Source organism: Geotrypetes seraphini, chromosome 2, assembly GCF_902459505.1.
Source record: "Geotrypetes seraphini chromosome 2, aGeoSer1.1, whole genome shotgun sequence".
NCBI lineage: Eukaryota > Metazoa > Chordata > Amphibia > Gymnophiona > Dermophiidae > Geotrypetes > Geotrypetes seraphini.
In genome coordinates, this window is record NC_047085.1 from 479,868,867 (window position 1) to 480,445,582 (window position 576,716).

Genomic DNA, 576,716 nt, shown 5'->3' on the forward strand with positions numbered 1-576,716 from the left:
ATAATAGTCTAGGTACAATGAAAGTAAATAGCAAAAATGTTTGAGTAGATAATTAAGGAAATCTTTTTCATATTGCTTGCTTATGGACTGGGAAAAAAGACTGTTCAAGCAAATGTCTCCAGAACTGCTTTAATGGAAAAATGTGATTTTTTTTTTTAAGTACTTTGTGAAATTTATTGTTGTTGTGAAATTTATTGTTGTACTTTGTTTAAGCTTAAAAAGCGGTGTCATTAACAGTGAATCGAATCGAAAAATCGATTCAACAGGGTGAATCGAATCGAATGAAATATTTTTCTCTGAATTGGGCAGCACTATTGACTACCATGAGAATGGGCTACTGGGCATGATGGACCATTGGTGTGACCCAGTTAGGCTATTCTTATGTTATGTTCTCATCTGTAGGGGCCTTTGTTTTCACTTCTTATTTTAATGTATTTTTTTCCTGGGAACTTATCAGTGTTTTTTTTATAATGGGAACAAAAATGGAAGAGAATTAATGTGTGTGGAATGGGGGGGTAACTAATTTCTTCAGCTAAATAATTCAATCCACTTCAAACAGACATAGGAGAACTTGTGCACCATTCACACACCCTCCAACCAAAAACGTCAAAAGAAAAAAACTGTTCGACAACCTCCTAGCCATTCGAGCTGCAACACTCGACCCCCAACTCTACAACCAATTGATATCAACCACAGACTGCAAAACCTTCAAAAAGAAATAAAAACTCTTCTATTCAAAAAACACATAAAACCGAACTAACACAATCAGAACTGTCCCAAGCATCACCTGCAACTACTCCATATGTACTTCTAATGTCATGACAATTTAGACATAATTTATGTTTTGTTATGTTTGGAATAATGGTTACATATATGAGGTTCAATAAAAGAAAATTTTCACTGCCTGTTTCTATTCTGACCATTTATTCCATTTCATGGTTATTGCAAAAAAAAAAAAAAAAAAAAAAAATTTTTTACATGGGGTGGGGGGTGTGTGTGTCAAAAAATGATGGGCCCCGGGTGCCACATACCCTAGGTACGCCACTGCAACTCAGTCATATCCACAAAGACCTTAAAAATCTATTTTGGTGTTGACTGCCCCCTAGTGGTGTGGTACAATGCAACAGCAGTACCATCTATTCCAAGGGTGTGCAACCTTAATCTTTGAGGGCCACAATCCAGTCAGGCTTCAGGATTTACCCAATGAATATGCATGTGCAAAGGAGGTAGTGCATGCAAATAGATTTCATTCATATTTATTAGGAAATCCTGAAAACCCGACTGTGCTGCGGACCTCGAGGACTGAGGTTGCCCATCACTGATCTATTCAAATGAGCATTTACAATGCGATATCATTCTAAGATCACCAGAAGTCTGTATACACGTGAAACCATTATCTGTGTGCTAAACACACTACACTGAACCTTTCTGAACGTCATGAACAAAAACACTCTCATAAGAATGATAAAATGACATCATATTTTGTAATATAAATATAGTCTATGTACAAATGAAAAATCTAAAGGAAAGAAAAACAATATTCAAGATGGCATTTCCATTGCTTAACCAAAACATGGAAGTAAAATTTCTATACATTTAGCACACTGCTTATGATGCCAATAAATGTTTGTACAACTTCCCTTTTTAATAATCTAAGCATTAAACGTATAAATCTTTGCATGTCCTTTCCATGGTGAAAAGCAATCAAAACATTCAGAGACTGATTATAGGGTACTGAAACCAAAAAGCAAAACACTACAAAGAAAGGCAAATTAGGAAACAGAGAATATCACACAGCTACCTTCCAAATCTGTACGCAAAAGCCCTTATCTTTTCAAACACATGGATTATCCGCTGAATACGAAGAATGTCAATAACATCCTCAGACTCAAAGCATGGAATAAACATAGGCAATTTGTTCAAAACAATCTGTTCAAGCTTAATAGTGAAAGAGAAGCAGTTATTTCTTGAACTTGGTGGTCTAATGCCTTGCTTGCAACCTGACTTCAGATCCCTTCGATGTTTCTTCCTCTAGCAGGGCTATTGCATGTAGAATGCTGTCGCATCGTGTGGAAATGAGAAAATATTCAGAAACACGCAAGGCAACCTCACAGTGCAAGAACAGAAGGCATGGCAGAAGCTCTGAAGGCTGAGCCTGGGGTCAAACCGCTGCTGTCTGCTTGATACTGTGAAAGCTGATTCTCGTCGGGGACGTTGGGATGGACATTGCCCTGGCCACACGTACTCGAAGGGAATGGTGGTCTTGCCAACGATGCCATCGCTTCCTTGCAGCAGATCTGACCTGATTAAAAAACAGGAATGAAAACAAAGTGTGCAGTAAATTTTTTGCTTTTAGAATACAACATGAGGCAAATGAATAATTATGGCCTGGAATATATGTCATTGAACTAGAGATAAGTCCACTTCTTTGAAGCAGCTTTCAGTTCCAAACACCAACCCACCTGCTAGGCACCCATATCTGTCTTGTCATTCTGTCTGTAATTCCCCCACCTGAGACCTGTGTACAGATGTGCCTTTTTGTCCAGTTTGTCTGACTTAACTAGATTGTAAAGCTCTTTTGAGCATGGACTGTCTCTTCCGTGTTTTGGTGTACAGCGCTGTGTATGCCTGGTAGCGCTATAGAAATGATAAATACGAGGGTCATTTCATAAATAATGTACACTATTTTTTTTAAATTTACATGTTTATTTTTTTTTTTCAAGTATTTCTTTACAATCCTTCAATATAGTCTCCCTGCTTTGCAATGACCAAGTCCCAACGTCCGGGAAACTTAATTATTCCATCCAAGACACCGTTTTTGTTCAGTTGCCGAATGGCTCGGGTACCTGTGGAAGAAAGCTCTTCCAGAGATGCAAAACGATGTTCACGCATAGGTTGTTTCTTTTCTTTTAACTTTCTTTATTGATATTTTGAACTTGACAATGTATACATTTGAAAAATCAAAAAAAAACTATATGAAAATACACTATTAACATCAGAATTATTACAATAAAGATTTTAAATCCCTTCTTAACCTATAACAGTAATGATGTTATATTATACTCTCAATATTATGAAATATTATGAAATTTATACCTCTAAAAAAAAATAATACACCCCCCAACCCCCCCTGGATGTGCAAAGGAATCTAACATAAAGAAAAAGGAATCACTTTGATTATAATGTGACAAAATTAGTTAATGGACCCCAAATCCCCTTAAAGGATTTAACAAACCCTAAACGCTCTGCCATAATCTTTTCATATTTATATGTTGCACATACAGTTGCCCACCAAAAACTAAAATTAATCCTATCATGATTTTTCCAATTAGATGTGATCATTTGAACCCCTATTCCTGATAAGATCATGAAAAGACGACTATTATTTCTATCCAAAGTGGGTTTATCATGCAGAATCGTTCCAAAAATTATTGCTTCATATGTCAAAGGAATAGAGGATTGAAGAATATTGTTAATTTGCCCCCAAATCGACTTCCAAAAGCAAAAAGTTTGAAGTCTGGTGGACTCATGTCTGGACTGTAGGGAGCATGAGGTAACACTTCCCAGCCGTATTCGCGTAGTTTTTCAATGATGAGTGGAGAGTTCCAACTTCCCCACGACCAAAAAAATTTCGATGAGCTCAAAAGTCAAACAAATGATGATATTTGCTTATGATCATGAAGGCATCACAGACAAAGTTCCATGTGGAAGAAGTGTCACAGCAGTGTATTATCATGATTGTTTTGCAAAAAATGCGCAGAAAAATGCACAAAACTCAACCTCAGTTGCTCTTGGCTGGGCCACTCTTCTTCATGACAACGCTCGCCTGCACATAGGGGAATGTCGTCATTGGAAAAACTACGCAAATACAACTGGGAGGTGTTACTTCATGCTCCCTACAGTCCAGACATGAGGCCACCAGATTTTGACCTTTTTTCCAAAGTTGAAACAACCTATGCGTGGACATGGTTTTGCATCTCTGGAAGAGCATTCTTTCACCAGAACCCGAGCCATTCGGCAACTGAACAAAAATAGTGTCTTGGATGGAATAATGAAGCTTCCTGAACGTTGGGACTTGGTCATTGCAAAGCAGGGGGACTATATTGAAGGATTGTAAAGAAATACTTGAAAAAAAACCCAAAACATGCATATTTAAATTTAAAAAAAATAGTGTGCATTATTTATGAAATGACCCTCATAGTAGTAGTAGCTGTTGAAGAATGGAGATGTTATCAGTAATATCATGGCTTTGGCTACTTAAATTTTTTACGTCTCTGAACCATGCTTTTTGCTTTTGCTTCCCATGCACACAGAAGCAGGAAAGGACCTGAAATAGGCCTTATGAGCGAATTAAGGGGAATGAATGGTATACTGAGGGCTCCTTTTACGAAGGTGCGCTAGCATTTTTAGTTCACGCACCGGATTAGCGCGCGCTAGCTGAAAAACTACCGCCTGCTCAAGAGGAGGCGGTTGCGGCTAGTGCGCGCGGCAATTTAGCGCACGCTATTCCGTGCGTTAAGGCCCTAATGCGCCTTCGTAAAAAGAGCCCTGCATGTGGGACGAAGCAGATCGTATCAAGATAGCTCTTGCTGAATGCTAAAATATAAAGGCAATCATTCTCTCCTGTGCTCTGATAAACAACCCTTTTTCCAAACTTTGCTCTGAACTGTTTTGGGGTTTTTTTTTCTCTGAGTTTAACTGCAATAAATAAACTACTTCAAACTATCCTTTCTGCTACTACTACTATCCATTCAGTCGTGTCCGATCCTTGGATACTCTGTCGGCCAGTCCTCGCCATGCTTCCCTGTTTTCCATGGCTTCTTTCAATTGTTTGATGTTCATTTCCATGTCATTCTTGATGGTATCCAGCCAATGTGCCTTTTGTCTCCCCTGCTTCCTTTTACCACTCACCATTCCAAGTAGCACCTCCTTTTCTAGTGAATTGGCCCTCATCACATGTCCAAAATAGGTCAGTTTCTGTCCGGTAATCTTGCCTTCCAGGGACAACTCTGGGTTTATAAGATCATGAACATCTTTGGTAGCGATCCTATCTGTCCATGGGATTCGTAGAAGTCTTCTCCAGCACCACAGCTCAAAGGCATCAATTTTTCTTCTATCTGCTTTCATGAATGTCCATGACATCTTACGTAGGCATAATGGTAGGTAATTCCAGATCTTGGGGTCTTGAAATTCAAAAGTTGGCTCAAATAATTTTTTCCGATGAACTTTTTGGGAGGATCGGAAAGTTCAGCTTAAAGCGTTGTGTAGTTTGGGAGTTACAGAATGAATATGTAACTTTAATAAGACCACCACAAAACACAAGAAAGGATGCCAATAGATTCTCTTTAGAAATAAGCATCCTATACTGCACCCAGCACTGTACACATCAATATAATGAAGCACATATTATGCCAAAAAACTGGAGAAAAGACCTCAGTGTCTAATAGGGGTACAATCAAAGTTCCACACCCAGTGAGGCAGGAAGACACATCCTTGGTCTGAAAAACTCCAAAGATAAGTGAAAATACTTTTCATCTAATTAAATAACAATTGCATAGATATCAGTGCCAAAACATCATCACACTTATCTAAAAAAAGTTGTCTTCATAGTGCTGGGCTGTAGAAGCAGGAAAAACCCGCAAACTCATTTTAACAGTAAACCATATTGATATGTCCCTCTGTTTTGTGCACACAGACCTAAATGTTCATTTTCTGACCTACATAGCCTTATTATTATCATCATCTTTATTTTTAATTGATTTGCAGTTTTTAAATAAACTACTTTGGAGCTCTCTCTAAACCAAGTACAATTTAAAAAACCCAAAGAAACAATTTAGAGGATTTCCATGATTTATGTTGAATGTGGAGCCCTTTCAGTGACAGTAAAAAAAATCTTATTGCTCAAAGGCCTATGCTACTTACCTCTCCATTTAAAAAGCAGTAAAAAACTGAAACGAAGAATCCCTGTAAAATAATTGGACACTTGTTACCTCAATACATTAACCAAGAACACAGAAACCATTTTATTTCTAAGCAGGCGTTGTGGGAGAAAAAAAAAAATCAATTACTGCACTTGTTAAACTGCTCCGACTTTGTAATGGCCAAGCAAACAAGCTGATGCAAAATGTATTATTGGTATTGATATTTTTAACAGCTGGATAGCACTCAATGTATGATATTACACTGTTTATACAAAGTCTAATATAATCACATGCAGCATGAGTACCTATGACTTACCACGACACTGTAACGTGAATCACCAAGTCGCAGCTTGCTATGATTGATCTGACCTTTTGAGAATCTAATATAATGGATTTTTTTTTATTTCAGAAGTATCTGCCTTGTCACTATACACCTCTACAGTATTGCTGGGACCATAATGAAAATAAGTGGAGAACAGTAATACATTTTCACAGCTAGTACTATATAGGGCAGATCTAATGAACTCCTCAATGTAGATTTGCTCCCAAAGCACAAATTCTTCTGGATTCTACCAGCATTTCCATCACGAAAAAAAAAATGTCAGATATTAACCCACTTTTGCATTTGATCAATGCGTAGTACTATAAACTGGATTTGGATTTATTAATTCACCTTACCATACTCATGCACCAAGCAAGTCACAGTCAGATAGGCCTCCCTACCCCAGAGAGCTTACTAACAATGTTAATACCAGAGGTAACAGAGAGTTAACATTAGGTTTTACTATCTGGGCACAGTCAAAGTGGCCATTGTACTTATTTTGTACCTGGAGCCATGGAGGTTTAACTCTTTAATTGACAGATGGTGAAACGGCTGCTTTACGCAACTTTGATGTTGAACGAGAGCAACAGTGCCAAGTAACAGACATTTTGGGATGCATCTTTTGACTCTAAAGGTATGAGGTCTTAAGAATGGACAATTTTGTAAAGGGGACGGTTCAATGAAAAAGCCCATAGGCAAAACATGTCGGATGAAGTCTCCACCAACATTAAGCTACGTCCTTAAGATATTTCATTATAAGATTATAGCGTGAAAAGTAGATAGCGAGGCAAATGTTGCGAGCTCCACGGTAAGAAGCAATTCCGCAGTTTAGTAAAAGGAGCCTAAGTGACTTGTGCAGTGAGGAGCAGAAACACTGCTCCAACCAGTAAGCCGCTCACCCAGTTCATCAAGCTTATTTTTCATGGAATGGGAACAAATCCTTAATTAATCCAATCTAGCATAATTACGGGGCTCATTTTCGAGAAAGAAAAACATCCAAAAAGTGGCATTAAGGGGTAAACGGACATTTTTTTTTTTCGCCAAACCTTTCCAATTCGCTATTTTCAAAACCCATTTTCTAGACGGATATCTATGGTGGCTGTCTGCCGTGAATCTAAATCTGAAGGGGGTGTGTGGTTTGGGCGGGACTAGGGCGGGCTTATTGTTTGGATGCTTCTCTGCAATAATCAAACATTTTAGAAAACGTCCAGGACACAATTTGGACGTTTGGGGCTAGACCGGTTTTAACAACAAATAAGTGCCAAAAAAAGATGCCCAAAGTAACCAGGTGACTATTAGAGGGATGGAGGCATGACCCCCCTCCCCCCACACTCTCCTGATGGTTACTGACCTCCTTTCACCCCCAAAGATGTGAACGAAACAGTACATACCTGCCTGTATGATAGCTTCAGATGTCATGGCGAATCCTAGTAGAACAGCAAGGAGGCTCCTGGAGTAGCCTAGTGGGTGCTGAAGTGGACTCTATTCACATATCCACTCTAACTACTACACTTATAGTGGATTATGTGAGCCTTCCAAAACTCACCTATATTCCACTGTACCTACAAGGTATGTGGTATCCAGGTTTTAGGTGGGTTTTGGAGAGTTCACCATTCACTGTAAGGGGATTATGGTGAGACGTGAACCTAGGCTTTTATATATGAAGTTCACTTTGGTGCCTCCCAGGTTGCCCCACTGCTCTTCTGGGATGTCTGTGTGGTCAGTCTACTAAAAATACCTCCTACTTACCAATAGCTTGTTTTGTGCATTTTTCTTTTGGAACTGTTTCCCCCCCCCCCCAAAAAAAAAAAAATGGTTCAAAAAGATAGACGCACTGAGGACAAGCACATCTAAGAAATGGTCATTTTTGCAACAAAAAGATAGACATTTTTCTGTTTCAATAATGGCTATACTCATGCCTGGATTTTTGTGCACGTTCTGCAAAACATCCAAACTTGGATTTAGACATCATATCAAAAATGCCCCTCCACGTGGTTTAGAAATTTCTGTGATGTTTCAGGGTTTTTGCATTGCTCGACGTGATCGTTCAGGAGGCAGATCCTGGAATAGTGTGGAACTGGACTTCAAATCTACTTAATTTTCCATTCAGTTCATGAATAAGCTTATGGCCTCAAACAGGAGGTTAACAGCAGTTACTGGGCATGTAAACCCAAGCCCGTATAATTAACTTTCAACATTAGGTGAGGCAGGACCCACCTGAGATTGAACTAAAACTTATCTCACTCTTTTTGTTTCTTGACCTATTCATAGGTGGTTCTTCTGTCATGTAACTTTTCTACCCTTAGATTTACTTCTCTCAGACTTGTATGAAATGTTATTGTAAACCACTTTGGTGTACTTTGCGAAAGGCAGCAAATCAAATAATTCCAATAAAGGAAACTAAATTCTGAAGCTGCCTTGGAAGCCTGCAAACTACATTTTAATGGAATGTTTCCAAGCTGGCTACCGTCAAGATTACGACAGCACCCACAGATTCTGCATCTACTTTATAAACAGTATAGAAACGGTAAGAAAAGAATGCTCCCTTTGTTAATCTCACCCCTAGGTCTGTCCCCTTTTGGCCCAAAACATGGGTATACAAGTTATGAAATAGTCTGCATACTTTTTACTGTTCAAGGACAATTTTCAGCTTTGGGAATTTCCCCGAGTACCTGCTCAGAGTAACACGATGCATTACTGATGATCTTCATTTTCTATTACGGCTTTTAAAGGGGGATGGGAATTGATATACCGCCTTTCTGTGGTCACAGTCAAAGTGGCCATTGTACTTATTTTGTACCTGGAGCCATGGAGGTTTAACCCTTTAATTAACAGACGGTGAAACACAACTTTGATGTTGAACGCGAGCAACAGTGCCAAGTAACAGACATTTGGAGATGTATCTTTTGACTCTAAAGGTATGCTGTCTTAAGAATGAACAGTTTTGTAAAGGGGACGGTTCAATGAAAAAGCCCATAGGCAAAACATGTCGGATGAAGTCTCCGCCAACATTAAGCTACGTCCTTAAGATATTTCATTATAAGCTTATAGCGTGAAAAGTAGATAAAAGTAAATAAGATAACTAACTAAATAATATCAAAGAGATCGATGAAGACGGTGTAGTGCTTTAACCCAGTGTTACTTTTTGTTCCCTGGCGTACTGCTGAGGTCTGTTTAGAAGTTTATAGCACGCATATAAAAATTTTGTTTTTGGACAACGTTATGCGCTTATGCATTTTGATTGTGTATAACGCCTATGATCTGATTTCCCATAAAAGCCATAGGAACACTTGTTGCTTCTGAGCAACAATGCCAAATAAAGGGTTAATGTCTTGCCCAGGACAGGATCAATGGTAGGAATCAAACCCAGTTCTTCTGGTTCTCAGTTCACTCTACTAGCCAAAAGGCTATTCCTCTGCTCCTGTGATTTTATGAGTAACGGTTTCTTACTGAAGCTCCAGCAGGTTTCCACACTGCAAACACCAGCATCACATGTAACAGCCCTGATAGACAAAACGGTAAGGAGATAATTCTATAAGGATATGTCTAGTTTTAGGCAGCAAGAATGCAAGAAAGATATAGCAGCATTAGCAAAGGTTCAAAGAAGAGCGACCAAGATGATAAAGGGGATGGAACTCCTCTCGTATGAGGAAAGACTAAAAAGGTTAGGGCTCTTCACCTTGGAAAAGAGACGGCTGAGGGGAGATATGATTGAAGTCTACAAAATCCTGAGTGGAGTAGAACGGGTACAAGTGGATCGATTTTTCACTCCGTCAAAAATTACAAAGACTAGGGGACACTCGATGAAGTTACAGGGAAATACTCTTAAAACCAATTGGAGGAATTTTTTTTCACTCAGAGAATAATTAAGCTCTGGAACGCATTGCCAGAGGATGTGGTGAGAGCAGACAGCGTAGCTGGTTTTAAGAAAGGTTTGGACAAGTTCCTGGAGGAAAAGTCCATAGTCTGTTATTGAGAAAGACATGGGGGAAGCCACTGCTTGCCCTGGATCAGTAGCATGGAATGTTGCTACTCCTTGGGTTTTGGCCAGGTACTAGAGACCTGGATTGGCCACCGTGAGAATGGGCTACTGGGCTTGACGGACCATTGATCTGACCCAGTAAGGCTGTTCTTATGTTTTTATTAATACGGTTAACAAAGTAAAAGAGGACCGAGTAATTCACAGAGAAATACGAATCATCAATTTTCCAAAAATTGAACAAATAGATAAGCTTTCAATATTTTCCTAAAATGCAAATAAGAATTTGAATTATCCCTTTTGGGTGTCTTTCAGCAGCAACAGGCCAATTTGGAGTATGTGCAGAAGCTACACGGGGAACATGCAGAGAAGCTGAATTGGTGCAATGTGCAGCATGTCTCTGTTACGGAACCCGGTTAAGGAGCCAAGCTTTTTATCTGCCTTCTGACGTAGAAATAGTCTTGTGTTAAGTGAAGCCTTTTAGGGTGCGAGGGCTACTCTGGAGATGGTCTGTTGGCAGGTATCAAATTTGTGTGATATCCTTTGGAGAGGGTGTGATTAGGATACTCCTTGGGAGGCCCTTAGGCCCAAATTCTGTAACCGGTGCCTGTTAGGCACCTATTTTGGAGACGCCCAACTAGATAGGCGCCTATCTAAATTGATTATCAAGCTCAATTAAGTTTTTAAATCAGCAATAATTGAAAACATAGGCGCCTATCAAGAAAGAGCGATTCTGCAATAAGGTGCCTCTAGAAATTTAGGCGGCCTTCACAAAAATAGGCGCTATGCACGTTAGGTGTGGGCGTGGCTACGTGTTAGGCGCCTTGTTGCAGAATCGCTGCTCTTAAGCGTGCTTAGGCGTTCATATAGGCACCTAACTTTTACTTGAGCCTAGAGCTGGCCTATTTATTGGACGCCTCCAAAATAGGTGCCGTTCAGCGTGATTCACTAAACAGCACCCAATTTGACTTGAATCGTGCTGAACAGTGCCTAATTCGGCGCCTACCTTTTGGGCACTTCTTATAGAATTTGCCCTTTAGTGACCTTGGAGATGTATAGAGGGAGATCCTGGTCAAGTCCTCTGGGCCATTTTCTTTAAGGGCCTTGAAGATCAGAGTTCTAAATTTATTCCTACTGTATATTGTATTGGTAGCCAGTGAAGGATAATCAGAACATGCAAATCAAACAGTTTCTTACATGAAGGATATGCAAATATATCTCATGAATATTCATTAACAGATTCAGCAGACATATTTGGAACCCTAGAGAATGATGAGTTTCACACCTTTGATGCGTTCTAATGCTGTGGGGTGATTAGCAAGATGAGTTGGTGTGTCTTACCTGAAAAGACTGCAAAAAAGAATTGAAATAGATGAAGACAATTTGAGAAATGTCATCTTCACCAGGATTGACAAAGAAAAGCATGTAGGTAATTCCAAGAAGAGGCAGGAGTACTAATGTAGCCTTTACCGCCTTCCTGTGAAGGACAACCAAAGAAAAAGGGACACTGGGTTTATGAAGATGTCATGTCCCCTTAAGCAAATGCCTAGCAGTAACTGGCACATAGGGCTCCTTTTACTAAGCTGCGTTAGGGCATTAACGCGGGCTACATTGCTGCGTGCTAGACGCTAACGCCAGCTTTGAGCTGGCGTTAGTTCTAGCCACGTAGCGCGCGGTAATACCCTTCGTGCGCTAAAACTGCTAGCACATCTCAGTAAAAGGCGCCCATAATATCCTGACAAGGTACTGGACATGTCAACAAGTAGGCAAAACCCTTTCGCTGACGGTACATTTTATTTAAAAAAAAAAAAAAAGAACTAAATAATAGTATGTTTAGCCACTGCTCAAAGACAAGAAAGCAAAAAAGCTCAAATCCTAGCTATGTACTCTGTAGCTATGGCAACTGCACAAACAATAACATACATAATTTTAGTAACAAAAATTATCATAGAATAATTTTCCATAGCATGGTTATTGTCGTATTTAAGTTTTTTAGCTATTTGCTAAAAGCAAAGACGTTCTTAATATATTAACACAGTAGAAGACCTGTTTATTAAACCATGCTAAGAAGTCAGTGCAAGTGTTAGCGAGCATCCACGTTTTTTTAATAGATTAGCTTCAAATAGGCACATTTTGGTTGCCTAAAAATAGGTGCCCTTTTATAGAATTACCCTTGTGGAGCCTATCAGTATAATCATCTCAAGCAGTTCCACACAGGCTAAGTATTATAAGCTTTATTTGATAAGTAAGCTGGTGTATACAATTAGTGGTACTGTTTTGAGAAGTAGCTGACTTGATTTCCATCACTATGTGAATTAGATGAAATAAGAAATAATTAACAAAAAATCAACGAGAGAAAAAAAATCAACAAAAAATTAATAAATATAAAAAGAGTGTTTAAAATAAAGGCAATTAAGACCAGTGATAGTTCACGACAGGCAGTCTGGATAGGTCTTGTACCAAATCCAGTTAGCTGTGAACACTTGAGGTCTTTCAGCCTATAATAGTAAAACCTTATATCACTATATATGGGAGTTAACTAGAACATAAGTACTGCCTCTGCCGAGTCAGACCATAGGTCCATCACGCCCAGCAGTCCGCTCCCGCGGCGGCCCTCCAGATCAATGACCTGTAGTGATCTATTACTCATTATACCCCTGGATCCCCTTTCCCTTCAAGAACTCGTCCAATCCCTTTTTGAAACCCAAAATTGTACTCTGCTCAACCACCTCCTCTGGAAGCGCATTCCAAGTGTCCACCATCCTCTGGGTGAAGAAGAACTTCCTAGCATTTGTTCTAAATCTATCTCCCCTCAATTTTTTTGAATGCCCTCTAGTTTTTGTTGCCCCCGCCAGTCTGAAGAATCTGTCTCTCTCTACCTTCACTATACCCTTCATGATCTTATAAGTTTCTATCATATCCCCTCTAAGTCTCCGCTTTTCCAGGGAAAAGAGCCCCAGCCTCTCCAGCCTCTCAGCATATGAGAGGTTTTCCATGCCCTTTATCATTTTTGTTGCTCTTCTCTGGACCCTCTCGAGTATCGCCATGTCTTTCTTTAGGTACGGCGACCAGTACTGGACGCAGTATTCCAGATGCGGTCGCACCATTGCCCTGTACAGCGGGAGGATAACTTCCTTGGTTCTGGTAGTGATACCTTTTTTGATAATGCCCAACATTCTGTTCGCCTTCTAGAATACATCTGTATTTAGGGATTTCTTGTCATAATAAAAAAACACAGACGTCCAAAAAGCATCCTAAATCGGTATTAGGGCGTCCTAACCGTCCAAGTGCCAATAATCGAAACCTTCTTTCTGGATGTCTAGCGAGGTGTCCCAACCTCTGTGCGTCCAGAGAACAAGAAGGGCATTGTGGAGGCATGCTATGGGCTGGCTTTGGGCATGCCTAAGGGCGAGTTAGACATGGACGTCTTGCAGAGATAAACATTTTTCGAGACATCCTGGATGGAACTTAGACGTTTGGAACTAGACCTGTTTTAGAAGTGTGTACGAAAAGAGATGGTGGCGGGATTAGAGAAGAATATTGGGGTTAGCGAGAGGAGAAGTGGCAGGATGAGAAGAGAGAGGAAAAAGCAGCAACCAAAATTAATTTTATTTAAAATTTCTTCACAAAAGTGGAGTAGTTGCCCATAGTGACCAATCAAGTTTCATCTTTTCTTGTGGAGAACTTTTTCACCTGTTTTTATAACAGGCCCTATTTGTAAATTGCATACCACTTGTCAAGAGGCTCAGACTGTTTATTTATGAGTGAAATAACAGATCATACCAACTTTGTTTTGATCTTCATTCCATTTCCAATGACCTGCATTTGTTATGTATGTTGCCAAGTTAGTTAACTGTTTAATAATAAAATGTTCGTTTCAAAATCTCTTCTCAACACGAGGTTGGTGTATTTGTTTGAAATTTGTTTGACTTAGAGAGTACTTGACTTGTTGACCCCTCTGGCAATGCGGGCGCATTCTACTAGAGCTCTGGAGACTTTGTGGGCAGAGTCGCAGATGTTTTCTTTGGATGAGGTTTGTCGAGCAGCCACTTGGACATCGGTGCATACTTTTTCTAAGCATTACAGAGTGGATGTGGCGGCATGCAGCGATGTATTTTCCAGGGCATCAGTTATCTCGGGGGTGGTGTTGTCTTCCCTCCCTAGCTGAGAATTGCTTTGCTACATCCCATCCATCTGGATTTATCTGATGCTGATAACAGGGAAGGTAAAATTAGGGCTTACCTGATAATGGGAGTGGCTCGTTATGAGCATATGTCTCCTATTTTGAAGAGATTGCATTGGTTGCCCATAGCATTTCATATTAATTTTAAAGTTCTAAAACTCATTCAGCAAGGTGTTTATGATTGTCTGCCATTCTATTTGAAAAAAATTTTTGACGTTGTACATTCCACCACAGAAGTTGAGATCTGAAAATCACAGGTTGTTGGACACAAAGAGAGAGAATGATATTCATTATGTAAGAACAAAGAGTTCCTGTTTCTCTATAGCTGGACCTTCTACGTGGAATGTTTTGTCCGGAACGTTATGTTTTTGTGGAAATCTTTTGCAATTTAGAAAGTTACTTAAAACCCATCTGTTTGTTCAAGCTTTCTTTAAGTGAATATATAATATTTTGAATTATGTTTGTATTGGGAAGCTGTGTGCTAATTTGAAGAATGATGTTACTTGATAATTGCCCAGATGTGGTCCTGTTAAACTTGTGATGATATAATATCGTGACTCTGTATCTTGCTCTACTTGATGTGTGTCTCCTTTAAAATGATCATTTTATTATGCATGGAAATTTGTGAGCCGCCTTGGATAAAGGCGGATTAAAAATGTTTTAACTAACTAAATAAAATAAATTTTCTTTCCCTTAGTCACAGAAGAGAGAAAATCCAGAGCCCACCCTGGTTTCTGTGCAGCTGCTAATCGGTAATTTGATTGCAGTTTGCTTCCGTGTCTACAGTCTGGGTTTTGTAGTGGTTTATTCCAGTTTTACAGAGATATTGTTGGCGTTGAAAGGCGATGATTTTGCAAAGAGGAGGGCATTGCCTCTTTTTTAGTTCAATCATCTTTATTGAAAATTTTTTTAATATACAGAACAATAAGATGAGCAATGGAGATTTTGGAAGTCACTCCATCATGGGACGCCCCCCCCTAAAAAAAGAACAAACAAATGATACAAATGACAAAAACCATGCCCTTACCTTTCCCTACTATACTGAAAACACGAAAGAAGTTATCCTGCCGCTGTATTGAGCGATGGTGCGCCCGCATCTGGAGTACTGTGTCCAGTACTGGTCGCCGTACCTGAAGAAGGATATGGCGATACTTGAGAGGGTCCAGAGAAGAGCTACACGTATGATAAAGGGTATGGAAAACCTTTCATACGCAGACAGGCTAGAGAAACTGGGGCTCTTCTCCCTGGAGAAGCGGAGACTCAGAGGAGACATGATAGAGACATATAAGATCATGAAGGGCATTGAGAATGTGGAGAGGGACAGATTCTTCAGCCTATGGGGAACTACAAGAACAAGATGGCACTCGGAGAAACTAATGCTAGGAAGTACTTCTTCACTCAGAGGGTGGTGGATACCTGGAATGCACTTCCGGAGGGTGTGATAGGACAGAATACTTTACAGGGTTTCAAAGAGAAATTGGATAAATTCTTGAAAGAAAAAGTTATTGAAGGATATAGATAGGGAAGATATAGGATAAAGAAAGGGTACAGTTAGAAGGATATAGATAAGGAAGGATAAAAGGGATTGAAGGATATAAAGGATCACTTACAGGTCATGGACCTGATGGGCCGCCGTGGGAGCGGACTGCTGGGCGTGATGGACCTCTGGTCTGACCCAGCGGAGGCAATTCTTATGTTCTTACAAATTGTTACACATGTGCCATAGCTAGATTCTGAGCTGGGACAGAGAGGGAAATTACTTAAGAGTACCTGATCTAATCTTATTATGTTTGCTCTCCTGTGAACCCCCAAGAACTTTGAATTGTGCAGTATACAAACATTGATAGATAAATTAGCTTGCAGGTACCTATGCAAAACTCATCTGACATCCAACAGATGTAGGTGATCAAAGCCCTCCAGATAATCCTCCTCGCAAAAGGATGGCAGAAACACAGGCTGATTCAAATGGAAGGCAGATACAATTCTAGATTTAAAAAAAAAGAGGGCACTGGACGAACTGTAACCCCAGCCTCTGAAAAATGAAGAAAGGGGTCCCTAAACAAAAGATCATGAAGCTCCAAAATATGCCTTGCAGAGGCGATTGCCACTAGGAACATTGCCTTCAGGGTAAGATCTTTCAGTGCAGATTTGCAAAGGGGTTTCAAATAGAGCCTTCTAAAGCACCCACAGGTCCACTTTAAGGTTCCATTTAGGACACGGGTCCCACTTCAGAGGGCACAAGTGACCAACTTCCTTGAAAAACTGCACAACATCAGGATGTGCTGCAATAGAAGAATTCTGAAGGCGTCCCCGAAAACAGGCCAAAGTCACTACTTGTGCCTTCAACAAACTGAGAGATAATCCCTTAGCACAGCCACCCTGTAGCAAGACCAAAATCTGGGGAAGAGAGGAGGACATGGGTGACAGAGCCCTCTGAGCATACCACACCTCAAAGGTTCTCCAGACCCAAGCGTATGCTGCCAAGGTAGAGCGTTTCTGGGCCTTTAAACCCCCATTTCTGTGATAATGATGTCAGAATAACCTTTCCTCCTCAAGTGCGACCACTTAAGAACCATGCCATAAAACCAAAATGGGAGGGCTTGTCCATCTGGCACAATTAAGACCACTCTCCCTGAATGGTGAGTGATCCTGTGCAGGACTCAGCCAGTCACTGGCCATGGGGGAAAAATGTACAGAAGACGACCGCCGACCACAGCCGAAGGAGAGTATCCTTCGTTGCTTCGCCACATCTGCTTGACACCAAATCACCACTAAGCATCAATAACTTAGTTACCTATCCAGCCCACCATAAAGATACTAGGAGTAACTTTGGATCAATGCCTAACCATGAAAGACCAGGTAGACTCCTTAATCAGAAAGGGATTCTTTACTCTCTGGAAGCTCAGATCCATTAAAGCTTATTTCGATACATCGGCATTCAGAACCCTAGTCTAATCCTTCGTACTATGTCTACTTGACTACTGTAACATCGCCTATTTAGCAATTTCCCAAAAGAATATGCAACGTTTACAATTGATGCAAAATGCAGCAGTCAGACTGATCTTTGGGCTAAAGAAATTTGACCTCATGACACCCTACTACCGGCAGCTGCATTGGCTGCCAATGGAGGCACGCGTAAAGTTTAAATTTGCCTGCTTCTGCTTCAAAGCACTAAATGGACTTGCCCCTAAATACATAACTGACCTTTTCTTCTTCTCAGCCAACAAACACAAGAGAAGCTCACATTCCAATTTCGTTTCCCTCCCAGTGAGAGGTTGTAAACTGAAAAAACACCATGAACACCTTCTCTCACACCAAGCAGCATCATGGGGTAAAGACCTAGAACAATTGTTTTCGCCTACTACTTATGAGGAATTTAGGAAACGTCTAAAAACACACTTGTTCATAAAGCATCTAGACAACTGATCCTCTCTTTTCTCTCCCCTCTATAGTGATTAACTTATCCTATTGATCACTCTCTCAACAATGAATTTCCTGTCCTATTAATTCTCTTTCTTCCTCCCCTCTTAAAGTCAATCAATTTGTTACCTTTGCTTAATCTTCTGTAAACCGCATAGAACTTCACGGTATTGCGGTATATAAGTTGTTATTATTATTATTATTATCCAGCCCTTCCGAGCCATATTCTCTGGTCTGGCTGAAAATGAGTGGAACCTGGGCATTGCAGCATGACACCATTAGATCCAGCACTGGAACTCCCCACTTCCACACTACACATTGAAAGGCCATTGGGAACAGCGTCCACTCTGCAGAGTCTAGGGCTGTGCGACTGAGAAAAATCGAGGTCCCTGCAATATGCCCTATCTCAAAAATGATGTAGCAGATTTAGAAAAGGTACGGAGAAAGGCGACAAAAATGATAAAAAGGATGGAATGACTTGCTTATGAGGAAAGGCTAAAGTGGCTAGGGTTCTTCAGCTTGGAGAAGAGAGAGCTCAGGGGCGATATGAGGCTCTAGTTTTAGCCACTGTGCCATACTCTCCCCCTAGGACTAGGGGGCATACGATGAAGCTACTAAGTAGTAGATTTAAATCAGACCGGAGAAAATATTTCTTTAAATAATGTGTAATTAAACTCTGGAAATTGTTGCCAGCGAATGTAGTGAAATCGGTTAGCTTAGCAGGGTCTAAAATAATTAAGAAAAAGGTTTAGATAATTTCCTAAAAGAGAAGTCCATAGGCCATTATTGAGCAGCATAAGAAGCATAAAATCTAGCTAGATACTTGGGACTAGGGTTGGACTATGTTGGAAACTGGATGCTAGGCTTGATGGACTTTCTGTCTGTCCCAGTATGGCAATTCATATGCTCTTAAAACAGAGAAAAATGAAGGCAAATAAATACTATATGGCTCTATCCTCTTTTACTCTATGCCCCCTCATTCCAGAGCTTCCTTTCCATTGAAAGAGACTCATCTCATGAGCATTTGTGGCTCATAGATATTTAAACATCTCTGTCATATCTCCCCTCTCCTGCCTTTCCTCCAAAGTAAACATATTGAGATCTTTTAATTCTATCCCCATACAAAGTGAGAGGCAGTAGCGTACCCTACTCTTCCCTGCCGCGCCGTGTGCCTCCTGGCCCTCTTGAAATGTTCGCCAGTGTGAGCAGCATTTTCCACCCTGCTGCTCACGCTGGCCTCAGCTCCCTCATGTCACGTCCTGGTCCCATGACCATAAAGTGACATCGGAAGGGAGCTGCTGGCGCCATCGAACGTTTAAATAAAAATGCAGAGGGACGGAGAGGTGAGGCGCTGTCACCCCCACGAAGATGGCACCCGGGGTGGTCCACACCCCCCTGCTCATATGTTTTATGATGAAGACCACCGACCATTTTAGTAGCCTTCCTCTGGACTGACTCCATCCTTTTTATATCTTTTTTTGAAGGTCTCACCAGAGTCTAATACAGAGGCATCAATACCTTCTTTTTTCCTACTGGCCATACCGCTCCCTAAGCACCCTTGCATCCTTCTAGCTTTCAGAGAAACACAGAAAAATGAAGGCAGGTGCTGCTGAATATCCCCAAATAGTTCTGCACAGATGACTTAAAAAGCAGGAGCCTCTCCTGCCCAATGAAACTGCTTTGAATATCAACTCCTAAATATTTATATTTTAATGTTGCATTTTCCATTTGTGAAGCATTTTTTTTCACACTCACATCTTTCTATCTTTATACCACAGACATATCTAACTTTGGCATTTCTAATTTGTAGCTGAAGCAGTGAGGGTGAAAATGAAATGACTTGCCTGGGTGCTCTTGTTCTCAGGCCACTGCTCTGACCACTAAGCCACTGCACTCAAGGCACGTGCCTAGGGTCCCCATGCTTAATCACAATCTAAGACTGCTAAAACTCCCAGATCTTAACCCTGCACACTTCCTTAAACTGCTTTCGGAGAGGTGAAATGTAGAGGAAGGCTACAAGGGAAGGGAGGAGGGGCAGGGAGAATGTGAACGTGACTCTGGGAGGGGGGCTGAAGAAAAGAAGTAAATGGAGTCCAGTTTAATGTTAATCTGGTCCTGGACCATAAAGATCAGACCCTGCAGGAAATCAATTTCCCCGATCTGTCCCCACGAGTTTTGCTGCTCTCCCTGTCCCATTCCTGCAAGCTCTGCTTTAACCGCACAAGCCTTGGACACTTATGATTTTCAGGTGATTGAGGCTTGTGCAGATGAGGATGGAGCTTGCAGGAATGGGGCACGTTCAGGAAAAGAGCTCGCAGAGACGGGAAAATGAGTTCCCGTGTCATTCTCTAATGGTTCATCTCTGATCTATTCCTGAAATACTTAGGAAACCAACCTATTCAATCTTAGTCCTTAACAACCGAGCGCAAGAACCACCTGTCGCTAAATCCGTACTTTGTTTATTCACTCAATCTGTAACATTTCTGATCATTGTAAACCGCATAGAACTTCACGGTCCTGCGGTATATAAACTGTTATTATTCTTCTCTATGAACCATGGTTCCTAAAACCATTCCCTTCCTCTCCTGTCATTTCTCAGGAGCTGATCCAGAAAAAAGAAAAGGTGCTTACACATATCAGATTTATTAGCTTGATGGCAGAGGCAATTCGAGGCATCTTACCTGTATTGTATCGTTTCTGAAGTGGTTGAAGCTCTCAGTTTTGTCATTAGTATTCTTACTATATTAAATAGAAACACAAAATTTATCTGAAAAAAGAAATAGAACAATACGTTAAAAAACCATGGAATTGTAATTTATATAGAGCAAGCTATAAATGCAGATGTATATAGTATTAATTTCAGATATATGATTCAAATCTTACTGTAATTAGAGTGGGCTTAAATTGTCAATAAAAAGTGGGTTAACATTAATCTTGTGTTCAATTTTTTAAGTCCCAAAATATATTTCCCTAACTTTCTCTAATACATAAAAGATTGTTGCTAAATCCAGCAGCCTATGGCAGTACAAAATCATCTCAATATGAGGGTAAGAAAGGATTAAAATGTTTTAGAGATCACTTTTATTAGGGTTTGGTGCCACTTATTTGTATAAAAGGTTGATTTACTTATGTACATCACCACACACCTATTTAAAAAAATTCTACTTATATATGCAGAAACAGCATTAAGCTGAAATTTTAAGGGGGCATGCTTTGGACATAATCGGGTGATCCAAAATACGGTATGTATTTTCTGTATTTTACAATGGTAATGGGAAGTAATGTGGTAACCTTTATTTCATGGGTAAACCCCATTTTGTCTCCAGAACAAGGTTACACATATAATTTAGATGCTCAGAATGTTCTTGTTCTAAATTAGCCCGAAACAATTTTTCTCTCGCTAATATAGCAACCTTTGCAAGACTTTTAAGATCCTCAGCGCCACCACTCAGGACTCAATATATCTCATTGTCCTGAGCTTTACATGTCTCATCGTCATTGGATCCACTGTTAAACTATTCACTTTTAAAGAGCATATTGAGTCCTGAGTGGTGGCGCTGAGGATCTTAAAAATCTTGCAAAGGTTGCTATATTAGCGAGAGAAAAATTGTTTCGGGCTAATTTAGAGTTTGAAAAGTTGGAGCTTCCTTTGACATATTTAACAGAACAGTGCAATCGATTGACAGAATGTTCTTGTGGCATGCAAGTGAACTCATAAGATCACTATGTCCTTGCACATACTGTACATTTCTATCAGCTCCTGAGCAAATATAAATAAACACCGATAAATTTATCCCTGATAGCTGCGGGTTATGTGAGATTATTTTTAAAAGACACTTTATGTTGTCTATATAAAGTAGCCCCAAAATGGATGCCTGCTTGTAAGTGATTTGTTATAAATTAGCTCTTGGAAGGTAGAATTGTAAAATGGCACCGCTACATGAAGAGATGTGGGCACTTCTCCATGGAAACAGCCAGTATGGGCTTTGTAGTTCCTGATTTTACATTGTTGAAATCCATGCTGCAGGTCCTATAAAGCATCATAATAGAGTTGTTAGCAAGCTACGGCTGGCTTATAATCTTTCTTTCTGAACTGTGTAACTTGGCAGCTATAGTGTGGTGGGCATTCGTATTTAGCTAAGATCTTCTAACAGCTTTTTATTTAGATGACCGAGTCGATTTTTCAGCATCTATACTCTAACTGGGCCATTCAGTAACAGAGCCACTATCAGGGATGTCTGAGACTTGAAACTAGACTAGAACAAATGTGGTAAAAAAAAAAAAAAGAAGCAGGTCACTTGGAAAAGTCCTTTAAATAGATATTTATAAAGGAACTATACTTAAAGTAAATAGTAGCTCGACACAGCCATGTTTTGCCCCCTTCAGTGGCTACATCAAGGACTCCTAGGTCCAATTAGGCACTGCTAGGCATAATTCCATAAACGGTGCTGTTTTTGATTGACAACCACTCGATGCAATTTATAGAATCTGACCCTAAGGAAGAGCTGTGGCTCCCTGGTTGAGCTGCTGCGTTTGCACCCAGAAGTTGTGAGATCAAATCCCAGTGCTGCTCCTTGTGACCCTGGGCAAGTCACTTAATCCTCCAGCGCCCACTGCTTTGGATGTCAGGTTTGAAATGACAAAGTGACAACAAGGTGGTATACAAATCCCCATTCCCTTTCCCTTATCTGTCTCCTATGCGTAACTATAATAATAATAATTTTATTCTTATATACCGCCATACCGAAAAAGTTCTAGGCGGTTCACAACAAGGTGAGCTAATACATGGGATACAGATAAAATACAAATTAGAATAATGGACTTAAAAACAGATAAAGACAGAAAGCATTTACAATATAATGCAGAAAATACTGGCATGGCAGGGAAAGAAGTAATACATAGAACAGATAAAATACATCAAGTTGAATATAAGGAACTTGATTGAAAAAATGAAGCAGAATGTCAAAGGCTTTGCTAAAATCCAAACATACCATGTCCAGTGCCCCTCCCATATCCAACTGCTTGGTTACCCGGTTCATAGACAAAACCGCGGAAGAAAAAGGCGCGCGCCGACAACTGAGCGCAGTGTGGAGGCACGCGCCGAAGAAAATGACAGTTTTTAGGGGCTCCAACGGGGGGTTTTGTTGGGGAGCCCCTCCCCACTTTACTTAATACAGATCGCGGCGGCGTTGTGGGTGGTTTGGGGGGTTGTAACCCCCCTCATTATACTGTAAACTTAACTTTTTCCCTGTTTTTAGGGAAAAAGTGAAGTTTTCAGTAAAATGTGGGGGGTTACAACCCCCCCAAACCACCCACAACGCCCCCACAACGCGGCGCGATCTGTATAAAGTAAAGTGGGGGGGGGGGGGGTTCCCCCCACGCCTCCTGTTAGAGCCCCTAAAAACAGTTATTTTCTTCGGTGCGCGCCTCCGCGCTGCGCTCAGTTGTAGGCGCGCGCCTTTGTCTTCCGCGGTTTTGACCTGACACCGGTTACCCAGTCAAAGATATCAATCATATTTGTCTGAGAAGATCTGCCTCTAGTGAAACCAAGTTGTGATTATTTTTGACTTCTCTAAATTTATGCATTGAACACTGAGGATAGCATTACTGAAAATGTCTCTGAAGTTTGCATTACAAATTACTTTTTTTGGATATATGACTTGTTCATCTCCCTCATGATGTCATGGACTTAGGTTTAATTTTTTCTTTGTGAACCTGTTCTGAATGGAGAAAGAATGTTAATACTTGAATAAGTTTAGATTTCTGTAAATTCCTCTGCAAGTGATTATTTTTTGTTTGGCTGCTTGAAAGTTCTCAATAAACATAGGGCTTTTTTAATCAAGCCGCGCTAGCGGGGTTAACGCGCGTGACGTTTCATCACGCACTAACCCCCGCGCTGGCCAAAAACTACCGCCTGCTCAAGAGGAGGCGGTAGCGGCTAGCGCGGCCGGTGGTTTAACGTGCGCTATTACGCGCATTAAACCGCTAGCGCAGCTTGATTAAAGGAGCCCATAAAAAGAAAAAAAAAAACTAACCCCTGCCACAAACTAAGATTGTTAACTTTCCATGAAAAACACAATTTGCGAGATTAAGAGGGGCATTTTCAATATATGTCTAAATCTGATTTTGGATTTTTTGGGAAAAATGACCAAATATCCAGCAAAGAAAATGGTCATTTTCAAACCAGAAATACGCATGGAGGAGCATAATCAAAAGGGACGTCTAAGTCCGTTTACGTCCATCTCGCAAGTCGTCCAAAGTTAAAAAGAGTCTAAGACACATTTTCGAAAGATATGTCCAACTTTTTTTTACTTTCGAAAATCGTCTAATTATACGTCCTGCCGATCTGATCGTCCAAGCCACTAAATCGCCCATCTTTATACCACATTTCCGTCCAACGTTCCGTCCAAGTCCAAAACGCCTAGAACAAGCCCTGTTGGACGTGGGAGGGGTCTGCAAAGTGATGGACTGCGCACCCCGACATGCCACCTAAATAGTGGGGTACCTTACAGGGCACCGCTGTGAACTTCACAAAAAGGGTGCCATGGCTTCTCCTCACTACAGCTCCCTTATAGGTGACGGTGAGCCCCCCAAACCACCTCAAGAATCCCCTAGACCCACTTATCTACCACCCCAATAGCCCTTATGGCTGCAGGAGCCACTTATATGCCAGTAAAAAAGGGTTTTTGGGGTGTATAGGGCAGTGCATATGTTTCAGTATCAATGCAGTGATTACAGGGGCTTATGGGCATGGGTCCTCCTCTCTATAGGTCTCTAGCCCACCCCCAAGACGACTTAAGCTGCCTCTGGGCTGGACGACTAGGCTTTCCTATGCCAGGCGGCCAGGTGATGATGGCCTGGAGGCTGGAATTTAAAGTTGTGAATAAAATGTTTATGAGGGTGTGTGTGTGTGTGTGTGTGTGTGGGGGGGGGGGGGTTGGTGATCACTGGGGTAGTGTGTGGGGGTCTGTGTTATTACAATACATTACATTACAATAGTGACTTATATTCCGCCTGTACCTTGCAGTTCTAAGCGGATTACAGTATAAGATAGCTGGACATTTCCAGGAAGTTACAATTTAGGGGATGCTTACAGTTCTAAGCGGGTTATAATATAAGATAGCTGGGCTTTTCCAGGAAGTTACAATTTGGGGGACGCTTACACAGTAGATGCGGGGAATTACAATTTAGGGGACGCTTACATAGTAGATGCAGGGGGATTACAGCTTAGGGGAGGTTAAATAGAGGAGGCAGAGGGGAGAGGTTGGGGAAGGGAGGAGAATTGAGGAGGTTAAATAGAGGAGGCAGAGGGGAGAGGTTGGGGAAGGGAGGAGAATTGAGGAGGTTAAATAGAGGAGGCAGAGGGGAGAGGTTGGGGAAGGGAGGAGCAGTGAGGAGGTTAAATAGAGGAGGCAGAGAGGAGAGGTTGGGGAAGGGAGGAGCAGTGAGGAATACTAGTAGGGAAGAAGAGTATAGGGTTGGTTACTTGTTAGGGTCGGTGGGGAGGTTGTATAGTTTTTTGAATAGTAGGGTTTTGATTTCTTTTCGGAATGATTTAAAGTCACTTGTAGTTGACAACAAGTTGGAGATATAGGGGTCCAGTTTTGCTGCCTGCGTCGCTAGGAGGCCGTCGTATATCTTCTTTCGCTGAGTTCCCTTGAGCGGTGGGTAGGAGAATAGGATCTGGGTTTTTCTTATTCTGGATATGCAGTTGAAATTTAGACGGTTGTTGAGGTAGGTGGGTGCAGATCCGTTTATTGCTTTGTATAGTAGACAATAAAATTTGAATTGGTTTCGAGCTCGTATTGGTAGCCAGAGCGAGTCAAGGTAGGCATTAGTGATATGGTCAAATTTTCCGAGTGAATAGATCAGCCTGAGGGCTGTGTTTTGAATGGTCTGCAGTTGGTTTATCAAGTTTGTGGGGCAGGGAAGGTAGACCACTAGACCTAGGATAAGGGATTGGGCTATGATCCTGTAGCGGTGTTTTTCGAAGAATTTTCTTATTTTTCAAAGGTTGCGCATGGTGAAAAATGCTTTTTGAGTGGTTTTGTTGATTTGTATCTGCATTGTGCAGCATCTATCTATCGACACTCCAAGGATTTTGAGAGAGGGCTGTATGGGGTATTTGGTGATTTTTATTGCTAATTCTGTTATGGATGGGGTTTTGTCTTTTTCGAGTAGTAGGAATTTTGTTTTGTCCGAGTTCAGTTTCAGTTATGTGTTTGCAGTGCTTATCTGGTGAGTTTAGGTGGGTTTTTGTGACTTAGACCATGTTTTACATGGTCTAAGTCACAACGTTCAAGTTCCGTCTAGGCTCTGTTTTTAAACTTTCGGTTATACATGCTGTACGACTAAGTCTAAGCCGGCCCATGTCCCGCCCAACTCCTGCCCTCGACACGCCTCCCGAAACACCCCGTTTAGCTTTGGACGTTGAGCGGCACTATGAAGGCCTAGGTCGTTTTTAAATACGTCTAAAACCCGGTTTTATTATCGGTGCTTGGACGTTTTTGAGAAATGTTCGTACAAGTGCCGACTTAGGCCAGTTTTTGGACGTTTTTCTCTTTCGATTATGAGCACCCTTAACTTTTTGTTTCGAAAATGACCATTTGCTAGACATTTCTGGGGTCTGTCTATCGTTTAGGACAATTTTCAGAAAAAAATGCCCATGGGAAAAACACACAAAACATAAGCCATTATGATGTATGGGGGGGGGGGGGGTCAGCATTTTTTGAAGAATGGCCACACAGACATCCCAGCAGAGCAGTGGGGCACTTCAGTGGACTTTACTTACTGTAAAAGGTCCCAGATACACATCTCACCATCACCCTCTTACTGTGTATGGGAAGCCCTCCAAAACCCATGAAAAAACTACTGTACCCAAATGTACACCACAAAAGTAGCCCTTATACCTGCAGGTGTCCCCTATATGTAGAAACATAGAAACATAGAAAGATGACGACAGAAAAGGGCCACAGCCCATCAAGTCTGCCCACTCTATTGACCCACCCCATTAAGTCTGAATGCTAATGACCTAGTTCCTTTACTCGACCCTCGTAGGGATCCCACGTGGATATCCCATTTATTCTTGAAGTCGAGCACGCTGGTGGCCTTGATCACCTGCACCGGAAGTCTGTTCCAGTGATCTACCACCCTTTCTGTGAAGAAATACTTCCTGGTGTCACCACTAAATTTTCCTCCTCTGAGTTTGAGCGGGTGCCCCCTTGTGACCGAGGGTCCCTTGGGAAAGAATATATCGTTTTCCACCTCGACACGACCCGTGACGTACTTAAATGTCTCAATCATGTCACCCCTTTCCCTGCGCTCCTCTAGGGTATAGAGCTGCAGTTTGCCCAGTCTTTCTTCGTATGAGAGACCCTTGAACCCCGAGACCATCCTAGTGGCCATCCTCTGGACCGACTCAGCTCAAAGCACATCTTTCCGGTAATGTGGCCTCCAGAATTGCACACAGTATTCCAGATGGGGTCTCACCATGGTTCTATAGAGTGGCATAATGACTTCAGGTTTACGGCTGACGAAGCTTCTATTGATACATCCCATCATTTGCCTTGCCTTTGATGAGGCCTTTTCTACTTGTTTGGCAGCCTTCATGTCTGCACTGATGATTACCCCCAAGTCCCGTTCCTCTGAAGTCCTAGCTAGCGTTTCTCCATTCAAGGAGTATGTTCTGCATGGATTTCCTCTGCCGAGATGCATGACCTTACATTTTTTAGCGTTGAAGCCTAGCTGCCATGTCGAGGACCAGTTTTCTAACGTGATCAGATCTTGTGTCATACTATCCTGGAGGTTACTTTCACTTACTATGTTACACAGTTTGGCATCGTCGGCGAACAGTGCTACTTTACCCTGAAGCCCCCGGGTCAGGTCCCCTATGAATATGTTGAAAAGGGATGGTCCCAGGACTGAGCCCTGCGGCACTCCACTAGTCACCTCCGATGTCTCAGAGAGGGTGCCGTTGACCACCACCCTCTGAAGTCTTCCACTCAGCCAATCCCTGACCCATGCAGTTAGTTTCTCACCCAAACCCATCGATTTCATCTTGTTTAATAGTCTACGGTGTGGGACACTGTCGAAAGCTTTACTGAAATCCAAGTACACTATGTCCAGAGACTCTCCCAGGTCTAGCTTTCCTGTCACCCAATCGAAGAAGCTTATAAGATTGGATTGGCATGACCTGCCTCTGGTGAATCCATGTTGACAGGGATCCCTTAGATTCCCTTCATCCATTATCGTGTCTAATTTACCTTTAAGTAGAGTTTCCATGAGTTTACACACTATTGATGTGAGACTCACTGGTCTGTAATTCGCAGCCTCTGCTCTGCAACCCTTTTTGTGCAGAGGAACGACATTAGCTGTTTTCCAGTCCAGGGGGACTCTCCCCGTACTTAGGGAGAGATTGAAGAGCATGGCTAACGGTTCCGCCAGAACATCGCACAGCTCTCTGAGCACTCTTGGGTGCAAATTGTCCGGTCCCATGGCTTTGTTCACCTTGAGTCTTGAAAGTTCTCTGTAAACATCAGCTGGTGTGAACTCAAAATTCAGAAATGGGTCTTCCTTGCTTTCCTTTGCTTCCAGCTGTGGCCCTTGCCCTGGCGCCTCGCAGGTAAAGACTGAACAGAAGTAATCGTTCAGTAGTTTGGCTTTTTCAGAATCTGTTTCCACATAATTCCCGTCTGGCGTTCTAAGGCGTACTATCCCGTCTGCGTTCTTTTTCCTGTCGCTAATGTACCTGAAGAAGGATTTGTCCCCTTTTTTAATGTTCTTCGCTAGTGTTTCTTCCATTCGAAGTTTGGCCTCCCTGACTGCTGTTTTGACCGCTGCAGACTTTGTCCTGTATTCAATGTTTGCTTCTTTTTCCCCCGTGCGTTTGTACAAGAGAAACGCTCTTTTCTTATCCTTGACGAGGTACGAGACCTCATCAGTGAACCATTGGGGTTTCTTTTTTCTTTGTTGTTTAGTTACTGATTTTATGTAGCGGATAGTTGCCTCATGAAGGGTTGATTTCAAGGTTGACCACATAACCTCCACATTATCCGTCACTTCTTGAACCTGAAGCGTCTGATGGACGAAGTCTCCCATGCGTGTGAAGTCAGTGCCCCGGAAATTGAGTACCCTTGTTTTTGTTTGTGTTCTAGGGAAGCCTTTCCTGAGGTTGAACCATACCATGTTATGGTCACTGGTGGCTAGCGGTTCTCCCACCGAGATCTCTGAGACGCTTTCCCCGTTCGTAAGTACCAGGTCCAGGATGGCCTGGGACCTAGTGGGCTCTAATACCAATTGTTTGAGCCGTACTCCCTTCATGGACGTTAATATCCTCCTGCTATCATAAGTAGTCGCTGAGAGTGTGTTCCAATCTACATCAGGCATGTTAAAGTCTCCCAGCAGAACAACGTCTCCCCGTAAGGTGATATTCTCAATGTCTTCAATTAATTCAATGTCCTTGTGCTCCGATTGTCTTGGAGGTCTGTACACCACACCAAGATACAGGCATTTTTCTCCGCCTCTGGCCAGGTTTACCCAGATGGATTCCCCAGTATACTTGATATCCGTGATTCTGGTTGTTTTGATGTTTTCTTTGATGTAAAGTGCTACCCCTCCTCCTAACTTACCCTCTCTGTCTTGGCGAAGCAGGTTGTATCCTGGTATAGTTATATCCCACCCATGAGAGTCTGTGAACCATGTTTCTGAAATTGCTACTACGTCTAGGTCTGCATTAACTATTTCTGTTTCCAGTTCTAGAAATTTATTCCCTAGGCTGTGTGCGTTAACATACATAGCTCTCCACTCTTTTTGTTTACTAAGCTCATGCAGAGAGCCACCTATTTGAGTTAAAGTGTCTCCTAGCAATTCTTTTGCAGTAAGGGTACTTACCTTAGACTTAGAAGCGGAGTTTTGGTTCGCCACATCAGGATTGTTACTTACTGCTCTGGTGTAAAAGTGGGTACCCACCCCCGACTTACCTAGTTTAAAGCCTTTCAAAGTAGGTGGGCTAGTCGGTGTCCGAAGACGTTCTTACCTCTGTTGGTCAAGTGGAGTCCGTCTGGTCCCTGTAGTGTCTCTCCGTGATTCAGGAATCCGAAGTTCATCTCCCGGCACCATCGTTGTAGCCACTCATTCGTCTTCAGGATACGTTCGTCCCTGTCCCTTCCTCTGCCCCTAACAGGAAGAATTGAAGAGAATACTACCTGTGCTCCTGTCTGCTTCAGCCTCTTTCCCAGAGCTCCGAAGTCTCTGGCTATGTCCTCCAGGGTGTTCTTGGCAGTGTCATTCGTTCCGACGTGGATGAGCAGCATGGGGAAGTAGTCCTGGGGCTTGAGAAGTCTATCAAGACAGGTGGTCACATCTCGTATTCTGGCTCCAGGAAGACAGCAGACTTCCCTCGACTGCATATCTGGTCTGCATATTGGTCCCTCAGTGCCCCTCAACATGGAGTCCCCAATGGCTATGACTCTACGCTTCTTTTGGGTGTATCGATCCATTGTCCCCGGAGAAGGAGATATGTGTTGATCCTGGTCTTGCTCCACGTCGGTAGTCTCCTCCTGCAAGACCTGGAATCTGTTCTTCAGGTTCAGATGTGGAGTCGATGTGGAGCTGTCCTGGTGAGAGAAAGAGTAAGAAGGTGAAGAGTTTGTAAATGGGGTGCGGGGTCTCCTATATTTACCTGTGGATGAGGTCACCAACTGCCAGGAGTCAGTGTCTCCATCCATCTCCTGAACTCCAACAGTTGGTTTCTGTGGTGACGGCCTTGGCGTCACCATGGGAGATCCGTCACGGGCCCGTTCTGTGATTTGGGACAGTTCCTGCACTATCCCATCGATATAGGCCTCATCCTCTCTAATGCCTCTCAGACGTTTCACCTCCTCCCTGAGGCTCCTGAGTTCCTGCATGATGTCGTCATCCTGCTGGCTGACCTCCTCTGTCTGTGTGGAGGCCGTAATGTACTGCTGTGGGATGGTCTCGGTCTGCACGGAGACTGTAGGTACAGTAGGTTTTTGGTGAGTTCTGGAGGGCTCATATGCTCCACCAGAAGTGTATTGGTTAGAGTGGGATATGGACCTTGGTCCCTATCTCTGTAGTTCATTACATCAACCACTAGGCTACTCCAGGGGCCAGCTTGATGCTCTAACAGAACTAATCATAACATCTGAAGCAGAGAATGATACGGTAACAGAATTCATCACCGTTCCCGTCTCCATGTCATTCTTTAGTTTCTATCTCAACCTCAGTCCTTCCACACCAGCATTCATTAATGCAAGGCTTGAAAGGAAGTGGCTAGGGGAGGAGCATGGGTGGATCATGGGCATTCCTAAAAGTTACATACACTGCTATAGAATACGCCCAATCCACACACAACTTACGACGTAGGTATTCAGGCCTGGTTTTCCTTGGCCTATATGGATGTGCTTAAATGTTATACTGCATATGGGGGTGGGGAGCTACTGAAAGGTTCTCAGCCCAACCAACCAACTTCCTAAATTCTGAGCATTATTTTGCCACTGTAGCTGAAAAGAGTGTTATCTTTTTTCGTTAAGCGCCAATTTGCAGATATGAAATTCTATGTTTGACATTGTTTCAGATCATTGATTAAACCATATGCACATCATTCTTTTCTTGGTTGGGCTGAGAATGTTTTAGCACTCCCCTCATATAGCCACTAAGAGTGATTCTATATATATCGTGTATCTTTTATAGAATCGATCTATACAGATTTATGATTGGGGCTGATTTTTTTTTTAGGTGCCATATACACTGGAACCTTGGTTTACGAGCATAATTTGTTCCAGAAGCATGCTCGTAAACCAAATTACTCGTATATCAAAGCGAGTTTCCCCATAGGAAGTAAGAGAAACTCGCTTGATACGTTCCCCCCCCAAGGCCAGCGGCGCTGCTCCACCCTCCCCCCCCCCCCCCGGGAGAACCGGCACCCCCGCCCGAACAGCACTCAGCCTTATCCCATCTGGCACCGGCACACAGCCCACAGGACATGCCGGTGCCGGTGAAAGAAGTTCCTGCCTCTTGCCTGGGCCTTGAGCATCTGCGCATGCTCAAGGCCTTCTTTCACCGGCACCGGCACGTCCTGTGGGCTGCGTGCCAGTGCCAGATGGGGTAAGGCTGAGTGCTGTTCGGGCAGGGGGTGCCGGTTTGCACGGGGGAGAGCGATGCTGGTTCTCGGGGGGGGGGGGGGAGTGCTCGCAAATCAAGTCAACGCTTGGTTTGTGAGACATGATTTGTGAAAATGTTTTGCTCGTCTTACAAAACACTCGCAAACTGAGGTTTAACTGTATGTATAATTGGGCTTTTAATTTACAATATATGTATTTTATACAGGTGAAAACAATCCCATAGTAGGAAGTAACTTTATAGCAAACAAATAAACTAACATACCAAATCTACAAATGATAAGGAGGGAGCGGTGTAAGTACAATTACAAAGAAATATTGTGTAATCATTCTCCATAAAGGCTGATGGAATAAATTACTACTACAGTTTCAATGTTAAAGTTGCTCTCGCTGGTGAAAATGGAGAGCATCACTTTTGATCCCTCAATTTCTATGAACATTAAAGATGTCACTGTGATCTTAATAGGGTGCTTTTAGTCAGCATATTGTGTTCTCATTTTCTTGTGGTACCTTTTTTGACTTTTGTTCTACATAGTAACCTGTTGAAAGGATATCTAGCTAGAAGGTGACCCGTTTTAAGTAAAGGGATGAAAGATCTGTCATTCATTCAAGATCAAAGTCAGTTACTTTTGTTTTTGACTAAAGGCTGAGCAAGCAGCTGAGAGATCTAATTTATTTATTCTATCTACCATGTCTATTTCACCAGAACTCTCTGTTTCAAATCATCTGGAAGGCTCTGATTGCTAGCAATACAAACTTGAACTTAAGAAGTGCTACCCACTAAACCTCAATTTCTACTCTGTACTCAGGAATACTGCGGCCAATCAATAACATATTGCAGCTGACAAACAGAAAGATTAGGTTCTTATCTCAGTAATCTTCTGTCTACTGGTCCTGAATGTTAGGGTCTTGTATCTAAACTAGCAAGTTGCTTGCAGGAAACTGTCAATCATGTTTTCAATTCCACCTCCTTCCCAGGGAGCTGCTCTTGCCCCCTCAGTTTGTACAAAAGCAATCAAGTAGAACTATAATCAAAGACATAACTGGAAGGAGGAAAACAGGGAAATTCCCCAACACTATAATTTTGTTCTGTTCTGTAAGAAGCATAGTAAATAACATTATAACATCCAAACTTGTGCAACTAGCACTAATTATGTATAGAGCTCGTAGATACACATATGACCTGCTATCAAGCAGAGACTTAAGCCAGACTGTATGGTCATGAAGATGTACCTATGCATCTTCTTCTTTCTTTTTTTTATTCTCTCATCTCCTCTGAGAGACAGAAGTATTCAAATCCTAAGGCAGAAGGCAGGCAAAACCCATACACAGGGTGGGACTTCAGGACCTCTAGACATATCTACAAGAAAGAAGATTACCGAGGGAAGAACCTAATCTTTCTTTCTAATGTAATGTGTCTAATGATCCTGAACACTAGGGACATACCAAAGCAGTTCCCACAGTGCCTGCCTTTAAAATGGAGGATCCGAAAGTGGTACCTTTCCTGACTGCTACATCCACTCTATAGAACCTGGTAACCGCTCAACAAATCTCCTCAGAGGAGACAGACCTAGTCTCTGCCCAAACCCTTCTAGAGAAATGTTGAGCAGCCAGGTTTGCTCATAGGTGGGTAAAAAGTACATGACAAATGGCACATGATGTAAAAGTTTCCAAAACATTATTTTTTATTAATTATTCATATTAATTCTCAAAAGATTATTACGTCACCGGGAGATCTTTACAGATGCCAAACGCTGGCCTTCCTGACAAAGATCTCAATCTGATAATTTGTTGCTCCCCAAAATGTACCTTTTGTCCTGCATGACATCATTACTTGTCAGCCAATCCACTAACAGAGGCTGTCCTTAGCTTTAGACAAAGGAATTTCCTTTACATAGTTTTTCACACTCAAAAGCAAAGTTTTTAAAGTCATATTTTTGTTTACATTAATTTCTGAATATGCATAAACCCATTATTATAACATAGCCAAACAAAACTTTAAATCTAAACCTGCTGAAAAGTTCATGTTCCTGTCAGCACAATGAGAAGAAGGAGGGGCTATTCCCCCCCTGGTCTGAGCTTTGCAAAAACTGACAGTTTCAAGTTTCACTGATACACACACAGAAGACCCAGATCCCTTCCTATACTAAAGGTCAGAGGATTTCCATGGTAACAGTGTTCCTGGCTTTAACCTAACCATTTCCAGATGTTGCCTAAGGATTTCTTCTTAGAGTTTCTTACATCTTGTATATATATAAAACATTTAAATATAAGTACAAATCATTTTCTCACATCTCATTCATAGCATCCATCATTCATTCGGGGCCCCATTCACACATCCAACACATTTCATACTTAATACATGTTATACTCCATTTTGGAATATGGAGTCTAATATGCTCTTTCTAACCGGCCTAAGCATATCTGTTATCAATTAGAACCATGAGGCTCAAAACGGGAAACGAACAAAGACAGAGAGAGAGAGAGAAAGAAACATAGAGGCAGTTTCATACCTCTAGAAATGTGTCCTGATTTCCCTTATGGTCTGGCTTAATAGCAAAGTACATAACAAGAATATTATTATGCTTTTCCTTAATATTAATCTGTAGTGTGTTTTTCTGGCCTTGGCTACATCCATATTCAGATTTTTATTCACCAACTTTTCGTACGCTTCTATTGGGCGTGGCCTTAACTAACACATATGCTTGTATCTAACTAGTTACCCATACGAAAAGCAGACATTTTTGTAGAAAAACTCCACAAAATACTGTACAAACACATCTTATTCATTATCCATTCCATAGCGCCCCCTAGAGTGCCACCTCAATCCCCCTCTTGAATAACACATAAGTTTACGCATGTGGTATTCACACCTGGGGCGCTCTTAGTCTTACCTCTGGCTCTCTGGGGGGGTTCTTTGGGTACTGCCCTTCTTATGGATCAATATGAGTCTGTTCAAGTATATTCAAGCGCCCCCTAGAGTGCCACCTCAATGTGCTTTCAATGCAATTGGTGGCTGTTTGAAACACGCCTGTTTCTTGGAACAGCTATGTGATTTCAATAAGGGTATGTTATCTTACCCATATGGGCTGCTCTTTTGCACTGATTATCAAGTTTCAAATTTGTTAATCCGCTTATCAAATTTCTAAGCAGAATACATATAAAATATAAAAATAATAGTACACGTTCATACACAATCAGGTGGGGGGTGGGAATACTTTATGATTTCTTATGCTTAAGAACAATTGTTGGATATAAGGGAGGGGGGATATTTGATATGAGTTAGAATTTGATGGTATATTAAGTGATGTTTAAAGTAGAAAATGATTGCATCTTATGTTACACTTATTGAAAGTTTTAAAAATGAATAAAGATTTATAAATGAAAAATAATAATAATTTTTTTAAAAAGGGCAATCCATAAAAAGACCAAACAGATATACTGACACAAGGGGGAAAGGAGGGCAGAACTACATCAATTATAGAACAGTAAAATGAGAATGGTTAACACATAAGGATAGGGGTCCCATTTGTAGAAATTATTGAGGTACAGGACATTTGAACTGAGCGTCCTGAGACTGGATAGTTATACATTAAAAGCGTCCCTAAATAGAAAGGTTTTTAGATTTAATTGAAATTGATCTACTGATGGTTCTTCCCTTAGATGGGTCGGCGTTGCATTCCATAGTGATAGGGCATATTTATTTCATTTCACTTTACTAACGATATAGATTTTTGGTCTTATTTTGTTGGGCTGGCCTATATACCATTTCTCATTTCTATTTCATGCCTCCTATTCTAGTTTTCTGAACACATCTATTTCTTGGAACAGCTAAGTGATTTCATTAAGCAGTGTTCTCCCTAGGGCCTTTTAGCTGGGCGGTTCACCCAGCTAATTTAGACGAGCACCCGGCTATCATCTGCTGCTGCCACCGCTGCTGAACATAAAAAAAAACCAAAAAAAAAACCCGGCTTGGAGATTTCAGCCCGTAGCGATCTTATGCTCTGGGGCTCTATTGGGGGAAATGCTGCCGGGTCCTGCCTTCGTAGAAACAGAAAGTAGGCAGGACCTGGCAGCAAGAAGAGCAAATGCTTCACTAACCTGTCTCCCGCCTTAGCCCGTAGCGAACGCTTGCTTCAGGGCTCTCAACATGTGCATGCCGGCTTCCCTTCTCCCCCCCCCCCCGGACATAACTTCCGGTTTCGGAGGGAAGAGAAGGGAAGCCGGCACGCACATGTTGAGAGCCCTGAAGCAAGCGTTCGCTACGGGCTAAGGTGGGAGACAGGTTAGTGAAGCATTTGCTCTTCTTGCTGCCGGGTCCTGTCTACTTTCTGTTCCCGCGAAGGCAGGACCCGACAGCATTTCCCCCAATAGGTCGATCGCGATCTTGGGCCGATCAGCCTTCCTCTCCCCGACGGCAGAATTGACGTCGGGGAGAGGAATGCTGGTCGGCCGAAGCAGGGAGACCCTGGGGCAGCGTCGGCTTTCGGGCCTGTTCTTGGTGGCGGTTTGGGTCCTGGTCCCCGATGGCAGTGGCAGTGGCTTGGAGGAGGGCAGGGAAAAAGAAAGAAAAAGGGCAGGCAGGGAGACAGAAGGAAAGAAGAGAAACATAAAAAAAGAAAGGGAGGCAGAGAGAAAGAAAGGGCAGGGAGAGAGGAAGGAAAAGTTGGGGGAGGGAATGAGGTCTAGAGGAGAGGAAGCATACAGGCTAAAAGAAGGGAAGAAAGATTGGATGCATAGTCAGAAGAAGAAAGTGCAACCAGAGACTCATGAAATCACCAGACAAGGTAGGAAAAATGATTTTATTTTAAATTTAGTGATCAAAATGTGTCTGAATTTATTTCTGCAGTCTATATTTTACACTATGGTCCCCTTTTACTAAACCGCAATAGAGGTTTTTAGCGCAGGGAGCCTATGAGCGTCGAGAGCAGCGCTGGGCATTCAGCACACTAAAAACTGCTATCGTGGTTTAGTAAAAAGGGAGGGGGTGTATTTGTCTATTTTTGTATGGTTGTTACTGAGGTGATAGTGCATAGTCATCTGCTTTGACCTCTTTGAAAAACCCTGGAATAGGAATAATAATTAACATTTTCTATGCGTACAGTGTGTAACATTTTCTATGCGTACAGTGTACTTTATGTTTTTTTAAAATTTTATTGTTGGTAGATCATTTTGACTTGTTCATTTTAAAAGTAGCTCGCAAGCCCAAAAAGTGTGGGCACCCCTGCTCTAGAACATCACTCCTTAGTTTTATCAAGTGGTGCAGTGAGAGGCCAGCACTTTACATCTTATCTCCTCATGTACAGCACGGTTCTTTATTCTAAGCAGCTCTTCTAAGCAGCTCTGGCACTAACAGTACTACGGGTGCCTTATGCTACTTTCACTACCACTTGTAGTCAGGTTCGGCATTTTATCATGGTTTTGGTTTTTTTATTTAGTTTTTCACCAGTATTTTCATTTATTTATTAAAGCAGCCTTTTTTAACAGCCCGATGCCCCTTCCCTATCAGTGTGCATCCAATCCACTGACTACACTTTTTTGGCGCCTCTTTCAACGGATCAAATATCATAGCCCCACTGTCGCATGTTCACATTTATTCTGCGTACGAGTTTATCTCATCAGTGCAGAGACCTTTTCGTTAAGTCCATTTTACTCTCCCTTTTTTACTTTCCCGAGTGCTGTGGTTTTATTCTTTGGTTTTAATAGAAGCTCATTTGAAGAATAATTTAATAATCCACACATCACACAAGAGTGTACCTAGGAAAAGGCAGCATCTTACATTGCGGTTATATTCCAACGCTATCACAGATTGCACATCTGAGCATGTGATTTATGCCATCATCTGCCCGTGTGAGTTGGTCTACATCGGCAGGACTAATCGTAAAATCAGAATTAGACTGAATGAGCATAAGTCACGTATCATCAATAAGGTTCTCCAGGCCCCCCTAGTGGCCCACTGGCTGAGATATAATCATGGGGTGGAACATCTTAGGTGGCGTGTGGTGAAGAGAATAACGGGGAGGGAGGGTGGCAAGGATTTACAGAAGCTGAATGAGGCTGAACAGAGACTGATATTCACATTGGATACAGTGGAACCACGGGGTTTGAATGCAGAGATTGACTGGAACACTCTGATTGGATGATGATTGGCCCAATGGGTGACTGTGGGGGGAGTGGTTAGACTAATGTAGTACATTTAAAACCATACCGCGAACGCTGCCGCCATCTTTCCACAGACCTCAATCTTGTGAGTCGGATGACTACGGCCACCTAGGTGAGTTCTGTGGGAGACAGCGGTTCACATGAAGTATGCATATAGAGATTTTGGTTGGGGGGATGTACGTTAGTATATTTGTAGCGTTTCATTGCCCTGATATGTGTTTTGTAATTTTTGTATTCACGCAGGGAGACCCTTGAGACAGCACCGATGGTGCGAAACATGTCGGGTCTTACTCCCTGGTTGAGCTGTGTGTAGAAGCTAAGTATACAAATTCTACTTTTACATCTGCTTATTTATTTATCTATTTATTGTGAAATTAATACGAAAACTAACAAAAATTAACAAAAAATTTTTTGAATAGAAAAAGTAAAAAAATATACTCATGGCGCTTTAAAATGATCTACCAATGATGAGGCACCACATAAATCTCCCGCTTAAAAAACTATTATAGCGGTGGAGTGGTGGGGCTGAGGTATTTCAGAAAAGTTCTCTTTTGAGTATAAACATTCCAACCTGTGTTTATTTGGTTGCAGTGAGCAGTACAACATCAATACACCCATTGTAAAACTAAACAAGCCAGACTAGTTGAGATCAATCCTACACAGTCAATCCTAACTGAAAACCATGTCTTTCGAACACACAGAACACAGAAAACACCTTCGCCTAGTATGGAATATGTAATCACAAACTAACCCCTCTCTCTTTTACAAATCTATAATGTGGTTTTTAGCCATGGTGGTAACAGCTCAGACTCTCATAGAATTCTGAGCAATTACCACCATGGCCGGTGCTATAAAAAACCCTCTACAGTTTTGTAAAAGGGGGGATAAAATATAAAAACGTAGACAAAGGTTAAATTGAACCACCAAGAAGCTGGACTCTGTATACAATGCAACACCACAGAAACAGCAATGCATCTCCCCTAAAGCAAAAAAATAAATAGAATTTTTTTCTACATTGTCTTCTCTGGTTTCTGCTTTCCTCATAGTCTTGTCACTCTCTTCCTTTCATCCACTGTCTACCCTCTCTCTGCCTCTTCTATATGGCATCTTCTCTCCTTGTATTCCCCTTCTATCTCTCCCTTCATCCCTATTATTCTGCATCCATCTTCTTCCCTTCCCTCCTCCAATGGTCTGGCATCTCTCTCCTGTTCTTCCCTTCCTTCTCCCACACGCCCATGGTCTGGCATTTCACTCTCTCCTCTCCCTTCCCCCCACTTACATCAGTATCTGCCCCCTTTCTTTCCCTCCAACCCAATTCCATCCAGTATCCTTCCCCCTTATGTCTCTCTCTCCTTTCCCTGCACACCAATTCCATCAGCATCTGCCCCCTTTCTCTCCCTCCACACCACCCTGACCCCCTTTTTCTCCCTCTACCACCCTTCTATGCTCCTCTCTCCCTCCAAACCAGCAAGATCCCATGATGACTGCTTCTGTTGCCTCTGCCTCTGGAAGATGTAAGTGATGTTGGAGGGGGTGGGCCGGCAGACGCAGGGAGTTGTGGCAAGGTTCCGCAATGACTGCAGCTGCCAGTCCACCCCTTCCGACGCCACTTACGTCTTCCAGAGGCAGAGGCGGCAAATGCAGTCATAGCAGGACCTTCCTGCACTTCAGTGTGGCTGCCGGCTCTGCTTCGGAATAAGTACGGCAGCCGCGCTGAGGTGCAGGTGCCATTTAGAGCAGCTCGGAAGGTTCTGGATCCATCCGGCTGTGTACCCCCCTAAGGCTGGCACCCGGGGCGGTCTGCCACTGTATGAGGGGACAAAAAATAATAAAAAGAATGGATAACTTGACCGATTTAGACATGTCATACAATTATAACCATAAAAATATGTCATAAAATGTCATTCTAAACTCAAAAGACTCCAGATGAAAAGCAGACTATAGAAAGGAAACCAGAAAAGACCGGGTAGATGAAAAGTGAAACCTGGGAAAGATCTATGTTTTTCATACAGATGGGGGGGGGTGTAAAAAAATGATGGGTGTCACATATGATAGGTACACCACTGCCTTCATAGTTTATATCTAATCCACAAGCCTGCTTTTAGGACCTACAGGGTATGTATCCCTCTGATTCATGACAATTTCACTTCTCACGTTATCTTATCCATTCTTTTTATTATACAACTGCCCAGATAAGCATCAGTCTTTGACGTGATTGAACCTTGAAAACTAACGGCAACAGTGTTCTCCCCAGAAATTTTTTCCAGCCATGAAAATTATTTGCTGCATTTAGTGTGCCACAAAAAACATTTGCTCCGTTTAGTGTGCCGGAGTTAAAAAAGTTTGAGAGATGCTGCTCTATACCATTTGAAAGAGGGCAAATATCTAATTATTCACTTCTAGAATTGGATACTTCTTAAATTTAATAAAAAATTATGGAACAAGTATCAAACCTTAAGAAAGGCAGTCATATTGAGCATTGGAAAATAACTAATAATAATTAACTAATACAAATAGTACACATTTAGGGCTCCTTTTACTAAGCTGCGCTAGCGGTTTTACCACATGCTTAGCTCGCGCAGAATTGCCGCACATGCTAGACACAAATGCCAGCATTGAGCTGGCGTTAGTTCTAGCCATGTAGCGCGGCAATTCTGCACGCGCTAAAAACGCTATTGCAGCTTAGTAAAAGAAGCCCTTAATTTTCCCTACCACCAAATTTCCCCGTCCCACCCCACCCGGCTACTTTTTCATGCCACCCGGCTGGAAAAAATTTCTGGGGAGAACACTGTTAAGAATATGTTACTTTACCCGTATGAGCAGCTCCTTTGCACCCATTATGCATATCCATTTCACTCTACTCAGGATATAAATTACTGTTCTTATTCACAGCCATTCACTCTATGTCACCCTCAAGCACAATTCTCTCACTCGGTTAGTATGACCTTGTCTTATCTTTTCATTTTTCATCTGACACATTCACCCCTTTTTTCCCCTACTTTCAGTTTTCAAATTTAAATACAAATATTCTTCCAGGACCCCTGATGAAGGCATTTCTACATGCCGAAACATGGATCGTGTAGGATCCTTTCAACCTTATTGGTTCCTCATATGCTTCACCATCAGCAAACTATGATCTTTTGAAGCATTTGTGTTTACTGTCTGCCAGCTGATTTGCAACACTGGACTTTTGGCAAATTGCCATTGTATAAGCCAAGGTGGAATTATCTGCATTAGCTCGGGACTATTGCCCCAGGCACATCAGAGTGTGAGCCCACCAGGACAGATAGGGAAAAATGCTTGAGTACCTGAATGTAAACCACTTAGCTAATAAATACTACAATAAATAAAATATTACCAGCAGTTGTCATTTTATTGTTTTTATATTTCATTTTAGTTATAAATAAACATGGGCCTGTCCAGTTCATCAACTCCACTTTCACTGGTTCCTTGTTTACCGGTGTTTTGTCTTTGATTTCTCCTTTTTTTGAGTGGAGTATTAAGGTCATATGATTGCTATGTTTACCACAGCCCACATACGTGGAGGAAATGGCCATTTTAATTCATGCACGCTCCATCGCATGCAGGACATGGATGCTCTTTGACCAGCCATTCAGCACAAACCTGCCATGATATAGGGGGTAAAAATGCCCGAAGAGTCCATCCCAGTAAATTTTGAATAAAATCGAGGGGTTTTGAGGCAGATGGAGGATAAAGAAAAAAAGATTGTTTAAAATCCAAGATGGCCACTGCCAGAAAATCATGCCAAAAACAGTCCATGGAGACCTCCCTAAAGGAAAAACAAATCACAGTGAAAGGGGTTTTAGAGGTAGAGCATCTAGACTCTGGAGTCAGAAACCTTCAACCAAGTTTTGAGGACTCCCCCTTGATTTTCCCAATAGGGTACAATAGCCTTACTCACTGTGTTATGTGGTGTCTTCCTGCTTCGGCATAGGATTTCAGCTGGAATCAATGGCCTCACGGATTCGCTGAACGAACCTGGTCTACTGACTGCTATTCGGAGCAAGATAAGACTGAATCTCAACCCCCAGAAAACCGTGCCGCAAAAGGGTAGAGGACCATGCAGCCAGCCCAGTCTTAGTCCCGGCCGAGATGGGAAGGATTCAAACAACCTGTGCTCAAGCTCCTAATTAAATTAGGAATGCGAGCAGCTACGCAGGGGATGGCCCCTGAGCTCAAAAAATATAAAAGCAAGCTGGTATAGCTAGGTGTCCCCAGGGGCTGAGCTTTCTAGCAGCAGACTTCCACCATGCGAGTCTTTCTCTCAGTGGGAATCTCTGGGCATTGAGCCTCCAAAGAACACTCCAAAGAAAAAAATTCCTGAAAATAATAAAATTGCAGAGTAGATCAAAAACACTTCTGAGCAATTTACTTGCAGAAAACAAATTGAGGGGGCAGGAGCAGCTCCCTGGGAAGGAGGTGGAGTTGAAAACATGTTTAGATAATTTTCTGCAAGCAACTTACTTGTTCAGATACAAGACCCCAGCATTAAAGACAATAGACACATTGCACTAGAATATGTTTTATGAACCATCTTATTTCTTTGGGTTATTTTAGCACAGGTTCTCATTTCATAAAATGTCTCTCCCTATACTCCTCACCAAGAACTCCGTTCATTGGGTAAGTCTTTCTTGGCTGCGCTCTTTTCCTCTGCTGCCAACTCACGACTCTGTCCCTTCTACTTTGCTGCACTGCATGCCTCAAACAAACTACCTGTCTCCGGTACATCAGGCTCCGTCTCTGGCAGTATTCAAATCCATGCTAAAAGCTCACTTTTTTGAAGTTGCTTTTAAGCCCTAACAACAATCCACTTGTAAAGCATCCTTATCTGTTTGTCATTCCTTCCATAGTACCCTACTATAGCTGCCTTATCATTCCCTTTGTAATTCTTTACCTGAGCAGTTCCTTTCCCGAGCAGCGTGTATAGATTCATCTTTTTGGTCTTGTTTGTCTGTCATAATTAGATTGTAAACTCTTTCGAGTAGGGACTGTCTTTTGTATGTTTAATCTACAATGCTACATGCATCTGGTAGCACTATAGGGTAGTAACAGTAATTTCTCCCGATTTCATATCTGGAAATATGTTTGTTAGCTTTATGTAACTCATTCTTTTGAATAATAACTGTACCAACAAATGAAATGATTATGTTGTGTCAATTGGATACTGCTTTCCATTTTAAGCATCAGGGTTAGATTCAGTCCTTTCTTCTGAGTTGGGTCCTAAAAAGGAATCAGGAAAAAGCACTGAAGAATGCTCCCATAAACAGACCTTGCACATGTCAAAGGCATAATTCCAACTTCATAATCCGTATTCCATAAATAAATAGTCAAACATAAAGGCTGATTAAGATGCAGTTTGCAGAATATCTGAGCAACATCTGTAGGAATCAATTACAAGCCCCAATGGTAGAGCACTGGACTCAAGCTCAGCACACAAAAGCAAGATTTGTTGCTCTTTTTACAAGTTAATAGCAAAGAGAGAGAAAGAGTCTTGCCTTAGCGTGAACAGAACAAATGGAAGAAAGGCAAGAGAGATGTCCTTAAAAACCAAATAATATCAATTTATACTTCAACAAAGTAATGTCCCGACAAGGACCCTGGCAGATGGGGCAAGGCCAGAGGACCAAGAAGCAGAATGTAAGGTGCTGCGGGCCCTGCTAGAGGGAGCCTGTCTTCACAAGAGGACCTCACATGGGAATTGAGAGAAGCACCACAGAGAAACCAGAAGCTGCAAGAAGACAGACACCCTTCAAGAAAGGTTGGGAAAAGGGCAGAATCAGAACTTAAGCCCCTGTACCCCGACAGGGAAGGAGAACAAGAGCATAAATACAGAAATCCAGAACCAAGATATTAAGGAGGTGTACCGACATATTGCTGCCTTATTTGATGACCAGAAGTTGGCCACTGACTATGTGGCCAACTTAAGAGAGAAGCTGAAAGGAAAGGAAGAGTTAGCCTGCAGGGGAAAGGACTTGCAAGATCAGTTGAAGTGTTCCAACTGACCATTACAGGAAAATGGACTGAGGAGGTGTTACTAAAGTGAAGGAGTTGATGCAGCAGCAACAAGAGGTCTGGGAGTTGAAGGACCAAGTCAGTATGTTGACAGCCCAGAATGTTGACTAATGAGCCCAGCTAGAGTGTGCCAGACTGACAAAAGTGAACAGATTACTGACTCAGCAGTTGGCAGATCTGCAAAAGACAGAAGATGGGAATGTGGTGCCCAGGAGAGTCCTAGCACAAATGGATCAGGAGATCACTGATCTGGAAAACCAGATGACCCTGATGAAAGCCTCCCTAGAATTGCTGACAACAGAGCTGCAGGAGCTCTGAGAGAGGGGGACAGTGCTAAGAGAGCACTGTACAGATGTTGCATGGCCAACTGGCTCATAGCCAAGCAAAGATGATCCAGATGAAAGTCTCCAGGGGAGAGACTTTGAAAGAGTTGGACTATATGGTTACCCAACACCAGATGGAGGTTCATATAGGTGTGTGGTTAGAGAATCAGATTAAAGGCATCCAGAAGAAAACGTTGAAGGAGTGAGTACAAAAAGCCCAGGCTATAGGTGGCAGACTTACAGAGATGGCTAGACAAAGAGTCTGAAGGAGACTTACAGATGGCCAGCCAAGCCCCAAACCAGATCTGACTACAACAAGGGCTAGAGGCTAGGACTTGGCATCAGGAGGCACTGGCTTTTTTTTTATGGGCTTAGATATGCATGTGTAAAACATGCACAATATGTTTGGCCATTAAAAAAAGCAAAACCCAAAACCTACTCTTGCCCCGAGCAGCTAAGTGGCATGAGACTGCTTAAGGGCTTCCCCTGCAACCCAACTGTTAGGAGCATCTCCTGTCAGCTCTGCGCAAATGTCAATCGCTTTCTCCAGCGACTGATTGGAACTCATTACCGGCGCACTTAAGAGAAGAGGAAAATATCGATAAATTTAAAACAAACTTAAAAAACTTCATGATTAAGGACGCTTACAATTTATGATCTTTTCCGAGAAAAAGGAAGTCACAGGCCTCTCCCAACTAAAATTTCATAAGGAAGAGCATAGTTCCCCTATCCTATCGTGCTACCCTCTCTCTTTTTGTCTCGCTTTGTCTTGTATCTACCCAAAGTACCAATGGTATGTTACTGATTTTAGAATTTTAATGTATTGTAAACCGTTTTGACAGTTTTAAGGCGGTATATCAAATTTTAATAAACTTGGATTGGATTATGAGGGATCTCCACAAAACTCATTTGCATGCAAAACTGTTTCAACATCGAACACCGTTTTCAAATCAGACAAATTTATGGGCACCACAGTGACACACATGATTTTAACAGCAATTTTAGAGCATCCGGCCTTCAGTTTCTTTTCACTCTCTGTGAGCAGGAAATGTTGCCAGTATAAATGAAGATAATCCGATTTGTGAGTGCAATTTTGCCTGTTCACATAATGGTCATTGTCTGTACCTGGTAGCTTCTTTTTCCCATTGTTTTAGTGAATAAGAATTTATTTTTATATATTTATATTTTTACTTTTAGGCTGTGTGTTTTAGAAGTGCTAACTAGCAGGGTTTGTGCTAACATATGAGTGTAATAAGCAAAATGCGTCATACTCCATTTTAATGTAGATTGTTTGTACAATTTCACAAACTTTCATTTTTCCTATTTTTATAGTCACATTATGTATGTTATAAGTTGTATTATCAGCCTCTCAAGTATACAGCAATTTATGAATCACCTGAGCATGTCACTTGTGATCTCGGCCATTAACTATCTGTAAGAACATATTATATATATATACACTTCTCCCTCCGTATCCGGGGTTTCCGTATCTGCGAATTTGCTTATTCGCGATTTTTCGGAAGCTGACTCCGCCCCCCCAAATGACATCATCATTAAAGTTCTTTTTCCTTTTACTGTACCGATAAAAAAAGTGTATCGCTTACCATTCACTCTGAAAATCGCTGCTACCATGCTTTCTCCCACAAATTTGCTGCTTCCATGCTTCCCAGTGTGCACTGAGAAAAACGTTGCTTCCCAGCATCCATAGAGAGAAAGGCTTCTTCCCAGCATGCCTGCCCTGAAATCGCTGCTTGCCTGCCCAGAAATTGCTGTAGAAAAGTTATTTGTGGTTCCAATAATAAAAACAGAAGGCTTTTTCTAAAAACCGCGAATAATATAAAAAAAAGTTATTTGCGGTTTTTCCGTATTTGCACCTATGATCCGTCCGCATCCCCTGCGAATAAGGAGGGGGAAGTATACTGTTTTAAATGGAAGTGCTGTGTAAGTTCGTTAATGCATGTTTTAATATGTTTTCAACTATTATTTACTTATTTATCTGTATTTATAATTATTTATTATTCAATTAGATTTCAAGTATTTATGATTTGATTATGTGTGTGATTTTGATTTTATTTTGATGATAGTTATTACTTCTGACTCAGCCTGTGGGCAAAACGTGGCCACGTCGGGTATCTGATATTAATAAATTGGATTATTTCTACTGGGACTGATAGATTTTTATGATCACTTTTGAACGATCACATTAAAAGGAGGCATACTACCCTTATGAATCCCGCCCCCACTTCCTCCACCTTTGAAGTACAGGTAAGGAAGCAGAAATGCCACAGTTGGGGAGATCTTCCATTGTTATTCTTCCATTGTAGATCTTCCATTGTTATTCTGGTTCTTCCTGTATTGTCATTTTGCCGATTGTGACTTCTTGTCTGGGCCATTTGCCATTCTCAAGAAAAAATATATTAAAGAAAAAAAAAATAATAATAACTTTATTATTACTACAAGCAGTTCAAAGCGGTTTACAGAGGAAGAGACTGAACACAGACAGCGAAGTTACAGATAAATAATTTCGGATTCTCACCAATGTGGTGTAACTAGTGAAGGATGTTTCACCTGGGTCTATTCAAGATAAGTGTTTCAAACTGTTTAATGTGGATTCCATTTTTTATTTTTAGATTCATCTAGGGCAGTGGTCTCAAACCTGCGGCCCGGGAGCCACATGCGGCCCCGCCAGATACTATTTTGAAGCCCTCGGTATGTTTATCATAACCACAAAAGTAAAATAAAACAGTTTCTTGATCATATGTCTCTTTAGCTTTAAATTACAATATTATTATTAAGACTTAGCCAAAAGGAAAAATTTATAAACTATAAAGAGTTTTGCCACATGCAAAATTTCTTTAATAAGACATTAACTATTTTTTCTGAGGCCCTCCAAGTATCTACAAATCCAAAACGTGGCCCTGCAAAGGGTTTGAGTTTCAGACCACTGATCTAGGGATAGAAGAAACCAGTACAATGATAAACAATGTTTGTTCTATTCTGGTTGACCCAGAGAGTGGAACACGTTTGGGGGTTTGAGTGTTTAATTTATTATATAGTTATCACATATTCATGATAGTTATTTAAGCAATAAGTTATATAGTTATATAGCAATAAGTTATATAGAGCAGTGTTTTTCAACCTTTTTATACCTATGGACCGGCAGAAATAAAACAATTATTCTGTGGACCGGCATCAGTCCGTGGACTGGCGGTTGAAGAACACTGGGCTAAGTTGTAGGCCAGACCCCGCCCCCATAATAGTACTAATTGCACCTTGCATGTCCCTTGCCTCATCTGGAAGCCTTCCCTCTGACGTTGCAACGTCAGAGAGAAGGCTTCCAGTTCAGGCGCAGGATGCCCGTAGGAGCCACTGCCCGTGGCTTTGTGCACTGAATCAGTTAGGAAGAGGGAGCTGGCTCAAAGATAACGCCACATCGATCGCACCGTGGATCGGCGGTCGAAGAACACTGTTTTGGGCCTGATGCACGTGCTGGCTCTGTGGACTGGCAGGAAATTTCTGTGGACCGGCACTGGTCCATGGTCCGGTGGTTGAAGAACACTGATATAGAGTACATCCCCATTAGTAAGGCAGTTGTTACAATGGGGGAGGTGAAGCTAATTATTTAAACCCAGTATTCCTAACTGTTGGATTATTCTTCCCAATTTTTGCAGTAATTCTTTTCAATGGTAACATTAGAGAATGGCTATTAATAAAATAAATAGAAAATAGGGTATTTTATGGCTGCAGTAAAAATGGCCTTAGTATGAGGGAAAGACACACGTAAAAGCGTGCTGAGATCATCTGTTACTGCAGCTTAGTGAAAAAAACAATCCCATTGACTTATGTGGAACACTACTGTATGTTAAGCCCCCCCCATGGATCGTTATAAATGCCGGCTTTTTCTGATTATGACTGAAGATAACTCGAAATTGGAAAAACTGTGATCGTCTTAATTTTTCCTTTTGGTGGGCGAGCTTATGTTTAAGCTACAGGTATGAAAAGAATGCCGATATTTTACGGCATTCTAAGATAGTTAACTTAGTTTGGGGTTCATTAACATCTTTTGTACTATTGTTATAGTTTGTTTAGCCTTCTTTTACTGATGTAATTCAGACACATCTGGGGGGGGGTGGAGATGTATCTTTAGCATGATCTTTAAGGTAATTGTAGGGGGGAGGGCATATAATGTTGTACTTATACTGATTGTATTTAAGTGCTTATTTATTATTACTGATGTGAATATTGTGTTCCACTTTTTGTTAGTAATAAAAATTAATAAAGAATTTTAAAAAAGTAAAAAAAAACCACAAAAAAGAAAAACACAAGAGAAACCAAACAAAAAATAAAATAAAGAGAATTTATATATTTTTTTTGTTTTAAATGCTAAGGGCTCCTTTTACAAAGATGTGCTAGAGATTTTAGCGCACGCAATAATTCCGCGCGCACTAGCCGCAACCGCCTCCTTTTAAGCAGGCGGTAGTTTTTCGGCTCGTGCGCTATAGCGCACGCTAATCTTGTGCGTGCGCTACAAACGCTAGCGCACCTTGGTAAAAGGAGCCCTAAGTAATTCATTGCTTTTTCTAAGACACAAGTCCAGATGGGGGAAATCATTTGTCTATATGTTATGTCTGCTGGAAGAGCTGAGGTCTCAAGGCAAAGATCCTTAACCTAGTCATTCGTTAAAATTTAAACAAAATTCCAACTTGACTATCATCATCGATTAGTAAAATCCAACGAAAAATAAATTTTAAAAAGATATTCTCCCTTTTCATGAAAATCATTCATGCATGTTTCTATGGCAACAGTTGTTTGCCAGCAAGTAAGACCCCTGCAGCACTCAATGAGAATGAATGTATAATTGTCATCTCAGAATTTCCATTAGGCTCACAATATGACTTTACACACTGAGACATGTCAAAATTATTTTTCATAGCCTAAGGAAATTCATTCATGTTGGGAAACATCTGTCTTCCTTGAGAAGCGAGCATCTAGAAATCCGTCTACATTAGACATCCCATCTCCACAGGTCTATTTAGAAATGCATGATAAAGGCACTAATCGATTTCTGGCTCCTGGAGGCTTCACTTTTCCCAAAATTTCTATACGTCCCAAATTCTTTTGTTATTGTTCTGTGGGTTTAAGTATTGCAGTGCCCAGAAACAGGGATTTAAAATAGTAAGATAATACAAGATCATACACTTGTTCCACCTAAGCCCAAACCTAGATCACTTCAGGAAAAAAATCTTCCTTTAAGCAGTAGTACTATGGTAGTTAAAACACTAAAGTCCAATTTATCTTTCCCCAGTCAGGGGAAAACAAAGCAAAGGGCTGGAACAGGCACTGCAACCTGGATCTCCCTGCCATGATAAGTATAGTGGCCATGGCTGCCACCCCCCTGAACGATCGCGGCAGGAGGAAGCCCAACCCTTCCTGCCCGAAGACCGTCCCCCCTATGTAGTTTGCAGGAGGGTGCCCAATCCCTCCTGCCGGACCTCCCCCTAATGATCTCCCTACCCCTCCCCGATGATCGCTGGCAGCAAGGTGCCCAATCCCTCCTGCTTGACCCCCCCACCTCTCCTGGAAGATCGCCAGCAGGAGGATGCCCAATCCCGGGGAGAGGGGGTTTGTTGGGGGGGGTCCTGCAGGAGGGCATCCTCCTGCCAGCAATCTTCTGGGAGAGGTGGGGGGGGTTCGTTGAGGGATTCGGGTAGGAGGGATTGGGCACCCTCTTGCCAGCGATCATCGGGAAGGGATGGGGGGGTTCATGGGGGTGGGGTCCAGCAGGAGGGATTGGGCACTCTCCTGCTGGCGATCATCGGGGAGGGGGGGTTCGGCAGGAGGTACTGGGCACTCTCCTGCCACAATCGTTCAGGGGTGGGTGGTCCTCGGGCATGAGGGGTTGGGCTCCCTCCTGCCGCAATTGTTTGGGGGGATGGGCGGTCCTCGGGCAGGAGGGATTGGGCTCCCTCCTGCTGCAATTGTTTGGGGGGGCAGTACTCGGGCAGGAGGGTTTGGGCTCCCTCCTGCCGCGATTGTCCGGGGGGGGGGGGGGACTGGTGGCCGCAGCCGCAATACTTATCATGGCAGGGAGATCGCTTGCCGCGATTAGTGTAGTGGCCGTGTCTACTTACAATGTAGGCCAGCATTTTGCTGGCCTACATTGTACATGTCTCCCACTGGCCTTCAATATAGGCGGCCTGCCTGGGTAGCATTTAAAAAAAAAAAAAAACGTGCATCCTAATTGGCTGGTTAGACAGCTGTAGGACACCTACAGCTGCCTAAAATTGGGATGCAGTTTACAGAATCCGGGCTTTTGTGTTTTTCCCTCTGAAATGCTGCTATAAAGAAGTCTGCTTTCCAGACAGTGCTTGTTGGAGACATTGTTAATTTTGGATAAAAGAATTTCTTTGCCAACTCTCATCTTGTTGGGTTCGCTGGGACGGGATCTGAAGAACTGGATCTATAAGGGTTAGGAATGGATTCCATGCCATGGGGAAGTTTTCTTTGTGTACCCCCATGGAATTGCCTCAAAGAACAATCATCTAACCTGTGAAAAGTGTCTTTATTTTGCTTTTCTTGTATACTTTTGGGATTGTTGTGTGGAAACTTTAAGACTGCAGTTTGAAGTGGAAGATATTGGAAAAACTTACCTGTGAATCAACTTGAACTTAAACTATGCTATAAAGAATGCTCAGAATGCAGTCCTCTTTATAGAATACTAGTTTAGCATGGATCTTTCCAGCACTTAACTTTAGGGTTCTTTCACTAAATTGTGGTAAGTCCTACTGCATGATGCACTTTGGCATCCTGTGGTAAATGGGCATTTCTGCACGTGTACAGCATGTGGAAAAAATATTTTTATTTTTCTACAAGGAGGTGTGTGGGGGGACAGAGAGTGGGTTTAACAGCAAGGGACAGTGTGGTACAGTGGCTAAAGCTAGAGCCTCAGCACCCTGAGGTTGTGAGTTCAAACCCACGCTGCTTCTTGTGACCCTGGGCAAGTCACTTAATCCCCCCATTGCCCCAGGTACATTAGACAGATTGTTAGCCTACCGGGACAGACAAGGAAAAATGCTTGAGTACCTGAATAAATTCATGTAAACCGTTCTGAAGCTCCCCTGGAGAATGGTATAGAAAATTGAATGAATAAATGTGTGAAAAGTTTCAGCATCTGATAACCATTACTGGTACTGTGATGTCATAATGCCTCATTCCACCAATGTCTAAGAGCCAACCTCATCAGTGATGTCACAATGGCTTGATTGTCCTATACTTGGCTCACCTTTACTACATTATAATTTCTAGAGTGGTGCAGTGGTTAAAGCTACAGCTTCAGGACCCTGAGGTTGTGGGTTCAAACCCACACTGCTACCTGTGACCCTGGGCAAGTCACTCAATCCCCACCCATTGCCCCAGGTACATTAGATAGATTATGAGCCCATCAGGACAGACAGGAAAAAATGTTTGAGTACCTAAATAAATTCATGTAAACCGTTCTGAGCTCCCCTGGGAGTACAGTATAGAAAACTGAATAAATAATCAGTGTGTTAATTGCCGTGTGTTAATTGATAGTGTGGGACCCTTATTCCCTATAAAATAGGACGCGGTAGAGGATCATGTGCTAATTTTTTAATGGTCACTCATTAATGGAAAATCAGCCATTTCCTGGCCACAGGAAAAGTGACAGCGCATGGGAAAGACCCGCGTAAGGGGTGCGCTAAGGCCACTTTTTGCTGTAGTTTAGTAAAAGGACCCCTTGAGATGCCATTTACTGATTCCAGCCCATGTGCAGATTTATACATATAAATGCTGTCTTTTTTTAGAATTGGGTTTTACACGTATCTCACATACAGGGCTTCTAAAATAAGGGTCACTGTCTTGACGAAAGTATCATATTTTGACATTGATTCAGGGGATGGACTAATGATTTGAGAGGCCTAACTTATTCATTTTGATCAGGTGTTATTTTTAATACATTTTTCTAATATTCTTTCAAAACCAAACATTAGTATATGAACTAATATATTTATATTATATAACTAAGGTATTTTTGAATATTGCATTTGATAATTCTATGCAAATCCAGGGTGGGTGGGAGGGAGGGTAAATATGTCTATTATTAATGCTGATTATTATTGGAAGGGATGGGATAAAGAATTCTGTTCAAATACTTGTAAAATATATGTGCTTTTAATGTTTTATTGTTTGTTTATAAATTGATGCTTAGCACTGTTAAATATTTTTGAAACTTAATAAAATATTTTAAATAAACAATAACCCCCCAAAACATTAGCCTGCACCCTGAAAATAAAAATCAGAGCTTTTCTAGATATCCTTGCCCCTGGAGAATTGATTATAGAGGATGATAATATTGCATTTCTCAAATAGCGTTATAGCTTTCAGCATTAACAATAAATTCGATAGTAAAATGGGGCACACAGTCCAAATATAGTAAATGAAATTTACCTACCAGAAGTACAAGAATCACTGGGCCTTGATATATGTAATCTATATATTTTCCTGGCTCCTTTCCAAACCAGCAGCTGTACAGAGTAAAAGGAATGTTACTAAAAAAATGAATAGAATTTTTATATTTAAATTATATTTATTATTTGTATTCAAAAGATAATTAATAGGCCTCTCTATATAAGTAAAATAATACTAATTTCATTAAACATGGCTGTTTTCAGTTGTTCTTTTGATTAATCGATGGTCAAGTAGAAATAGGCTTACTAGATAAGAAATACAGTGATACCTTGGAATCCGACCTTAATCTGTTCCAGAACCCTGTTCGAGTTCCAAAGCGTTCGAGTTCCAAGACAATTTTTCCCAATGAAAAGAATCCGTTCCTGGGTCCCACAAACTCAAATTTTAACAGGAAATACACTGGATTTTAAGGTAAAATATTAACAAATTTTCCAAAGCAGCATTCAGATTCTGGAGCACAAACACACACATACAATGTGCAGGGCGTTTGGATTCCAAAGCAGAGTTCGGATTCAAAGGTAAAATTCATTACAAAAAAAAGTTCGGATTCCAAGTCGTTCGGGTTCTGGAGCGTTCGGATTCTGAGGTACCACTGTATATAACACTGGCCAACATTCATTTTGGTGCCTCAAATGTTAGACCTGTTTCTAGGTATATTTGACTTGCTGATTCCAAAAATGGCAATTGTATGGTAATTCACTTATCATACAATAAACATGAGCTATCATTAGTCATAAAAACCTCAACAGTCCGATACTGTAATCTTTACATTAAGGGCTCCTTTTACTAAGCTGCGCTAGTGGTTTTAGCGCGCGCTGAATTGCCGCGCGTGCTAGACGCTAATGCCACCATTGAGTTGACGTTAGTTTTTACGTGTAGAGTGGGGGGCAGTGTGCGCTAAAAACGCTAGCGCACCTTAGTAAAAGGAGCCCTAAATTTTATGTCCCTAAACTGAGGGCCCCTTTTACTAAGCTGTGGTAGCATTTTTAGGGCGCGCTGCAGATTAGCGTGCGCTATCCCCGCGCTACGCGGAGAAACGAACGCCAGCTCAATGGAGGCATTAGTGTCTAGCGCATGCGGCAATAACCACTAGCGCAGCTTAGTAAAAGGAGCCCTTAATGTAAAGATTACAGTATCGGACTGTTGAGGTTTTTATGACTAATGATAGCTCATGTTTATTGTATGATAAGTGAATTACTGTTTTTTACGGTTTATATGTTTTGGGGATTCTCTACCCTTATATCCATATTAGATTAGTTGATAAAACTCGGGTCTTTCCAAGCTTTGCTAGTCCTATATGTAAATCGCCTTGAACCCTGTTGGTATAGTGTGATTCATAAGTTGTGTATTAGATTAGATCTTACAAATTAATTCTGTATTCCAGGTTAGCAACATGCCATTCACAAAATATTTCACATTCTGTGCTCTATGAATCTTCTCCAAAGTTAAGGAAGAATTTGTATAAGACTCACACCGACAGAAATGATTGCACTGTCATCATCATACAGCCCTGTTGCCTTCCTTACATCTTAACACTTACTGTTCATTTTCATAATAAAGTTTGCCAATAGCCCAGGCAACAATAATTGGACAAGGAATACCTGCAAGAAAACAGGAAACAGCACCATAAGACGCACCCCAGATTTAGAGGAGGAAAACAAGAAAAAAACCCATTCTGAACCAAATTGTGCACCCAACCTCCATCACTCCCTGCCAGGCTCTGCACCCAACCCTACACTCCTTGCCAGGCTCTGCACCCTGTCCCCCTTCCCTGCTAGGCTCTGCACCCTGTCCCCCTCTCTGCCAGGCTCAGCACTCGGTCACCCTTCCCTGCTAGGCTCTGCACCCTGTCCCACCTCCCTGCCAGGCTCTGCACCCTGACTCTTCTTCCCTGCTAAGCTCTGCACCCTATCTCCCCTTTCCTGACATGTAATCTACCACCCCCTCAACTCTGGTGGGATCCTTCCCAGCCGACTAACAATTTTTACCTTCCCCCCCCCCCCCCCCCCTCAGTACTACTTTTTAAAACATGGCCCACCCGCTGACCCTTCCTTTTAAAACACCCCCGCCTGCCCTTCTTCCTTTTAAAACACCTCCCACCCCACAGTACCTTTTTAAGTGCCCCTTAAGCCTGGTAGTCCAGCGGTGTATGGGGAGCCATTCTGAAAGCGGGCCAGGCTCAGGCAGCAGTGCAGACAGCACTCTCCTGCCAGCCCATACATCGCTGGACCACCAGGCTTAAAGGGCACTTAAAAAGGTACTGTGGGGTGGGAGGTGTTTTAAAAGGAAGGAAGGGCAGGTGAGGGTGTTTTAAAAGGAAGAGTCAGCGGGTGTTTTAAAAAGTAGTACCTGTAGCCCGTTCTCATGGTGGCCAATCCAGGTCATTAGTACCTGGCCAAAATCCAAGGTGTAGCAATATTCCATACTACCAATACAGGGCAAGCAGAGGCTTCCCCCATGTCTTTCTCAATAACAGACTATGCCCTTTTCCTCCAGGAACTTGTCCAACCCTTTCTTAAAACCAGCTACGCTATCCGTTCTTACCACATCCTCTGGCAACGTGTTCCAGAGCTTATCTATTTTCTGAGTGAAAAAAAATTTCCTCCTATTGGTTTTAAGAGTATTTCCCTGTAATTTCATCGAGTGTCCCCTAGTCTTTGTAATTTTTGACAGAGTGAAAAATCGATCCACTTGTACTCATTCTTCTCCACTCAGGATTTTGTAGACTTCAATCATATCTCCCCTCAGCCGTCTCTTTTCCAAGCTGAAGAGCCCTAACCATTTAGTCTTTCCTCATACGAGAGGAGTTCCATCCCCTTTACCATCTTGGTCACTCTTCTTTGAACCTTTTCTAGCGCCACTATATCTTTCTTGAGATAAGGAGACCAGAATTGAAAGCAATACTCCAAATGAGGTCGCACCATGGCGTGATACAGGGGCATTACGACATTCTTAGGTTTGTTAACCATCCCTTTTTAAAATAATTCCCAGCATCCTGTTTGCTTTTTTGGCGCCGCCGCACATTGTGTGGAAGGTTTCATCATATTGTCTACAATGATACCTAGATCCTTTTCTTGGGCGCTAACCCCCAAGGTGGACCCAAGCATTTGGTAACTATGATTCAGGTTATTCTTCCCAATGTGCATCACTTTGCATTTGTTCACATTAAATTTCATCTTTCACTTGGACGCCCAGTCTTCCAATTTCCTAAGGTCCGCCTGCAATTTTTCACAATCCGCATGCGTTTTAACGACTTAGAATAGTTTAGTGTCATCTGCAAATTTAATCACCTCACTCGTCGATCCAATTTCCAGATCATTTATAAATAAGTTAAATAGCACCGGTCCTAGTACTGACCCCTGTGGCACTCCACTGTTTACTCAGAAATAGTGCTCAAAAATCAGTGCCAAAAAATATTGGTGCTCAATGGATTTCTGCCAGGTACTTGTGACTTGGATTAGCTACTGTGCAAACAGGATTCTGGGTTAGATGGACCATTGGTTTGACCCAGTATGGCTATTATTATGTTCTTATGCAGTTCTATAATATAGAACAGCACTAAATATAAATTTCGCCACCCAAATTTGGGTTTAAGGACTGCTTAAATTAGGTGTAATTCCCAGCACCCAATTTGAGCGCACATCCTCTGTATTCTGTAACACTGTATGCAAATTTTAAGAACACTGCTGACCCGTCCATTCACCTCCCTTGGCCATGCTCCCTTTTGGTTTGTGCGCTATTGGATCTGGGCGCACACCTGTTATAGAGTAGCGCATAGCAAGATGAGTGCACAGATTCAAATTGGTGTCCGTGCCAATTAGCACCCGATTATTGGCAGAATTGGTTCTTTAAAAATATCGGCACCATATCTACTGAAGAATCCAGGTGTCATTGTCTACTATCAAAATTAGATTATTGCAATCTTATTTACATAGGAATCTCTAAACAAATTATTCAAAAATCAAAGATAATTCAAAACACAGCAGTGCATTTAAGATTTTCTTTACATAAGCATGGTAGAATTTCAAAATTGTACGCATAACTCCATTGATTGCCTGTAGAGGCTAGAATTATATTTAAATTTCCTTGTGTGCTGTTCAGAATTCTAAATGGTAATTATCCAGAATATCTATTATCTAATTTGGAATTTACTATTCTTTCTAGGTTGTGTTAATAAACACACAAACAAACGTGTGGTTAGGCATGAGCAACTTTTGCCTGCCCCCATTTTGTTTCCTTTATCAGGGGCAATGTCAGGAGCACAACCCGTTGTATGTCCAAGATCGGTGCCGCAAGATCAGGGTACTTTGTTGGGCATTCAGTGGAGGCACCCCTCATTAGAAAGAAATGATGTATCGGCGGACATCTTCAGATAAGTTTCCTTTTAACTATATGTGAATCAGCGATAAGCAACTTCTTTCAATGATATCTAAATTAAGTGGGCTTATAAGATTCGTATGATTATGTACTAAAGCACTTTATTTATCTCATTTATATTTTTGCACCCTGAATTAGAGGTATTTTGAAAAAAATCGAATAAAAACAAACCGGGAAGGCATTTTATGATATTTGTGGGGAAACCCTATGATGTACTCTTGGATGCATATAAATAGTGGATATACTCTGGTGAACCTTTTGAACAATTAATTAAAAAGGTTCCCCCAGACTGAAAAATCCTCCCGATTTAGATAATTATAATTACAATTACTTTTATATTCGGTAATTTTCAGGAGTACATTTCAGGGTGCAAAATTTAGAGATAACAGAGCAGGTCTCTTATTGAGAATTGATATTGTACCGACCCCTCTCAATTAGTGCTAGGCCTTTATAAATTTTTGTATAAAATTATTCCCCACTCGTACAAGGTAAATGCAAACACTTGTACATGGAATCTGAGGAATCAGCAATTCTACAAGGATGATTCTAATTGATGTTACTAAATAGTGTGGATGCAGACAATATGTGATAACTATAATTCATATTATCACCGCTCTGCTAGTTAAGATACTGTTGGGACCTCACAGTTCACCTAGCATGCAATCAAAATAACAGCTAAATCATGAAGACAAAAAAGTGGAGAAAAACAGACCTCAATATGCTTGGCTCCCAGACCTCTAAAAGTCCATTGGAGACCGTCTTATGAACATAAGAATTGCCGCTGCTGGGTCAGACCAGTGGTCTCACGCGGCAGCCCCCAGGTCAAAGACCAGCGCCCTAACTGAGACTAGCCTTACCTGCGTACGTTCCGGTTCAGCAGGAACTTGTCTAACTTTGTCTTGAATCCTTGGAGGGTGTTTTCCCCTATGACAGCCTCCAGAAGAGCGTTCCAGTTCTCTACCACTCTCTGGGTGAAGAAGAACTTCCTCACGTTTGTACAGAATCTATCCCCTTTCAATTTTAGAGAGTGCCCTCCTGTTTTCCCTACCTTGGAGCGAGTGAACAACCTGTCCTTATCTACTAAGTCTATTCCCTTCAGTACCTTGAATGTTACGATCATGTCCCCTCTCAACCTCCTCTGTTCGAGGGAGAAAAGGCCCAGTTTCTCTAATCTTTCGCTGTACCGCAACTCCTTTAGCCCTTTAACCATTTTATTTTATTTTATTTATTTTAATATATTTATTTAAATTTTCATCAAATTTTTACAAGAAAAATAACTTCTTGTTACAGAAATACAGTAAGGTATTAATATAATCCAAAAATACAATAGTGGAATAATTTTAATTAACTTCCTTAGAACATAAATAAGAGAGGAGTATAGCCTAAACATTTAGGCCCAGATTCTCTAAAAGTGCGTCCCGATTTTAGGCAGCTGCCTGGGGAGCATTTTTTTTTTTTAAACGTGCATCCCGATTGGCTGATTAGACAACTGTAGGACGCCTACAGCTGCCTAAAATCGGGACGCACTTTTAGAGAATCTGGGCCTTAGAGAGAGATAAATTCAATTAACGTAAAGGTAATAGGTAAGGCTTAACACTAATTTCACAAATCGCCATTACTTATTCATCGCACTTGTGCACACTTCATCAAGCTATCTTTTTCAGCTCCAAAAAGGATTTTAACTGATCTGGTGAAAAAAACACATACTTAACTTGGGAATACTTTATAATGCATTTACAGGGATATGCCAGAAGAAAAGAGGCACCCAGAGATATTACATCTTGGCTTAAAGACAAAAACTGTTTCTTCCTTTCTTGAGTAATTTTTGTCACATCTGGGTACACCCATATTCTTTTACCATAAAACAAATTTTTAGAAAATTTAAAATATAATTTCATAAATGCATCCATGTCCTGTTGAAAAACAAAAGATATCAATAATGTTGCTCTCAGTGTTGACTCGGAAATAGATTCTTCAAGTATAGCAGATATGTTCTTTAAATCAAGTTGTGATGGTTGAGCAAATTGAAGATTTTCCTCTTCCATAGCCTCCTGAGATTTTTTAATATTTGATGGAAGATAATATATTTTGTTCAAAGGGGGAATAAGTTCTAAGGAATAGCCAAAAATTTCCATCACATATTTTTTGAACATATCATATGGAAGAATTCCAGGAGGTTTAGGAAAATTCAAAATTCTCACATTCAGTCTGCAGTTATAATTTTCTATATTTTCTAATCTTCTTTGCAAAAAGATACTATCTTTTATTGCTCCATTCTTATAGACTTTTAATGATTGTACATCAATTTGCAATTTCTTAAGTGAGTCTTTAGTTTCAACATTCATTTGCTCAATGGTTTTTGTAACACAATCCAACTTGGCTCCAAGAGCCTTTACCTCTTCTGCCATCTTCGTTGTGGCAACTTCCAATTTCTGCAGCGTCTTAAAGATAGCTGACAAGGTGTCCTCATTGGAGGCAAAAGATTCTCCTACGCTGGTCTGCATCGGCAGAAGCTTTAACCATTTTAGTCACTCTTCTCTGGACCCTTTCGAGTAGTACCATGTCCTTTTTCATGTACGGCGACCAGTGCTGGACGCAAGTATTCTAGGTGAGGGTGCACCATAGCCAGGTACAATGGCATGATAACCTTCTCAAATCTGTTCGTGATCCCCTTCTTTATCATTCCTAGTATTCTGTTTGCCGTTTTCGCCGCCGCCGCACATTGTGTGGACAGCTTCATCGACTTGTCGATTAGAACTCCCAAGTCTCTTTCCTGGGAGGTCTCTCCAAGTACCGCCCTGGCCATCTTGTATTCATGTATGGGATTTTTGATACCGATATGCATCACTTTACACTTATCCATGTTGAACCTCATCTGCCACGGGTCTATAAAAAAAAAACTCCACTTCAACGTGAATAGTGAGCATTTATTCAAAATGTGATCATTTATCTACTGTGAGTTCTTCAATATCCAGTCCATAACAGTAAAGCTTATTAATGGTGATGACTACTAACAGAATAGCATAACCTCATATGGGAATGGGTTCCAAAAAACTTATCTAAAGTTCACTTATCTCAATGTATTTTTAAAGCCATTAAGCTGTTCAGCTTCTTGACTGGAACGCCTTCCCTCATTGATTCCATTGACACATTCCAGGATTCCTGCAATTAAGCTAAGTCTTTTTTCTTTTTAATTTTGTAAAGTATTTAATTTTGTAAATTATTTTGACAATAAACAGAGAACAAAAATAGAAATTCGTGGGTTTTTTTTAAAAAGAGCTATCCCATTCAATTGATCAGTATACGCTGTTTGAAATGAATTGAGGGGAGTCTGAGGTCTTTTCCCCCCTTTGTGTAATTTATAGCCAGCATATGCTGTATATAGTTACAATGAATGTTTCTGATATCATTGAAGATTAAGGTCTCCTTTTACTAAGGTGTGCTAGTATTTTTAGCACACGCAGGATATTACCGCACACTACACCACACGGCTAGATCTAACGCCAGCTCAATGCTGGCGTTAGCGTCTAGCGCATGCAGCAATGTAGCGCCCGCTATTCGAAGCGTTAATGCCCTAACGCAGCTTTCTTTGCTCCACTTTGGTGTTCATATGATGATTACAGTTGTGGAATTTGTTTGTCATATTTTGTTTCCTTGTAAAACAACATATATTTTGCCAGCATCCTTATACACAGTGTCTGGAAAAAAAGAGGACCCCAGCATTTTTCCAAATAACCCATAAACAAATGCACTAGCTATCATTAAAAAATTATTGCTATTATTGACAGGTGTTACTGCAAGATGCTGTAAAAACTGGATGATCCCTGTTTTCACAATGATATTCAGAAAGTGAAAGGGAATGGGAACTTGTATACTGCCTTTTTGTGGCTTTGGCATTTCAAAGTGGTAGGCACTGGAGGATTACGTGACTTGCCCAAGGTCACAAGAAGCAGCACCGGGATTTGATCTCACAACCTCTGGGTGCTGAGGCAGCAGCTCAACCGGTGAGCCACATTTTAGCAAAATGTTGTTTGGTCAGTGGCATCAAAAACGTTGTGAATGTGTTAAGGTTGAAGGATACTTTGAGCACAAATTATGAATTAACTAAGAAAAAGATCCTATTATACTAATTTATCTAGAAAAGTCATACTAAGGCCTAGATTCTATAAACAACGCCATCATTCATAGTGGCCTAAAAAAATGGCTGCCAATCGCGTGCCAGTCATGCAATGATGCCGTTTATAGAATTGCGGCTTTTTGAAAGGTAGGTGCCGGAAATGTAGGCCAGGGTTTTCAAGGCCTACATTTCCAGTACCTACCTTTCACGTGAATTACAACTACGAGGCACTTTACAGCACCTATAATGGCATTAAGACGTCGTAAAGCACCTCCACAGCCACGGTGCAGGTGCCTTTTTTTAGGCATCAGTAGGCACCTACATTTTTTAAAACTGCTCAATGCTGGCGTTGCACTTAAGTTAGGCACCTAACTTAAGTCACCTTTTATAGAATATGGGCCTAAATGTTTAAACAATTGCAAAGTATTTTAAAATTATGTAAAGGGTCCCATTTTTTTCCAGACACCATGTGCATATTTTACAGTAGGATCCATATTTGGAAGATCTTTCTGCAAAATGCTTAGAAAATGTGACCATCCCAACAAATCCCATTTCCCACATGAATCCCCTGTGCAAAATGGGGTTTAAAACGTGCTTCGGCAAGTAGGAAATTTAGAGCTGTAAATTTTACTTTAAACTGATGAAGTGAGAATGTTTTCATTGTGTTCTGCCCACATGCAAGGGCTCCCAAAACAACCAACTTACACCATCCTATAAATAGGAAGACCCATTTCCGCAGTTTGTCCGTAGAATAAGTCATTACAATAGCAGTATGTAAGTAGCATCCTTCCACAAACATCCAGAAGAAGTTGGTCACCACAAAATAATTGTAGATTGTTGTAAAGCATCGACACCAAGCCTGACGGAGAAAATGCACATAGTATTTTAACTGTTCAGCAATTTGAAGCTTTATAACAGGTTAGTTATTTTTCTCCTAATACTTTTTCTTTTAAAAATTTATAATTTTCAATCATTACATTTACATAATGAACGAAGGGCTCCTTTTACAAAGCCACGTTAGCGGTTTAATGCGTGTAATAGTGCGCGCTAATTTACCGGCCTCGCTAGCTGCTACCGCCTCCTCATGAGCAGTTGGTAGTTTTTCGGCTAGCACGGGGGTTAGCGTGCGCTAAAAAGTTGCGTGCGATAAAGCCGCTAACGCGGCTTCATAAAAGGAGCCCAAAGAAAAAGACAAATCATTACAATTTTACAATAATAAACACATCAATTCACTTCAAGCCCACATTATTGAGGAGACATACTTCATATTCTAAGGATATTAAACGAAGAAAAAAGTTGAATGGACTCAAGGTCCAATAAAATATGGAACTAGATCCATGCGCTAATTAATCAGGGTTCAATCATTTTATTCCTCAATCTATTTAGGTAAACAGTAATCATTTTGTCTATCTAGCCACCAAAAATTGTTGCAACTGAATTGGGTCCCAAAGCACAAATTCGAGGCACCTTTTACTAAGCTATGCTAGCGGTTTTAGCGCGCGCTACAATGTCGCGTGCGCTAGACGCTAACGCCTCCATAGAGCTAGCGTTAGTATTTCCACGTAGCGCGAGGGTTAGTGCGCGCTAATCTTCAGCGCGCGCTAAAAACGCTACCACAGCTTAGTAAAAGGAACCCTCAGTGTCTTGTAATTTAACAAGGCACTTGCAAGGAAATTTTAAATAGAAGGATGCCTCCAGAGACACCACTCTAATTTTTAACTTCAAAAATTCTTTTCTCCTTTTTTTCTCCTTAATTGGGTGGCTCTGGAGACATCCGGAAATATTCTTACCAAGTCTCCACAAAATTTTGTTAATCTATTTTTTAAAATACAATTTCATTAATAACATTTTATCCGTCTCACCTCATGCAAGTTATCACCAGGGTGGAGCGAATCTGGATCAAATCCTGACTATCCTCTAAAAAATCCATCAAATTAATTTCAGTTGATACCAGTTGGTCCACACCTGACTAGATTCAAGCTTTTTATGAGGAATATAATAGAAATTATTGATAGGAAAATTCTCCACACTGGGCAATCCTAATATTTCCTTAAATAAATTTTTAAACAATATTTCAGGTGATAACAAATGGGTCACTGGAAAATTGATCAAGCGGAGATTTTTAGATCTATATAAGTTTTCCATTATTTCTAGTTTCGAATGTATTACACAAGAATCTTTAATCGCAGAGGTAGAAACACTCTGCAAAGTAGTAAGTTGAGATTCCAATGTATTTAACCACTTATCTAAGGAACCCAAGTTGGTATCCACATTTTCTAGTTTATGGACAACTGCTTGTGAAAAGTCTACTGTTTGTTTAACTGTTGACTATAAAAGCCCCTCCACTCTAGATATTACTAAGCACAAGTCTTTAAGTGTAATATCTTGTGTAACCTCTGATAAGGATTGTACCTCCAAGGCACTGGAAAATTCAAGTGGTTTAGGAATTAAGGTATATATTAATTTAGTGGACTCTACAGAGGGACTTAGTGGACTTCCTGTTCAGAGGGATTAGTGAGACTTACTTTGGTCCCACTAACACTCGATATTGGTGGAGGGGGAGGAGTTCGATCGATGGGACTTAATGAGGCACCAGGATAAAGGAATCCATATTAAGAGATACTCCTGGGGTATTATCAATTGACTTCAAATGTTTATCCATCGGACCTATAATTGCTGGCATTGAATTTTTTGGCTTGACTTTTAATTTATCTTAACTCTCTATAAGTCAAATCAAATTCTCAAAATATAACCTTTCTCTGAGCTCCTCTGCTCCTCATGGCTTCCAAGAGGCCTGGCATGCTCCTTAGGGCACGCCCCTTCAGCCCCGTGCCACGCCTGCAGCGTACTTTTAAAGTTGGAAGAGATGGACCCGATGATGTCAGCGTCCCGTCTCGACTGCAGCATACTTTGGACGAGACGGATCCGATGACGTCAGTGGTCCATCTCTCCTATTGCCTGCAAAGTCCCAGCACCAGTTCCAGCAGGAAACAAGTATAAGGGAAGTAGCCCACCGTAGGGAACTCTGGGGCTCAAATCAAGTCTCCTCTCACCAACCCTCCAGTACGTAATGCTTAAAGTGCCGCAGCTGCAACATATTTTTAAAGTTGGAAGAGACGGACCCGATGACGTCATTTCTCCTAGTGCCTGCAAAGTGCCAGGACCAGTTCCAGCAGGAAACAAGTATAAGGGAATTAGCCCGCCGCAGGGAACTCCGGGGCTCAAATCAAGTCTCCTTACACCAACCCTCCAGTAAATAATGCTCCCCATTTTTCTCCTAATTCTATAATCTTGCAAGCCCATTTTCACACTTGGCACACAAAATTGAGCAAGCAGCTTAATGAAAACTGCCAGTTATGTGGCCAACTTAATTGTTAAATTAAGTGCTAATTAACTTTAATCAGTAAATTGGCACAAATTTGCGGTCATGCATATAACAGCACTTAGTATTATATACAGTTAACCCTGGATTCTGCATAATGAAGCCAAATTTACATGCATAAATTGGTGTGTGAATCTCAAAAGGAGGCAAATCCAGGGGAGGAGCATGGATGGGTCTTGGGCATTCCTAAAAGTTTAGGCGCACTGTGATAGAATACAGTACGACCAATCTGCACACAACTTAAGCACAGGCATTTAGGACTGGTTTTCACTGGCTTAAAAGGGTACAATTAAACGTTCGTCATGCGTACTGGTGCTAAGTGTGATTCTATAACCTGTGCCTAACTTCAGAGGTGTTTTGTAGAATTGCACTACGTGACATCCTTTTCAGTGCTGATATTTTAGTTGTCATACGAGTAGATACAGCCAATAGCGGGATATTCTAAAAAAGGCGCCCTCAGTACCTAAGTTAATTGAGAAATGCCATTTAAAACAGCAAAAAACGGTATAACTAAAGTGCCTACCAGCGACTAAATAAAAGGTGCTAAAATCGCGCCTACATAGGTGCTTTATGGCATTTAATGTCACTATGGGTATAGATAACGCTGGAAGTGGTATTAGGCTCCATAAAGCATCTAGGTAGGTGCAATTCACGGCATAGATAGGCGCCAGAAATGTAGGGTTGGAAAACCCTAGCTTACATGTAAGGCACCTATCTGTCCTGGATGCGCAAATCTCTCTACAGCGCTGTTGCGTGATTGACATGCGATCGGTGGCTGCTTTTTAGGCGGTTGCCAATATTTGCGCCGTATAGAGAATCCGGGCCTTAGTGCATAATTTCTATAGGGCATAATTGCTAGGAAGGTGTGAACATGGGACGGGTATGAGTGGGTGAGGGGCATGCCTAGCACTTATGCAATTAAATTGATAAGAATACTCTCAGTACACATACAAGTGACAACAGTGAGCATTTATACTAGCCATTGAGCTAGGTCAAGGGTAGGCAATTCCGGTCCTCGAGAGCCGGAGCCAGGTCAGGTTTTCATGACATCCACAATAAATATGCATGAGATAGATTTGCATCTCAAGAAGGCAGTGCATGCAAATCCATCTCATACATATTCATTGTGGATATCCTGAAAACCTGACCTGCCTGTGGCTCTCGAGGACCGGAATTGCCTACCCCTGACCTAGCTCAATGGCTAGTATAAATGCTCACTGTTGTCACTTGTATGTGTACTGAGAGTATTCTTCTCAATTTAATTGCACTAAAGCCCAAATTCTATAAACAGCGGCTAAAGTTAGGCGCCGACTTTGAAGGCGCCTAACTAGAGAGGCGCCTATCTAAATTGAATAACAAGCTCAATTAAGCTTTTTAATCAGAATTGATTGAAACACAGGCGCCTATCAAGAAAGCGCGATTCTGTAACAAGGCGCCTCTAAAACTTTAGGCGCCCTTCAAAAAAATAGGCGCTATGCATATTAGGCGTGGGCGTGGCTACATGTTAGGCGCCTTGTTGCAGAATCGCTGCTCTTAAGCGTGCTTAAACGCTCAGCTGGGCGCCTAACTTTTAAGTGTGCCTAGAGCGGGCCTATTTACTAGGCGCCTCTAAAATAGGTGCCGCTCAGCGCGATTCACTAAACAGCGCCCAATTGTGCTTGAATCGCGCTGAACGGCGCCTAATTAGATGCCTGACTTTTAGGCGCTGCTTATAGAATTTGGGCTTAAATGCTCCGACGCTCATAGAATTCCTATGAGCATGGAAGCATTTAGCACTCAGGGCTGTGGTAGAAACCTCTACCACGACTTAGTAAAATAGGACCTTAATAACATCTCTTTGTGCAACAATTATTGTTATGCTAATTATACCATCACCACTTAATTAATATTGTGTGTCACACTAACAACTTGTATAAATGCGCTGTCTCACAAATATATATCCTTGCATAGGTATTCTAGAGAAAAACAGGGGTCTCAAGTGCTCCCAGCCAGAGGCTTGAGGTATACTTCAAAGCCACTGACTGATACTGTGAGCTATCATCGGTCCCGTTTATGTTCTCTATACCAATGACTAATGGTTTTTATATTTACATTCTCTTCTTACGTTTTTACGTTCTTTTTTATTTTTTTAAAAAGTATTTTACTAAATCAGTTCTTTTGCCGGTCTGTACAATTCAAAATTACTTAGCTTTTTTTCTTCCTCATTAACTCTTTATTATCCCTCTCATTAACTCATTAACTAATTATACCATCACATCTTCAGGACCCACCCCAATATAATAATCATCTAATTGCAACCCTCCTTAACTATATAAAAGACCCATAGCATTCTGACTCTCCTTACTATCCATGTTATAGCGTTCATCCACAAATCAAATGTTTTCAGTAAAAAGTCACGTTTTCAATCTTAAATAATAAAATGGTAAGTGCACATGCGCACTCGCGCCGCGTGTTCCCTGATCCCATTTCTGTCGGGGTGTGGCGGCACGAGTGCGCTTGCGCACTTATTACCTCACAACAGCCTCCCTGCTCTCCACCTAGCACTGCTTTCAAAGGGCCCGGTCACCATGATCGATTCCACAAGCCGGGACCGCAGCCAGCCGCCGATTGCCTCCACAGCGCCTCTTTCCTTCCGTCGATGGCGCCGAAGCCCCGGGTCGAGGAGAGCCCCATGCGAGTGGCGGTGCGCGTCCGATCCTTGCTGCCCACCCTCCCACCGTGACACAAACACAAACCTCCGGCCTGCAGCAGCTCCACAGCCGCCGATTGCCTCCACAAACCCGCGAGGGGAGGAGGGAGAGGGCTGAGGCTGTCCCGCTGGTAGCATGGCCCCGATCCCCTTGCGCCCGCTCTCCGCCCCACTGCCGAGCTCTGGAGCGAAGAAGCAGCGGTCCGGCCTGGCCCGCTGAGAGGGAGAGCGGCGCTGGTACCGGGGAGCTCCTCACCAACCTGTCCCGCCCCAAATAAAAAGATCAATTAAAGGGCTGTTGCTGGATAAGGTGAGCAGGGATGGGGTGGTGGAGGACACGGGGGAGGAAAAAGGAAGAGAGAAAGGGTGGTGGTGGACAGTCAAGGAAAAAAAAAGAAAGACAGAAATACAGAAAGCGGCTAAGGAGAGAGAAAAAGAAATAAAACCATACACTCACACATATATTCTAGCACCCGTTAATGTAACGGGCTATAAGACTAGTAGTTTAAGAAAACCTAAGTAACTTTCCATCGATTGCAATTCAATTGGTAGCTTATTCCACGTTAGTCCCAGCATAAGAGAATGCTCTTTTCCATGTTCCAGTCAGTCAATCTCATTTTATCCAATGAAGGTAATTGAAGCAAGTTCTTCTCAGGTGAATGCGGAACAGGTGTTGGAGCATAGTTACTCAATTTATCTGGCAAATACTCTGGGACATTCCACTTCAAAGCTTTAAACTCCAAACAAAATTTTTAAAGTAATTTTCCTGTAATAGGCAACCAATGCAAATTAATTAATATAAGTGTAACATGGTTTGATTTTTTTTCCCCAGTTATCAATTTGGCACTAGTATTTTGCATTAGTTGCAATCTTGCTAAACAATTCTTACTTAATCCATTGTACAAGGAATTGCAATAGTCTAATTGACTACTTATTAAAGCATACACAATCTTTACCAAATTAGATTAATTCAAAAATGGTCTTAGTTGTTTAATAAACTGCAAATGAAAAAAAAACAACCCTTGCCCACCATACGTAGTTGAGATTTAAAATCCAAAGAACTATCACAGTGAATCCCCAAGGTCTTTTCTACCGTTATCAGATTCATGTCATTATTCTGAGGCATAGACCATAATGGCCTGTTCTGATGCGGTACCCACATTGCTACTGATTTTTTTCCACATTCAACACTAAATCATGCTCTCTAAACCACTCATACAATTTTTCATTAACCTCTTTCAACACCATTTCTTGATTTTCTTTCACAAAAATCAACTGGATATCATCTGCAAATAAATGAAACTCGATATTCCAACTTGCCAAAAATGCAGCTAATGGAGCCAAATAGAAATTGAACAATAGGGGAGATAATGATGAACCTTAAAGGATTCCTCTCTCTAAAACTTCTCTCACTGGCCAACTGTCCATCCCATTTAACTATTTGACACCTGTCTTTAAGAATTAAACCAGGCTAAAACAGTAGACACCCCAATCCCACCTCCTTAAGTAAGTCAAGAAGCTTTCTATGTGACACTGTATCAAATGCTGCTGTTAAATCTAGTCGAACCCATAATATGAGCCTTGGTCAGCTTTTACTAGGATATTATCCACAATATCAACCAATAGTGATTCTGGACTATGGTGCTGTCGGGTATCCAGATTGTCCACTATGCAACAACCTATTTTGGTCTACATATTCTGATAACTGATTCAATACCACTTTTTCTAGAATTTGTGTCAACAAAGATAAATTTGAGACCTGTCTGTGCATACTATAATCTCCCTTTTCTACTTTATCAACTTTTGGAACAGGGGTAATAACTGCATTTTTTAAATTGGGTAGGTACTCATCCCCTCTTCAGTGATGAATTCACGAACCCTCCCACCCTCCTTTTATAAAGCTGTAGTGTGTTTTTTAGCACCGGCCAAGGTGGTAACAGCTTCAACGCTCATAAGAGCGTCAGAGCTGTTCCTGCCGCAGCTGGCGCTAAAAACCACGCTAGGGTTATGTAAAAAGGAGGGGTGGGGGGTAAATGAACAACGAAAGGAATCAAAACCTCCTTCCACTGTGACAAATATTGATAAGGAATAAGATCTAAAGAAAGAGCAGAGGAATGAATTGTATCGAAAAGTTTATCAATCTGATTTTGATGCTTCTATAAACTCAGTCCAATTATTCTCAACTCTTTCAAAACCCACTAACAACCTCAGACTTAAATACCACACTCTTTAAATTATCATGTTTTATTTAAAAAAAAAAAAAAATCAGCAAAACCTTTACTTGTCAGATTTGAATCCACTTCTAAGACTCTCCCAACACCCCTAAGATCTTTAACAATTTTGAACAACCGATGGGGATTGTTGGCAGACTCCGCTAGCTTCTTATTAATAAATTCTTTCTCACTAAACTAAACTAAACTAAGCCTTAGGTTTATATATCGCATCTTCTCCACTGAAGTGGAGCTCGACACGGTTTACAGAGTTTAAAAAATATGGGAAGCGAGAAGAGAAAGAGTTTACAAAGCATAAAAAGAGGGGATGTAATCAGGAGAAGAGATTATTATATGCTAGAGAAAAGCCAGGTTTTCAGTTGTTTTCGGAATAGTTGGAGGGAGTCCAGGTTCCGCAGCGGGACAGTGAGGTCGTTCCAGAGGCCGGTGATTTTGGAGAGGAGGGATCTATCCAGTTTACCTGCGTAGAGGATGCCGTGTAGAGAGGGGAAGGATAGTTTATGTCTGTGGGCAGATCTGGTGGTAGTTGGTGTCGGGGCGAGGAAGGATAGAGGGATTAGGGGCGGAAGGATGCCGTGAATGATCTTGAAAGCCAGGCAGGAGCATTTGAAATGAATTCTGGAAAGTACTGGGAACCAGTGAAGATTGGTAAGTAGAGGGGAGACGTGGTCATATTTGCGTTTAGCAAAAATCAGCTTAGCCGCAGTGTTCTGGATAAGCTGGAGTCTGCGAAGACTTTTTTTCGTTAGGCCTAAGTAGATGGCGTTACAATAATCGAGTTTGGATAGGATGATGGATTGTACAAGGACGGTGAAATGCTTTTGGTGAAAATAGGATCTAACTTTCCTCAGCATGTGGAGGCTGAAAAAACAGGATTTTGCCAGGGAATTCAGGTGATCGTTGAGGGAAAGGGAGGAGTCGATAGTATGCCAAGGACCTTGCTTGAGAACTCAAGGTGTAGAGCAGGGCCCGTGGGTAGGGTGAAGAGGGCGGGCAGGTGGGCTAATTTTGGGCCGAGCCAGAGTAATTTTGTTTTTGATTCATTTAATTTCATCTGTACTGAGAGGGACCAGGCATGAAGTCTCATTATGCATGATGTGATGTTGTCTTGGAGGTTTGTAAGGTTTGGATCTGTTTCCAGGAGGATGAGGATATCGTCTGCATATGTGTAAATTGTTTCAAGGGGGGATAGTTTAAGGAGCTTCAGGGAGGTCATATACATGTTGAAGAGAATAGGGGATAGGGGAGAGCCCTGTGGAACACCACAGGATGGTGTCCACGAAGCGGATTTGGAGCCGTTTGTGTTGATAATAATACCTGCTCTGAGCCCAACATTTTCTCTTTAACTCATCTGATTTTTTCGCCACTGCCTCTGTACCTAACTAATGTCTTTCTTCAAAAAACCCTTGATGAAACCACTTTTTTTTTTTTTTTTGCTGAATTTGCTGAATCTACCCAATATTCTTCAAAAATCTCAGCCTTAACTAGGGGCTCCTTTTACGAAGTCGCGTTAGCGGGTTTAACGCGCCCGACTTTTCATCACACGCTAACCCCCGCGCTAGTTGAAAAACTACCGCCTGCTCAAGAGGAGGCGGTAGCGGCTAGCGCGGCCGGTGGTTTAGCACACGCTATTAACGCGCGCTAAACCGCTTTCGTAAAAGGAGCCCTAAGTCTTCTAGAGAGTCAAACCAAGCACTTCTTCCACCTCCAACTCCCGACAGATTGGCATCAAAGCCAAAACCTTATTGGGGACTAACAATCAATTATTGTCAATAATTTGGATTTGTGCTTGGATCTTGCTAAGCACTGTTTTATAAAGATCTGCACACAAATTTTATAGCATACAACTCAAAAGGGGGCATGAGCAGGACAGGTGTGTTCACAAAAGATGTGCACAGTTTTACTGCACACCGAAGATCAGCACTAGAAAGTTGCACCAGGTCAGAAATTTTGATTGTCATTGCCCATCCCCAAATTAATTTAACCCATACCTGCCAAGATCGATTCTATCTCCTCCATCTCACGTGAATCAACGCTATAATTGACTTGCTTGTAGCCCTCTGTTTTCTCCCAACCCTAACAGCCTCCTGTGATTTTTTTAGATGGTATTCACTATTTGAACTAGTAAGTATTCCAAGCCTCAGTCTGCTATTCTCTGGGTATACCAAGCCTCATTTTGACACTTCAATTGCCTTTTTGTACGTTCCAAGTTGACTACATCCCCATGGGAATCCCATGGCAACTTCTTCCATCCTCGCAGGAATAATATGGTAACTTATTTCATATCTGTGGGAATCCCGTGGAATTTCTTCCATATCTGCGGGAATCCTGTGGCTTTTGTGGGATTCCCACAATTCCCATTCCCATGCAGCTCTCTCATCTGCACCTAACTTATGTAGCAGAATTTATATCAGGAAATCCTAGCATCCTGATTTTGGCGCGGAAATTGGCTTCAAGCTCTATTCTATAAATTCGGAGCACAGTCTAAAGAATAGAGCTGTAGGCAGATATTTTTTGGCACCTAAACTTTGAATGGCATTTACTGAATCTAGTCCATTGTGACTAGCATAATGGAGGAATCAAGTGCTCCTTAACCACAAGCATATCTTTATTTTATTTACTGTCTTAAAATGAATATGAAACTCTCCATGGGGGGGGGGGGTCTGAAAGCTTGAAAAGAAGTGTTTAAAACTAGCAGTTATCTGTTAAAACTGAAGAGTGATAAGAATTTCTGTCTGCCACTTAGCTGACTGCAGGAGATTTGTATCTCTAATTTATAGTTCCTTGAACCAATTAGAAGGCTACAAACATAATTAGCTAGTAATTAGCTCTTAAGAAATTGCCTGAGACATCCCTAGAGGGTAACCTACCAATTACAACATTGCAAAATAATAATACAAATTAAATATTACCATAACCTAACATATAACTTAGGGGAACTTAGAATACATATTCCAACTCCCATAAAAACATAATGGCAAATAAAGGCCAAATTGCCCATCTAATCTATCCATCCGCAGTAACACCAATATTAAGATGCAGGCAGTACTCCAGCAGCAAGATGGGGGCTATCCAGTCTTTTGCACGGAGTGCCACATGTTTGCTTATCTCCCAGTTGGTGAGAGGTCTTATGTGTGTGCTCGGTGTAAAGAGCTCCTAGCACTTAGGGAACAGGTACGATCTCTTGAGGCTAGAATAGCAGACTTGGAGGAGCTAAGTGAGACAGAGAGGTACATAGAGGAGACCTACAAGGACTTTGTAGAAAATTCCTACCTCCAGTCTGGCAGCTTCTGTGCTGTTTCGGAGGAGGAAGGTCTTCTTAAACAAGATCACCCTGGTGAAACAGGATGCAACCCTGTAGCCAGGACCTGCCCTCCAGGGGATGCAATATCCTCTTGCACCGAGGATGTGTCTCCAGGGGCTTTTGTACAAGTGGGAAGGATTAGGACAGCTGTTATAGTGGGAGATTCAATCATTAGGGCATATAGATAGCTAGATGGCTGAGAATTGTCTGGTCACTTGCCTGCCTGGTGCGAAGGTGGCAGACCTCACACATCACTTAGGCAGGATTTTAGATCATGCAGGGGAGGAGCCAGCTGTCTTGGTACATGTAGGTACCAATGACATAGGAAAATGGAGGAGGTTGGTTCTGGATGCCAAAATTTAGGCACTTAGGTAGAAAGCTGAAATCCAGATCCTCCAGGGTAGCATTTTCAGAAAGCATTTTCAGAGGCAGGCAGAGCTCTGAAGTCTCAATGCGTGGTTGAAACGATGGTGCAGGGTTGAGGGATTTAGATTTGTTGGGAATTAGGCTACCTTCTGGGAAAGGGGGGGGGCCTATTCTGAAAGGATGGACTCCACCTTAATTGGGATGGAACCAGGTTGCTGGCGCTAACGTTTAAAAAGGAGATAGAGGAGCTTTTAAACTAAGATGGGGGAAAGCCAATAGTCACCCAGGAGCAGATGGTTTGGTGTGGAGTATCCTTGAAGGATACTGTTAAATCAGAACATTTAGGGAGTCCCAATAGAGAGAAAGAGCATTTCAGTTCTCTACCACTCTCTTCTTCACCCAGAGAGTGGTAGAGAACTGGAATGCTCTTCCGGAGTCTGTTATAAGGGAAAACACCCTCCAGGGATTCAAGACAAGGTTGGACAAGTTCCTGCTGAACCAGAACGAACGCAGGTAGGGCTGGTCTCGGTTAGGGCACTGGTCTTTGACCTGGGGGCCACCACGTGAGCAGACTGCTGGGCGTGATGGACCACTGGTCTGACCCAGCAGTGGCTGTTCTTATGTTTCAAAAATGAGGAAAGAAAGCCAAGAGTGCTTAAGAGGAACGCAGAGTAAAGTTGTCAAGTTATCCCTGTCATTTTCTCAGCAGCCTGCAGATACAAGGAAAAAACACAATTTGAAGTGTCTGTATGCAAATGCTAGAAGCCTAAAAAATAAAATAGGACCGTTAGAGTATATAGCACTGAATGATAAGGTAGATACAATAGGCATCTCAGAGACCTGGTAGAAGGAGGATAACCAATGGGACAAATTATATTACAAGTATAAAGTAGCTCAAATTGGAGGGGGGGGATTGCACTATATGTTAAAGAGGGATATGAACCAAATAAAATAAACATTCTACATGATATGGATAGCAGTGTGGAATCCATATGGATAGAAATTCTATGTGTGAAGGGAAGGAATATAAAGGTAGGGTTATACTACAGTCTCCCGGGACAGAATGAGCAGACAGGTGAAGAAATGTTTTCAGTGATTAGGAAAGCTGGCAAATTGGGCAACAGTATAATAGGCAATTTCAGTTACCAACAGTTAATACAATCTTAATCGCATATAAAGAAAAGAGGAAACTGTTGCCTAACAAAGCAAACTGCTTTAGCACCACAAAAGTTTCAAACCCTCACTAACAATCCAAATGTTGGGAGAAAAAAGGGCCTCAGATGGGCTTCATGGACCATAAAAACTGCCAAAACTAATTTCTATAATATATCTTCCTGGTTCTTGAATATATACGGTGTAAATATACAAACTTTCAAATACAAAAATCCTGAAGCCTGTGAAAATCAAAACAGCACAATGCAGGCAGTTCCTCCCTATAATCGACACAGCAGCAAACCCCCCCCCCCAAACCCCTTCCCCCCTTAGCTTGCTCTGAAGTGGAGCCGTGCTCCATTGAATCCTCAACGGCGTCTATACCACAAGTTTCAAGTTTATTTAAAATTTATTATACTGCCCACTCGAGCCTTCTAGGCGGTGTACAAAAATGCCATAAAAATATGCCAATTAAAATGCAATATAATAAAAACAAACCGAGGGAAAAGACAATTTTAAGAACAAAGACGAACAGGAATTAAAGGGAAGAAGGGATTGGAACTACAATTGATAGAAAGAAAGAGAACACTTAAGGAGAAGAACAAGAGGAAGGGGAATTGTAAGTAGAAACCTTTCTTAAATCTAAGTTGGCCTTAAAAGGATAGTTTAAGTTTCAAAGGCGTCAAGGAAAAGAAATGTCTTTAGCTTCACCTTAAAATTGATAAGTGTTGGATTTTCACGCAAGTAGTTAAGGATACTGTTCCAGAGAAAAGGGGCGTTAACGGAAAAAATTGTAGCCCTCATGTTTCAAAGAGGGAACAGTGGGAAGATTATGAGCAGAAGATCTTAGGGTCCTAGTTTGATTATAGGGGATAAGTAAATTATTAATGAATTCTGGCTGCTTATTTTCTTTAGTTTTAAAGGTTAGTAATAGAATTTTGTAGGTGATCCTATGCTCTATTGATAACCAGTGAGCTGTATATAAAAGAGGAGTGACATGGTCATATTTTTTTCCGTGAAATAAAATTTTTACTGCAGTGTTTTGAACCATTTGAAGTCTTTTTATTTCCTTTTTTGTAATGCCCTTAAGGAGGGCATTGCAATAATCTATGCAAGAGATAACAAATGAATGAATTAAAATATTCAGGGACGCGGGCTCTAAAAATTTTGCTAAAGCTTTAATCATGCGTAACCGATAAAAGCAATGTTGAACCACTATTCTCCTTTTCTTCAAAATGGCAATGGAGAGATCCTACAGGGTCATCCCGGTTTTGTCAATCCTCCACTTGTAAATCCACAGTACGACTGGAGCAGCACAAACAGCTGCTGGGTGACATTGGGTCACTGGCACACCAGAGAAAATACTTCCTGCATTAGCTTGCTCCTCCCCTTGGGGGGGGGAGTGATTACTGTTTCAATAGTGTCACCCACAGTCTAACAAACCAGCTATAGGGGGGAGGGGGATTGTTCTCCTAAAACTGTCCTTATGATATATATCTTTATTTTCCTATTTCTTTGTTCTTAGATCATATATTTTGTGGATTAAATAATTAATTATGATTTCTTAGAATGTTTTTGTGTTGTATTGGCTGTATTGTATTGGCCGACAATGAGTGGAATTTTTCATCTCTAATCTGTATTCACTCCGATTTACTTTTTATATTTTGAAAACTTGAATAAAAATTTTACAAAAGATGAATTGAGGCAAAAGCAAGACAATGAACAAAACATAAAACAAGAACAAAAGAACCTAACATCAAGGAAAACAAAACATGGCCTCAGAATACTGTGAATAAGATTGGTGGAAAATCAAATCACATCATGGAGAACACAAAAATAATGGAGTTTAAAAAAATCTGTACAATCCATAAAGCCACTGGCTGTGCAAAGCGTTCGAGTTCTGGGGCGTTCGGATTCCGAGGTACCACTGTATATAATTAGATTAACTTGTCATAAGATAGGGTAAAAGGAGACAGTTAGAATTGTAAATGGACAAAACGATGACCACTACGTTATCGGGTGGAGGGGGCATAAGCAACATTTACACCACGGTTTAGGGCAAATACATAAAAAACTAATAGACCAACCAACCCCCTCGTTTACTAAGGTGCGCTAACCGATTAGCGCGGGCTAAATGCTAACGCATCCTAGATTAACATACACGTGTTAGCGTTTAGTGCACGCTACATCGATTAGCATGCGCTAATCGGTTAGCGCACCTTAGTAAAAGAGGGCCTAAATCTCACTGACTCCAGGAAGCAAAACGGCACGCATCTGGACAGTTATCACCTCACAGCTTATACCTCCAGCCTCAGGAACGCAACAGAGTGCAATAAGACATACATATTACATTACATTAGTGATTTCTATTACGCCATTACCTTGCGGTTCAAGGCGGATTACATCCAAACTAAAAACAAGAATTACATTTCAACTTTGAAGTAATAGAATAAACGATGAGATAAAGTTTTAAGGGATAATTATGGGTTTTAGATAATGTTTGGTAATTAGAAAAAAATTAGAGAGTACTAAGGGTTTATAGAGTGTTGGATGTTGGGTTAGGATTGTTGTGGTTTTTTGAAGAGTATGGTTTTAATTTCTTTCTTGAAGGTTTTGTAATCTGTGGATGAAGATAACAGAGTGGTGAGTTGTTTGTCCAACTTAGCTGCTTTGGAGGCCATTAAGTTGTCATAGAGTTTTTTTCGTTTGACATTTTTGGATGGTGGGTAATAGAATAGTGAATGGGTTCTTCTGAGGAGGATTGATTTAGTCTGTTATTCCAGTAAATTGGGCTTTCTCCGTTGATAGCCTTGTAAAGTAAGCAGTAGAAACACACACATACAATGTGCAGGGTGTTCGGATTCCAAAGCAGAGTTCGGATTCTTGGGCACAAACATACATATACAGTCAAACCTCAGTTTACGAGTGCACTGCAAAGCTGTGTTATTCTGTGGTGTTACAGATTCGGAGCAACAGTTTGTTCGTTTTGCTTTAGACCATTTGAGACTATTTGATACCCAAAGACTCCTAAGACTCCTGATGCAGGCCGGGTGGCCGAAACATGATCATGTCGAGTCGTTGAGTTGCTTTGGATGTATGAGCTAATTTGGATTAATAAAGACCCTTGGATTTATCAGATGAGTTGAAAGACACTTTTTTGTGCACCAATCTGATTGGACATTTCCACTTTGCTCTTGCCCGCACAAACATACATATACAGTCAAACCTCAGTTTACGAGTGCTGCGGTTTGCGAGTGTTTTGCAAGATGAGCAAAACATTCGCAAAATCTGCGCCTCGGAAACCGAGCTTGACTCGATTAATGAACGCGCCCCCCCCCCCACGTCCCCCCCTTGGCACCCCAGCTGTACATTTGCCTTTACCTCATTACTTTCATGAATATTGTGATCAATCATTTGAAGTAAGAACCACATCAAATTCCTTAGTATAAATGTTGTGATCAGGTTCCAGTGGATAATATTTCGAAGGCATCGGATGCTCCTAGAAACATAAAAAGGGGAAACTGGTTTTAAAATGGGGGGATTCATTGACACTTTGGTATCCTCATTAAGTTTTATATATGGTGTAAAAATATGTTGGTTATTGGTATGCAGAAAAAAAACACCCCACTAGTGACTTTTGGTTATGTTTTATAAACAATTTAATTCAAAAGCATCTTTTTACAGTAACAATATGTTCCATTCTTGGGAGGGAATGCAAATTAAAGGAATTTTTTTGCATTTTAAACATTGTTTTAACTTGGTTCCAGGCGCAACATCACAACAGAGAATCCACAATGTTAATCTGTGTTCTGGAAAATGCAAATACAAATTAAACTGTCATCCATGAATAATAAATGAATAATACATTAATTACCTCAATTAAATTGAAAGTTGATAAATGCCATAGCTTAGCTTGCTTTACCGCTTCTAAAGACTATTGCTTTTTAACACATAACCTCTTCTCCTTAAAAATGTGACATATTACATATATGTATAGAAAATGTATCATCTTTTTTTGGGGATGGGAAGGGTTACACAAAAACTTCCATTGAAAAGGGTAAAGCAAGCTAATCCGCAACATTCAGGTGTGTGTATGTAATCTACAAAATAATTTGAAACATATAATCTTCTAGATTTTTCATATTATTCATCAGCAGTATGGGGTAATCCTATAAAGTTGGCATCAGCATTTAGGCACCAAGGCCTGGATTCCCTATATGGCACTGATATAAGCGGCTATCTAAAAAGCGGCCACCAATCAAGTGTCAATCATGCGACAGCACCATATAGAGAATCACACTGCCGGGAAAGATAAGCACCAGAAATGTAGGCCGGGGTTTTCCAGGTCTTCATTTTTGGCGCCTATCTTCGTCGTGAATCATGCCTACATAGGAGCTTTATGGCGCCTAATGCCACTTCTGGCATTAACCAGGTTAGGTGTTAGGTGCTGGGAGGCACAATTCTGGCATCTTTTCTTTTGACGCAGGCAGGTGCTTTAAAGTTATTTGCCATTTCAAACAACGTTTCACTATTAAAATTTAGGCGCTGGCAGGGTGCCTACTGGCGCCTAAATTAAAGTGTCGTTTGTAGAATTCCCCCCCCCCCCAAGTACATGCATAAATGACCTCATTACGTGCATACATATACATGAAAATGCCAGTAATCCATCCCACACTACGAGTATTCTGTAACTGCACACATCTTCAAGTCACGCGTAGTTTGCAGGTGAGCATTTACATGGCCAAATTTTGAGTTTAACCTTAGGCAGGTAGCTTAGAAAACGTTCAGTTACACATGTTATCTCCTGAATGCAGGTGTAAGTGCTCAAGCCTAGCCACATACATATGCATATACCAGTGGTCTCAAACTCAAACCCTTTGCAGGGCCACATTTTGGATTTGTAGGTACTTGAAGGGCCTCAGAAAAAATAGTTAATGTCTTATTAAAGAAATGACAATTTTATAGTTTATAAATCTTTCCTTTTGGCTAAGTCTTAATAATAATAATATTGTCATTTATAGCTAAAGAGACATATGACCAAGAAACTGTTTTATTTTACTTTTGTGATTATGATAAACATACCGAGGGCCTCAAAATAGTACCTGGTGGGCCGCATGTGGCCCCCAGGCTGCGAGTTTGAGACCACTGGTATATACCCAGTTAAGATAGTATTCTTTAAAGGTAAGCAGGTGTCTATTTTCCTTTACAGATTAGGCTCTACACAGGCACTCCTTCTTTGACTACTATTGAGTAAGAACATAAGGTTAAAATAGAATGGAGCGGTAGAACCTGTGACAGGTCCTGTATATTGTATTGTAATTTACTATGTTTTACATTGTAAGCCGCCCTGACGGTTCTTCCTAGGACGGGATAGAAAATTTTAAATAAACTTGGAAACCTTGATAATATCTTTTCCAGTAGATAAAAAATGGTATGCTGAATCAAGGGTCTTCCATTGGCTCCCGCGAGTCCGTTGCAGGAGATACTGATCATAGTTCTCAGCACCTCCTCCTTCTTCTTGCTCTTTGCTGCTCCCACTCAGTTAGTTTCAAAGTTGGCGAAAGCCCTACAGAAGAGAACAGGAGAAGGAGAACGGGGATACTCTCCCAACAGGAACTTGATCTACTCATACAAAATAAGACAATGCTCACAGACAGGTCAAGGAGAGAAAAGGAACAAAGTTAACTCTTGTTAACAATAAGCCAGAAGGAACTGCGGAACTCAGGGACAACCCCCTACGGAACTATATACACACAATATACAATTTCTTCAAACAATGACAGCTGGCAGAAAGTTCAGTGACAGCCTCCAAGCAGCAAATAGTCCAGGCAGGTGCATCGATAATGATGGGTGTGGGTGTGGGGTGGGGGGAAGGGGTCAGCAGCTTACTATCCCTAACTACTGAAAAAGATATTATCAAGGTAAGAACCTAATCTCTTTTCCAGTGCAAAAAATAAAAAAATCCAACAACCACTCTGCAAAGACATTGAGGCCAACTCCCATAACGAACACAGCTCACTCCAATCACACCCACAATCACACCAAAATCCAACAGTATACCTAGTGTGGAATGCCCCAGGGCTATGTTGACTTCATTGTCCTTCGGGCTATTCTACAGTCATGCACTGCCCCTCGTGGTCCTATCCTTATTTTGTACATCTTTTTGTGTTCCATAATTCAGGAGACCTGTCAGGCTGATAGTTTGCACCTTTTATAATGGTACGTTAGATAGATTGTGAGCCTACCGGGACAGAGAGGGAAAATGCTTGAGTACCTGATTGTAAAAACCGCTTAGATAACCTTGATAGGCGGAATATAAAATCCTAATAAAACTTGAAAAACTTGTCTGTGTGTGGTCACAAGGTGTCACGAAATAAACTGCACTGGTGTACATATGAAGTAAAATACCTGGGTTTTGTCCTGTCTCATGGTCAGAGGAAAATCTGCACTTTCCGCACTGCTGCTGTTCTGGGTCTGCCCTGCCCAGCTACCAAGAAAGACATGCTTACTTTTCTTGCTATGATTGGTCACTGCCGCCAATGGATCTCTGCTTGTTCCTTCTATGACCAGATTCTGAGACAGACCCTGGTTTCTGAAATGACTGCTCTTATCAGATGGACTTATGAAATGTTGGACATTTAAGATGTGCTTTGGTTTCTAGCTCAAGTCTGGGTTTTCCTGCTTATGCCCACATGTTTTATCTCTTTGTTTGGGACTATTGTAACACCATGAAGGGAGAACATGGCGGTAAGTTATGCTCTGTTACCTTTTTTTCTATAGTCACTCCTGTTCAAGAACGCCCTGGCTGCTTGTGCTATGGTGGTAGAGATGGTTACTCCTCTGACCCTTGGTCACTCCATTACCCTTCACACTTTTCACGATGTACAAGCCCTTCTTTTAAATGGGCTCCTGGGTCTCACGGGTGAACAGGATTCTCTTCCTCTCTTTTTTCACAGCTTCAGTCCTTTGTTACCCCCCCTCTGAACTTGATGCCTGGCGTTTGGCAGGTGCCCAAAGCCGCCCTTTTGGACGGACTTTGGTGCAAAGAGGGGAAACCCTGGATACCAGCTGCTAGCTCTCTCTTATTCATTGCCCAATATCATGGTATTGGTTATCGTAGTGCTCGCTCAACATTTTAACTTCTTGCTAGTGATATTTTCATTCTTGACCTTTTGCTCCTTGATACAGAGATATATAGTTCGATAATTACAGCTGGCACATTTGTGAATTGAAAACAAATTGGAAAATACAATTCCTTTCTAGTGTTTTAGCTGAAATTAGGATGTTGCTAATTTAAAATGTTTTGTCCGGATTTATACATAGCCATCCCAGATCAGTTTTGGCACAGATATTTCTAATGTTTTCCAAGGGTCCTCTTTATCACTGCAGAGATAGAGACGCTCCAAAGAGACATTAGCTTTATGCCTTTTTCCAAATATGAGATGGTTATGATATACATTATTTGTAGTTTTGGTTTTTTTATATCAATGTGTTTATTTGCAGAGTTAAATTCAGCCCTGCACACTTGACAGATGGAGTAATAGCTCCACGCTTAAAACTTTATGTTTTGTCTGTGTCATGTCTACTTGTTTTAGTTTAGTTATGTACCCCAGGATACATAACATTGGCCATTTTTAGAGCTCTTTTTCCACTTCTTACTAGTCTAACTGCGCAATGTTCTTTTACTTATAGCTTTTATATTCTGAATATAGTTTAGTTAGGGGTTATATGTTTAAGAAAAAGTTTTACTTTATACAGCGTTTATTTCGTGGTGTTCCCTACATATGATCCATTCAATATACATTTCTGAATACATTCAGTACATCAGTATGGTCTCTCTGAAGTACATAATAAGTTATATGCAGCACGAAAAAAAACATATCCTTTTGGATTGTTCAATTAAGAACCGTAAGTAACTGAGTATTGTCTCTCTTTTGCCATAGCTATGCTAAGTAAATGAATTGGTATTGTTACATGTTGCCACATTCAGTACAGGCAACATGGTCTCTTTCTCGTTTTCTATTTCTTATTTGGATCACATTGGAGTACAGCTGCTGAATGATATTTGGAATGCTTTTCAAGCATTTCTTTTCAAGTATCTCTTTCTGTATGCACAGACATCTGGCTGCTCTCCCTTTGAGATTCTCACGGGATGACCTTTCCCCGCCCCATGGGTAGATTTTCCCTTGATACAGGAGGAATACGTCCAAAAGCTAATTGAAATATTAGGGCTTGTTCAAAGAAACGTGTCTTGCACTTCTCCTTTCTCTCCACAGATTCCTACCCATTTTTTCCAGCCTGGTGATTGTCCAGAAGCTTTCCAAAGATCGGAAGCAGATGGATTTCCCCTTTGGCCTTCCCACTACTGTGATCGCTGTGACCAGGCCCGCTGCACTCACTGAGGAGTTTCCTGTATGGATCCACGCAAGTTGCTTGAAGAGGGTTAACCTAAAACCCCAGAAGCAAGTCTTCCCTGCGCAGATTTCACCTCCTCCAGTGGAACAACATGATGATCTCATTGCAGCATTCTACCAACTTTATCATTCTCTTACTGGCAATGTTGCTGCTAGTTTTTCTCCCTGTATGGATCATTTCTAACTGGGTCTACAGGGATGATGTGTTTTGGGTCCACAACACTTTCTGCCCATACCCATCTGTAAATGACACTTCTGCTGTAAACAGCACCCCCGGCACCTCTTTGCGAACACACGTTAAGCTGAACTACTCCCTCGCAAAGGCTGTCCTTCAATTGGAATCCAGAAAGACAGACAGTATACTACCTTATGGTATAATTCCAGCAGTGTGCAAGTTGCCACCTTCTCCTTTGAGTATTGTGACATTGTGGACTGTTCATCAATTGATATCCCAAGGCTGTGCCATTGGTCCTCAGAGATTCCTAAAAACTAAAGACATATGTATATATATGTGTTACTGACTCACGTTGGGGGGGATAAGTGTGCATTCTGGGGAGCAGTAGGGTGGAATATTGATACTGACTGGGTTTATAAATCAGAAAGTACTCTGAAAAAAGTGGACCAAAATGGTAAATCATTGTTTACTTGTATGACCTTTTATAAGGTTGGAAACTGTTATAGGAAAAGTGTTCCTGCACAAATTATTAAGCTTTCTCTTACTATTGACAACCCTAGACCTACTGAGGAAGGTATGTACATTATGGACATGTGGTTTAAGGGTGGGTCTAGCTATCCGACCCATCAGTTTTCTCATGGGATCTACCTCCTCTAATTTTATCGATCCCCTTTGTGCACTGTGGTGTTCTAAATACCTTTGTTGCCAGGACAGCAAAAGCTTGATATTGCTGTTACCATCTATAAGGGTAATAAACATGTCATGTTTCTAATCTGACACAGGGTAGTTTTGTAGGTATTTTACCCCCAGGTTATTGTTCTGTCTTGGCTCATAGGTATGCCCCATTGTTGCTGCATCAGATTTGATATTTACTGGCTTTATGGAGACTTTTGGCTCTCTGTTAAGCTACCCAGCCAGCGGATAGGCCAGTGCACTTTAGCTAAGGTTACCATGCTCCTGCATATTTTTCTGAAAGGCATCCTTCCTATTCACATGGTTTTTCCTCTTTTCTGTCTCGATATAAATCTGATCATATGTATACATAGATGCTATAGGGGTCCCAAGAGGGGTCCCAGATGAATTTAAGGCCCGAGCTCAGGTTAAGGCTGGGTTTGAGTTCCTTATTCCCTTTATTACTATTAATAAGAATGTTGATCGGATTATTTAAATTTATTATAATCAGCAACGCTTTGTGAACTATTCTAGGGACGCCTTGCAAGAAGTATTACTTATCAATTAGGCTCCACTTCTCAGATGGTTTTCAAAATCATATGGCCCTAGCTATGATTCTAGCTGAAAAATTCTTCCCAGTATTTTAAGCTGTTGTACTTTTCTTTCTGACAATATAGGTCCTACTATGGACATTCAGAAATTAGTAGACCTCTTTGCTGAGCTCAAATGTAACTCTGATTTATCTAATTCTTGGGATCAGCACTTTAGTTGAATGTAGGGTTGGGTAAAAGAACTTTTTATTGTTATAATCTCTATTATTATCTGCACTCTTGTCTTGACTGCTCATGTACTGTGTTATTTGTATTACAGCTCCTAAAAAAACCCTTCCTCGAGAGACATATCTAGAGTATCACTCCCTTCCAGCTCATGCTGTGTATTTATGACGTCATTTTCATGACGTAAGAGGGGATTGAAGGGACACGTATCAAGTCCTTAGGCCATGTTTTCCAGCTGTAAGAAAGCCAGACTCTGTTTGTCTTTCCCTCTTTGAAAATACTACAAGGACATGTATGTTTGAACAGAGATGTTGTGAAGTGAATTCAATTGTTTTGTTAAGCCGTATTTACAGACAGATTTAGATTAGAAGCTCTGCTGGTTAAGGCTTTTTCTGACCTTTTGGAATCCAGCCAGAGATAGAGGAAAATGCTGATGTCTTTAAAGTTTCATGTGACCTGTATCCATATATGGTTTGTGTTTACGTTACATGCTGACACATGCTGACAACACTGATTCATGAATGATATAAAAGATGTGAAGCTCATAATAAAATTTGGATATGTTTGGAGATCATTTCTGGCCTCTACAATATGTCCCCAGATGCATCTGACTTCCAAATGACAGAGACTCAGAAAGTATGGGGCAGGAATTGGGACCTAATCCTTTTCAACAGGGGAAATACTTTTAAAACCAATAGGGGGAAATATTTTTTCACTCAGAGAATAGTTAAGCTTTGGAATGCATTGCCAGAGGTTATGGTAAGAGCGGATAGCGTAGCTGGCTTTAAGAAGGAAATTGTCCAACCCTTCTTAAAACCAGCTACGCTATCCGCTCTTACCATAACCTCTGGCAATGCATTCCAAAGCTTAACTTAAAAGTATTTCCCCTGTTGAAAAGGATTAGGTCCCAATTCCTGCCCCATACTTTCTGGTCTTCTTAGAGGAAGAGATGCGGGACCATGGGAAGGCTGCGCAGCTGGTTACTCTCTAGCTGACTCATAAGATGTGCTAGTACCATCAACACAAGCTTGCCAGAGCAAATTCACAAAGTCAGACATACAGGGAGAATCCCCTTCAAGATGAGGGTTAGAGCACTTTCTTTTCGATTTGGGACCATCAGCACCCTTACCAGTTACTGGCACCACATTCTAGGACTTCAAGAGGCTAAAATCATCCCCCAACCACCCCAACAATCTATTGGCAGGGGGCCTGATGCTAGAGTTCAAATCCTTGCATGACATGGTGCCGGGCTACGTCTCTTAATAAGATGCTCAGAGGCTAAACCTGAGGTTCCCGCCTCCCTATCTTACATGGTGGAACACACAGCACAAGGATGCTCTTCCGGTGCCCAACTGGAGAAACTTCACATGAATTCATGACATTGGAGCCTGAGGACTCCATCCCTGGAGGGTAGAATAAAAAATGAATTTTTTAAAGGAAGTTTGAGAACCCAGAATTCAAATTGGAAAAAATCCAAGATGGCCACCACCAGGATTTCCCACTGAAAAAACGGTTGTAGCACCACCAGAGGATCTCTAAAACCAGCGATTTTAGGAGTGGAAGAACAAGGCTACATCAAAATATAACCACAATAACAGCAAATTCAGACTCCCCCACCTCTGAACTGCCCCATGGGCTGTGAAAGCCTTACTCACAGACCAGACACTGAAAAGAAGTGCTGTAGCCTGTCTCAGATCCTGTAAGAGTAGCTGGAAACTGGAGAGGACTTCTACCACCAGGAAAGCCGCCTCTTTTGAATCTTTGGCTACCAGTCGGGCCACTGTCAGACTGAACCTCAATCCCCGGGTTCAGAATCCAAATGGCACGAGGAAGGGGGGAGGAAAGTGCAGCTGATACCATGTGCACTTTGAAGAAATGTAATTGGTGTCTGTACATCCTGCACTAGCACTCCTGATCAAGTCAAGGAGTGAGCAAACAGTAGGAGAAAACCCAGAGCTCCACAGTTCAAGCAGGCTGGCTGAGCAGATCCCTGCAGTATCCACCTGTCAGCTGCAGACCAAAGGCTGCTCCTTTCACGCAGGCTAGGCAGTCACTGGAGCTTCACTGGAACATGAAATCGCACGCAAAAAACAACAAAGAAGACCAAGCAGATCAAAGTTGCTCCTGCAGGCTTGCTTGTAGAAGAAATAACTGATTGAGGACAGCAGAGAGCAAGGAGAAGGAGGAGGTGCTAAGAACTGTGATCACTATCGCCTGCAAAGGACTCAAGGGAGTGGATGGAAGACCCCTTGGTTCAGCATACCAGCACTGAAAGTCTTACTATAGGGTAACTCAGCAATACATCTGATTTACTGGGTAGTGCTTACTAAGAAAAGAGCAACTTTCACAGCAGAGAATTAGATAGAAGATCCATTGAGTAAGCTGAGCCACTGGCGTACTAAGCAGATTGCCCTGGGCACCAGCACCTCTCCTCTTCCCCCCACTCATGCACTTTTTTCCATCCCCCCCCCACCATACCTCTTCAAATCTTGTGTCTACGGCCCCAGTAACCAAAGTCAAGAGCATAGGTGACAACACTCTGAAAGGCTGTTTTCAACTTCTGTGAGAGGCTGCATCCCATAAGAAAGACATTCCAAGTAATAACCTAATTGCAAGTAATATCATTCTAATACAAGAGTTCACTTTTTTGTACAGTTACTCACAAACAAGAATAAATCTCAAAAGCATTGACAAGGCCAGTTGATGTGCAGAGACAACTTTATCACAGCTTTGGTGATTGCATGCATTACAATGGTTATTAGAGAAATTATGTTTCCAATGCATAAGATCCTTGGGAACAGAAACTATCTTTTTCTGAACTTTACATCATTTTGTCTCATGCGAAACTAGAGAGACATTTTAACAATCGAGATGAAACTGCTTACATAAGGATGTACATGTAAATGATTCAGAAGAAGAGCTAATAATCTCAGTGATTAAACTGACCTCCGGTCTCCAATGCTGGTATGAATCTGAATGCAAACGGAGAAAAAAAGGTTTCCAGTCAGTTCACCATAAGACAAATTATCTCTAGCTAGAAGGCAACTTCAGAATCACGATTGTAATTAAAAAAACATAAAGGGAAATAAAATTAATGCATCCCAGAAGTACTTAGGATTCATACATATATTCAATGATTATACATCATGATTCTGAAGTTAGCAATGCTCTCAATGATGCCATAATGATCTGTTTTGTAAATTTATTCTTTTAAATAGATTGATTTTTAGTGATTTTGATTGGCTACGGTCTGTTGATGTCAATCACGTCATTGGCGTGCATAAAAAATGACACTGGAACGCTTGCATTTTTTTAGTTTTGGTTTTTTTTTTAGTGTTTATGATATCTTCATTTTTGGAAAATTAGCAATTTAAGGTTGGTAGAAGCCTGTGATTTGATATTTAGAATAAGTTTTAATAAATTTGAAGTTTTTAATGTCATGTTTAATCAGATCGATTTTAGGCAGTTTTGATTGGCTATTGTCCGTTGACGTCAATCACATCATTGAAACGCATAAAAATTGTGCTGGAACGCTTGGAGGGGCATAATAAAAAAAACCTGTCTAAGTCCCCTTTTGGCCTAGGCCCTAAATGCTGAAAGTAGAAGCAGGGGAAATGTCCATTCTCAAAAAAAAACCCATCCAAAATGAGGGGGTTTTTTTTGAGAATGGCCTACCTCTACGTTCAGCTGTTTAAATGCCCTGACCACCACTAACAACACATTACCAACCAAAAAACAGCCTAAGTCCCAAACGCCCAAAACTAGACCTGTTAAGTGAAGAAGGGGGATGGGGGGGTCGCCGGGGCAGGAGGGGTTGGGCTCCCTCCTGCCTAGATCTGATCGGGGAGGAGGGGCTGCATCAGGGCAGGAGGGGTTGGGCTCCCTCCTGCCCAGATCTGATTGAGGGGATGGGGGGCTGTGTCGGGGCAGGAGGAGTTGGGCTCCCTCCTGCCCGTATTTTAGTGGGGGTGAGGGGGGGTCGCGTCTCGGCAGGAGAGATTGGCTATCTCTCCTGCCACGATAGCGATCCCCCGAACTACTGCCAACCGTGATCGTTGCGGTGGGGGGTGGTCAGGTTGCCTGGGCCGCTGAGCTGATCATGGCAACCGCGATCAGGTTAGCGGCCCCTTTTTCGGCACTTATACCTGTTTTGACTTGGTCTAAGTCAAAACGTATAAGTGTCGACTAGGCAACCTGTTAACACTTTTAGTTATACCTGCTGTATGACTATGTCTAGCTTGGTCCACCTCCCACCCTTTCCCCTCATCTAAAAGCAACTCTTTTGCTCTATGCGTTTAGAGGCAGGGGAAAGGCCTAAGCTTGTTTTAGATACATCTAAAACCAGCTTTGATTATCGGTACTTGGATGATCTGGCTTTTTGATCGTCCAAGTACCGATTTAGGCCACTTTTTAGACTTTTTTTTTTGTTGTTATGAGCCCCTTAGTGTTTTTGAATTATTTTAGCATCTTTTTAGTGTCTATGAGAGTTTTACTTCTAGACAAATAGTGATTTAAGGTTGGCAGAGGCTTGTGTTTTGATATTTATAATCGTTTTACATATTTGAGTTATGATTATTATGTTTCAGTTTGTTGCACATTATTGAGACAATTTTAACCTTTAACCTCTGAAGCCTGGGTTTATAAGTGGCTGTTCTAACATGGCTGACATTTTGGACACTCTTGCCTGGTTGTAAGGAGAGAGGAATATTTTTTGTACTGCCAACAGTAAGTACTTAATTTTTTTCAATTTTCAAGTCATGTTTTAAGTTTGATCTCCTTTTATACTCATTTTCTTTGTGATAAATTTAATCACTTAGATTGGGAATCTAGATGAGATATACCTTTGGTTATCTTCCAGGTTACTTTGGATGCACTTTTAGTTAATAAGGGAAAGTTATGTTAAACCCTTATTGGTATGTATTTTATTGTTTCAGTTTACACATTTGCATGCAGTATTTACACATTTACATGCAGTATTTGGAACCAACACCTCTCATTAGAAGAACAAAACAAGGCTTGGAATACCTTAATATTTAAGCTCCTAGAAAAATTAGCACCTCTAGTCACTCGCACCATAGAACACCACCTCGTAAAAAATCCATGGTACACTACGGAACTAACACCCATTAAAAAATAATTAAGATCACTTGAAAGGAAATGGAGACACGATAAAGCCTCTACCACCCTAAATAACTATAAAGAACAAGCAAATTACTACAAGCTTAAGATAAATCAAGCAAAAAAAAATTATTACACTAGATGCATCTCAAATGCCAAAAACAGTTATGTCCTATACTCCATAGTAAAATCCCCGACATCAAACACACAATGCAATACAACAGACGATAAACAACCTACAGCCCAAGAACTCACATAACACTTTTCAAACAAAATAAAAAGCATAAGGAAACAATTACTACAAAATTATACTAACTCCAATTCCTCCACACACGAATCCATTTTCAAAATGTTCACACTTATTCATTCCCACAATGGCAGACATCCAGCGCATTATCCAATCCTTGAACAGAAAAGGCTCATGCTCAGATATGATTCCCCCTTTCGTGCTAACGTGATACTTCACTACATAAAATGATCACTACAAGCTTAACATCCGGTATACTTCCTAAAAACTGGAAAGAGGCAACACTCCACCCCAAAAATCAAAGATTACAATGGAAAACTTTCCTTTTCAGAGATGCTTCTGACATATGAACCTTATTTTCAAAGCTTCTTCTCAGACAGGACTGCCTTCGCCTTTTCTGCTAACCTTAAATGTCTTACTTTTCTATATATTTGATGGAGTTCTCCTCCCTTAACCTCCCGTTTCATTTTCATCAGTCAAGGTCTACAAGTATGTACAACCCCTAATTATGAATCTATGGGCTCCTTTTATCAAGGTGCGATAGGCGGTTAAAGTGCGGAATACTGCGCATTCAATCGCCTGCCGTGCTAGTCGCTAACGCCTCCATTAACGAGGCGTTAGTTTTTTTGGCTTGCTGCGGGGGTTAGCGTGTGATGAAATGTCCGACGTGCTAACCCCCATAGCGCGCCTTTGTAAAAGGACCCCTATGTATTCCACTTAGAAGATAAGCAGAATAACAAATACAGCATTAAATAAATTTGGAAACTTGGATAATGATATCAGTATCAAACAACTGCATGCAGCTTTTAAGCACATATTGGTATTATTGTACCAATTGTGCGTAGTTTTTTAAAATTTCTATTTGTAATATAGGGGTCCTTTTACTAAGGAGCGCTAGCCATTTTAGCATGTGCTAAATAGCGCGCGCTAAACGTTAACGCGTTCATTATAGTCTATGGACGTGTTAGTGTTTAGCGGGCACTAATATTTAGCGTGCAATAAAACGGCTAGTGCACCTTAGTAAAAAGACCCCACAATGCTGCTGTGAACACTTTTTCTTGATTTTTTAATATATAGCACTACCAGTTTAATTCATTGGTTTTATTACTTATGATTTTATTTTATTTATATTGTCTTATTTTGACTTTATAGCAGGGCTGCCCAAGTCCGGTCCTCGAGATCTACTGGCAGGCCAGGTTTTCAGGATATCCACAATGAACATGCATGAGAGAGATTTGCATACCAAGAAGGCAGTGCAGGCAAATCTCTCTCATGCATATTCATTGTGGATATCCTGAAAACCTGGCCTGCCAGTAGATCTCGAGGACTGGACTTGGGCAACCCTGCTTTATAGCTTTTACCCCAATGCAGCCTGAGGGCGAAACATGGCCATGTTGGGATAGTGACCAATAAATTGATTATAAGTCTGTTGGTTTTCCATTTGCTTGTTCCAAGTTTTAGCAATATACCAACACTTTTCTCATTATCCCCAATCTTTCAATCAACAAAGCACAGAGAAAAGTTTTCACTTACCCAGAGAAATGTCCCCTTCTCTCAGTGTCTGCAGTGAGACCTGGATTCTCTAAGTGGCGTCATCAACGGCAGCCAATCTCATGTCAAACATGCAATGGTGTCGTTTAGAGAATCACACCTCTGGCAAAGATAGTCCAGGGTTTACAAGGCCTACATTTCCAGTGCTTAACTTTGATGTGAATTGCACCTCCAATTTGAATATGAGTCTTATTGCTGTGTTTTGTATGAGCTGCAGCTTGTGAATAAGGGTGATGTTGATACCTATGTAAATGGAGTTGCAGTAATCTATTTGGGACAGGATCAGCATCTACACGAGCAGGGCAAAGTGCTGTTGATGGCAGTATGGTCTGATGAGTCTCAGTTGTCTCATAGTGAAGAAAGTTTCCCTCCAGAGGTTGGAGATTTGTAGCTCCATTGATAATGTGGAGTCCAAAATACAGCCCTGAACTTTGGAGAATTTGTCTACTGCAAAGGTATTTTTACCTGTTTGGAGAGTGATGTTTGTTGGAGCTGTCTAATGTGGTTTTAGATGCATTTAATTTTAGTTTGTTGCCCAGGTTTTTATTCTATGTTGTTTGAGATTTTTTTGGATTGTATCAGATCGGTTGCTAGTAGTTAATATCGCCAAGTGAGCTCATAAATAGAGGGGAGAGTGGAGAGCCTTGGGGTACCCCACAGAAGGCCTTCCAGCTGTTAGAAAAGGCATCATCTTTCTTAATGAGGTAATTTTTTTTTTAATGAAAAAAATCTTTAAACCAATTTAGAGCGGTATCTGTCACTCATATATCAGAGAGCTTTGTTAGAAGGGGATGGTGATCAACTGAGTCAAAGGCAGTGGAGATGTCGAATTAGAGAAGAACTGCTTGCCGGCCTGTGCTTAGTAACTATTTGATTTTAGTGATCAGGATTAGAAGGAAAAGTTGTGTGTTGTGCTGCAGTCGAAATCTGAATTGGGAGGGATGCAAAGCACAGTTACTTACCGTAACAGGTGTTATCCAGGGACAGCAGGCATATATTCTCACATGTGGGTGACGTCATCTACGGAGCCCCGGCGCGGACAGCTTTTCAAGCAAACTTGCTAGAAGTTTCAAGTTTGCACACTGCACCACGCATGTGCGTGCCTTCTGCCCACTAGAGGGCGCATCCCACCTCGTGGTCCTCAGTTCCATAACTAGCTTAGAAGCCATCCCCGGGGAGGTGGGCGGGTTGTGAGAATATATGCCTGCTGTCCCTGGATAACACCTGTTACGGTAAGTAACTGTGCTTTATCCCAGGACAAGCAGGCATGATATTCTCACATGTGGGTGACCTCCAAGCCAAACCAAAAAGGGCAGGTGGGAGGATGGCAATTTTAAGAAAACAGATTTTGTAAAACTGACTGGCCAAACCGGCCGTCACTCCTGGACAGAGTGTCCAGACAGTAGTGAGAGGTGAATGTATGAACCGAAGACCAAGTGGCAGCCTTACATATGTCTTCCATCGGGGTGGAACGGAGGAAGGCTATCGAAGCTGCCATTGCTCGGACCTTGTGCCCCGTGACTCGACCCGGGGGAGGAAGGCCAGCCTGAGTATAGCAAAGGGAGATGCACGCCGCCAACCAGTTAGACAGAGTGCGCTTGGAAACTGGGTGCCCTAATCGATTGGGATCGAAGGACAAGAATAATTGCGGGACCTTCCGATGGGACTTGGTGCGTTGAAGGTAAAATGCCAACGCCCTCTTACAGTCAAGCGTGTGAAGCGCCGTCTCGCCAGGATGGGAGTGGGGCTTAGGGAAGAACACAGGAAGGACAATGGACTGATTGAGGTGGAAATCAGAAACAACCTTCGGGACAAACTTAGGATGGGTGCGGAGGACCACCTTGTCATGATGGAATACGGTGAAGGGTGGGTCCGCAACCAAGGCTTGTAGTTCCCCAATCCGCCTAGCGGAGGTGAGGGCAATCAGAAACACCACCTTCCAAGTCAGAAATTTCAAGAGGGACTTGTTGAGTGGCTCAAAGGGTGGTTTCATCAGTTGAGCTAAAACCACATTCAAATTCCATACGACTGGGGGAGGTTTGAGCGGGGGACAAACCCTGAGTAATCCTTTCATGAAGCGTGTCACCAAGGGATGGAGAGACAGAGGGCGTCCATCCAGGTGTTGGTGGAAGGCGGAAATCGCACTAAGATGGACACGCACCGAAGTGGTTTTCAGGCCAGAGCGCGACAAATGGAATAAGTAGTCCAGAACCGAGGGTACCGGGGCCGATACTGGGTCCAGGAGGAAAGAAGAGCACCAGGTGGAAAACCTGGTCCATTTCTGCGAATAGCAAAGCCTCGTCGAGATCTTGCGGGAGGCTTCCAGCACTTCCCTCACTGATTGAGACAGGTCCGGAGGGGTCAGGGAACAAGAAACCAAGCTGTCAGGTGCAATGACTGCAGATTGGGATGTAACATGGATCCTTGATTCTGAGATAGCAGAGAAGGACCGACAGGCAGAAGAAGGGGTTCCCTGGCGCTGAGTTGGAGCAGTAGGGAGAACCAGTTCTGACGCGGCCACCGAGGAGCTATGAGAATCATCGTGGCCGTGGACGATCTGAGGTGTACCAACGTTCGCATGATCAGAGGGAAAGGAGGGAATGCATAGAGGAACTTCCCGTCCCAATCGAGAAGGAAGGCATCCGCCTCCAGACGATCCTGCGAGTACATCCGAGAACAATATAGTGGTAGTTTGTGTGCCTCCGGAGAGGCGAACAGATCTACCTGTGGCGTTCCCCAGCGAGCGAAGACCTCGTGCAGAACTGCTGAGTGTAGAGTCCACTCGTGGGGTTGCAGGAGTCGACTGAGTTTGTCCGCCAGACAATTCAGTTCCCCCTGGATGTAGACCGCCCGGAGGAAGATGTTCCGGGAGGCCGCCCACTCCCAGAGGCGAAGGGCCTCGGAGCAGAGGGGCCACGACCCCGTTCCCCCCTGTTTGTTCACATAGTACATTGCTACTTGGTTGTCCGTGCGGACGAGGACCACCTGGTCCTGTACTACGTGAACGAAGGCTCGAAGTGCTAGGAAGATGGCCCGAAGCTCTAGCACGTTGATGTGACAGCGACGGTCCTCCGCCGACCACAGGCCCTGTGTGCGAAGACCGTCGAGGTGGGCTCCCCACGCGTAGTCCGAGGAGTCCGTGGTCAGAACCTTGCGAAATGGGGGAGTGCGAAACATTAGTCCCGTGGACAGATTTGAAGAGTCTGTCCACCAACTTAGCGATTTCCGCAAAAGCGGAGTCACCGAAATGAGGCGCGACTCCGGATCGCACTCCTGGCGCCATTGTGATGCGAGTGTATACTGAGGGATCCTCAGATGCAGCCTCGCAAATGGCGTGACGTGTACCGTCGAGGCCATATGGCCGAGCAGCATCATCATGCGCTTGGCCGACACCCTTGGTAGTTGAGAGACCTGGCGGCTCATCCGTACCAAGACTTCCAACCGTTGGGTCGGAAGGTAGGAGCGCAGGCGCACCGTGTCCAGCACCGCACCTATGAATTGAAGAGACTGAGCCGGCCTCAACTGAGACTTTGGAAAGTTTATCTCGAATCCGAGGGTTTGCAGGAAGGCAATAGACTGTCGGGTCGCTGAGATAACCTCCTCCCTGGTCGGGGCTTTGATGAGCCAGTCGTCCAGGTAAGGGAACACGTGGAGCCCGCGAGACCTCAGGGCTGCCGCCACTACTACCATGCACTTCGTGAATACTCGTGGGGACGCGGCCAGGCCGAAGGGCAGGACTCTGTACTGGAGGTGTAGGTCTCCCACCTGGAATCGTAAGAATTTTCGGCAGGTGGGGTGCACCGGGACATGGGTATATGCTTCCTTCAAGTCGAGGGAGCACATCCAGTCCCCTTCCTCCAAGAGAGGATACAAGACCGGGAGAGATAGCATTCGAAATTTCTCCCTGGCCAGGCATTTGTTGAGCTTCCTGAGGTCGAGTATGGGGCGCATGTCCCCGGTCTTTTTTGGGACCAAAAAGTAACGGGAGTAAAATCCCGTCCCCCACTGGTCCTTGGGGACCGGCTCGACCGCCCGAAGCTTCAGGAGAGCTTTGGCTTCGGTCAGAAGGGTCGGTAGTTGCGACCGGTTGCACCAGGCTAAACTTGGGGGACTGTCCGGTGGTGAGGACACAAAATTGAGCGAGTAGCCTTCGGAGACGATCCGGAGCACCCAAGCGTCTGAGGTAATCGCGGTCCATGCCTTCCGGAAGGACCGAAGACGCCCCCCGATAGGAAGGGGTTCTGGTGAAGGTGCGGAGGGGAACCCGCCCCGTCCGCTCAGCCCGTCAAAAGGAAGGCGCGGGCTTAGAAGGGCCCTGCGCCGGGGCTTGGGTTTGTCCCCCTCTGCCTCGTTGAGACGAACGTCTCGGAGGCGGTCTTGAGAAGGACGGGGTCGACTTCTGGGGGTACCGGCGCGGCGGAGGCCGGAAAGGTTTCTGTGGCGGGGGCCTAGGTTTGGGGCGGACCAGGGATGCTAAAGAGCGTTCCTGTTCCGACAACCGTTTGGTCGCCGCCTCCAAAGACTCGTCAAATAACTCGGACCCCACACAGGGCAGGTCTGCAAGACGTTCCTGCAGGTTTGGGTCCATGTCGAGGGTGCGAAGCCAGGCCAAGCGGCGCATGGCCACTGCGAGGGCCGACACCCTCGAAACCAGCTCAAAGGTGTCGTACACTGAATGGAAAAGGTACAACCGCAATTGAGACAGGTTGGACATAAACTTATCGAATCCTGCTCTTTTGGAGTCCGGTAACGAGTTCCGATATTGAGGAAGGTCCTTCACCATCCCACGCAAGTAGGAGGAAAAGGTGAAGGAGTAATTTAGAACTCTGGTGGCCATCAGAGTGTTTGAATAGAGGCGACGGCCAAACTTGTCCAGGGTCCGCCCCTCCCTGCCGGGTGGAACCGCCGCAGAAACCCGTGAGGGCTGTGATTTTTTAAGGGCAGATTCCACCAGGAGGGACTGGTGGGAGAGCTGCGCCTTATCAAACCCTTTCGGGGGAATCGTCCTATACTTTGATTCCATTTTTGACGGGACAGACGTGCCTGTAAGAGGGCTCGACAAGTTCTTCAGCCAGGTCTGCAGGAGGACACTGTTGAGAGGGAGTCTAGGTACCTCTCTAGGGGGAGTGGGAAGGTCCTGTTCCTCTAGAAATTCCTTGGAATATTTGGAACCTACCATCAGGTCAATCCCCAGGGCTTGGGCCATGTCCTGGACAAAAGATGAGAAGGAGGACGGCCTAGCCTGGGGGGACGGGGTTCTCGACCGTCCCACCGAGGAGCGGGGGGAGGCCTCATGGGAATACTGAGGATTCCTAACCGATCCTGAATCCCAGGATCCTCTCTCCACGGCCCTCGAGGGGGAGGGTGAAATCATCCTCCTAGGGGAGTCCCTGGGGGAGGATCCCGGGGTCCGTGGGGTCCTCTCCCGTTTCCTCGGCGAGGCGGCGCGGGAAGACTTTCCCCGAGGTGAGCGGAGGAGCCTCGGATTATCGAGGCGCAACTCCGACACCTGCAGCGCCTCGCCCCCGAACGACGAGGAACGATCGCGCCGAGGCGAGCCCCGGGGTCGCTTAGGCTTCCTCGATCGGCGCCTCGTCCGAGGTCGCCTCGAGGGCGAGGCGTCCGGGGAAGATCCCGAAGCCGAGGAGGAAAGTCGGCGCACTCTGCGGAACTTTTCTTTTGGGCGGACACTGCGCTCAGGAGGCTCCCCCGAGGTCGAGGTCCGGGGCGGGGCCGAGACCGAGGTGGACGGGGCCGCAATACCCGAGACCGAGGTCGCCGAGGCCGGGGCTCCCGAGGTCGAGGGAGCCGAGACCGGGGCCTCCGAGGCCGAGGGCGCCCCGGCCGAGGTCGACGTCGCCGGGCCCGCAGCACGCTGCAGCACTTCCAGGGCTCCCGACAGCTCCGATGAGATCAAGGCTCGAAGGAGATCCTGGAAGGCCGGAATCCCCACGAAGGTGGGGAGTTCCGAGTCCGGGGCACACTCCCTGGAGGGCGACCTCGGTCTCGAGTATTCCCTCGGGGTGTGCGGAGTCGAGGTCCGATGCGGGGCCGGGGTCGACCCACCCGCTTTGGCCTGACTCGAGGATGGCTTCTTTGCTGAAGGGGATGGAACAGAGGACTTACCCGAAGCTGGCTTCGATGACGACGGCTTCGAAGATGAGGGCCGAGGCGACGCCGAGGCCCCCGAGGACGCCGAGGCCGAGGTCAAGGCCGGGGCCGAAGCCGGGGCCGACGTCGAGGCCTTGGGCGGCGCGTCGACGGCGAACAATTCCGCCATTCTGGTCTTACGGCGACGGAGGGCCCTGTTCTGGAAGGTAGCACAGCGATCACACGAGGCTGTTGGATGTTCGGGCCCAAGACAGACAATGCACCACCGGTGAGGGTCGGTGATGGAGAGTAGTCTCTCACACCGGCTGCATTTCTTGAATCCCGTAACAGGACGGGACATCGACGAGAAAAAGAAGAAGGCCGGGAACGACCGACGTTCCCCGGCTCAGGCTTCCGGGAGCCCCCGGAGCCCAACGAAAAACAATTATTATTTTTTTTTTTTTTTTTTTGTAAGACGGACGAAAAATAAAGCAGCACCGCGATTAATCCGATCAATAAACAAACTAAACGCGGCAGCTAGAAGGCAAAAACACTGGAGCTCAGATCCACAGGGCTTTCTTGCTCCGCGGAAAAATTTGAACTGAGGACCACGAGGTGGGATGCGCCCTCTAGTGGGCAGAAGGCACGCACATGCGTGGTGCAGTGTGCAAACTTGAAACTTCTAGCAAGTTTGCTTGAAAAGCTGTCCGCGCCGGGGCTCAGGTTGATGTGTTCAGTCCCTTCCCCTCTTTTTTGTCCGTTGTGTATTCACCGTGAAGTAGTTTGCCTTGTTGGTTTTTTTTAAGAAAATCACCACCATTCGTAGAACCTCAGAGGACGTCTAATTAAGGCTTCTGATGAAATGTCTGCATTGCCACGTCGCAGAGAAAGAAAAAAAAAAAAATAAATCTTACAAAGCCGTGTTGGAATTAATTTCATTAAATTAATGGTTCAGACTGTTAGTCAATATCTTAATTTGAGATTGCTAGGGAGAAATATGTTTAACAAATTAACATTGGACCTCTTCCATGTTGCACAGAGAGAGCGAGAAAAAATGAAAGGGCAACAAAATGATTAAGTAAAGGAACTTGCGGAGTCAGAAAAGTTGCAAAGGTTTCAATAAGCCATTTGCAAACCTAATTTCTTCCCTCATTAAAGTTGCTTCTCTGGCAGAAAAGATGTTATCTGGTTTGGGCATTTTTTTAATGATTTGCGATTGCTGTTGTAATCCACTTAAAATACACAGACATGAAAAGTCAGCATTTAAATTGCTGGCATTGCTGTAGTGGTGCTTTGGATTAGTTCTCAAGTTATGTTCCCTTTTTTTAAAAAAAAAAAAATCCTGATGTCATACAGAAATTGGGCACGCACACAAATTAAGAAACAGAAGTAGAAAGAGAGGAACCACTTGGGGCTCCTTTTACAAAGTGACGAGACTAAATCGCGAGAGACAATGGCGCGCCGACAACTGAGCGCAAGGTTGATGGCGCGCCAAAGAAAAGCACTATTTTAAAGTGCTCCGACAGGGGGTGGGGGGGGAAACCCCCCCACTTTACTTAACAGACATTGCGCTGGCGTTGTGGGGGATTTGGGGGGTTGTAACCCCCCACATTATACTTAAAACTGAACTTTTTCCCTAAAAAACAGGCAAAAAGTTTGGTTTCAAGTATAATGAGGGGGGTTACAACCCCCCAAACCCCCCACAATGCCAGCGCGATGTCTGTTAAGTAAAATAGGGGGGTTCCCCACCAACACCCCCCGTCGGAACCCTTTAAAATAGTGCTTTTCTTCGGTGCGCCGTCAACCTTGCGCTCAGTTGTCTGCGCTCAGTTGTCGGTGCGCCGTTGTCTCACGCAATTTTGTCTATCAACCTTTTACAAAGATACGTTAGGGCCTTAACACGTGGAATAGCGCGTGCTAAAATGCCGCGCGTTATAGCCGCTACCGCCTTTTAAGCAGGCGGTAATTTTTCAGCTAGCACACGCTAATCTTGTGCGCGCGCTAAAAACGCTAGCGCACCTTAGTAAAAGGAGCCCTTGGTGTACCCTAGCCATTTGTACTTGCAGACTACAGTATACGTTTTAAAAATCTCACGTGACCTCTGGTAAGTCCAAATTTCCGAGTTTCTATCCCGCCTTAAGGAAAGCCTTCAAGGCGGCTTACAATCTAAAACATGTTTAAAATGCACAATGTTCAAACTTAAATGGAGCTAATTTAATAACTTCCTCTACTGAGAGCCAACAATGTCCGTTATTCACCAACAATATCTCTAAGTCATATCATTTAAATTCAGTTTCTCATATACTAGTCCTTTTACTAAGATGCGGTAGCCGATTTAGCGCATGCTAAATGCTAACGCATGCGAACGTGTCTACAGGATATAATGGACTCATTAGTGTTTAGCGTGTGCTAAAAAGGCTAGCATGCCTTAGTAAAACGACCCCATAATGATTCGTGCAAACTTCAACCATAGACCTCAGAGACACCACTCCAGCGCCCTATAAAGATTTATCAACGGCGAGTTTTGTGTGTTAAATCCTCACTGGTCTGAGTTGAGTTATTTATATAAATATATCATCTCAATTCTTAAGATTCATTTAAATACTTTTCATTCTCACATTCACTAATGTTAATTTTCAATTTTCACTTATCTCGGTGGTTGTTTGCCTTTAATTATTGCTTGCGAAACGTGCTCGGTTCGCAAGCAATAATTAAAGGCAAACAACCACCGAGATAAGTGAAAATTGAAAATTAACATTAGTGAATGTGAGAATAAATGAAAAGCGTTTAAATGAATCTTAAGAAGAGAGATGATATATTTATATAAATACCTCAACTCAGACCAGTGAGGATTTAACACACAAAACTCGCCGTTGATAAATCTTTATAGGGCGGTGGAGTGGTGTCTCTGAGGTCTATGGTTGAAGTTTGCACAAGTCATTAAGGGGTCGTTTTACTAAGGCATGCTAGCCGTTTTAGCACACGCTAAACACTAACGCGTGCTAATCCGGTGCGTGCGCTAAAAAACGCTAGCGCACCTTTGTAAAAGGAGCCCTTACCGAGGGTTTGTAAAATTAAATTCAAGAAAGGAGGGAAACACCTACCAAACTCCAAAGCACACTTATCAAAAACTGGAATTAGTTCTTTTGGGATGATGTTTCAATCCAAAGCATACCTTTATTTTTACATGTAAATGAAACTATTGAAAGTATTGGACTATTGTTAAAAAATGATTTTTGTTAAATAATTTTCTTTATGTAAGATAGATAATGAAGATAAATACCTGCTTGGTCCATCCTGTTTGCAAAACCAGATAAACTCAGATTTACCACCCCCTTCATGAAAAAGTATTTCCTGACTTTCCTTCTAAGCCCCCCCCCCCCCCCCCACAACCTCAAGTTCTACCACTTTGTCGTATCTTGAAAAGGGTTTGTTTGTATATTAATACCTTTCAAATATTTAAATGACTATCATATCACCCTATTCTTCCTTTCATCTAAGGTATATAAATTCAGGTTGTCAAATCTCTTCTCATATGTCTAGTGGCGCAAACTGCATAATATTTTTGTCATTTTTTTTCTCTGAACCGCTTCAAGTCTTTTTACATCCTTAGCAAGATATGACCTCCAAAACTGAACACAATATTCCAAGTATGGCCGCTTTGACACCTTCAGAACAAGAGGGCACTCTCTAAAGTTGAAAGGGGATAGATTCCGTACAAACATAGAAAAATGACAGCAGAAAAGGGCCAAAGCCCATCAAGTCTGCCCACTCTAGTGACCCTTCTCCCTGAGTTTGCTCACCAACCCCCTGCCCTTACCTCATTAGAGATCCCACATGAATATCCCATTTATTTTTGAAATCTGCCACGATGTTGGCCTCAATCACCTGCCGTGGGAGTTCATTCCAATGATCGACCACCCTCTCAGTGAAGAAATACTTTCTGGAGTCCCCATGAAATTTCCCTCCCCTGATTTTCAGCGGATGCCCTCTGGTGGACGAAGGTCCCATAAGACGAAAGATATCCTCTTCCACCTCGATACGACCCGTGATATATTTAAATGTCTCAATCATGTCCCCTCTCTCTCTTCGTTCTTCAAGTGAGTACAGCTGCAATTTATTCAGCCTTACTTCATACGGAAGATCCTTGAGCCCCGAGACCATCCTGGTGGCTATCCGCTGAACTGACTCAACTCTCAGCACATCTTTCCGGTAATGTGGTCTCCAGAAATGAACACAATATTCCAAATGAGATCTCACCATGGACCTGTACAGTAGCATTATAACCTCTGGCATCCTGCTGATAAAACCTCTACGGATACAACCCATCATTTGCCTTGCCTTGGAGGAAGCCTTTTCCACTTGATTTGCAGTTTTCATGTCATCACTAATGATTACTCCTAAATCCCGTTCTTCCGTGGTCCTAACTAAGGTCTCACCATTTAACGTGTAAGTCCTGTACAGATTTCTTTTACCCAGGTGCATCGCTTTGCATTTTTTAGCATTGAAGTTGAGCTGCCAAGTTGATGACCATTGTTCTAATAGTAGTAGGTCCTGCGTCATACTGTCAGGCATAGTGTTTTTACCTACTATGTTGCACATAAGGAAGTTCTTTTTCATCCAGAGTGGTAAAAAACTGGAATGCTCTTCCGCAATCTGTCATAGGGGAAAATACCTTCCAGGGATTCATGACAAAGCTAGACAAGTTCCTGCTGAACCAGAACATACGCAGGTAGGGCTAGTCTGTTAGGGCGCTGGTCTTTGACCAGTAGGCCACCGCGTGAGCGGACTGCTGGGCATGATGGACCACTGGTCTGACCCAGCAGCGGCAATTCTTATGTTCAGAAACTATCACCCCAAGGTCCCTGTCCTGAAATTACATTACATTAGGGATTTCTATTCCGCCATTACCTTGCACATAATTGCTCCTGATCCTTCTTGCCGCATATGGTACGGAGACCATAGATGTCTGTTTTAAAAAGGGTTTTAATGGCGAGCAGAAAAATTAGCTAGATGAGTTCATCTTTAAAGCAGGTGATAATAGTCAGCAAAGCCCTACATACCTACTCAAGCATTGGAAAAATATCTACACCGCTACCCCGAACAAAACAGGTGCATACCCCAAATAACAACATCTCCTTTTGACTTCCCCCCTTCTCCCACCCAAGAAAGTAATGCTTTAAAATCCAGTCTGCAGATATCTTCAGGCTAACATTATTTTATAATGCCTGCAGTGGAGGGACAGAAAGGAAATAAATGAAAATATATTCCTGCAAAATTGCTTATTAGGCCTTGCAGGAACAAATGGACTTTAATTTAAATCCTGTTGGATTATTAAGTAATTAAACATTCAAAACCTACTATGCAGACTACTTGTACTAGCAATTCATTGGGAGGTCAAGTTTGAAATGAATCCCCTGCATTATCATTAACTTCCGCAGATTCACACTCTAAAAGTAAGCTGCAGTAATGCTCATACAATTCAGGGTCGTTTATGGAGATCATGAGATCAATATTCAGGTATATAATGAATCATAATTTGAAATGTTTAACTTAGACGTTTTCAAATGACACCTATCTTCAGCAGCGCTATCCATTTATGGAGCACCATTGAATACACTTGTATAACTTTGAGCATTTAAATCAGTGGTTCCCAACCCTGTCCTGGAGGACCACCAGCCAGTCAGGTTTTCAGGATAGCCCTAGGGACAGATCTGCATGCCTGCCACCTGCATGATATGCAAATCTCTCTTATGCATATTCATTAGGGCTATCCCAAAAACCTGACTGGCTGGTGGTCCTCCAGTACCTAATGGCTGCAATTCTGAGCAAGCGCCAGCCACAGTTTCTCCCCATTTTATCGGTGATTCTCCGCACAAATAGCATGCATATAATTTGCATGCTACTGGGCTGGGCATCGCCAGTAAAAGAAAAATGGCTCCCACCACAGTATTTTCTACCGTGGTGTTGGAGCTTTGTGCTAGAGAATGACACGGGGAAAATTTCTGTCCCCGTCACTGCCCCGTCTCCGGACCACCATCCTCTTCACCGCCCCGTCCCCGCCGTCCCCTTCACCGCCCTGTCCCCGTTCCCGCCGTCCCCTTCACCGCCCTGTCACCGTCCCTGTCTTCAGCGTCTTCTCCTCTCCATCCCCCCCACCCCCAGCACCCTTCACGCAGTCCAGCAGCTCCCTCCCGCCGGCCAGCCGTGCATTTCTCTCTCTCCCTCCCTCCCTCTTACCTTCTCTTGTGGCGAAACTGGCAATTTGTATAAGGGTATGCGCTGCATTATAGCCGAAGCCTTGAAGTCGCGTCGGGTTACCTGCTAGAAAAGTCTCCTCTGATGCAACAGGAAACAGGAAGTTGCATCAGAGGAGATTTTTCCAGCAGGCAACACGACACAACTTCAAGGCTCCGGCTGTAATATAGCTCATAGCCTTATAGAAATCATCAGTTTCAACAAGAAAAGGTAAGGGAAAAGGAGGGAGGGAGGTAGATGGATGTCCGGCGGGAGAGAGGGAGCTGCCGGATCGAACGCTCGTTCACTGCGCGTGCTAACCATTCACCGCTCCACGGGGCGGTGAATGGCCTTGTCCCTGATCTCGCAGTGACCTTTTTTTTTGGTCACCGTTTTAGTGGGTTACCCGCGGCTAGCCGCGGGTAACAACCACCGTGTCATTCTCTACTTTGTGCATCTGGCCCTCGGTATTTTGTATGCCCTCAGTATGTCTTGTTTGTATGTATTGCTTTATTTTGCCTCAACAGTGGGCAGATGCAAGTTACAAATATTTTTCATACCTAAGGTTGCTAAGAGAAGAAGAGAGAAAATCTGTGATAGGAGAGAGCAGAGAACACATCTGCACTTCTCTCTCCCAAGGTAAATACACTACCATAATCTTGGGGTGGGTAGAACTCTGTTTCCAGGTATTTCCAGGAAGTGAACCTGAAATTTCTGTGCAGAAGTGAGTAGTACTGACATTAGACCACCAGTCCAATATCCAGTGGCGTAGTAAGAGGGGAGGCGGGGGGAGACTGCCCCATGCGCCATATTAGGAAGGGTGCTGCGCTCGCCTGCGGCCCACCGCTTCAGAGCAAAAATCTAAACTTTTTCACTGCTGCAAAGCAGCCCCACCGCAGGAGAAAGACTTGTCTTGCTCGCTCCTGTGCGCGCGAAACCGCCGTGCATTATTAGTAGACTGGAAGCAGGGGAGTGGGGAGGGGGAGAGAGAGAGCATGTAGATCTTTTAGATTTTTATTCCACAGAGAAAATCTTGGAAAATAACAAATTTGGTTTCTTGTGATACTATGGGTGTAGTATATGCAATAGGGTGTCCGTGTGAAAAGAGTCTTTAGTGGACCAGAGGCAGGGTAGCCGGGAAGTGAGGGAGGGAGGGAGAGAGAGAGAGAGAGAGAGAGAGAGAGAGAAAACACATGTACGCATGTGCAGACTCAATGGGCCCAACCTGTTGAGTCTGCACATGCGCGCTCTCTCTCCCCCCCCCCCCTATTGTGCCTACCCTGTCGCCAGCCTCTGCAGCTTCACGCACATCAGAGCGAGTGAGACAAGTCTCTCTGCTGGGATGGGTGCAGGGCCACGGCAGTAAAAAAAAAGTTTACATTTTTGCACTGGAGCACAACCAAGAAAAGAGTCTTTAGTAGACCAGAGGCAAGGTAGTCGGGCCGGGAGGGGAGAGTGAGCCTGCATGTACAGACTCAGCGGGCCCAAGAAAAGAGTCTTTAGTGGACCAGAGGCAGGGTAGGCAACGGGGTGGGGGTGGGTAGGAGTCAGTCGGAGGTAGAGAGGCCAGACCCACACGGGGAGGAAGGAGGGGATGGGGGCAGAACTTAAGTTACGGAACGGCAGAGAATTACACCAGGCGTACCGACCGTCTTTCTCAAGTGTAGGGGGATGGGGGAAGGATGGCAGGCACTGGCCATGGGGGCGCCGCTAATTTCCTTCCGCCCAAGGCGCCCTCTACCTTACTACGCCACTGCCAATATCCCTTATTCTATTTATACAAAAGGTGTTGAGAATATAAGCATTTTTCCAAAAAGAGGTCAGCCATTCCATTTGACCGTTTCAACCCATTCTACAGTTAACAGACTTTGCTGAATCACTGATATGCTTCTAATTGGCACATTTGACATCCAAAAGGAGGTCCATGAAACCGTAGACTGTGGCACATACTTTATATAGGGAAACTACAAGAGGCCATCCAGTTATGTCAGGACCACCATGTTCTCAGAAATCAAAGTAGGCCAAGACACTGACTGACACAAAGTATGTTGTACCAATGGAGTAGAAGGATAATTACTCACCTCAGGCACAAAAAGAGCACGAAAGCCACAATAAGTGCCACCACTGATATACAGTGCCCCAGGTAGTTGATAATGAGTGCAATCTTGTAATGCAGCGGATACTTCCTCTGTAGATGAGAAAATAACATAATCACATCAGCAGGGCCCTATGTGCACCGAAATTAGAGAGTAGTTAATTTGTTTAGGAAGTAGTAATTACTGTTCTTGGCAAGAGAAATATTCTATTATAGCAATCCAAAACTTGCTATTTGGGGATTAACAGAGTATGTAGTCCAGAGGCTTGAAATACATTTTTTTTTCTGCCTGGCTATTAATTAGAGCAATGTTTATTTTTCTTGCTGTTCTTCATAATTGCTTTGAATGAAAATGAACTGGGAGAGAACAAACAGACTCTTCCTGACTGTGCTGCTGCATCTTCAGAAAAGTCCACGCTGCTAGTAGAACGTGAAAACATTTACGAAACATACAGCTACGTTATCACAGGCTTAGGCAGCGTGGCCAAGAAAAGATACTGGACTGAATATCTAGAAACAGAGAAATATGATGGCAGATAAAGGCCAAATGGCTCATCCAGTCTGCCCATCCACAGCACCCACTATCTTCGGACATGTCCGGGGGTCCGGACGGCTTTTCAAAACCCAGCACTTTGAGTTTTGATAAGCTTCCTCAAAATCGGGTCAGGCAGGAGGGCATGTCGCATGTGCGTGATGTCATCATGTCGCATCCGTGGATACCCTGCTGCCCGATGAGAGCAGGCAGCGGGAGGCGGGATTGGAGCTTAATGGGGCGGGGATAGGTGAACTTGGCGGGCCTGGAGGCGGGTCTAGGAGTCTGGATTTTACTAAAAGTAAAATCTGATAACTCTACACTATCTTCTTCTTTCCCTAAGACATCCCACGTGCCTGTCCCACACTTTCTTGAATTCAGACACAGTCTTTGTCTCCACCATCTCTACCGCCTATTCCACACATCTACCACCCTTTCTGTAAAAAAGTATTTCCTTAGGTTATTCCTGAGCCTCTTAACTTCATCCTATGCTCTCTCATTCCGGAGCTCCTTTCAAATGAAAGAGACTCACTTCATGCATATTTATGCCTTGTAGATATTTAAATATCTCTATCATATCTCCCATCTCCCACCTTTCCTTCAAGGTATACATATTGAGAACTTTAAGTCTGTCCCATATGCCTTATAGCGAAGACCACTGACCATTTTAGTAGCCTTCTTCTGGACTGACTCCATCCTTTTTATATCTTTTTGAAGGTGCAGCCTCTAGAATTGCACACAATATTCTAAATGAGGTCACACCAGAGTCTTATACAGGGGCATCAATAACTCCTTTTTCCTACTGGCCATACCTCCACCTATGCACCCTAGCATCCTTCTAGTTTTCGCTGTCACCTTTTCAACATGTTTGGCCACCTTAAGATCATCACATACTATCACTCCCAATTCCCACTCCTCTATTATGCACAAAAGTTCTTCACCCACTAAACTGTACCGTTCCCTCAGATTTTTGCAGCTCAAATGCATGACCTTACATTTTTTTTTTTAGCATTAAATCCTAGATTCCAAATTTCAGACCATTCTTTAAGCTTCATTAGGTCCTTCCTCATGTTATTCACACCATCAGGGGTATGTACCCTATTGCAGATTTTGGTATTCTCCACAAAGAGGCAAATCTTACCTGACAGCCCTTCAAGCAATATTGCTTACAAAAATATTAAAAAGAACAGGCGCAAGAACAGACCCTTGAGGCACACCACTGGTAGCATCCCTTTCCTCAGAGAGATATCCATTGACCACTACCTTCTGTCGCCTTCCACTCAACCAGTTCCTGACCCAGTCTGTCACTTTGGGACCCATCCCGAGGGTACCCAGTTTATTTATTAGACACCTGTGTGGAACACTGTCAAATGCTTTGCTATAATCTAAATATACCACTTCTAGCCATTTCCTCTATCCAATTCTCTGGTCACCCAGTCAAAGAAATTGAACAGATTTGTCTGACAAGGCCTGCTTCTAGTGAATCCATGTTGCCTTGGTTCCTGCAATCCAGTGGATACCAGAAACATCACTATTCTTTGTTTTAAAAGTGTTTCAATTACGTATATACTCTAATATAAAATGATCCAAATATAAGTTGCGGAAAAAAAAGGAGGAAAAAAAGGTTCACTCAAATAAAAGCGGGGGTTGGGGGGGAAGTAATATTCATGTGCCCTGCCTTGCCAGGTTCTGCACCCAGCCCCCTCTCACTCCCTGCCCTGCTAGGTTCTTCACCCTGTCCCCCCTCCCTCCCTGCTGGGTTCTCCACCGTGTCCCACCTCCCTGCTCTGTATCCTGTCCTCCCTCTCTCCCGATGTCCTGCAGGCCTCCACCGAGCCTACCATATGACCTGGTGGTCCAGTGGTAGGCCGGATCAGGAGGGATCCCTCCCGTCTCCTGTCCCGATTGACACTGACAATTTTTTTACCTCCCTCCCACCTCCCCCATGTACCTTTTTGAATCCTTGGTGGTCAAGTGGTGTACCGGGCAGGAGCAAGCTTTTTGCACTCTTGCCCAGCCCTGAGCTGCTCCCTGAATGGCTGCCACCAGTTCTCATGAGTACCACAAGAACTGGTAGCAGCCCTTCAGCGAACTGCTCAGTGGAGGGCAGAAGCGCAAAAAGCTCACTCCAGTCTGCTGGACCGTGGGAACTTGCAGCAGTCATTCAGAGGGGTTCAGCATGGGGCAGGAGCGTGAAAATCTTGCTCCTGCCCAGTACACCGCTGGACCACTAAGGATTCAAAAAGGTACATGGGGGGAGGCGAGAGGGAGGTAAAAAAATTGTCAGTCGGCTGGGACAGGAGGGATCCCCCAGTACCTTTTTAAATCATACCCCCAGTACCTTTTTAAATCATCCCCTCGTATCCCCTCCTGTACTTTTAAATCATCCTCCCATACCCCCCCAGTACTTTTATGGTAAACAATTTTTTTATTGATGATAAAGAAAAAGAAAACCAAACACCATGGTAAACAATAAAGCATACTGAAACAACAACCGGTAAATAGAGATATCATTAATGCAGAGTAACTTCCCTCACAAAATCTGTCAGCTCCCTCCCCCCACTCCCCTTGCAGCGACTCAGACATTGCCCTCAAAAAAGATCCAACCCAGCGTCCCAGGGCCTTTGACTCTTATAGGTCCCAGAAGAAAGAAATGAAATGCCCTAGTAGGCCGAAGTCCTTATTTTCGCCATCTGACTTTAGGATGGTTGTTCAAGCACTGGTGATTTTGCGGTTACACAATTGCCATGTATTGTACCTTGGGATTTCTACCTATTATTCGGGCAGAGCAAACCTTCCCTTCCTAAGTTTAAAAGATTACTGAAAACTTACTTCTTCCAAAAAGCATTTCCTGCAATGGAGTAGACTGACTAGAATACCAGGCACTAGTATATTGTGGCCGGGCCAGATCCCGAGTAGATGGGAAACCCCGGCTCGGACCACAGGTAAGATTTTAGGAACGCCTTTTGTATGATTGGTCAAAGGAAAACCCGGACACTGGACTTTTCACAAAACTTCACCGGGTTTATTAAAGTGCAAAAAAAACTTCCCCGAACTGAACACTGGTCTCATAGGTCATTAATTGTGCAGTACATTTTACACAAGTCCAGGGCACGCTTGATGTGCCTCCGCCTGAGACCTGAAAAGCTTTGTCAACACCTTGGAATCATACAAGAAAAAAACCCCCACCCCAAAATACTTCTGCAATTTCTTCACTGCCCCTGTATTGTCCCCTCTCAGGACTAAGAGCTTCTCCTAGCCAGGGTTGGCTTGTTACTTCACAGCTGAGCACAAAAGGTGTCAGCAAGCTTTCCACTATACTTTCAGTAAAAAAAAATGTTTTTGACTTTTATTATTTTTCCTCTCTCTCACTCTGTCCCTCCCCTTTGAAGGACGTTCACAGCCTGACATAGGCTGTGCGGGGCAAGCCTCCCTTTTGCTAAGGTCTTCAGACCCACCTGATTATGCCCCTAACATCCTGAACTTTATTTCAAAGGGCTACTGGGAGAAATGAGGTTCTAGGAAATACTTTTTCCTTTCTTAATGGGGCACTGCTGCCATGCCTTTTGCCGGGAACTTTCCTCCTGCTCAAGTCTCAATGTCCATGTCTTCTCCCCATATACATTCTTCAGTGTCTCCCTCACTGAGCATTTCCCATGCTGGCTCCAGGGAACTAAGACTCTCCACGAAGTCCTCCACTTCTGTCTGTTCCTCCCATCCCCCTCTCTGAATGCCTGCCAGCCTTCTCAAATCGTTTTCCCCTTCAGGAACAACCTCCATCCCCTCACCCCAAAATGTACTGGGAAAGTTATTGTACTTCCCTGGAGTTAATCTCTCTCCCCGGGTGGGCTGGCGTCCTGCAAACTTTCTTGGCTGGCTCGTGGGAGAAGGGAGATAGCTGCTATCTTGGTGTGCTGCTGGGCTCCTACAATCAGGAACAGCTGAGCTTCCTCCTCCTCCCTGATTACTCTGCCTTCTGCCTATTTGAGGTTTGCATGGCTGCAGGGCTCAGCGACCAACTCTACCCCCTTCTGTACTGATCTTCTGTTTCTCCCTACCCTCGGGAAAGAAGTAATAGGGACTGGATTGTGATTTCTGTGCCCTCTCTTCCTGAATTCTGGGCTGGCTCCACCCCTGCTTTTCCTCCATGCTATTTGGCTGTACTACCCTACCGCTTTTCCCCAGGGTAAACAGGCTTTATTTTAGAGCCTACAGCCTTAAGGGCTGTATTTCTGACTGGACCCGCAGTCTTTTTACCTGGGACAGGAGCTTCCCTGCCACAATATTCAAATTGTCCTTTCCAACGTCGAAAGGCGTTATCTACATTGGCAAACTAGGAAAATCTCTACTTTTCAAAACTACTGAGTTGTGGAATAATTTTTTTGTTCAACTGCGCGATCTGGACTCTCCAAATATTTCAAAAACATCTGAAAACTTGGCTATTCCGCTCCTCTCCATACTATTCCAAATTCATATTGTACTTGTTCTCTTTTCTAATTTTTGTAAACCGTGCCAAGCTCTATTGTTATAGAGAAGATACGGTGGATGGCCTTACCCCCGTGCCCGCAGTGAACACTTTTTCCTCCCCCCACCCACCAATTCTGCGGGTAACAGCCACCGTGTCATTCTCTAGCTGTAACCACACTCTTTTGAATTGTCATAAATATACATATGCACAGACAGGATATTATTGGGAGGGAGGAAGGGACAATAGTGATGATTAGGCCTTAAACTGGTGTGTTAGACCCACCCCTGGCAGCACAAGACCTTGTGAGACAGAGGCAGGTCCCTACTTAAGAAGGAGTAGGCCTAATAGTTAGTGCAGTTGACTGGACACCTGGAGAACTAGATACATTTCCCAGTGCAGGTCCTTGGGATTCTTAACTCTCCACTGGCCCAGGTACAAAAACTTAAGAGTGTGAGTCCACTAGTGTCAGAGAAAAAAATACCATATTTTTCAGACCATAAAACACACTTTTTCCACCCCCAAAAAGGGGGTGGAAAACGGGGTGCATCTTATAGACCGAATACACTGCCCCCCCGAAACAGCCCAAAGAAGCAGCCTGCAGCCCGAAGCCGCCTGAAGAAAGGCCCCCCCCGAGTACTTTTTTTTAAGTGACAGTGGTCCAGCGCGGTCTCCTGTTGGATGGCTGCCTCTTTGCAGAGCGACACACAATGCAGGAGCGCGACCTTTGCACTTCCTGCCTAGTCCCGTGCGAATCTGTGATTGACTGCAGGCTGCTTCTTCGAGCTGTTTCGGGCTTTGGGCTGCAGGCTGCTGTGAGCTCCCCAGCACCAGACCGCCAGATGCACCTATGTGTAGAAAAGGAAAAACCAAGCAGAAAAAAATTCTAACCAAATTTTTTTTTCTTGGGTTTTCCTTCTCTACAGGTGGGTGCATCTTATGGTCCGAAAAATACGGTAATCTGCATATAATAAATATGAAGTTTCAAGTTTATTAAAATCTTCTTATACCGCCTAATCAGGCTTCGAGGTCGTGTATATCTAACAATTAAAATAGTTTTTAAAAAACAAAAGGGTATGACATAATTCATAGTATAGATAACAAAATGATGAAATACAGGTTCTACATGCAATTAGATAGAAATTGAACAGGAGGAAAAGACCTCAGAAGCCTGCACCATCGAGAATATTAAATTCTGTAATGGTTACTCAGCAGGACAGGTTCTCTACATTTTTGTAGATACTACCGGTTAGAATAAGTGAAGTGGTAAATACACGATTAAAAAGTTTTTTGTTTAACCGGTTACGGGAGGTGTGTGAGACCAATGATAGAGAACCTGTCCTGCTGAGTAACCATTACAGAATTTAATATTCTCGATGGTGCAGGCTTCTGAGGTCTTTTCCTCCTGTTCAATTTCTATCTAATTGCATGTAGAACCTGTATTTCATCATTTTGTTATCTACACTGAAGAGGTTCTTATCCATTCAACTTTCATAATAATTCATAGTATAACAAAAGGCGTAAAACCAAGCATAAATGTATGCAAAATTAATTAAAGGACAAACAACAAGGAAGGAAAACAATAGGAACAGGGGGAGAACTAAAATGTAATAAAGTACAGAAAAACAGTATAGCAAATCCCATTACCCGTTGCCCTTTGCCCTCAGTGAATCAGGATCTCACTGCAGCTGCTAAGGGGGAATTCATCAAAAGACGCTAACGGATTCAGCCTATGCTAAAATAGAGTTTCTCAGCTCGGTCCTGGTGTATCCCCTTGCCAGTCAGGTTTTCAGGATATCCACAATGAATATGCATGAAAGAAATTTCCATACACTGCCTCCATTATATGTACATTTCTTTCATGCATATTCATTAGTGGATATCCTGAAAACCTGACTGGCAAGGGGGCACTCCAGGACCGAGTTGAGAAACGCTGTGCCAAGACACCCACAGAAATGTAACGGGCATCTTAGCATTTAGCGTGCGATAGAATCTTTAGCGCATGCTGAGTTTGCGCCCTTTGGTGAAGTCTCACTAAGCTCAGCCCCGCGCAAAGAGATGAATGCTGCTTACATTTCTCACGTTTCTAAGGATGCAGTTTGGGGAATTTCACAGACATTTTAAAAAGCTTTAAGTCAACTCGGTCTGTGGGGAAGCACCTTTATAAGCACCTTTATTGTGCTGATCTGTGTGTTTGCACAGCGTTATCTTATAAACATTAAAGAATTTCCCTGGACTCTGGTCAATTTAAGGAATGAAAAGCAATACAAGCAGCAAAACTCGACAACCAAATCTCCAATCTACTGATTATGACCCCCAAACTACAAAACATTCAGAAAAGAAATAAAGACCCTACTTTTCAAGAAATTCCTGCAAACGACTTAATACCGCTAGCTGCTTCCCACACCCAATACCACTTCCCAATTCCCCAAAGCAACCTCGTCCACTCTTTATCTCCCCTAGAAATTACCAGATATCTTCTTCTTGTAATATATTTTTTATAATTCTTTTGTAATCCACCTTGAACTGCAAGGCAATGGCAAAACAGAAATCCCTAATGTAATGTAAAAGAGAACGTATCAAATGAATTCCATCCAGCAGGCTTGCGCTCACTTCAACAAAAACGGAGAACATTTTCAGGGGCTCTGTCAAAACGTACCACTTTAACTTATTCTCAAGCCTTTCTTTCATTGAAAAAATATAAAGCAATTACAAAGCAATCATGCATAACCTTTTTTTTTTTTTTTTAGATAATGCAAAACAAGTACAGTGCCACAATGGACAATCATGGACCTTGTACTAAATAACCCTGCACCACACTGCCACGAGCAATTTCTTGCTGGACAAATTGATTACACAGCATAGAATGAATAAGATATCTGCTAATCCAAATGCAAATGTAACATTACAGTCTGAATGTGCCAGCCCTAACCTCCCACATATGGGGATCTATTATATTTAATGGCAGTGAGTCTTTGGAAAGTACCTTGCATAATCATTGTTTTGGCTTGGCACAGAATGAAAGCCTTCATCACAGCCTCCATGTAATACAGAAGCTGCTACCAAAACAGCTGGAAGTGTTGGCTGTGAAAGAAATAGGGGGGCTGCTACTGACAGATAGCATAGGAATGCCTGTGGGTATGGATGGAAAGGCTATGAAAATGAAGGGATGCACCTGTGAGAGACAAAGGGCTTGGACTTGGATATTAGACTCAATTGCTCTCCTTTTCAAAATCTGAGTTCAAGTTGAGTTGCTGCGCATATTCTGGCATGGTTAATAGGTCCCATCTCCAGTGGGCTTACAATGGAATCTGCACATGAGGCGATGCAGAATGAAGCGACGGGCTCAAGATCACAAGGAGTCATCGCTCAGGAAAAAGATCTTGGCATCATTATGGATAACGATCAATCTCAAAATGTCAGAAACAAAAAAAGATGCTTGCTCGCCGATAAATCAATGACCCAACAAACTGAGCAGAATCAATGTAACAAATCATTCCGATATCATTCATTAAAGTGAGCGGTGAACCTGAAACACCTGAACACCGATATCAATCAAGTGTCTTGTGTTTAAATGTTTTTATTCATTTTCAAAATGCAGACAAACTACAGAGAAAACAGATCATGAATAGCATAGTAATAAACAATTCTATAGCACCCACCCCAAATGAACATAAGAATCTCCTACGCAGGTCCAAGAACCATAAGAACAAGTGATTAACCATTCAACAGTCTGCTGCGAGCATAGGGTGTCAAGGTGAGCCAAAAGGGCTCCCATATGGAACAAAAACATTTGCCCCTAGGAAGCTTCCTCAATCATTAGGGATCGCCAATGAGACTAGGGTGAGGAATTTTCCACAATTCATGCAGTCAGTATTGATTTCAAGCCCTGAAGAACTGTGCAGTCCAAAAAAGCCAACATTCCTTTTCGTGTCGGAAGCGAGAGAGTAAAGGTCCCAAAGAGAGCTTGTGGAATAGGTGTCTAACACCGTTGCCACATAGTTGAAATACAATGTCCCAAGCGTTGCCAAAATGCCATGACATTAGGACAGGACCAAAATTGTTGGCCTAACAAGGCGTAAGACTGTCCACATTTCAGACAACAATGAGAACTAGTAATTGTCATACGAAATGCTCTAGTAGGTGAAATATATAAACAAAACAAAAATTTATGTTGGAGTTCCCACAAAATGATGTAGTAGTCATCGTTAGAGCTTTCTTTAAATAGCGCTGCAAGTGACGTGCAGAAATCGAGCTCTGTAAGTTATCAGTGCAAAGTCTGGCTAAAAGCTCCAAATTAATACCCAGCTGACAGTCCAAAATTCCCATCTTATGGAAACGAAGAGGTATATGAGATTGTGCTGATAAACTAAACATTTCAGAAACTTGCTCTCTACAAGACTCCAACAGATTACACATAGATAGAGATTGTACATAGTGTTTCAATTGAAAATAAGAAAACACATCAGTGTGCAATAGAGAATATTTGTGTTGTAACTGTGCAAAAGATCAATCAAGTGTCTTTACTGGGGTAATGATTATTATCATCGGTTCCCATTTACTCACAGCAGGTGAGTCTCTTTCAACTGAAAGGAAGCTCTGGAATGAGGGGACATAGGATGAAGGTGAAATGGGACACTCAGGAGTGATCTGAGAAAATACTTCTTCACAGAAAGGGTGGTGAAATCTGTGGAACAGCCTCCCGGTGGAGGCCGTGGAGAAGAAAACTGTATCTGAATTTAAATAAGCTTGGGGCAAGTACATAGGATCTCTAAGGGAGTAAAAAGGAAATAAGGTGGCATGGATGAGCCATATGGTCTTTATCTGTCTTAATTGTTATATGTTTCTATGACCCAGAATGCTACAATAAACAAATATTTATAATATGACCAAGTGGTCCAAAACCAAATTCTATATCAATTAGACAAAACCCACTAATAAATGACCCGTAATATCCTAAATCAATTATCTATTTTATGGGGTAGAAAAAGCCACAGAAATGGAGCTATACACCCAATTGGGTATCAAAAGTAATACATCACAACGCTCTTGTTTAAGTCATTGGTTGATGAAACTGACAGGCTATAAAAAGCCAATGAAAACATGCGATTTAGTTAGCAACACTGGCATCTTTAAATAATAATGTTTATTTATCTTTTCTTTCCTTCTGTTCACTTATCTTTACACATCCATGGAGGAAGGGGGGTTGGAGGGAGGGAAATAAATATTGATGGTGAATTTGGGTAACTAAGAGGTTTATAGAATATGTTCACAGAGAACAATATGAAATATAGTTTTACACTGAAGTCTTGTTTTTTTAATTCTTTATTAGTTTTCAAACTCAAACAGTGCCATACAAATGAAAGAGAACAATAGTGATTACATACATTGCATTATTAACTGTACAGGTAACATATATATCATTCAAATTTTTTTATTTCCTACATTTAATATTGACATAACATAACATAATATATAATATGTAAAGAAGAAAATAAAGTTACCCAAATTCACCATCAATATTTATTTCCCTCCCTCCAACCCCCCTCCCCCAGGGATGTGTAAAGACAAGTGAACAATAGGAAAGAAAAGATAAATAAACATTATTATTATTATAATTTCACAAATTTAGTCAATGGGCTCCAAACTTTATTAAATACATTACTAAATCCCCTACACTCTGCATTAATTCTTTCATATCTGTATGCAATACACAGATAAGCCCACCAAAAAGTGTAACTTATTCTATCATGGTTTTTCCAGTTACTCGTGATCAACTGAATGGCTATGCCTGTCATGATCATAAAAAGAAGACTCTTATATTTATCTAAAGTGGGTTTCACATGTACCACAAATTATGGCCTCATATGATAGTGTAACTTTTGACTCTAGAACCAGATTTATTTGTCCCCAAATTGACTTCCAAAATATAAATATAAAAGGACAAAAATATAACAGATGGACCAAGGTCCCTATATCAATATGACAATGCCAGCATCTATTATTAGTTTTACACTGAAGTCTTAATGTTTGCAGAAAAGACAAAGGCTGCTGGATACTTACCCTGATAAAGTGGGAGTAAAGTGTTCCCTGCAAAATGATGGCTGCATCGGTGGCAACACAGTGGCCGTGAAACTTATGTGGGAAAAATATAAAAATCTACATGAGTTCCTGCAAAAATAATCATTTGAGGATTTAATGAAGACAAAACTAAGAAATTAAAGACTTGAGATAAGTTTTATTTTTCAGTACTGATAAAATGAGAATATTCTCAGTTGAACTGTTGTTCCCTGACCCAGTGATATATTACGGAATATGAGCTAATTTGCTGCACAAACTGTTCAAATTGCATGACCGACTAATACTCAGTTAATTGCACGGACTTATGAATAGCACAGAAATGCATGAGATTATAAAAGAATTTTAAGGATTTATTTTGGTAAAAATGAGAATGAGAAGATATTGAAATGATTATTTATGAATAACTTTACACGGAGGTGGGTTTTTTTGCCAATGACTTAAACAGGAGCATTGTGATGTATCACTCTTGATACCCAGTTGGGTGTATAGCTCCATTTCTGAGGTTTTTTTCACCCCATAAAATAGATCCGAGAATTGATTTAGGATATCACAGATCAGTTATTAGTGGGCTTTGTCTAATTGATATAGTATATGACCCAGAATGGCCATTATCAGAAACAAGATGCTGGACTCTATGAACCTTTTCTGACTCAGTATAACTTTTCTTATATTCTTAAGCTTCTCCCATTTTGCTGATTCCAATTACCGGTATACTGGTCTATAGTTTTTTTGGCTCCTCCTTATATTCCTTTGCAAAAAATTGTTGTTACATTGGCTATCCTTCAACCCAAGGGTACTATGGTTGATTTCAATGAACTGTTATAGATTGCTACTAGTGCAAGGTAGATTTGCAATTTAATTTCTGAATATTTTTTGGGCCTTAGGATATATGCAGCACTGTCCAGTCCATGGATTTTGCTTTTGTCGAAGGCTCACAATAATTTGCTTCAATTCCATCAAAATCACCACAATCAAGCACCGGTTTGGGTTATCATGCCAGCATTCTCCTCAATAAAGACCGAAGCATAGCATTCATCTGGCTTTCTAATATGACCTTATCTACCCTTAGAGCTCCTTATACTCCTTTACTTATTTATTACATAGTTATTTATTACATAGTTTACATGTAAAATTTTATGTTTACCCAGATGACATTTCAATACTCATCCCTTTAACTGAACTCAGTTCAGAAGTGTTAAATTATATATCTTTTATTCATATACAAGTGGAAATTTGGACATCTACATTTAGACTGAAATTAAATCTGGACAAATCAAAATTCTTTCTAGCGGGGGGTGGATGGGGGGGGGCACTTGATGACGGGACAGTGAACGGACGTGCCTCTGGGTAGCTCCAGGCCTCACCGACATTTCTTACTTCTAAAATCTGCTAAAACCTATCGGCGGTGTGCTACACTTTGAGGATACGCTAGCCCTCACTTTTCTGCGTCTGATCCCCGATTTTCCATTCGCACGGAGCGTATAGATGGCAGCAAAGGCAGCCCAATCCGCGAAGGACAGACCCCGGGTGCAGGACGGCAAGATGGCGGAGGTGCACGAGGCACCTGTTTTTACCCTGGAAGCAGCTGCGGTTCAAGAACTCACCCGTTCGCTCACGCTAGTAATGGAAGACAAACTAGCCACCATTCATACCTTTATGGAGAGCATAAAAGAAAGCTTGGATTCCCAGGCTGGCAGGCTTTAGAGAGCTGAGGACCGGATAGCCCAGCAAGAGGATACCGCGGCCAACTTTGAAGAGTGCCTCGTACCCTGGAATCGGCAAATAAATCTATGGCGGAATGCCTTGAAGATCATGAGAACAGGGGTCGGCGCAAAAACCTTCATTTTGTGGGGATCCCCAACTCCATCAGGGACGTCGACCTCCGTCAGTGGCTTGAGAAATGGCTGCCACGGGCTGTCGCCCTATCTGACCCTTTGGCGCCCTTTTCCATAGAACGAGCACATCGTTTGGGGTCCCAACGTGATGAGGATCCGCGGTCCAGGCCGTCATTGCCAGATTCCTTAACTATGTCCTAAAGGAGCGCATACTGGCCCACTACCGTCGGGGTAAAGATCTTAACCTATAAGTGGAGGGCCACAATGTGCTCATTTTCCAAAATTTCTCCCCCTAGTTCTCCTCGCAGTGTCGAGCTATGGCGCCCCACTGCAGTGAACTGTATAAGCGCAACATCCGTTTCTCCCTCTTGTATCCCGCTTGGGCCAGAGTGATCTACAACAACACTACTGCGTTCTACAACACGCCGGCTGAGCTGGAGGGGTTCCTAAAGTCTCTACCTGCCATGGTCCATGGGGAATGACGCACAACCTGACTGAGACTCAACATCGGTTGCGGGTAAGTGGCTGGCGTGCACCTCACTACTGGGAGAGCTTTTCTATCTACTTCTCCGCGGAAGGCGAGCGTGGCGTTTGGCCTTTCATGTTGCCTTACATTTCTATATCTACCCCCTTTGTGGGCGACCACATGAGCCTGGGGTCCCTTTTTATCTACAGAGCTGCAGAGCAGCTATTGTCATCATTCCTCCTGTGCTGTGGTATTCCAGTCTGATTATGGCCCTGCTGCTTTTCTACTAGGGCCTATGCCAAGGGACAAACTTTTTGCTGTTGCAGTATGGGATCGACCTGCCGATCTGCTGGTTGTCATGCTTCTAATCCTTCGCCTTGTAGGAGCATGCTGTTTTTTGGACCATGCCTATCTTATGCCACTAGCCTGTCTTTGGTACTGGTCTTTCCACCTCTAGTACTGCATTACGTATTTAGAGTTTGTTGTGTTGTCAATTCTATATTCTCTCCTTATGTTTTGTGGTTAACCATGCACCGTTTTTGGTTTTCTTGGTGTGGGGCTCCAACCTGCCTGAGCCTCACATTTTAAGGATGGGTTGCTGTCTGGTTTGGTGGGGCTCGGGGCTGCATATTTGTACTGTTTTTTGGGGGTTCAGGTTAGCTGGGGTTTTTCCATGCTACTACATGGTTTGGGGTATGTGAGGGAGGGGGAGGGGGAAGGAATGCATGTTTGGTATGTATGGGGGGTTGTGCTTGGTGTGTGTATGTTGGCTCCTCTCTGTCAGGGGGATTCACGAGCAATGAGTTCTGTTGTATTTTTGTCCTCCAAATGGTTGATGGGTGAGTTCTGGTGGGTGGGATGTGGCTGGGACGTCCCACCCCTATCATTCCTTTTGCTGCATGTCTGGATCATATACTGTGCTATTGCCTATATGTTATGACGCAATTGAATGTAAAATCTCTAAATGTAGATGGGATTCACTCCCCCATTAAGCATACTAAACTATTAGCCTACCTCAAAAAAGAACGCACTGATATAGCCTTTTTGCAGGAAATCCACTTGTCCCCAACTGAACACTCCAAACTCTGCAGGGAATGGGTAGGTCAGGTGGCCTATGCTTCCTTTACAACACGTAAATGTGGGGTAGCTATACTTATTCATAAAAACCTACCCTTTCACATTCATAGACAAATTGCAGATCCTAATGGGCGGTTTATAGTACTAATTGGGGAACTGTGGGGGTCAATCTTTAGTCTTATGCAATGTATATGCTCCTAATCTCTAGTCTCATGCCTTTTTCTCTACCTTGGTGGGCCATTTGGCTCTGCTGTTCCCCCTCCCACTCATACTGGGCGGGAATTTCAATTTGGTTGCCCACCCCCAATGGGATAACAAGCCTGCTAGACCTGTTCCGAAGGGCCATTTTACAAGAGGGGTGAACTTTCTCATGAAGGAACTGGGCCTTATCGACACATGACGTACTCTACACCCCAATGAACTTGACTTTTCCTTCTACTCTCATCCCCATTCAACTTACTCGCGCACTGATTATATTATGATCTCTGCTTCTCTTTTCCCTCCTTTGTCTGAGGCCTCTATTACTACTCCCCTAGTCTCTGATCACGCTCTTTTGGGTCTTAATTTGCAGTTTGGCTCCCAGACGGGGGACAGGATTTGGCGTATGTCACCTCATCTATATACGGACGTTCACTTTCACGTTTATTTTCGACAGAAATGGGATGATTTTGTGCGCACTAACTCGGTGGAGGATGTGGGACCCGTCGTTTACTAGGAAGCTGCTAAAGCAGTTATGCGGGGACACATATTGACTTACTCGAGATGAGGAACTCCTTTCATTATCGCGGGAACTCGCCCTTAAGAGGACCCTTCACATCTCTTGTCTCAACGATGCCACCAAGCAGGCCATGGATCAACTCAAATCCAAAATCAATGCTTTATTAGACCAAAGAGCTAGTCGTAATATCTACTGTTACAATTATAAACTTCATCGTTGGGGTGACAAAACAGGCCGCCTCCTTGCCAACTTGGTGCACCCCCATAAAGCAAGACACATTACTTCCATTCGGGACCCAGCGGGTAATGTGCACACCACCCATCAGGCCATCTCTCAACAGTTTGAGAAATTCTGAGGCCTTATACTCTGCTCAGCCATTTGATACTGCCGCGAGCGAAGAGTTCTTTCACGATATCACACTTCCTCAGCTGTCCGACCGGCAACAGGACTTTCTCAATGGTCCCATAACAGGTGAGGAGCTCCAGCGGACCATTAAATCATTGAAATTGGCTAAGGCGCCGGGTCCCGACGGGTTCGGCCCTGAGTTCTATACACTTTTGGACCCAGTGGCCTTATTACCTCTACAAGCATATTTTCAAGGCCTGCGCACTGTTACCCCCCCGGGGGATACTCACAACAGGGCTCATGTCATTATTCTTCCTAAGCCTGGCCGCCCGCTCGACGCTCTTGGCTCATATCGGCCCATATCTCTCTTAAATCAAGATATTAAAATCTTAGCCAGCATTCTTGCATCGCGCCTTAACGTCTTCCTCTCCACCCTCGTCCATGAAGACCAGGTGAGATTTGTCCTGGGCCACCATGCCTCCATGAATCTTTAAAGGTCCTCGCGGTGTTGCAATTACCGCACCCCGCAGCTGACAGGGCACTTATTACCAGCCTAGATGTAGAGAAGGCCGTCGATATGGTATCGTGGCCCCATCTTTTTGGCACTTTGGAGCGCTTCGGCATTCGGGGCGCTTTTGTCGATTGGATCTCTGCTTTTTATCATAACCCTCATTCTCAATTATTGGTGAACGGTGGGGTGTCTGAGCCTTTCCCTCTGGGGAGAGGCTCGCGGTAGGGCTGTCCCCTCTCACAGCTTCTTTTTCTTCTCTCCCTGGAGCCTCTGGCCATCTGAATTCGTAGAGACCCGGCCTTGGAAGGACTTCGCTTCGGCATTCGGGAATTTCGTATCAGTATGTTCGCTGACGATATGCTATTATATGTCAATCATGCTGACCAGACCATGCCCGATTTAATGGCACTTATCAGGTTTTACAGCAGGATTTTGGGCTTAAAAATTAACTTTGAAAAGACGGAGGCTCTTTTACTGGGCTCTTTCACTACGGAGCCCTGGTGCTCGGGGCTTGGAGTTGGTATAGCGCCTGGGAAGTTGAAATATCTTGGTATCATGCTTTACCGGGATCAGTGTAAAATGTACGCTGCTAATATTACCGCCACCATTGGGAAAATCAAGTCCTTATGCCTCAAATGGCATTCGCTCTCCCTTTCTTTAATGGGCAGGGTGACCTTAGTAAAAATGGTGTTATTTCCAAAACCGCTCAGCTCCCTGCAGACTATTCCAGTTTGGATATTGCATACAGATGAGCGCTTGTACCAGTCAATTATCTGCTCTTTTATCTGGGGAGGTAGGGTGGCCCGTATTAGTACTCTTAAATTGACCCAGAACAGGGAACGGGGGGGCATTGGTCTGCCAGACTTTTGCATTTATAACGTTGCCGCACTTTTACGTTGGATACATGAACACTTGGTATCTTCCCATCAATACTCTCCCTTGGCCTTGATTGATGACTGCTGCTATCCCTGGTCCTTCGCATCTGTCATCCATGGGTCTGGGTGAGTGAGCGGGGAGCCTCGCCCTCCTATGTATCCGTTCTTGGTTCCACTCCACAAGGCTTGGCAGTGGTGGCTGCAAGGACGGCTGCAAGGACGGCTTCCCTTTGTTTCTCCTTTTCTCTTCCTTCTCCGCAATCCAGATTTTGTCCCTGTTATGGGTGGGCTGGCGGGTCTGCAGGGGCATTCGGGGCGCGACATAACCCTGGGCACGGCTTTATCTTTGGGTGGGGTCAGTTCCCTTCTCTAGCACAAGTGCGGGCCTCCTGGGGATTCTCACCTGCTCATACTTTTACCTACCTCCAAATACACCACTACTATCACACCTTGGTACGCACACATGGGGGAACGATGGGAGTATGGTAAATTGGATCTGATTTTCCTTTCCACCCCTACTCCGGCTAACAAAATTTCCACTTGGTATGGGTAGGGTAGAGCCTGTGCAGGGGAGGGGTGTTTAGCATTCCTGGTGAGGGACTGGTCCACTGAGCTGGGGCACGAAGTTTCCATTTCTGATATTCATCTTCTCTTTCAGACACTCTTCCTTCATGTGAAGGCGGTTACTCTGCAAGAGACTCAGTTTAAATTATTGCATTAGTTCTACCTTACCTGCGCTCGGGGGAAGGTCATGGGATTGTGGTCCGACGACAAATGTATCAAATGTAAAACCCAGAGGGGTACCTTTCGGCATTCCTTTTTTGAGTGCCTGCAATTGACTTTCTGGGTCTCTGTGCAAAGATGCTTAGACAGCTTGCTGCAGATGGGCACGCCATGGAACGCGCCCGCTTTAATGCTGGGGGACATCCAGGAGATGCAACAACAGGGCTTGACTACGTCTTCCCAGAAATTCGTCCTTCATGCTGTTCTTTTAGGGAAAAAGCTTATCTTGAAATACTGGATCTCTGAGGAGGCCCCACCTTATGCTCTGTGGAGTGCCATGATGACACAGCAAGCCCAATATGAGTTGGACACTTACTCGAACCGCCCACAGGAGACCTGGAAACTTTACTGTGCCTTATAGCAGCAGTTTTTGGACACTACTGCTTGATTGTCTATGCCTGTACTCTGCTATATCTCCTGCTACACTGCCTCTACCGGATCAGTCTTATAGGTTTGTACCGATCCATTTGGAGCAAGCAAGGCCCCTCGGCAGAGAGAGAGCGTGCGTGTGTGTGTGAGAGTGGGTGTCTGTGTGTGGCTGTGTGTATGCCTGTAGAGCTGGCTGTCTCGTGCCTCAGGGCATGAGGGATGGCTGTGAGTGTGGAATCGTTTGGGGATTCTGTTAGGTCTTTTACCAAAACTGGATTGAGGTTGCTGAACAAGGGGTCTTCCTCAGACTCTATTTTTTGGTTTCCTTGTATTATCTGCTGGATGTCACATTTTGCTCATGTATGTTTTCATGCTTGTTTTGTTGCATTGGGAGCGTAATGTATTTGCTGCTGTTCTCCTTATTCAGTTTGCCTATTGTCTTAATAAACATGATTTAAAAAAAAAAAAAATTCTTTCTAGCTAGTCTTAATGAAAATATTACTGAAACAACTTTAATTTTAAATGGTCAATCTTATTCGATATCTCCTACGCTGAAAATTTTAGGGGTTATTTTAGATCGATCCTTATTTTTTAAGGCCCATACAGATTCTCTGGTTAAGAAATGCTTTATTGTCCTCTGGAAACTGCGTACTATTAGGAAATATTTTGATTTTATATCATTTAAAACCTGCTTCAATCTTCAGTCCTTTCAATATTGGATTATTGTAATGTTATTTATCTGGGATTGTATAAAATAACTACTAGTCGATTAAAAATCATACAAAATACAGCTATTTGTTTGATTTTTAATCTGAAAAAACACAATCATATTAGTATATACTAGCTGATGCCCTGGCGTTGCACAGGTATTTAATTATAGCAATAACACTGTAAATGGATTCAAATAAAGATACTTTATAGTGGTGAATGAAATTATTTTTTTACAGCTTAATAAAAAGTACAATATTCAAATTATAATGTGAAATATTTGACAAAATGAATACAATACAACTAACGCAAAACGTGATTATAAACAACATTTTTAGTTTCACCTCCTGGAGCAAGAACATATAAATTCTTGGGTGAACCCACCCTTGAGAAAGCAACATAGAGTTGTGGGCCGCGACACCCCCAGAACATATCACCCCAGGTAGTGAGGGATCTGCATACCAAGTTTCGTTCAAATCGGGCAAGCCGTTTGTGAATTACTGTGAGAATGGCAGCTTTTTACATTTTTTCCATTGACATGAATGGGTGAAATCTGATTTTCTGTTTGTAGCTCCGCCCATGTGTGCAGGTGGGCCGCGAGACCACCAGAACATATCACCCCAGGTAGTGAGGGATCAGCATACCAAGTTTAGTTCAAATCGGTCCCACATCTTTTTACATTTTTCCCATTGACTTGAATGGGTGAAATCTGAAGTTCTGTTTGTAGCTCCGCCCACGTGTGCAGTTGGGCCGCGAGACCCCCAGAACATATCATCCCGGGTAGTGAGGGATCCGCATACCAAGTTTCGTTCAAATCGTGCAAGCCGGTTTTGCGGAGGCAGTTTTTACATTTTTTCCATTGACATGAATGGGTGAAATCTGATTTTCTGTTTGTAGCTCCGCCCAGGTGTGCAGGTTGGCCGCGATACCCCCAGAACATATCACCCCAGGTAGTGAGGGATCTGCATACCAAGTTTCGTTCAAATCGGGCAAGCCGTTTTTACGTTGGCAGCTGTTTTACATTTTTTCCATTGACATGAATGGGTGAAATCTGATTTTATGTTTGTAGCTCCGCCCACATGTGCAGGTGGGCCGTGAGACCCCCAGAACATATCACCCCAGGTAGTGAGGGATCCGCATACCAAGTTTCGTTCAATTCGGGCAAGCCGGTTTTGCGGAGGCAGTTTTTACATTTTTTCCATTGACATGAATGGGTGAAATCTGATTTTCTGTTTGTAGCTCCGCCCAGGTGTGCAGGTTGGCCGTGATACCCCCAGAACATATCACCCCAGGTAGTGAGGGATCTGCATACCAAGTTTCGTTCAAATCGGGCAAGCCGTTTTTACGTTGGCAGCTGTTTTACATTTTTTCCATTGAAATGAATGGGTGAAATCTGATTTTATGTTTGTAGCTCCGCCCACGTGTGCAGGTGGGCCGTGAGACCCCCAGAACATATCACCCCAGGTAGTGAGGGATTGGCATACCAAGTTTCGTTCAAATCGGGCAAGCCGTTTTTGCGTTGGCAGCTCTTTACATTTTTTCCATTGACATGAATGGGTGAAATCCGATTATCTGTTTGTAGCTCCGCCCACGTGTGCAGGTGGGCCGCGAGACCCCCAGAACATATCATCCCGGGTAGTGAGGGATCTGCATACCAAGTTTCGTTCAAATCGGTCAAGCCGTTTTTGCGTGATCGCGGCACATACATACATACATCCGATTTTATATATATAGATTATCAAAAGCTTCATTGGCTACCGTTTGAGTCTAGAGTGTTATTTAAATTTGGATGCATTTGTTTTAAAGTTTTATTTGGCTTAGCGCCGACTTACCTTGTTTCTCATTTTAGTTTTTTTATTTCTAAGAAAAATATTCGTAGATCTGGTTGGTTTTATTTTCCTTCAGCAAATGCATGTCGTTACAAAAATTTTTTTGGATAGGAGCAGTGTTCCCTCTAAGGTGAGCGCATGAGCGATCGCTCACTATTTTCAGTGGCGTCGCTCATACGCTTTCCCCCGTCGCTCACTCGAGGGGAGAGGAAGCGGCAGCGGCCTGAATTTTAAAAAGTTAAAAGATGCAGCGGCGGCTCCTCTCAAGATCCCCGCCTGCATCGGACTTCCAACGCAGGTGGTGATTCGTGAGAGGAGCCGCTGCCACGTCTTCAGTGTCCTACCAAGGGGGGGGGGCGGTCCGCCCTGGCTGTGTACCCGCCCCAAGGCTACAGTCGGAGAGGAAGTTCGGGCCAGCCAATCGCTGCCAGGCTGGGCGGAACTTCCTCTCCGACAGCAGAATTGACGTCGGGGGAATGCTGGTCGGCCCGGTGGGAAGCAGAGAGAGCTTGGGGCAGCTACGGAGGTGGCTTTGGGGCTTGTTTCCCCCGATGGATGCGGCGGTGGCTTTGGGGCCTGTTTCCCCCCGATGGTTGCGGCGGTGGCTTTGGGGCCTGTTTCCCCCGATGGTTGCGGCGGTGGCTTTGTGGAGGGTAGGGAGAAAGAAAGGAGGCAGGCAGGGAGACAGAAGGGTAACAGAAAAAAAGAAAGGGGGCATCAAGAAGAAAAAAAAGAAAGAAAGGGCAAGGAGAGAGGAAGCATACAGGCTGAAAGAAGGGAAGAAAGAATGGATGCACAGTCAGAAGATGAAAGTGCAACCAGAGACTCATGAAATCACCAGACAAGGTAAGAAAAATGATTTTATTTTAAATTTAGTGATCAAAATGTGTCTGAATTTATATATGCTGTCTATATTTTGCACTATGGCCCCCTTTTACTAAATCGCAATAGTGTTTTTTAGCGCAGGGATCCTATGAGCGTCGAGAGCAGTGCTGGGCATTTAGCGCAGTTCCCTGCGCTAAAAACTGCTATTGTGGTTTAATAAAAAGGATGGGGGTATATTTGTCTATTTTTGTATGGTTGTTACTGAGGTAACAATGCATAGAGTCATCTGTATTGTCCTCTGAAAAAAAACCCAGAATAGGAATGATAATTAACATTTTCTCAGCGTATAGTGTGCTTTGTATTTTTTTATTTTATTGTTGGTAGATCATTTTGACTTGGTCATTTTAAAGTAGCTCGCAAGCCCAAAAAGTTTGGGCACCTCTGAGCTAGAGCGTTGAAACTGTGTATTTCTATTTTATCCCCCCTTTTACAAAACTGTGGAGCGTTTTTTAGCTCCAGCCGTGGTAGTAGCAGCTCTGATGCTCAGAATTCTATGAGCGTCAGGGCTGTTACCACTGTGGCTAAAATCCACACTACAGTTTTGTAAAAGGGTGAGGGGTTAGTTTGTGATGACATATTCCATACTAGGCGAAGGTGTGTTCTGTGTGTTCGAAAAACATGGTTTTCTGTTAGGATTGACGGTGTAGGATTGATCTGTGCTGGTCTGGCTTGTTTAGTTTTACAATGGGTGTATTGATGTACTGCTCACTGCAATATGTAAGATGCTGCCTTTTCCTAGGTACTCATGTGTGACGTGTGGTTTGTTACTAAAAATCATGTTTTTCTTACAGATGGGGGGGGGTGCCAAAAAATGATGGGCCCCAGGTGTTACATATGCTAGGTACGCCACTGTATGTAAAGATACCAGAAAGCTGGCGTAGCAAAAACTTTAAGTAAATTGTTATTCTTCTAAGCTTTGAGTATTTAACCCTCCCACAATCTCACGGGCACTCGTTTCAAGTTTATTGAGATTTTGATTTAAACGCAATATCAAATATTTTCAATGCATATAACAAAAATAAATTTGGGGAAATAAATAAAACCATTTGAACAATAAACATACAAACATATCCATAGATGATTAAAATTACATAAGGAGTACAAGGATAAACTACATTTGTTTAAAAATGCGTCCTCCGCGCCTGCTCATAAATTTGTGGAGTATGTAACTTGTCGCTCATGCATATTTTTTTTTGCACACACCTCATCAATCCTTAGAGGGAACATTGGATAGGACCTTAGCATTCCAAGCAGGATTCATGAATTCATGTTTGAATCTTCTCGTTTCTCCATTTCTTACTTACTATCAGTTTCGAAAAGATCTTAAAACCCACTTATTTAAACAATATAATATACATTACTGATTTTCATATTATCATGTAGTTATAATGTACTTTTAATCTTTTTATCTATACTTATTTTAGTTTATATTGTGTTTTTTTATTCATTAGTTTTAATGCTCATATTAGTTACTTAGAATTTTATTATGTATGATGTTATTATTATATTGTATGCTGAGTACCTATTGTGTAAACCACTATGAACTGCTGGTTAGGCGCTATATAAAAATAAATTATTATTATTATTATTTACCATCTAATGGTCCAATCAATTCACTCAGAACATGTTTCTAATACCCTTGAACAACTTTTTACCTCTCTGGTAATCTTTTCTACAGATTTTCCTTTGACCTGTCTTATTAATGTGTTAAACCTGACTGGCCAGTCCTTATGCTATTTTCTAGTTTCCGTCACTTCAATCAGCTTTACATTTTTAAAGTCAACCTTTCAGCTTTAATAGCCTCTTTCACATCATACTTTAACCACGCTGGTATATGCTGATCTTTCTTTGACCTTTTCTCACGCATGCAGACATCTAGACTGTGCTTTCAGCACAGTATTTTTGCACACCGTCTATGTCTGTTTTAAACTTAACTTTTCAACTACTTCTTACAGTATTTTTCCCCCCTAATTTCCTCGTATTATCACATTTTCCCTTTCTAAAATTAAATACCACATCAATAGATTTCTTTAGCTTGAGACACTGGACCTCTAAGGGAGGGGAAGGGATAGTAGATTGCATGGATAGGCAAATCATAGGCCATAAAGTCTTATCTGCCTTCATTTTATTTTATATTTCTATGGTACGCTTCCACCAGTCATTATAACAAATTTCATGTTGCGTTAAGGCCATTATTGCCAAGTGGCTCCACCACCATTACCCTCAGTTTCTCTCTTCCTTCTCCTTCCCTCTCTCTGACTAAGGTGGCAAGCAAGCAGCCCCAATGTCTATTTAAGCAGTGGCATAGCAAGGGGGGTTAGGGGCCACCCCTCCTCCTCTCCGCCATCCATTCCTTCCCACTCCTCCCCCCCCTTGCTGCAAGCACACCTTCACTTCCTCCCCCCCATGGTACCCTTATATCTCCGCTAGCGTGAGCCGCAACTCTAAACTGCTGCTCGTGCCAGCGTCGGCTCTCCCTCTGATGTCTCTTCCAGGACCCACGTCTAGGAAGTGACGTTACGAGGGAGAGCCGACACTGGCAGTAAGTTGGCGATGCTGCTCATGCCGGGGAAGTTAATAGAGGTATGGGATAGGGAAGGGATGCGCGAAAGCGGCAGATAGAGCAGGGAAGGAAGCGGGGGTGGGTGGAGGACAGAGAAGAGGGCGGGGAGGGGTGCCACTGCCCCGGGCACCTCTCGCCCTCGCTATGCCACTGTATTTAAGTGCAGGCTGTAAATTAAATGGGACGGACTGCTGCTAAATGATAGCCATCCCTCAGCCCATGTCATAGTGGAAATCAGGGCAATGACGGAAGGATGGTAGTTAGGCCAGAGAGAACCCATCATGATTCTGTGCTATTTTTTAACAAACATAAAATGGCCCGAATTCAAAACACCTACAAAAAGTACAGCCATGCTTCATATGATCTCAATCACTGTCCTCCATATCTCTTAAAATCCTCCAGCACTAAATACCAAGCTCTTCTCCTACATTGGATACAAACCATGCTCACAAACGGCATCTTCCCAACTGAACTCAGCGAAATCATCATCACCCCGATCCTAACAGACCCTAAAGGACCAAAGGACCAACCATCCAACTACAGACCCATTGCCTCCATACCGCTATTTGTCAAAATAATAGAAGGGCTAGTAGCCAAACTCCTCTCCAATTATCTAGAAGACCACAACATACTCCACCCCATGCAATCCAGTTTCAGAACCAACTTCAGCACAGAGATGCTACTAGGATCCCTCATGGACACAGACAACACCTCAGTACAGGGAAAAAAATGATGCTCATACAACTGGACCTGACCGCCACATTTGACCTGGTGGACCATAACACCCTACTACAAATTTTGGACATAATAGGTATCACAGATAAAATATACTCATGGTTCGAAGGATTCCTAAAATCCAGAACCTTCAGAGTAAAATCAGATAAAGAAAAATCAGAAACTTGGTCAACCCCTGGGCCGTACCCCAAAGATCGCCACTATCCCCTACTCTTTTCAACCTCTACACTGCCTCCCTCGGTGCCCATCTGGACAAACTAGGCCTATCTTCCTACAGTTATGCAGATAACATCACCATTCTGATACCTTTTCATCAACCAAATCCCTCCATGACAGACGCACTACATCAAACACTTGAAACAGTAGCAGCTTGGATGAAAGATCACAAACTGAAACTGAACCCAGACAAAACAAAATTCATCCTCCTCAAAAATAACAAAACCCCAACCATAACCAACATAGAAATGAACGCAATTAACTACACCATACAACCCACCCTAAAACTACTAGGAATAACAATAGACAGATGGTGCACTCACACCCCATTCACACACCCGCCAATCAAAGAAGTTAAATGGAAAAAACTATATGAAGGCCTCTTAGCCACTCAAGCAGCAAAAACAGACAACCAAATCGCCAACCTTCTGATAACGACCCCAGATTACAAAACTTTCAGAAAAGAAATAAAGACTATACTTTTCAAAAAATCCCTGAAAAAGTCCTAACCTCTCAAGCTTTCTTCTTTCATCCCTCTAACCCCCCAAGCCCCCAAATCAACCTGTTCTCCTCTTTTTTTCCCCCAAAAAGGACCAGAAATCTTTTTGTAAAACACCCTCCTTAACTCTTTTGTAATCCGCCTTGAACCGCAAGGTAATGGTGGAATAGAAATCCCTAATGTAATGTAATGTAACAGTGGGAAGAACATTGTTAAGGCAGTGAGAGTGTTTCCTGATCTTGCTGCACCCGGTAGTAGCAGTGGACTCCTTAGGCCAGGCAAGCAAGGGAAGTGACAATGGTCCACCTAACAGTTTTTAAACAACCGCAGTGAGGCTTACTGGCCTGTAGTTTCTGGCTTCATCTCTGTAACCACTTATGTGAAAAGGAACCACATCCGCTCTTCTACAATCCCACGGAACCTCTCCTGCCTCCAACAGCTTATTGAACAATCTTTAAGAGGTCCCACCAGAACCCCTCTGAGCTCCCTCAGTATCCTGGGATGGATGCCATCTGGTTCCATGGGTTTTGTCCACCTTCAGTTTTTTCAAGTTGTTCAAAAACACTTTCTTGCGTTAACAGTGCAGCATCCACTCCATTCTCACATGCACCTTAGCCAGCCAATTGCTGTCCTTCTCCAGGATTTTCTTCTACGAACACAGAGAAGTAGTATTTGTGTAGCAAGTTGGCTTTTTCCTCATGACTCTCCACATAGCAGTTTGTAGCTTCTTTCAGTGTCACAATTCCATGTTTTGCTTTCCTCCTTTCAACAAATATACCAAATTTTAAAAAATTTCACCCTTTTCACCTTTTTTTTAACATTTCTAGCAAAGCTTAAAAGTCAAATTTTACATCTATGCTGATGACATCACTATAGTTTTCACCCTAACAAACCTGACTTCTGAGACTAAGAACCATCTGGCTTCTATTTTAAAGCAAATTGAACAATGGATGACAGAATTTATGAGTATATAAATATGCAGTCACATTGATTGGGTCACATTATTATGACCAGCTGCTAATATCCAGAATAACCACCTCTGGCAGCACGGATAGCAGCCAGATGCTGTGGGAGTGACTCAGTAAGATGCTGGGTCGTTGCCAGAGGTATCTGGAGCCATGCAGACTGCAGTGCATCCGACAGTTGCTGATGGGTGCGTGGTGGTGGATCCAATTGTTGAACATGTCAATCGAGGTGGTCTCAAATGTACTCAATTGGGTTAAGGTCTAGGGAATTAGGAGGCCAGGGTCGCTGGAAGTTGATCATGCTCTATAAACCATTCGTGAACAATTCTGGCGGTATGACGTTGTATTATCCTGTTGAAAGATCCGATCAGCCATAGGGAAGACCGTCAACATGTACAGGTGTACTTGATTGGCAAGAATGGAGAGATACCCATACTGGTTGAGAGTGCCTTCCAGAAGAAGGGATCCCCAGACCATACCAAGAAAACAATCCCCAGACTATAACGCTGCCGCTACCAGCTTGTGTATGCCAAACAATAGTTGCTGGGTGTTTGTTCTTGGCAGTTTCATGCCTGACACATCAATGTCCATCTGTTTGATGGAGCACAAAATGTGACTCATCAGAGAAGGCAACCCTCTGCCAGTCAGTGCAAGTCCAACGTTGATACTCCTGTGCAAATTGCAGTCATTTTTTGAGATGAATCCCCTTGAGTATGGGTGCAGTCACCAGCTGTCTCCTCCAGAGCCCCATTCACAACAGGGTTCACTGCACAGTCATTTTGGACAACACATTTGGAAGTCCCCTGGTTCATTTGGATGATGAGTTGTTCCACAGTAGCGTGCCAATCGGCCTGCACCAACCTGTACAGCTGATGTTCACCTTTCACATTGATAGCTCTTGCTGCCCCTCAGTTACCATATCTATTCACGGTTCACTTTAAACACAGCAACTTGTGAACAGTTTACAAACTCCGCCATTTCCAAAATGTTGCCACCCTTGGCCCTGTAGCCAATGATCATGTCTTTTTCAATGTCTGATAAATCATACCTTTTTCCCCATGACAGCCATGGTTGCTATATTGGCAACTTGATGATATCACACCTTATATACCCACAAAGTCTGCACGCGACATGTATATTCGTTCATTGGCTGTGTGTCCCTGACGTCAAGAGATAGGTGGTGGTCATAATAATATATATATATTTTTTTTTTTTTTTTTTTTTTTTAAATCACTCAGCGAATAGTTAATCTCTGCAACTCATTGCTGGAGGATACAGTAACAGCAGTTAGCATATCTGGGTTTTAAAAAAGGTTTAGAAAAGTTCCTGGGCTTAAGTCCATAATCTACTATTAAGAGAGCCACTTCTTAGTCCTGGAGATCAATAGCATGAAATCTTGATACTATTTGGGGTTCTGTCCACGTACTTGGCCACAGTTGGAAGCAGGATACTGGGCTAGATAGATCATCACACTGACCTACGATGGCTATTCTTATGAGATTCTTTCGGTGCTTCAGGAATGCTCTTTTGGAATGTTACCTACAGTGAAAGAGAGTAGAACTTTCTGGAATTAAGATAGGCTTTGAGAAGAATGGATGATATGCAATTGCAATAATATAATGGATTTTAAAGTAACCTTTAGATGAAAGGTTTAGAAAGAGCTACACCTCAGGCTCTTAGATGTGCAAGAATAAAAAAGTAGTAGGAAGAACTCAGTTACTGTGTGTAAAATAAATTTGCATGCATAACGTTTGAAATTCAGCAAGGTGAAAACATAATGAGGGCAACATTGACAACAGAGCCAGGAACAGAATAAATTGTTGCATCCCATCCAGTAATAAGGTATAGGATCATAGTTTAATATATTTCAGCCTATTAAACTAGAATGAATTCCATTCAAAGGCTAGCCAATCTATTTGATGTCTGGTAGTTTGTACAAAGAGAGAAAATAGTTCCTATTTTTTTTTTTAACTGAGGCTGTTTTTCCTTTCTGTAAATTAAGATAAAAGAAGCAATAAAAAAGTCAAAAAAACTTTCTAAGAGAGTTTCAAATTGGTTAAATATCCCAAAGCAAGTTCCTCATATGTCCTCAAAGTACAAAAAGAATCTACAGTAAAACTCATAAAAGCACATCAACAGGATTCTGTAAAATAAAATTAGTCATTCATTTGGCATTTAGAACAAGTATAAGCACCAGAACATTTTTTTAATTTCCTTTCTTCAATTTATGAATCAGATTAATGAGAAAACATGTGCATAAAGATTTTTGCTAGCTTTCCCTGCATTATGGATTAGAAACATATTTTGCCATAGCAGATCAGCTTTACTGGTGACAACCTAACCTGGGGGCTGTCAAAAGCATTCTGGTGACCGCATTGCTAGTTAGGTTTTCAGTATATGTTGAATATGCAAAAGAAAGCTACATATCTTGAAGACTCCATATATGAAAATTTAGCTTATGTTCGTTCATTGTAGATACGATGAAACCTCTGACCCAAGCCATTCAAGGCCATAATCAATGGCTAATTTGTGACTTTGAATAGAACAGTTTAGCTAAAGATGCCTTCCTTAATTTTACCTCAAATTATAGAACTGAAAAATATATCTTTGGCCCCAAATCAAAAGTAAACAAAGAATAACATAAAAAAGAACAGGACAGGGGATGAATGGATCTGAGAATGACTGGATCTGATCATCTTAAGGTTGCCAGACAGGTACAAAATAAGATGTCAAAAAGAAAGGAGAATGCTTGAGTGCACAGGGAGCAGCATGGCCAATAGGAAAAATGAGGTGATAATGCCTCTGGTAGGACCTCCTTTGGAATACGGTGTACAATTCTGGAGAATGATTGTTGCAGTTGTCCAGGTCTCGCCGTGTGTGGGTAGGTAGAACCGATGTTTCAGCCATCATGCTATGACTCTCTTCAGCTGACTGAAACGTCGACAGACACGGCGAGACCCAAAAAATGGAAACAATCATGACGCCAGCTGTGGAAACATAAGAGAACAATACTGGAAACTGACCTTCAAAAAGATGAGGGGCTCCTTTTACTAAACCATGTTAGAGTTTTTTACCACAGGCCAACGAGGTAAACGCTCAGATACTCATTCAGTTCCTATGAGCGTCAGAGCATTTACCTCGCCGGCCCACGGTAAGAAGATCTACTGCAGTTTAATAAAAGCCAGCGATAAATAGGAAGGAGTTGGTCTAAAGCAGTGTTTCCCAACTTCTTCAAGTCAAGTACAGTATCACCTAAATTAACCAAATTTCAACTGAGTACACCCAAGCTCTGAGCAGCAGAAATCTTCAAATGGACATTTTCTTGTTAAACAGGTGGAGGGGCATAATCAAAAGGAACGTCTAAGTCCATCTTCGTCTAAGTCGCAAGTTGTCCAAAGTAAAAAACAGCCTAGGACACATTTTTGAAAAATACATCCAAAATTTTTTTTCTTTCAAAAATCATCTAATTATATGTCCTGCCGATCTGATCATACAAGTCGCTAAATCGTCCTTCTTTATACCACATTTTCGTCCAACTTTTCGTCAAAGTCAAAAACGCCTAGAACAAGCCCTGTTGGACGTAGGAGGGGTCTGCAAAGTGATGGACTGAACACCCAGACATGACACCTAAATAGTGGGGTACTTTACAGGGCACTGCTGTGAACTTCACAGAAAGGGTGCCATGTCTTCTCCTCACTATAACTCCCTTATAGGTCATGGTGAGCCCCCAATCCACCTCCAGAATCCCGTAGACCCAATTATCTACCACCCTAATAGCCCTTATGGCTGCAGGAGCCACTTATATGCCAGTAAAAAAGGGTTTTGGGGGTGTACAGGGGAGTGCACATGTTTAAGTATCAATGCAGTGATTACAGGGGCTTATGGGCATGGGGCCTCCTCTCCATGAGTTCCTAACCCAACCCCAAGACGGTTTAAGCCACCTCTGTGCTGGACGACTAGGCTTTCCTATTCCAGGCTGCCAGGTGATGATGGTCTGGAGGCCAAATTTTAAAGATGTGATTACGATTTTTTATGGGGTTTGGGGAGGTCGGTTATCACTGGGGTAGTGTGTTGGGGGTCTGTTTTATGTATTTGCAGTGATTATCTGGTGACTTTAGATGGATTTTTGTGACTTAGACCATGTTTTAAATGATCTAAGTCACAACGTCCAAGTTCTGTCGATCCTTGGCTGTATAACTTTCGGTTATACATGCTGTACGACTAAGTCTAAGCTGGCCCATATCCTGCTCTCGACACTCCTCCTGAAAAGCCCCATTTAGCTATGGTCGTTCAGCAGCACTATGAAGGCCTAGGTCGTTTAGAAATACGTCCAAAACTCGTTTTTATTATCAGCACTTGGACGTATTTGGACAATGTTCGTCTAAGTGCCGACTTAGGCCAGTTTTTGGACGTTTTTCTCTTTCGATTATGAGCCCCTTAACTTGTTAGGATTAAAAAAAAATTTAAAAATTATATTTATAATTATAAGTTCATACAATTACAAAAACATTGTGACAATAGAAATAAAGAAATTATTATCTCATCAATAAAGAAAATAAAAGGAAATAGCAAATAAGCAACTCGTCCACAATTAATGGAGATCTAAGAATAGGAAAAATAAAAAGGAAATATAAGCACAATATAGACACTTCCTTCCAGCTCTAATTCATCAAGCTGGCCTCAGTGGTTTCTGGAACAGTTACTTGGAGCCTTAATTCTTTTTTGCCCACCATGAATTCATTTAATTGTTTAGATTTAAAAAAACAACAACATACCAAAACCTTATTTTCACATTGTATTACACAAGAACAAGGAAACCATAAATGAAATTTAAGACCCAACGCCTGGGATCTAGGCCTTAATACAAAGAATTCCTGTTGTCTTTTATGAGTAATTTTAGTTACACAGTATCAGGAAATATATAAATTTTTGAACCCAGAAATTTCTAATCTAATATTCGTGAGTTGCACAAACCTGGCCTATCCTCCCTCTGTAAATCAGTATTAATCCTCTGTGCCCATATCCCATCTCTGTCTAGCATCTCCCCTCTGTGTCTCTGTGTTCCCTCCTTGACCAATATCTCTTCTCTATGCTTCTTTCTCTCACCTTTTCCACTCAACACCCCCATCAACTAGTATCTATCCCTTTTCTCCCTTATTCTCCCCCTGCAGTTCTCATCTCCCCCCTCCCTGAGTCCCGCGGGCCTTGTGTTTCCCTGATCAAGAAGCCAACCCCAATCCAATAAATCCATCAAGAAGCTCTCAACTTCCTGATAAAATGTCTCCTAAGAAGAAGAGCCCTGATCTGGTAAATATATGCCCAGTGTGAAAATGAACATAAGAACATAAGAATTGCCGCTGCTGGGTCAAACCAGTGGTCCATCGTGCCCAGCAGTAATAATAATAATAACAGTGCCCTAACTGAGTCTAGCCTTACCTACATACATTCTGGTTCAGCAGGAACTTATCTAACTTTGTCTTGAATCCCTGGAGGGTGTTTTCCCCTATAACAGCCTCCGGAAGAGTGTTCCAGATTTCAACCACTCTCTGGGTAAGAACTTCCTTACGTTTGTACGGAATCTATCCCCTTTTAACTTTAGAGAGTGCCCTCTCGTTCTCTCTGCCTTGGAGAGGGTGAACAAGTCTACTAAGACTATTCCCTTCATTATCTTGAATGTTTCTATCATGTGCCTTCTCAGTCTCCTCTTTTCAAGGGAGAAGAAGCCCAGTTTCTCTAATCTCTCACTGTACGGCAACTCCTCCAGCCCATTTTAGTCGCTCTCCTCTGGACCCTTTCGAGTAGCACTATGTCCTTCTTTAAGTATGGCGACCAGTGCTGGACGCAGTACTCCAGGTGGGGGCGTACCATGGCCCGCTACAGCAGCATGATAACCTTCTCTGATCTGTTTGTGACCCCCTTCTTAATCATTCCTAGCATTCTGTTCACCTTTTTTTGCCGCCACCACACATTGTGTGGACGGCTTCATTGACTTGTCTACCAGTACTCCCAAGTTTCTTTCCTGGGGGTGTATCTTCAAGTACTGAACTGGACATCCAATATTCGTGTATAAGATTTTTGTTACCAACATGCATCACCTTACACTTATACACGTTAAACCTCATTTGCCATGTCGCAGAACCTTTCTAGAGCATGTTTATGTCTGGTGCAGGTCTTCACAATCCTTCTGTGTCTTCACTACTCTGAATAACTTTGTATGTCTACAAATGTAATCACCTTGCTCGTCGTACCATTTTCCAGGTCGTTTATAAATATGTTGAAGAGCACGGATCCAAGCACAGAATACTGAAGCACTCAACTCGTGACACTTTTTCAATCCGAGTATTGTCCATTTACCCCCACTCTGTTTTCTATCCGCCAACCAGTTTTTAATCCACGTGAGTATCTCACCCTCGATTCCATGGCTTGCAATTTTTTTGAAGTAGTCATACATGCGGGACTTTGTCAAATGCCTTCTGAAAATCCATATATACAATGTCGACCAGGTCACCCTTGTCTATCTGCCTCTTTACTCCCTCGAAGAACTGCAGTAAGTTCATCAAGCAAGATCTTCCTTTGCTGAAGCCATGCTGGCTGGTCCTCATCAGATTGTGCCCGTCAAAGTGATTAATGATGCGGTCCTTTATCAGCGCCTCTACTATCTTTCCCGGTACCGAGGTCAAACTCACCGGTCTGTAGTTTCCTGGATCTCCCCTCGAACCTTTCTGGAAGATCAGCATAACATTCACCACTTTCCAGTCTCCCGGAATCCTTTCTGATTTGATCGACAGATTGGCTATTAGTTGGAGCAGTTCAGGTATAACCCCTTTCAGTTCCTCGATTACCCTCGGATGGATGCCATCCGGTCCCGGGGAGTTATCATTTTTAAGTCTATCAATCTGCCTGCATACCTCTTCTAGGCTGGCCATCAACCCTGTCAGTTTCCCGTCTTCGTTTCTTGTGTGTAGCCTATCACATTCTGGTATGTTGTATATATCCTCTTTGGTAAATACAGATGCAAAAAAATGTGTTCAGTTTGTCGGCGATGGCTTTGCCCCTTTATTCCATGGTCATCCAACGGTCCCACTGCTTCCTTTGCGGGTCGTTTCCCCTTAATATATCGAAAGAACGGCTTGAGGTTTTTTGCCTCCTTGGCTCATAGTCTCTTTTGGCCCCTCTTACCGCCTTATGGCACCTGCTTTGAGGTTGTTTGTGCTTTTTCCAGGGCAGATGCTTGCCACAACCCCAACGTTTTATTGCACAGTCATTGCACTTACCCCCATCTTGATTTTAGCACTAAAAGATAAAGTAAATGCAAAAACTTACCATGCCAGTAAATATGTCACTTAGGGGTCCTTTTACTAAGGCACGCTAAATGATTTAGCGTAAAGATTAGCGCACGCTAAATGCTAACACACCTATTATATTCTATGGGTGCGTTAGCATTTAGCGAGCTCTAATCTTTAGTGCGTCTTAGTAAAAGGACCCCTTAATGTACTAAATAGCAAATAATTCCTTCTGGGTGATGAATGCATGATTTGCTTACTAAATACAATTAGGAGGAAAGGCTTTGTTTCATTACCTGCAAGCCGATCGTTCTTTTTTTCTTTTGCAACAACAACAAAAATGACATAGATTGTCTGTAAAAGATACGGACCTTGTTATCCAATATAGGCACACAGTGGGAATAGTTCATCCAGGAGGCCCATGTGCCATTCTCCAAACACTCTCTGTAGACATTTCCTGTGGAAAACACCATGGGAAAACTGTTTATTGTACAATGAAACAAGAAATTTATTTTTTTTAATCTTTATTGATTTTCAAACTTTGACAGTGCAATACAATTAACTGAACATAAAATACTGTATAAAAACGCACTATTAACTATACAAGTAATACATAAAACAATTATTTTCTCCCACCCTCCTTCTAATGAAACAAGAAATTGATTTAGTACTTTAATATACTAAGGGCTCCTTTTACTAAGATGCGCGCGCTGCATTGAGCTGGCGTTAATTCTTGGCGCGTAGCGTGAGGTTAGGGCGAGCGGCAATACAGCGCGTGCTAAAAACGCTAGCATACCTTAGTAAAAGGAGCCCTAAGGAAAATCTCTTAGAGAATTAAAGAAAGCAACAGTAGAAGAGTAAAAAAGCAAGCGTATAAACCAAGGGTCCCTAAAGCCCCTCCTTGAGGGCCGAATCCAGTTGGGTTTTCAGGATTTCCCCAATGAAAATGCATTGAAAGCAGTGCATGCCCATAGATCTCAATCATATTCATTTGGGAAATCCTGAAAACCCGACTGGATTGCGGCCCTCAAGGAGGGACTTTGGGGACCCCTGGTTTAAACTGTTATAGAAGATGGTTCATATACAGCAGTGCCTTGCAAACCTTTTTTCTTTTTTTGCTCCTGCACACTAACAGAGCAAATGTTCTCCTGTGGCACACACAAAAAAAGAGAATTTCAGGTATATTAACAGTCTACACCACTAACAGAAGTCACTTATTGTGCTCAGATAGGGTTACCGTATGGCTCCAGAAAAAGGAGGACGGATTTAGGCATCCGGGTTTTACTTCTAATGGAAGCCATGAGGACAGTGAGACATCTGGGTTTCACTTCCATTGAAAGCAATGGAAGTAAAACCCGGAAGTCGGAATCCGTCCTCCTTTTTCTGGAGCCGCACATTAACCCTATGATCAGAGAATCGCTGTCAAGTGAGCTAGATTAGCCCACCACTAAAAAGGCTCGTTTCTTTAATCACTGTACAAGTGCTCCTGTTTTCGGTGTGCACAGTCTTGTTATCACACGCAGTGTTTTAAAACTTTAGTAATATGAAAAAATGACAACTTTTGGTGAAGACTTTGATAAATCGGTATATTCTGAGTCTGGGGTCCTGACGCGTTTTGCTAACTGCTGCTTCAGAAGACCCTAACTATCATAGACACTCTCTGTTACTGCTCATTTTCTCTTTCTATACCTGGAGTATTCTACGTGGCATCTATTTATAGTTCAAAACACTGGGGTTTATAAGCTATTTATGCCAGTATATCTTTGGGACACAAAAGAAAAAGAGGACATATGGCCCCGCCGCATTCCACCCACCCCCGCACGAACCGCATCTCGTTTCTCTGAGCTTGGGGTCCGCATCTAGAGGGTCTGCGAGCATGCACAGACGTCAACACGATGACGTTGCATGCCTGCGCACATGCATGTGACATCATCACGTTGATACCCGTGAATACTCGGAGGCCCTCTAGACGTGGCCCTGAGCTTAGGAAAGACGAAGTTCGTGTTGGGGCGGAGAGGACGTCATGTGTTCTTGAATCCCTGGTGGCACACCCGGAATCTCTTCACTGCACATAGTTTTCAATGCACTGATATACAGTATCAGCTTTCATATAAATGGGCATCGTTCATGGAAAGCCATTTATCCTGTCTGATATGTGTCTGCCTGGCAACAATGTGAGCAATTTTATCATTCTCATTTTTAAATGTAAGAATCTTCTTGTGCTACTAATGAATGCATGAAGATAAGAACTTTAGAGATTTTATAGTATTCAGTGACTCTCTGCGTGACACATCATCCATTTGTTTTTACTGTATTTTTATTAGAATTTTTTGTGACATATGTTTTTTCCCCTTTTCTACCATGGACCCCTGATGAAGGTTGTCCGAAACACGGACCGTGTTGGGTCCCTTGTTTGGTAAAAAGGTTTTTAATTTTGTTTTGGTTGTCACAATAAATTTTGCCTACATCGTTGTACATTTCTGCAGTTTTGGTTTGTTTGTTCCTGAAGATAAGAACTGCAATACTAAGTCATCCCAAGGATCCATCTAAACCCAATATTCAGTTCCTAACAGTGGCAAATCCAGGTCACAAGTACCTGGCGGCATAAGAGCCAATTTTTGAAAATGATTGGGTTTGCTCAACGCACAGTTCACAATAAATTTCCCTTATATAGCATAGATATTTAAAAAAAAAGGAAAAACAAATCACATCTGGTAGCAAATGGTAGTGACTAGAGAATGACACGGTGGCGGTTTACCCGCGGCCACCGCATTTTAGCCGCGGGTCACCCGCCGAAAATGGGGAAGAAAACTAGCAGTCGCTGCGGCGACGGGGACAAGGCCATTCACCGCCCGCGGGGCGGTGAATGGGTCTTGTCCCCGCAGTGAGGCATGAAGGATCGCGCGGTCCCCGCAGCTCACACCCGCCTGCCCAATCGATTCTAGTGTTTAGCCAGCTCTCTCCCTTCTCCTCACCTTAGTTTATAGGTTTTCTTTTTCGGCGACCTGCACGCTTTCCCAAAGAGCCGCGCACGCGGGGCTGCTCAGTGTTTAATCTTCTGCTCTGACGCAACCGGAAACAGGAAGTTGCAGCAGAGCAGAAGATTAAACACTGAGCAGCCCCGCGTGCGCGGCTCTTTGGGAAAGCGTGCAGGTCGCCGAAAAAGAAAACCTATAAACTAAGGTGAGGAGAAGGGAGAGAGCTGGCTAAACACTAGGATCGATTGGGCAGGCAGGTAGTGGCTGCGGGGACCGTGCGATCGCTAGTGTTCCCGGCTCAAATTGGAAGGAGGGAGTGAAAGGGAAAAGGATTCTGGGCCAAGGGGATGAAGTCGGAAAGAAAAACCCACAGCAGGAAAGAAAGGGAAGGACTGGCAGGTGAGCCAGATGCTAGAAGCAGGGGGGGGGGGAAGAAAGAGGGAAAAAAGCTAGATGGGGTTGAAAAGAAGAGACACACTGGTATGGAAGAGGAAGATAGGGGAAATCTGGACACAGGAAGGTAACAGAAAGAGGGGAAATTATGTGCATGGGGCATAGGGACAGAGACATAAAGGGGACATGCCATGGGGATGGTATATGGACACAGGGGGGGGCAATGACAGATACATAGGGGAGATATTAGAAATGGAGAAAATAGGAGCACAGAAGCGAGATGGTTTGTGGGGATGGGACAGGGACCGAGCTTGCAGGCTCCAGTGGCTTGCACAAATTACATTGTAACGTGCCATGAAAATAAGAGGAAGGAAGGTAGATAGGCCACGCGAGAGGAGCTGAAGGGTAGTAGAAAGGAACAGATGGTAAAGGAGGGAGGGAAGGGTGGTGGTGGCAAGGAATAGAACAGACATTGAAGGAGGGTGGAGAGGAACAGACCCCCAAGGGAAATGTGGAAGACAGAGTGGGAAGAAGACAGATGCCAGACTATGCGGGAGCGGAGGGAAGAAGATGGGTGCTAGACCAATTGGGGGGGGGGGTTAAGGGAGAGGCACAGTAACAGCAAATGGAAGATGCAGAGAGAAGACACACAGTGGATGGAAGGAATTCAATGAGAAGATGTGGAAAGCAGAAACCAGACAACAAAGGTAGAAAAAAAAATTATATTTATTTATTTATTTTTTGCTTTAGGATAAAATAGTATATTAGTTGTGTTGATAAAAATTTATAAACAAAGCCCTGCCAGCTGAACATCTCTTTCTCTAGTTCAGCAGCAGGAACTTTGATTTATAAGAAAGGAATAAGCTAAATATTACAGTACTAAGGCTTATATGGATGCAGCGGGGACGGTGACGGGGCGGTGAATGGGATGGCAGTGGCGGTGACGGGGCGGTGAAAGGGATGGCGGTGACGGTGACGGGGCGGTGAAGGGAACGGCGGTGACGGGGCGGTGCAGAGGATGGTGGGCCGGTGACGGGGCGGTGACGGGGACAGATTTTTTCCCCGTGTCATTCTCTAGTAGTGACGACCAAGCCTGTATGTAAATGTTAAGAGCAGAGGCAGGAAATGTAGATAAATTCAAAAACTCTCTCCTTCCCCTTCCAGTGTGCCAGCATCATACTCTCTCTCTCCTTCTCTCTCTCTCTCCCTCCCTCCATCCAAGCCATTTACACTTCTCCCTCCGTATTTGCGGTTTCAGCAATCGCGGTTTCAATTATTCGCGGTTTTTAGCTAGCTAGCTCCTCCCCCCAAAAAAAATTACACCAGCTTGCATAGAGAAATCGCTGATTCCCAGCACTTTCTTCACCGTGTTTTGCTTCTTTCAGGAACAGACCAGGTCTCCCACCATGTTATTCACAGTTTCACCATATTCATGATAGTTTTCAATAGAAAACAGTGAATAACATATGAAAAAGTTATTCGTGATTTTTCTGTATTTATATCCCCTATCACAGCGAATACGGAGGGAAAAGTGTATAGCACTTTTCTCCAACCAGTCCCTCTTTTCCCTTAGCCCATCACTCTATTCCTCCCCCACCCCTTTTTTTCCCCCATTTTTCCCTAACTTCATCTCCCCCCCCCCCCCCCCCCCCCCCCCGCCACACTTTTTAATTTTTCTCCTCCTGCATAGGCAAAATTTGATGCTTCATATTTGTGGGCAGGGAATTTAATTATTCTTGGCCTGCTCTACTCCCTAATTTTTTTTTTTTTTCCTGTCCTGCACCTCATTTTCCCTTTTCTAGCCTTCTATTTCCCTCCGCTCCCCAGCAAGGTCCAATGCATTTTTCCCTAGCTAGTTGCCATTCCATGCAGGCTTGGCTCCACCCATCCCTTTAACGATTCCCATTCCTCCTCTACAGGTGAAACTTCCTTTTGTTTGTAGATTTAACTCGTCTTCAATTTGCGATATCCCATTGACTACAGGCTTGGATCCAGGCACATTCTTGTTTTTTAGGACTGGTTCCTCAACCTTTTTTGCACTGCAGCACTTACCCTGGCACTCACAGATTTTTGCCTGCAGAGAACACATCAGAGTCTTTGCCACATGGTCACCCTTAGCTTTGGAAGCCCAGCAATAATAATAATAACTTTATTGTTTTATACCGCCATAACCAAAAGTTCTAGGCAGTTTACACTAAAAAGAGCTGGACAATCAGCAAAATACAATAATACAGTAAAAAAATAAAATTTTTTTAAAAATAGAATTTCAATAATAAAACTCACTAAGTAATAAACTTATCGAACAAAGTGGTCTTAATTCCGAAAACTGCAATAGGATAACATAGCTTGCTGAATACATTTACCTAACCAAGATTGTTGCCTACCAGCTTGAAATGCTAGGGTCCTATCTAAGAAGGTCTTATATCTACACCAATTAATTTTTGGGTAAGCACATAAGTAGAAGTTTCTAGTTTCTCCTCATGGTCTATGCAACACAACATGAGGAAAAAGGTAAGCTGGAGACAGCTTAAAGCAGATACAGGAAAATTTGAATAATACTCTTGCTTCCAAAGGCAGCCAATGAAGTAAACGATAATATGGACTAATATGGTCGGGTTTTTTTAAACCAAAAATCAATCGAATAGCTGTATTCTGAATTATCCTTAATTTCCGTACAATTTTTTTGGGTGCTCCTAAATAGATGATGTTACAATAGACTTAACAGATAAAGACAGATTGTTCACCCTCTCCAAGGTAGGGAGAATGAGAGGGCACTCTCTAAAGTTGAAAGGGGATAGATTCTGTACAAACGTAAGGAAGTTGTTCTTCACCCAGAGAGTGGTAGAAAACTGAAACACTCTTCCGGAGTCTGTTACAGGGGAAAACACCCTCCAGGGATTCAAGACAAAGTTGGACAAGTTCCTGCTAAACTGGAACGTACGCAGGTGAGGCTGGACTCATTTAGAGCACTGGTCTTTGACCTGGGGGCCACCGCGTGAGCGGACTGCTGGGCACGATGGACCACCGGTCTGACCCAGCAGCGGCAATTCTTATGTTCTTATTATTAGGTGTTAATTGCCAATTAACTGTGCTGATAGATTTGAAACAATTCATTTGCATGTGTACCGTGCACTGATTTATGTGTGCAATTTAGGAAGCCATCTATAGAATCTGGGCCATTATGCACCCAAATGTACAAAATAATGAGATTTGTACATAAATATGTGCACATTTGCATATAAATGTCAATAACTGGCCTACATGCTATTCTGTAAATATCATCTTAACTTAATTTGCAATGAAGGCATGCTCAGGAGAGGCCCATGAGTGGGTGAAAGGGCATGACTTCCACTTACACGGGTAACTTACAGCATCGAGGCACCCATGTGTTGGGCGTGCAGATACCAGGTTACAGTTGTATTCTATACTGGAATCGGGCTGCCTAGGTTCCATTATAGAACAGGCTTCTGCCGAGAAGCCGTAGGGTGGTTAAACGGAGGTGCTCAGTTCTAGAACTTCCTCCAGTACTAATGATCTTGGCTTATAATAACTATGCTACCATAGCCCTGCTGGAGATTTTTTTTTAAAACCTGAAAATTAGTCAGAAATACGTCACAGAGGTGTCTTACAGTGGAGAAAAACAAACAAACACTCCCACGGAGTACCAATGGAGAAACAAGGAGTAGAAATGACCAAGCAGATGATCCAATAACCAAACAGATAATAATAATAATAATTTTATTTTTATATACCGCCAAAGCCATGAAAAGTTCAAGGCGATTTACAAGAAGAAGCGCTGGACAATCAGCGAAGAGGTCAACAATTCAAAGAGATCTATACAATCTTATATAATGGAAGAAATAGAAAGCTAAAATATAACAAAAAAACAAAAACAAATTGGAGGCATATAGGTGTATCCCATAAGATTTATAATCTAGCAGAACAATGAGAGATTCATCCCTAACTCAGTGAGAAATGCTAGGATGCAATGATGATGGGACTTTAGGAGATCAGGCCTGAAAAGATATATATATATATATATATATATATATATATATATATATGTGGTTCTGAATTTTGTCTAGCTAAGCCTTTGTACGAATTCCAACAGTTTCTTTCAATTATATAATTAAACTCCCACATTTTCATAGGCTGAAAATGTATCTTTCTACAAGCTTCATCGCACTCCTGTGAATTAGCTGAATTAAAACCAGCAGGGTACTTTTATGACCTAATGACTACATTTTGCTTTCATTGTAAAAGAACTTAGCAATTTAGCAGTCTGATAGTACAGTTCTTTCACCATAATTAAAACAGTAGCAGGTCGCTCTGGGGTAACAACGTTGGCATTTGCAATGGTTTCCCATTGAAAATGCCATTAGAGTGACTGTCCTTAAAATAATCCTAATAAGGAGGTTTATGATAATGCTACAAAGTGGTAGACTTGAGAGGGCCCCTATAATTAAACTATATTAAGTTAATAAAACTATTTAGCCCTGCTTTACAATCCTATGCTTCTAAAAAGCCACAGGAAGAATCCTCTGGAATTTCCACCCGGTATCTCCTAAGCATTTCCCTAGAAGTTACCATTGTTAATCTAGGAAAGTTAATAAGTCTCAGATTATTATTCCGTGAATTATTCTCAAGTGTTTCTAACTTCTTCCTAAGTTTCACAGGTTCATAGTCATTCGCGCGCGGGACTTCGGCGCATCGACACTGCAACGCTGACAATTTGGCAAAAGACCCCAGTGTGCCGCCTAAAAAGTTACTTTTAAAGAGCTCTGACGAGGGGTGTAGGGGGGAACTCCCCAGGTTACTTCATACTCTTCGCGCTGCCGTTTGGGGGGAGGTTGGGGGGGTTGGAACCCTCCATTATAGAGTAACTTTTTCCCGATTTTTTTAGGGAAAAGTTACATTTTTTTTCTATAATGGGGGGTTATACCCCCCAACCCCCTCCCCTAATGGCAGCGCAAAGAGTATGAACTAAAGTGGGGGGTTCCCCCCTCCCACCCTCCGTCAGAACTCTAAAAGTAACGTTTTAGGCGGCGCGCTGGGTTCTTGCGCCAAATTGTCTGCACTGCAATGTCGGCGTGCCGAAGTCTCGCGCGCTTTTGTCCTGTCACCGTTTCACATTGTCCTTAACTAAGGACTGTTGTAATTGTTTAACTGATAATAGGTGCTTGTCAAGCTTTTGAACTGAGGATTTTGAAACAGTCAGATCCTCTTTTAAAGCCTTAAGCTTCTTGGTATGTTGAATCAATTTAGCTCCAATATGTTGGAAATTGGGACTCATAGCCTTTGCAAAATTTGTAATTCAATCCCATAAAGACTCCAGAGTCACTTGTGCTGGCTTATCCAAAACTGAAAACTTTTGCTGAGTGTAGAAATGCTCACTCTCTGAAGAAACGGATTCTTGGCTTTGCTCCAGCTGATTATCTTCACCACCCGTTGCTGAATCTACCCCGGTTTCTCCTGCAGAGACACCCTGAACCAGGGGCTCTGTCTCCAAACTCTCTCTGATGGTAAACTCGTCGCCTCAGGGGAAAGTATCTCCCCCATCTCCGGGGTTTCCTCATCCCCTGGAGAGCTGGTAATCTGGGGTTGTGAGGGTGGGGCTCTCACATCGGGACTGAGCGTGGTATCCGGCCCAGGAGAAGCGACTCTGGTCTCGTCGTGTCCAGGCGCCCTCAGCGGGCTAGCTTCCGGCATCAAAACTGCAGCTCCCTGCATCCGCCGCAGAAACTTATCAATGTTGCCAAAGGTCGGCATATCAGAGCACCATGAGGCGCTGGCAGCACCTCTACCTCTCTCCTCTTTGGCATCGGTAAAGGTAAGCCACAAGAGCCGTCAGTGGAAAGAAAAAAGATTCTGAGTGGAGCAGTTCAGATACGTTCCTCTCAGCACTTCTGTACCGCCGCCATCTTGGAATCCAACCTCCCCAAATCTCAAGAGTTATTCAAATTGGATCAGAACTAAAGATCTTAATGTTTTTTTTAGAATAGTTAATTAACTGACTGATACAATGAAAATGATTAAATCAGGAACTGATTGCAAGCCCACTGCCCATGAGTTAGCAAAATTCTTTAGAGCTAAGATTGAGAAAATATGTTTAAATGGTGCAGCGGCTGGAGATAGGCTTGTGTGAATTAGGGATTTCCAGGGATAGGTACCAGCCCTCTTTCAAGTTAATTAAATTTGAGGAAACCAAATATTTAAAAAGCACCCTTACCTCCCATTGCGGTATGATGTCATAGAAATCCTATTATATCTGTTAGAAAGAAATTGTCATTGTGGGTCCTGTATTGACTTAGTTTAGGAGGTTTCTTATAGAGAATGACATGGAGACAAATTTTTCCGCCTCCCTGCGTGAACTCATGTTCCCGTCCCGCAAGTTCTTTTCTTCTCCCTGCCCCATTCCTGCAAGTTCCGCCCTCACCTGCACAAGCCTCAAACACGTTCAAAAAATAGTCTATATGCCTCAGATATGGCGCTATGCTTTCATAATAAAATTAACCGTTATAGGATTCTTTCAGCTCTCTCCCTACTCTTACCCTTTCTAATCCTTCCTCTTTCCCCTTCTAACCCCTCTGCAGCAGCATCACTACCGTCTAGCTTTAAAAAGGGCCCTTAATTATGTAGAAATTCCTTGACTTGTAATAGTTTTCTATTGCTTCATACCTATGGGGGTAGAAGCAGAATCATTTTTCTTGAAGAGATCCTCTAGCCCAGGGGTGGGCAACTCCGGTCCTCGAGGGCCAGAATCCAGTCGGGTTTTCAGGATTTCCCCAATGAATATTGAAACCTGCTTTAAACCTTGCCACTAAAACAAATGTACCTATTCCTAAGCCAAGGAAGCTGCCCATTAACTCTGGTCCCAGAGCTAAGATCAAACAGGCAGGGCAGACCAGAGAAGGGATAGCAGAGGAGAACAGAATACCTATTCCAAGACACTATAATCCCTTTTATAAATCATCTGTTAATTCTCTAGCTAAACCTCTGGTCAGGAAATCTGGCCCAGTAAGGGTTAAGGAAAGGGGTGGAGCTGACAGGCAGAACTGGCTACAGCAGGAGTGAAGGTTACCCAGCTGGATAAGTCACAGCCAGCTGAGAACCCCCAGAAGCAATCAGAAACTTGGAGGGAAGGGAAGGCTAGGAGCTCAGGCTTACTGCCTTCTGCTAGAAAACTCCCTGACTCACAGCACTGGCAGACTAGCAAAACTTTGTTTTCCAAGCAGTGGTGTACCAAGGGGAGGGCGGGGGGGGGGGGCGGAGGAGGGCAGTCCGCCTCGGGTGCAGCCTTAGAGGGGGTGCACAGCCGGACAGGTCCGGAAAATTCCTGGGCTGTGACGGCACTCAGCGGCATTGGCGCCTCCCCTGCCCCACGACAGCACTCAAGTTCGGCCTCCTTCTCCCGGCATCAGCAGAACTTCAGATCGGCAACAGGTGCTCAGTCAAAATCTTCCCCTGACTCAACTTCCTGTTTCTGCCCAGGCAGTTCAGTCAGGGGAAGCTTTTGACTGAGCACCTGTTGCTGATCTGAAGTTCTGCTGATGCCGGGAGAAGGAGGCCAAACTTGAGTGCTGTCGTGGGGCAGAGGGGGCGCCGATGCCGCTGAGTGCCGTCACGGGGGGGGGGGGGGAGGCCTTGCCGATCTTGTTGCCAAAATCAGAAAGGTGAGGGAGAAAGATGGGCCTGTTGTTATTGGAGAGATTGAGAGAAGGGGACAGATGATGAAAGTGGGGGAAAGAGAGAGAAGGGGCAGATGATGGAAGTGGAGAGAAGAGGAAAGATGATGAAAGTGGGGGAAGAGAGAGAAGGGGCAGATGATGGAAGTGGGGAGAGAGAAGAGGGCAGGTGATGGAAGGAGGGGGAAGAGAGAGAAGGGGCAGATGATGGAAGAGGAGAGAAGGGGTAGAGAGAAGAGGGCAAATGATGGAAGTGGGGGAAATAGAGAGAAGGGGAAGATGATAGAAGTGGAGAGAAGGGAGAGAGAGAAGAGGGCAGAGGATGGAAGGAGGGGATAAATAAAAGGAGGGCACATGATGGGGGAAAAGGATTGAGTTAGGGAAATACTGGAGGGGGTGAGGGAAAGAGGTGGCGAGCTGTAGGTAGACAGTAAAAAAGGAAATTGATGAGAGGGTAGTAAGAACGTAATCTAGATGGATACAGAAAATAAATTGAAAAGGAAAATGAGAGAAGAAAGGGATTGCAGAAGAGAGGTATGGGAGAGGGAAGGAGAGGAGAGAGATGCCAGACCAATGGGGGTGAAAGGAGAGATGGAAGGGGGAGGCATAGTTTCTGGAAGGGGCATAGGAGAGAAGATGCCATATGGGCAGAGAGATGGCAGACACTGGATGGAAGGGAGTAACAGGAAGATGAGAAAAGCAGAAACCAGAGAAGACAAAGGTAAAACAAAAATTTTCTATTTATTTGTGCTTTAGGAGACATGTGTCACTGTTTCTGTGGTGTTACCCCTGGCTCCGTCACAATATGCTTTGAAAGCAGTGCATGCAAATAGATCTCATGCATATTCATTGGGGAAATCCTGAAAACCCGACTGGATTCTGGCCCTCGAGGACCGGAGTTGCCCACCCCTGCTCTAGCCCGAAAGGTAATGACTTGGGCCTCAAGAGTCCCCAATCTTGTTTCCAAAATACACAGGTAGCAATTCTATACATTGGGCATCTCGGTCTACATGCCCTAATATTGTACGCTTAACATCACTTCTTTAATGGCGTCAAATGGATCCCCAATCTTTTGATCTTCCTCACCAGCACCTTGACTATGAAATTCAATCAATGCCCAGTCATGGCTCTGAAAGAATTCCTTTGGGCACACCTTTGTGGCCCTATTGCAACCAGCATGGCATTAAATACAGAAGTCAGGCTATACCCAATGGCATTACTAAGAGGATTCACTTGGGCAAATTGATGCATGCCACTCCACCGCTGCAGACAGAAATCTCTGCTCGCCAAATAATCACAACCAGCGGCATTTTAAATAAGGAAGCCGTGCTGCATCTGGTGATGCTAAGCAGAGCCAACCAAAGGCTTGCTCAGGCAAAGGGGTGGGATCCGCCCCGGGCACCGTCTTGGTGAGGATGCAGGCACCCGTCCTTCACTCTGCCCCCTGCTTCTTCCCTGCCCCCTGCTGCCACACATGTGTGCCGCTTCCCTTCCCCTATACCTCTGTAACATTCCTGGCACGAGCATCAACCCCCAACCTGCTGTCACGCTAGCATCGGCTCTTCCTCTGACATCACTTTTTGGACCCATGCCCTGGAAGTGACATCAGAGGGTTGCTGCTTGTGTCACGAACATTACAGAGATATGGGGGGGAGGGAAATGGCGCACGTGCGCAAGCAGGAGGGGCAGGGAAGGAGTGTATGGAAGTGGGAGGAGCACAAAAGGGGAGGGGCGTCACCCTTGCTACACCACTACATGCCGGTGCACTGTTACAGCAAGATGTCATCTCTGCTCTCAACCATTTTATTGAATTAACATTAATCCCTTTCTTGATTAGCTCTCAGAAACTAATAGAGGAAGCCCCCAGTTGCAGACGCCTGACTTAAGTACGACTCGCACTTAAGAACGCAGTTGAGGCTTCATTTGATTTCACTGAGCAGTATTTCCAGACTCCTACACTTCCTCCTGCAGCAAATTCAGGAATGGTGCATGGCCACATTAAGAACAGTGTGTGGCTGTGCATGCTGCACCTTAGAGGGAACAGTGGTAGGGACAGTTGGCTCTTTTGTCACTTGGGAGCAGAGGTAAGCAGCAAGAATCTTAAAATCTCCAAGTTCTGAGTTACATACAAATCCGACTTAAGAACAGCTTTAAAAACGTAACAGCTTCTGTTTGCTTTTGGGGATGGGGGTGGGGGGTTTGTACGGGTGGAACGGGATGTTGGGGGGGGGGGGGTTGGGGGCTGGGGGGTTGTTTCTTCTGTTTTACCTCTACAACTTTTGTATTCCTGGAAGCTTATTCATTGCCATTGTTGTCTTTGTTGTTTGATGTTTCCTATTCCTTCTAATAAAAAGATTTGAACGTAAAAACGTAACTCGTTCTTAACCCAGGGACTGCCTGCATCCATTTCCTGAGGTCAGCATAGAAAAAGGGTTTTTTTTCCCTGTTTGTCACAACATATTATCTGAAAACTATTGGTGGAATGCTATGTGTATGTTTATTGATGCAAAGCAGCTATGATTGAAAACCAGAAGAATAGAACTGGAAAAGTGCTTGAGACCATGGAAACTATGTTGCTGTGTCATTTTTATTTAAAAAAAAAAAAAAATCAGAAAAAAAAACCCTCACAAAACTCAGAAAAATGATTTAGAGTGCAATGAAAAGCAAATCCCGTGGGGAAACAGTTTAGAATAAAAATTGATCACTGTCATTCTCAGCCAGACTGGTATTAGCTGTAATAATGTCTCTGATGCATATCAGGTGAGTTCAGCGCTGTCCTGACACGCACTTGAAAACAGTCCCTGCTCCTTGGAGGTACAATCTAGTTAAGACAAACAAGACAGAGGCAAAGCCAAGAGGCTTCCATTTAGCAGAAAAATTACGGCTGATGAAAACTAAATTGGGTGAATAATTTAAGCAACAGCAGCTGTGCCAGGTCATGTGTAAATATTAGGCGTGGTCATACTGGGTTATGCTTTCCTTCTATAAGGGCACAGTAACAGTGCAGAGGACAGGTGCTCAGTGAAACACCGACAGTCAGACTTTGTAAGAGGTTAACAGAAAAAAAATTTTAGTTCGGTGTTAGTGTGGAGCTTGTTTCTTCACAGGTTCTCTCCCTTAAAGATCTAGGCTTGAAAGAAAAATGCAGTCTGATTCTTTGCTTTAGTCCAGTCCCATTTCTTTATGTGGCTTTCTTACTAGAGAGTTGCGCGGGGACAGAAATCCCACCCATCCCCGCCCGTCCCCGTCAGGATCTTCTCCGTCCCCACCCGTCCCCGTCCCCACCCGTCCCCGCCAGGATCCTCTCCGTCCCCACCCGTCCCCGTCCCCACCCGTCCCCGCCAGGATCCTCTCCGTCCCCACCCGTTCCCGTCCCCACCCGTCCCCGCCAGGATCTTCTCCGTCCCCACCCGTCCCCGTCCCCACCCGTCCCCGCCAGGATCCTCTCCGTCCCCACCCGTCCCCGTCAGGATCTTCTCCGTCCCCACCCGTCCCCGCCAGGATCCTCTCCGTCCCCACCCGTCCCTGTCCCCACCCGTCCCCGCCAGGATCCTCTCCGTCCCCACCCGTCCCCGTCCCCACCCGTCCCCGCCAGGATCCTCTCCGTCCCCACCCGTCCCCGTCAGGATCTTCTCCGTTCCCACCCGTCCCCGCAAGGAATTACCTCCATCCCCGCCCGTCCCCATAAAAAGCAGCAATTACTTCTGACAGGATCATCAATTCCACAGTTTCTTTTGTGTTTGCGCTGCTGTTTTCCTTGTGGAATCTCTTTGGTGGAACCCTTTTTTTGTTTTCTGTTCAGGTAATTAACTTATAAACCCCCCTCTTTTACTAAGGCTGACGTGTCCATTCGTCCATATAATATAATGCCATTATATTATATGGACGAACCCTGCTTCCAAAGCCTTCCATCCCTGTGGGAGTCCCGTTGGCTAGAGGGGTGTCCCCGTGGGCCTGAGGGGGGTCCCCATGGGAGTCCCGTGGGTTAGGGGGGATTCCCACGGGACCCCCGCGGGAACCACGGGATTCCCGCGATCCCCGTTCCCGTGCAGAGCTCTATTTCTTACCCCTCCAGAGTCAGCAGTCCGGCTTCAGGAAGAGCTTTTAGATTGCAGCTGGTCACCCTTCTTAATCAGGTACTGAAACAGAGGTAGAATACTGTTACAGGAGTCCCTTACTTCATGTACCAACAGACTGAAGCTCCTTCTCAGCTTTCCCAGTCTCTCTCTACCACCTGTCTGGGACCTCTCTCTCTGACTTTGGCCCGACCTTTAAACCTTTCCCCAGCTACGACCAGGTTAGCAGCGGGGCAGGAGCGCAAAAAGCTCGCTCCTGCCCACTACACCTCTGGACCATCAGGGATTCCAGCAGCAGAGGAGGTACGATGGACAGGGCAGGGAGGGAAGGGGGGGAGATCCTGGGAGGGAGGGAAGGAAGGGGGCTGTGTGCAGTGCCTGGCAGGGAGGGGAATAGGTGCAGTTCCTGACAGGGGAGGGAGGGGGCACTGGGTGCAGAGCCTGGCAAGGAAGGGAATGTGAATATTAAGGCGCCTGACATATTCAATTCAACCATTTTTCCTCCTTTTTTAGAGGGAAAAATAGGGGTCTTGACTTATATTCGAGTATATACAGTGATCCACCAGTGAAATCAATCCGATCTCTTGCCTAATAGTAGACAGACCAATTCCATCATATAAGACACAGGTGTCAAACTCAAGGCCCGTGGGCCAAATCCGGCCCGCCTGGTCGTTTTATGCAGCCTGCGGTCCGATGCCCCCAGTGTTACCTTGTGGCTGGCTCCCTCCTCCTCACAGCCATTGTGTGCACGGAGCTGCGTGCAGCGGCTCCTCGCGCGACCCCCTCCCTCATCCAGAAGCATTCCCTCTGACATTCAGACGTCAGAAAGAAGGTTTACGGTTAAGATGCAGGACACACAAGGAGCCGCTGCATGCGGATCCGTGCACACTACGGCTGTGAGGAGGAGGGAGCCGGCCACAAGGTAACACTGGGGACATCGGACCGCAGGCCGCATAAAACGACCAGAGCTGGCCAGAAGGTTAGACACCCGGAGGGAGGCACAGCATGGAGGGAGGGAGACAAAGGTAGGGGGAATGATTTTATTTTCAAGTTACTGTTTGAATTGTGTCAGTTTTGAGCATTTTAATCTGCTGTCTATCTTTTGCACTGCTCAGGAAGAAATACATTTGCTTCTTTTTCTCTGGGGGTTCTACTGCATGCAGAATCTTGAATCTTAGGGTGTTTTAAAAAATATATATTAGTACTTTTACGGCCTCTTTTACAAAGCCGCACCAGCAGCTGCCGTGCGGCAACAGCCCCGAAGCCCTTTAAATCTCTATGGGCTTTGGGGCCGCTAGTGTGCCTTTGTAAAAGAGGCCATTAGTTTTTGGTCCCGTATTTGCATAGGGGTTATCTCTATTCTGGTAGGAATGAATGTTGAGATGCATACAGTGTGTTTTGTGTAGTTTAATTTTGTGGTTAACCATTACCATTATGTGTTAATAAGATTATATTATGTGTGTATATATATGAAAAATGAATGGGAAAAAATGGTGTTATAATTAGTATTATTATGGGGGCGGGGTCTGGGGCGGAGATTGGGCGAGGTCTGGACCGCGACTTAGCCTGTGTTTTGGATTTCGGCCCCTTAATGTGATTGAGTTTGACACCCCTGATATAAAAGGATGCTTCTCCATTTTAAAACTTTTTAAAACTTTTTAACCCCCTGACTTAAATTGAATCCTGGTGACTATTGGAAGCCAATGGAATTTCAGCATAAAAGGATTCACAAAGTCATATCTACCTAATGCATAGATCAGTCTGACTGCACTAGTTTGAACTACCTGCAATTCTTTAATGAAGCCACAGTCGGTGGCATAGTGAGGGTAGGAGTGCCCGGGGCGGTGGCATCACCCTACACCCTCCTCTCCCCCCACTGCTTCTTCCCCTCCCCCAACTCTTCACTCACGCTTTCCCTTCCCCCTCATGTACCTCTGTAAATCTTTGCCAGCGCAAGTGGCTTCTCCAGCATGCCGCTCGTGCCAGCGTTGGGTTTCCCTCTGATGTCACTTCCTGGCCGTGTGACCCGGAAGTAATTCAGAGGGGAGTCGGGCTGGCCAGAGCAACAGGTAGAAGTTGCTCACACTGGCAAAGATATACAGAGGTACGGGGTGAGGGAAGGGATGGCACAAGCATGGCATGGTGTGGTGTGGCAGAGAGGTGCCAGCGCCCTCATCGAGACAGCATCAAGGGTGGTCCACCCCCCCCATTCTACCCCTTACTACGCCACTGGCCACAGTACACCCTGACAAAATTATACTGCAATAATCTATTTTAGGGTGTAAAGTTCTATAGTTACTGTCTGTATTTATTCCTAAAACTTGCCAATAATCAAGAAAAAAGACCCTGCTTTTATCCTAAGATTAAAAAGGGTAATAGTAGGGTGCTTTCTCTTTCTGCAAAAATGTTGACAGTGGCCTTTCATCTTTAATGTAAAATTTCTGATGGAAAAAATTATGCAAAAATAAAGTTGATTAATTTGATGATTCCCACTTCTGGCTGCCATAAGCTTAAATCAAACTCTACAAAGAGTAGCCCGAGAGCTTGTCTCGATGGGCGTATTGTAACAAGGGGCTGGGAGGCTTCTGTGTCCCCCACGAGGCAAGCTGGGTGGGGAGGGATATTTGCAGGGCGAGAGCTAGGGAAGAAATAGGGAGGGAGTGGTTTGCACCAAAAGGCGTGACAAGGATTGGGCCAGCGGGTTGAGTGACGGCGCGGGAGAGTTGATAAATCTGGGACCTTGGAGGACTTGAGTTCTAGAGTCCTCCAGGGCGGTTTTTCTCCCACCCGCCCGACCTTGTGTGGGTGGATATTGTAGCTCGGGAGGGCGGGTCTCCCGAGCTACTGGGTGCTGGGGCTCATCCGGCGATGAGCGGTGGGCCGGTTGGGAGCCGTGCCTTGGGGTCAGGTGACCCGGGTTAAAGGGGCATGAGGTCACGCCACCCCTCAGACTCTTGCTGTTTGTGGCGGGGTCGGGGGCAATATGTTGATGTTTACACTGGGTAGCTCGGGAGGAGCTTGCTGAGGTTGTTCAATTGAGGTTCAATGTGTTAATATATGCAAAGTTAATTTATTTAATATTGAGGATTAATAAAGAGCTGCGGCTATGTTCCATATTACTGTGTGTTGTTTTTATTAGTTGGTGGGGGTCGGTGAAAGAGAGGGTGTGTATGGGTGGTAGCAGGGACTATCCAGATCCCACGGTGTCAGGTTAAAAGTGCGCCAGGACAAAGGCACGCGCAGACAACTGAGCGCAATGTGGAGGCGCGCGCCGAAGAAAATGACTGTTTTAAAGGGCTCCGACGGGAGGTGTGAAGGCTTACTTTATACAGATCGCGCCGCATTGTGGGGGCGATGTGGGGGGTTTGGGGGGTTGTAACCCCCCACATTTTACTGAAAACTTCACTTTTTCCCTAAAAAAACAGGGAAACAGTTAAGTTTCCAGTACAATGAGGGCGGTTACAACCCCCCAAACCCCCCACAACGCCGCCGCGATCTGTATTAAGTAAAGTGGGGGGTTCCCCAACAAAAACCCCTGTCGGAGCCCCTAAAAACACTCTTTTTCTTCGGCGCGCACTTCCGTCTTGCGCTCAGTTGTCAGCGCGCGCCTTTGTCTTCGGCGGTTTTGTCTATGAACCGATCCCGCTGTTACTACCTGTTGCTTCAAAAGATACAGTATTACAATAAATGGTAAACTCTGACAAACAGATGGTGTTTCAACAGTTTTCTTAAATCACACCTGTATCTGTCACTGTTTTTAATGTACATGGGTGACAAATTCCACTTCTTTGGACCTGCTATAGAAAACACACTCTTCCGAGCATGTTTAAAAATGGAAGCTTTGTAATGCCAGCACATACAACTGGAAAGACCTCTACCACCCAAGGCCCCATTTTACAATGCCGCGGTTTAGGTTTCTACCGCAGGCCGGTGAGGTAAATGCCCTGACGCTCATAGGAATTCGCTGGCCCACGGTAGAAACGTCTACCACAGCTTTGCAAAAGGCAGCGTAAGTGATCAGTTTGGCGTATAGAACGGCAAAACACAACAAACGTCACCAAATCGTTCGTTCCACAGACCAAATGGAAAGCCAGCCAAAAAAAAAAACTAAACTGTAGAACCGATGATCTTGATGTAAAAGTTTATTGATTAAAAAGTCTTCACAAATACAAGCAGGTCAATAAATAAATCCATATAACGCACCGTAAAAAGGTGTGGTATCGACCCGACATGGTCCATGTTACGGTTTTGAATAACTGAATAGCCTTCCTCTGGGGTCCTATGTCAATTGTACCACTAACCCCCTCTTCTACGAAACTGTGCTAGCGGTTTTTAGCACAGAGAGCTGCGCTGAATGGCCCGCACTGCTCCCGACGCTCATTGAGTTCCTATGAGCGCAGGGAGCAGCGCGGGCTATTCAGCGTGGCTCTCTACACTAAAAAACGCTAGCGCGGTTTCGTAGAAGAGGGGGGATGTTTGATTATGCTAGACAGCATCCAGAGAACTGTGAGTTTCTACTTGCAGAACCTTTTGTCCCTCCCCCTCCCCCCCCCAAGGACCTCTTCGATATATCCAGGCAGGCATCTTTCTCCCTCTCATTAGGTTTAGGCATGAAAAACACTTTTACATATGAACTGCAAAACAGATGAGAAGTAATTGCAGGGTTTTTTTTTTACCCCTCCCCCCTTTATCAAGCAGCGTTGCCGAGCAGCACATGCTAGCTTCCGAGTTGCTCATAGGAACAAAATGGGTGACTCGGCCCTTAGCTCATGCTGCACGACACAGCAGTTTGATAAAACAAGGGGTTAATGTTTTTTATGTTTAAAAAAACAAGATTTTAAATACAATCCTCTCCTCCACCAGGGCCTGCAAGATTGGTGTAACAGGCTGAAAGTGAATATAAAAACTTTTTAGAAAAGGAGATAGATTTTTCAGGGTTGGTGGTGTTTTCTCTACAACCTATACTGACTTACGTAATTTTTTTTTTTTACAGCTAATATTTTAAAATACAGAGTGAAAAATGTCACGGAAAATGTCATTCTGAAACTCGACTTGAAATGCAGCTTGTTGGCATACTCCAGGCTAAGTTTATAGCATCGAAAAGATTCTGAAGAATAGTTCACTCACTTTAATTCTTAACAATGCTTCACGCAGATGGTTTTATGACAGCTTTTATCTTAATTAAACCAATAACATTCACAGATCATTCAGCCCCCTTTTAAGATTTCCTAGAGCATTTTGCCCTGTAAACTGCAATTTTGAGCTCTGCAAGCAAAAGGGCACACAACTGTAGGAATCAAGACAGCCTGCTGACAACCCATGGATGTCAATCAGCAAAGCTGCAAGAAACCGTTCACTGATAATAACATGCATATAGCATCTTGGAAAGTCACAAGGAGGGTTCAAATAAGCCAATCTGTAAAACATCATTCTGCTGCTATTTTAGTACATCACCGTGTGTTTTGCTTTCCATTGTATAAAGTGGGACCTGTGTTAAAATAGCATGACTTGTAACAAAATAAGGGAAGATTATGTGCTTACCTTATTAATTTTCTTTCTAGGAAATAGGAACATCAGACTTGAACCTGTGGGTTTATACATCTTCACCCATGAGGTGTGTGTAAAGAGCATCATATGCATTTTTCCGCTCTACCTCCCTTTTCCCTGCGCAGTTCTGTATTCCTCAGTTCATCTCAAAGCAGGTGGTCAGCCCTGGAAAATAATCATAAAAGGGAGGAGTATGGGGACTCTACCTAAGAAACAAATCTGTTCTGCTCATAACACAACAAATAACAATAATATCGACAAACTCAAGAGTGCTGAGGCTGCTGCTTTAACCTCTATGCCACTAAATCAAATCTCCCCTCAGCTGTCTCTTTTCCAAGCTGAAGAGCCCTAATCTCTTTAATCTTTCTTCATAAGAGAGGAGTTCCATCCCCTTTATCATCTTGGTCACTCTTCTTTGAACCTTTTCTATTGTCACTATATATTTTTTGAGATGAGGAGACCGGAACTGAACGCAATACTTAAGGTGAGGTCGCACCATTGAATGATACAGAGGCATTATAACATTCTTAAGTCTTATTTACCAGCCTTTTTCTAATAATTCCTAGCATCTTGTTTGCTTTTTTGGCCGCTGCCACACATTGCTTGGAAGGTTTCAGCGTATTGTCCTCAATGACACCCAGATCATTTTCTTGAGTGGTGACCCCCCCCAAGTTGGAAATACTGGATGCACAGTCATAAGGAAGTACAACCAGAGATGCATGAAATCACCAGGCAACATGCTGCATATGATGCGGTAACTATGATTTGGATTATTCTTCCCAATGTGTATCACTTTGCATTTGTCCACATTAAATTTCATCTGCTATTTGGATGCCCAGACTTCCAATTTCCTAAGGTCTTCCTGCAGTTTTTCACAGTCCACATGCGTTTAATAACTTTGAACAGTTTAGGGTTATCTGCAAATTTAATCATCTCACTTGTAGTTGCAATTTCCAGATCATTTATAAATAAGTTAAATAGCACCAGTCCCAGTACAGATCACTGTGGCACACCACTATTTACCCTCCTCCATTGAGAAAAATGGCCATTTAACTTGACCCCTTGTTTTCTGTCCGATAACTGATTCCACTGCACAACAATTTTTTGGTTAAGTCTTGATTCCTGAAAAGTTTTTGGTGATTATGACAGGTACCAACTTGGTATGCTCAAATATGGTTTTGGTTTTACTGCATCACGTAAGAACTATGAGAAATAGACATTTTTATGTTTACTGACAATAAAATATATAGTCAAGTTTACGTTTCGCACAAGCGACTAAATGAAACAGAATTAAAAGTGTTTTGCTCCCGAGTTTCTTTTATATTCAGTGTCTGGTGCATCACGTTGTAGCATCCAACAATAGTCGGCAAGCATTGACGGATTCCAATTGCCCTGGTATCGTTTCTCCATCGTAGCTATGTCTTGATGAAACCTTTCACCGTGCTCGTCACTCACAGCACCGAGATTTGCGGGGAAGAAGTCCAAGTGTGAATGGAGGAAATGAATCTTGAGTGACATATTGCACTTCATTCTCTTGTATGCTTTGAGAAGTTTGTCTACCAGCTGAATGTAGTTTGGGGCTCTGTAATTGCCCAGAAAATTGTCAACAACGTCTTTCAAGGCTTTCCAGCCAATTTTTTCCGGCCCAACTAACAGATCTTCAAATCGCTTGTCACTCATAACATGTCTGATCTGGGGGCCAACAAAAATACCCTCTTTGATCTTGGCATCAGTTATTCTTGGGAACATCTGTCTTAAATAACGAAAACCTTCCCCTTCCTTGTTCATTGCTTTCACAAAATTCTTCATGAGTCCCAGTTTAATGTGAAGAGGAGGCAAAAATATCTTTGTCGGGTCAACAAGCGATTCATGTGCTACATTTTTCTGTCCTGGAACTAACTTTTTACGGAGTGGCCAGTTCTTTCTAGAATAGTGCGACTCTCTGTCTCGGCTGTCCCATTCGCAGATGAAACAGCAGTACTTTGTATAGCCAAGCTGCAGTCCTAGTAACAGAGCAACGACTTTGAGGTCTCCACAGATATTCCAGTTATACCTGGTATACTGGACATACTTTAGTAACATTTCCATATTCTCATATGTTTCTTTCATATGTGCTGCATAGCCAACAGGTACTGAAGGATAAACGTTGCCATTGTGCAACAGAACAGCTTTCAGGCTTAACATTGACGAATCAATGAAAAGACGCCACTCTTCCGGGTTGTGATCACAACCAAAGACCGAGAACAATCCTTCAATGTCACAACAGAAACAGAGACTGTCGACTTGTGCAAAAAATTTGGTTATATCATGATGCCGGTCTCGAAACACAGAAATTTTCGTACCTGGTGATAGCAAACACCATTCCTGCAGTCTCGAACCTAGCAGCTCAGCTTTTGCTTTTGACAGACCCAAATCTCTGACCAAATCGTTCAATTCGGACTGTGTTATCAGATGTGGATCGCCTGATGAGGATGGTTCAAAATCCGGGTCAATGTCACTGTTAGAACCCTGCACTGCAGTTTCTTCATCTGGTTCGTCTAAGGTCCAATCCTCTGGTGGTTTCGGAACTGGAAGACTGTCATCATGTGGCATGGGTCTCATTGCTGAAGGCAGATTAGGATATTCAATTGACTTCTTGTTTTTGGCAGAGAAACCAGACACATTAGTCAAACAGAAATAACAGTCCGTCACATGGTCTTTCTGTTCTCGCCATATCATCGGAACAGCAAATGGCATCGTCTTTCGAGTACCTCTGAGCCAGGCTCTCAGACTAACAGCACATGTCGCACAGCAAATGTGAGGCGCCCATTGCTTGTCTTGATCACCTATTTTGCAGCCAAAATACAGATGATAGGCTTTCTTTACAAGGGCAGTCATCGAACGTCTCTGAGGCGTAAGTGTATATTCCCCACAGATATAGCAGAATGTGTCGCGGCTGTTACGACACCGACGAGACATATTGCCCGACACCAAAACGTCTATAGCATCAAGCTTACTTACTGTTATATTGCTACAGCTACTATACTACTATACTTTACTATACTGATACTATATACACACACGGACTATCTATATTAACCAAATGAGCAGGATCGGTGTATGGAAGCCACCATTATAGCATGGTGAGACAGCGCAAGCTCGTTCAGACCTGCCCAGACATGCCCAGGATGTCATCTTCCATAAAACAGCTTCCAACCTGGCTAGATTTTATGCATGGACATACCCAGGCGGCACAAACCGTTGTTGATAAGACACTTATGGGAGAAAAAATTGTTTGCATCCAAATATAAGAAAAAATCACGACAAAATTGAAGATTTCTCTGAAATGGTACGTGATGGGTAATTTTTGATGTAATATTCATGATCAGCACCCAAAATTCTATAAGAAACACCCAGCAGTGTTCAGGAAGCAAAAACTTTGTTGTGCAGTGTTCTTAATCCACAATTAAACATTGCCTCCTATCCCATGACTCTTTAATTTATTGAGGAGCCTCTCATGAGGAACTTTGTCAAAACCTTTCTGGAAATCTAGATACTTTACATCAGTGTTTCTCAACACGCGGTTTGCGTACCCTTAGGAGTACGTGAGCCACTTGTTAGGGGAACATGGCACTGCACAGATCTCATGCTCTCCTTCTTCCTTAATGGCCAATGCCACCAAGGATCCCATGCCCTCCTTATTGCCTGCCTGCCACCTCCGCCAAAGCTACTGCTGCCACCAGAGATCCCTTGCCCTCCTTCCTGGCCACACTCTCCACCAAAGTCAACCCAGAAGGCTTCCCTCCGATTTCAGATCTAATGTCGGAGGAAAGCCTTCTGAGTCAGCGGGGGATCCCAGTTACCTCCTTCTAGGTGGGCTGTTCCTTCCTGCCTTCATCAGCACTTGTTGCAGGGACGCATCAGCAGCTCTTTCATGCTGCACGTCACTGACCCAGAAACCTTCTCTCCAATGTCAGAGCTGACATCACAGGGATGATCTGTGGGTCAGCCATGTGCAATGTGTGAGCCGCTGCCCATGCATCCCTGCAACAAGTGCCGTTGAAGGCAGAAGGAGCAGCCCAGCTGGATGGCCCTGAAGGAAGCGAGTGTGGCCCTGGAGCAAGCAAGTAAGGGAGAAAGGGGACATGATCTGGGACAAAGGGAGAAAGGGAGGGGGAAGGAGCACATTGGGACATAGGAGGGGCACGATTTGGGGGCAAAGGCTGAAACTCGGGACACAGAAGGAAGGGAGGGGACATTAACATGGGACACAGAAGGGAGGGAGGAAAGAAGGGGGACACTAACTTGGGACACAGGAGGGAAAGAATAGAAAGGGAGAACTGTTGGGCATGAGTGAGTGAGAGGGAAAGAGATGTTGCACATGGGGAAAGGAAGAATAGGGAAAGAGATGGTGCACATGGGGAAAGGAAGAAAGAGGAAAATTGGGCAGAGAGGAATGAGGTAGAGATGTATGAGGGATAGAAGGATGAGAGGGAGAAATGTTGGATATGGTGGTGGAGAGGGAACAGAGGGACATATTGAAGGGGATGCAAGGAGGAGGAATGTTGGATATAGTAATAGAAGGAGAGATGTGGCATGGTGCTGGAGAGGGGTGATAGAAGGAGAAATGGGCATGGGGCTGGTGGGCAGTGGTGAAAAATGCTGCATATGATCCAGAGAAAGAGAGAGGGAGAAATGTTGGAAGTGACAGAAGAAGGGATGGGAGAGATGCATTCTGGATATCTCTCTCTGTCTCTTTCCCCACTCCCTTTAGGGAGACATGTTTGCCAATAGGGGTGGAGGAGAAAGGAAGAAAAGTTGGACTCATGGAGAACAGAAAGTGATGTTGGTTGGGAAAGGGAATGAGGTGAGGAAGCATGCAGGAGGCAGAAAGAAATAAATATTGGATGCACAGTCAGAAGGAAGTGCAACCAGAGACTCATGAAATCACCAGACAACAAAGGTAGGAAAAATGATTTTATTTTCAATTTACTGATCGAAATGTGTCAATTTTGAGAATTTATATTGCTGTCTACCAGACTGCTTGCTTTTCCCTCCGGACTGAAACTTGTGCGTGCTCCGGGAGAGAAAATGTAGTCAGCCACAATCCTGGAAAACCACCACAGAGCTGTTCAACCTGTGTTCAAGCCCACCGCAGACAGAACCTTGGGTGAGGCCATGCTTGCAAGGGACTGGTCCCCAAGCTCCTGAACTGGTAGTGCAGGCTGGCCAAGTGAGTTTTCTCCTGCAGCCAGAGATGTCCTGAGTCCAGGAGCCTCTGAAGCACCAAAAAAGCCTCTCAACCGGATGCTAAAAGCGTCTCAAAAAGAAAAAAATATACATGAGCAGAACAGACAGGCTTCTACCACCTCACGTCTAGAGAGAATAACTAAGGACTACAGGACAGCCCAGAGAGAAGGGAGGTGGTGCAGAAAAATGCAAATGCGGTTCTCTACACACACCCGTGATGCACAAACTCCGCTGGTTCAAGATTGGCATTATTATTGAAGTAGAAACTTTTTTTTTTTTTAAAGTCACTAAGGGCTCCTTTTCCTAAATGGCTGGCCAGCAAGGTAAATCCTCCGACACTCCTAAGAATTCTAAGAGCGTTGCAGCTTTTAGCTCGCCGACCTGAAGTAGAAACCTTTACCGCCATTTAGAAAAACCCAGCGTAAGCCTTTTTCCATAAAAAAAAAAACAAAACAAAACATACAGAATAAAAGACAAACCTAGCCAAAGCAGAAATATGCAGGGTATGATAGCTATAGAAACAAACTTTCTTGTATGGTATCTCTTACAAAATTGATGGCTACACATCTGTTGCTGTAAATTTTTATACACTAGCTTTCCATTCTTGTAGGCTCTTTTTTGGGTTCCTTCAAAGATGATGAAGTGCAATCCATTTCACTTTTCATTTCTCCAGGGCCAGTTCATTTTTCTGAACTTGGTTTAATGCTGAACTTCAGAAAGAGCTTTCGTGTACTCTGCATTTTGTAAATGTCTCACCAGAGATCTTACACAATGTGCGTTCATATCTGTCTTGTAACAGTATTCATCACTTCAGACAGATTCCCTTACACTGTCCTGAGCCTAGATTAATTACTCTTTGATCAACTCCCATTTGTCATTCTATTTGCTGTTATCTTTTGTCTAAATATGAACTTCACAGCTATAGATTCTCCAATATTATATTTTTTTAAAAAAAAGAAAAACCTCTATGCATAGACATTTTATCCACTATCATAGCAGCCTAAAATAATTTTATGCTGCAGCCGAAATGCAACATGTTGAGAACTAGATATTCGAGAAACAAACAGGAGAAATTGCCTTCACACCAGTGAACAGCAAACACAACAACAAAGGTGATCTATTGGTGTTCAGTCTCTTTTATTATGAAGGACTCGACACGATCGTGTTTCGGCCCAAAAGGGCCTGCCTCAGGAGTCTTGTTGTAAATCAAATTCGTGCAATTTCCACAAACTTTTCAACACATGCTATATAGCGGCAGTTTACTATAGCATAATTGCACGAACTGAACTACCTTCCCCGTAAAGAAGAATTTCCTAACCTTACTCTTGAGTCTACCACCCCTCAAGCTCAGATTATGCCCTCGGAGTTTGAGGAGTGGTAGACGGAGAGAAATCAAAAAACAAAAAACTTATCTGAAAAGGCGGGCAATTCACATCCAATCTTTCAATAGCCTCTCATCCGCTGTGGATGTTACACAGTGAAAAATAATCCTTGAAATATAGCTGTAACACACGATAACCACTTGTTCATCTATCTTCAGTAAATCCGGTAGGTTCAAATTCCGCATATATCTCAAGTAGCACAAAGGAAGCTGTGCAACTTACCGATGATGCCAAGAACAGACTCAAATCCGGCGCAGGAAGTGAATGCCTACTTGGCATTCCAATCCTTGAAGACCACATAGCATATTCTCGCTACAGTGCTCAACACCGTTCACAACTCACTTTCATCTTCAATAACACAATCTCTCGACAAGGGCCACCTGTTTCATGGGACTTGCCCACTGTGTCAGGAGTCAAAAATTTTTGAGCCAATGATAGGATTCTGTGCTCCTTGATAGCATTAGTTTTTAAGTAGTTGGTATTGTCTTCAATGCTTGTTGAGCCTTTGAGGCTATTTTATTATTAAGAGGGCACTCCTAAGCAGGAAAGGAACCAATATGTTTAGTTTCAAATTTTCTATTCTGCATAAAGCCTAAGTGGATTACAATAAAACATACATAACTTATCACATCAATAAAATATCAGTACATCACAAACATTAAAACTATTACAGGTAGGGGCCGTAGTCCCTGATTGGCTCAGACGCATCAGGCCCCTCCCAAAGGAGAAACCCGTGGTATCTGAGCTAATCAGGACCTTAGGACCCTCCTCATGCATCACATGATGCACCGGGGAGTGGCCTAAGGCCTAGTGTCATTACAAAGAGAGGAGGAGCAGAAGGTATTTTCAGTACCTCCTGCTCCCAACTTTAAGGTACAGAGCACGAGGGGCCTGGACGGGGGCCTCTGGTGGCAAGCAAGAATGGGTATCCCTCTTGCCTTTTTCTTCGGGGGGGAGGGGGGGAGCTCTTTCCAGGCAGGAGGGAGTGGGCATCCCTCCTGCCTTTTTCTTCGGGGGGGGGGTAGTGGGGGATGTCTTTTCTGGCAGGAGGGAGTGGGCTTCCCTCCTGTCATCTTTTTGGGTTTTGGGGGGGGTGGCTCAGGGATGTTAGAGCAAGGGGGGGCTTTTTTAATAGGACAGATGGTGCGTGTTTAAGTTGTGCAGAACATCTGTTCCATTAAAAAAAAAACCAGAAGCCCTGACAGTAGTAACAAGAGGCTGCTTCCCCTGTCACTACTGTTAGGGCTCTGCACATGTGTCGGTCGCTCACTGTTGGAAAATCGGCCAGAGAATCAGCCAATAGTGATTGAGTCACTATCTTTAGTGAATCTAGCCCACAGTTACCTTCTATAAATAGCTTCTGCTAAGCATGCCTTAATTAAAATCAGCCTGTTTTTTTAACCTCAATAATATATGTGTAAACTGCTCTGAAAACCCGCTTAAGGATAGTACATCAAATCACAATAAACTTGAAACTAATCCCCCATGCATCCTGTATGCTTGCTGTAGCCAAATCTAGATGACTCCCTCCACTGAGGCTATTTGTAATTGTCTCTCTCTGGCTAACAGAAACACCCCATCAAAAGCCGTTGCTTTCCATTCCTTGGTGGGCTGTTCGCCTCATTTTTGGATTAAAAAAATGGGAGCACATTACTTCTTTCTATCAAAAACCTCGCTGGTTGCCGGTTGAGTCCAGAGTCCTGTTTAAGTTTTCTTGCATGTGTTATAAAGCAGTTTTCGGTATGTTACCAGACTATCTTGCACCTTACTTCTCTTTAAGTTATTCCAATCTGAGAACCCGTAGGCTAAAGCTGTTTAATTATCCTTCTATAAAATTTTGTCATTATAAGAAGTTCCATGATAGAACCTTCTCATTTCAAGCCGCCAAATTGAATATGTGGCTTGGAAAAATTATACTAGAAGCTACTTCTTATTTAGATTTTAGAAAATTGTTAAAAACACATCTGTTTGCTAGGTTGGTATCTTAATACAGTGGTACCTCGGTTTACGAGTGCACCGGTTTACGAGTGTTTTCCAAGACGAGCAAAACATTTGCAAAATCGGCACCTCAGAAACCGAGCGTGGCTCAATTTACGAGCACTCCCCCGCAATCCGGCACCCCCCCTGACGCAATCCGGCACCCCTCCGACGCGATTGGGCACCCTCCCGACGCAATTTGGCACCCCCCCCCCCCCCACTGTGATTGGGCACCCCCCCCTCCCCCGCCGCTTCTTGCTGTCATCTGGGCACCGGCACCGGCATTTCCTGTGCTTGGTGCCGGTGCCTGAAGAACGGCCTCTTTTTCTGCTGGGCCTTGAGCATCTGCGCATGCTCCAGGCCTGCGGCGGGGGGGGGATGCCGGATCGCGGGGGGGAGGGTGCCGGATCGCAGTGGGGGCCTTCGGGGGGAGCAATGCCGTTTCTCATGGGGGAGGGGAACCTATCAAAGCGAGTTTCCATTATTTCCTTTGGGGAAACTCGCTTTGATAAACAAGCATTTTGGATTACGAGCATGCTCCTGGAACGGATTATGCTCCTAATCCAAGGTACCACTGTATGTCTTCTTTTAAATTATTTATGTTTTAACTGCTGCATTTCATTTTACTTACTCTAACTTTCATATTATTTTTATTCACACTGTATGTACTAATTTTTTGTTGTGAACCGCTTTGAACTTCTGGTATAGCGGTATATAAAAATACAATTATTATTATTATTCTGGGGTATAGCCAGTCCCCAATATTTGCCTCAGAGATCAGCACTTCAGCCTCAGTCAGAAAACTAAAGATTGTGTTTGGCTTTCAAAACAAATCTTTAGTTCTTGAACGCTTCTCATAAGTGGTGTCCTCGTCCCTGTAAGTGGCACTCAAGAGACCTTTTGTCACCTTCCTGCACTGCTGATCTGCCAGTGTGGGTGGAAAGCATAAATAGCGGTTGTCTTATTATAAATCTCCAGCCAGAGTGCCTGCACCTTTAGGTCATTCTCATGGAATAATGCTGCAAAACTAGAGAACACGGTCCAATTAGTTCTTCTCAAACCACGCACGACTTAAAAACAACCACCATTTAGGGATGTAGTTATCGCTACCAGCTCACTTCGTCACAAGTCCCGTTTTGTGCAATGAGACGTACTTACCAATAACGGGTTAACAGTAAAGTGGACCATGTTAATAACCAGATCCCTTAATAAACATTTTCCCCTTAGGCACAAAATGGGGCAAATTCGTTTTTGACTAAGATACAAGGTTTATTCCCTGTTGCAATGTAACCATTACTGCAGATTTTGGACTATTTTTCAGTGAACTGCCCCTTGGTTACTACTACAGTTTATCGAGTCATCCCTTCTGTACACAAGTCTCTGTGGTGTGCATATAATATGTATGTGATGCACACACATTCTTGCAGGGACCACTTGTTTGTTTGTTTATCTCCCGCCTTTATCCAGGGTGAGTAACACCTTTACATACAAAATAATACATTACATTTAACATACAGATCAATGTCCAATGTGACACGGACAAGAGGACATGGACTGATGCTAAGGGGGGACAAGTCCAGGACAAATATCAGGAAGTTCTGCTTCACACAACGAGTGGTGGACACCTGGAATGCTCTCCCAGAGGAGGTTATTACGGAATCCACCGTTCTAGGATTTAAAAGCAAACTAGATGCACATCTCCTTACGAGAGGCATAGAGGGATATGGGTGACTAAAAATACACCAGATGTACACCTGACTGGGCCACTGCATGTGCGGATCGCTGTACTTGATGGACCGAAGGTCTGATCCGGAGATGGCGGTCCTTATGTTCTTATGAACAGCAAGATTCCGGAATCCCAGAGAGTAGCAACATTCCAGAGCTGAGATTGTGACATGGACAAGAGGACATGGACTGAAGCTAAGGGGGGACAAGTCCAGGACAAATATCAGGAAGTTCTGCTTCACACAACGAGTGGTGGACACCTGGAATGCTCTCCCAGAGGAGGTTATTACGGAATCCACTGTTCTAGGATTTAAAAGCAAACTAGATGCACATCTCCTTACGAGAGGCATAGAGGGATATGGGTGACTAAAAATACGCCAGATGTACACCTGACTGGGCCACTGCATGTGCGGATCGCTGTACTTGATGGACCGAAGGTCTGATCCGGAGATGGCGGTCCTTATGTTCTTATGAATAGCAAGATTCCGGAATCCCAGAGAGTAGCAACATTCCAGAGCTGAGATTGTGACATGGACAAGAGGACATGGACTGAAGCTAAGGGGGGACAAGTCCAGGACAAATATCAGGAAGTTCTGCTTCACACAACGAGTGGTGGACACCTGGAATGCTCTCCCAGAGGAGGTTATTACGGAATCCACTGTTCTAGGATTTAAAAGCAAACTAGATGCACATCTCCTTACGAGAGGCATAGAGGGATATGGGTGACTAAAAATACGCCAGATGTACACCTGACTGGGCCACTGCATGTGCGGATCGCTGTACTTGATGGACCGAAGGTCTGATCCGGAGATGGCGGTCCTTATGTTCTTATGAATAGCAAGATTCCGGAATCCCAGAGAGTAGCAACATTCCAGAGCTGAGATTGTGACATGGACAAGAGGACATGGACTGAAGCTAAGGGGGGACAAGTCCAGGACAAATATCAGGAAGTTCTGCTTCACACAACGAGTGGTGGACACCTGGAATGCTCTCCCAGAGGAGGTTATTGCGGAATCCACCATTCTAGGATTTAAAAGCAAACTAGATGCACATCTCCTTATGAGAGGCATAGAGGGATATGGGTGACTAAAATTACGCCAGATGTACACCTGGCTGGGCCTCCACGTGTGCAGATTGCCGTACTTGATGGACCGAAGGTCTGATCCGGAGATGGCAGTTCTTATGACATCAACACAACCATCACACTAACCAAATTACACTCTTAGCTACTGTAGCGTGGCCATCCCTTGGACTACGGCAGGGACCGGCACACGGTAACAATATAGGCCCTGGCGGGCTTCCCCAAATGGGAGGAAGACCCTGTATTGGTGGGCTTACCATAAAATATAATAGTCAGAATGGCAAAACAGGTAAGCTTTCCAAAATAGAATTTATTTCTCATTCAGGCTTGGCAGAGAATCAAAGCAAACTGTATTCCTGTGTACGACAAGCAAGAAACAAAAGCAACGTTTCTTCTGCAAGCCTGGTCTGGCCAACTCAGAGTGGTTACTCCATGCCCCAGGTAAGTTCAAATTATTTCCAAACACAGAGAAAAAAAAACATGAAACAGTAACATACTATTACTCAGTTCTTTATCCAAAAAGTGTTCCAATCCAAGCATTAAGAATTCTCCAACCTCTCAATGCTAAAAGGAGAGAGATTGATGGATCTGCCAAACTAGGCACTTTGTAGCAACAAAATGTAAACCCTCAAATCCCACCTCAATGATGTCGGGCAAATCCAGTCCCCAATCTCTATGTCTCCCTCATAAAGAAAATAAGTCCCGCACAGATGGGACAGACAAATCAAAATGCTGTACTGTTCAGGAAGAAATGCATTTGTTTCTTTTCCTCTGGGCTTTCACTTAATGCAGAATCTTGAATTTTAAGGTTTCCTCTGTATATATTAGTACTTTTAGTTTTTGGTCCCATATTTGCAGGGATTTATCTGTGTTCTGGTAGGAATGAATGTTGAGAAGCATACAGTGTGCTTTGTGTAGTTTAATTTTGTTTTACAAAGCTGCGCTAGCGGCTGCTATGCGGTAACGGCCCTGAAGCCCATAGAGATTTAAAAGGCTTCGGGACTGTTGCCGCGTTGCTTTGTAAAACAAGCCTTATGTGCTAATAAGATTGTATTGGGGTTATGTATGAAAAATGAATGGAAAAAATTACAATTAGTTCTTTTATGGGGGCGGGGTCTGGCCCGCGACATAACCTGTGTTTTGGATTTTGGCCCCTTAATGTGACTGAGTTTGACACTCCTGGTTTAATGGAAGACCTGTGAAGGACCTGTGAAGGATAAGGGGATTGAGGGGTACAGATAGAAGTAGAGATAGGTTATAGGAAAAGTCAGGGACCACCTAACAGGTCATGGACCTGATGGGCCGCCGCGAGTGCGGACTGCTGGGCACGATGGACCTCTGGTCTGACCCAGCGGAGGCAACTTCTTATGTTCTTAAGAAAGTTGCAGTAATCTAGATGCGAGGTAACAAGAGTGTGGATAAGGGTCTTGGTATTGTGCTCAGAAAGGAAAGGACATATTTTGGTGAAATTATAGAGGTGCTAATTGGCGATCACAGGCAATAAATGAGTTAATTGGAGCTGACTGGCACTAATGTACAGTAACACACATAAGTGCCCTTAGTCAGTCTTCTATCATCTTGCCACAAAATTCCTTTTGCATGCAACTGCTACATGGTATGGGCATGGGGGCATTATGCTCTAAGGTCGTAGAATATTGTCAGTTGTGCACATAAATTAGGCGCCAGCATTAACCCCATCCTTTGGTATGCCATGAGTGGTCATGACTAAAGATTGCGCTAAAATATGGTGAAGATATGAAAACTGCCAATCAGGTGGAGAAAGCGTCAGCCAAGGCTAGACAAATGCTGAGTTGCATCCGAAGAAGTTTTGTCAGCCGAAAGCCTGAAGTCATAATGTCAATGTACAGGTCCATGGTGAGACCTCATCTGGCGTAGTGTCCAGTTTTGGAGGCCACATTATCAAAAGGACGTGAAGAGAATGGAGTCGGTTCAGCGAATGGCCACTAAGATGGTCTCAGGACTCAAGGATCTCCCTACGAAGAACGTCTAAGCAGGCTGCAGTTATATTCTCTCGAAGAACGCAGAGAGAGGAGTGACATGATAGAGACGTTCAAATATCTTACGGGCCGTATTGAGGTGGAGGAAGATATCTTTTTCCTTACGGGTCCCACGGCAACAAGAGAGCATCCGCTCAAACTCAAGGGTGGGAGATTTCATGGTGACATCAGGAAATACTTCTTCACTGAGAGGGTGGTTGATTGATGGAATGGTCTTCCACGTCAGGTAGTTGAAGCCAGTAACGCGCTCGACTTCAAGGGACGATGGGATAAACATGTGGGTTCGCTCCGGGGAAATGCTTGAAGGAGGGTTCTTGTTGAGGGAGGGTTCTTTGAGTGGGCAGACTTGTTGGGCCGACGGCCCTTTTCTGCCATCATACTCTATGTTTCTATGTTTGACTAGCACAGTGTTCCCCGATCATTCGTGGTCAGTGGTTCGCAGTCCCAGTCATTCGCAGTATTTTCCGACTGCAAACCGCCAACCAGGAGAGGACAGCCGGAGAGGCAGGAGAGAGCAGCCGGAGCGTGAGGGAACTCACTCGCTGTATGCTCCGACCGCCTCTTCCTGCACTAAAGTCGGACCTTACCAATCAGGAGTTGCTTTGACACGCAGCTCCTGATTGGTGAGGCCTGACTTTAGTGCAGAAAGAGGCGGTCGGAGCTTACAGCAAGTGGTTTCCTTCACTCGCCGGCGCTCCGGCTGCTTTCTCCTGCCTTTCCCACTGCCCTCTCCAGTCTCCCCCACGAAAAACTGTATTCACGTTTTTTCAAGATTCGCAGGGGTTCCTGGAACGGAACCCTCCGCGAATATCGGGGGAGTACTGTATTCTATAACAGCAATTGTGTGCGTAAGTAGAGGAGTGGCCTAGAGATTAGAGCTGCTGCCTCAGCACCCTAAGTTTGTAGGTTTGATCCCAGTGCTGTTCCTTATGACCCCGGGCAAGTCCCTAACCTTCCATTGTCCCAGCTACCATAGTTAGATTGTGAGCCCACCAGAACAAATAAAGAAAATGTTTATTTATTTAAGATAAATATATACCTCTCAAGGTTATCTATTCAATTCCTCTAAAAATGGCCAGATAACTTCTGTAATCCGCCTTGAACTGCAAGGTATTGGCGGAATAGAAATCACTAATGTAATGTAATGTTATCTAAGCGGTTTACAAACAGGTACTCAAGCATTTCCTCTATCTGTCTTGGTGGGCTTACAGTCTATCTAACATACAGTCATGTGAAAAAATTAGGACACCCCATGAAATATTCAGTTCTTTCTTAAGAAATATTCACATATCGATGTCAAATCTTTTTTTTTTAATTTTATTTTTCTCTGGAAAAGAAAGTGACGTAATTGCAGGTAAACAACAAAAATGTTCCTTGATTTAATCATGAAACCAAAGATATCCACAGACATGTGTATTCTAACTGAGGAATAAATTAGGACACCCCCACATATCCTCCCACTTAAAGTGGCTTAAACAACATACAGGTGTATCACATCAGATGCACATGATTAATACTCAGCATTTTGAAGGAGGTTTGCCCTACTTAAACCTCAGACATTGAGGCCCTGATTCTATAAAGGGTGCATAAGTCATGCCTAAAGTTAGGCGTGCTTTAGGTGTACACGCTAAGTAATTAATGAGCCAGTTAAGGGTCTTAACAAGCGATAATTGGTACTTAGGCGTCCAAAGGACGTAGATGCCACTTTGTAGACGCAGTCACAATTTCATGGACGCCCATGTTTAAAATTTGCACCTAACTCAATAGGCGTGGGCATGGAATGGGCGTTGTTTGGGCAATGACTCTATGCAAAACCTTCTATTTTTCTGAGCAAACAGCAATGCTATTTGCTAATTAGAGGGAAAGATCCATTAACTGAAGCACAGCACATGAAAAAAAAACAGCTTTATGTTTCATGCTAAAAAGCTACCCTTTTTTTCTCACTAAAGATTGCTCCAATGAGGCCATTCTTAAAACAGGTGGATTCAGTAAATAAAGCGCATGACAAAAATATATAGATCGCATACATAATTTCATTTGCAAAAGCTTAAAAACAGAAAAAACCAGAACCAGACCTTAGATTGGCTTCTACTTCATTGCAAATGGAGGTTTGCTGTTGCACAATGGTGACCTCATTGTGAGATCATCAAGGTGCACCTGCAAGTTAGAATGCCACAATTAAAATATGTGCTGGGTTTTGAACCTATGACCTCTGGAAGAGGAGCACAAGGCTTTTACTTACTGAGCTATAGCAGCTTCCAGGCAGGTATCTCTGACTTCCCTGTGATATGATAGCTTAGCAATGAAGTAGAAGCCATGCTAAGGTCTGTATCTGGTTTTTTTTCTGTTTTTAAGCTTTTGCAAATGAAGTTATGTATGCAATCTATATATTTTTGTCATATGCTTTCTTTGTTTTCAAGAATGAGCTGATTGGAGCCCTGTTTAGTCAGAAAAAAAGGGTAGCATTTTAGCAAGAAACATAAAGCTATGTTTTTCATGTGCTGTGTTTCAGTTAATGGATCTTTTCCTCTAATTAGCAAATAACATTGCTGTTTGTCCAAAAAATAGGTTTTGCATGCAATATATCTGTTTTGATGTACCCTGTTTATGTGGTACCTTATTATTAAATGTATTTTGAGCTTAATAAAGTAAAAATAAAAACCCAAAGAGCTATTTAGCAGATCGCATTGAGGACATCCAAACTGTGCCTACGTTCCGGAAGAATGTCCAAAGAGTGCCTATGTTCTGTCCATAGAACTCAAGTCTATCTGAAGCCTAGACTTCCTTACAACGCCTATAAGACCCAGTTTTACAATTGCTATGCAGCTTGCTAGCTCACTCTGTAGCACACTGGTTAAACCTATACCCTTCTATCCTAATGTTGCTGGTTCAAATCCCAGTCACTCTGTCTGATTGAAGAGAAATAAACAAATGCATTAAACAGATCCAACTCCTAGTATTACAGTTGTAATGAAAAACAGCATAAAATCACCATTCTAATAACATGATAATAAAATATTATAACATTAAGGACATTGGATGGCTAAATCTCACCTAAATAAACCCTGATTCTCTAAAGGACGCCGAAAAAGTTAGATGCCTAAACAGTGCTGAACTCTGAGGGTGATTCTACAAAGGGCGCTTAACTTTAGACGCATTTTGCAGAATCAGGGCCTTAGTTTACATAAGAACATAAGAAGTGCCTCTGCTGGGTCAGACCTGAGGTCCATCGTGCCCAGCAGTCCGCTCACGCGGAGGACCAACAGGTCCAAGACCTGTGCAGTTATCCTCTATCTATACCCCTCTATCCCTTTTACCAACAGAAAATTGTCCAATCCCTTTTTGAACCCCAATACCGTACTCTGTCCTATCACAGCCTCTGGAAGCGCATTCCAGGTGTCTACCACACACTGGGTGAAGAAAAACTTCCTAGCATTTGTTTTGAAGCTGTCCCCTTTCAACTTTTTCGAATGCCCTCTCGTTCTTGTATTTTTCGAAGGTTTGAAGAATCTGTCCCTCTCCAATTTCTCAATGCCCTTCATGATCTTGTAGGTCTCAATCATATCCCCTCTATCCAGGGAAAAGAGCAAGTTTGGTGTGCTCATGACTGCTGTGATGAGAGTGATCACCATGTTGAGATCAAAAGAGCTGTCTGAGGCCTTCAGAAAGAATATGTCTTAAGAAAGAACTGAATATTTCATGGGGTGTCCTAATTTTTTCACATGACTGTACCTTGGGCAATGGACTTACCCAGCGTCATGAGATTTGAACCCACAACCTCAGGGTGCTGAGGCTGTAGCTCTAACCACTAGGCCATTCAATGTAAACCAGCTTGGGTAAATCTCTTCATAAAAGGCAATTAATAAATAAAATAATTGCTGATAAAAAAATAAAATAAAATTTGCACTTAGCACCCACCATTTTAGGGCCAACTTTAGGCGGCCTTTATAAAATTATCCCCAGAGTGCTTTTGCATACAGTAGATATTATAATTCTGCATTTCTTGTAGCTGGCCCTGATATTTTAACTCGAATGCCTCTTCCACCCCCAGATTTGTCTCTCGTTATTGAAGACTGCCATCTAATAATCAAGGCGCATGCTGGGCAGTGGCGTAGTAAGGGGGGGAAGCGAGGGGGGGCGGATCCCCTTGGGCACCATGTTGGTGGAGGCGCAGGCACCCCTCCTCCTCTGCGCCCCCGCCTCTTCCCATTCCTCCCCTCCACTTGCGCACCCCCCCTTCCCCCATACCTCTAGCTGGAGTTGTTCTTCGCGGTGGACAACAACAATGCTTGTCACAACCCCATCAGCTCTCCCGCTGATGTCACTTCTGGGTGTCACGCCTAGGAAGTGATGTCAGAGAGAGAGTTGACGGGGTCACGAGGAGCACGCTGTTGACCGCCAAGAGCAACAACTTCAAATAGAAGTATAGGGTAATGGAAGGGGGAGGCAGTCGCAGCAAGCGGGATTGGGGAAGGAGCAGGGGGGATGAGACAAGGGCGGGGGAGGGGCGCCTCTCACCCTCGTTACGCCACTTTATGTCTCTTTTCATTGGTTGCCTGTGCATTAAAGAGGGGAGTTTAAGATCTTGTATGCTGGTTTCCCTCCCTCTCTGGCTGTACTGCTAGGATCTTAGGTTCTAGAGAGGGCTTTGCAAACAAGTTTGGAATTTAAATTGAAGTTGCCTATTTTAGCACAGACAAGGAAGAGATAGCCACGCCAGAGAAGACACAAATACCCTATTTCCCTAAAAATAAGACCGATCCCGAAAATAAGCCCAAGCATGATTTTTAAAGATAATCCTAATATAAGCAATACCCCAAAAATAAGTCCTAGTTAAGATCGACCCCCTAAGACACCCCTCCCCACGAATATTCCCGACACTCCCCCGACTCCATCCCTGACACTAGTGCTGCCCAATTCGCCCAAAAAATAGGACTCATCAATTCAGTGACCCCCCCCCCCCACTCCAGTGAGATCTGACATACCTCCTCTCCAAGGCCTTCTAAAGCAACGGCAGCAGCAGCGCTCTGAATAGGCTGCTTCGTGGTCTTCCCCACTGGGGCTTTCCCTTTGCCGCATCACATTGGGAGGGTGAGTAGGGCTCTGCTGCACAAGGGGATGGGAGGGAGGGATTGAGAGATGCTGCACAAGGAGATGGGGGAAAGAGGAGGAAAGGTGCTGCACATGGGGGGGAGAGAAAGGAAAGAGGAAGAATTGGGAGAGGAAGGAAGAGACGATTCTTGTACATGGAAAAAAAAAAAAAAAAAAGACAATCCCTGAAAATAAGACCTACTGCATTTTTTGGACCCAGAATTAATATAAGACATTGTCTTATTTTCGGGGAAACACAGTAGATGTGCAGGCCGGAAGAAAAAATACAGGAACTTTCAGTTCTGTAATGTGGTATTTTTAAGGTTCATATCCTTTTATCATCTTTCATTTATTCTTATTCTCCTGGAGATATAGTTCAATGACATTAACAAAGAGTTATAGCATGCATTATGCATTCATATCAACATATCATATCAAAATTATTGGAACACGTAGATCAGACATGTTCACCGTTATGGGACCACAATGGTAGAACGCCCTACCACATTATATAAGAATTGAAAAAGATATTTCTACATTTAAAAAATTATTAAAGACTTATTTATTCAAAGACGCTTTTAATAACTGAAATTTATACGCTTCTTGGATTTGTTTTTTATAATGCTATGGTTTTAAATTTCCCCTCCTTTTGTATGTTCCATTATTTCTACAAAAACTTAAAAATTGTAACTTTTTACCTTTTTTCCTCCCGACTCATGTATGTATATGTATATTGTTAGTTTCGTTTTATTGCTTTTTATTGAATCTGTACATCGCTTAGTAACTTTAATAAGCGATTAATCAAATGCATTATTAAACTTGAAACTTGAAACAGCAAATTCATATCTATTCCTTTCTGTAGTTCAGGAAACTAAATCCTTGATCTCAGTTTGACAAATGAAAGAAATCAAGTTTACCAACTAATGAGTAAAGTCATCCATAATAAAACTATTACAAATCTCCAAAATTCTTTTCTTGGTCTATTATTTCGATATTTCAGGAGAATAAAACTGCATCAGTTGCTAATGCTGAGCAATATAACTCAAACCTTATGATACATTTCACTAAACACTGATTAAATGATACGCCACAGCCTCAAATTAAACCCCTAGATACGCAAGCCTTCCCCTCTCCTAGGTACCCTCCTTCACATAACTTGTGTCAAGGTAATCGGCAAACTACATGACTTTTCATAACAAGGACCACAACTCTTAACATTAAGAAGACACACGACAAGATCTCCAAACACTGAAGTCCTAGCAGTATGTGGGAAGCCTCACGGTCGGCCTGGCCTTCCAGCAAAAACAGCTCCAAGGCACCAGAAACCAGGCCCCCACCATGTTGCCACCTAAGCCAATGATGCCATTATCCAGTGCAACAATGTCTAACTGCTCCAATGGCTCACCAAGGTAATCTTTACGTTCTACTCTAGCCAGGTAAAACAGATCCATGCTGTCCTGAATGGGAAGTGATTCAGGCAACCACACTTGTTGCAAAGTGTACAATAAAATGATTTATCGAAAAGATTGCAATCCACCAAAAGGAGGCAAGAGAAGGGGAAGAAATGACAGCAATAATGATCACAATACAATCAAATCTGGCATGATCAGTAGAAGAAGATTATTAAGTAAAACTACTTCTGTAGTCAGGCCTGTTGATAGGATAAGATTTTTGATAACTAAGTAAGATTTTAGGCAGTGCTAGGGAGGAATCGGCTGGCTTGGTAAATGTGAGTAGCCACAATCTAGAAAAATGGCTTAGGGTAGACTTCGAGGCCTAACTTAGGTTCTTATGTAGAAAGCTGAAATTCAGAATCTCCAGGTAGCATTTTCATAAGTTCTCCATGATCCACACACAGGACCTAAGAGGCAGGCAGAGTTCCGGAGTCCTAATGAGCGGATGAGTCATTGGTCAGGAACTTGGCAATGTTTCCAAAAATATGGGCGCCACTTTAATCAGGATGGAAGCAGGTTGCTTGTGTTAACATTTGCTTTTATTACAACTTATTGGGATGCTCTGATTTCCTTGTTTTAATAGTATCCTTTAAAGATACCTCACACTGAACCGTGCGCTCCATAGTGACTATCGACTTCTCAAGTCAATACAAAAGAAAGGACTGGAGTACTGGTTATACTAGACACGGGCAACTCCGGTCCTCGAGGGCCGGAATCCAATCGGATTATCAGGATTTCCCCAATGAATATGCATGAGATCTATTTGCATGCACTACTTTCAATGCATATTAATTAGAGAAATCCTGAAAACCCTACTGGATTACAGCCTTCGAGGACCGGAGTTGCCCACCCCTGGGTTATACCCAAACTATAAATTAATGAATACTCCTCTATGTATAACACACCTTAATTTAATGTACACAATTTCTTTTTTTATAGGAAGAAAAAACATCAGGGAACCTCAGAGGTAAAATCCCTGGTTTTTAATTCTCAATTATTGGCATTAAAAATGTTCCTGGTTCTCCTTAATATGTTTCCAAAATCAAACATAGCCTGTGACATTTAGCTCAGGTCTTTTTTTGATGGTGGCCAACTTTTTGCAGACTTTCATCTCCCTGCTGAGTAGAAAACAAAACCACATTAGTGGAATACTCACACTACACAAAAAAAATACATACACTTGTGATGTTAATAAGGAAGAGATGATGACAGGAAGGTACTGGTCACCTATTTATTTTGTTGTTTGTATTTTTGCTTTGGGTTGCTAATAAAGTTTTGTATTGTTTGTTTATTTATTGTTGATTTTGTATGTAATTTTGCAACCCACCCTGGGTAAGGGTGGGATATAAATAAATAAACCAAAACCAACCAAAACCCAACCCAATAAACGCACTTTACTGACACAATAAGTTCTAGATGCGACACATAAAAGAACTAAATGTTTCTCCAGTTTAAAAAAATGCTCACAGCCAATTACCGTCATACTATTTGCTGACTGGACAAAAAGAAATTTCAAATTGAGGGTCCTGGCAAATCATTCAAAAGTATTTAAAACATTCCAAAAATATTTTTGATATTATTTATTTATTTTAAAGTGATACCAGTCTGGGGATAGATTATTCTCATACTGGAATCAACAATTCCTTTGACGTATGAGGTAGCTATATGTGAAACATTGCTGCATATTAAGCCCCCTATGGACCGCTACAAATGCAGGCTTTTCCTAATTATGACAGGGATAGCCATGCAAATGGTGGCTCGCAATTGGAAAAATTGCGACCGCCTCAATTTTCCTTTTTGGTGGACCAGTTTATGTTTAGGATACGGATACAAAAAGATGAATGCTTTTTTTTTAATTTTTATTTAAATCTATTGATTTTCAAACTTTTGACAGTGCAATACAATTAATTGAACATAAAAATACTGCATGAAATGCACTATTAACTACACAATACATAAAACAATCATTTTCTCCCACCTTCCTCTCAATTATTAATACAATAAGACATATGATGTGATTACAGTATTATAATTAAGCAATTTTAATCCTCAAAAATACATTTCCCTCCCCCAACTCACCCACCCTGGATGTATAAGGATGAATGCAGATATGCTGGGACATAGCAATCTATTTAAATTGGTTTGGGGCCCGTTGACATCCTTTGTGACTTCAACATAGTTGTCTTTTGTTTAAAATTTTTTTTTTCTTTTTATACACATCCAGGACAGGGTGGGTGGGAGAGGGATATCTTTTTGGTTTATTCTTTGATTAAATATGTTGGATGGGAGGGGAGAGATATTTTTCTTCTGCGTTATTATTGACTGAATTTAAGCGCTTATTTTGTTTAATAATGTCTGTATAATTCCTGGCACTTTGTATTAGTTTTGAATATTAATAAAGATTTATTAAAAAAAAAAAGTGATACCCCTCTAACACATATTTAAACTCTGGGGTTCTAAAATTTTTAATTTAAATACAGTTGACATTGTTTCCTTAGAGAGTCTTTCTCTCACACATGAGATTGGACACGATCAATTACAAAACACTTCAAATCCTCAAATTGAAGTTGGCTGGCACTGCAATACCGAACTATGAAAACTTCCAAAAGCTTATTTTTAACCAACACTCATTGACCCTGTCTTAACTTCCTTGATGTCTGTCCAGTATAGAACTTATTGTCTGGATACGGAATATATTAAACCACATCATCAGTATCACAGGTGGTATAAAACATTTGGGATTTTGAAATTCTAGTAATTCAATAGTAATCTTACAGGTCTCGTAGAAAAACGTTCCAATGGTGCTTAATAATTTTAGCTATGAAGGGTCGCTGAAAAGTTCTTAGCTCAGACAAACCAAGCTGGGGCAGTCTCCATCAAGGGCTATACACTTAGGGCTCCTTTGACAAAGGTGCGCTAGCGTTTTTAACGCACGCACCGGATTAGCGCGTGCTAGCTGAAAATCTACCGCCTGCTCAAAAGGAGGCGGTAGCGGCTAGCGCACGTGGCAAGTTAGTGCGCACTATTCCGCGCTTTAAGGCCCTAGCGTGCCTTTGTAAAAGGAGCCCTTAGTCCAGCGATTTTGATCCATATTTTTCCGACAGAACAAAAAAGTGGAAAAAAAATCATTGGACTAAGGGGCTCATTTTCAAAAAAGATAGACGTCCAAAAACCAGCATAAACTGACACTTGGACATCTTACTAGTCAAAGCGTCCATGTGGGCATTTTCAAAACCAACTTTCTGCATGTCTAGTGGGACTTCTTACTAGCTGTACGTCCAGAGTAGAAATGGGCATGCTGGTAGGCGGGCCATGGGCAGGCCATTTGGCCTTTATCTGCCATCATGTTTCTATGGTCAGTGAAATACTGTTCTGTTGCTGCAATCACCTCCAAATCACTTGAAAATTGTTGCCCTTTCAAATTCTTTTTCAGGTTTGAAAACAGAAAATAATCAGATGGAGCAAGATCTGGCGAGTAGGATGGGACAGTCTATGCACTGAAACCCCCAACTGCATCAAAACATCCATTTTGCCAGTCTTGTGAACAAGTGCATTGTCTTACAAAAAGAGCTTTCCTCTCCCTTTTTCTTTCAATGCCTCCTTTAATCAGAACAATAAGATACAGTAGTATTCTGCATTAACTGTTAGTCCCCTTGGAAGATAGTCAGTCAGTCATTACAACACCTTCCTGAACCCAAAACATTGTGGCCATGACTTTTCCTGCTGACTTTTGGGTCTTGAATTTCCTTGGCCTTGGAGTATGATAGGCATTTGTCACTCGGGGGTAAATTCTGTTTAGGATGCCGGTTTCTGCAGCCACCTAAGAAGCGGCTGAGAATCGAACACCGGCGTCCTATACAGATTCACGTCTGCCCTAAGGGACAGATGCCCAACCCTGCCTAACTGCCTAACTGGCCTGATTCTCTATCTAGCACCCAATGTCACAGGCACCAGTTAGAGAATCGTGCCTGATTCCTTCCCATCAGCTGATCGCAGCAAGGGAATCCCCCTGCCGCGATCAGCTGCACTCAGTCGGCAGGAGACATACCAAATCCCTCCTGCTGCCACCCCCAAGCCACCCCTCCTTGAAGTCCCCTGGCAGGAGGGATGCCCACGCCCTCCTGCCTGAATCCCCGAAACAATACCCCATCCGCAATAGGCAGAAAGGAGGACCACTCCCTCCTGCCAGAAGGCCCCCCAATCCATAACCACCCCCCAGACCTGAAACCCCCACCCTGGGACCCCCCAGAACTTAACCTCCAACACCAGCACTCTAAAACCCACCCCAACACTCCCCCCCCAGTACCCACTGTAGTTTGGCCGGCCGGAGGGATGTCTACTCCTTCCATCCGCCAGTCCCACTTCTTCACAATGGCATCCTGGGATACACCGGGTAGGGGCCTAAGGCCCATAGGTGAGGCCTTTGGCATCCCAGAATGCACTGGGAAGGAGGCCTATGACTATAGGATGTAGGAAATAACATATGTAGATAATGGTGTAGAACATAAGAATAGCCTTACTGGGTCAGACCAATGGTACATCAAGCCCAGTCTCCCGTTCTCACGGTGGCCAATCCAGGTCACTAGTACTTGGCCAAAACCCAAGTTGTAGCAATATTCCATGCTACTGATACAGGGCAAGCAGTGGCTTCCCCCGTGTCTTTCTCAATAACAGACTATGGACTTTTCCTCCAGGAAACCAGCTACGCTATCTGCTCTTACCACATCACCTGGCAACGAGTTCCAGAGCTTAACTATTCTCTGAGTGAAAAAAAAATTTCCTCTAAGTGGTTTTAAAAGTATTTCCCTGTAACTTTGAGTGTCCCCTAGTCTTTGTAAATTTTGACGGAGTGAAAATCGATCCACTTGTACCCGTTCTACTCCACTCAGGATTTTGTAGACTTCAATCATATTTCCCCTCAGCCGTTTCTTTTCAAAGCTGAAGAGCCCTAACCGTTTTAGTCTTTCCTCATACGAGAGACATCGGGGAGAAGAAATCAGGTCGGCCCAACGTTTCTGTGTGGGGAAGCAGGGAGAGCTTGGGACGGCAGTAGTTTGGAGGCCTGTTCCCCAATGGTGGCGGCAGTGGCTTGGGAGCAGGCAGGGAGACAGAAAGAAAGAAGGGGAAAAGAAAGAAAGGGAGGCAGAGAGACAGAAAGAAAGAAAGAAAGGGGAGGGGCAGGGAAAGAGGAAAAAAAAGTTGGTGAAGGGAATGAGGTCTGGAAGCATACAGCAGGGTGAAAGAAGGGAAGAAATATTGGATGCACAGTCAGAAGAAGAAAGTGCAACCAGAGACTCATGAATTCACCAAACAACAAAGGTAGGAAAAATGATTTTATTTTCAATTTAGTGATCAAAATGTGTCCGTTTTGAGAATTTTTATCTGCTATCTATATTCTGTGGGTTTTCAAAGAGGTCAAGGCAGCTGACCTTATGCAATGTCACCTCAGTAACAACTATACAAAAAATAGAAAAATATACCCCTCCCTTTTTACTAACCGCAATAGCGGTTTTAGCGCAGGGAGCCTATGAGCATCGAGAGCAGCGCAGGGCATTCAGCGCAGCTCCCTGCGCTAAAAATCGCTATTGCGGTTTAGTAAAAAGGGAGGGGGTATATTTGTCTATTTTTTGTACAGTTGTTGCTGAGGTGACATTGCATAAGGTTAGCTGCCTTGACCTCTTTGAAAACCCGCAGAATATAAATGATAATTAATAGTTTCTCTGCATACAGTGTGCTGTGTGGGTTTTTTTTATTTTATTGTTGGTAGATCTTTTTGACTTGGTCATTTTAAAAGTAGCTCGCAAGCCCAAAAAGTGTGGGCACCCCTGGCCTAGACACTTGAAAAGAAATCCTCCTCCACAGCCCGACAACGATCTATAAATAGTATGAATCTGTTTCATGTAATCATGTAATTGCTTTCAAGCTGTTCGGTCAGATAGGACATGTATAACTCATTTAAATGCAGATTCTGACATTCAAAGACGTTCAGCTAATAATGATTCCGGATTTCTTGTGGAAAAAAAGCAGCAATATCGGCAACACATGCATGCAATGTGGGAAAAACAGCTTGACTCATGCTTCTAGTCCATTTATTTAATTGCTACAAGGTGTAGTGCTTTAATGATATGGGACTAAAGGTGTTCTTGATTACTGGGAATGTTCTGGGTGGTAACTGGTTTCTGTGGCAGAGCAGAGTTGCAGGTGAGGAATGAGCCTTCTTTTAATCTGATCCAAGTCTTGGTGTGTGAGTTTGCTGAGAAACAGCAAGCTGCAGAAGCTGAAGAGACAATATTTAGGAAAAGGGCAGGGTTTTGTGAAGGCCACAGCACAGAAACGGCTCTTGTCTCAATGATTAATGATATCACACTATTTGTCATCTTGATGCTAGCCGGAAAGTGCTGCTCAACCAGCTTGACCTCATCTCCGCTTCTGATTTGGTCAATCGTGACTTTCTTCTTCGAGAGTACGGGCTTTGCTTTAAACTGGTTTCACTTTTATTTTTCTAATTGTTTATTTCTAATGGTTTTAGTTATGATTTGCTCAGTCCAGAGGAAGGCTACTACAATGGTGTGTGGTCTTCGGCATGAGGCGTATGGGGACAGACTTAAAGATCTGAATCTGTATACTATGGAGGAAAGGCGGGAGAGGGAAGATATGATAGAGACGTTTAAATATCTACGTAATGTAAATACGCATGAGTCGAGTCTCCTTCATTTGAAAGGAAACACTGCAATGAGAGGGCATAGGCCCTAGTAATAGCACATAAAAGAATTTACGCCACCACCCCTGCCTACATAGAATCCATGCTAACCCTGTACACCCCCACCCGCCCCCTCCGCTCGGAAATGGAGAAACGCCTATGCATCCCCCCAGGAAAGTCCCTCCTGTCAGAAACCGCCCGCAAACGCACCTACAGCCACTTCATCCCCCAACTCTGGAACCAACTCCCCCCACAAATCAGATTACAGAACTCATTGATGACCTTCCGGAAAGCGGTAAAGACCCTCCTCTTCATCTAAAATTACAACCGCAATCTACCCCTCACCCCCCCTTCCTTCTACCTTCTCTTCTCCATTCTGATCCCCTCTTAAATGGCTGTATAGTCCATTCTTAACCTGTACATAAATTGCAGTATAGTCCTTGTACTTAAACTACTGTATAGTCTTTTTATTGACCAAATGTACTCCACTGTGAATGTTTGCTTGTAGGCCTGGGAGGAAAGGATAAAAATCTAAATAAATAAATGATAAGAGGTGAGAGGCTCCGGAGTGATCTAAGGAAATACTTTTTTACAGAAAGGGTAGTAGATGAGTGGAATAGTCTCCCGGAGAAGGTGGTGGAGACAGAGACTGTGTCTGAATTCAAGAAAGCTTGGGATAGGAACGTGGGATCTCTCGGAGAGAGAAAGAGATAATGGTTACTGCGGATGGGCCTTTTGGTCTTTATTTGCCATCATATTTCTATGCTTTTATATGCAGTACCTCAAGACTGTGTGCTTTCTCCTATCCTGTTCATCCAACCCCTAGATCTTTGAGTTTATCTTTATGCAGATGATATTAAACTGTTGGTGGTAAGTGATAAATGGGAAAATGCTTTTTTGGACAGCATTGAGCTACAAGGTTTTCTCTGTTTTATCTTGCATCACTGATCATAAACGCAGACTGAGAGTCTTTGGCCCTCTCGTTCAGCCATTCAGCGCGGCTCTCCACGCTAGAAACTGCTATCACAGTTTCGTAAAAGGAGGTCTAAGTCCGACTTTGGATGTTTCCACAGGGACATCCCAAAGTCAGATCAGGAAAATGACCATTTTCAAAACTGCAAGATGTCTATCATTTTTAAAAAAATTATTACTCGTCTAGACATTCTAGCCCTTAGGACATCTATCTTTTTTGGCCATTTTCAAAAGTCAAAATGTCCAAATGCAAAACGTTGAAAACAAGCCCATTTGGACTTGGGACGAGCACGCTTCACTTTTAGCAGCGATTTTTAGCATATGAACCACACAGGCATTTATTGTCATCTTCATTTTTTTCAGTTTATTTTATACCTTATTTACCATGGACCCCTGACAAAGGTGTGTTGTCCGAAACACGGATTGTATCGGGTCCCTTGGTTGGTAATAAGGTTTTATATTACTGTATTTTAATTTTAATAAATATTGCCTGCATCTTGTACACAGTCTGCAGTTTTCGTTTGCTTCAACTGCAACCATTTATAATTTTGAGACTTAGCAATACCAAATGTTTGTTGCAGTCATGAAAAGTAAAACAGCTTTCCATCTGATACTACATCATCCAGAGTACATATGCCCACCTTCATCCAATGCTTCCAGATGACCTTAAACCCACCAATTTGAATCTTGGAGTTCAGCCAAAGGGACTGAGACGTGGATTTATGAATCGGAATAGGTGTTAAATTATTAATTAATTTTAATGTTTCCCAAGTGTCTAATAAAATTCTATTGTCCTTATACAACCTAGGTAGCTTGATACTCAAAACGTGACCCAATCTCAGTGGAGTCAGGAGTTGCCATTCCAACCATAACCAGTCTGGAAGATTTTCCATGAGCTAGGGGAGGATCCAATACATACCCTGACGCATTATATAGGCTTGATGGTATCTATATAAATTGGGAAAATTTACGCCACCCGCCGCAATTGGTTTTTGTAAAGATACTAAAGCAATTCTCGCACTTTCCCCAGCCAAATAAATTTAATAAAAATACTATTTATTTTTTTATAAAAAGACCCCTGAAAAAACACTGGTAACATACCCATTTGGTAGCAAACCACAGGCAAAATCATCATCTTAACCGTTTGAACTCTCTCACCAAGAGGTGTAAGATGTAAGAGGTTCCATTGCTCATACATTTCTGTAACCTTCAGCAATAAAGATTTTTCATTTACTTTCATCGTTTCTTCCAGCATTTTATAAATCTAAATACCTAAATATTTTATACCCTCTTCCTTCCAAAGAAAGGAGAATGAATCAAATAACCCTTTTGGACAATGTACATTAAGCGGAAGAACCTCTGATTTACTCCAATTTATTTTATACCCTGAAAATTTCCCAAATCTATCAATCAAATCTAGTAAATGTGGAATGGTAGTTTCAGGATTCCTCAAATGAAGCAAAATATCATCTGTATATGCAGAGACTTTATATTCTCGGCCTGGATAAGCAATACCCTGAATCTCCTTTGTCTGTTGAATAGCCAATAACAAGGGTTCCAGAACAATGTCAAAAAGCAAAGGGGATAATAGACACCCTTGTCTAACTCCCCTCTCCAGACGAAAATGTTCTGAAAAAGTATTATTAATATATAATCTTGCAGAAGGGGTACTATACAAGGTTTGAATCATTTGTATGAAACAAGAACCAATACCAAACCAATTCATTGCTTGATACGTAAAGGTCCATTCCACACAATCAAAGGCCTTCTCTACATCCAAGGATACAGAGAAGGCAGGATCTTCCATGTCTTTTGTCAAATTTAGCACGTGGAAAGCCAGACTGGTGTTATTTGAAGAATGTCTGAGCAACGAACCCCGTTTGGTGCATACCAATAATGCAAGGGAGAGCCTTGGCCAAGCGTAAAGCCAATAACTTAGCCAGGAGTTTTCCATCTACATTAATCAAAGAAATAGGTCTTTAATTCGAAACCAATGTAGGATCTTTATTTGGCTTCAGCAAAACTGTAGTTAAGGACTCTGCCATAGTACCTGTAACACAACCTTTAGTCAGTTGAGCCTGATATAAATATAATGGATGAGGTAATAGGGTAATTTTAAATGATTTGTAAAACTCTACAGTGAACCCATCACCACCTGGAGCGGATCCAACTCTAAGGGCTCCTTTAAAAAGCCGTGCTAGGGCCTTAATGCACGGAATAGTGCACGCTAAATTGCCCCGCACACTAGCCGCTACCGCCTCCTTTTGAGCAGGTGGTAAATTTTTGGATAGTGTGCGCTAATACGGTGCATGCATTAAAAATGCTAGCGCACCTTTGTAAAAGGAGCCCTAAGGGACTTCATTGCTGCTTGTGTTTCTTTCATTGATATAGGCGCATCAAGAGTTCCTTTTATATGCTTGGGAATTTTAGGCCCCTTAATTAACTCCAAGAACTTTAAACCCTCAATTTCTTTATTTGAATAAAGCTCGGAAGAATACAAAGCTTTATAATATTTCAAACACTGTTTTAAAATATTTCCAATTTAAGAATGAGTTTCCATCTCATCTGTGACAGCCACAGTTTTTACTTTTCTTTTTTTAGCTTTAAGAAAATTAGCTAATAATCTTCCCGCTTTATTCGAGTTTCCATAATACAGAGCCTGCTGAGAAAACAACTCTTTCCTAGCCATCTGTGATGAAATTTCATTATATTTATACTTAGAGGGGCATAATCAAAAAAAGCGTCTAAGTCCCCTTTTGGCCTAAGTCCTTAAACGTTCAACCCAGAAGCAGGGAAAGTGTCCAAAACCAAAACAAACGTCCATGTTTTGATTATGGCCTTCCTCTGCCTAAACGCCCAATCACCACTACATCTAAAAGTACACCCACACCACGTCTACACTTTTCAGCCATAATGAAACAAAAAAACGCCTAAGCCACAAACGTCCAACAGAAGGGCTTTTAGGCGAAGGAGGAGCCAGTCCTTCACCTAAAAGCTGGATTCTGTAACCGGTGTCTATCAAAAACAACACCAGTTACAGAATCCCCACCCAACCATCCAGGCAGGAGTGTGCCCAAGCCCTCCTGCCATGTCAAACACGACCCCCCCCCCCTCCCGACAATATCGGGGCAAGAGGGAGCTCAAGCCCTCTTGCCCCAGCCAACCACGGCACCCCCGACGATATCGGAGCAAGAGGGAGCCCAAGCCCTCTTGCCCCGCCGATTAACATTGGGCCAGGAGAGAGCCCAAGCTCTCCTGGCCCCAGCAACCCCCCCCCCCCCCCCCCCCGCGACTGGCTTGGGCCAGGAGGGAGCCCAAGCCCTCCTGGCCCTGGCGACCCCCCCCCCCCCCCGCCGCTACTCGATTGGGCCAGGAGGGAGCCCAAACCCTCCTGGCCTTGGCGAACCCCCCCCCCCCCCCCCCCCCCCGCCGCTACTCGATTGAGCCAGGATGAAGCCCAAACCCTCCTGGCCCTGGTGACCCCCCCGCCGCTACTCGATTGGGCCAGGAGGGAGCCCAAACCCTCTTGGCCCCGGCGACCCCCTACCCCCACCTCCCACTACATTACGGGCAGAAAGGATCCCAGGCCCTCCTGCCCTCGACGAACCCCCCTTCCTCCAACGTCCGCCCCCCAGAACCACCGATCGCCCCCCCAGCCGACCCACGACCCCCCGGCCGACCCCACGACCCCCCCACCCCCCTTCCCCGTACCTCTTTAACATTGGCCGTACAGACGGGTGTTAAACCCGTCCGTCCAGCAGGTAGCCCACAGCAGAATGGGGCCTGATTGGCCTCCAGGTGGGGCCTAAGGTGCCTGGGCCAATCAGAATAGGCCCGGGAGCCTTAGGCCCCTCCTGTGGGCGGGGCCTTAGGCACATGGCCCGGGTTGGACAAACTGATAAGCCAGGAAGGTTATTTGCCCCAGCAAATTTTTAATATGGACGAAACCTCTTTGTTCTGGCAAAGAAAGCCTGAAAGGACCTTTATCCATATGAAGGCTAAGTCAATGCCAGGCTTTAAGGCTTTCACGGACCAGATGACAGTATTGTTGGGAAGCAATGTTGCTGGATACAAGTTGAAACTTTTTGTCACCTGGCACAGTGCTTTTAAGAACACTAATAAGCACACACTGCCTGTTTATTACAGATGCAGTAAGAAAGCCTGGATGACTTAAGTCTTGTTCCAGGATGCCCTCCATAACTGTTATGCTGCTGAGATTGAGAAGTACTGCTTGGAAGAAGGCATTCCTCTCAAGATCTTGTTAATTGTGGATAATGCTCCAGGACATCCCCCTTTCATTGGTGACCTTAACCCCAACATCAAAGTGGTGTTCCTCCCTCCAAACACCACCTCTTAGATATATCCAATGGACCAAGGGGAAATTGCAGCCTTTAAAGCCTACTACCTTGAAGGACATTTGCCTAGGCTATTGTTGCAACCAGGGCTGTGGAGTCAGAGTCAAGAGTCGTGGGTACCAGAAACTGAGTCAGAGTCAAAGGATTTATCTACCGACTCCACAGCCCTGGTTGCAACTAGCAACATTGGCAAGATATTGACGGAGTTCTGGAAGGAGTACATTTACCATGCCTTAAAGAACCTTGCTTGGGCCTGGGATGATGTCACCAAAGAGTGCACGAATGGCATAAGGAAGAAGGTATTGAAGAGGATTCTGCATGACTTCAAGGGATTTGAAAGGGATGAAGAAATTTCCAGAATAGAGCTGTTGTTGACATGATAAACAGTAACCTGAACCGTGATATTGATGAGAAGGACATAGAACTCCTGAAGGTGGTTCCTGAGAAGCTTACAAATGAAGAGTTGCTGCAGCTGAAGGGACGCAGAATAGCTGATGAAGAGGCAAGGGCAACTGCACAAGAAGAAGAAGTTCACTGTGAGGGGGCTAGCCAAATTATTTGCAGACCTAAATCAGTTGCTGAAGGACGCTGAAAAGATGGGCCGAAACACTGAATGGTTTTCATTGATCGAAAGGCATGTGCATGTAGTGTTTGCTGCTTATAGGCAGATTTAGGAAGAAAAGAAAAGACAGACCAAGTAGACAACACTGGAAATCTCCCTAAAGAAGCCAACACCTCAAAGAGGTCCTTCATGGTTGAGGACAGCTCCTCTATGCAGGTTATTACAGTGGACCACCATGAGGAGTTTATTTCCCCTGGAATCCCAGGAGGAAGCCGAGGACAGTGATGTCGATGATCCTCCTCCAATGCAATCCCAGGGGAAAATAGAAGATAGTGATTAAAGTGTTTATAGTGGCTACCTATACAAGCACGAATTCAATTCAAATTATACTGTCTATTATTCAAAGCAATAAATGGCACCGCCCCTACTTACCTAAACAACCGCCTAAATCAAAACCTTACTACCAGACAAAGGAGAACTCAGTCCCCATTTACCTTCCCCCCATTCAAAGGTACTCAGCGCAAGAAGATGTTTGACAACCTATTAGCAACGCAAGCAGCAAAACTTGACCACACCATCTCCAAATTACTGACAACAACGAACGACTTTAAATCATTCCGAAAATAAATCAAAACCCTGCTCTTCAAAAAATTTATACAGCACTCTTAACTCCTCCCCTCCCTTGTAATTTCCCCCGCCCCCAAAAGTCTCTTCCCATTCTGCAATTTCTTCATCTTCAAAGACTCAACCATGCACACAACTCCTTAAATTGCAAATCTCCTGGAAATGTAACCAACTCCCTAAATTTAATTCCCCTGGAAATGTCCAGTTATCTTTTTTTGTAATCCAAAATTCCTAAATTGTATTTTTCCTGGAAATGTCCAGTTAGTCTCTTTTGTAATCCGCCTAGAACTGCAAGGTACGGGCGGAATAGAAGTCATTAATGTAATGTAATGTAAGTGTGTACGACATGAAAGATTTACTGTGAAAGTATTTACATTACATTACATTACATTAGTGATTTCTATTCCGCTTGTGCCTTGCGGTTCTAAGCGGATTACAAGTTAGAAGACTGGACATTTCCAGTAGCATTGCAGTACATATAATCAAGAATGCGTTAAGTTACAATTGTTGTTCTGGACTTTTCCAGGATAAATTGGTAGTAGATAGTAGATAGTGATAGGTTGTTTAGGCGAATAGAGATAATATTGTCCGGATTCTGTTGTTTAGACGAGTAGAGATAATACTGTCCGGATTCGGGTGTTGCTGGTGGTGGTGTTTGGGTAGTCATGAGAGTATTTTCTAATACTTTTGTGAGGTTATGATGATGGGAAGTGTTTTTTGAAGAGATGAGTTTTGATTTCTTTTCGGAATGCTTTAATGTCTATTGATTTGGTCAGTAGATTTAAAGTGTGTATGGATGCTGGGGGTGGAGCTAACCAATAAACGGGGGATGTCCTGCAGCATTTAAAACGTGTACGATATGAAAGTGTTTAAAGTGTGCAGGGATGATAAAGGTGTTTAATATGAAAGTGTTTAAAATATGTATGATCCTCCTCTTCTTGATTAGTGCTTAAAGTGTGTATGATATGTAGACTAAGGCCCAAATTCTATACGCGATACCTAATGTTAAGCACCTATTTTGGAGGCACTCAACTAGATAAGCGCCTATCTAAATTGAATAACAAGCTCAATTAAGCTTTTTAATCAGCAATAATTGAAACCTAGGCGCCTATTAAGAAAGAGCAATTCTGTAACAAGGCGCCTCTAAAAATTTAGGCGGTCTTCAAAAAAATAGGCACTAAGACCATAAGAATTGCCTCTGCTGGGTCAGGCCAGTGGTCCACTCCCGCGGCGGCCCTTAGGTCAAAGACCAGCGCCCTAACCGAGACTAGCTCTACCAGCGCCCGTTCTTGTTCAGCGGGAACTTGTCCAACTTTGTCTTGAATCCCCGGAGGGTGTTTTCCCCTATAACAGCCTCCGGAAGAGCGTTCCAGCTTCCTACCACTCTTTTCTACCGCTATATGTGTTAGGCGCGGGTGTGGCTTCGTGTTAGGCGCCTTGTAACAGAATCGCTGCTCTTAAGCATGCTTAAATGCTTGCATAGCTGCCTAACTTTTAGTTGTGCCTAGAGCTGGCCTATTTATTGGGCGCTTCCAAAATAGGTGCCACTCAGCGTGATTCACTAGACAGCACCCAATTTTACTTGAATCGCGCTGAACGGTGCCTATTTCGAAGTCTAACTTTGGGCGCTTCTTATAGAATTTAAAGAGTGAAAGAAGTGAACGGAGCTTTCTCTAAGCGGGTAGTGGTTCTATTGGAGGTGGGGGGGGAAATGGTACTAAGATTGTAACAAATGTTTTGTTGTTAATATGGATAATGTATCCTCTTTGTATGCTGAGCTTGAAATCAAAAAATATATTTTCAAATAAATAAAAGTTTAAAGAGTGAAAAAAAAGGCCAAACCACACATAAGAACATAAGCAATGCCTTTGCTGGGTCAGACCTGAGGTCCATCGTGCCCAGCAGTCCGCTCACGCGGCGGCCCAACAGGTCCAGGACCTGTGCAGTAATCCTCTATCTATACCCTTCTATCCCCTTTTCCATCAGGAAATTGTCCAATCCTTTCTTGAACCCCAGTACCGTACTCTGCCCTATTACGTCCTCTGGAAGCGCATTCCAGGTGTCCACCACACGTTGGGTAAAGAAGAACTTCCTAGCATTTGTTTTGAATCTGTCTCCTTTCAGCTTTTCCGAATGCCCTCTTGTTCTTTTATTTTTGAAAGTTTGAAGAATCTGTCCCTCTCTACTCTCTCTATGCCCTTCATGATCTTGTAAGTCTCTATCATATCCCCTCTAAGTCTCCTCTTCTCCAGGGAAAAGAGACTCAGTTTCTCCAATCTCTCAGCGTATGCAAGGTTTTCCATCCCCTTTATCAGACGCGTCGCTCTCCTCTGAACCCTCTTGAGTAATGCCATGTCCTTCTTAAGGTACGGCGACCAATATTGGACGCAGTACTCCAGATGCGGACGCACCATCGTCCCGATACAATGGCAGGATAACTTCTTTCATTCTGGTTGTAATACATACCTGTAAATGACTTGCCCATAAAAGAGTTGTTGTTTTTTAAGAAAGTATGCTTTAGGAAAATTTCCATCTTAAGTTACTGCAGATTGCAATATCTCTACCTATCCTGAGAAAATTCAAGAAATTGAGATAGATCCAAGCTATCTGAGGAAGGTATTTATATTTTTAAAAGTAACATTTTAGTAATCCCCATGAGGCAGCCCAATAATGGACAAAACATGGACCACATGGGTACTTTAGTTAATAGATATTTACTAAAGATATTTATTTCACCAATGAGCACTGTGGACTGCTCAATGAATGCTGGTAGCAGGCTTAACATCTAGCAAATTTGTTGGTCATTAAAAAATCGTCTTGCATCTTAATTATGAATATTGTCTCGCTCATAGATCCCCTTTTACAAAGCCATGGAAGTGATTGTCCCACGGCAAATGCACCGAAACCCATAAGAATTGAACGGGCTTCAGTAGATCTGCTGCGGGGGAATCACTCCTGCAGCTTTGTAAAAGGGGCTCATGATTTCTGATTGCGTGTATAGAGAATAATGGAAGCGGAAAGCTCAGATTATACCGGGTCCCCTGACGAAGCAATTGCAAAACAGGGGCACTGTTGGGAATCCGAAAAATTTGTATTGAGGATATTTTTTGGGATATGTTTATGTTTATTAAAAAGTTTATATACCGCGCATATTGGCAAAAAGGATCCAAGCGGTTTACAATACATAATAAAAAAACCATATTGAAAAGAACTCCGTTCAAAAATTTTTTTTTATATATAATACATAATATTCCATAACAGTCAAACTATCAATAATAAAAATGAACTAATTAATACAACCAAAGAAAAATTTATTAAAAATAAATAAATGAGGAGAGCAAGACGCGCTGAGTTGCTCGTCTCAGATCAGCGATTTTTGGAAGGAATTTCCTAGCGGTAGTTTTACTTACCGCGATGCCTAAGAGACGGGGCCGGAGCGCTGCTTCTGCCTCGCGGCGCTCTGGAGCTCTGGGTCTCAGCAATATTCAGGAACTTCTGAGGCGTATGCAGGAGGTCTCAGCAACATCGGATGGCGGCCTGCTGAGGACACCGGGAGGCGAACCTGCGGTAGACACTCTTGGGCCCGATACTACTCTAAGCCCCGATGTTAGGGCACCGCCCCCGCAGCCTCAGATTACCAGCTCTCCCAGTGGCAGGGAAACCCCGAATTCTGAAGTATTCTCTTCTCCAGAGGTAAGCAAGGATCTTTAGGAGAGCTTGGAGGCTGGGGCTCGTACTACAAGGGTCCCTATGGAGATATCTGGGGCAGTACCATCTCAGCATGAGGGGGACGGACAGAAGACATGCCCCGAAGGAAATCTTCAGAACGGTGAGCACTTTACACTCACACAAGCTCCAATTGTATTGATTAAACCTGCTGAAGGGACTCTAGATTCCATTTGGGACTTAATGGCTGATTTTGTTAAGACCATTACTCCTACCTTTCAACAAATTGAAGGGAAAATTAAGGAACATAATAAAGAATTGAAGGATATGAGAAAAGAAATGAATACTTCTAATTCATCTATTCAGAAAATTGAAAAGGAAATTATAACATCAAAACAATTGCAAGAGACTTTAGTTAAAGATAATATTAACTTAAGGAAGAAAATTGAAATGCTTAAGAACAATTCACGTAGTAACAATTTAAGGTTAATCAACTTTCCAAGACTTGATTTGGTAACATCTAAAGATATGCTTAAAAGATATCTAGTGGAAATTTTGGAGATATCTGAAGAATCGTTACCACCACTCTCACGGGTTTATTAGTTGCCTGATAAAGGACAAAACCAACAACAAAAAGAAAAATCTTCAGACCAAGAACCAAGTTTCCAAGTTTATTAAATAATTTGATTAATCGCCTTTTCTACATTCAAGGCGATGTACAAAATAATACAAATAATTATAAACATAGGTAAAATATTGTATAAATAAACAATGTTACAAAAACAAACACAATTTAAAATAAAAATTAAGTTGTTACGTATTATATTGAAACAACGGGAAAGTTCATTAATGGTTACATTCTATATTAAATTCAAAATACAAAGGTAAAAACATGGGGGGGGGAAGAAAGACAGTAAAAAAAGTGGATAAAAAATAATAAAAGATCATTATTCACTAAAAGCATCGTTAAAAAGGAAACTTTTGAGCTTAATCTTAAATTTTTCAAGGTTCTTTTCTTCTCTTATATGTATTGGGAGATCATTCCAGGACTGAGGAGCTGTCACTGAGAAAATAGTGAGCCGTCTAGTATTAATAATTTTTAACGAGGGAATGGTCAATAGATGTTAATCCTGTGATCTCAATGTTCTAGAAGTGGTATATGGAATTAAGACTCTATGGATAAAAGCAGGAGTTTGAAAAATGAGAGTTTTAAACGTGAGTAGGCATATCTTAAATAAAATGCGGTGTGCTACAGGAAGCCAATGAGATTCTTTAAGTAAGGGTGTGACGTGGTCAAATTTTTTTTGCTTTGTGAATTATTTTAATAGCGGCATTCTGCACAATTTGAAGACATCTAATTTCTTTATGAGATAAACCTTTGAATAAAGCATTACAGTAATCGAGTTTAGAGATGACTAAAGAATGAATCAGAATGTTGAGAGATTTTGTACATAAGAATTTAGAGACAGAGCGAATTTGGCGTAGTCTGAAAAAAGTAGATTTAACAGCGTTACTTATGTGGTCATGGTATGATAATTTATTGTCAAATATAATACCTAAGATTTTAATATTTTGTTGTATCTGTAATGGGTTACCATTAATCGAGATTGGGGTAATAAATGAACTACTATCCTTCCATGGGAAGAGCATCGCGTTGGTTTTGAGAATATTTAATGATAACTTGTTAGTATCCAGCCCTTAAATATCTCACAAATCTTAGAGACATCTGAGAAGGACTTAGCATCATCAGCCACTATGATTATTACTTTAGCCTTACCAATTGATAAAACATGGTTGTTAAAGCTAGTTACTTTAAAAATAGACAAAAAAGTTTCCTTGGTCACAAAATACAAATATTTCCAGACTTGGCACGGGAGACGCAAAGGCGCCACCGTGAATTTCTTCTTTTGAAACCTGGGGTTATATCTTTGGGGGCAACTTTTTATTTGAGACATCCGTGTAAATGTATTGTGTGTTACCATACTGTTAGGTATGTATTTTTTGAACCATCTCAACTGACAAACTTTGTGGCAATGTCTCGTCTGAATGGAAATAATCTTTGAGCCCCATAATTGATGACCTCATTTCAGTGCTACAGCTTTCAGTTTCTTGTGTAATTATTAGTATTTTTCATTGTTTCGCCATTTTTTTTTCTTTGATTCTTGCATCCTAAGTTGAGGACTTGAGCATAAATAGTAAATTTATTAACTTATGAGTTATATTTACATTGTATTTAATATCTATGCTATTATTGCTTTCTGTACAAGTGTAATACTTGAAATTTAAATTGAAAATCAATAAAGATTTAAGTAATAAAAATGAATAAATAAATACAGACTGCAGTCCCAAACTCATGTAAACTGTTGAACACGCAGTGTTTGGATACTCACCAGTCTATGATCTTTGTGATATACTGAGAGACAAAGATACTTTTCACCCAAAGATAAGTAAAAAATATTTTTGGTTACCAATTGCTGTATAGATATTGATGGCATCTCATGACAAGATTATTGTTTAAAAAAAATAAGCTACAATATTGACGGTGAAGTTTTTCTGACCTAGGATGTGCCTCTTACTTCAAATTTAATTAAAGAATTTTTTGAAGTAAGGCCTAGGTTCTTTGGATATTAAATTTATTAAATCCTTAGAGACACTGAGGTCTTTTCTCCATCGTGATAGTGAGTGTGTGATTCAATCCCTGTATCAGTATTTGAATATTTAAGTTTTTGGAATGTTCTTTTTGTGTGGAATTACAGAATAATATCTTCAGTCTTGCGCATCAGAGAGCCACTTTCACTAAAAAAAAATATTTTTAGTTCCTTAGCATTGGAAAGGGTTTTGGACCAAGTAGATTCAAAATTGTTGAAAATCTTGCTAGCAATTGCTATAAAATCAGTCTTGATCAACTAGAAAGATAATTCAGTGTTGAATGTACACATCTGGTAGCAATCAGTTTTACAGATCCATGAATTTGAAACGTCTTTAGCAGATACACTGGGAATATCTCAACATATTTCAAAAACTTGGTCCAGCCTAGATAATTACTTGTGGGTCAGATAATTGTCTTATGTATTATATATCTCACACCCTTCTATTATCTTTTGATCAGCTGTTAATATTCTCTAAAACTCAAGCACATTGTTATGCAATGTCTTGTTCTCAACTGTTTTATAATGTCTTAAAAAAAATTTCGACAAAAAAAATAAAGGTATTTCCTGCGATACCTTTACTCTAGGATCTCCTGTTTTTTTTCAGAATTCTACATTATTTGCGGATCAGAAGATCTTCTGTTGTTTTGCTGACTCTGAAAGGGATAGGCATATTTAAAATCACCATCCATGCACATAACAGAATTTGGCTGAATTAGACATATGTAAACAAAATATGGTTTGAAAAAAAAAATAGTCTTCTGTATGCAACCTTTCAAAAACAGAATGTTTTGGGGAGACTAATACTAACCCTCTCTTCTACTAAACCGCGCTAGCGGTTTTAGCTTGGGGAACTGCGCTGAATGGCCCGCGCTGCTCCCGACACTCATAGAGTTCTTATGACAATTGGGAGCAAAGCGGGTTTAGTAGAAGAGGTTTAGTAGAAGAGGGCCTAAGTGTACAAGTGAACATAGCAAAGAAACCAAAATGCGGTGATTGCACTGATTTTAACACTGATTTCATTGGATATTACTGTTTGGCGTTTCAGTGTTCTGCATGCTTATGCTTTACATGTTATACTGCCACCTAGTGGTTATAGAGGAAAGCTGCTTTATTCTTTATAGTGTGATTCTTTATAGTGTGAAATTTTTAGTTCAAACAATTTTTATTGATGACAACAGATACCACAGAGCAGCATCACAAGAGTTCAGCAAAATAACCAGAATACATCAATAATACAACGAATACAACAAAGATCCAGTCATCAACAGTTTTGTATCCCCACAACACCTACCCCAACTTCTCTCCCCCGAGCCCCCCCTCCAAAACCAATCACTGAGCAAGACTCTGGAGTCCGCAGTAACACATCAGAATTCATTAAGCAAAATACTACATTCTCGAGGATGCAACTGCCCCAAATAAGATCCCCAGGTTTTCAAATAGCACCGTCTCTCCTTCCACTTCCCTCGAATATCCCTAGCTTTCCAACTTACCAACCGATGGCGCAAATTATGCCAATGCCAATAAGAGGGAATGTCGGCAGATATCCAGCATTGCAAAATGCACTTACGTGCCACCAAACTCATTTTTTGACAGAGTGGAGGTAGCGGTCAGAGTCCCAAATGAATTTATACATCCTTTGCTTCAGGAATATGCACGGGCACAGCAGTTTCAGGTCCTTTTGGATTCAACAGACGTTTTACACATGTAAAACATTGTTTTTATCAGTTTGTTTCAAACAGTGGAAAGGGTAACTGTGAATCACTTGTTCATTCTTTCCAAAACTACTAGGACTAGGGGGCATGTGATGAAGCTACTAAGTAGTAGATTTAAAACAAACCGAAGAAAATATTTCTTCACACAATGTGTATTTAAACTCTGGAATTCATTGCCAAGGAATGTGATGAAATGTGTTAGCTTAGCAGGGTTTTAAAAAGGCTTGGATAATTTCCTAAAAAAGAAGTCCATAGGCCATTATTAAGATAAGCAACATAAAATCTATTTTACTACTTGGGATCTAGCTAGGTTCTTGGGACCTGGGTTGGCCACTGTTGAAAACAGGATACTGAGCTTGATAGACCGGTCTATCCCAGTATGGCAAGTCTTATGTTCTTATGTTTAACGTATTCACATTTTTAACACATACCTATGGATTACCATATATACTTGAATATAAGCCTAGATTTTTGAGCCCAGAATATAAGGCTAGATTTGGGGGGGGTCTCGGCTTATATTTGGGACTACGAATCTACTTCGGTGGCAGTTTTTTCTGCCCGTTGACTACTTTGAACCATGCCTGCAAGCTAAGTTGCTTTGTTTCATCTAGGAGTCGGCTGGGGAGCTCCCAGAGCGTCCTGCTCTGTCTTTTCAAACACCATTTTTTGCCATGATTATTTTGTCACCTAAATTGGTTGATCACGTTTATGATTATTTTGGGCACACTGGAAGGGTCCACTGATGGTGTGCAGGTAGAGGTTATTATACCTTCTCTAGTGTGTATAAAGCGCTGGAGATATTCTCCCTTCGCTTATCCTTCACACTGAGGACCCTCTCCTTCACTTGTTATCACAATTATATTATACTTGTCTTTGGATTAGTTTTGGTGCTTTAGGCAGAACGGGTCGCTCTGTGAGTTCATTAGACCTTTTACTACGTTTTGTGGTTTGTCTGGCAGTTTTATTACCTTTGGAGTTTTTGTATGACCTGGTGGGCCAGGACAGGATGAATCCCTCCCATCTCATATCCCGGCCAACTGTGACAATTTTTACCTCCCTCCTGCTTACCTTTCAATTCCCTGGTGGTCCTCTGGTAAACCAAACAAGAGTGATCTTTCCGCGCTCCTGCTGGGCACAGAGCTGCTAGCTGAATGACTGCTGCAAATTCTCACAAGACTTACGAGAACTCGCAGCGGGGGGGCAAGGTTCGGTGGCAGGAAGAAGTGGGCATCGCTCATGCCGATTTCAGCAGGACTTGTGGGGGTCCCTTGTTTCAGCCACTCAGCTGATTATGGCAGAGGGATTCCTCGATCAGGCAGGCGCAATTCTCTAACCAGTACCTGTGACATGGTTGCCGGCTAGAGAATCGGGGTGGTTAGGCAGGGTTAGGTGTCTGTCCATTAGGATGACAGTGTGCGATTCTCAGCCACTTCTTAGGTGTTGTCTGAGATCGGCATCCTATACAGCAGGGGTGTCCAACCTTTTGGCTTCCCTGGTCCGCATTGGCTGATAAAAATGTTTCTGGGGCCGCACAAATGCGCAAACGCTGCAGCAAGACAGAGGAGCGAGCTGGCAAGACAGTAAACACCTGTGAGGAAAACACTGCATCGCCCTCGACCGGGGCCGCACAAAATACTTCACGGGGCCGCAGGTTGGACACCCCTGCTATACAGAATCTGCCCCATACAGTATTAATTTTTCATAAAATTCCCCAAGCAGTTTTAATACTAAACTTCTCTAATCAAAAATTAAGAAGTTGTGTCTCTCTCAAATGGATTTCCATTAGCACCAGCTCAAAGTTATTATTTTAAACAATCTACATTTAGAAATCACACTGATGGAATTATAATAAATACCATAATAATTTTATCAAGAGGCAAATTGCTGGCAATACCAACCATTATGAGAGCTTCATTGCACTTCTAGTGTTCAGTCTGACTAATTAGTTCCCACTAGAGAAGGCATGATTGTGTTTGCTAATTAATTCATAGCCACTAATCCTTACAATGAAAAATCATTCATTTCAAAAATGTTGTAGAACACAGGAGGGAGGAACAAGATGGCCGTCCAGTATGCCTAAATGAGAAAAATAGCAGATATCTGCCCATCTGAAATCAACAGCTCTCCGTCATCAGATGGACATTCTCAGCTACTTACAAGCCGCATTTCAGGGAGTATTGGCTGTTTAAGGTGTAAGAAAGAGACATACTACCACCATTAATTATTTCTACAGCGCTACCAGACGTATGCAGCATTGTACAGAGATAGACTCTGCTCGAAGGAGTTTATAATCTAAACAGACAAGACAAACAAACAGGATGCCAGGGTTAGGATACAGTTAGGGGGAATGGTTAATCTGCTGGCTAGGGCAGTGGGGAGTACAGTTAATAATTGAAGGCTAAATCAAAAAGGTGGGTTTTCAGTCTGCTTTTAAACAAGGGAAGGGGTGTGGCGGATAAACTCAGGTAATTTAGTCCAGGCATAGGGGGCAATCTGGCATTGGCAATGGAGGAGAAGCACTACTTCGCTTAGCTCGCAAGAAACTGGCCCCACCCTCAGCAATGCAAAGGAAAGAATATCATGCCGTTAAGTGCTGCCGCAGGAAGGGCCCAGCTGTTGAATTTCGTGGCGGGTGCATCGAGTGTGGAGGTGCCCTGAATGGAGATCGGCAGTCCTTTTCACTACTGAGGACGAGTGCACAGATTCAGGATGGAAAACTGGAGACAGTTTTGCCTCCCTGACTAAGCCTGCTCAGATAACACTACGGGGTCCTAGCCGTTTTAGCGTGTGCTAAATGCTAACGTGTCCATCTTGGTTCTGAAGGGCCGCAACCCAGTCAGGTTTTCAGAATTTCCCCAATGAATATGCATGCACTGCCTCCTTTGTGTTCAAATAGATCTCACGCATATTCACTGAGGAAATTCTAGAAACCCAACTGGGTGAGGGCTGAGACCCTTGATCTATAGGGAATATGCTGGACTTTTTCTCTCTGTATAACAAAATACATTTAGGGCCTGATTTTGTAAACGGCGCCATTATCGGCGGCTACCTACAAAATGGCCGCTGATCGCACGTCAATCATGCAATGACGTCATTTAGAGAACTGCAGCTATATGAAAGGTAGGCGCCGGAAATGTAGGCCAAAGTTTTAAAGGTCTACATTTCCGGCACCTACCTTCCACGAGAATCGTGTTTACAGAGGCGACTAAGACCACTTCCGGCATTAACCATTCCTTAAGCACCTCTTTAGTTGGGACAAGGGCGCCATTTTTTTTTTTTTTTACAACGTTAAAACCAGATGGCGCAGTGAACGCGGAAGGGCCGTCTAACTAATGGCGCTGTTTTGAGAATTTGCTCCTTAAGGTTCAAAAGCTGGAACAAATTTCTGAGCAGAATGTAAAGAAATTAGATCTCTCTTAACAATGTAAACAAATGATCAATCTCAAATTTTTTTTTTTAATTCAGAATAGATAGTTTTTCAAAGACGACTAAAAAATTTAGATAACTTTGCTCGTCATTTAAATCTAAGGCTTTTAAACTTTCCTAAAGGTTAACTGCTATAACTACAGAATTTTCTCAACCATTTTTGAAGGATGGTCTCAAGTACTCTGATTCAAATTTTCCTCTGTTACACAAAATATATTCTTAAAAGTCGCTGGGTGAAACAAAATGCTTAAAGGAGTCTATAACAGCCGTAGCCCGGTCACCCAAACAGGAGTCACACAAATGCTAACAAACAGTCTTGGGAGGTAGGAGAATAGGCTTTTATTTACACAGAATTAAGGGGGTCTGTTTTCCTCACAGGTCTCCACACACAGAAATTAGCTTCTTTCTCAAAATACACTGCCCTTCTCAGTTTAGTTAGTCCAGAGTTCTGGGTGACAGTTCTCCTCGTCTACCTAGGAGCACGGTTCATGTAAACCTGCCCCTGAGAGAGTTTAAGATGAAGTCGTTTTACTTACTCCTGTGTAACCAAAGAAAACTTCAGTTCAGCGGGTTCCTACCTCAGTTGGGAATAAGTTACAGTTCTCTCCTGATCCTCCATGTTCTTCCTTCACTCTGAGACCCCTAGTTCTGATCCTGGCTCTTCCTCTCAAACTCTTCTCCTCTACTTCCTGGTGTGGCACTTTCCTCCCCTCCCCCTCTCCTAAAGCTGTTTCCCTTTCAGAGCAGTACTTGCCTTTCTTCCAGCTGGCCAAGAGGGGGAGTGCTGGAGGTTCCTCCAGGACAGTGGTTCTTAACCTTGTTGGAGGTACTGAACCCCACCAGTTTCATATGCGTGTTCACCGAACCCTTCTTTATTCCCTTAGTTTTGCCGGAGCTAGACTAGAATTACTCAACTTGGCATTGCAAATCATGCAATTAGGACGCTGACTCCCATCACGTTCCGTTATACATGTGAATCCATATTGTACATATTCGTCCGACCACTTTCGTATTTTGCTCGACATAGTTAGTAAGGGATTAAAATATTAAGATAGGTATCACACGACGTACCATCACAACAGTTACAATTCGACTACTGTGCGCATCAAATCCCCTGCAGCACAGATAGGCCAAGCGATGTTGCGTGATCACCTGCAGCCAATTATGGACAAGCGGGGCGTATCATCACGAATCATAAGCGCTTCGGTCACGTTCAATCATCAAATTTTGATCAGGAATTGATTGATGTATATAAGGCGTTAGTTACAGATTGATAGATCAAGAAACCGAGTACACGATCAGTCTTGATCAAAATCACTGAATAACTGATAGATGATTGAACGTGACCGAAGCGCTATATGAGTCGGAGGTGTGTTTTGGACCTGCGCCGAACCCGCGAGACTGACTCACTGAACCCCCTGGGGTTCGGTCGAACCCAGGTTAAGAACCACTGCTCCAGGAAACCGTCTAGCTGGGGAAAGGGGCAAGGTTTCATAACAGTGTTCTTTTATTAAGCTGCAGTAAAAAATAGCCTTAGCATGCCCTTAGGTAGGTCTTTCCTGTGCACTAAGCTGAAAAATTGTTGATTTTGCATTTTCCTAAACTAATGGCAATGCACACATGCTGCTATTAGTGTGCAGCCATCAACAAAAATTAGTGCGTGAGCCCTTACCGCCACCCAATCCGTAGGCGGCAAGTGCCTGATTCTATAAAAGATGCCTACAATTAGGCACCTAGATCAGCGCGCCAAGCCCAACTCCATTTTTTTAATTGGTTCAATCGGCGCTGTTAATTGAACAGCGCCATTAAAAACCAATTTTTTTAAAAAAAATTGGGGGGGGTAGGCGCCTAACTTGATAGATGTGATGCAGGTGTCTAAACTGAACTGAAGCACTTACCTGTGCCTACCCGAAAATCAGGCGTGGTTAAGGATCGAATTTGGGTGTAGAATGTGTTAGGCACCGGTATTTTAGGCCAAGAAACCCTGGCCTCGTGTAACTTGGAGTTAGGCGCTGCTAGGCGTGATTCTATAAATGGCACCTAATTTTGAATCACTTGAAAAAAATCCACACAAGTTGAATGCAAACATCAGATCACTAATCAAAAAACATTGAAAAATCAAAAAGAGCTAATGCAGGGACTAACCACCAACAGACAGTTAATGGAGAGAAGACCTGTGTGTCTAATTAATTAATATTAATATTAATTCAATGACATGCCCTCTTACTACTTCTTCCACCCCAACCATTTCCCACAAAAATATGAACATAAGAACATAAGAATTGCCGCTGCTGGGTCTGTCCAGTGGTCCATCGTGCCCTGCAGTCCGCTCACGCGGCGGCCCTTAGGTCAATGACCAGTGCCCTAACTGAGACTAGCCTTACCAGCAGGAACTTGTCTAATTTCGTCTTGAATCCCTGGAGGGTGTTTTTCCCCAAAACAGCCTCTGGAAGAGTGTTCCAGTTTCTACCACTCTCTGGGTGAAGAAGAACTTCCTTATTGGCTATCAGTTGAAGCAGTTCAGCTATAGTCCCTTTCAATTCCTTGAGTACCCTAGGATGGATGCCATCCGGTCCTGGGGATTTATCATTTTTAAGCCTATCAATCTGCCTGCATACCTCTTCTAGACTGACCGTCAACCCTGTCAGTTTCCTGTCTTCGTTTCCTGCGTATAGCCCTACCACTTGTCACTACTATTACTGTATAAAAAGACACACAGGAACCTGTTTGCCCTATTAAATCAGGTACCCTGTTATACAGTTGCCCTCTCAACGGTCTTCACCTCACAATTTAAGCTGGTGCATTGACCTTTTAAAAAATAAAACCAGTTAACAGGGTGGAGAACTTATTTCCCATACCAAAGGACATAAGAACTGTCATACTAGGACAGACCAAAGGTCCATCAAGCCTAGTATCCTGTTTGCAATAGTGGCCAACCCAAGTCCCAAGTCCCTAGCTAGATTCCAAGTAGTAAAACAGATTTTATGCTGCTTATCCTAGGAATAAGCAGTGGATTTCCCCAAGCCATCTCAATAATGGCATATGGACTTCTCTTTTAGGAAATTATCCAAGCCTTTTTTTTTAAAAACCTGTTAAGCTGATTTCACCACATTCTCCGACTATGAATTCCAGAGTTTAATTGCATATTGTGTGAAGAAACATTTTCTCCATTTTGTTTTTAATCTACTACTTAGTAGCTTCATTGCATGTCCCCTAGTCCTGTATATTTTGTCTAAGCTTCTGCCTCTTCTCTTCCTAACACTGTGCATATTCATGGTGCTATGTAAAGAAAATAAACCACTTCTAACCACAATGCATATATTCATTGCACATCTGTTTTCTGCTAGTCTGTTTCCTGAGTGATCTGTAAGAGCATTATCACTAAAATGATTAAAAAAAGAAATCTTGCACATTTGCATTTTGCGGGCTAACGTAGAAAAAGTCTGTTACTGAGTAACGGAAGAAAACACTGCAGTACCAGGCAGAATGCAGATTCCAAAGTGTTCAATCAGACTTCCCGCGTTGTCACGAGGCACACAGAGATACTCGATGTAAGATCACAAATCAATTAGCCGTCACATGAACATTCAGCCAGCAAGCAGGTAAACTCTCCTGCATCGTGTGAGCATTCCAACACCTTTGACCACGTTTCTACTCGTTTCGATACAAAACTGCATTCAGTGCAATGGTGCCTCATGGCATGTCAGTTGCCCAAAATGTAAAGACACAGGGCTCCTTTTACTAAGCTGAGCTGGCTTTAGTTTTTCCGCTAGGGTGCGGGGATTAGCGGGCACTAATCTGCAGCATGCGCCAAAACGCTACTGCAGCTTAGTAAAAGGAGCCCATAGGATTGAAAATCAATCTAAATACTACCAAAGGCACTCGAAATTGAAAAGAAATGAGCATAAGAGATGAAAAATCCATAAAACTAGCTTATGTGGACAGTTCAAAAGTAATACAATATTTTTTGTAGGACTTCAGAAGTAACACTTGTTGGACCAAAATAGCTGAGGTGCCATACCACAGTGTCTTATCAGTAATCCCGTTTTTTTGAATTTCTGTTAAATATTAGTGAAAGTGCATAAACGTTCTTAAAAATTCAAAAATATTATCTTCCATATATATTATAAATTATTTTGTCTTCAAACATAGAGAGGCATAATTAAAAAAAAAATGTCTACGTCCCCTTTTTGGCCTAAGGCCCTAAACGCTGAAAGTAGCAGCAGGGAAAATGTCCATTCTCAAAAAAAAAAAAAGTCCAAAAAGAAGGGGTTTTTTTTAGAATGGCAGTTTAATTGCCCAGACAAGACCTGTTAGGCGAAGGAGGGGCCAGTTCTTCACCTAAAAGCTGGATTCTGTAACTAGCGTCTGTCAAAAACAACAGTTACAGAATACACACACACACACCGTAACGATCACGGCAGGAGAAATGCTTCATCTCCCCTGCCGCGATTGCAATCCCCCCCTCCCCCCCGAACTGCTGCAAACCGCAGCAGGAGAGATGCCCAATCTCTCCTACTACGAAAGCAATCCACCCACCCCCGAAACAATACCGGCAGGAGGGAGCCCAACCCCTCCTACCGAGGTGACCCGCACCCCCCCTGAAAAAAATACAGGCAGGAGGAAGACCAACCCCTCCTGCCGAGATGACCCATGACCCCACAAAAAAACAATAATGGCAGGAGGGAGCCCAACTCCTTCTGCCGAAGCGACCCGCAACCCTCCCACCCCCCAATACAATACCGGCAGGAAGGAGCCCAACCCCTCCTGCCAATTCGACCCGCGACACCCTCACTCCCCCAAAACAATACTGGCAGGAGGGAGTCCAACCCCTTCTGCTGAGGTGACCCCCCACCCCCCTAAAATACTGGCAGGAGGGATCCCAGGCACTCCTGCCCACGACGCATCCCTCCCACAACCGCCCCCCCCCAAACCCCCAATCGCCCCCTCGAACCCCACGACCTCCTGACATCCCCTGAATTTACTTGAAGTTGGACGGACGGACGGGTCCCAAGCCCGTCCGCCCGGCAGGCCCGTCATCCTTCGAATGGCAGGCCTAGGGCCCGATTGGGCCAGGCGCCTAAGGCCCTGCCCATAGGAGGGGCTTTAGGTGCCTGGGCCAACCAGAATTGCCTTGAATTTTATATGTTCAGTGATAACTACCATATTTTTCGCAGTATAAGACGCACCTGACCTTAAGACGCATCCTAGATTTAGAGGAGGAAATCAAGAAATAAACATTCTGAACCAAATTGTGTACCCAGCCCCCCCCCCCCTCACTCCCTGTCAGGCTCTGCACCCAACCTCTCACTCCCTGCCAGGCTCTGCACCCAACCTCACACTCCTTGCCAGGCTCTGCACCCTGTCCCCTTCCCTGTCACAATTGGCCTTGAAGTGGGAACAAAATATTTTGCAGGCCCTCTCTTAAAAGCTAAGTATAAATACAATGAGATTTCCTCTCAAATGGCTAGGAAAGACTTGTTTTCTCAACAGGCTCTGTATTATGGAAACTCGAATAAAGTGGGAAGAGTATTAGCTAAAAGTTAAAAGTTTTGTGAAAAAATTGAGAAGCACCGGAAGCCTTAAGATAAAAGGAATTTTGTTCCATAATTGTGTTAATTTGAAGACGAAAGATTGACTAAGTTTCTTGATTCCTTTTATCCTTTTACTGAAGGAAATGAAAACTTGAATTGTTGGGTACTTCTCGCAAGAGAGAATCTATAAGCATTCCAAGATAGAGGGACAAGAGGAGCAAAAATACCATTTAGGATTTTGAAAGTGATACATGCACATTTGAAATGGATCCTGAGATGGACAGGAAGCCAGCGAAGGGTTTGAAGCAGAGGAGATATGATGCTAACGCTGTTTGTACAATATGATCCCCGCCTCCCATCTTAAAAGGTAGCCAAGGAGGCAAGTACAGTTGAGATACTTAGGACAAGATGGGTGTTCCCTCTCTTGGAAGGTCTCAGCAATCATGAAATGCTAGGTCAAGATTCTTTGCCTGGATGTTGAATAAAGAGGTGGTATTCTGACAGTCAGTTTGCACAGTATCTAGAAAAAAGTGCTACAGCTTGCAAATACGTTTGGGCTAATTTCCTGGATGATGGCAAAGCGGTATCTTCTGTACTCTAATTACTGATTAGAAGAATTAGAATCTGATCTTGCTAAAATAAAGACTAGAGCAGATGGTTAAACAAATGAGCTGGCACAAAGGGCTCTGTTTTGATGCTTGAGAGGTCATCGGGTGATGATGTGTCAGATTTCTTCCACGCATTGTCAACACATGCTGAGACACTAGCCAGTATGGGTGACTAGACCTCACGTTCTAAGTAGTAAAGTTCAATGAAAAACTGCTACTGTCCCTTGCATACAAATTTTAAAATTGGATCTTAACACTGCAGTGATAAAACTTCAGGTACTTATGTTACTTCATTATAATCGATGATTGAATGTGAATCAGTTTTTGTTATTGTGGGAAGGGGGGGTTATTGTGGGAAGGCAACGTGAACTCGCAGGCCTTGAGCATGCTCAGATGCTCAAGGCCCAGCAGACGAGTAGGCCGATCTTCAAGAGTGCCCAGATGAGGGTAAGAAGCGGTGGGGGGTGCCCAATTGTGTCGGGGGGATGTCGGATCGTGTCGGGGGGGTGCTCAATCTTGTCGGGGGGGGAGGGCCGGATCGTGGCGGGGGTGCCCAATCGTGTCGGGGGGGGTCGGATCGTGGCGAGGGGGGTGCCGGTTCGAGGCAGGGGGAGTGCCGGATCGCAAGGGGGGGTGCCTGATCGCAGGGGGAGCCTTCGAGGGGAGCAATGCCGGTTCTCGGGGGGGGGGGGGGAACGCATCAAAGCGACTCGCTTTGATAAACGAGCATTTTGGATTACGAGCATGCTCCTGGAACGGATTATGCTCGTAATCCAAGGTACCACTGTATGTTTTTGTGATTTATTGAATAATTATTGGGTGGGTGGGTGGGTGGGGGGAAAATGGTTGATTGTGAACATGTATAAGTTGAATGTGCTTTTATTGTATAATTATTTGTTACATTTGTTGAAGTGCACTATTGAAGTTTTGAAAATTAATAAAGTTAAAAAAAAAAAAAAAGTTCAGGTACTTAGCACACATATATTTGTGCATTCACACAAAATAAATTTATATCATGTATTACACTACACTACTCAAGCATAAAAGAATGAGACTGTAATCCCTGAGAAAATGGAACCATGAGTCTGAGAATTCCCTTATCAGTAAGCTTTGCAGATAAAAAGAGTAAAGGCACCCTTCCAATTTAAGCAAGATGATAGATAAAATACAAACTATGAAGGTACATTTTTTTTATGCTTCACTGGGGGGTCCTTTGGGAATTAGAAAATTCTAATGCAGTATTAAACAAAAGAAATTAATCAGTTATAATAGTAATTCCTAAACCGGAAAGAGACCATACTAAGGTGGAGCATTACAGGACCCATTTCTCTAATTCAGTGTTTTTCAACCTTTTTTGGGCAAAGGCACACTTGTTTCATGAAAAAAATCACGAGGCACACCACCATTAGAAAATGTTAAAAAATTTAACTCTGTGCCTATATTGACTATATATAAAGTAATTCTCTTGAATAGGAATCAAATAAACACAAAGAAAGTATTTTATAATTACTTTATTATGAAATATTAAGTAAACAGAATAGTGAAAAATTATAAAATACTTTATTCAGTGCGAAACCTGGGCCTGTTTGGCTGAACACAAAGCTGATATTCTGGCTGGATTCGAAGAAAGACACACACGTAGCTCTTCGTCAACAGCTCTCAGTCTCTCTCTGTATTTGGTTTTTATAGCATACAAAAATAGACAAATATACCCTCCATCCTTTTTATTAAACCACAATAGCAGTTTTTAGCGCAGGGAGCTGCGCTGAATGCCCAGCGCTGCTCTTGACGCTCATAGGCTCCCTGCGCTAAAAACCACTATTGCGGTTTAGTAAAAGGTGACCATATTGTAAAATATAGACAGCAGATATAAATTCAGAACTGTGCATAATAAGTGAAGGGAAGTTTTCATCTCTGGGAATTTACCCAGTTAACTATTAAGTTATTTGGGCAAATTCCTTTGAAAACTGTGGTAATACTGCCTCCACTTTGCTAAATTTAAAATGAAATCATTTTTCCTACCTTGTCTGGTGATTTCTGGTTGCACTTTCTTCTTCTGACTGTGCATCCAATCTTTCTTCCCTTCTATCAGCCTGTATGCTTTCTCTCCTCCACACCTCATTCCCTCCCCCAACTTTTTCTTCCTCTCTCCCTGACCTTTCTTTCTTTTTTTCTGTTTCTCTTCTTTCCTTCTGTTTCCCTGCCTGCCCCCTTTCTTTCTTTCTCCCTGCCGTTCCCCAAGCCACTGCCACTGCCGCTGCCATCGGGGAACAGGACCCACCAATGGATAACAGGCCCCAAAGCCGACGCCGACGCATGCTCTCCCTGACGTCAATTCTGCAATCGGAGAGGAAGTTCCGCCCAGCCAGGCAGCGATTGGCTGGCCCGAACTTCCTCTCCGACTGCAGAATTGACGTCGGGGAGAAGAAGACTTATCGGCTCGATAGATTAGATCGCCAAGACAAAGTGAGTCCTGGGTGATCGACTCACTTTGCCTTGGCGAGCTACTGGCGCCCCTGCCTCGGGCCCCCTGTCAGCTCCGGGCCCCTGAATGCAGGACTGGTAGTACTGCCCTGATGGCGGCCCTGCGGCACACCAGGCAACATCTCGCGGCACACTAGTGTGCCGCGGAACAGCGGTTGAAAAACACTGCTCTAATTAATATTGATAATAAAATATATGCCAAAATATTAGCTTTAAGGTTAAAGGAAATCCTTCCAAATTTACTGCATAGAGACCAAAGTGGATTCACTATGAACAGATATCCTGAGCTAAGAGAAAAATAGAACATCAGATATATATTAAACAGTGACAATTCTTGCCTCCTCTGGAATATACTGGCTCGAGTTGCTAATTCTAATGAATCCTTAGGACTCCTTTTACGAAGGTGCGCTAGCGTTTTTAGCGCGCGCACCGGATTAGCGCGCGCTAGCCGAAAAACTACCGCCTGCTCAAGAGGAGGTGGTAGCGGCTAGCGCGCGCCATTCTGCGCGTTAAGGCCCTAACGTGCCTTCGTAAAAGGAGCCCTTCGTGGCAATCTCATTAGATGCCGAAAAGGCCTTTGATAGGATTGAGTGGGAGGACTTGTTTGAAGTTCTGGCGTGGTTTGGTTTTGGTTAAAAATGTATCCATATGATCAAGATTCTTTACAACAACCCGCAGGCCATCGTTTCAGTTAACGGCTTATTATCAAAGAAATGAAACAAAAACAGAAACATGATAGATGCATTGCAGATAATGAGGCCACACTGCTCAAAGCCTAAGAAAGCAGACACAAATACAACATTGTCACTATTGACCAGATAGCAAATCTTGGCCACTTGTGCACAGCAAGCCAGCGACAGACTCAGGATTACAACTCTAGAATTCCTTTCTCTGGTTCATAGACAACCCCACGAAAGACAAAGGCACGCGCCGACAACTGAGCACAAGACGAAGGCGCGCGCCGAAGAAAATTACAATTTTTAGGGGATCCGACGGGGGGTTTTGTTGGGGAGCCCCCCCCAGTTTACTTAATAGAGATCGCGCCAGTGTTATGGGGGGTTTGGGGGGTTGTAACCGTCCACATTTTACTGTAAACTGAACTTTTTCCCTAAAAACAGGGAAAAAGTGAAGTTTTCAGTAAAATGTGGGGGGTTACAACCCCCCAAACTCCCCACAACGCCCCCACAACAGGGCGTGATCTCTATTACACACCCCTGTCAGAGCCCTAAAAACAGTAATTTTGTGCGGCGCGCACCTCCGCGCTGCGCTCAATTGTCTGGGCGCGCCTTTGTCCCGGCGCGCTTTTGACCCGACACCCTTTCTCTAGTGCCAACGTGTAGAACTGTTAAAACTATCTAATACAGTCCTAGGAATAGGGTCAGATGTCAGGGAAAACCTGTACATGTCCTCGAGGGCTGTCCAGGCGCCTGGACAGATTTTCAAAACCCGGCAGTTTGTCCAGGTTTTGGAAGGCCCTGAGCTTGGGACCGCATCCAGAGGGCCTCCGAGCATGTGCCAAACGTCCTATTTTTTTTTTTTTCATGAACAACTCTGGTTCCCCTAGCTATTCTGGTCTTCTTTTGTGGAACACACTTCCAATTGATTTGCGGAGTATTCCCAGTAGGGGCATGGTGGCCCCAGGCTGGATGGATGGCTGCCAGTGTGCATTACTGTGACTAGGAATTTACAAAGTTTCTAATCACAGTAACAGGAGGTAAATTTACAAAGACTTTACTCATCTGCGGTATCTTTCTACTACCGTTTAGTTTGCTCTCACAAGGTAAAACAACACAGTACTGTACCGTTTAACTACAGATTCATAAACTGCCCCCCTAATCTGGTCATTTATTTTTCCATAAACCTGTAATCATGGATCCTGAATCCTGCCACTAGGGGTCACCCTTAATCAATAACCATGACTCAATACTTCCTCAGTGTCTGTAAATGCTGCCTTTGAAGTTAGCAACTCCAATTTGGGGATCAAACTGGAAATCTTTCAAAAGGCAGTGCAACGGCCAGGATAGGTGACCTGCCTACCAGGAGCCAAGGTAGAAGACATAGTTGTCAGCCTAGAGGCCTATGGGAAATTATATCAATCTAACTCTGGCATGGGAATGCAGATAGACTCTGTGTGCAGGGAAACTGTTTTAAGTATCCCTGATAGCTCTGATTGAATCATGACTAGCTAAAAGCTCTGATTGAATCATGACTAGCTAAAAGGTGTTAATGTCTGACTAAGAGGGTGCTTAGGACAATGGGTCCAGATGCACAGATAACTTAATCAGAAACTATTGTCAGAGACAGACTGGAAATACATATATGCCCATAGCCTATTCTTCGGCTGTTTACTAAGGAGGGGTAGATTTAACTTCTATTGAAGCTCAATAGTTTTCTATACACAGAATAAGATTCCAAGGTATAAAAGCCTCCTCTCTGCAACACACATGTAGCTCTCTTTTTCTATCAAGCTATCAGGAGAGGGGTCTTGGCCCTCTCTCTCTCTTTCTATCTAGCTATCTCTTGGCTCTTGGCTTGGCACTCTGGTTCTCTCTTGGCTCTCCCTCTCTCTGTCTATCCTTCTCTTTATCTATGGAACAACGAAGCTTAGACCATCCCCCTTGTCTCTCCCTCTCTGCCTTTCCCTGAAACTTCACGCTTCCTTCTGGACACTGTATGGCAGGGAAACTGCTCTGCTCTCTATTTAATTGTAATGCTTAATTGTAATGCTTATGAATATTACTTTTCTGTAAGCCTATTTCTATAATATATTCTTTATGCAATCACCTCTGGTTGTGTCTATTATTCTACTTCCTGGTGAGTCATCTGTGAGGGAACTGAACCTGGGACCAGCGTTTGTCAGTACGCCTTTCACTTAACCCCTACCACCATACATTGGGGGGGCCACTAACCGAAACTGACAATAGTGAGCCGCATCGACAGGATCATCAACAGTGTGGAAGAAGAAGATAAGGTGGTGGTGATTCATGTGGGGACGAACAACGTGAGCAACAGGAACTACAAAAGAGAAGTACTGAAGGACCAGTTCCGGATGCTAGGAAGGAAGCTGAAGACCAGAACGCAAAGGATAGCATTCTCGGAGATCCTGCCGGTACCCAGGGCAGACGAGAAGAGGCAGACGGAGCTGCAAGCAGTCAACGCGTGGATGCGGCAGTGGTGTGAGGAAGAAGGATTCCACTTCGTGTACAACTGGACGACATTCTGGGGAAAGAGCAAGCTATTCAAGAAGGACGGACTCCACCTCAGCAGAGACGGAATGAGGCTAGTTGCAAGCAACATCAAGAGAGAAGTTAAGAAGTTTTTAAACTAGGAAGAAGGGGAAAGCCGACAGTCAACCAAGAGAGAGAGTCGATGGTTCGGGAACCAGTATACCCGGAGGATACCGTGCAGGAAGATAGAGGGGAAGACTCAATGGATCACAGGCAAGACAGACCGAAAGGGACACAAGAGGGAAGGAAATGCAAGAAAGGAACAGGCCGCGTACTCAAGTGTATGTGTACGAATGCAAGGAGCCTTAGAAATAAGATGGGTGAATTAGAAGCTGTGGCACAAAAAGATAACGTTGACATCATCGGCATCATGGAAACATGGTGGACTGAGGAAAACGTATGGGATACTGTGCTACCGGGATACAAACTATATCGCAGAGACAGAATGGCTCAAAAAAGGTGGGGGAATTGCCATATATGTCAAAGAGGGAATTGAATCTACTGGAGAGAACAAGCCACAACCGACAGATAAGTTAGAGTTCATATGGGTCAAAATTCTGGGAACAAATGGACTGGAAACGAAGATCAGCATCTACTACCGACCCCCAGAGCAGTCCAAAGAAATTGATGGAGAAATGACGGATGAGATTAAACGCAATTGCAAGGGAGGCAACGCAGTTATCATGGGCGACTTCAACTATCAGGGGATAGACTGGAACCTAGGCACCTCTGGCTGCGCTAGGGAGGCCAAGTTCCTGGATGCTGTAGGCGACTACTTCCTGGAACAACTTGTCAAGGAAAATACAAGAGGAAATGCAATTCTGGATTTAATTCTAAATGGACTGCGAGGACCAGCACAAGGTGTAGAAGTAGAAGGGACGCTGGAAAACTGCAATCACAACATGATCCGCTTTGACCTGGACGCAGGGGCAAAACATCGGTCCAGAACGATAGCCACGGCACTGAACTTCCAAAAAGAGAATTACGAAGGGATGAGATTCATGGTGGGGAAGACGATTAAGAAAAGGATAAACACTGTAAAATAGAGAGCTGCACGGGAACGGGGACGACGGGAATCCCGCGGGACCCGCGGGCATCCCGCGGGTTCCCCCTTTGGGTCACGGGGATCCCGTGGGGACGCCCCCTAGGGTCGCGGGGATCCCGTGGGGACGCCCCCTAGGGTCGCGGGGATCCCGTGGGGACGCCTCCGAGGGTCGCGGGGTTCCTGCGGGGCTGGATGTACTCAGTCGCGCGGCTCTTCTCCCTACCTTCTCTGCTTGCAGCACAGAGCCGAACAGAAGTCTTCCCGACGTCAGCGCTGACGTCGGAGGGGAGGGAGGGCTTAAACAAAGCTGGATGTACTCAGTCGCGCGGCTCTTCTCCCTACCTTCTCTGCTTGCAGCACAGAGCCGAACGGAAGTCTTCCCGACGTCAGCGCTGACGTCGGGAAGACTTCCGTTTGGCTCTATGCTGCAGGCAGTGCAGGTAAGGAGGAGAGTAGCCTCGCGGTTCGAGTGGCTACCAAGGGAGGGGGCGGTCCGCCCCGCCACACCCCGCCCCGGTTGCAGCACAGCCGGCCAGGTCCCCTTACTTTTGTGGCACTTCCCCGACCGACCGACAACAGCCCCGGTCCGACAATCCTCCCTGCCCTGTAGCCGCGAATCTAAATTATCTTCTTACAGCAGCTGTAATAAGGTAATTTAGATTCGCAGTTAAGGGCAGGGAGGTTTGTCGGACCGGGGCTGTTGTCAGTCGGTCGGGGAAGTGCCACAAAAGTAAGGGGACCTGGCCGGCTGTACTGCACCCGGGGCGGTAGAGAAGGAGTGGGGAGAAGGACGCTGAAAGGCCATGGGGAAGACGGGAGGAGGGGGGGAAGGACTCTGAAAGCACTTGAAGACAGAGGAGGGAGAAGGACGCTGAAAGCACATGGGGAATACAAAGGGGTGGAGAAGGACGCTGAAAGGCCATGGGAAGGGCGGGGGGGAAGGACTCTGAAAGCACTTGTGGAAGACAGAGGGGGGAGAAGGATGCTGAAAGCACATGGGGAAGACAAAGGGGTGGAGAAGGACGCTGAAAGGACATGGGGAAGACAAAGGGGTGGAGAAGGACGCTGAAAGGCCATGGGAAGGGCGGGGGGGGAAGGACTCTGAAAGCACTTGTGGAAGACAGAGGGGGGAGAAGGATGCTGAAAGCACTTGTGGAAGACAGAGGGGGGAGAAGGATGCTGAAAGCACATGGGGAAGACAAAGGGGTGGAGAAGGATGCTGAAAGCACATGGGGAAGACAAAGGGGTGGAGAAGGACGCTGAAAGGACATGGGGAAGACGGGGGGGTGGAGAAGGACGCTGAAAGGCCATGGGGAAGACAGAGAGGGAGAAGGACGCTGAAAGGACATGGGGAAGCAGAGGGGGGAGAAGGACACTGAAAGCACATGAGGAAGACAGAGGGGGGAGAAGGACGCTGACAGGACATGGGGAAGATGGGGGGAGAAAGACGCTGAAAGGAAATGGGGAAGAGAGAGTAGGGAGAAGACACTGGCAGGGAAGAAGACAGATGCCAGACTATGGGGGAACGGAGAGAAGAAGATGGGTGCCAGACCAATTTGGAAGGGGGAAGAAAGGGAGAGGCACAGTAACAGAGCAAATGGAAGATGTAGAAGGAAGAGAGACAGTGGATGGAAGGAATTGAATGAGAACATGAGGAAAGCAGAAACCAGGCAACAAAGGTAGGAAAAGAATTATATTTCTTTTTTTTTATTTTGCTTCAGGATAAAGTAGTATATTAGTTGTGTTGATACAAATTTATAAACATTAGAGGCTCTGGTAGAAACCCATTTGCAAAGTATGTATTCTTCCCAATTAATATTTTCAAATTAATAAAGTCTTTTTGCTTATTTGTAAATGGGTTTCTACCAGAGCCTTTAATTCAGTAGCATAATTAAATGAAATAACTATTTCTGAAGTTTATATGGACGGGCGGGGACGGAGGGGATTCCTCGCGGGGACGGGTGGGGACGGAGGGGATTCCTCGCGGGGACGAGTGGGGACGGAGGGATTCCTCACGGGGACGGGTGGGACGGGTGGGATTCCTCACGGGGACGGGTGGGGACGGGTGGGACTTTGGCGGGGACGGGTGGGGACGGGTGGTATTTCTGTCCCCGCGCAACTCTCTACTGTAAAAACGATAGAGCAAGCTTGGTCCCTTTTTTAAGGACAATCACCAAGGTGCAAAATCTATATATACTGCGTATCAACAAGGGATCCAAGAGGAAAAGAAAACAAAGAACCGGCGTGGCTCACTGTTGAGGTGAAGGAATTGATCAGAGACAAGATAACCTCGTTTAAGGAATGGAAAAGTCAAGAACGGACGAAAACTGGAATAAGCACAAACAACATCAACGCAGGTGCCATAAGGTGGTAAAAGGGGCCAAAAGAGACTACGAGGAAAAAATAGCCAAGGAGGCAAAAAACTTCAAGCCGTTCTTTCGATATATTAAGGGGAAACGACCCGCGAGGGAAGCGGTGGGACCGTTGGATGACCATGGAATAAAGGGAATGCTAAAAGAGGACAAAGCAATCGCCAACAAACTGAACACATTTTTTGCGTCTGTATTTATTGAAGAGGATATGCATCAGGCTATATGCTGGAAATGAAGACGGGAAACTGACAGGGTTGACAGTAAGTCTAGAAGAGGTATGCAGGCAGATCGATAGGCTTAAGAACGATAAATCCCCGAGTCATCAAGGAACTGAAAGAGACTATAGCGGAACTGCTTCAACTAGTAGCCAATCTGTCGATCAAATCGGGAAAGATTCCGTAGGACTGGAAAGTGGCAAATGTTACGCCGATCTTCAAAAAAGGTTCGAGGGGGGACCAGGGAAACTACAGTCTGACCTCGGTAACGGGAAAGATGGTAGAGACGCTGATAAAGGACTGCATCATTGATCACCTTGATGGACACGGGCTGATGAGGACCAGCCAGCACAGTTTCAGCAAAGGCAGGTCTTGTTTGACAAACTTGCTGCACTTCTTCACAGGTCGAGTCGAGGTGGAAAACGACATATTCGTTCCCAAGGGACCCTCGGTCACAAGGGGGCACCCGCTTAAACTCAGAGGAGGGAAATTTAGTGGTGACACCAGGAAGTACTTCTTCACGGAAAGGGTGGTGGATCATTGGAACAAACTTCCGAGGCAGGTGATCAAGGCCACCAGCGTGCTCGACTTTAAGAATAGATGGGACATCCACGTGGGATCCCTACGAGGGTCGAGCAAAGGAACTAAGTCATCAGCACTCAGACTTAATGGGGTGGGTCAGTAGAGTGGGCAGACTTGATGGGCTGTAGCCCTTTTCTGCCGTCATCTTTCTATGTTTCTATGTTTCTTCGAGGGAGTAAACAGGCAGATAGACAAGGGCGACCTGGTCGACATTATATAACCGGATTTTCAGAAGGCGTTCGACAAGGTTCCACATGAACGACTACTTCGGAAAATTGCGAGCCATGGAATCGAGGGTGAAATACTCATGTGGATTAAAAACTGGCTGGAGCATAGGAAACAGAGTGGGGAAAATGGTAGTGAGATAAGCATATTTTCAGACTTTGAAAATTATCCTTCTGTTGTTTGCACCATCATTTCTAAAAAAAAAAAATAATAATAAAAAAAGTTCCATTTACAGATCAAGCAGATCTCAAAAGGAAGCACAAAAGTAATTTATTCAAGTTTAAAAAAATAAATAAACAAATTCTACCCTGCTGACTCGACATTTTCCAACAACATAGCAACTAACTACGGTAATTTGTTTCTGAAAGACCAAATAGCTTTTGTTTGGCAATTCATTTCTTCTAGCATGAAGAAAAATTATTCACATGCAGCCAAATTAAGGTGAATTAACACAACACTGAGAAAAGTACTGGGTCTAAGAGCAGACTGTAGTATATAAATACTGTAACACGTTTTCTGAAGATCCAAATCTCAAGCCTTTCAGAAACCCCAATATTCTGTCTTCATTTCAAGAAGAAAAACTGTAGATCTCCAGAATAAATATGATGGTCATTTCATAAATAATGCACACTATTTTTTGTTTTGTTTTTAAATAAAAATGTTTTATTTTTTTTCAAGTTATTTCTTTACAATCCTTCAATATAGTCTCCCTGCTTTGCAATGTCTGAGTCCCAACATCCAGGAAGCTTCATTATTCCATCCAAGACACCGTTTTTGTTCAGTTGCCGAATAGCTCGGGTACCGGTGGAAGAAAGCTCTTCCAGAGATGCAAAACCATGTCCACGCTGTGACAAACCCAGGTCCGTTTCGGGTTTTGGCCAAAACAAACCCGAATCCGTACCGGGTTTTGCCCCAGTGATCAGGAGTATTCACAGTGCACCTAGATGCAGGAGGGCTGATCAGGTGACCTGCCAATTGATTGATGAAGCTGACTTCTGCTCTGATTCTGACATGGAGGTAGAAGAGACAGGGCAGGATAAGAATAAGAGAAAAAGCTACACTCCATGCAGACCTGCCACTGTCAGAAAGCTTATTCAGTTTGAACAGCCTGTTAAAATTAGGACTAGGGAGAAACCTGCCTGTAATAGCAGGAAGCAAGCTGGTGTGTGGAAATCCCTTCCCCCACCTTCTCAGAGGGGGAGTGGTTATCCACAGGATATAACGAGGCTTCTGAGAACAGGAAGGGGGCACACAGGAGAGAAACAGACGGGAGAACGGGAAGCTGAGAAGAGGCAGTCTCTCTCAGACTGTCATATGTTTGAGGCAGAGACCTTGTCTGGGATACAGGAGTACAACCAGAAAGGGAAGACATGGAGGTGATTAGATAACCTTGATAGGCGGTATATAAAATCCTAATAAAACTTGGAAACTAGGTGCAGGAAAGCTGTTTAGGAGCTGACACTCTGCCAACACCCATGGAGACACAGTAAGCCTGAGATTGGGATTTAATTTCTTTATGCTGCCAGCTTGTCTCTTACCTGTTTGAAGCCAGTGAAGAAGCTCTCCTGGGAAGCCACATTTTGAGGCTTTCTGTAAAGCAGGAATATATGTGTTTTCTGACAAACCATTTTGAATGTATTTCCTGTATGGTGATTCAGCTAGGAAATCTCGTTGGTCCTGCACAGCTGTGCCTGATTGCTACAGCAACGTTTAGAGGGAAACGTTTGCCTGATTTTGAACTCTGAATAATGCTATGATTCTTATGTGTTCTGGACTGTTTGATAAAAGCATTACTTACCTGATTATTACTGCTCTGGTGAAGAGGACTGTATTTCTTGACTAATTAAAGTCCAGAAGCAGGAGACTGTACATAAGGCAGTGCTGACCAAGATTCAACTGCCTGATTACATTTTTGGAACTTTTTGATTTCATGCAATATAAGTTCATCCTGAACTACAAGGCGGTTGCCTGTATTTTGGTTTATTCAACCAGTGATTGAAATAAAGTTTATTTTTGTTTTGCCATTTCTGACTAGGATTTCTTTTTACCTTGCATGCTTACAAGTTTTAGAATGTGCCTATTTTAAAGACCTGAAGGATCCCTTAGTGGAAAGGGACACGCCGGATTTAAGCTTTGGTCACGTTCCCAGGTGCTCGCTGCGCCTTACAGAAGCCCGGGTTGTGACAACGCATAGGTTGTTTGAACTTTGAAAAAAGGTCAAAGTCTGGTGGACTCATGTCTGGACTGTAGGGAGCATGAGGTAACACCTCCCAGCTGTATTTGTGTAGCTTTTCAATGATGACATTCCCTATGTGCGGGCGAGCATTGTCGTGAAGAATGAGTGGCCCAGCCAAGAGCAACTAAGGTTGGGTTTTGTGTATTTTTTGCAAAAAATCACGATAATACATAACTGTGACATTTCTTCCACATGGAACTTTGTCTGTGATGATGCCTTCATGAACATAAGCAAAAATCATCATTTGTTTGGCTTTTGATTGAGTTCATCAAAATTTTTTTAGTCATGGGGAAGATGGAGCTCTCCACTCGTCATTGAAAAACTACGCGAATACGGCTGGAAGGTGTCCAGACATGAGTCCACCAGACCAGACTAAAACCTTTTTCCAAAGTTGAAACAACCTACGCGTGGATATCATTTTGCATCTCTGGAAGAGCTTTCTTCCACCAGTACCCGAGCCATTCAGCAACTGAACAAAAACGGTGTCTTGGTTGGACTAATGAAGCTTTCCAGACGTTGGGACTCAGTCATTGCAAAGCAGGGCGACTATATTGAAGGATTGTAAAGAAATACTTGGAAAAAAATAAATTTAAAAAAATAGAAACATAGAAATTGACGGCAGAAAAGGGCCTCAGCACATCGAGTCTGCCCACACCAATGACCCACTCCCTGACTTTTATTCCCCTAGAGATCCCACGTGAATATCCCATTTTCTCTTAAAATCTGATACGTTGTTGGCCTCAATCACCTGCTGAGGTAGCTCGTTCCAATGATCGACTACCCTTTCGGTGAAGAAGTACTTCCTGGTATCACCATGAAATTTCCCTCCCCTGACTTTCAGTGAGTGCCCTCTGGTGACCGAGGGCCCTGTAAGACAGAATATATCTTCTTTCACCTCTATACGTCCCGTAATATACTTAAAGGTCTCAATCATGTCTCCCCTCTCTCTTCGTTCTTCCAGTGAGTACATCCGCAGTTTTTTTAGCCTTTCTTCGTACGTGAGTTCCCTGAGCCCCAAGACCATCCTGGTAGCCATTCGCTGTACCAACTCAATTCTCAACACATCTTTCCGGTAGTGCGGTCTCCAGAATTGAACACAATACTCCAGATGAGGTCTCACCATGGATCTGTACAGCGGCATTATGACTTCAGGTTTTCTGCTGACAAAACCCCTACGGATGCAGCCCATCATTTGTCTTGCCTTGGACGAAGCCTTCTCCACCTGATTGGTAGCCTTCATATCATCACTAATGATCACTCCTAAATCACGTTCTGCCGTGGTCTTGGACAAGGTTTCTCCATTTAGTATGTAAGTTCTGTGTGGATTTTTTTTACCTAGATGCATCACTTTACATTTTTTAGCATTGAAGCTTAGCTGCCAAGTTGACGACCATTGTTCCAGCTGCTGTAGGTCCTGCGTCATAGTGTCAGACACACTGCTTTTACCTACTATGTTGCATAGTTTGGCGTCGTCGGCAAACAGTGACGCTTTTCCTCTAAGCCCTTGGGTCATATCTCCTATGAATAAATTGAATAGAATCGGCCCTAAGACGGAGCCCTGTGGTACTCCATTCGTCACTGCTGACGTTTTGGAGGGGGTACCGTTTACCATCACCCTTTGAAGCCTACCGCTTAGCCAATCCCTAACCCATGTAGTGAGTGTATCCCCTAATCCCATAGATTTTAGTTTGTTCAATAGCCTGCGGTGTGGGACGCTATCAAAAGCTTTGCTGAAGTCCAAATAAATCACGTCCAGGGACTCCCCGGCATCCAGATGACTAGTCACCCAGTCAAAGAAGTCAATCAGATTAGATTGGCAGGATCTTCCCCTGGTAAATCAGTGTTGGTGTGGATCACGTAGATTTTCTTCTTCTAGTATTTGCTCGAGTTTCTGTTTGATCAATGTTTCCATGAGTTTGCACACTATGGATGTGAGACTCACCGGTCTGTAATTTTCTGTTTCTGTTCTGCAGCCCTTTTTGTGGAGTGGAATTACGTTAGCTGTTTTCCAGTCCAGGGGTACTCTTCCCATGCGCATGGAAAGATTGAAGAGCATGGATAGTGGTTCAGCTAGAACTTCACACAGCTCTCTGAGCACCCTGGGGTGTAGATTGTCTGGTCCCATGGCTTTGTCTACTTTGAGTCTTGAAAGTTCGTAGTAGACGCTACTGGGTGTAAACTCGAAATCCTGAAACAGGTCTTTTTGGCTGTCTCTTGTCTGTAGTTGTGGACCAGCTCCCGGTGCTTCACAGGTGAATACTGAGCAGAAGTATTCGTTTAGTAGTTCTGCCTTGGTAGAATCAGATTATTTATGAAATGGCACTCGTATAAGTTCTGGCTTGTGCAAAGTTCTTTCTAGGCAGATGGTAGCAGACCAATTCAATTAAAATGCAATAATGAAGGTCGAGTGTTAACACCAGCAGGAAGTAAAGAAGGCCTAAGGGTAAACACGGAAAGCACTAAGACCAGCAAATCAATTTCCTTACACTATTTTTACAACGATGCAGCCAAGTGGCAGATGAAATTTAACATGGACACATGCAAAGTGATAAACATTGGGAAAAATAATCCAAATCATAGTTACTTGATGCCAGGGTCCACCTTAGGAGTCAGCTAAAATAAACAAAAATGCTATGACCCTAGTAAAAGTCAAGGCATCCCTCCATACCTCATTTCCTCACCTGGGACAGTTAAGCATATATGGTAGATGTCATCATAGATAATATGATGAAATCTTCTGCTCAGGGTGCGGCTGTGGCCAAAAAAACAAAACAGGATGCTAGGAATTGTTAGGAAAGGTATGGAAAATAGGAAGAATATTATAATGCCACTGTATCACAACCTCTTCTTATAGAAACATGATGGCCAAATTGCCCATCTAGTCTACTCATCCATAGTAATCATTATCTCTTCCTCTTTCTAAGACAGTGGTCTCAAACTCAAACCCTTTGCAGGGCCACATTTTGGATTTGTAGCTACTTGGAGGGCCTCAGAAAAAATAGTTAATGTCTTATTAAAGAAATGACAATTTTGCATGAGGTAAAACTCTTTATAGTTTATAAATCTTCCCCCTCCCCCTCCGAAGGTCTGGCCCCCCTGGTCTTAGTTTCAGCTAATTACCGCAGCCTGCAGAGAGGATCACCGGTGCTGTAGCGTTCCTTGCAGGCTGCCATCGGCCTCCACAGTACATTCCCTCTGCTGCGGTCCTGCCCCTCCTCTGATGTCAGGGGCAGGATTGCGGCAGAGGGAAAATGCTGCTGAGGACGACGGCAGCCTGTAAGGAACGCTACAGCACCGGTGATCCTCTCTGCAGGCTGCAGTAATTATCCGAAGGTAAGAGCGGGAGTCCAGGGGGGAAGCCATTGAATTCTGCAAAGAGCGACAGCACTAGTACAAGCTGCGGGCCGCAAAATAGTACCTGGCGGGCCGCATGTGGCCCTTGGGCCGTGAGTTTGAGACCATTACTCTAAGCGATCCCACATGCCTATCCCAGGTTTTCTTGAATTCTTGAGTATCATGTGAAATTCTGGTCACTGTATCCAGTGGCATAGCAAGGGTGAGTGACGCCCAGGGCAGTGACGCTGCTCCCTCATCCTCTTCTCTGCCTCCACCCGCTCCTTAACAACTGCGCATGCGTCCCCTCTTCCCTCTTTAATTTTTCTAACATGAGCAACATCGCAAACTTGCTGTCCGCATCATGTCCACTTCCTAGGCGCAGGACCCGGAAGTGACATCAGAGAGAGCCGACAGTGATGAGGGCTGCAAGTTCGCGATACTGCTCGCGCCAAGGAAATTGAAGAGGTACGAGGCACAGGAAGAGGCACATGCGCGTGGCAGGTGGAGGCAGAAAGGAGGATGCATGCTGGTGCCCGGGGCAGACCGCTCCCCCCTTACTAAACCACTGACCGTATCTCAAAAAAAATATAGTAGAATTAGAAAAGGTTCAAAGAAGGGTGACCAAAACGATAAAGGGGATGGAACTCATATAAGGAAATGTCTAAGTAAGTTCTGCCTTGGACATCCTGGATAAGCTTCGATTATTATCACTGCAGAACGTCCAGGTTTAGGCCCGCCCAATGTCCACTCATAACACACTTCCCAGCACGCCCCTTTAGGCTCTGGATGTGCAGTAGCTAGGAAGTCCTGCTGGGTGTCTAGAAAGTTGGTTTCGATTATCAGCACTTGGGGGTCCAGGCTATTAGGACGCCCAAGTGCCGACTTAGGCTGGTTTATGGACGTCTAAATGTTTTGATTATGAGCCTGTTAGTGGCCATCTTGTGAGAGTACCGCTAGGGGTCACATGTTTGACCCAAGAGCCCAGAGGAAAAATAGTCAGACTGAGAACCTGGTGCCTTTGTGGTTAATTTCAGTTCTTGTAATAAATTCCTTTGTTCCATTCAGAGGCATTAACCTCACCAGGGCTCTATGTTTCTATTACCAAGACAACTATTCCTACAACTCCTTTCTGCAAATGCCTGAATCAAGTACTTTGCATAGTGAACTGAATGCACTGGCACTTTTCCAGGAAAATGGGATCAAGAGGAAAGAATGAACAAAGTGTCTGGCACAGCTAATGGTATACTTGGTGTTCTACAGATTTTAATCACTTGTTTCAGTACCTACGAAACAATCAGCAGAATAGCCCATGCATCTAAGTACCAAATCAAGTAATCTAGTCACCTAACTTAAGGCTTCTCTGCATGAGGCAGTTTTGCAGTTCCAGCGTATCCGTGCATGTTTTTAACTGATAACAAGAAGGGAAACTTGAGAGCCGTTTCGCCAGCTGAACTGGCATGCTTGAAACCAACTTTTCAGTGGAGGGTCCTATCTTGTGGAATGGTATTTACATTTCTGTGAGAATACATTGAGATTTAGGAAGTTATTAAAAACTTACTTTTTAATTCAGGCATTTCAGTGAAATGAAAATTGGGGTTTTTTATGGAATATGTCTGTATTATCCTGACCCCAAGGAAGATTTGGTAGTGGTGTTTTTTTGTTTTTTTTTTAACTTTATTAACGGCCTCTTTTACAAAGCCGCACTAACGGCTGCCATGCAGCAACAGCCCCAAAGCCCTTTAAATCTCTATGGGCTTCGGGGCCGTTAGCGCGGCTTTGTAAAAGAGGCTGTAAATTTTCAAGGCTAATAGAAAGTGCATAAAATTATACATACATTAATAATCAGAATCAGCACTTACAATCCATCAGTAAACTAAACTAAACTAAACTAAGCCTTAAGTTTATATACCACATCATCTCCACGGAAGTGGAGCTCGACATGGTTTACAAAGCTTAAAAATACAAGAAGAGAGGGGAGAGAGAACTTACAAGAGCATATGAAAAGAGGGGAAGTAAGCAGGAGAAGAGATGTTATATAACAATATAACAGTAACAATACAAATATATATATAACAGGAACAATACAAATATATATATATAGCAGTAACAATACAAATATATATATAGCAGTAACAATACAAAATGAATTAACCCCCCCTCCCTTCCAGTACATTCAATCAAGTAATAAAACAAATAAGATAACCACAGTGTTCTCCCTAGCACCTTTTAGCCAGGTGCTCCGCCCAGCTAATTTACGTGAGCGCCCGGCTGTCATCTCAGTCGCGGATTCGCCTCAGCCTGACTTTTCTTTTTTTTAAGCGCCAGGAAGCGAGTTTTCAGCTCTACTTTTTTATTTTTCCTACTGCTGGTCGGTTTTTATGGTCGCAGTTGGAAGCAGAGACTGCAGGCTCATTAAGACCGAGTGCGCGAAACCGGAAGAACCCCGATAACCTGTTTGCTTTCGTTCTGCCGCTGATCCTGCAAGACAGGCTGGCCGCTGCTTGCAGATCTGTTTCTGCAGGACATTGGTTTCGCTTTGTGCAGGAGAACCAATCGGAACGAGGAGAGGCGGAAGCTAGCAATTGCGTGCTTAAGTAACTGCTGCTGGCACACAGAAAAGGAGGGAGAAGGTGCGTAAAAGGAATAAAGCAGGCCCAAGAAGTAGAGGGGGAAGGGATTGCAGCGGTTATAGATTAAGATCCTTTGGGGACTCTGGGCACCTATGTTTTAAAAGATTTCATTTGTAGAGCGAGAAACTTGTAGCTGATGGGGCTGCCAGCTGATCTGGCCACCAAAAATATGTGAACAGTGAACTGTTGTTCGTGCTTATTTTATATAGGCACAAGATTGATGTTTCCATTAGGTGTCAGCTAGAGTGCTGAGATTCAGGAGTGATAAATGGCAGATGGCAACCTAGGCATTTCTCCCTTTCTGTCAGCAATGAGTAGAATAGGTGGAGCTAGCAGTCAGACTGCCAGATAATCAAGAAAGTGGGGCTTTCACTTTAGTCTATGTATGCTGGACGCCCACTGTGTTCCTACTTCATGACTTCCTGTTATAGTCTTGAACACATAGGAGACCCTGCACTTCAATTTTCAGCTGCAGACCTGTCTGCTCAGATCTGGCTAAACAGCAAGGAACAGGCCAAGGAGAAAGGGGAGATACTGGACCACCAAGCAGGAGAGAGACAAGATGCTGTTCTGCCAGGGAAGGGGAATGACAACAGAGGGGAACAAGGAGATACTGAACTATGAGAAGAAGACAGATAGCACCAAGATGCTGGACTGCCAGGGGCAGAGGAAACGGGCAAAGGTCCAAGACCTCTGGTGTTTACATTCACCTCAGAACAGGTATAAAGTTATGCATGAACATCTGCTTCCAGGGCCACTTATGTGCCATTATAAAATATTTAGCCAGAAGTGCCTATGTAGGGCAAGTGCATAGGTAGGGTTGCGAATTCCCCTCAGCCTGACTTTTTTTTTTTTTTTTTTTAAGCGCTAGCAAGCAACTTGAACCCATGCTCTGGGGCTCTAATGGTAACACTGTGCATGCCAGCTTCCCTTAGCTCTCCTCCGAAACCGGAAGTTACGTCCTGGTGGGGAGGGAAGGGAAGGGAAGCCCCAGAGCATGGGTTTGATTTGTTACAGGCTAAGGTGGGAGATAGGGCAGGGAGGGAAGTTTACAACTTGGTGTTCTTGTTTGCTTCGGGCCTTCCTCACTGCTGGGTTCTGCCTACTATATGTTTCTACGAAGGCAGGAATTGGCAGCGAGGAAAGCCCAAAGCAAGAAAGAACAGCAAGTTGTAAGCTTCCCTCTATCGCTGCCCTTTCTCCCACCTTAGCCTATAGCGAATCTGCCGGGGGGAGATGCTGGGAATGCTGCTGCTGCTGCAACCAATTGGGGGGGGAGAGATGCTGCTGCTGCACCCATTTGGGAAGGGGGAAGAAAAATGCTGCTGCACCTAATTGTGGAAAGAGAGGGAAGGAAGACCAGGGAAGGGAGAGGAGAGGAAAGAGATGCCAGGACCATGGGAGGGAGGGAAAGGAAATGAGATACCAGACCATGGAGGGGGGAGGAGAGATGTAAGGGAATATGAGGGGGAGGAGACAGATGCCAGACCTGGGAAAAGGAAGTAAGTAGAGGAGATGCCAGATAATGGAGGGGCGATGGAAGGAGAGGAGAAAGATGCCAAGGCATGGGGGGAGGGAAGGGAAACTAAGGAGACAAATGCCAGACTAGAGGGAAAGGAAGGAGAGGAGGTGCCAGAGCATGGAGGGAGAGGGAGAGATAGGAGAGGAGAGAGATGCCAGGGCATGGGGGGAGGGAAGGGAAGGAGCTAGTGATGCCAGACTATGGGATGGAGTGGGAAGGAAGGAAGGAAAGGAGAAGAGAAAGATGCCAGAGCATAGGGGAGAGGGTGGAGACAAAAAAAATGGAGAGGGGTGAAGCTGAAATGAATATGTACAAAGGAGAGAAACTGCACAAGATATACAGTTTATTTGAAGGAGCATAGAAAGAGGGAAGATGCCATATGGAAGAAAGAGAAGGCAGACACTGGATGAGTGGACAGTAGATGGAAAGCGGAGAGAGAGAGAGGGCAGAGGCTGGGTGGAAGGGGCAAAGAGAGAGGGCAGATGTGACATGGAAGGGAGAGAGGACAAACGCTGAATAGAAAGAAGAGAGCAAAAAGAAGATGATTAAAGCAGAAACGACAAAATGCAGAAAGAAAACTTTTTGTTGCTTTATGTAGAATCAAGTAGCGTAACTGTATTGATAAAAATTTATAAATAGGAAATGGAAATAAGGCAATTTTTTTTTACTAAACCCCTTTCCTCAGGTCGGAACAGGATATCATAACAAAGATATATTGTATTGTCTTGATGAAAGATTTGGCCTCTGAAAGTTAATTGAAAAATGGATTAGTCTAATAAAATGGTATTTTCTTATTTCTCATTATTTGTTTTATTTCTATTTGTTAATTTGTAGAGTGGTGATTGTTATGTATCAGTTTTTTCAAATTTACATCTACTGTCTTTATATTTTGCACAGTATTAGGGGACATGTGTCACTGTTTCTGTAGTATTGCATTGTATGCAGAGTCTGGTTTCTTGGTGGTTCAGTTTAACTTTCGTCTACATATTTCTACTTTTAGTTTGTGATTATTCCATATTGGGCAAGGATGTATCTGTTCTGTGTGTATGAAAAGGGCATGGTTTTCTGTTAGCATCGACTGCACAGGATCAATTGACTGTGTAGGATCTGGGTTGTTTAGTTTTACAATGCCTGTGTTGGTTTTCTAGTGCTCACTGCCTTTTCCTAGGTACACCCTTGTTGTGTGACTCGTGGATTATTACTAAAAATAACTTTTTTTTATAGAAAAGGGGGTTGTTAAAAATGATCAGCATTGGCTGTTATATATACTAGGTATGCCACTGGATTTAATGACCTATTCTAACTTTACTGTTGACGTAGGTGTTGTCCCCCACCCCACCTCACCCCACCCCCACCCCCCACACACACACACTTTAAAGAATTAAAGTTGTATTAACATCAAGCAGCTTTCCAAATGACATTATGAGCAAATAATAATATTTTTCATACATTGTTAATTATTACCTGCATCTTAACCTAAACTGTTTGGCCTCTTTCACTATGATATTTATCTGCTACTTTTTTACTTTGCTATAGTGCAATCACACAGGTCTCCTTCAAGGCTCAGTAATACCTCTCCATAAATTATGTGGAAGAAGTCTAGAAGTGGGGATCGCATCTATTTCATATCCTCAGTGAGACCTCAAGAAGGAACCTAGTGATCAAAACATTATTAGAGGTGCTGTAGAGCTTTTTCTTGTATGATTGGATGAGCTATATTTATCTCTTTTTTTTTTAGTTGTTTAAATTCATGCAGAAATAAATGGCTAGATTGAACCTAATGACTTCATTAATACATTTCTCTTTGTAAACCTCTATACCAGTGTTTTTCAACCTGTGCCGCGAGATGTTGCCTGGTGTGCCGCAGGGCCGCCATCAGGGCAGTACTACCAGTCCTGCATTCAGGGGCCCGGAGCTGACAGGGGGCCCGGGCTCCCCCAGGGTCCTAGGCAGTGTTCTAAGGCAGGGGCACCAGTAGCTCGCCAAGGCAAAGTGAGTCGATCACCCAGGACTCACTTTGTCTTGGCGATCTAATCTATCGAGCCGATAAGTCTTCTTCTCCCCGACGTCAATTCTGCAGTCGGAGAGGAAGTTCGGGCCAGCCAATCGCTGCCTGGCTGGGCGGAACTTCCTCTCCGATTGCAGAATTGACGTCAGGGAGAGCATGCGTCGGCGTCGGCTTTGGGGCCTGTTATCCATTGGTGGGTCCTGTTCCCCGATGGCAGCGGCAGTGGCAGTGGCTTGGGGAACGGCAGGGAGAAAGAAAGAAAGGGGCAGGCAGGGAAACAGAAGAAAAGAAGAGAAACAGAAAAAAAGAAAGAAAGGTCAGGGAGAGAGGAAGAAAAAGTTGGGGGAGGGAATGAGGTGTGGAGGAGAGAAAGCATACAGGCTGATAGAAGGGAAGAAAGATTGGATGCACAGTCAGAAGAAGAAAGTGCAACCAGAAATCACCAGACAAGGTAGGAAAAATGATTTTATTTTAAATTTAGCAAAGTGGAGGCAGTATTACCACAGTTTTCAAAGGAATTTGCCCAAATAACTTAATAGTTAACTGGGTAAATTCCCAGAGATGAAAACTTCCCTTCACTTACTATGCACAGTTCTGAATTTATAACTGCTGTCTATATTTTACAATATGGTCACCTTTTACTAAACCGCAATAGTGGTTTTTAGCGCAGGGAGCCTATGAGCGTCAAGAGCAGCGCTGGGCATTCAGCGCAGCTCCCTGTGCTAAAAACTGCTATTGTGGTTTAATAAAAAGGATGGAGGGTATATTTGTCTATTTTTGTATGGTTGTTACTGAGGTGACAATGCATAGAGTCATCTGCCTTGACCTCTTTGAAAAAAACCCAGAATAGGAATGATAATTAACATTTTCTCAGCGTATAGTGTGCTTTGTGTTTTTTCATTTTATTATTGGTAGATCATTTTGACTTGGTCATTTTAAAGTAGCTCACAAGCTCAAAAAGTTTGGGCACCTCTGAGCTAGAGCATTGAAGCTGTGTATTTCTATTTTATCCCCCCTTTTACAAAACTGTGGAGCGTTTTTTAGCGCCAGCTGTGGTGGTAGCAGCTCTGATGCTCAGAATTCTATGAGTGTCAGGGCTGTTACCACTGTGGCTAAAATCCACACTACAGTTTTGTAAAAGGGTGAGGGATTAGTTTGTGATGACATATTTCATACTAGGCGAAGGTGTTTTCTGTGTTCTGTGTGTTCGAAAGACATGGTTTTCTGTTAGGATTGACGGTGTAGGATTGATCTGTGCTGGTCTGGCTTGTTTAGTTTTACAGAGCTGTCATCTGGAGCTGTCATCCGCCGGCTCATTGGGGATCGATCAGAAGAGTGCTGAATAAAGTATTTTATAATTTTTCACTATTCTGTTTACTTAATATTTCATAATAAAGTAATTATAAAATACTTTCTTTGTGTTTATTTGATTCCTATTCAAGAGAATTACTTTATATATAGTCAATATAGGCACAGAGTTAAATTTTTTAACATTTTCTAATGGTGGTGTGCCTCGTGATTTTTTTCATGAAACAAGTGTGCCTTTGCCCAAAAAAGGTTGAAAAACACTGCTCTATACCATTTGAAAGAGGGCGCATATCTAATTATTTGCTTCTAGAATTGGATGCTTCTTAAATTTAATAAAAATATTCTGGCACAAGTGTCAAACCTTAAAAAAGGAAGTCATATTGAGCATTGGAAAACAATAATAATTAACTAATAAAAATAGTACACATTTAGGGCTCCTTTTACGAAGGCGCGTTAGCGGTTTAACGCATGTAATAGCGCGCACTAAACCACCGGCTGCGCTAGCCGCTACCGCCTCCTCTTGAGAAGGCGGTAGTTTTTCGGCTAGCGCGGGGGTTAGCGCGTGATGAAAAGTTGCACGTGCTAAAGCCGCTAACGCAGCTTAGTAAAAGGAGCCCTTAATTTTCCCGTCCCGCCCACCAGGCTACTTTTTCATGCCACCCGGCTGGAAAAAATTTCTGGGGAGAACACTGAACCACCCCCCTCCCTCCCTCTCCTGGATGGATGTATAAATCTAAAGGAAATTAAAGGTAATAGACAACTATACCGAAGTAACAAAAGTGCTCTTTTTTCTGATACAATAAGCTGATGATAGGTTTCTCTGCTCCATGAAAGCATCATATTTACAGCTAAGTGAGCTGAAATCTATACTAGTTGAGCCTTTGAGGCTTGTTTTGTAATAATTAATCATATTAATTGGTGTCACTCCTACAGTAGGAAAATAATCTGCTAAGTGAATAGTACAATACACACTATGGTCCAGATTCCGTAGCCGGTGCCACTGTCGGCGGACGCCGATCATGTATCAATCACGTGACGACGCTAGGTTTAGAAACCATACCTCCAGAAAAGATAGGCACCAGAAATGTGGGCCAGGGTTTTCCTGGCCTACATTTCCGGCACCTACCTATGATGTGAATCATGCCTCTGTAGGCACTTTGGCTAACTAACGCCACTTGTGGCGTTAGGCAGCCTAAAGCATCTATGGAAGTGCGATTCCAGCGCCAATTTTTAGGCGCCTAAAGGCACCTTGAAACACAGTTAGAAATGCTATTTCAATGGCATTTTTTTTTTTTTTTTTTACTGAGTTTGGGCACCTACCATTGTCTTAAAAAAACACACTATTTAGAGAATCTGGGTCCATATTTTTTATTTGGAAGTGTGTCCCCTTACTTTGTTCATTTAAAGTTACGTACCAGGATGATTTGCACTAAGAACATAAGAATAGCCTTACTGGGTCAGACCAATGGTCCATCAAGCCCAGTAGCCCGTTCTCACGGTGGCCAATCCAGGTCACTAGTACCTGGCCAAAACCCAAGGTGTAGCAATATTCCATGCTACCAATCCAGGGCAAGCAATGGCTTCCCTCATGTCTTTCTCAATAATAAACTATGGACTTTTCCTCCAGGAACTTATCAAAACCTTTCTTAAAACCAGCTACGCTATCTCCTCTTACCACAACCACTGGCAATGCGTTCCAGAGCTTAACTATTCTCTGAGTGAAAAAAAATTTCCTCCTATTGGTTTTAAAAGTATTTCCCTGTAACTTCATCGAGTGTTCCCTAGTCTTTGTAATTTTTGACGGAGTGAAAAATCGATCCACTTGTACTTGTTCTACCCCACTCAGGATTTTGTAGACTTCAATCATATCTCCCCTCAGCCGTCTCTTTTCCAAGCGGAAGAGCCCTAACCTTCTGTAATTCCTAATCCCTTATTTGTCCTGTGTGTCTCAAATAGATTGTAAGCTCTGTCGAGCTCTGTTATACGTGTATGGTGTAGAGAACTGTGTATATCTAGTAGCACTGCAGAAATTATAAGCAGGACATGGAAGTAGCCGGGTGCATTTTCTGTGCCTAACTTTGCTTGCAAGCACTTATGGTACCAAAGGCAGGTGCAAATATTTGCAGCCAACTGGGCGTGCAAATGCAGGCATTCTAAAACATCGTAGCCTAATTTCTGAGAATGCCCCCTGACATGCCCATGCCATGACATGCCCATGCCTGACATGCCCATGCCATGACATGCCGTGCCTCCACTGAAGTTGCATGCAAGAGAGGTTAGGAGCGCAGTTTACAGATTAGAGGCATACGTCAATTACGCCAGTAACTGCAAATTAGTATCAATTAGTCCTCGTTAACATCAAGTACTGCTACCTATCTCCGAATTCGCGGGAGCCATTCAGGAAGCAGCTTAGCGCTGAGCAGCAGCGCCAAAGCACGCTCCTGCTCGGTAACGCTCAGCGGCTGAAGTCGGAATTCATGGCAGTGACCGACCGGGTTAGCAGCGGGGCAGGAGCAAGGAAAGATCACTCTTGTTCGCTACGCCTCTGGACCACCAGGGATTCAAGCGCCAGAGGAGGTACAATGGACACGGCAGGGAGGGGGGACAGGATGGAGAGCCGGGGAGGGAGAGAAGGGGGGCTGTGTGCAGAGCCTGACAGAGGAGGGAGGGAAGGGGGCTGGGTGCAGTGCCTGGCAGGGCAGAGCACTTGGATATTAAGTCGCCCGATTTAGGGCTCCTTTTACAAAGGTGCGTTAGGGCCTTAAAGCGCGGAATAACGCGTGCTAAATTTCCCCGCGCGCTAACCGCTACTGCCTCCTTTTAAGCAGGCGGTAATTTTTCAGCTAGCGCGCACTATAGCGTGCGGTAATCTTGTGCGTGCGCTAAAACCGCTAGCGCACCTTAGTAAAAGGAGCCCTTATATTCGAGCCAACCATTTTTCCTCCTTTTTTTGGGGGGGGGAGGGAAATGGAGGTCTCGGCTTATATTCGAGTATATACGGTATTTGACCGCTTTCCTCAATACATAAATTTAGAGTGCTCTTGTAACATACCTGCGTGCAACTGTATTATATTTCTTGAGGAAATCTTTCTCAGAGTAGAGGTGGATCCTCACAGTTAGAGCAGCAGGCTAAGCACCACAGAGGCCTGCTTCAAATGCCTCTTTCGTATTTTGTGGTCTTGGTACGTGACTTAACCCTTCACTGCCCCAGGTCCAAACTTAGATTTATTTATTCAATTTTCTATACCAATCTCCCAGGGGAGCTCAGAACGGTTTACATGAATTTATTCAGGTACTCAAGCACTTTTCCCTATCTATCCTGGTGGGCTCACAATCTATCTAACGTACCTGGGCAATGGGGGGATTAAGTGACTTGCCCAGGGTCACAAGGAGCAGCGTGGGTTTGAACCCACAGCCTCAGGGTGCTGAGGCTGTAGCTTTAACCACTGCGCCACACTAAGCTTTCTGGAGACAGGACAATAGCTACTGTAAGTGACTGTAACTCACTTAGAAAAAAAAAGTCACAAGCTACATCCAAAAGCTCTTTTTTCCTCAGGTACCAGAGGGATGTAATGTCTCTCCATGCCTCCAACTAGCTGATGCAGAGCTTGCTCAATGATTATAAGGTTTATGTACAAATGTATTTTAAATAGTGGTAATTTAAGTCTCAAGCATAGGTAACTCTTAGCTCGGCTCAATATAAAAGAGGTTGGAAATAGCCTCAGAACCCCACCTATACTCTGTAAACTAACCCCCTCTTTTACAAAGGCGCGCTAAGCGTTTTTAGCGCAAAAACACTAACGCGTCCATAAACTAACATGCACATGTTAGCGGTTAGCGCGCGCTAAAACGCTTAGTGCACCTTTGTAAAAGGACCCCTAAGTGTAGGTAATTTTAGGGGTAAGGGAACCTCCTCGGCATTAAAAAAAAAACCTCCTCAGTTGAATCCTATAATAAAGACTTGTTCAATGCGAGACTTCAGTCACCATACATTAAATAGGATATGTCCAATACACATTTGAAAGACGGATCCACCACATCCGCTTATGCTTGAGACTTAAATTACCACTATTTATAATACGTTTGCTATAGGGTATAATTGTTGATGGTGACTGTATTGAACTATTCATAATATGTGTGTTTGGTTATAGTAGGAGAGTTTATTTCATACTTATTAATATGCGTGCATGCATCTGGCTGCATATGATTCTATCAAGCAGCATGTCCAACTTCTATAGCATGTATCTTGAGCGAGGGCATGGCCATAGGAAGAGCATTGGCGTGTCAAAGGTGTTCCAAATATAGCTCGATAATTTTTTTTTTTTAAATAATATGGCACCTTTTAATAATGCTGTTGGGGATTTTATATTTGATCTGCTGTAAAAGCTGGCCTATTACATCGGCACATTCTGAATTCATCCCGGTACACTATTCTTGGTTTAGATCCACTAAGCAGGGAATCAGTTCATCTAACACTCATCGATTTTTGTATGATTGCTCTGAATATGGGCCTTTTCAGATACCGGTATCGATTTCCTCCCACAAATCACCAACTTTTTGGCTTCCCTGGGCCGCATTAGCTGAAAAAATGTTTCTGGGGTTGCGCAAACGCTGCAGCAAAGACAGAGGAGGGAGCCGGCAAGACGGTAAACACCCAAGGGCAGCAGAGCAAAACACTGCATCGCCCTTGACTGGGGCCGCACAAAATACTTCACGGGGCCGCATGCGGCCCTCAGGCTGCAGGTTGGACATCCCTGTTCTAGACCTTATATAAAGAAACAACGGACTTTAAAATATATGAATCAATTGGGTCCTTTACCAAATTTAAAATACTTCAATCTGTATGGATCCTATTTTAATATTTCATCGATTAGAAATAAAACTTATTTGGTAAAGGACTGGTTGGAGGACTCAAAACCGGATTTTTTTAACGGAAACTTGGTTATTATCTGATAATGATCCAGTTATTAATGAATTTTTGCCCCAAGATTATAGAATTGTACCTTTATCTAGAAGTGGGAAGAGAGGTGGAGGACTAGCAATTGTTTTTAAAGATGCTTTTGATTTTAAGAAATTGGACTTGGAAATTCTTACCTGTCGTTTATCATGCTCGAGTTTGGATGATGTTTTTATGGTAACGTTATTTTACATACCTCCTAAGAAATGGCATATTGTACAAAATGAATTTTACGAATACCTTTTATAAAATACAATTTCTGGCTCTTATAATTTGCTATTTGGAGATATTAATTTGCACTTGGATCAAGAAGATAGCCCGGAGGTGAACAATTTATTTCAATTTCTATCCTCGTTAGGATTTTTTTTAAAACCTTTATCAGTTAAAACCCATCAAAAAGGTCACCAATTAGATCTTGTAACCTTTTCATCTAAAGAGCCTATCAATTCCAAAATACTTTTTCGTCAAGCTACATCAGGGATCTCAAAATCCCTCGAGGGCCGCAATCCAGTCGGGTTTTCAGGATTTCCCCAATGAATATGTATTGAAAGCAGTGCATGCACATAGATCTCGTGCATATTCATTGGGGAAATCCTGAAAACCCGATTGGATTGCGGCCCTCAAGGAGGGACTTTGAGATCCCTGGGCTACATGGACTAATTCTATCTGGTCCAATCATTGCCTTTGTAACTTAGAATTTAGTTGGCAGGAAAATGCAGTAGGATTGAGGAATTCGAAGAATTCAAAAAAGACAATTGCCATCACTAGCAGAGGATTAGTTAATCATGTAGAATTTTGGAACCATTATGATTTAAAAGTAAAATCTGAATTAGATGATAAATTTTTTATTTGACTAGAATGACCTTAGTAAACAGATATTAAATATGATCAAGCCTCAAAAAACTTATACAAAGAAATCTAGTTCTTCTAATGTTTGGTTTGATGATGAATTACTGGAGTTAAAAAGGAAATTGAGAAAAAAGGAAAAAAAATTGGCTAAAATCAGGAAAAATAGAAGATAGGGTTAGTTGGCGATTAAAACTGAAAGATTATAAAAATTTGATTAAGGAAAAACGAACCAAATACTATGCTCAAAAAATTGGTATGGCAAATACAAATAGTAAGGAGCTATTTAAATTGTTCAATGATTTGTTTAATATAGATTCTAAAACAAGGGCTAAATTGGAGAGTCCACCTTCACTGGAGGCTCTTGCTAAGTTCTTTAAAATTAACAATCTGAGAGCATACTTTAGCTCTTTACCAAATAAAGATCTTGATATGACTATCATTCAATTATATGATGGGATTAGGACAGATATGACCTGAGAACAATTTAATTCCAGGGATTTTGTCAATTATTTAGTAAATATGCCAAATCCAACTGTCATCTGGATAACTGCCCACCTAATATAATGAAGAATGCTTCTTTCACTTTGAAATCCAATCTTTTTAAATGGATTGCTTCCTCATTGAAAGTGGGATTGTTCATGAAGGAACTAGGCCAGATTTTGGTTACTCCAATTGTAAAAAATCCTAAAGAGTCTATTACTTGTAATTCAAATTTCAGACCTAGTCCCACTATTCCACTATTTACAAAGCTTATGGAAGGATTAGTAGATGTCGAACTAGCAAACTATTTGGATAAACTTGACGTTCTCCATAGTTTTCAATCAAGATTCTGCTCAGGATTTAGCACAGAAACTGTATTGGCCTCATTGATTGATCACCTTTATGCCTATTTAGTTTGGGGATTAGTGCATTGATTCTTCAGATGGATTTAAGTAGTGCTTTTGATTTGGTAGACCACAAGATTTTATTAAATTGCCTAGATTGAATTGGAATCTCGGGAAATGTGTGGAAATGGTTCCAAGGTTTCTTGAAAAATAGATCTTATCAAGTATTTAGTGCCGGTGAATATTCATCTTCGTGGAGGAACCCGTGTGGTGTACCACAAGGTTCACCACTTATGCCAACGCTATTTAATATCTTTCTAGTATCATTGGGAAATTTACTACACAACTTGCAGGTCAAATTTTACATCTATGCTGATGATATAACAATACTTAGTCCTCTAACACAGACATGGGCAACTCCGGTCCTCGAGGGCCGGAATCCAATCGGGTTTTCAGGATTTCCCCAATGAATATGCATGAGATCTATTTGCATGCACTGCTTTCAATGCATATTCATTGGGGAAATCCTGAAAACCCGATTGGATTCCGGCTCTCAAGGACAGGAGTTACCCACCCCTGCTCTAACATCATTCATGACTGAAGTAAAAAAAAATCAGATCTCATTTATCAGGCACAAATAGACCACTAAATTTAAACTGAAGCTCAGTCCGGAAAAAACGAAGTTTTTCCTTGCTAGTCCTAATGATAAAACCAATGAAAATGTACTCCATTTAAACGGTCAAAATATTAGGCATTACACTACATCGCTCATCATCTTTTAACGACCACACCGATCTACTGATTAAAAAATGCTTTTAAGTACTATGGAAGCTTCGCACTATTAAAAAATATTTTGATTTAGCGTCTTTTAGGTTGCTGGTTCAGTCATCAATTTTGTCTATTCTGGACTATTGTAATATTGTTTATCTGGGATCTCATTAAAAAAAACTCTTAACAGACTCAGAACAGTACAGAATACAGCAGTCTGTTTGATTTTTGGCATTAAAACATATGATCCCGTAAGCCCTTATTATCTAAAGCTCCACTGGTTGCCGTTCGAGGCTAGAGTTTTGTTTAAATTTTGTTGTATTTGTTTTAAAGTTTTATTTGGATTGACTCCAACCTGCTTCTCTATAATTCAAATAAGAATACACGAAGAACCTGCTGGTTTATGTTCCCATCGGTAAAAGCATGTGGCAGCAAGAGACTCATAAAAACATAAGAAGTTGCCCCCGCTGAGTCAGACCAGAGGTCCATCTTGCCCAGCTCCCACGGCGGCCCATCAGGCCTAGTGCCTGAACAGTGATCCCTGATTAATTTTATAACTTACCTCTAATCCCATCCCTATAATCTACCTCTACTCTTATCTGTACCCCTCAATCCCTTTGTCTTCCAAGTACCTATCCAAAGCTTCTTTGAACCCCTGTAGCGTGCTCCTGTTTATCACATCCTGTTTATCACATCCTCCGGTAGCGCGTTCCATGTATCCACCACCCTCTTAGGAAAAACTTTTGCATTTCAGGCTAGTGCAATGAATTCATGCGGGAACGCTCTTATTCCCCAAGCTCAGTCTTATTATCTATTTCGAAAAATGATTAAAACTTACCTGTTTGATAAATATGTGACTTAATTGCAATTTGTATTTTCTGAGAAACATTTGATGCTCATGTATGCAATTCACAGTTTGTGCAGCCTCTTCTTGTTGTGAACCGCCCTGAATTGATGGTTTGGTGGTACGACGCCTTCAACTGATACAAAATACCGCAATAAAACTTATCTATAAGAAAAGCAAATTTGATCATGTCACTCCTCTCTTAAAGGAAGCCCACTGGCTTCCCATTTCCCACCGTATCACTTATAAAATTATTCTACTCACTTTCAAAATCAAACTCTTACATCAACCTACATTTCTCGACAAACTCCTTATTCCTCAAAGTTCCACTCGTACATTAAGATCATCAGACCACAAACTTCTCTATATTCCATCCCTAAAAGACTTCTATTATACTCGCAAAACAAATTTCGCTATAACCGCCCCTACTTTATGGAACTCACTTCCACAATACCTCCGCGACGAACAACAATTAGCCAAATTCAAGACCAATCTAAAGACTTTCTTATTTCGGGACGCTTTTAATCAAACCTAAATTTTTTTTTTTTTTTTTTTTTTTTCTTTCTCTCATCAGGCAAGCATCCATCATTTTCACGCTTTCCCTTCCCTTCGTTCAATCCCCCCCCCCACTTTTCCCATCTCATCTATACAATGTAACTTTTTCCCTTTCCTCCCCTATTGCCCTCACACTCCAGTACGTCAAGTCTTTGTCATTTACGTTTAATTTTAGACATCTTTATGCACATTCTACTACATTTAAACTCTTTATTAATTTTATTGTTAACCGGCCAGACAATTGTTTGATGGTCGGGATATTAAAAACTAATAAACTTGGAAACTTGGAAACTATATAAGAATAAATTATTATTATTATTATTACTGGGTCAATGGGTCTAACTTGAGCGCCAGCATTTATACCAGGTTTCAGCAGCTATAATCTCCCATTCGCAGGTAGGCGCGAGATCCACATTTAAGTGCTTAACCCTGAGTTTTTTCCAGCGCTGATTTTGAGTGCCATTTATAGAATCTGGCCCATAGTTTCTATATATGCATGTGAAGTTGATGGAAAAAGCAGTGTGAAAACTTTCTAGGCAAAGATGACTAATGAGATGTAATTATTTCATGAAACTCAGGCTCATCTTATCTATGTGTTAATAGCTAATCAGCTGCTATGCACGGTTTCACCTCAAAGCAGTTCAAGACCTATTAATTTAAAATCACATTGCTTGTACAAAAAACTACACACAAAATTGTACTACAGTATTTAAAAATGCAAAATGTTTGCAAGTGGCCCTTGCTGAGGACCAAAAAAAAGTGTATGTTGTGACAGATAATTAGGTCTTTGGGGATGTTAGTACTTGAAAAATTCTGCCTGGAGTTTTCCCGTAGTTTCTTTATTAGTTCTTGTCATCAGTGATTAGCCTAGGGGAAGAAGAGGTTTGAATGTTCCTAATACGATTATTGTTTAATTTAAAAATGCTAATTTTTTTTTAGAATCCACCAGGCATATTCTTTTATGGAAATATTTCTCAGGCTGAGATATTGTGCCATGATTTAAATTAATCAGAACAGTGATCATCTTTGACTCATCCCTATCCTTCTCTTTGCCAAAACTTGTTGTTTCTTTCTCTACAACGTCACTAAAATCCGGCCTTTCCTTTCTGAGCACGCTATCAAGACACCTCTCGCCTGGATTACTGCAACTGGCTTCTCCCAGGACTTCCGCTAAGTCATCTCTCTCCCCTTCAATCTGTTCAGAATTCTGCTGCATGCCTCACATTCTGCCAGTGCCATTATGCCCACCTTACCCCTCTCCTCAAGTCACTTCACTGGCTCCTTGTCCATTTCCGCAAATAATTCAAACTCCTCTTATTGACCTACAAGTATATTCTCTCTCCTCCCTTATCTCTTCCCTATACTCTGCCCCAGGAACTCCATTCATTGGTAAGTCTCTCTTGTCTGTACCCTTCTCCTCTACTGCCAGCTCCTGACTCCGTCCCTTTTACCTTGCTGTGCCATTTGCCTGGAACAACTTGCCTGACTCGGTACATTGGGCTCCGTCTCTGGCAGTATCCAAATCCAGGCTTAAAGCTCACTTTTTTGAAGCTGCATTTAAGTTCCAACCCACATCTTTTGTCGATCCCTCTATTGTCCTCTCCCTATCCGCCTCATCAGTTTCCTCATCAGCCCCCATATTCGACAGAGGGGCTCCCAAAATTGGGCATAGATTCAAGATTGGTGACTGAGCAGTATGTATAAATTCAATACCCAATAATAGCAATGGAACCCTACAAATTCGCTATAGAAGTTTTTTGTTTTTTAATCAATCTATCTAATGTACCTGGGGCAATGGTTTAGTGCCTTAATTTAGGAGCATCTTATAGAATCGCCCTTTTAAGTTTCAAGTTTATTAAAATTTGAAATACAGCTTAAAAAATTGTTTAAAGTATTTTATATTTTGTAATTTACCTTGGTATGAAGGCAGAATATAAATAAATAAAACCATAAATCAAATCCACAATAAGGTGATGAAATAATCGCCTTCAGGTAAACAAAACTAGGTCTCTCTAGTCCAGGGATCTCAAAGTCCCTCCTTGAGGGCCGAAATCCAGTCGGGTTTTCAGGATTTCTCCAATGAATATGCATTGAAAGCAGTGCATGCACATAGATGTCATGCATATTCATTGGGGAAATCCTAAAAACCCGACTGGATTGTGGCCCTCAAGGAGGGACTTTGAGACCCCTGCTCTAGTCTAATCCATAGCGCCCATATTCCTGCTCTTCTCGATGGCGCTTCTGTCACTGCCCTTTATATGTACAAATCCAGGGGAAAGCTTAGAGGGAGAGAGACGTTCAGGAAGGAAAGCACACTGCAGGAAGCCTTCTTCCATCACACTTGGCCTTTGCCAACCACCACTAATAAGTATTAAAATGTTTTACAATTTTAAATATAAAATGACGCAATTCAAGAATGAATTAAGAATGAAGTCAAGTCCAGCTGCTCTAGAATATTTATTAAGGCCTTTATTAAGCAGTGTACAGCAAGTACAAGGATTTCTCTTTTATGCTTCGCCCTCCTCTCCTTTATAAATGAATCACACAAGTGGAGAGGATTCCTGAAATCCCGTTGTGAAATTACTTTATGACAGCTTCAGGAGCAGAGCAGAGCCAGCCACAATCACTCGTAGGAAAATGGCAACTCATTAATGATTCAAATGGAAAAAAAAACACCCCTGAAATAGCCACATCTATAACACATCTTCAAAAAGTTATTCTAAACCAGTGGTCTCAAACTCAAACCCTTTGCAGGGCCACATTTTGGATTTGTAGGTACTTGGAGGGTCGCAAAAAAAAAAAATAAAAAAAATTTTGATTGAGGTTAAACTCTTTATAGTTTATAAATCTTCCCCCCCCTCTCCAAAAGCCTGCATGTTCCTCCCTTCTTTGCAGCGTCCTCCAACTTCCCCCCTAGCCTCTCGGTCTTAGTTTCAACTAATTACCGCAGCCTGCAGAAAGGATCGCCGGTGCTGTAGCTTTCCTTGCAGGCTGCCATCAGCCAAAGCAGCACGTTCCCTCTGCTTCGGTCCCGCCCCTCCTCTGACATCAGGGGTAGGATCGCAGAGGGAACGTGCTGCTGAGGATGACGGCAGCCTGCAAGGATCGCTACAGCACCGTCAGTCCTTTCTGCAGGCTGCGGTAATTATCTGAAGGTAAGAGCGGGAGAGCAGGAGGCCAGGGGGGAAGCCGGAGGACGCTGCAAAGAGCGGGCAGCACTAGTACAGACCGTGGGACGCAAAATAGTACCTGGGCCGCGAGTTTGAGACCACTGCTGTAAACCAACTAATCTAAGCCTTGACATTTGCCCCCATATTCGACAGAGGGGCTCCCAAAATTGGGCATAGATTCAAGATTGGTGACTAAATTAGTTAATGGGCTCCAATGATTCAGTGATTGGAGCTAACAAGCACTTAATTGGCTGCACACAATAGGCGCCTAAATGTGATTGGGAGCAACTCATAACAATCGTGATAGGTTTACAGCAAGTAAATGGCCTTATAAAGTGCCAGCTGACATAAAAATGTGTACTTTTATGTGATGGCATATGCCTTGCTGGTAGACAGGTACGTGAGCGGTTTGGGTGGAAGAGTATATGTATATGCATGAATTATAAAATACACTAATGTATGCATATACCTAATTATAAGTTACTATACATCAGTGGTGTCAAACTCACGGCCCGCCAGGTCCTATTTTGAGGCCCTCAGTATGTTTATCATAATCACAAAAGTAAAATAAAACTTTCTCGATCATGCCTCTTTAACTATAAATTACAATATTAATATATTCAGCTCGATTTCTCTCTCAAAATGACGCCATGTTTGCCCATATGCACTGGCTCCCATTGGAGGCCACGGCAAGAACATAAGAGTAGCTTTACTAGATCAGACCAGCGGCCCATCTAACCCACATAGGCCAATCCAAGTCACAAGTATCTGGCAAAACCCCCAAATAGTAGCAGCATTCCATGCCACCGATCCAGGGCACGCAGTAGCTTCTCCCATGACTTGTCTCACAGCAGTTCATGAACTTTTCCTCCAAGAATTTGTCTAGCCTGCTTCCTGTGAGTCTGGGCAAGTCCGTTAACCCTCCATTGCCCCCAGGTACCACGGTTAGACTGTGAGTCTGCTAGGACAGATTAGGGATAATATTTTAAGAGTACCTGATTACTATTCAGTGTACTGTAAACTGCTTTGGGTGAATCTCTTCATAAAAAGGTAGATAATAAATCCCAATAGATAAATAAGGTGAGAAAAAGGGAAAGGGGTCATAAAGGCATTCTCTCACCCATCCAGCTCGCCCCGTTTCTCATCTTACCCCTTCCTGCAGGACTGCCATTGGAATTTAACATTTAAATTATGTTTGTTGGCATTTAAGATCACACACAGGATTGCTCCTCCGTATATGATGGTTTTTTTTACAACTTGTGTCAACTAATAAAGGAGAAATGGTGAATTCTGGCGCACACTGATTTGCACTGGTGGTTATATTTTGGAATAGCAAAACAAACAGTGGAGATGTCCAAACAAGACTGGTGAGCTTTGTATATTTCACAAATCTCTTTTATTCACTTCAATAGCTCAAAGGACTCGACATGTACATGTTTCGGTCGCACTGGCCTGCTTCAGGAGTCTGTTTCAGTAGAGGCTAGTTATCCCTGGAGGTTCTTGCAAACATCCCAAATCTTTCCAAGGCTCCCTCAGCCTACAGCTTAGAAAGGGGAAGTTTCTCTCTCCCCTGGACTCCTTCCTTCCTCAGAGATATTTCTCTCTCGTGGGAAAGATTTGGGACGTGTGCAAGAACCTCCAGGGGTAACTGGTCTTTACTGAAGCAGGCCCGTGTGGCCGAAATATGTACATATCGAGTCATTTGAGCTACAGAAGTGAATGAGAGAGACTTGTGAAATATACAGAGCGCACCAGTCTTGTTTAGACATCTCCACTGTTTGTTTTGCTGTGTCTGATTTGTGGAGGTGACTCTCCTGTTCTGCACTTTGGTATATTTTGGAATAGTCATCCTGCAGAGCCGCGCTGGAATACTAAGTGAATTGTAACCGCTTACTAGTCGAAACCCTTAATTGCTCCTTTAATACCTTTAATATCAGATACGTACCACTTTTTATAGATTCCAGTTGTTGAAGAAAATTGCTTCTAAAAAAGTGGTAGTTGCCTTGTGGGACGTAACTGAGGGATAGTAAAGGTGCAATGATGGTCCCTGATTGATCTCTGTGCAGCTCTCTTGCAGGAGACGTAGGTATTGATCACTTTCACACAGACTTACCTAATCTAGCATAATAAAACCCTAAGCGCGCATGCGCACTTCAAACGCCTTGATCCCTGACTTCATGATCCGTGCTTCCGTGGCGCTGCATTCGCATTAGGACCCTGCGGCGGTTTCTCTATTGGCCTCCGTTCTCATGCGCAAAGGCGCCAATGACTTCCCCCCTCCCCCACCCCAGCCAGACTGCGCCTCAACGAACGGTGCACAGACAGGGACTAGTGGTGTTTCCCCAGCCCGAGGCTGGACCAGCAGCGCAAGCAGCCGTGGTTTCATCAAACAGTCACGGGCCATTTGCTAGGCCAGCCCACTTTGATAATGTGAGGCGGGCCGGCCTAGCAAAAGCCCCGAGACTGCCTGGCCTAGCGGATGCTAGACAGGGGGAACAGGTAAGGGAGAAGGGGTACTACTGGACGGGGGGGGGGGGTAAAAGTGGAGCAGGGAAGGGGTGCTGCTGGACAGGTGGGAGGTAAAAGGAAAGAAGAAGGGCTACTGATGGACAGGGGGAGCAGGGAACAGGTGCTGCTGGATAGGGGAAGGTAAAAGGAAGGGAGATGGGCTACTGCTGGAGAGGGGGAGCAGGGAAGGGGTTCTGTTGGACAGGGGGGAGGTAAAAGTAAGGGAGAAGGGCTGCTAGCACCCGTTAATGTAACGGGCTAAAAAGCTAGTTACATGTATTTATAAATTTATATTTTGCAACATAGTGAGTTTTCTTTATTATCTTCTTTATATTTTTATTTCTTTATGCTACAGGTGATTAACTAATAAAGTCCATCATCTTCGTGATCAGATGAAACTAAACTTTCCTGCTGGTAACGAGATTAAGACTTAAACAGTGGCGTAGTAAGGGTGAGTGGCGCCCCCTTCTGCAGCACACGCCCCATTCTTTATCCCCTTATCTTTTAAACTTGTCCGGCATGAGCAGCACGCACACGTCAGTGTCGGCTCACCCTTTGACGTCATTTTCTAGGCACGGGTCCAAGAAGTGACGTCAGAGAGAGCGCCAATGTTGACGAGGGCAGCAACCTTGCAAGGAGCACATGCGCACAAGTAGAGCAGCGGGGGGGAGAGGGGGGCGGAGAGGAGAAGAGGTTCTGCACTCTTAGGGCTAGATTCACTAAGGGCATGGATCCGATCCGATCCATGTCTGGGGGACTGATTCACGAATCGCCCTCATGCAAATGAGGGCAATCGGAATCACATCCCCAACCAACCGCCCAGATCGCTCTACAGCAGGGATCTCAAAGTCCCTCTTTGAGGGCCGCAATCCAGTCGGTTTTTCAGGATTTCTCCAATGAATATGCATGAGATCTATGTGCATGCACTGCTTTCAATGCATATTCATTGGGGAAATCCTGAAAACCCAACTGGATTGCGGCCCTCAAGGAGGGACTTTGAGATCCCTGCTCTACAGCGATGCCAATGCATGCGCAGGCCATCTGTAGATGGTTTGTGCATGTGCTGGCCCTCTGTGCCCGGCAGAGGAAGAAACCTATTTTTTTTCTTTTTTTTTTTTCTTTGCAAGCCCGTGATTTTAACCCACTTTAAACCTGCGGGTTAAAACCATGGGGTTGCACTGTGGGGAAGGGCAGGAGAGTCGGAGTGGCAGGAGACATTCGGGATGAGAGCAGGGCAGCAGGAGAGATTCAGGGCAAGAGCTGGAGAGATTCGGGGCGAGAGCTGGAGAGATCAGGGTAGAGAGCAGGAGATCAGAGCAGAGAAGCAGGGCAGAGAGTAGGGCGGCAGAAGGCAGGGCAGTCAGAAAGGACCTGAGAAACTGGTCCTCAGCAGTCGCTTATTTTTGAATTGGTCAGCCCAGTTGGTGTCCCTCATTTATTTTAGTGAATCGCTTCCTGCCTACGTTTGAATGACGTTCCTCCTCATTTGCATGTGCGGGTCAGAGGATGATCAGGACAGAGGTTAGTGAATCGGGTCGGAGGGAAATCGGATCACCAAGGGGTCGCTAAGTGGTTGTAAGTTAATCGGTGGGCTTAGTGAATCTAGCCTTTAGCCAGATGGTACCCAGGGTGGATCTCCCCCTCCGCCCCCCCTTACTACACCCTGGACTTAAATCAGTTACTTCTTCCTTCCCTTGTGAGGTTGCTAGGACATGGAACTCTCTTCCCCCTTTGTTACGATGACAAAGTCTGACCTTTAGGAACGAGGTGAAGACTATACTTTTTCTTGAATATTTGTTAAACTAAATCCTGAAGCTTATCCGGTGCAACCATACCGTAATTCCTGCTTTGTTCCAGTTTTTCTTTTATGTAATCTTAATTGAGCTGAACAGGTAACTTGCAGATTATAACAGCCAAGATGTAATGCGAAGTAATCTTTTTTTCTCACGTTTTCAAGAAAACAAGAGACACCTAATAATCCAGTACAGGGTAGAACAGCCATTATTTTCTACTTTCTTCTTCTTTGATCTTATACTATTTTCTTTTCGATATTTGAAGGGGTGTTGAAAATTTCCCAGCCCAAGCAAGAAGAGAATGACCTAGTTCTTCTTGTAACTTATGTTGAAAATGATAAATAAAGAAAAAAAAAAAAAAAGAGAGAATGACCTGGATATGGTTCATTCAATGATCTGAAACAATGCAAAACCATAGCATTTCATTTTTGCAAATTGGCACTTAAAGAAATAAGATAACACTCTTTTCAGCTACAGGGGCAAAATAAACGCTCAGAATTTAAGAAGTTAGTTGGTTGGGCTGAGAACTTATCAACACCACCCTCGTATTAATAGTAATTTTAACATTCTTACTTTAATTGACATATGATTGTAAACTGCTTTGATTTTCCTCTAAGCAAGGATACAAGGCAGTATAACAAGTCTTTAAAAAAAAAAAAAAACAACTATATAAGTATTTATTTGGCCTCTTACACAAAGCATCCCCTTAAAAAATTACCCGTGAACCTACACCAGCGTGAATAATCTGTTTGCTAACACAGGACGGTGAAGCAAGAGGACTGGCATATCTCTGAAAAGCGCTTTTAACCTTTAGTATGCCAGAATGTTCACACTGCGCAACAGATCACGGTGTCAGTAGACTAGATCACTGTTTTCTCTTCTGTGCACCATGATCAAGTATCAAGTTTATTAATTTTTTTTTTAACTTTCTTTATTGATATTTTGAACTTGACAATGTATACATTTGAAAAATCAAAAAAAAAAACTGTATGAAAATACATTATTAACATCAGAATTATTACAATAAAGATTTTAAATCCCTTCTTAACCTATAACAGTAATGATGTATATTATACTAACAATATTATAAAATATTATGAAATTTATTCCTCTAAACAAATAATGCACCCCCCCACCCCCCAACCCACCCTGATATCCCGCAAATCGTGGCACAGCTAAGTGGCTTACATGAAATAAGTACAGTAAAACCTTGGTCTGCGAGCATAATTCGTTCCAGAAGCACGCTTGAAATCCAAAACACCTCATATAACAAAACAAATTTCCCCATAAGAAATAATGGAAACTCAGACGATTCATTCCATAAGCCAAAAATTTTAATACAAAGTACTATACGTACTTGTATTGCAAGACTTCCTCATTCAGAACAGTCACTACACACTCCTTTGTTAAAGGACCCCAAGTTTTTTGCAATCCAAGGTTTTACTTTAGAAATATTTTAAAAATTAAACTAAAAAGTAATAATAATTAATAAATAAAAATAAATGATAGAACAACAAAGTAATTAAAACAATATATACACAAGAGGATAATGGAAGAAATACAATTTTTGACAGAAAAGTATAGGGGAAGGATAACACATGAACTATAGGGATGGACCATATGCTTCATCTGGTGAGATCGACAGTACAGAAAATAAAAGCTGATGCTTATGAGAAAAGCATCAGAAAATGGAAAAGTTTTGAGATCTTTCTTAAAAATGTGTAGAGAGGTCTGAAGTCTAAGGTTACTGGGAAGAGCGTTCCGTAATTCTGGACCACTGCAGCACAAAAGACACCAGTAGGGGCTCTTAAATCATGCAGCGGCTCCTTTGTGAGCACACCTGTGGTCCCATGTGTTTCTCTCTTTCCTAGAAATAGCACAAGTCTCAGAGTGTGGGAATTAACAGTCAACGTATAGATGGATAACAGGCCCCTGTTTAGTGCAACACACACTACAGCCCAACTGAAATTCGGTTTCAGTTCTGGTGCCAAAACCAACCCGAAAAACTGCCTTCGACAAGTTTCTGCAACATGGTGTCGTAGCCATGTCAGTCTACTTTTAAAAGGTAATATATAGAAAACCAAAACCTAAACGAAATAAGGTGAAACACTTCTCCCTCCGTCCCCACGGATTCGGTTATTCGCGATTTTTTTCCCAGACCTAACAACAGAAACGCTGCATCCTGGACCTCCCCCATACCTTACCTGGTGGACTAGCGGTGACAAGGGGCAGAATTGATCTTTCTACGCTCTTGTCCCGTGCAGAGCCGTCATCAAAACAGCTGCCCTGAGTTCCCGTTGTAGACTACAAAAAAAAACAGTTTCTACAGGGTATCAGTTAAGGCCAAAACTAGGGGCCTTATCTACAGTGGTTGCCAGAACACCTGCCTTACAGCCCAGCCCTGGAAGAGAAACTCGCCTCAGGCCTAAAGAGCAGTTCACATTCAATAAATGTCCCCGAGAGTGCAATCAGTATAATCCCTGACAGAACCCAGATCCAGATGCAACACATTTACTAGCGAAACAGTTTGAAAAAGTGAACTTAAGGCTCTAAGTCTGAATTGAAATGACATGTATAACTTCCCTTCAAGCAGCCTACTTACCGTAGCGTAGTCTCTCCTATGCATTTGAGCTTCAAGCAGTCAGTTGCGCTCTAACTGCTGCCGCTACGGGCAAGACAGTAGCCATTAATTAAGTTGTTGACATCCACCCGATCAGACTCGGGCCTTTTTCTATTGTTTCTGATTTGGCAGATATCAAGTACCTAGTTTTGGCCAAGAAATGGACAAACAGTTTTGGTGGCAGCTTCGGTTTGGGCCAAAATGGGGGGGAGGGGAAAACCCCCAGAGTTTCAGTCAGGATCTTCACAGCTCTCTTTCTCTCTTTTGCCCTATGAGTCCTTCCAGCTTCCGATGCAGCTTTTGGTACTTCCCCTGCTTTTTATTTTGGGCATATCAGTCCTCTTCTCTGTCCACTGCACAGGACTGGTGTGCCACACAAAGTATTTGAACACACTGTTCTATTGGGATGGTTAATTTTACACAACCCTAATACGCATAGCTATATGTATACACCGGAGTATGGAGGTGACGCTGGATTAAAAAGTGGCCTGGCCTGAAGAGAAAATCAAGGTTTTGACTACATTCGTCCTGTGGAGTTCCTTGATAAAGCGACAGTGAAACATGTTGGACTCCACATCTCCCAGGTCGTAATTAAGGAAGCTTTAAAGCTAAGTAAAAGTTTCTAAAAAAAAACACACTTCTTTCTAGATATTTACTGAAATAAGCTAGTACTAAAAATATGGCAATTTGATATAAAAATTGATAAAAAACCGATGAAGATTTATCACCCAAACTCCCAGCAAAGATTTTTGATGTAGCAGAGGAGGGGTGTAACTGAGGTTTTTTTGACTAAATAACATAAAAGGTTTAAATCATTACAAACATACAATATTGCTCATAGAAATTCTGGAAGGTGTACACCAGGGGTGCCCAATAGGTCGATCGCGATTGATGGGTAGCTCACCAAGGCAAAGTGAGTCGATCACCCAGGACTCACTTTGCCTTGGCGATCTATCGGGCCGATCAGTCTTCCTCTCCCCGACGTCAATTCTTCCGTCGGAGAGGAAGTTCAGGCCAGCCAATCGCTGCCTGGCTGGGTGGAACTTCCTCTCCGACGACAGAATTGACGTCGGGGAGAGGAATGCTGGTCAGCCCGAAGCAGGGAGAGCATGGGGCGGCGACGGCGGCGGCTTTGGGGCCTGTTATCCATTGGTGGCAGTTTGGGTCCTGTTCCCCGATGGCAGCGGCAGTGGCAGTGGCTTGGGGAAGGGCAGGGAGAAAGAAATAAAGGGGGCAGGCAAGGAGACAGAAGGAAAGAAGAGAAATAGAAAAAAAGAAAGGGGGCATGAAGAGAGAAAGAAAGAAAGGTCAGGGAGAGAGGAAGAAAAAATTGGGGGAGGGAATGAGGTGTGGAGGAGAGGAAGCATACAGGCTGAAAGAAAGATTGGATGCACAGTCAGAAGAAGAAAGTGCAACCAAAGACTCATCACCAGACAAGGTAGGAAAAATGATTTTAGTGATCAAAATAGTGGTTTTTAGCGCAGGGAGCCTATGAGCGTCGAGAGCAGTGCTGGGCATTCAGCGCAGCTCCCTGCTCTAAAAACTGCTATTGTGGTTTAGTATAAAGGAAGGGGGGTGGGTATTTGTCTATTTCTGTATGGTTGTTACTGAGGTGACAGTGCATAGAGTCATCTGCTTTGACCTCTTTGAAAAAACCCTGGAATAGGAATGATAATTAACAATTCTATGCGTACAGTGTGCGTTGTGTTTTTTTTAAATTTTATTGTTGGTAGATCATTTTGACTTGGTCATTTTAAAAGTAGCTCGCGAGTCAAAAAAGTGTGGGCACCCCTGGTGTACACAAAGTATTTGAACATGCAGGCGTGCCTTGGGCTTTAAAAAGTTGGGAAACACTGGTATAGACTGTGTGTCTTCAAAAATGAAGGAGAAAGCAGCAAATGGTTAATAGTACCAAGGCGAGCTGAATTGCTTTAAAAGAAACATTAATTTAATTTTTCCACTTGTCTGACTTGTAGTGGAACGTGCAGCATGGAGGCAGTGTCCCAGCGCCGCTCTGAAGCCGTGCGTTTATAGTTTGGGTTTTGGGGGGTTTTTTGCTTCTGTTTTGGGCTGTGCTGTTCGACTTTGAAGAGGACTGTGGCAGGAGATTCCTGAAGAAGCCGGTAGGCGAAACAGGGATGATCCTGTTGGATCTCCGCTTATCGTTTTGGAAGGAGTACAGCGGCGGTTAGGAACGCTGCTGATTAAACAGCCTGAGTGAAGTCATTGAAGGACAAACCGAAGTTGCAGCAAGTTAAGTTTTGGGTTTCAAATGTTTTGCTGGCTTGAAGGGCGATTGGCCTGCCCTGGTTACTGCACTGACATGTTTTGGAGCATTTAAACAAAGAACAGTTGTTTTCTATGTGGGAGTTTTTTGGTGGCCATATGAAGCTCAACCGAGGCCTTTTTTTCTCCCATTTTTTGGAGTCCCCCTGGCAGTTGCCTATTAATAGTGCTTACAGCATTTACATGGTATTTGGCCAATCCCTCTGATTATATGTGGACAAATTATTGTGGGGGTTTTTTTGTGATATTAGCCTCCCTAATTTCTGATAACATTTCAGCATCTGTCCGTTCAGCCTGGTCTGATGGATGGTAGTGCACTCCTATCACTAGCCTTCTCCCCTTTACACATGGAATTTCTACCCATAGAGATTCCAAGGTGTGTTTCTGCTCCTGTGGAATTTTCAATCCATTTGATTCAAGGCCCTCCTTAACATATAACGCTATGCCTCTACCAATTCGATCCACCCTATCATGTCAATATAGTTTGTACCCCAGGTCTCAGAGATGTCTATTATACCTTTTTTTCATTTAGTACCATATATTCTAACTCTACCATCTTGTTTCTTAGGCTTCTGGCATTTGCACACAGACATTTCAAACAATGTTTCTCATATCTATTTACAATTTGCTTAGCAGTTGGCATGGACAATTTGCAGTCTTTAAAACCAGCCTGCACTGTATTTAAGGGTGTACTGCAATCTCGCTATCAGGATACTCCGTCTTTCCTTTTATGATGATATCTTTTAAAGATACCTTGTTCTGAACCATGCTGCTTTGAGTGGCTGTCCCCCAGTTTCTAATTTAAAAGCTGTTCTATCTCCTTTTTAAACACTGACGCCAGCAGCCTGGTTCCACCCTGGTTAAGGTGCAGTCCATTTTTGTGGAATAGGTTCCCCCTTCCCCAGTATGTCACCCAGTTCCTAACAAGTCTAAAACCCTCCTCCCTGCACCATCAACTCATCCTTGCATTGAGACTCGAGTTTTGCCCGTCTCTCGGGTCCTGTGTGTGGAACAGGGAGAACTTCTGAAAATGCTACTCTGGAGGTTCTGGATTTTAACTTCCTACCTATGAGCCTAAATTTGACTTCCAGAACCTCCCTAAAACATTTCCCTATGTCACAGGTACCCACATATACCAAGACAGCAGACTCCTCCCCGGCAATGTCTAAAATCTTATCCAGGTAACACGTGAGGCCCGCCACCTTCGCTTCAAGCAGGCAAGTAACCAGCTATCCTCACGTCCACCAGCCACCCAGCTATCTACATGCCTAACGATCGAATCTCCTACTATAACCTTTTCCAGAGCGAAGGGAACATGAATTGAAACCTGATTAAGCTATCAACAGCCGCGTCGTAGAGTAACTTTTCCTGACACAGAAAGGTTTGTGTAGGAAATTGGAATAAGTAATTCTGAACTGGCTCTGTCACTTTTGTTTTATGTTGTCAGTGCTGCCATTAATTTAATTTCTTTGCTTGCAAATGTGTTTATCTTACGCTGTGGTTTCTGTACATGGTGTGCTGTGAGGTAGACTGGATTTCATTGTGAGGACATGGCTGAAGATTTAGGACACCAATCACCTTCAATGAAGGGAGTATCTTCGGCTTTGAGGTATGCAAGCCGGCCATTAGGCACTGAGTCAGCAATTTCTTTCAAATCAGAGGTATAATCCAATAACAGCAGATTAATATACCTGAAGGTGGTTTGACAATTTGATAAAAAAGCAAGTTAAACAACGTAGTCTCCATCGAGGGCTATACACTTAGGGTTCCTTTTACGAAGGTGCGCTAGTGTTTTTAGCGCCCGCACCGGATTAGCACGCGCTAGCTGAAAAACAACCGCCTGCTCAAGAGGAGGCGGCAGCGGCTATTGTGCACGGCATTTTAGCGCGCGCTATTCCGCGCGTTAAGGCCATAACGCGCCTTTGTAAAAGGAGCCCTTAGTCCGGTGAGTTTCCAGTTTTATTGTATTGTAGTAAAAATAGCTTAAGAAAAAAACCGGAAACTCACTGGGCTAAGTGTATAGCCCTCAATGGAGACTACGCTGTTGAATTTGCTTTTTTACCAAACTTTTCATACCATCCTCGTAAAAGCAGTTTCCCCTCCCCCCCCCAAAAAAAAAAAGTTTACTGCAAAACAGTACTCCGAGGATTGGCCAGTGCATGCACATTCTTTTTCGTTTGAGCAAAAAGTTCTAATTTTTTTTTTTTTTTCATATGAGCAACTAGTTCTAAAAAACAGATTTGCAAGTATTTTTGTGAGTGCCACTCCTAGAATGTATGAGCAATTGCTCATGCGCTGCGCTTAGAGGGATCATAGTTGCAAAATCTGTTTGCTGAATATGGGTATTTTTGTGGTTTTCTGCGTGGGGTATAATTGAATCAGTGAAAGAATTATCCAAAGAAACTGATATACATCCAGAGGTCCCTTCCTCAAATATAACTCTTCAGCACTTAGGGTGTGCATTTCAGAGAGCACATTCAGTTCGCTTAAAGGAAATGGTGGTCCTTTATACGCACATACTGAACAACTTATGAAGGTCATCACTTGTGCAACGGTTTCTTGCATTGCTCCCTCTAAGCTGAGCATCAGTCCTCTAACTACATTGCTGCCAGTGGAGGTAGTGTTTCAATATTGTGTTTTCAATGGCTGAAGACATACAGGTTTCCCTGGAGTCCTGAAGAGCTTACCTGGCCCTCACTATCGAGAATGAGATAGTGAAACAGCACCACCCACTGGCAAGATGGTAAATAGAGGGCTTCTGTCCGCTTAGAGGGAACAGTGGTTTCTTGGCAGACTATTTGGGCCCGATTCTTGAAAATGTGCGTCCCAATGTCTGGCAGCCAATCAGGATGAATGTTTTTTTTAAAAAAACCTCTCCAAGGCAGGATGCCCACATTGTAGGCCTCCTGAGCGCATCTACATAGACACTTAAGCATGCCCAAGGCAGGGCATGGGTGTGGCTTCACCTGAAAGTGGCCTTGGGTGAACTTAAGCATTGCTACGCGTCTATGTAGATGCAAGACAAGACGCCTTATATATAAGCCTGCAAAATGCTGGCCTACATTTTGAGCATCTGACCAGGATTGTAGACATGATTCTCTTTTGAACGCCAACGTGCACTGACACGCGATCAGTGGTTACCGATGTCGGGGTCCAAAAGAAAATCAGGCCCCTAGTGACTATTTCCAATGCCTTCTGCAGCCATCTTTTCGCTCCAGCCCTCTTCCCAGCTAAAGCCAGGTGCTCATTTAGGAGCCTTTGTTTTACTAGGCTGCGATAAGCACTAAAGCTTGCTTCCTGCAGCAAAATAAGGCTATAGGACACGCTCAGAACATAAGAACATAAGCAGTGCCTCTGCTGGGTCAGACCAGAGGTCCATCACGCCCAGAAGTCCACTCACGCGGCGGCCCATCAGGTCCAAGACCTATATAGTAATCCTCTATCTACACCCTTCTATCCCCTTTTCCTTCAGGAAATTATCTAATCCCTTCTTGAAACCCCAAAACCATACTCTGTCCTATCACACCCTCTGGAAGCACATTCCAGGTGTCCACCACCCTTTGGGTGAAGAAGAACTTCCTAAGAACATATGAATTGCCGCTGCTGGGTCAGACCAGTGGTCCATCGTGCCCAGCAGTCCGCTCACACGGCGGCCCTTTTGGTCAAAGACCAGTGCCCTAACTGAGACTAGCCCTACCAGCGTACATCCTTGTTCAGTAGGAACTTGTCTAACTTTGTCTTGAATCCCTGGAGAGTGTTTTCCCCTATGACAGCCTCCAGGAGAGCGTTCCAGTTTTCCACCACTCTCTGGGTGAAGAAGAACTTCCTTACGTTTGTACGGAATCTATCCCCTTTCAACTTTTTAGAGAATGCCCTCTCACTCTCCCTGCCTTGGACAGTGTGAACAACCTGTCCTTATCTACTAAATTTTTGAACTTTTGTCCAGGGAAACCAGACATCTAGTAATCCTACACTCGCGCACCTATATGGAGTCCTCCTCTCTCCCACCTATCCAAAGTCCTCCTTCCCCCCACCTCCGTGGGATATCCTGTGCATGCTCACCCGGTGCTGCTGTAACTCTTCGTGCCACTGGCAGCATGAGCAAACTAAACTACAGAGAGAAAGCTTCTGGGTCACCGAAGGCAGCATGTTTAGTTCACTCACGTTGCTGACAGCATGAAAAGTTTACAGCAGTGCTGAATAAGCAACCATCGGATCCCGAGGGGAGGTAAGAAAGATGCTGGACTGCGGAGATGGGGAAGAAAGGGAAGAAAAGATGCCTTAGACCTGCAGGGGAAGAAAGGGAAGGAGCAGATAGAGATACCAGACCACGGGAGGATGAGAAGGGAAGGAGAGAGATTTTAGACCACTGGATGGGAAATGGAGTGGGGAAAGAAGAGAGATGTCAGACAAGGGAAAGGAAGGAAGAGTGAATGATTCCTAACTAAGGCAGGGGGAGGGGAAGAGGAAGGGAAAGACAGAGAGATGCCAGATCACAAAGGGAGGGAAGGGAAAGGAAGGAGGGGAGAGAGATGCCAGACTCTGAGAAGGAGAGGAGAAAGACCCCAGATCATAGGAGGGGGAAAATAGAAGGAGGATATGGTACACAGGGATGGAGGGGAAAGGGAGAGAGAGGGAGGACATGGTGCACAGGTATGAGAAGGGTGGGGAATGAAAAGAGGAGAATAAGAGAGGAGATGGTGCATAGGGATGGAAGGAGTAGGGAAGGTAAGAAAATGAAGAAATGCTGTTTATGGATAGATGGGAATAGGGGGAGAAGAAAGAGGGAGAAGATGATGGTACACATGGATAGATGGGAAGGGAAGACATGGAAAAGCAGATAGATTTGAAGAGAAAGCAGAAAAAAAAGGAAGAACGTTGAATGTTAAAAATGAATGCCAAAGATGTGGATGTAGGGCAAAAAATGAAGGAGAGAAAAACAGCAAATGGTTAAGATGGCCCTGGAAACATAGGACTAGATTCACTAAACCTACCGATCCTGTAACATCAATAGCAAAACCTGTTTTACTGGTTTTGTGATCGTTCCCTGACCCCAACCCAATTCACTAAACTGCTGCCCGATCAATTTCCTATCCGATCCGATCTAACCATGCAAATTAGTAAAACCCCATGCAAGCGGGAGCGGACCGCTGGGCAAGATGGACCTCTGGTCTGACTCAGCGGGGGCAACTTCTTATGTTCTTATGTTCTTAAAATAGTCAAGCAATTGATTCACTAACAATTGTTTGGCTATTTTGAATCGGGTTTTACAATCCTAAAACCCGACTTCTACAGACCTGTCAGTAACTGTGTTACCGATAGGTCTGCTATTCTGTCTTTTTGATTCATTTTTTTTCTATGGCTCAGCCTTAAGTAAGTCCCTGATTGTATCAGGCGCCTCAGGCCCCTGCCAAGGGAGGAGCCCGATGTGCCTGAACCAATAAGGGCCTTAGGCCCCTCCCTGTACATTCAGATGCACCGGGGCGGGGCCTAAGGCCTGCATTCGTATCGGGCAGGGCGGAGAAGGAGCAGGAGGACTTTGCGGTTCTTCCTGCTCCCACCACTGGAGGGAGGCCTAGAGAGCAGGAGGGACTGAGCACCCCTCCTGCTCCCAACTTTACAGGTACAGATGTGGAGCGGGGGTTCCTGTTTTTTGGGGGGAAGTGCAGATGGCAGTAGGGAGTCAGCATCTGTTTGCGGCTGCGACGCAGTGGGCATTAGCGGGCGACGGCGGCGGTAATAGGTTCGGGGAGGGAGGGATGGGGAACTTTGATGGGGGGGGATTTTTTCTTTTAATCGAGCTGCCCTGACTCAATCACTTTGAGTTGGCAATTTGCATGCAAATCATTTGCAAATCATTTCCTTTAAGATCGGCCAGGAATTGGCCAACAGTGATTGACTCCCTATCTTTAGTGAATCTGGGCCACAGTTAAGAGAACAGACAGAAGGAAGTGCAACCAGAGACTGAGAAAAGATGAATAGAAAAACAAAGTCACCAGACAACAAAGGTAGAAAAAGTGATTTTATTTTCAATTTAGTGATTGAAATGTGTCAGTTTTCAGAATTTTCATCTGCTGTCTATATTTTGCACTTTCAGGAAGAAACATATTTCTCTCTACAGTAAAACCTTGGTTTGCGAGCATAATTTGTTCCGGAAGCATGCTTGTAATCCAAAGCACTCATATATCAAAACGAATTTCCCCAAAGGAAATCATGGAAAGACCTTCCTCTTCAACTAAAGATCACACTCAGTCTACTCCCCCCCTTAAGCCCACCTCTCTCCTCTCTCCCCTGTCTATCTTCTCCCTAAATTTCAGTATAGTCCTCTCTTAGTCTATACTCTGACAAATTGTATCTAAACTCAAATAACTTGTACTTAAACTAAACTACTTATACTTAAACTCTACTCTTAATTTGCTGTATACTCCCTGTATTTAAATTACAACACAGTCTTGTATGTCCAAACACTTAAACCTATTGTACTTCTTATATGTCTAATTACTCTCCATTGTGTATGGTCACTTGTAGACCGTTCTGAGCTACTGGGAGGACGGGATAAAAATCTAAATAAATAAATAAATTCGTTCCACAACCCAAAAACTTTAATACAAAATACTGTACTGTATAAAATAAAAATATACACAGTAAAACAAATAATCTTCACTTTAATTTTGAATACAATCGTGGCTGGTGTGAGGGATACTGTGCGCACTTGTACTGCGGGTAAATTGTGAGGGTAAACTGCGCGGTCGCTGGGGGTGCTTGTATTACGGCTAGAGTGTGGGTATTTGTACTGCGCATATGTTGTGGAATCCCATTCACCCCTTTCACGCGAAGGACGTACAGCAGCCTCCCGCTTCGGAGAGGGGGGTAGCCGCGACTGCATGAATGAGCCAGGGAGGAGGGCAGAATTTAACGGCGATGGGAGATGCCAAGCTCGGTGCCGTTCTCGTCGACCGCGAGGGGGGGAACGTGGGTGGGGGCATTTTGTGGGCCAAGGGTGCGCGCAAGGAGCAGTGGGACAACCTAAGAAACCTGCCTCGCGCTGCTGCAGCTCCCGCGCACCCACTTCTTATAACGAAGCGCCAACGGGGCGCCGACCAATCGCGAGGCGCGTCACAAGACGTACGAACTTCTTGAATTAGCCGGGGTTACCCAAAGCACGCTCATTCATAGGCAGAAATTAGCAAGGAAAGAAAAAAAATAAATAAAGAGAGAGACGCTGGGGATGCCCAGGGGCCAAGGCAGGGCCGGAGCTTTAAAGCAAGGAAATTTCCTGCACCTCCCATGCATGCAAGCGGGTTGCGCTGCTACCTCCTCATTCCTTTGAATGGGCACAAATACCTTACTTGCTATCCCACCCGCGCTTGATGTTGTAATGCTTGTGCTGCACTCAGTGACGTGCATATTTTGTGCGTACTTGTATTGCGCTCAGCTGCGATGACGCCTTCGTACTCGTATTGCAAGACAATGCTCGTTGATCAAGTTAAAATTTTATAAAATGTTTTGCTCGTCTTGCAAAACACTCGCAATTCAAGGTTTTTCTCTGGTGTTTTGCTGCACTCCCTCCCTCCCTCCTTTCTTCCTTCCCCACAGTTCCCAAAGCATTACGGCAGACACAAATCTCCCTCCCTCCATTTCTGCAGCAGCAGAGCCGATCCTGACAACCCCCTCCCTCCATTACCCAAACAGTAGAGCATCCTGACAAACCTCCCTTCCTTGCTCCCTGACCTGAAGATGTAGCGGCAGTCAGCAAGAAGAGGAAGCGCTGGTAAACAGGCAGCTTCCGGCCAGCCCCAGCAGGGCCTTTCCTCTGCCACCTCACTTCCGACGCCACAGAGGAAAGACCCTGCCTGGGCTGGCCAGAAGCTGCCTGTTTACCAGCACTTCTTCCGCTTTCCGGTTGCCGCTATCATTTATATAGCGCTTAAAGGCGTACGCAGCACTGTACATTTTGATGTTTATAGGGTTCATAGACAACGGCGCGAAAGACAAAGGCGCGCGCCAACAACTGAGCGCAAGACGGAGGCGCGCGCCGAAGAAAATTACAGTTTTTAGGGGCTCCGACGGGGGGTTTTGTTGGGGAACCCCCCCACTTTACTTAATAGACATCGCGCCGGCGTTATGGGGGTTTGGGGGATTGTAACCCTCCACATTTTACTGTAAATTTAACTTTTTCCCTAAAAACAGGGAAAAAGTTAAGTTTTCAGTAAAATGTGGGGAGGTTACAACCCCCCACAACGCCCCCACAACGCGGCGCGATGTCTATTAAGTAAAGTGGGGGGGGGTTCCCCCCATACCCCCCGTCGGAGCCGTAAAAACAGTAATTTTGAGCGGCGCATGCCTCCGCGCTGCGATCAATTGTCTGGGCGCGCCTTTGTCCCGGCGCGCATTTGACCTGACACCGTTTATAGACGGTCCCTGCTTAGAAGAGCTTACAATCTAACTTGGACAGACAGGCATGACATATAGGGTTGGGGATGCAGAACCCAAGGCGAGAGGAGTTAGGAGTCGAAACAGCTTTGGGTGAGAGAGGAAAGAAGAAGGGTGTCAGGATGCTCTGCTGCTTCGGGAACTGAGGGAGGGAAGGTGGGGGTTGTCAAAACTGGCTCTACTGCTTCGGGAACAGAGGGAGGGAGTGGGGAGGCGAAGGGGGGGAGAGAAAGAAGAGAAGAATAGATGCTGGACCTACAAGTGAGGTGGGAATGAAAACTAAACTTATTTTTACAGTAACTCTCAAGCAACCAAAAACTACAGTTATCCAGCATCCACCAATCCCCATGGGTGCCGAATAACTGAAATTCTACTGTTAAAATCTTTTGCTACAAAAGTTTATTAGGAATTTAGGTCTGTAAATTTGGGCAGACAATCTCATTAGGAATCAGTTTTTCTGGGGAGATATGACATCAACTGTCACTCCAAATGTGGTGCAAAGTCAGCCATTGTAAAAGCACTATGGCTTTAATTTTGGTTCATAGACAACACCGCGAAAGACAAAGGCGCGCGCCGACAACTGAGCGCAAGACGGAGGCGCGCGCCGAAGAAAATTACTGTTTTTAGGGGCTCCGACGGGGGGTTTTGTTGGGGAACCCCCCCAGTTTACTTAATAGAGATCGCACCGGCGTTGTGGGGGGTTTGGGGGGTTGTAACCCCCCACATTTTACTGTAAACTTAACTTTTTCCCTAAAAACAGGGAAAAAGTGAAGTTTTCAGTAAAATGTGGGGGGTTACAACCCCCCAAGCCCCCACAATGCCCCCACAACGCGGCGCGATCTCTAGTAAGTAAAGTGGGGGGGTTCCCCCCCACGGCCCCCCATCTGAGCCCTAAAAACAGTAATTTTCTGCGGCGTGCACCTCCGCGCTGCACTCAATTGTCTGGGCGCGCCTTTGTCCCGGCGCGCTTTTGACCTGACACCTTAATTTTAGTTTTCAATAGATGAGGTCCATGTGTGCAGAGGCTATTTTGCTTGGAGGTAAAACATGGTCTTATTATTTAAAGAAATATATATATATATATATATATATATATATATATTCTGGCTTGGCTACTATTTGGGTGATTCTAAAGAACTGACAGGCCTTGTTGGGTATAACGAAGATGCAGCACTTTAATCAAACTGGTAGCATGTAGAAGCTGGCTTCTATAAAAAAAAAAAAAATAAGGAACCTGCGGTGATTATTTTCAAGCACAAATACTGGTGACGCTTATACTGTGAGTAGGGAATGGTATTACAATGAAATGAAGTTTATATATTAGAAAATAATTTGAGAAATGTGTTGCTCTTGATTGTAAATTTTTCAGAGCATGTCCTCGCATTCGGTAACATCAATGTGGTACAATGCTCACGGTGTAGACCAATCTCCGGACTGTGTTACCCTATTTTAGAAAGGCTTGTCCTTCAACTAAACGCAAAATAGAGCTACTTTTTCTTATGTGTGCACAGTTGAGAAAGCACAAAAAGGCTGGTAATCATGATTTTTTTTTTTTTCACACATTCTCACAAAGGTCCTGTCTCAGAGAATATTTACATCTGCACTGACTGGGAGCATAAATGTGCCAGATTTTTTTGAGAAGTCCTTGTTAAATAGCTCTTCTAGTTGTAAGCTTGTGCATGCAGCTCCTGCCAACTGCACGCTCTGACGATTCCTAGTAAGTCTCATTGGTTCACACTCGATGAAGCCTCATTGGTTCACACTCGATGAACTTACAGGGAAATACTCTTAAAACCAATAGGAGGAAATTTTTTTTCACTCACAGAATAATTAAGCTCTGGAACACCGTTGCCAGAGGATGCGGTAAGAGCAGATAGTGTAACTGGTTTTAAGAAAGGTTTGGACAAGTTCCTGGAGGAAAAGTCTATAGTCTGTTATTGAGAAAGACATGGGGGGAAGCCACTGCTTGCTCTGTATCACTAGCATGGAATATTGCTATACCTTGGGTTTTGGTCAGATACTAGTGACTTGGATTGGCCGTGAGAACGGGCTACTGGGCTCGATGGACCATTGGTCTGACCCAGTAAGGCTATTCTTATGTTTATTTTTCGGTTGCTGTTTCAACCGAAACCAGGTGGCAAGTTTTGGCTGCAGTTCTGATTTCTGCCAAAAGTGGTTAGGCAGTTTCGATTTCGGCTGACCTTAAAAAAAAAAGGCCATTGAATGCAGCTTCATCAACTGTGCTCATTTTTATGTTCTTGCACACACAGCACATGTCCAAAAAAATATATAGGTCAAACGAATATGAAAACAACGCCTGAACATTTTTTGGGCTCTGCACATCCCTAATAGTATTTCAAAGCTCACATACAGCATCTTGGGCAAAGCTTTCTATATGAGAAGGTGCTGAAATGTTCTCAGCCCAACCAAGTAAGAACAAGCTCCGAACCACCTAGGGAGGAGCGATGACAAATCGGCCGAAGCCTTGGGGGCCAATCGGCTAGGCGCAGGGGGGGGGGGGAAGGGGGGTAGGATAGATTAGGGTGAGCGGAGGGGAGGTCGCCCCTTTCGATCCGGCTTCACATGAGGCGGACGCGGCTTCCCTCCCGCTCACCCTCGACTGCACAGGCCGGCAGCAACGGGCTTTGCCGTCGTCTTCGCTTGCAGGGATTTGGGTGGCTGGTCGCCACGGAGGGAGGTTCTCTCTCTGGCTCTGTGCATTGGAGTGGGCGGAGTGCGGCCGTGTCTTGGTGGCCCCGACGGCCCAGGCGTTGCCAGTGGACCGGCGGGTGGGGGCGCTGGGGGCCTCGGCGGGGATGGGCCGCTGCACGGGCGGCCTGGGCGCGTGGCCGGGAGCTCCCGTCTGCGGCTCCTTTTCGCCGAGTGTCCTCTCTTGCTGCGTGCGCTCTCTCCGTCCGGGTGCGCGCACGGGGCGGACGCGACTTCCTTCCCGCTCACTCTCAAAAAAAAAAAAAAAAAAAAAAAAAAAAATAAGGCATTGGGTTCCTCACCTCGTTTGTTGCCCTCTCTGGCTCTGTGCCTTGCGGTGGGCGGGGGGACGGCCGCGGCTTCGGGGTCCCAGCGGCCCGGGCGCTGTGAGGGGACCTGCGGGTGTGAGCGCTGGGGGCTGCTGCACGGGCAGCGTTGCGGGCCCGTCTGTGCCGCGAGGGGGGGATTTGCCTCTGTTGCCGGGGGGCGCCGGGAGCGGCAGCCAACTGCTCGTCCCGACGCGGCCGGTTTTAGCTGCGCGGCCCATCTCCTGCTGCGGCGAGGCGGCGGTCCCTGGCGCCATCCCTCCCGCGATGCGTGGCTATCTTCCTTCCCCTCCCTGAACAATCCGGCGGTGGGGAAAGGGGGGATAGGGGTCTCCTGCCACGCGGGGCCCATTGCAGCAGCGTCCTTCCCCTCCCTAAGCACTCCGGCGGTGGGGGAAGGGGATTGGGGTCGCTGCCTCCCAGCTGCCATGCTCCCACCCCGAACCAGGCATCATGGCAGCCTGCGGCCGCACTGGGCCGCGTGGCATCCCGACTACGGCCGGCCGCTAACGGTTGCTGTCCGTGCCCTGGGCCCATGGCTGGGGCGTTGTACGCGGCGGTATGGCCCGACGGGGGCCCATTGCGGATCGGGTGTGGTTCGGAGCTTAAAAGCAATTGGAAGAGGGGTCCTTTTATTTGGTGCATCAGTATTTCTTAGTTACTCGTGCTGATTATAGCATAGTACCATTTTCAAAAAAAAAAAAAAAAAAAATTTTCTCCATGATGAACTGAACAGAATTAGGAGAAAAATAATGTTTCTATGTTCAAATGTTTAATTTTCTTCATTTCTCTTTCTGTGTTCTCTTCTTCAGTATAAACTATGCAGGAATCATACTTCTTAACAGAGCTCCAGTGTCTTAATTACCCCAAATAAAGAACGTATAATCTAATCATTAATCAGATTTAACAAAAATGCTAATTAACCCAAACATGACTAATGTTATTAAACTGAAACTGTTACAGCCACCGTGTGGCTTGAAACTTCCTCAGAAAGGGACAGAGCTTCAATTGAACTAATTTCAGTTCATCCTTACCCTGATTACTTCCTACAAACTAATACGAGGGCGAATCAAAAATTAAAGGCAATTGTTAAATTACGCAAGAACCGGAACATATGTACTCGCACGTTGCCTGTCGGATTGTTTATCCACGCTCGGTGTAGCACTCGGAGTTTAGTCATGTGGCAGCCGCGAGGTCAGAAACATAGGCGCTCCTTTGCAAGATTACACCATCGAAGAACAGCGTACAGTAGTGCGCTTTTCTTTGGACAGAGGGAGTAAAACCTGTGGAAATGCACCATTGGATATTGACTCAGTCTGGACGTAACACCAGGAATCTACCTGTGTCCGACGAGGCAGATGACGGTTGACCGCTTTGGGCACCCGCCCAGGGTCTCAGTGGCAGCCATGAGCTGTTCCTCCAGGAACTTGTCCTAATTTTCTTTTAACTATAGAAAAGTGCATTTGCATTTCTACCTGGGTCCGACGAGGCAGATGGCGGGTGACCGCTCCGGGCACCCGGGAGGCTGCCAGCCACGGCCACATGTCTCGGCACGGCCATCGCTGCGGTTTCTGCAGGGAGGGATCGACAAATTTAATTATCTTGACAATTCCCTGCATTCGGATTCCCCTATTGCTATCTGAGTGTAATTCTCTGCATTCTGTGCTTTCCTTATTGCTACCTGAGTCTACTTCTCGGCTGCAATGTGCTGGGCAAAATATAAGACCTTGCCTTCAGGGCTGTGCTAGATGAGGAAGTTATGCTTCACGGGTTATTTCGAGTCTTCCCATCTATCCAATCAGCTAATTTTAATGATCCGATAATTCTTATCCTTGGGATGAGAAATATTAAAAGCATTTATCTTTCCAGTTATTCCAATTAATGAGACAGCGATGACACTGGACTCATCACATTTCTTCATTCAATGAATTTTCTTTAACTATAAATTTCTTATTTCCGGGAATTATCTTTAGTGATAAATTTCTTATTTCCGAGAATTTAACTAGAACTTGCAATAGGGAATAGCTGTGGCAACTGGATTTGACTGCCGACAACCTACAAATGTACTGTTTTTTCCTTATTAATTTCTGCTATATAACTTTACCTCATAAAACAAGGAAGACACTAGTTGGAGGCCGCTCTGTTTTCCTTTGACATGACATGCTGATATACAATCATGTTCCACTCTCCTTATGCCGGTACTTACTGTATCATTCTATAAGTATTTCTCGACAGCACAAGTCACGATCCATGCCGCCGTGCCGAAGAAGCCACCAGCACCAAAGAGGCGCTACCACCGCGGCTTCTACGGCCGCACATCTCAGCTGGAGCTCAGCACCGCCCGCAATTTTAACCCCACTAAGCTAGAGGGCAAATGAGATAGTCCAATTGCTTAGCCTAGGATAGGATCTCCCGAGATTGGGGCAGCATCCACTCGGCGGGAACTTCGATTCACAGGTCCTGCCCTTAGACTTCGATTCATGGATCCGATGTATACTACTGTACAACACTGGCTTCATTCGAGAGCACAGAGACCACATCAGCTGACCTCTGGAATCCTGTACAAGCAGCGGCAATGCGATAATCAGCATCTGGGAGGTAAGTCCGATACATGAAGGGACATGGCTTTATCGGCCCTTACATTGGGGTGTACAACACAACAATAAATTAATATAAATTCACAAATCATTTTAATTTACCTTAAAGGGCCTACTATCGCTTTATCCATTTAACGACTTACATAAGACCTTCATTAAGAAGGTTTACGTTACCTCAACAGCATAGTTTGATATCTACACACTGATCCAGATATTTTACATTGGAGCCTCTGTGCATTGCTAGGCTCATCAGTACATTGGATACGCTCCTCGGTAATTCTCTGTGCATAGCTAGGCTCATCAGTACATTGGATATGCTCCTCTGATATGCTCCCCTGTACATCGCTAGGCTCATCAGTACATTGGTTATGCTCCCTTGTGCATTGGCGAAGCTTATCAGTACAGGGGATATCAGTACATGCTCATCGGTACATTGCCTATGCTTATCAGTACATTGGATAGGCTGCTAGACTTATCCGTACATTGAATGCTCCTCTATACATCGTCTAAGTTCATCAGTATATGGGATATGCTCCTCTAGGTTCATCAGTACATTGGATATGCTCCTCTGTACATTGGCTAGGTTCGTCAGTACATTGGATATGCTCCTCGGTACATTGGCTAGGCTTATCAGTACAGGGGATATGCTCCTCGGTACATTGGCTAGGCTTATCAGTACATTGTACTCTGGATCCTCTGTACATCGCTAGGCTCAGCAGTACATTAGATATACTCCTCTGTACATTTGCTAGGCTCCCCTGTACATTAGGTAGGCAGCACATTGGATACGCTCCCCCGTACATTGGCTAGGCTTATCAGTACATTGGATATGCTCCTCTATCAGTACATTGGATATCCTCCTCTGTACATTGGCTAGGCCACATTGCATGTGCTCCTCGGTATCAGTACATTGGATATACTCCTCGGTATATGCTCCTCTATCAGTACATTGGATATGCTCCTCTGTACATTGGCTAAGCTTATCAGTACATTGGAGGTGCTCCTCTGTATCGGTACATTGGATATGCTCCTCTGTACATTGCCTAGGCTTATCAGCGCATTGCAGGTGCTCCTCTGTACATTGGCTAAGCTTATCAGTACATGGGATGTGCTCCTCTGTATCGGTACACTAGATATACTCCTCTGTACATTGGCTAGGCTTATCAGTACATTGGATACGCTCCTCTGTACATTGGCTAGGCTTATCAGCGCATTGCATGTGCTAGGCTTATCAGTACATCGAATAGGCTCCTCTGTGCATTGGATACGCTCCTCTGTACATTGGCTAGGCTTATCAGCACATTGCATGTGCTCCTCGGTACATTGGCTAGGCTTATCAGCACATTGCATGTGCTCCTCGGTACATTGGCAACGCTTATCAGCACATTGCATGTGCTCCTCGGTACATCAGCACATTTATCAGCACATGGCATGTGCTCCTCGGTACATTGGCAACGCTTATCAGCACATTGCATGTGCTCCGCGGTACATCGGCAACGCTTATCAGCACATTGCATGTGCTCCTCGGTACATCAGCACATTGCATGTGCTCCTCTGTACAGTAGCAATGCTTATCAGCACATGGCATGTGCTCCTTGGTACATTGGCAACGCTTATCAGCACATTGCACGTGCTCCTCGGTACATCAGCACATTGCATGTGCTCCGCTGTACAGTGGCAACGCTTATCAGCACATGGCATGTGCTCCTCGGTACATTGGCAACGCTTATCAGCACATCGCAAATGCTCTACATTGGCTTATTACAGCAGAGGCTTCCACGGCCTCAACTGCAGCGGCAGCTTCTACGGCAGCACAATATCAGCAATATACAACAGCAGAGGCTTCCACGGCCTCAACTGCAGCGGCAGCTTCTACGCACAATATCAGCAATATACAACAGCAGAGGCTTCCACGGCCTCAACTGCAGCGGCAGCTTCTACGGCAGCACAATATCAGCAATATACAACAGCAGAGGCTTCCACGGCCTCAACTGCAGCGGCAGCTTCTACGGCAGCACAATATCAGCAATATACAACAGCAGAGGCTTCCACGGCCTCAACTGCAGCGCCAGCTTCTACGGCAGCACAATATCAGCAATACAACATCAGCGGCTCTAACAGCAGGGGCTTCCACGGCCACCGGTACATTGGCAACGCTTATCAGCACATTGCATGTGCTCCTTGGTACATCAGCAACGCTTATCAGCACATTGCATGCTCGGTACATCAGCACATTGCATGTGCTCCGCTGTACAGTGGCAACGCTTATCAACGCTTATCAGCATATCGCAAATGCTCTACATTGGCTTATTACAGCAGAGGCTTCCACGGCCTCAACTGCAGCGGCAGCTTCTACGGCAGCACAATATCAGCAACTGCAGCGCCAGCTTCTACGGCAGCACAATATCAGCAATACAACATCAGCGGCTCTAACAGCAGGGGCTTCCACGGCCACCGGTACATTGGCAACGCTTATCAGCACATTGCATGTGCTCCTTGGTACATCAGCAACGCTTATCAGCACATTGCATGCTCGGTACATCAGCACATTGCATGTGCTCCGCTGTACAGTGGCAACGCTTATCAACGCTTATCAGCATATCGCAAATGCTCTACATTGGCTTATTACAGCAGAGGCTTCCACGGCCTCAACTGCAGCGGCAGCTTCTACGGCAGCACAATATCAGCAATATACAACATCAGCGGCTCTAACAGCAGGGGCTTCCACGGCCACCGGTACATTGGCAACGCTTATCAGCACATTGCATGTGCTCCTCGGTACATTGGCAATGCTTATCAGCACATTGCATGTGCTCCTCGGTACATTGGCAACGCTTATCAGCACATCGCATGTGCTCTACATTGGCTAGGCTTATCAGTACATAGCATGTCCTCCTCGGTACATTTGCTAGGCTCCTACATTGGCTAGGCTCATCAGTACAGGGCCATATATATATGGTGGGTTGCATACATAACTTGAGTAAGCGGAGACAATGAAGTTATATCAGTTGATGAAGTTTTGCAAATATCAGTTGATGAAACCCGTGCAGTGGGTTGAGTATATTTCATTACACTGAGGCGATTCAGTACGAAAAGTTATCAGTACCTTTGCATACCCATGCAGTGGGTAGCATATAGGCCGCAGCTACAGCACTTGGGGGGAACCCGCGATAAGCGAGGTTTCGCTATCCCGGGTAGTGGAGGGTAAGCACAGCATATGAGTCAACGACATACACCTTTACATTGCTTAGGAAATTGGGCATGTCACCTTGCTTGGACGGCAGGGAGGCCAGGCCCTGATCTTCACAGCAACGTACTGCTGATGAGAGGACACATCCTTGAACGGGATAGGTCCAGCGAGCAGGGGAAGCTGTTACGGCAACTCAGATTCGGAGAGGATGAAGAGGCATATGCTGTGCACCTGATCATGTGGTGGTCATACCTGATTGGTTATTCTGCTCAATGGATGACAGTTGTGATGTAATAGTGCTGTTATGGCTGCGGCCTAATAAATTCCACACTAGTTGAAAACGCTTGTGTAGTGTCTTTGTTTTCCGGACCAAGGGGTAGAGCACCAAGTGCTGAGTGCACGATTTGAGAACAAGCTCCGAACCACCTAGGGAGGAGCGATGACAAATCGGCCGAAGCCTTGGGGGCCAATCGGCTAGGCGCAGGGGGGGGGGGGGAAGGGGGGTAGGATAGATTAGGGTGAGCGGAGGGGAGGTCGCCCCTTTCGATCCGGCTTCACATGAGGCGGACGCGGCTTCCCTCCCGCCCACCCTCTACTTCTGTCGCAGCCAGACTGGAAAGGAGGGTAAGCACAGCATATGAGTCAACGACATACACCTTTACATTGCTTAGGAAATTGGGCATGTCACCTTGCTTGGACGGCAGGGAGGCCAGGCCCTGATCTTCACAGCAACGTACTGCTGATGAGAGGACACATCCTTGAACGGGATAGGTCCAGCGAGCAGGGGAAGCTGTTACGGCAACTCAGATTCGGAGAGGATGAAGAGGCATATGCTGTGCACCTGATCATGTGGTGGTCATACCTGATTGGTTATTCTGCTCAATGGATGACAGTTGTGATGTAATAGTGCTGTTATGGCTGCGGCCTAATAAATTCCACACTAGTTGAAAACGCTTGTGTAGTGTCTTTGTTTTCCGGACCAAGGGGTAGAGCACCAAGTGCTGAGTGCACGATTTGTGACATGGAAATGGTTCAATGATCTTAAACAATGTGAAAACACAGAATTTCGTTTCTGCAAATTGGCACTTCACGAAATAAAATAACACTCTTTTCAATTAGCCATGATGACATCACTGATGAGGCTGGCTTTTAGTGGCTGAATGAGGCATTATGACATCACAGGATCGGCTCTGCTTACCAGAGACTGAAAAGTCTTCACACTAGGAGGACATGCTGAAAAGTTCTCAGCCCAACGGAGAAGAGAATGGCGTGGATATGTTTCAGTCAATGATCTGAAACAATGTCAAAACAGAGAATTTCATTTCTGCAAATTGGCACTTCATGACATAAGTTAACACTCTTTTCAGCTACAGTGGCCATATAACGCTCAGAATTTAGGAAGCTGGTTGGTTGGGCTGAGAACTTTTCAGCGCCCCCTTCGGGTGTTGTTTTAGTAAAAGGCTTAACAACGGGTGGTGGACACCTGGAACGCGCTTCCAGAGGGCGTGATAGGGCAAAGTACGGTACTGGAGTTCAAGAAGGAATTGGACAATTTTCTGAAGGAAAAGGGGATAGAAGGGTATAGATAGAGGGCTACTATACAGGTCCTGGACCTTCCGCCGCATGAGCAGACTGCTGGGCATGATGGACCTCTGGTCTGACCCAGCAGAGGCACAGCTTATGTTCTTAAGCTGCCCGTAATCCAGAGCCCCCAGAACTCACAGCCACTCCACCACTCTGCCCTAGAAAACGCTACCTACACTGCAACACAAGCAGCCCCACGTCTGCCTTCACATGAGGGAAATGAAAGATAAGGTACTGACTGGCAAATCAAGCCAGGATGATACGTGTTTGTGTCTAAAGCCTTACACATAATTGGAAAAAGACTAGCTAGAATACAGCAGCATTAGCTTAATTATACCGCAAGTCTATTATCATCTACACTGGGACCACTGTCTGCCACAGGACTGGATCCACGTGCACAGAGGACAGTCTCTGGTCAGTTTGCCTGTAATTCACAGAGGTGATGCGTCACAACCGTGCAGGACATAGCCGTGCCGACAATCCTGTGCAGGACTTCTGTGCGCCACCCAAAAACTGTTACTGTTAGCGCTCGGGGGGGGGGGGGGGGGTTCGCGCTCACGTTGGGGAAGGAGTGGGGGAACCCCTCCCCCCACTGAAAACTGCCAATTACCTGAAAACCGAAGGAAAACGACAGTTTACAGCGTAATAGGGGTTCCCTCTCCTACACCCCACCCAACGTGAACACGAACACTTGTCAGTTTACTGGGAACTCCCCCGACCCCCCACTCACCGTGGTAACAGTTGTACAGCAGCTAGAGAAAATTTATTTTGGTATTCTGAAGATTTAGACCTTTGCAATCTTTACCACTAGACCAGCAAAATATGATTCATGCACATGTGCTGATGTAAATCAATTTGCAGGACCTGGTTGCTTCTTCAGAAAAATGAGCCCTCGGATGTTCTCAAAAAAGTAATGCATCTGAATATCTAATTACGTATATGGCTGTTAACATTTATATAATAATTAGCCGTTGTCCAGTATCCCATCTAACCTTTGCATTGCAATCTGAATATGTACAATCTCAAGTTATAAAGCAGATCCGACAATCCCAATTAAACCATGGCCTTTGCCCCAGTAAAGATCAGGCAATCTTTCAGTGAACAACCAGATAAATGACCAATAAAGCAAAAAGGTTTTTAGTACATTATTTTCTTCAATTGGAAAACATTTAGAATACTGTACACAAATAAAATATAAATGCACTTCTCCCTCTGTATTCGGGGGGGGTGCGGGCACGTGTGAATACGTAAAAACCGCGAATAACTTTTTAAATGTTATTCGCGTTTTTAGAAAAAGCCTTCCGTTTTTATTATTGGAACTGCGAATAACTTTTCTACAGCGATTTCTGGGCTGGCAAGCAAGCAGCGATTTCAAAGCAGGCATGCTGGGAAAAAGCCTTTTTCTCTATGGATGCTGGGAAGCAGTGTTTTTCTCAGTGCACACTGGGAAGCATGGAAGCAGCGAATTTGTGGGAGAAAGCATGGTAGCAGCGATTTTCAGAGTGAATGGTAAGCGATACACTTTTTTATCGGTACAGTAAAAGGAAAAAGAACTTTAATGATGATGTAATTTGGGGGGGGCGGAGTCAGCTTCCGAAAAATCACGAATAAGCAAATCCGCAGATACGGAGGGCGAAGTGTAAGCACTCTACCATTTCTCTGAAGAAAAAAAGAAAAAGAAACATAGCCCAATAAAAAAAACTGGCATTCATTTGGTAACAGTCCCTGAATAGGAGCTCAGTTAAATGGCATACTAGCTGAATGTGTTCTACAACTTCTCTGTAATATATGAGGGGGAAAAACCCCATACAGATACACATTATATAGACAGACATAGAAAATCTGTTGATAGTGAAGTCTGAAACTATTCTTTGGAGAGCTTGCCTTAAGAAAATGGAGTGCCAGTGCTCAGAAGCCCTAAGATTCATTCTGAGGTGCAGGAACTGAAAATCTACCATTGCCTTTTATACCTCTGAAAAAGATCCTACAGCAGGGGTGTTAAAAGTCCCTCCTCGAGGGCCGCAATCCAGTCGGATTTTTAGGATTTCCCCAATGGATATGCATGAGATCTATTTGTATGCACTGCTTTCATTGTATGCTAATAGATCTCATGCATATTCATTGGGGAAATCCTGAAAAACCCAACTGGATTGTGGCCCTCAAGGAAGGATTTTGACACCCCTGTCCTACAGTAGGGGTCCACTTAATAAATACGCACACATGAGCAAAATCCTTTGCAAACTTTATTGCAACAAGTTGCACCATGTCACTCAAAAGATGGTTCAATGGGAAGCTCAGCCCGACGCTTTATGTTTTCATTACATATCAGTAACTTCGCAACTGGATAGACAGGAAACTGCTTTCTCCCTCCCACCCACCCACACTTTAATTTCATCCAAGGTTAATCAGAAACAACAAAATTCATTTTAGCAGAAAGGTTTCTGATTTCTTGATTTCAGTACGCCAAACAAACCTGAACGGCTGCACTCTGCAAGAGTTCATTTCTAGAAATGATCCGCAGAGCAAAAGCGCTCATGAGCGAGGCAGTCAAAACACCGTGGCATTTTCCTGGTTATGAAAATACCGTTTGGGGCTCAAAAACACAGTTTGAGAAATATATAGAGGAAATAAACGGAAAGGGAAAAGATGCATGGGTTTCACAGTCTGAAAAGCGAACTTACTAGTTATCACTGGAATGAATCTTACTCTGTACCTGCATAACTTCTTTTAATAGATAGTCAGTACCTGCACTAGCAGTAAACTGTATTTTTTTTTTTTTTAAGTTTCAGAAGTTCAGAGGTCGCATCCTCATGTTTGCCGCCCTTTCACACTTCCGCTTAACAGAAGCAGTTCGACACTTGGGGCTCCTTTTACAAAGGTGCGTTAGGGCTTTAACGCACGGAATAGCCGCGCTTAATTGCCGTGCGCGCTAGACCTTAACGCCAGCATTGAGCTGGCATTAGTTCTAGAAGCGTAGCGCGGGTGTAGCGCACGCTAGAAACGCTAGCGCAGCTTAGTAAAAGGAGCCCTCGATCTTTTCTTGGACACAGCGTACACACGAGAAACCCATAACAATCAGTTGGACTTGATGGTTACACGGGGAAAAAAAAAAAAAAAGCCCTCCAAAAACAATCCACAGGAACACAACCAGGCAGGAGACAACAAGACCGTGGATCTGATGATCTTGATAACACCTTTGTTTTGACCAGGGTGCATAAAAAAAATACCAAATTATGGCATAGACCCATAATATGTCATAATATGGTGGAGGTGTTTTTTGTGGGGGGGTTTTGCACCCTGTTCAAATAAAGGTGTTATCAAGATCATCAGTTCCACTGTCTTCTTGTCTCCTCCTTGATGGTTGCACGACAGTACTTCACGGACGTCTTTTGCTTCACAATTAAAAATGTATTTCCAAATTACAAGGCAGATCTTGATCGTTTCGATCGCTGCAGAGGGCATCGGTGAATCTATTTATTCTAAGCAATCATCTCCCAGAGACCCAACAAAGCAATTTGCCATTCCTAGAAAAAAGGCCGGTCAAGAATTAAAACGCATAACGGTAAGAAAAAAAAAAGTCTAGCAAAGCGATTTTAGCATGGATATTGATTTATCAAATACTTTACTGGCATTTTTTTTTTTTTTGGGGGGGGGGGGGGGTTGCGCCGTAAAATCTTTTACACAGCCTAGCCGAGGGCACCCGGTCTATACAGTGGCTGCTTTTCATAACTATACAGAATGATTCTTGCAAAGCTAAAAAAAGCCTTCTTCTCAGATGTGATCTAAAAATCAAAGCCTAAATTTAACCCCCCCCCCCCCCCCCCCGGTTTAAAAAAGTTGATGTGCGCGAAACAAACTCGCCATTCTCGTGCTAATAGACGTTTAAACCAATAAAGCTGCATGTCAATCACCAATAATTACTGCCAAAAAAATCCCCCCCATAACTTATATCTGGCTCTAAATATACAGCCGAAACTGATCTGATAAAAATAATAATAATAATTTTCTGGCCCATTATTTGACGAGTTCCCCCCCCCAGACACGAGAGCTTGCAGCGGCGTTTCAGAGAAAGAGTTGCAACTTACTTGTGGTGTTGTATTTGATGCCATTGAAATATGCCGGACAAGGTCTCTCCACGAGCTCCCCCGCGGTGCTCCTGGGCCAGCAGGTTCCTATCTGGTCGGTGGTGGCGTTGCAATAGGGACCTTAAAAAAAAAAAAAAAAGAAACTGAGAGTGAGCATGACGCCGGGGATCGGGCTTCCCGCACATCCTTCCCGCGCGGGGGCCAGCGTCCTACCCTCAAACCCCAGGAAGGAGACGGAGGCGCTCTCCAGAAAAGTGTCCTGCAGGGCATCCAGAAGGCTGCAGTTCGCGTCAAACTCGTCTATGATGATTTCAAAGATCATGCCATCCATTATTCTCTGCGGTTTGGTAAACCAGATGGTCTGCTTGGCGCGCGAGCAGAGCTTTCAGGGGATTCAATGAATCCCCCACCTCTACGGCCATGCTTTTTTCTTTTTTTTTTTTTGTTTACGTTTTGCTCGATGCCGTTTGATTTGTTGAGCAGGCAGGGGGCGGGGTTAAGCCTGCTGGTAGCTGCCTTTTTACTTCTAGAGGCAGAGCTCCTCTCTGTATAGACTGGTGGGTGCTGAATTTACAGGTCCATGCAAATGAAGGCTAAGAACTGGATGAGGGATGGGGGGAGGGGGGCTAGCCATGAGTATCCCTGCCTTGTAACCTGCCCCCCCCCCCAGGCCCTTTCCCAGATGAGCATGAAGGACAGGGCTGGCATTAGGAAAGGGCAACTGCTCTGGGGAGTCCTCTGTGGGCAAGTATGTCTGCCCCCTACTTTTGGCACCGGTCTGATGTCACACTCACCTTCCCCATCTCACTGACAAACTGACCGCAGCAGCAATTCTGAAACGCTGCCTTCGGCCCCCTTCCAGGCTTTCCTTTTGGCACAATCTACCCCCCAATTAAACAAATTCCTGTTTCCTCTTGGGAGGACCAAGGCAGAAGGAAAGTGCAGAGGGACTGCAGGCAGCACTTCAGAGTCACTGCAATGGCCAGTTTTGTCAACAAGACCTGGCAGGTGAAAGAGATGTCAGACCAGCACTGAAAAAATGGGATAGGCATGCCGGCCGGAGGAAGTCGTCTGGACCAGCTAGCTTTTTAAAAAAAAGAACAGGGGAAGAGTTTAAAGAAGTGCCAAACTGGAGGGGGGGGGGGAGGTGAAGTGAAGGGGAAGAACTTATGTGTCCTGGAAACAGAGGAGATTTAGAGAGATGATGGGCAATGTTCTAGAGGGAGAAAAGCTGGACATGGGGGTGGGGTGGAAGAAGGAGAAAGAGACACTTGAAGAGAGGACAGTTGGGAAGAGAAAGGGAGAGATGGTGGACCCTAAGGAGGGAAAGATACATGATGGGAGGGGAGGGGAGTTGGGGAGAGATATTGGACCAGGAAGAGTTGGAATGGGAGGATAGTTGGGAAGAGGAAGGAAGAGAAGTTGGGCCTGCAATGGAAGGAAGGGGGCAGGAAATGTTAGGTCTGGGGATGTAAGGGAGAGAGAAACACAGCATTTCTCCCCCCCCCCCCCTCCATTCTATTGTTCAGCAACATGGAAAGAGGGAAGAAGAGCAACAGAAAAGAGTGCGAGAAATGTTGGACTATGGGGGAGGAGAGAAGGAAAGATGACTCATGGGAGAATAGGAGGGAAGAGAGGTAGGATAAGAAGATGCTAGGGGGATGGGGAGATGGGAAAGGGAGATATAGACTGATGAGAGTGGAAAATGGGAGGGGTATTTTGGAAATGGTGGAGCCATGTGGAAGAGGTCAAAAGGGGAATGACAAGAAGTGAGAACAGTGGTAGAAATGTGGTAATGGGGAGTAGATAGAAGAAAACAAGAGGCTAGGAAAGGAGTGAGATGGGACATGGAAGAGTAAGGAAAGAAACAGGGGAAAAAACAACACCACAACCACAAATATGCAACAACCAAAGTGGAATTGTCCAAAAATGAATGCTGTGCACTAAAGAATTGTCCTCCAATTCATCTGGTGAAATGATGATCTTTATTGTTCGAACATCAAATTGACAAATTGAGTAAGAGCATGAGAAAGGGAGATGGAAAGTTAAGATGAGTGGATGGAGAGGCAGAAAAAAAATGGTGGGAAGAGCTAAAAAGGAAAAGATCAGTATAGTCAGGGAATGAAACAAGAGAAGAGAAAAGACATACGGACAGCAACCACTAGAAAGAGAATTATCAGAAGACAGGAAAGCAAAAGTGACAAAATGGGACCAACGTGCTGGAACAATAAAATGTTCAGACAACAAAAGGTAGAAAAGGTGTTTTATTTTAAATTTATGGGATTATGTTAGCATTGGGATATGATTATCACAAATCTTTGTACTGTGTTCAGTAGTTTATCAGACAGCCAATGTGGGGGGGGAGGTGGGAGCAGCGGCCCTTAGCCCACAATGGGTGACCACCAAATTTTCTCCCTGCCCTCCCCCTTTCCTGATGGGGAATCACAAAGCCCTGTTAGCTGAAGACGTCTTCCAGTCAATTAGACAGAACTCTCCAAACTCTGCAGCGGGAGGCAGCTCGGGGACAATGGGAATCCCCTCCAGACTCATGGGGATCCCACGGGGATGGGTCTGTTTTGTTCAGGGATCCCGCGAGTCTGGCACCTCCCTCATTCTTTTCAGGCCACTGACAGTGTTCCTTCACTCCTCTACGCTACTGGCAGCTGACCCGGAAATCTTCCCTCTAATGCATTTTGCCCTCCCTCTTATACAAATGCGTAGGAGGGGAGGCTTCCAGATCAGCCGCCGGTAGCGTGGAGGAGCGAAGGAACACTACTGGTGGCCTGAAGAGAAAGGCCGGTAAGACGCTTTACGGGCTTGGGGTGGGGAGGGAAAGAGATGCTGCACAGGCTAGGGCATGGCTGGAAACATAAGGCTCTTCTCCAGTGGGGGGCTTTCGTGCCAGGAGTGCGGCTGCCTTCTAAAATGGCTGCCACGATCTTTCACGGTACTGCTGCGAGCACCCACAAAACTGTCGCTGCAGCCATTTTAGAAGGCAGCTGTGAGGAGGCAGGAGCCAAAGGTCCATTCTCATGCCACAAAGACCCCCGCTGGACCACCAGATACCTTGGTGGGCCTGGGAGGGCTACCCAAATATGACAGGAGGGAGAATTGTTGGACATGGTGGTAGAGCGGATGGAGGAAGAAATATTGGATGTTGTGGTAGAGAGGGAAAGGTGGGACAGATAGAAAGGGATACATGAGGGAGCAATGGTGGAGGGGAATGAAGGGAGAGATACGGCATGACATTGGAAAGGGGTGTTGTAGGAGAAAAGTTGGGCATGAGGCTGGTGGGGAGGGACAAAAGATACTGCCCAAGGGCAGAAGATGAGAGAGGGAGGAATGTTGGACGTGGCTGTATAGGGGGTGAGAGAGATGCACTCTAGAGTCTTCTCTATCTCTCTTTTCCCATTCCCTTTGCAACAAGGGAGGGAATGAGAGGGAGACACATACACACCCTACGTTATACTATAGAGGCAATTCTATACCACCCTTTTTTTTTTTTACAAAACAGTAACATAGTTTTTTAGTGCCAGCCTTAGCGATAACAGCTCCGACGCTCATAGGAATTCTATGAGCATCGAGCTGTTACCGTCGCAGCTGATGCTATTAAATGGATTTACTAAGAAGAAATTAAAAACTGGTTTAAGAGATATTTGGAGCATTGAGATTAAGCATGAAATTACTGCATCTCAATGGCCACGAATTTGGTCTTGGAGGATGAAATGTACGGTTTCAGCATCTATGAAACAAACTTGGTTTTTTCTGTTGCATAGAACGTTATGGACCCCTGTTAGATTACAAAAACTAGATAGTTCTTTGTCTAATAGATGCTGGCATTGTCATTTAGAAGTAGGAACTTTAGATCATTTATTGTTTCACTGCCCATACATTATGAATTTTTGGAAATCAATTTGGGACCAAATTAATAATTTATTAGAAAACCCAGTGGCATTGACTTATGATACTGTAATATTTGGTATGGAAATGAGAACCAAAAGTCAGATTTCGGCAAATAACAACAAATTATTACTAATAATGACTGGAGTTGCCATTCAACAAATCACATTTAACTGGAAAGATTGGAAGAGATTAAACTACAATTTCTGGTGGAACTCTTTATGCCATATTTATAAAATGGAAAGGTTTATTGCAGTACAACGGGGCTATCTTAAAAGGTTTCAGGATATATGGAAACCATTAATGAAATATTGTAAAGATTAAAGTAAAACTGATTCCCTTATATTAATTATTATTTTAAGATGCAGGGGGGGGGTATTTTAATATCACATGTTTTATATGATAATAAAATATATGGGTGGGTGGAATGGGATAGGGATGGGGTTAAGAATTTATGAGATGTATCAATGAATAATTCTAAGTGATGTATTTATTATTTATGTGAATGAATATATTATAACACTTTATGTAATCTTGAAAATGAATAAAGAATACAAAAAAAAAAAAAAAAGGAGGGTATAGAATTGCCTCTATAGTATAATGTGGGGGGGGGGGAGGTGCATGGGGATATAATCTAGTCTGGTCAAAAAAAAAAAAATAGCAGAAAACAGTGAAATCTGAAAATTCACCTAATTAAAGTTCCCAATAAGTTTTCAAAAGCTTGCTGAACACTGGAGAAGCTATACAATAGTGGAGAAAAAAAAAAAAGACCTGAGATTATGTAGCGTTCAGCACGCTTTTGAAAAATTATCGGGAACGTTAATTAGGTGGATTTTCAGGCATAATCCAGTCCCTATTCCCACCTGTCCCTAGTCCATCCTTTTCTGTCCCCGCTCCCATCACCGTCATAGCGCTACCGTCCTCTCAGTTTTCTTTCCCTGTATCCAACCCACATTTAAAAGATCTCATATATTCAAGAAACCCCCCCCCCCTCATAAAATGTGTCCTGAAGCTTGTTAAAATTTAATGCAAAACAATGGGGTCCTTTCACTAAGGCGTGCTAGCCGATTTAGCGCGCCTTAGTAAAAAGGACCCCAATATGTATCACTTTGTTAAATATGCAAGATGTTTTGAATTATTTTTTAAAATTTATTTAGCTGAGGTTTAGGTGTTTTCAAGTTTCTCAGATGAGGACCTAATCTGGTTCCCATCCCCTAGGTAAAAATGACTGTTTGGCCACCAACGCCGCAGGAATCTGTGGATTTCCACAGGTTGTCCCCATTGTCCTCATCCCCATGCACACCTCTAGGGTGCATTGAACCTGCTGCTCTTCCTTTTTCAAAATAATCTTCCCCAAAACACATCTTGGTGTATGTGTGTTAGGAAGAGTGGGAGCGGACAGGTACCTCAAGTATTTCTCAGCCTTTGAGCTCAATGCACTAAATTGCTAAGAATAAACTGCAAAGTCCTCTTAGACCAATGGTCTCAAACTTGTGACCCAAGGGCCACATGCGGCCCGCCAGCTACTGTTCTGAGGCCCTCGGTATGTTCATCATAATCACAAAAGTAAAATAAAACAGTTTCTTGATCATATGTCTCCTTAGCTATAAATGGCAATATTATTATTATTAAGACTTAGCCAAAAGGAAAGATTTATGAACTATAAAAAGTTTTACCTCATGCAAAATTGTCATTTCTTTAATAAGACATTAACTATTTTTTTTCTGAGGCCCTCCAAGTACCTACAAATCCAAAATGTGGCCCTGCAAAGACTTTGAGTTTGAGACCACTGTCTTAGACAAAGAAATGCAGAAAGTTAATAACAAAACTAAATCCAATTTAAATACACCTCAGAATAATAATTATCAGTAGATTATTGCTACTGCTCATGGCAAATACCAACGCTGTCTTTTCAGTGCTGAAATAGGATTTTGCTTTGATTTTTTTTTTCCTCCTGTAAACTGCTATTTCAAGTACATTGGGCTCCAGCCACTGTGAAGTACGGTAATCATATTTCTGAAAATGTTTGAAATTGAAAACTGGCTGGCTAGTTATGAATTTGCCTCAAATGTGGGAAGAGAAAGTGAATAAAAGGCACTGGATCACACAAAAGTGCTTTTCCCTTTATAGCAATTGGTGTCATGTCTGTACGTCCATTTAATAGATTAAGGCAGACATGTCAAACTCTGGCCTGCGGGCCAAATCTGGCTCACGGTAGGCTGAAATTTGGCCCACCAGACAATTTCAAATTTTCCCTAAAGCTGGCCCGCCAGTACAAGCAACACTCATCTGTAGGCTCACGCCACATCGTCTGTAGGTTACTGCGGCCTGCAGAGGATGGCTGGTCGGCTGTAGCGATCCTAGCAGGCCGCTGTTGCCTCAGCTGCACGTTCCCCCTATGGCGTGGTCCCGTATGTCAGCGGGACTGCACCAGAGGGAACGTGCAGCTGAAGCTACGGCGGCCTGCTAGGATCGCTACAGCCGACCAGCGATCCTCTGCAGGCCACGTGAACCTACAGATGATGCGGCGTGAACCTACCTGGAAGAATAGGCATGACATACAGGTAAGGAAATAAAACTACTCTCTGCCAAATGTAATCTAGCGCCAATTATGACTTATTTAGTGCCAATTTACATATGCTTATGTTCAATCAAATTCAGTAGAGTTCTTGAATGTTCTCATTGCTGCAGAAGAGGGAAAACAGTGAAGCATTTAAATTTCAACTTTTCACATGCTCTTCTATAGTTAACTCTATATCTTCATTAACAGCATTGTATATATCTTTATTTGCATTTTACCAAAATCAATTAAGTATTACACTTGAATAACTAAAACTTAAGGAAAGTTCTCAATCATTCAATAGGAAATTAAATAGTGCTTTACAGATCTCAATAAAAAAAAAGGACATGTAAGTACATAAGCCTGGGACCAACATGATTCGAATAATGACCAGACAACAAAAGGTAGAAAAAATAATTTTATTTTCTGTTTTGTGATTACAATAAGTCAGATTTGAAATGTATATCCTGCCAGAGCTGGTGTTAGACAGCGAGCGTGAACTAGGACCTAAAAGAGAGAGGAAAAGTCTTTTTTTATTTATTTTGTTTACATCACAGAGCTGGCGTGGGGTTGGAGAGGTTGTAACCCTATACTTCTACTAAGACTAAGGGGTCCTTTTATTAAGGTGCGCATTTAGCGCGCTAAATCGGTTAGCGTACCTTAATAAAAGGACCCTATGTTTTAGATTTCGGCCCTTTATGCGATTGAGTTTGACACCCCTGGATTAAGGGTTTTTCCTTCCCCCATGCAAATATTATACCCTCCCCCCCCCCCCCCCCCCCCGGACAGCAGGAGGTGCTAATCATAAAGAAAGAACTTCAGATCCCAGAATGCACTGAGACTCAGCTGCTAGAGCTCAGAAGAGGTGGAATAGTTGCTGGGCGGGACCCAGACAGAGAGGGATACTTCTGCCTCAGGCTGGGTTCATTCTAGAGAGGTCCCTGATGGGAAAAGAGGAACTCTCAAATTTTTTCTGGAGCTAGGCGGAGGCAGGCCTTGGGAAAACAGACTGGTGCCCGTATGTTCTTGGCTGAGGTAAGCCAAATTCATTCTATTTTGTGTGAGGCAAACAATAAAACAAAGTGCTTTGTATGTTAATTGCTCCTAGCAAGCCAGCTAGCCTGCCAAACCAGGCTAGTCTGCCACATTCCTATCTTGTCCCTCTTTCTATACTTGTGATTAGGGTTACCAGACATCCAGGAAAACCCAAACATGTCCGGAGGGATTTCCAAAAACCGGCAGTGTATATTTGGGCATGTGCTCAATTTGCATGTGCAACTTAATTAACAAGCCAGTCAGCGCCAATAATTAGCCACTAACAAGTGATTATCACTAATTGGCAGTAATTTCAACTTATGCAAGCATCTTTCTAGGCGTATTCTATAAAGAGGTACACGCAAATTCTAGTGCATGGCACCAGAAAAGGAGCACGGCCACAGGAGGGGCATGTGCGGGTCATGAGAGTTCTGAAAATTTACGTATACTGGCATGGAATACTCTCAATCCGTGCCTAAATTAGGCATGGGGATTTACACCAGATTTAGCTGGTGTAAATGGTTACGCCTAAATATAGTTGCAGGTCCTGTCTCTAAGCATTATTCTATAACTCATGCCTAAATTTAGGTGCACTATATAGAATAGCTTTAAGTGTGTGTGGGGGGGGGATTTTACGCCAATTTTGGAGCAACATATATTGAATTTCTCTCAATATGTGCATATGTATGAACTTGCATGCAAAAATAGTGAAATTCTGCCTAAAGCACTAATCTAATCTAATCTTCATTTTATATACCGAATCTACTCTCTAAGGAGCTCGACTCGGTTTACAGTTCGTTAAAAAAATGAAACATAACAAGTAAAAACTGTGAGATAAAAACAGAAATTGGTTAGATTAGATGGATGGAAAAAGTTAGAAAAAAAGTATGTTGAATTGCTTAAAATTACTATACGACAGCTAAAATCAAATTAACTATTGTGAAAACAACCAGGTTTTTAAACTTTTTCGAAACTGAAATAATTGATCTACCAGTCTTAGAGAATCTGGAAGTCCATTCCAAATTCTCACCAATTTAAAAGTAAAAGATTTACTAAGCTTCCCAGTGAATTTAATACCTTTCAGAGAAGGAAATGCTAATTTGTGAATTGTAAGTCTTGTAGTTCTTGTATGTGTTTATCTTACATAGTGGATATTTTACAGATAGGTAGAGCCTGGGTGAAACACGGGCAAGAGTCACATTTGTTTCCATAATTTATGCAATATTATAAACTGCACATATACCTCTTGTTTTTCAGGCCTGAGCTCTTATATATGGCTGGTGTAAATCCTCACCTAACTTGTTATTGGCATGTACGAGGGTTCTTCAAATAGCTTCCGCACTTTCATATTTTCGCAGGAAATGGTTGGGGGCGGGAGAATTGCTAAGACGGCGTGTCGTAGATTGTCATGTGACTAATCAGTCAGGCAAAGCAGGGGGATTATGTGGAAAAGTGATATAATTTGCTTTTACGATATGAGTATTTAATAAATAGTGTTTAATAAAATAAAATAAAAGTGTGGAAACCTTTTGAAGATCCCTCGTATATATCCTGTTACACTAGTATTCAATAAAGGAACATAGGCACCTACTTTATATCATAAAATGGATACCACATAGGTGCCCTCTTGGCACCTACATATAGGCAGTGGCATTGTAAGGGGGAGACAGGGGGCAGACCACTCTGGGCACCGTCATGAGGGGTGCTGGCCCCTCTCCTCCTCTCTGTCCCCGGTCTTTCCCTGTCACGTGTGCACCTTGCCTTCCCCCTCTGCCTCTAACTCTTTGCGCCACCGGCAGCAACTCCTGCCTGCTGTTTGCTCGGGCCAAGGCCGGCGTGGGCAGCAGGTTGCAGACGCTGCTGCATCGGAAAAATTAAAGAGGTACAGGGGAAAGGGTGCACTTTTGCTATGCCAATGTATATAGGGACACCAATCTAGAATTACTCCCTTACAGATTTCGGCAAATGTCAGGATACAGTTATTAAACTAACATAAATTTTTCCCAGCAGGCAAAATTGTTTATCAGGAATTTGCTATATGAACATAAGAATTTGCCGCTTCTGGGTCAGACCAGCGGTCCATCGTGCCCAGCAGTCCGCTCACGCGGCGGCCCCCAGGTCAAAGACCAGTGCCCTAACCGAGACCAGCCCTACCTGTGTTTGTTCTGGTTCAGCAGGAACATGTATTAAAGATACGTTTTGTCAAATACAGTTATAAGCAAGGATTCATCCAGACCAAAAATACAAAGATATAGCTGACATACTGAAAATCAAAAAGATGAAAAGGAGAAAAATAAACCTCAATTGAGGGCAGTTGGGACTACACAAGTACCCAATCATCCACTCATCATCACGGGTCTATAAAAAACTCCAAAACATATATAAATAATCAATTCTCACGTCTTTCATTCATACAGAATCTTCTTTTTGTTATTTTTCACAGTCTTTTTTTATATCATTTTTTTTATATATGATTTCAATATAAATGTTAAGCAGTAAACGGCCCGAATCCCAAACTTAACCACATTAGTTGGCGAGGACTAATGAGCCCGGATACAGAAGAGACGGAATTACTAGTTATCAATATTTCTAAGAAAGTATTGTCTATAGATGAAATTTCATTATTATCTAAGGGACTGACTTTCGTCCCAACAGTGGCTCATAATGCATTCCAAGCCCAAATTGATTTAGAAAAATTTTTACGGAGATTAAATTTATGCTCCTTTTTCCATGAACACCCTAGCACGATATCAGATATGTCTTGTGTACAGCCTAAATCAAAATGGAACCCCCCTGGCCCATTGAACCCTGTTATCATGGCTTTTAAAACCCTCATGATTCAAGAACTTTATAGCATAAATGAAATAGCTAAAGTTCAAAGAGGGGTTCACAACTTATCTGCAGTAGAATATGAAGCCCTTCAAAAATTGAGAAATGATCCAACTATCTTGATCAGAAGGGCCGACAAGGGGGGAGCAGTGGTGGTTTGGGGTTGTGATCTATATATTACGGAAGCTAATTCTCAACTATGTAATCACGATGTATATCTGAAATTAGACCAAGATCCTTCGATGGAAATTTTTGAAAAGATTATTAACATCTGTGCAGATGCACTGAAAAGTGGTTTTCTTACAAAAAAAGAATATCAATTTCTCACTCCTCAACATTTCAAAGTACCTATATTCTATTTGTTACCAAAAATCCATAAAAATACCCAGCGTCCGCCAGGTAGACCAATAGTATCAGCTCGTGATTCACTATTGGAAAGAACAAGTAAATATATAGATAAACAATTACAAGTTTTTTTGAAAACCATTAAATCATATTTACAAGACACTACACATTTTTTGAAATTACTTAATGAGTTAGAATCAGCATTACCCACCATTTGATGTGTGTTCATTATACACGAATATCCCGCAAGAGGAAGCTCTGGTAGTACTGGAAGCTTTATGGAATTCACAATTTGTTCAAGACAATATACATACGAAGTTTCTGAAGGACCTTTGTGAAATAGCATTGAAAAACAATTATTTTATTTTCAATGGTGAATTCTTTAAGCAACTGTCTGGGATAGCAATGGGTGCTTCATTCGCCCCAACAATCGCGAATTTGTATATGTCATGGTTTGAAGAAACTCTGATTTACACCATGCCAGAATTTCACCATGTTTTTAAGTGGTGGAGATTTATTGATGATATTTTTTTCATCTGGTTGGGGACTAGACAACAACTTATAGAATTCAATGATAAAATGAACCAGTGTCATTATTCTATTAAATTTACCATGACATATAGTGTGGAGAACATCAGTTTTTTAGATGTGGAAATCCATATGAAAGATCAGCATATTGAAACTTCAGTCTATCGCAAAAAAACAGATAGAAACACGTTGCTTAAATTTAATAGCATGCATCCGATTCATCTTAAAAACACCATTCCTTTTGCGCAATTTCTTAGGTATCGTCGTATTTGTAATACCAAGGATAAATTTACACAAGAAGCAAAGATATTGGAACAAAAGTTATTGTTAAGAGATTATCCTAAAAACATAGTTAAACGAGCTAAAAAACGTGCGTTATATAATCCTAGGGAAACATTGCTAGACTACAAAAAACCTCATTCAGATGACGTTATAATCCCATGTGTGATTAAACAAACTCGTATGACATCACAGGTGATTAAGAAATACAAAAAACATCTTCCCCTATTAAAAACGCTTCCTTGTTTTGAAAACAAAAGATTTATTTTTTCACAATCAAGAAATAAAAATTTAAGCGATTGGCTATGCCATACATCTAAGGAAAATTTCATAGGAGAAAATTTAAACAACATCCAGGGTCACAAACCTTGTGGCCATTGCTCAAATTGTAATATAATGTTGACTATTTCTAGTTTTATCAATCCCAGCGATGGCAAAAATATTGTTTTACACCAGACATCCTCATGTCAATCTGTGAATACTATATATGCTATTCAATGTCCATGTGACCGCTTGTATATAGGTCAAACATCACGGACCTTAACTACTAGAATTACTGAACATAAAAGCTGTTTGAACACTCGGAAATTAACAGCCCCGATAGTTGCTCATTGTACCCAATTTGGCCATAGGTTTGAGAACTTAAAATGTTGGGTCATCGAGAAACTGCGCCCGACCCAGAGAAGAGGGGACACTAGAAGAATGCTATGGCAGAAGGAACAACAATGGATTAGTCGATTACAAACTTTAGAGCCAGATGGCTTGAACACAGCTTATGAATGGCAGCCGTTCCTCTGAAATTTATTTCAACAGTTCCTTCCTTTGGTTTTTGTTTTGGAGGTTGTTAGAAGTGCTTGTGTTTAGCCTATCGTACATCACATAGTTGATGACGTCAAGACGCCCGGTTCGTGTTTTATTCGAGCCGGGCGCGTCTTTCAGTCCCAGCACCATCTTGAGAGGAGTCGGCTTCACTACCAGCAGATAATTAGAAGCAGAGAGATATTCGAGTTGGCATTTTTTCCCCTGAAGTAGCCCTTGCCGGGCGAAACAGAAAGTCTTTTCTGTCAAAAGGGGACCTTGAGTTGGAAGCCCTTGGTGAAAACCCTCGATTTCAGATGAGTGTATTTTTTCACGATTCCAGATACATGCTTCATATCTCTAAAAACTGCTTATACTCATTACATTCAGCTGTAGTCCTCGCCAACTAATGTGGTTAAGTTTGGGATTCGGGCCGTTTACTGCTTAACATTTATATTGAAATCATATATAAAAAAATGATATAAAAAAAGACTGTGAAAAATAACAAAAAGAAGATTCTGTATGAATGAAAGACGTGAGAATTGATTATTTATATATGTTTTGGAGTTTTTTATAGACCCGTGATGATGAGTGGATGATTGGGTACTTGTGTAGTCCCAACTGCCCTCAATTGAGGTTTATTTTTCTCCTTTTCATCTTTTTGATTTTCAGTATGTCAGCTATATCTTTGTATTTTTGGTCTGGATGAATCCTTGCTTATAACTGTATTTGACAAAACGTATCTTTAATATATTTACTATTAGTCTCACGTTTGTGCCTCAAACAAATTATCAGCAGGAACATGCCCAACCCTGTCTTGAATCCTCTTTTTGCCAAATACAATGCAACTTTAGAGCAGGAGTAGGGAACTCTGGTCCTCGAGAGCCGTATTCCAGTCAGGTTTTCAGGATTTCCCCAATGAATATGCATTGAAAGCAGTGCATGCAAATAGATCAAGTTTCAAGTTTCAAGTTTATTGGTTTTTTAATATACCGACTATCAAACAAATATCTGGACGGTTTACAATATATATAAAACAAGATAAAAGTAAGATAAAATATTAAGTATTAAAAATAAATGTGTACATATATAACATAGACAGGACAAACTTGAAAGTGAGGGTAAAGGGGAGGGAAGGGGAAAGTTACATAGTGAAGAAGAACTGGTGACAGTGGGGAAGGGGAAAGAACATATAGGATGGGTCGCTTTATGAAAGCGGTTGGTTAAGATTAGAATGAGAGGGAAAAAAGGGGAAAAAAAAAATAAATTTTTAAATTTTTAAAAAAAAGAGGAAAAAAGAAGATTAAGGTAAGTCTGAACTTAGCCAAAGGCGTCACGAAATAAAAAAGTCTTTAAATTTATCTTAAATTTGTCTAGATGAAGGTCGTCACGAATTTGCTGTGGTAAAGAGTTCCACAGTGTTGGCGCGGTTACTGCGAAATTTGTTTTCCGAGTATAGTAAAAGTCTTTTATAGAGGGAATGAAGAGAAGTTTTTGGTCTGTTGACCTTAGAGTACGAGGGGAGCATTGGGTAATAAGAAGTCTATCAAGAAATAAAGGTTGGTGAGAATTTTTTATTTTGAAGTTGAGTAGAATGATTTTATAGGTGATGCGGGGGTTAATGGGGAGCCAATGAGCCTCTTTGAGAAGAGGAGTGACATGATCGAATTTGCCTTTTTTGTAGATGAGTTTTATTGCTGTGTTTTGTATTAGTTGTAAGCGTCTGATTTTTTTTGGGGGGAGACCGTTGAGGAGAGAGTTACAGTAATCTAAGTGGGAGATGACTAAAGAGTGGATTAGAATATTGATTGATTCGGTCTCTAAGATTGAAAGTAGTGACCGAATTATACGAAGTTTGAAAAAACAGATTTTTGCAGTTGAGCTGATATGATCATGGTAAGTGAGGTCTTTGTCAATGATGACGCCTAGGAGTTTTAACTTTGATTCTAATTGTATTGGAATGGAATTAATGGATAGTTGTCCTGGTAAAGGAGCACAGTTTTTAGTTGGGATTAAGATGGCACGAGATTTATCAATATTAAGGGAGAGTTTATTTAAGATGAGCCAATTGTATATAGTATCTAATTTATCATTTATGTCTTTTATGTCTGAGCTATTTGTGGTGTTAACTGGGTGAAGGAGTTGAATGTCATCTGCGTAGGCATAAATTGTGAATCCGATAGATTGTGCTAAAGTAAGTAGAGGAGAAAGGAAAATATAAAATAAAAGTGGGGAGAGAATCGAACCTTGTGGGATACCGTATGTTAGAGAAATAGGTTGGGAAGTTTCGTTGTTTACTCGGACTTTGAAACTACGTTCATTGAAATAGGATATAAACCAGGAGAAAACTGAGCCTGTGATACCACCAGTAGGCGGAGCTTTGGGACGGATGGGCCAATCCGGCCTCATTCCGTCGTTGGCTGCCTGCCGGACAGGCGGTTTTGGCTCCCGTCTGTCCCAACTACACAAAGGTACGGGGAAGGGGGGTGGGGGTGTCGTGGGGGTCGGCCCAGGGGGTCGCGGGTCGGCTGGGGGGGCGGTCGGAGATTCTTGGGAGGGGGCGGTCGTTGGAGGGAGGGGGGTTTGCGTCGAGGGCAGGAGGGCCTGGGATCCCTCCTGCCCGTAATGTAGTGCGGGGTGGGGGTAGGGGGTCGCTGTGGCTAGGAGGGTTTGGGCTCCCTCCTGGCCCGATATTGTCGTTGAGTCAGCCGGGCAAGAGGGCTTGGGCTCCCTCTTGCTCCGATCGTGGATGCGGGTGCGGGTGGGAGCGCGTGCGAGCGGTCGTTCGGGGTGGAGGTGCGAGCGGTCCTGCTGGGGGGGTGAATCGGGCGTCGGGCGGGGTGGGAACTATGTAGAAAAACTTTTGTATACCGCGCTCACGCGTATAACGCGCGAGGGGTATGCGCGGTAGGTAAAAACGCGTATAACACGCGCGTTATATGCGTGAAAATACGGTAGTTCGCCATTTATGCTCTACGGAGCGAAGTTGCTTACGAAGGAGAGTGAGTTTATTGTTATACCAGGGTTGTTGTTTTGATTTTTGAGTTTGGTTTGAGATGGGTTTTTTTTCTAGAGGGGGTGCCAGAGAGTCTAATAGGGCTTTTGTGGAAGTTTCCCAAAGAGAAAATTGGTCTGTTACAGAAAGAGCAGAGAAGTCTTCTAGGTTTAGATCAGAGGAGGTCTGAATAGCTGAAAGGGTTATTTTATTAATGTTACGAATGGTATAGGAATTGATTTTTTGTTGGGCTTGACTTAATTTTACGGGAAGATCTAATTGCCAGGTAATAAGAGTATGATCTGACCAAGGTAATGGATGGAATTGAAAGTTTTGGAAAAGATGGTTAATAGAAGAAGGACAGAGAACCATATCTAAGGTATTACCAGCCGAGTGTGTTGGTTTTAGAGATAAGAGGGGACAGTGATAGGTCTGAAATCAAGGTTAGGAATTCCGAAGTATTGTAATGGTTAGAACAATTGAATTGGATATTAAAATCACCAAGAATTATGGAGTCAGGATGAGCAGTGTTGAAATCAGTTATAGTAGAGATAAGAGCAGAGAGCGAGGTTTTGGTTACTGGTGGGGGATGGTAAATTAGAAGGAAATTGAGAGGAGGAGCGTGTTTAATAGAAAAATGGAGAATTTCGGTTGAAATGTTAGAAGATAGATAGGAGATAGGATGTAATAGGCTGGAGGGGGAGAGAAGAATGATAAATAACTGCTAACCCCCCTCCTTTTTTATATAGGCGGGGTTGAAAGATTGCTTTGAAATTGGGGGGGCAAACTTGGGTAATATAGGCTTCTTCTCCATGGGCGAGCCAGATTTCTGTAAGGCATATTCATTGGGGAAATCCTGAAAACCCGACTGGAATACGGCTCTCGAGGACCGGAGTTCCCCTGCTTTAGAGAATCACTATAGGAACAAAAAATATTTATTTAAAAGTTAAATCAAAAAAGAAGGATGTGATGGCTTTGCTTAGTTGTGAACTTTTCAGCTCTTAGATACAAAACACAGACCGATTTCCTTGGCTGTATCATCTTGCTTTCCACCACTAAACTGTTTCTAAAATCATTCAATAATTCCAGAGAGGCACTGAACCTTAAGTGCTGGCTAATTTTGGTGTTTTTGTTATTAAAACTATCAATCAATTATATCTTGTTTGCCAGGTATAATAATTCAAAGGACAGTTTTTTTTTTAATAACGCGTTGCTGGAGTTAGTTCTTCAATAGCAGAGAACTCTTGTCTAGTACAAAGTTATTTTCACTAACTCAGTTTTAAATTTCAGGACGCATTCTCCAAAATATTCATTCTGGGCCCATAAATACGATACGGCACATTCTCTGTAGCTCCTGCTAATCTGAGCACATTGCAAAGATCTGAGAAGGGTTGGTCTCAGGTGTTTTTACGAGTCACTGTTGCCCTTTTTAAAATTCTGTTTAAATAAGTATTAAGTAATGCTTGCAAAATCATTTCTCTGAGCCTCTTAAAGTATGCACCCTTGAGGGCTGGTTGAGTTTAAACTGTAGTTTTTGTTTTCGTTGACATGGGGCAATTATTTAATGTAATCCTCTTTTTGGTGGATGGATCACATCAAGATGTGCTTAGCCTGTAATATGGCCAAAATGGAAAGAGACAAGAGATAGGAAGAGGAAGACAGAGAAGAAAGTTTGGAGCTGTGCACCCAGGAAAGGCAGCCCACGTGGAGCCTTGTTAATCAGGAGGATATTCAGGGCATTTTCTAGGGGTCTGGATTTTCCAGATGGAAAATCTGATAACCCTAGTTGGGGGTGATAGTTTCAGAGGCAACAAAACAATGTGACAAGGCAGTGGCCATAGCCAGAAGGATGCACTCGTAGGTTGCCTAGAGAGAAGCCTAGTCAGTAGAAGATAGAAGGTGTTAATGCTCCTGTACAAGTAAATTGCTTCAATTTTGGAGGCCGTATCTTGCTGTGGATATCAAAAGACTTGAGGTCATTCAGAGGAAGACAACAAAAAAAGATATGGGGCTGGGCCAAAAGATGTATGAGCAGGGACTTGAAGAACTGGATATGCACTGTATACCCTAGAGAAGTGTCTCGCAAACTTTCCGGCTGGTGGCACACTAAATCCAGTGCCCCGGCCGGAAGGCATCCAGAAGTGCGCAGCCGTCGACGTGATGACGTCACATGCACACGTGATGACGTCCGCACATGCGGAGGCCCATCTGGCCGTGACCCACTTCAGTGAAGGGATCCGGGAGGTGCAGGGAGAGGAGAGACGCTGGCCAGGAGGAGAGTCATCTGCGCCGGCTGGCTGCCTCGCGAGAGGCACGTCCTGTAGGCAGGTCAGCCGCCATGGATGACTCCCCTCCTCGCCAGCGTGTCGCAGCACACCTGAAATCTCAGGGGGCACACTGGTGTGCCGCAGCACACGGTTTGCGATACACTGACTTAATAAGTTACAAATGTATCTATCAAAATTTGAATTTAAAGAGGTGATTCGATCTATTGTCCGTGCGGGCTTAGAATTATTGCAACTTTGTTGAAGTTAAAGGTGCTTATTTCTGTTATTGTTATGTATTCAGATATATATATTGCACTGTTTATACTTGAAAATTAATAAAGATATATTAAAAATATATATATAAAAAAGAATTATTGCAACATTGTATTTGGGGGTATTTCATCATCTTGTTTGCAGGTAGCCCAGAATTCAATCATTTATTTACTTTCCCTCCTATTGTTTTTTACCATAATCGTCCTTCTTTCTATCACTATTATTGTATTTCATTACCCTGCCTTTCCCTTTGTTTTCCTTTTTTGTTTATTCTGTTAGTCGTTAATTTAATATGTTTTGTTCAGTGTCCATCTGTCTTTTATAACCCCTGTATTATCTGTAAATTGAATGATTTGTTCATCGCTTAGATATTTGAGTAAGCGATTAATCAAATACTTATTAAACTTGAAACTTGAAACTTGATTCACAGATTTCAGCTTTTTATCTCGATGTATTGGCTGACATCAGGTTAGGTAAAATTGTTATTGATGGTGTATTTGAGTTTGAATTGTTTTTCGCCTCCTTACTTGCAAGAATGTATTGTGCCATATGGTCCTTCTAGACAATTGCATTCTGCTAGTCATTTTGACCTGGTTGTTCCATCTTATAAAATATTGCAACATGAAGCAATAAGAAAACACGTTTTTTTCCCTGTGCTGGGCCGGTGGAATGGAATAAGCTTTCAGCGTATTTTCATCCGCAGAAACATTTGTGTCAATTTAATAAACGGTTGAAGCGACACCTTTTTTTTGCCCGATGAACCATGCTTCTTAATGCTGTGGACTTTTGTGGCTTTGATTGGGTAATCAGCTTATCTTCCCTTGGATAATTTTTTTAATGAAATGTTTGTTAATGATTGTTTTGTAGTGTGGCCATGCAAGTATTATGTATTTTTGCATTATATATGTATACAATGTTGTGATCTGCCTTGTATAAAGACAGAATATAAATAATAAAACTATAAACTGTGCCACTATTTGTGAAATAACGCTAAATGCTATCTACAAAGCCTTGAGTTGAGCCACTCATCCAATTATCCCAAGAGACTCTGTACCACCCATGTTGACCCCATCTATATATCTGCATTTGGCCCCTGGGCTATATGGTATGCTGTATTTAGAAAAACATTAGCATCATATCTGTTATCCGAATATACTAATGCATGGGGGAAAGGGTGGCACAGTGGTTAAAGCTACAACCTCAGCACCCTGGGGTTGTGGGTTCAAACCCATACTGCTTCTCGTGACCCTGGGTAAGTCAGTTAGTCCCCCCCCCCCCCCATTAGATAGATTGTGAGTACGCTGGGATAGACAGGGAAAAATGATTTGAGTACCTGAATAAATTCAAGTACACTTCTCCCTCCGGATTCGCGGGAGATAGGGGCAGAGCCGGACCGCGAATGGTGAAATACCGTGAATATCTTCTGGTCCGGCTCTGACCCACCCCCGCCTCCCTTGGCATCCCGGCCTTACATGGTGGTCTAGCGAGCTTTCGGGACAGGAGCGATCTTCCTACGCTCGAGACTACGACGGGAACTCCCCACAGCCATTTCCTATTGGCGATCTACACGGGGCAGGAGTTAGGAAGATTGCTAGACCACCAGGTAAGGCCGGGACGCTGGGGGAAGGCTAATCTGTGGGGTTTTTTTCTTTTTTTCCCCCTCCCCCAAAAATTGCGAATATGTGAAATCATGATTGCCGAAACCGCGAATGGGGAGGGGGAAATGTAAACCATTCTGAGCTCTCTTGGGAGAACAGTATAGAAAAATGAATAAATAAATAAATATTAGGTGTGTCAGTAGTATAATGCTAATGCAAACTGTTTATAACACAGATCTACCTAGTCATCAATTGAATTTAATATGGGGGGAAAGAGACCTCAGTGGCTGAATGTGTCTCGAAGAGACCTCACATATTCACAATCTGTTCATCTTCATTGATCAAAAAACCCAACAAAAACCTCTCCAGCCATTCAGATTTTAACTTCTATCTTTAAACTTTGAGGGCTAGATTCTCACAACTTTGTATTAAAAACCGATATGCCGCTGTTGCAGCCGTTATTGTAACGATTTTAAAAAAAAGCGAGTCATTCGCCCAAAAATGCGCATGCAAATGAGGTTGGCGGAGAGTAGCGAAGGTTCACTAAATTTGTATGTGCCCATCACTGGTGATAGCGATCGGCACATGCACAGAATAAATGCACAACACCCCCCCAAAAAAAAAAAAAATTTGAGCTGCCAAAGTCAAACAACCCCCCACCCAACATCCCTCCCAGCAGCGGGAGATATACCCACTCCCTCCCGCCGCCAAGCATTGCCCCCCGACACCCTGTAGGTAGATAGGCAGGGCTTATTCAGAAAAGCAGAAGCTCGTCCACTGGTCTAAAAACTGACAATGCAAGAGTAGCTTTCCTCAGCTTGTGATTACACCAGAAAAACAGCTCCCACCATTGCACAATGAATCTTCAGATTTTTATCTGAAATGCCACAATCCAAGGAAGCATATGAAACAAAAAATAATTACTATTCTCGTGGGTTACCTGCATGACTGCAGGATAAAAAAGACCATATCTAGCATTGAGCTGACGAAGCTGAGGCCCACAGGAGGGGCCTAAGACAACTGGGCCAATTCCGGTTGGCCCAGGCGCCTCAAGCCCCACCTGTGGGCAGGATTTGCGCCGCCTGGGCCAATCAGGCCCTAAGGCCAGCCATTCCTGTGATGGCTGGCCTGTCGGACAGAAGGGCTTGGCACCCGTCCATCCGACCAACTTTTTTTAAGGTACGGGGAAGGGGGGTGGGGGGATCGTGGGGTCGGCAGGGGGAAGCAATCGGGGGTTCAGGGGAGCGGCCGTGGGGGGGAGTTTCGTCGAGGGCAGGAGGGCCTGGGATCCCTCCTGACCGTATTTTAGTGGGGGGTGGGGGTTTGAGGGTGTTGCAGGCCAGGAGGGCTTGGGCTCCCTCCTGGCTGGATCGTGTGGGGGGGAGGGGGGAGGAAGATTGCTGGGCCAGGAAAGCTTGGGCTCCCTCCTGGCCATATCATGTGGGGTGGAGGGGGGGAGGAAGATCGCTGGACCAGGAGGGCTTGGGCTCCCTCCTGGCCGGATCGTGTGTGGGGGAGGGGGGGAGATCACGGGGCAAGAGAGCTTGGGCTCCCTCTTGCCCCGATGTTGTCGAGGGGGGTGGATTCTGTAACCGGTGTTGTTTTTTACAGACACCGGTTACAGAATCCAGCTTTTAGGTGAAGGACTGGCTCCTCCTTCGCCTAAAAGCTCTTGTTTAGGACGTTTGGGGCTTAGGCTTTTTTTAGGTTGATTATATGGTGTAAGTTTAGACGTAGTGGTGGTCTGGGCATTTAAACAGCTGAACGTAGAGGCAGGCCTTTATTTTTTTTAAAAACTCCTTTTGGACGTTTTTTTGATAATGGACATTTTCCCTGCTTCTACTTTCAACGTTTTAAGGCCTTAGGCCAAAAGGGGACTTAGGCTTTTTTTTTATTATGCCCCTGTCCTGTGAGCCCTTTCAATTTCAAGGGCATACTTCTTTGTGAGAAGGAGTATGTTTGGGATGAGTTGCTCCAGAAAAGAAATTGTATAACTTCCTTCCACCCCCCTCAACTAAACCCAAAAGTCTCACATTGCACCTTTCGGACCTATTCTCCAGATCCTCCATCTTCCTTGACATAATGTGCAACTCACTGTGGTCTTTTTTGCACTGCACCTGTGCTGTTTCCACTGCTCCCATTCTTTTTTCCATCTGTTCCAGACGGTTATTTGATATCTCCATCTGTCTATTCAAGTTGTATACTTCATCTTTTAATTCTGCTAATTTCTCAGAATTTCCTGGTAAAATCAGTCTTATCCGCCTCAGTTCTTCCATCATTTCACTGTTATCTCCTCCATCTTTAGGCAGGGGGATTTTTGATGGGGTAATCGGATCTTGTTTTTGCCTTTTAGCTCCCCCCCCCCCCTCCGCAAAATAGGATGACTCAATGCTGCTCTGCTTTGTAGACACCATGAAAACTTTTAACAAAGTTAATTTTTCAACGATGGACTGTAGAAATGATCAATTTAAAAGCCTGGATGTAGGGAGCTCACTAACTACCCGTCCATCCTGTAGCGCTGTCAGGCCATGCCCCCCTCCCCCAAATCTCCATTTAAGTATACAATGTTTCCAAAAACTTATCTGGCTGCTGGTTTCTAATGAGTCAGACAAGAGCCTCATTTCTTTTTCTGCCTCAGGTACATGCAGAGCTCAAGCAAACCTTTTCCCTCTAATTATCTTCAAGCCACTAGTTGTATGATTGGAGGGCTTACCGGATTTGATGATTTATAAAATTATTATAGTTATTATTATTATATAGATATAAATATGTTCAGGACAAATCTTCAACTCCGGTTTGGATGGGTGTTTCCTTCGCTCCTCTAGCTAATGCCCCCTTCCTGATGACGCTAACGTGAAACTCGAGTCGAAGGGAGGCTACGGGAGTTTCAAACATGGGGGTTTCTAATAGAGATTGAGATTTCATACAAGCGCTGGTTCAAATACTGTGCTACCTTCCTCATATTTACTCAAAGATAAGTGATTTTTCTTTTTCCTTTTTGATTATAAATGTCTGTTTATGGAAGGTTAAGGGACTGGCAGTGCTAGGATGGTCCCTGCTTTCAATTGGCGCTTGTACTTTTAATAGTACTTTTTGCACAGATCGTTTGGTGACTGAGCACTTCACTTATACTCATTAATATTTATTGGTTTTATACTGCATTTTGTGCACTTGATATATATTTTTCTTCAACTTGTGGAGTATTTTCATTGATTATATTTTAACACAAGTAATTGCTTATTAGCTTCTTATTTTTGGAGAGTCTGAATTGTAAACTGACAGAATGAGCTTTTAGCTAAAGCCTTCTGTCTTCATTCTCAGTCCTTGAGGACCTTCAACAGGCTGAACGTACATGAAGGAAATCTGCATGCCTACTATCTCCATTGCATGCAAATCTCTCTCATAAATATTCAGTAGGGGTCTCTTGAAATCCTTACCTGTTGGTAACCTTTGAGAACTGGGAGTGAAGGCCAATGAACTGGGCATGCCTGATCATTCAGCTTGTTATGTTCAGACTTCTACCAATGTCTCCTTTGTACTCTGGATGTCCCTGTAGCAGACTAGCCTGGTGTGGCAGGCTGGCCCGGACTTCCAGGAGAGATTAGTAGATATAAATATGTTCAGGACACAGTTTCACATGAACACAAATCTTTCTGTTTATTATGTTTGTCTCACACACAAAAACAAAAGGTGTTGGCTTACCTCAGCCAAGCTGCTTCACCCATAGGCACCCTTCTGGATCCCAAGGATCTGCTTTAGCCTATCTCTAGGGAACCCAGGATTTCCTCTTTCTCAGGGACCTCCCTGACTGATTCTGGTCTGGGCAGAAGTGCTCCTCCCTGCCTGAGTCCCACCTTTCTGACTCCAGCACTGATCTGCAAAGCTCAAGGCATGCTGGGACCCGTAGTTTTCTCCTCATGGCTTAACGCCCTCGTCTGCTCAGTAGCATAACTACAGTCTGGGAGAGGGGAAACCCCTGAATCTGTCACAGTCCCACTTCAAGACATCGCTTCAACCTCAAAAAATTCCTTTCAGGAGTAAATATCAAGAAACCAAACAATAAACTCCTGTAACTCAGATAGGCACTAGATAAAATAATCAACAATTGTAATAATTTTGACCCCCTTTTTATCAAGTCGCGTTAACGTTTTTTTATCGCCGGCCGCTACGGTAAAAGCTCTGACGCTCATAGAATTCCTTTGAGCGTCTCAGCTTTTACCAAAGCGGCTGGTGATAAAACATAATGCAGCTTGATACAAAGGAGGCCTTTCTAATGAGAGAAAACTTCAGTAACTTTGGCAGTCTACACTGCTCAAAAATAGCTGAATGATGGAGAAATCCCAGACTAGCTAATATGCCGGTTACATCACTACTGTTCTCTCGTGTTAACCATACACCACAATGTGTTAATTTTAAAAAGTCTCAAATATCCATAAGAAGTCAAATTCCAATTATATGCCCACTCTATATACGTGACTGCTAAAGGCTTCAGCTTAATTTCACAGTACAAAATGCTCCATTTCAGCATACAATGTTTCCAAAAACTTATCTGGCTGCTGGCTTCTAATGAGTCAGACAAGAGCCTCATTTCGTTTTCTGCCTCAGGGACATGCAGAGTTCAAGCAAACCTTTTCTCTCTAATTATCTTCAAGCCACTAGTTGTATGATTGGAGGGCTTACCGGATTTGATGATTTATAAAATTATTATAGTTGTTGATTATTTTATCCAGTGTCTATCCATTTCACTTTTGAGTTCCAGGAGATTATTGTTTGGCCACTTCAAGACATGACAAATTATCACAAAAACCAAGGAGTACAAGTGAGTGTGGTGTGGCACAACGGTTAAAGCTACAGCCTCAGCACCGTGAGGTTGTGGACTCAAACCTACACTGTTCCTTGTGACTCTGGGCAAGTCACTTAATTCCCCCATTGCCCCAGGTACATTAGACAGATTGTGAGCCTGTCAGGACAGACAGAGAAAAATGTTCAAGTACTTGAATAAATTCATGTAAATCACTTTGAGCTCCCTTGGGAGAAAAGAATAGGAAACTGAATAAATAAATAGTGTGAAAAGTTTCAGCCGCTGATAACCAGAGCTGGTATTGTGATATCATAATGCCTCATTCCACCAATGCCTAAGAGCCAACCTCATGATGTCACAATGGCTTGATTGTCCTATACTTCACTCACTTGTACTACATTATGATTTCTAGAGTGGCGCAGTGGTTAAAGCTACAGCTTCAGCACCCTGAGGTTGTGGGTTCAAACCCACGCTGCTCCTTGTGACTCTGGGCAAGGCACTTAATTGCCCCAGGTACATTAGACCAGGGGTGTCCAATGTCGGTCCTCGAGGGCCGCAGTCCAGTTGGGTTTTCAGGATTTCCCCAATGAATATGCATGAGATCTATGTGCATGCACTGCTTTCAATGCATATTCATTGGGGAAATCCTGAAAACCTGACTGGACTGCGGCCCTCGAGGACCGACATTGGACACCCCTGCATTAGACAGATTGTGAGCCTGTCAGGACAGACAGAGAAAAGTGCTTGATTACCTGAATAAATTCATATATACTGTTCTGAGCTTCCCTGGGAGAATAAAATAGAAAACTGAATAAATAAGATCTAACATGAATAAATTTGTTCAAGTATTTCATTCAACACTGTTTTAAAATCCTGTTACTTGGTCAACCAGTGATACAGATGGGTCAAAAGAAATGCTCAACAGTCTACCTACAATTATCTTGGGGTCAACTCTCTTCCTAAAAGTGATATGATGAAAATATCCCTGTTCTGAAATAGAATATTATTGAACTTTATAACAAAACTTTTAAAAGGTATCCACTTTCCACTAAAGGCAACACTTGCCATGTTTTGAACTGGCATAAGCTTTCAGGCATATATTATCAGATTCTTTTGTCACAATGGGGATACAAGAGCTTTGTTCAAAAAAAGACTTTCACCCCATTCCCAGGCCTACGCGAAATCATCATTGAACAAGACCATAAATGCAATATAAATTAAGAGATAAAGAAGTTCTTACTGACAAAAATGGAAATAAATTGCATTTTTCTACAGTGAAAGAAAATATGTTCCGAGGCTCAAGCAATTCAAGCAGTCAAGGTCAAAGCATTTACAAAGCAAGCTCTCTCTGGCGGAACGTGCGACAAATCTTTCTGTACCAACAGTGCAAAATATTCATAGAAAGGACTTGAAAAAAGTACAGATGTAGTGATGCAGGAATATTATATATTTACATTACATTAGTGATTTTTTATTCCGCTTGTACCTTGCGGTTCAAAGCGGATTACATAAGAAGAGAACTGGACATTTCCAGGAGGGTACATGACATTGGAGAATACAGATTGAGGGTATAGACTTAACAACATTGGAAGATAAATCAGGTTACATTACACTACATAGCAAGTAGTCTGTTTCCATACGTTGGTAGATAGTCGGTTTCGGTAGGATAATTTAGGTTTCAGGTAGCTTTTTTGGCATTTCGTTTTGTTTTTTTGTTTTTTATTGGTCGATTGAGGGTATGGTGCCAGGGAGTGAGCAGAGCCTGGTCGGAGTAAGTGGGGAAGAGGAGAGGGAGATTAGGTAGATTGTTTATACTTTTTGAACAGCAGTGTTTTGATGTGGGATATAATGCCTGAAGATTTGGGACAAAAATTCTAGCTGAAGAATATTGAAAGAGAAACATTCTGTCTGTCCATCTGTCTGGGGGCAAAGCCTAGTGGTTAGGGCAGCTGCCTCAGCACCCTTAGGTTGTGATTTCAATTCTCACTGCAGCTCCTTGTGACTCTGGGCAAGTCACTTCACTGCCACAGGAACCAAATGAGCACCTGTCTAAAAAACATATAAACCGTTTTGATTGTGTAAACCACACGGAAAAAGCAATAGATCAAGCCCCATCCCCCTTTAAGCTCTGAAAATTTGACGGAATCGGGTGAAATTAAACATGTGGGGGGAGATCAGAAAACGGGATGAGGTTGACAGTGGATAGTGAGTCACGGGCACACCATGCAGATACTAAAGCATCTATGTTATCAATAGCTGGGGTGAAACTATGGAATGCCTTTGCCAGGTCAATTACGTCTTTGTAACGTTAGCTTTAAGAGGCACTTGTTCATTGATGCATTTATGTAATAGGACAGTCAGTTTGACAGAAGGGCAGATGTTAGGACAGCTTGATTTTAGTTGCATTGTCTCTATATTGTGTATGTTTTTGGGAAACCGACTAGGTGTAGGCGGTGTCAAAATTTTTTTTTTAATAAAACGTTAAATCAATTTTGTGCACATAATATTTTTTAAGGACGGGTAACTAACCAAATGTTAACAAACAAATGCACAGCCCGAAGACGGACATGCTTCAGAGCTAAACCTCAGTGACTCTTATTTTTTCGTTGAATTTGATTTCTACGCTGTTTCCCCAACGAGCTCAGAACGGGTTACAGGTTAACATACATCATAGACAACGGTGTATTTGCTCTTTTAGGAATGTTGCAGGTGATGCTGAAATATCTGGAGTAGGTTTGTTCAATTACAGGGTGATTTAGACTAGAGTCGTTGACGGGATGAGAGAGTACCGAAATATATTCAGGATGACAGGAAGCTCAATCCAGCTCTCTAAGAAGTTGTGTGGATGTCTGGCCTTCCATACTGACAACACTCGTACGTTGTCTCTTAAGAACATAAGAATTGTCGCTGCTGGGTCAGACCTGAGGTCCATTGTGCCCAGCAGTCCGCTCATGCGGCGGCCCAACAGGTCCAGGACCTGTGCAGTAATCCTCTATCTATACCCCTCTATCCCCTTTTCCAGCAGGAAATTGTCCAATCCTTTCTTAAACCCTAGTACCGTACTCTGCCCTATTACATCCTCTGGAAGCGCATTCCAGGTGTCCACCACACGCTGGGTAAAGAAGAACTTCCTAGCATTCGTTTTGAATCTGTCCCCTTTCAACTTTTCCGAGGGCCCTCTTGTTCTTTTATTTTGCGAGAGTTTGAAGAATCTGTCCCTCTCCACTCTCTCTATGCCCTTCATGATCTTGTAAGTCTCTATCATATCCCCTCTGAGTCTCCTCTTCTCCAGGGAAAAGAGACCCAGCTTCTCCAATCTCTTAGCGTATGAAAAGTTTTCCATACCTTTTATCAGACATGTCACTCTCCTCTGAACCCTCTCGAGTAGCGCCATATCCTTCTTAAGGTACGGCGACCAATATTGGATGCAATACTCCAGATGCGGGCGTACCATTGCCCAATACAACGGCAGGATAACTTCTTGTTCTAGTTGTAATCCCCTTCTTGATTATACCTAGCATTCTATTCGCTCTCTTAGCGGCCACTGCGCACTGTGCCGTCGGCTTCATTGTCATGTCCACCATTACCCCCAAGGTAAAGGAGATTGCGACCTATACGTAAAGTCTGATTAAATTTCAGTATTAGAGTTTATGCATTAATGATAGATGAATGATGCTTTCTATGTCTCAAATGCGTCCTTATACAAGTAACTTTTAAAAGAGCTTTTACATTTTTCTAGTGAGGATTCACCACATAAGCAAATTGGTAAGTTGTTCCAGATCCGGGGTGCTATAACTTCCTTAACGTTTGTACGGAATCTATCCCCTTTTAACTTTAGAGAGTGCCCTCTCGTTCTCTTGTGGAAGTGATAGTAGGTGATAAACATGATTGGCATCTGTCAATTCTCTATTTCCAGTTGAATCTGCTCCATCCTGGAGGTTATTCTTGCCTACAGTCTGACTGTATTCTACAAATAACGTGCAGAAATTACAAAGAAACAAATGAAATTAAAAAAAATATATAAACCAGTGTTGTAATGGCACCGTTTCAATTCCATCCTGTTGAAAAATGACTCTATATCACAGAACCCTTTTATTAAAATCTTTTGGGTAAAAAGGAAAAGGCTACAGCTGTAAGCTTTTGCACAGCTGTGATTTGAGAGCAAGAAATTATTTCTAATTGAATATAATCAGGTTTCAGGTTTCCTGAGGCTTCATGTTCAGAATTGGTTAACATCAGATTCTGTCTTGCACTGTGGTGAGCTTTTTCATAAGAAAAGAAACAATTAGAAAAGTCAGATGTCCATGCGATTTAACTAGATAATGATAAATTGGTTAAATGGCAGGAAGGCGGGGGGGAGGGGGCAACATCTGTCCCTCCCTACCCCCTTCACCAGTACGAACCTCCCGATAACAACGTTGACCCTGCCTCCTGCAGGCCCGAGCAGTGCTCCAGCCCTTTAAAGGGCCATTGAGCATGCAGTCCTCTCCCGCTTGCGGTTCCACCGAATGGCCATGCCAAAGGGCCCTTTGTGTGACCTTTTGTGGGGACCTCAATGAGACTTTCAACTCCCCAGGCAACATATTCAATCTGCCTAGGACTGCTGACACTCGCTATCTTCTGTACTGAACCCTGCACCATTGCGTAACCTACCCAGTAGCATCCCACTCTAAATCACTCATCAATCCCTTACCACCTAGCTACCCTACCAATCATTGATTCTCCATCTAATTCTGAGCTGAGGAACTATCCTATTTTACCCAACAACTACACTGCTTGTAAATTCAATTCATTCATGTTAGACCTCTCCTGATATTACACTTCTCCCTCCGTATTTGCTGTGATAGGGGATTAACAGAACCACAAATACAGAAAAACCGTGAATAACTTTTTCATATGTTATTCGCTGTTTTCTATTAAAAACCATCGTGAATATAGTGAAACCGTGAATAACATGGTGGGAGACCTGGTCTGTTCCTGAAGGAGAGGCAAAACACGGTGAAGAAAGTGCTGGGAATTGGCGATTTTCTCTGTAAACGCTTGGACTCAGCGATTTCTCTATGTAAGCTGATGTAATTTGGGGGTAGGAGCCAGCAAGCTAAAAACTGTGAATAATCGAAACCGCGAATACGGAGGGAGAAGTGTACCCATCCATATCAACAACAACAGGAATGTTGATACAACCACTCCCCGTCCTGCTAGTCACTATAATTCTTATCATCATGTACTCCCCCATCCCAGTCATATCAGGTCAGGGGAAATATGGATTCCTTCGACACTATTCCCACACTAGACCCCTCACACTAGACCCAGCTACCTTATGCCTCTCCCACTCGCTCCCCCTATCTCCACTCTAACAAACCTCAACATAGCCCTCGTGAATGCAAGATCAGTAAACAACAAAGACATCATCCTGAATGACCTCCTTTCAGAAAATAAAAAGGGATATTCTCCTCATAACTGAAACCTAGATTAAAGATAATTATGGGGTTGAACTGGGTATGCTATGTCCCCCAGAATATCAAGCACTAGCATGCTCCCAAACTGACAAAAGAGGAGGAAGAGTAGCTGCCATCAAAAAATTTGACCTCATCCCCAAAATAATAGACTATCACCTTAAACGCACTAGATTACCTCATTTATTCTACTGGCTACAAATAGGACCTCATCTTTGCCCTGATTTACAGAGTGCCCCTCTCCCCATGTCCACCCTGGAAGCCCTTCTACCTTTCCTAAACAAATTAGCCATTACCCTCAAACAGATCAGTATCCTAGGGGATTTCAACTTTGCAGAATATCCAAAGGTGGCTGGATCCCCAGCAGACTTCATCATGACACTATCAGATCTTGGCCTCCAATAAATAATCTCTTCTCTCACGCACTCTGCAGGCCACATACTTGATCTGATCTTTTCACAAAATGATTACCTCTTCCACCTCTCATTGTGCCATCAATCAAGTACCCTGAACTGACCATTACTTAATCACTTTTAATTATACCATCAATACAAAACCATCTACAAATGCGAAGGAATCCCATTTTAGGAAGATATTAAACAACGACAATGTTGATTTAGAAATCATCTCCTCAGACATTGCCAAACGAACAATTGCAGCAGAACACCATCGATGATTCCGCCACAAACTGACACACGGAAGTAAAGGCCCTCTCTGAAAATTTAACCACAGTCAGAGAGATAAAATATCATCCACCGATCACTTAAGAACCAAAAAAAGAGAACTAAGAGCCGAGAGAAAATGGTGAAAAACCAAACAAGCAACCAGACGATAAGACAAGATGGAAACTGCTGCATGAAATTTAAAAACAGGCCATCCTTGAAGCAAAAAATAGCTTACTACTCCATTCAACAACAAAAGGCCCCCCCACAGATTAAGAAACCTATTTACCCTGACAAAGAGATTATTCACATCACCCCAAGGAGATAATCAAACCCTGAACACCAACCTAGACAGCAAAATGCGCTCTTCCTTCTTCGCAAACCAGATCGACCAGATACACTCCAATCTTGATTCCACTGCACAGCGAACACCACCTCCTCACAACTCCCACCTCAACAAAATACCAAAAACTGCGACTGAACCCTAATCCGCTTTGACACCATCTCCCACAAAGACCTCATCGAAATAATAGACACAGTCCGACACTCCAACTCTATCTTGGATCCCTGCCCATCACATCTTCTACTCTTACTCAAAGACTCCTTTGCAAAGTCAATTCTCCCTCTCATCAACATTTCACTATAAACAGGATTAGTGCCAGAAAGTTGGAAATCAGCAATCATCAGACCAATCCTATAAACACCATCCTTCGACTCTAATACACCCAGCAACTTCAGGCCTGTCTTCAACCTATCCTTCATATCTAAGATACTAGAAAAAGCATCATTAACACAGCTGCAAGCATTTATTGACAAACAGAAGGTTCAATCTGTAATCATTGGTGTTTAAAAATGTGCGTTCTTGGCTAGTCTTTTGTGGGTGTGCGAGAGGTCTTGGGTACAGGCCTCAAGAGGAGCAGCGGGAAGTAAATTAATGACAATAATAACCAAGAGTGGTTGCATAAAAATGTATTTTGTAGAAATAGGCAGCCATGATGAGAAGCGGAGTGTCTGGAGAAGAAAGATAACACCTTCAAATCCGGAGGCAGCTAAAATTTAGCGAAACGCTAGCCATCGTCAATGTGCAGTGGATCCAACTTCAGATAAGTACTCCCTTATTGGTGTGGAGGGGCATAATCAAAAGATACGTCTAAGTCCGTTTTGGGCCTAAGTCGCTAGTTGCCCAAAGTCGGACATGAGAAAAGGTCCATTTTCGAAAAATACATCCAACTTTTTTTTTTTTTTTTAATTGTCTAACTGTACGTCCAGCCATCTGATGGTCCAGACCGCTAAGTCATCTATTTTTATACCCCATTTTCGTCCAAAAATTTGTCCAAGTCAAAAACGCCTAGAAAAAGACCTTTTGGACGTGGGCAAGGTCAGCAAAGTGATGGACTGGACACCCAAACATTGCACCAGAGTAGTGTGGTATCTTACACGGCACTGCTGTGAACTTCAGAGAAAGGGTGCCACATACACATCTCACCACAACAACCTTGTAGGTCATGGTAAGCCCCCCAAAACACCCCCCCAGAACCGACTAGACCCACCTGTCTACTACCCCAATAGCCCTTATGGCTGCAGGTACCACTTATATGGCAGTACATAAGAGTTTGGGTTTTTTTTAGGGGGTGCACATGTTTCACAATGCATGCAGTGGTTAGAGTGGCTTATGGGCCTGGGTCTTCCTCTTCATGATTCACTAGCCCACCCCCAGACCACTTAAGTCACCTCTGTGCAGCTCTACTAGGCTTTCCTAAGCCAAGCTGCCAGGTTCTGATGTTCTGGAGGCAGATATGTAAAGTTATTACGATTTTTATGAGGGGGAGGGGGGTCAGCGATCACTGGTGGAGTGTTTAGGGGTCTGTACATTGTCCCTGCAGTGGTTATCTAGTCACTTTGGATACCTTCTTTTGACTTAGTCCTGGTTTTAGATGGCCTAAGTCACAACGTCCAAGTTCCGTCTAGGCAGTGTTGTTAAACTTTCTGTTATACATGCAGTACAACTAAGTCTAGGACCACCCGCGTCCCGCCCAAGTCCCGCCCTCACCTTTTAGCTCTGGGCGTACCGCAGCACTGTGAAGGCCTAAGTCATTTTTAGATACGTCTAAAACCCAGTTCGATTATCGGCGCTTGGACAAATTGTCTCACTGATCGTCTAAGTGCCGATTTATAGACGTATTTCCGTTTCGATTATGAGCCCCTTACTGTTTTGTGGTGGCTTTATTCTAAACCAGAGGTTCTATTTTTGATGCCAGTGACGTTATCTTACCCTGCTGAGTTCTCCATTTTTTGTAGCCGCTTTGTCGGTTGGTGGAGGAGGGGCTCTGAGGCTTTTGCCTACCTCGAAGTGATTTTTGATGTGAAAGCTGTTTTTTTAAGTGCTAGACCCTGCTTTCTGAACAACCTCACAGTTACCGTTCTCTAATGTGGGCCTCAACATTGCTTATCATGACAATATGTTTGCTGTGCAATAAATTTTGAGATGCTTGGTATATTTTGATATTTTCTCTGACATACTTGAGTTGTCTTAACTTAAACAATGCACCATACATATGCTTGTTACTAATGTACAGAAATATATTTTGTTATAGAGCTGCTTCTGTGTGTGTGGAGGAAAACATATGGCTTTCCCAGAACCGAGAGAGACTGTGGCTTACCTGCATGAATGTGTGTGTGTCTGGTTGTGAGATGGGAGAGAAAGGGGCAGAGAGAGCGAAGAGCGAAGAACCAAGAAAGAGCCCAGAGAGAGGGGGAGGGTTTCTAACCTGTATTTATAAGTCTGAGACTTGTTCTAAAAATAGCATCTATTGTTGCCGAGTACATGTTTTCCAGCATTTTACTCTGCCATACTTTAGCTCAATGACCCTTAACTGATACATTTTATTCTGCCATACTTTAGCTCAATGACCCTTAACTGATAAGAAAGGTGTGACATTTACAAGAATGGTAGATGTAATCAGTCTGTCCGACATCTTTTGTTACTGTAGTTAACACATCTTCTCGATAAACAGTCCAGGCTGGCTGGATACATAAGGTATATGGATTCTAAGCAGGGTCTTTTAGAGTCTATCTGCATTAACATTCCACAGTCAGAATGTTTAATATAATATCCCAGAGACCTTCGCTGATCCTCTGGGTAGGCCATCTCACATGTTGACCAGCAGCATTCAGTAATGTAAGGCTGACAGATACCACCGCAGAAAAAAAAAAGAAAAACTGTAATGCTGTAGCAAAAAGAAAACCAAATAGCACAGCATACTAGCAAAAGGACAAAAAAGGTCCAAAGGGAACTGCAAGAGATGAGAAACAGCACCCCAGCATCAGCCAAATGGCTCCAACGTGCTGCAGTGGCAGAGGGACTAGTTCAAGTGTATAAAAACACAATGCATAAAGGCACAAAAAGGTCAAGAACCGCTCTAATCCGCTTCTCAGGCTATTTATCCAAAAAACGACAGTACTATGGCCAGAGAATCAAACAGGAAAGTTTTGTTATCACGAATGAGCCTTACACACGCCAGATATTGTAGCACAAATTTGATACCTCTCTCGAACAATTTGGAGCGATATAGAGAGAGGAGCCTGTGTTGTTCAAGATACGTAGAGAAAAGTCTTGGAGCATCAAAAGTGTATTGCCTATATACTCCAATACCATAAATTGAAGATTTGGGCAATGACTGGGCTGAGCCCTAGGATTCCCTTCTCAATGCACCCTTTTTGCTTAGAGGTGCACACCCTTCAGCTCCAGGCCAAGTTCTTTTGGCAGCCATGTTGCCATGAGGTCTCGCAGGTCTTTAATGCCAGCAACCTCCAGGAGCAATGATGCCGATGTTATTCCTCCTGCTCCTATTCTCTTGATCATTCACACGCTCCTTGAGAGTCTTTATCTGTTTCACAAGCATCCTCACCTTCATATTGAGTTCTCCCATTGCATCTTCGTGTCTTGTAATCTTCCAGTACCATACTGGATTTTAAAGATAAATTACAAAAGACTAACAATAGTTCTGCAAGTTCATTTTTCAATTCTATCAGTACTAGGTTGGATACCATCCGGTCCAGGCAGCTTGCTACTCTTCAATTTGTCAAAATTTCCCTATTCCATCTTCCAGTTTTACAGAGATTTGTTTCAGTTTCTCTGACTCATCAGCACTGAATACCATTTCTGGTAGTCAGACAAAATGGAGCAGACTACTTGAGATCTCTAAGGTCTTCTCATGGAGCAGCACTATCTGTATCCTCATCCAAAGAAATCAGATGAAATGATACCCACCAGTGTGCCTTCTCACAAGGAGCCCCTATACTCTGGAATTCATTCCCAGAAGGGCTACGTCTAACTAGAGACTACTGTTACTTCAGGAAATAGGTGAAAACCTGGCTCTTCTCTCAAGCCTTTAGTACATATGGTGATTGATTATACACTCTTCCACAACTGGAATAAATTCCTCATATCATGTTTAACTGTACAAAGAATTTGTCTTGAGTTTGGCCATCCATCTATTTATCCCAATTGACTCTATACTACTTATCATGTCCCCATCTATATATCTGAACTTGGTCCCTCAACTACATAGTAAGTTGTATTATAGAAAAAGCATTAGCATCATATATTATTTGAATGTTCTAATGTGTGCTTATTACATGTGGTATTATGATGACTTTGTATTATATTGTGTGGGGGGAAGAGGGGGTTTCAGGGATCCTTATCACCAATCCTTTTTAATCTCTTCCTTAGTCCTTTGGCAACATTAATTCATAGAAACATAGAAACATAGAAAAAGCGGCAGAAAAGGGCTATTGCCCACCAAGTCTGCCCATTCCAAGTATCCCCCCCCCTGAGTTTACTCCCTTAAAGATCCCACGTGAGTATCCCATTTTTTCTTAAAATCTGTTACGCTACTGGCCTTTATCACCTGGGGTGGGAGTCTGTTCCAATGGTCCACCACTCTCTCGGTGAAGAAGTACTTCCTGGGATCGCCATGAAACTTCCCTCCCCTGATTTTCAGCGGATGCCCTCTGGTGGTTGAGGGTCCCATGAGCCAGAAGATATCATCTTCTGACTCGATGCGTCCCGTGATGTACTTATACGTTTCAATCATATCTCCCCGTTCTCTTCTTTCCTCAAGTGAGTACAGCCGCAACTTCTTTAGTCTTTCTTCATACGTGAGATCCTTGAGCCCCATGACCATCCTGGTGGCCGTTCGCTGAACCGACTCGATCCTCAGCACGTCCTTTCGGTAGTGTGGGCTCCAAAACTGCACACAGTACTCTAAATGAGGCCTCACCATGGCTCTGTACAACGGCATCATAACCTCAGGTCTCCTGCTGACGAAACCTCTACGGTTACACCCCATCATTTGTCTTGCCCTGGAGGAAGCCTTCTCCACTTGATTGGCAACCTTCATATCCTCGCTAATGATCACTCCTAGATCGCGTTCCGCCGTAGTTCTAACCAAGGTCTCACCATTTAGTACATAAGTTCTACGGGGGTTTCTCCTGCCCAAGTGCATTATCTTGCATTTTTTAGCATTGAAGCCTAGCTGCCAAGTTTTTGACCATTTTTCCAGCAGTAGTAGGTCGTGTGTCATATTATCAGGTAATAAGCATCTGCCTACTATGTTACAAAGTTTGGCATCGTCGGCGAACAGTGATACCCTTCCTCTAAGTCCTTTCGTCATATCTCTTATGAATAAATTGAATAGGATCGGACCCAGGACCGATCCCTGCGGCACTCCACTGATCACGTCCGATGCTTTGGATGGGGTACCGTTTACCACCACCCTCTGAAGTCTACCGCTCAGCCAATCCCCAACCCACCAGGGCTGAGTGCATATTTCTATGCCAACAATATCCTTATTATTCATTATACCCTCAATAATCATCCAGATTTAAGGCCTCTACAATTATGTTTAGAAAAGGTTGAACTATTGTAGCTGGTTGAATGAACATCATCTGGTATTTAACCTACAGAAACAGATGCATGTTGGATCACTAGTCATGCTTCCATTCCCACCTGTTAAACCAGTACTCTTCTGCATGCCTATTCAACCAGTTGAGAGCTTCAAATATATCTGACTAATTTTGGACTCCAGATTAACATTCTTGACACAGGTCTCATCAGTATTCACGTCAGGTTTTTAAGGCTGTTCGAAAATTAAAAATCAGTCCATGACTACTTAGATCACATTATTTTGCTTACTTTATTTCATATTTATTGGTTCTCAACTTGACTATTGTAATGTAATATATGTAGGTATTCTAAATCTGAACTTATGCTAAACATAGAAACCATATCTGCTTAAATTATATTGGTTGATGGTAGAATATAGAATTCAAGGTCTTTTCAATAACACACAAAACCCTTTACATTGGAATTTCAGATTTTTTGGCCATTTTCATGATCCCATATGTTCCAGTGCATCAACTTTGACAATAAATGACCATCATCTTATTTGTCCCAGTCCCTCACACGCTTTTTGGAAGACAACTAGAAGAAGCACTTTTTTACTCCTTTTCTCTCCATTCAGAATCATCCTTCAAAAACTTTAAGATAGGCCTAAAAATATTCTGCTTCAATCACACCTTCAATGCTTAGAGTCCCCAGGGCCAGATCGCAAATTGTGTCTGACTTAGGAACAGCATGCAGTCAATATTACTTGGTTGCTTGAATGTCTTCTTGGTATATCAGATTCTTTTGCTTTGCAAAATTGAGCTACTTCCTTAACATTTATTTTCTTGTGGGTTTTTAAAAATGATACATAGTCTGAATTTGCTTTGTAAAAAAAGGCGATTTTAGCAAATAAAAATAAGCATAAGCATATTTATGTTATTTGGGAATATTTTTTCATGGTGTCTATTATGGTACGAGGGGATGCTGAAAAGTTCTCAGCCCAACCAAGAAGAGAATGACGTGGATATAGTTCATTCAATGATCTGAAACAATGTCAAAAACAGAGAATTTTGTTCTGCAAATTGGCACTTAATGAAATAACACTCTGTTCAGCTACTGTGGCAAAACAACACTCAGAATTTAGGAAGTTGGTTGGGCAATCAAGCCACTGTGACATCACTGATAAGGTTGGCTTTTATTGGTTGAATGAGGCATTGTGACATCACATTATCAGCTCTAGTTACCAAAGACTGAAAGTCTCCACAATACGAGGGACTGCTGAAAGGTTCTCAGCCCAACGAAGAAGAGAATGATGCGGATATGGTTCAATCAATGATCTGAAACAATATGAAAACATAGAATTTTGTTTCTGCAAATTGGTACTTAATGAAATAACACTCTGCTCAGGTGTAGTGGCAAAACAACACTCAGAATTTAGAAGTTGGTTGGTTGGGCTGAAAACATTTCAGCACCCTCTTTTATTGTTTATTAAGTACTGATATTTATCGTGTACCATATTTGTTATATGATTGTTCTATAGTACTGTTAAATGTGTATTTATTTTGAAAAGACTCATAGCCCAGGCTTGTGTGTCACAGACAGTAGCACACACAGGATTCCATGCCAAACCTGTCCTGGCTTCCTGAGTAGAAAATAGGTTATAGCTCACCTGCCAAAGGACACGGGGCACAGGTAAGGAATAGTCAGGAATTAATTCCAAGCCACCATCACTCCATCCAGCATGACAGTAGCAGCAACCTCTTACTATCCCCTTGTTACATCAGGGGCTGCTGCGGGCTGAACAAGCGGAAGACTGAGAAATAGTCCCAGCTTAGGCTTAGAGCAGGGCACAGGCAGCAGCCGGCATTCAGTGGCAGATCACATGTGAACCAGGAGAAGTCAGGTAAGAATGGGCTGGGGCACAAAGTAGAGAATGACACGGTGACAAAATTCATCACTGTTCCCGTCCCCGCAGATAACCGCGGGAAAACATCTTCATGTCCTTCTTTAAGTAGAGAGGGAAGAATCAGAGTATAATTGGGCACAACTACTGACCCGCAAGCTTTGCTTTGAAGAACGCTGGTGTAGAAGGACTGAGGATGAAATAGACACTAGAAAATGACATGGGATTATTTCCCACGGTTATCTGCGGGGACGGGAACGGTGATGAATTTTGTCACCGTGTCATTCTCTAGCACAAAGGCAACTAGAGAGCAGTAGGAGTAAGTGTAGGGACTTTTCCTATCACCAACTGCATTGGGTAGCTTCAGGTGAAGACTGGGGATGAATGGGAGATGCCAGTGAGCTGAGCTCCTAAATACCACTTTGTCATGTTACCACACTCCATACACAAAATCGTCTCTCTTTCTTTCTTTATATTATCTACCACACTCCGTACACAAAATGGTCTCTCTTTCTTTCTTTATATTATCTACCACACTCCGTACACAAAATGGTCTCTCTTTCTTTCTTTATATTATCTACCACACTCCGTACACAAAATGGTCTCTCTTTCTTTCTTTATTCTATCTCCTCTCTCTCTCTCTCTCCCTTTTTCTTTTTCTTTCTCTTCCTCACTTTCAAGGTTTGCTAGGTATTTTGTATATGTTTTTTTATAGTAATTGGTGGAATGTGTGCTTTTCTCTTATGTTCCCAATTATTATTTTTAGTTTCGTTGGAGGTAAATTATTTAAGTTTGCTTGAAATTATGGACTTAAATTAAAGAAACTGGAATTCTGAAAAGTTTTGAGTCCAGCCCTGTCTCTCGCCATCTTATCCAGGTGCTAAATGTACTTATTACAAAAGAACGAATTGAGCCATTTTCATTCTGGCTGCTGTTTTTTTTTTTTTGCACTATTTGCAAAGCCCGCATTTTAAACTTAGCCATGTCTAAACAATAGTGCATTACAAAAATCGGTTCATAGACAAGTCGGCGAAAGACAAAGGCGCGCGCCGACAACTGAGCGCAAGATGGAGGCGCGCGCCGAAGAAAATTACAGTTTTTAGGGGCTCCGACAGGGGGTTTTGTTGGGGAGCCCCCCCAGTTTACTTAATAGATATCGCGCCGGCATTGTGGGGGGTTTGGGGGGTTGTAACCCTCCACATTTTACTGTAAACTTAACTTTTTCCCTAAAAACAGGGAAAAAGTTAAGTTTTCAGTAAAATGTGGGGGGTTACAACCCCCCACACCCCCCACTATGCCCCCACAACGCGGCGCGATCTCTACTAAGTAAAGTGGGGGGGTTCCCCCCCACGCCTCCCCCCGTCAGAGCCGTAAAAACAGTAATTTTGTGTGGCGCGCACCTCCACGCTGCGCTCAATTGTCTGTGCGCGCCTTTGTCCCAGCGCGCTTTTGACCTGACACCCAAAAATCAAACTTTGAAATCACCAGGCTCTGCATGACTGTCTGAAAACAAGCCACTGACAACATTGGCTTTATTCTTGTAAGAACCCGCAGTTGAAAGAAAAGCAACACAGGTAGGTTCTCTTTGTATTTTATTTTTGTTTTTGTAAGGTGCTTGTGTTAAAGCCGTCATTATCCAGCTTAGAATTTAATGATTTATTTGTTACTATTTATATACCACTTATAGTGGTTTACATACAGGCATTTTCCCCTTTCTGTCCTGGCGGGCTCACACTCTATCTAATGTCCCTGGGGCAATGGGGGATTAAAGCCCAAATGCTATAAGCAGCGCCTAAAAGTCAGGCATCTACTTAGGCGCCGTTCAGCGCGATTCAAGCACAATTGGGCGCTGTTTAGTGAATCGCGCTGAGCGGCACCTATTTTAGAGGCGCCCAGTAAATAGGCCCGCTCTAGGCACACTTAAAAGTTAGGCGCCCAGCTGAGCGCTTAAGCACGCTTAAGAGCAGCGATTCTGCAACAAGGCGCCTAACATGTAGCCACGCCCACGCCTAACATGCATCGCGCCTATTTTTTTTGAAGGGCGCCTAAATTTTTATAGGCGCCTTGTTACAGAATCGCGCTTTCTTGATAGGCGCCTAGGTTTCAATCAATGCTGATTAAAAAGCTTAATTGAGCTTGTTGTTCAATTTAGATAGGCGCCTATCTAATTAGGCACCTCCAAAATCGGCACCTAACTTTAGCCGCTGCTTATAGAATTTGGGCTTAAGTGACTTGCCCAGGATCTAATCTAATCTAATCTTCTATTTGTGAGTCGCTCATACCTATACAGGCTCGAAGCGACTGTACAGAGAGGCAAGAGGGGAGAGGATGGGGAGGGAGGGAGGAGAGGAGGGAGAGAGGGGAAGTGGGTAGGTAGGAGAGAGGAAAGGGTAAAGGAGATTAGGTGTCAAACAGATGGGTTTTCAGTTTTCTTCGGAAGATGATGTGGTAAGGTTCAGTTCTGGTCCTTTCTGTAAGGCCATTCCAAGTTTTTATTCCTAGAAAGGTAAGCATGGAGTGGAAAACTCGTTTGTAAGAACATAAGAAGTTGCCTCCGCTGAGGCAGACCAGATGTCCATTTTGCCCAGCGGTCTGCTCCCGCGGCAGCCCATCAGGCCTAATTGCCTGAACAGTGTCCCTGACTAATTTTGTAACTGCCTCTAATCTTCTAATCCTATCCCTATAACCTACCTCTACTCCTATCTGTACCCCTCAATCCCTTTGTCTTCCAGGTACCTATCCAAACCTTCTTTGAACCCCTGTAGCGTGCTCCTGCTTATCACATCCTCTGGTAGCGTGTTCCATGTATCCACCACCCTCTGGGTGAAAAAGAACTTCCTGGCGTTTGTTCTAAACCTTCCCCCTTTCAATTTCTCTGAGTGCCCCCTTGTACTTGTGGTTCCCCATAATTTGAAAAATCTGTCCCTGTCTACTCTTTCTATGCCCTTCATGATCTTGAAGGTTTCTATCATGTCTCCTCTAAGTCTCCGCTTTTCCAGGGAGAAAAGATCTTTTGTGGATGGGAGATTTAGTAGCATTCGGTTTAGCTGAAGAAGAGCTGGATGAGTGGGGCCGCAGAGTTTCCATAAAGTATGCGGTGAATGATGCAAGATATTTTGAAAGTTATTCGTGATGGGACGGGTAGCCAGTGCAGTTGTTTGACGAAGGTTGTGACTGAGTCGTATTTTCTCAGGTTGAAGATGAGTCACGAGGAACAGTGTGGGATTTGAACTCGCAACCTCAGGGTACTAAGGCTGTAGTTCTAATCACTGCACTACACCTCTCATGGAGCTGCACAAATGTTAGGAGACCAACTGCGAACAATTATAAATATCATTTCAATTATATTTTGCAAGATAACAAAATAAAAGCAGAAATCCAGAGGGGACGCAAGAGAAGATGAGGGCAAATATACCTGTGACGTTCCGCAGGGCAGAGAGCGCTTCACAGTACTTTTCCAGCAGAGCGGCCAGGGACAGGTTTGCAGATGATTCACAGTGTAGAACTAGCTAGGTAGAACAAAAGAGACAAAAAAAATAGAAAAACCCATGAAAAGTTACAATATGGGAAACAGCCTTAAGTTGACAATGAATTCAATGCTTATCAAGATTCAAGTTTAGTTAAGTTTTGATCATATTGAGCGGTGTAAATTTTAAAAAAGGGACAAAGAAGAAAGATATGCACTTAACAACAATAATAATAATAAACATAGGATAATAAAATATAGGGAGCAGGGGAAGAACTACAATATCTTGATAGGAAAGACAGTGAGGGGAAAATACAGTCTTAAGTTTTAGCACTACCTCCGAGGCAAAAACAGGACAACACGATGTCAGCTGCGGAAACCCTGAGAAAACCATTTTAAGGTGACTTTTAAAAGGCTTTGCCGCTTAAGCTAGGTGCCGATAGAGCACCTAACTTATGGCATCATAAGGGCCTACGAGGGGTCGCTAAAAAGTTCTCAGCCCAGCCAAGAAGAGAATGATGCCGAGCCATGAAACCTACAAGTTATTCCACACTTTTCTTGATGCTTTTCATTTCAATGATATGAAATTAAATGAAAAGTGTCAAGAAAAGTGTGGAATAGCTTGTAAGTTTCATGGCTCCACATTATTCTCTTCTTGGTTGGGCTGAGAACCTTTCAGCGGTCCCACGTATTGTGATGTCATAATGCCTCATTCCACCAATGCTTAAGAGCTAACCTCATGAGTGATGTCACAATGGCTTGGTTTCCCTATACTTGTGCCCATTTACTAGATGTATTTGCCTCACTGAAACGAAAAGTGTGGAATAACTTGTAAGTTTCATGGCTCCACATTATTCTCTTCTTGGTTGGGCTGAGAACCTTTCAGCGGTCCCACGTATTGTGATGTCATAATGCCTCATTCCACCAATGCTTAAGAGCTAACCTCATGAGTGATGTCACAATGGCTTGGTTTCCCTATACTTGTGCCCATTTACTAGATGTATTTGCCTCACTGAAACGAAAAGTGTGGAATAACTTGTAAGTTTCATGGCTCCACATTATTCTCTTCTTGGTTGGGCTGAGAACCTTTCAGCTGTCCCACGTATTGTGATGTCATAATGCCTCATTCCACCAATGCTTAAGAGCTAACCTCATGAGTGATGTCACAATGGCTTGGTTTCCCTATACTTGTGCCCATTTACTAGATGTATTTGCCTCACTGAAACGAAAAGTGTGGAATAACTTGTACGTTTCATGGCTCCACATCATTCTCTTCTTGGTTGGGCTGAGAACTTTTCAGCGGCCCCTCGTATGTGCTGCATTCCCCATTGCCTGTGTCATAGGCACTGTTTATAGAATTGGGGCCATTCTCATTTGCCAAATGCTGTGGAACAACCGTGAAATCTAAAATATTATGAGAACAATAAGTAAAGAAATGGTTTTGCACATGCTATGTAATTCAGAGCGTCTAAAAATAAAAGGAGAGAAATGAGTTGCCTGGTTCTTAATAGCTGGTGATGGATGAAGATGCTTAACCAGCATTACTTGTAGAATGCTTTGACCTTATATACAGAATGTAAAACTCTAATACTCTCTGTAAACATGAGACCAGAATTTTATAGTAGATGTTGGAAAGGTCATATTTTTAAAACCAAAGGAACATATTTGTCAAGAATGATGCCCAGCAAATCCAAGACTGCAATAAAAAGCATTCAACTGGATCACAGGGACAGCAAATTGTTGTATAGAAGGCTAAATGTGCATATTTCTATCCCTGTCCTGGACAGATAACATTAACCAAAATTATGTCGCTGAACCCAGAGAATGACACAGGGACAAATTTGTCCCCATCCCATCCTCATGAGTTTTGTCCCTGTCTCTGCCCCATTCCTCTAAGCTCTGCCTTAAACGCACAAGCCTTGAACACTTATGATTTTAAAGTGTTTGAGGCTCGTGCAGATGAAGACGGAGCTTAGGCATTGGTGGAATGAGGCATTATGACATCACAATCTGAGCTCTAGAATGGTGCTGCTTATGATTTTAAAGTGTCTGAGGCTTGTGCAGATGAGGACGGAGCTTAGGCATTGGTGGAATAAGGCATTATGACATCACTATCTGAGCTCTAGAATGTTGCTACTTATGATTTTAAAGTGTTTGAGGCTCGTGCAGATGAGGACAGAGCTTAGGCATTGGTGGAATGAGGCATTATGACATCACCATCTGAGCTCTAGAATGGTGCTGCTTATGATTTTAAAGTGTCTGAGGCTTGTGCAGATGAGGACGGAGCTTAGGCATTGGTGGATTGAGGCGTTATGACATCACAATCTGAGCTCTAGAATGTTGCTACTTATGATTTTAAAGTGTTTGAGGCTCGTGCAGATGAGGACAGAGCTTAGGCATTGGTGGAATGAGGCATTATGACATCACCATCTGAGCTCTAGAATGGTGCTGCTTATGATTTTAAAGTGTCTGAGGCTTGTGCAGATGAGGACGGAGCGTAGGCATTGGTGAAATGAGGCATTATGACATCACAATCTGAGCTCTAGAATGTTGGTACTTATGATTTTAAAGTGTTTGAGGCTTGTGCAGATGAGGACAGAGCTTAGGCATTGGTGGAATGAGGCATTATGACATTACAGTCTGAGCTCTAGAATGGTGCTGCTTATGATTTTAAAGTGTCTGAGGCTTGTGCAGATGAGGACGGAGCTTAGGCATTGGTGGATTGAGGCGTTATGACATCACAATCTGAGCTCTAGAATGGTGCTACTTATGATTTTAAAGTGTTTGAGGCTTGTGCAGATGAGGACAGAGCTTAGGCATTGGTGGAATGAGGCATTATGACATTACAGTCTGAGCTCTAGAATGGTGCTGCTTATGATTTTAAAGTGTCTGAGGCTTGTGCAGATGAGGACGGAGCTTAGGCATTGGTGGATTGAGGCGTTATGACATCACAATCTGAGCTCTAGAATGGTGCTGCTTATGATTTTAAAGTGTCTGAGGCTTGTGCAGATGAGGACGGAGCGTAGGCATTGGTGAAATGAGGCATTATGACATCACAATCTGAGCTCTAGAATGTTGGTACTTATGATTTTAAAGTGTTTGAGGCTTGTGCAGATGAGGACAGAGCTTAGGCATTGGTGGAATGAGGCATTATGACATTACAGTCTGAGCTCTAGAATGGTGCTGCTTATGATTTTAAAGTGTCTGAGGCTTGTGCAGATGAGGGCAGAGCTTGTAGGAATGGGGCAGGAAAAGTACTCGCTGGGAAATTGAGTTCCTGCGGGGACGGGGGAAAATTTGTCCCTGTGTCATTCTCTAGCTGAATCCAAAAGAAAATTCCCATTCCCTTTAGTTTCCTCTATTTTCGTTCTTCTCATTGCCAGCCTCTTTCTGCCATGGTTTGCAGTTTCATTTTAGTTCCGTATCCATTGTAACCCCTGTGTCTTCCTCGGCTACGCTACGTTTCTTTTGCCTACTCACAACTGTTCTCCAACTCTCACAGGATCAGTTTACTCCTATGTTTGCAAATTTCATCAACACTTGTTTTAATGCACAAGCATTTTGGAGATCTCTGGGAATTTTGAGGAAAGTTTTCCAAAGTGATTTAGACATGAAAATCTTTCACCCTAGGTGAAAGTCAAAACTTACTGCTAGAATATGTATTATTTTTCCTCAGGTCCTGTGGTGTACAGTGGGAAGTACTAATAGCATGCGTTAATGATGCTATTTATTTTTTTTTTTAAATTGATATCTCGCAGATCCCAAAATCTAAGCGGGTAACACATTAACATACACAATTCACCGTTATACAATAAACAGCTGATCTAAAATAATAACATGTATAAATGTTGTTATGGCAGAGTCCAGTCCAGACTCATCCAGAGCACTGCCCACATGCACTCAAAACATGGTTTTTTTCACAGACTCAGGAAAGGCCCAAATAATTACTTTGTTTCCATAGCCCAAAGTCACTTCCACAATTATTCTCCTTCTGGGCTTAGCTTACCCTGTTTCAGCAGAAAGCAGTTACCCCTGGAGGTTCTTGTACACATCCCAAATCTTTCCAAGGCTCCCTCAGCCTACAGCTAGGAAAGGGGAAGTTTCTCTCTCCCTGGGACTCCTTCCATCCTCATAGATTTTTTTTCTCTTGTGGGGACCTCTCCCCAATGATTCTCCTCTGTGGCAGATAAACACTTCCCTGCTGAACCCCGCCCCTGACTCAGCAGGGTTACCTTATTAAAGGTAGCGCAGCGCTGAGCTATAAAGCCCAGTGCGGTCTGGGACATGTAGTCCGCTCTGTCTTGGGCTGGCAGCCCCTGTTGTATGGAGGTGGAATAGTAGCATTCGTGGAAGATAACCCCTTACTATTTCACAATACTAAATAAATAAATCATGACACATTTAAGAAAAAGCTTCCTGAAAATAAAATGCCTTCAAACATTTCTGAAAAAAATAAAAATGTAGCGGCTTGACAAATTGAATCAGGAAGGGCATTCCACAATTCAGCACCCGCCACACCAAATACCTTTCGCATGCATTATTGTTGTGGTGCACTTTCGTAACTTTATCTCAAGCATGTCAAACTCAAAGGCTGACATGGGCCAAATAAACAAGGTTTAAGTTTATGTGGGCCGCAAAAATGCCATTTTTCATAGAAACTTAGGTTTATACTTTGTGACATTTCCGCTCCCCGAGACGGTCATGTCAGAGTGAAAACCCGGTCTCAGTCTCTTACTCGAGACCAGACTCTCCCTGAAAAGGATCAGGAAGAAGATCCTGAAAGCCCAGCTGCCTATCCTGAGTCTTCTAGCCTAGAGCAGTGCCCTGAGTATAGGTTAACTGCCCGGCCCAGAAAAGCTTCCAGTCACACTAAGGGATTTAATCAAGCTCCCAGTGATATTCTGCCCTGTAGCCTGAGGGGGAGCCCAAGAACACACAAGCTAGGCACACGATCACCCAGTGTAGGGCGTGGCCCTAAGCCTGTTAAGCAGCTCTCCAGAGCATTAAAGGAGGCTGCCCAAGAGAGTCTGGGAGAGAGAGTTCTCCGGGCCAGGAGAAGGCCAGACCTCACTCCAGAGCCAATGGAGTGTGAGGCTCCAATGCCTCAGGAACCAGCAGAGCAGCTGGATACACCAGAAAGCATGGACCTGGATGAAGGGTGTATGCTGGAGACCGGTATGGAAGAAGCCATGGATGTGAGCTTGGCAACTTTCCACTAAACACTACAGGTACAAGGCTGTACAGCAATAATAGTGGAGAGGATTTTTGGCAGAACTGTTTGATTGTTTTGTGCTGTAAAGACAAGCTCAGAGCAGTGCTGCACCAGCTTGATTGGATTGCTACATTGCAGCTGTGCAGGAGCTCAGTAGAAGCCCAAAGGACTGTGAGCTAATCAGGGCTGGAAATTTAGGAGCCTGCAGTAAGGCTTCAGTTTTTGTATTTTGTGTTTTTGCTTAAAGTTTACCTGGTGAAGAAACTGGACTGTGTTAGTTAGTAAGCCCAGGACGCCAGCTCAGGGCTGGATAAGTGCTTAAGAGACTAATTGTGCTGAGTTTTTCAGAGCCTGTGTGATCAGGTAGAGCAAGCACTAAAACCTGGACTGGAAGTATAATTGTTAGCAAGCTTGCTGTGCTTTCACTGAACTGGGGTGAAAGTTAAAAGGCTTTTTGTTTTCTGTTTTCTTTCTTTTTGCCCTTGTTTGGGAAGAAAGGGAACTTGGACTATAATAATAGCTGATATGATTTATGTGGCAAGTGACTAATTAAACTTTTCACATTATTTTTGTTCAACTTGACTCACGGTGCTTTATTTTTAGCAAAGCCCAAGATAATGAGACACCAGTGAGGTCTCCCCCTTTGGGAGCCACGTCAGGAGTGTGCTACCCTCTACCGGAGGTCTTCTTAACTTTACCAAGACCCCGGCAGGTGGCAAAATGGTGGCAGTGGTGGGATTTTAGCACACTCTACTGGTGGTTTCAAGTTTGAACCTATAAAGGAAAAAAAAAAAAAAAAAAACGAAAATTTTGCAGTTTTTTTTTTTGGTGCTTCATAATTTTTCTTTTGGAGTGTTCCCGTGACGCAGGACGACGCTGCCGGAACCACGCCCGGCTATACTTCTGAGGGACCACCGGAAGGACCAGACCAGAAGGAAGTGCCTGAGTCGGGAGTAACAGGACGTACAAGCACAGCCAGAACGACTGGAGGCCAAGGAGGCCTATTTACCAAAGGCGCAGACTCGTCAGTACCTCAGGTAAAGAGTACCTAGGGAGGGGACTGACGAGGATACGAGAGGTATCGGTTAAGATACTCCTCGGGGTTAAAACAAAGAGGGATAGTTTACTCTCTCTGGTGAGACCGCACTTGGGTTTCCTTTTTTGTGTTTGTCTTTTTACACAGGTCGGAGGATGGACCCACAGCAATTCCTAGCGGTGCTGGCGCAAGAAAGACGTCAACATTCAGAGGACATACAGAACCTGATAAAAGCGAATCAGGAGATGTGGCATTCTGGACAGCAAGCCGCGAGGCGGCAACATGACGAAATCCTATTGGCCATGGGCGAGCAGACCAAGGTCTGGGCTCAGACATTACACCCTATGGTGACCAACCCAGGCCCAGCGAATCCGCTGGATCCTCCGGCGCAGCCCATGGTAGGACAAATTCCATTACACACATTGAATTTGTGCAAAATTTCTCCTGGGGACGCGCCTGATGAATTTTTAAACGCCTTCGAGCGTATTGCAACAGCAGCCGGATGGCCCCCTGATCAGTGGGCCGTGCGTCTGTTGCCTTGCCTGGCCGGGGAAACTCTATCGGCCTTTCAGACTCTCAATCCGGAGCAAGCTAGTAATTATGCCACAGTAAGAACACACATCTTAGATTACCTAGGTTATACCTGTGAGCACTACCGACAGAAGTTTAGAGCCACGCAGTTACTAGCGAAAGAAAGACCCAAAGCGTTAGTACAGAGGCTGTCAAAACTGGCAGAAAGGTGGCTACAGCCTCACCTGGCGGATCCTAGAGCCCTCTTTGCGGAGGTTGTGAGAGAGCAGGTGCTCGAAGCAGTCCCCAAAGATTTGAGGGGATGGATCCGCAGGCAAGGCTGTCAGACTTTACCAGAGGTAGTGGAGGCAGCCGAAGCCTTCATAAATGCTCAGAACTCTTTTGAGGAAAGAAAAGCTGATAGGCCCAGTAGAGGGGAAACAGGGAGAGAACAGCCTCCAAGGTCCAAGTCCCTGGATTCCCAGAATTCCTCCCAGAGGAAACCGCTACCCAGTACTCCTAGGAAGACAGGACAGGATACGAGCCTCCGGTGCTTCAAGTGTGGGAAGCAGGGGCATACCCAGCGATATTGTCGGGAGAAAAGAGACCTTGTAGTGTGCAGGCCCTCTGGGTTAAACCAGACCGGACCTTACCAGGTACCCATCTTGATAGCTGGGAAAAGGGTTCAAGCTCTAGTGGATACCGGTGCCGAACAATCTGTGATTTCACGCAGACTGTGGAAACAGATTGGTAAGGCAGGCCATCCTAGGGAAGGGCCCGAATCCGTCTTCCTTGCCTGTATACATGGGGACTCCCGGGAATACCCTCTCCACCAAATGCTCATAGAGACGAAGAGGGGAAGTTGGGACATGAAGGTAGCGGTGGTGGACTTTTCACCATATCCAGTAGTACTAGGGAAGGACTGGGCAGGCCTAACCCAACAGGTCGCCCAAGCTGGAGAGGCGGTGCGAGAACCCTTTCACAAGCAGAAATGGGTGATGGGGGCTAGAGTGGTGCGAAACCAGTCCCAAGGTTACTCATGGGGGAGGAGAGAGAGTACCCGGGGGCCAAGGACGAACTGGAAACCGGTGATAAGATGGGCTCCCTTATCTGATAAAGCCCATATTCCTACAAGGGCTTATGACTGTGCTGCGGGGTACGATTTGTACGCCGCCCAAGAACAGGTAGTCCCAGCGCAAAACCGGGCGCTGATTAATACAGACATACAGGTGTCCTCGCCACCGGGCTCTTACTTGAGGATAGCGCCGAGGTCAGGGTTAGCTCTACGGCACGCTATAGATGTGGCCGCAGGGGTGGTTGACCCGGACTATAGGGGTAACTTAGCCGTGTTGCTAGTTAACCAGAGCAATACTGACTATAAGATCTGCCCCGGGGATCGAATCGCTCAAATGATTTGTGAGCGCATTTGGCACCCGAAATTGACAAAATATAAAGAACTTCCCGATACTCAGAGGGGAGGAAAAGGGTTCGGATCCTCAGATAAAGGGCAAGCAGGGGAGTCCCAGCCACCGGGGAAAGGGAAACAAACTGAACAGGACCAAACTCTCCGGGAAGAGATAAAATCCTTACGAGAGGAACTGGAGAAACTAAAGGCAGGTCAGAATCAGGCAAGCCCACAGATAATTACACCCGAAACAGCTAGCAACCAGGCCAGTTCAACAGGAGCGGAGGTAGAGAAGTTACAAAAAGACCTCGCTCAAATGTATGGGCAAGTGCAGCAAGTAAGGAAACAGCTACAGGAGGAACAAACTCGCGGCCAAGATATGTTGGTGAGGCTTAAAAAAACGGAAGAGCTTAAAGACTGTCTAGCGGGAAAAGACACAGAGGCTCAGTTGCTGGCCAAACAAAATGAGGCAGGCCTCGAACGGTGGGAACGCCACTTCGGAAAGATGGCGGAGTCACTGGACGAAGCAAGTGAGGATATGGACAAGCTACAGCAACAGGTTAATGCCCTTCGGGAAAAAGAGTTAGGGGAAGTCAGACAGGCAGTGTCCGCCCTGGCTCAGAGAATGGACGTGTTGGAGGAGTCGGGTGGGGAGACTAGCCCAGGGGTACAGGCAGGGTATGAAACTCCAGTACTGCAGTGGCCCGACGATTTCATGGATCCTGACCCATTACCTACTAATCAGGGGAAGAAGTTTAATAAAACCCGTAGGCGGTATTGATGTACTAGCTAAGCTTAACGCCAATGTGGACGTTCTGTCTAGAATGTACGAGACACCCCAGCAGAAGCCTCAGACTAGGCAGCCTTTAAGTGAGGGGGTATGTGACATTTCCGCTCCCCGAGACGGTCATGTCAGAGTGAAAACCCGGTCTCAGTCTCTTACTCGAGACCAGACTCTCCCTGAAAAGGATCAGGAAGAAGATCCTGAAAGCCCAGCTGCCTATCCTGAGTCTTCTAGCCTAGAGCAGTGCCCTGAGTATAGGTTAACTGCCCGGCCCAGAAAAGCTTCCAGTCACACTAAGGGATTTAATCAAGCTCCCAGTGATATTCTGCCCTGTAGCCTGAGGGGGAGCCCAAGAACACACAAGCTAGGCACACGATCACCCAGTGTAGGGCGTGGCCCTAAGCCTGTTAAGCAGCTCTCCAGAGCATTAAAGGAGGCTGCCCAAGAGAGTCTGGGAGAGAGAGTTCTCCGGGCCAGGAGAAGGCCAGACCTCACTCCAGAGCCAATGGAGTGTGAGGCTCCAATGCCTCAGGAACCAGCAGAGCAGCTGGATACACCAGAAAGCATGGACCTGGATGAAGGGTGTATGCTGGAGACCGGTATGGAAGAAGCCATGGATGTGAGCTTGGCAACTTTCCACTAAACACTACAGGTACAAGGCTGTACAGCAATAATAGTGGAGAGGATTTTTGGCAGAACTGTTTGATTGTTTTGTGCTGTAAAGACAAGCTCAGAGCAGTGCTGCACCAGCTTGATTGGATTGCTACATTGCAGCTGTGCAGGAGCTCAGTAGAAGCCCAAAGGACTGTGAGCTAATCAGGGCTGGAAATTTAGGAGCCTGCAGTAAGGCTTCAGTTTTTGTATTTTGTGTTTTTGCTTAAAGTTTACCTGGTGAAGAAACTGGACTGTGTTAGTTAGTAAGCCCAGGACGCCAGCTCAGGGCTGGATAAGTGCTTAAGAGACTAATTGTGCTGAGTTTTTCAGAGCCTGTGTGATCAGGTAGAGCAAGCACTAAAACCTGGACTGGAAGTATAATTGTTAGCAAGCTTGCTGTGCTTTCACTGAACTGGGGTGAAAGTTAAAAGGCTTTTTGTTTTCTGTTTTCTTTCTTTTTGCCCTTGTTTGGGAAGAAAGGGAACTTGGACTATAATAATAGCTGATATGATTTATGTGGCAAGTGACTAATTAAACTTTTCACATTATTTTTGTTCAACTTGACTCACGGTGCTTTATTTTTAGCAAAGCCCAAGATAATGAGACACCAGTGAGGTCTCCCCCTTTGGGAGCCACGTCAGGAGTGTGCTACCCTCTACCGGAGGTCTTCTTAACTTTACCAAGACCCCGGCAGGTGACAACTTCTCCTTCTGTATTCACGGTTTCAGCAATTGCGGTTTCGATTATTTGCGGTTTTTAGCTAGCTGGCTCCTCCCCCCCAAATTACATCAGCTTGCATAGAGAAATCGCTAATTTCAAGCGTTTACAGAGAAAATTGCCGATTCTCAGCACTTTGTTCACTGTGTTTTGCCTCTCCTTCAGAAACAGGCCAGGTCTCCCACCATGTGATTCGCGGTTTCACCCTATTCACGATGGTTTTTTAATAGAAAACAATTCGCATTTTTTCTGTATTCGCGGGTCTGTTAATCCCCTATCACAGCGAATACAGAGGGAGAAGTGTATTTTGAAAAGTACAGTAAAAAAAAAATAAAAAAAGAACAAGTGCAACGGATGTTTTCTTCCTGACACTTGTCATCTCTTCTCTGCTACTATTGTCCCCATTTCGGGGAAAATATTGTCCGCAGTGATTACTTTTAAAACTGACCCAAGGTGAATGTCGGTAATTCTGGATCTGATAGGAGACTTATTTCCTTTCATAAGTGTAAATATTTCCTGTTAGGCGCACCAAGCAAGTCAATACAAGACTAACGGCATGGTAGGTATTACGATTGTCTGATTCTTTGCTAGTATTAGGGGGGGAAGTGGTGTGTTATGACTATAGGCACGAACTTGCCTCAGGCACCAAAGACGTCGGCATCATAGTACTTAATAAGAATAAGCAACTGGTTATACTCGAATGTTGTATCGTTGTTTTCAACTGGCTTAGATAGGCGGCTGCTCAGTGCCGATGGACTGTGGCACCTAAGTTAAGAGGGAAACGCCGTTTTAAATGGTACTTAAATAAAAATTCAAAGTGCCTACCGGTACCTAAACAAACGAAACTGGCAGACGACTCCAGAGGCATAATTCACATCATAGGGAGGTGCCAGAAATGTAGGCCTTGAAAATTCGGGCCTACATTTCTGGCACCTATCTTTGCCGGAGGCGCGATTCTCTAAACGGTGCCAGTGATTGACACAGGACCAGCAGGCACTTTTAAGGCGACCGCCGACAACGGCTCCGTATACAGAATCCGACAGTTTTTAAATTATCAAGTTTCAAGTTTCAAGTTTTAATTTATTTGATGTATCGCTTATTACAAACTAAGCGATTAACAAAATATTACAAACATTGTTAAGTTATATATTATTGAACATTAAAAGGGTAAAATTAACAATATATTAATACTACTTTAGCAGAAAGGGAATTGGACACACAAAACAATATAAACATACTATGACACATATGGAATGAACATGAGGGCTAAAAGTTACAAAAATATTGTTTCCCTAAAAGGGAGAGAGAGTGGTCTGAGAGGGGAGGGAAGAAACATTTAGGAAGGGATTGAAAGTTCTAAAATAGAAATTGGCAATGAAGTGAATTTAGAGATCAAAAGAGAGTTTAAAAAGAAATGATTTTAAATTAGTTTTAAATTGATTTAAATTTTTATTATTTCTGATATATAGAGGAAGAGTATTCCAAGTAAGAGGAGCTACTACAGAGAAAATATCGTGGCGTTTTGTTATGATTTTGTTGAGCACTCTCCATATTTATGTAAACAATTATGAAACCTATAATGTGGGCTGGCTAATATTACCGCCGTGACAAACAACGTTTGCAGGGCAAAGCCACCGAGGCCAGTGCCCTAGCAGCTGCATTGGCAATGGTATAACAGCAGCTGATAGTTAAAGCAGTGATAAAATGAGAGCTGCTTCACTTATGAGACCTTCAGGGGTAGGTTTATTCTTTTACTAATATCATATTGTGCATATATTTAGTCAGATATCACAGAGATGTAGCGTGGTTTGAATTATTATTTCTCCTCTAAGGGTTTTTTTTAATTTGTTTGTGGATTTTTGCAGATTGTTCAGTGTATCCTAAAAGGCAGGTATTGAGGTATGGATTAGAGAATGACACGGTGACAAAATTCATCACCGTTCCCGTCCCCGCGGATAACCGTGGGAAACCATCTTCATGTCATTCTTTAAGGAGAGAGGGAAGAATCAGAGTAGGAATGGCCACAACCACTGACCCGCAAGCTTTGCTTTGAAGAATGCTGGGGTAGAAGGACTGAGGTTGAAACAGACACTACAGAATGACAGTCTCTGGTATCCAGAGCAGATATTGTGATGTCATAATGCCTCATTCCACCAGTGCCTAAGAGCCAATCACATCAGTGATGTCACAATGGCTTCATTATCCTTGGCTCACATAAGAATCAGAGTATGAATGGCCACAACCACTGACCCGCAAGCTTTGCTTTGAAGAATGCTGGTGTAGAAGGACTGAGGTTGAAACAGACACTAGAAAATGACAGGGGATTATTTCCCGCGGTTATCCGCGGGGGCGGGAACGGTGATGAATTTTATCACCGTGTCATTCTCTAGAATGGATCATGAAGATCTGTTCAGAGGTATGCAAGGGAAGATCACGTGAAAGAGAACATAATGCTGGATTTGAAATGTTTCTGTCCAGCCTTCAGATTTTTAAGACCACAATGAGGGCAGCTCTATAATATAGGCCCTAACATAGCACACCATTATGCACATGCACAGGTAAATGTTAAAATTTTGGCTAAGTGCTATTCTGCAAATACCCACTTAACTTTCATAGCATGAATATGCAAGGGGGGGGGGGTAGTTATACATAGGGTTACCAGACATCCGGATTTCCAAGGGGACATATCCAGGTGTCCGGACAGCTTTTCAAAACCCGGCGAGATCGGGGCTGGAGTCCATCTGCACGTGTGCAGATGCACTCTAGTCCTGGCCCGAAAAGACGAGGTTTGTGTGGGGCTGGGTTTGGAAGTGGTCCTGGGGCGGAACAGGGTGGGGTCATGAGTCCTTTTTTTATCAGATGGAAAATCTGGTAACCCTAGGTATACACAAAGGCAGAGCATGGAAAGGGCCGACATCTACATGTGTAACTACAGCATATATAAGTGCTAACAGTTACACTAACTCTATGACTGGCTAAGTGTTCCTGCCTAAATGTTAAGAATATATCTTCTTCACACACAATGTGTAATTAAACTCTAGAATTAATGTGGTGAAGGCAGTTTGCTTAGCAGGGTTTAAAAAAGGTTTGGATAATTTCTTAAAAGAGAAGTCTCTAGGCCATGACTGAGATGGCTTGGTGAAAGCTCAGAGTTTATTTCACATCCCATCTCCAGAATGCATGTTTTAACCTTCAGTTTTACAGTAGAAAGAGGCAAATGAGATGTCAAATAATCAACCAAACAGTTACTTTATTGGGCAAATAATAAAATGTCACATAATGTCCATCTTGAGTACAAAAACTCATAAAGAAATCCAAAGTCTGTGATATGGGGCAGATCTTAGAGCTAGGAACACCTAGATCAGTGGTTCCCAACCCTGTCCTGGAGGACCACCAGGCCAATCATGTTTTCAGGCTAGACCTAATGAATATGCATGGGGCAGATTTGCATGCCTGTCACTTCCATTAAATGCAAATCTCTCTCATGCATATTCATTAGGGCTAGCCTGAAAACCCAATTGGCCTGGTGGTCCTCCGGGACAGGGTTGGGAACCACTGACATAGATGGTCCCAACTAGGATCCCAGTTTCGGCATCCGTAGATGCCTTCATCAGGGGATGAATGGACACTGCCGGAGATGATGCAAATACTTAGGGTTCCTTTTACTAGGCTGCGATAGGGTTTTTAGCGCGCGCAGAATTTTAGCACACGCTAAACCCACGCTACGCTGCTAGAACTAACGCCAGCTCAATGCTGGCGTTAGCGTCTGGTGTGCACGGCAATTCTGCGTGCGCTAAAACCGCTATCGCAGCTTAGTAAAATGAGCCCTTAGTTTTTGGGCACGCTTTTGCCTCCAAAGACGCTGCTCCGCGCTCAGGACTTTTATATTTATTGCCTGCCGACTTGTATTTGCATCATCTCCGGCAGTGTACACTCATCCCCTCATGAAGGCATCTACGGATGCCGAAACTGGGATCCTAGTTGGGACTATTTAGGTCAGAGGTGTCAAAGTCCCTCCTGGAGGGCCGCCATCCAGTCGGGTTTTCAGGATTTCCCCAATGCATATGCATGAGATCTATTTGCATGTACTGCGTTCATTGTATGCTAATAGATCTCATACATATTCATTGGGGAAATCCTGAAAACCCGACTGGATTGCGGCTCTCCAGGAGGGACTTTGACACCCCTGATCTAGGTGCTCCTAGCTCTAAGATCTGCCCCACATCACAGACTTTGGATTTCTTTATGAGTTTTTGAATTCAAGATGGACATGTGACATCTTATTATTTGCCCAATAAAGTAACTGTTTGGTTGATTATCTGACATCTCATTTGCCTCTTTCTACTGTATTGCTATGTTATTTTTGAGGCAAAATTCTTCTTTCCCCTTCTTGTTCGCCTATTAACTTTCAATTTCCCATATTCAAAGTTTAGTTGTAAAAATCTTTTAGAAAGGCCAGGGTATTGTGAATAATCTTGTGCAGTTGTAGGTACAGTCGAAGCCCCATAAATCAAAGTATTCCAACCTAATGACACGTTTGCAATGATGATTTTTTTTTTCTTTTTTCAAACAGATGACATTTCATACTTATTTGCTTTATATATTTGTGAATGAGCAATGAATACTGTATTTGCCCTTTTGTGCTATATTTGTTCCTCAAGCCAGTATCAGAAACTGACTAGGCAAGTCTCTTTATACTGAACTTTCAAGGCCTTAAGGAACAATAGAGTCATTAATTTTATATGCTAAAAGAAGTATTAAAAAATCTATTACTACTATTTATTAAACTAAACTAAACTAAACCTTAAGTTTATATACCGCGTCATCTCCACGGAAGTGGAGCTCGACACGGTTTACAGGAATTAAAAACAAAGAAAGGAACTCCAATGGAAGGAAGGAGGGCTTGGTAAACAGGACGGAGAGAGGGGGAGGGAGGGGGTAGTTACATTTTGGAGAAAAGCCAGGTTTTCAGATGTTTTCTGAAGTGTTGGAGGGAGGTCGAACTCCAAAGATGGGCAGTAAAGCTGTTCCACAGCTCGGTGATCCTGAAGAGGAGGGATGTTCCAAGTTTTCCTGTATGGGAAATGCCATTTAAAGAAGGGAAGGATAGTTTGAATTTCTGAGTGTATCTGGTGGAGTGAGTACTCGAGAGCCAAGATAGAGGAAAGAGGGGAGGGAGGATGCTGTGAAGAGATTAGAAGGTAAGACAGGCGCATTTGTAACGACCCCTGAGGAAGACTGGGAGCCAGTGAAGCTTAGACAGAAGCGGAGAGACGTGGTCGAATTTGCCTTTTGCGAAGATTAGTTTAGCTGCGGTGTTCTGAATCCGCTGAAGTCTGAGAAGGCTTTTCTTTGTTAGACTTAGGTAGATGGAGTTGCAGTAATCAAGTCTGGAAAGAATGATGGATTGGACAAGGACAGCGAAATGTTGTTGGTGGAAGCAGGATCTGACTTTCCTTAGCATATGAAGATTGAAAAAGCATTTTTTTACTAGGGAGTTGATGTGGTCGTTAAAGGACAATGTGGAGTCAATGATGATTCCCAGAACTTTGCTAGAGTGCTCGAGCTGCAGATTGGTGCCAGAGGAAAGTGGGATGAGGGAGGGTAGCTGATCCAATTTCGGGCCAAGCCAAAGTAGTTTTGTTTTAGTCTCATTTAGTTTCATTTGAACGGTGAGAGTCCAGGATTGGAGATTTGTTATGCAAGTTGAGATGTTATCAGAGAGGTTGGTGAGGTTAGAGTCAGTTTCAAGAAGGACAAGGATGTTGTCGGCGTAGGTGTAAAGTGTCTCCGAGGTGGATAGTTGGAGAAGTTTCAGGGAGGACATATAAACATTGAAGAGAATCGGGGATAGAGGTGAGCCCTGGGGGACTCCGCAGAGCGGTTTCCAAGGGGAGGATGAGGTACCATTCATGTTAACGAAGTAGGAGCGGGAACGTAAGAATTTTGAGAACCAATCTAAGACTGTGGAATTTATGCCAATTTCGGAAAGTTGGAGGATTAGTATGTCGTGGTGGACAATGTCGAAAGCTGCAGAGAGTTGAAGAAGGACAGCGAACTTGTTGCAGGAGTGAAGTTGTTGGACCTTTGAAATTAAAGAGACTAAAAGAGATTCAGTGCTGTAGTTGGGTCTGAATCCATGTTGGTAGGGTAGGAGAATGGAGAATCTCTCAAGATAGGATGAGAGTTGGGTGGCTATGATGGATTCCAGCATTTTGGTCAGGAGAGGAATGTTAGCTATTGGGCGATAGCTGGAAGGAGTGGAGGGTCCAGATCAGCTTTTTTCAGGAGAGGGGATAAGGAAATGTGTCCCATTTCTGTAGAAAAAAGGCCTGAGAGCAGGGTGGAGTTTAAGAGTTTGGTGAGAGATGAGATAGCCTGTGCTGGAATGTTCTCGTATAAGTAGGAGGGGAAAGGATCCAAGGTACAGTTGCAAGATTTTAACTTGAGGCAGAGTTTAGAGACTTGGGAGTTGGAGACGGGCTCAAAGGTGGTCCAGGATCTATCGGATGGGATATGGTTGGTCTCGGTTAGATTAGGGGTGGAGGTAGTGAGCACCAGAGAGTTGTAAGCGGGGGTTGGGGGGAAGGAGCATCGTAAGGTAGTCACTTTCTCATTGAAGAATTTTGCTAGGTCGTTAGCAGATGGAGAAGAGGGGAGTGAGGAGGAATCGTGTTTAGAGGATATGGAACGCCAAATGTTGAACAAAGTGTTACTTTGGTTGTTGGAGCAGGAGATTTTGTTGCCGTAGTAGTTCTTCCTTGATTTTTTTAATTCGGTGTTGTAGAACTTAATGGAAGTCCTCCAGGACTGTCTGTCAGTGGGGGATTTGGATTTTTTTCCATTTTCTATAGCACTACTAATAAGGGGAGAGTGTGCCACAGTGGTTAAAGCTACAGCCTCAGCACCCTGGAGTTGTGGGTTCAAACCCACACTACACCTTTTTCACCCTGGGCAAGTCACTTAATCCCCACATTGGCCCAGGTACACTAGATAGATTGTGAGCCCACCGGGATAGACAGTGAAAAATGCTTGAGTACCTGAATAAATTCATGTAAACCGTTCTGAGCTCTCCTGGGAGAATGGTATAGAAAATTGAATGAATAAATAAATAAATATACACAGCAACATACACACATATGTAAGAGACAATCCACAGAGCATACAGTCTGTTCAAGGCAGGCAAACAGGGCAGATGGGATTATTTAGTCCAGGAAATGGTTAAAAAACATAGGTATGAACAGAATAAGGGGTGAAGATTTAAAAGTAGCCCCCCCTGTTATTTCTATAGGGCCAGAGAGAGTGCATGGTGCACCAACTCAAGTTTATTCCTGGCCTATGGGGCAGCAAGGTTGAAAGAATGGAGTCTGGGATGGGTGGTGGAGCAGCAGTGCGCAGGCAAGAGAGACTTTGAATGGCGTTCCTGAGGAAGTGCATAAGGAGAGGAGAGAGGAAAAGGGCTTTCCAGGCTAAGTTTACCAGTTTTATGTTGCACATTTCAGCGCTTGGCTGGCTACAGTTCAGTATTTCTACTATCTGTATAGCTCTGGTATAATTCGCTCCCCTCTCATCCGTCCAGAATTCGGCTGCACGAGTCATATTCCGGAAGAGCTGCTATACTCACATCACCCCTTTCTTAAAGTCGCTTTATTGGCTTCCCATCCATTTCTGAATACAATTCAAACTGCTTTTACTGACCTAAAAATGAACTCATTCAGCTGCTCCTCATTATCTCTCTTCACTTACCTCCCCATATGTACTCCCCCCCTCCCCCCGCGAGCTCTGCTCAGCTAGTTAAGTCCTTCCTATCTGTGCCCTTCTCTTCCTCTGCCAACTCCAAACTCTGTCCCTTCTGTCTTGCAGCACCGTGTGCCTGGAACAAATTGCCCAAACCCCTACGGTGGGCTCCGTCTCGGGCAGTGTTCAAGTCCAAGTTAAATGCCCACCTCTTCGAGCGTGCTTTCGACTCCTAACTCCTCTCACCTTGGGTTCCGCATCCCCAACCCTATATGTCACGTCTGTCTGTCCAAGTTAGATTGTAAGCTCTTCAGAGCGGGGACCATCTATTAAAATGTCAAAATGTACAGCGCTGCATATGCCTTTCAGCGCTATATAAGTGATAAATTGTAGTAGAATATAATTGCTTCTTTGGTGGCAGGGTATACCACTGTTATGGAGAATTGAAATAAAAATATGTTTTGTCTCTCTAATACAGAAACTGTTTACTAACTTGCACTGGCTTTTACAAAATTGTGATAAAGGTTTCTACCGCGGGCCAGCAAGATAAATATTTAACGCTCCTAGAATTCTTATGAGCGTCGGATCATTTACCTCGCTAGCCCATGGTAGAAATCTCTAAGGCGGCTTTGTAAAAGGAGCCTTTTGATTTTTGGTGGGCGGTTCAATATATCCAGTCATTCTATATCAGGGATGCCCAAAATGTTGATCGCGATCTACCTGCCGATCACAAAGGCAACGCCGGTAGATCGCAGAGCCAGTGTTCTCCCTAGTGTCTTTTAGCATTTTTTTAGCCGGGCGCTCTACCCAGCTCATTTACGTGAGCGCCCGGCTGTCTTGCTCAGATGACACGCTTCCCCCTCAGCGTCCTCCGTTCTTCCCTCTGGGCCTAACTACCACAGTTGAAAGTTAATTATGGCAGCCTGCAGAGCGAACGTAGAAGGCTGCCGTCGGCCTCTGTAGCACGTTCACTCTGCCACGGTCCCGCCCCTAACAACAGAGGAGGTGCGGGACCGCGACAGAGGGAACATGCTACAGAAGCCGATGGCAACCTGCCATAATTAACTTTGGTTTGTTCGGTGAAAATCAGATATTTGGTGAAAAACGATTTTCTCCATAAGCTTTGCCAAGAATGGGCTGTTCGCTATGGGTCGGTAATGTGATACTTCATGTAAACTGGTTTTGTAGTCCTTGATTATTGGGTAAATGATTGACTTTTTCCATGTATTAGGTAATGTTCCTGAGATTAGACTAGTACAGACTAAGTTTAAGATGTCGGGACCAAAGAAAAATAAAAGAACAAGAGGGCATTCGGAAAAGTTGAAAGGGGACAGATTCAAAACGAATGCTAGGAAGTTCTTCTTTACCCAACGTGTGGTGGACACCTGGAATGCGCTTCCAGAGGACGTAATAGGGCAGAGTACGGTACTGGGGTTCAAGAAAGGATTGGACAATTTCCTGCTGGAAATGGGGATAGAGGGGTATAGATAGAGGATTACCGCACAGCTCCTGGGCCTGTTGGGCCGCCGCGTGTGCGGACTGCTGGGCACGATGGACCTCAGGTCTGACCCAGCGGAGGCATTGCTTATGTTCTTAAAAGCGTTTCAGAAAGAATGGAGGAATATTTTTCTGATAGGGAGCCTTTCGTGGTGAGTGAATTCAGAAAACGCTGGATGGCCTGGAGAGTGGGTAGAGTAAATCTCGAGCATTTGGAAAGAGGAAGGTTTGACTTGGGGGTAACGAACTTTGTGCTGACGATGTCTGCTTGCGAGACTGAGCCTCTAATAGTTTGAATTTTGTTGATAAGGTGGGAGGCAATCGCTTGAGCTGAAGGTAATTGGGCCGTTGAATTTGGTTTAATCTCCTGTGTGGTTAATGATTTTACTAGCGCATTAGCACTTAGAGCGCGCTAAATTGGATAGCTCACCATAATAAAAGAGGGGGAATATGTTTAGTATTTTTATTGTTGGTAGATCATTTTGACTTGGTCATTTTAAAAGTAGCTCGCAAGCCAAAAAAGTGTGGGTACCCCTGTTCTATATTATAGTCTCTTTATATACTGCTGATAAGTAGCTCCTACCTTTAGACTTATATTCCTTCCCCCTCTCTCCATCTAAGCTGCTGTTCCTATTTAGGAAACCCACTAAGTAACAAACTGTGTGCCCCGGTGAAATTCTGGGTGTGCTCCGAGATGCTGGCAAGGAGGAGAGGCAGTGGCATCGGCTCACTGCCTACAGGACGTGCCTCTCGCGGCAAGAGCCACATCCTGTAAAGGCAAGTTAGCTGGCAACCGCCCCTCTTTCTCATCAGCTCTCCTCCGTGCCTCTCCATCCTCCAGCGCCCCCCACTGGCGGCTCAGGGCCCCATCTGGAGGGCTTTCGCACATGCATAGACATTGATGTGATGACATCACGCATGCGTGTGAAGAGAAACTGGGCAGAAGCATATACACATAAATATTGAGAGGAAATACAAGACAGAACCATATGCAAAAATGATAATGGAAAGTTCTGAGACTGTGAAACTCTGAAAAGGAATGCTTGGCAAGAATTTTGCCACTGCTTCCTGAATAAACTAGCGTTTATTAATTTTAAGGCGTGGTACTCAGCAAGTCAGCTTACTTGTTTCTTGAATGTAACTTCTTTGTTATTCATCCAAGGTCTTCTGTTTTCTCTCTTTTATTAAGGGTGTGCTTTCACCTCTCTCATATTTTTTTTGGCTCAATGGCTTCCGGCGCCTACCTTTCAAATAGCTCATTTAGAATCAGAACTAGATTCTGACACCATAACTTGTTATTCGCTGCTTTGTTCAAGTTCATTTCTTTTTTGATGTACCACATTACACGTAATATCAGTTCAGTTTATGACATCATAATGGCTTTTTAACAGGAAAAGATATAGGAAAGTGGGGAGAAAGAGAGTGAAAGGAAAAAGATGAAATACAATATTTGATAGAAAGGTAACAGAAGGGTAGTGATAAGGGTGATCCTGCGCTGCCATGCAGGCCATCATCCCAATAGGACCTAAGTTCCCTACATTCTGCCACTAGGTGGCACCAATACACAATGACTATTTATTTATTTATTCATTCAATTTTCTACACCATTCTCCCAGGGGAACTCAGAACGGTTTACATGAATTTATTCAGGTACTCTAGCATTTTTCCCTGTCTGTCCCGGTGGGCTCACAATCTGTCTAATGTACCTGGGGCAATAGGGGGATTAAGTGGCTTGCCCAGGGTCACAAGGAACAGCATGGGCTTGAACCCACAACCTCATGGTGCTAAGGCTGTAGCTTTAACCACTGCGCCACACTCTCCCCCCTGTGACTATGACTTCCCCCTCCTCCTCCTCCCCACCATGGATTGCTTCTGCAGCATCTCTAGCCCTGGATGACTGGGAGGAGTGAAGACCAAGCTGAGAATTAAACCCAGGTTCAAACTTTAGGGAGAGTAGAGGAGTGGTCAGTACCATTACTAAATACGGTAGCAATGTCTAGTGAAACATAGAAACATAGAAGATGATGGCAGAAAAGCGCTACAGCCCATCAAGTCTGCCCACTCTGCTTACCCACCCCCTGTCTATGCCCTAATGACCCAATTTCCTTATCTTGACCCTCGTAGGGATCCCACTTGGGTATCTCATTTATTCTTAAAGTCTGGCACGCTGTCTGCCTCGATCACCTGCACTGGAAGCTTGTTCCAATGATCAACCACTCTCTCTGTGAAGTGGCTGACATTATTTCCCAAAATTGCTTGGTTCTAGCTGAAGACTGTTGCCACAATAACTGGACCAAAATAGAAATATACTTGGTTATCTGCCAGGGGAGATTTATTGTATCAGATATCAGCCTCGGCTAGTACTGAGTCAGAAGGCAAACATAGCAAAGCTAAATTGCTAGATCCAATAAGAATGTATTGATTGATGATTAATTGCTTGAAACCATTTATAGAAACACAGAAAAATGAAGGCAGATAAAAACCGTAGGATTTAACCAACTTGTCCATCCATACCATCTATCACCACATTCTCTCCTTTAGGGATCCTATGTATTTGTCCCAAGCTTTCTTAAACACCAGGAGGCTGTTCCATGAATCCATCACCCTTTCTATGAAAAACCATTTCCTTAGGTTACTCCTGAGTCTGTCCCCTTTCATTTATCTCCTATACCCTCTCATCCCAGAGCTTCCTTTCAATAGAAGTATTTAAATGTCCCTAATCACATCTTCCTTCTTTCGATTTTCTTCCAAACTATACATATAGACCAGGGGTGTCAAAGTCCCTCCTGGAGGGCCGCAATCCAGTCAGGTTTTCAGGATTTCCCCAACGAATATGCATGAGATCTATTAGCATACAATGAAAGCAGTGCATGCAAATAGGGACCATGCCTGTTTTCGCATCTTTACAGTGCTTATCCTCTTTTTAATCTTCTTCCCCACCATGAGTCTCTTCCCTTCATAATTCCCTTTTCAGAAGTTCAGCGCCGTGTCCGTCATTCTGGATCGATGTTTCGCACCTGTGTCCAGGTCGAAGCGGATCATATTGTGATCACTGGTTCCCAACGTCATCTCTACTTCTACACTTTGTGCCGGTCCTCGTAGTCCATTTAGAATTAAGTCCAGAATTGCGTTTCCTTGACAAATTGTTCCAGGAAGCAATCACCTACAGCATCCAGGAACTTGGTTTCCCTACTGCAGCCGGAGGTGCCTAGGTTCCAGTCTATCCCCGGATAATTGAAGTCACCCATGATAACTGCATTGCCTCCCTTACAGTTGGCATTTAATCTTGTCCATCATTTCTCCATCAATTTCTTCGGACTGCCCTGGGAGTCGGTAGTAGATGCCGATCTTCATTTCTGTTCCATTTGTTCCTGGAGACTAACTTATTCTTCGTGTTCTCTCTTGTAGACTCAATTCCCTCTTTGATGTATAGGGTAATGCCCCCACCTTTTTTGAGCCACTCTGTCTCCGCAGTATAGCTTGTATCCTGGTAGCACAGTGTCCCAGATGTTTTCCTCATTTCACTGTGTTTCCCTGATGCCGATGATGTCAATGTTATCTTTTTGTGCCATAGCTTCTAATTTACCCATCTTATTCTGTAGGCTCCTTGCATTTGTGTACATACACTTGAGCTTGCGACCTGTTACTTTCTTGCATTTCCTTCCCTCTTGTGTCCCTTTCGATCCGTCAGGATTTATGTCTTGCCTTTGATCCGGTGAGTCTTCCCCGCTGTCTTTCTGCACGGTATCCCTCTGGGTATACCGGCTCCCGAACCATCGACTCTCGGTCGACTGTCAGCTTTCCCCTTCTTCTTAGTTTAAAAACTTCTCAATTTCTCTTTTGATGTTGCCTATAAGTAGCCTCGTTCCGTCTCCACTGAGGTGGAGTCAATCCTTCCTGAAAAGTTTGCACTTTCCCCAGAACGTCGTCCAGTTGCGCATGAAGAGGAATCCTTCTTCCTCACCCCAGCACCCATCTACACGTTGACTGCTTGCCGCTCCGTCTGCCTCTTCTCGTCGGCCCTGGGTACCGGCACGATCTCCGAGAATGCTACCCTCTGCGTTCTAGTCTTCAGCTTCCTTCCTAGCCTCCGGAGCTGGTCCTTCAGTACTTCCCTGTTGTAGTTCTTGTTGCTCACGTTGTTTGTCCCCACGTGGATCACCACCGCCATATCTTCCTCTTCCATGCTGTCGATGATCCTGTCGATACGGCTCACTATGTCTTCTACCTTGGCTCCCGGTATTCAGGTCATCAGCCAATCCTGTCTTCCTCCCGCTATGTGGCTGTCGACTTGTCTGATGATGGAGTCCCTCATGACGATTGCTAAACTCTCTATCTTCTCTAGCCGTAAGTCCGTGTCCCTGGTGTATGTCAATCTCTCCAGTCATAGGTCCGTGTCCTCTGTGCATTTCCATCTTCCCTCATCCTGGCATTGGCTTGGACCAGACTCGTCTTCTTGTGGGTTCCCTCCGCTGTTTCCAGATCTCGCTGCTGTGTCACCCATTTCTTCCTCGTGGTTGTCCTCCAGATAGTCCTCACTCTCTGTAGGTGTATTTCGGCAGTTCCACTGTTGCTGGTGATTTTCCACGGCTTCCCTGTATGCCTCCTTCATGAACTTCTCTAACTCCTGGACTTCTTCCTCGATGGTTTCCTCTACCTTGACGTTCTATGCATCCCTGTCCTCCTCCTCCACTGCTCGAAGTGGTTCCAGTTCCAGTATTCTGCCCTTCGGGAGTCTGACTTGTTTCTTCAGGCTATCCAGTTCCCCGCATCAAGTGCTTACATAAGAATGCCTCCCAGAGGGGTGGTAGTCATACATATGGCAGATGGTGCAGAAAGCTGGGTAGCTTAATTTCCTGCTTCTGTCTGCTGCTTCCATTGCTGCCCGCTTGCTGGTCTGCTGTCGTTGTCCTTTGTGTCTGCTGTGGCTGTCCTCTGCATCTGCTGTCCTCTGTGTTTGCTGTGGCTATCCTAAGAGAGGAAGTTCCGGGCCAGCCAGGCATCAATTGGCTGGCCTGGAACTTCCTCTCCGATGTCAGAATTCATGTCGGGAAGAAGGCTTGTGGGCTCGCGCCTGGACCTTCCTTTTCTTCAGTTGCAGTGGGCAGCGGGCGGCGGAGGAGGGGGGAGGGGTTTTAATCGGCGGTAGGCCAGGCTTCAGTGCTGGAGGGAGGGAGATAGACAGGCAGGCTGGCTTTAGCACAACAGGGAGGGAGGTTGGCTGGTTTCGGGGGAGGGGATGGGACAAATGCTGGAAGGCAGTGAGGGGGACACAGGAAGTAGGGAGGGAGGGAGGAAGGAAGGAGAGAAAGAGGCAGAGAAAGGGGGGAGGGTTGTAAGCAGAAAAAAGACTAGAGAGAGAAAGGCCTAGACCAAAGGAAAAAGAGAGGAGGCAGATGCAGGACTATGTGAAGTGCAGACAGAGGGGGAGAGACCCTGAGGAAGAGCAGAGAGAGAGGGAGACCTGGAACAAAGGTACAAAGAAGAACTAACACTGGATCTGGGGAGGATAACAGAGGGAAAAGAGAGAGAGAGACCTGGACCCAAAGGGGATGGGGCTGGAGAAAGAAAGAGAGAGACCTGGACCCAAAGGAGATGGGGCTGGAGAAATAAGGAGAGAAACCTGGACCCAAAGGGGATGGGGCTAAAGAAATAAATAAATAAATATTGGATGCACAGTCAGAAGGAAGTGCAACCAGAGACTCATGAAATCACCAGACAACAAAGGTAGGAAAAATGATTTTATTTTCAATTTAGTGATCAAAATGTCAGTTTTGAGAATTTATATCTGCTGGCTATATTTTACACTATATTTGTCTATTTTTCTATAGTTACTGAGATAACATTGCATATTTTAAAGTCATCTGCCTTGGCATCTTTGAAACCCCCCCAAATATAAATAATAATTCATATTTTCTCTGCGTATCATATGCTTTGTGGGGTTTGAAAAAAAATGTTATGGCTACCATTATGAATTAATAAGACATTATGTATATATGAAAAATGAATGGAAGAAATTGGGGGCAGGATTGGGGGCGGGACTGAAAATTAATAGATGTCCCATTTTGATGAAAAAAAATAAATGGTCACGTTACTTTAAAAGCTCAGGTAGAGAAGGTCCAATTTTTGAAGGTAAATTTCCGTTTTGCCTGAAACTTAGGGGTCCTTTTATCAAGCCGCACTAGAGGGGTTAGCGCGTCGGACATTTCATCACCCGCTAACCCCCGCAGCTGGCTAAAAAACTAACGCCTGTTCAATGCAGGCGTTAGCGGCTAGCGCGGCAGGCGGTTTAATGCACGGTATTACGCGCGTTAAACCCCTACCGCAGCTTGATAAAAGGACCCCTTAATTTACACCCCCCCTCCCTTTACTAAGCTGTGGTAGAGGTTTCTACTACGGCCTGGAGCGCTAAATGCTCTGATGTTCATAGAATTCTTATGAGCATTGGAGCAGCGTCAGAGCATTAAGCGCTCTGGCCCGCAGTACAAATTTCTATCGCAGCTTAGAAAAAGAGAGCCTTTATTCTGTAGCCAATGTGATGGAATAGCAAGAGGAAAATAAAGATCCTTCTGTCCTTAGTTAACTCTTAAAAAGGAGACTTTATTCCTGAATATTCTTAGGAATTCTTTACTCATTTTCCTAAAAATATTATGTTCTACCCAGAGAGTTTGTGAATGGTGTGAGAGAGTACTAACTAAACTAAACTAAACCTTAGGATTATATACCGCACCTTCTCCACAGTCGTGGAGCTCAGCACGGTTTACAGGAATAGTAATGAGAAAGGAACTCCAAGGAAAGGGTTAGATGAAGATCAGAGGGAAGAGGGAAGTTAGAGGGCTAGGGTGTCAAAAGAGGAGGGAATGTTAGGTTTTTGAGAATAACCAGGTTTTCAGCTGTTTACGGAAGGGTTGGAGATCACTCAGATTACGAAGAGGGGAGGTAAGGTTGTTCCAGAGCTTGGTGAGTCTGAAGGGGAGGGAAGTCCCTAGTATTCCTGGGAGGGAAATGCCTTTTAGTGAGGGGAAGGATAGTTTCGATTTTTGGATGGGTCTGGAGGTATTGGGGTTTGAGGAGTTCCAAGAGAGCGGAATTAAAGGTGGAAGGATGCCGTGGACGATCTTGAAAGTTAGACAGATGCATTTGAAGTGGACTCTGGAAATTATCGGAAGCCAATGAAGCTTGAGAAGGAGCGGTGAGACGTGATCGAATTTACTTTTTGAGAAGATAAGCTTGGCCGCGGCATTTTGAATCCGTTGGAGTCTGTGAAGGTTTTTCTTTGTTAGGCTTATGAAGATAGAATTGCAATAGTCCAATCTGGAGAGGATGATGGATTGGACGAGAACGGCAAAATGTTTTTGATGGAAATAGGATCTTACTTTCCTCAGCATGTGAAGGCTAAAATAACATTTTTTTACCAGGGAGTTGAGGTGGTCATTGAAGGACATCTGAGTATTGAGCCAAGTGCTCTGCAGCTGAAGAGATTCAGTCCAGAAGACTTCAGCAACTCTCCCCTTTACCAAGACAGGGAGCGTAAATAATTAGAATGGTAAGGAAATACAGTCAGGATTTTCTTTAAAACATCTTTATTTTGTTTAGTCAGACATTAATAGTGCAGATATCCTGTAACAGGCAGGCACACATAAAGGGAGATAAATATACGAGAGAAAAAAAATTATATTTAATAGTGAGATTGCAGGAAGAAGACAGATTACAGTGGAGACTGTATCCTGTGTAACAGTCAACATTGTAAATTTAAGGATAATGAAAAGTATTTGGGAGACAGAGAAAAATAAGTGACTGATCTTCTAGTAAGAGAAATTATTACAGTTAAAGATAGTTTTCTCTTCCATGATAAAGTGAAGATAATACAGTACAAGAGCCCGAGCTCAAGCCAAGATCTGGTCTTCTGCTTCTCATATTGGCCCCGATTATATTTCCAAGCCCTTCATCTGATAACCTCCACCTCCAACAGAACTCCAACATCTTGATTATCATTCAATCAAATCCCCTCCCTTTTCTCTCCCCTCCTGTACCCATCTTAAGCCTTTCCAATAAAGTTCCCCTCCTCCCCAATTTTCAGCACCATCTCCCTCTCCAATCCCCCACTGCCAACATCACTCCTTCCCCAAGAAGAGGCAGTTAATCCTCTTTCCACCCCCACCCCCACCCCAGCTCTGGCTCTTACTAGAGTCCCTCATGCTCTAGTGCAGTGTATTGCAAACTGTGTGCCATAGCACACTAGTGTACCTCCTGAGATTCCAAATGTGCCATGGCACACTGAGGAGGAAGAGAGGCGCAAGCCAGCTTACTTGCCTACAGGACGTGCCTCATGCCGCGAGAGGCACGTCCTGTAGGGCCAGAGGGTTTCAACACGTGGTATGGCACCAGTGCTGCATGTCTAGCCATTTCCTGCTGTCGTCGCATATCTCATAGAAACATGATGGCAGATATATCTCCCAGGACTCCTGCCTTCCTCATCTTCTCTCCCCACCCCCGGACCAGCAGCGGCAGCTCAGTGTGCGTTTAACTTCACCACATAGCTGCCGCTAGCATTAGTTTAGATGCAGTTCCATCAGGCAGCCTCATGGCCTTTGCTAGGCTGATCTGCTTCAATGACACAACTTCCTCTTTCGTCAGAGGCGGGCCAGCCTAGCAAAATCTCCAAGGCTGCCTGATGGAACTGTGTCTAAACTAATGCTAGCGACAGCTGTGTGGGGAAGTTAAAAGCACAGTGAGCTGCCACTAGATAGAAGAGAGGTACTGCTGGACAGGGAAGGAGGGAAAGAGAAGAGAGAAGGGGTACTGCTGGCAGGGGAGGAGGGAAAGGGAAGGGAAGAGAGGTACTGCTGGACATGGGGGAGGGAGAGGGAAGGGACAAGAGGTACTGCTGGACCTGGCAGAAGGGGAGGGAAAGGAAAGGTGCTGCACACTGGAGGGGAGGGTGAGATGTTGCATGGGGAGAGATCATATCAGTTGTGAGTGGGGTTGGGGGAGGGAAGAAAATAAAATTTTAGGAGGAGTGCGAGTGATGAGAGAGGGAGAAATGGACATGGGGTGGAGGAGAGGGATAAATGGTGCATGTGAAGAGAGCATATAGGGTTGGGGGTGAGAAGGAAGGATGTCACTCAAGGGAAGAGGCAAGGAGAGAGAGAAAGCATGCAGGAGGCAGAAAGTGTTAGTCTCGTGGAGAATGTGAGATGAATGGGGAGGACAGAAAGGAGGGAAATAGAAATGTCACACTCAAGGGTTTTCGGGGCAGGAGCGATCTTCTATGAAGATCGCTCCTGCCCCAAAAACCCGCTAGACCACCAGGAGGACTATCCTTAATAAAGCCCGATTAGGGCGAAACATAGTTTCTATATCGGAGTGCCAACCCCCACCCGCGTAGACTGAGATGAGTACTAATATATCTTAATTTAGAATATAAGTATATTACTATTGATTGTGAGACCGATGATGATCTTTGATGCCACTATTCTGTGTAGAGGAAAGTATACTATATACAGAAGGTAGAAACATAGAAACATAGAAATTGACGGCAGAAAAGGGCTACAGCCCATCGAGTCTGCCCATACCAATGACCCACCCCCTGACTCCTACTCTCCCAGAGATCCCACAAGAATATCCCATTTTCTCTTGAAATCTAACACGCTGCTGGCCTCAATCACCCTCTGAGGCAGCTCGTTCCAATGATCTACCACCCTTTCAGTGAAGAAGTACTTCCTCGCATCACCCTTAAATTTCCCTCCCCTGATTTTCAGCGAGTGACCTCTGGTTACTGAGGGCCCTATAAGACTGAAGATATCATCTTTCACCTCTATACGCCCAGTAATATACTTAAAGGTCTCAATCATGTCCCCTCTCTCTCTTCGCTCCTCCAGTGAGTACATCCGCAGTTTTTTTAACCTTTCTTCATACGTGAGTTCCCTGAGCCCCAAAACCATCCTGGTAGCCATTCGCTGAACCGACTCAATTCTCAACACATCTTTTCGGTAGTGTGGTCTCCAGAATTGAACACAATACTCGAGATGAGGTCTCACCATGGATCTGTACAGCGGCATTATGACTTCAGGTTTTCTGCTGACAAAACCCCTACGGATACAGCCCATCATTTGTCTTGCCTTGGACGATGCCTTCTCTACTTGATTGGCAGCCTTCATATCGTCGCTAATGATCACTCCTAAATCACGTTCCACCGTGGTCCTGGACAAGGTTTCACCATTTAGTGTGTAAGTTCTGTGTGGATTTTTTTTGCCTAGGTGCATTACCTTACATTTTTTAGCATTGAAGCCCAGCTGCCAAGTTGATGACCACTGTTCAAGCTGTCTTAGGTCCTGCGTCATAAAGTCAGGCACACTGCTTTTGCCAACTATGTTGCATAGTTTGGCATCGTCGGCAAACAGTGATACTTTTCCTCTAAGTCCTTGGGTCAAATCTCCTATGAATAAATTGAATAGAATCGGCCCTAAGACGGAGCCCTGAAGTACTCCACTCATCACTGCTGACGTTTTGGAGGGGATACCGTTTACCATCACCCTTTGAAGCCTACCATCTAGCCAATCCCTTACCCATGTTGTGAATGTATCCCCTAATCCCATCGATTTTAGTTTGTTCAACAGCCTGCGGTGTGGAACGCTATCAAAAGCTTTGCTGAAGTCCAAGTATATCACGTCAAGGGACTCACCGGCATCCAGATGACTGGTCACCCAATCAAAGAAGTCAATCAGATTAGATTGGCAGGACCTTCCCCTGGTGAATCCGTGTTGCTGTGGATCACGTAGATTTTCTTCATCTAGAATTTTGTCAAGTTCCTGTTTGATTAGTGTTTCCATGAGTTTGCACACTATGGATGTAAGACTCACCGGTCTGTAATTTCCTGTCTCCGTTCTGCAGCCCTTTTTGTGGAGTGGAATTACGTTAGCTGTTTTCCAGTCTAGGGGTACTATTCCCGTGCGCATGGAAAGATTGAAGAGTACGGATAGTGGTTCAGCCAGAACTTCACTCAGCTCTCTGAGTACCCTGGGGTGTAGATTGTCTGGCCCCATAGCTTTGTCTACTTTGATTCTTGAAAGTTCGTGGTAGACATTACTAGGTGTAAACTCGTAATCACGAAACAGGTCATTTTGGCTGTTTCTTATTTGTAGTTGCGGACCATCTCCCGGTGCTTCACAGGTGAATACTGAGCAGAAGTATTCGTTTAGCAGTTCTGCTTTGGTAATATCAGATTCTGCGTAGTTTCCATCTGATTTCCTAAGGCGTTCTATTCCATTTTTGTTTCTCTTCCTGTCGCTAATGTACCTGAAGAAGGATTTGTCCCCTTTTTTAATGTTCCGTGCTAGATCTTCCTCTGTTTGAAGTTTGGCTTCCCTGACTGCCTTTTTGACAGCCTTAGATCTGGCCTGATAGTCTTCTTTTGCCTCCCTTTTCCCAAGATGTTTGTAGGTAATAAATGTTTCTTTTTTCATTTTAATGAGGTCAGAAATTTCCTTGTTGAACCATTGTGGTTTTTTGTTTCTCCGGCGTTTGCTTACTGTTTTTACGTAGCGGCTAGATGCTTCGTTCAGGATGGATTTTAGGTTTGACCACATATTTTCCGGGTTGTCAGTTTCTGCATGGTTTTGCAGCTTTTGATGGACAAATTCTCTCATGTGGTCGAAATCTGCCTCCCTAAAGTTGAGGACCCTCGTTGCTGTGTTTGATTTAGAGAAGCCTTTCCTGAGGTTGAGCCATACCATGTTGTGGTCGCTGGAGCCCAGCGTGTCTCCCACTGATACTTCCGAGACACTGTCTCCATTTGTGAGTACCAGGTCCAGTATTGCTTTTTCCCTGGTGGGCTCTAATACCATTTGTTTTAGTTGCTACCGCTCGTAGTTGCTGAGAGGGTGTTCCAGTCTGCATCTGGCATGTTGAAGTCGCCTAACAGTACTGTGTCACCACGCAAAGTGATGTTCTCTATGTCCTCAATCAATTCTTTGTCTTCGTCTTCCTTTTGTCTCGGAGGCCTGTATACCACACCGAGGTAAAGGCATTTTTCGTTCCCTCTGGTCAGGTTTACCCAAAGTGATTCCCCTGTGTATCTAACCTCTGTGATCCTGGTAGTTTTGATATTATCTTTAGTGTATAGTGCTACCCCCCCTCCTAATTTGCCCTCTCTGTCCCGACGAAGTAGATTGTAGCCTGGTATAACCATATCCCACCCATGCGAGTCTGTGAACCAGGTCTCGGATATCGCTACTATATCAAGGTTTGCATTCCTTATTTCTGTTTCTAGTTCCAGGATTTTGTTGCCCAAGCTGTGTGCATTAACATACATTGCTCTCCAAATTTGTGATGATATGCCTATCCCCGTTAGTGTACTTGCCTTAGGCTCAGAAGTGTGTATACTATGGGTACTTACCTTAGGCTCGGAAGTGTGGGTTTTACTTGCTTCATCAGGATGGATCCTTACTGCTCTGGTATGTATGTGTGAACCCTCCCCCAACTTACCTAGTTTAAAGCCTTCCGAAGTAGATGTGCTAGTCGATGTCCAAAAACTTTCTTGCCTCTCTTTGTTAGGTGAAGTCCATCAGGTACCGCCGAGGTCTATGAAATGCTTCTTAAATGTGCAGAGTATTATCCATAGAGACCATTATTATATCTATGAAAGTATTTGAGTGGTAGTCAGCCATTTCACTATCCTTACTTTTAACTTGGTCAGCTCTCCTGATCAGGGACCATGCTCTGCTTTTATCCATTACAGGGACAAAGCTGGCTACGGGTTTGTCACAGTACTCAGGGCGTTTAGATAGTAGAGTTAATCCCCTGAAGGCCCCGACGGCACGCCACTGCATACTAGGTTAAAAATGGCAGCCTTGAACCCTAGAGGGAATCTTGTGGTGCTGCTCTTAGGGATCAATAGAACTGTTAAATAGAATTGGAATTGGAACTGGGGGGATGAGGATGGGCTGACCCTTCCATGGTAGGGTGGGGGAGGGGAAAAGATGATGGACCAAGGTATGAGAATAGGGCAGGGTTGATGCTGACAGTAGGGGATTGGAGAAGATCCTAGAAGGTCAAGATAGGCCGTGTGATGATCAGAAAGACTGGTATGACTGGTAAGGGAGTAAGGGAGTGAGGATTGTGGTGTTGCGCTGGCCTCTTAGTATGCACCTTTATCACTGGAAAAATGCTAAAATTTTTGAAGTCTTTCTGTTTGGGGTTTAATGCAATATTTTTATTTATTTATTTAAAAGACTTAGGGGATGATTTTGTATAGGACACCAACATCCAAAGCAGAATTGTGTCTGCCCTAATAAACAGACGCTTAACCCCAAGATTCTTTTACTGGCAGCCCAGTGCTGGCTAGAGACCTTTGTAGACGCTGCTACAATCAGCTGAGCTGATTGTGGCAGAGGGCCCCCCCCCCAGCACCCCCAAAATCAGCAGGAGGGATACCCACTCCTTCCTGTCACAACCCCCAACATCACTCCATTGAAAATTGGCAGGAGGGAAACCAACCCCCCTCCCTGAACCCCCGACACCCCCATTGAAGATTGTCAGGAGGGATGCCCACTCCCTTCTGCCATCGCCCTCCCTCCAAACTGCTGGATTTTGATGTCGCCTAATGCTTGAGGTGGAGGATCACATTTGATGCGACAATGTCAACAGCATCGAATTTATACTGCGCAGAAGAAAAACCCAGCAATCTACTTCTATATTCTGACATGAAAACTTGATGATTTTCATCAAATCACTAGGACTCGAACACGAGTCGATGGCACTTAACAACAACAATGTTGGACTCCATTTACTGATTCTGGCTCTATGTGCTTCATAGTTGATGGTTATTTGAAAGAAAACAGTCTGGAAAAACAAGACAGAATGACCTCAGGTTCGATAGCATGGAATGTTGCTACTCTTGGGATTCTATATGGAATCTTGCTTCTCTCTGGAGTTCCAGAATGTTGCTACTGTTTGCAGTTCTAGAATCTTTTGTTACTCTTTTGGGATTCTGGAATGTTGCTACTCTTTGGGTTTTGGTCAGGTACTAGGGACCTGGATTGGCCACTATGAGAATGGGCTACTGGGCTTGATGGACCATTGGTCTGACCCAGCAAGGCTATTTTTATGTTCTTATGTGAGCCAAGTATAGGACAATTAATCCATTGTAACATCACTGATGAGGTTGGCTCTGAGGCACTGTGGAATGAGGCATTATGACATCACAATCTCAGCTCTGGAATGTTGCTCTCATTGGGGTTCTGGAATCTTGCTATTCTTTGAGATGCTGGAATGTTGCTACTCCTTGGGTTTTGACCAGGTACTAGGAACCCGTATTGGCCACTGTGAGAACGAACTACTGGGCTTGATGGACCTTTGGTCTGACCCAGTAAAGCTATTCCTATGTTCATGTAACATTGCATAGAAGAAAAAAAAGAGAAATACACAGTTCAAATGGTGTTTCTGGGGCAGAGCTCTAATCTAGGGTTACCAGTAGTGCTGCCCGATTCACGATTCGAATCGGTTCACCAATTTACTTTGGCTGAATCGATTCGAATCAATTTAAAATAACAAAAAATTGGCTTCCCGATTCGGCTGACCCTCATAGAAACATAGAAATAGATGGCAGATAAGGGCCACGGCCCATCCAGTCTGCCCACCGCAATAACCCTTCCCCACCTAACTCAGTGAATAGATCCCACGTATCTATCCCATTTGGCCTTAAAATCAGGCACGCTGCTGGCCTCAGTGACCTGAAGTGGAAGATTATTCCAGCGGTCAACCACTCTTTCAGTGAAAAAGAATTTCCTGGTGTCACTGTGCAGTTTCCCTCCCCTGATTTTCCACGGGTGCCCCCTGGTTGCCGTGGGACCCCTAAAGCAGGAGCGGCAGCGCTGCTCTTGTTGGCCAGCCGCTGCCGCACCTGCTTTAAAGGGCGAGGGGGGAGGGTCAGTCACGAAATGCTGCTGTCCAGTTCCCCCGCCCAGCAAGAGGAGGGGTGGGACCGTGGCAGAGAAAACAGCTCCGAAGCTGTTTGCAGACATCGCTAACGCCGCGATCTTCTGTGCAGGCTACTCTTCAAAGGTAAATGAATGCGGGAAGGCCAGGGGGGAAGCCGGACACCGGTGGGAGGCCAGGGGAAACTCGCAGGCCTTCTGGGGGAGGGGTGTGTGTGAGCAGTCCTTCGGTGTGGGGGGTGGGACAGGCCTTTAGGGTAAACAGGCAGGCAGGCCTTCAAGGGGTGGGGGAGACAGGACTTTAAGGAGGGGAGACAGGACTTTAAGGAGGGGAGACAGGCCTTTAAGGGAGGGAGACAGGCCTTCAAGGGGGAGACAGGCCTTCAAGGGGGGAAACTGGCCTTCAAGGGGGGAAAACAGGTATTTAAGGGGGAAGACAGGTATTTAAGGGGGGGAGACAGGTCTTCAAGGGGGGGACAAGCCTTCAAAGGGGGAGATAAGCCTTCAAGGGGGGGACAAGCCTTTAAGGGGGGGTAACAAGCCTTTAAGGGGGGAGGCAGGCCTTCAAGGGGGAGACAGGCCTTCAAGTGGGGGACAGGCCTTCAAGGGGGGGAGACAGGCCTTCATGGAGGAAACAGACCTTCAGGGGGGTCAGGCAGACCTTCAGGGGTGGAGTGCAGGCCTTCAAGGGGGGGACAGACCTTCAAGGGAGGGGGCCCTGGTATAGAAGTACACGGAGGGAGGGAGGGAGGGAAAGGGGTTTCAAAGAGACGTGCATATGCTGGACTTTGGGGGGAAGAAATAATGGGTCTAAAAATAGAGAAGAAGAAGAGAGATGATGGACAATGGGATTTAGGGAGGGAAGGAACAGAAAGGGAGAGAAGTTGGACACAATGGATGGTGTGGAGGAGGGATAGAGATACTGGATCGGAGAGTAGTCGAGAAAAGAAAGGGAGAGATGGTGGACCCTGGGATGGTGGGGAAGGAGGGAACGGACTTTCCAAAACCTGGCATTTGTCTGGATTTTGGAAAGCCCCGACGAGCTCCGACTGTGCATGTCCCAGGTCCTCCAGACGCTGCTGGAGCTCATCCGGAAGAAGAGAGGAGGCTTTATAGGGAAGGGGCTGGAGGCAAAACAGGGCAGGGTCATCCAAAGGAAAATATGGTAACCCTACTCCACTCAGATTTACTCTCAGAGTAGGAGCCCTGTTCAGAAGCCTTATGAACAAAAGAGACAGGTAGCTGGGGCTTGGGGGCTTGAAGAAAGGTCAAAGACTTGAAAGTTTGAGGAGATCCAGGAGAGGATAAATTCCCCTCACTATGTAGTAAGATTACATCACTAAATGCATGGGTATAAAATTAAATCTTTTGAGAATACATCATCTGAGAAGACAACAAAAGAAGTTCAGAAGATTTTCATACACATCACAATGGGTCTTATTCAGGTTATTTTTTTAATCCATTACCCGCTTCTTAAAAAATGTATAGTGGACTCCAGAACGGCTTTGGCTGCAGCAGAAATGCAAGGAACATAAGAATAGCCTTACTGGGTCAGACCAATGGTCCATCAAGCCCAGTAGCCCGTTTTCACGGTGGCCAATCCAGGTCACCAGCACTAGTACCTGGCCAAACCAAAGGTGTAGCAATATTCCATGCTACCAATACAGGGCAAGCAATGGCTTCCCCCATGTCTCTCTCAATAACAGACTATGGACTTTTCCTCCAGGAAATTGTCCAACCTTTCTTAAAACCAGATACACTATCCGCTCTTAGCACAACCTCTGGCAATGCGTTCCAGAGCTTAACTATTCCCTGAAAGAAAAAAAAAAATTCCTCCTATTGGTTTCAAATGTATTTCCCTGTCACTTCATCGAGTGTCTCCTAGTCTTTGTAATTTCTGACAGAGTGAAAAATCGATCCACTTGTACCCGTTCTACTCCACTCAGGATTTTGTAGACTTCAAATCATATCTCCCCCCTCAGCCGTCTCTTTTCCAAGCTGATCCTAGAATCTATTTTTGAAATATAACACAAGGCTCTGCTTAAGCAGAACCCCTCTTCCATCAACAAAAAGCCTTTTCCCTGTTGGACCAGCTGCTGCAGTTCTTGTTTGAGAAATTCAGATAGCATGGTTGCTGAAGGCTTGGCGTCAATAGCTCATACTGTTAGAAACAACAGTCATCACAATGAGATTTCCCTATTTTAAAATTATGAAAGCCTTTAACAGTTTAAACCTGTAGGTTTGTTTTTTTTTTTGCAGACCACAGGGCTCGTGCAGAGAAGGTCAATGGCAGACAATGCTTTGTGGTTGCTAGTGCTGCCTGAGATTGCGTCTTAGTTCACAGCATATTTTTTTTTGGGGGGGGGTAGGGGGTTTGGAATAAAAGCAAATCAGTTTTTGTAAAAACTCTTTTTTTTCTCTAATCATGTTGTGCACCCAAGGCATTTAAACAAATAAAAAATTCTATTTACTGTAACTAATTTGATAAGAAGCGTTATCATCCATAAAATCCAGTCTTCCGTGCAATAATGGAAGTTGTGATCTTAAATATATCGGGGAAGAATAGGAAAAATGTGGCATCACGAGACAGACAAGTTCCACCATAAATCCGGCAGAGAGATGCCCGTAAATATGAAAACTCTTATTGCATTTTTCCCACAATAAATGTGTCTTTAGTCATCAAACGCCACCACTCCAACTTCATGCAATGTTTTTCTGAATGAAGATAAAAAGGCAAAGAATTCCAGAGAGTAGATTCTCTTATTTTCTTTTTGCAGATATCATCGCATCCTTCAGAATAGCTCTTTTCTGCTTTGTGATGTCTTTAAATAACCATTATTAATTTCATTTGACTCTGGTTTCCTCCTGATCCTTTGGACTTCAAGACCAATCAGAATGAGGGGTAGGATCAGGTACCAAGAGCCATCATTCAGAATTGCTCATGAATTTCACACCCTGAAGTTAGGACCCAGTGGTAAACTGGATTAGAAACTGGTTGACGGACAGACGCCAAAGGGTGGTTTTAATATCACCACTATATGGATGATTAATGGAATTTGCTCGGAGGATTGAAAGGTGAGCAGTGGAGTGCCTCAAGGATCGGTGCTGTGACCAATTCTTTTCAATTTGTTTGTGAGCGATATTGCCGAAGAATTAGAAGGTACGGTTTGCTTTTTTGAAGATGGTACCAAGATTTGTAGCAGAGTGGACACCCCAGAGGGAGTGAAAAAGAATCATCAAAAATTGGAAGAATGGCCTAATGTCTGATAACCTAAATTCAATGCAAAGAAGTGCAGAGTGATGCATTTGAGGGGTAGAAATCCGAGGGAGATGTATGTGCTGGGAGGCAAGAGGTTAATACCTGAATACCTGAGTACCTGAATAAATTCATGTAAACCGTTCTGAACTCCCCTGGGAGAACGGTATAGAAAAATTGAATAAATAAAAAAAAAAAAAATAATAATAATACGCATGGACGGAGAGAGGGACCTTGGGGTGAAGACGACGAAACAGTGCGATAAGGAAGTGGCTGTAGCCAGAAGGATGTTAGGCTGTATAGAAAAAGGCGTAACCAGCTGAAGAAAGGAGGTGCTGATGCTCCTGTACAGGTCATTGATGAGGCCCCACTTGGAGTATTGTGTTCAGTTTTGGAGGCCATATCTGACCAAGGTATACGAAGACTTGAAGCAGTCCAGAGTAAAGCGATGAAAATGGTAGGGGGTTTGTGTCAAAAGAAGAATGAGAAGAGACTAGAAGACCTCAACATGTATACTCTGGAGGAGAGAAGGGACAGGGGTGATATGATACAGACATTTAAATATCTGAAAGGTATTTATATAGAACCAAATCTTTCCAGAGAAGGGAAATTAGTAAAACTAGAGGAGATAAATTGAGGTTGAGGGATGGAAGACTTAAGAGTAATGTTATTTATTTAAAAATTTATATACCACATTCAACTATGCGGTTTCCATATCACATACATAAACGGCCTCTTTTACAAGCTGTGCTGCGCTAATGGCCCCGAAGCCCATAGAGATTTAAAGGGCTTTGGGGCTGTTGCCGTGCGGCATCCACTAGCGTGGCTTTGTAAAAGAGGCCGAAAATTTTGTTTCCCTCCGATTATCACATATAACATAGACATGCCAAAACATCGTTAATCGTCCCTGTTATAATAGGGATAGAGCACAAATTCAATCAATTCAGAAGTAAAAACAAGCTTTACATCATACATTGATGTCAGAAAAATTCTCAAAGGCGATTATCAACCGAAGTATACCTTAGCATAAGAAGGCATTGGCAAATAATTAAGTTTTCAGCATTTTCTTAAAATTCATCCTCCCCATACAAAACCGCAGGATACCAGGCAAGGCATTCCATAGTTCTACGCCAGCCACAGATATCATGGATGCTCCAATCCTAGCATGCCTAGTCGACATTCTACCCTCCAAACTTAATTTCATCCCATTGACGTCTCTAAGCTCTATTCTCGGTTTATAGATCTGGAAGGAAGAATTCTTGTAAGATCTTTGGGGAAGCATGATACAATGTCTGATGTATAATCACAACAATCTTAAACTGTGCTCTTTGTTGCATAGGTAACCAGCGTAGTTTCTTCAACACAGGAGTTATATGAGCACTCCTAGGAACCCCTGTGATTAATCTTGCAGCGGACTTGATAAGCATCTGCAAAGCCCTCAACTTCCCTTTCACAACTCCTAAGTATATTGAATTACAATAATCCACCCTACTCAGGATCAATGTCTGAACCACAGTACGGAAATCGAGTGCTGGTAATATTGGCTTCAGTCTATAAAGTATTTGAAGTTGCATGTATCCCACCCTGATTATTTTTAATATTTGGTTTTCCATTGTCAAACAGCTATCTGAGCACATTCCCAGGACAGTTGTCATCTTTTTTTACCGGCAGTTTTCCCCCCATAACAACCACATTCCAAAAAGTGTTTGACAAAGTTCCACATGAAAGACTTCTCAGGAAACTACAAAGCCATGGAATAGAGGGAGATATACTAAGATGGATAGGCAAATGGCTAGAGAACAGAAAGCAGAGAATGGGTATAAATGGGAAGTTCTCGGACTGGGAGAAAGTGACTAGCGGTGTGCCCCAGGGCTCAGTACTTGGGCCCATCTTATTTAATATTTTCATAAATGACCTAGAAGAAGGAACATCCAGTGGGATCATCAAGTTTGCTGACAACACAAAGCTACGTTGGGCAATCAGATTGCAGAAATGGGCGGAGAAATGGCAGATGAAGTTTAATGTGGAAAAGTGCAAAGTAATGCATTTAGGCAGTAAGAACAAAGAATACAAATATAGAATGTCAGGTGCAACTCTGGGTAAGAGCGAACAAGAAAGGGACCTTGGTGTACTGATAGATAGGACCCTGAAACCGTTGGCACAATGCGCGGCAACGGCAAAGAAAGCAAATAGAATGTTAGGCATGATAAATAAAGATATCACGAGCGGATCTTAGAAAGTCATAAAGCCGCTTTATAGGGCAACTAGTGTTTAAGCCCGTTACATTAACGGGTGCTAGAATATATGGCTGTCTGTCTTTCTTTCTTTATGTCTCTCTCCCTGCTCCTGTTTCTTTCTTCCTTTCTTTCTGTCTTTCTCCCTCCTGCAATTTTTTTCTCTCTCTCCCTGGCACCCTTTGCCTGTCTGTCTTTATTTCTGTGTCTCTCTGGTCCCCTGTCTGTCTTTATTTCTGTCTGTCTCTCTCCCTAGCCTCCTTTGTCTGTCTGTATTTCTTTCTGTGTCTCCCCCCCCCCCCCCACTTTCCTTTGCAGAAGCAGCAGTGCTATTTCCCTTCCCCTCCAGATCCCTGTGAAGTAGTAGCAGCATTTCCCCCCACCAACCCCCCATTCCCTTCTCCCCCCCCCCACTTTCCTTTGCAGAAGCAGCAGTGCTATTTCCCTTCCCCTCCAGATCCCTGTGAAGTAGTAGCAGCATTTCCCCCCCCCCCCCACTTTCCTTTGCAGAAGCAGCAGCGGTATTTCTCTTTCCCCCCAGGTCCTTGCTGAAGCAGTAGCAGCATTTTCCCCCACCCCCCATTCCCTTCTCTCCCCCCCCCACTTTATTTTGCAGAAGCAGCTGTGATATTTCCCTTCCCCTCCAGATCTCTGAGAAGTAGTAGCAGCATTTTCCCCCACCCACCCCCCATTCCCTTCTCTCCCCTACCACCACTTTCCTTTGCAGAAGCAGCAGCGGTTTTCCCTTCCCCTCCAGGTCCCTGCTGAGTAGTAGAAACATTTTTCCCCACCCCCCATTCCCTTCTTACCTTGAGCTGTCCTGCTCCGTTCGGCCCCTCCCCCTTCCCTTCCCGTGTGCTGGCCTGCTGCGGCTGAAGGTTTTTTTCGGCGACTCCTCCTGTTAAAACTCCCCCCCCCTCCCGCAACCGCTCCTGTTCAAAGCGGCCTGCTGAGGTTCGCGGCCGCTGTAATGAACCTCGCAGGCCGCTCTCCAACTCGGTAGCATGTTCCCTCTGACGCGATTGCGTCAGAGGGAACGTGCTACCATGTGGAGAGCGGCCTGCGAGGTTCGTTACAGCGGCCGCGAACCTCAGCAGGCCGCTTTGAACAGGAGCGGTAGTGGCTGTTGCAGGAGGATTGGGGGGGGGAATTCGTGAGCGGCGGCAGGACCATGAGGCGGGATTGAGTTTTTCGGCTTCCCCTATCTGGGGAAACCGCCGTGCCGAACTGAGCTGCGCGTGGGGCCGTAGTAAGCGCGGGGCATGCTGCAGTCTTGGCGGCCACGGACATACGGATCATGGAAGCACGCTGATAAGACTGCGCATGCGCCGCCTACGGTTTTATTATATAGATGGTCAGACCACACTTGGAATACTGTGTCCAAGATTGGTCTCCCAACCTAAAGAAGGATATAAAAATGCTGGAGAGGGTGCAGAGACGAGCAACGAAGCTAATAAATGGTATGGAGAACTTGGAATATGAGGAACGACTCAAGAAACTGGGACTGTTCTCCCTTGAGAAGAGGAGGCTGCGAGGGGACATGATCGAGACGTTCAAAATACTGAAAGGCATCAACAAAATAGAGCAGGAAAATAAATTATTTTACATTGTCCAACGTGACACGGACAAGAGGACATGGACTGAAGCTAAGGACAAATGTCAGGAAGTTCTGCTTCACGCAGCGAGTGGTGGACACCTGGAATGCTCTCCCAGAGGAGGTTATCACGGAATCCACTGTTCTAGGATTCAAAAGCAAATTAGATGCACATCTCCTTATGAGAGGCGTAGAGGGATATGGGTGACTAAAACTACATCAGGTGTATACCTGACTGGGCCTCCGCGTGTGTGGATCGCCGGACTCGATGGACCATGGGTCTGATCCGGAGATGACAGTTCTTATGTTCTTAAAATTGCCTCTTTGACCTTTCACCACCGTTATCTACGTTTTGTTAACATTTAGTTTCAAATCATGTTCACTCATCCAACTTCCGATCATTTCCATATACTTTTGCAAACAAAGATCTATATTAGGGATGTCTTTTAATCAGGAAGAAGAACAGAATATCATTGGCATATATTCTGTATTGCACACCCATCTCTTTAAATTTCTTCCCCAATGAGGCCATATAGATGTTAAACAGCATTGCCGATAAGGCTGATCCTTGTGGGACTCCTTTTTTTAACTTCCACTAGAAAATCTTTTTCATGGAGAGGATGGTGGGTGCCTGGAGAGGAAAATGGTGACAGAATTCCAAAAAGCGTGGGAAGAACACAGAGGATCTCTAATTAGAATATGAATGGGCAGACTTTCATGGTCTATATTCTGCAAATGAGATAATTTGGAGCTGAAATTACATTACATTACATTAGGGATTTCTATTCCGCCATTACCTTGTGGTTCAAGGCGGATTACAAAAGAGTTAAAGAGGGTGTTTTACAAAAAGATTTCTGGTCCTTTTTGGGGAAAAAAAGAGTAGAGCAGGTTGATTTGGGGGCTCGTGGGTTAGAGGGATGAAAGAAGGAAGCTTGAGAGGTTAGGAATGGGATTTCAACTGCAACTCCAGTAGTTGGAACCTAAGGACAGTGCCAGGTGGCTTTCTAAGGTCTAAAGCCCAGAAATAGCAACAACAAAAAAGACATTTTAATGTAACCAGGAAATTGTAATGCATGTAATTACAGGGCAGACTGAGTGGACTGTTCAAGTTTCCATCTGCTGTCATTTACTATGCTACTAGTGTGTCAAAACAGTGGTTCAAGAGAGAGGCAGCTTGTTGGGGTGCAAAACAAATTGGGGATGAAAATGTAACCGAAACAAGCGTGGGCAAGCAGCAGATGAAAAAGAAAGGAAAAAGTCACTCTGCTCATCCATTTGAGTTGGGGGGTGGGTGGGAGAAAACGAAGATAAGGTGGGCAAGAAAAACGGGGATCCAGGCGGAGGGAGTGATTCAAATTGGAGAATGACGTGGAGACAAATTTTCCCCCTCCGCGCGGGAACTCATTTTCCCATCCCTGCGAGTTCTTTTCCTGTCCCTGCCCAATTCCTGCAAGCTCCGTCTGCACAAGCCTCAAACACTAAAATCATAAGTAGCAACATTCTAGAGCTCAGATTGTGATGTCATAAAGCCTCATTCCACCAATGCCTAAGCTCCGTCCTCATCTGCACAAGCCTCAAACACTTTAAAATCATAAGTAGCAACATTCTAGAGCTCAGATTGTGATGTCATAAAGCCTCATTCCACCAATGCCTAAGCTCCGTCCTCATCTGCACAAGCCTCAAACACTTTAAAATCATAAGTAGCAACATTCTAGAGCTCAGATTGTGATGTCATAAAGCCTCATTCCACCAATGCCTAAGCTCCGTCCTCATCTGCACAAGCCTCAAACACTTTAAAATCATAAGTAGCAACATTCTAGAGCTCAGATTGTGATGTCATAATGCCTCATTCCACCAATGCCTAAGCTCCGTCCTCATCTGCACAAGCCTCAAACACTTTAAAATCATAAGTGTTTAAGGCTTGTATGGTTAAGGCAGAGCTTATGGGGCAGGGGAAGGGACAGCGACAATGAGAAAACTCACAGGGATGGAATGGGGACAAAATTGTCCCCGTGTCATTCTCTAGTTCAATTACAAGTCTCCTATGAGGGCTAAAATGCCTAATTGAAGATCAGAGTCTATTGGTTTCACAATTCTCTTTGGACTTTGGCTCATAATTCTATTATTTTCTACGGGCCTTCAGTTCTAATTTATGGAGCGAACACTTTTCAAAGAGATTAATTAGGTAACTAAGCAGTTACCTAGCTACAGTAGAGTAATGAGGCTGGAAATTGTCCTCTGATATGTGACTATATTTAGCCTGGTAGTCTGGGAAGGAAGATTGGGCCAGGAGTGATAAATACATACACACACACAAACTATGTGTATGTATTTTCAAAATTGAATACATAGAGGGGGAAGAGAGATAAGAAAAGAGAGAGGAAGGGGAGATACTGGGAATATTGGAACCAAATGGGAGAAGCCATGGAGAGTTGTCAAGGTGATGAGTGAGAGAAGGGCAGCGAGTGCATAGGGTAGAAATGTGGTATTGAGAAGTAGATAAAAATTGAATGGAATAGAAGGCTGGGGAAGGGGCGAGACCAGAGATGAAAGAGTTATGGGATGAGAGAAGAAGATGGAAAGTCGATAGGTAGGTAAAAGTAAAAAGGAGATGGAGTCCTGGAAGGTGAGAAAGATGGTGAAGCTTGAGTGGACAGTGAGGCAGAAAAGGAATAAGGGATGAGATATCTTAAAGGAAAAGATCAGTACATCAGAGGCAGGAGTAGTCAGGGAATGGGACAAGACAGGAGGAGAGAGGATAAATGACAAATGGACAACAGCCCAATGGAAACATAGAAGGAGGCAGAAAAACAGAGAAGCTGGGACCAGCATGATAGGAAAATGAAATGTGCAGTCAACAAAAAAATTCAGGAGCCCCCCCCCCCCCCACACACACACACACATATTTTCTATATGGAATAGATTAGCTTTGGGAAATGTCAAAGAAAGCAAGCAAGCCAAGAAGTCCCACAAAAAAAGCCAAGAAGTCCCAGCAAAACAGAAAAACTGTGAGATTGACAATCAAGGGATCCAATATCAAAGTGTTCTTTATTGTTTTCTTAGTCAAAAATGATATGGACTCGATATGGGCCATGTTTCAGCTCCATCACCTGCACCAGGAGTCCATAATGAGCTGAAATTTGCTAATATAGAATTCTTCTTCGGCAAACAAACCAAAACGTTATGGAAATATGTCTTGATGCTCTAAACTCTAAGATAAAATATTTTTCTTGAATTCATTTACATTTGATAATTTCCAAGACCTCAGATGCACCATTCCACCGCCATATGCATATTCTTCTCAGCGGGGAAATTTTGGTGTTAATTCCTCATAGGCCTAGGTCATATTTTTACTTAAATATTTTTAGAAATATATATTTTTTTACTTATCTGAATGATTGAGATGATTGAAATCTTATAAAGTAAGCTTAAGAAGTTCATGCAGCTGGACCCGACATGTTTCGCTATAGCTTCATCAGGGATCCGCTCACTGCCGCCGTCATGCATATGGCGGTGGAATGGTGCATCTGAGGTCTTGGAAATTATCAAAGGGATTTATTCAGTTGAATTGAAATGAATAATTGATGACATGTAAATGAATTCAAGAAAAATATTTATCTTACAGTGTGGAATAATTAGAAGGATCTTTTGATATTGCTCTAAGAAGAAAGCATCGAGGATTTAAGCCATTTTGGAACATTAATCGATGCTCTAAACAGCATTCCTCACAGGATCTGGGAAATGTGCTTTGCAAATAGCTATATATTATGTTCAATATAAAGGAAAACCACATATCTGTTTTTATTTCTTCAAGTTTCTCATGCCGATGATATCCTGCCACAATGGCTCTAGTCCTAAGTTAGGTCTGGGTTCATTGAGGCTTTTGCCTCTGAAAAATTTGATGAGATATCTATATGGTATTCACAAGATATTAAGTGGAACTAGTTTTGCTAAGTGTTAAGAAGGTTCGATACTTCACTTCCTTCTTTGGGTTTGGTTTAGGGCTCCTTTTACAAGGGTGCGCTAGTGGTTTTAGCGTGCAATAACCGCTACCGCCTCCTTTTAAACAGGCAGTAGTTTTTCAGCTAGCGCGTGCACTAAAAACGCTAGCGCACCTTTGTAAAAGGAGTCCTTAGTGTTGTAATATGTGCCAAGAACATAAGAATAGGGATACTGGGGTCAGGCTATTGGTCAATCTAGACCAGAATCCTGTTTCCACAGTGCCCAATCCAAGTCATAAGTACCTGGCTAAATAGCAGTAATATTCCATGCCACCTATGCCAGGGCATGCACTGGTTTCCTCCATGTCTGTCTCAATTGTAAGAATATGGATGTTTCCTCCAGGAACTTATACAAACCCTTTTTAAACCCATTTACATTAACCACTGTTACCACATACCTCTGGCAACATGTCCCAGAGCTTACCTATTCTTTGCTTGAAAAAAAATTTCCTCCTATTGGTTTTAAGAGTAACTTCATCGAGTGTCCCCTAGTCTTTGTAATTTTTGACGGAGGGAAAAATCGATCCACTTGCACCCGTTCTACTCCACTCAGGATTTTGTAGACTCCAATCATATCTCCCCTCAGCCGTCTCTTTTCCAAGCTGAAGAGCCCTAACCTCTTTAGTCTTTCCTCATACAAGATGAGTTTTATCCCCTTTATCATCTTGGTCGCTCTTTGAACTTTTTCTAATTCCTTTTTTTTTTTTTTCAGATTCAGAGAAAGACATGGAGGAAGCCACCACTTGCTCTGGATTGGTAGCATGGAATGTTGCTACTCTTTGGATTTTGGCCAGGTACTAAGGACTTGGACTGGTTGTGTGAATGGGCTACTGGGCTTGATGGACCATTGGTCTGACCCAGTAAGGCTATTCTTATGTTCATGGGGTTACCAGTTCAATTTTTGTCTTTTCTTATTTCTATTTGTGCTTTGTGATCCTTTCATCTATGTTTGACGAGGTTCTGTCTGTGATTAGATTTGGATATGACTGAGGTGTTGAGATCCATATGAGTCCCATTTGTTCAGTTTTACTTGTAGTAGGTGTATTGGTGTTTTAGGGCTCAGTTGTAATGTTCTCTATTGATAGGTCGGGTTCTTGCTATCTGAATCATAGGATTAATGCTACTGGTGCATGACATGTTAGCTACATACATTTTGGAGTTAGGATTTTTTAAAAGTATTTGTATTATTTCATAATGTGACTGATAGTGAAGAGATCTTCGTGGCTATTACTCAGATGAACAAAACATAAGAAAAAGAGTCTTACCAATTAATACAGCCAAGAGCACAGCGAGGTAAAAACAGGAAAAGTCAAGTCGCCCAACAGATGTAATAAATTACACTGATTTATTTGTGGATTCTGATTCAGATGAAAAAAGTCCATGCATCCAAAAGCATCAAATAAACAACTGGAGAACAAAGCTCAGCACAGCCCAGAATCAATTATTACTATTAGTTTTTATGGTAAGATCAGTGCATTTCAATGTGAACAAAACAACGTTTTCTCATGTTGTAGGGGTGAACTTACTTCTCTGTGGAGTGTTAACAATCTCAGGTATACAGACCGATACAGGTAATTGAGGCCAGCAGTGGGCCTGATTTTAAAGGTAAATGGGATCGAAAGGTGGGATCTCTTCACAACGGGAGGTAGGGGAGGGTCATTGGTGTGGGCAGACTTGATGGGCCTTGGCCCTTATCTGCCGTCACTTTCTATGTTTCTATGTTTCTATTCTCTTGTTGTTGCTCAAAAGATATGAGAATCGTGCTTTTTTTTTTTTTTTTTTAGGTATGGTGACTTCAAAGGAGAAATTTCCTAGTTCCGTTCAGCATCTACAAGAAATGTGTTCCATATATGGTGGTTCGGTGTAGGGTGGGCTGGGTTGGGCATCAATGTGAGGATGTTACTGGCCATACTTTATGGTAGATGCCCTGCAAACAACGGGATGGTTGGATAGGCTGGAGTGAGCTTGGACGGCAACTTCAGAAATATTCAAAGAAGAGACAAGTTAATCAAATCATGTATTTTTTAATGGGTATAACTTATGGGCAGACTGGATGGACCATTCAGGCCTTTATCTGCCGTCATTTACTATGTTACTATGTTATTTCATTGGTCCCCAATTATGGAATCATCTACCAAAGGATATTAAATGAGAAGTAACCAGAAAGGCATTCATAACTAGGCTTAAGGAGTCATTTGGAACCAACACATCCTTATCAGATATTTCCCATATTTATTGATTGAAAAGCGGACATTTGGGTAAGTAGAGAAACCTTTTTTCAGCTCTTATAACATTATGCTATATGTATCCTATCTCTTTACTTTCCTATCTTTAATGGAGTTCCTTTCATAAAATATTTGAATTGTAAACCACTTAGATCGGTGTCAGGTCAAAAGCGCACCCAGACAATTGAGCGCAGCGTGGAGGTGTACGCCGCTCAAAATTACTGTTTTTAGGGCTCCGACGGGGGGGTGTGGGGGGGAACCCCCCTCCCACTTTACTTAATGGACATCACGCCGCGTTGTGGGGGGTGTGGGGGGTTGTAACCCCCCACATTTTACTGAAAACTTAATTTTTTCCCTGTTTTTAGGGAAAAAGTTAAGTTTACAGTAAAATGTGGAGGGTTACAACCCCCCAAACCCCCCATAACACAGGCGCAATGTCTATTAAGTAAAGTGGGGGGGGGTTCCCAAACAAAACCCCCCGTCGGAGCCCTTAAAAACTGTAATTTTCTTCGGTGCGCGCCTCCGTCTTGCGCTCAGTTGTCGGCGCGCGCCTTTGTCTTTCGCGCCGTTGTCTATGAACCCTTAGATCTGTCATATGCTGAAGCGGAATAACAAGTTTTAATAAAACATAAAAACATAAACATCTATTTTTGGTGGCGGTGGTAAGTTGGATCTTTTTGGAGGCGGAGCATGTTTACATTTAACTCGTACAGTATTACCTGATTTATTGTATTTAATTTATATTTGGTCATTGCCTTGGGTGAATCCCTGCATAAAGGCAGTTAATAAATCCCAATAAAATAAATAAGAACTGTTATATTATGTCAGGCCAAAGATCTTTGGGGGTCATGGATGTGGCGTGTCTATTAGGCTTGTCCAGATAGAAACATGAATGCAGATAAAGGCCAAACGGCCCATCCAGTCTGCCCGTCTGCAGTAACCACCATCTTCTCCTCTCCCTAAGAGATCCCATACGCCTGTCCTATGCTTTCTTGAATTCAGACACAGTCTTTGTCTCCACCACCTCTACTGGAAGCCTATTCCACGCACCTACCACCCTTTCTGTAAAAAAAAAAAGAGTATTTCCTTAGATTACTCCTGAGCCTCTCACCGCTTAACTTCATCCTATGCCCTCTTATTCTGGAGCTTCCTTTCAAATGAAAAAGGTACAGCCTCTGCGGCACTTAGAAAGCAAAAACCAAGTCGAGCTTTCTTAGAATGATGACTCAGTATATAGATTAGATTGTCTAAAGTGAGTTTTAGAAATATTATGACAGATGTAGAACCAGTAATCTCTGACAGATAAGAAGTGTGAGGGGGGAGGGGCAGGGAGCATATAAGTTATACATGACTTATTGCCTGAGGGCCAATATTCTGGTCACTCTATTCCTACCTTGAAATCTTCATTTCATCTAAAACCAAAGGAATAAAGCAAAAAGAAGAACCCTAAATTTCATGAAGGCAGATTGTTGTTTGGTGTAAACTAGGGTTACAAGATGTCTGGATTTTCACAGATGGGGAGGGCTAGGGCAGGATTGGGGTGGTGGCAGGGTGTAACGGGATGGGGACGGGTGGAACTGGGCAGGCTTGGGGCAAGTCTAGATTTTACTAGTGTAAACCCTAGTGTTACTGCTTTCAATTACTATGGGCATATACCGTATTTTCACGCATATAACGCGCGTGTTATACACGATTTTACAAACCAAGTATAACCATGCGCGTTATATGTGTGAGCGCGTTATACAATTTTTTTTTTCTCATTGCGATCCGGCATCCCCCCTGCGAACCGGCATCCTCCCCCCGCTTGTGTCACCCCCACTCCCCTGCGATCCTACATCCCCCCCCCCAGCACCGCAAAAACATCGCTTACCCGATTGGGCACCGGCACCAGCACCAATGCACAGGACGTGCCAGTGCCAGTGCCCGAAGATCCTCCCTCGCCTGGGCTGGGCTGGTCGGTGCAAGGCAGATCCTCCCTCTTCCCTGTGCTGGGCTGGTCTGGGCTTTGAGCATTTGCGCATGCTCAAAGCCTTCTGGTCTCGCTTTCTCCGAGATTCTCAGATTCAGAATCTCGGAGAGAGCGAGACCAGAAGGCTTTGAGCATGCGCAAATGCTCAAAGCCCAGCCCAGCCCAGCACAGGGAAGAGGGAGGATCTCCCTCGCACCGCCCAGCCCAGCCCAGGCAAGGGAGGATCTTCGGGCACTGGCACTGGCACGTCCTGTGCATTGGTGCTGGTGCCGGTGCCCAATTGGGTAAGCAATGTCTTTGCGGTGCTGGGGGGGATGTAGGATCGCAGGGGAGGGGGGGTGACGTGAGCGGGGGAGGGAGGATGCCGGTTCGCAGGCCAGAAGAGGGAGTAAGCGGGGGTGGCGGGAGGAGGTTATAGCAGCATGCGCGGTATACGCGTGTGCGTGCTATATAGATTTTTTTTTTACAGCAATGCTTTGTTCCCGCGCGCTATACGCTTATGCGCGTTATATGCTTGAAAATACAGTACATAGAAAGAACAGTTCATTGTAAGACTGTCTCTCTCTTGCAGTATATAAGAGATAAGGGATTAGGACCTGAATACTGACTTTTTGTAGTTATGCAACCATACTCAAAGTGGTTTACATCAAGCATTTTTCCTGATGGGCTTACAATCTCTCAAATATACCTGGGGCAATGGGGGGGGGGATTAAGTGACTTGCCCAGGGTCACAAGGAGTAGCGTGGATTCGAACACGCAACCTCAGGGTGCCGAGGCTGTAGCTTTTAACCACTGCACTACACACTCCCCTTGTGAAGTGCTCATTATTTTTAAATTGAGCATTGAGCATTTTTCTGCTCTACTGGAGAGAAAAGCAACAACGACAGCTACTTTGTCTCATCCGTAAACGGTGGTTATGGCACTGCCACATATGCCGCAAGTGACTGTACAGTTAAAATAACAGTGTTTAAACATAATCAGACAAAAACTTGAAAAGGAGGAAATGGGGGGGTATAATCAATCTAAATGCCGTTTACAAAATCTCCCCAAAAGAGAACTGAACACCCAGCAACAAGCACTGAACTCTGATATCATATGAAAGCCAATGAAAGAGAAAGCCTAGTCATTCGGGAAGGGGAGGGAGAACCACCCACCATCCATCCATCATCGGCAGAAAAAACTTATTTCTAATTCCATTGTGCAAAACTGTGCCAGCAGCAACTTCAAACTTAAACTGCAAGTTCAGGAAACACGATGTGCAGCCATCCAGCCACAATGTCCTAATACTAACCCAAAGACAACACCAAGTCTATATATTAAGAAGAGACTGCCTTAGCTGTATTATAAAATATTTAAAACTTGCAGAGGGAGATGTAAAAAAAAAAAAAAAAAATCAAAAACAATGAATCAAATATTGCGGTATATGAGCGAGAGTACTCCGTTCGCAAAACGGTTTGAACCAACTGCCCCTCATTCATTGTTTTTGATTGATTTTTTTCACATCCTCCTCGGCAAGTTTTTAAATATTTTCTAATACAGCTACGATAGTCTCTTCTTAATACATAGAAAGATTTTTTGTTTTCTTTGTATTATTGCATATTTTTGCAGAGGGTTTTTTGTATATACAAGTGTCCTGTAAACTTTCTCGAACTGCGGCACACTACAGGTAGTGGCCGCAGCTCGAGACACCTGGAACAGCGCGTGATGTCATCACATTGATGCTCGCGCTTGCTCGAAGGCCCTTTAGACGGGCCCTGAGATGCCAGCAGGGAAGAGGGCTAGAGAGGAGAGGCGCTGGCTGATTGCCTACAGGACGTGCCTCTCGCCCTGAGAGGCACATCCTCCAGGCAGTAAGCCGGTGCCAGCACCTCTCCTCCTCCCCAGTGTGCCACGACACACCTGAAATCTCAGGAGGCACACAGTTTACGATACACTGGTATATATCAATGCTAACCCAAAATTACACCCTTGTTAGTGGCATCGTGTACCGTCAATCCATATACAACTGGGCATGACACAAGAGATCATCTTTACTCGTCAATGCCCTTTACTATCTGATGATCTTAAAATGGCCAAGCAGGTTGAAAATACAATGGCGAAAGCTAGAAGGATGTTAGGGTGCATAGGAAGAGGTATGGCCAATAGGAAAAAGGAGGTATTGATACTTCTGTATAAGACTCTGGTGAGATCCCATTTAGAATACTGTGTACAATTCTGGAGACCACGCCTTCCAAAAGATATAAACAGGATGGAGTCGGTCCAGAGGAAGGCTAGTAAAATGGTCGGTGATCTTCGTCATAAAGCATATGGGAACAGACTTAAAAGATATGCATACATTGGAGGAAAGATGGGACAGGGGAGATATGATAAGAGACATTTAAGTGGCATAAATATGTATGAGGCGAATCTCTTTCAACTGAAAGAAAACTCCAGAGTGAGAGGGCATGGGATGAAGTTAAAAGTAATCTAAGGAAATACTTTTTTTACAGAAAGGGTGATAGATGCTTGGAATAGTTTCCCGGTAGAGGTGGTGGAGACGGAGACTGTGAATTCAAGAAAAACGAAGGAGAGGCACGTGGGATCTCTTATGGAGTGGAAGAGATAGAGGATGCTGCCAATGGGAAGACTGGATGGGCCATTTGGCCTTTATCTGCTATGATGGTTCTATGTTTCTATTACAACCTGCAGTGACAAACTAAGGGAACATCTTAACTAAATGAGCATCCTATGATTCCCTGTGGTATTGCTCAGAGAAACTGGGCACCTCCAGAGCCAAGTTCTAGAATAAACAGTTGCTCACTGCCAGGCTGGAAAGGGGTTGAACGCCAAAATCTCTGCCACAGACAAAGACAGTGATCCATTTTCCTTATGTTTACTGCTCAACAGCTGCCATCCTGAGCCCATTCCAACCCACCTCTCAAAATATCCTGAGAAGAACTTACTAAACCAGCAGGGGCAGAGATGGCAAAGATTAAGGTGTCATTGGCAGTAATACTGGTCTGACCGTCATTTATTAACCTTCCAAATGCCAGAGCTTCTCAGGGGTGAGAGTTCAGGTTAAACCATCGCAGGGAAGGAAAGTATTGTTTTGCTAAAAATCGATTAGCAAAAGTTTGCACACAGTGATTCATTGTTTTAACTCACTGACTGATGACAATCTAGATACCATAGTGCAAAGTTGGAACGGTACTATTGAACAGATTGCCTAGCTACCTCAAGAAACATGTATAAATGCCAGGAATTAGATCCAGCATGATTTAGTGCTGAGGTTAGAGAGAGAGAAAAAAAAGGCAAGATTTGTATAAAGAAAGACAATGGAGGCACAAGAAAGATGAAGCCGTAAGAGTTACGTACCAAATATTTATTAGCAGATTACAGGATGTTGATAATAGAAGGAAAGAAAGAGTACCTTCACAAAAAGTCCAAGCTTCCTTAAATAGACCAAGAGAACTATTTCAGAGAGTGGGTATGTTAATCAGAGAACTAACTAAATCAGCTAACAAGGAAAGTTTGAGATGTGACAAATTGGCCAATTATTTTTGAAACACTATAGACTTTCAATAATATACCTATGGACAGACTCACCATTGAGACAATAAGGCAGAGTTTGAGGGCCCACAGCAGTAGGGGGCCCACTGGGCCCTAGCTTCTATCTAATTTAATCACTTTTGATGGGTGGGGGCCATGATACTTTTTGCCTGAGGGTAGGGTTACCATGTGGCTCCAGAAAAAGGAAGACGGATTGAGACATCCGGGTTTTATTTCAACTGAAAGAAATGGAAGTAAGGAGGACGGATTGAGACATCCGGGTTTTACTTCCATTGGATTCAATAAAAGTAAAGCCCAGATGTCTCTATCTGTCCTCCTTACTTCCATTTCTTTCAGTTGAAATAAAACCCGGATGTCTCAATCCGTCTTCCTTTTGCTGGAGCCACATGGTAACCCTACACTCAGGCAAAAAGTATCATGGCCCCCACCCATCAAAAGTGATTAAATTAGATAGAAGCTAGGGCCCAGTGGGCCCCCTACTGCTGTGGGCCCTCAAACTCTGCCTTATTGTCTCAATGGTGAGTCTGTCCATAGGTGTATTATTGAAAGTCTATAGTGTTTCAAAAATAATTGGCCAATTTGTCACATCTCAAACTTTCCTTGTTAGCTGATTTAGTTAGTTCTCTGATTAACATACACACTCTCTGAAATAGTTCTCTTGGTCTATTTAAGGAAGCTTGGACTTTTTGTGAAGGTACTCTTTCTTTCCTTCTATTATCAACATCCTGTAATCTGCTAATAAATATTTGGTACGTAACTCTTACGGCTTCATCTTTCTTGTGTCTCCATTGTCTTTCTTTATACAAATCTTGCCTTTTTTTCCTCTCTCTCTAACCTCAGCACTGAATCATGCTGGATCTAATTCCTGACATTTATACATGTTTCTTGAGGTAGCTAGGCAATCTGTTCAATAGTACCGTTTTGTGGGAAGGGGATGGTAGACCTGGGGGGAGGGATTGATGTGACAGAAGGGAGATGGTGGATCCCCTTGGGGGAGGATAGTTATTGGAACTAGGTGGGAGTTGGAAGAATAGGGACACAAAGACAGATGCTGGACCTTGCAAGGAACAGAGAGACATGGAAAATTCTGAACACGAGGGTGGAGTATGATGACAGAAGTCAGATGTTGGACATGGGTAGAGGGAGTAGGGAGATAGAGGGGATATGCTGGACATGGTGAAGGGGAAATAGGGAGATAAGAAGAAGATGCTGAATAAGGAATGAAGGGAGTAGAGTGAAGGAAGGTATCTGCTGGATTAAGATGGGGAAAAAAAAGGGGGGTACTGGAATGGGATGGGGGAAGATGGTGGGTTGGCTGGCTGGCTCAGCAACGGGAAGAAAAAAAGAACACAGAAAGATGCTGGACATGGAGGTTGTAGGGTGAAGGAAAAAAGCAGACTTGATGTGAGTAGAAAGAGAGGTGGGAGATGCTGGACACGGAGTGGATGCAATAAGAAGAAAAAGGAGGTTCTGGATATTGGAGTAATAGATAGAAGACAAGAAGGGACAGAAGTGGCAGATAGACTGAAGACCTTAGAAAGAAAATTAAGAAAAGACAGAACAAAGCAGAACAAAATGGGCAGACAAAGGTAGAAAAAATAATTTTATTTCTATTTTGTCATTAGAATATATCAGATTTGAACTATATACCTTGCTAGAGACATAACAGGGGACTACAAAGCCCAGGCAGTGCTTCTTTAGCTTCCAGCTGACTTAGGGCTCTCTTTGACCAGGGGGCATTTGCTCTAGTTGCACTCCCCTAACACTATTCCTGTCATGTGTGTCTGCGGTATTCTGTTAGCATGATATTTCTGTGTAGCATTCTGTAATAATTTGGCTTGTTCAGTTTTCTTGATAGTAGAGGGGATATATGTGAAGGGGAGGGGAAACAGGGGTTTTGCTGGTCCTTGCTCTGTATATTTGTATTTATAAAATGACAATTTATATTGTTTCTTTTTATACTTTAATAAAATACATTCAATATAAAATCATACCTGAGGCTTGTGCGGATGGGATCAGATGGTTTGCGGGGACCGAGCTCGCGGAGACGGGGCGGAAATGGTTTTTTAAATTTCAGTCTTAGTAGTTTGCTGGTCCACAAAATAATTATTTTATTTCCGCCGCTCCATAGGTGTAAAAAGGTTGAAGAACGCTGACTTATAGAATACGATACATGTGCTCCCTCCCCCACTCCACCCAGACACTGCCTTTATCAAAGGTATGCACAGAGCTACTGAATAGTGCTTAGGCAAACCTTTGACATGTACATGCATCTGTGTGTACAAATGTGTACCTATTTTGATATTCTAATATAATCCAAATATCCCACCACAGTATCACCTTTCCAAAATCCTTTGATCCTCAGAAACACCACTCTGTGTTCAATAAACTTTCACTACACAGAGCTTTATGTGTTCTGTCGTCATGGGACTCATAATATATTTATTTTTATTCAGTATTTCATTAGGTTAAATACTTATACAATGAAAGCAGTGCATGCAAATAGATCTCATGCATATTCATTGGGGAAATCCTGAAAACCCGACTGGATTGCGGCCCTCGAGGAAGGACTTTGACACCCCTGTCTTAGACCATCTTATTTATCATAAAAGATGGCGGTGGCGTTTTTTTTTTACAAGCTATTTAAGCCTCCACATGAGTTACGAGGAAGCCTGAAAATATTCTACGGAGGCTGAAACTGAACATAAAGCTTAGAAAGGCGTTTATAAGATTAAAGAGCTAAGTACTAGCAATAATTTACTAAAATTTATGAAATTTACTAGTACGTTTAAATATATTTAAGTACTTAACCTAATGAAACACTGAATAAAAATAAATATATTACATAAAGCTCTGTGTGGTGAAAGTTTATTGATCTTCCAAGATCATGAAGGGCATAGAGAGAGTAAAGAGGGATAGATTCTTCAAACTTTTGAAAAAATAAAAGAACAAGAGGGCATTCAGAAAAGTTGAAAGGGGACAGATTCAAAACGAATGCTAGGAAGTTCTTCTTTACCCAACGTGTGGTGGACACCTGGAATGCGCTTTCAGAGGACGTAATAGGGCAGAGTACGGTACTGGGGTTCAAGAAAGGATTGGACAATTTCCTGCTGGAAAAGGGGATAGAGGGGTATAGATAGAGGATTACTGCACAGGTCCTGGACCTGTTGGGCCGCCGCGTGAGTGGGCTGCTGGGCACGATGGACCCCAGGTCTGACCCAGCGGAGGCATTGCCTATGTTCTTATGAACACAGAGTGGTGTTTCTGAGGATCTAAGGATTTTGGAAAGGCGATACAGAACAAGCTCCGATCCCTTATAGGGAGGAGCGAGGCCAAATCGGCCGAAGCCGGAGCGATAGGATAGGAGGGGGGAGGGGGAAGGGAGGGGCCAAGCAACAGGAAGCAGGGGGGGGTGGGTTAGGGGATAGGGGTGAGCGGAAGGGAGGTCGCCCTTTCGTTACGGCGATCCCAAAGAGAGAGGCGGCTTCCCTTCCTCCCACCCTCGACCGCAGTCTGTTCCCTCACCTGGGGCGCCTCCGGCTCCCGCGGCGATCGGGTCCGGTGTCCTCTCCGGCGGCTGCACGCTGGTGTGTGGGACCACCGCCCGCGGGATGCCTGCATGGGGGAGTTGGGCCGCTGCCGGGTGGGAAGTCGCCGGCCGGTGCAGGCTGTGCCGTGGGCCGCTGGCCCCGACGTGGTCGGGGGGTGGGTTGCGCCTGCGGGGAGATTGTCTTCTGCGGCCCATCTCCATGGGCCTCGCGGTGCCGCCACTGTCTCCGGCAGCGCGGCGCGCTGGGAGGTGGGGTGGCTGGGTTTGGGCCGCTCTGCACGCGGCCACTGAGAGGACCGCGGTCGATGGGACAGATCCGGGGACCGCGGTCGGCGGTCGGCTGCGGCAGGCCGCGAGCTCCCCCGATTGCTGTGCTGTGAAGCCATGCTGCTGCCGGCCGCTCGACTCTACCGCCCGATTTGCGCTGAGGAAGGGGGGGCGGCCCGCCCCACCCCGGTTTTGTCCAGGGCGGCGTGCCTTCGCCTCTACAAAAACAAAACTTTTTGAATGGAGGATTCGACTCTGGCGGCTGGACCTTGCCCCTCTCGTTCCGCTCGGATTCGGCTCTGGCGGCTGGACCTTGCCCCTCTCGTTCCGCTCGACCGCTGTGGGGAGGGGAGCCGATCCTGTTGGGGGGGGGCGCTGCTCGCTCGCTCGGAGAGTTTGGCGCCCCTCCCCCACATGGCCAGGCGGGACCGTGGCAGCTTGGGGGCTGTGGGTGGGTCCTGGTCCTCCCTCTGGATCCTGCCGGATCTGGCCACCCACGTGGCCCCTCTCGGCAGGAGCGCTCTGTTGGTAGAGTGGGTGGGCCCTGGTCCTCCCGTTAGATCCGGCACAGAACAGGCCACTCGCGTGGCCCCTCTGTGCTTGGACCTGGCTGGGGAGTGCTCCATCGGTGGAGGTGCTGTGCCGGTGGCCCGACTAGGGAGTGCTCCATAGGTAGAGGTGCTGTGCCGGGGGCCCGACAGGTCTATGATTTTGTGTGGCGGTTGTGCTATTCATAATACTATTAAATGCTATGCTATTAGGCAATTATATGCTATCTACAGCTATATATGCTATTTAATTAAATGCTATGCTATTAGGTAATTATATGCTATTTAATAAAATGCTATTTAATGCTATGCTATTAGGCTATTATATGCTATTTAATAAAACGCTATTTAATGCTCTGCTATTACACTATTATATGCTAGTTAATAAAATGCTATTTGCTGCTATGCTATTAGGCAATATGCTACGCTATTAGGCTATTATATGCTATTTAATAAAATGCTATTTAATGCTATGCTATTAGGCTATTATATGCTATTTAATAAAATGCTATTTAATGCTATGCTATTAGGCTATTATATGCTAGTTAATAAAATGCTATTTGCTGCTATGCTATTAGGCAATTATTTGCTACGCTATTAGGCTATTATATGCTATTTAATAAAATGCTATTTAATGCTATGCTATTAAGCTATTATATGCTAGTTAATAAAATGCTATTTGATGCTATGCTATTAGGCTATTATATGCTAGTTAAAGGCTCTTATATGCTATGTAAAGGCTCTTATCTGCTATTAGCTGCCATTATATGCTATTCAGATCCCATCATATGCGATACCTACAACTTAGCAGCAATGCACTCCTTCTCCAACTGGAGTTTCTGATGGCTTGAGTCCTATATTGTATTTTATGCATGATCCCAGAAGGAGGGCTTTACTAATATTAGGGCCTGTCTCGGGTTCCAATCCACGTATGCCTGTACTGACTGTCTTTATTCTTTAGTACTTATTATAGCCACGCCTGCTCAACGTAAGCCACGATCAAAACCAGCACTGCAGAAAAAGCCCACGGCTAAGAGTCAAAGAAAGACTAGGACCACAAGCATCACAACAACAGCGGTGGCTTCTACAGCGGCTTCTGCGGCCTTCTGCGGCCTCAACAGCGGCACCGGCTTCTGCGTTTCTACGGCTGCACAGCCTCAACAAGAACTGGCCGACTTAATGGCTTTGTTCCAGAGGCAGATAGAGCAACACGGGGTTCGACGTTTGTCCCAGGTGAGCCACCACAAGCTACTCCAACACCGACACATCCATTCACATAATATGCCCTCGCCTCTCACGGGGAAAACCATGCCCTCTGCTAGCGGTCAACCAAGGGACCATGTTACACTAGCACGAACTATACGGGAGGCACTGTCGCTCTTTGAACAGTCTAGGGCAAAACCTCCTTCTGAAGCAAGTAACACATGGCCCTACCCCCAGATAAAAGGGTATTATCACAGGGATATGTTGACCTCACTTTATGTGTATTTCATATATTAACTGTTTTCTTGCCTCACTTACTTGCTTCATCAGGACACGGCCATGATATCATCATTTCCCACCTTGCTTATGACCCTATTACCTGGAGTATGTTTCCATCCTTAGCATGTTGCCAGTGCAGAATGGGACGTAAAACGTAGGCCTTGAGTCCTCATTTGACTTCCTTGAATTTCTCCTCGACCATACCAGACCCTTATACGGGGATGCTACTGACAACAGATGTGGGCGCACCTCTTGTATTAATTATGTTCTTGCCTCACTCATTCTTCATGACCTACACGGCCAGGCTATCATTTATGGACCACCTTGCTGACGACCTTATTACCAGAGACCTTAGCAGGGCGACCAGCTAACATCACTCACAAGCATCAAGGAGATAGGAATGTGAATAATCCCTTACTCGGAAGGAGAGTCACCATCTGGGAGGAGATCGAACGCCACGTAAGCAGCTCAACACATAGCGTGTGTCTATAATCGGGGAGCGACATAAGGGTTGTTATTGGGGTTTACACCGGATTTAAGTATACATACCGATACAGAATGGAGTTATATCACAGGAGGTATGTACAGTACGATTCGGTGGGAATAGGCCTTGAGTTGTAGCGGAGAGACATTTGGTCACGAGGCTGTTTTTGTTGCTTTTGTGATTGTGATGGGACATGCCGCGGGTCTCAAAATAGTACCTGAGGTTGAGACCACTGCTCAAGATCTTGCTCACCCTAGAGTGGTAGCAAACTCAGTGATCTACATTCAGTTATTCGGGCAAAACCAGGGATCTACATTCCGTTTATACATCAGTGTTCGGGATGGAGGCTGCCTCGATTTTGTGTCGACAGGACCACATGGAATGCTGAAGGCCCTTCATACTTCCGTTTTACATTCCGGAGTTTACCTTAGGGTGTACAACACTTCAAGAAATGCTGAAGGACCTTCACAATTAGGGTTTACATTTCTTCAAGTACCTGATGGCTTGCGACATTAGGTCCCAGTATTTACTGGTCCCATATTCCTGTATTATTGGGTTGATGGGATAATGAGGGTTAAAGGTACAGGGTATAGGTACATGAGTACAAGGCACCTTGGGTATGAGTTCAACAGTCCATTATGTTCTTCGGTACATTGCCTGTGGAGGTTCCTCAGTACACTGCTGGTTCCTCAGTACACTGCTGGGGATATGCTCATCAGTACGTTGGATATGTTCATCAGAATGTTTGGTTTGGGGAAGTTCATCACTATATGTTTATGCTATTTCGTACATTACTTGCGGAAGTTCCATATGTTTCATCAGAAGGCTTATCAGTGCATTGGCTTGGGGAAGTACAACTGTATATGCTTATCATTGCTTTGGAGGCTCATCAGTACGCTAATCAGTACACTGGGCTGGCGAAGTTCAACAGGATATGCTCATCAGTACATTGGATATGCTCATCCATCCACCCCAGCGACCATTGTACAGTTAGGCAATAAAAGTAGATCCGATTCTTTATCCTCAGCCTGCAGGCTTTCCCATGCTACCTTATTGTTTGTCCTCATCCAGCAGGCTTCCCCACACTACCTTATCTGGTCCGATTGTTTATCCTCAGCCAGCAGGCTTCCCTGCACGACCTTATGTACCCACGCTACCTTAATAATAACTTTATTTCGGCATACCGCATTGTGGTCCGATGGTTTATCCTCTGCCAGCAGGCGTCCCCACACTACCTTAATAATAATAATAACTTTATTTCGGTATACCGCATTGTCCCACACTACCTTAATAATAATAATAATAATAACTTTATTTCGGTATACCGCATTGTTGTCCGTTGGTTTATCCTCTGCCAGCAGGCGTCCCCACACTACCTTAATAATAATAATAATAATAATAATAACTTTATTTCGGTATACCGCATTGTTGTCCGTTGGTTTATCCTCTGCCAGCAGGCGTCCCCACACTACCTTAATAATAATAATAACTTTATTTCGGCATACCGCATTGTGGTCCGATGGTTTATCCTCTGCCAGCAGGCGTCCCCACACTACCTTAATAATAATAATAATAATAACTTTATTTCGGTATACCGCATTGTGGTCCGTTGGTTTATCCTCTGCCAGCAGGCTTCCCCACACTACCTTATTGTTATCCTCAGCCAGCAGGCTTCCCAACACTACCTTATACGGATGGCTTCCCAACACTACCTTATACGGATGGCTTCCCAACACTACCTTATACGGATGGCTTCCCAACACTACCTTATCTGGTCCGATTGTTTTACTCAGCCAGCAGGTTCCTACACTACCTTATCCTCAGCCATCAGGTTCCCACACTACCTTATCTGATCCGATTCTTTATCCTCAGCCAGCAGGCTTCCCCACGCTACCTTACCTGGTCACATCTTATACAATTTATACCCAGTTAGTAGGCAAAGCTCCGAGCTCTCACACAGCCGTGGAGATAACTCGCAATAGACCGATTGTTTATCCTGAGCCAGCAGGCTCCCCCACAGTACCTTATTGTAGTCCCTTATATACCCTGCTTAGATCTCACACAGCCGTGGAGATAACTCGCAATAGACCGATTGTTTATCCTGAGCCAGCAGGCTCCCCCACAGTACCTTATTGTAGTCCCTTATATACCCTGCTTAGATCTCACACAGCCGTGGAGATAACTCGCAAGAAATGCAATACGTACTGGGCAACATTTATGCCCGCCTGCAATAGGACAGCTGTCTGCGTCGGTACCGCCTATTCACCAGTTCAATACAGGATGTTGTCATTGAGGCTATGTGAACCTGCGGGGCCGCAGCCATGACACTTGGGGGGAACCCGCGATTAGCGAGGTTTCGCTATCACGGGTAGTGGCAGGTAAGCACAGCATATGGATAGAAGGCATACATCTTTACTGTGGTTAAGACATGGGGCACGTCGCCTTGCTTGGACGGCAGGGAGGCCAGGCCATGATCTTCACACCTACGTACCGCTGACGAGGGGACACCTCCTTGAACGGGAAGGGTCCGGTGAGCCGGGGTTGCTTGTACGGCACCCCACATTGTGCGGGGATAAGGAGGCATATGCTGTGCGCCTGATCATCGGTTGGTTATATGTTGCCTGGTGATGTACCTTGTGTGTTATGCCATTGTCAGAAGTGCGGTTACAGTGTACAGGTCATCACCGTTCATGCTTGATTATTATGTTCAGTTGATAACAGTTGGATGTAATTGTGCTGTTATGGCTGCGGCCAAATAAATTCCACATGAGTCTATAAATGCCTGAGTGTCATCATTGTTCCACGCTAGTCCATGAAGGGTAAGAGCAACAGTGCTGAGTGCACGATTTGTGTTGGGGGATCTTTGAACTAAGGGTTCCTTTTACTACACTGCGTTAGCGTTTTAGCGCGCGCTAAACCCGCGCTACGCTTCTAGAACTAACGCCAGCTCAATGCTGGTGTTAAGGTCCAGCTCGCGGGGCAATTTAGCACGCGCTATTCCGTGCGTTAATGCCCTAATGCAGCTTAGTAAAAGGAGCCCTAAATGTCCCTCTTATGATATTACTGAAGAGTTTAACACCTTAAATGTTGATTACGAAAGCGCAGTTACATTGATATTATGTTGATATTCTAAACATTTGTACGTTTAACCCTTTCAGGACCAAGGGACATATTTGTCCCATAACTTTAAAATCCTATAAATTTTGATTGGGATAGTCTACAGTTCTAAATTTGATATGTACGGATTCCATATGATACTGCCTTTATGTAAACAAACTGGTTCCGACATTCATTCATTAGCGTCGTTGCCAGATTGATGAGAAGATTCACTTGCCACACTGTCCATAAGCCAGAAGTGTGATTTTTTAAATAAAAAATAATGATATTTCACCAAAAAAATCTATTTTTTGGCATCTGCAAGCCCTTTTTACCATAAAAATGTCGTCAAAACCACAAAAATTGGCCTACGATCCATATGGTCCTGAAAGGGTTAACTAGTGCTCAACAGTTAACATCTACTCTATAGAATTCTCCTAATAGGATACTATCATTGTCTTCCAAGCCTACCTAATAGTATCAACAGACCCACATGAAAGGTGTGGCACAAGACCTAACAAGACAACTTTTAGGGACAAACTGAGATTTTCTGGTTCATAGACAACCCCGCGAAACACAAAGGCGCACGCCGAAGAAAATTACAGTTTTTAGGGGATCTGACGGGGGGTTTTGTTGGGGAGCCCCCCCCAGTTTACTTAATAGAGATCGCGCCGGCGTTAGGGGGGGTTTGGGGGGTTGTAACCGTCCACATTTTACTGTAAACTTAACTTTTTCCCTAAAACAGGGAAAAAGTAAAGTTTTCAGTAAAATGTGGGGGGTTACAAACCCCCCCCCCAATGCCCCCACAACGCGGTGCGATCTCTATTAAGTAAAGTGGGGGGGTTCCCCCCCCACGCCCCCCCCCCGGTCGGAGCCCTAAAAACAGTAATTTTCTGCGGCGCGCACCCCCGTGCTGCGCTCAATTGTCTGGGTGCGTCTTTGTCCCGGCGCGCTTTTGACCTGACACCGATTTTCTTACCGACATATTATTTCATGCGGCTGTTCATTATGTATTCTGTTCTATTGTGTTTTCTTATATTGCGCTTTTAATCCTAGGCTGCAGGGCTGATTACAAGAAAACCTCCACATAAGGAGGGATTGCACAAGTCACAAAAGATTAATCTAAAATCAAACCAAATACCGCTGGGCACGATGGACCACTGGTCTGACCCAGCAGCGGCAATTCTTATGTTCTTATGTTATGTTCTTATCATTGTATGATTAAAGAACATGAGTTTAAATGTGTGACTATTAATGAAAGACGGGGGGATATTCGCAGACATCTTAGACAAAGAACAATGATGGATTTTTAAAAAAAAAAATTTTCTGCAGACTGATACTGAAAAAATAACCTTCCGTGTGGAGTGGAAGGCATTTGTACGATTGGTCAGCCGTTTGACATCTTTGATGGCATCATGATGTTGGCATCTTTTTTTTTTTGGCACCGACAGGTTGAAGCACTATGACGAATGTGGAAGAACTAACGTCATGGACTTTTTCCCTGAAGACGCAACTCGGAGAAACAGAGTGCTCCTGTCGGCACTTTGGTGCAAGTAATTTGTCATGACAATGTTTGCGTGTGGGCTCTTTCACAGATAAGTCTTTTGGAAATAACTGACATTCCTTGAATCCAAGTTTTCAAGTTTTATTAAAATCTGTTATCCCGCTTATCAGATTTCTAAGCGGCTTAGAGTAATAAAATTTATAAAAATGGAGGGATATACAAACTTGTACGGTCTGTGTCTGTGTATGGCCATTTGGAGGAGGATGGGCAGGGGAGGGCTTCAATGGCTGGGAGGGTGTAGATGGGCTGGAGTAAGTCTTAACAGAGATTTCGGCAGGTGGAACCCAAGCATAGTACCGGGTAAAGCTTTGGATTCTTGCCCAGAAATAGCTAAGAAGAAAAAAAAAAAAAAAAAAATGTTAAATTGAATCAGGTTGGGCAGACTGGATGGACCATTCGGGTCTTTATCTGCCGTCATCTACTATGTTACTATGTTTAATAGTCATTACATGACGGTATAAATATACATTTAGACATTATAGACTGACAGTAGAAGGGGTGAAATGCAATATTGAATAGGACAGGAAGATGTGGCATTTAACAACCATAAGATCAGCTATACAATCATAAATTTGTTATGAAAAAAACATTTATTGAGCATGCACCTTTACTTTTAGATTCTACTAATCTGCTGCTGGAAGGGTGATGAGAATGAACTTGAGACTGAAAGCATCTGTGGCACCAGATTCACAGTGAACTGTTCCATACTGTATCCTCTCAATTACTAGGTGGCATTATTTAATAAAGATTATACTCAGAATATAGAATAGGAAATGAGTATAATACTCAGGTGTCAATATTCAGCCAACAGCAGTGAGTGGTTGGGGTTTTTTTTAGCCACTGTTGGAGTTATTCCTGGATAGTCAATGATAGGCCATGCTTTTCCCTCCAGAGTTTTTGTTTTTTTGACATATTGTTTCTGTGGTTGAAGAGGAACCTTTTTGCATTATTAGGGCTAGATCTGGTGGAGTTTTTTTTCTGACCTATGATTAGTGCACGCCTGTTATTCTACAGCAGGGGTGTCAAAGTCCCTCCTTGAAGGCCGCAATCCAGTCGGGTTTTCAGGATTTCCCCAATGAATATGCATGAGATCTATGTGCATGCACTGCTTTCAATGCATATTCATTGGGGAAATCCTGAAAACCCGAATGGATTGCGGCGGCCCTCAAGGAGGGACTTTGAGACCCCTGTTCTACAGCGTACTTGGTCAGTAACAGTGCTCTGGTTACACTGAGGTCTTTTTCTACACCAGCTTGTTATTTTATCATACGCTTCTCCCTCCGCATTCGCGGGAGATGTGGGCGGACCATAGGCATGAATATGCAAAAAAAACGCAAATAACTTTTTATCTGTTATTCGCGGTTTTTAGAAAACACCGTTTTTATTATTTTTTTTTTAATTCTTTATTGATTTTTAATCAAAAACAGTCTCATGCAAATGAAAGAACAAAAGATATTCCACTATTATCTATACAGGTAACATAAATATCATTCAATAATTTCATTTTCCTGCATATAATAATATCATAATATATCCTAATATACAATACAAATAAAGAATAAAGTTACCCAAATATCACTATCAATATTTATTCCCCTCCCTCCATCCCCCCCAGATGTGTAAAGATAAATAAACCAAAGAAAAGAAGAGATATGATGAAAATACATTATTATGTTTTTACAAATTTAGTCAATGGGCTCCAAATTTTATTAAATACCTCACTAAAACCCCTACATTCTGCATTAATTCATTCACATCTGTATGTAATACACACATTCACCCACCAAAATGTATAATTAATTCTATCATGGTTTTTCCAATTACTTGTAATCAATTGAATGGCTATACCTGTTAAGATCATAAATAGACGACTCTTATATTTATCTAGAGTGGGTTTCACATGTAAAATTGTTCCACAAATTATAGCCTCATATGACATTGGAACATTTGAATCTAGTACTAAATTTATTTGTCCCCAAATTGACTTCCAATATTGAAACCGCGAATAGCTTGGAGCAGGCAAGCAGCGATTTCTGGCCTTGATTAGGCAAGCATGCTGGGAAGAAGCCTTTCTCGCTATGGATGCTGGGAAGCAGTGTTTTTCTCAGTGCACACTGGGAAGCAAGGAAGCAGCGATTTTCAGAGTGAATGGTAAGCGATAAACTTTTTATCGGTACAGTAAAAGGAAAAAGAACTTTAGTGATGATGTAATTTGGGGGGGCGGAGTCAGCATCCAAAAAATCGCGAATAAGCGAATCTGCAGATAAGGAAACCGCGAATATGGAGGGAGAAGTGTACTGTTGTTGTTGGTTCCTCTTCTCCAACAGAAGGGGATTTGGGTATTACTTGGATTCTAATCTCTGCCCTCCACATTTCTATCTAATATACTTCCCTATCCTCCCCATTTCCATCCAATGTGCCCCACTTCCCTACTTCCATCCAGTGTCTGGCTCGTTCTCTGCCCCCACCCCCACTCATTGCTGCTGCTGTTATTTCTCCAAACTAGCAGAAGCGGAAAAAAAATACAATTGTCGCAGGGCTGCACTGGACCTACTCGTTTCTGCCGGCTCTTCCCCAGAACAAGAAGTGTCATGAGGGGTATTATGAGGGGTGGTTAAGAATCTTATAATGCCTCATCTGGAGTATTGTATTCAATTCTGGTCTCCTTATCTCAAAAAAAGATATAGCGGTACTAGAAAAGGTTCAAAGAAGAGCGACCAATATAACAAAGGGGATGGAACTCCTCTCGTATGAGGAAAGACTAAAAGGGTGAGGGCTCTTCAGCTTGGAAAAAGAGATGGCTGAGGGGAGATATGATCAAAGCCTACAAAATCCTGAGTAGAGTAGAATGGGTACAAGTGGATCGATTTTTGCATTGCATCAAGATTTACAAAGACTAGAGGACACTCAAAGTTACAGAGTAATACTTTTAAACCCCATAGGAGGAAATATTTTTTTCACTCAAAGAATAGTTATCCTCTGGCAATGTGTTGCAGAGTTTATGGTAAGAGCGGTTAATGTAGCTGGTTTTAAGAAAGGTTTGGACAAGTTCCTGGAGGAAAAGTCTATAAACTGCTGTTGAGACAGACATGGCAGAAGCCACTGCTTGCCCTGGATCGGTGGCATGGAATGCTGCTACTATTTGGGGTTTTGGCAGGTACTTGTGACCTGGATTGGCCTCCATGAAGACAGGATACTGGGCTAGATGGACCATTGGTCTGATCCAGTAAGACTATTTTTATGTTATGTACTACTCTGAGGCAACAAAGCCACTTACTCACCCTTACCTCTCCTACTCACTCACTGACTCTCTCTCTTTCTTACCAGGGATAGGCCAGCATTCTATTGCTAAGAGCTGTTTCAATTTATTTATTTAAAAATTTGTAGCCCGCCTATCCAACAATTCTATGCAGATATCATAACACACATAATAAAAATGCGACAAAACCATACACAAACAATCAAATAAATCAATCCAACATAACAAAACACATTAAACAAGTAAATTACTAAAGGAAATAGCAACATTCTCACTCACCAAAAAAAAAAAAAGCACTAAAATTTCCAAGAACAGCTAAAAACAAGAGTACTACTTATTAAGATACACACAAAAACCTAAAAATCCACTCTTCAGCACATTCCACCAGATAAATGCCACAATACACTGATTCATGTTACAAACGTTCGTACAAATACAGTTTTTAACCCCTTCCTTAACAGTAACAAACTGGAAGCCTGCCTTAATTCCAAAGGCATTATTTTTTTGCCCTGTTGGTCGCCATGCTGCATTTATCGCCATCGTTTGAATGTGTAGTTAACTTGCTTACAAGGAAGGACGCATAATATGTATCGTAGTGGTTATTTTTATCATATGAGGTCACTTCAAAAAGTTTCTGCACTTTCATATTTTCAAGGGAAATGGCTGGGGCGGGAGAAGTAGTAAGAGGGCGTGTCATAGAATGTCTGTGACTAATCAGTCGGGTAACAAGGTGATTATGTGGAAAAGTGATGTACAGTTCCCCCTCCGAATCCATGGTTTCAGTACCCGCGGATTTGGTTATTCACAATTTTTTTTTTTTTAAACAAAACTCTGCATTGGACCTTTCCCAGACTTTACCTGGTGGTCTAGCGGCGACATGGGTCAGGATCGATAGTCCTACGCTCATGCCCCGTGCAGCGCCATCATCAAAATGGCTGCCGAGAGTTTCCCTTGTAGTCTCGAGACTACAACGGGAACTCACGGCAGCCATTTTGATGACGGCTCTGCACGGGGCAGGAGCATAGGAAGATCGATCCTGCCACGCATCGCCACTAGACCACCAGGTAAGGTCTGGGGAAGGTCCGGGACACAGGAGGGAGGCAGGGGTGGGTCAGAGCCGGCCCTTAAAATTATTTGATATTTTTCAATATTCGCGAGCCGGCTCTGCCCCTAACCCCCGCAAATATTGAGGTTCTGCTGTAATTTGCTTTTAAGATAAATAGTGTTTAAAATTTAAAAGTGTGGAAACTTTTTGAAGATCCCTCATATTTTATCAGACCATATGCACTTATGGAGTTATGGGTATACCTGAAAATTGATACCTATACTTTCAGGCATGCAAATATAAATCTCCATATTTTTAAATGTTAAGATATATCTACAAGCTTGACATCGATCACTAGACTCTCATACTGCTAAATCAGTGGCGTGCAGTCAGGGCCTTCAGGTGATTTGCCCCTCTCCCTTAAGGCCCTGAGGGCACTGCTCTGAATTTGATTGGTCGAGCAGGCAACAAGCAGATGCTGCTTAGCCAATCAAATTCAGGTCAGTAGTCAGGGCTTTCAGGGAGTTTGATGCAGTTTGACTGGTTGAGCAGGCTGCCTACTCAACAAATCAAACTGCCTCAAGCAAAAAGTAAACAAAAAATAAATAAATAAAAAGCAGGGCTGCAGAGCTAGGGATTCAAGCCCCTGAAAGCTTTCACTGCACACCACTGTACACTTCCCCCTCCACATTCGCAGTGATAGGGGAACTTGGGCAAGGCAGCGAATAGAGAAAACCCATGAATAACTTTTCGTATGTTATTTGAGGTTTTTCTGAAAAAAAAAAAAATAATAATAATAAAAATAAGACAAAACCGTGAATAACCTGACCTGTTCAAGTGAAGAAAGTGCAGCTGGGAACAGTGATTTTCTCTGTGCAACGCCGGGAGCAGTGATTTCCTGTGATGCAAATTTTGGGGCGGGGCCTTTGATCGAAAACCCACAAATAACCGAAACCGTGGACCTCGAATATGGAGGGGGGAAGTGTGCTAAATATACCATCATATTTCCAAATAAAAAAGACATGCTGAACTTTCTGAAAAATTCAGGGCGAGCAGAATTATGTTCAAAGAGACCCTTGTTTGTGCAAGAAGAATTAATGCAAGCAAGTTAGCCACATTTTTAGGAGTCTGAAAATTCACAATGAACTTGTGTGGGCAAAGTTACACACAGAACTCCTCTGTTTATTTCTTGAATTTTTCATTTATTGCCTCACCTGTATTGTATTTGACTCTGGCCTGCCACGATCCTTTGTTATTTACACTCCTATGTTACTTGTCATTGTGTCCTCCCCTCTTATGTATGATCTTCTATCTTACCCCTGTTAACTGCATCGAACTTCACGGTGTATTGCGTTATATAAATAAAATGTTATGTTATGTTTTTACACAGCTCAGTTAAACCCCGCTGAACTACTGAAAATTTATGCATTCTGTTTAGTGTTAGAAAAAACAAATGTTCCATGAACTATACACAGCAACCAGAGTGGAATTGTCCAAAAAAGAATGATGTGCACTAAAGAAGTGTCCTTCGATTCATCTGGTGAAATGACGATCTTTATTGTTCAAACATCAAATTGACAAATTGACTCGACATGCGCATGTTTCGGCCATCAGGCCTGCCTCAGGAGTCTATGGATGCATATGTGAACATATAAAAAAGAGCATAAATAACTATACATTAAACTAAACAGCAAAAAAACAACGTACTTGTAAAAAACAAAATACATATAAAAACCAAAACAATTATGAATAAAAGGACCATGAAGACACATATGTATCATAAAAACATCAATTTAACATTATTTACTTTAATAACAATAAAAAAAACTATTAAACAAAACATTATAATGTAAGTTAATCTAAAAATGAAACCGTCACATAACACATTAATAAAAACATGTACATTAGTTAAATAGCAATTAAAATAAAACTAACACATCTTGAATCATTCAAACCTTTAAAATTAATTTAATAACCAAACTGATAAAACTGGCACAAATAAAAATAAAATGATAAAGAAACAAAAAGGAGTAGGGAAAAACTACATAGATTGCATAAAGGTATGAATTACTAGCACCAAGATTTGATCAAACATAATCACACAATTGCGTCTTGTTCCCGTCTAATAACTGCACTTGGCCCCTAGGCTATGGATAAGCTGAATTGTAGAAAACCATTAGTGTCATATCTGTTATTTGAATGTAAATAATATATCATGAATGCAATTACATAATTCTATTAGCAAATGTAAGTGGAAATCATTAGACAACTCTCTTATAACTTGAGGCATATTTCTATACAGTAACTCAACCATATATATATGTATTGCTCATAGATGTTTATTTTCCTTTGTTTCATATGCTAAAAAAATTAAGGGGGGTGGGACTTGCATAAGTGGTATATCAATCAAAGTGGTTTACATGGGGTAATGAAGGGTTTAGTGACTTGCCCAGAATCACAGGGTGCTGCAGTGGTTAAAGTCGGGAATGCGCGCTGTCACCGATCAGGCATCTCCCTCCCTCACTTCCTTCCTTCCCTCCCTCCCCTTACCGTGGTGATTTTAGGGGGGGGTTTCATCTCCCAGCTGCCCAAGCCGGCTTTCATCAAGTCGCGTGTGGCCGCTGAAACTTCTCCTCTGAAGCAAGCGGAAACAGGAAGTTTTGTCAGAGGAGAGATTTCGGCAGCCACACGCGACTTGATGAAAGCCGGCTCAGGCAGCTGGAAAATGAAAAAAGCCTAGAAAATTGCCACGGTAAGGTGGGGGGAAAGATGCCCTCAGATGACTCACAGATGACTTCGGCGATCTGGAGAGAGGGAGGGAGGATCTCTGGAGATCGGGAGGGGGGGCTGCTGGACCGCGTGCGCTGAAGGGAAGTAGAGAGAGAGTGGGGAGAAGACGCTGGAGGGAAGTGGAGAGAGAGTGGGGAGAAGACGCAGAAGGGTAGTAGAGATAGTGTGGGGAGAAGACGCTGAAGGGAAGTGGAGAGAGTGTGGGGAGAAGACGCTGAAGGGAAGTGGAGAGAGTGTGGGGAAAAGACGCTGAAGGGAAGTGGAGAGAGTGTGGGGAGAAGACGATGAAGGGAAGTGGAGAGAGTGTGGGGAGAAGACGCTGAAGGGAAGTGGAGAGAGTGTGGGGAGAAGACGCTGAAGGGAAGTGGAGAGAGTGTGGGGAGAAGATGCTGAAGGGAAATGGGGCAGAGAGATGCCAGACTATGGGGGGAATGGAGAGAAGAAGATGGGTGCCAGACCAATTCGGGGTGGGGTGGAGGAAGAGATAGAAGAGCGAGAGAAGGCAGACAATGGATGGTATGAATTGAATAAGGTGAAGATGAGGAAAGCAGAAACCAGACAATAAAGGCAGAGGCAGAAAAAAAAAATTATATTTCTTTTCTTTTTTTTCTTGCTTTAGGATAAAGTAGTATATTAGTTGTGTTGATAAGCATTTATAAAAAAAAAGCCCTGCCAGCTCAACATCTCTTTCTCTAGTTCAGCAGCCAGAACTTTGATTTACAAAATAACAATTGTACAGAATATTGTTTCTTTTTATACTTTAATATAATAAGTTCAGTATAAAACTGTTCAAGGCTTGTGTGGATGCGATCAGATGGTTTGTGGGGATGGGGCGAGGACCAAGCTCATGGGGACAGGAGAGATGGGGACCGAGCTCACGGGGATGGTGACGGGGACTGAGCTCGCAGAGACGGGACAGCGACAGGGACAAATTTTTTCCCCATGTCATTCTCTAGATTTGTTTTCCTATGTATTTGCATTTGTAATTCCTACCATTCTGTTTTTAATTTTTAGGATATGTAATGTTGTAAACCACTTTGGAAAAGAAAAGCGGTATATCAAGTCATAATAAACTTGAAACTTAAATGAAATAATAAATCTTGGCCTATCACCAATACTCGGCACAAGACAGAATTTCAAGCTGAGCATATTAAAAAAAAAATAAAAAATCTGCAGAAAAGCAGTATTCCTTAAACCAATCCCTCAGGTTTTTGATCTTCAGCACAAGACAGAAGAATGTCCTGGAGAAACACTACCCCAGATTTATTATAAAAGTTATAATTTTCTCAATGAACAACATGGTTCAATCCTTTCACATTTAATGAAAATACCTTAAAGGAGAACACGATCCAGCATAACCAAAACAAAACCATTACTGGAACAATCTCTAGCTTCACCAAAGAAAACGAAAATAGCGCTTTATAGAGTGCTGCAAACATACCATGGGGGTAGCTCTGATGCTATTACAGGGGGGCAAGTCTAGGGGCTCCTTTTACAAAGGCGCGCTAAAATGCCATGCGTGCTAGCCTCTATCGCCTCCTCTTGAGCAGGCGGTAGTTTTTCACACTATAGTGCGCGCTAATCCGGTGTGTGCGCTAAAAACACTAGCGCACCTTTGTTAAAGGAGCCCTAAAAAAATGTGTGTCTCTGAGTGTGCGTATGTGGCCCCTATTCTGTAAAGATCTTGCCTAACATGATTTATGGTTTACTAGTATTTGATAAAATTGTCTGTTATGCCAAGCAAATCGAGGCAATATATAATAAAAAATTAAATATTAAGAACATTAGAATATAGGACAGTCACCTATAGGCATAAGTAAACATTCGGCCTATCATACTATCATGCCAACAGAGACAGAGCCTCTTTATTTGATAACAAGGCTGCCTGAATTGCTCATGACCCATGACCCACAAATCTTAAAAAGCGAGAACAAAAGAATGAGATTTTAACATAGGAGTGGAAGAGATCTGGGCACAACATGGTGGGTGGAGATGTGTCAGCACTAGAGAATGACACGGGGACACATTTTTCTCCATCCCCATGGGAACTCTTTTCCCGTCCCATCCCCTGAGTTCTTTTCCTGTCCCTGCCACATTCTGCAAGCTCCGTCCTCATCTGCACAAGCCTCAAACACTTTAAAATCATAAGTACCAACATTCTAGAGCTCAGATTGTGACGTCATAATGCCTCAGTCCACCAATGTCTAAGCTCCGTCCTCATCTGCACGAGCCTCAAACACTTTAAAATCATAAGTAGCAACATTCTAGAGCTCAGATTGTGATGTCATAATGCCTCAGTCCACCAATGCCTCAGCTCCGTCCTCATCTGCACAATCGTCAAACACTTTAAAATCATAAGTATATGAGGCTTGTGTGGTTAAGGCAGAGTTTACAGGAATGGGGCAGGGACAGCAGACAAAACTCGTGGGGACGGGACAGAGAAACTGAGTTTCTGCGGGGACAGGTACAAATTTGTCCCTGACCCATTCTCTAGTGAGTACCAGTTGAACTTATTGCCACCTGAAGAGGAGGTAGTAAGTGCCAAATGTTTTTCAACAAAATTAAGGGGGGTGGGGACAGTCCAGTAGGGCAGCATGCTGCCAATGGTGTTGGGGTGACACTCTCACCCCCCTTCCACATCCTTTTGCCTGATCCATCAGTCACACTTTGTAACTTCTCAAGAGCAGCTGATCCCAACCCCACCTCCCAACACATCTGAAGCAAAGAAACACCTCCCCACAACCCCTGATCACCAAAGTCAGACCCTCCCTCATGTGACAAACCCAGCACCAGCACTAGCCCAGTCCCTGATAGGATTAAGTGCAGAAGAATGGACCAGATTGATTCTGGCGCTCAACTTGAGGCTGACCTCCCTTGCCCCTATAATCAAAGTGATAGTGAGCTGGAACAGAGGCAGGCAGGTTGGCAACAGCAGCTTCTGGGCTTTAGAACAGCTAAAGAAGCCACAAGGAAAGTAGCTGCAGTTGAAAAACCCAGGCAGAGGAAAACTGCTGTAGAGCCAAAACCCATCCCCCGCTACAGGCTGAAGGGGATTGGCTCTGGTCTGTTTAAAAGCAGGCAGAGACAAACAGGAGGGGGAGGAGCGAGTGACGAGGGCGAGTCACTCCCACAGCCCAAGGGAGGAGAGGAGCTGTGGAACAGGGCAGCAGAGGAAAACATGCTGGATTATCCCATGCAGGATTTGGAGGAAGTCTTAACCCCTTCAAACTATCCAGTGCCAGACCAGGTAGAAGGCATGGAGATAGAAGTAGCTGGCCCTAGGGTAGAAGGCCAGTTAGAAGGTATGGAATTCTGAAGAAAAGAATGCAGCAACAGGGAAACTGTGCTTTGTGTTTTCTTTTTGGCATTTCGTTTTTTTTCCCTCTCTGCTGCCCAAGTTAAACCTGAAGAAGGGGATATATATATTGAGCTGTATAAGCATGAGAAGTTGGAGAATAATACTTGCCTGAAGTCTGAATCAAGTAATGCATTCAAAGACAAGTTTATGAACCAGAGGCAGGCTGCACTGTTTTAGAGTGTAGTTGGAACTGTAAGAAAGTTACTGTGACTCCCGTTGCAGGGAGCTAATTAGATTAACCGTCTCAGCTGTGTGATTTGTGCCTGCACGTAGGAGCGGAGAGAAAAGCTGTGCTGCTAACAGAGTGTGCTGTGACGATTTTTGCCTACTGAGTTCTTGTCTGCTTGAAAATGTACTGTAAGTTTGATTTTTGCCAATTTACTATTTTTGTTCAATGACCTGCAAAGTGATATTGTTTTGCTGTTGCATATCTTTTGACCTGGAGGTCAGAATAAACCACTTATGTTTTCCTAAAGAACTCGTTTGCTTGGTGATATAGTGAAACCTTGTACTTACCCTATATCTCGAGGGGCCTAGACCGTTGTCTGGGGCCGCCTAAAAATCCTGGAGGTACCCCTAGTTGAAGGGGACGCGCCCGAAGCAGTGTGTTTGTCACACACCAGCCCTGGACTGCAAGGGGGTTTGTGACACTCAACAGCCCAGGCTTCCCGACACACTAACCCTGTGCCCCTCCCCCTCCTGAATTCACACAGGAGTCATCATTGGTGGGCGGTGGTCCTAGGTGGCAGAGATCCTTCTCCGCTGGCACCTAGATCAGTTCCATCATCCAAAATGGCACTAGAGGTGGTAGTACCGCAAGACTCGCCAGGGGTCACTTACTAATAATGACATCCTTCTCAGGTGAGTCCTGGGGAGGGGGAGGCATGTGTTTTCCAGGTAGGGGGGCAGGATTGGTGTATTAGGGAGCTTGGATTGATGGGAGAAGACATTATCAATGAGGAGTGCAGGGACAGTCCAAAGATTCTTCAATTCCAGTATCTTGTTTCCACCAGTGGCCAACCTAGCTCCCAAATACCAAGCTAGATCCCAAGTGATAAAACAGATTTTTATGATGCTTATCCTAGGAATAAGCAGTGGATTTCCCCAAGCCATCTCAATAATGGCTTATGGACTTATCTTTTAGGAAATTATTCAAGCCTTTTTTAAACCCTGTCAAGCTAACTGATTTCACCACATTCTCCAGCAATGAATTCCAGAGTTTAATTACATGTTGTGTGAAGAAATATTTTCTATGGTTTGTTTTAAATCTGCTACTTAGTAGCTTCATCACATGTCCCTTAGTCCTAGTATTTTTTGGAAAGAGTGAACAAGCAATTCACATCTACCCTTTCCATGCCACTCAGTATTTTATAGACCTCTATCATATCACCCCTGAGCCATCTCTTCTCCAAGATGAAGAGCCCTAGGCACTTTAGCTCTTCTCTGTACCTTTTCTAATTCCGCTATGGCATTAGAGATATGGCAACCAGAATTGCACACAGTATTCAATTTGTAGCTGTACCATAGGGCTCTATGATGGTGCAAGGTTGGGATCAGTTGCTGTTGGAGGGATTACAGAATTTGACTTGAGGAATGTGGAAAGGGGTGATCACTACCTTGCCAGATCTTTTCCTTTACTGTATTTATTTATGTTTGGCCCTGCACCTCATTACAGGCTGAGGCAGGTAATGCAGTCTGTCCCCCGTGGATAACTGCAGGAAACCATCTCTATGTCAAACTTTAAGGAGAAAGAAAAGAATCAGGGTATGAATGGGCACAGCCACTGACCCTCAAGCCTTGCATTGAAGAATGCTGGTGTAGAAGGACTGAGGTTGAGATAGACACTACAGAATGAGTCTCTGGTATCCAGAGCTGATATTGTGATGTCATAATGCTTCATTCCACCAATGCCTAAGAGCCAACCTCATCAATGATGTCACTCACAATGGCTTAACTCTCCTATATTTGGCTCACATAAGAATCACAGTATGAATGGGCACAGCCTTGCATTGAAGAACGCTGGTATAGGACTGAGGTTGAGAAAGACAGACACTAAAGAATGACACGGGATGGTTTCCCGCAGTTATCCTCAGGGACGGGAACAAATTCTGTCACCATGTCATAGTTGCTCTTACACTGTCTGCAACTGCACACAATGCAGCTCTCATGCAGTGCAGTAAATGAAGGGATATACATTGCGTTAATTTTTGTGGTAACAGTGGTAATTTCATAACTTTCCACACTTTAGCAACTAAAAGGCTCCTAGATACAGAATAAGGCTTAGGCAGATATTTAGCATTTATGCATGTTTGGGCGGTGGCGTCCTCCTCTCCTTTCCCACCCCCCCACTCCCTCCCCCCACTATCCCCCACTATCCCCATGCACCCATTTCCCTTCCCTCATACTTCTCTAACGTTCGTGGTGTGAGCAGCAACCCCAACCTGCTGCTCGCGCCAGCGTCGACGCTTCCTCCGATGCCACTTCCTAGACGCTGAGGAAAAGCTGACGCTGGCGCGAGCAGCAGGTAAGGGTTGCTGCTCGTGCTGAAAATGCTAAAGAGGCATGGGGGAAGGGAAGGGGGTGATGAGGCAGAGGAGGTGGGGGAGGGGCGTCCGGTAGCGCTATAGAAATAATTAATAGTAGTATTCTAATTAGTTATGTGCATAATCAGTATGCAAATGTTAGCACTTTCTTTATAGAAATACCATGACAATATCCAACAGGGCAGATAACTTTACAAAACCATCCTTAACATCTTTCAACAAAAGAGCCATAATAAGAACAGAACATGAACTCCTGGACTGAGGAAGGAACAACTAAAGGCATTGTCCATTAGAGATACCAGAAGTTATGTAATACCTCGTCCCTCAACAACCATTTCTATCCAATCACACAGGCATACCAGAGATGCCATAAGATTTCTGAAAACCATCATTCACGCTTCATATGTCATACCATCAGATAACAAAACAAGCCTATTTATAATGCACTAGATCAGAATAACACAGATAGAACAGAGCAACAGCCATACTATAAAATAACTAGGGTTATACTTTGCAAATTTGCAGGTTCCCCCCCCCCAAAAAAAAAGTTTTCTAATGGTTATTGTGGATCACTTTCATTCTAGCCCAGGGGTGTCAAAGTCCCTCCTCGAGGGCCGCAAACCAGTCGGGTTTTCAGGATTTTCCCAATGAATATGCATGAGATCTGTTTGCATGCACTGCTTTCATTGTATGCTAATAGATCTCATGCATATTCATTGGGGAAATCCTGAAAACCCGACTGGATTGCGGCCCTCGAGGAGGGTCTTTGACACCCCTGTTCTAGCCCATGCAAACTATCCATAATGAGCACCAGGCGCTCACAGATAGGATCACAGCTTTTAAAGCGCTTTCTGTCATTTTAACTGTCTGGAGAAAAAAAAAATACATATGTCCAACGTCCTTCCCGTGACAGTCAAAGTAGCTGCCACTTTAGACAAAATTTCAGCCACCTGAAGATATCCCAGGAATTTGAGCAAAAGTGGTTGCAGGGAAAAGCAGTCAGATGTGAACTGCAGTGATATCCAGTGAACGCACCTAAGTCTCAAAGGGCTGGAGAATGAAAGCTGAAGGAGCTGAGGCAACCATGGTTCCATAAATTCAACAGGATTATTGCCTTCAGTGCCTATAAAACAAAGGTTTTTGCCGTGATTCTAGTAACAGAAATGGTATTCAATGCTGATGAGTCAGAGAAACTGAAACAAATTTCTATTACACTGGAATATATAATGGGGCAATCTGACAAACTCAAGACTAGCAAATCGCCTGGACTGGATGGTATACATTCCAGAGTACGGACAGAATTGAAAATTGAATTTGCAGCTATTAGTAATTGGTCATATATATTTAAAATCTAACATAGATTAATGTGATGAAGCCAACATTGATTTAGTCTAGGAAAATCTTGTCTCATCATTTTGGACACGTTAGAGGGTAGCACATGCGTTGATTTAGCATGCACTAAACGCGCACTAAAACGCGTGGAGGGGCATAATCGAAAGGAACATCTATGTCCATTTTCGTCTAAGTCGCAAGTCATCCAAAGTAAAAAAACAGTCTAGGACACATGTTCAAAAAAATACGTCCAAATTTTTTTTCTTTCGAAAATCGTCTAACTATACATCCTGCCGATCTGATCGTCCAAGTGGCTAAATCGTCCATCTTTATACCACATTTTCGTCAAACTTTTCGTCCAAGTCAAAAATGCCTAGAACAAGCCCTGTTGGATGTGGGAAGGGTCTGAAAAGTGATGGACTGAACACCCAGACATGGCACCTAAATAGTGGGGTACCTTACAGGGCATTGCTGTGAACTTCACAAAAAGGGTACAGCTCCCTTATAGGTCATGATGAGCCCCCCAAACCACCTCTAGAGTCCCCTAGACCCACTTATCTTCCACCCTAATAGCCCTTATGGCTACAGGAGCCACTTATATGCCAGTAAAAAAGGGTTTCGGGGGTGTATAGGGGAGTGCACATGTTTAAGTATCAATGCAGTGATTACAGGGGCTTATGGGCATGGGTCCTCCTCTCCACAAGTCCCTAACCCACCCCCAAGATGACTTAAGCTGCCTCTGTGCTGAACAGCTAGGCTTTCCTATGCCAGGCGGCCAGGTGATGATGGTCTGGAGGCTGAATTTTAAAGGTGTGATTACGATTTTTATGAGGTTAGGGGGGGGTGGTGATCACTGGGGTAGTGTGTGGGGTCTGTATTATGTGTTTGCAGTGCTTATCTGGTAACTTTAAGTGGGTTTTTGTGACTTAGACCATGTTTTAAATGGTCTAAGTCACAACGTCCAAGTTTTGTCTATACTGGGCTGTATAACTTTTGGTTATACATGCTGTACGACTGAGTCTAAGCCGGCCCATGTCCCTCCCAAATCCCACCCTCAACACTCCTCCTGAAACGTCCCGTTTAACTATGGTCATTCAGCGGCACTATGAAGGCCTAGGTCGTTTAGAAATACTTCCAAAACCCGGTTTGATTATCGGCACTTGGACGTCTTTTGTTTATGATCGTCCAAGTGCCGACTGAGGCCGGTTTTTGGACGTTTTTCTCTTTTGAGTATGAGCCCCTTAGTACACTTTTGTAAAAGAGGGCCTAAGTTGGGGTAACATGGGGCTTTCCCATACTAAGCCCAGATTTACCATGCCCTATTTTAATAAGGGTTGGGGTTTTTTTTTTTTTGGGGGGGTAGGTTGTACGCTAATGTTCACATTTGCATGAAGTACCTGTAAAAAATTAACACTGGACACGTACCACCTCCTATTTAGAAGATGCTAAGTGTTTCTGCATTAAGTCTGTGTAAGGAACAAACCAAAATGCAAACCGACAGACTTATTTATTTAAGGGCTCCTTTTACTAAACAACAGTAGAAGTTTCTATCGCAGGCCGGCAAGGTAAATTCCTAAAAATTCTGAGAGTGTCGGAGCATTTAACTCGCCGACTTATAGTAGAAACCTCTACCGCCGTTTAGTACAACCCAGCATGTCTGTTGGTTTGTTCCTAATTGTGGTCTGCAAGACCAAGACCTCTTTGTTTTAAGCCAGCGCCAGAGAGTTAGAATGCACCAATCAGAGCACGCTAGCTAGACAATTCCATGCCCATTCCCCATCCATGCCACGCTTCCTCCCAAAAATATTTTTAAAAAATAGCATGCAATTATAGCAAACTACGATGCAAATGATCACAAAATGCTTGTGTCCGTCTTTTTTTTTTTTTTCCCCTTTACTGACCGCATGTTAGCTCATAACACATTTTGGGAGTCCTTTTACTAAGGCACGCTAGTGCGTCTTAGCGCGCGCTAAAAATTAGCGCGCACTAAATGCTAACACGTGGCAATGCGTCCACAGGATATAATGGACGTGTTAGCATACGTTAGCATTTAGCGCGCAGTAATTTTTTAGCGTGCGCTAAGACACACTAGCGCACCTTAGTAAAAGAAGTGAAATACGTTTAACTAGTTCTGTTGTAACTTTCACTCATTTCAACAGGGAGCAGCATCAAAGTAACATACTACCCCGCACTTTCCAGTGCTTATCTTCCTCTCTCCCTTTCCCTCCCCCATGAAATAGTCTGGTACATGAACCCCCATGTCCTGAACTTCACGCATCTGAAGAAGTGGACTGTGGTCCTCCAAAGCCGATGCCTCAACATATCAGTTAATCTAGGAGAGGCCACCTGCCTCTGTCAGTTTTGTAAGCCAAGCCAGCAGGAATGATCACAACAGATGCAGCCAGGTCTTTGGGGAAAGGGGGAGGGGTGGGGAAGGGATTGGGACTTATAAACTGCCTTTTTGTAGTTTTACAACTGCACGAAAAGCAGCTTACGCACAGGTACTTCAAACATTTTCCCTATTTGTCCCGGTGGGCTCAAAATCTAATGTACCTTGAGCACCGGAGGATTAAGCGATTTGCCCAGGGTCACCCAGAGTAACTGTGGGATTTGAGCCCACAGCCACTACATCACACGCTCCTCTCTTTATTCCAGTGTTCAAAAACGGGACTAGAATGTAAACAGACGTGATTGAAGGTGGACCCAACATAGGCTGTTTCAGCTTGTAAGCCTTCCTCAAGAATCTCATAAAAACAGATAAGAAGAATACGCCTCTACATATGGGCATATAGCAGAGTGCGTCTATGTGCATGAACCTAAAACTGATAAAACGAATATGAAATAAGAGACTTTAATACGCAGGAGTGGAAGAAGTGTGCATGAGCAGTGACAAAATGATGCGCTAATGGGATGATGCTGTGCCATGAGGGGAAAATAGAGAGAAAAGTGAGCAAATGAATGGGTACAGTATGACCAAAAGGCGACAAAAACATTTTTACCTTTACATACTGAAAACATGAGTGTGCAATATAATTCACAAAGAGTGTGAGTGTGCGGCAAAACCAATTTTTTTTATACCTTTAAAGACTTTGGGCTCCTTTTACGAAGGCGCGTTAGGGCTTTAACGCACGGAATAGCACGCGCTAAAATGCCACGCGCACTAGCCGCTACTGCCTACTTTTGAAAAGGTGGTAGTTTTTCATCTAGCGCATGCTATAGTGCACGCTAATCCGGCGCGTGCACTAAAATCGCTAGCGCACTATATCTAGTGAATGTGCAATGTGAAGATGCACAAAGGTGTGGGGAAAAAAACCCGTAGGCATTTTCCTACATTTCCCCCCCCCCCTTTTTTTTTAACCACGATAGTGTTTTTTAGTGTAGGGAGCCACACTGCTTCCGACGGTCATAGAGTTCCTATGACTGTCAGGAGCAGCGCGCAGCATTCAGCATGGCTCCCTGTGCTAAAAACCGCTATCGTGGTTTAGGAAGAAGAAAAAAAATGTTGCAAATGCTTATGTTTTTCACACTTTCCTTTATTTATTTAAAAATTTACAACAATTCCATGCGGATGACGACATAACATACATGAAAAAAATCAGAAAAACTTAAAAAATACAATCAGACAATTCAATACAACATAACAGAAAGATTCAAACATAAAAGTCACTAAAACTAACATTATCTCTTACATACAAATAGAGTGCGATATGGGAAAGCAACCCTAACTACTGAAGTTTCCGCGAAGCAGAATATAGAACTATGTGCGCCAGTGGTTTCCAGCGGCGGACAACTCTACCGGGCTTTTTTATCCATAAATCTATTGCAAGTTTAATATCAGAGCAAAACTGGTACAAAGCCCAAGTAAAGCCGACTCCTCTGCCTCTCCCTTCAATTTCATGTAATTTCTATATAAATCAATGAACAATAATATTAAAAAAAAAAAAGGACATACTAAGGACAACTACTATGGAAAAAGATGTTTAGAGACAGGACACGAAAACTCAGAAAGCACAAATGTTAACGGGGGGTCGAGAACAACCGAGTCCCGCTGAGCTTAAAAACAACAATTCTGCTGGTCTGCTTTGGGCTGCCAAGGGTTTGAACTTCTCCACAGGATGGACCGCCACAGTGCGATATTTCACGCACCCCATCCACAGTCCACCGCAAATCGCATTTCTACATCCTAACTCGCACTGGACACACAACGGTGGCAAACTGTAACCTGTAAATTGTATATTATGTATATTAGTATTAGACCCCTTTAGTATGTGTCAAGTGAGGATAAAAACTTGTATCCTAAACTTGTACTGAAATTAGGGCCAATCCAGTGCAAATCGTAACCTGTTAACTGTATATTACGTACGTTTAACCTGTAATCCGTTCCGAGCTCTTTGGGGGAAAACGAATTAATTAATTCAATAAATGTATAGTCTTCAACAGCATCCATAACTTGCCCCCTTCTCTTATATTTTTGGGCATATGCACTTACAAACGACCTTCTTTAGAAAAAAATAGATTAAAAAAAATGACCCCTCCCCCCCCTTGGCAAAAAGAGGACAGCAGGAGCTTTAGAGCGGTGGGATTAGGGCAGCCCCTCCCCCCCTCCTGTGCCCTTGTGATGTGACATTGCACCGTTCAAGGGCAATAAACCCACTCACTTTATAAAGTTTAAATCTGCTTTTTCTTCCCTGGTCAGGGAATCCAGCTACTTTTCTTCATAAGAATTACCGATAGGAGTCTTTTAAAGTTGCGCCCACACGTGGGTTTTTGTTTAACAATTACTAAGAAAAAAAAATCTTATTTGAAAAATATTAATAATACTAATAGCGTGTGAAGTAAATGGTAATTATGCTTCGGGGTGCATTTTAATTTCTTAATCAGTTCACACGCGCGTCCTAATTGTGGCCAAGGGGAGAGGAAAGGGACGGAGTGGTCGGTTCTCCCAAAGCTGGATTTGCTTAATCCAAGAGAGCGTTTAAGTCAGTTTTGAAGGGGAAATTGTCTGCTTCTTACTTTATACTTTTTTTAAAAATTCTTTATTCGTTTTCAAACTTAGAATAAGTGTGACAAATGTTCAAACAAATTAACAATAAATACATCACTTAATAATCAGCAATGATACAAATCATAAACTCTTATCACCCCCCCCTTCCCATCCTTTCCTAACATATGATCAAATATCTTGTAGAATATGTAATAATAAAAATAATCTCCCCTCCCCCCTCACTACTAAACTTGTAAATTTAAGGGAAACAAACCCTCCTGTGCTGCTAAATGTTACCTGTTGAGTGGAACGGAAAAGTTACTTTGGGGGGGGGGGGGGGGGGGGGGCAAAAAAAAAGCAAAATCTTTGAAAATAAGATTTGCCCAAGCTGCTTGGTTAACTTTTAAACAGAGACCTGGTGCTGATCCTGCTTTAAACTTGAAACGATGGCTTGATGTGGTCACGGCAGAACTGCTAGAAAGTCTCTGATCAGAATTAATCCGAAGATCAGGCTAGACCCGGGTCCGGGATCTGGATTTGTTAAGCCAGGGAGAGACCCCCCCCCCCCCCCCCAACTATTCTGCTCTCAAAGTGAAAAGTCCTTAACCTCCCCCCGAGACTTACCTGTGCCAGGAGAAAAATGCCAGTTCCGGCTCTCATGATAGCGGCCGAGGCTCCCCCTGGGAGCGGCTAAACCGGAGCCTAAGCGCTTCTTCTCCCCGACTCGAGTGGAAAAGTGGGCAAGAGACGCTCATGAAGGCTAATTCTCGGTAGGGTCGGATCCACATTTACTTTGCCTCGGAGAAGCCTGTAGCGCTCATTATAGTGAAGGAAAGAGCAGGCAGGCTAAGATTCAGGAAGGACAGGTTGGAACTGCTATTTTGACAGCCCTTCCTTGAAGTACAGGATCTTTTTGCGCTTTTATTTCAAACGTGCAATTGAGCCTGCTAGCCTGCAGGCGTCCTAGGCTTGAATCACTTTCTGAAGATTGGCTCTGAGGATGCAGCAGACAAAGTTTACACATATTGGCTTGTCTTTTCAGCTGTAAGTTTGCACGTAGCACCGCCAAAACAAAGAAATGAACAAGGAGGCTTCAGGCTGTCCTCTGCTCCACGTGGTGAAGTTACAGGTTTAATATTACTTTTTAAAAAATAAGGCAAAGGTGTTGCCTAGTGATTGGAGTACTGGCCTGAGAACCAGGGGATGTGGGTTCCAATCCTACTTCACTTGTTTGCAATTTTCCAAATTTTGCATACTTTTATCTTAGTTTTGCTTCTTGTTCTCCCTAGGGGCAGCTTTTAAGTTTGCACTGGTTATAAAATGCCTCCCAGACACTACTGTTCAAAATTACCCTCTGACCAATGTTTTCTGTTTGATACTGTATAGGTGCATGGAGTGGCAGGAAGAAAGAGGGAGAATAATTGGACAATGATAGTGGTGGACAGGAGGGAAGGAGAAATATTACACTGGGAGGGAGGACAGATGACTCAAAGAAGGGAGAGATGTCAGATTCTGGAGAAGGGTGATGGAAGGGGAGGGAGAGATGCCAGGCCAGAGAAAGGAAGGAGAGGAGAAAGAGATACCAGACTGCAGAGAGGAGAGAGGTGTTAGACCATGGGAAGAGGGAGGGAAGGAGAGATGCCAGACCGTATGAGGGGGTAAGGAGGTAGACAGAGATTTCAGACCATGGGAGGAGATGGTGCACAGGGATGAGGGGGAAGTGGAGAGAGAGGGAGGAGATGGTGCACAGCAATGGGTGTGGCAGGGAAGAGAGAGAGAAGAAATGCTTCTTATGGGATAGATGCTCCAAGGCAGGGGTGTCAAAGTCCCTCCTTGAGGGCCGCAATCCAGTCGGGTTTTCAGGATTTCCCCAATGAATATACATGAGATCTATTAGCATACAATGAAAGCAGTGCATGCAAATAGATTTCATGCATATTCATTGGGGAAATCCTGAAAACCTGACTGAATTGCGGCTCTCGAGGAGGAACTTTGACACCCCTGCTCCAAGGCTTGGATGACAGCTGATATGCGGAGCTGGTCAGACAAACAAGAGAGGAGGGGTCACAGACCAAGGTGCCCCAACAGAAACCTAAGCTGGACCAAGTCAGCCTTGATCCACTAGAGTTCCCAGACCGCTACATAGATTCACCAATTCATGGGAACCCCCCTCCCACCATCTCAAATACTATTATTGCATGCTCCATCGCTGAGGGTGTGCCTCACCAAGATGATCGTTCATCACCAACATTGCAAGTTGCAGCCTCCATTTCCTTGACATCGCTGCATGCTTCCTCCTCACTTTTGCATGCTTCTGCTTCACTCTTGTTTGTTGTACCTGACAATGAACATACGAATAGCCTTACTGGGTCAGACCAATGGTCCATCAAGCCCAGTAGCCCGTTCTCACGGTGGCCAATCCAGGTCCCTAGTACCTGGCCAAAATCCAAGGAGTAGCAACATTCCATTCAGAATCCTAAAGAATAGCAAGATTCTGGAATCCCAAAGAGTAACAAAAGATTCCGGAACCCCAAACAGTAACAACATTCCATGAAGAATCTCCAAAGAGTAGCAACATTCCATGCTACTAATCCAGGGCAAGCAGTGACTCCCCCATATCTTTCTTAATAACAGACTTTAGACTTTTCCTCCAGGTGAGCGAACATGGCACAGATGGTCCTACTCAGTCAGACAGAAGTTCATTTTCATCAGGTAGACAGACAGGTTTTCTTACACCTCCGACACGTTGCCCAACATCTCAACCAGCCAACCCTGAGGGAGAAAGTGTAGGCAACGTGGTCAACACTTGAGTCCCTCTACCTGGTATCAGCAGGAGCTCATCACATTTCCATGGCCGTCACGAGTTTAGCTAATCACACAGGTGCGGAAGGTCTCACAAAGTGAAGTGCTCACAGATGGGGAAAGCACAATTGCTATAATTTTCCTTGCCTGGAAAGGTCTTCTTTTCAAACAATTCATGGCTGGGAGCAATTTTCCCTCTAAAGACTGAGTTCATGTGAGCAAAAAATTTCTGTTGCATTACCCTGATGGTATTATACACACTGTACATTACAAATTAAGAATTACAAATATAAATCAACAAATGGAAAATAACTTTTTTTTTTAATTGAAAGGACATAAAATATTTTTCAATTAGCTCTCAGTAAGCCGCCCTGATCTGAGAAAGGAGGTTTGCGTCTCTGACGGTCACAAATGTGTTAAAATAGGTTCAATGAAAAGATATCCTCTTAATTCTATTTATAATTATTAACCTTAATAAACACAGCTACCACACTACTGTATCCTGAATTAAAAATATTTTTTCTCAACCTTGGGGCTCCTTTTACTAAGCTGCGTTAGCATTTTTAGCGCACACAGCATTTCAGAGCGCTAAACCCACGCTATTATTAAGGTCTAGTGCGCGTGGCAACTTAGCCTGCGCTATTCCGTGCTTTAAAGCCCTAACGTGGCTTAGTAAAAGGAGCCCTGGATGTTACCTAGCCAGTCACTTCTCTGGCTTCTGCTTTCCTCCGTCTTGTCTCTTTTCAGGATCTTTCTCTCCTCCTTTTCCTTTCAGCTTTCTTCATTTATTTTTCTGTCTATGTCCAGATTTAACTCATTCTTACTATCTAGTCTTCACGTTTCCTCTTTTGATAGTCTCCTGGCAGCTTTCCATCTCTTTCCCTCACTCTGGCTGTCCTATTTACTTCCCCCAATTCTCAGTCTTTCACTAACTCTGCCCTCTTTCTCTCTCCCTTCTATACAGTGTTTGCCCCCTATTTCTGCCCTTTCTCCTTCTATCATTATCTCTCTCTCCTTTCTGTTTCCACTCCCAAAAACACTTGCAAGGAAACCCACAAGGTTTCGGTAAATTACTTTCAGTCAAGTACATGAAAAAGTATATATACATTTAACACTGATGGATAAAGGTTTCTTATTTTTGCAGGCATATAAAACTTAAAGTTCTGTGATTGACCAAGAGAGGCACTTTGGGGGACGTGACCCTGCTTGTGGTCTTTCTACAGAAAAGGTTCTGAGCACTACCTATGTTATTTGTCATTTATTGGCTACAAAGGTTTATTGTACATAACCAAGAAACTTCATAAGAGTTCTGAAGGGGAAATTATAAGGGTTTAAGTATAAAGTAATGAACAGATACTTTCCAGGATGCTAAATTGAGCAGTGGTTAAAGCTACAACCTCAGCACTCTGAGATTGTGGGTTCAAACCTCCAGTGCTCCTTTGACCCCAGGCAAGTCACTTAATCTCCCCCATTGCCCCATCAGGATAGGCAGGGAAAAATGCTTCACTACCTGAACAAATTCATGTAAACTGTTCCGAGCTCCCCGGGAGAACGGTATAGAAAATTGAATAAATAAATAGTGTGAAATGTTTTAGCCTCTGATATCCAAAGCTGGTATTGTGACATCATAATGCCTTCTTCCACCAATGCCTAAGAGCCAGCCTCATCAGTGATGTCACAATGACTTGATTGTCCTATACTTAGCTCACTTTTACTAATGATTTTTAAAGTGGCGCAGTGGTTAAAGCTATAGCCTCAGCACCTTGAGGTTGTGGGTTCAAACCCACGCTGCTCCTTATGACACTTAATCCCCCCATTGCTCCAGGTACATTAGATAGATTGTGAGCCCACTGGAACAGATAGAGGGGCATAATTAAAACATATATCCAAGTCCAATTTGGACATGGCCCTAGATGCCCAAAGTCAGCAGCGGGAAAATGCCCATTTTCGAAAGGCAAATCGCCATACGTCTAGAACATTTTTTTGTCCCCAAAATCGTCTATCTGGATATCCATTCTGTTGTTCATCCAGATTGCTAGGATGTCTATCTTTATACCATATTTTCAACCAAAATTTTGTCCAAGTCCCAAACGCCCAGAACAAGACCATTTGGACACGGGAGGGATCAATATTATAATGGACTGGCCACCCAGACATGGTAACAGAGCAGGGGAGCAACTTACAAGGCACCGCTGTGAACTTCACAAAAAGGGTGCCCGATAAACATCTCACCAGAACTCCCTTATAGGTTATAGTGAGACCCCCCAAAACCCACTAGACCCACCTGTCTACAACCCCAATAGCCCTTATGACTGCAGGTGGCAATTATATGGCAGTAAAGTCAGGTTTTGGGGGGTTTGGGTGGGCACACATTTTCCACCATAAATGTTGTGGAGTGGCTTATGGGCCTGGGTCCTCCTCTCTATGGTTCTTTAGCCCACCCTCCAGGCTATTTAAGACACCTGTGTGCAGCTCTACTAGACTTTCCTATACCAGGTGCTGATGTTCTGGAGACAGGTATGTACTTTTTATTCTGATCTTTGTGGAGATGTGAGGGGGGGGGGGGGTGGTCAGTGAACACTGGGGGTGTGTGTTGAGGTCTTTACTTTATCTCTGCAGTGGTTATCTGGTTACTTGGGATATCTTTTTGGCACTTATGCCTGTTTTTATATCGTCTAACTCACAATGTATTTTTGTCCAGGATGTCTCGTATAAGATTCAATTATCCCTACAGGACGATTAAGTCTGGGTCGGCCCACATACTACCTTAACCACTCTACCAGATACGCCCCTTTCAGCTCTGGGTGTACAGTGGCAATCAGAGTAGAGAATGACACGGTGACAAAATTCATCACCGCTCCCGTCCCCTGGGGATAACCACGGGCAATAATCCCCTGTCATTTTCTAGTGTCTGTTTCAACCTCAGTCCTTCTACACCAGCATTCTTCAAAGCAAAGCTTGCGGGGCAGTGGTTGTGGCCATTCATACTCTGATTCTTATGTGAGCCAAGGATAATGAAGCCATTGTGACATCACTGATGTGGAATGAGGCATTATGACATCACAATATCTGCTCTGGATACCAAAGACTGTCATTCTGTAGTGTCTATTTCAACCTCAGTCCTTCTACACCAGCATTCTTCAAAGCAAAGCTTGCGGGTCAGTGGTTGTGGCCATTCATACTCTGATTCTTCCCTCTCTCCTTAAAGAATGACATAAAGATGGTTTCCCGTGGTTATCCGCGGGGACGGGAACGGTGATGAATTTTGTCACCGTGTCATTCTGTAATTCAGAGGCATAAAAAGTCCCACGATAAGTCCAGAAAGTCGGTTTGATTATCGGCACTTGGGCAAACTGTCTTTTAGGTCGTCCAAGTGCCAACTTGGGCTGGTTTTTAGACATGTTTAAGTTTTGATTATGAGCCTAAAAGGGAAAATGCTCGAGTACTTGATTTTAAACCACTTACGTAACCTTGATAGGCAGTATATAAATACCTAAAAAAAAAAAAAAAAGTAAAATTATTGAAACATCAAGCTGTCTATTTGGAATTCCAAAATTTTGCCATAAAAAATTGCTTGCTGGGAATCTATCGCAAGCCACCACAATAAATTGGGAGCTGTAGTTACAATGCTTTTAAAATGTTCCTTAACTTTGAAATAGGAATACATATTTTTACATATGAAGTTAGAACATTTCCTTGACTGTTCCCCCTGAGTTCGAACTAAAGACAGCTGTCTAGATTCATTTTTTTTTTTTTCTTTACAAAGTCAACATTATTTCTCCTCCTTTGTGCTGAGTTTTCCTGGACTCTTTTTATGACTCACCCTGTATATAACAGTGCCATTACAATTTTTCCAACTACGTTGTCAAAATATCTTAAAAATAAAAAACCTCAAGCAATAGTTTTGCTTCATATGTTGCTAGAAGAGCTAATTGGATGGTTCAGAGACTCGCCATGTAAAATGTACAGCATGGAATCTAAAAAATTTAACTTTCATTGACATTTTTCTCGTGGGAACTCTGGGCTTCCTGCCAAGTATAAAGATAGCTGCCATGTACCTTGGATACAGTCATATGTCCAGTGCTCTCTATTTTTATAATTGATTGTTTACCTTCTGTGAAAGATGTGCAAGCTGTTAAAATGTAATTCATAAAGCCATTAGCTGAGAAAGAGTGCCCATATAAAGGGCTTTTTGTACCCCACGTAGAAATGTATACTTTCCCTCTGCCATGATCTGCCCCCTTTGATGCAACTTCCTGTTTGTACCTGGGCAGGTTGCAGCAGAGGGAAACCTTCAGGGCTGCTGCCGGCAGCTTGTAAGAATAACTGCCAGGCTGGGGCCTTCTGAAAAAGGAAAATTTTGATTTTGGAAAGATCAGAAGGTGAGAAGTAGGTAGGGAGATGGACCGAGAAGTGGGAGAGTTGCCTGGATTGCAGGGCCCCCGGAGCTGTGGGGGCCCAGGGCAGTTGTCCTGTTTGCCCCCTCTAACGCCAGCCCTGACTCCATACACTTGATGATCACTTTAAAGTTTTTAGCCATGTGCTTCGATGAAGAGCATTGTTTTTAACAAATCCTGTATTTACTTAATAGTTCTTTCTGCACTCTCAAAGGTTTCTCCCTAACCCTCAACATTTCATGAGAGAATGAGGTTCGTTACGTATGGGATACTGTTGGTCTGTATAATAGAAGGAGCTACTGTGGGTGACCCATCTGTCATGTTAGACAAATCTGATCAATTTCTTTGACTGGGTGACCAGAGAATTGGATAGAGGGAGAGCGCTAGATGTGGTGTATTTAGATTTTAGGAAAGCCTTTGGCAGTGTTCCCCACAGGTGTCTAATAAATAAACTGAGTGCCTTTGGTATGGGCCCCAACATGATGGACTGGATCAGGAACTGGTTAAGTGGAAAGAGATAGAGGGTAGTGTTCAACGGAGATTGCTCTGAGGAAAGAGATGTTAGCAGTGGTGTACCTCAAGGTTTCATTCTTGGCAGTGGGGGGGGGGGGGGGAAGACAGACCACCACCACCACAGGTACCATCTTGGTAAGGGTGTTGTCTCTTGTCTGCCCCCCAGTATTTCTTTAACTCCTCGCCACCGTGAGCAGCATCTCCAGCCTGCTGCCTTGGCTATCCCTATCAAGTCATTTCTTGGTCATGGGGTGAAGACCTTTTGTGCACAAAAGAGGAGCAGGACTTGGGTGCTAGTAAGTAATGATCTTAAGGTGATCAAACAGGTTGAAAAGGCGACAACGAAAGCTAGAAAGGTGATTGGGTGCCTAAGGAGAGGAATGGCCAGTAGGAAAAAGGAGGTATTGATGCCCCTGTATATGACTCTGGTGAGATCTTATTTAGAATATTGTGTACAATTCTGGAGACCACACCTACAAAATAATATAAACAAGATGGAGTTGATCCAGAGGAAGGCAATTAAAATGGTTGATGGTCTAAGTCAGTGGTTCCCAAACCAGTCCTGGGGGACCCCCAGCCAGTCAGGTTTTCAAGATATCCCTAATGAATATGCATGAGAGAGATTTGATTACCTGTCACTTCCATTATATGCAAATCTCTCTCATGCATATTCATTAGGGATATCTTGATAATCTGACTGGCTGGGGGTCCCCCAGGACAGGTTTGGGAACCACTGGTCTACGTCATAAGGCGTACAGAGACAGACTTAAAGATCTCAATATGTATACTTTGGAGGAAAGGTGGGAGAGGGGGGATATGATAGAGATGTTTAAATACCTATGTGGCATAAATACATATGAAACAAGTCTCTTTCAACTGAAAGGCTACTCTAGATCTAAGGAAATACTTTTTTTTACAGAAAGTGTGGTAGATGCATGGAACAGTCTCCCTGTAGATGTGGTGGAGATAAAGACTGTGTCTGAATTGAAGAAAGCATGGAACAGGCACATGGGATCTCTTAGAGAGAGGAAGAGATAATGGTTACTGAAGATGGGCTATTTGGTCTTTATCTGCTGTCATGTTTCTATGTTTCTATCACCCTTTTGGACCCAGACAGGTTGTCCACATGATCTTCACTCTGGCCAGAGCCATCAGCACTCTCCAATTTCTTCAAATTATATTTTTCATAAAATTTATAAAAACTCATTATTTTAATTGATTTAATATAAGAACTGAAGAACATTCAGCTGTAATATTTTAAGTGTTGCTAGCCGCCTAGAATTTAATTTGAGATTAATAATAAATAACTTTATTTTTGTATACTGCAATACCACAAGCAGTTCAGAGTGGTTTACAGAGGAAGAGACTATATACAGACAGCAATGTTACAGAAAAGGACTTTCAAATTACATTAGCATGCCAAGAGTAGTCAAGATTTATCCGGAAGCATTTCAAAGATACAGCAAGGCAGGAAAGGAGTCAGAGAAATTTATCAAAGAGATAGGTTTTAATTGATTTCCTGAAGGTTTGCATTTGAAATGAAGGTGGTTAGAAATTTATTCCATTTGCCTGCTTGGAATGATAGTGATCTATCAAAGAATCTCTTGTAGATACAACCCTTCAAGGATGGAAAAGCAAACAGATAGGCACTACGTGTGCAAGTGGTGCCTGGAAATTCAAAATGGTGCAACAGGTAGATTGGGGATGAACCAGTTATGGTTTTGAAGCAGAGGCACAGTGGTGTACCAAGGGGGGGAGGTCTGCCCCGGGTGCACGGCTTGGGGAGGTGCACAGCCGGCCAAGTCCGGGTCATCCTGCCCTTCCTTTTCCCAGGCTGCGCCGTTACAATCCTACCTCCCCCTGCCGAAAAGAAGTCTTTCCGACGTGAGAGGACATTCCAGGCCAGCCAGGCAGTGATTGGAGGCACTGGGGGCACTAAGAACATGGGAAGGAGGCACTGGGGGTACTATGAACATGGGACGGAGGCACTGGGGGCACCATGGACATGGGACGGAGGCACTGGGGGCACCATGGACATGGGACGGAGGCACTGGGAGCACCATAGACAAGGGACGGAGGCACTGGGGGCACCATAGACACGGGATGGAGGCACTGGGGGCACCATAGACACGGGACGGAGGCACTGGGGGCACTATGGACACAGGAAAGAGGCACTAAGGACATGAGAAGGAGGCACTGGGGGCACTAAGGACACAGGAAGGAGGCACTGGGGGCACTATGGACACAGGAAGGAGGCACTTGGGGCACTATGGACACAGGAAGGAGGCACTAGGGGCACTATGGACATGGGACGGAGGCACTGGGAGCACTAAGGACACAGGACAGAGGCACTGGGGGCACTAAGGACATGGGAAGGAAGGAGGGAGGGAATAGAAAGGGATAATTTTTGGGCCTGAGTGCAGAAAGAAAGAAACGAAAGAAAGGATACACAGTCAATTAATAGATGTCCCCTTTTGATGAAAAAAATAAATGGTCATGTTACGTCTGACTTACTTTCTCTGCAGCAGAGTCGACAGCTGTGCTGAGGTGCAGGAAGGTTCTGCACTGACTCGTCTGTCGGCTCTGCTACGGAAGAAGTAAGTTACATCGGAGAGGGTGGACCCAGCAGACGCAGTCATTGCGTGACTTTGCCACAACTCCCTGCATCTGCCGGGTCCACCCACTCCGACGTAACTTACTTCTTCTGGAGCAGAGTCAGAAGACGAGTCATCGCGGGACCTTCCAGCATGTGGCTGCTGAGTCCGCTCCAGAGCAAGTTGGTCGGAGTGGGGTGGACTGGCAGCCGGCGGCTACAATCATCGTGGGACCTTGCTGCATGAAGGGAGAGAAAGGAGCAAGATTGCTGGAATGGAAGAGTGGTGGAGAGAAAGAAAGGGGGCAGGGTGATATGGAAGGGTGGTGCTGATAGAATTGATGTACAGAGAAAGGGGAGAGACATAAGGGTGAAGGATATTGGAGGGAGAGAAAGGGGGCAGATGCTGATTGAAGAGGGGTGGATGGCGAGAGAAAGGGCAGACATTGGATGGTAGTGGGGAGCCTAAGCTGGATGGAAGTGCAGATGGGAGAGATAAGGGAGCAAATGCAGGAAGGAAATGAAAGGAGAGAAAGAGGGGAGCAAACGGTGGATGGAAGTGGACAGAGAGAGGAGAAGGTACTAGATGGAAGGGTTGGAGAAAGAGGGTACATGATGGAAGGAGGGGATAAATAAAAGGAGGGCACATGATGGGGAGAAAAGGATTGAGTTAGGGAAACACTGGAGGGGTGAGGGAAAGAGATGGCAAGCTTTAGGTAGACAGTAAAAAAAAGGACATCGATGAGAGGGTAGTAAGAACGTAAAATAAATTGAAAAGGAAAATGAGGAAAAAAAGGGAAAGGGATTGCAGAGGAGAGGTGTGGGAGAGGGAAGGAGAGGAGAGAGATGCCAGACCAATGGGGGTGAAAGGAGAGATGGAAGGGAGAGGCATACAGTTTCTGGAAGGGGCATAGAAGGAGAGAAGATGCCATATAGGGAAAGAGAGACGGTTGACAGTGGATGGAAGGAAGAGAGTTACAAGAAGATGAGGGAAGCAGAAACCACAGAAGACAGAGGTAGAAAAAAAATTTTCTATTTATTTATTGCTTTAGGAGACATGTGTCAATGTTTCTGTGGTGCACTGTATACAGAGTCCAGCTTCTTACTGGTTCAATTTAACCTTTGTCTTTGTATTTCTATTTTATCCCCCCTTTTACAAAACTGTGGAGCGTTTTTTAGCGCAAGCCGTGGTGGTAGCAGCTCTGATGCTCATAATTCTATGAGCGTCAGAGCTGTTACCACCGTGGCTAAAATCCACACTACAGTTTTGTAAAAGGGGGAGGGGTTAGTTTGTGATGACATATTCCATACTAGGCGAAGGTGTTTTCTGTGTTCTGTATGTTAGAAAGACATGGTTTTTGTTAGGATTGACTGCAGGATTGATCTTTACTAGTCTGGCTTGTTTAGTTTTACAATGGGTGTATTGATGTTGTACTGCTCACTGCATATGTAAGATGCTGCCTTTTCCTAGGTACTCATGTGTGACGTGTGGCTTGTTACTAAAAATCATGTTTTTCGTTCAGATGTATGGGGGGGTGTCGAAAAATGATGGGCCCCGGGTGTCACATATGCTAGGTACGCCACTGCAGAGGCAGGCAAACTTGAAAATGCCTGTACCTTGGCATAGTATACAGACCTCCAAGACAACAGGATGACCTAGATATGGAATTAATCGAAGACATAGAGAATATCACTTTGCGTGGGGACACAGTATTGTTGGGTGACTTCAATATGCCTGATGTGAATTGGAACACAATTGGACCGGCAGCAGCAGAAGGCTATTAAACTCTATAAAGGGAGCAAGACTCAAGCAAATGGTTTTGGAGCCAACTTGGGATCAGGCGATTCTGGACATGAGACTTACCAACGGAGAAAGTGTCACAGAAGTCTCGGTGGGAGACACGTTGGCCTCCAGTGACCACAACATGGTATGGTTCAATCTTAGAAAAGGTTTCACCAAATGTAACACATTAACCAAGGTCCTCAGCTTCAAGGACACCAACTTCGAGAACATGGGGGATTTCAGCAATCAGTCACTGCAAAACCAAGCAGAGACAGATAATGTAGAGGAAATGTGGTCAACACTGAAAGCTACCATATAAGAGGCAACAAACCGATTTATAAAATCAGTAAGTAAACGACGAAAAAAAAAATAAACCACAGTGGTTCTCTGCGGAGATCTCAAACCTCATAAAAGAGAAGAAAAGAGCATTCATCTCCTACAAACATTCAGGGAAGCAGGACTCCAGGGAAGACTATCTGGCCAAGTCAAGAGCCGTCAAAACGGCAGTCAGAGAGGCCAAATTCCAGAGGGAGGAGAATCTAGCAAAGAACATCAAGAAGGGCGATAAATCATTCTTTAAGTATATTAGTGACAGAAACAGGAACACAGGAGGGATAGTACGCCTTAGGAAACCAGATGGGAACTATGTAGAATCGGACTCCGAAAAAGCTAAACTTTTAAATGAATACTTTTGCTCAGTCTTCACCCATGAGGCGCCGGGATCCGGCCCTCAGCTACTGACAGGGGATAGCTCGGTAGACCCGTTTTGCAATTTCGAGTTTATGCCCAGCAGTGTCTACAGTGAGCTATCCAAACTCAAGGTTGACAAAGCGATGGGGCCAGACAACCTACACCCCAGGGTACTCAGGGAGTTAAGTTACACCTTGACGGAACCGCTATCCACATTCTTCAATCTCTCCCTTAGTACGGGAAGAGTCCCGCTAGACTGGAAAACAGCTAATGTCATTCCACTCCTCAAAAAAGGATGCAGGACGGAAGCTGCGAACTACAGACCAGTGAGTCTCACATCAATAGTGAGCAAACTAATGGAAACTCTAATCAAACGCCAATTGAATACGATCCTGAACGAGGGGAATCTACGAGATCCCCGTCAACATGGGTTTACAAAGGGGAGGTCCTGTCAATCCAACCTGATCAGCTTCTTTGACTGGGTGACGGGGAAGCTGGATATTGGGGAGTCCCTAGACGTCGTGTACTTGGATTTCAGCAAAGCATTTGACAGCGTATCTCACCGCAGGTTGTTGAGCAAGATGAGCTCTATAGGTTTGGGTGATACATTGACTACATGGGTGGGGGACTGGCTTGGAGGTAGACTTCAGAGGGTGGTGGTGAATGGCACCCCCTCCGAAACGACAGAGGTGATCAGTGGAGTGCTGCAGGGCTCGGTCTTGGGCCCAATCTTATTCAACATCTTCATAAGGGACTTGGCTGAGGGGCTTCAAGGTAAATTAATGTTATTCGCCGATGACGCCAAACTATGCAATATAATAGGCAAGAGCACAACAGGGCCTGACATTAAATCAATGCCCAACAGTATGACGCACGACCTTCTCCTACTGGAGCATTGGTCCAGGACCTGGCAACTAAGTTTCAATGCCAAAAAATGCAAGGTCATGCACCTTGGCAGCAAAAATCCATGCAAGACTTACACTCTTAATGGTGAGATCCTAGAGAGAACTGTAGCGGAATGAGACTTTGGGGTGATCATCAGTGAGGACATGAAGACTGCTAATCAAGTGGAGAAAGCTTCATCTAAGGCCAGACAAATCATAGGTTGCATACGCAGGAGTTTTGTTAGCCGTAAGCCCAAAGTCATAATGCCATTATATAGGTCCATGGTGAGACCCCATCTGGAATACTGTGTACAATTCTGGAGGTCACATTACCGCAAAGATGTGCTGAGACTTGAGTCGGTCCAGCGAATTGCCAACCGGATGGTCTCAGGACTCAGGGATCTCCCTTATGAGGAACGGCTGAATAAATTACAGCTCTACACACTAGAGGAACGCAGGGAGAGGGGAGACATGATCGAGACGTTCAAATACCTCATGCACCGTATCGAGGTGGAGGAGGATATCTTCTTTTTCAAGGAACCCACGACAACACGAGGGGCATCCGTGGAAAATCAGGGGAGGGAAATTGCATAGCGACACCAGGAAATACTTCTTCACCGAGAGGGTGGTGGATCGATGGAATGGTTTTCCAATACAGGTAATTGAGGCCAGCAGCGTGCCTGATTTTAAGACTAAATGGGATCAACACTTGGGATCTCTTCACAGAGAGAGGTAAGGGAGGGTCATTGGTTTGGGCAGACTGGATGGGCCTTGGCCCTTATCTGCCGTCACTTTCTATGTTTCTATGTTAAGTTCAGCACGGCCCTTTCATCGCCGGACTTTCAGCCCCGTCTGTTCCATCGCACGAGAGTTCACAACACCTCTAAGACCCATTTTACAACTTTTCAACTTTAAAACAGTTTCACTTCATAGCTCTACCCTTTTTTTCTCTCTCTCTGCATCTGTTTACCATATTTGAGCCAGGCACACGATGAAATGACTGTGCTGAAACGACTAATTCAAAACTTTTATCCTGTACCATCCTGAACGGAATTTGTGATGAAGGAACAGCTTGTGCCTCTGATTCGCATGCTTTTGGAAATAGCCTGCATTCATTTTCTAATAGCATATGCGCAGTGGATGAAAGGGCTATGATGTAGTGACAGAACCCCCCCCCAAAAAAAAAAAAATGGCAGAGCTGTGAACTGAAACTGGTTTAAAGGAGAGATGCACTATTTTACAATTGAAAAGTTGTAAAATGGGTCATAGAGGTGTTGTACAGGGATGAAAGGCTGGTGCTGAAATGTCCCGCGATGAAAGGGCCGCGTTGAAGTGACGGCTCTTAAACAGCGGCGATGAAAGGGTGGCACTGAACCAGTGGCTCTTAAATGGCCGTGGTGAATCATCCAGTTCCAACCCCCAGGAACCCTTGGCACAGGCTCTGCATATGTGTCACTGACAGGCCCCTTGGAGGTAGTCCTACTCTCCCGGAACTTCCTTGGATCTTGGGTTGGGCTGGCAGTGGGTTATGGCTGGTGGCCACTGTACTGTATCTGGAGGGTTGTCTCTCTCAGGGTGGTGTGAATATGCTCCATAGAAACATCGAAACATGATGGCAGAAAAAGGCTGCTTCTCCTGTCACTACTGTCAGGGGCTGCGCATGAGCGGGGATCGCACATTTGCGATCTCTGCTCGCAAATGGGGGTGCTCCTCCGATCGCCCCCATTTGAATATGACTGATTTGTTAATCAGTCGGACCTGCCCGAATCGGAAACGGATTGTTCCGATTCGGGCAGGTTAGTGAATCTAGGCCTAAGTTCATAGCTGACCTTATTCTTTAAATAGTCAGAAATTTGGGTTCACCGCTTCATAGAATTAGGGGGTTTGTGTATTAAAGCACATATGGTGAAGGCTTGTATCAAATCTGCCCACGTTGACACTTCATCAGGTTTGCCCTGTTCTGATTGGCCCTGCTAGGGCCAGCCCACATATCGGTGGGTTTGCCTGCCCTGTTTCTGGGCTCATCCAGTGTTGTCATTACCCATGCAATGTCTTCCTGCTTGTCCCTGGATTCCTTGTCCAAATTGTTAGTTCCAGCTAGTAATGTTTCTTGCAATTTAGGTCCTGTTGGTTCCTGCCTCATGTATAATGCTTAATTTCTGAACCTGATTAGGGATTAATGAGCTTCTGCATGGGTGAATGCAATTAACTTGCTCACTGGACCAAAGAGCAGTGAGGCTGCTTTTCAGGGGATCCTTTCCCAGTGGCCACCTGCATCCCAGCCAGATTTACCTCCTATGCCTAGACTTAGGCTCCACATTAGCTAAGTTCTGGAAAGGGCCACAAATAGTCATTAAGACCCTTCCTCTACGTATATACAAAGTGCATGAGAGTCTGAAGTACGAAAGTGTCATGTTACAAAAGTGAGCTTCCTGGCAGTAAATATTTTTGCATGTAATCCATTATGTGTAAAAATGTATGTAAATTCTCCATTAATGAGCTGCTGTGATACAAAAGCATGCTATGAATTCATTAATGAGTCTTTTACAAAAAAAAAAAGCACAGGAGAAAGGCTTATGTGTAAACCAAAAGACATTTAATCCATGCTAATCTCCTGACTGCTATTGGCATGCGATAAGTCTTTGCCTCAAGATAGCTCACAAACATGTTATTGCTGCTTCCAATCTTTCCAAGGCATCACTTATTATTATTTTTATTTTTTAGAAATCTTAATTTACTTTTGATAAACCTGAGCTGCATTCAGGTATATGAGCTATGTCTCTGCCCAAGAGGACTTACAATCTAAACTAAACTTTAGGCTTATATACCGCATCTTCTCTGTAACAATAGAGCTTGGCACGGTTTCCAAAAATTAGAAAAGAGAACAAGTACAATATGAATTGGAATAGTATGGAGAGGAGCGGAATTTACAACTTTGAAAATAGCCAAGTTTTAGAAATAGTTGGAAAGAGTCCAGATCATTCAGTTGAACAGAAAAATTATTCCACAACTTGGTAATTTTGAAAAGTAGAGATTTCCCTAGTTTGCCAAACTAGATAATGCCTTTCGACGTTGGAAAGGACAATTTAAATTTTTTAGTAGATCTGGTGTTATCAGGTCTTACAGAATTCCAGGACAGGGGAATTAAAGGGGGAAGGATGCCATAAAATAAACCCTGGAAATTATTGGAAGCCAATGAAGTTTTTGCAGAAGCAAAGAAGCATGTTCAAATTTACTCTTTGCAAAGATCAGCCTGGCTGCAATATTCTGGATCAATTGAAGCCTTTGAAGGCTGCTTCCTCTAATTTGCCCTTGAGGTACTGGAAGGTAAAGTGACGAACTCATGATCACAAGGAGAGTCAGTGAGAGTAGTAGGATTTGAATGTTAGATTCTGGATTTTCGAGCCTCCTGCTCTAACCACTAAGCTACCTATCCATTCTACTACTCTGCCTTTAAAAAAAAAGGATAGAGAGCAAAGATGCAAGCAGGCCTATTACCTCTGGGATATGGGACCAGTTGGAGGCAGAGCACTGCCTTCAACACTAGAACCTCCCTGTGCTTGACAGCCCCAGCTCCCGGAGCCTCAGGAATCCCTTTTGCTTCAACCTCTGACACCCCAAATGTGTTATTTTGTGGCAGACACTCACTCTGCCCTGAGGATGCAATTCTATTAAAAAAAAAAAAAAAAGAAAAAGCAAGTTTTGACCCCTGGCATTATGTTGGAACTTACCACCAAGGGCCAAGACATGTCATTTTCCAAATTGGTAATTGCAAATCAAAATTTAGAGAGGGTCACTTTTGCCCTCCATTGAATATCACCATTTGACCCCCTAACCTGCAAATTACTTCATGGCCTATTAGATTGCAAGCTCTCTAAGGCAGGGAAATTCCTACTGTATCTAAAATGTAAATTAGGTTTGAGAAGGTGGGTAATCTAATCCAATAAATATGTATAGGAAACAAATATTTTTTTTATTTGTCCAATATGGCAAATATCATTTTTCAGAAATGTTTCTAAATCTCAGGCAGCAGTGAATCATGCCTGTAGTTATTGCGAACTGAAACAGATATGATTAATGATACATCATCACTGCATAATCTTCTCTGATATAGGGTCTTTAGTTTTGCAATATACTATAACACCATTTAAGCTCTCAGCATGTAAGAGTGACTATTCCATCTTAGCAACTAATTCTTGATTTAAATCAGTGCATTAGAAAAAAAAAAATCTTTCTTTGAAATTGAAGCAGCAAATCGTGTAATAAGAAAATATTGAAAATACAAAATGATGCAAATTAGGGAAAAAGGTAAAATGAATTTCGTTTCAGAAAAATGATTGCAAACAAAGCATTTTTGCACAAAACATCTTTAATTCCTAGTTTGAATCCAGTGAGAAACTAGACATTTTCCATAAATGGTGTACCATGGAACGTGATCAGGCATCCTGTAATAAATGCCAAATCGGGCAAGAGTTAAAAATATATTTTTAATTTTTCCAGGGGGGGGCATGTATGATGACAAAGAGTGGGTATTTCTGTGCTAATTAGTTCACTACATTAGATTAGCACTTGAGCCTTTACCACCTACAAAATAGGTGTCAGGCCCTGATTCTATAAAGTCTGTCTAAAGTTAGTTGCCGATATCGCCACCTACTTTAATTGAACAATAGGCTTGATCAGTGCTGATATTGGTCAGACCACACTTGTAATACTGCGTCCAACATTGGTCTCCATACCTAAAGAAGGATTTAAAAGTACTCGAGAGGGTGCAGAGACGAGCAACGAAGCTAATAAAGGGCATGGAGAACTTGGAATATGAGGAACGACTTAAGAGACTGGGATTGTTCTCCCTTGAGAAGAGGAGACTGCGAAGGGATATGATCGAGACTTTCAAAATACTGAAAGGAATCGACCAAATAGAGAAGGATAAAAAAACTATTTACAATGTCCAATGTGACAAGGACAAGAGGACATGGACTAAAGCTAAGGGGGGACAGGTTCAGGACAAATATCAGGAAGTTCTGCTTCACGCAACGAGTGGTGGAAACCTGGAATGCTCTTCCAGAGGAGGTTATTGCGGAATCCACCGTTCTAGGGTTTAAGGGTAAGTTAGATGTACATCTCCTTATGAGTGGCTTAAGGTGACATAGGTAAGGGTAAGCTAGATGCGCATCTCTTATGAGAAGCTTAGGGTGATATGGGGACTAATACTATGCCAGGGTATACCTGGCGGGACCTCCGCGTGTGCGGATCGCCGGACTTGATGGACCTAGGGTCTGTTCCGGAGATGGCACTTCTTATGTTCTTATGTTAATTAAAAGTGAGGCACCTAACTCAAAAATCTCGATTTTTATAAAAGTAGGCACCTAGCCATAAATACCTACACTAAAAGTAGGCATAAGTAGGAGCGGATCATGGGCATGTTTTTGAGAGGCTTCGATATTGGCACCTAATTGTAGGCATAGAAAGCCCTGGTCTAAATTGGAGACGTCAAAATGTTAGGATGCTTAAGCAACACTTTGCATGATTCTTTGGACATCTAAGTTTTACAGAATTGGTGCTGATATCGGCATTGGACTTTAGGCGGACTTTATAGGATCAGAGCCTAAGTGCTCACACGCTAATTATCTTTAATGCTGTGGTAAAAATGGTCTTAGCATGCAGGAAAGACTACTACTACTACTATTAATTATTTCTATAGCGTTGTACAGAGTTACAAAGAGTAAGAAAATGGTCCCTGCTCCAAAGAGCTTACAATCTAAACAGGCAGAACAGATCCTTAAAAGTGCACTAAGGCTACTTTCTACCGCAGCTTAGAAAAGGACCCCCAAATTAAGGCCTAACTTAAACTCTTTTAAAGTTAAAAGGAAATAACATTATTCCCAAATCAAAAGCCTTTTCTACATCCAGAGATAAAATGGCACTATTGGAGGAAGCTTTCTTCAATTGCAATATAATAAAGCTCATTTTCAAAAAAAGAAACGCATCCAAAAAGTGGCCTAAAGGGGGCAGATATTTTTTTTTTCTCGGCAAACCCATTTTGTAGATGGATTTCTATGGTAGCTATCTGCGGAGCATCTAAATCTGAAGGGGGCATGCTGGAGGTGTCATTTGAGCAGGACTAAGGTGGGCTTATGACTGACGTTTTTCTGCAGTAATCGAACATTATAGAAAACGTCCAGGACACAATTTAGACATTTGGGACTAGACCTCTTAACAATGAATAAGTGCCAAAATGGCGTCCAATCTAAGCAGATAACCACTGGAGGGATGAAGCATGACACCCCTACACACACACATTCCCTAGTGGTCACTGATTCCCCCCCCCTCCCCCTCCCCCTCCCCCAATATGTAAATAAAACAGTATATACCTGCCTGTATGATAGCTTCAGATATTATGGCCAGTCCTAGTAGAGCAGGAAGCAGGTTCCTGGAGTAGCCTAGTGGGGGATATAGTGGACTCTAGACATGGGGACCCTGGCCCATATCCACTCTAACTACTACACTTATAGTGGATTATGTGAGCCTTCCAAAACCCACTCAAACCACATTGTACCTACATATACGTGACACCTACAGGCATAAGGGTTATTGGTGTGATGTACAGTTGGGTCCAATTGGTTTTGAGTGGGGTTAGCGTACACTACAAGAGGGTATGGTGAAATGTGTACCTGGGTCTTTTTATATGAAGTTCATTGCAGTGCTTCTATGGTGACCCACTGCTTTGCTGGGATTTTTTATTTATCTTTTTATTTATTTATTCAATTTTTCTATACTGTTCTCCCAGGGGAGCTCAGAGCAGTTTACATGCATTTAGTCAGGTACTCAAGCATTTTTCCCTATCCATCCTGGTGGGCTCACAAATCTATCTAATGTACCTGGGACAATGGGGGGATTAAGTGACTTGCCCGGGATCACAAGGAGCAGCGTGGGTTTGAACCCACAACCTCAGGGTGCTGAGGCTGTAGCTTTAACCACTGCGCCACACTCTCCCCCTAAGTGGTCAGTCTACTAAAAATATTGGCCCCCTCCTACATCCCAGTGGCTTGTTTTGTGCATTTTTCTTTTGGACATGTTTTGATTTTTTTTTTTTTTAAAACATGGTTCAAAATGAGAGGTGCACTGAGGACAAGCACATCTAAGAAACGGCCATTTTTGAAACATAAAGATAGGGGGGGGGGAGGTTGTTTAGAAAATGGTCATGTTTGCTGCTGGCTTTTTGTGCATGTTATGTAAAACATCCAAACCCAGATTTGGACATCATATCGAGAATGCCTCTCCACATGTACCGGCCAGTGAACATTATCATAACCAAAAGATTCTCTAATGTATCCCATCTGGTTAAAATATAGTTTAGCAGAATTATGGGCTCCTTTTACTAAGGTGCGCTAGCGTTTTTAGTGCACGCAGCAGATTAGCTCGCGCTAACCCCGCGCTACGTGGCTAGAATTAACGCCAGCTCAATGCTGGCATTAGCATCCAGCGTACGTGGCATTGAAGCGCGTGCTATTCTGAGCGTTAAAGCCCTAACGCAGCTTAGTAAAAGGAGCCCTATATATATTTTTTTTTTTTCTTAGTGATGATAGAGAAATTTTACAAAATGTTTTGCAAGCTGAACTTAGCAATGAATAGAGCAATAATTAACGCAGTGGAATGGGTTTTTCCCTTTTTCAGGAATCACTGCAACGAGCGCCTCATTAAAAACAACAACAATAGAAGCAAAAAACCAGGCAGCTTCTGTCTAGAAATTGCGGCACTGAAAACATCAGCTAACAAAAAGGCATCATCTTGCCTTGCTTTATAACATTTTGCTGACCTAATTTATTCTCATTAAGTATCTGCTGAATCTTAGCAAGAATGAAAGGTCTGTTTAATGCCTGCCTAAACTTCTCATCTAATTTAGGAATATTCAGAGTATTATTACTACTGCTATTTATTACTTCTATAGCACTGAAAGGCATACACAATGCTGTACATTTGACATTTAATAGACGGTCCCTGTTCAGAAGAGCTTACAATCTAACAGACAGACATGACATATAGGGCTCCTTTTACGAAGGTGCGCTAGCGTTTTTAGCGCACGCACCGGATTAGCGCGCGCTAGCCAAAATACTACCACCTGCTCAAGAGGAGGCGGTAGTAGCTAGCGCCTGCGGGGCCATTTAGCGCGTTAAGGCCCAAACGCGCCTTCGTAAAAGGAGCCCATAGGGTTGGGGATGCAGAGCCCATGGTGAGAGGAGTTGAGAGCAGTCTCAAAGAGGTTGGCTTTTTACTTGGACTTGAAGACTGCCGGAGACGGAGCCCACCGTAGGGATTCGGGCAGTTTGTTCCGAGCATATTGCACAGCAAGATCGAAGGGACGGAGTCTGGAGTTGGCAGAAGAGGAGAACGGCACAAATAGGAGGGACAGATAAGATATGGACAAGGATATGGAGCCATTTCTATATATTCTCCGGTGATTTGAGACAAAAAGAATGCTTAGAAAAAAAACCTTTACTGTTGGGGGAAAGATTACTTCAGTGTTCAGTCACTCCCTTTTAAATGTTTTACACTGCCAAGCTAGTAATGTAGTAGGTTTGTCTGCCATTTTGTTAGTTGCAGACAGTAGGTTGCTCTTGGAGTTTGTAAAGACAGATGGTCTTTTACTAAAGGAAAGTGCATGTTATCTGCCACAGGATCCTTTTATTTTTATAAGTCCTGATGTAGATGACGTGCACTAATCTTTAGTAAAAGACCCTCTTAATTTGAAACTTCCATTTCAAAGGGACAGTGGCATACCAAGGGGGGGCAGGAGGCGGTCCGCCCTGGGTGCAAGCCCTGAGGGGTGCTCCCGGCCTTGAAGTCATTGGCATCCCGGCGTCCAGTTCCCTCCCCCCCCCGACATCCGGTTTTCCCCCCTGGCATCTGGCGCCCGGATTCCCCCCCCCCGGAATCCACGCACCATTTACCGTAGAGAAACAGCCTGCAGCAAGATCGCGATGCCTCTGATGTCAGAGGAGGGGCGGGACTGCGTCGGAGGAAACAGTGCCGAAGCAGCGCAAAGATTGCTGGCATTGTGATCTTGCTGCAGGCTGCTTCTCTATGGTAAATGGTGTGGGGGAGCCAGGGGGATGAGCGGTCCTTCGGGGGGGGCGTGCGGTCCATCGGGGTGGGGGGTGGGGCGGAGCAGCAGAACTTCAGGGTGGGGCGGGCAGGTAGGCCTTCAGGGAGGAGACAGGCCTTCAGAGGGGATGCAAGCCTTCAAGGGGGGAACAAGCTTTCATGGGGGGAGGCAGGCCTTCAGAGAGAACATGCCTTCAAGGGGGACAGGCAGGCAGGCCTTCAAGAGAGGGACAGGCCATCAAGGGGGGGGGGGGACAGGCTTTCAGGGGTGAGATGCAGACCTTTAAAGGAGGAACAGGCCTTCAGGGGAGGGGGGCCCTGGTGTAGAAGTACACGGAGGGAAGGGGGGGTTCAAAGAGACGTGCATATGCTTGACTTTGGGTGTTAAGAAATAATGGGTCTGAAAATAGAGGAGAGGGAGAGAGATGTTAGACCATGGGTTTTAGGGAGGGAAGGAACAGAAAGGGAGAGAAGTTGGACACAAGGGATGGTGTGGAGGGGGGATAGAGATACTGGATAGGAGGGTAGTTGGAAAAAGAAAGGGAGAGATGGTGGACCCTGGGGTGATGGGGAAGGAGGGAGAGATGCTGGATGAAAGGGTAGTTAAGAAAAGGTGGATCTGTGTAGGGAGACAAAAAAAGGAAAGATGCCAGACCTCCTGAGGAGGGAAGGGAAATGGAAGGGGAGGACAGAGATGGCAGATGGATGGTTAGCATGCAGAAAGCAGAAAGAAGGAGACCCTGGCAAGCAAGTTATCAGAAGACAACCAGAGCCTTGGACCAACAAGATTTGAAAAATAACCAGACAACAAAAGATAGAAAAACTAATTCTATTTTCTGTTTTGTGATTACAATATGTCAGATTTGAAATGTGTATTCTGCCAGAGCTGGTGTTAGACCGCAAACGTGAGCTAGGATTTAACAGAGAGAGGAAAAGTCCTTTTTGTTTCTTTATTTTATTTACACCACAGCGCCAGTGTGGTTAGGAGAAGCCAAAGGGGGGTGAAAAAACTATAAAATAAACCCACCAGGATGTTTGAAAAAAACACCCGATTGGGCAGGAAAATCGAATTGAAAACCAATTCAATAGGCTGAATTGAATCAAAATTTTTTTTCCTGAATCGGGCAGCACTAGTTTGCACTACTGTCTTAGACTTTAGGACCTGGGATTGGGGAGAGATGGCATCCTCAGTACTTTATAATGCAAGTGAAATGAGGATTTGGTCAGACTTTTGAAGGGTCTGCAGAAGAAAAATATTGTATAGGCCGGGGACATGAGACAGCAGGAAATGGGAACTTTTCTTCCTTCTATTTTTGTGAATGTCAGAGAGTTCAGTTAAAATATGTGCTTTATAAGAAAATATAATAATGTGTTTTATAAAGTTTATAAGCATTGCTGGCCTACCCGTTGAGGTGTTCCTGGTGGTGGTGGTGGCAGCGTGTCAATGTGTTGCGAGGAAGAGGTGGTCTAGGATATTTTGCTGAGCAAACTCCGGGCCCATTTCCACCCCCCAGTTAGTCCACTCCACTCAACTGGTTCACACACTGAGTGGGTCTTTGGGTATTGTTTTGGGATCTCTTCCAGTGGTTTATCTCCTTCTGGTCCAAGGAAGGAAACTTTGTTATCCTTAGCATTGACCTACAGAATATGTTTGTAACAGCGCTGCTTGTGTGGCATTAGGCTATGTAGTGATCGAAAGAAAAAACCAGACCTTTGCACATTTTTGCACTATATGGTGGGTGTATGAGGAGATTCACATTTCCTGCACAGCTAAGTCCGTGTGAAGTTACCTTGTTCTGTAATTGACATCTAGCAAGGTCTCTGTTTGGAAGGAAAGATCTAAGCTTAAAAATGAAGTGGCCAGAAGTTATGGTAAAAGCAGATAGTGTAGCTGGTTTTAAGAAAGGTTTGGACAAATTCCTGGAGGAAAAATCCATAGTCTGTTATTAAGACATGGGGGATGTGTCTGCTTGCCCTGGATTGGTAGCATGGAATGTTGCTACTCTTTGGGTTTTGACCAGGTATTAGTATCATGGATTGGCTACCATGAGAATGGGCTACTGGGCATGATGGACCATTGGTCTGACCCAGTTAGGCTATTCTTATGTTATGTTCTCATCTGTAGAGGCCTTTGTTTTCACTTCTTATTTTAATGTATTTTTTTCTGGGAACTTATCAGTGTTTTTTAGAATGGGAACAAAAATGGAAGAGAATTAATGTGTGTGGAATGGGGGGGGGGGGGGGGTTAACTAATTTCTTCAGCTAAATAATTAAATCCACCTCAACCAGACATAGGAGAACTCACGCACCATTCACACACCCTCCAACCAAAAACGTCAAAAGGAAAAAAACTGTACGACAACCTCCTAATACTCAACCAACTCTACAACCTATTGACCTCGACCACAGACTACAAAACCTTCAAAAAAGAAATAAAAACCCTTCTATTCAAAAACACATAAAACCGAACTAACACAATCAGAACTGTCCCAAGCATCACCTGCAACTACTCCATATGTACTTCTTATGTCATGACAATTCAGACATAATTTATGTTATGTTTGGAATAATGGTTACATATATGAGGTTCAATAAAAGAAAATTTTCAGTGCCTGTTTCTATTCTGACCATTTATCCGTTTCATGGTTACTACAAAAAATATTTTTTTACATGGGGGGGGGGTGTCAAAAAATGATGGGTCCTGGGTGCCACATACCCTAGGTACGCCACTGCAACGGGGTCCTTTTATTAAATTGCGCTAAATGCTAAGATGCCCATAGAATATAATGGATGTCTTAGCATTTAGAGTGCGCTAAATTGGTTAGCGCACTTTAATAAAGGCGCCCCTTGTGTTTGTTTATTCATTCATTCAATTTTCTGTACTGTGCTCCCAGGGGTGCTCAGAACAGTTTGCATGAATTTATTCAGGTACTCAAGCATTTTTTTCCTGTCTGTCCCGGTGTGCTCATAATCTATCTAATGTACCTGGGGCAATGGGAGGATTAGGTAACTTGCCTAGGGTCACAGGGAGGATTTGAACCCACAACTTCAGGGAGCTGAGGCTTTAGTTTTAACCACTGCGCCAAACTGTCCCCCACTAATGTTGGGACTCTAATGCAATGAACAATTCCAAGTTTATTTAATCATTTGATATACTGTCTATCAGGTATTAGCTAAACGGTTTACAACAGTAGTAATATAAGAAAAATAAGGTAAAAACAAGAGAAAAAAATAAAACCAATATCAGAATTGAGGGGAAAAAACATTACAGCGTATAATTACATCGAGTTTCAAATAAAACAAAAGTAGGGAGGGGGAGTGGAAAGTTACGAGAAGGAAGGGATCGCTTCTTGGGAATCCAATTGTATAGAACCACAGCCTCCAGTCATGGTACATGGGCTTGTCATGCCACTGGGGTTTGCACACATCTGAAAAGCTGCAAGCTATGCCGTCGGTAGTTTCATTACCAGCAGGGTCTGCCAAGGTGGACATGTTTCGGTGGAGATGCCAGACTAACGATGTACCACCCATCTGGGCAGTAGTGTTGGAGGTGGAGGATTGCACTTGATGCGATAACGGCAACATCGAATTTATACTGTGAAGAAGAAAGGCCCGGCAATCTACTTCTGTATTCTGCCAAGAAAACTTGATGACGATGAGACATAAAGAATCGACGTATGACTTCGGATCAAGATGGCGGCGAAGACGGACACCTGAACGGGAGTAGCGCTTCGAATCGATAGTGAACAGCGCTGTATATTTTCTTTCCCCTAACGAAATGGGGAAAAGAAAAGGGATCTCTCGCCCTAACCCTCCGGCGCTTGGGACCCCACAGCGTCTGGTTCAAACTACGATAACGACTGCTTTTTCCCGTCCATCTGAAGGAACCCTTCCTACCTCGGGGGTGAGCCCGGATTCATCGGGGGAACTCGGCGCAGGAGCTGCACGGGCGATACTGAGCCCAGAGCAGAGGTCGGTCCCTCCCCAACCCGGAAGTACTCAGATGCAGGGAGACACAGGAGTTCAGCTGCCCGAAGAGGAAGGGCTGTGCTCCAGTGAAGGAGGGACACCAGCACGGGAGATTCAGGAGGAAGGTGCAGGTGGAATATGTCAGCTATCTCCCAGCACTATGGAAGGAGAGGTGAGAGGTGCTCCGGGAGAGAATGCCATCTGTTTTGGGGAATTAAAAAGACCGCAGAAAATAGATATGGAGGCGCTCTGGCAGGCCATATCTATCATGGACGCCAACCTTAAGTTGAGTCTTTCTGTTATCAAATCTGACTATGGGACTATTTACTCCAAAGTAGAACAGCAAGGAGTGTGTCTGTCTGACTTAACTAAAAAATTGGAGGAACAAGAAGAAAATTTAAAGGAAATTAAAACTGTACAAATGGAAATGGTTAAAGAAAGATCATTTATTTCCCGTAAGTTGGAGAACTTTGAAAATTCTTTGAGGAAGAACAATTTAAGACTTTTGAATTTTCCTAAATGTCCCGTCATTTCACCTGTTGAGATGGCGAGAAAATATTTTCAAGAGGTTCTTTCCATTCCATTGGAAAATTTACCTCCAATTGTGAGGGCTTATTATCTGACCTTAAAGAAACCTCAAGGAGAATCTACAGCTGTTGAAGATCCGAAAGAAAATTTGGACATGAATTTGTCTTCATTTCTAGAAAGTTCCCTTGAGGTGGTAACTGACAGAACTACTGTGTTGCTGACATTGGCTTTGGAAAGTGATAGGGAATATATTTTTCGTTTGTATTTCCGACATATTAATGATAAGTTTTTGGGCTCTAATGTGAGAATTTTTCCAGATTTGGCTCAGAAAACCCAGAAGCGAAGGAAAACATTCTTGGCCCTAAGGCCAAGAGTCCTAGCTCTTGGGGCTACTTTTTTGGTTAAATTTCCAGCAAAATGTTATATTACCTATCAGAGTAAGAATTTTCTTTTTTTTGAGCCCAAACAGCTTTTAGATTTTATTGGACCAAAAGAAAGGTTGGAATCTTAGTCCAATGATAAATGACCTACCATCCGGCTGTAGTTAGGGTTACTTAGGCCGTTATTCTAGTAAGAGTTATATTTCTAATTGTGAAAATTTCCTTTCTTGATCCCTATAATTGTGGACTAAATATTAGTTAATGTTTCCATTACATCTGATTGTATAATTAGGTGATTTCCTTTTGTTTGCTTGCTTGATTGTTTCCGATCTTTTTCAAGTTATGTATGCTTGATTAAATTTAAAAGGTTATAAATAAAAAAAAAAAAAAGAATCGACGTATAGGGCTGGAAGATGGTCCCCTAGGTCAGAAGGCACTCGCCATGCTACTAGGGACATGTTGAAAACAGCCACGGGGATGACCCTGGAGAACCTTACCGAACTAGCACACAACCGATCTCTTTTTAGATCTTTAATTCATCAAGTCGCTAGGGCTTGAACATGAGTCGATGACACCTAGCTAATAACCACAGCATTTAAGCAACTACTGGGAGATATAGCTCCCTCTCAGAACTGTTTTAGCTGCATTCCACATTCACTTTCTCTTTTAATTTAAATCTATTTTATTAAACAGTGAAAACAGCAGGTACAACAATAGTAGAAAACACGGTTTACAATATCAACCAACAACTGCGGAGGACTGGACTCTGATGTCCTCCACGATCAGAAGCAACATCCCCAACCCCACACACCCCCTTCCCCTCCCACTCCCACTCCCACCAAGAGAGACAGCACAACTCCCAAACAGAGAAAGACCAATATCAAACAGGTAAACTCAATTATAGTTGGAGTCTATTCAGGATACGGCTACGACTCTCAGGGGACAAAATGTTCAAGTATGGAGTCCAAATGTTGACAAAGTCTCTGCTCTGGCGACGAGAAGAACAGGCCAAACGGGCCTCCCAGCCCATAAGTTCATGAAGTCGATTCCTCCAAAACCAAAAGGAGGGGGGTTCAGGAGAGAGCCAGCAACATAAGACACATTTCTTCCCCAAGATAACACATTTACTAAGAAATAGTTTTTCTGAAGAAGTATACACAGAGAGTAAGGAAAACTGGACAAACAACATAGAAAGCACAGAGACAGATACAGGAACCTGCACTAGGTCCTGTAAGAAAGAAGCCAGCGCCTTCCAAAAGGCCTGAATCCCCTCACAACTCCAGATACCATGGAAATAAGAGTTAACCTCTACAGAACAATGGACACAGAGTTGAGTGCTAATACAGCCCATATAATAAGCCTGACTTTCGGAAACATATGCCCGCAGGACTGTGCGATAGTGACATTCGCGCAATTCAGCACTATAGACCAGACCAGCAGTACGTTTCAAGATCTTTAGCAAAAAATTGCCCCCCAAGTTCCTGCCCAGGTCATGCTGCCAAGCTACCAAAATCCCGGGAAAAACCCTAGGGGGGGGGCGAAGAGCCATAATCTGGCTATGAAAATAAGAAATGGAGACCCTAGTATCTTGATCTGCTGTCAAAAAAGCACAGAAACGGGTCCCAAAAATCCCCCCCTTACCCGGGGAACTCCCTGGGAGAGAGCCCACATAATGCCTGAGTTGACAATAGGCAAAAGGAAGGCCAAGCCCAGGAACCCCCCTCCTCTCCAAGGCATCGCAAGAAAGTAGGAACCCATTATCCTGATTCACTTTCTCTTTTGGGCCGAGTATTTCTGAAGCAAAGGATCTCCTTTGGCTTTATGATCAAAATGGAGTTTTCTTAGAGCGACCTTCTGTTGTCACAGGCCTGGGGTAAACTCCACAGTCTGGAACTTTCCATTTCCCCTATCCATTCTGTCCCCTAGAGTCCCACAGTGAGCATTGTGACCCTTATCTACAAAAATAAGCACCACTAAGTAGATACACTCAGGAATAACATGAGAAAATATTCTTTCGTAATGAATGAATACAATAATCTCTTGGGCAGGTGCCAGAGGTATAAATAGTAAAAGTATTCAAGAAAGCATGAGATAATTACAGAGCATATCTGATGGCACAGAAGCAAAGGAAAACATATATACCAACCAGGGTGTCTGACATACACCAAGAATTACTTTGAACAGATACATATGCTATATGATCTTTATCTGATAGCATATTTTCTATTCTTGTAAGTTCATCTCTTTGACACTGTGAGCACATGATAGCTCATGCCTTTCAAATTACACATTTCTACTTGTATGCTGACTACGTATAGCTGATTTTATTTTCTGTCACTCCATGCCAGAAGAATTTCTTTATACATTCAGCAAATCCTAATAAAAAATAGTGTATGTTTTTGTTGGCAATCTGATCTCTGTTTTCTTTATTTCTTTGGCACAATATTCCAAGTGAAAATACAAATACAAAATCATAATTAGTGCTTTTGAAACTGGAGCACTTTCACTGTGGACCCATTGGCACCATCTGTCTACTCTTTAGGATTATTATTACAGCCAATAGAAGTGGCGTTAAGCAGGCTAAAGCGGCTCCCAGCTGTGATTCACGCCATGAGAGGCGGTTTCTGTTGAATAACGGCTCTGATAGGACATGTCCAAAGTGGGCAGGACCAGGTGTCGAGTAAGGGAGGAGCTGCCACTTATGCAGGTGCCAACAATATTCAGTGCTGGCACCCTCATAGCTAACCGGAAAAATTCAGGACAGTTTAAAAGCTTTACAGCAGGGGTGTCCAACCTTTTAGTTTCCCTGGGCCGCCTTGGCCGAAAAAAATGTTTCTGGGGCCTCACAAATGCTGCAGCAAGACAGAGGAGGGAGCCGGCAAGACAGTAAACACCCAGGGGCAGCAGTGGAAGACACTGCATCGCCCTCGACCGGGGCCACACAAAATACTTCACGGAGCCGCATGCGGCCCTTGGGCCGCCGGTTAGACACCCCTGCTTTACAGCAAAGCTGCTCTGAGAGGACATGGCAGTCATTTTGATGATGCAGCTGGTAGGGACAGAAGCATGTGACATTTCCTCCTAGTTCCATCGCCTCCACTGGACCATAAGGTAGGTTTACCAGATTTTCTGTGGTAGAAACCCGAACACATGGTCCCTCTAAAAAGTGGACGTGGCTGGGTTTTCCCAGACGTCTGATAACCTTTCCATAAGGGGTCTGAAGTAAGCCTATGGATTAGGGGTGGGAGGGGGAGGAGGTCTACATGTTGCAGGCTGGGGAGGGGGGAAGGGGAATCAGAAGGGGGATATTCTCAAGGGATAAGAGGGGGATCTTAACTTCACAGGCTGGAGGAGGAGGAAGCTCAGAAAGGGGGTGGGAGGGGGATCAGAGGGGCAAAAGCACTATATTGAGGATTATGCTGGCCTCAGCCGATATTCAGCTGGGGTCCGCATAAGCTCCGATGGTCTGTGCCTGTGCAATTTACACCGGATATTCGATGCTGGTGCCTGGACATGGCTGGAAAGTGAATATCTGGGCCTAATTTAGCTGGTGCTAATCGGCATGTAAACAAAAATGCTGACTGCCACGGCTGAATATGGGCAGATAATCTCCAAATCTCCAGTCATGGTACATGGGCTTGTCGTACCACTGGGGCTTGCGTGCATTTGAGAAGCCGAAAGCTATGCCGTCGGTAGTTGTACCACCAGCAGGGCCTCCCAAGGTGGACAGGTTTTCAAGTTTCTTTGTCTCTTGATGTATCAGTGGATAACTAAACAGTTTACAATAGTATAATATCAAATATAACATTAAAAATAATAAACCTTAAATAAAATAGTAGGGGATGACAGAAGGACATATACATTCTGGATCCTAGAGGGAAGGGGAAGGGGCTAAAAAGTTTTACATTGAGATAAGAAAAAAGGTTTAGCGGAGATGTCAGACTAGCGATGTACCACCCATCTTGGCAGCAGCAGATGGGCAGTATTAAGAGGTGGAGGATCGCGTTTGATGTGACAACGGGGTGACGGGACTAAATCGCGCGAGACAACGGCGCGCCAACAACTGAGCGAAAGGTTGACGGCGCGCTGAAGAAAAGCACTATTTTAAAGAGCTCCGATGGGGAGTGTGGGGGGGAACCCCCCACTTTACTTAACAGACATTGCGCTGGCGTTGTGGGGGGTTTGGGGGGTTGTAACCCCCCACATTATACTTAAAACTGAACTTTTTCCCTAAAAAACAGGCAAAAAGTTTGGTTTCAAGTATAATGAGGGGGGTTACAACCCCCCAAACTCCCCACAACGCCAGCGCCATGTCTGTTAAGTAAAATAGGGGGGTTCCCCACCAACACCCCCCGTCGGAACCCTTTAAAATAGTGCTTTTCTTCGGCGCGCCATCAACCTTGCGCTCAGTTGTCTGCTCGCCGTTGTCTCGCGCGATTTTGTCTATGAACCGACAACGGTGACAACATTGAATTTATACTTCTGTATTCTGCCACGCAAACTTGAAGTCATCAATTCGCTAGGACTCGAACACGAGTCGATGGCACCTGATCTCCAAATATTCCGCGCAGCATTTCCATTCTAGAAACCTGCTACGTGGGTAAGTGCTGCTGACCAGGGTCTTAAGAGGTACTATCCAGATGGTTCCCTGAATATCCTTATATGCCTTCTCAGCACTATCGGTGCTGGGGTGGAGCACACAAGCAGCCAAGATGGTCCTAGAATTTAGCAGGATAGCGGCAATATTCATTTTCCTATCAAGATAACTTAACTTAGGTCAGGAAAATGTCTGTACTATACTGAATTAGAACATAAGAATTGCTGCTGCTGGGTCAGATCAGTGGTCCTCTCCCGCGGCGGTCCTTAGGTCAAAGACCAGTGCCCTAACTGAGACTAGCCTTACCTGTATACGTTCTGGTTCAGCAGGAACTTGTCTAACATTGTCTTGAATCCCTGGAGGGTGTTTTCTCCTATAACAGCCTCTGGAAGAGCGTTCCAGATTTCAACCACTCTCTGGGTGAAGAAGAACTTCCTTACGTTTGTACGGAATCTATCCCCTTTTAACTTTAGAGAGTGCCCTCTCATTCTCTCCTCCTTGGAGAGGGTGAACAATCTCTCTTTCTCTACTAAGTCTATTCCCTTCAATATCTTGAATGTCTTGATCATGTCCCCAACGAGTCTGTAGTAAACAGGCAGAACAAAAAGAAACTTCGGAAAGGAATGTCCAAGTTGCAGAAACTTTATTGAAAAATCAATAAAACATTTTCCAAAGGATGGCTCTCATGTGCATGGGGACCAGGCTAGAGGTCTACACGAGAACGGGGATCGCGGGAATCCATTTTCAGCGTTTACAGAGTTCCCTTTTGTGCAATAAGGTATCGAGTTAACCTGCGAGGCTGGTGCAGTCAGATTGTTATTCGCCTTATGTGTATAATTGGGGGGAGGGGGAGGAAGGGGTGCAAATACTATGTCCGACACACTTTGAGCTTCTTGCATTTCTTAGAGTTATCCTTTGTGCAGTTGTGAGGCACTCACACGCACATTGCGCAAACAAAACTATGTCTTCATAGTGTAGAAATTATTTCAGAGGGCTAAGGCAAGGAGAAGAGGAGAACTAGATGTAAGAAGGGTCGATGGACAGCTGAGAATGGCATGCATGGTGATGGTGTAAAGGGAGACAGACTGCAGGAAAGGAATTCCCTGTTAGAGTCTCTCATTTATCTTTTTTTTTTTTTTTTATGACATCAAAGAGCAATAGCGAAGAAAAGCTGGCCAGAAGCCCTTGATAAGACATTAGCAGCACACTGCATACTGATGGAGAGAGATAGATGATTGAATGATGGAGTGGAGGGTGTGATGGTATAATAGACAGATTCAGGCTTCTTAGTCAACTTCTTTTAGAGCATAAACAATATGGCCAAATAGTGTCAGACAGGTTAAAGAGTAGCCTAATAGTGCAGAGGCCTGAGATCCAAGGGAACTAGATTTGGTTCCCACTGCATCTCCTTGTGATTCTGGGAAAGTCACTTAACCCTCCACTGTCCCAAATACAAATAAGTACTAAGGGGACGGGTAACTTTTATGGGGGATGGTTGGGACGGGCGGGGACAGTGGGAATTCCTCATGGGGACAGGCGGGGACGGGGAGAATTCATCATTGGGATGGGCGTGGACAGAAGAGATTCTGACGGGGACAAGTGGGGACGGGTGGGATACGGGTGGGAATGGGTGGAATTTCTGTCCCTGCGCAACTCTCTAGACCAGACCCAACACGGTCCGTGTTTCGGAGAAACACTCCTTCCATTGGGGGTCTGAGTTGTCCTATGCTTCACTAGTTGAGAATCATCTGAATAACAACGATGCTGAATAAAATCTGTACACGCGCCTGGTAAGCGGGACTTGCGAGAACTGGCTGCAGCCATTCAGGGAAGGGCGCAGGGCCGGGCGGGAGCTCAAAAAGCTTCCTCCTGCGTGCCGGATATGCCATTTGCCGCTGGCCATGAGATCTGAGGGAGGGGCTCAGTGCAGGGCAAGAGCACGGAAAGCTCGCTCCTGCCCATACACCGCTGGACCACCAGGGATGCGAAAAAAGGTACGTGGGGGGAGGAGGGTGTAAGAAAATTGTTAGAATCAGCCGGGATGGGAGACGGGAGGGATCCCTGCTGGCCCGGCCTACCAGGTTATAAGGCAGGCTGGCAGAGGCCTGCAGCAAGTCATGGAGGAGGGTTGGGTTTTCTTGGCCCCAAAATCTCATTCTATATTCAAGTATATACGATAAATCTCCATCAGCTCTAAGGAACAAACCACTACCAGCTTTTCGGTGTTAATGCCAATTCAGTCGCATGCTAAGCTATGCACTTTGTTCTTTTATGTCTCTTTATGTTTAAGCACCTGCCGGCTCAATTTTAGATCTCCCAATGGCATATAATAATTATGAAGTTATTGTCTTACATGCTGATCAAATGGACTTGTTTCTATTCCTCAAGTGACAAAAGTGCTTATTTCCATAATTCAATACCATATGATTGCTTTGTTGGTGTATAATACCTGAACTGCAGTCTTCAAGTCCCCCTTAACGTGATTTTGCTTGAGGAGCATTTGCTGTACAATACACTTCTGCTAAAATTATTTTAAATGATTCTTTGCAGATGGTTCATTCTCTAAAATAGCCTAGGGTGATGTACAGTATGGCTGCTTAACATTTCTGCATCCATGCCCCCTCTGGTCTGTAATTGCATTTCCAGTTAATATTCACTGTGTGGTCTGGCACTGACGAAAAATCAGAATGGGTATGTGTGAGGGGATTTATTTATTCAATTTTCTATACTATTCTCCCAAGGGTGCTCAAAACAGTTTACATAAATTTAGTCAGGTACTCATGCATTTTAGTCTGTCTGTCCCATCAGGCTCACAATCTTTCTAATGTACCTGGGGCAACGGGGGGATTAAGTGATTTGCCCAGGGTCACAAGGAACAGCGTGGGTTTGAACACACAACTTCAGGGTGCTGAGGCTTTAGCTTTAACCACTGCACCACTCTAGAAATCATAATGTAGTATAAGTGAGTGAAGTATAGGACAATCAAGCCATTGTGACATCACGAGGTTGGCTCTTAGCCATTGGTGGAATGAGGCATTATGACATCACAATACCAGCTCTGGTTATCAGAGGCTGGATCTTTTCACATTATTTATTTATTCAGTTTCCTATTTTCTCCCAAGGGAGCTCAAAGTGATTTACATGAATTTATTCAAGTACTTGAGCATTTTTCCTGCCTGTCCTGGTGGGCTCACAATCTATCTAATGTACCTGGGGTACATTACCTGGGTAAAATTATTGGAAGATCCTATGTATTTGTTTTTCTTGATTATTTATTGGGTGGGATGGGGGTTAAAATGTTTGCTCATATATATTTGTAAAATTGTATTAATATATGTATATTTATATTCATGTGGCACAGTTGTAGTTTGAAAATAAATAAAGATTTTTTTTTTTTTAAAGACATTTTTCCCAGTTCATTGTATATATTTATTTTAACGGGAAATGCTTAATACATATTAAAACATTTTACTATGCACTAAGGGGGAATGTTAGTTGGCATGCAGTAGTCATTAGCATGGACCTGCGCTATCAGGTACCACAGGTTAAAACCGCCAGCGCAACTAGGGATGGGATCTGGTTAGAACATGGGTAGCGATAGGTTGGGTTGGAATTGACAGCTAGTCCATGGGACATTATTGCCCATTAACCATCACAAATGCCAATAGTGCAGCTGCTCAATACCACCCTCTAGAGGTAGTATTAGGCACAACTGCTCTACTGGTAGTCCAGAAGCACAGCCAGAGTCTTGTCAGCCTAAACACCTGAAACCCCTCCAATCAGCCCTTCTGACTGATCAATACCCCTCTCTCAAGATTGGTATCCCAAGAAGGAACTCCCAATCCAAGCTCCCAAACAGAAAACGTCCAATGCTTACCTTCCCCACACTCCTTGACCCTCCCTGGGATTCACCCAAGGGATCTCCTTGGTGATAGCAGCCAACGTCTCAAAATGATTGGGGGGGGGGGGGGTAATGATCAACTTAGCACTCATTGCCATGTTCGTAAAAAGAAAAAAAAAAAGTTCAAAACGTGATGTCTTGCCAGTCCATATTTACATGCAGAACGCAACAAGTGGTGACAAAAGAAGAGCTGGGAAACAGTTAAAGTTCTACCAGTCTCTTCTCCTCCCCAACCCCAGTTCGTCCTTACGGTTCATCTGCCATTCCCACCCCAACAGTCCAGCTACGCCACACTCACTGTCCTTCTAGTCCAGGGGTGGGCAACGAGGGCCGTAATCCAGTTGGGTTTTTAGGATTTCCCCCAATGAATATGCATGCGATCCATTTGCAGACAATGGGGGCAGTGCATGCAAATAGATCTTGTGCATATTCATTGGGGGAAATCCTGAAAACCCGACTGGATTCTGGCCCTCATTGCCCACCCCTGTTTCTAGTCCATCTTGGAGAACCCATGCCATTCATGCTTTTCTCACTTAGCCAGTCCTTAACAGTTCCTATTCTCTATCTAAGATGTCTGTACCCAGTGGCATAGTAAGGGGGGGAGAGGGAGGTGGTCCACCCCGGGCGCCATGTTGGTGGGGGTGCTGGCACCCCTCCTCCATTTCCCCGTACCTCTAGTTCTTCACCGCCCTGAGCAACAACTTCAACGTGTTCTTCACAGCCGCGTCGGCTCTCCTGCTGACGTCACTTCCGGGCGCTGCACATAGGGAGTGAGGTCAGAGGGGGGAGCCGCCGGGGTCGCGAGGAGCACATTCATGACGTTACTCGCAGTGGTGAACAACTAAAGTACGGGGGAAGGGGACATGCACGCGGTGGGGGAGGGGGGAAGGAGCAGAGATAAGGGCATCCAAGGCGCCTCTCACCCTCGCTACACCACTGTCCACACCATACATTTTTCTCTTCTCTCAAACCACCACCACTTCTAGCTGAGTTCGGGCTGACTTTAGGATAACCAGTGCCGTATGCAAAAAAAATAGGAATTAGCACACCCTTTGATAGTGGCGGCTTTCAAATTATGCCCTCTTCTTTAGTTGAGTTGACTCTGGCACACATTCCTCGTTTCTCTCAAGCATCCCTCTCCTTTCTCCACTTTCTGCCCTACCTCCTTTTACTAAGCTGCCGTAGAGGTTTCTACCGCGACCTGGTGCGCGAAATGCCCCGATGGTGCTCCGACGCTCTTAGAATTCTATGAGGGTCAGAGCAGCGTCAGAGCATATAGTGCTCCGGGACGCGATCTTTGGTGCATAATTTGGCCACTTGGGAGGCTCGAGAGGTGGTTGGTCGCCCTCGCCGCAGACGTTGTTTTTTGCTGGTCTTGGGAGTCTATTTGGCTTCCCTCTCTCCTAGTGGACGTAGTCTCCTATTGATCCATCTCGCTTAGCTTTGTTGCTATGCACCATGCTAGCTACCGGAATCGGTCGCCGCAGGCTTCCCATCTTTTTTTTTTCCCCTCTTCTTTTTCTTTTGAGGGGAGGGGGACTTTTTACAGTAGTTTCATGGGCCACAAGAGTAAGGATCTTTGGGATCTTAGTAACCTCTTGGTCATCTTTTGTGTGTTTATTGGGGGGGGGGAGTTGGGGTTTGGAGGTTTTTGCTGGAAGGGTGGGGTTGGGGAGATGAGGGGGGATGGGGATTGCTGCTTCTGTTTTATTCTCTATTCAAATACATTGTATTGTTGGATGCTGGTTCTTTTGATTTTGTTATGTTCCTTGCTGTCTATTGCTTGGCATTCTCAATAAAAAAAGATTTGAACATAGTGCTTCGGGACACGGTAGAAACCTCTAACATGGCTTAGTAAAAGGGGGAGCTATATTTCCTTTATACAAAGCCCTTCAGACAAGGTGTTGCAGTAATCTAGGTGAGTTGACTACTAATGAATGTATAAACAATATTTGATGGATGTTTTGTTATTCCCCATATGTTTTTAAGATAATGTTCACCGCCTAGAAGGCCAATTGGGCGGTATATAAAATTTTTAAATAAAGTTGAAACTTGATGAATTGAATATAATTTCTACTCAATTAAAGGTGTAGTTATCCATATAGACCACTGTTAAGACATGCTATTTTACCACTCACTGGTGTTATTTTAGCTTAGGGAACAATGCTGAATAAACTCATGTAAACCGTTCTGAACTCTCCTGGGAGAACAGTATAGAAAACTGAATAAATAAAATAAAATAAATAAATTGTATGCTATGAGACCTAGTTACTAATAACTGCGGTTAAAGTGAAATAACACTTCTTGATAGGAACCCACTTTGCTAATTCCCCTCCTTAAATTAAAGAAAAAAGAAATGTCTCTAGAAATTGAAATTACTGCGACATGTTATCGAAGGAACCAGATATAGGACAGTCAAGTCATTGTGACATCACTGATGACCAAGGAGATTGGCTCTCAGGTATTGGTGGAATGAGGCATTATGACATCACAGTATCAGCTCTGGTTACCAGAGACTAAATCACTTCACAATAATGGGAAGTTATCAACATGGGTTACAGTTAAGCTATGTTATTTTACCACTAACGAGCTATTTTAGTTCAGGTCCCATTTTATGCAATGAGGCCTAGTTACTAATAACTTCTAAGTTAGAAAATGTAATGTAAAAAAGAAAGTAATTGAAGGTGAATGACTATGGAATGCTCAGTCTCAGACTTTGTTACACGCTAGATGTTCTTCAATGCAAGGCCCAGGGGGCTAATGGCAGCCCCCAGAGACCTCTTTAGCAGCCCTTATTGTCTTTCTGAGGTTTCTGCCCCTGCTTCTCGACCCAGGCTCAGGACAGAAAAGGAAAGGTAGATGGGGAGGAGTGTATGCCTGAAGGACAAGGCATTTCTCAATAGACAAAAAAGAAGGCATTTGGAAATGCTCACAATCATCGAGAGCACACCCTAATGGAGGTTGAAGGTGGGCTATGGTAAGGTTACCAGATTTTCCGGAATGAAAATCTGGACCCATGGCTCCGCCCCCAAGCCTGCCCAGTTCTACTTGAGCCCGCCCTGTTCTGCCAGAGTCATGCCCACAGCCCCGCCCCCCTCAACCTGTTCGTTGGTCGGGAGGGCACGTGGGCGTGCACGGGTGTGATGCGATGATGTCACGCGCGTGCGCACAAGTGCACGACATCACTGCGTTGCGTCCGCGCACGCACAGATGCCATCCTGATGTCGCTGCTGGCTGGAATCTTTTCAAAAGCCGGACAAAGTGCCGGGTTTTGAAAAGCCGTCCGGACTCCCGGGAGTGTCCTCAAAAAAGAGGACGTGTCCGTGGAAATCTGGACGCCTGCCTAGGCTGTGTGGATGGATATCATTGGCATACCCTGGTCAGTGGTGTCTTGGCTCCACATGGGAAGATATTTGGCAGATCTCCATCAGCTCATTGGAAGCCAAAGGAGCCCCAGCTTAAAAATTAATGAAGGGCCACTGCTCTAGATGGAATAGACATAGCCTGGATTAGAAGATTTGTTATGGGAATGAAAGGCACATGTGGTTTTGTGTGATTAAGTAATTACAGTAAAACCTTGGATTGCAAGTAACTTGGTTTGCAAGACAAGCAAAACATTTTATTAAATGTCAACTTGATCTACAAGCAAAGTCTTGCAATACGAGTACATACAGTATACACGCGTCACATGGCCACTAGGATGGTCTCCGGACTCAAGGGTCTCTCATACGAAGAAAGACTGGGCAAACTGCAGCTCTATACACTAGAGGAGCGCAGGGAAAGGGGTGACATGATTGAGACATTTAAGTACGTCACAAGGCGTGTCGAGGTGGAAAACGACATATTCTTTCCCAAGGGACCCTCGGTCACAAGGGGGCACCCGCTCAAACTCAGAGGAGGGAAATTTAGTGGTGACACCAGGAAGTATTTCTTCACAGAAAGGGTGGTGGATCACTGGAACAAACTTCCGGTGCAGGTGATCGAGGCCACCAGCGTACTCGACTTTAAGAATAAATGGGACATCCACGTGGGATCCCTACGAGGGTCAAGTTAAGGAACTAGGTCATTAGCACTCAGACTTAATGGGGTGGGTCAGTAGAGTGGGCAGACTTGATGGGCTGTAGCCCCTTTCTGCCGTCATCTTTCTATGTTTCTATCATCGCAACTGAGCCAATGATTTTTCTCTCTCTGACGCTGCGGGAGTGTAGTGACTGCTCTAATTGAGCGAGGTCTTGCAATACAAGTATGTATAGTATTTTGAGTTAAAGTTTTGGGGTTGTGGAACGAATCGTCTGAGTTTCCATTATTTCCTATGGGAAAATTTGCTTTGATATACGAGTGCTTTGGATTACAAGCATGCTTCTGGAACGAATTATGCTCGCAAACCAAGGTTTTACTGTATATCCATACACATGGACTGTCTGAATAGTGTTAATAGAATATCAATGGTGATGCCTCTTTTGTGTGTCTCAAATATATTTTCTCAGCTTGAGTAAAGTTCTTTTTGTACTGATTATTGGGTGAAACGTTCCTGGTTTTCTGTTTTGCTAAATAAAAAAATAAAAAAAGGCCACATTTTCTATTATAAGATCTTAAGAAAATAAAAGGAACGTTGATGAATACGGACCTTGGGTAATAAATATCCATTTGTCTGATTGTTCTTTAATGCTTGCTCATCAGCTGTCTCATCCCTGGATACTGTCTTTTGCCTGTGACTGACTGCTACTTTCATTTACCAAGATGCTGACCGCTTGAAAAGCTTACTCGTCCATAAAACACCAATGACTATAGATTACCCGTCCGTCCTTCTTTGATACATGCAAAAATGTTTCTATAACTGACCTACCTCCCTGTGACTTGTCTAGGCTTAATAGGTCTGTCTGTGCTTAGAGGCATTCTTCCCTCTAAATTCATCAGCTGTACAGTAAATGCATGGTATTAACAGTGTTATATTGTAGGAATGTTTTTTTAACATGGATGGAGAAGCATGTGAAGCTCCAGTGAAAGGTTCATGGGCAAGTCCTGAAAGAAAACCTGTCCATTCTGCTCCAGAACTGGGAGGTGGGAGAATATTTACCTTTTTTGCAGGAGAATTATTAATCCATCCTGCCCTTAATAAATGAGTCCTTACTCTCGGGTGTGATTCCACAGAGTTGGAAATCCGCGACAGTCAGACCACTGCTAAAGAAACCTACCTTAGATCCAAACAAACCAAATAAATTCGGACCAGTCTCAAATCTCCCGTTCTTGTCCAAAATCCTGGAAAAGGCAGTACTTGTTCAACTACGGGATTTCATAGAAAAAACCCCAATTCCCTCTCTACCTATCAATCAGGTTTTAGGAAATATCACAGCACAGAAACAGTCGCATTAGACATCACAGATGATTGGAATGACGTATTACTGATTCTCCTGGACCTAAGCGCCACCACGTTTGACACCATAGACCAGGCTGAAGCACACTGGAATCCGTGATGCTGCACTAAGGTGATTCTCCTCCTTCCTAAGCAAGTACTACTAGGCCAGGCTACATCTCAACCAAAACCTCTTAACTATGGAGTGCCACAGGGTGCCTTACTTTCTCCGCTACTTTTCAACATCTCGTATGTCAGACCAGTAATTGACATTGCAGAAAAACACCACATCCAAATCTATTCATTTGCCGACGCTGTCCAACTCTATCACCCTCCCTGGGAACAAATCGAACCAAACAAATCCAGAAACTACAGTGCTGCTTATCTGAAATAAAGGATTGGATGACTATAAACAAACTATAGCTAAATGCATCGAAAACAGAGCTCCTCTGGGTTCACAAAGAAAACTGCACATTCCCTTGTCCCTACCTTTCTTGGGGAAATAATACCCTCAAAGCCAAAGATAGCGTCCGCAGCCTAAGAGTACTACTGGACTCAAATCTATCCTTTACAGACCACGTTTCCCAAATAGTGTCAACCACCTGTTACTACCTCTGCCAGCTGAGCAGCATCTGAACATAGTTCTCAGAACCTGAATTTTCCCAGTTACTAAATGCTTTTGTACTGTCCCTTATGGACTACTGTAATGCATTACTAGTAGCCCTATCTTCCAAAAACCTATCTCGCCTCCAATGTGTCCAAAATGCTGCTGTCCGCCTATTTAAAAAACTTGAACATCTATGACCACGTCATCCCAGCGCTAGCATCGGTTTATTGGCTGCCTATCAAGAAGCGCTGTATCTTCAAAGCCCTAGTCCTGGTATTCAAAACCTTCAAGAAATTGGTACCACGCTGTATGATTCCCAAGCTGCCAATCCTGTAGGCAGTCAGCCGGCACTGGCGCCTCTCTTCCTCCCTGGCATCTCGCGGCACAACTAGAATCTCAGGCGGCACACTACTGTACCGTGGCGCACAGTTTGCAATACTCTGCTCTAAACAGAGCGAGAGTCCTCCACCAGTCCTGCCAATGGGGGGCGCTGTTTCACTATCACAGTTTCAAGTGAGACACAGACAAGCTTTGCAGGACTCCAGGGAGCCTGCCTGTCCTTAGCCATTGAAAGCACAGTATTGAATCAGCACCCCCTACTGGAGGATTCCACCTTAATTTAGGGGGCTCCATAAGTCTCAGGCCTTTGTTTCTACTGTGTGTGTATCTCTTTGTTTCCACTTGTTCATTCTATCCCTAATTCTATAAACTTTTGTACCGAAATTTATGCCTAGTGTGGAAATTTATGCATGCATTTATAGAATAAGACCAGTTGAGCACGCAACTTAATTTAATAATTACCTGTTAATTGAATTAACAGCTTATTGGCTTAAACTAGCATTAATTGGTGCTAATTGGTACCAATTAGCAGTTGGGCTTATAACTGTCAGCCACAGTTCTAGAAGTTTTGTGCACAACTTCTATTGCACCCAATTTCTAGGGGGGCATGAATGCGGGAAGGGAATGTGAGGGTCAGGGACATGCCTAAGAATTAAACAGGCAGCTTATAGAATACTAGAAGTTGTGCGCCTAACGCCTTAGTTAGGCTCAAGTACTTTCACCAGCCTTTGCCATGACCTCTTTAGTCTTTTGTCAAATGAGAGGAGTTCCATTCCCTATATCATCTTGGCTGCTCTTCTTTGAAACCTTTTGCACTTTCGCTACATACTCAAGGTGAGATCGTGCCATGAAGTGATACAGAAGCGTTATAATATTCTTAGTCTTATTTACCATCACTTTTCTAATAATTCATTGCATCTTGTTTGCTTTTTTGGCCGCCACCGTACATCGGGCAGAAGGTTTCAGCTAATTGTCTACACTTATGGCCTCTTTTAGAAAGCCACACTAACGGCCCCGAAGCCCATAGAGATTTAAAGGGATTCGGGGTTGTTGCTGCGCGGCTTTGTAAAAGAGGCCGTTAGATCTTTTTCTTGGCGCTGACCTCTGGTAACTATGATTTGGATAATTCTTCCCAATGTGCGTGACTTTGCATTTGTCCCCTTTAAATTTAACCCTGTGGCATTATCATATGATACTGTGCTGTTTGGTATGGCAATGAGAGCAAAAAGTCAGATATCTACAAATAATAACAAATTATTACTTATAATGACTGGGGTTGCCATTCAACAAATTACATATAATTGGAAAAATTGGAATAGATTAAATTATAATTTTTGGTGGAACTCCTTATGTCATATTTATAAAATGGAGAGACTTATTGCAATAGAACAGGGTTGTTTCAGGAAATTTCAAGATATTTGGGAGCCATTAACAAAGTATTGTAATGACTAGAAAAATCTTGTTTCCCTTAAATTTACAAGTTCAATTATGGGGTGGGAGGGAGGGTATTTTTATTGTTACATGTTGTATAAGTATTGATTATATGATAGATAAGGGTGGGGAGGGGGGAGATAAGAGAATATCATATGTATCATTGTTGATTATTAAGTGATATATTTATGGTTATTTGTATGGATATGTTATCACACTTATTATAAGTTTAAAAATGAATAAAGATTAAAATAAATAAATACATTTCATCTGCCATTTGGACACCCAGTCTTCCAGTTTTCTAAGGTCTGCCTGAGCTTGGAAAAAAGACAACTAAGAGGAGTTGTAATTGAAATCTACAAAATCCTGAGTAGTATAGAACAGGTACAAGCGGATTGATTTTTTTTTACTCCATCAAAAATTACAAAGACTCGAAGTTACATGGAAATACTTTTAAAACCAATAGGAAGAAATATTATTTTACTCAGAGAATATTTAAGTGCTGGAACACATTACCAGAGTCTGTGGTTAATGTAGGTGGGTTTAAAAATGGATCGGACAAGTTCCTGGAGGAAAAGTCTATCGTCTACTATTGAGACAGACATGGAGGAAGCCAGTGCTTGACCTGGGATCGGTAGCATGGAATGTTCCTACTATTTTGTTTTTTTGCCAGGTACTTGTGACCTGGATTGGCCACTATGAAAACAGGATACTGGGCTAGAAGGACCATTGGTCTGATCCAGTATAGATATTGTTATGTTCTTATGTACTCCAGCTGGTGATACTGCCTAGGCATTGCTGCTTCCCTGCTACTCCGCGCATTTGGTTTTCACACATGCGCAAAACCGAATATGTGCAGCAAGAGGAGGCCCGCACGATGGCAACACATGCACAGTGCCATCGGCTGAAGCAAGTAGGAATGAGCTGTTCTGCAGCTGGTGGGGCTTGTTATGGCCAGTGGGGATCCCTGAGTGGGCCCAGGCCCAGACCCATCTAGCTATGCCACTGCCTCATAGATTTCTCCCTATTTTAAGGTCCTTATGCTCCATTGCCTTGTATTATTTACTTGTGGGGGAAGAGGGCATTTCACTTTCCAAGATCTATGGCACAAGTAAAATAAGCGGATTGAAAATTGTCCACCTGTAGTGTGGCTAAAAGCACTATATGCATGGGGGTTCATAGCTTGCATAATTTTAGCTGCATTAAAAGGAGGAATCCCTCAGAGTGTGTTTAGCCTGAAGAATGAACACAGCACAAGTACATTCAATTTTTAAATATATTTATACTCCTTTGTTCCCTCCACCTCCTACAGAAATAGCAGGTGCCCAGCTTGCAGACATCTTTAGTCTGGCTGGTTAAGTTTCAGTCAGAAAACGCTTAGGGATTCTCTTTAACAGTTTTCTAAACTACCTACGAGGGGCTGCTGCAAAGTGGTCAGCCCAACCAACAAAGTTGGGGCAGCCTTCATCAAGGGTTTATACACTTATAGGGTCTTTTACTAAGGCGCGCTAGCCGATATGGTGCACGCTAAATGCTAACGCGTCCATAGACTATAATGGCGTGCGCTTAATAATAATAATAACAGTTTATATACCGCAATACCGTTAAGTTCTATGCGGTTTACAGAAGATTAGTGGGGTACAAGTTGAGTTGACGTACAAGTTGAGTTAACTTAAGGGATGTGGGAACAATGGGGAGAAAGGGCAAGAGAGCGGAAGGAGGGAAGTGGGTCAGCAAGCGTGCCTTAGTAAAAGGACCCCTAAGTCCAGTGATTTTCCAATTTTTTCATTCCGTCGGAAAAATACGGAAGAAAGAAAGTGGAAAATCGCCGGACTGAGTGTATAACCCTCGACGATGACTGCCCCAACTTTGTTGGTTGGCCTGATGACTTTTCAGCAGCCCCTCGTATATGAAAAGTGCCCATGTGGTCTGTAAGCTATTTAAAGATTGCCTCAACTACTAGGGATCTTCAAAAAGTTCCCGTACTTTTATGTTTTTTAAACACTATTTATTAAATATCTCAGAAGCAAATTATATCACACCTGCAAGATAATCCAGCTTGCCTGATTGACGAGTCACATGACATTCTATGACATGCCCTCTTACCGCCTCCCCCACCCCCAAATACTGAAAAACTGCAAATAACTTTTTTATATGTTATGTGCTGTTTTCTATTAAAAACCATCGTGAATATGGTGAAACCGCGAATAACATGATGGGAGACCTGGCCTGTTCCTGACGGAGAGGCAAAACATGGTGAACAAAGTGCTGGGAATCAGCGATTTTCTCTGTAAACGCTTGGAATCAGCGATTTCTCTGTGTAAGCTGATGTAATTTGGGGGGAGGAGCCAGCAAGCTACAAACCGTGAATAATCGAAACCACGAATGCTGAAACCCCGAGTTGCTGCTAAGCAAGCTAAGTACACGTTTTATGAATTAGAGTATATTTAGGAATTTTATTAATGAAATGAATAAGGCGTATATTTATACAAGAAAAAATCATAAGATATCATTAAAAAATTAATCACAAAGAAGAAAGGATAAATGAAATAGTATTTACACACTGATAAGGACAACTATATTAAAAAAAAAAACTAACGGGACTAATGAGGAGTCCAGCCAGCTTGAGTCTTATGACCCAGCTGGCCTTCTGAAGACCCTGAGGTTACTAGCAGTTGTCTACATTTCATCAAAAAATATTTATGCACTTTCGTGATATTTATTTAATATGATTTTGGATTGAGAATAACGATATCAATAGTATTTAATACTGTTTTACAAAATGGCACAAGTCAATAAACAAATTAAAAATAACTACTAGCATTATAAAAAAATTTTTAAAAAAAGTAGGCGCCTGCATCAAGGCTATGGAGGCACTTTATGATGCCTAATGCCATTGTAGGTGATTCACGTGAAAGGTAGGCACTGGAAATGTGGGCCAGGGTTTTCAAGACCTACATTTCCGGCGCCTACCTTTCACGAAGCCTTGAGTCTACAAACGACGCCATTGCATGATTGATATGCGATCAGCGGCCGTTTGTTAGGCAGTCAACAACAATGGAGCTGCTTATAGAATCTGGGCCTCAATGTCCACCATAAAGCTACGACTCAACACGTTTCAGCATTTAGCAGCCTGCATCCATTTGGAGTCGTAATTTGATGGCAAATGCACAAGTCAAACAAAATATTGGGTTACCTGACGTCCGGATTTCCATGGACATGTCCACCTTTTTGAGGACTTGCCCAGGGCTCAGGACGGCCTTTCAAAACCCAGCACTTTGTCCGGGTTTTGAAAAGCTTCCTTGAAATCCCATCAGGCAGGAGGGGGCATCTACGCATGGGTGGATGTCCTTCTGCCCAGCCAGAGCAGGCAGCAGGGGGTGGGGATGGATGGAACTGAACAGCTCTGGGAGTTGGTCTAGGGAAGTGGTCTCCAACTCAAACCCTTTGCAGGGCCACCTTTTGGATTTGTTGGTACTTGAAGGGCCGCATAAAAAAAGAGTTCATGTCTTATTAAAGAAATGACAATTTTGCATGAGGTAAAACTCTTTATAGTTTATAAATCTTTCCTTTTGGCTAAGTCTTAATAATAATATTGTCATTTAGAGCTAAAGAGATAAGATCAAGAAACTGTTTTATTTTACTTTTGTGATTACGATAAACATACCGAGGGCCTCAAAATAGGACCTGGCGGGCCACATGTGGCCCCCGGGCCGCAAGTTTGAGAGCACTGGTCTAGGGGGTCCAGAGTTTACTAAAATAAAATCTGATAACCCTAAATAAATATTGAGAGAATGCAACCTTGAAAACACAAACAGGCACAAACGTTTGTGACTGTAATATCAGACACTGTTGTTACAACCCAACAGGATTCTGTGCATTTTCAAAGTCTTTCTAAAGAACACTTAAAGTTTTTTTTATTCTGACAACCATTCAAAAGGCTTTTATGTGCTAGGAAGTGTCAAATCAGTCAGTCAAGCAAACTGGAAGAGCTGTAAAGAAATACCTTTTGGCCTAGTCGCTCCCTCAACCCTTCACCAGCATCAGTAAGGAATCCTATATGAAGATAGATTGCAACACACTGTATGTAAACCCTATATTGTAACACTGTGAATGTAAACTGTAACCCGTTCTAAGCTCTTTGGGGGGGATGATGAGATAAAAATATAAATAAGTACCTAAACGACCAAAGTCAAATGTATTTTATACACTAGATATGACTTGGAAATATTTAAAACAGACCCTATATTATTATTTGATTAACATAAGTATAGTTTATGAAATTATTTCAATGTAATTGTTTATTATCAAATAAAATATACTACTATAATTATATAGTTATTAATAATTTATATAGTTATTTAATCTTATTTTTAATTGATAAGAAGGGTGGGTGGGTAAATAATATTTTTTATAATTGTCTGTATGAATTGGTGTAATTTATAAAAATAGTTATGTAATACTTTTTTTTTTCTGAAACAAATGTAATACACTGTTGTAGTTGATAAAATAATAAAATTTTTATATAAAATAAAACAAAACAGACCCTATAAGCTTGGAACATGGTTATCATTCTTCACAAAAAATGGTTTTCAGCATTATATCTGCTTAATTTCTCTTCTCCTCCCTGTTTCTTACTAAAAAAAAATATAAAAAAGCACAAAAAAATAAATCCTTCTCTTTCCTCTGTTAAATCTTATTTCCTCTTCCTGCATTTTTGTTTAAAATACTGTGTTTTAGGTGGTATAGAGCCTATATTTCTGCCTTACTTGTAGTCCCACCAACCCCAGGGACCACTATTCATATATAGAGACCCATATAATCAGGACTACTCAAATCAAGTCACTTCACAACCAATCAAGATGACCTTTATTCTATGCAATCACTGTGGTGCTTTAATTCCAAGACATACTATTTGGAGGCTTAAGGCTTGCCCCATCTGTCTTCAACTTGCCAGTATTAAGGAGGAGCTCTGCAAACTTAAACAGGAATTGAATACAATTAAAGCAGCTTCCATCACTCCACAAAATCATACCAACTTACCACCTCTACCTCAAAGAATAAAACAGCCCAGGAATAAATGGGTCACAGTAGGCTCAGGAAGACTGCGACATGTAACACAGAAACATCCACCTTCACTAATATTACCTCTACAGAATTCCTTCGCTCCACTAGTGCACTGCGATACTCAGGAAAACAGAAGGGAGGTGGGACTGGAACCAATGAAGGAAACTCAAGAGAACAAGAGCACCCTAAGTACAAATAAAAAAGCCAAAAACAGAAAACTATTACTGTTGGGGGATTCCATCATCAGAGGCATTAACCTTGGAACACAGGGCGAGGAGACCAAAATAGTGAAATGTCTGCCAGGATCCTCAGCTACCAGGAGTTCCAGGCAAATACTGACTATAATTAAGGAAGAAACTAAGGATTTTAACACTGATGTTGTTATCCATCTGGGAACAAATGACCTGGCCAACAACTCCACACTTGAAGCACAGAAAGCTGTTCGGGAGCTTGGTGAGGGCGTGAAAGCTTTTGTAAAGACTTTAGCTTTTTCTGAAATACTGCCTGCATATGAAAAAGGAGAGCAAAGAGTGAAAAACAGAGGACTTTAATAGGTGGCTCAGAACCTGGTGTCATCAAGAAGGCTTCAGGTACATAGGAGGATGGGGAAATACATGGAAGGACAAGAAGCTATATTGCACTGATGGGCTACATATTACTACAGCAGGAAAAAGAAACCTTGCAGAGAAATTTAGACAATATTTTTCTAGGCATTTAAACTAGAAGGTGAGGGTGGTGTATGTAAGGACAATTATAGAGACCACCCCCGGCAAAAGAAAAGATGTGATAGTAGTAAAGGTTGCAACATAAGCAATATCAGCAACTCATTTCTTAGTATTGCAACGGAAAGTGAAACGACACAAAAATCCATACGAAAAAGGAGATTATCGCTGAAAAATAGCTGGAAAGCGATGACCACAAATGCTCGCAGTCTAAGCAACAAAGTTCATGATCTGCAAGCCCTGATATTAGAGGCAGATCTAGATATTGTTGCTATCACAGAGACATGGTTCAGTGAATCACATGGATGGGATGCAAACATACCGGGATATAATCTTTTTAGGAAGGACAGAGATGGTCATAAAGGTGGAGGAGTAGCTCTCTATGTAAAGATCAATATCCAAGCGACCGAAATGCAAGGGACCTGGGGAGAGGAAGAAGCGATATGGATTGCTCTGAAAAGAGAAGATGGAACTTCTATCTACGTGGGTGTAGTCTACAGACCTCCGACTCAATTGCAGCAAATTGATAAGGATCTGATTGTGGATATCCAAAAGTTTGGAAGGAAAGAGGAGGTTCTGCTGTTGGGAGATTTCAACCTGCCGGATGCGGACTGGAATGTTCCGTCTGCGGAATCGGAAAGAAGTAGGGAGATTGTGGATGCCTTTCAAGAGGCTCTGCTCAGACAAATGGTGACGGAACCCACAAGGGAAAAAGCGATATTGGATCTGGTCCTCACAAATGGAGAGAGTATCTCTAATGTTCGAGTGGGTGCTCACCTGGGTAGTAGCGATCATCAAACGGTTTGGTTTGATATAACGGCTAAAGTGGAGAGCGGCCGCACGATACTTAAAGTCCTAGATTTCAAACGTACTGACTTTAATGCAATGGGAAAGTACCTGAAGAAAGAGCTGTTAGGATGGGAGGACATAAGAGAAGTGGAAAGACAGTGGTCTAAGCTGAAAGGAGCGATAAAAATGGCTACGGACCTTTATGTGAAGAAAATCAATAAAAACAAGAGAAAAAAGAAGCCGATATGGTTCTCCAACCTAGTGGCTGAGAAAATAAAGGCGAAAGAGTTGGCGTTCATGAAATATAAAAAAAACCCAAGAAGAGGAGAGCAGAAAGGACTACAGGGTGAAACTGAAAGAAGCCAAGAGAGAGATACGTTTGGCGAAGGCACAGGCGGAAGAACAAATGGCTAAAAATGTAAAAAAGGGAGATAAAAATTTTTTCAGATATATTAGTGAAAGGAGGAAGATAAAAAATGGAATTGCTAGGCTAAAAGATGCTGGGAACAAATATGTGGAGAGTGATGAGGAGAAAGCAAATGTGCTAAACAAATACTTCTGTTCTGTGTTCACAGAAGAAAATCCTGGAGAAGGACCGAGGTTGTCTGGCAAAGTTACACGAGAAAATGGAGTAGATTCTGCGCCATTCACGGAGGAGGGTGTTTATGAGCAACTTGAAAAACTGAAGGTGGACAAAGCGATGGGACCAGACGGGATCCATCCCAGGATACTAAGGGAGCTCAGAGAGGTTCTGGCGAGTCCTATTAAAGACTTGTTCAACAAATCTCTGGAGACGGGAGTGATTCCTGGGGATTGGAGGAGAGCGGATGTGGTCCCTATTCATAAAAGTGGTCACAGGGATGAAGCAGGAAACTACAGGCCGGTGAGCCTCACTTCAGTTGTTGGAAAAATAATGGAAGTGTTGCTGAAAGAAAGGATAGTGTATTTCCTTGAATCTAATGGGTTACAGGATCCGAGGCAACATGGCTTTACAAAAGGTAAATCGTGCCAAACGAACCTGATTGAATTTTTTGATTGGGTGACCAGAGGACATATGCTAGATGTAATTTACTTGGATTTCAGTAAAGCCTTTGATACAGTTCCTCATAGGAGGCTGTTGAACAAACTTGAAGGGCTGAAGTTAGGACCCGAAGTGGTGAACTGGGTCAGAAACTGGCTGTCGGACAGACGCCAGAGGGTGGTGGTTAATGGAAGTCGCTCGAAGGAAGGAAAGGTGACTAGTGGAGTCCCTCAGGGTTCGGTGCTGGGGCCAATCCTGTTCAATATGTATGTAAGTGACATTGCTGAAGGGTTAGAAGGAAAAGTGTGCCTTTTTGCAGATGATACCAAGATTTGTAACAGAGTAGACACCGAAGAGGGAGTGGAAAATATGAAAAAGGATCTGCAAAAGTTAGAGGAATGGTCTAATGCCTGGCAACTAAAATTCAATGCAAAGAAATGCAGAGTAATGCATTTGGGGATTAATAATAGGAAGGAACCGTATATGCTGGGAGGAGAGAAGCTGATATGCACGGACGGGGAGAGGGACCTTGGGGTGATAGTGTCCGAAGATCTAAAGGCGAAAAAACAGTGTGACAAGGCAGTGGCTGCTGCCAGAAGGATTCTGGGCTGTATAAAGAGAGGCGTAGTCAGTAGAAGGAAGAAGGTGTTGATGTCCCTGTACAGGTCATTGGTGAGGCCCCACATGGAGTATTGTGTTCAGTTTTGGAGACCGTATCTGGCGAAAGACGTAAGAAGACTTGAGGCGGTCCAGAGGAGGGCGACGAAAATGATAGGAGGCTTGCGCCAGAAGACGTATGAGGAGAGACTGGAAGCCCTGAATATGTATACCCTAGAGGAAAGGAGAGACAGGGGAGATATGATTCAGACGTTCAAATACTTAAAGGGTATTAACGTAGAACAAAATCTTTTCCAGAGAAAGGAAAATGGTAAAACCAGAGGACATAATTTGAGGTTGAGGGGTGGTAGATTCAGGGGCAATGTTAGGAAATTCTACTTTACGGAGAGGGTGGTGGATGCCTGGAATGCGCTCCCGAGAGAGGTTGTGGAGAGTAAAACTGTGACTGAGTTCAAAGAAGCGTGGGATGAACACAGAAGATTTAGAATCAGAAAAAAATATTAAATATTGAACTAGGCCAGTTACTGGGCAGACTTGCACGGTCTGTGTCTGTGTATGGCCGTTTGGTGGAGGATGGGCAGGGGAGGGCTTCAATGGCTGGGAGGGTGTAGATGGGCTGGAGTAAGTCTTAACAGAGATTTTGGCAGTTGGAACCCAAGCACAGTACCGGGTAAAGCTTTGGATTCTTGCCCAGAAATAGCTAAGAAGAAAAATTTTTAAAAAAATTTAAATTGAATCAGGTTGGGCAGACTGGATGGACCATTCGGGTCTTTATCTGCCGTCATCTACTATGTTACTATAATTAATAGAAAGGAATTAGTCAGAGAAGCTTTCTAAAAATACCTATGTTCTTGTGTCTATTTTCAGCATGTAAATGTTTGTTTTTGGAGAAAGATAAGGAAAAATAAGTTCCTGTAGCACTGCAGATGTTCCCACAGACCTGCTAAGCACATCTGGATCTGCTGAGAATTTCAGTAGCTTATAGTTCACTCAACAAACCTAGTATCCATGACAGCAGATCGCAGAACCTTTTTTTTCTATATCCAGATTAAATATCCATATGTTATTCAAATAATTCACTTCAAAACCTAACACATGATGTATTATATCCTTGCACAATTTATTTATTTATTTTGTTTTCTACCCATCCTCCCCAAAGAGCTCAGATCAGGATATACTAATATATAGGGTTCCTTTTATGAAGGTGCGCTAGGGCCTTAACGCGCGGAATAGCGTGCGCTAATTTGCCCCGGGTGCTAACCGCTACCGCCTCCTTTTGAGCAGGCGGTAGATTTTTCAGCTAGCGTGCGCTATGGCGCGCGCTAATCCGGTGCGTGCGCTAAAAACGCTAGCGCGCCTTCGTAAAAGGAACCCATAGTTTACACTTTGCAATTTGCCATAGTTACAGTGCAAGGTTTCTCAATACAAGATTTTGTCCTAACGCGACACAAACTAAGATAGTCTTAAAGGTGTGTGGAAGGCTAACTCATTCTTTAGATACTCTGGTCCATTTTGTCTGAGGACTGCGAAAATCAAGCAGTTTTAAATTTGGCCCTGTAAGGTACTGGTAGTTAGTGTAGATTTGTAGGAAGAGTGTGATGTGGTCACATTGCTTGCAACCTTCTATCAGTTGGAGCAGGTGCAAAACTTTTTCTTAGCCAATGTGCAGGGCATTACAGTAGTCTAGTCATGTTGTTTTCATGGAATGGATCACTGTGGTCAGACTCATCTTTTCAATTTATGGCAAGAGATTTTCTCATTGCCACAGGTGATAGAAATCATTTTTAAAAGCTTATTTGAATTTGCAAGATCAAAGTGAGTAATGAAACTAGCAAAATCCCAATATTCCTGACGTGATTTTGGGAGTTCATACTTCCCAAAAAGTATTTTGAGGGTTGTCCACTTGCATTGAAAACCTACAGAATCTATTTTGCTTGGGTTGAGGCAGAGTTTTATAGTTTTTGCCCATTCCTGAGTTGCTGTCAAACAGGCAGTCAGTTTACTAAAAGCAGTTGGTAGATCTGATTTGATGGGTATGAATAGTTGCACATCAATTGGCATAGATACAGAATTTTTTTTATACCTTTATCTAATCTGTCTTTCAGCTTCATGCACAGAGAGAGGCCAATTCTTAAACTTCATAAACATTGATTGAAAATACAACCAGTAAACTAGATCTTACTGAATGATGAATCGCTCAAACAAATCACTGCACAGTATTCTATAACATAGGTTGCCAAAATTGCATACGTGCAACCCAAAATGGGGCATGGCCATCACTAGCACCCAATTATTGACTATTAATTGCTTTTTAACCAATTGAGTTTTGTGCACACAACATTCAGCAACCTTTATAAAATTTGGGAAATATGGCACAGTGTGCTATAAAAAACTGCATTTCTTATATCACACCAAAATCATTATTCCCAAGAAAACTATGACAAAAACCAATCATGTTAAAAAAATATATGTTTTATCATAACAATCCAAGTGCATTTACAAAAGTTGCAACTAATACCTATTATGGGGGAGGGTGACCTATATTTATATATATATATATGGGGGAAAATATTGTGGGGGTTGGAAGGGGGTCACACACAGAAACATTCAATTTTATATATTGTATATAGATAGAGCTGCTTTGACCAATTGTGTGAAGCTTGGGGAACGATGTCACACAGCCATTTAACAGTATATGTTCCAGCATAACTCTGAAATGCATAGAGAGATTTCAACCAAACTTACTATCTGGGAAAAAATATTGTGGGGGTAGGAAGGGGGTAACATGTGTTTTATATAGAATGGAGCTGCTTTGAACAATTGTGTGAAGCTTAGGGAATGATGTCACACAGTCAGTTAACAGTATATAAGGAAGTGAAGCTATGTTGGCGTCATCACTGAATATAAGTCTATCGAATATCCGGGCAACACCAGGTGATCAGCTGGTTTACTATATAATTTGCATACCAACAAGCACTAATACAAATGTATATAGTCATCATGTAAATCTCTGGGTCACTGTAAAGGCCAATATTTTCCAGTTATACTCACCAGCATTCCTCCCCCAAGAATCATCCACCTTGGCTTCCTTCAGAATGCAAGGTCCCAATTTCCATCTACTTTGTCGATTAGGGTGAGAAAATCTGATCTATCTCAACTTTGAATAGATCCCTATGTTCAAGATAAGGATTAAGAAGACATTATCTGTAGTTTAGAAAATAAGTGATAACTCTATTATATCCATCCCTCCAGTTGAAGGAATATACAACTCATCCATTATGCAAATTACAGCTCCAATTCGCCCTGTCATGCAGGAGTAGAAGACTAGGATATCCCCTTTTGATATGGATAGTAAAACACTATTTCAAAGGTTGGAGTTCTCTTTTACTGATGGAACCTTTATGAACAAGGGAGAAATTCACCACCCACAAGAATGATCTCATGGTTTTCCTCCCTCAATTCACTCCCCCCACCCCCATTGCTCACTGAATAAATTCAAAGTTGCAAGTCTGTCTCCATATCACTCTCTGGGTACTTACTCTCCTTTATTTCCATACCAGGAGACAGGACTGTTCTTGCATTCACTGATATCCTACATTTCCCTTCTTATAATTGTGAGATCCAGGGAGATTCTTCAAACAGGTGAGGATTTTCTTTACTCCCTCCATAGATCCCCTATTTTCCTCATCACAATATACAGCGTGGGTATGTATGTTTGTATGTATATCTATCTATAAAACTTTCTACATTTAATGTAATTTATTATATCATAGCCCTCAATTTACAAGCCCTATTAAAATAGGTTGGCCAATGCTTAAACATATCTAGATATCTTTAATCATGGTTTGACCACATAACTTCAACACTTGTACCACTTTCACGCTCTACGAATATTCACCACCCACATCACAAAATACTGTTTTTTAACAATAGCATCAAACCAGCTGCAGCTTTATTTAAACGTTGTCACAACCAGTTTAATAATAATAATTTTTAACAATCCAATCTTCATGGATAAGTTATCCATTTAAGATAGGGCAACTATTTAATCAGCTCTATTTATATGGATTAAGATAACTGGATTGCAGTTTGAATATCACCACTCTGCACATGTTTAAGTCTCACCCCTTGAATGGTTCCAGTTCCTCCATCTTCTAATCATATGCAAGGCTGGATTATATTGGGATTATATGTGGACTGTATTGGGCCGTAGGCAAACATATATTTGTGGGCCCCCCTACCAGTAACCCCCATTCCCCACCATTATTTTATCTTTCCAGAAGTAGCAGGGAAAAAAAGTACAGAGGTAGCTGTGTGTACGATAGCAGTACTAGTTTGTGAGTAAGCATGGAGACTAAGCAAGCTTTGAATGGAGAAACTTAATGGGTAGAGCTAGAGAGCAGCCAAGTTACCTAGTTCGAAAGGGAAACTCAGGACTCGATGCACAAAACTCTTCAATTTTGTACCGATGGTTGCTAAACCAGTTTGACTGATTTAGCAACTGATGGAATTTGCCTTAATTCTCAAAATGGCTCACCACGTGGTTTTCTTTTAGTTCTTACATTCTCTGATTCTGGCATGCAAATGACCTCATTACTATTAAAATGAGGTCAATAATATTAAAACCAGCTATCTGATCGATGGCCTAACATTGCATGACACAATCGGATCGATAATACTGACTCAAAAAATCCAAGGCTTCCCCCCTCCAAAGATGGCTCCCCTGACTACCCTCTGGAACCAAAATAGAGGCAGTAGAGATGCCTATTCCCTCCTGCTTCTGCAAACATCCCTCCCCGGCAGGACCCCTACCCCCACACACACTTCCCTCCTGCCGCTGCAAACCCCCCTGCCAAACTGGGGAAAGGCCTTAGGCATCTGAGCAAATCAGGGCCTTAGGCTCCTCCCTCTGTATCCCAGGATACATAGGGAGGAGCTTAAACCCCTGATTGGCTCAGATGCCTAAGGCTAGGGGAAGGGCCTTAGGTATCTGAGCCAATCATGGGCTTAGGCTCCTCCCTATGTATCCCGGGATGCACCAGGAAGGAAAAACCCATTTACAGGCATCCCTCCTGCCAATTTTTATTGTAGTGTGGGAAGGGGGCGCCTGCAGGAGGGGCCAGTTCGGCTGGCACGGGGAGGGGGGGGCAGGAAGGATTGAGCATTCGTTTTGTCTCTATTTTGGCTCTGGGGTCATCGGGTTGGGTACCATCATCAGGGGGAGGGGATGGGGGCTTACAGTTTTTTTAATGGGGACAGATATTGTGCATGTGTAACGCGCACATCTGTGCCTTTAAAAAAAAAAAACCCCAAACAGCTGAGTGGCAGGAGGCTGCTTTAGGCTTCCCATGCTACTCAGCTGTATGGGCTTCCCCAAACCATCTCTGCACATGTGTCAAAGTCGCTCTCACAGTGACCAATCAGACAGGATTATGGCGAACCTCTGCGAAAATCATTTGCATGCAAACTTATTGGCACATAGGACGCTATTTCAGAATCGGCCAAAAAAACAGCCTATAGAGACCGGCACAGCCCAAGCGACCATTTTTTTTTTGTGTATCTAGCCCCCATATTCAGCGAAGTTCCTGTTCTTCAATGCTAGCCATCGCAAGAAAGCTTCGTGGGCCTGAAGAACAAAGGAGAGGTTTAATTTTTCCTAATTAATTTTTTGTGTGTACACACATATATATGGTGGGGTTTTTTTTTTAATGCTTTAAATACTTTCATTAACATTTGTATTTGTATTTTTTATGATTTTATTGTGAAGAGAAATAAATAATTTTCAAAACATCTTATCCACAGTCTTTTTTTGTTTTACAGCTATAAAATAAACCATGAAAGGCACATGGACCATAATTCATCTAGCTCAGGGGTGGGCAATGAGGGCCGCAATCCAGTTGGGTTTGTAGGATTTCCCCAATGAATATGAATGAGATCTATTTACATACACTGCCTCCATTATATGCAAATGGATCTCATGAATATTCATTGGGAAAATCCTAAAAACCCGATTGGATTGCGGCCCTCATTGCCCTCCCCTGATCTAGCTTGAAAAACTACCACTTTAAAATGCCTAAGTGGTATAAATATAACTCTTAGGAGCCCTTTTACTAATGCCTAGCAAGCGCTAACAGACCTTAGCATTCACTACAAACTCCGCATCCTATTATATCTTATGAGCCTTGTGGCATGTAGCATGCCCTAATGCTTGTTAAATCCCCTTAAATCGGTAACTGCTAGAATACAACCAAAGCCCTTATTGCTGTTGCGAGCTAGCTATTAATACACGGTAAACTGTATGTTAAGTACTTAACCCACTTTATTAAAAAGACTCCATTGTTTAGAAAGCAATGAGTATAAACAAAAACAAATGATGATTTCAGGAGGGGGGGATTCATCATGCAGTTTTAGGGCCTTAAGTCCTGTTATTTGGGCTAGAGGTCTGCATGGGAACAGGGATCGCGGGAATCCCGCGAGTCCCGTGGGGGGCCCGCGGGACTCCCCCCTAACCCACGGGACTCCCACGGGGACCCCCCTCTAGCCAACGGGACTCCCACGGGAATGGAAGGCTTTGGAAGCAGGGTTCGTCCATATAATATAACGGACACGTCAGCCTTAGTAAAAGAGGGGGGGGGGGGTTATAAGTTAATTAGCTGAACAGAAAACAAAAAAAGGGTTCCACCAAAGAGATTCCACAAGGAAAACAGCAGCGCAAACACAAAAGAAAGATGATCCTGTCAGAAGTAATTGCTGCTTTTTATGGGGACGGGCGGGGATGGAGGTAATTCCTTGCGGGGATGGGTGGGGACGGAGAGGATCCTGATGGGGATGGGTGGGGATGGAGAGGATCCTGGCGGGGACGGGTGGGGACAGAGAGGATCCCGACGGGGACAGGTGGTGACGGAGAGGATCCTGGCGGGGACGGGTGGGGACGGAGAGGATCCTGGCGGGGACGGGTGGGGACGGAGAGGATCCTGGCGGGGACGGGTGGGGACGGAGAGGATCCCGACGGGGACAGGTGGTGACAGAGAGGATCCTGGCGGGGACGGGTGGGGACGGAGAGGATCCTGGCGGGGACGGGTGGGGACGGAGAGGATCCTGGCGTGGACGGGTGGGGACAGAGAGGATCCTGGCGGGGACTTGCGGGGATGGGTGGGATTTCTGTCCCAGCGCAACTCTCTAATTTGGGCCTTAGTGAAACTTAAAAGGCCCTAACGCTGCCTGTTGGGTATGGCCATAATACCTGATGCTATAGACTGTATCAACTGGGGGATTATGGAGGGAACAAACAATCCCTTCAGTGGTCAACTGGTCAATCAGAGCCAGTGGCATAGTAAAGGGCATGCGGCAACCCTCCTCCTCCTGCCGCCCGCACCCCTTCCCCATACTTTTTTTAAACTTTGGCACGAAGTTGCTGCCCATGTTGGCTTCGGCACTTTCTCTGACGTCACTTCCAGGATGCACCGGGGAGGGGAAGAGGCAGGCCAGCTTGTCAGAGGGAGTAGGCATCCCTCTGGTCCGCCATCTAAATCAAGGTAAGAGGGAGAGGGTGCCGATTGTCGGAGGCACGGTGGGGAGGTGTTGCATGGCAGCAGGAGAGAATGGGCATCTCTCCCACTGCTGGGGGGGGGGTTGTTGCTGGGGGGGGGGGTCACTGTGCCAGCACTCCTGGACAAGTCGCTGATTTTTGTCACCAAAAGCCAACACCGCTTTTGGAGAACGGCTTGGCAATTTTTAAGAATCCACTGGAGTGCTCATTTCAATATTGAAGAGCCTATTTGCAGGGCAGTGTCGGAGACTGCTAGAGAACTCGCTAAATGCCAAGATAAGCCGTTTTGATAATCTGCCGCTAAAATGCGTGCAGGCTAAACCATTGGAAACCAGTTTAGCAACCGCATTAAAGTTTTGAGAATCTGGCCCTTAGTTCCAGTCAATGAAATCTATTAACCATTTCATCTCCAAGGCATATGACTTACGACACAACGTGTAAGACCATTACCCTTTCGCCTCTTGTAATTTTCCCAAACTTTCTTTCCTATCAAGATACTGTAGTTCTTCCTGGGTCCCTCTACCTTTTTACCTTATTGTATCTTTGTCTTTGTTATTATGTCTACCGTTACGCATTTTTAGGTAATTTTAAGTAATTTTATATAATTCATTTTCTTTTTACTCCCCACTAATTTTTTGTAAACCGCTAAGTCTTGCAATGAGCGGCATATCAAAACCTTAATAAAACTACACTAAATGCTGAGCCGCCCATTTTATTCCTATTGGTAGCTCGGCAGCGCATCTTTGTAAAAGCCCACCTTAGGCTTTTTTTTTTATCACCGGCCATAGCGGTATTAGCTCCGACACTCAAAGGAATTCAGCCATGGCTGGAAATAAAAAAGGCCTAATGCAGTTTTGTAAAAGGGGGAGGGAGGGGGTAAATTCCTTCTCAAATGTTACTTCCTATTTGAGATAGTTTTATTTTTTAGATTCAAACAGTTTTTATCAATGCAAACATCATCAAATACAACAAATACAACATCAAAGCACATCAATAATGCATCAACTATCTTAAATAATAAAATGCTAGCCCGCGCATGTACAGTAGCGAATCGTATTCCCTGATCCCTTTTCTGTAGTGGTGTGGCCACACGACTGCGCATGCGCGCTTAGTACGTCATTGCCAGAAGACGAACCGTCACAGAGCGAGTGAACGCCGAGTCCTGTGGCACATCTTGATTGTGAGCAGTCCTGCCTTCGGTCCTGTCCCTGTTAAACCGGCTGGCAATAACAAAGTCAGATGCCATGGGTTCTTCCCTTTTGCCAAATTACTAAAGGCTCTGCCGGTCTCGATCCTGAGGGGCGGGATCGAGACCGGCAGAGCCTATAGCGATTTAGCAAGAGGGAAAGCCCCCGTGATGTCTGGCTTCGTTATTGCCAGCCGGTTTAGTGGGACCGAGACAGGACCGAAGGCAGGGCTGCTCACAATCCAGATGCACCGCTGGCTCATCACTCCCCCCAACTTCCAACGGCCGCCAAACAATGCCTTCCTCCCTGCCATGATCCTCAAGACCTGAACTGGCACGGACGGTTTGAGAATGAGAGAGAGAACAACGCAGCCAGACGGACTGTGGGAAGGGAAAAGGGGGGGGAGGAGGGTTTCAAGGGAGCCGGCTGGACGCATAAATTATTTTCATTTCAAATTTGCCGCCACCGCAGCTCCTCTCTCATCTTCCCACATAATATAAGTGCAGCTCATGAGAGGAGCCGCGGCGGCGGCTTTGAAAACGGCTCCTTTAGTTCTTCGCTGCATTTTTTTTTTTAAGTTTAAAACTGCCGCCTGGCTCCTCTCACGATCCCGGCCTGTGTCAGAGAAGGCTTCCGACGCAGGCCAGATCGTGAGAGGAGCCGCGTAGGTATCTTTAAACTTAAAAAAAAATCCAGCAAAGAACTAAGGGAGCCGTTTTATCTCCATGCTGCTACGAAGGAACAGGTGAGGGGGAGGGAAATGCTGATGCACAGGGAGCAAATATAATTTCTTTATAATGTCACTGGGGTACTAATAGTTAAATATTAGTGGAAGTCAGAAAAATATTAGAGTTCAAATAAAAGAACTGTCTTCTCATTCAAATTGGTAACCAAACTTCAGGATTGCAACCGTCACGTTTGAAAGTCACTCAGAGGTATAGAGTTCTTCAAGAAGAGAGTTGCGCCCTCTAGTGATGAACCAAAGTATATTTTTCAGTCGTTGCAACTTTATTAGTTCTGGTTACGCTCCAAGTTTGATTACAAAAGTAAATAAATAAATAAATGTCTTTACAGTCTTTCAAACACTTGTATGAAAATACTTTGTTTTTTCTTATCTTTACAAATCTTTTCAAATGAACATCGCTCTGTGAGAAAATTGAGAGCAGCTTGATAATTCAGTTTATAACAGGTTCGGGGAGCACAGGGAGCAGGCAGGCAAGCAGGGGGAGAGGGAAAGGGGCTGCTTTGGGGGTAGGGGTGTGCTGGGGGCACAAAGCAGTCATGGGCAGGGGATCACAGAACAGGCAGCCATGGCTCAACAAGGGGAGAGGAAAAGGGGGCTGCTTTGGGGTGAGGGGTTTGCTGGGCCAGACAGCAATCATAGGGGGGGAAACAGAAGGGGGCCATGGAGCAGGCAGGCATGGCACAAAAGGGGACAGGGGCATTGGGAAACGGGGCTGCTTTGGGGGGAAGGGTGTTCTGGGGGCACACACCAATCATGCCGGGGAAGAGAAGGGGGCCATAGAGAGATAGGCAGGCATGGCGCAATGGAGAAATACAGGCAGGGCGCAAGACAGACACAGACAGAAAGAATGACAGACAGACAGACAGCATCCAAGCACAGAGAGAGAAAGGAAAAAAAAAAACAATCGTCTACTCTAGCACCTGTTGGACAGGGGGAGAACGAAAGAGATGCTGGACAGGGGGTTGAAGAAAAGGAACGGAGGACTAATGTTGGACAGGGGGGAGGTAAAGCAAAGGGAGAAAGGCTGCTACTGCATAAGGAGAGCAGTGAAGGGGTGCTGGTGGACACAGGGGAGGTAAAAGGAAGGGAAAATGGACAGGGGGAGCAGGTGATGGACAGCCAAGGAAAAAGAAAGGCAGAAAGAAAAAAAGCGGCTAAGGAGAGAGAGAGAGAAAGAAATAAAGACAGACACACACACATATGTTCTAGCACCCGTTAATGTAACGGGCTTAAAGACTAGTATAAGAATAAATTATTATTATTATTATATAACTCTAGTAATAATATAATATACATAATAAAAGACAAATTCTAGTTTCAATAAACCCCCACTTTATCTGTATGTGTTTGAACCTCTACCATCCCCCTCCCCACCCAATAGTACTCGCTTCCCAATGATACTCTCTATTTAACTAAATAAAAGCCCAATTAAGAGACCCAACTTAAAATCGCACTACGGCCCTTAGGACGCAAATCTTGCAAATATGAATCCCAGGTTTGTATAAATAACATCTTTCGCTTTCTTATAATTCCAGCATCTCTAGCTTCCCAAATGGCCAACTGAAATCTTTTATTTTCTATTATTCCACCAATTTAGATTAACAAACGTATTATTTTCTAACCCGTTACTCTCTCTCTTCTACATACTACTTCTTTGCTTACACCAGACATGAGCAACTCCGGTCCTCGATGGCCAGAATCCAATTGGGTTTTCAGGATTTCCCCAATGAATATGCATAAAATTATTTGCATGCGCTGCTTTCAATGCATATTCATTGGGGAAATCCTGAAAACCCGATTGGATTCCAGCCCTCGAGGACCGGAGTTGCCCATGTCTGGCTTACACCCTATGCTGTCTATTAAAATGTTTTATCGTGCATTGTGTTGACATTGTAATGTAACATACTATGCCGTGCTCTTGTATTGTAATCTGAATGGGTGTTTTTTTTTTACCGCTATAATTGTCTATTGCTTAGGTTTGACTTATTCTTGCTGTACACCGTCTAGCCAAGCGTGAACTCCTTCAAAAGCCAGTAAATAAATCCTAATAAATAAATAAATGCAAGATCGCTATTGAGCTCACACTCGGTATTCATTCGTTTTTGGACCAGAAAACTAGCCTGATCAAAAGAGCCAGTCAAGTCAGCATCTGTATTTCCACTAGGACTTTATAGTGTTAATGTACTTGAAAATTCTAAGCAGATTAGCCTTACTTTGTGGTGAAAAAAAAGTTAAAAGACGCTGCTTCAGGAAAAGTTACGTATCTAAAACTCCGGCAGGTTGTAAAACACGATGAGGCAGAATGGATGTACAACGTGGAACTCGTGTCAGGGAATTCTGATTAAATCCCTTTGACTGCGTGAATAGAGAGTTAGATCTTTCATTGCAGTGGATTATTTGGATTTCAGCAAAGCTTTTGATACTGTGCTGCATAGTAGGTTCATATAGGAGCTTGGGGGTGGCTGCACAAACAGAGTCTGATTGTAAATGTAGTTCAACCATCAGAAATGAGAGTAATTAGTGGAGTGTCTTACGAATCAGTCCTGGGGCCAATGGAGTAGGAAGAGTGAGTGGCACCCCTCCCCTCACTCTCTTCTCTGCCTGCCCCCCCCCACTCCTTCCTGCCCCCCTGCCGCCCATGTGCCCCTTTCCCTTCCCCCGTACATCTTTAATTTTCCCAGTGCGAGCAGCATTACAAACTTGCTGCCTGCGTCGTATGGGCTCTCCCTCTGACATCATTTCCTAGGCGCAGGGCCCAGAAGTGATGTCAGAGAGAGCCAACTGCGACACGGGCAGCAAATTCGTGATACTGCTCATGCTGCGAAAATTAAAGAGGCCTGGGCCCAACTGTTGTGCAGAGTCTATGGGACTCAAATAAGCAGTGGGCCAATCAGCTAGTGGCTCTGCATGGACAGGAGCGATCTTCCTTCGCTCCTGCCCATGCAGAGCTGCTAGCTGATTGGCTTCCACGATTTCATGGCAGCCAATCCAGCTAGCGGCTCTGTGCGGGCAGAAGTGAAGGAAGGTCACTCCTGCTGCGGTTCACCGCTGGACCACCAGGGATATTAAAGGTACGCGAGGGAGGCGGGAGGGAGGTAAAAATTCTTAGAATCGGCTGGGTCAGAAGGCGGGAGGGATCCCTCCTGTCCAAGCGTCCGCTAGACCACCAGGCCTCACGGCAGACCCGCCAGAGGCCTGCAACAGGTTTAGGAGGGGGCGGGACCCAAATATAAACCGAGACCCTCGTTTTGGGGCCATTTTATTGGCCCAAAAAAATCGGTTTATATTCGAGTATATGTGGTACTCTCTGTTTTCTGTCTTTCAATCAGTTCTTAATCCATAATAGGACATTACCTCTTATCTCATGACTTTCTAATTTCCTCAGAATCTTTTCATGAGCTCCTCTTATCAAACTATGGTAGAAAGTTTTACCATAGGCTAATGAGGTAAATGCTCCGACACTCATAGGGATTGAATGAGCATTGGAGCATTTACCTTAGTTATGTTCTTATCTCGGGGTCTTTTTGTGAGGAATATTTTACACCTTGACGAAAGGAGGAAGTGCTTACTTAGGCACACGCAAAACTTCTTCCAAATATTTATTGAATGAGTCCACAGCAGATTCAATGTTTTGGAAAGTTTAAGAGGCACAAATTAAGGTATCACTGCCCCAAAAAAAAAAAAATTTCCACCATATCAAGCTTCCTATGAACTTGAATCTTATCTTTAATTAAAGCTAGTTGCCCCCTCTGCCTTATCCAATCTCTCCTGAATGATTATAAAAGCTGCCAATATCTTTGAAGAACTTTTTTGATTAACAGCCACAGCAGCCATGAGAGCTGTAATAGATTTGTATAAGATAGTAATCCCACAGTAGATGGTTTCTTTAAAGGAGGAATACTTATGATCTCAAGTTCACACCACTTACATAGAAACATGATGGCAGATTAAGGCCAAATGGCCCCTCTAGTCTGTCCATCTGCAGTAACCATTATCTCGTTCTCTCTCCAAGAGATCCCACATGCCTATCCCAGTCCCTTTTGAATTCAGACACAGTCCTCTGCTCCATGGAAGCTATTCAAAATATCTCTGTCCTTGGGTGGTCACCAGGGCAGGATTAATTTGTCGAGGACCCCTAGGCACACAAGTACACTTGGCCCCCTGCCCCACCCTGCCCCCACCCCACCATGCCCCGCTCCTGCCCTGCTCCCATGTACTTACCCATTTTCTTCTTTATTTCAACTTTATTTATTTTATTTTAAAATTCAAAACAAACAAAGATTACCATACCAGTGCCAGTGTATAGTTTTTCTTCTATGCAACCTCCAAACATCTTTGAACAAATCCCCCCTTCCTTCCTAGAGGAAGAGATCTTCAGCTGGCAGGGCTTTGGGAAGGCCACCAATTTATATTTTGCATTTGGGTAGGAGGCATGGGGCATGGCGGGAAGAAAATTTAGTGCCCGTCATTTTATTGGACTAATACATTTCTCACTTAGCTTTTAGAGGTTAAAACCTCTTTCTTCAGATCAGTAAACTATACTGCTGTTACAGTATCCCTGTCCTGACCTGAGGAAAGGAGTTATGGTCTCTGAATTAGTAAAAAATGTATTAAAATTAGTTCAATAAACAGTATCATCTTATTTCCATTTTCTATTAATAAACGATTATCAACATAGCTGCAATAATACCTTATCCTAAAGCAAAAATGTCTGGTTTCTGCTTTCCTTATCTTCTCATCATTCTCTTCCTTCCATCCACTGTCTGCGCTCTCTCTGCCTCTTCCATATGGCATCTGCTCCTCTTCCAGAAATTGTCTGCCTCTCCCTTCCATCTCTCCCTCCCCCCCCCCCTTGGTGGTGTGGCATCCATCTTCTTCCCTTCCTTCTTCCAATGGTCTGGCATCTCTCTCCTTCCCTTCCCTCTCCCACATTCACTCTCTCTCCTCTCCCTTCCCCCCACTTCCATCTGCATCTGCCCCCTTTCTTTCCCTCCAACCCAATTTCATCCAGTATCCTTCCCCCTTAGGTCTCTCTTCCCTTTCCTTGCACACCAATTCCATCAGCATCTGCCCCTTTTCTCTCCCTCCACCACCCTTCCATACCACACTGCCCCACCACCCTTCAATACCATCCTTGCCACCACCCTTCCATACCACCCTGCCCCCTTTCTCTCCCACCACCCTTCCATACCATCCTTCCCACAACCCTTCCATACCACCCTGCCCCCTTTCTCTCCCTACACCACCCTTCCATACCATCCTTCTAACCACCCTTCCATACTACCCTACCCCCTTTCTCTCCTTCCACCATCCTTCCATGCTCCTTTCTCTTTCCCTCTCAAAACATTGTAGCTGCCGGCTCCACCCTCTGAGCTCCTTTGCAAAAAGCAGCCCGAAAGCAGAATTAGAACAGCTGACAGCAACGGGCTCCTCCCCACATCAATGACAACAGGGTAGATCTGTTACAGGAAGGTCCCACGATGACTGCATCTGCCAGTCCATCCCCCTCCGACGTCACTTCTTCCAGAGCAAGTAAGTGACGTCGGAGGGGGATGGACCGGCAGACGCAGTCATCGTGGGTCCTTCCTGTAACAAAGCTGGCTGCGTTGCCATTGATGGGGGGGAGCCTACGTTACCATTGATGCCTGGAGGGGGCTATTGCCATTGATGCCGGGAGGGCTGTTACCGTTGATGCCGGGAGGGGGCCGTTGCCGTCGATGCCGGGGGGAGGCTGTTGCTGTTTAAAAAAAATGTCAAGGTGAGTCATCCTCCTTCAGCGGGCCCCGCTCAAAGTTTTGGGTCTTAGGCACATGCCTATTGGGCCTATTCATTAATCTGGCCCTGGTGGTCACGCCCCTCAGCAGCCAGCGTGCTGTGGTACAACAGGCTTTGCGCAGTTCCAGCTCCACAAAAACTGAACTCCTTCCTTCCAGTGGAGCTGTCTGGCGATGACAATCATCTGGTGAGTAACTCCGCTATATTTACCTGCCTGAAAGGCAGTCATTGCCAAGATTCTGAGGGGAAATCTCGAGTTTTTCCCTTGCGCTTCTTCCCCATTCTGAGGGAAAGCGGAGTTACGGTTTTATTACTTGCGACTTCGATTATTCACGGTTTTTACCTTGCTGGCTCTTCCCCCCCCAAATGACATCATCCCAGAGTACCGATACAAAGTTAGGCACTTTTTTTCCCAGCACTTTCTTCAGCGTGCAGAGAGAAATTCGCTTTTGCCTAGCACTTGCTTCAGTATAAAAAGTTATTCGCAGATTTTCCGTATACACGAGTCAGCTGTGCCTCTAACCCCCACGAATACGGAGGGAGAAGTGTAAACTCAACTGCTGCTTCCTTCAGGACTCCATATTGGCCGCTCCCTATAGAATAACCTTTTATATTAATGCTTATGTCAGGAATAAAAGAAATTGTTGAAGGGGTTTTTTGCTAGACTGCTAGCTAGCATTCAGGGTATCTTTTTTCAATATGTATAGCCCCCTCAAGCATGGGCGGGAGTGTAATGACTGCTGACCCATCAGGATGTATGGTGATGACGTTTAAATAAAATAGATAATTCTAAATCTAATAGATGCTGGCATTGTCATATAAATATAGGGACTTTGGATCATCTGTTATATTTTTGTCCATTGATACTTGGTTTCTGGAAGTCAATTTGGGGACAAATTAATCTTATTCTTGAATCATCTATCCCCTTGACATATGAGGCAGTAATATGTGGTACGCTACTTTATGTTAAACCTATATTAGATAAATATAAAACTCGTCTTTTTTGATCTTGACAGGAGTAGGGGGTTCAACTGATTACTCACAATTGGAAAAACCATGATAGAATTAATTTTACTTTTTGGTGGGTAACTGTGTGTACCACATACAAATATGAAAGGATGTTGGCGGAGCATTTAGGGACTAACAATTAAAGAGCATTTAGGGACTAACAATTAAAGAGGCCTGGGCCCAACTGTTGTGCAAAGTCTATGGGGTTCAAATAAGCAGTGGGCCAATCAGCTAGCGGCTCTGCATGGACAGGAGCGATCTTCCTTCGCTCCTGCCCATGCAGAGCTGCTAGCTGATTGGCTGCCACGATTTCATGGCAGCCAATCCAGCTAGCGGCTCTGTGCGGGCAGGAGTGAAGGAAGGTCTGGAGTCCATTGTATGGAGTCCATTGACTTAATTTTATTGCATTATAATTAGGGATATGTTTCTTTCTTTCTTTTCTCATTAGATTCCTTGCACATCCAGGGAGGGTAGATGGGTGAGGGGTGGGAAATGTATTTTAAGGAATTAAATATTTCATTATAATACTGAAATCATATCATATGTATTAGTGTTTTAATAATTCAGATAAGAAGGGGTGAAAATGATTTTTTAACAGTAATAATTGTATAGTTAACAGTGTGCTTTTGTAAAGTCTTTATGATTTAACATTTGTATGACACTATCAAAGTTTTAAAAAACCAATAAAGATTTACAAAAAAAAAAAAAAGGATGTATGGTGATGAGAACCTTTAAGGTCTGTTGCCATGGCACAAATTAGAAATCTTTTAAAAAATAATAATAATAAAAAAAGGTTAGCCTGTTGTCATAGCTAGAAATGTTCAAAGTCCCTGATTATGCCAATGTGAAAAATATCTTGCAAAATCCACCACCCCCTATTCAAATTAGCCAGAAACTCACTTACATTCAACAGTTATAGTTTGCAAGAATGGGCTCTAACTTGGAAATCATTTTCATGTGTTAGTATATGAGGCAACAGAGACAAATTGACAAGAACTCTAATAAATGAATAGAAATCTTTTCAGGTAAACTTCCTTACTATTACAATTTTTTTGCCATTGGAAAAAGAAACACTGTCACTCCAGCTTTGTTTACGAAAAGCGAAGCCTAGCAAGGACAAGAGAATGGCTGTGTGGAACCGCTAAAGCGAAGGAGATTTTTTTGAAAGATGGAAAATAGCCCAGGGGTCAGAAAGGGCATTGATTGAAAGACTGGAAGTGAATTTGGAACGATTCTTACAGGGTGGGAAGCAATTGGATGAAGGTACAATTCATACAGCAGTGCAAAGAAAATGAAACAAGCAATGACAATTCTTATGACTGGGTTTTAGTTTAGTGCTCTCTGCAAACCTCCTTCTCTGCAATCCTCCTGAAGAGAAAGGACAGTGCAAAAATTATTTACTGTTAGGGTAGAGGTGAATCGCTTGCTCACTTTTTCTAAAAAAAAAAAATACTAAGACTAGGGGGCATGTGATGAAGCTACTAGGTAGTAGATTTAAAACAACCCGGAGAAAATAGTTCTTCACACAATGTGCAATTAAACTCTGGAATTCGTTGCCGGAGAATGTGGTGAAATCAGTTAGCTTAATGGGGTTTAGAAAAAAAAAAGTTTGGATACTTTCCTAAAAGAGAAGTCCATAGGCCATTATTGAGATGATTTGGGGAAATCCACTGCTTATTCTAAAGATAAGCAGCATAAAATCTATTTACTATGGTATATAGTGAATATAAACAGAGATTTGGGTGCCCAAAAAAGGGGCCAAAAATGGGAGTCTCGGTTTATATTCCGGTCTTCAAATCTGCGCGCTCCCCCTCCCCCACTTGGACCTCTCACGGGACTGCTTTAAGCCCAGGTGCTCTAGCGATAAGCTGGGACAGGAGCGATCCTTCCTACATCCTGTTGCCGGCCAGCTGTTAACCACCCCGCTTCCCTCCTGCCTCCCGGACCCGTTGAAGGCCTCCCAAGGACCTGTCCTAAGCCCTGGTGGTCCAGTGGTGAGCCAGGAGAGGAGCGATTCTTCCCACTCTGTTTCCTTCCAGCCTCCCAGACCCCTCTCCAGCATTTGAACCCTGATGATGTAGCAGTGAAGCAGGGCAGGAGCAAATTTTCTTTGCTCCTGCCCCTTGCAGAGCCGCGATCAGAAATGGCTGCACAAGTTTTCGGGGCAGTCTTGTGAGACCGAGAGAACTTGCGAGACTGCCCTGGGAACCTGCATAGCCATTTATGATTGCAGCTCCACATGGGGCAGGAATGAAGAAAAATCGCTCCTGCCCTGCCTCACTGCTAGACCATCAGGGTTTGAAAGGTATGTTGTAGAGGGGTCCGGGAGACGGGAAGGAAGCAGGGTGGTTAACAGTTGGCCAGGACAGAACATGGGAAGGATCACTTCTGTCCTGGCTCACTGCTTGACCACCAGGGCTTAAAGCAGGTCTGTGGTAGGCCTGCAAAACATCCAGGAGGTGGGAGGGTAGCGGTTTATATTCAAATGGACCTTTTCTCCCTTTTTTTGTGTGTGTGGGGGGAAGGTTAATCTCGGTTTATAATCGGATCAGTTTATATTCAAGTATATAGATCCAATGAACAAAATCTATTGACGATCCCTTCTCTTAGGGTTATTAATACAAGACGGCAATTTATTTTTTCTGTTACTGCACCTCAAATTTGGAATTCGCTCCCTATTTACTTAAGGGAAGAACGTAATCTGGAGAAATTTAAGAGTAATTTAAAAACTTTTCTTTTTAAGAATGCTTTTGATAACTAGTTAACAGTCCACAGGTTAAATTTTTATTTCTATTGTTTAATATTATGACTTGTTTTCCCTGCCTTTCGTTTTTTACCCTGATTGTCTTACTTTTCTTTAATGATTTTGTATTTCATTCTCCTTTTTCCTTGTGTTCATTGTTTGTTAAGTCCGCTCGGATGTAAAATATTGTTAAGTATTGTATTGTCCCCCCAAATACTGTAATTTTCTAAAATTTTCATCGCTTAGAAATATGATTAAGCGATTAATCAAAAAATGTATTAAACTTGAAACTTGTATATACGGTGCTTGGTCTAACTACAGTACCTGGGTTGGCCACTGTTGGAAACAGGATACTGGGCTTGATGGACTTTCAGTCTGTCCCAGTATGGCAGCTCTTATGTTCTTATGTTCTGTTGTGGGTATTCACAAATTGTAAATGTAAATGTAGAAACAGAGAAAGATAGGAACATAGAAAAGTGTAGGTAGATAAAGACCATATGTCCTTGCTAATCTGCCTACCCATGCCATCTGCTATCCCTTCCTCTCCCTCAGAGATCCAACATACTTGTCCCAAGCTTTTTTTGAATTCGGATACATTTTTTATCTCCATCACCTCCACTGGAAGGCCATTCCAAGCATTCACCACCCTTTCCACGAAAAAGTACATATTTTCAGGAGGATCCTTCCGAGTCTATCCCTTTTCACCTTCATCCTGTGCCCTCCCTTCCAGAGTTTCCTTATTTTTGTCAACTACACAGACGTCCGATAGAGGCCATGGCAGTTTTCAAATTTGGTTGTTTTTGTTATAAGGTGCTCTATGGTCTATTGCCATGTCATATGATTAATCAATTTGCTGTCAATATATCAAGGTCTTCACATTTTTCAGCTTTTTTTTTTTTTTATGTTTCCTACTGTACGGGGTTGTTCTAAACGGAAAGATGTAGAAAAGATGTTGGCTTTTCAGGCTGCTAGTTAGGAGAGGAAACTAGGCAAAAAAACATAAAACACCCTGAAAATCTCTTTGCACAAGAAGTACTGATTTTTTACAATGGAGGTGGGCCTCAGAGACCTAGAATCGGGCAGTTGACTGCTAGTTTTTGTTGCAGGTCAATATCTCAATCGTCGGCCCAGACTCCAGTTCTTTTTCAAATATTCACTTTAAAAAATTTTTATATACATTGAATAATTTTAATCTTTTTTTTTTTTTTAATCTTTTTGTCATTTTTAACATTTTGTTTGAACTGTTATTACACAAAAGATAGTGCCTATAATTTCAAAAAGCACTTATCTTTATGAACGCCATTGCAAGTGAACAGCACTGCTTAGTGAAACCCGACGGGGCCTCCGTTTCACCCTAATAGGCTTCGTCAGGGGATAGTGTTCCGTACTGCTGAATATTTAAAAAAGAACTGGAATCTGGGCCGATGATTGAGATATTGACCTGCAACAAAAACTAGCAGTCAACTGCCTGATTTTAGGTCTCTGAGGCCCACCTCCATTGTAAAAAATTTGTACTTCTTGTGCAAAGAGGTTTTCAGGGTGTTTTTTGGTTTTTGACTATATATTTGAACACCCGTTTGTGTATTTATGAGAGGAAACTAGGCCCTATAATATGAGTGTCTGTATCTTATGATCGTTATAGGAAAATGTTAAAAACTTACCCCCCTCTATTACGTTCATAGAATTCCTATGAGCGTCGGAGCAGTTACCGCCACTGCTGGCGCTAACACCCACGCTATGCATTCATAAAAGAGGGGTTTACTTATTTAAGTAATTTTTTTTAGTGAATGTGAATGTAAAGTATGCTTCCATTGTTATTTTGTAAACTGCATAGAACTGCGAGGTGTTTGCTATATACAAATGGAGTGTTATGTCAGGGCCGCCATCAGGGCAGTACCACCAGTCCTGCATTCAGGGGCCCGGAGCTGACAGGGGGCCCGGGCTCCCCCAGGGTCCTAGGCCACAGTCTAGGGGGAGGGGCGGTCCGCCCCACGTGGACAGGAGAGAGCTGGACGGGGGACCCGCGGAGTTCAATACATCTCGAGCCGCGAGGCTCTTCTGTTCCTGCCTGCCCTGCCGCTCACATATAGCAGATCGCAAGTGTTCCCCGATGTCAGCGCTGACGTCGGAGGGAGGGCTTAAGCAAAGCCTGCCCTTCGACGTTAGCGCTGACGTCGGAGAATACTTCCGGTTGGCTATTTGTGCGCGGCAGAACAGGCAGGAAACAGAAGACAAGTCTCGCGGCTTGAGCTTCGTTTTGCTGAGAAAGTTGCAAAGATGGGCTGGGAGGCAAATGCGGAACACAAAAGGGTGGAGGGAGTGCGTTTTGGATACAAGGCATGGACTTGGGAGAGAGGAAGGGAGGGAAAGAGATGCTGAGGTGGGGGAGAGAATGGGTTTTTGGACACAGAAGGCATGGACTTGGGAGAGAGGAAGGGAGGGAAAGAGATGCTGAGGTGGGGGAGGGAATGGGTTTTTGGACACAGAAGGCATGGACTTGGGAGAGAGGAAGGGAGTGAAAGAGATGCTGAGGTGGGGGAGGGAATGGGTTTTTGGACACAGAAGGCATGGACTTGGGAGAGAGGAAGGGAGGGAAAAAGATGGTTGTGTACACGGGGAATAGAAAAAAGGAGAATTTTTGGTCATAGGGAGGGAGTGAGGTACAGATAGTGGCATACCAGGGTGGGGGGGCGGTCCGCCCCACCCTGCCCCGCCCTGGGTTTACGTCCCAAGGGGGTGCACAGCTGGCCACCCTCCAGTGTTCTCCCTAGGCCGGCAAACTGCGGCTCTTTAGCCACTTGAGTGCCACCGCCGCCATCGGGAACAGGCCGGTGCCAAGTTCTCCCTGCTTTTCCCTGTGGGGCTGGCCAACTCTCGCCACTCGCATCAATTCTGACGTCGGAGAGGACATTCTGGGCCAGCCAATCGCTGCCTGGCTGGCCTAGAACGTCCTCTCCGACGTTAGAATTGATGTCGGGTGGCGAGAGTTGTTCGGCCCCTCGGGGAAGAGAAGCAGGGCGAACTCAGCGCCGGCCTGTTCCCGATGGCCACAATGGCAGCCTATTCCCCAGTGGCGATGGCAGCATTTTCCCAATGGTGGTGGCATAGGGGAGGGCAGGGAGAAAGAAAGAAAGGGGGGACAGGAAGCCAGAAAGAAAGAAAGGGGGCAGGGTGAAACAAAGAAAAATGGGGCACGGAAAGAGAGAGAGAGAAAGACAGACATACAGAACGAAAGAGGGTGTGGAGAGAGAAAGAAGGGGGCAGGGTGAGAGAGAGAAAAACTGACATACAGAAAGAAAGGGGGTATGGAGAGAGAGAAAAAGAAAGAAGGGGCAGGGTGAAACAAAGAAAAAGTTTGGGGAGGGAATGAGGTCTGGAGGAGAGGAAGCATACAGGAGGCTGAAAGAAGGGAAGAAATATTGGATGCACAGTCAGAAGAATAAAGTGCAACCAGAGACTGATGAAATTACCAAAGGTAGGAAAAATGGTTTTATTTTCAATTTAGTGATCAAAATGTGTCTGCTTTCAGAATTTATATATGCTGTCTATATTTTGCACTATGGCCCCCTTTTACTAAACCGCAATAGCGTTTTTTAGCGCAGGGAGCCTATGAGTGTTGAGAGCAGCGTGGGGCATTCAGCGCAGTTCCCTGCGCTAAAAACCGCTATCGTGTTTTAGTAAAAAGGGAGGGGGAATATTTGTCTATTTTTGTATAGTTGTTGCTGAGGTGACATTGCATAAAGTCATCTGCCTTGACCTCTTTGAAAACCCGCGGAATATAAATGATAATTAACATTTTCTCTGCGTACAGCGTGCTTTGTGTTTTTAAAATTTTATTGTTGGTAGATCATTTTGACTTGGCCACAAAGGTAAGGGGGAGGGAGGAAGGGGAACTGCTGAAAGACATCTAGTAATCCTTGAAGGCTTGACTGTGCAGGGAATTATTTTTGTAAAATCATGTGACTGGCATTATTTAGACTTTAATTTCTATGAATGAATAGAATGAAAATGATATAAATTACTTGCTTGTTTTTATGTGCGTGTGCTGAAGGAAAGTGGAGAGAGAGTGGGCTGAGGACGCTGAAGGGAAATGGGGAAGAGAGAATGGGGAGAAGACGCTGATTTATAAATTGACAATTGTACAGAATATTGTTTCTTTTTTATATTCATCCATAGCTGCATGTTAATGATGTGCTCATATGCACTTATTTATCATCATAACATACACATCATCATTAACATGCAGCTGTGGATGTGTAAGAACAGGCTGAGGAGGATGGATGGGAAGGAAGGAAGGTGCACATATCAACATATCGTACATTTTTAACATGCATGATGCAGCTATAGGCAAGCGGAGGAGGATGGGATCATACAGATGTGTATGTTCAGATATGCGCTCAGATGTGTAGTTTTTTCTGATATATTTATTAAGCTTACAGTATTTATAAAAACACATTTAATACTTGTTACAAAAAATATTGTGCAATTGTGATCTACTTCTGGCCTACAAAGGTCAAAAGAAATCCTTAACTGAGATTTTACATTCAAAAGTGAATTATAGCTACTAGCACTATTATTTATTATGCAGATGTTTGTTAGTTTGTTATTAGTTCAGTATTAGACATATGTTAGTTTAGAATAGATAGGTATATATTAGTTTAGTTTAGGGCCCTGCTGAAAGAGTCTACCTTGACGTGGTTGCAGGCTTACAAATCTTTTGGTCAAAGAGTGCGGCAACAGAAAAAAGTATGTGTGTATTCGGCCCATGGAAGAAGGGGGGGTCGGGGGGGAAGGGGTGCATGGGGGGCCCAATAGGATTGCTCAGTAAGGGGCCCAGAAATTTCTGATGGTGGTCCTGTGTTATGTTATGCACATTTATGCCACGTAGCTATTTAAACGTCTCATTCATATCTCCCCTCTCCCGCCTTTCCTCCAACATACACATATTGGAAACAGTTCAAAATGAATTCACTAGAGTTAAACCGAATGCTTCACAGTATGCTCTTATACACTTCTCCCGTATTTGCTGTGATAGGGGATTAACAGAACCGCAAATACAGAAAAACCATGAATAACTTTTTTATATGTTATTCGCTGTTTTCTATTATAAACCATCGTGAATATGGTGAAACCGCGAATAACATGGTGGGAGACCTGGCCTGCTCCTGAAGGAGAGGCTAAACCACGGTGAAGAAAGTGCCGGGAATCAGCAATTTTTTCTCTGTAAACGCTTGGAATCAGCGATTTCTCTATGCAAGCTGATGTCATTGGGGGGGAGGAGCCAGCAAGGTAAAAAACACGAATAATCGAAACCGCGAATGCTGAAACCGCAAATATGGAGGGAGAAGTGTAGTTCCCATGTCAGAGCTACAAAATATGGCTTCTTTTCTATAACCTGCATTAACATGGCAAATTGTTTATTGAAAGCTTCTTTACTGCTGCTAATGACTGGGGGAGTCAATTCTGAGCTTCCTAAACGGTGTTATAATACATGAGCTTCTGTAAAGGTGTTACAATACAGAGTTTGCATTTCCTGGGATGGTTTCAATACAGACATTTTTATTTATGTATATTAACTAACAAAGTAACCCCCTCTTTTAGTAAGGCGCACTAGCCGATTTAGCAAGCGCTCAATATTCGTGCGTGCTAAACACTAAGGCACCTATTATATTCTACGGACGCGTTAGCAGTTAGCGTGCTCTAAATCGGCCAGCGCACCTCAGTAAAAGGACCCCTGAGTCAACAAGAAAAGCCCATGTGTGAGTTATTAATGCTTTGAGTACTGTGACAGAGATGGCAACAAAGCAGCGCTTTCGCCGAGTGCGAGTGAAGCATCGAGCTGACACAGATCAAGTGGCATTGCAGAAAAGGCTCCCTGATCATGGGGGAAAAAATTGAAAAGGAACAGCTAGAATGTGCAAAGAAGCAAAATAATAATAATAATAACGGAAGGGTGCCTTTTTTTTGTTCAGAAACAAAGCAGAAGTACTTTCTGGATACAGCTGCCTGTAATTATTATGTATCATTCATTCATTTGTACAGTTCCCCTCATGAGGCACAGAGTGCTTTTGAGGTCTTTCTGGATGCAGCTGTTTTTCTGGTGTGTTGCTTGAGGGCTGTGGCTGCAATAAAACCTTTATACCCAGTTTGTTTTTTTTGAACCGTATTGATGAAATAGTATAAGACAGTAGTTATCTTGAGTTCTTTCCAGTTAATACTTTCCATTTTTATAGCACTACTGGATGCACAAGGGTGGCGCTGAAAAGTTCTCAGTCCAATCAAGAAGAGAATGACGTGGATATGGCCAAGGCGGTAACAGCGTCTATGAGCGTCGGCCGTGTTACCGCTGTGGCCAGCACTAAAAACCGCACTATGGTTTTGTAAAAAGAGGGGGGGGGGGGCGTTATTTATTTATTTATTAGGATTTATTTCTCATCTTATTAAAACTTTAATTTACTTTATTTGTCCATTATTTACACATTATAACTAGCATATGACACCAGAATATTTTCCAGCTTTTTGAAAATATTCAACTCAAGCGGTGTACAGTAAGAACAATCTGGAAATAAGTAGCAGTCATTTGAATTTTTCCTGCCAGAATTAACAGTATATTTTCTGGAGAGTGCTATTTACAAGGGTTAGAAAAAAAGGGGACTAATTTAAAAAGAAAGTTACACTTGAGGCCAGAAAGGTGCTTGAATATTTTCTCAGCTAGAGTAGGTGTGGATAAGCATATCCTACTACAGTATGAGCCGCCAGTCTCTTTCCTTGTGTGTATGTGACCTAGTAAGTTACCATATTTTTTGCTCCATAAGATGCACTTTTTCCACCCCTAAAAAGGGGGTGCATCTTATGGAGTGAATACACCTCCACCCTCCCCTGGCATTCTGCTGCTGCTCGTTCCCCCCCCCCCCCTTTCTGCCGCTGATGGTGCTGCTCGCCACTGCAGGAAAGGAAGAGAAGGGCCAGCGGCGTACAATTGGGCTCACAAGTCTTGCCCCAATGTCAATTCTGATGTCGGAGAGAAGGTCTGGGGAAGGAAGGAAGGAATTCAATTTACTGATCAAAATCTGTCTGCTGCAGTATATTTCTTTAGTTTTCTAGAGGGGTGGGTTCAGAGGCACAATTTGGTTCAGGATATTTTTTTCTTGTTTTTTCCTCCTCTAAATCTAGAGTGCGTCTTATGGAGCGAAAAATACGGTACCTCTTCTAATAAAGGCCTGGGTGAAGAGCCAAGCTTTCACCTGTTTCTGTTGAGAGAAGCCTTTCAGTGAGTGTATTCCAGAGTGTGGGGGCTACTCCAGAGAAGGTCTCACATTTTGGAAAGGCTGAGGTTAGGGATACTCCTTACAGAAAAACACATAGGCATATATTTGACATTTACCCACATATGTGCACAACTGACCTATATCTAAGTATCGGTGCAATGTGCAACAGCCTCCAAGAAAGCGAACAGAATGCTGGGTATCATCAAGAAGGGCATCACAACCAGGACGAAGGAAGTCATCATGCCACTATATCGTGCAATGGTACGCCCGCATCTGGAGTATGTGTCCAGTATTGGTCACCTTACCTCAAGAAGGACATGGCAATACTTGAGGGGGTCCAGAGAAGAGCGACGAAAATGATAAGAGGTATGGAAAACTTTTCATATGCTGACAGGCTAGAAAAGCTGGGGCTGTTCTCCCTGGAAAAGCGGAGACTTAGAGGAGACATGATAGAAACTTTTAAGATCCTGAAAGGCATAGATAAGGTAGGCAGGGACAGATTCTTCAGGCTGTGGGCAACAACAAGTACTAGGGGCCACTCGGAGAAACTGAAAGGGGACAGGTTTAGAACCAATGCCAGGAAGTTCTTCTTCACCCAGAGAGTAATGGGCACATGGAACGCACTCCCGGAGGTTGTGATTGGGCAGAACACACTGCAGGGATTCAAAGAAGGTTTGGCTAAATTCCTGAAGGATACGGGGATTGAGGGGTACGGATAGAAGTAGTGATAGGTTATAGAGTGAGTCAGGGACCACTTGACAGGTCATGGACATGATGGGCCACCGCGGGTGCAGACTGCTGGGCGCGATGAACCTCTGGTCTGACCCAGCAGAGGCAACTTCTTATGTTCTTATGTAATCATCTAAATCACATAAATATCCCAAAAATCCACTGAACATAGACCAGTGTTACCAATCTCTCATGTATGCAATTTTTATTTATTTATGCAATTCTTATTCTCAATTATTAATTCTTTAATTTCTCAATTCTTTTATTGACCTAACTAGGTGGGGAAAAAAAGCCTCAGATACAGAGCTTAGCACCATCTGGTGTCAGCATCACAACGCTCCTGATCTAGTCACCGGCAAAAAACCCCAAAACAACCCACCCATCTTTCCTGTACTTTCTAAAACTTTTCTGTTTTTTTTTTCTTTATAATACTATTTTTAAAAGAGTTTTGAAGAATGTTGAAACAAGACTTCATCATTCAGATTGTGAACCTTCATGCGCAAAACCGTGCAATCTATTTTTCTTAATAACATACAAAAGGTTCGGTAGCACTAGATCAGGGGTGTCCAACCTGCGGCCCCGTGAAGTATTTTGTGCGGCCCGTGCTGAGGTCGATGCAGTGTTTTCCTCTGCTGCCCCCTGGTGTTTACCGTCTTGCCGGCTCCCTCCTCTGTCTTGCTGCAGCGTTTGCGCATTTGTGTGGCCCCCAGAAACATTTTTTTCGGCCAATGCGGCCCAGGGAAGCCAAAAGGTTGGACACCCCTGCACTAGATCATAAGAACCAGCAGTCAAAACAAAAGGGTATCCTAATCACATAAATAGTCCCCAAAAAATCCACTGAACATAGACCAGTGTTACCAATCTCTCAAGCATGCAATTTTTATTTAGGGCTCCTTTTACAAAGGTGCGCTAGCGTTTTTAGCGCACGCTTAGCGCGTGCTAGCCGCTACCACCTCCTTTTAAGCAGGCGGTAATTTGTCAGCTAGTGCGTGCTATACCGCGCGCTAATCTTGTGCGTGCGCTAAAAACGCTAGCGCACCTTTGTAAAAGGAGCCCTTAGTTATGCAATTTTTTTTTTTTAATCCTATATTTATAGGCCCCTGTATCGCTCCTCATTTGAAGTATTGCGTTCAATTCTGGCCTCCTTATCTCAAGAAAAATATAGTGGCACTAGAAAAGGTTCAAAGAAGAGCGACCAAGATGTGGCAAAGGGGATGGAACTCCTCTCGTATGAGGAAAGACTAAAACGGTTAGGGCTACAAGTGGATCGATTTTTCGCTCTGTCAAAAATTAGAAAAACTAGGGGATATTCGATGAAGTTACAGGGAAATACTTTTAAAACCAATAGGAGGAAATTTTTTTTCACTCAGAGAATAGTTGAGCTCTGGAAGGCGTTGCCAGAGGTTGTGGTAAGAGCGGATAGTGTAGCTGGTTTTAAGAAAGGTTTGGACATGTTCCTGGAGGAAAAGTCCATAGTTTGTTATTGAGAAAGATACAGGGGAAGCCACTGCTTGCCCTATATTGGTAGCATGGAATATTGCTACACCTTGGGTTTTGGCCAGGTACTAGGGACCTAGATTGGCTACCGGGAGAACGGGCTACTGGGTTTGATGGACCATTGGTCTGACCCAGTAAGGCTATTCTTATGGTCTTATGTTCTTATATCTTATTCTCAATTTTCAAGAAAGTGACGTTCCGTTCTATATCTAATCATGCAAGGCACAATCAAAATTTCAGAAAGAAGGATAGCATCACACACCACGAGAAACTGGACTTCCCAGCCATGTCTTGAACTAGGTTAGACCTTTTCTGCAAGATTGATCTTTTGTAGTTTCCATAGCTTCTCATCAATACAGGACTCAGTTTAGCCCTATTGTTCAATCTGTTTCTCAGCCCACTAAGGTTGTTCGTAATCTGAGAATAAGTGCATTTTATTACAAGACCTTATAGCAGCCTACCTACATCTCAGCCTCAGAGCACTTCTGCATTTGACTTTCTGCACCCCAGGACCATTTCGCCAAAGCAATATCATCTTTTAGACCAGCAACGTTTTGTTACCTGTTGGTTACATTCCCAACACCAGCTGCAGCTATATGCCTTATTATTATCAGAGACTTTTATATGATTTTTATTTGATATCATCTGTCGCATTTGCTTGTATTGTTTTTATATTATTTGTTTGCTATTTCCAATAAACCTGGTAGCATTCATTTCATCAACTTCACTTAGTCTTCCGCCTGTGCGTGTAAGAGATTAGTTGTTTTTAATCACAAGACAACATCTTTTTAGGGGTAGTTTCAAGAAAGTGTGCAAAAAATTGGGCTAACCACCATTTTGAGCCACAACGCCTCTAGAATCCAATAGTTCTTAATGGCTCCCAGCCAGTGATGCAATCAGGGGTGGAGCCAAGATTGTGGAAATGAGTTCAATGATTGGTTTATCTTTTATGGGTGTTATAAGTCTTTGGAAAATGTGAACAACATGGGAAGTAATTTATTTATTTATCTTTTGGGATTCACCCAAGGTACAGTTTAACATAAACTTACAATTTTGTCAGCACAATAGTAAGCTCTCTAAATTCTATAAAAGCCCTAAGAATTGTACAAACAAATTTGGGCGTGTGTCCAATTTGTACACACAATTGAATTGAATAATATACCAATTAGCATTGATAATTGGGATCTTAACAAGCAATTATTAGCACTGATTGGATTAAATTAAAATTTATGCACGTAAATTTAAATTTTATTTGCAAACCTAGAAAGGGGGCATGGAAATGGGTGGGCCTTGGGTGGATTAGGGGCATTCCTGAAACTTATACATATAGAATAAGGGAGTATCTAATAGGAAAAAGGAGGTTTTGTTGCCCCTGTATAAGACTCTGGTGAGACTTCATTTAGAATATTGTGTATAATTCTGGAGACTGCACCTTCAAAAAGATAAATCAGGATGAAGTCGATCCAGAGGAAGGTATGGTTGGTGGTCTTTGTCATAAGGCATATGGGGACAGACTTAAAGATCTCAATATGTATAATTTGGAGGAAATGTAGGAAAGGGGAGATGCGATAGAGACATCTAAATACCTACGTGGCATAAATGTGCATGAGTTGAGTCTCTTTCATTTGAAAAGAAGCTCCCTAATGAGAGGGCCTAGGATGAAGTTAAGAGGTGATAGGCTCAGGAGTAATCTAAGGAAATACTTTACAGAAAGGGTGGTAGATCCATGGAATAGGCTCCCAATAGAAGTGGTAGAGACAGACTGTTGTGAAGTCTCAAGGTTACTCATGCACAGTTGCAGCTTAGTGTGAGTCTAACATTCCAAGAGACAGGATGTCAGGAGAGTCCTCATGCGAATCAAGTAAGAAAGTATTCTAAGACTCCAGCTAATCCAGAATACTGCAGCCAAACTGATCTTCTCAAAACGCAAGTCTGACCATGCCTCCCCACTCCTTGCCAAACTTCATTGGCTCCCAATAATCTCCAGAATCCATTTCAAATGTTCCTGCCTGGCTTTCAAGATCATTCACGGAATCCTGCCTCCTCTTATCCCACTGTCTTTCAACTCCTCCAGTCCCGACTCCTCCAGAACTGCCCAAAGGCTTAAACTAGCCTTCCCCTCTCCACGCGGCATCCACTATTCAGGCAAACTGGGAAAATCCCTTCTCTTCAAAATCACAGGTCTTTGGAACGACCTCACCACCCCGCTGCGGAACCTGAGCTCCCTTCAATTATTCCGCAAACAACTGAAAACCTGGCTTTTCAGCAAATTGTAGCTCTATCCTTCCCCCCTTTCTCTCCCCCCTTCTACACATAAGTTCATGTAATCCTTTTTCTTCTTCTCTACCCACTATTTTAAGTTCTTGTAAACCGTGTCAAGCTCCATTCTCATGGAGATGATGCGGTATATAAACTTAAGGTTTAGATTAGATTAGATTTGAAGCACCATTCAGTGATAAAATTTCTCACAAAAGGAAAAAAACCCAAAGGAGATCCATGAATGCATGACTGCAGTTTATGGTGAGTTTGCCCCATCATCCTACAAAATAAAATTTTGGAGCAAGCAGTTTAAATGGGGCAGAGAGTCCGTTGAAGATGACCTTCGTACTGGACAGCCTGTGGATGCAACTTCCACAGAAATGTGCAAGAAAGTTGAGGATTTAATTTTATCAGACAGAAGAATTAAGGTTTCCTGAATAGCTGAAGAAATGGGCATCTCAACAGGTATAGTTTGGAAAATAATTAATGAAAAGTTGGGCATGTCCAAGGCTAGTGCAAGATGGGTTCCAAGAATGCTGATCCCATGTTAGAAGGCCACGAGGCTCCAGTGAGAACTTGGAGATGCTCTGGGAAGACTAAGTTAATTTTTTTTCATCGTTTGGTGACTAGAAACATAGAAACATGATGGCAGATAAAGGCCATAGACTGGGGTTTATCACAGAGATCCTGAGTCCAAAATGGAATAAATGCAGTGGAAGCACAAATCCCTTAACCCAAAAAAGTTCAAGATAGAAAAATCTGCAGGCAAACTCATGGCAACTGTCTTCTGGGATGATGGAGGACTTTTGCTTCTGGAGTTCATGCCACAGAAGACAATCACAACGGGAGAGAGATACGCCATCACAATGATCGCTTTGTGAGAGTCAATCAATGAGAAAAGATTAGGATTACTCACAGCAGGCGTGCTGTGTCTTCACAATGCGCCGGTGCATATGTCACGACAATCGCAGGCCATCCGAGAATGTGGGTTTCGGCAGCAGCACCATCCATCCTACAATCCTGACCTGGCTCCTTTGGATTATTTCCTGTTCCATGTTTTGAAGTGATCCAGCAGGGGCTAACGGTTAAGCACGAGGAGACGCTGGAGCTAACGGTTAAGCACAAGGAGATGCTGGGGCCGCACCGAAACCAGCGGCAGACAGCAGAATCAGCAGCAGGGACTTAATGAGCACAGCTCCGCTCCTCCCCCGATCCAGCAGGGGCTAATCGGTTGAGCACGAAGAAACACCAGGGCCGTACTGAAACCAGCGGCAGGCAGCAGAATCAGCAGTAGGGACTAAAGAGCACAGCTCCGCCCCTCCCCAGATCCAGCAGGGGATAACGGTGAGCACAAGGAGACGCCGGGGCCACACCGAAACCAGCGGCGGGCAGCAGAAGCAGTGGCTGAGACTTAAGAGCACAGCTCCGCCCCTCCCCCGATCCAGCAGGGTTCTATACCATACTAGATATCGGATCTGAGAATGGTGGCAGTTGACCGTTTAATGCAGCTGATGCACCGAGATGATAGTGACGGTTGTCTGGCTGTTGCAGAGGTCATCTGATCCAAATGACATGCCTGCATTTTAGCATTGCATTGACTCTGATCTAAATGACTAGCCTGTATTTTGGCACTCATTACTACTTCCTGGGAAACCTCATGGCTGAAATATTGTGTGTTGGCTTGGCTGCATACGTCAGGGCTCAAGGAGCATACCAGCTTTCGCTCCTTGGCATATCGTCTTTATGAACTTTTAACATCAGATCCTATTGTCTGACTGGAATTTACTTTATTTCATTTCATTTCATTTATTTTTATTTATTGTTTCCTCAGGTACTTTACCTAGATTGTGAGCCTTCGGGACAGCTAGGGAAATCCAAAGCACCATTTTTATTATAATGTATCTTTAATCTATCTTCATTGTAAACCGCTTTGAACCTCACGGTATAGCGGTATATAAGAAATAAAATAAAATCTCTCTGTGGACAGCGGTTTTCATGTGATGGAAGATATCAAGGAAGCTGTGATGTCCTGGTTTGAAGATCAAACAGAAGAATTATTTTCAAAGAGGTTTAAGTTATTGTAGGTAAACTGGATGAAGTGTATGGAGCTATTAGGGGGACTATATTGAAAAATAAAACACATTTTTTTAAACTCTTCTTTTCAGCTGAGGTAGATAAATTATTGAACATACCTCATAGCTATGTAATATCAGTGTACACAATTATATTTAAGTATAGGAGCTGCATTTCTATATATAAATAAAGTAGGATCTGGGAGTTATCTGATAGGGCCAATATTCAAAAGGAAATACAGTGGTACCTTGGATTACGAGCATAATCCGTTCCAGGAGCATGCTCGTAATCCAAAATGCTCGTATATCAAAGCAAGTTTCCCCATAGGAAGTAAGGGAAACTTGCTTTGATATGTTTCCACCCCCCCCTTCCCCCCCGAGGCCAGCAGCGCTGCTCTCCCCCCACGAGAACCGGCATTGCTCCCCCCGAAGGCCCACCCCGCGAACCGGCACCCTCCCCCCCCCCGCAATCCGGCACCCCCCGCCGCCATCGGGCACCCCCCCTGCCGCCATCGGGCACCCCCCCGCCATCGGGCATCCCCCCGCCACGACCTGAGGTCCCCTCAACCCACCCGAACCCTCTTCTTACTTTTCTGTAGCCTCCGCAGCGGCACCGGCACCAGCATGTCCTGTGCGTGGTGCCGGTGCCTGAAGATCTGCTTCCTGTGTTGGGCCTTGAGAGTTCACGTTCGACGTGAGAGTTCACGTTTGACGTTAACTCTCAGGCCTTGCACAGGAAGCAGATCTTCAGGCACCGGCACCATGCACAGGACATGCTGGTGCCGGTGCCGCTGCGGAGGCTACAGAAATATAAGAAGAGGGTTCGGGTGGGTTGAGGGGCCTCACGTCGTGGCGGGGGGGTGCCCGATGGCAGCGGGGGGGCCCGATGGCGGCGGGGAGGGGGTGCCGGATCGCGGGGGGGAGGGTGCCGGTTCACAGGGGGGGCGCTCGCAAATCGAAGCGCGCTCGGTTTCCGAGGCGCCGATTTTGCGAATGTTTTGCTCGTCTTGCAAAACACTTGCAAACCGGTGCACTCGTAAACCGAGGTACCACTGTACCTGGAAAACTTTAGAGATTATTCAGTATTTACAAAAGGATGGATTAATGAGAGAAAGTCAGCATGGATTTAGTCAAGGGAAATCTTGCCTCATCAATCTACTGCATTTCTTTGAAGGGGTGAATGCATTTCTTTGAAGGGGTGAACATGAGGATAAAGATGAGCCGGTTGATATTGTGTATTTGGATTGTCAAAAGGCATTTGACAAAAGTACCTCATGAAAGACTTCTGAGGAAATTAGAAAGCCTTGGGAAAGCAGATATCCCATTCTGAGCTTGTTGGGGAGAACTGGAAAAAATATAATGTCCAATATGGATTAAGAACCGGACGAAAGACAGAAAACTGAAAGCTGGTTTAAATGGTCAATATTCTGAATGGAGAAGGGTAAATAGTGGGGTTCCCCAGGGGTCTGTGCCAAGACCGCTGCTTTTTAACATATTTATCTAGAGATGGGAATACCTGGTGAGTGCGATTTGGCCTATGATGTTTTGGAAAAGCACCTTTTTCACATGTACTTATGCATTTTAAGTTACTTTAAAAAAATTTGGTAATAAACATACATAATCCTAGAACTTATATTATAAATTGCACATTGGTACATAAATATAGATCATCAAAACCAAATGGGGTAAATTAACTCCAGAAGGGTGCCTGCGTGATCCTATGGAATACAAACAGGACAAGTAATCAAGAGAATGTATGATTATAAATATTTTATTTTTTAATAATGGCTAAATATAAACCTTCATAAAACTCTCTCTGATGATCTGACTGATTACACATTTTCTGTCTGTTTAATTGAACTGTTTCAATCAACAACAGATGGCTTCTCTAAGGCAAATTCATTATTTTCTTCCCCATCCGTCAATGAACCTATGTTTCCTTAGACTGAAAAGAATGAGTCACTTGGAGGTAAGGTAGTACAATTACCTGGGGTTTCAGCTAAGTTTGAAATGAATCTCAGAATTGTATTTTATCTGTGATCTGTCTGAGACTAAGGGCTCCTTTTACGAAGGTGCGCTAGCGTTTTTAGGGCACGCACCGGATTAGCACACGCTAGCTGAAAAACTACCACCTGCTCAAGAGGAGGTGGGAGCGGCTAACGTGCGTGGCATTGTAGCGCGCGCTATTCTGCGCGTTAAGGCCCTAATGCACCTTCGTAAAAGGAGCCCTAAGTAGAATTTCAGTAGCACTCTGAGAATCCCATAGAAACACAGACATTTACAGCAGATAGTGTTGGAATATGGCAGTGAGCATACCTGGCTACTCAGCCCTGGTTTCAATTTGCCAGATTTTACTAAAGTCAAATCCGGCCCCGCCCCCAATCCCACCCTAGCCCCGCCCCCCCACCACCGCTCTCATCGGGCAGGAGGAAATCCGTGCATGTGCAGATGCCATGCAATGACATCATATGCACACACGTGTGACATCATTGCGTGGTATGCGAGGATTCCCTCCTGCCCGATGCAATTTAGAGGTGGCTTTTCAAAACCCGGACAAAGGGCCGGGTTTTGAAAAGCCATCTGGACCCCTGGACATGTCCTCAAAAGGAAGACATCTGGTAGCCCTACCCATAACCAGACCTTTAGTGGGTCCTATTAATGAATATGTAGTCTGGGCCCCATAAGTGATATCCTAATGAGGGGCGACTGCTAGAGCAAATGCCATTGGCAGGAGAGGTGACAACACAGGCCTTTGAAACAACTATGAGCTCAGATGGGTGTCAGGTCAAAAGCGCGCCGGGACAAAGGCGCACGCAGACAATTGAGCGCAGCGCAGAGGCACGCGCCAAAGAAAATTACTGTTTTTAGGGGCTCTGACAGGGGGGGGGCGTGGGGGGAACCCCCCCACTTTACTTAATACAGATCGCGCCGCGTTGGGGGGGGCGTTGGGGGGGTTTGGGGGGTTGTAACCTCCACATTTTACTGAAAACTTCACTTTTTCCCTGTTTTTAGGGAAAAAGTTAAGTTTCCAGTAAAATATGGGGGGTTACAACACCCCTCAAACCCCCCACAACGCCGCCGCGATCTGTATTAAGTAAAGTGGGGGGGCTCCCCAACAAAATCCCCCGTCGGAGTCCCTAAAAACAGTAATTTTCTTTGGCGCGCGCCTCCGTCTTGCGCTCAGTTGTCGGCATGCGCCTTTGTCTTTCGCGATTATGTCTATGAACCGCTCAGATGACCCTGTCCTCCTCTACTACTATGTTCTGTTTTCTTGCATTGAGCTTCTTATAGGTTGGAAAGGGCATGATCCAAGTGATCACAATCTCTTTATGTTCCATAATTCTCTCAGGGTCATGATCCTAGCTTTTCACGTACAATGGCAGCGCTGTGTTTACAAACTGTCTAGTGGATTCTTATGTTCCAGAACTTTTCAGCACAAGTGGCAGCTTGACAATAGGCAATTGTATCCTAGTGGCACGTAACAAAAGATAATTCTGTTTTCACTTGCAAACTACAAGGTTTATGTTTCTTTAAGATTTGATCTACCGCTCCTGCATTTTACTGACCTAAGCGGTTTACAAAGTATCAAACTAAAATGAAATTAAGTACTTGAGAAAAACTACCCTATCTGTCCCGAAGGCTCACAACCTAGCTAAAGTACCTGATTAAAATAAAAATATGTAATACATTTCTAAGATCAAAAATCAAAGAAATAGAAAGAATGAAGGAAGATAAAAAAATTAAAAATAAAATAAAACTAATTTAAGAGATAGAAAAGTCTCTGAAGCGGTCATATTTTAGTGCAGGTCTTAATACAACTCCCGGCGCAGCCCGCTTCACAGATCCGCCACTGGCAGAGCTTGAGAACATCAAAGCAATGAACATTTCTAAAACATATTCTTTTACGAAGCCGCGTTAGCGGTTTAATGCGCTTAATAGCGCGTGCTAAATTGCCGGCTGCACTAGACTCTAATGCCAGCATTGAGCTGGCATTAGTTCTAACCACGTAGCATGGGTTTAGCGCGCGCTAAAAATCTGCGTGCACTAAAACCACTAACGTGGCTTCATAAAAGGAGCCCTAAAACTGTTATATGAAATAAATACAAAACAAGGTATGAGTGGGAAATGATCAAAACCAAATCGGGGTAAAATAAGCCAACCCAATAATAGCCAAATGGCCCAAAATAATAGTAAGATATAGAATATCAAAGCTGCACTCAAAACAATAAGACCAGAATAACATATTTCCCCTAATCTAAATATCTCATTGCCATAAGATGTGGTAACAGCGGTTAATGTAGCAGGTTTTAAAAAAAAAAAATGTTTGGAAACGTTCCTGGAGGAAAAGTCCATAGTCTGCTATTGAGACTGACACGGGGGAAGCCACTACTTGCCCTGGATCGGTAGCATGGAATGTTGCCACTATTTGAAATTCTGGAATTTTGTTGTTCTTTGAGATTTTGGAATGTTGCTACTATTTGGGTTTGTGCCAGGTATTTGTGACCTGGATTGGCCACTGTTGGAAACAAAGTATCAGGCTTGATGAACCTTTAGTTTACCACAGTATGGCAATGCTTATGTACTTCAAGTATACTTTTAGCCTATACAGTATTTTCTTCCATGCTTCCCTCAGGGAGTTCACTGTATAGCCACCTGTCAATGACCCTCTTCTAATAAAGCTCCACACCAACCCAGACCTGCTTTTATAGGAAGGGATCATCACACAAAATAAATAAAGTCAAGTATGCAGTCATGTTAAAAAAATGCAGCAAACCCTTTTTCTCCACACTAGGGGTGTTAAACCAAATAGAAATTACCCCTCCTTGGATACAGTCATAGAGTTTGATTAATATTGAGGGTGCTCAAGCACCTACAGCACCCATAGAGTTGGCTCCTATGTCCTCATATCAGTCACCCGTTTTCATGTAAAAACTTAAATCAGTCCAGATCCTGTTCCAATCCAATCATCATCATAAACATCAACACAGCCACCTGGCACAGTGTTTTAGACTGTGTCCAGCAGCAAACTAAGGCGTCCTTTTACTAAAATGCATTATAATCTGGGCTTAAAGTGTTTTAACACTGGAGTTTCTCATGTGCTAAGCCCAGATTTAATATACAGCATCAGTATATAGAGCTTTTTAAATACAGATATATATTTTTTTTTTAGATACCATGCAAATTTTTCCATTAGCATGTGGAACTTGCAAAAAAAAAAAAAAAAAAAAGCAAGAGAACTTACCATCTCCTGTTTAGGAGGAGCTAAATGCTCCCATGTTAAGTCTTGTTATCCAGTTAGCAAATGTTAATGTGAATAACTGGATAACACTTCTCTGCCCATTCCCTGCCTATGACAAGCCCCACGCCCCAAAAAAACAAAAAAAAAATTTAGTATGTGCAAACTGGGAAATTACCACAAAATGCTTTAATGCATTTTACAATCTCAAGTTTATTAAAAATTAGATATAGCACTTTTTAAAAAATTGTCTAAGCCAGGGGTGTCCAACCTGCAGCCCAAGGGCTGCATGTGGCCCCGTGAAATATTTTGTGCGGTCTCGGTCGAGGGCGATGCAGTGTTTTCCTCTGCTGCCCCCGGGTGTTTACCGTCTTGCCGGCTCCCTCCTCTGTCTTGCTGCAGCGTTTGCGCGGCCCCAGAAACATTTTTTTCTGCCAATGCGGCTCAGGGAAGCCAAAAGGTCGGACACCCCTGGTCTAAGCGGTGAACCATAGAAGAATATAAGATCATAAAATCATCAGGGTGACACGACTAAGACATGAGCATTACATTATTACAGCTAGTTTTCAGTCCAAGTCCCGTGAGAGAGAGATTTGCATGCAAATCTCTCTCATGAATATTCATTGTAGATCTCCTGAAAATCCAACTGGTTGGGCTGCCTCCAGGCCCAAACGGGAATCACTGTATTATACAAAGCTGCGTGCGTCTGGTAGCGCTATAGAAATAATAGTAGCAGTAGACCAAGAAACCAGTCAAAAGCCCACACATAAAAAAAGTTTATTCTGTTCTGAGCTTGGCAAAACCTTGGAGCCACATTGTTTTGATATATCATACGATTATCTGTAAATAAAAATACTCCGTTAAAGATGTATCTAGTTTTTGAATCAAGTCCATAACTTATGAAGACGGGTAAATCTTCTGTACTAAAGTCTTTCAAAGAATGCCTGTCCTCGATCAATGCCAAAATGCAGCACTGCAGTTCAAGTCCATTTAACACAATGTGTAGCACAATGTTCTTTCAATTTGTGAATCCATGGTTCCATTTGTAGAGAATAATAATTTTTAACTCTGTGAGACCTGTATATCATGCAATATAGTATAAATAAGAGAAGATTGTTTTTCCTCCTTTTCGTTCTCTTAAAATTACATGGTCTAAGGTCTCCTGTACTGTAGGTTCTCAAAGTAGGGTAGACCTATTCTATCACTAATAAAAGCCATTGACGAATGGGTAATGTATTGTTCAAGGAAGCATTTCATAACACATCAGTGCCATAGAAAACACTTTCTACTTCACAGAATGGCTCCACGAGAGGAAAATGAAATGCTGTATTTCAAGTCATTTTTGTTCGGCAGTAGCATTTTTCAGTGTTGCCATTAATTGTCTTTTCCAAATATGTCTAAGATTTATGGTTATTTTAATAAACGCATTTTCACTTAACTAAGATAAAGGCTTTGCAAAAAGTCAGCCGACAGAGCAAATTGCTTGATGATTGGAAATGCCTGTGAAGATATGTCATCCAATGTCCTGTTATAAATGCTGATTTATATGTCTCATTAGTTGTTACATACACTGGTTAAGTGCCTACCTGCACTGCCATGCAAGTTTAATGTTAGAGTTAGGGATCATTGTCTTTGGAAGCAGATCTGGGGACTTCATTTGTAAACTTTTTCAAATAGAAGACAATATCTCACTCGCCACTGTCATGTTTGGCGAGATGGCAAATGCAATCTATCTTTACTGATCACCAGGGGCTCCTTTTAATAAGCTGCGCTAGCGGTTTTAGCGTGCGCTCTAGACGCTAAGGCTACCATTGAGCTGGCGTTAGTTTTTGGTGCGTAGCACACGCTAAAAACGCTAGTTCACCTTAGTTAAAGGAGCCCCAAGTTTTGCTATGAAGATCATTAATTTGGATCACTATTAAGTCGATAATAACGAATTGGAAACGTCCTAACAATCTTTCATCCTCCTCCTGGTGGAATTTGGTTTGTTCAATCATGAGATACGAGGGTGTAACATAAGCAGGGTAATTTGACACAAGCGCACTCTAAAGCAGCAGTCCCTGTGTGCTTTGATCTAGGTGTGCAGAAATGCACAGGAATAATGGAATGACACAAATGTTTTCCAAAAGAAAAATTGTTTATTAATTATCAAAATTATTTATCATAAGGTTGTTTACATCATGGGAATTATTACAGAAGCCAAAATCTGGCCTAACTAACAAATAATTCCAGCGTTTTACCAGTTACACATCCATATATATCCTAAATGACGACATTCCTTCGCTACAATCTAACTGGTCCAAATTATTTTCTTCCATATAAGGCTTGCTTTTATACCTTCATATGGGCGTGTCACAAAAGCATTCCTAAAAGTTACATTCTTATACCTTAAAAGTTGCATTCTTATACTAAGCTTACATGTTTTATAAAAAAGAAATACATAGACAGATATTGCAATATACTCACAAAACTAATGCACACATACAGCTTTTAAATCCCTTCCTGTTACAATCAACCTGCATTTCTGTACTAAGAAATTCATGTCCCGTTGTCTAACTGAAACTAGAGAGAGAAGGAGGGATTATCCCCCCCTCCCATCAGAGTTTCACAGAGTAGAAAAAGTTGCTTAAGGTCAGAGGTTAAATCCCAGATGTAGTCCTCTCAGAATTTCTTCAGATTTGAAATATATGAATTCAAAGTAAAATGTATTCTAATCTACACTTGTTACCTATAGCTACATAAGTAAATTCCTATTGTGTACTTTTTAATGACTTACTGACTTACTAAAACTTAATTCTGGATCTATACAATGATACATATGTGTATTCGATTAGTCTTTCTCACTGCAAAATCAGGGCCCCTTGGAATGTGAGGCAACCAGGTCAGAGGCCAACTCCTGTCTACCATAATTTCCCTGAGGACCAGCCTAGTCCAGACTGGACACACATCTGAACAAAGAAACCTTATGAAACTTAAGCTTTGCCATCTGGGGTAAATTTGCTATGGTGCTTATCAATCACACTAATGTCCTAGCCTGCCTTCCTATTCCTTCAAGCACATAGCACATGTGAAATCAATATGTTAGATTCCCATCTCTTGCCTTTCTGATTATTATATTCTGACCTATCCAATATTTTTTAGTTTCATATATTTATGTATAGCCACTAATAACACATTCTCACCTGCTCTTGGACTAGGCCCTATCTGTCAACAGGTTTTTCTAACTAGTGAATCCTGTGCAATGTGAGAAAGTGTAATGGCTGAATTTTTTTATTTCATGTTTGCTCATTTCACCAAAATCTACATGTCCAGGTTAATAAGCTGGCCCTCCCCAGGCCTATTTAAGGCACAGAACAACCTCAAACAGCAAAAAAAAAAAAAAAAAATCCAATTCCTTCCGTAAGTTTTACGTATTTGGGAGCCCCTGGCCACACATTGTGATATCAACCTTGCCAACTTAACTTGCTGATACACCTAGAGCAGGGGTAGAGAACTCCAGTCCTCGAGAGCCATATTCCAGTCTGGTTTTCAGGATTTCCCCCATGAATATGCATGAGATCTATTTGCATGCACTGCTTTCAATGCATATTCATGGGGGAAATCCTGAAAACCCGATTGGAATACGGCTCTCGAGGACCAGAGTTCCCTACCCCTGACCTAGAGTATTAATATGTCTACAAGACTACTGTCCATATTTGGTTTGGCTTGTCTGCATTATGGTTGGGCTAATGTGATTGTGCAGTATCTTATACTAGGCAGTATCTTATACTAGGCGTAAGATTCATTTGGTCACAATTTGCGCTGCTTATATTATTCTTTATTCTAGTACGTCATTATTGATACATGTCTTTTGTGTACTTCAGGTATATTTTTCCTGTATAGTTCCAACTGTATTACTGTTCATGCACTGGTCTCTGGTTATATCTGTTCTTATGATCTATGTTTGCTCTGTTTCTTGGAAACCAATAAACATATTAAACTGAAAAAATATATATATTTGGGGGGAAAAAAGATGCGAAGACTCATTTTAGAAAGCAGTGTTTTGCAAAAAGCAATGGTGAGCATTTAGCTTAATGAAAAGTATGTAGATCTCTGCCAAATCCAAATAGAAAAAAAAAAAAGCATGGAGCAGTAAAGATATGTGGAAGTAGTACACAATTCTGTCACATGTCCTCCAAAGCAGATGTAAGTCGCAGAAAAATGGATATTCGTATATACAACACGTGCCACTGACACCTATACATTGGGAATATCAGCCTGAAGTGTAAGTTGACTGCCATGGGGGAGTGTGTGGCACAGGTGATACGTCAACACCGCACAAGCCAATTGTGCACAGACAAAGCCGGGCCGACAATCGCGCGCATTACATCAATGCACCGGATTTAAACTCAATTTGAATGCGCTCTGAAGTTGTGGGGGGGAACCCCCCTCCCCACTTAACTTAGTAATGTTGGCACTGCCATTGCGGGGGAAACCCCCCCCCCCACACACACACACATTACAGAGGAAACTGAACTTTTTCCCTAAAAAATAGGGGAAAGCCTGTTTCCTCTATAATAGGGGGTTTCCTCCCCCACAACACCCCCCCCAACGGCAGCGCCAACACTACTAAGTTAAGTGTGGTGGTTCTCCCCCCCCCCACACACAATCCCTCCTCGCGCTGATGTCCTACATGAAATTGTTAGCCCGGCTTTGTTTGAGCGCGATTGTCTTGCGCGGTTCAACTATGAACCCTGGCACAGAGGTTAAAGCTACAGCCTCAGCACCCTGGGGTTGTGGGTTTGAACCCACGAGGCTCTTTCTGACTCTGGGCAAAGTCACTTAATTCCCTCATTGTCCCAGGTACATTAGACAAATTGTGAGTCCACCAGGACAGGCAGGGAAAAATGCTTGAGTACCTGAATAAATTCATGCAAACCATTCTGAGCTCCCCTAGGAGAACAATATAGAAGAGTCTTTAGAAAAACCGATTACATTAAAGGAATTGCAGATAGCACTGAAATCCCTTAGAGTTGGATGGGAGGGTGGGAGGGAGGATTTATATATTATGTTTCAATATATGTGTGTTAAAAAGTGATATTAAAATTTGCATGATTGTATTGTATTATGAAACACTTGTTGGAAGTATAAAAATGAATAAAGATTATATAAAAAAAAGAAAACGGAATAAATAAAATAAACATGCCTTCCTGCTCTCCTGATACACTGGCATGGCTTGTCCTGTGAGGCCAAGAACTCTTAGGCTGATATTCAAAGCTATTCAACTGGTCAGGAATGGCTCCTGGCCAGTTAAACAATGTTTTAGCACCTAACTGTGGGTATTCAGTGCCAAACCAGCTATGTTTAGCAGCTAAAATAGGCCATACAAATAGCAGATCTATCTTTAACTGCTAAGCACTTAACCCCACCCACCCCTGTCTTACAAAACTGTAGCGCATTTTTTAGTACCGGCCGTGGCGGTAACAGCTCATAGAAATCCTATGAGCGTTGGAGCTGTTACTGCTCTATGGTTTTGTAAATGGGGGGGGTTAACTGGTTAGGACATTGAAAACTGGCATAACTGGTTAAGTTGCTGTGGCCAAAAATAAAACCAGATATTCAATGCAGTCACCGGAACAGGCCCGATATTCAATACCCAGGCTTAATGCTGGCGGTAGACAACAAAAGCGATGTCCACTGCCTGCTGAATATCAAGCTCTTTGGGGCTGATTTTATAAAGGGAGACTAAAGTTAGGCGCCCAACTTATCCCCACCCCCTCCCCTTTTATGAAGTTGTGTTAGGCATTTTTTATCACCGGCTGTGATGGTATTAGTTCAGACGCTCATAGGACAACTCTGTTGGTCATCTCCCCTCTCCTTCAAAAAAACTTCTTATTTCATTCAGCAAATCACAAAATCTTTGCAGAAATTTGTCCCTACTTTGCCACCTTACATCTGTGTGTTAATGATTTCTGCTGCCCCTTCATCAAGAGTAAGATTGAAAAGCTGTCTTTGAAGTGATCTTCCACAAACTGAATTTACAATTTTGAATGTGATGTCCATGACAGTCTTTGCATTGAGTCTCTTGCTTGCCAAAACTTGCTGGTGAATGATGCAGTGGTAAGAAAGGAAATCTGGGAAGTCGTCATGCTGTCTACAGAGGTCTATGAAACCCTTAACCTCACTTGTCATTGCTCTTGCCCCATCAATAGTGATGGAAATAAGTCTATGCAATGGAAGATTACACTTTGTCACAAAAGAATGGAAAGAACTGAATATTTCCTGACCGGTGGTTCTCCCTTTTAAATAAATCATTCTTTAACACTGAAGTCTTCAAAAACCATCTGGATAAAGACTCGTAACTGGGCTATGCCTCTTATGTCTAGATTCATCTAGTTGGAGTGAGAAAGCAACACAATTTGAAACATCCTCCAACAATTGTTCAGTTGTGTCTCTACACATCTTTTCTATTCGCCACACGACAGTGTTTCTTGACAATTGTACATCTTGAATAGCAGCTATGATCTCTAACTTATTTTTAAATCCTTCAAAAAGATTGTCAGCTGCTTCAAGAAAACAATCTTTTACAAATTCCCCTTCAGTAACATGTTTTCATTTAAGAAAATAAGAACATAAATATTGCCTCTGCCAGGTCAGACCAGGGGTCCATCGTGCCCAGAAGCCCGCTCCCGCGGCAGCCCTCCTGGTCCTTGACCTATAAGTTCCCACCACTTGAATTGTTTATGCCCTAATCCTGAAGTACCCTGTATAGTACCCTTCTATCTATACCCTGTAATCCCTTTCTTCTTCAAGAAATCATCCAGGCCCTTTTTGAAACCCATTATTGTACTCTGTCCTATCACCTCTCCTGGAAGCGCATTCCAGGTATCCACCACCCTCTGAGTGAAGAAGTACTTCCTAGCATTCGTCTTGAATTTGTCTCCTTTCAGTTTTTCTGAATGCCCTCTTGTTTTTGATGTCCCCGCTAGCCTGAAGAATCTGTCCCTCTCCACCTTCTCTATACTTTTCATGATTTTATAGGTCTCTATCATGTCCCCTCTAAATCTCCGCTTTTCCAAGGTAAAGAGCCCCAGCTTCTCCAGCCTTTCGGTATATGCAAGGTTTTCCATGCCCTTAATCATTTTTGTTGCTCTTTTCTGGACCCTCTTGAGCATCACCATATCCTTCTTAAGGTGCAGCGACCAGTAATGGACGCAGTACTCCAGATGCAGGCGCACCATTGCTCTATACAGCGGCAGGATAACTTCCTTTGTTCTGGTAGTGATATATTTTTTGATAATGCCCAACATTCTGTTCGCCTTTTTTGAGGCCGCTGCACATTGTGCCGCTGGCTTCATCGATGTATCCACAAATACCCCCAAGTCTTTTTCAAGGTTGCCTTCCCCCAATACCCTCCCTCCCATCGTATAGCTGTACATCGGGTTCCCTTTCCCTATGTGCAATACTTTACATTTCTCTACATTGAAGCTCATCTGCCATCTTTTTGCCCACTCACCCAGCTTGTTCAGGTCACTTTGTAGATCTTTGCATTCCTCAACAGTTCTGACCCTACTGGAGAGTTATGTGTCGTCTGCGAATTTTATAACTTCACACTTCGTCCTTGTTTCCATGTCATTAATGAATATATTGAACAGCAACGGTCCCAGCACTGACCCCTGTGGGACACCACTCGTGACCCCTTTCCTGTCAGAGTAGTGTCCCTTTACTCCTACCCTCTGCTTCCTGTCTGCCAGCCAATTTTTGACCCATCTGTGCACGTCCCCTTCCACCGCGTGGCTCCACAGCTTCTTTAGTAGGCGCTCATGGGGTACCTTGTCAAAAGCTTTTTGGAAATCCAGATATACGATGTCTGTAGGGTCACCTTTGTCCAGTTGTTTGCTTATCCCCTCAAAGAAATGCAGTAGGTTCGTTTGGCATGATCTTCCTTTACAGAAACCATGCTGGCTTGTTCTCAACAGATTATTTTTTTCTATGTGCTCATTGATACTTTCCTTGATCAATGATTTGGCCATCTTCCCCGGAATTGAGGTTAAGCTCACCGGTCTGTAGTTCCCCGGGTCGCCTCTTGATCCTTTTATGAAGATAGGCGTAACCTTTGCTATCTTCCAGTCCTCCGGGATTACCCCTGTTCTCAAGGATAGATTACAAATCTGTCGCAGTAACTCTGCTGTTTCATCTCTGAGCTCTTTCTTTGCGATCAGGTTGCTGACCTTGAAGGATGCTATGGTTGCAATGACCGAATGTGACCTTGGCTTCGCTATCAACTGTTGCTGAGTAGCCAATTTCGATTTAAGTTCTTTGAGCTTCAGTTTATGAATTTCACTTTTGGGTGTAAAATCAGCATCATACTTATTGCTATGCAGAACCTTATAATGACGTTCCAGATTACCCTTTTTGGGCAAAGGATACTGGGGCGTTATAAATTAGACAACAGCACTTGTCTTTCACCATGATGAAGTAGTCCATTTCCCATTCATCATGAAAGTGGTAGGTTTTGCTCTTCTTTGGAACACTCATCTTTGTTATACTGGGGTGGCTGGATGTAAGAAGGCCAAATCTGCTAAGTTAGTATAAACACTGACTGAATCTGGTCTAAAACTGTCACTGTCCCAAAGTATTAAAGATCAACAGGAACTGAAGATCTCTGGTGGTTGTGCAATACAAGGACTGGAGATGCCAAAACCACACATGCAGTTCTAAAAGTAAAAATAAGAATTCATCATACTGGCACCAATAATCAAATACCACCAAACAATCATCAAAAAACTCAAACACCTGTCCAGCAAATCAGACAAAATCAAATACCGCCAAACAAGTTCAAATGCCACCACACATGATTTAATAAATTCTGCACACAGTGTAGAATCAACACAAAGGCAAGGCAAAATAAAATTGCAGTGTAAAATCAATGCAAAGGCTAGGCAAAATAAAATTGCAGAGGCAAGCAAAAGTCACAGTGGTTTTAACCAATTCGAAGGCAAGGCATAGGCAAGTTAGAACAAAATTGGAAATGTCCGCCCAAATCACCAAATTCTTGATACTTTGTTGTGTCTGCCTGAAAACGTTTAATGAAAGCGAACTATAAAGCAACCAACAACCAGCACACGACACAACTAATATGGTAAGTGTATTCAGGTAAAGCCCGGGTGAATGGATATCGCCCGGTATATAACACACTTCTAAGGGGTGTTGGGGCGGGGGCAGGAATGGGTGATTCTGAGAGGCAGGAGACCAGGTATGACGCCGAGCCTGTGGCGCATCGTTGCGGGGCATGGGCGGTGGCTCCTGGGTTACCCACAAACTAGTGGCATGAAAACAAGTGCCCCCAATACACCCGCAGGCAAGATTCTTGCAGGCAGGGAAAAAAAAGACAGCAAAGGATCAACAGTGGTGTCAAGCGCTCAGCAGATGACCTGCCGGCACAAGCTCTGTCCTAGTGACGGGGCGAGCTGCTGGAGAGATGGAGCCAAGTGGGGCAGGTGATCTACCTCTGACCCCTCCATGATCTATAGGCAATCTGCCTGTTGGACATGCCTGGTATATAGAATCCAGGGGAATGAGGGTAATAATGTAAGGGGGTGCCTATTCTATAAAGAAAAGTAGGTACCTACTTTACTTTATAAATCAGTAGCATAAGTCACGTTGGGCAGCTGCGAACATTTATATCAGCCCCAGAGCTCATTTATTAACATATGTGTCCACATTTGCATGACAATGAGTAGAATGAAGAAAGAAAAGCTCCAGATGGAAATATGCCAGCCAAGCTATAAGGTATTATGGTCACATTGGATGGTTATACATGTTTTGCCCATTTCTTCTGTTTAAATTTTATTGATGGAAAATTAATGTATCATTCTTAAAGAGAGGAATATATTTTATATTAAATAGATATTAATTTAGGGTATTTACTGCCTGTTTAAAGCTTAGCTCTGTATGATATTAAAGAACAGAACCTTAGCATTTAAAGGAAAACCAGAATTTTATTTTTACAGAGCAAAATTTATTTATAAGTTAGGCAGGTAATGCATTAAATTTGGTTACAATTTAGGGATCTCTGAACATGGGAAATGTGCCACAAGATAAAATATTGTTATAGAAACAGAATGATTAATTTAAACTGGATTAAAAGTAACTCACTCTGACATGGGCCCTTGCTGGAAGAATTCTGCAGTTGCAGAGAAGAGCACATGGCTTGTAGAGGAGATATGGCATCTTGATTGCAGAGGATAAACATTATAGCATAGTGTTTCCAGCAATGATCCCAAGAGAAAGAGCATAGGTGATCGAGGCCAGCAGCGTGCTGGACTTTAAGAATAAATGGGATACCTATGTGGGATCCCTACGAGGGTTGAACTGAAAAATCGGTCACTATTTATAGACTTAAGAGGATGGGTCAGCAGACTTGATGGGCCAATCGAGACCAGCATTGTGCTAGACTCTAAGGATAAATGGGATGCCTATGGGGATCCCTACGAAGGTCGATCTGAAGAATTGGTCACTAGGTATAGACTTAAGAGGAAGGGTCAGTAGGGTGGGCAGACTTGATGGGCTATAGCCCTTTTCTGCCGTCATCTTTCTATGTTTCTAATTCCCCTCTTTTATGGATTCTAGTAGGCAGGAACCTAGAAGCAATGTCCCAATCCCAGATCAGGGTTTTGATTCAATTTTTTTCTGTTTCTAGATGCACAGGTCATCTGTTTTGCCTTCTGGCTTGGCAGGGCCTGATTGAATTTTAATAGTGCCTTTGCTAAGTATAAAGACAGTCATTGTTTTGAAATAGCAGGCGAATGGTCATCCTTTCAGTCTTGAATTGTTTAAGTTATTGCTATGTATTGTGGCTGGGAAAAGCCTGATTGAATTTTCTTTGTCTTGTCTCAGGTTTGAATGGCTTAAGTTCTGTGTCTTTTGTCTTGGAGTTTCAGGTGTCAATACTAAGTATTGTCCTTGCAGACTGTCTTGCAGAGAAATGTTCTGAATCGGGCTATGCCTAGCCATCCCTTTGTGTTCATTGAAAAGAGGCACTTAACACCTTCTGAAGGCAGATGACCAGCTGGAGTCTGTCAGAAACACACTTTATTTCATGCAATATTTTATATTTCTAAATCCAGCAACAATAAACCATATCTTGATTCAGGCAATAATTTTACAATTGTTAAATCCACACAAAATTAATCTTTTTTTTTTTGCTACACTTCGATTGACTCCTGACATAGGCAGGTACAATGAAACAAGGCCTGTGTCAGGTCCAACAATAAATCAGAGTTTTTGACTGTCTGGAACTTGAAGGTCCTTTGTGCTTTTTTTTTTGGCATGCTCATTGTATGGCTTGTACTTTGTCTCCCTCACTACTTTGCTATCAATGAGTAGAATATTGGCATTTCTTCACATTCTTGCCATCTAATACTAGAATTACTTATACTTATAGAATTACTTCCAATGTGGTTTAGTCAAAGTAAAGATGAAGTGGGAATCAGATTGGCATCTAAAGATTTGATCTGATCAAATCCATCCTTTAATGCTGCAAAAATCTGTCGTTTTTTTATTTAGGGCCCTTTTTATCAAGCTGCGCTAGAGGTTTTTAGTGTGGGCTGGTGTGGTAAATGCTCCTATTATTGGGAGTTGCATTTGATAATAAATTTACTTATCACTTACATATTAGCACAATCGTCCAACGCTGTTTCCATCGATTACGCATGTTTAAAGCCTTAGCAAAATTGTTAGAGCCCGCGTCCCTGAACATTTTAATCCATTCCCTCATTATTTCATGCATAGACTACTGCAATGCCCTCCTCAAAGGCATTACAAAAAAGACTCCAAATAGTACAAAACACTGCGGTAAAAAACATATTTAACGCAAAAAAATGTGACCATGTCACTCCTCTTATACAGAAAGCTCATTGGTTACCACTAGAACATAGGATCACCTACATAATTATTTTACTTACCTTTAAAACCAGAGCAAATAACCAGCCTGAATTTATAAACAACTTACTTATTCCATACAGTCAAACTAGGACTTTAAGATCTACAGCTCAAAACCTTCTTACCATTCCCTCATTGAAATATATCAGTACAGAGGACCACAGTTTTCTTGTTAGTACCCCCTCTCTTTGGAATAGTATCCCAAATCACTTACGTGAAATAACAACTCTTGCCAATTTTAAGACGACGTTAAAGACATTTTTATTCCTTGATGCTTTTGTAACCTAAACTGTCCTTCTAAGGACGATTTAGATTCAGGAAAGGTTTCTACCTTCAGTTCCCCCTCCCTTTGTTCTTTCCCTTGAATGTTCTCTTTCTCTCTATCAATTGTAGTTCCAACCCTTCTTCCCTTTTGTTCCGGTCCATAAATGTCTTTATAAATTGTCATTTCCCCTGGTTTGTCTTTTGTTCATATTGTATTTTAATTGGCGCATTGTTTTGGTGTTTTTTGTACACTGCCTAGAAGGCTTGATTAGGTGGTATAAGAAATTTTAAATAAACTTGAAACTTGTAACTCCTGTGCTCCTAGAATCTACCTTGCCAGCTCACGCTAAAAACCTCTAGAGCAGCTTGATAAAGACTGGATGGAACATTCAAGTCTTTATCTGCCGTCATCTACTATGTATGTTACTATGTTAATTTGGAAGCAGAAGGATGCCTGTTTAAGTCACTAAGCACTGGTGGTGAGAGATGAATGTTTGCAAGTTAGAACAAACCCGAAAGTGAAAGCTCGCATTGGTACCTGTTTTCTTCATTTGAATATAAGCTTTCAGGTAAGAAAAAAAAATTGAATAGCTCCTGCTCTCTGCCCTGACTTTCCTGTTCTCTGCCCTGACTGGTCTTTACCCCGACTCTCCTGCTCTCCTGCTCTCTGCCCCGATTGACGCCCTGCTTCTGCTCCGACTCTCCTTGCCTTCCCCGCAGTGCGAGCCCATGGTTTTAACCCGCAGGTTTAAAGCGGGTTAAAACCATGGGCTCACAAAAAAGTAAAAAACCGTATTGGGGGGGGGGGGGAAGGAGATTTAGAAAACAGTTGTCTTCAGAAACATGCAAGGGAACTTGATTAAAAACTCTTAACCGCCACACGTCTCTTTCTGTAGAACAATTCCAATAAGGAAAGGAAAGAGTGAAGATTTCGAGGCCTTTTTTCTCCTTTCATTTTTTTCCCCTTTCCTTTGAAATACACTACCACCCAAATAAAAAGATCACTACAACTCCACTCAATATTTTCATAAGGTATATGGGTTTTTGTCTCGGACCAGAGTTGTACATTCGTCTGCTGATAAAAAAAAGCTTTTTTTCCAGCTCTGCTGGGCACGGAGGGCCAGTGCATGCGCAGACCATCTACAGATGGTCTGCGCCTGCGTCGGGATTGCTGGAGAGCGATCCGTGCGGTCATTTGGGGGCGTGATTCCGATCGCCCTCATTTGCATGAAGGCGATTCGTGAATCAGCCCCACCCCGGCCACGGATCGGATCCGATTCGTGGCCTTAGTGAATCTAGCCCATAGTTCTGTAATTTACATCCTTCGTTTTCTAATTAGAGATCCTCTTATTTTTATCCCACGTTTTTTTGAATTCCATCACCGTTTTCCTCTCCACCACTTCCCTTCGAAGGGCATTCCAAGCATCTACCACCCTCTCCCTGAAAAAGTTCCTAGCATAGTATAGGGGAACAAGAACTCAATATTATATTGAAAGTCTTTTTTTTTTTTAATGGATATTCAAAGCTGCAACAATGACTACAGATTATAATTAAAGAGTGCTTTGTGTTTGTCTGCATCTGTTAAGCACCTTTCAAGTCTTGTACAATGTAAATCATCATGATATATGGAAAATGATAACTAACATTACAGCCTATTGTTCCACCTTATACCTCTTTCCATTATCTGGTCACAGGATTGTCGGCTCCTATAAATGCACCATCAACAAATAATTGACATCCAAGGTATTATTTGTAAGTCCTCTGCTTTAATTTCATTCTCGCTGAACATTTAATCCACAGCATGAATGACAAGAGCACAGAGCCATAATTAGCTTGGTAATTGGACAGATACTTGAATACACTAAGGCACATTTGTTCACTCTCTATAGAGAAGCCTTTGATCTTTATGTCCATCTATTTTGGAAACTGTTTTGCGTAAATAAAATGGTTCAGGAATCTGGGTCTGAAACACTGTCTAGCCTTTCTGCTGAAACGCTGCTCAATGAGCACTGTTTGACAAGAGCTGCCACACTACTAGTGTTTGAACATCAGTCCTGCTAAGCATGCTACATCTTTTATTGTTAATTGAACATTTTTCAGAGCTTCACAATAGTGAAGTAAATCAGGCAAACACGGAACAAAGCATTATTTTAAAAATCCAAATTAAAAAAGAAAATGAAATGAAGGCTTTCCTTTTTCTGGCCAGTCGAAAAATAATTAACTTTCATAGAGAAAATTTTTTTAAAACCCCCAAAAAACAAAGAGCAATGATGCTCCAAGCTATCACAAGTGTAGGAAAAGGGATGGTATAAACCTCCCTTAAATACCTCCTATTTCAATGTAATTTGTCAAGTGTAATCTCCAGGCCCTCAGAGGTGCCACCAACAGTTCAATAGACTTTCATATCTATTGGATTTATGCCCCCAATCCCTTTTGTTACACTATAGAACTTACCCTTCTATAGAGACTCTATATATCTAAAGCCTTAACATAATAATCCAAACTATCACAAAACATATGAACATAAGAATTGCCATACTGTGACAGAGTGAAGGTCCATCAAGCCCAGTATACGTGGCACTGACTACTAATGTGGAATCTTGCATCACACAGCTATATTTCGGGTTCCTCTTTCCCACATGCATCACTTTGCACTTGCTCACATTAAGGGCTCCTTTTATCAAAGTGCGCTACGGAGGTTAGCGCAGTCTGACATTTCATCACGCGCTAACCCCTGCGGCACACCCAAAAAACTAACACCTCGTCAATGGAGGCGTTAGCGACTAGCGCGGCAGGCGGTTGAACGCACGGTATTCCGCACGTTTACCGCCTACCGCAGCTTGATAAAAGGATCCCTAAATGTCATCTGCCATTTTGATGCCCAGTCTCCCAGTCCCACAAGGTCCTCTTGCAATTTTTCCACTGTCTCACTAGTTATTCCTATCTGTAGATCATCGATAAATATGTTAAAAAGCAATGGTCCCAGCACAGACCCTTGGGGAACCCCACTATTTAATCACTTGAGAAAAAAACCTTACACAGACAATCAATTATGTAAATCAAACAACCATCCAAATCAACAGTGGATCAAGAAGAGGGAAAACCTCAGAACTCCGTTCCGGAAGAACCCTTCTCTAACTAGCGAGGGTAAGGTTAACATCATCGGCTCAAATTATTTACCCTTCTCCATTGAGAATATTGATCATTTAAACCTACTCTCCATTTTCTGTCTTTCAGCCAGTTCTTAAACCTTAATAGGACATTACCTCCTATCCCATGACTCTCTAATTTCCTCAGAAGTCTTTCATGAGGTACTTTGTCAGATGCCTTATGAAATTCCAAATACACAATTTCAACCTGTTCACCTTTATCCACACGTTCATTCACCCCTTCAAAGAAATGCAGCAGATTGGTGAGGCAAGATTTCCCTTGATTAAATCCATGCTGGCTTTCTCTCAATAATTATCTTTAAAACTTTGATCAATAAGACCCCTGCTTTTTTATATAGGGCACTTATTCCATATTCTGCAAAGAGAATTTTACGATCTAGCGAACAAAATCTGCTATCGATTCCATCATTAAAAATTATTAATACGAGGAGACAATTTATTTTTTCTTGTACGGCACCGCAAACATGGAACGCCCTCCCTATATCTTTACGGGAGGAGAAAGAACTTGGAAAATTTAAAACTGAGTTAAAAACCTTCCTTTTTAAAGATGCCTTTTTAACATAATTTTACGCTACATGAATTATATTTTACTTGGTTATACCTGTTCCAACTATACCCCTTTTGTATTTTCCCTCAATGTTTCTTCTTTACTTTAAAAATTGTATTTCATCCCTCCTTTCCTTATGTTTATTAATGTTAAATTAAGAATATTTAATTCATTATTTAATATTGTATGTATTGTAATGTATTATATTGTTGTTGTTTTTTTATTTTTTATTTTTAGTTATTTTAATTGTAAATTTTAAAATGTACATCGCTTAGAATATTTGATTAAGCGATTGATCAAGTCACCTAATAAACTTGAAACTTGAAATAATCCATGCTTATGTAAATGTTCTGTCATTTTCTTCTTTATAATAGTCTCTACCATTTTGTCTAGCACCAACATCAAACTCACCAGTCTATAATTTCCCAGATCAGTTCTGGAACCCTTTTTAAAAATTGGCATCATGTTGTCTACCATTGAGTCTTCCGGTACTAAGATGTATTTTAGAGAAAAATTACAAATTACTAACAATATCTCTGCAAGTTCATTTTACAATTCTATCAGAACTCTGGGATGTATACCATCCGGTCCAGTGATTTGCTACTGTTTAATTTGTTAAATTGATCAATTACATCTTCCAGTGTTAGAGATTTGAGTTTCTCTGATTCATTTGGGTCCTGTGTATTCATACAAGAGAACCATTTTTTCTGGAATGCTACATTGTATTTTTTCCAATAAAGATAAAACTTTTACACCTTGTATATCAGACCTGCAGTTTTTCTTCTTGTTTTGGTCATCAGAATTGAATACCATTTCTGGCACTCACATCTTCCTCAGTGAAGACCAAAGTAAAGAATTAAGTTAATCTCTCTGCTTTGGCCTTGTCTTCTCTGAGAGCCACTTTTATCCCTCAGTCAACTAGTAGTCTGATTCTTCTCATCTCGGCTTCTTGCTTTTAATATACCTTAAAAAGTTTTTATTGTGTGTTTTTGCTTCCAGCACAATCTTCTTTTCAAGGTTTCTCTTTGCCTTCCTTATTAGCGCCTTGCATTTAACTTGCCATTCCTTGTGCTGTTTACAATTATTTTCAGTCGGATCTTTCTTTCACTTTCTGAAGGATTCTCTTTTGGTTCTAATAGCTTCCTCCACCTCACTCGTTAACCACGCCAGTTGCTGTTTGGTCTTTCTTCTTCCTTTTTTAATACATGGAATATATCTAGTCTGGGCTTCCATGATTATATTTTTGAATAATATCCACGCCTGATGTAAATTTTTGACCTTTGCTACTGCTCATTATTATAGTCTCCTTTTTTAAAAGTTAAATGCTTTTGTATTAATTTCCTGTGTTAACTTATTCCAGGGATTATAACAAATCTGATCATATTATAATCACTGTTATCAAGTGGCCCCAGCACCATTACCTCCTGCACCAATTCATGTACTCCACTAGGAGCTAAGTCTAGAATTACTTTGCCTCTTGTTTCCTGAACCAGCTGCTCCATAAAGCAATCTTTGATTTCATCAAGGAATTTTATTTCCCTAGCAAACCTTGATATTACATTTACCCAGCCAATATCTGGGTAGTTGAAATCACACATTATTATTGTTAATAGCTTCTCTATGGGATAAGATATAGTGAATATTCTTAATACAGATTTGCCTACCTGACACTTCCATTATATGCAAATCTCTCCCATGCATATTCATTAGGGATAGCCTGAAAACCCAACTGGCTAGGGGTCCCCCAACACAGGTTTGAGAACCGCTGGACTATACAATTGCCCTTTATAAGTACAGCTTCAAACAGTCAGAGGTCTCCATGTACATATGACTATGCGTGTAACAATGCTGAATATATTTATTTAGTTTTAAATGGCCCAGCTGCCGCTGCTGAATATTGGTCCACTGATATTCCTAGCCCTCATTCTTCAGCATTTCCATCTTATGCTGTACAATTAAACTGCCTTTTCTGAACTACTTCTGAGGTGATGTGACCCCCTCCCCCCCCCCCAACTTCTTTATGTGACCTTCAATTTGTTCCACTCTTTGCCCTTCATTGGCCAGCTTGACAACAATCTCTTGTGAAAAAGCGCTTGAGTGGACTAACCAGTTCCAGAAGCTGAGGCTTGGTCCTGGTTTCCACAGAACAAATTTCATTTAAGGTAATGTTCCACCAAGGGTCCTGACTGAATACCCTCAATCAAACAGAAAAGGGAATAGCAATAGCCACTAGGACCCTCACTGCCTTAGAACTAGTTTCACCAGCCTATTCTGGAGTTTTCATTGCTTTTAACTCTCCTTTAAACTCTGCCTCATTCGCCCACAATTCCAGAGATCTGTCACCCAGAACCTCTCTCTAACTTTCTCCTGAACCCTTCAAAGAGCACACATCCAGACAGAGATCTCCTGTCCTCTCCTCTTGTAGTGTTTTCAGATGTTAAATGGGATGAGTGAATCCAATCTCCTCAACTGACTGAAGGTCTAAGCTTAACACAACCCAAATCTGATTGCACCTGCTCCTTCCAAATATTGCTGTGTGAACCCACCAGATGTACACACATCAGCCACTTGGTAAGATTTAGATTTTTCCTTCCTTTTTCTCCATCTTCCGAGGACAGGGAAAAAATATGTCCTATAAAATGAAGCTATGATAGAGGAGCTGTCAGTCACAACGCCTTAAACAGCAGCCATCTTGGCTTCCAGCATTCGTTATCCTAAGGCAGGGGTAGGCAATTCCGGTCCTCAAGAGCCAGAGCCAGGTCAGGTTTTCAAGATCTCCACCATGAATATGTGTGAGATGGATTTGCATGCAGTGCCTCCTTAAGATGCAAATCTATCTCATGCATATGAATATCCTGAAAACCTGACCTGGCTCCGGCTCTCGAGGACCGGAATTGCCTACCCCTGTCCTAAGGGAAATGCATTTTGATCTAATGCAATCTATAAACTGTTGCAACAAAATAATCTTTCCTTGTTTGTACTTATTTAGAAGCAGCTCAGAGTGAGTTACAGAACATTTAGGTATAAGAAGCATTTCCTTGTACCCGGAGGGTTTACAATCTAGGTATGTACTCGTACTTGACAGTGAAATGGTTTGTTTAAGGTCACAAAGAATGTTAGCAGGATTTGATTGCTGGTTTTCTTGGTTTATAGCCTGCTACTTTATTAGGCTACTCTCGCTTAACCCTTAAGGACTTCCATAAATTCTCTCTCACTTTTCTCTTTGTCTCCTCTGGTTACAATACATGTTAGTAAAGGGATCTGGATGGTGGAATAGTATGGGTGAGTGGCTTTGTTGTTCTGTGATGAAAGGTGATCAAGAAAATATTGTAATAATTACGTAATTATTATTATAATGATAAGATTTCAAAGGGGAGTTTGCATTTTGATGATTAAGGGCCGGATTTACCAAGCTATTATTTCCATTGACACAGAATTAGTTAATCAGGCCCTCAATCAATACCTTGCCTGAGGACAATTTTCAAGCCAATAGATGTAAATGCTTAATTGCAAGTGTGCATAAATTGACAATCTGAGACTTAGAGACAGAGAAAAATGAAGGCAGATAAAGGCCATATGGCCTATCTAGTCTGCCTAACCATGCCATCAACTATCCCTTCCTTTCCCTTAGAGATCCAATGTACTAGTCAAAAACTTTCTAGAAGTCAGATACATTTTTTTGTCTCCACCATCTTCCTCAATTCAGCTAAAATTATGTGAGCCATTCTCCTATATGCGTACTTTTAGCTATGATTAAATGAGGTGTTCCCAAGGAAGTGTTTTAAGTCATGAAGGGGAAAAATGTATATACTCAAATATGAACCTAGATTTGGGGGTCAAAAAATGACCCTATAATTGGGGTCTCAATTTATATTCAAGTCCTCCCCCTTTCTGACCCATCACAGTCTTCTCTCCAGGCCTACCTTAAGTCCTGCTGGTCCAGTTGTGAATCAGGGTATGAGCGATCCTCTTATGCTCCTGCCCCGTGTAGTCTCAATAGCTGACGCGAGTTCCCACAGTAACCTCGTGAGACTGCCGTGAGCTTGGTTTAAATTCAAGTCAACCTTTTCTCCACATTTTGGGGAGAAAAAGGTTACCTCAGTCAGGGCTGGCATTAGAGGAGGGCAAACAGGACAACTGCAGTTCAGACATCTCTTCCCCTTCTTGGTCTATCTCCCTCCCTTTCCCTCACCTTTGTGGTCTTTTAGAATCAAAATTTTCCTTTTCAGAGGAGCCCCAACATGGCAGCCATTCTCACAAGCTGCCTGCGTTACTTCTTATGACCATGGGCAAGTCACTCAATCCTTCATTGCCCCAGGTATGTTAGATAAATTGTGAGCCCACCGGGACAGATAGGGAAAATGCTTGAGTACCTGATTGTAAACCACTTAGATATCTTGATAGGCGGACATAATTGTTCTTAACTTCAATTCTACTATGTTTAATATGTATATTTCACTGATTGTCCAGTTCTTCTTCTCTGTGAACCACCCAGATCTTTTGTGGGTGGGCGGTATACAAGAATACATTTATTATTATTATTTAAATACCTAAAATAAATAAAAAATAAAAATAAATTCCCTCTGCCATGATGTGCTCCCTCTGACACAACTTCCTGTTTCCGCCTGAGCGCATCACAGCAGAGGGAAAGCTTTGGGGCAGTCGCCGGCAGCTTGTGAGAATGGCTGCCATATCTGAAAAGGAAAATTGATTCTAAAAGACCGCAAAGGTGAGGGGAAGGGAGTGGGATAGACTGAGAGGAGGAAGAGATGTCTGGACCGCAGGGCCCCCTAGAGTTATTTTAAGTTACTCCAACGGGTGAGGGGTAGGGGGTAGGAAGAACAAATAATGAAAGGGGAGTGAGAAAGAGGAAGAGTTGGTGGGCAATGGATTGAAGGGAGGGATTTTACAGGGGTTTAGGCAGCCCTTCATTTTGGGGGGGAAGGGTGTTAAGCTCCATGCAGTAACATTTTGAGCTTAACAAGGGGTAGATTGTGTATGGGGAGTAACACATTCCTCCTTTTTCCTTCACCCCCCCCCCCCCCTCCGGCAAGTAATCAGGCAAATACAACAAATGGTTCGACACCGAACTATTAAAAATGAAACAAACAGCTAGGCGACTAGAAAGGATTTGGAATAAAACAGAACTGACAGACCGCAACAAATGGAAAGCCTACATAAAAACCTACAAACAACTGATAAAAGACAAATGCAAAGCGTTCTACTCCACCAAAATTAACTTATCATGCAAAGGTTCACAAGGAATCAATACAAAAGAGTTATTCAACATAGTCACAAACCTATTTGACACCACCCGCTACACCACACCTGAGCACAACACGAAGTTACCCACCGCGAAGGACCTAGCTCTATATTTTGATTCCAAAATTAAAAACCTAAAAAATAACTGTATAAGCAATAACGATGTAACAATCATCCCCAGCAACTACCAAATAGCTAACTCACATGACAATGAAATACCTACAGACATGATCTGGAGTTCCTTTCTAGATCCAGAATGGAATACCTGCACCAAACTCTACAACAAATACTCTAAATCTCACTGCATCCTAGATACTTGCCCTCCGGAGATTATGAAAGCGGCACCACCAGAATTCAAAATATCACTATTACACTACCTAACCCACAACCTAAAAAATGGGACTTTCCTCACTAACAATGGCCACATATTAATAACCCCCATCCCAAAAAATAGAAAAGAATCCTCAGCGCTAATAACAAACTACAGACCAATAGCATCTATCCCATTCATTGTAAAAATTATGGAAGGACTAGTACACACCCAACTAATGGAATACCTTAATCAATTCTCTCTCCTGCATGAAACTCAATCCGGCTTTAGAACCCTATTCAGTACGGAGACAGTAATCGCTGCCATCCTAGACTATCTGCGCCTATTATTTATTAAGGGCCTCAATGCCCTGATCATGCAATTCGACATGAGCTCTGCATTCGACTTGGTAGACCATGAGAAAATGATGCAATGCTTAGACGCCATTGGTATCAGAGCTGAGGTACTAAACTGGTTTCGTGGCTTCCTCACATCCCGTTCTTACCAGGTACGCTTTAACAACGAACACTCCGACACCTGGATCAACTCATCAGGAGTGCCACAAGGGTCACCGCTTTCCCCACTGCTTTTCATATCTACATGTCCTCATTAGGTGTGAAACTAACCCAACTAGAAATAAAACTATTCAGCTACGCAGATGACTTTACGATCATCATCCCATTCACCAACTCCATCTCGGAAACCATTCCCAAGGCATCCGATGCCATAAATGAGATGGAACAATGGATGACAGATTTCAAGCTCAAGCTCAACCCAGAAAAAACAAAATTCTTTGTTGCCTCCCCTCACCCGCTTGACAATAAAACCCCACTATGCATCAATAAACTCAACTACCCACCATGAAAATACTAGGTGTTATTCTAGACCAATGCCTAACAAAGAAGGAACAAGTGGATTCCCTATTCAGAAAAGGTTTCCTTACTCTCTGGAAACTCAGAACCATTAAATCATACTTTGATAGGTCGACATTCAGAATCCTAGTGCAATCCCTCATACTGAGTCAGCTTGACTACTGCAACATCGCCTATCCAGCAATCTCACAAAAGAATATGAGACGTCTCCAAATAATGCAAAATGCTGTGGTCAGACTTATCTTCGGGCTGAAGAAATTCGACCACGTGACACCCTACTATCGGCAGCTGCACTGGCTACCAACGGAAGCCCGAGTAAGGTTTAAATTTGCCTGCCTCTGCTTCAAAGTACTATACGGCCTGACCCCCAAGTACATAATGGACCTTTTCGCATTTTCTAATAACAAACTCAAGAGAAACACACACCCAAAACTCATTTCCCCTCCAGTTAGAGACTGAAAAATGAAAAAACACCACGAACACCTTCTCTCTCACCAAGCAGTCCTATGGGGCAAAGACCTAGACCAACTGCTTTCGCCCACTACATATGGGGAATTCAGGAAACGCCTAAAAACATACCTGTTCCAGAAATACCTAAACAATTGACCCGCTCTCCCCTTTCCCTCCCCCCTCCCTATTCCACCTGAACTTACAGCACTGTTATAAATATAATCTGCTATCTTCATCTTATCGTAGCTTTACGTTGCTATTTATCCCCAACAGGTCCTGTCGGATATTACCTACTAAAATGTACATATTACATTTTCGCTCAGCAAATTGTACTTCTATACTATTGCCTCCTGAGGTCTCTGATCTCTAAATTTCCTCTGAATATCTACTTATTGTATTTCGCTGAATGTCCAGCACTCTTGATTGTAAACCGCCTAGAAGTCGCAAGATTGTGGTGGTATAGAAGAATAAAGTTATTATTATTATTGTTTCCCCTCTCCCACTTTCTATAGACCGATGTCTCTCTTTCCTTCTTCCCTGCAGTCCGACGTCACTTTCCCCTACCCTAGGGGTAGGTAATTCCAGTCCTCGAGAGCTGGAGCCAGGTCAGGTTTTCAGGTTATTCACAATAATTATGCATGAGATAGATTTGCATCTCAAGGAGGCAGTATATGCAAATCCATCTCATACATATTCATTGTGGATATCCTGAAAACCTGATCTGGCTCAGGCTCTCGAGGACCAGAATTGCCTACCCCTGCCCTACCCCTTACCCCGCACACTGCCACTGTAGTCCTATAGCATCAGTTCTTTCAAGGCAACCTCACCTCTTGCCAACAAGAATGGAAAGAGAGAGAAAGACACTGGACTGCATAGTTTGTGGAGGGGGGTGATGCTGGATAGTATAGGCACTGCCACTGGGAGAGCCTGAAGAGAAAACAATGGCAGCGATGTTGGACCCAAGGGAGGCAGGCAGGCCCTGGGAGGGGAAAATGGTGGATGGAAGGGCAGTTGGAAAGAACAAGAAATATGTTGGAGCAGGGGATGTGAAGAAGGGATAGAAGGAGAAAATGTTGAATGGAGGGGAAGTGGGAGAGATGCTGGATCATGAGGCAAGAGACAGGAAGAAAATCAAGAAAGAGAGCAAGAGCAATGTTGGACCATAAGAGGGAGGAGAGAGAGGAGGTGAGCTGATGGACCAAGGGGGGAGGGACAGAAAGATGGTAGAGGAAAAAGGACAGGGAGATATCAGAACATGCAGGGGAGAGAGACAGGAGATAAGAATGGAGGGAGGGGCTATACTGGAAATTGTGGAATCATGTGGAATCGACTTAGGGGTGGCAAGGAGATAAATGAGAGGAAGATAGTAAGTACAGAGGTAGAAATGTGGTAATTAGGAGTATGTAGAAGAAAGATAGAAGAGAATAGGAGGCTGAGGAATGCGTGAGATGGGAAATGGGAGAGCTAGAGCATGAAAAAGGAAGATGGAAAAGTTGGTAAGCAGCTGAAAAGTAAAAAGAAGGACAAGGGTGAAATTTGAATGGCCAGAGAGGCTGGAAAGTACAAAAAATGGACAGGAAAAGCTGAAAAGGAAAGATCAGTATATCAAAGAAGGAGTAGTGAGAGAATGAAACAAGACAGGAGAGAGGAAGGAAGATAGACAGATTTGCCTCTTTGCAGATGATACCAAAATCTGCATTAGAGTAAACAGATCTCGTAGCATATCCTGAAGAAAGCCACAGCATGATGGCTGAAAAGAAGGTTCTACCAGACAGTGGCGTACCTAGGGTATGTGGCACCCGGGGCCCATCATTTTTTGACACCCCCCCCCCCCCCCATGTAAAAAATTTTTTTTTTTTTTTTTTTTGCAATAACCATGAAATGGAATAAATGGTCAGAATAGAAACAGGCAGTGAAAATTTTCTTTTATTGAACCTCATATATGTAACCATTATTCCAAACATAACATAACATAAATTATGTCTAAATTGTCATGACATTAGAAGTACATATGGAGTAGTTGCAGGTGATGCTTGGGACAGTTCTGATTGTGTTAGTTCGGTTTTATGCGTTTTTTGAATAGAAGGGTTTTTATTTCTTTTTGAAGGTTTTGCAGTCTGTGGTTGATATCAATTGGTTGTAGAGTTGGGGGTCGAGTGTTGCAGCTCGAATGGCTAGGAGGTTGTCGAACAGTTTTTTTCTTTTGACGTTTTTGGTTGGAGGGTGTGTGAATGGTGCACAAGTTCTCCTATGTCTGTTTGAAGTGGATTGAATTATTTAGCTGAAGAAATTAGTTACCCCCCCATTCCACACACATTAATTCTCTTCCATTTTTGTTCCCATTATAAAAAACACTGATAAGTTCCCAGAAAAAAAATACATTAAAATAAGAAGTGAAAACAAAGGCCCCTACAGATGAGAATATAACATAAGAATAGCCTAACTGGGTCAGACCAATGGTCCATCATGCCCAGTAGCCCATTCTCATGGTAGCCAATCCAGGACACTAATACCTGGTCAAAACCCAAAGAGTAGCAACATTCCATGCTACCGATCCAGGGCAAGCAGACACTTCCCACATGTCTTAATAACAGATTATGGACTTTTCCTCCAGGAATTTGTCCAAATCTTTCTTAAAACCAGCTACACTATCTGCTTTTACCATAACTTCTGGCCACTTCATTTTTAAGTTTAGATCTTTCCTTTCAAACAGAGACCTTGCTAGATGTCAAATACAGCACAAGGTAACTTCACATGGACTTAGCTGTGCAGGAAATGTGAATCTCCTCATACACCCACCATATAGTGCAAAAATGTGCAAAGGTCTGTTTTTTTCTTTTGATCACTACATAGCCTAATGCCACACAAGCAGCGCTGTTACAAACATATTCTGTAGGTCAATGCTAAGGATAACAAAGTTTCCTTCCTTGGACCAGAAGGAGATAAAACACTGGAAGAGATCCCAAAACAACACCCAAAGACCCACTCAGTGTGTGAATCAGTTGAGTGGAGTGGACTAACTGGGGGGTGGAAATGGGCCCGGAGTTTGCTCAGCAGAATTTCCCAGACCACCTCTTCCTCTCAACACATTGACACGCTGCCACCATCACCACTAGGAACACCTCACTGGGTAGGCCAGCTATGCTATAAACTTTATAAAACACATTATTATATTTTCTTATAAAGCACATATTTTAACTGACCTCTCTGACATCCTCAGCCTTTCCATTCACAAAAATAGAAGGAAGAAAAGTTCCCATTTCCTGCTGTCTCATGTCCCCGGCCTATACAATATTTTTTTTCTGCAGACCCTTCAAAAGTCTGACCAAATCCTCGTTTCACTTGCATTATAAAGTACTGAGGATGCCATCTCTCCCCAATCCCAGGTCCTAAAGTCTAAGACAGTAGCGCAAACTAATGCTGCCAGATACAGGAAAAAAAAATTTTGATTCGATTCAGCCCTATTGAATTGGTTTTTCAATTCGATTTTCCTGCCCAGTTGGGTGATTTTTTTCAAAACTCCTGGTGGGTTTTATAGCTTTTTCACCCCCTTTGGCTTCTCCTAACCACACTGGCGCTGTGGTGTAAATAAAATAAAGAAACAAAAAGGACTTTTCCTCTTTCTGTTAAATCCTAGCTCACGTTTGCAGTCCAACACCAGCTCTGGCAGGATACACATTTCAAATCTGACATGTTATAATCACAAAACAGAAAATAAAATTAATTTTTCTACCTTTTGTTGTCTGGTTATATTTCAAATCTTGTTGGTCCAAGGCTCTGGTTTTCTTCTGATAACTTGCTTGCCAGGGTCTCCTTCTTTCTGCATGCTAACCATCCATCTGCCAACTCTGTCCTCCCTTTCCATTTCCCTTCCCTTCCCAGGAAGTCTGGTATCTTTCCTTTTTTTCATCTCCCTCCACAGATCCACCTTTTCTTAAATACCCTTTCATCCGGCATCTCTCCCTCCTCCCCACCATCCCAGAGTCCACCATCTCTCCGTTTCTTTTCCTAATTACCCTCCTATCCAGTATCTCTATCCCTCCTCCACACCATCCCTTGTGTCCAATTTCTCTCCCTTTCTGTTCCTTCCCTCCCTAAATCCCATGGTCCATCATCTCTCTCCCTCTATTTTCAGACCCATTATTTCTTCCCCCCCCCCAAAGTTTGGCATATGCATGTCTCTTTGAACACCCCCTTCCCTCCGTGTACTTCTAAATCATGGTCCCCCCCAAAGGCCTGTCCCCCCTTAAAGGTCTGCCTGTCCCACCTTGAAGGCCTGCACCCCCCTTGAAGGCCTGCCTGCCTGTCCCCCCCCTTGAAGGTCTGCACCCCCCGAAGGCCTGCACCCCCCCGAAGGCCTGTCCCCCACTTGAAGGCCTGTCCCACCCCCTTGTAGCTTCTCCCCCCCCCCTTGTAGGCCTGTCCCCCCTTGAAGGCCTGCCTGCCTGCCTTTCCCCCCCTTGAAGTCCTGTCCCCCCTTGAAGGCCTGCACCCCCTTGAAGGCCTGCACCACCCCCCTCGAAGGCCTGCACTCCCTTGAAGGTCTGCACCCCCCCCGAAGGCCTGTCCCCCACTTGAAGGCTTGTACCCCCCCCTTGTAGCTTCTCCCCCCCTTGTAGGCCTGTCCCCCCCTTGAAGGCCTGCCTGCCTGCCTTTCCCCCCCTTGAAGGCCTGCACCCCCTTGAAGGACTGCACCCCCCCCGAAGGCCTGCACTCCCTTGAAGGTCTGCACCCCCCCGAAGGCCTGTCCCCCCCTTGAAGGCCTGTCCCACCCCCTTGTAGGCCTGTCCCCCCCTTGTAGGCCTGTCCCCCCTTTAAGGCCTGCCTGCCTGCCTTTCCCCCCCTTGAAGGCCTGTCCCCCCCCCCTTGTAGGCCTGTCCCCCCCCCTTGAAGGCCTGTCCCCCCCCCTTGTAGGCCTGTCCCCCCCCCTTGTAGGCCTGTCCCCCCCTTGAAGGCCTGCCTGCCTTTCCCCCCTTGAAGGCCTGTTCCCCCCCTTGAAGGCCTGCACCCCCTTGAAGGTCTGCACCCCCCCAAAGGCCTACACCCCCCCGAAGGCCTGCACCCCCCTGAAGGCCTGCCTGCCCCCCTTGAAGGCCTGCACCCCTTGAAGGTCTGCACCCCCCCCGAAGGCCTGTCCCCCCTTGAAGGCCTGCCTGCCTGCCTGTCACCCCCTCCCCCTTGAAAGCCTGCTTGCCTGCCCGCCCGCCCCACCCTGAAGGCCTGATGCCCCGACCCACCCCGAAGGACCGCTCGCCCCCCTGGCCTCCCCGCACCACCTATGAAGCAGCCGCAGCAGGATCGCGAAGTCAGCGTCAGCGATCCCTGCGCTGCTTCCTGCGCCACGGTCCCGCCCCTCCTCTGACGTCTTTTAGAATCAAAATTTTCCTTTTCAGAGGAGCCCCAACATGGCAGCCATTCTCACAAGCTGCCTGTGTTACTTCTTATGACCATGGACAAGTCACTCAATCCTTCATTGCCCCAGGTATGTTAGATAAATTGTGAGCCCACCGGGACAGATAGGGAAAATGCTTGAGTACCTGATTGTAAACCACTTAGATATCTTGATAGGCGGACATAATTGTTCTTAACTTCAATTCTACTATGTTTAATATGTATATTTCACTGATTGTCCAGTTCTTCTTCTCTGTGAACCACCCAGATCTTTTGTGGGTGGGCGGTATACAAGAATACATTTATTATTATTATTTAAATACCTAAAATAAATAAAAAATAAAAATAAATTCCCTCTGCCATGATGTGCTCCCTCTGACACAACTTCCTGTTTCCGCCTGAGCGCATCACAGCAGAGGGAAAGCTTTGGGGCAGTCGCCGGCAGCTTGTGAGAATGGCTGCCATATCTGAAAAGGAAAATTGATTCTAAAAGACCGCAAAGGTGAGGGGAAGGGAGTGGGATAGACTGAGAGGAGGAAGAGATGTCTGGACCGCAGGGCCCCCTAGAGTTATTTTAAGTTACTCCAACGGGTGAGGGGTAGGGGGTAGGAAGAACAAATAATGAAAGGGGAGTGAGAAAGAGGAAGAGTTGGTGGGCAATGGATTGAAGGGAGGGATTTTACAGGGGTTTAGGCAGCCCTTCATTTTGGGGGGGAAGGGTGTTAAGCTCCATGCAGTAACATTTTGAGCTTAACAAGGGGTAGATTGTGTATGGGGAGTAACACATTCCTCCTTTTTCCTTCACCCCCCCCCCCCCTCCGGCAAGTAATCAGGCAAATACAACAAATGGTTCGACACCGAACTATTAAAAATGAAACAAACAGCTAGGCGACTAGAAAGGATTTGGAATAAAACAGAACTGACAGACCGCAACAAATGGAAAGCCTACATAAAAACCTACAAACAACTGATAAAAGACAAATGCAAAGCGTTCTACTCCACCAAAATTAACTTATCATGCAAAGGTTCACAAGGAATCAATACAAAAGAGTTATTCAACATAGTCACAAACCTATTTGACACCACCCGCTACACCACACCTGAGCACAACACGAAGTTACCCACCGCGAAGGACCTAGCTCTATATTTTGATTCCAAAATTAAAAACCTAAAAAATAACTGTATAAGCAATAACGATGTAACAATCATCCCCAGCAACTACCAAATAGCTAACTCACATGACAATGAAATACCTACAGACATGATCTGGAGTTCCTTTCTAGATCCAGAATGGAATACCTGCACCAAACTCTACAACAAATACTCTAAATCTCACTGCATCCTAGATACTTGCCCTCCGGAGATTATGAAAGCGGCACCACCAGAATTCAAAATATCACTATTACACTACCTAACCCACAACCTAAAAAATGGGACTTTCCTCACTAACAATGGCCACATATTAATAACCCCCATCCCAAAAAATAGAAAAGAATCCTCAGCGCTAATAACAAACTACAGACCAATAGCATCTATCCCATTCATTGTAAAAATTATGGAAGGACTAGTACACACCCAACTAATGGAATACCTTAATCAATTCTCTCTCCTGCATGAAACTCAATCCGGCTTTAGAACCCTATTCAGTACGGAGACAGTAATCGCTGCCATCCTAGACTATCTGCGCCTATTATTTATTAAGGGCCTCAATGCCCTGATCATGCAATTCGACATGAGCTCTGCATTCGACTTGGTAGACCATGAGAAAATGATGCAATGCTTAGACGCCATTGGTATCAGAGCTGAGGTACTAAACTGGTTTCGTGGCTTCCTCACATCCCGTTCTTACCAGGTACGCTTTAACAACGAACACTCCGACACCTGGATCAACTCATCAGGAGTGCCACAAGGGTCACCGCTTTCCCCACTGCTTTTCATATCTACATGTCCTCATTAGGTGTGAAACTAACCCAACTAGAAATAAAACTATTCAGCTACGCAGATGACTTTACGATCATCATCCCATTCACCAACTCCATCTCGGAAACCATTCCCAAGGCATCCGATGCCATAAATGAGATGGAACAATGGATGACAGATTTCAAGCTCAAGCTCAACCCAGAAAAAACAAAATTCTTTGTTGCCTCCCCTCACCCGCTTGACAATAAAACCCCACTATGCATCAATAAACTCAACTACCCACCATGAAAATACTAGGTGTTATTCTAGACCAATGCCTAACAAAGAAGGAACAAGTGGATTCCCTATTCAGAAAAGGTTTCCTTACTCTCTGGAAACTCAGAACCATTAAATCATACTTTGATAGGTCGACATTCAGAATCCTAGTGCAATCCCTCATACTGAGTCAGCTTGACTACTGCAACATCGCCTATCCAGCAATCTCACAAAAGAATATGAGACGTCTCCAAATAATGCAAAATGCTGTGGTCAGACTTATCTTCGGGCTGAAGAAATTCGACCACGTGACACCCTACTATCGGCAGCTGCACTGGCTACCAACGGAAGCCCGAGTAAGGTTTAAATTTGCCTGCCTCTGCTTCAAAGTACTATACGGCCTGACCCCCAAGTACATAATGGACCTTTTCGCATTTTCTAATAACAAACTCAAGAGAAACACACACCCAAAACTCATTTCCCCTCCAGTTAGAGACTGAAAAATGAAAAAAACACCACGAACACCTTCTCTCTCACCAAGCAGTCCTATGGGGCAAAGACCTAGACCAACTGCTTTCGCCCACTACATATGGGGAATTCAGGAAACGCCTAAAAACATACCTGTTCCAGAAATACCTAAACAATTGACCCGCTCTCCCTTTCCCTCCCCCCTCCCTATTCCACCTGAACTTACAGCACTGTTATAAATATAATCTGCTATCTTCATCTTATCGTAGCTTTACGTTGCTATTTATCCCCAACAGGTCCTGTCGGATATTACCTACTAAAATGTACATATTACATTTTCGCTCAGCAAATTGTACTTCTATACTATTGCCTCCTGAGGTCTCTGATCTCTAAATTTCCTCTGAATATCTACTTATTGTATTTCGCTGAATGTCCAGCACTCTTGATTGTAAACCGCCTAGAAGTCGCAAGATTGTGGTGGTATAGAAGAATAAAGTTATTATTATTATTGTTTCCCCTCTCCCACTTTCTATAGACCGATGTCTCTCTTTCCTTCTTCCCTGCAGTCCGACGTCACTTTCCCCTACCCTAGGGGTAGGTAATTCCAGTCCTCGAGAGCTGGAGCCAGGTCAGGTTTTCAGGTTATTCACAATAATTATGCATGAGATAGATTTGCATCTCAAGGAGGCAGTATATGCAAATCCATCTCATACATATTCATTGTGGATATCCTGAAAACCTGATCTGGCTCAGGCTCTCGAGGACCAGAATTGCCTACCCCTGCCCTACCCCTTACCCCGCACACTGCCACTGTAGTCCTATAGCATCAGTTCTTTCAAGGCAACCTCACCTCTTGCCAACAAGAATGGAAAGAGAGAGAAAGACACTGGACTGCATAGTTTGTGGAGGGGGGTGATGCTGGATAGTATAGGCACTGCCACTGGGAGAGCCTGAAGAGAAAACAATGGCAGCGATGTTGGACCCAAGGGAGGCAGGCAGGCCCTGGGAGGGGAAAATGGTGGATGGAAGGGCAGTTGGAAAGAACAAGAAATATGTTGGAGCAGGGGATGTGAAGAAGGGATAGAAGGAGAAAATGTTGAATGGAGGGGAAGTGGGAGAGATGCTGGATCATGAGGCAAGAGACAGGAAGAAAATCAAGAAAGAGAGCAAGAGCAATGTTGGACCATAAGAGGGAGGAGAGAGAGGAGGTGAGCTGATGGACCAAGGGGGGAGGGACAGAAAGATGGTAGAGGAAAAAGGACAGGGAGATATCAGAACATGCAGGGGAGAGAGACAGGAGATAAGAATGGAGGGAGGGGCTATACTGGAAATTGTGGAATCATGTGGAATCGACTTAGGGGTGGCAAGGAGATAAATGAGAGGAAGATAGTAAGTACAGAGGTAGAAATGTGGTAATTAGGAGTATGTAGAAGAAAGATAGAAGAGAATAGGAGGCTGAGGAATGCGTGAGATGGGAAATGGGAGAGCTAGAGCATGAAAAAGGAAGATGGAAAAGTTGGTAAGCAGCTGAAAAGTAAAAAGAAGGACAAGGGTGAAATTTGAATGGCCAGAGAGGCTGGAAAGTACAAAAAATGGACAGGAAAAGCTGAAAAGGAAAGATCAGTATATCAAAGAAGGAGTAGTGAGAGAATGAAACAAGACAGGAGAGAGGAAGGAAGATAGACAGATTTGCCTCTTTGCAGATGATACCAAAATCTGCATTAGAGTAAACAGATCTCGTAGCATATCCTGAAGAAAGCCACAGCATGATGGCTGAAAAGAAGGTTCTACCAGACAGTGGCGTACCTAGGGTATGTGGCACCCGGGGCCCATCATTTTTTGACACCCCCCCCCCCCCCCCCCCCATGTAAAAAATTTTTTTTTTTTTTTTTTTGCAATAACCATGAAATGGAATAAATGGTCAGAATAGAAACAGGCAGTGAAAATTTTCTTTTATTGAACCTCATATATGTAACCATTATTCCAAACATAACATAACATAAATTATGTCTAAATTGTCATGACATTAGAAGTACATATGGAGTAGTTGCAGGTGATGCTTGGGACAGTTCTGATTGTGTTAGTTCGGTTTTATGCGTTTTTTGAATAGAAGGGTTTTTATTTCTTTTTGAAGGTTTTGCAGTCTGTGGTTGATATCAATTGGTTGTAGAGTTGGGGGTCGAGTGTTGCAGCTCGAATGGCTAGGAGGTTGTCGAACAGTTTTTTTCTTTTGACGTTTTTGGTTGGAGGGTGTGTGAATGGTGCACAAGTTCTCCTATGTCTGTTTGAAGTGGATTGAATTATTTAGCTGAAGAAATTAGTTACCCCCCCATTCCACACACATTAATTCTCTTCCATTTTTGTTCCCATTATAAAAAACACTGATAAGTTCCCAGAAAAAAAATACATTAAAATAAGAAGTGAAAACAAAGGCCCCTACAGATGAGAATATAACATAAGAATAGCCTAACTGGGTCAGACCAATGGTCCATCATGCCCAGTAGCCCATTCTCATGGTAGCCAATCCAGGACACTAATACCTGGTCAAAACCCAAAGAGTAGCAACATTCCATGCTACCGATCCAGGGCAAGTAGACACTTCCCACATGTCTTAATAACAGATTATGGACTTTTCCTCCAGGAATTTGTCCAAATCTTTCTTAAAACCAGCTACACTATCTGCTTTTACCATAACTTCTGGCCACTTCATTTTTAAGTTTAGATCTTTCCTTTCAAACAGAGACCTTGCTAGATGTCAAATACAGCACAAGGTAACTTCACATGGACTTAGCTGTGCAGGAAATGTGAATCTCCTCATACACCCACCATATAGTGCAAAAATGTGCAAAGGTCTGTTTTTTTCTTTTGATCACTACATAGCCTAATGCCACACAAGCAGCGCTGTTACAAACATATTCTGTAGGTCAATGCTAAGGATAACAAAGTTTCCTTCCTTGGACCAGAAGGAGATAAAACACTGGAAGAGATCCCAAAACAACACCCAAAGACCCACTCAGTGTGTGAATCAGTTGAGTGGAGTGGACTAACTGGGGGGTGGAAATGGGCCCGGAGTTTGCTCAGCAGAATTTCCCAGACCACCTCTTCCTCTCAACACATTGACACGCTGCCACCATCACCACTAGGAACACCTCACTGGGTAGGCCAGCTATGCTATAAACTTTATAAAACACATTATTATATTTTCTTATAAAGCACATATTTTAACTGACCTCTCTGACATCCTCAGCCTTTCCATTCACAAAAATAGAAGGAAGAAAAGTTCCCATTTCCTGCTGTCTCATGTCCCCGGCCTATACAATATTTTTTTTCTGCAGACCCTTCAAAAGTCTGACCAAATCCTCGTTTCACTTGCATTATAAAGTACTGAGGATGCCATCTCTCCCCAATCCCAGGTCCTAAAGTCTAAGACAGTAGCGCAAACTAATGCTGCCAGATACAGGAAAAAAAAATTTTGATTCGATTCAGCCCTATTGAATTGGTTTTTCAATTCGATTTTCCTGCCCAGTTGGGTGATTTTTTTCAAAACTCCTGGTGGGTTTTATAGCTTTTTCACCCCCTTTGGCTTCTCCTAACCACACTGGCGCTGTGGTGTAAATAAAATAAAGAAACAAAAAGGACTTTTCCTCTTTCTGTTAAATCCTAGCTCACGTTTGCAGTCCAACACCAGCTCTGGCAGGATACACATTTCAAATCTGACATGTTATAATCACAAAACAGAAAATAAAATTAATTTTTCTACCTTTTGTTGTCTGGTTATATTTCAAATCTTGTTGGTCCAAGGCTCTGGTTTTCTTCTGATAACTTGCTTGCCAGGGTCTCCTTCTTTCTGCATGCTAACCATCCATCTGCCAACTCTGTCCTCCCTTTCCATTTCCCTTCCCTTCCCAGGAAGTCTGGTATCTTTCCTTTTTTTCATCTCCCTCCACAGATCCACCTTTTCTTAAATACCCTTTCATCCGGCATCTCTCCCTCTTCCCCACCATCCCAGAGTCCACCATCTCTCCGTTTCTTTTCCTAATTACCCTCCTATCCAGTATCTCTATCCCTCCTCCACACCATCCCTTGTGTCCAATTTCTCTCCCTTTCTGTTCCTTCCCTCCCTAAATCCCATGGTCCATCATCTCTCTCCCTCTATTTTCAGACCCATTATTTCTTCCCCCCCCCCAAAGTTTGGCATATGCATGTCTCTTTGAACACCCCCTTCCCTCCGTGTACTTCTAAATCATGGTCCCCCCCAAAGGCCTGTCCCCCCTTAAAGGTCTGCCTGTCCCACCTTGAAGGCCTGCACCCCCCTTGAAGGCCTGCCTGCCTGTCCCCCCCTTGAAGGTCTGCACCCCCCGAAGGCCTGCACCCCCCCGAAGGCCTGTCCCCCACTTGAAGGCCTGTCCCACCCCCTTGTAGCTTCTCCCCCCCCCCCTTGTAGGCCTGTCCCCCCTTGAAGGCCTGCCTGCCTGCCTTTCCCCCCCTTGAAGTCCTGTCCCCCCTTGAAGGCCTGCACCCCCTTGAAGGCCTGCACCACCCCCCTCGAAGGCCTGCACTCCCTTGAAGGTCTGCACCCCCCCCGAAGGCCTGTCCCCCACTTGAAGGCTTGTACCACCCCCTTGTAGCTTCTCCCCCCCTTGTAGGCCTGTCCCCCCCTTGAAGGCCTGCCTGCCTGCCTTTCCCCCCCTTGAAGGCCTGCACCCCCTTGAAGGACTGCACCCCCCCCCGAAGGCCTGCACTCCCTTGAAGGTCTGCACCCCCCCGAAGGCCTGTCCCCCCCTTGAAGGCCTGTCCCACCCCCTTGTAGGCCTGTCCCCCCCTTGTAGGCCTGTCCCCCCTTTAAGGCCTGCCTGCCTGCCTTTCCCCCCCTTGAAGGCCTGTCCCCCCCCCTTGAAGGCCTGTCCCCCCCCCTTGTAGGCCTGTCCCCCCCCCTTGTAGGCCTGTCCCCCCCCCTTGTAGGCCTGTCCCCCCCTTGAAGGCCTGCCTGCCTTTCCCCCCTTGAAGGCCTGTTCCCCCCCTTGAAGGCCTGCACCCCCTTGAAGGTCTGCACCCCCCCAAAGGCCTACACCCCCCCGAAGGCCTGCACCCCCCTGAAGGCCTGCCTGCCCCCCTTGAAGGCCTGCACCCCTTGAAGGTCTGCACCCCCCCCCGAAGGCCTGTCCCCCCTTGAAGGCCTGCCTGCCTGCCTGTCACCCCCTCCCCCTTGAAAGCCTGCTTGCCTGCCCGCCCGCCCCACCCTGAAGGCCTGATGCCCCGACCCACCCCGAAGGACCGCTCGCCCCCCTGGCCTCCCCGCACCACCTATGAAGCAGCCGCAGCAGGATCGCGAAGTCAGCGTCAGCGATCCCTGCGCTGCTTCCTGCGCCACGGTCCCGCCCCTCCTCTGACGTCAGAGGAGGGGCGGGATCGCGGCGCAGGAAGTAGCGCAGGGATGCTGACGCTGACTTCGCGATCCTGCTGCGGGCTGCTTCACAGGTGGTGCAGGAAGGTCAGTGGGGCGAGCGGTCCTTCGGGGGTGGCGGGGGACTGAACAGCAAGGCCGGGAACACCCCCTTAGGGCTGGCACCCGGGGCGGCCCGCCCCCCCCCTAGGTACGCCACTGCTACCAGACAAGATGTAGCGAGACCTGGAAACCTACAGCAAACAAGAACAATACAATACCGTTCGCAGTAGACCTGATCACAACAAGGACTTGCACCACGACATGCAGCAGGGCCTCACCAGAGTGGAGAAGCTATTGCTGATCCTGATTAGCGAGGTGTAGATGCTGCTGCAGGAGCAGCAGCAGAGACTCATTGAGCCCTAGAAGGACACTACTGTACATAGAAACTGATAGATATACAGTACTCCCCTGATATTCACGGGGGTTCCATTCCAGGAACCCCCGCGAATCATAAAAAACCGTGAATACGTTTTTTAGCGGGGGAGACAGTGAAGGAAATCACTCGCAGTATGCTCTGACCGCCTCTTCCTGTACTAAAGTCAGGACTCACCAATCAGGAGCTGCGTATCAATGCAGCTCCTGATTGGTGAGGCCCGACTTTAGTGAAGGAAGAGGCGGTCGGAGCATACCGCGAGTGATTTCCTTCACTCGCCAGCGCTCCGGCTGCTCTCTCCTGCCTCTCCGGCTGCCCTCTCCTGCCTCTCCGGCCGCGTCATTCATGGTCGGAAAATACCGCGAATGACTGGGACCGCGAATTGCCAACTGCGAATGACCGGGGGAGCACTGTAGTTTTAATAATAGCTTATTGTATGAGGTTAAATAAAAAAGTAAAGGCAAAATACATTTAACGGCTTTAATCGAAGTAATTGTGAGCAATTGAACATGTAACTTTTCCACATTGTCCCCATACAAGATGATGCAGTTGTTGTATTGTTCAACTAGCTTCTGCATTCTTGCAAAGAAGTTTTTCGGCTGCCCCAGAAGCTTCCTTTACTTCCTTTTGCTCTCTGCGTTGCAATGATACACCCATGTCTCGTCACCAGTGACAGTTCTCTCCAGAATGCTCAGATCTTCTTCCTAGTGCAGGGATGGGCCCCTCCACTCCTCGCGGACCGGAATCCAGCCGGGTTTTCAGGATTTCCCCAATGAATATGCATGAGATCTATTTGCATGCACTGCTTTCAATGCATATTCACTGAGGAAATCCTGAAAACCCGACTGGATTCCGGCCCTCGAGGAGCGGAGGTGCCCACCCTTGTCCTAGTGTCTCAGGAACTGGGTCGCAACATTCACACGCTGTTGCTTGTGCAAATCATTAAGCTGTTTGAGAACCCATCGTGTGCAGACTTTCCTGTATCCCGAGTCATCATGCATTAGGGCAAATGCAGATCCATAGCTGATTTCCAAATTTGCAGCCAGTTGAGACACTTATCTATTGGTTCTCTCTAATCAAAGCATCTGCCTTGTCAATGTGCTCTTGGGTGCACAATGTTGATGGGCGACCAGAACGACTTGTTCTTCCCACTTTAAACCTTTTTACCCACTCACAAACCTTTTGTTGATTCATGGTGCTATGTCCATACTGAGTCAATATCCAAAAGTGAATTTCCACAGGTTTCACACCCTCTGGCCACAGAAAGTGCACTACTGCAAGTTGTTCTTCAATGGTGCAATCTTGCAATGGAGCATCCATCTAATCCAGAGGTCTCAAACTCAAACCCTTTGCAGGGCCACGTTTTGAATTTGCAAGTACTTGGAGGGCCGCAGAAAAAATAGTTAATATCTTATTAAAGAAATTATAATTTTGCATGAGGTAAAACTCTTTATAGTTTATAAATCTTTCCTTTTGGCTAAGTCTTAATAATAATATTGTCATTTATAGCTAAAGAGACATATGATCAAGAAACTGTTTTATTTTACTTTTGAGATTATGATAAACATACCCAGGGTCTCAAAATAGTACCTGGCGGGCCGAATGTGGCCCCCGGGCCACGAGTTTGAGACCAGTGATCTAATCTAATCTAATTTCCATCTTATATACCGGATCATTCCACCAAAGACTCGAGCTGGTTAACAAAGATTTAAAAGAATATAATAGAAAACAATAATGAAGGTAATAGAAAAATTTTCAATAAATTAGATCAGTCCTTAGTTAAGAATCTCTGAAAGAGATAAGTTTTCAGATTTTTCCTAAAAAGTGATAGAGATAATGACGTTCTGATAATCGAGGGAAGATCGTCCCAAACTTTTACAAAGGAACGTGAGAATTTACCTAGTGTTTTAATCCCTTTAACAGAAGGGAAAAGCAATTTAAGGGCTCCTTTTATCAAGCCACGCTAGCGGGGTTAGCGTGTCGGACATTTCATCACGCGCTAACCCCTGCGGCCGGCTAATAAACTAACGCCTGCTCAATGCAGGCGTTAGCGGCTAGCACAGCAGGCGGTTTAACGCGCAGTATTACGCGCATTAAACCCCCCCTACTGCAGCTTGATAAAAGGACCCCTAAATGTATGTGTATTCCTGGTAGTGTGAAACCGAAGCGAGTTAAAGGATAGAGGTAATAAAGGCGAAAAAAATTCCATGTTTCTGACCTCATGGCTGCCACACGACTAAAGGCCAAATGCTGCAGTGTACGTGTATGAGCTATCTAACAGGCGGTGTACGAGTAGATATGTTGCATTTCGCTAGTTAGTGTGTAATTTAACAATTGCCATTAATTTTGATTCGCCCTCATATGTTTCATACACAGCTCTGTGGCTTTATTATGGGGTTATAATATGACATGCAATAGCAGTATCTTACGGGCCGCATCGAGGCGGAGGAAGATATCTTCTTTTTCAAGGGTCCCACGACAACAAGAGGGCATCCGTTGAAAATCAGGGGCGGGAAACTACGAGGTGACACCAGGAAATTCTTTTTCACTGAAAGAGTGGTTGATCGCTGGAATAGTCTTCCACTACAGGTGATTGAGGCCAGCAGCGTGCCTGATTTTAAGGCCAAATGGGATCGGCACATGGGATCTATTCACAGGGCAAAGGTAGGGGAGGGACATTAAGGTGGGCAGACTAGATGGGCCGTGGGCCCTTATCTGCCGTCTATTTCTATGTTTCTATGTTATATATATGTACAACAATCTTGATGTGTTGGAGTGCTGTTGCCTCTATGATAGATACCTGCTAGCAAGTTTTAATCATTGAAAAGAGTGTTTGCCACGATGCCCTTACTGCAAATGAATGATTCAGGATCTGAAAATGCACCATACTAATTTATTTTCCCATGCACATTCCTACCATATGCCTCTATGCTTCAGTGCTTCAGATAGTTCATGCCCTTTACATTTGAATTCATACAAGAAGTTAACTTTCATATAGGTTATTCCCGGCAGGACCCACATTGAAAAAGTGATTTATATGATAGGAATTCCTACACGACTCACGTAACTTCTACTTTTTTTAGACATAAGGCATACAGTAAGGCATAGTGCCAAACATGGCATGAAGAAAAAGCCTTCTGTATTTGAGCCAGAAGAGTAACAGGAAGCTCTCTGCCAACCCACCTCTTTTATATCATCACAAAACTGCAAAAAATACTTTTACCATTGAAAAATCAAACATTCATAAGATAGCGTGCGCAGCCTGGGAGCACTACTGGACTCAAATCTATCACTCATGGACCATGTCTCCCAAATAGTAACAACCTCCTTTTACTACCTCTGCCAGCTGAGAAGCATCCGAACATACTTCTCCGAACCTGAATTTGCCCAATTACTATATGCTTTTGTGCTGTCTCGAACGGACTACTGTAATGCTTTACTAGTAGGCCTATCTGCCAAAAACCTATCTCGCCTCCAAAGTGTCCATAATGCCGCAGTCCGCCTATTAAAAAAATGTGAGCATCTGCAACCACGTCATCCCTGCACTAGCATCTGTTCATTGGCTGCCTATCAAGATGCACTGCATCTTCACAGCCCTAGTCCTGGTATTTAAAACCTTCAAGAAATTGGTATCAAACTACATAATTCCCAAGCTACCAATCTATAACCCAAACCAACCGTCAAGATCCCAGAAAGAAAGATGGCTGTCCCTACCCCCCTGGATGCGCCCTCAAAACAGAATCAGCCTGCAGACATGCCTACTCGTACTTCATGCCTAAACTATGGAATCTCATCCCTCCATCTGTCAGAGAGCTGGATTACTTATGGAACTTTAGGAAAGCCATGAAAACCTTCCTCTTCACAAACCCAGGAACATGAAAAAGCCCAAGCTTAAATGATCACAGATAAACTCATAAACTAGGCCATAATGCTAAGTTCCTCACCCAGGCATGTATAGTTAATTAGAGTATCTTGGATGTTTATATCTACTATAGCATGTATCTCTGATGTTCTGTATTTACCTTAACTCTGTCATTGTACCACTAGCTTTCCAAATATGTCTTGTCCATAATCGTTTATACTGTACTGTGTATGTACTCCTGTAACCCGTTCTGGGCTCTTTTGGGAGGATGGGCTAAATAAATAAATAAATAAAATAATATCACAAAACTGCAAAAAATACCTTTACCTTTGAAAAATCAAACTCTCATATGAGCTCCGCAGCCATACTTAAAACTTCAATGGAAGATTAAGTTCTTACCTTGATAATCTTCTTTCCAGTAGAAAAGCACATGAGGCCTGAACCAATCGGTAGATGTATATTCACCCATACGGAATTCAGAAGACATAATTTACTTTTTCAGCTCTGCCTCCCTGTATCGCCGGGCACTGCCCCCTCTCCTCAGTTTGTGCCAAAGAAGCTGATAACCCCTAAAAGAGGAGAATAAAACCCAAACAAGGAGGGGCATGGGGAACTTCCCATTCTCACGCTTTTGATCTGCTCTGCAAGAAAATGCAACTCAACAACAGATGCTCATTTTAATACTAATGAGCTCCTTGTAATGCATTTGCATAGGGTTCTCGGTGGCTGCTACCGTGATTGGTAAATGCCCCGGATAACCCTTTTCTGCATCAGAGGCTGAGCTGCCTCGCAAGTAAGACTAGCTATAACCAGTTTTACTTTCGTGGCAAGCTTTTGAGCATTGGGGCTTAGAGACACGATGATGCACTTAGATGCACACAAGTACATGTCTTTGAAAATTTAGATCAATGTAAGTTACTCCTTGAAAATATATGTATCAGTCACTATATTTAAGCCTGCAGCAAATGAGTAGTACTTTGTGAAAATCTAGGATTATCAAAAAGTAATTTCTCTAGAAGAGAGTTTAAGCCATTTACATATTTCAGTGGGAGGAATACCATTGTAAATCACCTATTATGCTTATTCTATTTTGTGGTCAATTCTAAAGGTGCTTGTCATCTTTGGTATGAGAAAAACAATCTAATTCTTCCAAGCAAATAAAGTATTTAACCAATTGTTATTGCCTTTTATAAAGGAACATCATGCATAAATTAAAAATCTATTGTGAGGTGTTGTTTTTTTTTTTTTGTTCCTACATTGTTCTTTAAACTTACGGGCAAATGCAAATGTCAAAATCATTTTAGTTGTACATTTGCATGACTTATGAAAATCACATTGCAAACAGGTCACAACTCTCTTTTTGTATTGTTTTAATTTTGCCAGAAATATGCTAGAGTTTACATTCTTTTGAAGAGGAGTTAAATTAGATTGCCACAAATTATTTTCTAGGTTATCAATAAGAAGTTAAGACTAGTGGGCTTGATATTCAAAAAAATTTAGGCTGACTTCAGTGGCATAGTGAGGGTGAGAGGTACCCCTTCCCCACCCTCTTCCCCGCCCCCCTGACATATACTCGCCCCCCCCTTCCCTTCCTCCTCTTTAACTTGCCTGGCGCGAGCAGCATCACCATCTTGCAACCCTCACCCTTGTCAGCTCTCCCTCTGACATCACTTCCTAGGTGTGGGAACCCGGAAATGACATCAAAGGTATGGCTGATGCTGGCGCGAGCAGTACGTTGAAGTTGATGTTCGAGCCGGTGAAGAGCTATAGGTACAGAAGGGAGGAAATGAAGGCGCGTGCACAGAGGGGGGGGGAGGAGTGGGAAGGAGCAGAAACGGAAAGGAAGAGGGGTACCAGCACCCCCATCAAGATGGCGCCTGGGGCAGACCCCCCCCCCTCCTTTCTACGCCACTGGCTGACCTCAGAAGTGCTGTGTTTTTTGTTATGGGGGGGGGGGTTTGGTTAATCTTTATTAGTTTTAAATTATTAACAGTGCAATACAGTGAATTTAAACATAAACGAATCAAACAAAAGCACTTTAAATATACAAATATTTCAACAACAAACATTTTCACCACCCTTCCTCCCCTTTTGTTGTGTTTTTTTAAAAATAAAAATATGATGCGCCATCAAACACATAGATATTGAATGGGTGAGTCAATGTTGGTCCAAACTTTTTCTGTTCAGTTAAAGGAGAATAAACTTATCTTGTAATATAACTTAGGGGCTCTTTTACTACAGTGCAGTAGGATTTTACACTTACTTTTTGTTCACAGAAAAAAAATTGTGCGAGGTAAGTAGAATGCTTGTGCAGTAAAAATCAAGGGCCATACTCTACATTTACTGCACAGAGGCCTAGGTACGTAGCGCAACTTGGATGCTGTCAACCAGACAGGAACCTGCAATGCTGCCCTCTATTCCCTGCCCCCCCCCCCCCCAACAATGCGATCCCTCCCTTTGCTCTAATCCTTCTGATCTTCCAAACCCCACTTCTCTGACTTTCCGTGCACAATCTCTCCCAAATTCCATCCCCCTCATGCCCCCATTCTGATCCATTCCTTGTCTTGATCCTCTGACTCTCCCCTGGGAAGAGAGGCTCCTACCCGCTTAAATCACTTTGAGTAGTAACCCCATTATATTCGAATCTTCAAAGTAATTGCAGAAAACTTCCTTCTTTGACAGTCTTTCACACATAGACTCTGCTCTGCTTCTCTGAACCTCTCTTCAGTTGCAGCTGGTGCTTTGAATACCCTCACAGTACCTCTCTCCTTTTTGCTCGGGGCTTGCCTGTTTTCTTCCCCATCTGGGGATTGAATTTCCTGCTCTCTGCCTGAGCCCTGCTCTCCTGGCCAGGCAGGCCAACATGTGCATTCTTAAAGTGGCCCTCACTTCCTCACATCTTTATTTCCCCAGAGTGAACAACGTTTATCACTATCCTGTGTTGTTTTTCACTCAACCAGTTTCTAATCCAGTCCAGCACCCAGGGCCAGATTAAAGGGTAGGCATAGTAGGCACATGTCTTGGCCTAAAGACTTCAAGGGGTCCCACCACCAGCTGCTGGTGTGCTGACTGTCCAACTTACACCCCAGCTCTCCCGACTCCCCCGCTCCTTCCCGCTCCTGCAATTGAATCTTTGTGCAGCCGGCAGTGGCAACAAGATGAGCCTGCTGCCATTGACCTGACCCGGAAGCCACCTCACTGCAGTGACTTCCTGTTCCAGTGTGGGCGGGACGCTGCAGAGAAGCAGCTTCCGGGGCGGGCCGACAGCAGCAGGCTCACCTCATTGCCACTGCCGGCTGCCCAAAGATTCAATTGCAGCACCGGAGGAAGTAGGTAGTTGCCACCTAACGGGAACAACAATTTGTTCAGGTTTAGGCAGGCCTGGAGGCTTGTAGAGCTGAAAAGAGGGGCAACAAAGCACATATAATTGGCTTATAAGGTGATATATTGTGTGTAAATGATAATGCTGCCAGAATGTATATATTTAACTATCAAAGAACCTGATTAAATACTCCAGGTCTGACTACCACACCTCTTCCTGCTCTTTCAACATGAGGGTTCTTGTCTCTGGCATCAAATAGATGCCCTCTCTCCTTTTTGCAGTAGACTCCATTCCTACATAGGACTTCCCTCTCTGTATGTGAACACTTTTTCCATCTTCCCATGAGTCCCCCTCCCTGTGTGTGAGCTTTTCCCCCTCAATGTGAGCTCTTCCTCCACCTTCCCATGAGGCTTTCTCCCCATGTGAGTGAGATTTTCCCCATTTTCCCATGAGTCCACTTCCTTGTGTGCTAGCTCTTTCCTCATCAATCTTCCTTCCATGTAAGTTCTTCCCTCATCTTCTCATGAGACTTCTTCCCTGTGTGTGTGAACTTTTTCTCCATCTTCTCTTATTATGGCTTCCTATCCCAGATATTGAGTTCCTCCTCCTTCCATCCAACCTCAGTAGTATGGGTTTCTCTCATAAGAACATAAGAATAGCCGTACTGGGTCAGACCAATGGTCCATCAAGCCCAGTAGCCTGTTCTCATGATGGCCAATCCAGATCACTAATACCTGGCCAAAAACCAAGGAGTAGCAACATTCCAGAATCTGAAAGATTAGCAAGATTCCGGAATCCCTAGAGTAGCAACATTCCATGCTACCGATCCAGGCCAAGCAGTGGCTTCCTCTGTGTCTTTCTCAATAACAGACTATGGATTTTGCCTCCAGCAAATTGTCCAAACCTTTCTTAAAACCAGCTACACTATCATTTTTATTTATTATTATTTACCATTTATTATAGTGCTCCCCCGCAAATTCACGGTTGGCGGTTCACGGTCCTGGTCTTTCGCGGTATTTTCTGACCGCGAATGACTGGACAGGAAAGGGCAGCCGGAGTGCCAGCGAGTGAAGGAAATCACTCGCTGTATGCTCCGACCGCCTCTTCTTGTACTAAAATCGGGCCTTACCAATCAGGAGCTGCGTGTCAAAACAAAGTTTCATGGCTCCACATCATTCTTTTATTGGTTGGGCTGAGAAATTTTCAGCGGCCCCTCATACATAATCCTGAAATCACAATCAATAAATCTGACTCAGTTCTATGTTTTTATTAAGGTAATAACTAGGTGATAGTTTGTTCTAGAAGCAATAGCTTGTCACATTATCTACTTGTCTGTCCTTTCCCTTTGACCTCAGACTGCTGGACCACCAAAGGCCTTTTCTACTTTAAAGAACAGCTGATCTATTCAACATATGCATTAAGTCATGCATTGCATGTTAAAATTAGCAAACATGGATTGATAGAGCTTGAACTAAGCATTGTCTGTCTGCATTTATTCTACTGTGAAAGAATAAAAATAGAATGAAAGAGAAACCAGCCAAGAGCTGCAAAGTATCAGCTAACTTTACTAAAGGACTAGATGGATTACAGAGGAAAAATAACCTCACCATGAATTGCAATTCTAATTTTTAAACACATATGATTCCTGAAGAAAAGAAGAACCACAAAGCCCCTGTCAGTCTTCTTCTCTCTAAAGAAATGCCTTTTTTATTTCCCAAGAGAGATTCTTCAATCATTCCAGTGTACTCCGATCATTTCTTGATTTTTCTGGCTTTTGTTTTTGTCTCCGTAAAGACATGTATTTTTCATACTGTTAAATGTTGCCTGTTAGTATGCATATGTTCTTATTTGAACTGTCCAAAGTTCTCTTTGCCACTCGTTCTTGTCAGTCAGAGCGTTGAACATGTGGGAGATAGAAACCTAGAAAAAGGACAGCAGATAAAGGCCAAAATAGTCAATCCAGTCTGCCCATCCACAGCATCCACCATCTCCTCCTCTCCCTAAGACAGGGGTGTCAAAGTCCCTCCTCGAGGGCCGCAATCCAGTCGGATTTTCAGGATTTCCCCAATGAATATGCATGAGATCTATTTGCATGCACTGCTTTCATTGTATGCTAATAGATCTCACTCATAGTGCGAGTCTCTTACATTTGAAAGAAAGCTCCAGAATGAGAGAGAATAGGATAAAGTTAAGAGGTGATAGGTTCAGAAATAATCTAAGGAAAGGGTAGTAGATGCATGTAATAGTCTCCCAGCAGAGGTGGTGGAGACAAAGACTGTGTCTGAATTCAAGTTAAATGGGATATCTTAGGGAGAGGATGAAATAGATGCTGTGGATGGGCAGACTGGATGGGCCATTTGGCCTTTATCTGTCTTACTGACACCGAATTACTCTGCGAATGCCTTTGTTAGGAACATAAACACCATTTCTGGGTTAAACACTCCTTAAATTCATAGTATGGATTACATAAGACGACGACAAATTTGATATGTAGAAAACAGAACATGCAGTCATGCATTATAAAAACTGAAATTATAAATGTATTATTTATTTATTTTAAAAATTTATATACCGTTTAAAACTAAGCGGTTTACAAAATTTACATACACAATATAAAAATAAACACATGATAAAACAAATACATAATAAAACAGACATGTAATAAAATAAACATGCAAACAATCCTCAGAAAGATAGCATAATTTGGATACTCAAGATCATGCTTCTCTTTCCTCTCCAGCTACACTTTTGTTGACGGTAGCCCTTTTACCGGATAAAGAATGGATTTTAAGGATGTTTTTTCAGAAAAGATCTAAAGAGTTTTGGGGACATAAAATCCAAATGTTTCCAGACGTCTCCAGGGAGACACAAAAAAGGAGACGACAGTTTTTGATTTTGAGACCAGCAGTAATTGAGATAGGAGGTGTTTTCCATTTAAGATTTCCTTGCAAGTGTGTGACTAAATATCAGTTTTTAAAGTACATTTTCCTGGAACCATCTCAGTTATCCAGTTTTCTATCTCTTAAACACCTTGGGAGAGAAGAGCAATAACAGCATATCGGAATGAGTAAGAATCTCACTCAACAGTAAACTGCAGATTACTTGATAGGCTTATTACTTCCTGTTTGCTTTATCACTCTGATTTAATCTTGGATCTTAAAAATCGAGGACTTGAGATAGATTAAGCAACTTATTTTCCTGTTAAAATATTGTTTGATTTAATCTTATTTAAGAATACTGTCTTAATCTACCTTTCTGTACAAGTCTTTAATGCTTGGTATGTATTTGTGAAAATTATAAATGAATAAAATAAATTTATTTATTTTTTTGTACTAAAGATAGCTAGAAAAAGGCATCTACAAATAACTGCATCTTAAGAAGTTTTCTAAACCTGCCCTTTTCACAGCAATTTCGTATCTGACCCACCAAGGAGTTCCATGACGTAACTCCTGCACAACAGAAAGTCATTTTACCAGCCTCAACAAGTCTTGGATTCACAGACATCTTCAGTAAAGCTAAATTCTCAGAACGCAAAGGTCTTTTTGGTGTATAGCTAAGGGCTCCTTTTACTAAGCTGCGTTAGGGCATTAATGCATGGAATAGCGTGCGCTGAGCTGCCGCGCGTGCTAGACCTTAACGCCAATGAGGAGGCAGTAAAGATCATTTGGTTCTGAGAGAGACTGTTTGCTGACCAACCTGTGGACACCAATAGTGAAAAATCACGTTTGAAATTAATATAATTGGATAATGGTGTACCCTTAGTGTGATAAAGCAGCGAAGGGAGCAATGCTCCTACGCTTCACATCTGAGACAAGGGTCAACCAGACCCTGCCCCCACACCATCATAGGGTACTACCGTGATGTGTGTAATAAATAAATCAATCAAAACGTGAAAAAGTGCAAAATAAAGCACAATAATAGCACAAGTAAGGACAAGCAAACAGTCACTCTGAGAACCTCCCCAGAAAACTCCCAATAAAGTCAAAAAGCCGACTTAGCTGAAACTGATGTAAGAAAGTAGAACGGCCTCCTAAGACAGGGAGAGCCACAGCACACTAGGTCCAACCAGCGTGGTTTCGGGAAACATCCCTTCTTCAGGAACCCAGATTAGAAAATACAAGCCATCGAGCCGGCTGGGGGAGGGTGGAGCTTAATGCCAGCATTGAGTTGGCATTAGTTCTAGCCACGTAGCACGTTGTATAGCGCGCGGTAATATCCTGCGTGCGCTAAAAACGCTAGCGCACCTTAGTAAAAGGAGCCCTAAATATATTATTTTTAAATGATTCTGGGATGTAGAGCGAGACAGTACCAGGACTCAGGGCTATTTGGTTTCCTTCTCTGTGTTGTACTAAACAAGCATATTCTCTGCAAGGGCCACGTTGCTGAATCTCTCCTTTCATTTTCTTTCACCTGGATTCTCTCGCTTGGCATTTTGCATTTATCTCTAATCCTGCTTATGTCCTCGTACTTGTTCAGATCGATAAGGAAGGAAATTTACTGTCTCAGCTCTGCTTTTTTTTTTCAAAGCTTATGCCATAACGGCATTGTTATTTTTAAGTCTGTTTTGTTTTGTTTTTTCCTCGCAGAGACCGGTGCAATGCTCTCTTAATAGGCACTTTAGCAAGTTCTCTTGCCAAAGAAATGTCAGCATTCTAATAGGTCATGCCATAGGTGCGTTTTCAAGATCCCTCTCTAACACTTAACCACAAGTTAATCAAATTTGTGCCCTCAAGTTACTGCTCCCTTCTGTGTGTAACTTGCACCTTATTTTTTGCTTTAGAAATTTTTTTTTTTTCAATTGTTTTTTGCCTTAATTTCTTATATCATTTTTATCTCACTTCATTCTACCTTTCTCTCACAGTTTATCATCCCCATGTTAGTCCTCTCTTTATGTATGATTTCTTATATTCTATGGGCCATCTTAGCCAAACTACCAAGACTAATGTTGAACCCACAACCTCAGGGTGCTGAGATTGTAGCTCTGACCACTCTACCACACTCTCCTCCAATATTCTGAAGGACTGATGAGTTGATGAGGCTCAACAATCTTTCTGTAATATCGTGGTTCTTGGCAACCAGCAGACAGCATTTCAGGTTGATTTCTCTAAATCACTTTGGAGTATGTCCACTTGCACACCACTATGAAACTGCCTTGTAAATTGTTAATATAGTAACATAAATGTTAGCAGATAAAGATCTGCACTGTCCATCCATCTGCTGAACAAGGAGGCCCAAATTGAATCTGATATCCTATATAGATTCCACTTCTTCATGATTAAACACTGGCATACGTATGTCCCAACTACTGGAGCCATCAAAGCCCATTCCAGCCTCATACCTGATCTGATTTCCTGTTTACAGGTCCCAGATCATAGAAGTCTGCTCAGCATTGATCTTACTGCCCAACCTCTGAAGCTGCCGTCAAAGTTCACGCCATCTATGGGGTCATTTAAGTTTTGCTTTAATTGTATTTCATTCTTTTTATATTTAGTGATCCTCTGTGTTTACCCCACATATTCTTGAATTCCGTTACTATTTTTGTCTTCATAACCTCTCACAGGAGAGCATTCTGAGCATCCACCACCCTTTCTATATAAAGGTAATTCCTGACATTGCTCCTAAGTCTCCCACCCTACAACTTCAACTCATGACCTCTAGTTCTAAAGCTTTCTGTCTCTGAAAAAGATTCATTTGGAAATTAATGTAATGCCCTTAAGTATTTAAGACCCTCTTTTACTAAACCGTGGTAGGGGTTTCTACTACAGCCCAGGGCACTAAATGCTCTGATGCTCGTGGGACTTTAATGAGTGTCTGAGCAGCGTCAGAGCATTTAGCGCTCTGGGCCATGGTAGAAACCTCGAATGCAGCTTAGTAAAAAAAAACGGGGGGAGAGTTAAAGTTAATGCTTATTTAATCATATGAAACAATGATTGATGAACCTGACTAGTGGAATGCCGCAGGGCTCTTCGTTATCAGCAATGCTGTTTAATCATGATGGTATGATGTTATGAGAAAGTCTTCAACTTCCTCTCTGGCAATCATGATGAATGCTTGGCATGGAGATTTGGGACTTTTGCTAGAGGAAGAGGTTTGGCAGTAAGTTTGGAATAATATGTTTAGATCTTCTCGTTCTGCTAGTGTACTTCAATCCATGTTCTTCCTCCTGATAGAACACACTCCTTTAAAGGTTGCAAAGTTCTCAAACAGTCTCTCTACCATGTGCTGGTCTTGTAATTCCCAGGAAGGAATATTAACACATGTGATATATCATTGTATTCATCTATCAGTCTATTGGAGTAAAGTTTGGGAAACCATTTCCTCAATTCTGCACATTCAAGAGCCCATAAGTCTGCGCATTATTATATTAAACCATCATGGCCTTTTGCATAAGTTGCCGGATCATAATGGTATTCAGGGGTGCATTGCCTACCTATTTCCCCCTGTCCTTGCTGCACGACTTATGAAGACTACTTGAAGCTAAGTCCGTTGTCATTGTTTGGGGAGTTGGCTGGGGGGTTCTCGGAGCGGTCTCAATGTTTGATTTCACCTGTGTTTTATTAGTTATTTCACTGTGGTTTGATTCACATTTTGATTTAAGGCACACGAGGTGCCCGATGATGGTGTGCAGGCAGAAGCATGGTTGCATTCGCCTTGTTGTGTGAAGCACTGGAGAAATTCTCCCTTCGCAGATCCTCCACACTGAGGTTACCCAATTTCACTAAATATTTATTATATTATCATAGTTTGAAGTCGTGTTGACATCCACAGGGGGCTCCTGTCTTTGAGTTACCACTCTTAGAACCTTTTGACTTGTTCTGCCTTTTTGTGAGGATCATAATGTGAGGCTGCTTAACATCTTGCTATTTTTGGCTCTCAAAAACATTCTACATTGTTGGAAAAATCTATCCAAGGTAGACTATGTCACATGGTGGAATACGATATGCCTTACAGCGAAATACGAAAGTGTTATAGCGGAAAAACACAACTCTACGAGTTCCTATTTCAAAATTTGGAGTCCGGTCATCTCCTATTGCAATATAGATTGATGACATTCAGTTGTTGAGTTAGAGTTTGTTGTCTACAATAGAACCACTTATCTCACATAATGGCTCTTGCCTTGAACTAACATTTGGAATATACTTCCGGTGTCTCTCTGTGCTCAGGATATTACATAATGATGTGGCTGCAAATTGTGCTGATGTTCCTCTTTCAGATAGGCAGGATTCAGTTTGTTGGTTTTTTATTACACTTTTATTACATATGTTCTCAGCCCAACCAACCAACTTCCTAAATTCTGACCATTATTTTGACACTGTAGGTGAAAAGAGTGTAACCTTATTTTGTCAAGTGCCAATTTGCAGAAACAAAATTCTATGTTTCTGACATTGTTTCAGACTATACTCTTCAAGAAATCCCTGAAAAAGTCTTAATACCGCATTTTCCTTCCTTCTTCCCACTAACTTCCTGACTCCCTGAAACTACCTGATCTCCTCTTTATTCTTCCCTGGAAATGACCAGATATCTTCTTTTGTAATCCGCCTTGAACCGCAAGATAATGGCGGAATAGAAATCTCTAATGTAATGTAATGTAATAATTGATTGAACCATATCCACGTCATTCTCTTCTTGGTTGGGCTGAGAACCTTTCAGCATCCCTCTTCTTATGACCTCAGTGATCAAGGCTTTCTTTAGCCATATATGGATCATTCAAAAAATACTCTCCTTTTTTAAAACACCAATTCAACACTTCATCTCACGTAATAGTTTCACCGTGGAAACTGGTTTCATTTATTTGAAATCAAAATGCCTCAAGGTTTCAGTTTCTTTATGAAGTACATTTTTGAAAGTCAATAGCTTTTCCTTGCCGTATCCCTTCCCTTCTCTCAGGCGGGTTTCTGAGATTTCAGAGAAGTGAAAACTTTTAAATAAGATTAAGTAAATCTTGATCAGTTCATAAGTGTATTAGTAGAAAGTCAGAGGGGGATTAGAAAGTTGCATTTATGCTTATTAAGCAAATGTGCTATGTTTAATCTAAGTGGAAAAAAAAAAAAAAGCTGCTTTTGTATATGCCTGCAAGCACAATACAGAACATTCTGCAGTACTGTTGAAGTCAGAGTTTCTTTAGTTCTTAAATTCTAATCTTTGGTTTATATACTGGGTCATTTCCCAGTGGAGCTCGACTCAGTTCACATGTAATTAAGACTAGAGTACATAGCAGAAAACATAAGAGAAGGAAGAACTAATTAAAAACTAAAGTACATAAGAAAAGCATAAGAAAAATAACTATAATATTATCATTTCGTTGAGGCTGTAGTTAAACCATTTAAAAATTGCGAGAACAATAAAGTTTTCAGGAATTTATGAAATAATTGCAGCTGGCCTAAAAGCCTAATGGAGTCAGGAAGTTCATTCCAGATATCTACAAACTTGAAAACAAAAGATCGACTGAGCTTTCCAGTAGATTTAATTCCCTTAAAGGAAGGGAAGGCTAACTTAAATCTTTCTCTGTTTCTCAAATGGCAAAGTCTAAGGGTATTCCAACATAAGGGGACAAAAGGATCAAATATTTCATAGAAAAGCTTGAAGATTAGGCATGCGCATTTAAACTGGATCCTAAAGCAAACTGGGAGCCAGTGACGCTTTATCAACAAAGAGGAAACATGATCATACTTTCGTTTCCCAAAAATGAGCTTAGCTGCAGTATTCTGTATTAACTGAAGTCGTTTTCGACTGCTCTGCTTAATGCCCAGATAAGAGTTACAATAATCAGTGGCGTACCTAGGGTATGTGGCACCTGGGGCCCATCATTTTTTGACACCCCCCCCCCCCACATGTAAAAAAATATTTTTTGTAATGACCATGAAACGGAATAAATGGTCAGAATAGAAACAGGCAGTGAAAATTTTCTTATATTCCAAACATAACATAACATAAATTATGTCTGAATTGTCATGATATTAGATGTACATATGGAGTAGTTGCAGGTGATGCTTGGGACAGTTCTGATTGTGTTAGTTCGGTTTTATGTGTTTTTTGAATAGAAGGGTTTTTATTTCTTTTTGAAGGTTTTGCAGTCTGTGGTCGATGTCAATTGGTTGTAGAGTTGGGGGTCGAGTGTTGCAGCTCGAATGGCTAGGAGGTTGTCGAACAGTTTTTTTCTTTTGACGTTTTTGGTTGGAGGGTGTGTGAATGGTGCACAAGTTCTCCTATGTCTGTTTGAAGTGGATTGAATTATTTAGCTGAAGAAATTAGTTACCCCCTCATCACACACACATTAATTCTCTTCCATTTTTGTTCCCATTATAAAAAACATTGATAAGTTCCCAGAAAAAAAATACATTAAAATAAGAAGTGAAAACAAAGGCCCCTACAGATGAGAACATAACATAAGAATAGCCTAACTGGGTCAAACCAATGGTCCATCATGCCCAGTAGCCCATTCTCATGGTAGCCAATCCAGGACACTAATACCTGGTCAAAACCCAAAGAGTAGCAACATTCCATGCTATCGATCCAGGGCAAGCAGACACTTCCCCCATGTCTTAATAACAGATTATGGACTTTTCCTCCAGGAATTTGTCCAAATCTTTCTTAAAACCAGCTACACTATCTGCTTTTACCATAACTTCTGGCCACTTCATTTTTATGTTTAGATCTTTCCTTTCAAACAGAGACCTTGCTAGATGTCAAATACAGCACAAGGTAACTTCACATGGACTTAGCTGTGCAGGAAATGTGAATCTCCTCATACACCCACCATATAGTGCAAAAATGTGCAAAGGTCTGTTTTTTTCTTTCGATCACTACATAGCCTAATGCTACACAAGCAGCGCTGTTACAAACATATTCTGTAGGCCAATGCTAAGGATAACAAAGTTTCCTTCCTTGGACCAGAAGGAGATACTGATAAACCACTGGAAGAGATCCCAAAACAACACCCAAAGACCCACTCAGTGTGTGAACCAGTTGAGTGGAGTGGACTAACTAGGGGGTGGAAATGGGCCCGGAGTTTGCTCAGCAGAATTTCCCAGACCATCTCTTCCTCTCAACACATTGACACGCTGCCACCACCACCACTAGGAACACCTCACCGGGTAGGCCAGCAATGCTATAAACTTTATAAAACACATTATTATATTTTCTTATAAAGCACATATTTTAACTGAACTCTCTGACATCCTAAGCCTTGCCATTCACAAAAATAGAAGGAAGAAAAGTTCCCATTTCCTGCTGTCTCATGTCCCCGGCCTATACAATATTTTTTTTCTGCAGAACCTTCAAAAGTCTGACCAAATCCTCGTTTCACTTGCATTATAAAGTACTGAGGATGCCATCTCTCCCCAATCCCAGGTCCTAAAGTCTAAGACAGTAGCGCAAACTAATGCTGCCAGATTCAGGAAAAAAAATTTCGATTCGATTCAGCCTATTGAATTGGTTTTTCAATTCGATTTTCCTGCCCAGTTGGGTGATTTTTTTCAAAACTCCTGGTGGGTTTTATAGCTTTTTCACCCCCTTTGGCTTCTCCTAACTACACTGGCGCTGTGGTGTAAATAAAATAAAGAAACAAAAAGGACTTTTCCTCTCTCTGTTAAATCCTAGCTCACGTTTGCAGTCCAACACCAGCTCTGGCAGGATACACATTTCAAATCTGACATATTATAATCACAAAACGGAAAATAAAATTAATTTTTCTACCTTTTGTTTTCTGGTTATATTTCAAATCTTGTTGGTCCAAGGCTCTGGTTTTCTTCTGATAACTTGCTTGCCAGGGTCTCCTTCTTTCTTCTTTCTGCATGCTAACCATCCATCTGCCAACTCTGTCCTCCCTTTCCATTTCCCTTCCCTCCCCAGGAAGTCTGGTATCTTTCCTTTTTTTCATCTCACTCCACAGATCCACCTTTTCTTAACTACCCTTTCATCAGGCATCTCTCCCTCCTTCCCCACCACCCCAGAGTCCACCATCTCTCCCTTTCTTTTCCCAATTACCCTCCTATCCAGTATCTCTATCCCTCCTCCACACCATCCCTTGTGTCCAATTTCTCTCCCTTTCTGTTCCTTCCCTCCCTAAATCCCATGGTCCATCATCTCTCTCCCTCTCCTCTATTTTCAGACCCATTATTTCTTCCTCCCCCTCCCAAAGTTTGGCATATGCACGTCTATTTGAACACCCCCTTCCCTCCGTGTATTTCTAAACCAGGGTCCCCCCTTAAAGGTCTGCCTGTCCTCCCTTGAAGGCCTGCACCCCCCTTGAAGGCCTGTCCCACCCCCTTGTAGGCCTGTCCCCCCCTTGAAGGCCTGTTCTCCCTTTGAAGGCCTGCCTGCCTTCTCCCCCCCTTGAAGGCATGTCCCCCCCCTTGAAGGTCTGCACCCCCCCACGAAGGCCTGCACCCCCCCAAAGGCCTGTCCCCCCCTTGAAGGCCTGTCCCACCACCTTGTAGGCCTGTCTCCCCCTTGTAGGCCTGTCCCCCTCTTGTAGGCCTGCCTGCCTGTCCCCCCCTTGAAGGCCTGCACCTCCTTGAAGGCCTGCACCCCCGAAGGCCTGCCCCCCCTTGAAGGCCTGTACCCCCTTGAAGGCCTGCACCCCCCCCAAAGGCCTGTCCCACCCTCTTATAGGCCTGTCCCCCCCTTGTAGGCCTCTCCCCCCATTGAAGGCCTGCCGGCCTGTCCCCCCCCTTGAAGGTCTGTACCCCCCCAGAAGTCCTGCACCCCCCGAAGACCTGCACCCCCCCTGAAGGCCTGCACCCCCCCCGAAGGCCTGTCCCCCCTTGAAGGCCTGTCCCACCCCCTTGTAGACCTGTCCCCCCCTTGAAGGCCTGCCTGCTCCCCCTTGAAGGCCTGCCTGCCCCCCCTTGAAGGCCTGTCCCTCCCCCCTTGAAGGTCTGCACACCCCCCCGAAGGCCTGCCTCCCCCCTTGAAGGCTTGCCTGTCCCCCCCCTTGAAGGCCTGTCTGCCTGCCTGTCACCCCCCTCCCCCTTGAAAGCCTGCCTGCCTGCCTGCCCGCCCGCCCCACCCCGAAGGACCGCTCGCCTCCCTGGCCTCCCCGCACCACCTATGAAGCAACACTACCTATGCTCCCGGCCTTGCCGTTCAGTCTCCCCCCCTCACCCCCGAAGGACCGCTCGCCCCACTGACCTTCCTGCACCACCTATGAAGCAGCCGCAGCAGGATCGCGACGTCAGTGATCCCTGCGCTGCTTAGGCGCTGCTTTCTGCGCCGCGGTCCCCCCCCCCGCCCTCCCTTGGTACGCCACTGACAATAATCTATCTGAGAAAGCACAGTGGATTGTACCAAAGTCTTATACTGCCTCCCTAGCCTGAATCTGGTGCGTGCACTAAAAACGCTAGCGCACCTTTGTAAAAGGAGCCCATAGTATAGTTAATATACAAAGTAAAGTTAATTAGGATTTACATGAGTCTTTACATCACGAGGGGTCCAAAGTTTTGTGAATCTGTCTGTTATTTTGTTTGAATGTTATTATTTCCTCATACTTTCTGATAACACAAAGGTGATTCCACCATTTGTAAAAATTAAGGGCTCCTTTTACGAAGCCGCGCTAGTGGTTTTAGCGCGCGCGACTTTTCATCACTTGCTAACCGAAAAACTACCGCCTGCTCATGAGGAGGTGGTAGCGGCTAGCGCGGCTGGTGGCTTAGCGCGCGCTATTACGCGCATTAAACCGCCAGTGCGGCTTTGTAAAAGGAGCCCTAAGCTTAGAATTGTCTTTCCAAATGGAAACAATATGGTGGATAGCGAAGGCAATCATGAAATCAAATATTTTTTAATATAACGGTGGTATTGATATCTGGATTAGAGAAATGCAATATGTTTGATTTATATGACATGGGCAACTCATTAATATTCATGTTTAAAATTGAGCAGATTTTGGACCAAATGTCTGACCAGTAAACTTGTAAGTTAGGGCATTCATATAAGAGGTGTAGTAGAGTCCCAGGTTGCCTTTGGCATGACCAACAGAGCTCTGAAGTAGAGAATGACACGGTGACAAAATTCATCACCGTTCCCGTCCCCGCGGATAACCGCGGGAAATAATCCCATGTCATTTTCTAGTGTCTATTTCAACCTCAGTCCTTCTACACCAGCATTCTTCAAAGCAAAGCTTGCGGGGCAGTGGTTGTGGCCATTCATACTCTGATTCTTATGTGAGCCAAGGATAATGAAGCCATTGTGACATCACTGATGTGATTGGCTCTTAGGCACTGGTGGAATGAGGCATTATGACATCACAATATCTGCTCTGGATACCAGAGACTGTCATTCTGTAGTGTCTGTTTCAACCTCGGTCCTTCTACACCAGCATTCTTCAAAGCAAAGCTTGTGGGTCTTTGGTTGTGGCCATTCATACTCTGATTCTTCCCTCTCTCTTTAAAGAATGACATGAAGATGGTTTCCCGCGGGGACGGGAACGGTGATGAATTTTGTCACTGTGTCATTCTCTACTCTGAAGTCGCATGTAACACTTTAGCCATTTTAGTAGTTTGTACTTTATCACGCAATCTCTAATTATTGTTCTGCATCAGTAATCTGCCCACAAATGTAATAACAATCACAATCCCTGGACAAACATCCCCAACAGAACCACCCCACAACACACACATATAAAGCCAATCCCAAATTGTCAATCCTTCAATATTTTGATCACAAAGGCCCCAAAAAAGTTCTTTTCTCAAAGAGAAATTCCAATTTCCAATTTCCAAATTTCAAATGACGTAAAAGTCATTGAATAAAATCCTTATCTTCTGTGTGTTATGCTCGTAGTAAGGCTTGTATTAAACCAAATCAGAACCAGTCTTGCCCTACACCAGGGGTCTCAAAGTCCCTCCTTGAGGGCCGCAATCCAGTCGGGTTTTCAGGATTTCCCCAATGAATATGCATGAGATCTATGTGCATGCACTGCTTTCAATGCATATTCATTGGGGAAATCCTGAAAACCCGACTGGATTGCGGCCCTCAAGGAGGGACTTTGAGATCCCTGCCCCACACCAAGCTGAGTTTCACAGAGAGCGTAATCAGGAGACAAGACTCATTCTCTAGACCTAAAATAATCATAATACCCTATAATCAACACTATCATCTCAGATATAACATAGTATACAATCAATAAATTAGCACATACCTTGTTCAAATAATCATTCTCGACAACCGTTCAGGGACAGAACAATCCCCTACTCCAGAGGCTGAAATTGAATGAATGGTCTCAAGCGTCAAATATCTGCAAAGGTCTACATTTCCAGCGCCTTGGTGTGGTGTAGAATCATGTCTAGCAGTGCTCCGTGACACCTAAGCTTAACTCTACCCCAAGACATGCCTACTTAGGTGTGCGGCATCACTAAGGGCTCCTTTTACTAAGGTGTGCTAGCGTTTTTAGAGCATGCAGGAAATTACCACGCGCTACACTTCTAGAACTAACGCCAGCTCAATGCTGGCGTTAAGGTCTAGCACGCGCTATTCCACGCGTTAAAGCCTTAGCGCACCTTCGTAGAAAGAGCCCTAAGTACCACTAGGCACCAGGATGTTAGCCATTGGTCCCGGGAGGCACCTAGCAGCACCTAGATGTCTTTTTTAATGTTGTTTAATCAGCTTTTAATGGCGTGATCAATTATCACGTTTCTTAAAGCTGATTGAAACAATTACTTTTAAAATACTAAAAGGATTTGACAAAATAGAGCAAGAAACATCATTATTCATATTGTCCAATGTGACTCGGACAAGAGGTCATGGATTGAAGCTGAGGGGCACCAGGCCCAGGACAAATATCAGGAAATTCTGCTTCGCACAATGAGTGGTGGACGCTTGGAACGCATTCCCGGAGGAGGTCGTGATGGAGACCACCATTCCGGGATTCAAGGGCAAGTTGGATGCACACCTTCTCGCAAATCACATTGAGGGATACGAGTAAACAAGGTTTCTCAACAGGGAACACCTGGCTTGGCCTCCGCGGGTGCGGGTCGCCGGACTGGATGGACCTAGGGTCTGATCCGGCGAAGCCATTTCTTATGTTCTTAAGTTAGTTGCTAGGAGGTGCAATCTAGGTGCCTAATTTTAGGCAGCCCTTACAGAATTTCCCTCAAAATGCCTAGAGCCTGTAACATATTTTAAAAATGCAAGCCTACTGTAAAATCGACATATCTCCACCTTCTGACCAAGAATTCCTAAATGCCTTCAAAAATGTGTAAACACATCAACAGTGATGTCTCAAAATGTGGTAAAAAAAAAAAAAAAAATGGTCCCCAAGGATGCCAATGAAGCTCATACCATCGTCTTGCCCCCATGGGAATGTGTCTTCCACAAAAGAATCATTGATTTTAATGATTCAATGGTATTTCTGTCCGTAATTTTCTTGTGTACCTTTGTGAAAAAACTCTCAGCATTCTGGACCACCTCAACATCCCAAAAATGAATTTGATGGTATGAAAACAGATGAGTAAACTGAATACGATCATCACAGGAATTTATCCAGCTAACAAAAGATAATAATAATAATAACTTTAAGATGTAAGATCCTGTATGTTCCCTTTACTATTGCAGCTAAATATACTATAATTACACACCTCATATGGAGGTTGGCCATTTCAACTAAATATAATGTTTATTATCATTTGTTATACCGCATCACCATATTACAGACCTCAGCGGTTTACATTCTGAATTATACTAAATAATAATAATGAGAACTTTGCACAAATAAGAGAAAAAAGAGCAGACAATCTTGAGTTCAAATTAAAAGAAAGAGAGGAGAATAAGAGCAGAAAGAGAATCAGAGCGTAGGGAGAAAATAAATAGATAAATAAAATATTAATAAGATTTTCTCATCAACTGGACAGATCAATCAATAAATAATAACAAAACCAAGTATAAGAAGAAGAAAGAAAAATAATGGGGAGTAATTTAAAATCTGTCATTAAGGCAACTTGGTCTCCACAGCAGGACAACTTCTGCAATCAGGATGGCAACAAAGGAGAAATTGTTAGGAAGTGTGGAGCACAGAAAACTCCCTATCTGTCCCAGATCTATTTACACGCATCCCTGAAAGTTCTAGTTTCCTGTCTCTGTCAACTTCATAATTTCAGTTGAAGTGGTCTGAGAAAAGTTTCAAGTTTTTATTAAAATTTGATGTGCACACATTGTCAAATATTTCAAAGCGTATTACAAATTTAAAAATGGGGGAAAAACATTGTAGTAGATTCGTACAAATTAATCCGCTATAATAATTCCCTTAGCGTGCATGCGCACTTCAAAGTTGATGGGTCCGTGATCCGTTGCGCCATGCCCACGCATGCGCAGTGTCTGCCTCAGCTGATTTCCTGATCTCCGATGCCAGCTGACCTCTGACTACGCTGTGCTTGCTGGCCTCCCGACCTTGTTCCTCTGAAACCAGAGACAGGGGGAGAGAGGAGAAGCGAAGCAGGCAAGCCCAGTGTTAGAGCCCCCGGAGCATGGCCGTAATTGCTTCCAGGCTACAGCGGCATTGAAGGAACATAGGGCAGGGAGGGAGGCTTCAACTCGCTGCTCCTGCTTGCTTCGGGCCTTCCTCGCTGCCGGATCCTGCCTTTGCGGAAACAGAAAGTAGGTGGGACCCGGCAGCAACAAAGGACCAAAGTAAGCAGGAGCAGCAAGTTATGAATGCTGCGCTGCCGACGGCTGTGTGAGACCCGGGGGGGGAATGAGAAACACTGCCGATGGCTGTGTGAGACTGCAGGGGGAATGATGCAGCAGGGAATGAGGGAGAAGAAAGACCAGGGAAGGGGGGGGGGGAGAGAAATGCTGCTTTTGCACAGAGGAGAAGTAAAAGGAAGAGAGAAGGGCTACTGCTGGACAGGGGAGAGAGACAGAAAGAAAGAAATACAGGTAGCAGGCAGGAAAGACAGACAGAGACAGGGAGAGAGACAGAAAGAAAGAAAGAAAGAAAGAGGGCAGGGAGAGAGAAAGAAAGACAGACATATAGAAAGAAAAACAGAGAAAGAAAGACAGAAATGCCCAAGTCTACACATCTATTCTAGCACCCGTTAAAGTAACGAGTTAAAAAACTAGTATATACATACAAAAATTCAATACAGGTACAAAAGGAAAGGGGGATGAACTACAATAATAATAGAAAAAGAGAACATATATGGGTAACACAGGGAGGGGCAAAAAAGGAAGAGTAAAGAAAAAGGGAGAAAGATTAAAAAGAAAGTCTCTACAATGCCAACCATGTGGATGATATAGAACCATAAGAACCTAGAACAAATGAAGACAGATAAAAACTATATGGACTATGTAGTCTGCCTATCCAGGCCATCTACTATCTCTTCCTCTCCCTTAGATATCCAGTGTACTTGTCTCAAGCTTTCATGAATTCAGATACATTTTTTGTCTCCACTCCTTCTTCCAGGAGGCCATTCCACGCATTCAACATCCTGTTCATTGCTGATCTACAGTTAATGATCTGTAATCTTTCACTAAACATGTCTGTTGTACCTGAAGATTGGAGGGTGGCCAATGTTACACTGATTTTTTAAAAAGGGTTCCAGGGATGATAGTGGAAACTATGGTGCCTTGAATTCCTTGGTGCTTAAACTCTGGATTTTCAGCCCAACCTTTTCCTCTCCTTTTATTGCATGAAAATCACGTCAATCTTTTTCTTTTTTATAAGCAAGTGGACTTATCATTGCAATTATTAATTAAGCTTGAGGAATGGTGCAGGTAGGATTCTTTTTCTTTTAGCCTATTACAGCAAAATATTTAAATAATAAGTAAATTCTCATTATCTAATATAATAAAATGCTAGCCGCGCATGCACACTCAAAAGTCGTGTTCCCTGATCCGTCGCGGAAACACAAGTACGCATGCGCGCAAATCAAGCTTCCCTGCTCTCCACCTCACAATACGGAAGTTTCTTTACACGCTGACGATCGCCTCCACAAGCCGGGACTGGAGTACAAAGAGCGCCTCCTCTCCCCCCCCCCCCCCCCCGGGATGAACCGAAAAACTGACCCCGCCGCCCGGGACCCAAGTCCTTTGCCACCCCACCCATCCCTTCCCTTCCCGCTTTGCCAAAGTAAATCAGGGCAGTAGAAGGACCCGAAGCAGCGTGTGAAGACTGCTGCACACGCTGCTGGAATCACCAGCTTTGTAGTCGGGACCGCGGGAAGGGAAAGGGGGGTAGAGGAAACGCTAATGCTGCTGCACAGGGCACCCGTTAATGTAATGGGCTTGCTTTCGGGAGGGGGTAGGGAGACAGAAGGGGGCCACGGAGAGACAGTCAGGCATGGAACAACAGATAAATACAGGTAGGCAGGGGGCCAGGGAGAAAGACAGAGAGACATACAGAAAGAAAGACAGGGGGCCAGGGAGAGAGACAGACATAAAGAAAGACAAACAGACAGGGGGCCAGAGAGACAACAGATAAATACAGGTAGGCAGGGGGGACAGGGAGAAAGACAGAGAGACATACAGAAAGAAAGACAGGGGGCCAGGGAGACAGATAGAATAAACACAGACAGACAGCAGAGAAAGAGAGAAAGAAACGTCCCCCCCCCCCAGACAAACACTAGCCAAGGATAGAGAGAAAGAAAGAAAGAATGACAGACAGGGGGCCAGAGAGACAGACAGAAAGAAAGACAGACAGCCATCTATTCTAGCACCCGTTAATTTAACGGGCTTAAAGACTAGTATTCTCATAAATACTCAAAGTTATACCTTATTCAGAATAAGAATGCAAAGATGGGGATGATTCTATAAGGAGCAACCTAGTTTTAGGTGACAAGAAAACACCTAAATGCTTGTATTATAGTCATTTACAAACATATGTGACTATATATGAACATAAATGAGCAGTTTCTGGCCATGCAGTGTTCTGTAAGTGTGCATCGAAAAGCGATGGCATGAGCTTTACAGGTGAGCATTCGCATGGGTAGTGTTCAGAGATTACATAATTATGCACCTACAACAGCGCACTTAGCTGATATAGGAGCATAATTTAAATAATATGCTTAATTGGCATTGGTAATTGGCAATTAACACTTGTTAATTGGCATTAATTGGAGTTAATTTAAAGTTAGATGCACAACGTGCTAGGCACATAGCACAAAATGGTACGTGCCTTGTGAAAAATAATAGTTTAAAATGGACATCATTAGGAGTGCAAACCCCTCCCCCCTCCCCCCCACCCCAACCCCCAAAAAGCCACTGTGGAGTGACGATGTTCCTGAAATGGACTCTATTGAAGATTTGAAAGTTCCAAAAGTCAACGTAACAATCCACAGAAAAACAAGAGAATCCACATAAAAACCTTAAGGGCCTAGTCCGCTGAGACCGTAGGACCCAACACGATCCGTGTTTCGACAACGTGGTCTTCCTCAGGGGTCCCAAGGCATTGTACAGTGAAACCCAGATATAGGGGCCCTTTTACTATGCTCAAGTGCCATGCACTAACTGCAGCGCAAGCCACTTACAAGCTGGCCATTTGTAGATCACATGGCAACTTTTTCCTCTCTGTCAGCACAGCATTATTATTGGAAGCTCCTGAATATCTCCTCCCGGCTGGTAATATTCCAGAGATCCTAGAGCAGAGCTGAACATAAATGCCGAGCTGGCCGCTGCAAAAGCGAAAAGAGCGTTAGGAGGGGACCATGAGCATTTTATCAAGTTAGGTGTCTGTTTTTGACAGACACAAGAATAGGCATACTGGGTCAGACCTATGGTCCATCTAGCCCATTATCCTGTTTCCACAGTACCTGGAAAACCCCAAATAGCAGCAACATTCCATGCTACCGATCCCAGGGCAAGCAGTGACTTCCCCTATGTCTATCTCAATAGCAGACTATGGATTTTTTCTCCAAGAACTTGCCCAAACCTTTCTTATAACCAGCTACGCTATCCACTCTTACCACATCCTCTGGCAACACATTCCAGAGCTTCACAATTCTCTGAGTGAAAAAATATTTCCTCCTATTGGTTTTGAAAGTATCTCCTTGTAACTTCATCAAGTGGCCCCTACTCTTTAATTTTTGATGGAATAAAAAATCGATTCACTTGTACCAGTTCTACATCAAGATACAGCAATAAGTTGGTAATGAATAAACCTAAATGTCGGCATGACATCAAGGGACTTAAGAACCAGAATGCAAGAGCTCAAATCAAATTTGAAGCATGATAGGTGTTCGGAAGTTATAGTTGAACACTGCAAACTTATGAACCACTCATTTCAAGATCTACATTGCTTTGCCATAGATTTTGAACCTAAGTCCATTAGAGGAGGTGATCAAGTCTGCCGTTTGAAACAGCGAGAATCCAGATGGATTTACAGACTAAACAGTATGCACCCCAATGGACTTAACACCAAAGTTGAATGGTCTATGTTTATATAATTTTTTGCGATTTGAAAATTTTTTTGCAATTTGAAGTAGCTTCTTTCTCTATAATGATACACCGACAGATTTTTCAGATATGTGTCCAGCTTTTACTATCTTATGATAATTTAAAGATATAATAGAATCATTAAATATTTAATTTTTACCATCTAATTACAATTTAAAGATACATCATATTCAAATTCAATTATTTTATTAACACTCATGCGCCTGTTTAGAATTAGTATGGCACTTGCGTTGGCGTTCCTAGGAGTTATAAGCGCCATTTTGTATTCGGTTGAATGTGAATAGCATAGGTCTATCGCGCTAAAGCAGTAAGTCATTTCTAAACTGTGTGATTCTTTTGCATGTATTTTATTGCTATGCAGCAGTTTGAATATGTATATTTTATATTAATTTAGCTCGTTTCCTGATGAAGCCCTTTGGTAGGGTGAAACGGGACCTGTTGAGAGCTAAGAGAGCTAATCAATAGAGATTTAATGATCTGAGACGGGGTAGTGCAATAAATTCAAGTGCCACATCTAAGTACACACAGCACTTTAAACTACAGCACCTTACTGCTTCAAATTTGCAGATAAGTATTCTCTGCACTATGGTGCTATTTTGATGAGTACTGAGCACTTTAACATTTTCTCGTGTGCCATTTTTTCTAGCTTCGGCTTCTTGCACTTTTTTGACTGGAGCACTCAAGCACTTTAACCTGTTCTCAGCTAAAGATAAGTAACATATATTTTGGTTTTTTTGTGAGATAGTAGTATAAGAATAATTTATTAAATAATGCACTTTATGAGTTTTAAGCATCAATAAAAAAATCAAAAAATAATATGGAGGTTTTTTTGATCGATGAAAGAAAACTATTACCACAAGATTATAGGGAGAATACCTATGTGTTCCCTTAGTGGTTTATCTGAGATCTTTTCCTCCATTTAGGTTTATTCATTACCAACTTATTGCTGTATCTTGTTATTTTTAATTGTTGGTATACATCTTTCACTATCCTGTTTGCCAGTTCTACATCACTCAGGATTTTGTAGACTTCAATCATATCTCCCCTCAGCCATCTCTTTTCCAAGCTGAAAAGCCTTTACCTCGTCAGTCTTTCCTCATACAAGACGAGTTACATTCCCTTTATCTTCTTGATCGTTCTTCTTTGAACCTTTTCTAATTCTGCTATAACTTATAGGTGCTTTTCTAGTGCCTATATATAGTTACCCCCTTATAGAATTGCCCTTTGGGAACTAATTTATACATGGAAAGCACTATGAGCCACAATCAGAATAATGATGTGAAGGGATGGTAGGTAGACTTTAGGACTTCCTGAGTTGTAATGCATGTTTTTACTACAGTATTAAATCTATTTGTGACCTTGGCAGGTCACTTTTCCTTCCTATACCTGCTGGCTCTACAATAAAAATATGGTGCTGTGCTCATTAATATGAGAACCCAATTTTCTGTTGTGAGCTCTTAAGTCTAAAATTATTATTGAAAGGGACTTGTGAAAAATGATTGGTGCCTTTATAGCCATTTTGTGACTATTACAGTGGATTTTGATCATTTTAATCAAGCCAAGTTTCCAAAGTGTTATGAGAATTTTGCATGATTTACAACAGTATTAGAGAATTTGAAGATAATGGATAAGTCGAAGATGTGGAAGGCATGCCACTGCATCCATTATTGTTAAGTTCTCAAATATAAGCAGAGGTAATGGTGCAGTTTTTAAAAGGCTGCAAGAAGATTACATATATCAAATAAATGAAAGAGAACAATGGGACCTAAACAGAATGCAAACTATGATACCATTTTATTAATGCTAAATTTTGCATTGCTTATAACATAGTAACTTAGTAAATGACTGCAATGGCCCATCCAGTCTACCCATTAGTTATTATTAGAAATACAGTACTCCCCCGATATTCCATTCCAGGAACCCCCGCGAATGCTGAAAAAATCACGAATACGGTTTTTAGCGAGGGAGATAAGAGAGGGCACCCGGAGAGGCAGGAGAGGGCAACCGGAGCGCCAGCGAGTGAAGGAAATCACTTGCGGTATGCTCTGACCGCCTCTTCCTGCACTAAAGTCGGGCCTCACCAATCAGGAGCTGCTTTGACACACAGCTCCTGATTGGTGAGGCCCGACTTTAGTGCAGGAAGAGGCGGTCGGAGCATACGGTGAGTGATTTCCTTCACTCGCTGGCGCTCCGGCTGCTCTCTCCTGCCGCTGCGGCTGCCCTGTCACCTGCGAATGACCGGGACCGTTAACAGCGAACCGCGAATGACTGGGGGAACACTGTATATGATTAAGTTAACTTGTCTCTTCTTTAATATTTCTGGGCCGTAGACTGTAAAGTCTGGTATTGTCCTAGGTTCCAAATACTGAAGTTGCCTCCAAGCTCACTCCAGCCTATCCAACCATCCCGTTGTTTGCAGGATATCTACTGTAAAGTCTGTCCAGTAACATCCTCATGTTCCAAGTTAGTGGAGTTCCCATTGATGCCCTCCCCAGCCCATCCTACACCGAATCACCATATATGGAACACAAACCATACAAGTCTGTCCAATACCAGCCTTAGTTCTTTAATTTGTACCATTTTTTTTTCTAATTAGAGATCCTCTGTGTTTATCCCACACTTTTTTTTAATTCCATCACCATTTTCCTCTCCAACACCTCCATATTTATTTTTCTGCATTGACCTTCATATGATAAAATACACAATGGGCTAGATTCACTAAGCAAACCGATCGTGTACTGATCAGTTTGTGACCCCTTTGCGACCCGATTTTCTTCCGACCCAGTTCACTAACCTCTCCTCCGATCTATGCATGCTAATGAGGGGAAATGGCATGCAAAGCAGAAAGGCAGCGATTCACTAACCAAAATATGGAACACTGACTGGGCTGGCCGATCAACATAGAAGCGACTGCTGGGGACCAGTCACTAAGGTCCTTTCTGACTGCCTTGTTCTCTGCCACCCTGCTCTTGTATGCAGCCATACTCGGGAGCCCGTGGTTTTAACAGAACATGCCGTGAGGAAGGATGGAGGTAAGCAAGTTAACAGTTCCTTTTTTTAAAAAAAAAAAAGCTTTATTGTCGCGAGCCCATGGATTTAGCCGGCTTTAAACCTACGGGCTTGCGACAATAAGGCTTTTTTTTAAAGGAACTGCCTCTTTGCTGCCCTGCACGTGCTCCCCCCTCCCCCTCCTCCCCTCGGTGCTCTGAAAGTCTGTTTGTAGCTCATTACCATTCATTTTAATATGTTGTGAGACTTTGGTGTAGGATTTGCTTCTGTTCAAAACCATTTTCTGCGTTGCATACCCAGATGTCACACTTAACTGTCTGTGCTAGCTTTCTGCATCGGCCCCTCGAACGTTTCACTTCTGTCTTTTCCCTTCTACTTCTGGGCTGCAGAGGTGGCAGTTGGTCAGTTTGCACTCGGGAAGCGAGAGGGAAGTTAGGAGAGCCAGCGCATGCGCAGACCATCTACAGGCAAAGAAGATGGTTTGCGCATGCGTCAGGATCGTTCTGCAGCGATCCATGGGATCGCTTGTGGGCAGTGTTTGCGATTAGAGCATTTGCCTGCGCCCGGGATTGGATCGGCCACGGATCAGAATGCTTTAGGAAGGTTTGTGAATCTAGCCCAATGTCATTAGTCTGAAATGTTTTGTTTCTTCACAGTAAAACTCAGGCGTAGATAGCTGTAAAAGTAAATAGTGCAGTGGTGTACCTAGGGTATGTGGCACCCAGGGCCCATCATTTTTTGACACCCCCCCATGTAAAAAAATATTTTTTGTAATAACCGTGAAACGGAATAAATGGTCATAATAGAAACAGGCAGTGAAAATTTTCTTTTATTGAACCTCATATATGTAACCATTATTCCAAACATAACATAACATAAATTATGTCTGAATTGTCATGACCTCAGAAGTACATATGGAGTGGTTGCAGGTGATGCTTGGGACATTTCTGATTGTGTTAGTTTGGTTTTATGTGTTTTTTGAATAGAAGGGTTTTTATTTCTTTTTTGAAGGTTTTGTAGTCTATGGTCGAGGTCAATAGGTTGTAAAGTTGGGGGGCGAGTGTTGCAGCTCGAGTGGCTAGGAGGTTGTCGTACAGTTTTTTTCTTTTGACGTTTTTGGTTGGAGGGTGTGTAAATGGTGTGTGGGTTCTCCTATGTCAGGTTGAGGTGGATTGAACTAGTCGATTGTTCCAATAAGCTGGGCTGTCTCCGTTTATTGCTTTAAATAGTAAGCAGGAAAATTTGAAGTGTATTCTCGCTTGCATTGGGAGCCAATGTGAGTCATGGCATGCCTCTGTGACGTGGTTGAATTTCTTCAGTGAGTAGACCAGTCTTAGGGCTGTGTTTTGTATTGTTTGTAGTTGTTTTATCATGGTTGTGGAATCTTGACTGTTTTTCCTCCATTTTCTTTCTAGTTGTCTGCATTGTCTTTTTAGTAGGAGTAGTTCATTGCTCTGGGAGTTGGTAAGTATGAGAGAGAAAGATGAACGTAGGCAAACTTGTTGGAGACAAAAGACTTTTCACAAGGTACATAAGAAAGAGAGGAGGAATAGGAATAAGATTGGAAAGGTGGCAATTTGAACCAGTGGGGTAAGAGTTTAAAGAGTTAGGATTGGGACCGATAGCCCAAGTAGAGGAGAACAAACAAGAGAGAGAGTATGGAGAACAGAACGGAGATGGCTGAATGAAAAGACCAGTAAAAGCCATCGCATTGTTTCAGATCAACTGTGAAAAATATGATCTACACAGCTACTTGTGATGCAGACTGCCCCAAGAACATGGCTTATCTTAAGAACATGTGAGGAAAGTGGATACTGGGAGGGGTGAAAGAAAGAGGAAGATGGATAAAAAAAAGGAGACATTAAAAAGTTTGGGAACCTCTATTCTAGAGATCCTATACTGTTAGTATATCCAATTTAATGGCCTGGCATCTGAACACCAAAGTAAACTTATTTCGCTGAAGAAATTAAGTTACCCCTCATTCCACACATATTAATTCTCTACCATTTTTGTTCCTATTATTGTCAAATATATTTTATTGGGCTCAACAGTAAGAGATAAAGAGATACAGGAAAATATAAGGAACAAGCTTACATTTCTCCATTAGAAAACATAACAGAAGTCACCCTCCCCAACCCACAGCATACCAGAGGCTTTTTGTTCCCATTATAAAAAACACTGATAAGTTCCCAGAAAAAAATACATTAAAATAAGAAGTGAAAACAAAGGTCCCTACAGATGAGAACATAACATAAGAATAGCCTAACTGGGTCAAACCAATGGTCCATCATGCCCAGTAGCCCATTCTCATGGTAGCCAATCCAGGTCACTAATACCTGGTCAAAACCCAAAGAGTAGCAACATTCCATGCTACCGATCCAGGGCAAGCAGATGCTTCCCCTATGTCTTAATAACAGACTATGGACTTTTCCTCCAGGAATTTGTCCAAACCTTTCTTAAAACCAGCTACGCTATCTGCTTTTACCATAACTTTTGGCCACTTCATTTTTAAGCTTAGATCTTTCCTTCCAAACAGAGACATTGCTAGATGTCAATTACAGAACAAGGTAACTTCACACGGACTTACTTAGCTGTGCAGGAAATGTGAATCTCCTCATACACCCACCATATAGTGCAAAAATGTGCAAAGGTCTGGTTTTTTCTTTCGATCACTACACAGCCTAATGCCACACAAGCAGTGCTGTTACAAACATATTCTGAAGGTCAATGCTAAGGTTAACAAAGTTTCCTTCCTTGGACCAGAAGGAGATACTGACAAACCACTGGAAGAAATCCCAAAACAACTACCCAGGCACAACACCCAAAGACCCACTCGGTGTGTGAACCAGTTGAGTGGAGTGGACTAACTAGGGGGTGGAAATGGGCCCGGAGTTTGCTCAGCAGAATTTCCCAGACCACCTCTTCCTCTCAACACATTAACTCGCTGCCACCACCACCACTAGGAACACCTCACCGGGTAGGCCAGCAATGCTATAAACTTTATAAAACACATTATTATATTTTCTTATAAAGCACATATTTTAACTGAACTCTCTGACATCCTCAGCCTTTCCATTCACAAAAATAGAAGGAAGAAAAGTTCCCGTTTCCTGCTGTCTCATGTCCCCAGCCTATACAATATTTACCCTTCAAAAGTCTGACCAAATCCTCGTTTCACTTGCATTATAAAGTACTGAGGATGCTATCTCTCCCCATTCCCAGGTCCTAAAGTCTAACAAAGACAGTAGCGCAAACTAGTGCTGCCCAATTCAGGGAAAAAAAATTTGATTTGATTCAGCCTATTGAATTGTTTTTTCAATTCGATTCGATTTTCCTGCCCAATTAGGTGTGTTTTTCAAACATCCTGGTGGGTTTATTTTATAGCTTTTTCACCCCCTTCAGCTTCTCCTAACCACACTGGCGCCGAGTGTAAACCAGTGGTTCCCAACCCTGTCCTGGATGACCACCAAGCCAATCAGGTTTTCAGGATAGCCCTAATGAATATGCATGGAGCAGATTTGCATACCTCTCACTTCCATTATATGCAAATCTCTCTCATGCATATTCATTAGGGCTAGCCTGAAAACCCGATTGGCCTGGTGGTCTCCAGTGGTGTAAACAAAATAAAGAATAAAGGACTTTTCCTCTCTCTGTTAAATCCTAGCTCACGTTTGCAGTCTAACACCAGCTCTGGCAGGATACACTTTTCAAATCTGACATATTGTAATCACAAAACAGAAAATAAAATTATTTTTCTACCTTTTGTTGTCTGGTCAATATTCAAATCTTGTTGGTCCCAGGCTCTGATTGTCTTGCTTGCCAGGGTCTCCTTCTTTCTTCTTTCTCCGTGCTAACCATCCATCTGCCATCTCTGTAACATAGTAACATAGTAGATGACGGCAGATAAAGACCCGAATGGTCCATCCAGTCTGCCCAACCTGATTCAATTAAAATTATTTTTTAAAATTTTTCTTCTTAGCTATTTCTAGGCAAGAATCCAAAGCTTTACCCGGTACTGTGCTTGGGTTCCAACTGCCAAAATCTCTGTTAAGACTTACTCCAGCCCATCTACACCCTCCCAGCCATTGAAGCCCTCCCCTGCCCATCCTCCACCAAACAGCCATACACAGACACAGACCGTGCAAGTCTGCCCAGTAACTGGCCTAGTTCAATATTTAATATTTTTTTCTGATTCTAAATCTTCTGTGTTCATCCCACGCTTCTTTGAACTCAGTCACAGTTTTACTCTCCACCACCTCTCTCGGGAGCGCATTCCAGGTATCCACTACCCTCCCTGTCCTCCACTTCTGTTTCCCTTCCCTCCCCTGGAGGTCTGGCATCTTTCCTTTTTTTTTCGTCTCCATCCACAGATTCATTTTTTCTCAACTACCCTTTCATCCAGCATCTCTCCCTCCTTCCCCACCACCCCAGGGTCCACCATCTCTCCCTTTCTCTTCCCAACTATCCTCCTATCCAGTATCTCTATCTCCCGTCCACACCATCCCTTGGATCCAACTTCTCTCCCTTTCTGTTCCTTCCCTCCCTAAATCCCATTATCCACCATCTTTCTCCCACTCTTCTGAAGATCTGCACCCCCCGAAGGTCTGTACCTCCACCCAAAAGGTCTGTCCCTCCTGAAGGCCTGCACCCCCCCCGTGAAGGCCTGCACCCCCACCTGAAGGCCCGTCCCCCCCCCGAAGGACTGCACCTCCCCCCGAAGATCTGTCTCCCCCTGAATCCCTGAAGGCCTGCAGCCCCCCTGAAGGCCTGCACCTGTCCCCCCCCGAAGGCCTGCCCCCCTGAACCCCTGAAGGCCTGAACCCCTCCTGAAGGCCTGCACACGAAGGACTGTACCTCCCTCCCGCCCCCTGGGAAGGCCTGTGTGTTCCCCTCTGACCTCCCGTACCTCCCTTTACCCGATTCCTGCAGAAAGCAACCTACAGAAAGGATCGCAGGTACTTCAGCAATCCTTGCAGGTTGCCATAGGCCTCCTGAGTTGTCACCCCTCTGCCGCAGTCCCGCCCCTCCTCTGACGTCTGCAGGCTGCTTTCTACAGGAATCAGGTAAAAGGAGGCGAAAGACTTGGGGTCGGGCCATGAGAAGGGAAGTTCCCAGGCCATGACTCCAAGGCCAGGAGCAACCCCCTCATGGCTTGCACACGGGACGGACCTCCCCCCCCGCCCCCCCTTGGTACGCCACTGAAATAATGCAAGCCCTTTTGCAAAGCAGTGCTAAAAAGTGCCTATGGTAGCCCCAGCATAAGTCTTTCACATGCGCTGAGGCCACTTTTGTTGCTGCTGGTAGGAGTCAGATGTTTCTGTTTTTCCAATAATGGTCATTCACTAATTTCCACATTAGACTATGGCCATTGGCATGCAACCACTTACCACACCTATTATGTAGGTGGTAAAGGCTCATGTACTAATCAGCATATTGGAATGCCCTTGTCAGTGATGTAGTAAGGGGGGAGGGGCAGGGGAGCGGTCCGCCCTGGGTGTCATGTTGGTATGGGCGCCGGCACCCCCTTCCGGTGACGGGTCTTAAGCGCGCAAGACAGACGTGCGTCAACAAACAAGTGCTGACAGTTCAGCGCAGGACTTCATCGTGCCGAAGAAAAACCTTCTTTTAAAGGGCTCCAACGGGGGGTGTGGGAGAGAACCCCCCCCCACTCTACTTAATAAGGATCGTGCTGGCGTTGGGGGGTGTGGGAATGTAACCCCCCACATTATACTGAAAACTTAACTTTTTCCCTAAATATAGAGAAAAAGTTGAGTTTACAGTATAATGTGGGGTTACAACCCCCCCAACCCCCCCCAATGCCAGCACGATCACTATTAAGTAAAGTGGGGGGGTTCCCCCCACACACCCCGTCGGAGCCCTTTAAAAGAAGGTTTTTCTTCAGCGTGATGAAGTCCTGCGCTGAATTGTCGGCACTCGTTTGTCGGCGCAAGTCTGTCTCACGCGCTTAAGACTATGAACCCCCCTCCTCTCCCCCCTGCCACTTCCCACTCCTCCACCCCCTTAACTCCAGTTGTTCACCGCCGTGAGCAATAATTTCATTGCGCTTTGCATTGTCATCTTTCCCGCTGATATCACTTCTGGGTGCCGCACACAGGAAGTGACATCAAAGGGAAAGCTGACGGGGGTCGGGAAGAGCACTTTGAAGCTCAGGTCGCTCACGGCGGTGAACCACCAGATGTACAGGGGGGTAAGAGGGGGCAGAGATGAGGGCAGGGGGAGGAGTGCCACCACCTCGGGTGCCTCTCACCCTCACTGGACGTTGTGCTAACCGATTAGCATAACTGTGCCCACTCTCTACCCTCAAACACACCACCAGTGCTAAAATATTTTAATTTTTTTTTTTCAGTGCATGGACAGCACATACACACATGCAAAAACTACTATGGGACTCCTGAGTGCACTCGCGGTAGTGCATTTTAAACCGTGATAAGTGCAGGATTTTATACCCTAGGGAAATACCCCTCCATCTCCCACCCCCATTAATAATGCTGGATAGTGCTGCAGCTCCTTTTCTCTGATGTTAAAAAAAGTTGAGGGAATATTGTTTTTCCCTAGTAATACCAATGGATGTCATTGCAGGTACCCTTACGGTAAGATCCCATGATTTCTTTATGACTTTGCAATGCTTTATAGCCTACTTATCAAGTAGGCTATAAAGTCAAGTTCCAAATGTATCTTTATTTATTTTATCCATTTTTTTCCGCAAATACCTTTCAAATAAAAATATTAATGAAGCACTTCTGTCCAAATGAATCTGATCTTCATTGTTATTAAGTACATTCTCGTTGTCGTGTTATTTCTGCTATACCGTATGTGTCTCTCACTGTGCTAAGTATGAGAAGAACCTTGGCACTTTTCTTTGGCCAAGAAACCTTGGCTCCCCTTCAACCTCAACCTGCAGCTTCTTTCGAACCTAAAACGTCACAAATTAGTTTAGGTGACCACAGAGAATATTCTTAAGTTTTGCTGGCGATCCATCTAGAAATAGATTGGCGGTAGCATTCTTTTTTTTCTACATTGATGGTCTCAGAAGAGAAACTCATTTGCTCGTTTCTAACTTGGAATTCTGCCCTCTGATAATCCATATATGTACATCGTGTCTTTTGGCTGCTTACAATTGTGCCCATCTGTTTGCTTGGCTTGTTGTCCGCTCTCAAGTAAGATGGACCCTGGCTGTCAGGCATAAATACCAGGGGATTATGAAGTTATTTCTGTAGCATCGCAAATGCTTTTTAACTGCAACCAATGTATCCTTTGACAACTCAAGTTTCAAGTTTATTTTGAGTTGATATACCGTGTCTACATCTTTACAATAGTAAAAATAATTAAAAACCCGGGGAATAGACAAACAAACAAAAAGTGACTATTAAAACAAAAAGGATTGAAACAAAAGGAAAGAGGGTAAGAGTACAATATTAAAAGGAAAAGATACATGAAAAAAATGACAGGGAAGAGGGATTGTCTGGAACAGGTGTCTTTGGTTTTGGGTTTTTTTTTTCCATTATCAGTCGTAGATCTCATACGCGTCTTTGAAAATAAAAGTTTTAAGATTGATTTTAAAATTGTTTAAACTAGTTTCTTGCCGTAGTGTTAGGGGAAGGGCATTCCAAAGTGTGCACGCACCTACCGAGTAACCAGGATATACATTTAAAAAATGAAACAAGCAGTACCCTCTCTGTATGATTTCAAATGTTCACATCATAGTTAGTAAAACTTTTTTTTTTTATTTTTTTTTTTTTTAGTTCAATATTTTTTATTGATTTTTTTGAAAAAATATAAGAAACAGTTCAAGTACATGGTATCAAAATATAAAACAAAACATTTAGTATAATTAATATTCAGTTACATTGTGCAATGTAGAATTGAATCGTTTTAAAAGATCTAAAGTACTAGGACTGTTCATGAAAAATTAGTAAAAGATAAGAGGAAAGAGAAATTGAAGGAAGAAAAAGAAGAGGAAGAGGAAGAAGAAGAAGAGAGGAGTGTCTATGAAATAGATTGAACATATGAGTCCAGGAATTTCCAGGGTGATTTACATTGTATCAAATTTTTGGAAAGTCGAATTATATTTTTCTTTTCATAAGCATATGATTCAAATTTATGATACATGCTCAAAGAATTCCACCAGAAGGTATAGTTTAGTAATGAAGAGGACTTCCAATTTTTCAAGATGTGCATAAGTTAGTAAAACTTTTAATTAAAGTGGCTGCCATCATATCATTCTGTTAAAAAATTGTTTAAATGTTCCCCTCCAATTCCTTTAATACTTCTGGGAGCAGCCATCAGGAAGAGAGTGATCATTGACATTCTACATAAAGAATGACATGGGGAAAAAATCTGACCCCCGTCACTGCCCCGTCACTGGACCACCGTCCCCTTCATTGCCCCGTCCATCCTCACAGCATCCACCGTTCCCCTTCACCACCTCACTGCCCTTCGGCACCCTCCCTCTCCCTTACCTTCGAGGTGCGTTTTAAGGTTTGAGTAGCATGTTGAAAGCCGCTGGAGTGTTCGTACAGTCGCATGCGTGTGTGGGCGGAAGCTTCTCCTCTCACGCAACCGGAAGTTGCGTCAGAGGAGAAGCTTCTGCCCACACACGCATGCGACTGCACTTATGCTCCGGCAGCTTTCAACAAGTCTGAAACCTTAAAACACGCCGCGAAGGTAAGGGGGAGTGAGATAGATTCGGGTAGGTAGGAAGGAGGGAGGGGGCCGTGTGCGATCGGTGACTGTGCGCGTTCCTTCCCTTAACTGCGGGGACAAGGCCATTCACCGCTCCACGGGCAATGGATGGCCTCTTCCCCGTACCTGCGGTGAGCACCTTTCTCCCCTACACTGTTTTGGCGGATTACCCACGGCGACTCGCGGCTAGCCGCGGGTAACATCCACTGTGTCATTCTCTAGTTCTACACTGTGATATCTGATAGGTTCATGCTCTACATGGGATGTTATAGGAGCTCCGTACAGAAGAGATAAAGTGTGACACTGCATTATATGACTACTGACAAGGAAGAACTTTAAAGGATTTTCTTACACAATGAAGTTTAATACTACTCAAGAGTAAATCAAGGTAAATCTCTCTCCTTCATGCTGGTATGCCTGCAGCTAATTGGATGCATTTACATTAATTGAAAGCGGACAATCTGATATTCAGCCAGGGCGGCCACTGTTAAAATACCTACCTTGGCTCTTAATCATATCTATGCTCACTGGCCGTGTCAGGTCAAAAGCGCGCTGGGACAAAGGCACGCCCAGACAATTGAGCGCAGCGCGGAGGCGCGCGCCAGTCAAAATTACTGTTTTTAGGGCTCCGATGGGGGTGTGTGGGGGGGAACCCCCACTTTACTTAATAGACATCGCGCCGCGTTGTGGGGGCGTTATGGGGGCGTGGGGGGTTGTAACCCCCCACATTTTACTGAAAACTTAACTTTTTCCCTGTTTTTAGGGAAAAAGTTAAGTTTACAGTAAAATGTAGAGGGTTACAACCCCCCAAACCCCCCTAACGCCGGCGCGATGTCTATTAAGTAAAGTAGGGTGTTCCCCAACAAAGCCCCCCGTCGGAGCCCCTAAAAACTGTAATTTTCTTAGGCGCGCGCCTCTGTCTTGCGCTCAGTTGTTGGCGCGCGCCTTTGTCTTTCGCGCCGTTGTCTATGAACTCTCACTGGCACTATCTTTGTATACAGCTCTGCTGAATATAGGTATAAGTGGGCTTATGCCAATGAATATTCCTTTAACTTAGGCCTGTTCTCCAGTGGAATAGCATTTCAAATTTTTGACCAATAGACTTTCCCAGCAAAATTCAAATTCATGACCAACAGACTTTCCTGCCTAAATCAGTTGAAACCTCTGCCAATCAGGTTTGAGCACCCACTATATATAAAGACAAATTGCAGACCTCACAGCATACTCTGAAGAAAGTCACAGAACATAAGAGTTGCCATGCCGGAACAGAGCGAAGGTCCATCAAGCCAACTATCCTGTTTCTAACAGTAGCCAATTCTCCCAGGTCTCAAGTATTTATTTATTTAAACAATTTATATCTGGCTTATCCTACAATTCTAGACGGGTAACACAAGACATACATATTCTATAAACACACAACATCATAAAATGTACAAAAATAAAGTAATAAGTACCTGGCAAGATTCCAAGGAGTAAAACTGATTTTATGCTGCTTATCCTAGGAATAAGCAGTGGATTTAATCAAGTCCATCTTAATAATGACTTTAGGGCATTTCTTTTATGAAATTATCTAATCCTTTTTTTTAAAACCCTGCTAAGCTAACTACTTTCACCACATTCTATGGCAACGAATTCCAGAGTTTAATTACATGTTGAGTGAAGAAATATTTTCTCCGGTTTGTTTTAAATCTACTACTTAGTAGTTTCATCTTATGCCCCCTAATCCTAGTATTTTTGGAAAGAATAAACAAGCGATTCAAATCTAGCTGTTCCATTCCTTTCAGTATTTTATAGACCTCTTTCATATCTCCCCTGTCTCAGTGGCATTTCAAGGGGGGGGGGCAGGGAGTGCAGACTGCCCCAGTTGCCGTGTTGGTGGGGGCGCCAGCATACCTCCACCCCGCCACTCCATGCCACGCTCACGCCATCCGTTCCCCCCACCCCCATCCCGTACCTCTTCGCTAGTGCAATCATCTTCTCCTGCCCTTTGCTCACACCAGCCTGGTTCCCCTCTGAATCACTTCTGGGTCACGGGTCCAGGAAGTAACGTCAGAGGCAAATCCAACACTGGCGTGAGGAGCATGCTGGAGTAAAGCCACTCGTGCTGGTGAAGATTTAGAGATACGGGGTGGGGGTGGAGGGAGAGCGTGAGTGTGGAGTGGGGGGCAGGAAGGAGCGAGGGCACAGCGAGGAGGGTATGGGGGGGCACTAGCATCCCAGACACTTCCTACCTTACTACGCCACTGCCTGAGCTGTTTCTTCTGCAGGCTGAAGAGTCCTAGCCACTGTAGCATTACCTCATAAGGAAATCGTCTCATCCCTTCTGTCTACCATTTCTAATTCCTTTACATCATCTTTTTTTGAGATGCGGTGACCAGAATTGCACACAGTATTCGAGGTGTGGCCGTACCATGGAACGATACAAGGGCATTACAACATTCTCATCTTTGTTTTCTATTCCTTTCCTGATAATTCCTGGCATTCTCTTTGCTTTCTTAGCCACTGTCGCGCACTGAGCTGCGGGTTTCAGCTTATCCTCAACGATGACACCTAGATCCTTTTCCTGGGTGTTGACTCCTAAGGTGGAACCCTGAATCGTGTAGCTTTAGTTTGGGTTCCTCTTTCCTACATGCTTTGATTTGCGCTTACATTAAACTTGATCTGCCAGCTTGACACCTAGGCCCTCTTTTACTAAGATGTGCTAACCAATTAGCGTGCGCTAAACGCGAACGCATGCATATTAGTCTATGGACGCATTAGCGTTTAGCGCATGCTAATTCGATTAGCACACCTTAGTAAAAGAGGGGGCTGGTCTCCTAATCTCACAAGGTCTTCTTGCAATTTAACAACGTTAAACAACTTTGCATCATCAGCAAATACAATTATCTCACTAGTTATTCCCATCTCTCTACATCATTGATAAATGTGTTAAAAGCAGCATTCCCAGCGCAGACCCTTGGGGGAACCCCACTGTTTACACAGCAGACAAAATAAAGCAGATGAGGACGTTTGACTAGATTTCAAAACATAATCCTTCCTCTGAAATCTAGTCCAGAACAGCCGCCCACAGGTATTAAAAAATAAAATTAGAAACAAAAATGCATTTTCACAAATGTATTTGTGTTTCTAAATTTATTTCTGATACCTGTGGATGGCTGTTCTGTAAAGATTTCAGAGGAAGGATTGGGTTTTGGAACCCCGCTATTTACCCTTCTCCGTTGGGAATATTGGCCATTTAATCTGGCTCTCTGTTTTCTATCTTGAAACCAGTTTTTAATCTATAAAAGGCCATTACCTCCTATCCCATGATTTTCTAATTCCCACAAAAGTCTGTCATGAGGTGCTTTGTCAAATGCTTTTTGAAAACCCAAAACATACAATATCAACCAGTCCACCTTTATCCACATGTTTATTCACCCCTTCAAAGAAATATAGTAGATTGGTCAGGCAAGCTTACCCTTGACTAAATCCACGTTGGCTTTCTCTTATTAACCCATGCTTATGTATTTATTTTGCAATTTTGTTATTTATAATAGTTTCTACCATTTTGCATCCTGGGATGGAATGGGCGTCGCCTGACTCTGTATAGGACAATTCTGTTTAGGATGCCGGTGTGAGATGCTCAGTTGCTGAGACCGGCATCCTATACAGAATCAGCTCCAAATGCTTCGATGCTGCTTTGATGATCATAGGAATTCTATGAGTGTTCGAGCACTTAGCGCTCCAGGCCGCGGTAGAAACCTCTACCACAGCTTAGTAGAAGGGGGGGGAGGGGTTAAATCAAGAGCTTTAAACTTAATCCTTTGGTTCAGAGGCAGCTAGTATGAAACTAGGATAGGAGTCAAATAATCTATTGTCTTAATAAGCATCAGTGGTTTAGACAAATAAAAATTGGCTGCTTAGGGAGCTGAATGGCTAGACTTTATTATAAAATAGCTGAAAATATTCAGTTAGGTGAGTTAAATGGCTGTCTATCAACAAATGAATAAACCTGTTTTAAATTTTGTTACTTATCCCAGGAAAATATAGCGAGGGTGAGAGGCGCTCCTCTCCCACCCTCGTCTCCGCCCCCTCCCCGCTCCTGCCCTGATTCCTCCCTGCCACGCACACACATCCCTTCCCTTCCCCCGTACCTCTAGTTGTTCACCACTGCGAGTAAACCTCAACGTGCTCCTCGTGATTCTGGAGGCTCTCCCTCTGACATCACTTCCTATGTGCGGCACCTGGAAGTGACGTCCGTGGGAGAGCCGACGCGGTCACAAGCAACACATTGATGTTATTGCTTGTGGCGGTGAACCACTAAGAGGTACGGGAGAAGGTTAAGGGGGGTATGTGCCTGGCATAGGGAGGAGTGAGGAGAGGAGGAGAGGAAGAGGGGTACGGGCGCCCCCACCAACTTGGCACCCAAGGCAGACTGCCCCCCTCGCTCCCCCTTACTATTTTTTATTTATTTTTTAAAAATTTATATACCGCCTTTAAACAAAGCGGTTTCCATAAAAAATAAACATACATAATTGCAGAGAGTAAAACAAAATTACATTTCTAAAATTAAAACTAAATTACAGTATGTGGATAAGTGCAAGGTGATGCATGTCGGTAACAAAAATCATATGCAAGAATACAGGATGTCCGGTGTTATATTCGGAGAGAGCCCCCAGGAAAGAGACTTAGCAGTACTTGTAGACAAGTCAATGAAACCGTCCGCACAATGCGTGGCGGTGGTGGAAAGGGCAAACAGAATGCTAGGAATGATTAAGAAAGGGATCACGAACAGATCTGAAAAGGTTATCATGCCATTATACCGGGCCATGGTACGCCCCCACCTGGAATACTGCGTCCAACACTGGTCGCCGTACATGAAAAAGGACATAGTACTACTCGAAAGGGTCCAGAGAAGAGCGACAAAAATATTTAAGGGACTGGAGGAGTTGCCATACAATGAGAGGCTAAAGAAACTGGGCCTCTTCTCCTTTGAAAAGAGGAGACTGAGAGGGGACATGATCGAAACATTTAAGATAATGAAGGGAATAGACTTAAGGCTCCTTTTACTAAGCTGCACTAGCAGTTTTAGCACGCGCTTAGCACACGCTAAATTGAGCTGGCGTTAGTTCTAGCCACGTAGAGCGGGTTTAGCCCGCACTAAAAACGCTATCGCAGCTTAGTAAAAGGAGCCCTTAGTAGAGAAAGAGAGATTGTTCACCGTCTCCAAGGTGAAGAGAACGAGAGGGGACTCGCTAAAGTTAGAAGGGAAAAGATTCCGTACAAACGTAAGGAAGTTCTTCTTCACCCAGAGAGTGGTAGAAATCTGGAAGGCTCTTCCGGAGGCTGTTACAGGGGGAAACACCCTCCAGGGATTCAAGAAAAGGTTGGATAAGTTCCTGCTGGAACGGAACATACACAGGTAAGGCTAGATTCAAATAGGGCACTGGTCTTTGACCTAAGGGCCGCCGCGTGAGCGGACTGCTGGCCACGATGGAGCACTGGTCTGACCCAGCAGCGGCAAATCTTATGTTCTTACCATAAAATACATTTTCTTTAAATAGAAAAAGAAAGAAAGAAACCCCAAACCATTTGCACCCAACAAATGAACAATGACTAGCCACTGAGAGCACTTATTGTGCCCTGACCCCAGTACCTAATATACCTGCTCTGCCATCAGGTCATAAATACTGAGCATAGTAGAGCATAACGAAGTCTATAAAAGATTGCCCTGTAAAGGGATTCAGCACATATGAAAAGTGTAAGAAGTCCCGAGACCTCTCCTCTGAAACTATAGAGTGTTTATTGAAACTAGTGATGCCTAGAAATAGATGGCAAGTTTTTAGATAATTTCATGTGAAGTATTTCTAATCTAAAACCGTATATAATAATAATAATACCAGTTTATATACCGCAATACCGTTAAGTTCTATGCGGTTTACAATAGATTAAGCGAGGTACATATTGATTGAATTTAAGAGGGGAGAAGAGGAGAGTTAATAGGACCGGAAATGCGTTGTTGAGGAGAAAGAGATTAACAGGACAGAGGAATCACTATGGAGGAGAAAGAAGATGAGTGGGTCAGTTGTCTAAATACTTTAGGAACAGTTGAGTTTTTAGATGTTTTCTGAATTCCTCATAAGTAGTGGGCGAAAGCAGTTGATCTAGGTCTTTACCCCACAATGCTGCTTGATGTGAAAGAAGGTGTTCATGGTGTCACTATTGTAAATCACTATTGTAAATAGTGTAAATAGGACCAGAAATGTGTTGTTGAGGAGAAAGAGATTAATAGGACAGAGGAATCACTATGGAGGAGAAAGAAGATGAGTGGGTCAGTTGTCTAAATACTTTAGGAACAGTTGAGTTTTTAGATGTTTTCTGAATTCCTCATAAGTAGTGGGCGAAAGCAGTTGATCTAGGTCTTTACCCCACAATGCTGCTTGATGTGAAAGAAGGTGTTCATGGTGTCACTATTGTAAATCACTATTGTAAATAGTGTAAATAGGACCAGAAATGTGTTGTTGAGGAGAAAGAGATTAATAGGACAGAGGAATCACTATGGAGGAGAAAGAAGATGAGTGGGTCAGTTGTCTAAATACTTTAGGAACAGTTGAGTTTTTAGATGTTTTCTGAATTCCTCATAAGTAGTGGGCGAAAGCAGTTGATCTAGGTCTTTACCCCACAATGCTGCTTGATGTGAAAGAAGGTGTTCATGGTGTCACTATTGTAAATCACTATTGTAAATAGTGTAAATAGGACCAGAAATGTGTTGTTGAGGAGAAAGAGATTAATAGGACAGAGGAATCACTATGGAGGAGAAAGAAGATGAGTGGGTCAGTTGTCTAAATACTTTAGGAACAGTTGAGTTTTTAGATGTTTTCTGAATTCCTCATAAGTAGTGGGCGAAAGCAGTTGATCTAGGTCTTTACCCCACAATGCTGCTTGATGTGAAAGAAGGTGTTCATGGTGTCACTATTGTAAATCACTATTGTAAATAGTGTAAATAGGACCAGAAATGTGTTG

General features: G+C 43.4%; 1 protein-coding gene across 10 annotated transcripts; it reads right to left on the minus strand.

The window, feature by feature from the left end:
* Nucleotides 1–1,465: 1,465 nt before the first annotated feature.
* Nucleotides 1,466–404,681, minus strand: CRHR2 (corticotropin releasing hormone receptor 2). Of its 10 annotated transcripts, none has more exons than XM_033931750.1 (14): nucleotides 404,260–404,681; nucleotides 319,967–320,060; nucleotides 278,436–278,555; nucleotides 140,073–140,158; nucleotides 117,022–117,117; nucleotides 105,948–106,054; nucleotides 77,968–78,085; nucleotides 62,168–62,321; nucleotides 54,509–54,569; nucleotides 52,952–53,024; nucleotides 20,507–20,592; nucleotides 11,564–11,699; nucleotides 5,923–5,964; nucleotides 1,466–2,302 (listed from the first exon to the last, which is right to left on the minus strand). In XM_033931750.1, exons 1-14 carry the CDS (start codon nucleotides 404,293–404,295, stop codon nucleotides 2,162–2,164), a joined length of 1,350 nt encoding a protein of 449 aa, XP_033787641.1. In that variant the 5' UTR covers nucleotides 404,296–404,681; the 3' UTR covers nucleotides 1,466–2,161. The 10 variants fall into 10 exon arrangements, with proteins under 10 accessions (XP_033787641.1, XP_033787648.1, XP_033787645.1 ...); XM_033931757.1 differs by having other exon boundaries at nucleotides 319,967–320,056; nucleotides 404,260–404,677; XM_033931754.1 differs by lacking the exon at nucleotides 404,260–404,681 and adding an exon at nucleotides 324,024–324,165 and having other exon boundaries at nucleotides 117,022–117,093; nucleotides 319,967–320,056.
* Between the last annotated feature and the right edge of the window lie 172,035 nt (nucleotides 404,682–576,716).

Bases quoted from the DNA above. Each gene is read 5' to 3' on its own strand.
- CRHR2 (XM_033931749.1), bottom strand. From the start codon at position 324,069: ATGTGTACAAGAACCTCCAGGGGTAACTGCTTTCTGCTGAAACAGG. The intron at 278,556-319,966 runs GTATATTTGCCC...TTTTTTTTTAAG, and splicing joins TGCCCTGCGGAACGTCACAG to GTCCCTATTGCAACGCCACC. The intron at 62,322-77,967 runs GTAAAGGCAAAT...TTTCTCCGTCAG, and splicing joins ATATTCATGAAAGTAATGAG to GCTTGGTGTCGATGCTTTAC.